The sequence below is a fragment of the Halichoeres trimaculatus genome, unplaced genomic scaffold (genome assembly GCF_033239565.1).
Source record: "Halichoeres trimaculatus isolate MK-OKI-2021-1 unplaced genomic scaffold, fHalTri1.1 fHalTri1_scaffold_9, whole genome shotgun sequence".
NCBI lineage: Eukaryota > Metazoa > Chordata > Actinopteri > Labriformes > Labridae > Halichoeres > Halichoeres trimaculatus.
Window position 1 is genome coordinate 34,313,469 of NW_027437188.1, and position 519,924 is coordinate 34,833,392.

A 519,924-nucleotide genomic window follows, 5' to 3' on the forward strand; every position below is an offset into this window, starting at 1 on the left:
GTGGCCTTTGTTGTTGTCTGACTACTGGACCAAAGACCTGGGTAGGTGATTCAAAACAGCAGGCTGACTGCTCCCCCAGTCTGGAGCATAAAGACAGCAGAGATGGAGCTGTGTTTAAGATTCAGAATAAGTCCCTTCGATTGACAGTTGTTCCTTAGTTTCCTTAAAACACTCAGAGAGTTCAGATAGTAAAAAACCTTATAGCTTGCTGGACCTACAAAAAGGATGTAATGTAAATGCAAAGTAGAGACAGATTTGTTTGTTGTGTGAAAGTTAAAAAAATATTTGGGAAAAGCCATTACCAAATTCACGTTTCACCAGATCTACAGTGCGCACGCACGCACGCACGCACGCACGCACGCACGCACACACACACACATATATATATATTTAAATATGTTTATATATATATATATATATATATATATATATATATATATATATATATATATATATATATATATATATATACAGTTAACCTAAATCAACTTCATTTTATGTTTTTTAACTTTATATATAATATATATATATATATATATATATATATATATATATATATATATATATATATATATATATATATATATATGTAGAGAGAGAGAGAGAGAGAGAGAGAGAGAGAAAGAGAGAGAGAGAGAGAGTAGAATTATAGAGCTCATTATAGAGTATAGTCATTTTTATTCTGCATGTATCAAAATTTATTCACTGTTTTTCATTGGGAAACTGATCATATTATCTCCATAAATCACAATTGCTTAAAATACTCCTACACCTGACCAGTCATGATCACCAAATGTTAGTTGATAATTCTGTAAATTTCATTTAGTTAAAACAACTGTTGTTTGGGCAGTGACCACACTGATGCTGTAGTTGCAGTGGTACTTTGTTTGTGGGTGGCATCCTAACCACTGAACACTTTTTGCTATATTTCAACCTTTAGTACATATCATAACCAGTGAAACTTCTAAACTCAGCATTAAATAAATAACAGTGGTTTCATCTTTCATATGAATTTTTTTTTTTGGAATGAAGTCACAAGTATGGAGTGAAGTCAAACATCGCTTTGTTCATGGTCTGTACAGTAGTCCCATCAGTACCACAGCCTAAATACCTAGAATTCTACATTCCTACTCTTGTCCTGAGCAACGTACAACACAAGCAAGAATGGAGGATAAAAGCTGAGAATCCTCATGGTTTTGAACACTCACTGGCCACTTTATTGGGTACACCTGCCCAACTACTTGTTAACACAAATTTATAATCAGCCAATCACATGGCAGCAACTCAATGCACCAGGGCATTTAGACATGGTCAAGACGATCTGATGCATTTCAAAGTGAGCATCAGAATGGGGGAGAAAGGTGATTTAAGGGACTTTGAACCAAAATGCCTTGTTGATGCCAGAGGTCAGAGGAGAATGGACAGACTGGTTGGAGCTGATAGAAAGGCAACAGTAACTCAAATAACCACTGGTTACAACCGAGGTCTGCAGAAGAGCATCTCTGAACACACAACACGTCCAACCTTGAGGCAGATGGGCTACAGCAGCAGAAGACCACACCGGGTGACCCTCCTGTCAGCTAAGAACAGGAAACTGAGGCTACAATTCACACAGCAACACCAAAACTGGACAATAGAAGATTGGAAAAACGTTGCCTGGTCTGATGAGTCTGGATTTCTGCTCCACATTCAGATGGTAGGGTCAGATTTTGGCGTCAACAACATGAAAGCATGGATCCATCCTGCCTTGTATCAACGGTTCAGGCTGCTGCTGCTGGTGTGATGGTGTGGGGGAGATTTTCTTGGCTCACTTTGGGCCCCTTAGTACCAACTGAGCATGGGTTAAAGTCCACAGCCTACCTGAGTATTGTTGCTGACCATGTCCATCCCTTTATGAGCACAGTGTACCCATCTTCTGATGGCTACTTCCAGCAGGATAACGCTCCATGTCATAAAGCTGGAATCATCTCAGACTGCTTTCTTCATCATGACAATGAGTTCCCTGTACTCAAATGTCCTCCACAGTCCCCAGATCTCAATCCAATAGAGCACCTTTGGGATGTGGTGGAACGGGAGATTCTCATCATGGATGCTCAGTCGACAAATCTGCAGCAACTGTGTGATGCTATCATGTCAATATGGGCCAAACTCTCTGAGGAATGTTTCCAGGACCTTGTTGAATCTATGCCACCAAGGATCAAGGCAGTTCTGAGAGAAAAAGGGGGTCCAACCCGGTACTAGCAAGGTGTACCTAATAAAGTGGCCGGTGAGTGTACATTTAGAGTTTTTCACATCTTTACTGCCACATAAAGTCTAAATGGAGATAAAACCCACACGAACCGAAAGCAGTCTGTCTCCTTCCTTTTCTAAGTGTCTGTCCTTGGTGTGATCCCTTAATTCTCTAAAAGTTGAAGTGAAAACAGACCAGAAATAGAGCCAGAGGTGCGCAAAAACATGTTTTGAAATAGTAGAGTCTTTTGGGGCACTGAGGGGAGCTAGAGGTCACTCATGTACTGGGGGGCCTTACCAGGTAGATCTTGAACTCTAAAAGGAAAGAACCTTTGGATGAGCAAACTCTCAATTCATCTTCTGGGTGCCCAACAGGAATGAGCCCAAATTGTTCCCCTAGTGTCCAAGAGCTGTGAGTCCGCTGGAGCCTCTGAGGAGCTGAGTGCTGTGGTACCGTGATAGATTCAACACACCCTCCATCCCTGTCTCCCTCTAAAACCTAAAATTAAGATCCACCCTGGTGGTCTGACTTACCAACACTGCTCCTCTCTCCAACTACTTCTGGACATGTCTGCTGCCTTTGACACAGTATACCATTAAATTCTCCTCACTACACTGTCTGAGCATGGTATCTGTGCTAACATGGTTCAGGTCCTACCTCACAGGCAGATCTTTTAGAGTGTCATGGCGAGGAAAAGATGCTAAATCCCATGGCTTATCAACAGGGGTACCCCAGGGGTCAGTGCTTGGTCCCCTATTCTTCTCTTTACACACTACCTCACTTGGTGCAGTGATCTGCCTTCATGGCCTCTCCTACTCCTGCTATGCTGACGACACCCAGCTTTTCCACCTGACCACACAACTGTCTCAGCTTGGGTGTCAGCGTATCTGGCTGATATGTATGGATGAAGGAACAACATCTCCAGCTAAATCTGTCCAAAACTGATCTCATTGTTTTTCCAGCATATCCCTCAGTTCAACCACAGATCAGTATTCTGCTTGATTCCAATCAACTTGTTACCAAAAACTCTGTCCTGATTGATGACCAGCTGACCTTCAAGGTTCATGCGGCATCGATCTTGTCGATGTGTCCTTTACAACATCATCCAGGTCTACACTCCTTCTCCCCCACTACTCTCTGCTTGTGAAAGACTCCTGGTGCTGCCAGCCCAGAATGGCTCTAAATCTCTAGCCGGACACTTGTCCTCTGTTGTTCCTAAATGGTAAAATGAATGACCTAACTCTATACGATACCCAGAGTCCCTTTCTACTTTAAGAGATGCCAAAAGACTCCTCTGTTCAGGGTTAGGTTAGGGTTATGGTTAGGATTAGACCCTAGACACTGGTTTCTCCATTAGGGACTTTTGCAACCTGTGGCCCGTCAGTCTCAGGATTCATTCCACCCTGCCTGCTAACGTGACCATGAGGTCATTAGTTTTCGTCACTCCCCACCTGTGTCCACGCTTATACAACAAAGAACAAAAGCCTTGGACTCAGAAGTAGCCTGAAAGAGGCCAACATAACACAGAGAACCCCAAAGTAGACACCCTCTTTCCCTGGGTGCTTGTAAAGATCTTGTCTACCAAGATCACATATGCAGCACACCTGTACCATGGGATAACCCTGACAGGTGTCTCCACGAGGGTCCAAAGGCACTGTCCCAAAGCCAGGATGGAATCAGCACCACAACCCACCCAACTCAGGCTGAATGTCAGCAAACAGTAAACCAATGATGTAGGAAAGATGCTCATTTATTCTTCACATGTGCTCACTGATACATGCTTTGTTTGGGTCCAGCACGACTCAGGTCAGTCCGGGAGAACTGTCCCCTTACCACCATTTGATTTCCAATGACTAACTAAGTTTTGTGTCCTAAAAGTTTTTTTTTTCCACATGGTGAATCTTCAGTTTCCAGAGACATGATGTCAACTTTGATTGGCTCATCTGTTCCAGTCATGTGACTGGCATGGAGGGTATGTAATCACCAGCACACTGACTCTGCAGTAAAGTCAGCTGCACTCTCTCACATTATATCTGATTCACAGGTAAGCTTACAAACACAGCAGATAGATGGCTCCTAAAAGCAACATGTAATTAAATGCCTAATGATGTCTTACAATACAAAGGAGAGCAAGCTCTGTGAGTATATGGCCTCTATGGACTCTATTTAGGACCTGCTGCAGGTCCTGGTCTCATGCTCTGTGAGGTAACTGCTCTGGATAAATCATGAACAATGTGACTCAGTTCACTTATTTCAGACTTGGTGGCTTTTCTGAAACCGGGTTTCTGAAGCACATTTATTTTCTGGCTGCAATTCTGATCTACATGTTGATTCTTTGTGCCAACCTGCTGCTCATTGCTGTGATCTGTAGGAACAGGAGCTTACATGAACCCATGTACATGTTTCCATGCAGTCTGTTTGTTAATGAGCTGTTTGGTAGTACAGCTTTCTTCCCTATGCTCCTGGACCAGATCCTCTCTGACACTCACACTGTTTCTGTTCCTCTGTGTTTCCTGCAGCTCTTCTTCCTCTACTCTTTTGCCAATGTTGAGTTTTTTAATCTGACAGTCATTTCTTATGACAGATATCTTGCTATCTGTTATCCTCTGCAGTATAACTCTTATATGACCCCTAAAAGGGTGAGTGTGCATATTGCAGCGGCGTGGATAACTGCTTGTCTTTATGTGGTTTGCACACTGTCCTTGAGTTCTACTCTGCAGCTGTGTGGGAACGTCATCAACAACATTTACTGTAATAATTACTCCATTGTCAAACTGGCCTGCTCTGACACCAGAGTAAATAACATCTATGGCCTGGTCCTTTCTGCAATTTCAATCTTTGTCCCCCTGATTCTGATCTTTTACACCTACATGAGGATCCTCAGAGTCTGTTTCTCAGGCTCCAAACAGACACGACAGAAAGCTGTCTCTACCTGCACACCTCACCTGGTCTCTCTCTTTAACTTCTCTTTTGGATGTTGCTTTGAGGTGATTCAGAGCAGGTTTGAGATGAGTGGCCTTCCCCCTCTGGTCCCAATTTTCTTATCCTTATATCTGTTTGTTATTCAGCCTCTCCTAAATCCCATCATTTATGGCTTGAAAATGTCCAAAATCTCTGAAATGTGTAAACAATTGTTTTGTTCTAAGCTTCTGTTAATCCAGCTGCGATAGTATAATCTTTGACCATTTTCACATTTGTGTTTCCTGCTGATCAGATCTAGCTGTTAGTTTGTCTCATTTAGAATAAATGTGAATGTGATTAATGTCTGATGGAGTGACAAGTGTTTGAGTTAAACAACACTGTAAGTTGGTAAAGTGTCAGAAAGTTTCACTGTGTGAGGCTGAATGAATAAAGTCAGCTGATGAACACTTGTTCCAAATACTGAATAGTGTTTTAAAAACAGAAACACAGTAAACTACCTCAATACTTTACAAATAACAGAAAGAAAGTCATGTAAATCAATTAAATAGTTTAGAGTTTAAATGTACTTTTGTTTTGTTGAGGTGGGCCCAAATCTAGTCAAAGAAATGAGTAATGGTGGCAAATGTTGTCCTTGGTTGGGGCAGGATGGGGAAATGGCAACAGTGATGAACTATGGTTGTTCCATCATTTGCTTTAATAAGGGGTTTGTGTTTATAAATGGGTAAATATACAAAGAATGTATTTATAATATAGTTTATGTTGGTTTCTGTACTTAAACCTGGAAAAATGTCCCATGCATTGAACAGCTGGGGGCACTTGGCTCTAGACGTCATATTGATGTTAAGTGTTAAGCTTAAAGGTAAATTCATTTTGCACAAAGCTGAGAAAACACTTGTTTGATACTAGATGTCTAAAAGATCAGGGGGCTGGATAAATACAAGCACTGGTCAGGTTTGTAGTCAGAATTTTCTGAGAAATAATAATCTGTACTGTGTCTTCTTGTCATAAACTCTTCTCCCCAGATTCAGTGGTTGATAAAATCACACAGCATCATGAAACTGAAACTTCTCTCAGGTTTGTGTAAGAGACTTAACCAACTCACGTTAATCTGCAACTTTCAAGACGCTGTAAGGAATATATGTTTTAATGCACTCCCTCGCCACCTTGTGGCCCGGAGTCTCCACAAACTGGCGTAAATAACTTTTAGCAAGCCGTGTGTTTGTTTTGGAATTAAATAGAGATCAGATCAAAACTAATTTTCTTTGTTCAAGACAACTTTTTACTGGATACAACGCACCGAGGAAAGGTATTTGTCAGTGCAGGTATGAAGCGATGTGACATCAAGCAAATGTTGTAGCAGCCGGCATGTTGGCAACATTGGCAGCTCGTGTTCAAACGTATCTGTAAGCTAACGGGATAACAAGTAAACACTGTCAATTTGTAAGAATTTTAGTAGCCGTCTATATTTAGCGCAGCTGGCAGCCCAATCCTGGTTATGTCCTGCCAGTCATTTACCCATTAGAGCTAACGTAACCTCACTCTTCATTTTATTGATAGACTCTCAAGTTTGAACAGACCACTGCAGAATAACTGCTGACTGTGGGTTGGGATGAACATTAGCATGAACAGTTTAGCCTCTGTGTTGTGGAGTGATATAGGCCGAGCTAAAGGCTAATTAGCTAATTAGCTTAGTATATAAGAGAAGCAGAGAACCCCAATTAAAAACAGAGTTTCTTTCAGCAGTTTTTTTCCTAAAATGTACTAATTGTGTTTTGTCCTGATCAACATTTGTAAGTCTTCTTCCTGATCAGCCAGTGAAAAAAACATCATCTGCATATAATACTATCCCAACATTAAGATCCTGATTTTTAACCACAATGTCAGAGGCTTTCAACTGTGAAGCTAGATCATTTATATAAAAAAAGACAGTGTTGGAGACAAAATATCTCCTTGTTAAACACCATGGGCTCTAATTTCGTAGACCAGGCGCAAGCGCAGGCGCACCTGCCCTGTGCTGGCCTTTGCCGCGCAGTCAGGGCGTGACCGGCGCACTTTGCAAGTTTCCTGCAGTGCCAAGAGAGGTGCAGTCTAGGCGCAGAGGAGCGCAGAGGTGCACATCCACGCCTCCCTCCGCACAAATGGCAGAGAGGGAGGAGAAAAGCCATGAGTGGGTTTAACACAGCCGAGTGCTGTTTTCACCAATCAAATGAGCGCTTCTTCTCGCCTTAAATGCCCTGCAACCGAGGCGCAGCGTCTGATTGGTCTGACTGATCTCCAGCACCGCGGAAACAGTGCTGGTAGCGGAGATTGTCAGAGCTGCTGTCCCTGCAGCAGGAGAATGGACAGCAGGGCGCATCAGAGGACATGAAACGCGTCACCGTGTGGGCCATCTGGGGACAGATGTTACCTTTTCCTTTGTCATTAATAGGAGTACAAAATGAATAGACAGTTACACAGCTGGCTTATCCATTCAGAATACTTTTGATCCACCTGCACACCTGGTTTTTCATCGCCAAATAGCAGAACCTTTGGTGATATACTGTAAACTCTCCCGGTGTCTCCGCCTCATCCTCCTTACAATAATGTACTCCATCTTTTTAGATCAGGTTAAAAATAAAGACTAAAACAGAGAAATATGGGAAATCACTGGTAAATTCTGAGTGACATACATTTATTTCGTCTCTTTTTTCTTCGTCTTTTCTCTCCCTCTTTTCTTTGAATTAAATGAAATGAGAGAACCAGATATATACTCAGTATCAGATGTTAAGGCTGTTTATTGTTTAATTGCAAGATGTGCTTCAAACTTCCAGCTGCCGTCAGGTTAACTTTCCATTATGACAAACGGCTTTAATTTGACATCAGATGCGACGAGACAGTTAATATAGATACAAATGTATATGCTGGTTCAGGTGGTTACATTAAATAGTGATTGCTGTGATTGTTTATTGCATAAAAATGTGCGTGACACTCTGGAAACCTGCCTCTGAGGCTTTGTTGACATGTGCGCACATATGCGCCTGTCACCAAATTACAGCTGCGCAGGGTGCCCTCAGCTTTGCACCGAGGATAGACCAGGTTGGAGCTGGCGGGCTTTCACGGTGCGCCAGGCCACAAAATTAGAGCCCCATACATACATAAATATTCACAAGCATGAACACAGGAAACAGGTGCTTGGTATAGAGGCTCAATAGCAGAGTAAAACCTCCCATTTACACCAACATGTAACAACTTTTATCAAAAAAGATCCCTATTTATCCAATCAAAAACCTTCTTGAAATCAATCAAAAGTGATCTGATATATATATATATATATATATATATATATATATATATATATATATATATATATATATATACACACACTATTAAACACACTACACACTACAAAACACTATTAGATTTTCGAATAGTCATTCAGTTGTGGGTCTTTAAGATTTTATTTTTCCACATGGTGAATCCGAAGCTTTCTTATGCATACTGTGACTATAATAAGCTCATCTGTTCCAGTCGTGTGATCTGAGGGGAGGGTATCTATCACCAGCACACTGGCCCTTGCAGAAAAGTCAGCTGCACTGTCTCACATTATTCTGACGCACAGGTCAACCTTATAGAAAGTGCACACAGACAGATCCTGAAATCAGAACGTGTGAACAAAATTCTTAATGAGGCCTCTAGACATAGAAAGGGCAATTTGTGGTTAATCGGCTACATTGTCCTATATGAAAAAAAAAAATAAAAAAAAAAAATAAATAAATATATATATATATATATATATATATATATATATATATATATATATATATATATATATATATATATATATATATATATTCTAGCACTTAATGACAGCACCTGCAGCAAAGTAACCTATAGCACTCTGGTTGCTTAACTGAGGTTTTCTAAACTCTTGCTTGTGTTGTACGTCGCTTTGGACAGAAGCGTCTGCTAAATGAAACTGTGGAACTGTAAACTCCATCAAGGAACTTTGAGTCTGATTAAACAAACACTTCAGACTCATCTTGCACTCATGGACCAGTCACAAAGAAAGAAAAAATCCCCTTCAAGTTTCTCTATTACGGCCTGTTGCAACCTGTGGCCTGTGAGTCTCGGGATCCATTCCACCCTACCAGCAAACGTGACCATGAGGTTATTCGTTTTCTTCACTCCCCACCTGTGTCCATCATTATCCAACAAATAAGTAAAGCCTTGGACTCAGAGTGGCCTGGTTCGATGTGATATTAGTACCACAACACCAAACTGTAAACCCACCCAACTCAGATTGGAGGTTAGCATACAGGAAACCAATGATGTAGGAAAGTACTCATTAATCCTTCACATGTGCTTTCTGATACATGCATTGTTTAGGTCCAGCATGACTCAGGTCAGTGTTGGAGAACTGTCCCCTCACCACCATTTGATTTCCGATGACTCACTCAGTATTGTGTTCTTAAAGTTTTTTTTCCACATGGTGAAACTTCAGTTTCCAGAGACATGACGTCAACTTTGATTAGCTCATCTGTTCCAGTCATGTGACTGGTATGGAGGGTATGTAATCACCAGCACACTGACTCTGCAGTAAAGTCAGATGCACTCTCTCACATTATATCTGATCACAGGTAACCTCACAGAAAGAGCATACAGACGGCTCCTGAAATCAAAATGTGTAAACAAAATCTCAGGTGAGGTCTCATGTTAAAAAAAGACGGCAAGCGCAGTGAGTATATGGACTCTATGCAAGACCTGCTGCAGGTCCTGGTCTCAGGCTTCATAAGGTAATGGCTCTGGATATATCATGATCAATGTGACTCAGTTCTCTCATTTCAGACTTGCTGGCTTTTCTGAAACCAGGTCTCTAAAGTACATTTATTTCCTTGTTGCAATCTTGATCTACATGTTGATTCTTTGTGCCAACCTGTTGCTCATTACTGTAATCTGTAGGAACAGGAGCTTACATGAACCCATGTACATGTTTCCATGCAGTCTGTTTGTTAATGAGCTGTTTGGTAGTACAGCTTTCTTCCCTCTGCTCCTGGATCAGCTCCTCTCTGACACTCACACTGTTTCTGTTCCTCTGTGTCTACTGCAGATTTTCTGTCTCTACTCTTATGTGTATGTAGAGTTTTTTAATCTGACTGTGATTTCTTATGACAGATATCTTGCTATCTGTTATCCTCTGCAGTATAACTCTCATATGACCGTTAAAAGGGTGAGTGTGCATATTGCAGCAGCGTGGTTAGCTGCTTGTTTTTCTATAGCTTGTTCAATGCCTTTGCTCTCTACTCTGCAGCTGTGTGGAAACGTCATCAACTATATTAACTGTAATAACTACTCCATTGTCAAACTGGCCTGCTCTGACATCACAGCAAATAACATCCACGGCCTGGTGTATTCTGCAATTTCAATCTCTGTCCCCCTGACTCTGATCTTTTACACCTACATGAGGATCTCAGGCTCCAAACAGACGCGACAGAAAGCTGTCTCTACCTGCACACCTCACCTTGTCTCTCTCTTTAACTTCTCTTTTGGGATTTGCTTTGAGGTGATTCAGAGCAGGTTTGAGAAGAGCCATCTTTCAACTCTGGTGTCTGTTTTTCTATCCATATATCTTTTTTTATGTCAGCCTCTGCTAAACCCCATCATTTATGGCTTGAAAATGTCCAAAATCTCTGAAATGTGCAAACGCCTGTTTAGTTCTATGCTACTGTTTATCCAGCTGAGATAAAAAAAAAACACATGTTAACACTTTAAAACACTGCTTCATGTGTGAAGGTTACTGTGCACTTTGATAAAAAGCAGATGGAAACCTTTCTGTTTGCTGCTGATCAGATCTGGATGTCAGTTTGTCTCATTTAGAATAACTGTGAATGTGTATCATGTGTTGATGGAGTGGCATGTTTGATTTCAACAACACTTTGAGTTTGTAAAGCATCAGAAAATTTCACTGTGTGAGGATGAATAAATAAAGTCAGCTGATGAACAATTGTTCAAAATACTGCGTAGTGTTTTTTAAAACAGAAACACAGTAAACTACCCCAATACTTTGACAGAAAAAAATCATGCAAATCAATTAAATAGTGTAGAGTTTAACTGTTCTTTTGTTTTGGTGAGGTTGGCCCTCAACTGTGGCAAATGTTGTACTTGGTTGGGGCAGGGTGGGGAAACAGCAGTGGTGAAGTAATGGTTGTGCTCTCATTTACTTTAGGGGTTAGTGTTTACAAGGAGGTAAATATACAAAGAACTGTAAAAAGAACCGTAATGCAAAAAGACACGAAGGCCATAAAACAGATTACATGTATATACAAGTACTAGAAACAGAAATTGACAGAAGTAATGTTTATGTATTGTTGTCATTGTAGATATATACAATCTGATTACAACAATCCTAAAATGCATCAGTTTTTACTTTATCAATGGCTCATTATTATCTAATCACAAAGGCATAATATACAGGCCCTTTGTGGCTGTTCAATATTAAAATGAATAACATTTCATGTGAAATGTTTGTTTTGAATCTAGCATCCAAATTCTAAAAGAAATCATACTTAAAGGATGAATTCTGAACAAATCTTTAAAGGTTCCTTGATATACAAGATATGTATGCTGATTCTACCACAGTAGAATCCACTTTCCAGTTAAAATTCAATAACTTCTTTCAATTGTAATACTTAGCTTTACATTTGATTTCAAAAGATGCACCAGGCTTCAGTGAAGGTGATTTGACCCAATTTGATGATTTATTATTTGTGTTTGAGTAAGTTTTGGGCTAAAATGTGCACTCTGGCTCACACCTATGGCAATGATCATAAAATAGGTCATAGTACAGGCCCTGGATGACTTTTGGATTTTCCAAAGGTATATTCTTGGGAGTCTCTGGGTGTACTTCAAATACCACACATAAACAAAAAATTGGGCAGTGGGCAAAATTACGTGTGTTGTGAAAGAGGTCCTTTGGTGTGTATAACAAGCATGCCCAGCCTTACAAAAAAGTCTCTTACTGCTATCGGGATTTCCGAACATGAACTTCGCAATTTGCACCAAAACATTGTTATTTAACGATTTTGGGCTACATATTTGAACGAGCTAGTTTTAGCTTTTTCATCAGATCAACTCCAAACTTGGCCTGAGTATACTACCCACACTGAAGATTAATAATCCTAATTAAATTTTTTTCATTTTTTTTCAGTGCAACTACGACAAAGGCTCAATGTTCGAATTTTTCAATTTTGTCTGATCTGCATGAAAACAGACACACATGTTCAGTGTTGCGCTCCGGACACAGCCATGTCATTTTTGTCACCTGAAACTACAGCGCCCTCTAATGGCAATGGCTATAAATTGGCAAAAATTGCGTTCATAGGGTAGGTATTTGAACGAACTAGACCTAGGTTTTTTCTCAGATCAACTCCAAACTCTGCATGTGTATAATAGAGACATTGAAGATTAAGAATCAGAAAATAATTGTTATAATTTTTTGGGGGCGTGGCCACAAATGACTGCCAAAGTTGACCATTTCGCTGTTTTTTGAAAATCTTAATAGCTCTCCTGTACAATGTTGGATCAGGACCAAAATCCACACACAAGTTCACTGTGTCAGCCTGATTCCATTTCTACCACTGATTGCATTAAGAATAATTCTCCATAGCGCCACCAAGGGGCTGAAAATTTTAGCCCCTGACTACTTTGAGCTAAAGGCCTGAAATTTGGTAGGCATAACAATCATGCCAAGACCTACAAAAAAGTCTACAATGACCATAGTCAATTCCGCACAGGAAGTTCGCTATTGGATGTAAACGTCGGATTTTGACGATTTTTAGCCTCAGACTAAATGGAACAGTTCCTTGGTTTTTCATCAGAACAACTACAAACTTGGCTTGTGTACACTACACACACTGACAATGATAAGCTCTTAAAGAACTTTTGCTACGTCAATGGGCGTGGCCACAAATAACGGTCAAAGTTGACTATTTTAAACTGTTTCATGAAAACCTTAATGGTTCTCTGGTGCAGTGTTGGATAAGGGCCAAAATGCACACAGACGTTCAGTGTCACAGCCTGAGTGTATTTCTCTCACTGGTTGCACTAACATTAATGCTCCAAAGTGCCACACAGTGGCGAAAATCTGCAGCCTGTCCAGCTACTTTGAGCACCAGGCATCAATTGGGCTAAACCCTCATGCCTAGACCTATGGCTTTTGGCTGAGCCACATTTCGCTGCTCATGTGGCGCCTGGGACATGCTCCGATTGGCAAGCCTTGGGCGAGCACATGTGGAGGCTAGGACACACTCCGGCTGGCACGCACAGGGCGAGGGCCCGTTCAAAGCTGCTTGCAGCTTTAATTATTACTTAGAGAAAACCAACATCAGCTGGGCTAGAGCAAATTGATGGTCCTATAAAACAATAGTTTTTTCACCAAGCAGTTAAATACCACACACCTCATGATGGGTAAAGGCAAAGAGCTCTCTGAAGACATTCACAACCTGATTGTTGCTCAGCATCAGAATGGAACTGGTTACAGACTTATATCAAAGCACCTGAATATTCCAGTCAGCACCTTGGGGGCCATTATTCACAAGTGGAAGAAGCACCACCTTACTATCAACAGGCCACGCACAGGAGCTCCTTGAAGATTTCTGACCAGGGAGTCAGAAAGATAGTAAGAAGAGGAGAAATGGCACTGCATATTAGCCAAAAAACACTACACCAACAGTGAAGTTTGGAGGTGAAAAGCACATTGCTGCATTTGTAGCACCAATTCTTATTATGAATCTGCTGCCATCCACCAGGATGATGAAGATGAGACGTGGCTGGACCTTCCAGCAGGACAACGATCCAAAGCACACGGCAAAGCTGACTCTCAAATGGTTTCAAAAAAAGAAAATCAATCTGTTAGAACGGCCTAGTCAATCACATGACTTAAACCCAACTGAACATTTGTGGAAAGAAGTAAAGAAAAGGGTTCACCAGAGGGCACCAAAGAATATTCCAGATTTAAAGACAATCTGTGCAAAGTAATTTTTTGTGTGTGGATTATTTAAGTTAATACTAATGTCTGGTAGAAAAAAATTTGTTTGAATTGCATCTTTGGAAATAAATGTGATGAGAAAAAAGTTGAAGCCTTCAATACTTATTTTCCCCACTGTATACACACACACACACACACACACACACACACACACACACACACATATATACATATACATACATATATATATATATATATATATATATATATATATATATATATATATATATATATATATATATATATATATATATATATATATATATATATATATATATACATACACACACACTCCACACTACAAGTTTTTTGAATAGTCACTCAGTTGTGGTTCTTTCTTTAAGATTTTATTTTTCTACATATTGAATCCTAAGCTTCCTGAGGCATACTGTCACTTTGATTGGCTCATTTGTTTCAGTCATGTGACCCGAGAGGAGAGTATTTTATCACCAGCACACTGGCCCTTGCAGAACAGTCAGCTGCACTCTCTCACATTATTCTCGCACACAGGTAAACCTTGAAAAAAGTGCACATAGACAGCTTCTAAGATCACAACGTGTTAACCAATTTCTAAATGAGGTCTCTAGACATAAAAAGAGCAAGCTCTGTGAGTATTTGGACTCTATGTGACACCTCCATTAAACCTGCCCCTGCTGCAGGTCATGGTTTCACACTTCATGAGGTAATGTCTTAGTATAAATCATGATCAATGTGACTCAGTTCTCTCATTTCAGACTTGGTGGCTTTTCTGAAACCGGGTTTCTGAAGCACATTTATTTCCTGGTTGCAATCTTGATCTACATGTTAATTCTTTGTGCCAACCTGTTGCTCATTGCTGTAATCTGTAGGAACAGGTGCTTACATGAACCCATGTACATGTTTCCATGCAGTCTGTTTGTTAATGAGCTGTTTGGTAGTACAGCTTTCTACCCTCTGCTCCTGGATCAGATCCTCTCTGACACTCACACTGTTTCTGTTCCTCTGTGTTTCCTGCAGATTTTCTGTCTCTACTCTTATGTGTATGTAGAGTTTTTTAATCTGACTGTGATTTCTTATGACAGATATCTTGCTATCTGTTACCCCCTGCAGTATAACTCTATTATGACCTTTAAAAGGGTGAGTGTGAATATTGCAGCAGCTTGGCTAACTGCATTTCTTTCTATAGTGTGTGGACTACCTTTGAGTACTTCTCTGCAGCTGTGTGGGAACGTCATTGACAACATTTACTGTAATAACTACTCCATCGTCAAACTGGCCTGCTTCGACACCAGAGCAAATAACATCTACGGCCTGGTCTATTCTGCAATTTCAATCTTTGTCCCCCTGGCCCTCATCTTTTACACCTATTTCAGGATCCTCAGAGTCTGTTTCTCAGGCTCCAAACAGACGCGACAGAAAGCTGTCTCTACCTGCACACCTCACCTGGTCTCTCTCTTTAACTTTTCTTTTGGGATTTGCTTTGAGGTGATTCAGAGCAGGTTTGAGAAGGGCCATCTTCCACCTCTGGTCCCAATTTTTTTATCCTTATATCTTCTTGTATGTCAGCCTCTCCTAAACCCTATCATTTATGGCCTGAAAATGTCAAAAATCTTTGACAAGTGTAAATGCCTGCTTAGTTCTATGCTACTGTTTATCCAGCTGAGATAAAACAAAAACAAAAAAAAACACATGTGAACACTTTAAAAAACTGCTTCATGTGTGAATGTCACTATGTACTTTGACAGAGATCAGATGGAAACCTTTGTGTTTCCTGCTGGTCAGAGCTGGATGTCAGTTTATCTCATTTAGAATAACTGTGAATATGTATCGTGTGTTGGACTCATACATGCTTGATTTCAATAACACTGCAAGTTTGTAAAGTGTCAAAAACTTTCACTGTGTGAGGATGAATAATTAAAGTGAACTGAAACGAGTAATGGTGGCAAATGTACTTGGTTGGAGTGGGGTGGGGAAATGGCAAATTCAATGTTTCTGGGACCTGTGGACTGAAAGGAAGTTTTGGAGTTTTTTAACAAATATAAAAACAAAACCTCCATTGATGGAGATAAGGTTAATATGTGTTTGGTTATAAAAGATGAAAGTAGCAAAAGTAATTCCACTGTTCAGAACTGGAGATTAACATCTGTTCACAAACTATAGACTGGTATCTCTTCTGACACACTTCTCAAAAATACTTGAAAAATCATTTGAAGTAAGAAAAATTTCTTTGACAGACACAATGTATGAATGGATGATTAATACGCTGTCACATCAGGAAAAGCTACATCTATGGCACTGATGGACCTAGTCAAAGAAATAGCATCATATACAGAGGATAAAAAAATAGCTCTAGGTGTTTTCATTGGTTTAAAAAAAGGCTTTTATACATTGAACATGAAGTATTGATAAAAAAAAAAAAAAAAGTATAATTGTGGCATCAGAGGAGTAGCCCTTGATTTGACAAAAAGGTGCATTAGTAACAGACAGGGCCGTAGCTACAATTAGGCAAACACGGGCAGTTTCCTGGGGCCCCAAGTTTCCAGGGGCCCCCAAAGCATCTCTTAAAAACTGATTTATGAAGTTCTCTTCAATTGAAAGCATTTCTTTTTTCTAAATCTTAATTCACATGCTTCAAAATACATCAAAAGGCTTAATCTGTAATGATGGTTTTGGGTTCTCCCCCTCCATTCTTATTCAATGGGCTATTCCATGTTACAACACATCTGAAAATTTGATTCACGAAGAAAGTGGTGAAAAACACTTTTTTCCCATTTTTTTCTTATTCTCAACCAAGTTGGAAATAAAAACAATGTTGCTCTGGGATCTGAGATAAACATATCAGACTTTGAGGATTTTAAGGACTTTATCTAGCCCAGGAAACAGGATCATTTTCTCTAAATCAAACTTTTTGAGTTGGTGATAAACATTATTGTACAAAATATCTTTTTTGGATACATAACTCACAGGACAGGGGGTCAAATAAAAATACATTAACTTTAAAATAATAGTACCAAAAAGTATGGTAACTGTAAATATCACCTCTTTCAGTAGATTTTTTCCAGTTTTATGTTGTGCTTGATATTTACATATTTTTTCTTAACTAGATTATTATTTTTTCAATATTTACCTATTGTAATGTTTTTCACTTCATACTTTCTTGTTTGTTACTGTTACTCTGTAAATTCCCCACTGTGGGACAAATAAGCTGTCAGTTGACCATAAAAGATTTCAAGTCCAGGACAAAGTGGACTAAATTATGTATTCACTTTTTTCTAAATCAAACTAAAGTACAGAACTTGAGGAAATGCATTTAGTTGTGTTAAGTTACCATGTACAAGATCAGCACTGTCTCATGCCTTGATTCTGGGAAAGAGACAGTGGACCCAGGGAAGGCCAGTCGAGCTCTGAGGAAGATGAGTTACAAGGACATGGAGGGCCCCATTGACTGGGTTTGCCTTGGGCCCCCAAACCACTAAATACGCCCCTGGTAACAGACAATCTGTGCAGTTTGATAAATATAAACCAAGACAATCCACAATTACCTGTGGCCCTCAAAGGTCAATTTTGGGCAACAAGTTTTTCACAATTTATATTAATGACACTGATACAGTGTTTGATTATACGAAATGTATTGCCTTTGCTGACGACACAAATTTTCTATGCATAGGTAATAATCTTAAAAGGCTCTTAGATGTCGCCACAGATGAACTGCAAAAGTTAAAAGGCTGGTTTGATCGAATCAAACTGTCATTAAATGTTGTAAAATTAAAAAGTTATGCTATTTGGAAGTTGTAAATGTAAAACACAAGTCTGCCTTGAACTTAACAATATAGAAATTAAAACAGTCTCTGAGATTATGCTCTTGGGTGTCCTGATAGACCATAAACACAGCTGGAAACAACAAATTGCACTTCTGTGTTCCAATTTATTAAGAAGTGTGGGAATCGTAAGTAAAACAAGACTTATGTTGAATCAGAAATCTCTAATTATTTGGAATAGGGAGTGTTTGCCTGATGTATTGCAGACAACACAAATTTTGTTTATAACACAAATTACTTGTGTCCTTTGCTTTGTAATATGGATTGTTTTGAATTACACAAACACAATATTGATCATGTTTGGATGAAACTAGATCAGCTGGGCAGAACATGATAAGCCTGGCTTCTTCCTCTATCTCCTCGTCCTACTTTGCGCTATTTCATTTTTTTAACCCGAATTTTTTACCTTTTTGACTGGTAATATTTTGTAAATGAAGATAATGTTCTGTTTGCAGTGAATGATTAAATTTTTTACAGTTGATGGAAAATGGAAATAAAAGAAAGAAAGAAAGAATGAAAGAGACAAGTCCTTTTGTTTGTGATACTGCTCTCAGGTCTGGGTAAGACACTGAACCAGCCCAATGGTCAGACCATTCATGTAGTAATGTTCTTTAACTGGCCTCATTCTCTGATACAACAAAGTCACAGCAGAAGAGGAGGTTAAAATAAGATAAATGCAACACTACACTATATCTTTAAACACCACACAGTTGAATCATCACTCAGGTGTCCATTAACCATTTTCGTGACACCAGTCATAGAAATCATCTCCATCAACACACCTCATACTGACATTGTTGTTCCTCATCAGAGTCAGACTAAGGGGAGAAAATGCAAAGTCATGCTGAGAGACTACAACAGTTTCTCCTGAGCGAGATCAAACCCTACGTCTGCTTCTCTATGCCATGGCCACACCAGACTCGAATTCGCAAAGACGCACGTCGAGGTTACATAAAAAATCAATGCAAAGATGTGTTTGGATGCAGATTCACTCCGGCAGGGGCATTGGACGTGTTTGGTGCAGTGCGTTTGGAGCGCCCGGTGCGTTTGGGGCGTAAGACGCCTCCACACTCGAGTTGAAAATATTGAACTTTCGACACAAATTCCTGTGAGCCCATCAGTGATGACGTTCCCCCCGATGTCATTGATTTGACGACGTGCGATGCTCCCACCATCTGCTCCGGCTCCCAGCCGAAAGATGGAGGAGAAGTTGATTCGTGCTGAATGTCATTATCCAGAGTTATATGATACGACGTGTACTCTATAGAGACTGGAATAAAAAGGAGCAGGCTTCAGTGAAAGTAGCTGAGGAGAGAGGTTTTGAAGGTAAGTTCTGTAAATTGTGTCGCGTTTTTCTTCTTTGTTCGATCTATTTGTGGGGTAAACTCTATTGTGCTGCTACAGCATCACGCTATTGATTAACAGCTGCAGCTTTCACAACCGGCTTACACGCCGCCAAATACAAAAGGGCAAACGCAAATGTAAACAGGATCAGGCTTAACTGTGCCAAACCATGCCAAACCGTTCTGAACCGAACTCGACTGCTTGGTGGAAACACGGCTTAAGACTGTATGCTCTGAGCACAGCCCACTCAGACTTCAATCCTCAGCAGGCGGTCACACCCGTCATTCAAACTATGCTGTACTCAAGCACAATTGCCCCCCTGCAGCGACGTTACCCCACTGGCCAGTACAGCTAACAGTCCTATTACTCGAATACAAACCAGACTTGAGGCGCACACATGGCCCTGCCTAAGCCATTGTTAAGCGTCTGTTTACAAAAAGTAAAGTCTCATCAGTGTCAGCACAATGGCCCACACAGAGATCACTGCTACGTCTCTACGTCTTTGTTTCTTATCTACTGTTGGATCAAAAAAAAATTCTGATGCCGTGATGCCTCAAAATGCCAAATATTGGCCCCGATAATCGGCCCTGCCAATAATCAGTCTGTCCCACCCAAAATGTAACAGCACAAACATATATGTGTATATATATGGGTATATATATGTTTTATTTATGTTTAGCCAAAGGGGTTAGAGTTAACAAGCCATGCTTGTACTAACTCCTGTCAAATAAGTCAATACTGTAATTTTTTTTTCATAAGCATTTGGTTTTTTTAAAATTTACTTTTATATAATATGTTGTGCAAACTGTTGTAACTAGGGAGTTCTGTACTGCTGCATATTAATAATACCATCACTTTGATTAGCCAATCTGTTCTTATCATGTGACCAGCGTTGAGGGTATTTAATCACGAGCACACTGGCTGCAGTAAAGTCAGATGCACTCGCTCACATTACTCTGATGAGAGGTAAACCTTAAAGAAAGAGCACACAGATGGCTCCTGAAATCACAACATGTAAGTAAATTCTACTACATAAAAGAGAGGGTTTGTGAGCAACAGCTCTCTGTGTGAGACCTCCATTAAACCTGCCTCTGCTGCAGGTCCTGTTCTCATGCTTCTTGAGGTAACTGCTCTGGATAAATCATGATCAATGTGACTCAATTCTCTCATTTCAGACTTGGTGGGTATTCTGAAACTGGGTTTCTGAAGCACATCTATTTCTTTGTTGCAATCTTGATCTACATGTTGATTCTCTGTGCCAACCTGTTGCTTATTACTGTAATCTGTAGGAACAGGAGCTTACATGAACCCATGTACATGTTTCCATGCAGTCTGTTTGTTAATGAGCTGTATGGTAGTACAGCTTTCTTCCCTCTGCTCCTGGATCAGATCCTCTCTGACACTCACACTGTTTCTGTTCCCCTGTGTTTCCTGCAGATCTTCTCTCTCTACTCTTATGTGGGTGTTGAGTTTTTAAATCTGACTGTCATTTCTTATGATAGATATCTTGCTATCTGTTATCCTCTGCAGTATAACTCTTATATGACTTTTAAAAGGGTGAGTGTGCATATAGCAGCAGCATGGATAATTGGTTGTCTTTGCATCGCTTGCACAGTGTGTTTGAGTTCTACTCTGCAGCTGTGTGGGAACGTCATCAACTATATTTACTGTAATAACTACTCCATCGTTAAACTGGCCTGCTCTGACACCAGAGTAAATAACATCTATGGCCTCCTCTCTCTTGTACTCACAATTATTGCTCCCATGCTTCTGATCCTCTACACCTACATGATGATCCTTAGAGTCTGCTTCTCAGGCTCCAAACAGACGCGACAGAAAGCTGTTTCTACCTGCACACCTCACCTGGTCTCTCTCTTCAACTTTTCTTTTGGATGTTGCTTTGAGGTGATTCAGAGCAGGTTTGAGAAGAGCCGTCTTCTACCTTTCATGGTTGTATTTCTATCCTTATACATTTTTGTAAGTCAGCCTCTCCTAAACCCCATCATTTACGGCCTGAAAATGTCCAAAATCTTTGACAAGTGTAAAGGTCTGTTTTGTTCCAAGCTTCTGTTTATCTAGCTGAGATAAAAAACATATTTGAACACTTTGAATGACAGCTTCATGTGAGAGTCATTGTGCTCTCTAAGAGCAGATGAAAACCTTTCTGTTTGCTGCTGATCAGAGCTGGCTGTCAGTTTTCTCATTTAGAATAACTGAATGTGATTCATGAGCTGATAAAGTGAGGTGTTTGATTTCAAAAACAATGCAAATGGTTAAGTGTTTGTAAAGAAAACTTCACCGTGTGAGGATGAATAAATAAAGTGAGCTGATAAAAAATGACTGTTTCATCATTTATTTCCGTAAGGGAGTTGTGCTCACTAACAGGTAAATATATGAACACATGTGTTTCAGTATTGACACAAAGTTAATGTTAGTTCCTGTACTTTAACCTGGCTGTTGTATTTTTTCTTTGGTTGTAGTCTTTTAGTCTCTTCACAAACACATCTTTGACTCTTATCAACGTTTAGTAAAAGATACTTAAGGTGAGAACACGGATGCAATACTGGGTGTTAAAAGATCAGGAGCAGGATTCCTACAAACACAAACAGTCAAATTTGTAGCCACTGAATTTTCTTGGAAATAACAATCCATTTTATGTTTTTTATTCATAAGCTCCTCTTGCCAGAGTTGGTAGGGAAGAAAGGATGCATCTTGAGAAAGATAAACAAATCTCATCAAATATTTAAACAGCAGATGGCTGTTTTTCCTAAACATGCAAACCTGACATTGTTTATATGAAGAGATTTTGTTCATTTGCATTATTCATGTAGTTATTTCAGGTTTCCACTAAGTGCAGATGATCATAGCACACACCACACCAAAATAAAAGCTGCCATGCTTTCAGAATTTTGATCTCCTTTGTTCAGATGTTTCAAATGTAAACTGTACTGAACGGGGATCTTGTACACGTATGAAAAGATTACATTGTGATCTAAACCAACATAAGACAGAGCTCGGACAGGTTGATGCTGTTTACACTTCTCAGCCCTGCATCTCGCGTGGCATAATTCTGCCCTGATGCACGCACATACGACACAGTCACTAGAGGAAATCCATTCTGCACTTACTACGATCATATACCAGGGTTTACAGATATGAATTATCATCTATGTTTTCTATGCTTTGATGATGCTCTTAATGTAAACATCCCGTGCGGAGGAGGAAATTTTACTTTCCATTGCTACTTCTAGTCGTACAGTATGTCCATATATCAAGTCAACACAAGCAGAAGTGCCCCCTGTCTCTCTGTGTGGTTTATATTTACTTTTAACCTTATCCTGATCAGTTTGTGAAGATTAGCAGGATGATCTGTGCTAAGCTCAAACTGTGAAATCACTTGTTGCGTATTACTGATCTGATTATTAATCCTCTTCAGGAGTCACCTTTCTGCTGTCTCTTTAAGACGGGAGTTGTAGTTTGGCTTTCTTTCCCCTAATTCTTAAAAAAAAAAAAAAAAAAAAGACTTTTCCTCCGGCACAGGCTTTTCGCCTGTTAGCTTTTATACCATACTGGTATGTACCTTTGTAATAACTAATAATAATTATACATTTTATTTATAAGCCATTTCCATCTAAGGATTAAAAACAGCTTAGAACTACACAATTCTAAAAGTATCAAATTTGGCTAAAAGCTTTCCTAAAAAGGAATGTTTTTAGCCCCTTTTTTAAAACAGAGAGCAGAGTTTGTGGCTCTTAGGGTGTCAGGGAGGGCATTCCAGAGACGTGGGGCCACAGCACAAAAGGCCCCCTCACCCATAGTCCTCAACCTGGGCCGTGGTGTATGAAGGAGGTTTGAGTGGGTGGAACGTGTCGTGACCTTAGGATGGATTAGTTCTTTGAGGTAGGAAGGGGCATGTCCATGGATGCACTGGTGTGTAATGAGGGAAACCTTATACTCAATCCTGGTGGAGACGGGGAGCCAGTGGAGTGGCTGAAGAATGGGGGTGATGTGATCATGTTTCTGCACTCTCATCAGGATCCTTGCTGCAGAGTTCTGGGTGTATTGGAGCCTCTGCAGACTCTTGCAAAGGATCCTGATGACGTGTTGTGTGTTACAGTAGTCCAGTCTGGAGATAAAGGCATGGACAAGTTTTGTGCAGGGACGTGTCTTAACTTTCAGACTGGGGTGGCACAATGAAGGCAGTGACATAGGAAGGGGTGGCCAGGGTGAAAACATGTACAACTTATTACCGTTTAACTTCTTAAAATTCACTTTTTACTTTAACAAATATCTATGACTGAATAATATATTCCAATTTATGATTTTGATTTGATTTGATTTGATTTGGTTTGATTTGGTTTGATTTGGGTCATGTCAGCACACTTATACAATATCACACATTGTCAAAAGATGATTACATTGTACATGTCTGAAAGGGAAGACGGGAGAAGCAGAGCTTATCTAGTCCCATCCCCATTTCTTCAATATTTAGGCCTGAACCACACGTATATGGATATATTCCAAAACGCGCATTTTTCTGTCCGATTGGGCCTCTCAACCACAGGAACACGGAGATTTCACCCACGTAAATGGAGATTTTTGAAAAACTGATAAAAAAGTGAAGAAATAAAAAAGTATCCGGTTGAGTGGATCCATGTAGCGGTGTTAAACGGAGCTGGTGTTGACATGATGACGTCAAGCGCCCAGCAACAAGTCACTGGCTGTGTCCGAAATGGCATACTAACGTACTACTCATACTAAGTGTGACGTCAAAAATAGTATGTAGTGCGTTCACATTAAATAGTATGAAAAGATTGTGTGCGCGAGAAATACCCGGATGTATACTATATCGGTAAAAATTTTAAGTATGGGAGGTGGGCATACTAGTCGCCCTAACACGCCCCATAATGCATTGCGAGCCCCGTATTTATAAACGTAAATACAGAATGAGATGACAAGATGAGAAGCAACTAAAATGGACTTAGCTCTGCAGGGAAACCTAAACGTAAGTACAAAGAAATAAAGTGCCTGAGGCGACGGACGGATCGTCTTCGGTGTCTGCGAGCAGTAAACATTTTTTAATTTTTTGTAGAGAGATGAATTCGTCTTGAGACCAGTGTTAGCTAAAAATCATCCACTAGCGAACTTCCCGTTTTCAAAATAAAAGCACCCGTTCATCTCCTTTAAGTTCTTTAACGCTTTTGTAAATTGGGCTCTTGTTTTGGAGCGGACCGGAAGTTTCTTCGATAGCATATTGGCGCTCTTAACAGAATGTCCGAAATGTCGAAATTAAATTTGTATCCGTGCGTCTTATGGCCTAAATGACCACATTTTGGTTTTCTACATGATGACTTTCTCGCCTAAAATGTTCTTAAAACTTTCAAATGTGGCGAATCAACTGAGATATTTGATAGCCTGGTGTGCTTCCATAGACTTATGTGTGCTTCCAATTTTTGTCGTCGGAGGTTTTGAAATGCATCATGGGAAACCGAGTAGTATACTACAGAGTAAACGGTTGGCACTCTAATCATACTTATAGTATGTAGTATACAGTATATACACAACAACCATGTAGTATGTAGTATGTTAGTATGCCATTTCGGACACAGCCACTGTGTTTGACTGCGCATGCTCATAACGTTCTTCTTCTATGGCTTTCACATTTTGCTAACCTGCCACTTATTGGCCTGGCATGGCATTGCAGGCTTCAGAGGCCATGGTTTTCAGTTTGGCCTCTTCGTATGGACAGAGATATTTCTGTGGTGTGGACGCAAAATTTTTTTCAAACGATGGAAAAGATATCCGATCAAAAAAATATCCATATTCGTGTGGTTCAGGCCTTAGTCTCCTCTTTTTCACATATCATCAGATTATTATGAATTTTGATTCCATTTATACATGTATGACATAATTCTTGATTGTCTTTTAGTGTCCATATTTGATTGTTAATGTCCATCACTTGTCTTACAACATCACTTCATTCACTATCATTGTTTTGGAACATTTTGTCCTTCCTACTGTATTACAGACCAAACAAACCCACATATTTACGTTTCAGCATTCTTCAGGTCTTGACAATTTTTAGATGATACACACTTAGCTAGTATCATTTTCATATCTGTCAAAAGTCATTTGACATTTTTTTTTTCTTAAATATGTTCATGGAACCGCTGCACATGGTTTCTCCTTGTAGCTAGTGTTTATTTGGGTTTGGTAAGTCGATGTTGGTAATACCACAGATAAAACCTTTTTTCTTGCCAATTTCTGAAAAAAGATCTCCAGCATATGTGATGAAGCTGTTCAGATTCAAATTTTGTGCTCTGTAAATACAACAAATAATAATAATACAATTCTTCTTTGGACGGATTTTCAACAAAATTTACATAAACCTGCATCAGCAAGTCTAATATAGTTAAAGTCTATTTGAAGCTCAGTTAAAAAGTGGCATCAGATTAGGCTAAATTATGTCTGTGTTTAACAAAAAATATATTAATAAAAGTTTAAAGCTTTGATTTGTTTCTGGGGTTCACAGAATTTGTTTAAATAAGAGAAAAAAGAGAAAATAAATTTGTAGTTGTACAAGTTTTACATTCAACATGTGTGTGCGTGTGGGTGTGTGTGTGTTTTAAATTTTGCATTCAATGCATGGTTTGTGTTTTTCTGACTCAGGTCAGTCTGGGTGAACCTGTCCCGTCATCACTATTTGATTTCAAAATAATCACTCAGTTTTGGGTCTTTAAAGTTTTCTCTCCACATGGTGAATCTTCAGTTTCCTGAGAGATGACGTCGACTTTGATTAACTCGTCTGTTCCAGTCATGTGACTGGCATGGAGGGTATTTAATCACCAGCACACTGACTCTGCAGTTAAGTCAGCTGCACTATCTCACATCATTCTGTTGAACAGATGAACCTTAAAGAAAGTGCAGAAAGACGGCTCCTGAAATAACAACATGTAATTTAACGTCGGATGAGGTCTTACAACACAAAGGAGAGCCAGCTTTGTGAGTATATGGACTATATGTAAGACCTGCTGCAGGTCCCAGTCTCATGCTCTATTAGGTAACAGCTCTGGATACATCATGATCAATGTGACTCAGTTCTCTCATTTTAGACTCGGTGGCTATTCTGAAACTGGCTTTCTGAAGCACATTTATTTTCTTGTTGCAATCTTGATCTACATGTTGATTCTTTGTGCCAACCTGTTGCTTATTACTGTGATCTGTAGGAACAGGAGCTTACATGAACCCATGTACATGTTTCCATGCAGTCTGTTTGTTAATGAGCTGTTTGGTAGTACAGCTTTCTTCCCTCTGCTCCTGGATCAGCTCCTCTCTGACACTCACACTGTTTCTGTTCCTCTGTGTCTCATGCAGATCTACTGCCTCTACTCTTATGTGTTTGTAGAGTTTTTTAATCTGACTGTGATTTCTTATGATAGATATCTTGCTATCTGTTATCCTCTGCAGTATAACTCTTATATGACCTTTAAAAGAGTAAGTGTGAATATAGCAGCAGCATGGTTAACTGCCTTTCTTCATATGTTTTGCACAGTGTCTTTGAGTGCTTCTCTGCAGCTGTGTGGGAACGTCATCGACTATATTTACTGTAACAATTACTCTGTTATCAAACTGGCCTGCTCTGACACCAGAGTAAATAACATCTTGGGTTTCTGCTCTCTCGTACTCACAGTTATTGTCCCCTTGATTCTGATCTTTTACACCTACATGAGGATCCTCAGAGTCTGTTTCTCAGGCTCCAAACAGACGCGACAGAAAGCTGTCTCTACCTGTACACCTCACCTGGTCTCTCTCTTTAACTTCTCTTTTGGATGTTGCTTTGAGGTGATTCAGAGCAGGTTTGAGAAGAGTGGCCTTCCACCTTTCATGGTTGTATTTCTATCCTTATACATTTTTGTAAGTCAGCCTCTTTTAAACCCCATCATTTATGGCCTGAAAATGTCCAAAATCTTTGACACGTGTAAGCGTCTTTTTTGTTCTAAGTTTCTGTTAATCCAGCTGAAATAAAAACATGTATGAACACTCTGAATGACTCCTTGATGTGTAAGAGCCATAAGACACAGTCATCGGAGAAAATCCATTTACCCGAGTTTACAGATACAAGTTCTTGTCCAGAATTTCTATGCTTTGATGATGCACTCAACAATGTAAACACCCCGTGTACTGAGGAGGAAATATTACCTTCCATTGCTACTTCTAGTTGTACAGTATGTCCATATATAAAGTCAGCACAAGCAGAAGTGCCCACTATCACTCTGTGTGGTTTATATTTACTTTTATCTTCATCCTGATCGGTTTGTGAAGACTGGCATGATGATCAGTGCTGTGCTCGAACTGTGAAATCAGAGTGCGGATTACTGATTTGCTCTTGCTCTCATTCTATAAAAATTAAAAAAGGGGTTTTCCTCCAGCTCAGGCTTTTCGCCTGTTAGCTTTTATACCATACTGGTATGTACCTTTGTAATAACTAATAATAATTATACATTTTATTTTTAAGCCCTTTCCATCTAAGGATCTCAAAGTGCTGCAACTTCATAAAAACAGAGAATACTAAATCAGAAAAGATAAAAAGATTAAAGGGGGCAATAAGACGGAGCAATGAAAAACGAATTAAAAACAGCTTAGAACGGACAATTCTAAAAGTATCAAATTTGGCTTGAAGCTTTCCTAAAAAGGAATGTTTTTAGCCCCTTTTTTAAAACAGAGAGCGGAGTTTGTGGCTCTTAGGGTGTCAGGGAGGGCATTCCAGAGACGTGGGGCCACAGCACAAAAGGCCCCCTCACCCATAGTCCTCAACCTGGGCCGTGGTGTATGAAGGAGGTTTGAGTGGGTGGAACGTGTCGTGACCTCAGGATGGATTAGTTCTTTGAGGTACAAAGGGGCATGTCCATGGATGCACTGATGTGAAATGAGGGAAACCTTATACTCAATCCTGGTGGAGACGGGGAGCCAGTGGAGTGGCTGAAGAATGGGGGTGATGTGATCATGTTTCAGCACTCTCATCAGGATCCTTGCTGCAGAGTTCTGGGTGTATTGGAGCCTCTGCAGGCTCTTGCTAAGGATCCTGATGAGAAGTGTGTTACAGTAGTCCAGTCTGGAGATAAAGGCATGGACAAGTTCTGTGCAGGGACGTGTCGCGACTTTCAGACTGGGGTGGCACAATGAAGGCAGTGACATAGGACGGGGTGGCCAGGGTGTACACATGTACAACTTATTACTGTTTAACTTCTTAAAATTCACTTTTTACTTTAACAAATATCTATGACTGAATAAATATCATATTCAAGTTTATGATTTTAGGATAGAAACATATTTTACATAAATGTGCATCAGCAAGTCTAATGAAGTTAAAGTCAACTTTAAGGGCAGTTAAAAAGTGGCATCAGATAAGGCTAAATTGTGTTTGTGCTAAATAAAAAATTATATATGAATAAAAGTTTAAAAACTTTGATTTGTTTCTTGGGTTCACATAATTTGTTGAAAATAAGAGAAAATATATTTGAAGTAGTACAAGATTTACATTTAAACGTTTGTGTGTGTGTGTGTGTGTGTGTGTGTGTGTGTGTGTGTGTGTGTGTGTGTGTGTGTGTGTGTGTGTGTGTGTGTGTTTTAAATTTTGCATTCAATGCATGGTTTGTGTCTCTGTTTCCTGAGAGATGACGTCAACTTTGATTTGCTCATCTGTTCCGGTCATGTGACTGGCAAAAAGGGTATTTAATCACCAGCACACTGACTCTGCAGTAAAGTCAGGTGCACTATCTCACGTTATTCAGATTAACAGGTGAGCCTTAAAGGAAGTGCAAAGAGACTTCTACTAAAATCAGAATATGTTAACAAAATTCTAGCTGAGGTTTCAATACGTAAAAGTGAGAGGGCTCTATGAGCATTAGCTCTAGGTGTGACTCCTCCATTAAACCTGCCCCTGCTGCAGGTCCTGTTCTCATCCTTCATGAGGTAACTGCTCCAGATATGATAAATGTGTCTCAGTTCTGTTATCCTCTGCAGTATAACTCTTATATGACCCTAAAAAGGGTCAGTGTGCATATTGCAGCAGCATGGTTAACTGCTTGTCTTTGCATAGTTTGCACAGTGTCTTTGAGTGCTACTCTGCAGCTGTGTGGGAACATCATCAACAACATTTACTGTAATAATAACTCCATTGTCAAACTTGCCTGCTCTGACACCAGAGTAAATAACCTCTATGGCCTTGTCCACTCTGCAATATTTATCCTTTTTCCCATGATTCTGATCCTGTACACCTACATGAGGATCCTCAGAGTCTGTTTCTCTGGCTCCAAACAAACACGTCAGAAAGCTGTCTCTACCTGCACACCTCACCTGGTCTCTCTCTTTAACTTTGCTTTTGGATGTTGCTTTGAGGTGATTCGGAGCAGGTTTGAGATAAGCACACTTCCAGCTCTAGTGTCCATATTTTTATCCCTATACCTTATCGTATGTCAACCTCTCCTAAACCCCATCATTTACGGCCTGAAAATGTCCAAAATCTTTGACAAGTGTAAACGCCTGTTATGTTCTAAGTTTCTGTTAATCCAGCTGAGATAAAAACATGTATAGACACTCTGAATGACTGCTTCATGTATGAGGGTCACTGTGCACTCAAAGAGCAGATGGAAACCTTTGTGTTTGTTGCTGATCAGAGCTGGCTGTCAGTTTGTCTCATTAGAATAAGTTTAATTGTGTTCAATGTGTTGATGGAGGAACAGGAGTTTAAACAACAATTCAAATTTGTTAAGTGTCAGACAATGTGAGGATGAATAAAAAAGTGAACTGATGAACAATTATTGTTTCATCATTTAATTCAGTAATGGAATAACAACGGGTAAATATTTACATAAAATGTGCTCTCACTGTTTTACTCTGTTCTTATTGCTCTCAGGCAGTGATGAATGAACACAAAGTAAATGTTACTTTAACCTAGGGGCTATTATTTTACTTCCCTACATTTAAGAGACCAACCTCTTGTCTTTGACTTCAACTGATGTCTGTTATGTCCCCATTGTTATCAGCTTATGCTCAAGTCAGCTGGTAAAATCAACACCAGCTCAGACTTTCTTCAATCTTTGGTTTGAGTCCTTTGGTCTTCTCACAAACAAATTTTGTGACTCTGACTAACATTTAGTTTCAGATACTTTCAGCTGAGAAAATCCTGGTTTGTTACTGGTTGTTTAAAGATCAGGAGCAGGATTCCTAAAAGTCAAAGAATTGTCTGATGAATTCAGTATTGTGTCTTATATTCATAAATTCCTCTCTCCAGAGTGGGTGATTGACAGAATCGCACAGCTTCATAAAAGTGTCACTACTCTCAGGTCTGAGGAAAAAACTGAACCAACCCACATTAAAACTGTGTTTATCCAGGAGTCTTAAGTTCACCCTGGCTCCCTCAATGGCCTCTTCATTTATGTGGCAGTGGGGTTTAACTGGTCTCGTTCAACGATGCAACAAAACCACCAAAGAAGGAGAGGAAAGTAACGTATAGCTGCATTTCCACCAAGCAGTCAGGGGTCGGTTCAGTACCGTTTGGGACGGTTTGGTACAGTTATGCCTGATCCCATTTGCATTTCCACAGCAAATTGTGCCCTCTCGTGTTGGGCGGCGTGTAAGCCAGATGCCGAAAGCCGCAGCTGTTAAACAACAGCTTGACGTAGTGGTGCAACGGATCATCATTGATCCGTGATCAGTTTGGATCGACATAATCGGTTCGGCACACACGTGTCCCACGTATTGATTTCGGTAAAAAGCTGTGTCCTCATCCGCACACATCTTTTGACGAGCAGAGCAGGGAGGTGTGCAGACATGGCAAGCTGAGGAGAGGAGGAGCTTGAACGCCCTGCGACACACTGGCCATACACACCATGCCGTGCCTAAAGTGATCCTCCTGGATGGAACAAGTTGGGTCCTATCACAAGGTTTAGGGCAGAAATTACCCCTACAGCAGTGATTTTGTGCAGCAGAAGCCCAGAGCGCACGCACCACACACCCCCTCCCTGCTCCTCTGCTCGTTTCCTCTGCACTCAGACGGCCATATTTTACTTGACCAAAAACACAAATAAACGGACTCCCACTTAAAAACTCTGATACAGGTCTGCATTCACGCTTTATTTAGAGAATTTTCAGCGCGTCACTTTCACACAAAAACACAGCTCAATAAGGCTCTAGTTCTCATCGTGGCGTAAAACGGCGCTACCTCTGCTGCAGAGCCACAGCTGGCTACGAGGCGCTCGCCGCGTAGTGTATCAGTCCGCGCGGGCGCGACGTGCCAGATATAAACAAACGCAGGTAGTCTGCCAGGACGAATTACGCAATAACAACGTAAAGATGAGTGATTATGAGAGCGAGGACGACCTGCCGTTCACTTTGCATTCCATTCCCCATGCTGTTTATATCTGTTTGTTTATATCTGGCGTGTCTTTTTGAAAAAAAATCTGAAATTATATATTGATCAGGTTCTTTCACTCTCCTTGTTTCAAGGATGATGTCTTCTAATGTTTACCTTTGAGTTCTATTTTATTAATGGTCTTTCAACCAATATTAAAAGGAGATATGCCTTTTTATGTTGCTGTTGCACTTTAAATTGATTTTTGGTCCATTGTTAAATTTTAAAGGAAGGAGATAGGCCTATATATTGCACTTTAAATTGTTTTTCATTAATTACTATGTTATAAAGAAGATATGCCTTGTGCACTACTTTTATATATTTAATTGAAAATAAAAAGTGTTTAATAAATGGACAAAACTTGGTTATTTATTTATTTGTACTTTTTCGCTTTTTGCTGATCCGAAAAATGATCCGATCCGTGACTCTTGATCCGCGGTAGATCCGATCCTTGAGTTTTGTGATCCGTTGCACCACTAGCGTGATGCCTTAGCAGTTTACCCCGCTATTAAATCCAACAAAGAAGAAAAACGCGACACAGTAAACAAAAAGCATAGATGAAGACATGCAGCATTTCGTCCTCTCTGTGATTGGCACGTAGCTCTTTGATACAAAGAACAATCGAGCTTTTTTCAGAGAAGTCTGTGTGCCGCCAGGAGAAATACAGCTGCTGTCATGGGGTAAGTGACGATTCTTTTAGCCAATCACCGGTCTGCAGTGTGTTGCTCCACCTTTCCAGAGTGGACCGGTTCAGTCTGGCACCCATACGGAAGGGTCCCAAAAAACAGTAGGCTGGCTCGTCTGGGTTTTTAAGGGAACTGTCCTGGGATAAGTCAGTGTAAACGCCGCAAAATGCGTGCCGCACCGAGACGAACTGAACCGGTCTGCTTGGTGGAGACGCGGCTTAAGATGACCGTAACACTACACTGGCCTAGCTATACGCCCTTGCAAGGGTGATAAAGGGATAAAGAAGTTTGCCCAACCAGTCCACATGTGCTTTGTTGATCTGGGAAAGGCCTTTGATTGTGTCTCCCAAGGTTTCTTTTAGGGGTTGATTCTGGAATATATAGTCAATCGTTGTTAGGGGCTATTCAAACACGATATTTTGGGACTTTTCTGGAGAGTTTGGTTTGTATTGCTAACAGTAAGTCGAACTCGTTCCCAGTCAGAGTTGGACTTTGACAGGACTGCCCTTTTTTTACCAATTCAGTTCATTTCATTTAAGCCCCATCCAGTCTGTTGGACTGGTTGGGGCTTGAGTGCTTGAGGCTCAGGATCTATTACCTCCTGCTTGCAAACCACACCCTGAGGTCCTTTATTTTCTTCACCTTCCACCTGTGTCCACCATTATCTTACAAAGAAGCATGGCCTTGGAATCAGATGAAGCCTGAAAAAGGCAACAAAACACAGAAAACCCTAAACTAGATACTCTCATTCCCTGGGAGATCCCCCAAAACCTGTCAATCAGAATCACATATAGAGTAAACCTGTGCCATGGAGTAACCCTGACAGGTGTGCTCACAGGAGTCTGAAGGCACTACGCCAAAGCCAGGGCGGATTTGGCACCAAAATGTACCAAACTGTAAGACAACTCAGGCTGAATGTCAGCATTCAGGAAGCTAATGATGAGGGAAAGATGCTCATTAGATCTTTACATGTGCTCACTTGTTTAGGTCCAGCATGACTCAGGTCAGTCTGGGAGAACCTGTCCCCTTATCACTGTTTGATTTCATAGTTTTCAATCAGTTTTGGGTCTTTAAAGTTTTCTATCCACGTTGTGAATCTTTAGTTTCCTGAGAGATGACATCACTTTGATTAACTCATCCGTTCCAGTCAGGTGACCAGAGCTGAGGGTATGTAATCACCAGCACATTGACTCTGCAGCAAAGTCAGCTGCGCTATGTCACAGTATTTTGAAGAACAGGTGAGCCTTAAAGATAGTTTACACATACAGCTAATTAAAACAGAATATGTTAACAAAATTCCAGATGAGGTTTCACAATGTAAAAAAGAGGGGGGCCTGTGAGCATCAGCTCTCTGTGTAAGACCTCCATAAAACCTGCCCCTGTTGCAGGTACAGGTCTCATGCTCTATGACAGGGATGTCAAACTCGTGCCATGGAGGGCCAAGAGGCTGCAGGTTTTCCTTCCAACCAAACACTACACCAGCTGATTCCACTGATTACCTCACCTTCAAGCAGAGAGCAGGGACTAATCAGTGAAACCAGCTGGTGAAGTTCTTGGTTGGATAGAAAACCTGCAGCCTCTTGGCCCTCCATGGCACGAGTTTGACACCTGTGCTCTATGAGGTAACCGCTCAGAATAGATCATGATCAATGTGACTCAGTTCTCTCATTTCAGACTTGGTGGCTTTTCTGAAACCAGGTTTCTGAAGCACATTTATTTCCTTGTTGCAATCTTGATCTACATGTTGATTCTTTGTGCCAACCTGTTGCTCATTGCTGTGATCTGTAGGAACAGGAGCTTACATGAACCCATGTACATGTTTCCATGCAGTCTGTTTGTTAATGAGCTGTTTGGTAGTACAGCTTTCTTCCCTCTGCTCCTGGATCAGATCCTCTCTGACACTCACACTGTTTCTGTTCCTCTGTGTTTCCTGCAGATCTACTGTCTCCACTCTTATGTGAACGTAGAGTTTTTTAATCTGACAGTCATTTCCTATGACAGATATCTTGCAATCTGTTATCCTCTACAGTATAACTCTTATATGACCTTTAAAAGGGTGAGTGTGCTTATTTCAGCAACGTGGTTAACTGCTTTTATTTCTGTCGCTTGCACAGTACCACTGAGTGCTACTCTGCAGCTGTGTGGAAACATCATTAACAACATTTACTGTAATAACTACTCCATCGTCAAACTGGCCTGCTCTGACACCAGAGTGAATAACATCTACGGCCTATGCCTAACTGTGATCAAGGTTTTTGTCCTCCTGACTCTGATCTTTTACACCTACATGAGGATCCTTCAAGTCTGTTTCTCAGGCTCTAAACAAACACGTCAGAAAGCTGTCTCTACCTGCACACCTCACTTGGTCTCTCTCTTTAACTTCTCTTTTGGATGTTGCTTTGAGGTGATTCAGAGCAGGTTTGAGAAAAGCAAACTTCCAGCTCTAGTGCCCATATTTTTATCCCTATACCTTATCTTATGTCAGCCTTTCCTAAACCCTGTCATGTATGGCCTAAAAATGTCTAAAATCTTTGACATGTGTAAGCGTCTGTTGTGTTCTAAGTTTCTGTTAATCCAGCTGAGATAAAAACATGTATAGATACTCTGAATGACTGCTTCATGTATGAGGGTCATTGTGCACTCAAACTAAGAGCAGATGGAAGCCTTTCTGTTTGCTACCGACCTGACCTGGCTATCAGTTTGTCTTATTAGAATAACCTTAATCATGTTCAATGTGTTTATAGAGTAACAGGTGTTTGAACAACAATTCAAATTTGTTAAGTATTGGACAATGTGATGATGAATAAAACATGCACTAATGAACAATTATTGTTTCATCATTTACTTCAGTAAGGGAATAACAAACTGGTAAATATATGAACAATTGTGCTTTTAGATTTTTACTTTTTTCTTATGGCTCTCAGGCAGTGATGAATGAACATGGAGTAAATGTTACTTTAACCTAGGGGTAATTTTTTTTTACTTCACTTTATTTGAGAGACCAACCTTCTGTCTTTCACTCCAACTGATATCAGTGATGTCAACACCAGCTTGGACTTTCTTAAATCTTTGGTTTGAGTCCTTTGTTCTTCTCAGAAACATTTTTTTCAACTCTGACTGACATTCAGTATCAGATACTTTCAGCTGAGAAAATACTGTTTTTTTTGCTGGTTGCAGGAAATTGAACCAACCCACATTAAAACTGTGTTTTTCCAGGAGTCACCCTGGCTCCCTTAATGGTTATTTAATTCATGTGGCATTGGGCCTTTACTGGCCTAGTTCAATGATGCAACAAAACCACCAAAGAAGAAGGGGAAAGTAACGTAAGATAACCGGAACACTACACTGGCCTAGCTTTATACTCTTGCAAGGGAGCTTAAGAGCTAAAGGGATATAGGAGTTTGCCCAACCAGCCCATGTGTGCTTTGTGGATCTGGAAAACACTTTTGATCGTTTCTCCCGAAGTATCTTGAGGGGGGTGATCCTGGAATATGGAGTCAATTGCCATTTTAAGAGGCTATTCAATCTCAATATTTCCGGACTTTTCTGGAGAGTTTGGTTTGTATTGCTTACGTTGCTTAAGTTGAGTGGGTTGAGTTTTTACCAATTCTGTTCTTTACTTTTATAGACAGGATTTCTAGGTGCAGCCATGTGGCACAGGGAGTCAGGTTCGAGGGTCCTGGGATCCCATCTTTGCTTTTTTGCAGATGATGTGGTCCTATTGGCCTCATTAAACACTTGTTCCATCTCTAGGTTTGCAGCCAAGTGTGAAGCATTTGGGTCAAAGGTCATCACCTCTAAGTCTGAGACCATCATTCTCAGTCAGAAAAATGTGGAATTCCCATTTTGGGTAAGGGGGTTTATGCCCCAAGTGGACGAGTTTAAGTATCCCAAGGTCTTGTCCACAAATGAGGAGAAACAGGTGCAAGAGATTGACAAATAGATTCTACTAACGCTATCCTGGTCTGTCATGGGGAAGAGGGAGTTGAGCCGGTAGGCAAAGCCCTCAATTTACTGGTCAATCCATGTCCCAACCCTCACCTATGGCCACAGGCTGTGAATAGTGACCAAAAGGACAAGACAGCTAACAAAAGCAGCTGAAATGATCTACCTCTGCATGTCTGGACTCAGCTTTAAAGAAAGGTTTCTGAGCTTGGATATCTGGTAATACTTGAGCTGCTGCTCCTCCAAATCAAGAAGAGGCAGATGAGGTGGTTGCCTTGCCTAAGGATGCCTTGGTATTCCCTCGGAGGAGCTGGCTGCAGTCGCAGGTAACACTGGTCTTTGCTGCACCCTCAACCCTAGCCTGGTTTACGGTGAAAGATGGATAGATGGATGGATGGATGGACAAATGAATGGTTTGATAACTTAGTTCTCTGGAAGTTAAAGTGAAACTAGATCAGGAATTGAGCCATAGGCCAACAAAAAACTGTGTTCTAAAATAGCATAAAGTCTGTTGGGGTAATATGGGGAAAATGGTAACTCATGTACTGAGAGACCGTACCAGGTAAACCTTACAGGACTCTGAAAGTAACAAACCTTGGATGAACAAACTCAAAGTTCATTTTCCTGTTGGGAGCCCAACAGGGATGAACCCAAAGTGTTCCTCTAGTGTCCAAGAGCTGTCAGTCTGCTGGAGGCCCCAAGGAACTGAGTGGGGTGATACTGTGGTGGATTAAGCACACCCTAGATCCCTTCCTCCCTCTGAAATCTAAATCCAGATGCACCATGGTGGTCTGAATGACTAAAACTGTTCCTGGTCTCCTCTGGCACTGTGTCAATTAAGGAACAGGAAGTCTTAGCTCATGGGTGGTCTCATTAGTACCAACTAAGACGACCAAGGCTCTGAACATGGCCCACATAGACTTAAGTTGTCCCCGGAACTTGTCCTCAACAAAAGGCTTAAGGCACCATCCCAAAGCCCAGATGAAATCAAAGCCACAACACCAAACTGTAAACCCACCCAAGTCTGGCTGAATGTCAGCATACAGGAACTCATTGATGACAGGAAGATGTGCATTTCATCTACATTTGCTCACTGATAAATGATTGAAATGTCAGTCTGGGAGAGCCTGTCTTCTCACCACTATAGAGTTTCCAAATACTCATTCAGTTTTAGGACTTTAATTTTTTTATCCAAATCGTAAATCTTCTGTTTCCTGGAACATGCTGTCACTTTCATAGGCTCATCTATTCCAGTCACATGACCATCAAGAAAGGTATTTAATCACCATTACTTGGCTCTGCAGTAAAGTCAGCTGCACTCACATTATTCTAATGCACAGGTGAGCCTTAAAAAAAGAGCACACAGTCGTCTCCTGAATTGGACTGTGTATCTCACAATTCCAGACGAGGGTCCAACAACATGAAAGAAAGCAAGCTCTGTGAGTATCTGCACTCCACATAAAACCCTCCATAAAACCTGACCCTGCTGCAGGTCCAGGTCTCATGCTCTATGAGGTAACAGCTCAGGACGGATCATGATCAATGTGACTCAGTTATCTCATTTCAGACTTGGTGGCTTTTCTGAAACCAGGTTTCTGAAGTACATTTATTTCCTTGTTGCAATCTTGATCTACATGTTGATTCTTTGTGCCAACCTGTTGCTCATTGCTGTAATCTGTAGGAACAGGAGCTTACATGAACCCATGTACATGTTTCCATGCAGTCTGTTTGTTAATGAGCTGTTTGGTAGTACAGCTTTCTTCCCTCTGCTCCTGGATCAGATCCTCTCTGACACTCACACTGTTTCTGTTCCTCTGTGTTTCCTGCAGATCTTTTTTCTCTATTCTTATGTGTTTGTAGAGTTTTTTAATCTGACTGTGATTTCTTATGATAGATATGTTGCTATCTGCTACCCTCTGCAGTATAACTCTTATATGACCTTTAAAAGGGTGAGTGTGCATATTGCAACAGCATGGTTAACTGCTTTCATTTCGATAGCTTGCATATTGTCCTTGAGTTCTACTCTGCAGCTGTGTGGGAACGTCATTAACAACATTTACTGTAATAACTACTCCATCGTCAAACTGGCCTGCTCTGACACCAGAGTAAATAACATCTATGGCCTAGTCCACTCTGCAATATTTATCCTTTTTCCCATGATTCTGATCTTTTACACCTACATGAGGATCCTCAGAGTCTGTTTCTCAGGCTCCAAACAGACGCGACAGAAAGCTGTCTCTACCTGCACACCTCATCTGGTGTCTCTCTTTAACTTCTCTTTTGGAATTTGCTTTGAGGTGATTCAGAGCAGGTTTGAGATGAGCAAACTTCCAGCTCTACTGCCCATATTTCTTTCCTTATACTTTTTTGTATGTCAGCCTTTCCTAAACCCTATTATTTATGGCACAAAAATGTCCAAAATCTCTGACATGTGTAAGCGTCTGTTTTGTTCTAAGCTTCGTTCATCTTGTTGAGATAATGACATGTTTGAACATTTTGAAAGACTGCTTCGTGTGTGAGGGTCACTGTGCGCTCAAACAAAGAGCAGAAGGAAACCTTTCTGTTTGCTGCTGATGTCACCTTGATGTTAGTTTGTCTCATTTAGAATAACTGAATGTGTTTCATGTGTTGATAGAGTATTGTGTTCAATTCTAACAACACTTTGAGTTAGTAAAGTGTCAGAAAGTTCTGCTGTTTGAGGCTGAATAAACAAAATGTAACATCAAATGTCCTGTTTTTGACTCCACTACATGTCCATGAATGTCCTTATCACTGTCAGCTACTGGCAATTCCAGATAGTATAAACAGGATGACAATAACCTATATTGTGTCTTATATTCATAAACCCCTCTCTTCAGAGTCAGTGGTAGACAAAATCACATAGCTTCATGAAAGTGACACTGCTATCAGGTCTGAATACAAGACTGGACCAACCCACATCAATCTGTGTTTATCCAGGAGCTCTATGCTAACCCTGGCTCTTCTAAAGGTCACTTAATTCATGAGGCAGTGTGCTTTAACTGGCCTTATTCTCTGATGCTACAAAATCACAGAGGAAGAGAAGGGTAACTAAGCTTACTGTAATACAACAGAGGCAACATTGTTTTACTGTAATATTTCACTGTACCTTTTAAGACTACACAGCTGAATCAACACAGGTTTCCATCAGCCATTCCATGGAACCAATCACAGAGATCATCTTCAGCTACACGCCTCATACTGACGTCATAGTTCATCATCAGAGTTAGACCAAGGGGAGAAAATGCAAAGACAAGCTAAGAGACAACTCCAGTCCCTTCTGGGTGAGATCAAAACTTACATTTGTTTCTTTTAAAGCTTTAAGGAACTTAGGCGCCAACAGCAGTTAACTGAGGTCATTATCCCAAGGACCTCCAGACAGATTTCTGTTATCTGACTCTAGGAAGGAGCCCTACACCGAGAGGTTATTCACCATTTCCTCAGGGAGAAGGAAGCATGAGGATGAATCATTAATATAGCCAAATGTCAGTAAAATTCCTGTTATTAAATAGCATAGGGTCTTTTGGGGTATTGAGACATCAAAGTTTAATAATCTAGTGAGGGCCCTTACCAGGTAAACCCCAGTGGACTCTGAAAGTAAAGAAACTTGAATGAACAAACCCTCAGTTCATCTTCTGGGAGCCCAACAGGAATGAACCCATAGTCTTCCTCTAGTGTCCAAGAGCTGTCAGTCAGCTGGGACCCCCAAAAAGCTGAGTGGTGTGATACTGTGATAGATTCAACACCCTCTCCATCCTTTACTTTCCCTGAAATCCAAAATCCAGATTTGCCATATTGGTTTGAACTATTGACACTGGTTTTCTCTGACACTGCAGAGGTGTCAGTCAAGTCTTAGCCTTTGGGCATTAGGGGGCCACATCAGCACCCACTGCAACAATAAAGACTCTGGACATTGCCCACTCAGACATAAGCCTTAATTCTCTCTTGAGATGCACATCAAGCTCTTCCTGCAAAGATCAGATCAGATCAGAGTGGAAGTTTGAGAGCTTGTAATCCAGGCCTCCACAAGACGTCCTCAGCTCACCCTCACTAGACATGAAGGTCAAGCAGGTCTGTCAGACCACCAGATTCACATCTTTTGACAAAGCAACTGAGTCCATCAAGGATTTCTGAGTCGTCTTATCCAACATAAGTTTTGGGCTCATGGACCAGTCCCTTACAACGTAAAGGTTTTTTCCGTGGCTCAGTCTATAGGGACTTGGTTTGGTGATCGGAGAGTCAATGGTTCAAGTCACGGCGCAGACCAAGAATTTGGCTGACAGCTGGGGGGTATGTTGACTTACATTCCTGAGAATTGTGGAGCGTCCTTGAGCAAGACAAGAGAGAACAAGACCCAACTGCTCAGGTGCAGCACCATCACTCTGGCCTCTCTAATTGTAGCATGTTTTGTGCAAAAAAGTGCTGTTTGTGCGTTACCCCCTGCCTGCATATGTAACCCTTAGGTCCTTGATTTTCTTTCCTTCCAACTTGACACACACACACACCTTGTCCAACAAAGAACCATGGCCTTGGATCTAGAAGTAGCCTGAAGAGGCCATCAGAACACAGAGAACACGGAACTGAACACACTCTTCCTCTGAGTGCTCCTAGAGATCATATACGTCAGGTATACAAATACAATCTACCTGTAACATAGGGTAACCTTAGCAGGTGGCCAGGATAGAATTAGCATCACAACAACAAACTGTAAACCCACCCAGGTCAGGCTGAATGTCAGCATACAGGGAACCAAAAACGAATGAAAGACACTCATTTAATGCTCACGTGCTCACTGATACATGCATTGTTTATGTTCAGCATGACTCGAGTCAGTATGGGAGAACCTGTCCCCTCCGCACTAATGGATTTTCAAAGACTCACTCAGTTTTGGGCTTTTAAATTTCTTGTCCACATGGTGAATCTTCAGCTTCCCGAGACATGACGTCAACTTTGATTAGCTCATCTGTTCCAGTCATGTGACTGGCATGAAGGATATGTAATCACCACCATCACTTGGCTCTGCAGTAAGGTCTTCCTGCACTCGCTCACATTATTCTGATGCACATGTGAATTTTAAAACAAATGCACTCAGTTGTCTTCTGAATTGGACTGGGTAATTTAATTCTAGATAAGGGTCTTGCAACATGAAAGAAAGCAAGCTCTGTGAGTATCTGCACTCCACATAAACCCTCCATAAAAAACTTGCCCCTGCTGCAGGTCACTGTCCTTTGCTCTATGAGGTAACTGCTCTGGATAAATCATGATCAATGTGACTCAGTTCTCTCATTTCAGACTTGTTGGCTTTTCTGAAACCAGTTTTCTGAAGTACATTTATTTTCTTGTTGCAATGTTGATCTACATGTTGATTCTCTGTGCCAACCTGTTGCTCATTGCTGTGATCTGTAGGAACAGGAGCTTACATGAACCCATGTACATGTTTCCATGCAGTCTGTTTGTTAATGAGCTGTTTGGTAGTACAGCTTTCTTCCCTCTGCTCCTGGATCAGATCCTCTCTGACACTCACACTGTTTCTGTTCCTCTGTGTTTCCTGCAGATTTTCTGTCTCTACTGTTATGTAAGGGTTGAATTCTTAACTCTGACGGTCATTTCATATGACAGATATCTTGCTATCTGTTATCCTCTGCAGTATAACTCTCACATGACTTCTAAAAGGATGAGCGTGCTTATTGCGGTTGCATGGGTAACTGCTTGTCTTTCCATTGCTTGTATGTTATCTTTAAGTTCTACTCTGCAGCTGTGTGGGAACGTCATCAACTATATTTACTGTAATAATTACTCCATCGTCAAACTGGCCTGCTCTGACACCAGAGTAAATAACATCTATGGCCTCTGCTCTCTTGTACTTGAAAATATTGTCCCCATGATTCTGATCTTTTACACCTACATGAAGATCCTCAGAGTCTATTTCTCAGGCTCTAAACAGACGCGACAGAAAGCTGTCTCTACCTGCACACCTCACCTGGTCTCTCTCTTTAACTTCTCTTTTGGAATTTGCTTTGAGGTGATTCAGAGCAGGTTTGAGAAGAGTGGCCTTCCACCTGTGGCATCAACATTTTTAACCTTATATCTCATCATATCTCAGCCTCTTCTTAACCCCATCATTTATGGCCTGAAAATGTCCAAAATCTTTGACATGTGTAAACGTATGTTTTGCTCTAAGCTTCTGTTTATCCAGCTGAGATAAAAACATGTTTGAACACTCTGAATGACTGCTTCATGTGTGAGGGTCACTGTGCGCTCTGTTTGCTGCTGATCAGACTCGGCTGTCAGTTTGTCTTGTTAGAATAACTTTTATTGTGTTCAGTGTGCTGTGTTCAGTAACACATGTTTGATTCAAACAACAAGTCAAATTTGTAAAGTGAGGATGTGAGGATGAATAAAAAAGTGAACTGTCGAACAATGGTTGTTTCATCATTTACTTCAATACGGGATAAGTGCTAACTAACTGGTAAATATGTAAACAAATATGCTTTTAGTGTTTTTACTCTTTTCTCATGGCTCTCTGACTGTGGAAGCTGCTAGCGTGCCCAGCACTCTGTTACAATAGATACAAAATGAAACATTAGGGAGAAGCGAGGGGAAAAAAAGTATATTCCAAACTATGCCCTGTAGGGCATTTCCTCATTTCCTCAGGGAGAAGGAAGCATGAGGATGAATCATTAACAGATCCAGAGGTCAGCAAAAACCCTGTTATCAAATAGCATCGGGTCATTTAGGGCATTGAGGCATCAAAGTTCACTCATGTACTGAGGGACCTCACCAGGTTAACCCCACTGGATCCTGAAAGTAATGAACCCAAAGTCTTCCTCTAATGTCTAAGACATTATAGCCACCAAGGAGCTGAGTGGTGTCGCACCCTGCTAGATACAACACCAACCTCTATCTCATCCTTCCTCTGAAATTCAAAATCCAGGTTCACCATGGTTGTCTGAATTACTGACACTGTTCCTGGTCTCCCCTGACATTTTAGGGGTGTCAGTCTAAGGAGTCTAAGCCTGTGGGCCTTGGGGGGGCTCTCTAGCACCCACTGCAATGATAGAGACTCTGGACATTGCCCACTCAGATATAAGTATTTTGTCTCTCAAGATGCAGGATAAGATCTTCCTTCAACCCAGAAGTTGAAGTTCTTGTAGACTGGGCCTCCACAAGATGTCCCCAGCTCACCCTCAAGTGACATAAAGGTCAAGCAGGTCTGTCACACCACAAGATACAAATGTTTTGACAAAGCAGCAGAGTTCATCAATAAGCTCTGAGTCTTCTCATACAACAAACACTTCAAATTCATCATGAACCAGTCAGAGAAGGGATCCCCTCGAGGTTACTTAATGAAGGCCTGTTGCAACCTCTGCCAGTCCCCGGATCCATTACCCTTGATTTCTTTATTTTATTTCCCTGCTGTATCTACCATTATTCTACAAAAAAAAATGTGGATTCAGAAATACCCTGCCACCAGAACACAAAAACCTCAAACTGGACTTCTACTCTCATCTTGGTTGCATGAAGAATTTTTCTTGCATTTCAAGAGACAGAGGACTTTCATATCAGAGTGAGCAATGTCCACAGTCTCTATTGTCGCAGTGGGCGCTGATAAGACTCCCCAATGCCCACAGGCTTAGACTTCCTGTTTCTTAACTGACACTACTTCAGTGTTAAGGGAGACCAGGAACAGTGTCTGTAATTCAGAACACTGTGGTGGGTCTGGATTTTAGGTTTGAGAAGGAGGAGTTTCTTTAATTTCAGGATCCAGTGGGGTTAACCTGGTAAGGGCCCTCACTACATGAGTGAACTTTGATGCCTCAATGCCCCAAAAGACTCTGTGCTATTTGACAACAGGGATTTTTTCTGACCTCTGGCTGTATCACTGATTCAGTCATGCTCCCTTATCCCTGAGAAAATGTTGAATAACCTCGTTGTGTAGGACTCCTTTACAGTCTCATTACAAATATCAGTCTGGAGGCCCCTGGGATAATGACCTAAGCAAGCTGCTGTTGGTATCTGCGGTCCTGATTTTTTTATTTTTTTTTAAAGCAGACGTAAGGTTTGATCTCACCCAGGAGAGACTGGAGTTGTCTCTCAGCATGTCTTTGCATTTTCTCCTCTTGGTCTAACTCTGACGATGAACAATGACGTCAGTATGAGACGTGTTGCTGAAGATGATCTCTGTTATTGGTGTCATGGAAATGGTTGATGGACACCTGAGTTGATGATTCAGCTGTGTAGTATTTAAATGTACAGTGTACTATTAAGTATCTGATACTTGACATTAATCATAATCAATTATATGTTTGTAAAGAGACTTAAGGAATCCAACAAAAGATTTAAGAAACCCTGAGCTTGTGTTGTGTATACAAGCTAGCTTTTTCAGAAGCCAAAAGAAATGAGGACATTGACGGACATGTAGTGGAGTCAAAAACAGGACGTTTGTCTCTCATATTAACTATAGTAAAAAACAAAAACAAAAACAAAACAACACACTTTACAACATAGGTGTGTTGTTGAAATCAAACATGTGCCACTCCATCAACACATGAAACTCATTCAGTTATTCTAAATGAGACAAACTGACATCCAGGTCTGATCAACAACAAGCAGGAAGGTTTCCATCTGCTCTTTGGTTGAGCGCACATTAACCCTCAAACATGAAGCAGTCATTATAAGTGTCAAACGTGTTTTTATTTTAGCTTGATAAACGGAAGCTTAGAAAGCAACAGACATTTACACATGTCAAAGATTTTGGACATTTTCAGGCCGTAAATGATGGGGTTAAGAAGAGGCTGGGATATAATGAGATATAAGGATAAAAATAACGGCACCAGAGGTGAGAGACTGTTCATCTCAAACCTGCTCTGAATCACCTCAAAACAACATCCAAAAGAGAAGTTAAAGACAGAGACCAGGTGAGGTGTGCAGGTAGAGACAGCTTTCTGTCGCGTCTGTTTGGAGCCTGAGAAACAGATTCTGAGGATCCTCATGTAGGTGTAAAAGATCAGAACCATGGGAAGAATAATTGTGAGTACAAGACAGCAGAGGCCATAGATGTTATTTACTCTAGTGTCAGAGCAGGCCAGTTTGACAATGGAGTAGTTATTACAGTAAATATAGTTGATGACGTTCCAACACAGCTGCAGATTAGAACTCAAAGACACCATGCAAACAATGGAAAGACAAGCAATTAACCACGCTGCTGCAATAAGCACACTGACCCTTTTAAAAGTCATATAAGAGTTATACTGCAGAGGATAACAGATAGCAAGATATCTGTCATAAGAAATGACAGTCAGATTTAAAAACTCAACACCTATATAAGAGTAGAGACAGAAGAGCTGCAGGAAACACAGAGGAACAGAAACAGTGTGAGTGTCAGAGAGGAGCTGATCCAGGAGCAGAGGGTAGAAAGCTGTACTACCAAACAACTCATTAACAAACAGACTGCATGGAAACATGTACATGGGTTCATGTAAGCTCCTGTTCCTACAGATTACAGCAATAAGCAACAGGTTGGCACAAAGAATCAACATGTAGATCAACATTGCAACCAGAAAAAAGACATGCTTCAGAAACCCAGTTTCAGAAAAGCCACCAAGTCTGAAATGAGAGAACTGAGACACATTGATCATGATATATCCTGAGCAGTTACCTCAAGAAGAATGAGACCAGGAAAAGAGGAAGGTTTCATGAGGATCTCACACAAAGTCTATATACTTGCAGATTTTTTTCTTTTTCATGTCGTAACACCCTAATCTGAAATTTGAATTACACAGTCCAATTTCAGGAGATGTCTCAGTGCACTTTCTTTAAGGGTCACCTGTGCTTCAGAAAAAATGTGTGAGTGCAGCTGACTTTACTGCAGAGCCAGTGTGCTGGTGATTAAATACCCTCTATGCCAGTCACATGACTGGAACAGATGAGCCAATCAAAGTGACAGCATGTTCCAGGAAAATGAATATTCACCATCTACATTAAAAAATTTCTCCCAGAGGGGACAGTTCTCCAAGACTGACCTGAGTTATGCTGGACCTAAAAAAGGCATGTATCAGTGAGCACATGTGAAGATTCAATGAGCATCTTTCCTTCATATTTGGTTTCCTGTATGCTGTCATTCAGCCTGAGTTAGGTGGGTTTACAGTTTGGTGTTGTGGCTTTGATTCCATCCTGGCTTTGGATGGTGTCTCCAGACTCCTGTGGAGACACCATGTGGCACAGGTATGCTGTATATGTGATCCTGATGGACAGGATTTTTAAGAGCACCCAGAAAAAAGGGTGCTTACTGATACGTGCCTTGTTTAGGTCCAGCATGACTCGGGTCAGTCTGGAAGAACCTGTCCCCTCACTATTATCCACATGGTCAATCTTCAGTTTCCTGAGGCATAACTTCACTTTAATTAGCTGATCTGTTCCAGTCATGTGGCCAACATGGAGGGTATTTTATCACCAGCACACTGACTCTGCAGTAAAGTCAGCTGCTGCAGCTGTATGAGAATGATTTCAACTATATTTAGGGTCTACAGTATTTTGTCCGTTTCTTTCCTATTATTCCCTCCTACATGAGAACTCAAATTTGACCCCCTAAACCTGCTCAAAAACTCACCAAAATTGGCACACACCTCATGATTGCGAAAAAATTTGATAAATGCAAATTTACCCCCAACATTCCATAATCTGCTCTCTAGCGCCACCACGAAAATGGCTGTAACAGGCGGTAAGAATGTCGTAGAGAGATGAAACCAAAGTCCAAATGTATGTCTCATTAAGACGCACCAAAAAGGCAGGGGCGTCATGGCCCTATCTGGCACAAGAAGCCATCAATTTGCCTTTCAAAATACATTTTTTAAACATTTTTGCCCCTTTTGAAAGGTTATCTCCTCTGAAACCATAAGTGGTATCGCCTTGAAAATGGCTGAGATGACATGAAGTTGCTATTTTGGACCCAGTTTTCAAATGACGAGCACTCAAAGTCGGTGAACACTAAAGGAGCTTTCTTAGCCCCCTCCATTAAAATACATGGTATTATTTGATCCAGCCCACACAGGCTGCCGCATTTGGGCCTCTAGACAAATAGCTAAAAGTTGTGCAGCTTCAAAATGTCATGGATGGGTTTCTGACAAAATTTCCTACAAAAATATCATATTTTCACACAGATTTGGGTAAAATTGTGCCATATATGAGGGGTTGTTTCCAAAACTTTTGTGAATAAATTTCACCCTTCACTCTGCTGTTGTTGATAATGATGTCACACACTGGTTTGGAGTTCCGTGCAGCTGGTCATGTAACTCAGCAGAGGAAATAATACATGGTATCAACTGTGATACCTCAAAGAGGGCCAGAAAGGGATGAAACCCTAACAGTGGAGGCATTACCTTAACAGTGGAGGGGAAATAGGTATGGCTGACAAGCAGAAGGGATTGGCCAAAGCGTAAGGCCTGTCTAACGCTGCTTGCAGCTTGATTGACTGAAAAAACTACGCTAGTGTTAAACTGGCTTGCTCTGAAACCTTTTACACTTACATGAGGATCCTCAGAGTTTGTTTCTTGGGCTCCAAACAGACGCGACAGAAAACTGTCTTTACCTGCATACCCTCACCTGGTCTCTCAATTCAACTTCTTCTTTGGAATTTGTGTTGAGGTGATTCAGAGCAGGTTTGAGATGAGCTGCTTTACACCTCTGATGTCTATTTCTATCATTGTACCATTTTGTATGTGTCCCTCTCCTAAATCCAAAATCAAGATTCACCATGGTTGTCTAAATAACTGTAACTGTAACTGTTTCTTCTTTGACACTATAGCGGTATCAGTTAAGAAACAGGAAGTCTGAGCCTATGGGCATTAGGGGTCTCACTAACACTAACTGTGACAATAGAAACCTTGGACATTGCCCACTCAGAAATAAGTCCTTCGTCTCTCATTACACACCACAAGATCGCCCTGTTGGTTGTGGCTGCCCGTTGCGGCAGCAAACAAATGATGGAGGCCAGATGCTTATTTAATCTTCTCATGTGCTTACTTACTTACATGCCTAGGTCCAGCATGACTTGGGTCAGTCTGGGGGAACATGGCTCCTGACCACTATTTGATTTCCAAAAACCTCCTCACTTTTCGTTTTTTAAAGTTTTCTATGAATACAGTAAATCTTCAGTTTCCTAAGACATGATGTCACTTTGATTAGCTCATCTATTCCAGTCATGTGACTGAAGTCGAGGGTATTAAATCACCAGCACATTGCCACTGCAGTAAAGTCAGCTGCAACCACACATTATTCTGATGCTCAGGTAATCCTTGAAATAAAGAGCACACAGATGTCTCCTGAAATTAAACTGTGTAAATGAAATGAGGAATAATCTAACCACATAAAAAAGCAAGTTCTGTGAGTATCTAAACTTTTTGGAGGGTCCCCATGAAACCTGCCCCTGCTGCAGGTCCTGGTCTCATGCTCTATGAGGTAACAGCTTAGGATAAATCATGATCAATGTGACTCAGTTCTCTCATTTCAGACTTGGTGGCTTTTCTGAAACCAGGTTTCTGAAGCACATTTATTTTCTTGTTGCAATGTTGATCTACATGTTGATTCTTTGTGCCAACCTGTTGCTCATTGCTGTGATCTGTAGGAACAGGAGCTTGCATGAACCCATGTACATGTTTCCATGCAGTCTGTTTGTTAATGAGCTGTTTGGTAGTACAGCTTTCTTCCCTCTGCTCCTGGATCAGATCCTCTCTGACACTCACACTGTTTCTGTTCCTCTGTGTTTCCTGCAGATCTACTGCCTCTACTCGTATGTGTATGTAGAGATTTTTAATCTAATGATCATTTCTTATGACAGATATCTTGCTATCTGTTATCCTCTGCAGTATAACTCTTATATGACGTTTAAAAAGGTGAGCATGCATATTGCAGCAGCATGGCTAAGTGCATTTCTTTATTTGGCGTGCACATTGCCTTTGAGTTCCACTTTACAGCTGTGTGGGAACGTCATCAACTATATTTACTGTAATAATTACTCTATCGTTAAACTGGCCTGCTCTGACACCAAAGTTAATAACATCTTGGGCCTCTGCTCCCTCGTACTCACAGCTATTGTCCCCATGATTCTGATCTTTTACACCTATGTTAGAATCCTCAAAGTTTGTTCCTCAGGCTCCAAACAGACGCGACAGAAAGCTGTCTCTACCTGCACACCTCACCTGGTCTCTCTCTTTAACTTCTTCTTTGGAATTTGCTTAGAGGTGATTCAGAGCAGGTTAGAGATGAACCGTCTCCCACCTCTGGTGATTGTATTTCTATCATTATACCTATTTGTATGTGTCCCTCTCCTAAACCCCATCATTTATGGCCTAAAAATGTCCAAAATCTTTGATGTGTGTAAACGTCTGTTTTGCTCTAAGCTTCTTTTTATCCAGCTAAAATAAAAACATTTTTGACACTTTGAATGACTGCTTCATGTGTGAGGGTCATTGTGCTCTCAAACAAAGGGCAGATTGAAGCCTTTGTGTTTGCTGCTGATCAGACCTGGCTGTCAGTTTGCCTCATTCATAATATCTGTGAATTTGTTATATGTGTTGATGGAGTAACATGTGTTTGGTTTCAACAACACAACTAGTTTGTAAGGGTCAGAAAGCTTCACTGTGTAAGGATGAATAAATAACCTGAACTGTTGAACAATGGTTTTTCCATTGTTTACTTAAGGGTTTATGCCAACAAACTAGTAAATATATGAACAGATGTGGTTGTGGTATTTAAAATTTTCTTTTATGGCTCTTAGGCAGTGATGGATGGCCAAAAAACAAGTTAGTTTCTGTGCTTTGCCCGGAGTGTTATTTTTCACTTGACTACATCTGAGAGACAGACATACAACATTGTAGAATCTCTCATGTCTGAGCTCAGCTGTCTTTATTCTTTGGTTGGAGTCCTTTAGTGTCTTCACAAACATATTTGACTCTGACTGACATTAAAGGGATAGTTCATCCTTTTGGTTCCAAAGTGGATGAAACTTCATCGTCGCTGTCATAGTCACTCATTTTGAATTTCCTACGCTGCCTCACAATCCTTAGAGTACAAACAAAAGAATAACGATACTTGATCAAACTTACACGAGGCTAAAACCAGCGCCTGAAGCATAGCTTGTTTACATTCCCTACAGCTGAAAGGAGGAGGGGGGACGGAGCGCACTAGCGCTGCGCGTAAGGACACATGAGTTAGTTAGGTCCCGATAAATGTTTATATTTCCGAAGACTTAATGCACTTAAAAAATATTTTATGTATCGTACTCTTAAACTGTGGTATTACTTTTTGATTTTAGTTCTTGTAGGCAGAGAAAATAGCCTTTGAATTTGGTACCGTCTGTCCCTGTTAGCGTCTATTTCCTCGTCACCATCGATTAAAGTTTGTGTCTTACTGAGGGAGAGGAGACAACTTTCTACTGTATCTAATGTCCTTAGTGGTCACATAGAGCTCATACAACCCCACTTCAAAAAAACTGAACTATCCCTTTAAGTACCAGGTACTCGAAGCTGAGAAAACACACTGATTTGATACTGGATGTCTAAAAGATTAGGAACAGGATTTTTACAAACGCTGACCAAGTTTGTAGTCACAAAGTTTTCTGAAATAATTATCTGTTTTGTGTCTTATATTTATTAAATCCTTTCTCTAGAATCAGTGAATGATAAAATTACACAGCCTCATGAAAGTTACACCGCTCTCAGGTCTGAGTAAAATACTGAACCAACTCTCATGAATCTGTGTTTATTCAGGAGCTCTATGTTCAATCTAGCTCCTTTGGTGTAGCGTGCTTTAACTGGCCTCACTTACTGATGCTACAAACCCACCAAAAAAAAAGAGGAAGGCAACATTGGATAACTGCTATACTACACTGCATCTTAAAATACTACACAGCCGAATCATCAACTCAGGTGTCCATCAACCATTTCCACGAAACAATTCACAGAGATCATCTTCATCAACACGCCTCATACTGACATCATTGCTGATCCCTATTGTTAAGACTGAGGGGAGGAAATGTAAAGACTTCCTGAGAGACAACAGCAGTCTCTCCTGAGTTGGATTGAACCTTTCATCTGCTTTTTTTTTAAGCTGTCAGAACTGTGGGCACCAACAGCAGCTCACTGAGGTCATTATCCAAGGGATCCCCAGACTGATGTTTGTTTTCTTACTATAGAGAGGAGTCCTACACGGAGAGGCTATTCAACATTTCCTCAGGGATAAGGGAGCATGAGGATGATTCAGAAATAGAGCCGGAGGTCAGGAAAAACTCTGTTATGAAATAGCATAGAGTCTTTTGGGGCACTGGGGCATCAAAGTTCAGCCCTTTACTCAGAGTTCTGAACGTACAGAACCTGTTTGAACAAATACTCAGTTCATCTTCTGGGAACCTTTCAGGAATAAACCCAAAGTGTTTCTAAAGTGTTGAAGAGCCGTCAGTCTGCTGGGAACCCCATGGTGCTGAGTGATGTGATACTGTAATAGAATCAGTACCCCCTCCATCCCGTCCTTCCTTTGAAACCCAAAATACAGATTCACCATAGTGGCTTGAATTACTGACACCTTAGAGGTGTCAGTTAAGGAACAGAAAGTCTTAGCTTGTGGGCATGGGGGGCCCCATTTGCGCCCACTAAGACAATAGAGACTCTGGACATTGCCCAATCAGACCAAAGTCCGCAGGCTCTCTTCGGATGTGCGTCAGATTCTTCATGCAACCCAGATCAGAGTAGAATTTGAAGATCTTGTGGACTGGGCCCCCACAAGATGTCCCCAGCTCACTCTCACTAGACATGAAGGTCAAGTAGGTCCATCTGACCACCAGATTCACATCTTTTGACAAGATAGCAGAGTGCTTCAAATATCACTGAATGTTCCCATGAAACAAAACCTACAGACTCATCCTGGGCTCATGGGCAAGTCACAGAGAAAAGATCCCCTCCAGGTTTCATCATTAAGACCTGATGCATCTGATCTGTCAATCCCTGGATCATAACTGTAGCTGGTGTTATTAGAGTGAAAGTGGTTAACATGGCAACACTCATAGTTGAAAACTACTTTATTTCACATGATGGCTGTTTTGCGTAACCTTTTCATGCAATCTGCCAAGGGAAGTTTTCCTGTTATTTTAAGACATTATTCATCAAAATTTTGTTTTGTTCTTGTGTTATCCTTTTGACAAAGTTTTTATCAAATGTCACCTGATGCCTTTAACTGGGAAGCTGGGCTACCTGCAGTTGCTGTGACTTTGAGAGAGAGAGAAATTGTCGGCCCTGATAAGAACTTTTTATTCTGTCCTTTATTCCAAACCGTTGGTCAGCAGGTGAACTCCGAAAATATTGCTTGTTGTTACGTTTATCTACTTTGGACATAAGAAGGAAAAATTAAACTGCTTTTTTTGTTCTAGGTTCTATGGTGTCTCCATGATGTGTCTTTGTAAAAAGAGCTTCTTGTGGACATCAGTATGATTAAAGGTTTTTTTCCTCAGCCTGCAAATGTGACCCTGGGTCTTGATTTTTTTCACTTTCCACATGTTTGCTTTTCCAAGACAGAGCCACGACCTTGGACTCAGAAGTAGCCTGAAGAGGCCAACAGAACTCCCTCTTCCCCTGGGTGATCCTAGAGATTGTATCCATCAGGTATACATTCACAACACACCTGTTACATGGGGTAACCCTGGCAGGTGTCTTAACAGGAGTCTGAGGACGCGGTCACACTGGCCAACCGTGCTGTGCCTAAGCCTGCTTCAGCCCTAAAGCATGTTTGGAAAGGCCAATGTGACTGCAACTGTGCCGTGCTCAAGCACGATTCGCTGCCGTGCTTTGGCACGCTTTGAAGAGTTGGGCTTCGGCACGGTTTACTTCATGCACGAGCACAAGCAAGCGGACAGCGCGTGTGATCCTTGACGTATGATCACCGCGAGCGCTTCCCTCGATAATCAATTTAAACAAAGTAGGGGTGCTAGAGGGCTGTGTCAGGTGAAAATGACTTACCATAAGTCCAAAAGTCTCTAAGTTTGTAGCAGTGTTATCTGTGTCTCATTGTGCTGACTCTGATGAGAACGCGCTTCATGTAAACATACGCTTCACGATGACGTAGGCGGGCCATGCAGGTGTGTGATACCCGCTAAAGTCTGGTTGATATAGGGGTAGTGTGAGCGCTGGTACTCTCCGGCTGGGGAACAGCGCTGCAGGGGGGCCATCGTGCTTAGGCACAACACGGTTTGGATGGCCAGTGTGACCGTGCCCCGAAGGCACCATCCACTAGCCACGATTACATCAGTACAACAACACCAAACTGTAAACCCACCCAGCTCAGGCTGAATGTCAGCGCACAGGAAACTAATGATGAAGAAAAGATGCTCATGTAATCTTCGCTTGCCCTCACTGATATATGCCTTGTTTAGGTCCAGCACGACTTGGGTCAGTCTGGGGGAACCTGGCTCCTCACCACTATTTGAATCCACAAGACTTTAAATTTTTTCATCCAAATTGACAATGTTTTGTTTCTTGAGTCATGCTGTCACTTTCATTAGCTCATCTGTTCCAGTCATGTGACTGGTGTTGAGGGTATTTAAAGCACACTAGCTCTGCAGTAAAGTCAGCCCCACCCGAGAATTATTCTGATGCACTGGTAAACCTGAAAGTGCACACCACATCTTGTCGAACTGACCATGTCTTTCATATTCCAAGTGAAGTGTTACAACATAACAGAGAGTGAGCTCTGTGGCTATCTAGACTCTTGGTAAAACTCATTTCAACCTGCCACTGCTGTAGGTCCTGGACACATGCTCCATGAGGTAACAGCACAGGATAAATCATGATCAATGTGACTCAGTTCTCTCATTTCAGACTTGGTGGCTTTTCTGAGACCAGGTCTCTGAAGTACATTTATTTCTTGGTTGCAATGTTGATCTACATGTTGATTCTTTGTGCCAATCTGTTGCTTATTACTGTAATCTGCAGGAACAGGAGCTTACATGAACCCATGTACATGTTTCCATGCAATCTGTTTGTTAATGAGCTGTTTGGTAGTACAGCTTTCTTCCCTCTGCTCCTGGATCAGATCCTCTCTGACACTCACACTGTTTCTGTTCCTCTGTGTTTCCTGCAGATCTTTTTTCTTTACTCTTATGTTGTAGCAGAGATTTTGAATCTGACTGTTATTTCTTATGACAGATATCTTGCTATCTGTTATCCTCTGCAGTATAACTCTTTCATGACCTTTAAAAGGGTGAGTGTGCATATTACAGCAGTGTGGTTATTTGCTTGTTTATCTGTTTCTAGTGCATTGTCCTTGAGTTCTACTCTGCAGCTGTGTGGGAACGTCATCAGCTACATTTACTGTAATAATTACTCCATTGTTAAACTGGCCTGCTCTGACACCAAAGTTAATAACATCTTGGGCTTCTGCCTTCTTGTACTCACAGTTATAGTTCCCATTATTTTGATCTTTTACACCTATGTTAAAATCCTCAGAGTCTGTCTCTCAGGCTCTAAACAGATGCGACGAAGAGCTGTCTCTACCTGCACACCTCACCTGGTCTCTCTCTTTAACTTCTCTTTTGGCTTTTGCTTTGAGGTGATTCAGAGCAGGTTTGAGATGAGCCGTCTCCCATCTCTGGTGGTTGTATTTCTTTCATTATACCTTTTTGTATGTCAGCCTCTCCTTAACCCTATCATTTATGGCTTGAAAATGTCCAAAATCTTTGCTATGTGTAAACATCTGTTTTGTTCTAAGCTTCTGTTGATCCAGTTGAGATAAAAACATGTATGAACACTTAGAATAACTGCCCCATGCTTTTCACTGTGTTCTCAAACAAAGAGTTAATCATCTTTTATGGCTCTTACAGTGATGGATTGACTTAAAATCAATTTTAGTTTATGTATTGTGCCCTGGGTGTTGTATTTATGTCAGTAAATATATAAATATGAGAGCCAAATGTCCTGTCTGACGCTACTACATGTCTATAAATGTCCTCATTACTTTCAGCATCTGTTAAAGCCATGAAATAAAATCAACACAGTTCTTTGATCGAGCATCTCCCTAATATCACAAGAAGAGGATTCATTTCTCAGTTCATCATTTATTCTAGTCACAGGTTAAGTGTACAGTGCTGGTCCTAAAAGAATGAAACATGACATCCGGGAGCTGTACTATTTTATAACAGTCATCGTTACCCAGATACAGAGTTTGACTCTAACTTAACACCCAAGTGTAGTATGGTTATTGCATACTATTATGATACTATGGCATTCTATGATGATAAAATGCCAACAAATGTGACTGACACCACTGCCTCAGCCTATGGTAGGTTTCAGGTTTCAGTAAGATGTGCTATCCAAGTCTGTGTGTGTGTTGAATCAGAGCAGGGTCAAATAAATCTTACAGACACAGCTGGAGACAGGAGCTGTCCGTCTATGTAGATTAAGATATCTCTGGATATAAATAAACAGATATAAGTAAAATGGAATATCACCTGACACAGATGTATTAGTTTGTTATGTTATTGACTGAAGTATGCCATGTAGTGTCTCAAAATGGTTAAAGCAATGCTTCAAGCAACTTCAAGCAAAAAATCCTGAATCAGAGTTTTCTTGGTAAACTGTTATCAATCTGCTAAGCTAAGGTCCAAACTCTGTTGTAAAGTTAAAAATCGACCATAGAATCATCCAGCAATAAGGCTGGACAAAACCATTTTGAATCAATTATTAATCAGAACCAGTTATCAATACTAATCCCTAAATTTACCTCAGAAGAAGTAAAAGTAGACCTCAATGAATATATTTGATGCTATACATTATCAATTTAATATTGAACCAATTGAGGAAATAAAAATGGTAAAGATCATTACACCTAATGAAGGTGCCCACCAATTCATGTTGTGTTATTGATGACGTGCATTTTATAGTGTTTTCTTTAATCAGTGTAAGACCATCGAGGAATCAGGTTAACAAAGATTATCTTGGTTTGCCTGAGAGTGGAGGTCTGCAGCTCGACTGTATTGGAGTCTATACAACATTTCTTCAGGGAGAGAGGAGCATGGAGATGAATGAAGCAGTTTGAATATGAACTATCTTATCAACTTGATGTACATCACCATGTTAGAACGAAACAGTTTAAAGACGCCTGAGACCACATGAACCATAGGGAGTCCGCCTCTTTCCACTTCATAGTTTGTGTTATTGGTTTAGTACTTTACTAGAAGTTTCAGTAAGAGCGGACCAGGAAAAGAGCCAAGGGGCATCAAAAACCCTGCTATCAAAAAGCAAACAGTCTTTTGGGGCTTTGAGGCATCAAAGTTAACTCCTCTACCGAGGGGCCTCACCAGGTAAACCTCACTGGACTCTGAAAGCAAAGAACCTTGGATGAACAAACTTTCAGTTCATCTTCTGGGAACGCAACAGGAACAAACCCTTAGTGTTTCTTTAGTGTCCAAGAGCTGTCAGTCTGCCTGAGCCGCCAAAGCAGCTAAGTGTGCAATACTATGATAGATTAAGGACACACTGCATCCCTCCTCCATCTAAAATCTAAAATCTACATCTACCACTGTTATCTGAATCACTGACACTGTTTCTAGTCTTCTTTGAAACTGTGGAGCTGACTCTGAACATGCCCTACTCAAACTTCAGTCCTTAGGACGCAGTCACACTGGTCATCTAACTGTGCTGTACTCAAGCACAATTCATCCTAACAGCACCGTTCCCCTGCTGGCCAGTACAGTCCACAGTCACAATTCTCCAATATGAATGAACTAGGGGCTGACATTTTTTCAAGAATCCCACAGGTCGCGGGATTCCCATGGGATTCCCACGGGATGGGAGTCAATTTTACTATCAATCACGAGATTGGGACAGTACATGATTAAAAGTTAACAGGAGCAAATGGGAGCAGGAACCAATCAGGAAGATAAAATATAATGTGTAAAATGTGCCGACATTTTGTAGTTTATCTCCAATAAGCCTACACTGTATGGCAAATTCAATAAAGAACAGCAATCGAGGGCAATTGAATACAATGTGCTACAAACTGATTGACTGGCTGCAAAATGTGTCTACAGCCATTGCATCCATTTTTGTGCTTTTTGCGTCCTTCAGAGATCAGGGCTCCACTTTAAAAGTGGCCCGTTCGCTGGGCTCAAAGCGCAACTGAAAGGCTCTGGGTCAGCTGACTGCGCGCTCCACTGGCTCACTCACTAGATACATAATGCCTTCAAAAATAACACATAATCACATCATTTTCAGAATGTATCAAACTGTTGTTTGGTCAGAGATCAGTGTGAGATCACGCCGTTATTGACTGATTCAGCAACAGTTTCACGTCTGGCCCTCTGCGCGTAATGGATGAAAGGCACCGCTGCACACAGCTCTCACTGCTCTCTCCCCCTGTCCCAGCAGAGCACTTAAAGCGTCAGATCAAATTACGGTGCATCTTCTTTATCAGTTTTTTAAATATATTTTTTCGTCTCTTTTTTATCATCTTTGCATTTGGAGTGGGTTGTTGCTCTGTATGGTTCATTTGTTGGTCATGGACACCAAACTTTTTGTGTCTTCAGTGATATTTTTACTACTTTTTCTCCTGTGTTTGTCTGGAGATCCTACATGTAACCATGGCTCCATTGTGCATCGCTCTCCCTGGTCGGATAATCTTGGTGAACCCTGTCATTATTTTCAAATCTTGCAGTTAGTGCATGTCAAAGATTTAAGAGAAGATGATCTGTGAAGATTTCCCTTTAATGTGTGATACAATCCGATCCCAGAATCTTTGAAGATTTTTAAATTCCTGTAGCATGCGCTAGACTTGTAGTCAAGACCACCTCAGCTGACCAAGACACTACCAAGACCAGAAGGTAACGAGACCAAGACAAGACCAAGACCAAGACCGAGACAGAACAAGCCAAGACCATAACTCAGTCAAATCAAGCCCAAGACCGAGACCCAGACCAAAAACAAAAAAAGAAAAAAACAGTCTAGAGTTTGAGTTAATATTACACCATAATCTGCGTGTGTTGACGAACCAAAGCACCATCCCCGGGTTCAGCTGCATGGTATAAATATGTAATTGTATTATTTCAGCCACTGGCACAGCAGTACAGAGACAGTGCATGTCTTGTGTGTGAACTGTGAGTCAATGAGTCCGTCGCAGTACGCTGTGTCCCAGTTCCGGCAGGAGCATAGACTGTATAAAACATGGACGTAGTCTCGCCGACGTCACCCAACTGTTACTGAAATGGCAAATGAAGCACATCAGCTATAGCGGCCATATTGGTAGTGGCAAGGGCTCTGCCTGCAGCCATAGGGCCCCTGTCGGTCAAGTGACCCTCAGCCGTGCCTCTCACTGGGGGAGCTTGCTATCTTAATATCCTCTGAACGGCCGAGTTAGAAAAAAATTCACTCCCTGTACAGTGGGTGCCGGTAGTAAAATTAGCGACTAAGACAGAAGGCGTTTTTTAAACCAGGCTGTACATAGGTTAATTTCTGCTTTGAAAACGGCTTTTTTTGGCTTGGTGTGTATGTGACTTCCGCTACTTTCGAAGCCAGCCTCAAGCGAACACTCAAGAGACAGCAGGTTTTAGCACTTCTGCATTGTCTCATATTCTCAGACTGGAGGTTGCCGCTTGGGCAGCAGGCTTATACTCAACATTTTTTTATTTGCTAGATGCTGAAGCGGTGACGTGGTTATTTAACAAAAAAACAGATGGAGTGAGACAGGACGTTGTGCACTAACACCACCAAAAAACGCCCAGTGACTTTTTAAAATAATCATATTCAACGTATTTAACAAGGTAATAGGGTAGTCTCTCACTACACAGTACAGCACGGACGTACAACCTGTGGCTGCCTACCTGTCAACTGAGTGGTCCTAGTGCCCGTAGCGTACAGCTGGCCATGCAGGCAGGCAGCCAGACACACAATGCATGGGGCACATAGAGAAAAAATATATGCATCTTGCCTTTACCTATGTGGCCGGGACAAACAATGTCCTGTACGGGACGCGCCTCTTTTGGCTCAAATACAGGATGTCCTGGCTAATACGGGATGGTTGGCAACTCTACAAAGAACAGAAACTATTTCAAGATTACATGTTAAGTCCTCACAGTCCCTTTAGTTTTTTTCTTTTGTTGTAATGATAATTTTTCTTCTTGTTATTATTATTTATTTAATTAGTTAAAGCATTATCCCTTCAATCCTGTATTTTTAATATAGTCAGTGCCCTGGTTTGGGCACCCCACTCTAAAATATCTGGACACAGCCCTGCATGTCAGCCCAAATTTCTCTGCAGGTATGTTATGTTGCTTCGCTCATCAAAAGATAGATTTACGCTGAACGGAGGGTTCAGCTCATGGATTAGAGGGAGTTACAAAGCAAAATGGGACTCAACTTTCTCCAGGTAAGAGTCAAATAAAATACTCAAAGGGCGCATAAAAATATTAAAAGCTGGCTTCTAATCCCTCTGAGACCGACATGTTGGTCCGAGACCCATTGAGAATGGGGAGACCCCGAGAACAAGACAAGACCGAGACCAAAGACTGGCGACAAGACCGAGACCACAAAAAAGTGGTCTCTAGACCGGCCTCGAGACCAAGACTGGTCTCAAGAACTTCAGGCCTAGCATGAGCCCTGCTTAACACAAAGCAAGAAGTAAGGATCTGTCTATTAAACTGACAGAACTGGACAGATCTCTTGTTGCAGTTTTTTTTTTAAACAGTTAAAACATAAAAGTATTGACAATGCTTAAAGGTAAGAATTGCTCAATAAAACAGTAAAAAGAAAGGTCATATGTTTAGGTTTATCACACTAAGGTATACATTTTTGTTTGGACTGAGGCAATAAATGGTGCCTAGTTTTACCACAGATGAACTGTATCTGTTGCCATATCTTTAGATGTAAAGCTGCACAACACAAAGTAATCTCAAAAACGCATGGGAAGAAAATCAAACCAAATTTAATCTATTGCCTAAAAACTAAAAGAAGGGGGGGGGAGTCATTCTGAATGGGAGCAGGATGGGAGTGGGAGTCGTTTTACCGGGAGTGGGACAGGACAGGACAGGATTCTTTCTTTGACTCTGGCCCGGGATTGGGACGGACAGGCATTTTTTCTGTGGGAGCGGGATGGGACAGTAATGAGAATGCACTCCCGTGTCAGGCTCTAATATGTGTGCTCACTGATGAGAGCGTCATTGAATACCAGCATTACTCTGGTCAGTCTGTGAGAGCCTGTCCCCTCACCATTATATGATCTGCAATGATTCACCCAGTTTTAGAAGTTTTTCATCTACATGGAGAACTATCTGTTTCCTGAGACATGACGTCACTTTGATTAGCTCATCTATTCCAGTCATGTGAGGGGTGTTGAGGGTATTTAATCACCAGCACACTGGCTTTGCAGTAAATTACAGATGAGGTCGTGTGACATAGAAATGTGTGTGCTCTGTGAGTGTCTGAACTGTGTGTAACACCTCTGTAAAATCTGCCCCTGCTGCAGGTCCTGGACACATGCTCCATGAGGTAACTTGAGAGGGTAAATCATGTTCAGTGTGACTCAGTTCTCTCACTTCAGACTTGGTGGCTTTTCTGATATCAGGTTTCTGAAGCATGTCTTTTTCTTGGTTGTAATGTTGATCTACATGTTGATTCTTTGTGCCAACCTGTTGCTCATTGCTGTAATCTGTAGAAACAGGTGCTTACATGAACCCATGTACATGTTTCCATGCAGTCTGTTTGTTAATGAGCTGTTTGGTAGTACAGCGTTTTACCCCCTGCTCCTGGATCAGATCCTCTCTGACACTCACACTGTTTCTGTTCCCCTGTGTTTCCTGCAGATCTTCTGTCTGTACTCTTACGTTAGGGTTGAATTCTTAACTCTGACTGCAATTTCTTATGACAGATATCTTGCTATCTGTTATCCTCTGCAGTATAACTCTCATATGACATTTAAAAGGGTGAGCATGCTTATTGCAGTTGTATGGATAGCTGCTTTTCTTAATGTAGCTTTTATGTTATCTTTAAGTTCCACTTTGCAGCTGTGTGGGAACATCATCAACAACATTTACTGTAATAACTACTCCATCGTCAAACTGGCCTGCTCTGACACCAGAGTAAATAACATCTTTGGCATCTGCTCTCTTGTACTTGGAAATATTGTCTCTATGATTCTGATCTTTTACACCTACATGAGGATCCTCAGAGTCTGTTTCTCAGGCTCCAAACAGACACGACAGAAAGCTGTCTCTACCTGCACACCTCACCTGGTCTCTCTCTTTAACTTCTCTTTTGGAATTTGCTTTGAGGTGATTCAAAGCAGGTTAGAGATGAGCCATCTTCCACCTCTGGTGCCTATATTCCTATCCCTATACCTCATCATATGTCAGCCTCTTCTAAATCCTGTCATGTACGGCCTGAAAATGTCCAAAATCTTTGACATGTGTAAGCGTCTGTTTTGTTCTAAGATTCTGTTGATCCAGCTGAGATAAAAACATGTATAGACACTCTGAATGACTGCTTTAAGTGTGAGGGTCAGTGTGCACTCAACAAAAAGCAGATGGAAACCTTTCTGTTTGCTGCTGATCAGACCTGGATGTCAGTTTGTCTCATTTAGAATAACTGTGAATGTGTTTCATGTGTTGATGGAGTAACACGTGTTTGTTTTTAACAACACAACTATGTTGTAAAGTGACAGAAAGCTTCACTGTGTGAAGATGACTGAATAAAGTGAACTCAAAAAAAATGATTGTTCCATCATTTGCTTCAATAGGGGGTGTGTGCTTACTAACAGGTAAATATATATACAAACCTGTTTTTATAATTCTAAATCTTTTTTATTGCTCTCATAAAGTAATGAATGGTCACAAAGTTGATGTTAGTTTGTTTACATTTACCTGAGTGTTATATTTTACTCCACTACATTTGAGAGACAAACATACCACGTTGTAGAATTTTGGTTTGACTCCACTACATGTCCATAAATATCCTCAGTACTATCAGCTTCTGTTAATTCCATCTGTTATAAACAGCCAGAGCTCAAACGTTCTTTATTCTTTTGTCGGAATCATTGGTAACCATATATTTATATCTAATGTTTAGAGTTAGGTACTCAAAGCTGAAAAACACTGGGTCAAGACTGGATGTCTAAAAAACAGGAACAGGATTCAAACAAACACTGATCAAGTTTGTAGTCACTGTATATTGTTTACAGGAGGTAACTGATATGTTTCTGTGATGAAATTAAATTTGTTTGTGTTATACTTTGCTTTGTTAAATAAATTGTAGAATTGTAGGAATTCTGTTTTAAAACTGAAGTTATATAGAGGGTATGCTTACCACTCGCTTATAAATGCATGCATGCATTTTATAGTTTCTTCTTTAATCAGTGTAAGCCTATTGAGGAATCAGGTTAACCAAGGTTATCTTAACGCAGAAAAACACAAGTGCCTACATAAATTTGAAGGCAACTTTAATTTTGACATTTTTACATCACATCTTGACATCCCTTCATTCTGTAGTGGAGGAGTGGAGCCTCCAAGAGAGTTTGCTGAGAGTGGAGGTCTGCAGCTGAACATTCTTGGAGTTTATTCAACATTGAAACTGTGGAGCTGACTCTGAACATGGCCTACTCACACTTCAGTCCTTAGGACGCATTCTCACTGGCCATCCAACTGCGCTGTACTCAGGCACAATTCCTCCCAACAGCACCGTCCCCCTGCTGGCCAGTACAGTCCACAGTCACAGTTCTCCAATATAAACCAGACTTGAGGCACATGTGTGACCCACGTACATCATCCTGAAGTGTCCGTTTAATAAGGGTGGTTATTTCAGAGTCAGCACAATGATGCACACAGAGAACACTGCAACAACTTTAGTGACTTTTTGTTATATAAGTTGTTTTGGTCTGACCTATCCCTTTGACACTCCAGCAATTGATTAAAAAAACTGTCAAGAAGAGCGGACACAGCGTTCATACTTCATGCATCATACATCCAAGATTTAACCTCGTGTCCACGTGCTTGTGCTGCTGCATTTAGTGTACCACACTGAAGCACACTTCTTTGAACAGGGCCGAAGGGGGAAGAGTGAACCATGCTCAAGCACTGCACACTTGCTGTCACACTGGCAAAATGAACTGGCCTTTACATTGAAGTATCGCTTGGGCACAGTACAGTCTGTGCCATTGGGTAACCCTGGCAGATGTTTCAACAGGAGTCTGAAGACACCATCTCAAAGCAGGGATGGAATCAGCACCACAACAACATACTGTCAACACACCCAACTCAGGCTGAAGGTCCTCATACAGAAAACCGAAGGTGAAGGGAGAGATACTCATTTAATCTTCACATATGCTCACTGATACATGCATCTTGAGGTCCAACATGACTCTGGTCAGTCTGCGAGAGCCTGTCCCCTCACCACTACATAATCTCCAATGATTTACTCAGTTTTAGAAGTTTTTCATCTACATGGAAAAAAATCTGTGTCCTGAGACATGACGTCACTTTGATTAGCTCATCTGTTCCAGTCATGTGACTGGTGTTGAGGGTATTTAATCACCAGCACACTGGCTTTGCAGTAAATTACAGATGAGGTCGTGTGACATAGAAATGTGTGTGCTCTGTGAGTATCTGAACTGTGTGTAACACCTCTGTAAAATCTGCCCCTGCTGCAGGTCCTGGACACATGCTCCATGAGGTAACTTGAGAGGGTAAATCATGTTCAATGTGACTCAGTTCTCTCACTTCAGACTTGGTGGCTTTTCTGATATCAGGTTTCTGAAGCATGTCTTTTTCTTGGTTGTAATGTTGATCTACATGTTGATTCTTTGTGCCAACCTGTTTCTTATTGCTGTAATCTGTAGAAACAGGTGCTTACATGAACCCATGTACATGTTTCCATGCAGTCTGTTTGTTAATGAGCTGTTTGGTAGTACAGCGTTTTACCCCCTGCTCCTGGATCAGATCCTCTCTGACACTCACACTGTTTCTGTTCCCCTGTGTTTCCTGCAGATCTTCTGTCTGTACTCTTACGTTAGGGTTGAATTCTTAACTCTGACTGCAATTTCTTATGACAGATATCTTGCTATCTGTTATCCTCTGCAGTATAACTCTCATATGACATTTAAAAGGGTGAGCATGCTTATTGCAGTTGTATGGATAGCTGCTTTTCTTAATGTAGCTTTTATGTTATCTTTAAGTTCCACTTTGCAGCTGTGTGGGAACATCATCAACAACATTTACTGTAATAACTATTCTATCGTCAAACTGGCCTGCTTTGACACCAGAGTAAATAACATCTTTGGCATCTGCTCTCTTGTACTTGGAAATATTGTCTCTATGATTCTGATCTTTTACACCTAAATGAAGATCCTCAGAGTCTGTTTCTCAGGCTCCAAACAGACACGACAGAAAGCTGTCTCTACCTGCACACCTCACCTGGTCTCTCTCTTTAACTTCTCTTTTGGAATTTGCTTTGAGGTGATTCAAAGCAGGTTAGAGATGAGCCATCTTCCACCTCTGGTGCCTATATTCCTATCCCTATACCTCATCATATGTCAGCCTCTTCTAAATCCTGTCATGTACGGCCTAAAAATGTCCAAAATCTTTGACATGTGTAAGCGTCTGTTTTGTTCTAAGATTCTGTTGATCCAGCTGAGATAAAAACATGTATAGACACTCTGAATGACTGCTTTAAGTGTGAGGGTCAGTGTGCACTCAACAAAAAGCAGATGGAAACCTTTCTGTTTGCTGCTGATCAGACCTGGATGTCAGTTTGTATGTCAGTTGGATGAATGTGTTTCATGTGTTGATGGAGTAACACGTGTTTGTTTTTAACAACACAACTATGTTGTAAAGTGACAGAAAGCTTCACTGTGTGAAGATGACTGAATAAAGTGAACTCAAAAAAAATGATTGTTCCATCATTTGCTTCAATAGGGGGTGTGTGCTTACTAACAGGTAAATATATATACAAACCTGTTTTTATAATTCTAAATCTTTTTTATTGCTCTCATAAAGTAATGAATGGTCACAAAGTTGATGTTAGTTTGTTTACATTTACCTGAGTGTTATATTTTACTCCACTACATTTGAGAGACAAACATACCACATTGTAGAATTTTGATTTTCCTCCACTTTATGTCTTTAAATATCCTCGTTACTATCAGCTTCTGCTAATGCTGTCTGTTATAAACAGCCAGAGCTCAAACGTTCTTTATTCTTTTGTCGGAGTCTTTGGTATCCATAAATTCAAATCTAATGTTTACAGTTATGTACTCAAAGCTGAAAAAACACTGGGTCAAGACTGGATGTCTAAAAAACAGGAACAGGATTCCAACAAACACTGGTCAAGTTTGTAGTCACAATATTTTCTGAGAAATAATAAATTGTATTTTGTCTTATATTCAGAAACTTCTCTCTCCAGTGTCAGTAGTTAATAACTGACTGAACCAACTCATATTAATCTGTGTTAATCCAGGAGCTCTATGCTCATACTGAGGCCTTTAATGGTCACTTCATCCATGTTGTAGTTTATTTCAACTAGCCTCATTCCATGATGCTATGAAACCACCAAAGGGGAGGAAGGAAATGTTAGCCAGCTGTAATACTACACAATATCTTTAAATACCGCACAGCTGAACCATCAACACACTCCAGCAATTCATTAAAATGACTGTTGAGGAGAGCGGTCGCAGGGTTCATACTTCATGCGTCATAGATCAAAGATTGCACCTCATGTCCACACACTTGAGCTGCTGCAGTAAGTGTACCACACTTCCTTGAAGGGGGCCAAAAGGGGAAGAGTGAACCATGATCAAGCACTGCACACTTGTGGTCACACTGGCAAAATAAACTAGACTTTAGGGTTAGAGTATGCTTGGGTACAGTACAGATGGCCAGTGTGACCGTGCTCTGTGCAACGGGGTAACCCTGGCAGATGTGTCAACAGGAGTCTGAAACCAAACTAACTCAGGCTGAATGTCAGCATACAGGAAACCAATAGTGAAGGAAAAATTTTAATCTTCCCATGTGCTCACTGATACATGCCTTATTGAGGTCCAACATGGTCAGTCTGCAAGAGCCTGTCCCCTCACCACTATATGATCTCCACAACTCATTTAGTTCTAAAAGTTTTTCATCTACAAGAAGGACTATCTGTTTCCTGAGACATGACGTCACTTTGATTAGCTCATCTGTTACAGTCATGTGGCTGGTGTTGAGGGTATTTTACTCACCAGCACATTGGCTTTGCAGTAAATTACAGATGAAGTTGTATGAAAAAGAAAAGAATGTGCTCTGTGAGTATCTGAACTCTGTCTAACACCTCCATAATATCTGCCCTTGCTGAAGGTCCTGGACACATGCTAGATGAGGTAACTTGAGAGGGTAAATCATGTTCAATGTGACTGAGTTCTCTCATTTCAGACTTGGTGGCTTTTCTGAAACCAGGTTTCTGAAGCATGTCTTTTTCTTGGTTGTAATGTTGATTTATTTGTTGATTCTTTGTGCCAACCTGTTGCTCATTGCTGTGATCTGTAGGAACAGGAGCTTACATGAACCCATGTACATGTTTTCATGCAGTCTGTTTGTTAATGAGCTGTTCGGTAGTACAGCGTTTTACCCCCTGCTCCTGGATCAGATCCTCTCTGACACTCACACTGTTTCTGTTCCCCTGTGTTTCCTGCAGATCTTCTGTCTTTACTCTTACGTTAGGGTTGAGTTTTTTAATCTGACAATCATTTCTTATGACAGATATCTTGCTATCTGTAATCCTCTGCAGTACAACACGCTTATGACATTTAAAAGGGTGAGTGTGCATATTGCAGCAGCATGGTTAACTGCTTGTTTTTCTGTCGCTTGCACATTGCCTTCGAGATCTACTCTGCAGCTGTGTAGGAACGTCATCAGCAACATTTACTGTAATAACTACTCCATCGTCAAACTGGCCTGCTCTGACACCAGACTACATAACATTTCAGGCCTCGTCATAACTGTAATTAAAGTTTTTGTCCCCCTGTCTCTGATCATTTACACCTATGTGAGGATCCTCAGAGTCTGTTTCTCAGGCTCAAAACAGACGCGACAAAAAGCTGTCTCTACCTGCACACCTCACCTGGTCTCTCTCTTTAACTTCTCTTTTGGAATTTGCTTTGAGGTGATTCAAAGCAGGTTAGAGATGAGCCATCTTCCACCTCTGGTGCCTATATTCCTATCCCTATACCTCATCATATGCCAGCCTGTCTTAAACCCTGTCATGTACGGCCTGAAAATGTCCAAAATCTTTGAAATGTGTAAGCGTCTGTTTTGTTCTGAGCTTCATTCATCTAGTTGAGATAAAAACATGTTTGAACACTTTGAATAACTGCATCATGTGTGAGTGTCACTGTGCGCTCAAACAAAGAGCAGATGGAAACTTTATTCTTTGCTGCCGGTCAGAGCTGGCCGTCAGTTTGTCTCATTTAGAATAACTGTGAATGTGATTCATGTGTTGATGAAGTGAGGTGTGTGATTTCAACAACACTGTGAGTTTGTAAAGTGTCAAAAAACTTCCCTGTGTGAGGATTAATAAATAAAGTGAACTGTTTAACAATGGTTGTTCATCATTTACTTTAGTAAGGGGTTTGTGCTAACAAACAGGTAAATGTATAAACAAATGTGCTTTCAGTATTTTAAATCTTCTTTTATGGCTCTCATGCAGTGTTAGTTTCTGTACTTTAACCTGAGTGATATTTTTTGCTCCACTAAATATAAGAGACAAACACTCTGATGCTGACTCCACTACATGTCCATGAATATCCTCATTACTCTAAGATTCTGCTAATGCTGTCTGGTTTAAACAGCCAGAGTTTAAACATTCTTAATTCTTATGTTGGGGTCCTTTAGTCTTTTTATTAACTTTTTTTTTTGACTCTGACTGACATTAAGTACCAGGTACTTAAAGCTGAGAAAACACACTGATTCAATACTGGATGTCTGAAAGGTCAGAAACAGGATTCCAGCAAGTTAGTAGGAACAGAATTTTCTAAGAAATAATGATCTGTACTTTGTCTTATATTCAGAAACTCCTCTCTCCATTGTCAGTGGTTGATAAATTCACTCAGCTTTATGAAAGTGACGCTGCTCTTGAATGAGAGACTGAATCAACTCACATTAATCTGTGTATCCAGGAGCTCTATGTTTACCCTGGGCCCTGTAACTGTCACTCTGTTCATGTGGTAGTGTGCTTTAACTGGTCTAATTCTCTGATTCTACAAAACCACCAAAGAGGAAGAGAAAAGGTAATGTTAGCTAACTGTTATACTACACTCTACCTCTAAGTACTACCCGCTGCACCTTTCAGTGCTACAGACTGTACCTTTAAATCCTGCACACTGCGCTTCAAAATACTAGACTCCACTTTAAAATACTCCAAACTGTACCTTTTTCATAGTGTTGTGTTAAAGTGTGAGTGCTACGCTGGTGCAGTGTTATGTTGGAACAGTGTGACATTGGTTTAGTGCTAAGTTGGTGCAGTGGTACATTGGCAATGTGATACATTGCCAAAGTGCAGCTTTAGCAGAGTTTTACAGTGTAATGTTGGTGCAGTGGTTCATACAGTGTTAAGTTGAAATAGTGTGACAGTGTTACATTGGAAAACCGCTGTGCTGGAAGAGTGCTCTATTGGTGCATACTCTGGCATAGTTATGTTGGTGTCATGTTACAGTGTGAAGGTGGTATAGTGTTTTATCGGTATTGTATTACTGTGTTATGTTGGTTCAGTACTACTTTGGTATAGCGTTAAAGTGTTATGTTAATACAGTGTTATGTTTGTACAGTGCAACTTAGGAATAGTTATGTTGGTATTGTTTAGCAGTGTTACGGTGGTACAGTGTTATGGTGGTATAGTTGTACATTGGTATAGGTATAGTGATACTCCAGTATCATGATACATTGTAAAGTCGGTATTGTGTTATGCCGGTGCAGTGTTAAGGTGGTAGCATGTACTCAAATTATACAGTGCTTAGTTGGAATACTGTTACAGTGTTACACCGAAGGACAAGTTTTAGCACTACTGCTCATAAGTCTGCAGCTCGGGTACTGACTAGGACCTGGAGAGAGCACATCTCTCAAGTGCAAGCGTCTCTACACCTATAAAATCTGAAATTAAGGTTAAAAGAAAGCTCTTAATGGCATCTGGAGATCCTAGCTTCAAGAGCTCATTGTTCTGTATTATCCCTCACAGTTCAGCTGTAGAGGGCAGTGCGTGAGTGCCCGAGGAGGCTGCACGCCCGCCCCCGTGGCTGAGCAGTGACACAAGTGCTAGTCTTCAAGTTTTTTTTTGTCTGTTGTTATCATGTGCTCCATGCTGAGGTTTTTTTTTTCTTGATCTCAAACTACGCCCCCTCTGGGACATAGTCTGGAATTGACCTTTTTTTTCCCTCTCCGCTCCCAATGCTGTCATTTCTTATTTATGGCAAAGGGGCACTGGGTACCTGGCAGCTCCTAGGTTCATCTCATTTCAGTATTTTCCCCATGTTTTTTTTCTTATATGTCTTGAAAGGGATGTAACTGAAGTGAAATTTCCCCCTCAGGAATCAATAAAGGTATTCTGATTCTGATTCTGATTCCCTTGAGGTCACTGTGTACCTAGAGTCTCTAAAGCCGCGTTTCCACCAAGCAGTCTGGGTCGGCTCAGTACGGTTTGGGGCGGTTTGGTACAGTTAAGCCTGATCCTGTTTGCATTTACACAGCAAACTGGGCCCTCTCGTGGTGGGCGGTGTGTAAGCCGGATGCCGAAAGCCCAAGCAAGTCTGTGTGCCGCCGGGAGAAAGGCAGCCGCTGTGGGAGTAAGTGACAATTCTTTTCTTTCGTCTCGGTTTTGAGGAATCTGTCCCGTGATAAGTCAGGGGAAATGCGAAAATGCGCGGTGTACCGACACAGACCGAACCGGTCTGCCTGGTGGAAACACGGCTTAAAAGTAGCATGGGAGGTCACGCAATCTCTGCGTTTCAGAGAAGACTTAAAACTTTCCTTTTTGATGCAGCTTATGGTTAGAGCTAGATCAGGTCTGAACCAGCTCTTAGCCCTGCTGCAGTAGGTTTAGACAGTCGGGGGTAAACTGACACACGGGGCTCCTTTTTCTCTCTTCCCTCTATTTGTAAGTCCAACTTCCAGTCTTAATGTCCCATTATAGTAACTAAGCATAAATCTCTCTGGGAGGCTCTGAGTTTGTCTCAGAGGTTCCTCTGGATTGTTGCCGTGGACCCATAAGTTTCACCTTGACCATCACCACAACACTGAACTCTGGACTGTGTTTGTGTGTGTGTGTGTGTGTGTGTGTGTGTGTGTGTGTGTGTGTGTGTGTGTGTGTGTGTGTGTGTGTGTGTGTGTGTGTGTGTGTGTGTGATGTGATGTTGGTTAAGTTTCTGCTATTGAATTTTTTTAACATTAACAGCTCTAGACCTGTGAATGTTTTTTTTGGAAAGTGTCTTGAGATAACGTTTTTTATGATTTGGCACTATATAGTTAAATACTGACCAACTGATTGATTGATCAAATGATACACTGGTGTTGTGTTACAGTGATACTCTGATATAATTGCAATTGGGGTTTGGTCAAACAGTGGTACAGTTGTACAGTGTTAAGGCCTTGGCATTCTGAGTCCGTTTTTTCGTCTGAAAATTACGCATGTCAAAAAATAAATGTTAACAATGTCTGCACACTGGCTCAGAAACTTTCGTCCGTCATTATCTTTTTCAGAAAAGATTTGACTTTTTGTTTTTTCACATCCGCACAGCTTGTTTCCTGGGTAGTTTGAATATTCAGGGGTGCTGTCGACTACTTGCAACGTCACATTCTCACATTTTCTGACATATTTTCTCTACACATTTTGGGCGATGTTTAGATGATGAATGAAGATTTGTGTTTATGCTCAGGATTAATTGCTTGATTACTATTTGATGATTCTATTTTTCCCCATACTTTGAATTTTAATACAAAATAAACACGTTGGAATCAGTGTGCAAGGTGTCTGTGCGTGACGTTGTTGTTTTTTTTTGGTTTACAGATCCAAAAAACACATCCACAAAAAAAACATGTGTAAAGACCTTAACAGTGGTAGGGTAATACACCATGTAGTGGTAGTGGGAATGAACTGGAGGATCTTTGACAGTGAGGTCAGAGCTGCTGCTTGGGGACTCTTCGTGAAGCTTTAAAGAAGCAGAAGCAGAGCAGCAGCTCACTCAGACTGCAGCAGGTGAACGTCAGAATCATTTCTGACAGCTGAGGGGGTGAGTCTGAGGAATGTGGTAGAGGTGTTCAGCGTGAGTCTAATGTTAGAGTCTAAGGTGGTTTGAACCTTTTTCCAGGTATCTGGAAGGAAATGTACAATTGTTGGTTAATTCTGAACTTTTGTCTTTGACACAGGAAGATCATGCTTAACTCTACACAGGTTTCATATTTTATTCTAACAGCCTACTCTGACAGCAAGGGTTTAAAGCCTTTATATTTTATCATCATCATGTCTCTGTATGTGCTAATTAATTGCTCTAACCTGCTGCTTATTGTGGCGATCAGTATGCACAGGAGCCTCCACGAGCCGATGTACCTGTTCCTCTGTAGCCTGTTTGTTAACGAGCTCTTCGGGAGTATGGGGCTGTTCCCCTTCCTCCTGATTCAGGTCCTTTCTGACGTTCACACTGTCTCTGTTCCCTTCTGTTTCCTGCAGATCTTCTGTATCTACTCTTATGTGTGTATAGAGTTTTTAAACCTAACCATCATGTCTTATGACCGGTATCTTGCCATCTGTCATCCTTTGCAGTATAACACGCGTATGACAGCGAAGAGGGTGGGCCTGCTTATCGCTGCAGCATGGTTGATGCCTTTTCTTGCTATTATTCTTATAATTTCTCTGAGTGCCCGCTTGCAGCTTTGTGGGAACAGCCTAAACAAAGTCTTCTGTGGAAACTATGCCATAGTTAAACTGGCCTGCTCTGACACCAGTGTGAATAACATCTATGGACTTGTTTATACCGTCATCTCAGTGATTACTCCTTTCATTCTCATCCTTTACACATACATAAAGATTTTAAAAGTCTGTTATTCTGGCTCCAAGCAGACCCGACAGAAAGCTGTCTCTACCTGCACACCTCATTTGGCTTCTCTGCTAAACTTCTCTTTTGGTGTTTGTTTTCAGATTTTACAAAGCAGGTTTGACATGAGCTTACCAAATGTGTTGGACATTTTGTTATCTTCATACTTTCTAACATGCCAGCCTTTCTTTAACCCTCTGCTCTATGGGCTGAAACTGCCCAAAGTCTATAATGCATGTAAGCATCTGCTGTGTGGGGAGGTGCAAGCTTAGAGAGATGCCTCCCCCCTCACTGTGCGGCTGCATGTGCGCGTGTGTGTCTGTGTGTAATGACAGCAGGGATGTATGAGATACAAATCTGTGGTGTGAGGTGACCACACCAAACTGCTTCATATGAAAAGAATAAAAATGAAGGTGAGGTGTCCTTATATTAAAAGTGTTCCTCTGTTTACAAAACATCCTGTGCAGTCAGACAACTCATGTTTGATTTGTTTTCTTAGCAGCAAATACATTTATGTTTGCCACCCAGGCTCTGGCCTCATCACTCCTTGCAGATAAGTTTCCTTTGCAACATTGAGGAGTGATGAGCAAAACTAACTGAGTGCAATTCTCCCAGGAGCCTTCATGCTGTTGCTGGGTCAAAAGAACATGCATCACGACAAGCGCAGGGCAGCAGGGGCATTGACAGGCAGAGGAAGAGAGATGGGAGATTCCCAGATTTTAGGTAAACTGCCAAATTGAGAGGCAGAGAATGTGACTGGAAGATAGTTTTGACATGTGGGACGTGTGATATGAGCATAGTAGACTCACCCCGTTTAGTAGGTGGGGCAGACAAAACACTGTGAAAGCCATTGCCAGACAGCTCTGCGCAGCAGATTCTCACTCTGTGATAAGGAAGATTAACTAGAGATTCTCGATCGCCATTATTATAAATTTACTGAAGAACATTATTCAAGTATCTGTTATTTACTTGGGTTTGATCTTTTTGAGGAATTTGTGACTTTTACTCCTCTACATTCGAACAACTTTTGATAACATCGCCACGTGCTGACTGCATGCTGATCCAGAGGACTCCAACCTGCCAGAGTCAGAATAAGTTAACGCCCCGACTTGAACTGAAACCTTTCAGATCTGGAGGTGTCACTGTACAGAAACAGATCAGTCGGGACTTTACACAAAAGCTCTCATCACTCTGCTTTTGCTCTGATCCTAAAGACCAGAAAGTGTGTTGGTGTGCTTCTTTAGGTGGTTTGTCTCGTGGGACCCAGTTCAACAAAGAGCAAATAGAACAAACAATTCTCCACCTGAGCACCAAGCAACTTCAGCGTGTACTGGAAAAATATCCAAGCCAGAGGATCCAAACTCTGACTTCAGATGTGAAGCTGAGTCCGTCTCTGAGTATACCTGCAGAGTGACACGCATTGAACTCTGGGGAGAAGAGACTTTTCATATTTATGTCTTTGAAACGAAGAAGATGATCAATAAACTCATTCAAATTGTAAAGAAATCTGTGTTTGGTAAACTATTTCTTTGTTGTAACGATGATTCCTGCCAACAAATCATCACTATTAAAAGAAATACACTATCAGTCCAAAATTGTAAGCATACTGAAATTCAAGCAGTTCAAGTCCAATGACCAGCTTGAAATGATAGAAAGTAAAGAAAGGTTAAGAAAAAATGAAAAAATTATAAACACTTCATAATTACAGCAGCATTACACAAAATGGCCCTTTAACAACTTAAAGTTACTGTTCTGCAGCAATGGAGATTGATCAAGCCTTGAAATTTGGTGCCACGAATTCTCATGGGTGCCTGCCAATTTTTCTTGATTCCTTCCAACCATCTCTGTGTCTATACAGTAGAGCTTAACACACTATTGGGCCAGACCCTCTGGTCACAGGGAGCAAAGGTCTCTTCCTCCTCTGTCACTGATAGTATTGCACAGTGTTGTTATGCGGAAAGTTGTGTAATGCTCTCAAAATGAGCAGGAAAAAAAATCTATAATGAAAGAGAGCCAGAGCATCAGAAACAAGGTCAAAATAATTCAAGGTGAGCTCAGTGAGAAGAGTTTCCTATGTTGTCCAAAAACGCGCAAGAAAATCCACTGAGCAAATAAAGGATGTTGTTTCAACCTAATTTTTAAATGTCTAACTTTGGTCTCCTAAAAGTGCAGACTGTTAATCCAGATGAAATCTTATTTCATTGCCCACTGGACACCCACTGGACATTATGAGAGCTACACACTGTGGAAAGAGAAGTTCAAAATCTTTGTCCATACCTCCAGTTATAAAGCCAAGTCTCTGTGAACTGAGTAATTGTCGCTGCCACTGCCACTGAGGCCATGTTAGGCATTTTCATTGTTTTCATCCTACTTCTAGTTTTTGGGCATAACTGTACTCCAGTTTCTGGAGATGGCAGACTGTTCTGGTACATTTTCTTATAGCTTCATTTGATTTTCTCAACAGCAGCATACATACAAAGGTGTAATACATTTCCACTTCAAACCTGCTGCTAAGCCAATGAAGCTACAGGACAATTTACCAGTAAAGAATAAGAAATCAGGGCTGCACGGTGGCGCAACGGTTGGCGCTGCAGCCTCACAGCAAAAAGGTCACCAGGTGGGCCTTTCTGTGTGGAGTTTGCGTATTCTCCCCTTGCATGTGTGGATTCCCTCTGGGTACTCCGGCTTCCTTCCATACTCCAAAAACATGCTCATCAGGCTAATTGAACACTCTCATTTGCCCATAGGTGTGGAGGAGTGTGTGAGTGAATGGTTGTCTGTCTATGTGTCAGTCCTGTGATTGACTGGCAACCAGTCCAGGGTGTACCCCTCCTCTCGCCCAATGACAACTGGGCTCCAGCCTATTAATAAATCAAGGCTTTCGAATGGAAAACAAGAAATGGAAAAAAACTATGTAAAAATAGTACTTTGATCCAAATGTAATAATGTTTAAGATTAACTAGGCCTCCAAAAAGGACGCTGAAATGAAGTCTTTTAAATGCCTGTGCAGTGGGAAGGTGCTGTGGATGTCATAAATGGATGTTCAGGAGGTGCTGGTAAAAAAAAAATGTAACTGTCTGCACCTTCAGGAGACCAAAATTAGATGTCCAAAAATAATAGTGAAAGGATGTCCTTTAAACATCTTTGCGCAGTGCGCTCACTCACTCACTTACTCCTGCTTATACGTCTTCTTGACGTCCAAAAAGCTGATGTTCAAATGTTGAACTGCATATTGATGTCCAATTAGTGAACCTAATTTGTAGTTGTGTAGACATCTGGATTTGATATTGGACTGAAAGATGCAATATAGACTTAATCTGCACGTCCATTTAACACCTAATGTTCACTGAGCAGGGGAGAAAATCTAATAGGCAGGGGTCTAGCAGAGCCAAAGCCAAACCAGAATCAGAAAAGTAGTATCAAGGAGTCAAACAGCTTTAGCTTCAAAGAGGTCGTAGTGTCATAGTCTCAGTTTGAGCTACTATGAATAGAGGACTTTGAGATGCAGCTTTGACAGGTCAGACTACAGACAGAAAGACATCTATCACTAAGACAGAGTCAGAGGAAGAAAAAGAGGCTTGCCTGGGCCATCGAACCACTGGCGGACTACTGAAGACGGGAGGGTTGAGCTATGGATTAATGGTTTAGAGTTTGAAATATTTGCTTAATCACACAGAATTTTTGTTTTATTTTATCATTTTTTTCTATGATTCATTTTAAACCTCAACTCAATTGTGTATTTTAGTTATACTTTCATTTCAGAGCACAATGAAACATTAAACTGCATCATTTCAACCAGAAGTCTGGAAAAACTGGTTTGTTCCGAAACTTTTGAGCAGTACTGTAAATGACTGACACATTTCACTGTGAGTGTACTGGATTTATATAACTAACGTATTTACCTTTTTCAAATTAAAGTAAATGAATGATTTTTTATGCCAATTCTGATTTATTGAGACTCACTTTCACAAAGTTATCAAGGGGTTTTGACTAATCAGAATCAAGCACCTTCCACAGCTGGACTTAAGTAAGAAATCCAGGTAATGTCTTGATTTGTTTGCTGATCATGTGTTGATTTACATATCTTCAAATGAATCATTTAAGACTACAAACAAACTCCCTTTTCTCATTTTGGTTTTCATGACTCTGTCTTTCCTCGACTCTTCCCTTTCCTGCTGTGTCTCTGTTAGTATTGGTCTTTTGAAGACAGAACCTTGTATGACAGAATTGGTATAATCCCTATGAGCTTATGATTTCTTGTTTCTTCCTTCATGCCTGATCTCCCAGCATCCCTGGAGGGCAGGTCAGCCACAGAGAGGAGACATGGACAGGTTTAAGAGACTTGAGGTGGTTCAGGTAGAGGGAGTCAGTCTGTTGGCGCAGGGGTGAGCTGATCACACCCTGACTGGATGAGAAGAGGTACATGTGGTGTATCTTTGACCTGTTTTTCTTCTAAGCTGTTTAACATGTGAAACTTTTACAAAGCTCTGCAGAAAGGGTACATGTTTGCTGCAGGATGTTGACTCTCTGTGACTAACCTTGCCTGTCAGTCCCTGCAGCAGGCACCAACAGGAGGGATGATGCTAAACTCTACACAGGTTTCATATTTTACACTTGGTGCCTACTTAGAGATGGGTTTTTTGAAGTATCTATATTTCTTAATAATCCTCTTGTTTTATGCTTTAATCATCTGTGCTAATTCTTTTATGATTATAGTGATCTGTGTGAACAAAAGCCTCCATGAACCTATGTATATCTTCCTGTGCAGCCTGTTTGCGAACGAGCTGTACGGCAGCACAGGACTGCTCCCTCTGCTCCTGGTTCAGGTCCTCTCTGACTCTCACACTGTCTCCGCTCCTTTCTGCTTCCTGCAGATTTTCTGTCTGTACTCTTATGGAGGTATCGAATTTCTAACTTTGGCCATCATGTCTTATGACCGGTACCTGGCCATATGTTATCCTCTGCAGTATAACTCACTCATGACCTTTAATAAGATTGCTTTGCTGACTGCTTTGATATGGGTGTATCCTTTATTAATCAACATCATGTTCACTTATGGCTTGACCTTCCCTTTACAGCTGTGTAGTAATATTATAAACAAGGTGTACTGCGATAACTACTACGTGGTGAAACTGGCGTGCTCAGACACAACAATCAATAACATTGTTGGACTGTGTCACATGTTCATAGTGATCTTCGGTCTGGTCCTGCTCATTATCTACACCTACATCAGGATCCTCAGAGTCTGCTTCTCTGGCTCCAAACAGATGCGACAGAAAGCTGTCTCTACCTGCACACCTCACCTGGCCTCCCTGTTAAACTTCTCTTCAGGGTGTTTCTTTGAGATTGTGCAGAGCAGGTTTAACCTCCACAGTTTGCCGAGCATCCTGCGGATCTTTCTGTCCTTATACTGGCTAACAGGTCAACCGCTCGTCAGCCCGTTGCTGTACGGACTGAAAATGTCCAAAATACGCATGGTCTATAAAAGTATGTTCTTCAAGGGCACGGGGAAGCCAGTTTGATCAGACTAAGAGTTAGAGTTACACCAAAAACACATCTTAAATCATCTGCTTTTTATATTATGATATAGTTGACTCTGCCTGTTATCAGTGTTTGCTTTCTTTAAGGAATATTTGGCACATCAAATACAGGCCTCAGAGGGCTGACGCATGGCAGAGACATTCATTTCAATCCTGAACAGACACTCTGTAAGGCTGACAAACTACTGGAAGACTTAGAGTGAGACAGACTTTCTAGAGATGTGGGTATGGGTACAGTCAACTTTTTCTTTCTTATAACTGTGGACTTTAAGATGTAATGAAAATATGAAGCAGCTTTGACACTCAGTTCCCCACACACACACACACACTCACAAACACAAACACACAGACTGGCTGTAGGAACAGATCCCTGCTCCAACAGTGTAAATACAGAATTGATCATCTGTGTTTCATATCGCCTCTGTGTGTTTACCATGATCCCTATGTGATATGAAATAATAAATATGCCATCATTTAGAAGTGTTTCTGTTTTTGTTGTTGTTGGTAAATAGTTAAATTATTTCCCAGAAAGAGTACACTATCAGTCCAAAGTTTCAGGAAAGCCCTGATTTTAAGTTTTTTTTTTTTATTAAAGTTCAAGCAGATCAAGTCTGATAAATAGCTTGAAATGTCTGAAAAGTTAGTAGTGTGCTTTCAGAGGTTAAAAAAGATATGGTTGCCCAAACTTGAAAAATAATGAACATGCCAATATTATACAAAAAGGCTCTTAAACCCTGTAAAGTCTGACCTGTCACAAATAAGAGAGAAAATCTTTTTTTTTTTTTTAACTGAGATGTTTATTAGCCCTTTTGACAAAATACACAAAAATATTGCTATATCATTTTGGTCTGGGGCTGTTTTGCTGGATCCAGGAAATATGACTTGTACAGAGTGACAGGCACTCTGAACCAAAAGCGGCTCCGGCAGTTTTCTGGAGCGCCCCCCATGCAGTACTCTCTGTAATGAGCCTAGCTGGTCAAGGGTTTGTCCTACAGAAAGATAATGACCTAAAACAAAACAAAATAATCAGAGTTTGAAACAACACAGAAACTGTTCTAAAAATGAGATAATAGTGTTAAAGATGAGCTTTTTCATATTATATTATATTCATATTATACAGACATTGTATACACAGAGAGAGTCCTCGAGGATGTCCTTCAGAAGGCCTTAGAGTGAGGGCATGAAGCTGCACCAGAGGGAGCTCATTATCCTGTTTGTGAGTTTGGCTACAGCCTCCAGAGTGTCCGAGTGTCCACATTGTCTGTGCACTCTGCTGAACTACAAACAGAGCTATTGATGAGGAGTGTGATGAAGAGCAGAGCTCCCTGAGGGCTCATTATGGTGGAAATGATTGTGTAAACATGATGAAAGCACACAACAGAGTCCCTGTGCCTTCTCTCTGTCCACACACCATCACACAGAGGACCAAACACTTTTAAATGTCTTAAAGTAATTAGTAAATGACCGACTGTGACCTCAGTTCCTTGAGTGTCAACTAGTCTGTCTCCAGCAGCTTGTTAAGCTAAAGAGACACATCCTCCGCAATCCAGCTGATAGACACAGCCGCTCCCACAAGAAATGTCAGCTGTGTTCCACTGTAATCAGAGATAGTGATGAAACGCCCCCTTCAGGATGAAAAGTCAAGATTTGATTTTAATATAGGACAGCATCGTTCAAAAGAAAAGATGAAGATTTGTTCAGAAATCAGTTCTGTTTTGAAGACACAACACATCACTGTTTCATGTTAAAAGGACTAAATGTTTTAAATCAAAGAGATGAAATCAGAATCGTCTGAGACTGATCTGCTCAGTCAGAGTATCTCTGACCTACAGACACACTGAGGAGTCAGAAACCCAGAACCCAAACCCAGGATACAGTGGTTCGATGAAGGTGGCTCTGAAGGTGTGGAGGTGGGTCAGAGTGTCAGAAGAGACTTGGTAGAAAGACAGAGAACCAGCAGGACGGTCCAGATACACTGCTACTCTGCCAGAGTCAGGGTGGGAGGAAAAGAGGGGAAAGGAGAGGAGGCCAGAGAGGGAGAGGTTGGATAACGCGAGGGAAGAGGGAGGAAGAAGAGGAGGAGAGTGAGGAGGACGAGGAGAGTGAGGAGGACAGGGAGGAAAAGGAGGAGGGGATGGGGTAAGGGTGCGACTGGGAGGACATGGGTGTTTCACTCTTATTGTGCCAGAAGAAGAAACCATCTTTAGAGCAGATCAGACTCCATGACTGATCATTCTGTCCAAACTCACAGTCCCCACTCTCTCCTGTCCTATTGATTCTCCTGTAACTCACTGCTAATTCAACCTTTCCACTCCAGTCAATCTCCCAGTAACAGTGACCAGTCAGACCAGTCCTACACAGCAGCTGAGGACAGTCCAGGAATCTGTCTGGATGATCAGGATAAGACTGATCCTCCTCCGCGTGTGTCACTTTCCTGTTGCTGTCAGACAGTTTGAGTTCTCTGTTCACTGTGTTTGTGTCCACTTCCAGTTTACAAGCGTCTGATGGAGAGAAGGGGACACAACAAAGCTGCAGGTTATCATCAGATCATTCAGGAACACCTGTACTGACTGACTGGGAGTCCATCAGATTTATATTTCATATTCAATTCTGCACCATGTTACAGTGAAAATCTAAGTACCACATCAGTCTCGGTGTGTGGAGCTGAAAAGTGTGTGTTCAAACAATCCAAACTAATGCTATTTTTTGTACTTTTACCAACCACTCGAGTTACCCGTAAACACAGGTGCTTCAGGTGAGACGTCACCTGAATCAATGCATTTTTATGAGATACAGGAGAGAAGGTTTCTACTGGTGTGTGTGTGTGTGTGTGTGTGTGTGTGTGTGTGTGTGTGTGTGTGTGTGTGTGTGTAGACCAAAGTAATAGGGCCAGAGAGCAACAGGAGACTGGACTGATTAATCCATCATGGATGTGTTACTGAACAACCTCAACAGTTCATCTATTCCAATACAAAGAGCTGTGCTCTGAAAATTTAAACAAACTCACACTTCCTGAGGCCAGGTGTCAGCCTGTGCAGTCCACCATGATCCAACCTGGAAGAAGAAACTAAATCAGGAACTAGATCAAGGTGCACTTCATACAGCATCACTCCAATCCACCAACAAAAAAGAAACACTGCTTTCTCTCCATTCATTCTGTACCTCAGTGTCTCCAGTCTGTAGTCTGGATCCTCAAGCTTGCTGGTTCTCAGGTGTGAGCTAAGAAGTGACGACATCGACCTGTCCTTCCATCCATTGTTAATGGGAACGTAAGATCTGTCTCCAATAAGATGGATGAGCTAGCTGTGCTAACCCAGCAACAGAGGGCAGAGTAGCATCATGCTATTCACAGACATGGCTAACAGAGCTAACACCAGACACCAACGCCACATTGGAAGAGCTTCACCTGCTGTGAGCAGACAGGATCCAGGAGACAGAGACTGAACAGACTGCTGAAGAAGCTCAGTCCTGGACCCTGTGGAGGTGGAGGCTGGCTGAACTGGACAATGATGGACAAGCTGTCAGCATCTATTTTCTTATGGAGCTTTTTGCTCTTTCCATACACTTTCTTACTGTTGTTTTTCTTTATTGCTGCCATGACTTTAATTTTGTTGTTCTTGTAACAATGACAATAAAGTTCTATTCAATTCTATTCTATTATTTTCTATTCTATTCTATTCTAACCTGTAACCAGTAACCCATGACCTGTAGCCTTTCATCCATCATCTATAACCTGTGAAATATAATCTGACACCTGTAAATTGAAACTTGTAATTTGCAAACTTTAATCTGTAGCCAAGCTTTCAGACTTACAGTCACTAAAAAACTACACATCTGAAACTATGAAACTCAACTTTCAGAGATACTAAGATTGCTGCTAACACAGCACAGTTAGCATCTTAGCTAGAGCTCCCAGCTAAGCTGCTAAAAGATATCCTCTAGCTGTTTTCTGTCAACAGAAAATAGAAAGAAATAAACTCACCTCTTGTGTGTTCAGTCTGTTTCTCTGTAGAACTAAATGAAGCCAAATCTAATCATGATGAGGAGAAAAATAAATTTAACTCCTGTTGAAGATAACAAGCCTCGCTTGATTTAACTCCACTGATTTTATCTTGTTTTACAGACTTTGAGCTTTTATCCTCAGCACTTTGAGATTTCTTAGAAATGTGAAGTGTGTTATAAATAAAATGTATCATTGTTATTATTATTATTATTATTATTATTATCATTTTTTTTTAATTATCTTTTTTTATTAGAAAAGAGCTCAGTGAACTTAGACCACAAAAGTTTGCTTCAATTGCTAGTTAAACTTTCTTTCTAATCTACGACCATATGTAATTTAACATTTTTAAATGTTAATTCATGAGAAGTCTGTTTGTGGAGATATTACTAAGAGACACATTCAGGCTTTAATCACCACTTGTAGCTGTTTTGGGTTTAAAATCACTGTTTTTCTGACATCAAATTGACTTATAACAGCCTTTCTTGCTGTTTGTCAGCTGCTTTTTTATTGTGTCTGATTTTACTGTTCCCTGCCTCTAGAGGGCAGTATAACTCCAAACAAAGCTGACCAAAGAGGGCAAACAGGTTGAGCTCAGCTCCTTAAATCCACACCCACACCTACCTGTGTGTGATCTTGTGTGTATCTAAACATCTTCTTCAGAGGTAACACCTTGTGAAATTACTCCAGCACTACATGGAGTGGACAGTGGAGTGTGATGGAGGTGAGGTCAGCCTTCTGTGCACAGTCTGTCACAGCTAACAGTCTTACCTGTGCTGAGTTCAAGGCCCGGGCAGATGGTCTGTAAAACCAGCTGTTAGAAATCATCTGCTTCCTCTGTTAAACCAAGTGTACAGGGAAAAGTGAGGTCAGAGGCTGAGCAGCATTTCATCACATAGCTTTAAACTCTGTCATTGATGGATCTGTCAGTTTCTCATAGACAATCCACCTACATCTACCTGCATGACATCATCATGGCTAGGAACCAATTATAGAGTAACAAGAAGCTCACAGTGTGGTGCAGCAATAAACAAAAATACTGAGACTAATGAAGCTTTTCTTTTTTACTGTTTTTACAAATTAATGCTTTTACCTCTCTCCAACATACACTCAGATTTACATTCATTTAGCTTTAATTTACTGTATTTGAGTATATTCTGTATCACTGCTGGGTAGGGTTGCCAATTTTGAGGCAGAGAGATACGAGGTGTTTCTCGCTACACAACACAGTGGGGGGTGGGGGGGGGGGGGGGGGGGGGGGGGGGGGGCTAGTCTCTAGCTACCGTACAGTCTATGCTCGCTACACAGCACAGCACGCATGCACTGGGACTGGGTCACATGACCATTAGCACGGCCATGAAAGGCAGACGGACACACAATGCATGGTGCACAGAGAGAAAAATATATGCATCTTGCCTATTCCTCAGCGGCCAGGACAAACAACGTCCCGTATGGGACATGCCTCTTTTGGCTCAAATACGGAACGTCCCGGCTAATACAGGACAGTTGGCAACCCCACTGCTGGGTAATCTTTCTGGATGTAGAAAAAACTCTCTCCTTATGTTTAAGTTTGATCAATATCTATTTCCACAGTGCTTTATTCATCAACCCCTCTTAAACTTTATTTCTCATTTTAAAGACGTCACATACAAAGTATTAAAAAACACATCAGAGCACATAAGAGTTTCATTTCTGGGAACACTGCTTAATAACCCTGTACTTACTCAATCTGACAGTGGAATCTGCTTACACCTCTCGTCTTAATCTTAAAACTACACATCTGAAACTATGAAACTCAACTTTCAGAGATACTAAGATTGCTGCTAACACAGCACAGTTAGCATCTTAGCTAGAGCTCCCAGCTAAGCTGCCAAAAGATCTCATCTAGCTGTTTTCTATCAAGTGAAATGAGAAAGAAATAAACTCACCTCTTGCGTGTTCAGTCTGTTTCTCTGTAGAACTAAATGAAGCCAAATCTAATCATGATGAGGAGAAAAATAAATTTAACTCCTGTTGAAGTTAACAAGCCTCGCTTGATTTAACTCCACTGATTTTATCTTGTTTTACAGACTTTGGAGCTTTCATCTTCAGCACTTTGAGATTTCTCAGAAATGTGAAGTGTGTTATAAATAAAATGTATTATTGTTATTATTTTTATAATAATAATAATAATAATTATTATTATTATTATTATTATTTTATTAGAATAGAGGTCAGTGAACTTAGACCACAAAAGTTTGATTCAATTGCTAGTTTAACTTTCTTTCTAATCTACGATTAAACGTAATTTAACATTTTTAAATGTTAATTCATGAGATGTCTGTTTGTGGAGATGTTACTCAGAGACGCAATCAGGCTTTAATCACCACTTGTACCTGTTTTGGGTTTAAAATCACTGTTTTTCTGACATCAAATTGACTTATAACAGCCTTTCTTGCTGTTTGTCAGCTGCTTTTTTATTGTGTCTGATTTTACTGTTCCCTGCCTCTAGAGGGCAGTATAACTCAAAACAAAGCTGACTGAAGAGAGCAAACAGGTTGAGCTCAGCTCCTTTAATCCACACCCACACCTACCTGTGTGTGATCTTGTGTGTATTTAAACATCTTCTTCAGAGGTAACACCTTGTGAAATTACTCCAGCACTACATGGAGTGGACAGTGGAGTGTGATGGAGGTGAGGTCAGCCTTCTGTGCACAGTCTGTCACAGCTTACAGACTTACCTGTGCTGAGTTCAAGGCCCGGATAGATGGTCTGTAGAACCAGCTGTTAGAAATCATCTGCTTCCTCTGTTAAACCAAGTGTACAGGGAAAAGTGAGGTCAGAGGCTGAGCAGCATTTCATCACATAGCTTTAAACTCCGTCATTGATGGATCTGTTCTTTTTCTCATAGACAATTCACCTACATATACCTGGATGACATCATCATATCTAGGAACCAATTATAGAGTAGCAAGAAGCTCACAGTGTGGTGCAGCAATAAACAAAAATACTGAGACTAATGAAGCTTTTCTTTTTTACTGTTTTTACAAATTAATGCTTTTACCTCTCTCCAACATACACTCAGATTTACATTCATTTAGCTTTAATTTGCTGTATTTGAGTATATTCTGTATCACTGCTGGGTAATCTTTCTGGATGTGAATAAAACTTTCTCCTTATATTCAAGCTTTATCAATATCTATTTCCATAGTGCTATATTCATCAACCCTCCTTTAACTTTATTTCTCATTCTAAAGACGTCACATACAAACTACTAACTTAGGATCTGATCAATTACTAAAGCCGTCTTAATTTTGTAAACGGCAGCAAGTTATCACTCTTTATGGAAATATCTTTCAGCACATAGACTCGACCCCAACTAGCCTAGAGGAGCTACGGCTTGCTTACTTCGAGCTGAAAGAGAAAAGAAACTCGACGTATGTTCAATTTCAGGCCCTTTATGAAGTCTGAATGAAGTCTAAAATGAAAACCTGTAGTTTTTCAGTACGAAATTCCGTCCAGGATAAGAAAAATCGCGGCGATTCATACCCAGGAAATAGACGGAGCCAGCGGGTGCTTCACGGTGATTTGGAGAGTGGAGCGTCCCGGTTCATTCAGCACAAAACGACAGCTTCACATTTTACCAACATGTGGTGATTTTTAGTCAAAGGAGATATACATTTTAAAGCCTGTATTTGTTAGTTTTTCATAATCTTACCTCAGAATAGCCTCAAGTCTGTTTATATTTCTGCTGTTCAATATAAATATTTGATGGAAAGCTTTCTCTATCTCTCAGACTTCATTTCTTTCTCATAATATTCCTTCAAGGGGGAAACAAAATACTCATACTGTGCTTTTTGGATGTCTAATATTCAGGTTACTCACCCTCTTTGTTGTTTTAGTTTAGTAATGATGCTGATTGAGTCTAACGCCTAAGATGAATTTTTCGCGGGCAAAACAAAACGCGCATGCAGTACGGTTTGTCCGTTCTGTGAACACCGTACATCAACACCGGGTGTAAGCGGTGCGGTGAGAGACGAATTCTATTTTATTTTGATTAAAAATTGAATGAATTTACACATGTTTCAGTAATGGAAAAAGTTCCTAACGGCTTTAAACACGAGACAAAACAGTCAAAGAGTAGCTATTTCAATGAATAGGTGAAAAATAAATAATTGGATACGAAATGAGATAGAAATATGGTTAAATCAAAGCAGTTTTATAATTAAATGGACAAACATACAAACAAAATAGAAAAAAAGATTATACCAATTTCAGAAATCAGCACATTTTACAGTTTTACAAACACAAAACATTAAAAAAAATACAAATAAAAAAAAGTTAAATGAGTTTAACTTTTTGTGAATTAGCAGAAAAGGGGAGGAAATAAGGAACACTTTCAGATCCAGTCATCTTTAATTATCACTTCATTTCATCTCACCCCATAATATCATGTGCTTTACCTCTAAGACTGTTTTTCTGTATTAGTTCTATTCACCTTTTAGCTGTGTAATTAACCTGAATATTTCTGCATATATGTACATGCTATTGTATTTTATTTGATGAATTCTCACTGTAATGTTTGCACTATCCACTCCTAAACCTCCACTGACGGACTGCTTCACAGTTTATTTCCTCAAGTTTATTTTAAACAAGACAAACTACACACTCCAGCCTGTTCTAAGCAGATTATTGCTGTTCCTGTCTCTATGCTGAGACACTAGTTAATGCTTTCATCACCTGGAGAACTAAAAACTGTACAATTATAATTTTCAGCATCAGCCGCTCCGAAATATGTCTGACAGAGAACGGAGAGAGCCCACATCATTCTGTTTTAAAGTTTCTTATGGCTGCTGGTGTCTTTAAGAACTGATTTTGAGTTTCTTCCCTTTTTTTTTTCTTTTATTCATTTTTCTTTCTTTCTTTTTTTAAATGCCTGGATGGCCTTTGTAGGTGCCATGTATTCACTTTTGTTTAATAGTTGTTTTCCTCCAGACCACAAGAGGTCAGTGAAGTATCATATGGTGCAAGCTAAAGGTGGCTACAGGTGTGATAGGTTTGCATTAATTGTGTGAAACTTAGCTGAATGTAATTGTTTTTCAACTGAGCACATGTCAAACAACTTCATTCCCACTAGTGGTCGGCAGCTGCAGAGTTTGGGACTACAGCCTCTCTCTTTCTTATTTATCAGATTTAAACCTGTGAGTCTGTGAGAGGCCTCAGGTCTTTGTGGTCTTTGAACAGAACCAAAGGCACAAACAGAGACCTGCTGTGAGGCAGCGTCCTGTCACTGTTTCTCTGAAGACCAGAAGGCTGCACAGAGTTTAAACATTTAGAAAAACAAACTCCAGACCAAGCTTCTTTACTCTGCTCATTCTCTGTGTCCTGGCTTTAAACTGAGATTAAGTCGCAGTTATTACTGTCAGTTTTCATAAATCTTTTCAATTTTAACATGATGTATTTTAATTTATTATACAGAAATAATTATCTATCTTTTTGTTATTATTTGTTCTTATCTAAATGATTATTTATTTATAAATTTATTTTTTCAGCAGCATTTACATACTTCATTATGAAATTATAGTTTTACATCTTCTTTGGCTTTAATCCCTTAGTATAGTATCATTTTATATTTACAGATTATATGTTCATGTTTTTTCAAAAAATCACTTTCTTATCTTGAGTTGTTAACATTGAGGACCAAAATTGCCAAAATTAAAAATAAATACAGGTGATAATAAATTTGAAAAGATAAAAAACATGAATGAATAAAAGTAAAATAAAATACTAAATAAATGTGGAAATAGAATTAAAAATCACATTTTTTTATTTTGTGTGGCAGACACTGCCAGCATGAAATACACTAGATGTGTCTCAAAGTTCCAAAGTTTCATCTTCCCTATTTTCTGATGTATTTCATGCTGGCAGTGTCTGCCACATAAAATAAATAATTATGAGAGCAGAGTACTTTTGTTTGCATATTTATGGTATTTAATTATATTTCCACATTTATTTATTTATCTATTTATTTATTTATTTTTATTTATTTTTATTTATTTATTTTACTTCTATTTATTTATTTATTTATATTTTATTATTTTGTATTTTTTGCTTTTATTAATTTATTTGTTTATTAATTTATTATTTTTGCTTTTATTTTTACTGAAATTTATTTTCAATTTTGGCAGTTTTGGTCTCACATAGTAACATAGTTCTGACTCTTTGTTAGTTTTCTGTTTGCCAGCTCAATTTTTATTCACATCATGTTCTTTACCGTGTGTATAGTATGGACTGGGGGGTAGCATACTTTGTTAAACTTTATGGTTATTTTCTCACCTTGTGATACTCCATCCTGTATTTAAAGTGCTTTACAAATAAAGTCTGGTTGATTTTTAACTCCTGAATTAATCTTTCAGTGTATAAAACAGAAAACCGTTCCTTGAGCCAAGTGGAAATATTCTTTTCAAAGATCAGATGATCACTGCTGTGCCTTTGTGAACACCATGTGGGGTATTTGTGAGGAGGTCGATCTGCACTCTTCATCAGGTGAGCTGATCACCGCAGCAGCAGCTCACTGAGTCTAATCACTCTGGCTGAACGGGCTCATTAAAACTGGCAGATAATGAATCCCAGCGTCCTCCTCACAGGAAACTCAGCTCTGTGTTTCACCTCGGGGACAATTAGCCTCCAGCTAGACCACAACACACGGCCCATGAGGATCCTGAAGGAACGCTGAGTAATTAGATCTACGGTTTAAAGCTCAGAGGGAACAGACTGATTGTATCAGACTCTGTTATATCTGTTTCATTATAACCTCTGTGACTCCATCAGGCAGAGCTTTATTATTATCAAACACTTCAGGAAACATTTCCTAAACTACAGCACTGTGCAAAAGATTGAGACAGGTGTGAAAATGCTTTCAGAATGTTATTATCAATTTACAAAATGAACAAACAAATGAAAATCTGAGTGAAATTAATAATTGGTGTGACTGCCTTTGACTGTCAAACCGGCATCAGTTCCTGTTCCTGTGCACTTGACAAAGTCAGGTTTCATGAAGGATTACAGTCAATAGCCACGGTTACATGAGGAGTTTTTCGTCTTTCCGAATGGAATCTTTCTGAATGACTTTTCCGAAACTAATAGTATACATGGAAAGGAATATTCCAGTCACTGGTCTACATGCGCTGCTGTAATCAAACGGAATAGTTAATGTGGCATGCGCAGAAAAACGTAAACATCACGAGATTTATCAAAGCTGGAGGACGACAGTTTGTTTATCACGGTGTGTCAATACGTATTACGAGTTTGTCTCCGTCCACTCTTAAAATTATGTTTATTTCTCTCAAAGTTTGTATCAAAAACAAACTTTCCGCAGCAGTCCAGTGCTAACAGCTCGCCGCCATTTTTATAGTTGAGGAACGTCTCTAGTTGCTTCTTACGTCATATCTGAGCATGCGCCGAAAGAACGCACCCTGACAAATTTCGGTTTGAGTGGATACATGATACCTCAATCGGTTTGGGGAAAGGAATATTCTACTTCTGTGAAACCGATTGAATGTCCATTCGGATTGGCTCTTTTCTTTCGAAATGAGGTGTATACAAAGGTTAAATTCTTTCTGTTTGAGCAAATAAACCGAATGCAAGCGGAATATTTGGGTCCATGTATACGTGACTAGTGTGTGAACGACTAATCCTGCTTTACAGGAGGTCTACATCCACAGAAGATCTGGGCTTAATCCTCCAACATGTTTGGAACAACCGCCCAGCTGAGGTCCTTCAAAAACTGAGGACAAACACTGATCTGATGCAGACTTCTGCTCTTTTTGTAAATGGATTAAAAGTAAATTCTTATAGTTTCCACTCTGCCTGAAACAAGTGCTCAGTACTATACATCTCTGGAAATGTAAACTGTAAAAAGTTAGGGGTCTCAGAATGTAAAGGTGGGGTAAGATGTTGCTTCTTTAAGTGTTTTTTAAAAACTCACTTTTGTAGACTCTCTTTTATGTGATATCATCTTTTTTTCCTTTTTCTTTTCTTTTATCTTGTCTTTTATCTTTTATATCTTTTATGTCTCTTACCTTGGTTTTACTGTTTTATTTCTCTTTCATTATTTTATCATCACTTTTATTATCATTTCATTGTTTTATTATTCTATTAACACTCTTAACATTGTCCTTTTAATGCCTGCCGTCTTGTCTTCTGCTCCCAACCCCTTTTTTGCCTTTTATTTTATTTTATTTTTATTTTATTTTTCCTGTTGATTGATGTTTTTAGCTTTTATCTTTGCCCTTAGTAGGGATGGGTACCGAGTTAGGTACTTTTGTAGGTACCGACCGAATTCTGTCAAAAGTACTGGGTACAGATTCACGTAAAATCAAAAGGTACAATGTTCAGGTACCTAAACCCATCCTTGTGACTTTGAGGGAGTGGAAGAGTAGGTGATTTTCAATGCTGGACATGAACAGCAGCACTACAACTTTAATATGCATTGAAGAAAAAAATGTTAAATTAAAGAAATTTGAGATTTTATTATTATTAAGTTTTATTAAATTGATATTTTTTACCACATGAACACATAAAAGTAGCAGAAAATGGTACGGTTAAATACCGGTACCGATTGCCAGGTACCGGGCATCTGTACCGTATCGTTTCAAATGTGAAAGGCACCCATCCCTAGTCCTCAGGCCCTCATTTTATATAGCATGGTTCTTGTGTAGACTGGGTTCATATGGGTTGAAGCTTGTGTTTGTTTTTATGTTCTGGTTGTTAAAGCAGTTTGTAAACTTCTGTTTTTAAAAAGTGTTATACAAATTAAGTTATTGTTATGATATGAAGAGGATCCATCGTGGACCCTGAGGACGGAAGTAAAGTAAGATTTAAAGTGAAAAACAAACGTCATCAGAGAGGTTGTTAGACCCTGAGATCTTTAAAACCTAAAGTCAACACCTAGATTAAACTCTGGAGAGGCTCAGTCCGGCCCTCTCACACACTCAGGGACCTTTAAATTAGCTCGCCTAGATCAAACCGGTTAGAGTGCTGCTGCGTTTATGGTCACTCTCCCTGTGGGACATTTGGATTTGAAATATAAGGAGGGCCCAGAGAGGACTGAGGACCAGGGACCAGCAGACCAACTCGAGCAGGAAGGTAAGACAAAAACTTTATTAATGAGAAATAACTTATTACGCTCAACTTCATCAGAGTTCAGATATGATGTTGAAATATTAAAGTTCTCTGTTTGTTTTCTCAAGCTAAGGTTTTTATTTTGTATCATCTTATTTCAAGAGACTGAACAAGAAAATGTCTTTACTATCAATTAGATGTCACTTTTCCCTTTTAGTATCCTGAAAATCAGATATGTTTCTGGGCCTGCCAGGTGTCAGATTAACTCTAATATGTAAAATTTGACTAAGTATAAACACAAACATTAGATTTTGTTTTTGTATGTTGTATGTTGTTGTCTGTTCAGTCAGGTGTGCGTGTAACAGGCTCATCAGGTGGATAGGTGACTCTAAATGTGTGTTTGTGTGTGTGTGTCATTGAATATCTCTACATGTTTACTTTTAAATATTTTATACTTCCTGTTTTATTTTGTAATCTTGGTGTTTCTGTGTCACTTCCTCTCTGTGGTCTGTGTTTGAACCCTTGGATCTGTAGTTTATGTCCGGTCTTTCCTGTGCTCTTGTTGTCATATTTACCTGAAGCCGTCAGATGTCTTGTGAGTTGTTCCTCCTCCAGGTAACTGTGTGTTTTGATACGAGCCTCCAGTAACTGGAAGACAAACTGGGAATAAGAATGATATTTGTGACGTTATTAGTAAAGGCTCATTGATGTTTATCTTTCTTCAACCCTGTGAAGCTTTACACTCATGGCTGTGTTTCTTCAGGGTCTCATGAAACACCTGTGTGTTAATTAGGACCTCGGGATCATCAGCTCACAATTGAACATATTTGTCACAGCTCCGCTTCTTGTATGTTTGAACTAATGGCCCACACTGCTCAGGTGTGATTTTGGCCCATTCCTCTGCACAGATTGTCTTTAAATCTGGAATATTCTTTGGTGCCCTCTGGTGAACCCTTTTCTTTACTTCTTTCCACAAATGTTCAGTTGGATTGAAGTCAGGTGATTGACTAGGCCATTCTAACAGATTGATTTTCTTTTTTTGAAACCATTTGAGAGTCAACTTTGCCGTGTGCTTTGGATCGTTGTCCTGCTGGAAGGTCCAGCCACGTCTCATCTTCATCATCCTGGTGGATGGCAGCAGATTCAGATCAAGAATTTCCCCATACATGGCTCCATTCATTCCTCCGTCAGTTATATGAAGTTTGCCAACACCATGAGATGAGAAACAACCCCATGCCATGATGCTTCACCTCCAAACTTCACTGTTGGTGTAGTGTTTTTTGGCTGATGTGCAGAGCCATTTTTCCTCCAAACAGGGTCTGTAGTATGACAGCCCGAAAGTTCAGTTTTGGTCTCATCTGACCAGACAACATTCTCCCAGTATTCTACAGGCTTGTCAAGATGCTGTTTAGCAAACTTTAAACCAGCTTCAATATGCCTTTTCTTGAGGAATGGAGTCTTGCGGGCTGAGCGTCCATAGAGCCCATGGCGGTGGAGTGCATTGCCTATTGTTTTCTCTGTAACAATTGTACCTGCTGCCTCCAAGTCTTTCTGGAGCACTTTCAGGGTGGTCCTTGGCTGGTTGAGTACTCTTCTGACTATCTTTCTGACTCCCTGGTCAGAAATCTTCAAGGAGCTCCTGTGCGTGGCCTGTTGATGGTAAGGTGGTGCTTCTTCCACTTGTGAATAATGGCCCCAACGGTGCTGACTGGAATATTCAGGTGCTTTGATACAAGTCTGTAACCAGTTCCAGACTGATGCTGAGCAACAATCAGGTTGTGAATGTCTTCAGAGAGCTCTTTGCCTTTACCCATCATGAGGTGTGTGGTATTTAACTGCTTGGTGAAAAAAACACCTTTTTTATAGGACCATCAATTTGCTCTAGCCCAGCTGATGTTGGTTTGCACTAATTGGAAGTTCAAGTAATAATTACTGACAGATTTCAGGTGGTATGGTGCATTTCCTTGCCAAAGTATACAGCCTTTCCATGGTGTGTTCAACACTTTTTTCCTGTGTTATCGTACTTAATTCACCGTAATCATTATTTATGGAGCTGAACGTTGTCATTTCTTTTCATGTGTGGATTATTTGAGTTAATACCAATGTCTGGTAGAAATTTTGTTTGAATTGCAGCTTTGGAAATAAATGTAATGAGAATGATTCAAAGTTTTCTCTGATTTAAAGACTTGAGTCTTATTGAAGGTCATGTGTTAGTATAAAGTTCAAGCTTTTCTCTGTTGTTTTCAGAAGCTGCATTGACATGAAGTCTGTTTACATGGATGGACCAGAGGGGAAGTGAGTGCAGCCTGTCCCACACCACCTTCTTCTGTTTCTCTACAGCACATTTCCAGTTCTGAATGCCTTATTTTAATCCAAGATGTTTTATTAGACTTAATCTGAGCCACAGTCAACTGAAAGGTCCAGAAACATGTCTGACTTCAAGAGATTAAAATATTAAAAGATAAAAATGCTTAAAAGATTACTTTATCATAATTTGTTTGTTGTCCTTGTTCAGTTTCTTGAAATTGGTAAAAAGTCTGAACATGAAACCAAACGTGTCCATGCGTCTGATGTCTCCTCTCAGGTGACTTCAGCGCCATGTTGGAGGCGTCACTGGGCAGGAACTTCTCCCACACCTCCTTCGTGTTCAGAGGTTTTCCGGTGCTGCACAGACACCGCCGGCTGCTGGCGCTGCCGTTCTGCATCTCGTACCTGCTGGTGCTGCTGGGAAACTCTCTGCTGGTGTACGTGGTCCACAGCGTGGAGAGTCTGCACAGCCCCATGTACCTGCTCATCTGCACGCTTTGCGTGGTCGACATCCTGGTGGTGACCACCATCATCCCAAACATGCTCCTGGGCCTCCTCTTGGACTGGGACCAGATCTCGTTGGCTGGCTGCTTGACTCAGATGTTCTTCACTCACTTCCTGTCTTCGCTGGAGTCCACGCTGCTGCTGGCGATGGCACTGGACCGCTACGTGGCCATCTGCCAGCCACTTCACTACGCCAAAATCATCAACTCCTCCATGTTTGTGAAGTTGCTGCTCTTCACTCTGCTGCGCAGCGGCTCCATCATGGGCACGCTGGTGGGCTTGGCGGGTTCCCTGCAGTTCTGCAGCTCCAACACCATCCAACATGGCTACTGCGACCACATGGCGCTGGTCAGCTTGGCCTGCGGCAGTACGGAGAGAAACAGCGCCATAGGCCTCGCTGTGATCATCTGCTTCGTGGGCGTGGACATCCCGCTGATCATCTTCTCCTACATGAAGATCCTAAGCGTCGTCCTGCAGGCAGCGGCGGCCGGCGAGGACCGCTGGAAGGCGTTCCACACCTGCGGCACACACCTAATTGTCATGATGTGTTTCTACCTGGTGGGAAGTGTCACCTTCCTGTCTCACAACCTGAACATCCCCATACCAACAGACGTCAACACCTTCCTGGGGCTGATGTACATCCTGCTCCCTGCCACCGTCAACCCCGTCATCTATGGTGTGCGGACCAAAGAAATACGAAACGGCTTCTTTAGGCTCTTTAAAATCAAAGCAAAGAAAATACTGTCAGTGAAAGTTGCTCCTGCAGGGAAAACATAAAGTTTGTCTTTAGTGTTTTTTTTGAGATGATGAGTTATCAGGTAGACACCAGGGGGCGCTAGTCATACCGTCACAGACTCATGGCCTCACGTTGATCTCCTCTCCTGGGCTGATTGTGCGTCAAAAGTGACCCTCCTGCTCTTTACCTGCCTTTAGCTTTGACTGTGTGTGTGTGTGTGTGTGTGTGTGTGTGTGTGTGTGTGTGTGTGTGTGTGTGTGTGTGTGTGTACAGACACACAAGCCTCTTTAGAGTCCAATCGCAGGTTTTTCAAAAACATCAACTACGGTAAGTGTTGAAAACTGTTGCTGACCTGAAGGAGTAAATCCTCTCTGAAGACTCTTGAATCAGCCGTCCTCTGTGGACTTGAGGGGGCGCTAGAGGACAGATTAACGCCGCCTGCAGGGATCATCTTTTTAAAGGCAATCTCTGACTGTTTAACTTTTAAAAGACTTCAGAAACTTTGCTACAAACGTCCTTTTATTTAAAGATGCAGTAGAATACACAGGTTATATCATGACCCTTTCAAATTAAAAGCCTGCTCAAAGTGGTGAAAAACATATTTGGGTGTTTTTGGTCGTCTGTCTCTGTTTTTGCTCTACAGTGAAAAAACCCACACATAAACTGTTTTTAATACAGTGGGGAAAACAAGAATGGAACGCATCAACTTTTTTCTCATCACATTTATTTCCAAAGCTGCAATTCAAACGAAATTTCTACCAGACATTGGTATTAACTCAAATAATCCACACATGAAAAGAAATCACAACCTTCAGGTCCATAAATAATGATTATGGTGAATTAAGTACGATAACACAGGAAAAAAGTATTGAACACACCATGGAAAGGCTGTATACTTTGGACAGGAAATGCACCATACCACCTGAAATCTGTCAGTAATTATAACTTGAACTTCCAATTAGTGCAAACCAACATCAGCTGGGCTAGAGCAAATTGATGATCCTATAAAAAAGGTGTTTTTTTCACCAAGCAGTTAAATACCACACACCTCATGATGGGTAAAGGCAAAGAGCTCTCTGAAGACATTCACAACCTGATTGTTGCTCAGCATCAGAATGGAACTGGTTACAGACTTATATCAAAGCACCTGAATATTCCAGTCAGCACCGTTGGGGCCATTATTCACAAGTGGAAGAAGCACCACCTTACCATCAACAGGCCACGCACAGGAGCTCCTTGAAGATTTCTGACCAGGGAGTCAGAAAGATAGTCAGAAGAGAACTCAACCAGCCAAGGACCACCCTGAAAGTGCTCCAGAAAGACTTGGAGGCAGCAGGTACAATTGTTACAGAGAAAACAATAGACAATGCACTCCACTGCCATGGCCTCTATGGACGCTCAGCCCGCAAGACTCCATTCCTCAAGACAAGGCATGTTGAAGCTGGTTTAAAGTTTGCTAAACAGCATCTTGACAAGCCTGTAGAATACTGGGAGAATGTTGTCTGGTCAGATGAGACCAAAACTGAACTTTTGGGCTGTCATACTACATACTACATTTATGGACCTGAACGTTGTGATTTCTTTTCATGTGTGGATTATTTGAGTTAATACCAATGCCTGGTAGAAATTTCGTTTAAACTGAGCTTTGGAAATAAATGTGATGAGAAAAAGATGACGCGTTCAATACTTATTTTCCCCACTGTGCATATGGTTCAGAGTATCCAGTGGTCTCAGTAATCACACACACACACACACTCACTCACACACACGCACAAATTAAAACTCCAGCATTGGCCCTGCTGCTCTCACTGTTGAACTTTTAGAAATAAAAACCAGTTTTCAGTAATAACACAGTAATAACACACTAAAAACATGTTAACTATATTAAAGGACCAATCTGTCTGTTTTTTAAAAAATCTACACTGATCTTTTAACCATAATTACTTTGATTGATTGCCTTTCTCACACACACGTCTGTTGGTCTCACTTTGATTCTGTGAAAACCAGCCGGCAGAGGAAACGAGGATCCTTAAGGTGGAATCTAAAGGTGGAACCTGCTGCAGGTGTGTCTGCACAGAAACAACGTGAAACCAGCAGCCGGGCTCTGACGTCAGGTGATCATCTTCTGTCAGCCTCTCCTCTCCTAATCAGGATTATTTGTGACATTAAATTCAGTAAAGATCTAAAAGGGCTCATGCACACAGGGCCGGGGTTTCTCTCGGCTGGCAGGCTCAGCTCCTGTCGGGTGACTTTGTGCGTCTTCGTGCTCTGCAGCCCCTGACGGACGTCAGAGGGCGTCCAGACTGTGGCTCAGGTGCTGGACTGGTCCACATCAACCAGAGTTGGCAGTGTTGTTGTTTGTCTGATTAGACGTATGAAAAGTAATCAGTCAGGTCCCTAATGGAAACACGTAGAACAAAGTGACGTTAGAGGCATGCTACCAGCCGCTGCTACAACGGGGAGTCCACTGGTCCCAGTCTCTGTTCGGCCAGTGGAGAGCTGCTCTGTCTGAAAACACCTGGGAGGTCAGGGCTGGGGTACCTTAGCATGAACATCCGGCAGGACACAGAGAGAGGACGAACAGGAACGAGAACACAAACGAGGCACGGCCCGTCCTAAGGGGAGTCCAGACTGTGGCTGGACCTAAAGGTGACCTCTGTTAGCTCCACGCTAACACGGCGACTAAACAACAACAGCAGCGGTGCAGCGGTGACGTGCTGCCTCTCTATCTGTCCTCCAGTTTGGGCGAGTCCGCTGGCTCCTCCTCTTCATCCTTGTCGCCTTTCCCACCAATGAGCCGCTGGCGGGCGAAGTCTTCAAAGATGATGTCATCGTCACTGAAGGAGAAAGAGATGAAGACAAGAGAAGGTCAGCCCCTGGACGGATGGGTCACAGTCCTGACCGGACGCAACACAGACACTGAAAGCAGGACAAGGAGGGGGCTGGACAGAGCTTTTCATTCATTCACACACATTCATCCTTTTATGAACAGTCAGTCGCTGATGGCTGCAACAGCAAAGAAGCATCAGTAGCTTACTCATTCTCACACACCAGACAATTGTACCAGTCTCTCTGATCCGAGTCCCAAGCAAGTCTCAAGTTTTTCTGTTGTGTTCAAGTCACAAGGTTGTGGAGTCGAGTCACAGGTTATATCTCAGGTTTATATCTTGAAGAGAGAAACCTTATCTTCCTAAAGTAAATGTCAAAAAAATCCCATCAGATTAATCTGCAGCTCTGCATGGATTAAACCATATATTTCAATATTATAATGGAGAGGTATAATTATATTGTAATATCAACTAGCCAAGCTCTCCTGTATGCCGACGACACAGTAATTTATTATTCTAACTCTAATATACAACAAATTCAGAGTAACTTACAATTTGATTTTGACATTGTCCAACACTGGTTCAAGAACAATAGACTTGTTATAAATATGAAAAAATCATGCTCCATTGTGTTTGGCACAAGATACAGCTTATCTCAATCACCAGTTTTAACCATTGATTTCTGTGATGGTACCCCTCTCAATCAAGTTCATGTTTTTAAATGTCTTGGACTCTGGATAGACCCTGAACTCACTTTCAAGCCTCATACTGACTTCATCTCCAAAAAGTTGTATGGCTGCTTAGGTTTTCTTTATAGGTCAATCGACTGTTTCTCTTTCCAAGTGAGGAGAAGAATCAGCTCCCAACTTTTATTTCCAACTCTTGACTATGCCGACATTGTTAATCAGAATACCACTGACTCAACTCTCAAGCCTTTCACGACCTTATATAATTCATTATGCAGATTTGTTTTGAGATGTCCGTTCCAAACCCACCACTGTTCCATGTATGAGTCCCTAAATTGGCTTCACCCATGTACTATCATACCTCAAACAGTTTCTTGTTCCCTTTCAGTCCCCATACTCTCTTCATAATATGAAAAGTCCTTTTTTTAAAAAAAATCCAAGAATCTATAAAGAAATAGCTCGCATTTAAGTTCAAAGCCTCATCTCACTGGAATAATCTTCCTTCTCCATTGAAATCAATAACTTCCTTCAATAGCTCCAAATCACAATTACTCACCCATCTACAAACTAGCTATTCCTGTTTTAGATGAGGAGAAATAATTCAATTAATTTATTTTATCTTATTTTATTTTATTTTATTTTATTTTATTTTATTTTATTTTATTTTCTATTTACTCTACTATTTATTATTATTATTATTATTAATCCATTGTTGCAATTCTATGTCTATGCTCTGGGGTTGTACAAAGTTCTTATAACCTTACTATTCTGTTATTTATGTATTTACTTATTTCCTTATTATGATCATGCTTGAGTGCTGGGTGGGGATGGGGGTCTGTAGGGGTAGCAAGCCCCCGTCTTCATCACTTTATCACTCTTCATAACAAACATCCAGTCGTGACTCGTTAGCAGAGGAAATAACTCCACCATAAATCTTTATTCCTCCTCATTCAGCCTTTGTTAAGTTTTTCCTCTAGCTATAGCTGCATTTAGTCCACTCTGTTATTCTTTATTAAAATATAATTATACCTCTCCATTATAATATTGAAATATATGGTTTAATCCATGCAGAGCTGCAGATTAATCTGATGGGATTTATCTGACATTTACTTTAGGAAGGTAAGGTTTCTTTCTTCGAGATATAAACCTGAGATATAACCTGTGACTTGACTCGATTTGACTTGACTTGCCCACTTAGAAAACTTGAGACTTGGACCAAATGACTTGCTACTCGCTTGGGACTCAGATCGGAGGGACTCGGTACAATTGTCTGGATCAAACCCTGACCTTCTGAAAGATGACAACTGTTCCATCGCGCAAAATTTACAGCATGTCTCACTTCATCACCCTTGAGTTTTGGTGGTACAGCCCTGTTCTATCAAAGCCTGAGGCAGGGAGAGCATCAGCAAAAAGCACCAGGGTCCAGAACGGAGCAGGCATCAGTGAGGATCCATATGACCCTGATCAAATTAGACACAGTACAAAGGAGGAGCTGGGAGGAGGTAAAGATGTTTACAGAAACAAACAGTTTCCTGTTTTCTGATTGGATGGTGAGCTGTCAGCTGATAGGGGTGGGTGATAACGTCTGATGGGCGGGGCCTGAACCAATCCTGATTATATTCTAAAATCCTGATGCTGACAAAGATTATTTCAGCTCCCACATCCACAGCTTTTACCAGCTCAGCCCCTGAAACAGTTGATAACCCCCTCCCACACACACACACCCAACATTCGCAATCATCCCGTCTTTAATGTTTCCACTGTGAGCAGAAATCATCTGAACCCCCCCCCCTCCAATTACCGCTCTGCTATGAGCGTGAAATGATGAGCAGTAAAACACAGAGCTGCTGTGAGAACGAGTTTCCATTTCCTGCCGCAGCATTAAGACGCATTAAAGCCCGGACTCAGGAGACGAGTCCTGGCTGATCCGGTTTCAGCAGGAAAACCTCTCAGAGTATCGACGAGGCCGTAAACCAGAGCCCAGCCAATTAGGTCAGACACAGGAAGGGAGGCGGACAGACAGGCTGACAGACGGACGGACCCACAGACGGCGGCTTACTTTGTGTCAAACTCGATGAGGTTTGTGTCGATTGGAGCTTCGTCTGCAGCTGCAGAGACAGAGACAGACAGAGGGAGAACGTCAGTAAAAACACCAACACGTGCTCAAGATCACCTGACGTTTGCATCCAAATCCAAACTGCAACATTAGACCAGCTCTAAAACATAGTTTCATCCAGGGACACGTGCACTACAACACCACTGGAAGCCATGACACTGAAAACCACCGAGTGACTCATAAACTGTCACTGCGAGGTGTTTACAGACTGCTGGGTCATCAGAGTGTCGTAAACATGACTAACCGTCTCTGAAGAGGGATTCCTCCGGTGGCTTCGGGTGCATTAACGTAAAAGGCAGCTCAACGGAGACGTCACTGGAAGGAGAAATGATCTGATTTGAATGGAGTCACGAAGCATAACAGAGGATTATTAAAGAGGTTTGAAGGTGAGTCTGTGTGTTTGTCAATGACAGGATGTAAATGTTACCTGGCCGCCAGATCTCCCAGGAGCCTGAAATCGATAAACATTACACATCTTTAACGTCACATCAGCAGCACAGAGCTTCTACTCATCTCTACGTCCGTACTGAGGAGCTGCTGAACCGTCAGAGTGTGACTGGTGGTGCGTGAAGAGTGGTTTACCACAGAGTCAAAATCAGAGAGCACAGGGAGTAATACACCACGCTGTAGACAGAGTATAATATGAAGTAGATGCCAGGTGGTGTATATACTGGCGTTAACGGTGCAGTGCAGAGCGAGGTACGGACTGTGATATGAAGCGCTGTGTAGACTGGCCCAAGGCGTGTTGTGTGAAATCATGTTCTATCTTTAGAGGCAGTCAAACTCGTTAAACACAAAGACCACTGACCCGCCTCGGGACACCACCAGCTTCACTTTGACCTTATAGGACACGATGATGCCCAGGATCTCCCTGTTGGCTCCTTCTCTTAACCTGAAGAGACAGAAAAGAGCAGCCGGTCACGTCCTCTGGGGTCCACATTCTGAATGTTCTTAGCCAGCACCAGAACCCCCACTAACAAACCTCTCCTAACCTCACCTAACCTCACCTAACTAAACCTGAATTAGCCTGATCTTTACTATTCTGAACAAATTTAACCCAACATAACTTAAACTGCCTGAACTGAACTATATTAACCTAATTTAATCTAACCTAACCTTAGCTTACCAAACCTAATCAAAACTAAACCACCAAACCTAAACTAACCCAGCCTAACATAACTTAAACTGAATTAACTCCTTCCTACTAAACTTAACTACCTTAGGCGAAACTAACTTAACCTGAACTTACCTAACCTAAACTATGCTGAATTGACTTAAACTGAGCTCACCTTGACTCATCAACTTAACCTTAGTAAGTAACCTAATTCAACCTCACTTAACTAGAATTTACCTTAAAAAAAACTAGCCTAGCCTTAGCTTAACAAGCTAACCTTACCAAATCTATCTGACACAACCTCCCTTAACCTTACCTTAACTAACATTCCCTTGTCTGACCTAAACTAAGCTTAGTAACCTAACCTAACCTTACCAAATCTAACCCTAACTTACTAAACCAAACCAAAACCAAACCAAACCATACCAAAATAACCTAACTTTGCCTAACCTAACCTAGCCTAACCTAACCTAACCTAACCTAATCTAACCTAACCTAACCTAATCTAACCTAACCTAACCTTACCAAAATAACCTAACTTTTCCTAACCTAACCTAACCTAACCTAACCTAACCTAACCTAACCTAACCTAACCTAACCTTATAAAAATAACCTAACTTTTCCCAACCTAACCTACCCTACCCCAACCTAACCTAACCTAACATTACCAAATCTAACCTAACCTACCCAACCAAACCAAACCAAACCAAACCAAACCAAACCAACCTCACTTTACCCAACCTAACCTAACTTTACCTAACCAACCTAACCAAACCAAACCAAACCTAACCAAATAAACCTACCCTAACCTAACCTTACCAAATGTAACCTAATTTACCAATCCAAACCTAACAAAACTTACCTAGCCTAACATAACCTAACCTAACCTAACCTAACCTAACCTAACCTAACGTTACCAAACTAACCTAACGTTACCTAACCTAACCATACATAATCTTAACTAACCTAACCTATACCAACCTATACCTAAACTAGTTAACCTAACCTTATTTTAACTAACCTTACCTAAAATGATCTTAATAATTTGTTCTTTGGTATGAAGGAATCTAATCGTCCAGCCCAGCTCCTGCAGCTGTCCCACTCTTGTTTTACAAACCTTGTCCACTGACTCCTGTTATCACACCTGGTTCCCTGAAGGCCGTACAGGATCTGCCCTAACAACTCTTCCTCCCTCTGCTGACTAACGTCCTGCTGCCGTCACTGCGGCCTGAAAGGGAAACAGGATGAAGCCGGACTCACAGAGTGCTGGAGGCCAGGTTTGTGTCTTCATGCTTCAGTTTCCCGTCCAGCGCCAGACCTCGTTTCTCTCGGTTGTTGGCCAGAAACGGAGTTAGGGTGAAAACTTTGCAGAAAGTTGAACTGGGAGCCACAACGTCACTGAAACAAAGAAACACGTGTTAGACAGGACTCAGATCAGATCAGATCAGCACAATAGAAATGATCCGGCACAGTCCAGAAACTCACTCTGACTCCTCCGTGGCCACCGGACACTTGTACTGAGCGGTGTTGAAGAGGCAGATGTCTGCGTACTGCCGCACTGTGGAGACAGATTACTGATGACTAACAGCTGCTCAGAGAGGGGACGGGCTAAGAGAACAGGTGCTCTGAGGTACCTGAGATCTTCATCTTCTTCACGGTCTTGTTGGTGTTGTTGGTGACGTGGACGTTTACGCTGATTGGCTCTCCGTGGTAATAGATCTGAGGAGCACAAACAGAGCTCAGAGAGTGCTCTCTGTAAAACCAGTGTCCTCTGAGCTGATGAATCTCAGGTGTTACCTCTTTGTCCAAAGAGGCCTCCAGGTGCAGAGGTTTGTCCGACATCAGAAACTGTCTGGTGGTCTCTGCTGTGGGCTGAGGACCCGGTTTCTCTGGAGCATACTGCACTTTCCTGATCACGAGACGCACTGAGTTCCTGCAAAGTCAAACACAGCACAGAGGTCCTTGACTGTTCGCTGATGGAGCACACACGTGTCACTATCAGGGAGATCACACTCTTACCGTTTGTGGATCTTTTCTTCAGCGTTCTCTGCACAAAAAGCTTTCACCTCAAAGTCCACGCCGCACGCCTGACAACGACAAACAAAGTAGTCTGTGAATGACTCAAAGAGACGTTTGAGAAGCACTTCAGCGACATCTCAGACAGACAAATACTCGCAGCAAACACAACAAAAAGTCTGTCCTCCATTTCTGATGTCCGTCTCACGCTATATTTCCTGTTTCCTTCAGTCACCACGCTCCAGGTTCCCCACACAGCAGGATGAAGAGGGAACGGAAATACTCCTAACATCCCTCAAACCCCAGGAACTCTGTCAAGGTTTTCAGAGAATCAAGACTGTGCTGACTCCAGACATCGCAGCCTCACCTTCCCGGTGTCCTCGGGGCCCGGCTGCAGGGTGACGGAGCACGGCAGGTTCAGAGGAATCTGAGAACAGCAGGAAGAAAATGAGTCTAACGTGGGAACACATCTGTCCATCATTCATACCACTCGCACGTCTGGTTCGGTACCTCAAAGGTGAACGGGTGAGCGTGCTCTCCCAGTTTCTTGATCAGACGTTCCTGAAGCCGGGTCAGACTCTTCTTCTCCTCGGGCACTGGAGGAAACGCCTGGATGTTCGCTACAAAAAGGTCTTTTCGAAACGTCAACCCCAAGACGTCAAGATCCTCCCGACCGTACCGGAACGCACAGGTCAGAGTCACGAAGACTGAGGAGGACAGGAAACACAAAAAGCATCCTGACACATGAACAAAGTCAGAAACAGTTTGCTCTCACTTCTTAGTGCTAATGCTAAGCTAAAGCTTCCTGATCCTCTCTCTAAAATTTGCCTGCCGTAGCTCCTCTCTTTCTCTCTTCTCTCAGGTAAGAGCTGTGCTGCTGATCACCTTGTGGAAGCTGGTTTTTGATTTATTAACTAAAAAAAGAAGAATGTTTTAATCCCAGGACTGTGTTCGTGTGTGTGGCTGTGCGGTTCAGCACGTTTGAAGTACCGATCAGTAACATGACCAGTGATGACCGGAGTGTCGTGCTGAGATTGTGGACAGCTGAGGAAACTAAATGATTGTAGCATCTAGCACATTGTGAATGCTAAACTGATGTTTTTGGCAGTTGCTAATATGTTATGTTTTGTATTACAGTTTGCCACTGTTGCCTTGTCTTTTGCTTTGTTTTTTTTTGTCTTTGTTTTTTTTGCCTTGTTTCTTCCTCTGTCCCTTTTCTTGTGTTTTGTTATTCTTGGTTAAGATCATTAGCGTTAAGTCTCCTTGGTCAAGCTTACGTTCCCTGTGGGTTAAGTAGAGTTCTGCTTTGTCTAAGTTACATTAGTGTTCCTTTTTGGCTTTCTGTTTTGGGTTAAGTTTCTTTCTTTTCTTTTCCCTCAGTTTGCAGGAAGACGCCGCTCAGTAACAGTTTGCAGCCAGACACAGTTCACAGACGCTTCTCAGTAATATTTAGTGATCATAACGGGTTTGGTGGACCGTAGGTGTCCGGCGCTTCATATAGTCAGCCATTTTGTTTTGTTTTTTTTTGTTTTTTTTTTTTGTGTAATTTAAGGCACATTTGTATTTGCCAGCAGGAGTGTTGGTGTTTTGTTTCAGCTTGACTTGACAAGTCCGTCAGACACTGTTTGGTGTCTGGTTTACCCTGAGTGTTGCCGCAGATGCCTATCTATTATTGTTATGATTTATTATATATATATATATATATATATATATATATATATATATATATATATACATATATATATATATATATTTTTTTTTTTTTTAAGGAACAATTTTTCTACTGTGAAATAAAAAATTAAGTCTGTATTTATATTTTTTTTTAACAAACAACCCACCTTTGTTTTCATTAGTGGAACTTACCTGTGTCCATAAGGGGAAACCCTCTGTTGGAGGGTCAGTAGATAAAAAAGGAAATCTGTCGTTAATCTTTGGATGAGAGTCCCAAGGTGGCGTCGTTGGTCAAAACCCCCTAGCACCAGAAGCCCCCCCCAGTCCTTACTCGGTTACATAAGTAAGTCTTTAAGTAGACTTTCACATTGCTGTTGAATGTCCTCCAGCTGAAAAAAAAGCTTCAAATGCTTTAAAGAGAGAGTCCCTGAGCTCTGAGCTTCCAGGTGAGGCCTTTTTAGTCTCATGACATGACAGGTGTATCCCTGCTGGTTTACCTGCAGAGTCCGATGGATCTGAACGTTTGGGGTTAATGTGACAGAACAGATTAATGGAAGATTAAAAAGATCAGGATCTCATTCAGAGCCTTGAGGAACACCTCAGGTAGAGGATAGAGAGGAACCTGGACCATCAGAGTCCAGTCTCAGGTCTAACTTTAATCTCCTGAAGGCGCAGACTGTTACTCCAGTCATTTTCTGACATTCGTATAAGAGCTACCCCCAAAAAAGAAAAATCTTTGTCCACGCCAGGTCTCGATTCAGAATCCCTCCAGTCTCTGTCTCTGCTGCTGCCACTGTTGTCGTTTTAGTCATTCTTATCGTGTTCATTCTACTTCCTGTTTCTGTGCCTAACTGTAGTCCAGTTTCAAAGGGTGTCAGACTGTTCCTGCTCATTTTTCTGTAGCTTCATTTGATTTTTTTTCAGCAGCAGATGGTAACTGTACGTACAGACAAAGGCGTTGAAAATTTCCACTTCAGAGCTGCTGCTGAGCCAAATGAAGCTACAGGAAACAGGAAATAGAAACAAACAAAATATGACTTTGGTGTTAAACCAATGTTAAAATAAAACGTCCAAATATGATGTTGAAAGGACGTCCTTTGGACAATCTTTCTTCAGTGATTAAAGCTGATGTTTAAATGTTGAACTGCAAATTGACATCCAAGTGGGGTCAGGGTGTAGATGTCCCGAATTGGTCTTGGACTGACAGACACGAGATAGACTGGGGCCCAGTTTACACGACAACATATCATCTAAAAACACTAAATCGAGTGAAAAAAATCTGCGTTTACATGGAAAAGCAGAGGGACTGAAGACGCTGTAGTTAGCATGCCAGGCCTACAGTCGTCGCTATAACTGTCTTGTCCAGAAGCAGCTTTTGGTAGATCTCCACTGAAGTAGAGTTGGGCCGATCATCTGGTGTATTGGTGAATGCTAAGAGCAGAAGTGGAGCAAAAGATGCTCTTTTTGTAAAAGACGGTCAGCAAATTCAGCAGATTGAGCAGCACAAGCACAACACGGTAGTTCGCGACGATCGTAACAACGTCCTGTTGTCCTGTTGTATGTATGAAGCAGAGTGTGACGTCATCGTTTCCACTGAAAATGCCGGCTTACTGTTTACACGGCAACGGTGTTGGCAGCGTTTCAGAAAAATCCCACTCTAGAGGCCGTTTTCAAAAGTTTGTAGGTTGGCTGTAACGCAACAAAACTTCTGCATTTCACCCTGAAACCGTTGTCGTTGAGTTCAAGACCAGCCTCAGATTTTAAGACCAAGACATCAGGAGCTTCTCACCTTTCCTCTCCTTCAGGTACTCTGGGTCAATAAGGACGACGCCATCTGCAGGAAGGAGAGTCAAAAGACAGCCTGTTAGTTTTTTAGACTGACCAAACTCAGGAGTAACTGACGGAGGTCTGACATGGTCTCACCAACAGGCTCAACCAGGTCCACGTGGTCCACAAAGTCTCTCTTCCCCAGGTAGACGGTGAGCTAAAGGGGGGAACAATCAGAGCCGGTTCACCAGAGATTGAAGCCTTGTTATGTAGCCGGGCATTTTCAAAAACAAATATCCCCCAATTTGTATTTTAGCGGGCAATCGAGGTACGCCAAACCCATATTTGGTAACGTTTTTCAGACATAAAACAAGTGCCATCCAATCAGAGTGAGCCCCCGCCATTCGGTTGTGACGTTGCGAACCAAAAACTTAGTTTTCCGGCATCTACATGAAACCATGAATCCAGAGTTTTCAGAAAACTTAGTTTTTAGTGATGTAAAACTACAGTTTCATGTGGACGACTGGCCTAAAATAATAAAATTATGTTTGTGCTCTGGCAGATCCAGGTTAACGGCTAACAGAGTTACAGGAAGTGAGACCCCTTCAGGTTTGGAGCGGGAAGAACACAAAGAGGTCAGGACTCACCTTTCCATTGGGACTTGCTTTCTTAAACACCCTGAAAACAGAAAGAGAACAGGTCAGTGAGTCAGTTTATCACACAGGCCCAGTCCCCCGTACGTCGACTCTGAAACTGACCAGGATTCTGTGAGATCTGGATTCAGTGGTTCTGTTGGTAAGACTGTGTGTCACAGCTTCAGTCACAGATTTTAGAGAAATGAGGCTGAACTAATTTGTGATGTGAATAAATGATGCGAACAGTCAAACAGAGCCTGCTTTAAAGAAATTAGCATCCTCCTCATCCTCATCCTCATCAGCAGCTTCCTGTCTCTGGCGTCTGTCTAATGCCGCCTGACATTATGGACCCCCCTCCTCCCCCCGTGTTAATGTAGTCATAAATTAGCCGCTGTGGCTCCATTAGCTTTCAGCTTCCTCCTGAGTGGATCTTCATCAATCAGCAGCATCAGGACGCCGTGTTTCCAGAAACCGCCGGGACCCTTGGGAGCTCGCTCAGCAGGCGATTACCTGCTCACCATCGTCTCTGAGCAATTAGTCTGATTAAATCTGAACGCTCGGTGATCTCAGATCACAAATCAAACTTCAAAACATCCAATAAATAATGCCAGAGTCCATCCGTCACACTCCGCCTCCGACAACCCGTCACCTCTCACAGCTGACGCTCCTCTGAGACGATCAGAGCTGATTCTTCCCTCACTGACATCGAGGATCACACACAGAGCAGCCAGAGATCAGCCTCGCTCTGCACCACAGCACAGCTTCACCAACAGCCTGCAGCCACAACCTGCACCTGACACCAGAACCAAAACCTGAACCAAATGAACCAAAACCTGACACTTAAACCAAAGCCTGAACCAAATGAAACAAAACCTGACACCTGAGGCACCTTCAACCAATCAGAGCACAGGAACCAAAGCCTGTGTGGGAACAAGGGGAAGTAGGTTTTCTCTTTAGTAGAGGAAAAAGTATTTAAAAAAATATGATACACACCTCATTAACAGATCCAACAGGTCAATGACCTCAGAAAAAAGACAACAGGTCAGTGACCTCAGGAACAGGACCAACTAATCTGTGACCTCGGAAACAAGACTGACATGTCTGTGACCTTAGAGATAGGACAGACAGCTCTTTGACCTCACGAACAAAACCAACAGAACCAACAGGTCTTAACCTTAGAATATAAACCAACAAAACTGTGACATTAGGGAACAGATCTAACCGGTCAATGACCTCAGAAAAAGGACTGACAGGTCTGTGAGCTCAGGAACGGAACCAACAGGTCTTAAATTTAGGAACAGGACCAACAAAATTGTGACATCAGCAACAAATCCAACAGGTCAATGGCCTCAGAGAAAGGATCTGACAGGCCTGTGAGCTCAGGAACGGGACCAACTAGTCTGTGACCTCAGAAAACAGAAGGACCAGGTCTATGACCTCAGAAAAATGTCTGACAGCTCTTTGACCTCATGAAAAGGACCAATTAGTCTGTGAGCTCAGAAACAGAACAACCAGGTCCAGGGCCTCAGAAACAAGACTTACAGGTCTGCAACCTTAGAAATAGGACAGACAGCTCTTTGACCTATTAAACAGAACAAACAGATCTGTGACCTCAGGAACGGATCCAACAGGTCTGTGACCTCAAAAACAAGACTGACAGCTCTTTGATCCTAGGAACAGGACCAACAGGTCTGTGACCTTAGAAAAAGGATAGACAGCTCTTTGACCTCATGAACAGAACTAGCAGATCTGTGACCTAATGAACAGAGAAAGAAACTGACAGGCCTGTGAGCTCAGGAACAGAACTAAACTAGTCTGTGACCTCAAAAACGGAAGGACCAGGTATATGACCTCAGAATACTGGCTGACAACTCTTTGACCTCAGGAACAGGACTAACAGGTCTGTGACCTCAGGAAAAGGACTTACAGCTCTTTGACCTTAAGGACAGGACCAACAGGTCTGTGACCTCAGGAAAAGGATTGACAGGCCCGTGACCCTAAAGAACAGTGCCAATAAGTCTGTAACCTCAGGAACAGAACCCACGGGCCTGTTGGTACTGGAACAAATCTCCCTCCACGAAAGGAAGGTCTGCAGGATGAGGTCTGAGAGCCAGGAGGGATCTGGTGTGTGACTACACATACCTAGAGCATCATTAGTGTTGCTAGCTGGTAGATGAGGTGCGTGTCCTGTGATCTGTGAGCTGATAGAAACAGGGAGGACCCTGAACGCCTCACCGTGAGTGCACTCAGAGTTATTAGACCGACCACACAGAGAGGAAGAGAGAGAACATGTAAACATGATTAAAGATTCATCCAGAGGAGAGCTGCAGCACACACACACACACAAACACACACACACACACACACACACACACACACACACACACACACACACACACACACACACACACACACTTTATGATCTCCTGGGGAATGTGTTGTTTGACGGAGAAAGAAAAGATGAAAGAGTAAAGACGCGCTGTAGGCCGACACAAAACTCCTCTGGACGGTTTGACTCTGGTTCAGGTTTATCACAAACACACCCGGGTCACTCAGACCTGATTCCTTCAGACCTGGCATGGTCATCATTAAATGTAAAACCCTTTTTTAACCTCTTATTACCAATGAAAAATAAACTTTTCAGAAAAAGTGGACTTTAACACAACGCAACCCAATAATATCTTCATATCACCACAGCATGATGTGAGAAACATTTCTACCAGGGGTTTTTATGTTTTAAAGTTTTTGAACTTGTACTACAGTTAGCCACCAGGGGGAGCAGTTTTTATGGAGAATACAGTGAGATGATGTCCATATTTCTCATGGTCTGTGGTTCTGGCCCCTTACATAAGAGTGTTCGGACCCAGTCAATGAAGTCTAGACCAGGGGTGGGCAAACTTTTTGATTCGTGGACCACAATGGGTTCTAACATTTGACAAAGGGGCCGGACCAGGAGCAGATGGATGGAGTGCTTTGGTAACTATCAGGGTATCATTCGTTCATTCCATATCCGTTTTAGAATCCAAAATCGGAAAACGGATAACGACTTGTTTTTCCGTTTTTAGTTTTCAAATCAAAAATCAGAAAACAAATAACAGTCTATTTTTGGCTGTTTTGATTTTGTTTTGAAATTAAAATTAGAATATGAGAGAATGGAATTATAATGGGATTTTTTTTATCCGTGTATGGTTCGTTCTTTCGTTATTCTGTTTCAAAACAAATTAAAAAAAAAAAATAAATAAATAAACAAAAAAATTGACTTGTTTTTTTGTTTTTCTGTTTTAAAACCAAAACGGAAAAACTGAATTACAGGGAAACGGTGATGGTTTTTCTGTCCTGGCTTTAAAAACGAAAAAACAAAAAATAGTAAAAGATTGTGTCAAAATTGTTTGTGTGATGTTTTGATGTTAAATGTGAACGTTTCTATATAAAAATTAGACCAATAACTCACATTGAAGGTTTATACAGACATGTTCCTGAGCTTTTTTTTTTTTTTAAGTAACACATCGCTGACGATCCACTCCATCTGTTTTGTCCACTTTCCTTTTCTTAGGTCCGTTCATCTTTACAGAAGGGCTGATGGGTCAGAGGGTAAAGTGCAAACATGGAGTAATAGGCCTACGCTTCACCTCAACAAAGCCAATGTCTCTACAGTGCGCCATCTAGTGGGAAAACATCAGAATTGCAGGGAAAATAAAACATTAACAAGGTCTATTCATTTAATTTTTTCAAGTTCGGCGGGCCGGATTAAAACGTTGCCCATGCCTGGTCTAGACTCTGAGGTCTGGTCTGGTGAATGGAGCTCCCGTGATGGTCTGATCGATGGGGACTCTCCCACAGAGAGGAAACACTCACTGCTGGGTCGATGCGTGATTGTTGTGTCAGCGCTCTACCTGAAGACTCCCTCGATACTCAACCTGCTCACGCTGAGACCTGAGACCACCTGACTGCTGCACGTGGACCCCCTGCAGAGAGAGACTCTGAGGAGACGTCCAACAGGTCTGTTCAGTTTGACGCTGTCTCATCAGGTCTCTGACCTCTGCTGGTCCTGATGGAGACGAGAAGGGGCGAAGGCTTTCTCCAGATTCTGGGATCGGGATCTGATGTTCGCTCAGACTTAAAATACGGATGCTGAAACCTACATTTTTAACAGTGTGTGTTTTTGTCTCCTGCTCACCTGAGCTAACCTGTGAGTGGCTCTGCTCTGTCTGTCTGAAGCAGTTTGGAGTGTGTGTTCTCTGAAAGCAGGAGTGTGTGGAGGAGGTTTGTTATGGAGGAGTGTGTGTGAGCTGCTCTGTATGTCCGACAGGTCCCCCTCAGCTCATTAATATTCTCCTGACACCACACACTCGCATCATTCAGCCCACAGACTCACACACTCACACACTCACACAGAAAGTTCATGTTCCCTCCCCAGGCGGTGTGTGAAACGCCGCTCGGACTCCACGGCATCAGAAACGTCGACACGCCGAGGACGGCGAGCTCATTTTGGGACACTGTCCCCGTCACGGTACCAACACAGGGAGACTTCCTCTGAGTGCTCGCTGTGTTCACCTCACATGACTCTGACATCACACACACACACACACACACACACACACACACACACACACACACACACACACACACACACACACTGCAGGTCTGATGACACTGTGAGGTTAAACACCTCGCTGTAATGATGAGGTCATCACATTAGGACCTCCTAATTAGTTTGTGACATGTTGAAGGGATGGGCCTCAAACACCAAGGTTTGCATGTTGCTCCGCCCCCTGAAAGGCCTCCAAAGGGCTGGCCAATCAGAGAGAAGGGGGTTTGTTGAGCGGGGGAGTCTTAAAGAGACAGCAGCTTAAACAAAGTCAAGGAGTGCTGAAACACCGGGTAGAAAAACAGAGATTTCTATGGAGCTGTAAATCATGTGGACATACTACGGGAGCACGAGAGGGACAACATTAAGACTGAGCACACTCCCTCTTTGAAGAAATGAGGACAACAATTCGCCTTATTCTAACTCAGACAGCCCAGCAGGTTGAAGGAAATCTGGATCAGAGGAAACGTCCTGACTCTGGTTGTTCAATCTGAAGCAGCTGGTGACTTTAAACTGGTTATTCACTGACGTCATGCTCAGATGAAGAGTTAATAGATCTCTGCAGAACCTTCTCTGTTTCCTGTTTTTCTGCACTATCAAAATAAAAGCGTAACAGAGTGAAAAATAAAAGCACCTGGGCTGTTCTGCTCGGAGACGTCAGAGCTGGAGGTCCTCACAGAGCGTTATGTAATGTCCCAACGACACGGTGTGCTGCCAGATCACACACACACACACACACACACACACACACTCTGCTCTCATGCTCTGTGTGTGTGTGTGAGGATGCCACAGCAGCAGCAGCAGCAGCAGCAGCAGATCAAAATGAAGCACGAACAGAAAAGCGTCTGGGTCTTACCTCGTTCCTTTATCTCCCATCCTGACGACAGCGAGGAGCCGACAGCAGCCGGACACAGAGAGGATGTTAGAGGAGGAGGAGGAAGAGGAGGATGGAGGGATGCCGTCACCGTGGAAACTGAAGGGAGGATGTCTCTCCCTCTCTCAGTCTCACTCCCTCTCTCAGGAAGTCGTCGTCATGCCGTCAGAGTCTCCTCAGCGGGAGGAAAAACCTCCATCTGAGCTCTGACACGCTGCTCCTCCTCCTCTTTAACTCACCCCCTCCCACCCTCTCCTCTCCTCCCCCTCTCCTCTCCTTTCTCCCTCCTGTCAGACTCATTAGCAGAGAAATGTGTGAAACATGGAAACAGCCAGAGGTGGTTTTATTTGAGAGTGACCCAGCTGGTCTCTGACCTCTGTGGTCCCTCTGTGCCCTTCACCAAAAACCAGCGACGGGTTTATCCACACCTGGATCCAGTCGAGCTCCTCACACCGCCTAAGTCAGAAAAATCGAAGGATGTGATAACTGCCATCAGGCGAGAGCGCAACATTATCGTGACAACATCCTGACGATATGACGACAATGTGACGACACCAAAGTCCATTTTCCACCAAGCAGATAAATAAATAAGTATTGAACGCGTCAACTTTTTTCTTATCACATTTATTTCCAAAGCTGCAATTCAAACAAAATTTCTACCAGACATTGGTATTAACTCAAAGAATCCACACATGAAAAGAAATCACAACGTTCAGGTCCATAAATAATGATTATGGTGAATTAAGTACGATAACACAAGAAAAAAGTATTGAACACACCATGGAAAGGCTGTATACTTTGGCAAGGAAATGCACCATACCACCTGAAATCTGTCAGTAATTATTACTTGAACTTTCAATTAGTGCAAACCAACATCAGCTGGGCTAGAGCAAATTGATGGTCCTATAAAAAAGGTGTTTTTTTCACCAAGCAGTTAAATACCACACACCTCATGATGGGTAAAGGCAAAGAGCTCTCTGAAGACATTCACAACCTGATTGTTGCTCAGCATCAGAATGGAACTGGTTACAGACTTATATCAAAGCTCCTGAATATTCCAGTCAGCACCGTTGGGGCCATTATTCACAAGTGGAAGAAGCACCACCTTACCATCAACAGGCCACGCACAGAAGCTCCTTGAAGATTTCTGACCAGGGAGTCAGAAAGATAGTCAGAAGAGGACTCAACCAGCCAAGGACCACCCTGAAAGTGCTCCAGAAAGACTTGGAGGCAGCAGGTACAATTGTTACAGAGAAAACAATAGGCAATGCACTCCACTGCCATGGCCTCTATGGACGCTCAGCCCGCAAGACTCCATTCCTCAAGAAAAGGCATGTTGAAGCTGGTTTAAAGTTTGCTAAACAGCATCTTGACAAGCCTGTAGAATACTGGGAGAATGTTGTCTGGTCAGATGAGACCAAAACTGAACTTTTGGGCTGTCATACTACAGACCATGTTTGGAGGAGAAATGGCTCTGCACATCAGCCAAAAAACACTACACCAACAGTAAAGTTTGGAGGTGGAAGCATCATGGCATGGGGTTGTTTCTCATCTCATGGTGTTGGCAAACTTCATATAATTGACGGAGCAATGAATGGAGCCATGTCTGGGGAAATTCTTGATCTGAATCTGCTGCCATCCACCAGGATGATGAAGATGAGACGTGGCTGGACCTTCCAGCAGGACAACCACCCAAAGCACACGGCAAAGTTGACTCTCAAATGGTTTCAAAAAAGAAAATCAATCTGTTAGAACGGCCTAGTCAATCACCTGACTTCAATCCAACTGAACATTTGTGGAAAGAAGTAAAGAAAAGGGTTCACCAGAGGGCACCAAAGAATATTCCAGATTTAAAGACAATCTGTGCAGAGGAATGGGCCAAAATCACACCTGAGCAGTGTGGGCCATTAGTTCAAACATACAAGAAGCTTCTGGAAGCTGTCACTGCAAACAAAGGCTTCTCCACTAAGTATTAGATGAGTCTCAGTTAGTGTGTTCAATACTTTTTTCCTGTGTTATCGTACTTCATTCACCATAATCATTATTTATGGACCTGAACGTTGTGATTTCTTTTCATGTGTGCTGCAAAGCACTCTGGGTAACTTTCTGGTTATTGTAAAGGGCTATAGAAATAAATGTTGATTGACATTGCGACATTGACATCTAGACGACATGGTGACGACGTTGCGTCTGAGTCATATTAGAGAAACTTCCTTACCCAGCAGCCTCTGGGTGTGAGGATCAAACAGGTCAAACTCTGAGGCGCAGCTGCTTCCTGTTTCTTCATTAATAAACGCAGCATGAAACATCCTGCGGCGTCTTCATCACCTCGTTTTTAAAACTGGATACACACACACACACACACACAGAGTAAAGGAGCGTCAGAGGACGGCGTGATGAAGGTCAGAGTTTATTACCGGATGTTTCACGGACAGATCAGCGTCAGAGGAAGATGAAGACGTATTCAGAAACAGCTGCTGCTCAGAGCCGACAGGTTGACCTGGCAGTTTGGACTCACCTCAGGTAAACACTTTAAAGGGTTAATAAGAAGGTGCTTCACACACACATCATTACACAGCTCAACAAAACACACTTTGACACCGGTATCAAAGAAGAGAAGAAGAAATTTCAAACCAAAGTGAATAAAAACAGACGGTTCAGAAGAGACCAGGTCACATGACGCTGCAGTGCAAACTTTAGTTTCTCTTCATCCCAATAAAAAACACAGAAATCATTTCACAACTCTCCTTTTTCCTAAATTCAGCTGCTCAGGACTCTTGATTTTACACTTCATCTCTTCATGGTCGCTTAAAAACCCCTGAAGCTCACAGAGAGCAAAGACAAGAAAACACAGCTTTAAATAAATAACACAGAGAGCAGGACGTTAGAAAGAAGAACACTGACAGATTGACAGACAGGGGGTCGGGTGAAACTTCCCTTTAACCAGAAAAACTTGTTGAGGATCAAAAATCAAGAATTTCATCAGATGAAACAGAAACTGGTCCCTTTTTGTAAAACCCGCCTGAGGACGGTGGAGTCTGAAGGCCCGGTTACTCGACAACGGCAACTTATGTTTTCAATGGAAATGGCGACGTCACGCTCCCTACCTGCAAAAACTGAAATCTTATCAAGTGTTTTTGTCTTATTTTAGGTAAAAACTGTCTTACTACACTTGATATGAGCCACATTCAACTGATCAGTCCAGAAAAATGTCTTGTTTCAAGAAGGGATAGACCGATTATCAGCTGAACCGATTATCAGGGCCGATATTTGGCATTTTGAAGCATATCGGCATCTGCCTTTTTTTTTTAATCCAACGGCTGATAGAAAACAAATTTAAAACTGCATTTTTGTGGCTCTGATGCAGCCAGTCTACTATCTGCAGCCACTACTCAGTCCCCAGCACTGTCCCACCCACAGTACCATCTGATTGGTTACAAGCAGAGCCATGGCTTGGGAAACAGCCAATCAGCAGTGCAGTTATTACAGTTGTTGCAGTTACATTGAAATTTTGGAAAACTTTATTTACTGTAGAAACCTTTACATTAAACTTTATAAAACATGCTGCTGAGCCTGGGAGCTGTTTGATAAACTCATGCTTAAAGGGATTTGAATGAAGTTAAGTGTTGGAGTTTGTATTGTTCAAAATTTTGACACTAATATTTGCACTTTGACTGCAAATCAATATCGGCTTCAAATATCCGTTTATAGGCCTCCTTGACTACAAATAATTGGTATCATTAAGATAAAAAGTTATTAAAAGATTGTTATAATTTTTTTGGGCGTGGCCACAAATGACCATCAAAGTTGGCCATTTTGCCACTTTTCTAAAATCTTAATAGCTCACCTGTATAATGTTGGATCAGGACCAAAATTCACACACATGTTCACTGTCACATCCTGATTCTATTTCTGTCATTATTTGCATTATCATTAATGCTCCATAGCGCCACCAAGGGGCTCAAAGTTTTAGCCTCCCCAGCTATTTTGAGCCACAAGCCTGAAATTTGGTAGGTATAACTATCATGCCAAGGCCTACAATAAATTGTATTATGACCATAGTCAATTCCGTACAGGAAGTTCGCTATTGGGATGCAAATCTCAGGTTTTGACGATTTTTAGCCTCAGAGGAAATGGAACAATTCCTTGGTTTTTCATCAGATCAACTCCAAACTTGGCGTGTGTATACTACACTCACTGACAATGATATGTTCTAAACTGATTTTTGCTACGTGAATGGGCGTAGCCACAAATGACGGTCAAAGTTGACCATTTTTGGCTGCTTCATGAAAACCTTAACGGCTCTCTGGTTCAGTGTTGGATCAAGACCAAAATGCACACAGAGCTTCTGTGTCACAGCCTCAGTGCATTTCTATCACTGGGGGCTCATATCTGCAGCCCGTCCAGCTACTTTGAACTAAGGGCATCAAAAGTTTTGGGCCTAGCCCTCGTGCCCAGACCTATGGCTTTTGGCTGAGCCACATTTTGCTGCTCATGCGGCGCCTGGGACATACTCCAATTGGCAAGTCTTGATCGAGCACATGTGGCGGCTAGCACACGCTCCGACTGGCTCACACAGGGTGAGGGCCCATTCATTGCTGCTTGCAGCTTCAATTGGTATCATTTTTTCTCGGTTTCAAGTTATTTAAAGACAAAACTGAGGTCTAAATTATTTGTAATAAGTAAAAAAAATCTCCCAATGCAAATTTCAAATTTGGGCGAGGCTTTACCTTTCTCGGCGTGTCTTCACCAGCTCAGTTTACATTGCTAAAGATGTGTGGCTAACTTATGCTAAAATCTATTGACAGAGCCTACCCGTTTCCACCGGTCGTACATTCCACCAATATTCAGTCTCTGTTGGCACCTAGTATCTCTCATAATTCTTCCTTGCTTCAGCCTTTTCCTCCAAACTTTTTCGTTTTCCCTGTGGAGGGTAACAGTAACAGCTTCCTGTTTTCGGTCTTCTCCGGCTGAGCAGCTAGCTGACGTGAGAGGGGTAGTGGGGAAGGAGGAGGCGGGACCATGAGAGCAGGGGAGATGGGATTGGATGGACTCATGCACAACGGAGGATCGGATTGGCTCATTAGAGATCGAACCATCAGACCATAACGGCCTCAAAACGGTGTTATTAATCATCACTAAGCTTCCAATTCGCAGACCACAGCTTTATATCTTGAAACAAGACATTTTTCTGGACTGATCAGCTGAATGTGGCTCATATCAAGTGCAACAAGACAATTTTTACTTAAAACAAGACAAAAAAACTTGGAAAGATTCAGTTTTTTTAAGTGCCACTTCACGACAAGACAGTTATAGCGCCACCTACAGGCCTGGCATGCTTACTACAGTGTTTCCATGAAAATTCAGATTTTTTTTTTCCTTTGTGTTTTTGCGTTTTGGGGTGAAACGTCGTCATGTAAATGGGGCCTGAGCTCATAGTCTGATTTCTGAAGCTGCGTGTAAACACACTGACAGACTCACATCAGGTCTTCCTGCAGCTAGGTCTGGCTTTGGAGAGGGATCTGGGTTTTGTTGTGTTGAGACTTTGGAGCGTCTGACTGCAGACGTTTCTCTTTGAAGCCGCTGACTTCACTCTTCAAAGGGCCGAGCAGAGGATTACAGCGACGCCTTTTAAATGTAAATCCAGCGCTGAGAGCAGCAGAGGAGCCACACTGCAGCAGCTCAGACGGCCTGCGCTCTTCTTCTACACTTCTGGACAACGCTCTGCCACAGTGATGTGACTCTCGTCTGTGCAGAGATCTCGTTTCAACACGTTTCTGTCGAGAGCACGCGAGCATTTCTCAGTTTTCCTTGCAGAAGAAGAAAACAGGCGGCTCTACAGGCCTCAGAACGTAACACTCTGCTCTGTCGTGGAAAAGCAGAAAGCAGCTGCAGCGGGACAGGAAGTAGTGCATGAAAACCACCTGAAAACATCCAGCGACTTTCAAAATAAAACAGACGTTTTAGTTTCATTGTCTTTCATCGTCTCCTGGTTCCCTTTGTTAAATCCTCGATGGTTCCTGTCAGAGAAAGCTTCTTTAAACTGGACACTCTGCGTAAAAGCTCCTGCGCTTGGTTAGAAAATGTAAACACAATAAAAGCACCACGTAGAAAGTTCCAGGTCCCTGTTGCCCCGAACAGAAACCAGCGGACAGAAGTTATTTCACCGCCCTCACAGCGTCCGTCTGACAGTGAAAACATGACCTCTGTGCTGATTGGCTGTTTCAGAAGTCACTCCAGAGGACGGCCAGCCGACTTTTGTCCACGCTGACGACGTATTCGCCGGACAGAGACCAGGCCACGGCGCTGATGGATGAGCTGAAGAGAGACAGAGGAAGAAGAGGGGGGTCGTACTTTACTTTGAGTTCACGTGGAGTCCCTCAGAGAAACATCCTGGGGCCACTGCTCTTCCATCAAACACTCTTTAGAGAGATTTACATGAACACTTCAACATCTGATGATCCCTGTTTCAGCATCTCTAACACCTCATCCTGACGTTAGCTTAGCTGAAGCTGTTAAATGTTGCGCTGGACTCGTCTCGGGGAAACATTTGATTGGATCAAAGTGTCTCTGTGTCTTTCTAAACTTCCTCAAAGTGTCGACCAAAGCAACATGCCCTCCCTGATGCTGTGGTGTCAGGATACTTAAGCCCCGTTTTTTAGCAGGGTACACTGTGTCGCATTGCTTTGGCATTACACTATTATGTTACTGATGCTGCTATCAGCACCCAGCTTACACACCACCTACCACAAGGGGGCACAGTTGGCTGTGGAAACTCAAACAGGTCCAGGCTTAACCGAGCCAACTTGTACCAAACCGTACTGATCTCAACCGGACTGCTTGGTGGAAACGGGGCTTTGATCAAGTTATTATTAAAGGGAGTTCAGGAGGAAGCTGGGACATAAGTTTAAAGTCAGTTTCATTAGAGTCCTGAAGAACTTTCAGCTAAAACTGACATCCAATCGTTTCCTGTGACATCTGCTAAACAGGAAACATTCAAAGTGAACGGAATAATTCCTCCAAAGGAATTCAATGTGTCTCTAAGATTTGGCTCCAACACAAACTTTTTTAATCTCTGACTGAGTTTAAGGCAGTCATAAACTTTCCAGGAGCAGGATTTATCCGAATAGATCAACCTGACAGCATGACAAGATTTCTCCACATTTAGCTCTAAAACATCGCTTTTTCTGCAGAGTTAGAGAAATATTTGTGAAATGTATTTTTCAAATATTATATCTAAATGTTGAATATTATTTATAAATGTTATAAATTAGTGTCCAGATTCTAAATATTTAGCTACATTTCCAAACATTTAGTTTCATTTTAAATATTTAGCAAAGATTTATGAATCTTAAGCAAAAAATTCAAAATGTTTGCTAAGATTTCTTAATATGAGGTACGATTTTTAAATATTTAGCTAAAATGCAAATTCAAACTCCCTGCCGCAGGTACCAAAATAAAAGTTGGAGGAAGTGATTTTAGGAACGTCAAGCTCTACCGCTTCGATGTCGGCCACAGCAACGTCACAGCACTTGGTACGTTTATTTTCTAACAGCTGATTTAGCCGACTGTGTTTGACTTTCTCAAAATCCGCTTGGCTAAATCGCTTACTCTAACTTTTATTTTGGTACTTCTGGTTGGTGGGAGTGTGAGCTTGCATGTTCGCTAAATATTTAGAAATTTTTCTTGATGATTGAGAAATCTTTGATTGTGTTCTTTGATTTGGTTGATATTTGATTGAATCTTTGAAAGATTTCTAAGATTTCTACATCTTAAGGTACGATTTCTAAATATATAGCCAACATGCAAATTCACATTCGTAGAAATCTTGCCTTCATATTTAGAAATCATAGCAAATATTTAGAAATCTTTGCTTAAGGTTCATAAATATTTAGTCTATGCTAAGTATGTAGAATAAAACTAAATGTTTAGAAACGTAGCTAAATATTTAGAATCAGGACATTCATTTATAACACTTATAAATGACATTCAACATTTAAATACAACATTAGACAAACATTTTTCACCGAAATTTTTCTAAATCTGCAGAAAAAGGGATGTTTTAGAGCTAAATGTGGAGAAATGTTGTTGTTTGTAGTGTGTGCAGCTTTACAATCAGCGCCCCATACAACAAAACATTCAGTCCTACCATGTCTCTAACCTCTAACTACTCTGTTATTTTTTATGTATTAATGTTAAAGAAAGTATCTCTGATTCTGATTTCTCAGATTTTCCTCCAAAAAGCTCCAAATGTTTATCAACAACACCTGTAAAGTTCAGTTATCTGTGTATGGCAGCTTCTGGAGTCCCTCAGGGTAGAGTGACGGGTCCTCTCACATTTCTACTGAATCCTCAAGGGAGGAATAAAACAGCACGTCTTCTCTCCCTGGTTTTAACTATTTCTTTTTCCTGTTTTGGTTTATTTATTCTGCGCATCAGATGTTGCTTTGACTCTAAGATGATTTAAGGTGAATCAGGAAACATTAATAAAGAGCCTATCTGAGGTTTCTTACCTGTGTTTGTCCGGTAGGCGGGTCTCCAGGTTGCCGGTAGAGGCGTTCCAGATGTAAACGGCACCATCAGCTGATCCGGCAGCAAGGAAGCAGCCGTCCGGACTGCAGAGAGGACACATGAGACTTCAGGTGAACTGGTTCAGGGTCACAGGGACACCAGGAGCTTTGGGTTCTTTAAACCATTGAGCCACATTTTAAACAACAGAGCAGCTGCACCGTCCAGCCTGCTCTGGTTTTCTGCAGGATCAGAAAACTGGTCCCCAGATCAGATTAGGCTTTAATTCATCTCACAAACAGAGACATGAGCAGAGGAGCTGCAGCTCTCCTCTCACAGGTGGAGCTCAGGATCAAACCCGAAACCTCACAGCAGCTCTGTGCTCTGTTTGCTGTCTCAGATTACTCAGAGGGTCTCACATTACTCAGAGGGTCTCAGATTACTCAGATTACAGATTAGAGAGGAGATTTAAGAAATCACCTCACACCCAGCGTTGGTCTGACACATCCTGTATCACCGTGTGGCAACAGATAGGTTAGGATGATTTAGCAGCTGCGCCTGATTAGTGAGAGCTCAGCAGGGAGCTGGATTCTGTGTGTGTGTGTGTGCGTGTGTGTGTGTGTGTGTGTGTGTGTGTGTGTGTGTGTGTGTGTGTGTGTGTGTGTGTGTGTGTGTGCAGAAACACCTTTTGATATCTCGTGTTTCTCTGTCACTCAGCATCCCTGTTCAGCTGTTGTCATAGAAACTAAGCGTGCAGCATCTCATCCCTCTGAGCTCTGGTCCTCCAGTCACACACACACACACACACACACACACACACACACACACACACACACACACACACACACACACATACACACACACACACACACACACACACACACACACACACACACACACACACACACACACACACGCACAGATCTGAATCAGGTAATAATCTCTCTCTCTCTCACACACACACACCTTGTAATTGATCTAAAGGATCAGATTAAATGCAGTTTTTCTGCAGGACTCAGATCTGGTTTTTAACGGTGTGTGTGGTCTTTAAGAAGCGACCTCGTGTGGTCACTCAGGGAACTGCAGTTTGTAACGCTTGGTGTAACCTCAGAGGAAACAGGAGCAGCTGAATTAAAAATGATTTAGTTATTTAGTGACAAAAAAACATAGAGCAGTGTCTGTCGAGTTTCCGTTTATCTGTCAGGACCTGAGGTACCACGTTACGGTACATCATGTGATGCAGTGTGTCAACATCCCCACATGCTGAAGTGTCCTCAAGCAAGGCATGAAGCTCTGAGCTGCCCCCCTGGTGGCCTGGTGTGCAAATGAAACTGACAAGGGTAAAGAGATTAGAAAATGAGGAGATGAGGAGATGATGAGAGAAGGAGAGAAAGGGTGGGAAATATATGACTAGGAAGCGAGGAAATGAGATGAGGAGAGAAGGGGCTGAGAATTTGAGGCTAAGAGATGAGATGAAGGGATAAAGAGATGAGAATATGAGACAAGGAGATGAGGAGCTTAGACTTAGGATGAGACAGTATAAGACGAGGAGAGGAGGATATGAGTTGAGAAGATGAGATGACTGGGAGTTGAGGAAAAAGATGAGAAGGGGAGGTGCTGAGACTATGAGGCCAGGAGATGAGACAAGGAGCTGAGAACATGAGACAAGGAGTCTAGGAGAGAAGATGAGATGATAAGATGAGGAAAGGAGGGGCTGAGTTTAAGGGGCCAGGACAGGAGGAGATGAGAATATGGATAGGATGATATGAGTTAAGGAGATACGATGAGGTGGGAAGGGGTTGAGAAAATGAGTTGAGACTGAGATGAGGAGTGAAGGAGCTGAGATTAGGAGTTTAGGAGATAAAATGAGGAGAGGGAGGGCTGAGGATATGAGACTAGGAGTCAAGGAAATGAGATAAAAGGATGAAGAACTAAATTATGAGACTAGGAGATGGGGTAATAACGTAAGAATAGGAGAATATGAGACCAGGAGATGAATACATAAGATGAAGGAATGAGGATACAAGATGAGGAGCTGAGAATATGAGACTAGGAGTTTAGGAGATAAAATGAGGAGAGGGAGGGCTGAGAATATGAGACTAGGAGTCAAGGAGATGAAATAAAGGGATGAAGAGCTAAATTATGAGACTAGGAGATGAGGTTATGACATAAGGATAAAAGAATATAAGACCAGGAGATGACTACATAAGACAAAGGAAGGAGGAGACAAGATAAGGAGAGGAGGAGCTGAGAATATGAGACTAGGAAATGACACTAGGCGCCTCTATCAGCCCTGTACAGTCTCTTTGCTCATCCTTAGCGAGGTTTTAGGAGCTGGTGTGTTAACCCAGACTGAACTCTGTCAGCACAGACTGAGAAACCTGATTGTCTGAAACATGAGCACTAAAACTTCCCATAATGCATCACTCTCTGTGAGAATTACTCCCCGTTGAGACAGTTTATCTGATGCTGTTATCGTCTGCGGTTTCACTTTAACTCCGAGCTCTGCTGAGCGTCCAGAGAGGAGCAGAGTCGGGGTTTAGGGACCTGGACTCATGAGTCAGACCTGCAGAGGAGCTCACCTGATCACTGCCTTGGTGCTGTCGCTGCCACATTTGAAGCCTTCAGCTCTGAGGGGGACAGACAGAGCATCAGGATCACGAACACACTCACACACTCTCACACACACCATTCCCACCTGAACAGGTCTACCTGAAGCACATGCGCTCGTTGCTCCGCCTCCTCAGTTCCACCAGCTGGAGGCAGTCGTCACGGCAGCAGCTGAGCAGCTGACGGTGGTCGGAGCTGATGTCCAATGAGGTGACTTTACCCTGAGCAGGAAGCTCCTGAACGCAGCCCACCGTCCTGAGAGGACACACACACACACACACACACACACACACACACACACACACACACACACACACACACACACACACACACACACACACACACACACACACACACACACACACACACACACTTGACTTTCTGTAACTGCTTTGTTTCAGCTCCCTGAAGCTGCTGGAGAATAACACCTTATCTCCTCACGTCCTTGTCCCCTCCTTTCCTCTCCTAATCTCATTTGCTACTAAACTTCTCATTACGTCAGCTCCTGGTCTAATATATTCAGGTCCTTTTCGCAATTTCTCATCTCCTTGTCTCCTTCTGTCTGCCTATCTCCTCATATCCTGGTCACATATTCTCATCTCCTTGTATCCTCATTTCATTATGCACTTTTCTTCTCATCTCGTCTCTTTATCTTCTCATCTTCTTTTCTCATTTCCTCTTCTCGTCAGCACCAACCCCTTTCCTCCTTTGTCCCCTTAGAGAAAAAGCTCCCAATCTTATCACCTCATCACCTTGTGTCCTTGTCTCATCTCCCTGTCTCATCTCCTTATCTAATCTCATTTTCTAATCTCCTGTCATCTTTTTCCCCCTCTTGACTTTTTTCCTCGTCCCAGCACCTTATCTCCTCATCTTCTCCTCTCATCTCCTTCTCTTCACTCTTTATCTCATTTCCTCATCTTATTTCTCATCTCATCTCATCTCATCTCATCTCATCTCATCCCATCTCATCTCATCTCATCCCATCTCATCTCATCTCATCTCATCTCCTGATCATGTGATCAAACAGAGTAAATTCTTTAAGTTTCGTTACAGTGGCATAAGCAGATGTTTATAACTCTGGCATGAAGAGGACAGTAAGCGACCATCAGCATCATATTCAAATTAAGCATGGATCTTAGCGCCCCCCTGTGGCTCCTCTCAAAGTGTGATGCTGTCAGAGAGTGAGGGGACGATGCCGCTGTGTGATTGGAGGACAGAGCTGTCAATCATCAGCCAGTTCAGCCTAAAGAGAAAGGGATGGGATAGGAGGGGGTGAGCTGTAGCAGTTGCTAGGTAACAGAGGGAGCGGTGGGTTGCCGTGGTGATGGAGGGTTGAATGAATGAAGAGTGTGAGACTTTGCGCTCAGTCAGAGACGGAGAGGAAGGAGTCCAGAGCCCAGGTGAATCTGGATCAAAGGATTCCTGAGAGTCCTGAGAATGAAGAGGTCGCTGTGAGACCTGAGGACAGAGAGCAGGACAGAGGGGGCGCTAAAGTCCTGAGTGCCTGACTGAGCCTCATCCTGCTAATTATCCCAAACTCGTCAGCTGTCATCGTGATGACTCTACTTCTCTGGATGAAGAGCTCCTCTGCTTCTGCTAATCACTTCCTTTTTCATTTTCACAGTCTGATTTTTCCAAGAGAGCAGAAATATGCTTCCATAACCTCCAGCAGAGGATGACGGTTCATCTATTTCTGACAGGTCTCAGTTTCACTGTTGTCCATAGAAGGGCACAGATGCTTCACTTCAGTAAAACAACACGATACAATTAAAAAATTAACTGATTTTTTGCGAACCACTGGTTTGAATGATAGTAAAGTTTGCTAGAATTAAATCACCTATGGACAGTCTCAGTTTCACTGTAAATGTACTAAGACACACAGATACTTCACTCTGAAATGAGCGATATCTTTCAAAGAAACTCTGATTTTCTTCTTATTTACTCTAATGAAAGGGTGTAAAGTTTGAAAAAAATCCCCCTGAGTAGGAACAGTGGTGAGTCTCAGCTTCACTGTAACATTAAGCCACACAGAGGCTTCACTCTGAAATGAACGGGATCATTCAAAGAAACTCTGATTTTCTTCTTACTTACTGTAAATAAAGGGTGATAAGGTTGATGAAATCCCTCTCAGCAGGAACATTTGTGAGTCTCAGCTTCACTGTAAACAGGAAGCCACACAGAGGCTCCACTCTGAAATGAACGGGATCTTCAAAGAAACTCTGATTTTCTTCTTATTTACTGTAATCAAAGGGTTTTAAGTTTGACAAAATCCCTCTGAGTGGGAACACTTTTGAGTCTCAGCTTCAATGTAAACAGGAAGCCATACGGACGCTTTACTCTGAATATGAAACTGAAAAACCATTAGATGGAAAAACTAGTTTGCTTCTAATCTACTGTGATCAGAAGACGGTAAATTCCCCAAGTAAGAACAGTTAATGTGTTTGTGGTGGGTCTCAGCTTCACTGTTAACAGTAAGTCACACTGAAGCTTAACTTTGGAAATCTGGGCACAAATATGTAAACAAGTTTATTGCTTTTATCCCATTTGCTGCAAATATGTTGTAAATTTTTCCAAAATGACAATATCTGTGGTGAGTCTCAGCTTCATTGTAAACAGTAGGTCTCACTGAGGCTCTGGCAAGTTTAGATATGATTAAATTAAAAACAAACTGATTTCATGATGATTTCCCCCAGCTCGAAACTCTCCTGAGCACCAAGCAGCCTGTTTGAGGCAAGTCCCAGCTTCACTGTAAACAGTCCCAAAGAGGTCTGTTAAAGTGGAGGGCACAGTCTGACTCTGTTTTTAAAGAGTTCACATGTATCTCAGAGTTTGACCTCCTGCTGTTGCTCTCCATACAGACTGATGTTCCTGCTCACACCTGATTGGTCAATTCTCCTTAGACTGAGACAGACGTGGTTTTTCAGATCAGGGAGGTGATACCTGTGTAGGTAAGACAGTTACCTGGTGTCCCACACTCGGATCTTACAGTCGAAGTGCCCGCTGATGATGCAGTTCTCCGAGCAGACCAGGTCGCTGCAGAACGAGGCCACTTCAGACACCTGCACACCTGCACAGGTAAGTCCAGGTGAGGCATGACGCAGACACAGGTATGATGTATGAGTCACTGACCAGTTACTCACAGGCAGCTCGCTGCAGGTCCCACAGCCTGATGGTTCTGTCTGCACTGCCTGTCACCACCTGGTGCAGCAACGTGCTGAACCTCGCCGCCGTGACCTTCCTGCTGTGACCTGTCAGAGTCAGCTGACACACAGGTGAGACACACACAGGTGAGACACACACAGATCTCTGAGCACGAAGCTGACACTCTATGGAAGTTGTCCGTGTTGTCCATCATAGTTACCTTAGGAACAGAATTGTCCAGCCGCCACAGCAAGGCGGACTTATCGTAGGAGGCGGCGAGGATCCTAGAGCCCTGCAAACGACCACAGAGGTCAAAGGTCAGAGGTCAAACTAACTGTGATAAACATTTAGGGTGAGAGGTCACAGACGTTTGAGTTACCGCAGGGTCAAAGTCGATGCAGGTGATCCCCTCTGTGCTGCCGTCCAACGTCGCTCTGTGAGACAGAGAGCCTGAGGGGGGAGGAAGAGAGGAAAGGGAGGAAGGAAAGAGGAAAGATAAATAAGGGGAAAGGGAGTAAAAGAGGAAACACCAGAGGAAGAAGGAGCAGTTTACCTCCTCTGACCTCCCACAGCTTGATGACTCTGTCTGTTCCTCCCGTGGCCAACAGGTCAGAGCTGGAGCTGAACCTCACCGCATTGATGCCTTGCTCATGAGCCTCCTACGGTGAGTCAGAGAGAGGTTTGTGTTCATAAATGTTTTTGTTTTTAAATGAGTTTCTGTGTTTGAGTCAATTTGAGATTCAGAGAAGAAGAAACAGAGACGAAGAGCTGATGAGGAGACGAGTGGAGGATGTAACCTGCAGAGAGAGATGCATGATGGGTAAAAAGACACAGACAGAGGAGCTCTTTGTAAACACACACAAACACTGAGTGTGTGTGTGTGTGTCAGAGGCAAACAGCAGAGTCATAGTTGATCACATTCAGCCTGTCACACACTGACTGTCCTGCAGTTTGACTTCTAACCACAGGGGGGAGACAGAGATCACCGCAGTGTGTGTGTGTGTGTGTGTGCTACCAGGACTTGTCGGGCTCTTGCAGGGACTCTTGCGGACAGACAAAACCCCACAGGGATCATCAGATCCTCCTCCTGGCTGCACACAGAGTGGCCCCGCCTCTTCCTGCTGACATCACACAGTCACATGACTCAGGCAGTGTGTGCAGTGTTTGTGTAGGAGAAGAAGAAATGATTGACAGGAGGACTTACTGAAACAGCTCTCTGATGGAGGAAAGGATCCTCGGGGACGTTGCTGACGCTGACCTGTGGGAGGAACAGAAACCGTCAGCTGATCAGTGACTTTGTTTACAACAATCAACAATCAGAAATAAACAATAATCGTGTGTGTGTGTGTGACCTGAATAGTCGTGTGTGTCCCCTCTCATTGGACTCGTTCTGCTCCTCACTCTTTGGAGACGTGGATCTGGAGGTGGGAGCGCTTGAGCAGCTGGGACAACATCACAGGAAACAGCTGATTGTAAAGGACTACCAAAATAAAAGCCCTTATGCAGACAGGTGTGTCAGCTTAACACTACAAGCAGTACCAGCTTCCTCCAGAGGGGGCGCCAAGATCACCCTCCTCACAGAGCACGTACCTGTCTATGGTGACCTTTGACCTGGCAGCCGACTGCAGCTCCTTCTGCAGGTGAGCCTCTCGAGCTCTGATGAAGACACACACATAAGTGATGATGTCACATGACAGTTTGTCTCTGAACCAATCAGAAGAGACCACAGTGATTGCGTTCTGGTACCTGGACCGACGTTCATTGCGGTTGTTCATACGAGCGGCAGCTTGTTGCTTCATGTGGATCATGTCCTCCAGCAGGTGTCCCCCTCTCACCTTCCCCTCCCTAAGCTCCGCCTCCGCCTGGCTCTGTCGCTGCAGCAGGGCGTCATACTCCGCCTTCAATGCTGTGTTCTCCTCCTGAACCTGTGCCACCCGCTCCTGCAGCTCCTGACGGGCATTGAACGCACCTGTCCAAAGCCGCTCTGCCTCTGACAGGCTGAGAGAAAGAAAGGGAAAGAGAAAGCAGAAAGTTCAAAGAACAAAAATATTTCCACGATCATCATTTCATCTGTTTCTGGAAGAACAAGTGGACAGGCAGGCTCAGGTGTGTGTGTTTGTGTGTCACCTGGCATGCTGCTCCTCCAGAACACACTCTTTGATTTTAATCTGCTGCTGCAGCTCCACCACCTGATAGGCCAGCTGAGGAGCAGAAGAAGAGGTGAAGTCAGATGAGGTCAAAGATAGGGAACAGGTGAGGTCCAGGGTCGGGTGATCAGGCAAGGTCAAAGAAAAGGGGTCACTTGCAGTAGTATGAGATCAGGTAAGGACAGGGGTCAGGTGTGGTCGAAGAAAGGGAACAGGTGAGGTCAGGTGAGAGCCAGGGTCAGGTGTTACAGTGAGGTCAAAGACAAAGGTCAGTTGCAGTGATATGTGGTCAGGTGAAGACAGATATCTGTTGAGGTCAGTTGAGGACAGATGAGGTCAATGGTAGGGAACAGTGATCAGGTGAGGTCAAAGATAGGAAACAGGTGAGGTCAAGTGAGGTCAAAAATAGGAAACAGGTGAGGTCCAGGTTCAGGTGCTCAGGTGAGGTCAAAGTTAAGGGGTAATTTGTAGTAATATGAGGTCAGGTGAGATCAGGTGAGGACCATGGTTTGGTGAGGTCAAAGAAAGGGAACAGGTGAGGTCAGATGAGAGCCAGGGTCAGTTGTTTAGGTGATGTCAAAGAAAAGGGTCAGTTGCAGTAATATGTGGTCCGGTGAAGACAGATGTCTGGTGAGGTCAGTTGAGGACAGGTGAGGTCAATGGTAGGGAACAATGATCAGGTGAGGTCAGAGATGGAAGACAGGTAAGGTCAGGTGAAGTCAAAGATAGGAAATAAGTGAGATCAGGTGAGGTCAAAGATAACAAAAGAGGTCAATTGAGGTCAAAGATATGAAACAGGTGAGATCCAGGGTAAGATGATCAAGTGAGGTCAAAGAATAGGGGTCATTTGCAGTAATATGACGTTAGGTGAGGACAGGTGAGGTCCAGGGTCACTTGGCATCAGGTGAGAACAGGGGTCAGGTGAGGTCAAAGATAGGCAACAGGTGAGGTCAGGTAAGAGCCAGGGTCAGCTTTTTAGTTGAGGGCAAAGAAAAGGATCAGTTGCAGTAATATGAGGTCCGGTGAGGACAGATGTCTGATGAGGTCAGTTAAGGACAGATGAGGCCAGGTTTGGTACAGTATTGATGACTGTTGTTCTCAGCTCAAACTTTTTTGGTGTTTATCCAGCTGTGATGTCATTTCCTTTAACGCCTGTGGAACCTAATGTGTTGTTTGCTTTGCTGCAGTAGCCACAGTATGATAGATTAAAGCTTCTCTAAGGGAAGTTTGGTTTCTGTGGATGTGGCGCCCCCTGTGGACTAAACTTCAGGTGTTACACCAGGTAAACATTTCTTTCTGTGAACTGAGCTCTGCAGCTCGTTGCTGAAGTGTCCCTCAGGGTGAGGACAGGTTCCCTTAGCTTCCCGAGTCTGTTTCAACTTCCTGTTTGACCCCAGGTGTGTTTGGGACCATTAGCATCAGGAGCTAATCTCTGTCTTAACAGACAGACGCTGGTTTTCTGAATAGAGTCTGGTTCAGGGACCTGAGGTGAGCTCAGAGGAATCCTAACACACCATCACATGTTCTTCATTCTCTGTCTGAGCAAAGCAGCTCACACACACACACACACACACTCCACAACATCCACATGACCGTCACAGGACACACACAGTACCTGGTGTGAATACCTGTCAGCTAAAAACCAATCAGAGGACACACACCTTCAGTTTGATCACCATAACCACATTTTCAACAATGACCTGTTCAAACACACATGTTGAGCAGGTGTGTGTTGAGCAGGTGTGTGTGCTGCGTACCTCTCCTGTCGTCTTCTTGAGCTGGTTGTTCTGGTGCAGCAGAGAGGAGAGGGAGTTGCTGCTGTCAGAGGAGGGACGTCTGGGTGGAGGAAACAAACACAATCATGAACTCCATCACCATCACACACACAGACACACACAGACAGCACAGGTGTGCTCATGTACCTGGACGTGCAGCTCAGTATCCCTTTGGCCATGCTGCTTTTCTCCAGCAGCTGAGTGTCTGGAGGAACAGAGAGGGCTAAAATGTTAGCTTCTGTTAGCATCACAATAGTAAACAATGTGTGGATTAAACAGAAGCTGCTGTTAGCATCATGGTGGTTAGCATTGGGGCTTAAACTTTAGGTTTTGTTAGCATCATAATGGTTATCTATGTGACTAAAAAATTAGCTTCTGTTAGCATCACAAAGGTAAACAGTGTGTGAATTAGAAGCTCCTGTTAGCATCATGGTGGTTAACATTGTGGCTTGGACATTATGTTTAATAAGCATGTTATTGATCAACATTTTGGCTAAAACTAAAGCTTCTGTTAGCATCATAATGGTTATCTATGTGACTAAAACATTAGCTCCTGCTAGCATCACAATGGTAAACAGTATGTGGATAAGAAGCTCCTGTTAGCATCATGGTGGTTAACATTGTGACTTAAGCATTAGGTTTTGTTATTATGATACTGAATAACATGCTGGTAAAAACTTAAGCTTCTGTTAGCATCATAATGGTTATCTATGTGACTAGAACATTAGCTTCTGTTAGCATCGCAATGATAAACAATTTGTGGATAAGAAGCTCCTGTTAGCATCATGGTGGTTAACATTGTGACTTAAAAATTAGGTTTTGTTAGCATCATAATGGTTATCTATGTGACTAAAACATTAGCTTCTGTTAGCATCACAATGGTAAACAATTTGTGGATTAGAAGCATCCGTTAGCATCATGGTGGTTAACATTGTGGCTTCAACATTAGGTTTTGTTAGCATGACATTGATTAACATTTTGGCCTAAACATTAGCTTGTGTTAGCATCATAATGGTTAACAAGTTTATTTAAAGTCAATCTCTAAATCACTTTTGTTATCAACCTGTTTGCATCGTAAGTTAGAAGCTGGCTAATGCAATCTTAGGTTAGCATGTGGCTAGCTAGTGAACTAGCTGTAATCGTTATGCAGCAGTTACCCCTGGAGTCTGAAGATTTAGAGGGGGAGGTTAAGGCGCTTTGTTAGCATCTTTGCTAAATTATGCTAACTTAAATAACTTAATTAATCACTGTTAATAATAACTCGTCATCTGTTCAGTGTGTGCCAATAGAGAAATGATCCATTCAGGCTGAAATCATGTTTAAACCAGGTTGTAAACATGTTTATTTCTGCTGTAAAGATCATCTCTCTAAATGGATGTGTGTGTGGTTTCTGCTGTTTCTGCACACAGCCTCTAGTGGACACTCAGGGAACTGCAGCTACATCAGTACTAGCTTCATATTATTTTTCTGATTTTGAGGCCTTCTGTCTTTACCATGTGTCTGTCAGTGACTGCACGGAGCCACACGTCTGAGATTTATTAGAGACAGCTCTGTTTACCAGCAGCAGCTCACACTGAACACAGTCATACGTGAGTCATGATAACATGACATGTGTCTGTCCTGCTTCAGTCTCCACATGTGGAGGAAATAAAGGAACCTTAGAGCCAGCTGACACGGGAAGGGAAGACAGAGTTTAAACTGTCTGCAGCTGAATGTACAGCAACACCTGTGCTCACCTGAGTGGAATCAAACATTTAGAGATTAACAGGTAGAGAGGTTGACTGAATTACTGTGGATCTGTGACAGACTGGTTTCCCATATAAAGGGAAAAATAAACTTGAATCTTTTTATGTGTGTAAGTGTGTGGGTGTGTGTGTGTCACCAGGTAAGAATGAGGAAGTGCTCTTCAAACCAAACCACAGGAAATCATGTTTTCTGCACGAGCTGAAGCTTTAAAACTTAAAACAGTTCATAAAATCTGTCAGACAGGAAGTGAAGCTGCTATAAATGAATCTCAGCCCTGAGTGTGTGTGAGTGTGTGTGTGTGTGAGCTGAGATTTCAGATCTTTTATATCTCACACAGCTCACAGTGTTTGTGTGAGTCTCACTGACAGGACTTTAGAGTAATCTGAATGTAAACACACACACACACACACACACACACACACACGAACACACACTTGAATCAGATAATGTGTACTTGTCTGCCGTACAGAAGCGGATCAGGTCCTGGTACATGGCGTGCTGGTTCCGGTCCCGGTGCTTCAGCTGGCGGATGATCTCCCTCTTCCAGGTCTCCGTGGACCTGCTGCCGGCCCTGGGAGCTGAGCTCCGGCCCCCGGGTGGATCCGTCATGTCTCCGCGGGTGTTGTCTGTCACAGCGGCCATGATGCGCTCCGCCCGGGCTGCCTCATGCTGCTTCCCCGCTGACAGGCGCTCACAGACCGGCCTGATGCTGCGGACAGCTCCGCTTCAGCATTTAGCCGCTGGAGCCGCTGCTGCCATGTTGATCCCTCCTCCTTCACTCTGACTTTCTCTGTCTGTCTCTTTGTTTGTTGTTTTTTTCTGTTAACTTTCAAACTTTCTTCCCACAGACGCAACACTGACAGCGGTGACGTACAGCCAGCTGCCGGGTCTCTCAGCCAATCACCGCCCACCTTCCGCGCTTCCTGTTTTGACAGAGAAAAACATCCAGGACACGCCCCCTTACAGCCTAACCTGTTAAATACCATCTGGATCAGATCCTTAACCAAGTTCGGTTTGTCAGACTCTGAAATGAACCCAGGACCCTGAGGGAGGAGCTGACACTGACTCATGGAGTTTTTTTTAAAACCTCTAATAATCAATAATCTGTAATTACACTAAGCTAAGACAGGGTCTGCAGGTCTGAGGGACAAAACCAGCTCAGGCACGACTTTAAAAAGTTCCCTGACACATAGATTTCCTCTTCTCCTTTAATCTGACTGTGGTTTGATCATGTGTGGCTCTGTGGCACAGTAAAATCCTAGAAAAGCTAGAAAGGGGAAGTGATCCAGAAGTTGAAGGTTTGAGTCCCAGTGGAGATGGTTTAATAAAGTGTTTATGTGTGATGCACCTCCAGGCTGACATTCAGAAGACACACTTGATCCGATACCAGATCTTACATAAACAATGAAAATGTTATTTTTTTTCTGCAGACTTGATGAAGAAAAGCAGGAAACCACAGATTTGGATGTTTTCTCAGAGTCTGGCCTCTTTCTGTCTGCATGCAGCTTAAAAAAGACTGAGCCTTTATGACAAACATTTATTAAGAAACATAAAAACTTTATGTACAAAGTGTGAATAAAAACATCTTCAAGCTAAAATCAAGCGTAAGGTGCGTCAAACTTAATACTGATGTTCAGGACAGCGTTTGTAGTGACCTGTGTCCCCTCTCAGCCTCCGTACTCAGACTCGGTTCAGTTTGCTTTGAGTCATCTGAAGCAGCAGCTCAGAGTATTTCTCCAGCAGAGACATCGTCCCGTCGCTCTCCAGAACACCAGAGGGGGCGCTGCTGCTCTGCTGGTCTCCACCCTGCATCGCAGCCTGCAGCTCAGAGCAGACTACATCAAACGCCTCCCGCAGGACGGATGACATCTGGAGGTGCTGATCTGCCCCCCCGAGCTGCAGGACGGAGGAAAAGAGGAGTTAAACAAGTTTTAACATTTTTATTTAAAGAATTCAAACACAGGATTAATATTTCACACCTTATGTTTGTTATTATCTTTGACCAGTTTCTTTTACCTGTTTGTAAAGGTGCACGGCTCGTCTGGCCGTCTCTCTCAGCTCAGTGGCGATGTGCTGACACTGCTGCAGACTGACCGGCTCATCATCATCACCTGAAACAACAGACGTCCTGATGAGCCTCTTTCTGCCAGTATGAAGTCATGCCGGCTCTGTCCTGAGGGGGCGCTAAAGAAAACCTCTTTAAAATGAACAGGATCAAGAAAGGGGCCCTGGAGCTTGCGATGGAGTGGACACCTGTAGGAGGGGGCATGGTGACTAGGGTTTTCACCTTTGATGCAGCTTAGATAGAATTTAAACCTTTTTAAAATCTCATTCTGTTGATTTTTAGAAGGATTTTTTAGTTTTCAAAGTTATCATATTTCATCGCTATGACTTCCTCTCACCCAATTAATGATGAGCTCTTATTCCAGGCTTAAAATCAACCCGCTTACCGCGGTTTGTAGTAAGAGGACACCATCGCATGTTGAATTCAGGCAGAGTGGTGCTGTGTTCAAGGCAAACTGGAAATATGGGACAAAATGACTTCCCATATTTATTTTAAAAAGGACTTAACGTTTCAGTGTGCAATACGGGAAAATACCGTATTTTACAGCACCATACCAAATTTTATGGGACCATACCATATTACAAGACCATACTGTATTTTACGGGACAATTACGTATTTCATGGGACTGTACCGTATTTTATGGGACCAAACTGTATTTTACGGGACCAAACCGTATTTTAAGGCACCATACTGTATTTTATAGGTCCAGTCCATGTTTTATGGGAACATACCATATTTCAAGGGACCAAACCGTGTTTTACAGGACTCTACCATATTTTATGGGACCGTATTTTACTAGACCAAACTGTGTTTTACAAGTCCATACTGTATGTTACAGGACCATACCATGTTTTATGGGACCATGCTGCATTTAACGGAACCAAACCGTGTTTTACAGGACCACACCGTGCCTACATGACAATACCATATTTTATGGGACCATACCGTATTTTACGGGACCAAACGCTGTTTTACGGGACCATACCATGTTTTATGGGACCATACCGTATTTTACGGGACCATACGCTGTTTTACGGGACCATACCATGTTTTATGGGACCATACTGTATTTAACAGAACCAAACCGTGTTTTACAGGACCGTACTGTATTTTAAAGGACCATACCTTATTTTATGGGACCAAACTGTATTTTACAGGACAAAATTGTTTTACGGGACCATACCATAATTTATTGGTCCATACTGTATTTTACGGAACCATTCCATATTTTGCAGAACCATACCTTATTTTATGGGACAGGTAGCAACCCTCATGGTGACCAGATTTGTGGCATGTTTGACTTTTAAATCGCGTTTCTACCAAGCAGTCCAGGTCGGTTCGTCTCCGTACGGTGCGCTTTTAGCGGCGTTTCCACTGACTCATCCCAGGACGGATCCCTAAAAACCGAGACGAGCCGTCCCACTTTTTTGGGACCCTTTCGTATGGGTGCCAGACTGAACCAATCCGCTCTCGGGAGGTGGAGCAACACACTGCAGACGGTTGATTGGTCAAAAGAATCGTCACTTACCCCGACAGCAGCTATATTTCTTCTGGCGGCTCACAGACTTCTCTGAAACAAAGCTTGATTGCACTTTGTAACAGAGAGTAACATGAAAATCACAGAGAGGACGAAATGCTGCATGTCTTCCATCCGTGCTCTTTGTTTACTGTGTCGCGTTTTCTTCTTTGTTGGATTTAATAGTGGGGTAAGCTGCTACGGCGTCGCGCTATTGTTTACCAGCTGCGGCTTCCGGCATCCGGCTTACACGCCACCCACCACGAGAGGGCACAGTATGCTGTGGAAACGCAAACGGGATCAGACTTAACTGTCCCAAACCGTACTGAACCGACCCGGACTGCTTGGTGGAAACGCAGCTATAGTAAGAGGCTCTAGAGCTTTTGGTACAGTGGACACCTGTTTCAGGTACAGAGGGTAACCAACTTGAGTGGGTGGGGTTACCTGTCGAAGTGGCATGGGTTACCTGCATTGGGGGAGTTGACTTTTAATAAGGGGCGTGGTTACCTGTTTAACAGAGATGAGTTACATGTTTTCGTTTCAGCGAACACCTGTTTTACATGACGGGTTACCTGTTCGTGAAATTTGGAGTGTTTCTGCCAGAGGAGAGGAAGAGGAGGTGGGTAGGTCTTCTTCTAAAGATCGTCCTGACCCTGAGGTTTTAACGTAGCACATAGAGGAGGAAACAGATTCAGTCAAACTTTGATTTTAAAGCTGTCATTAATTTAAAAAAAAAAAAAAAATCACAAACATTTCAAATTCACCTGTCTCGCCTGGATTATTCTGGACTCTGGTCTCAGATCCCTCCGGACCCTCCTCCTGTTCGAAGGTGGAGCAGGTGATGACATCAGATGTTGTGGGCGTGGCTGTGGGTGTAATGGAGGAGGCGGGGCTAATGCTTAAGGATTTATTTGTTTTTATCACGGTTTGCTCAACGCTGCTAACGCTCCACCTACTGGCCCCGCCCTCTGACATCACATCAGTGGGCGTGGTCACCGCCTGCAGGTTGGACTCTGTTCCCTGATCCTGAGACTCCTGGGCCAACGAAGCGACACTGACAGAGTAACAAAGAGATTAAAGTGATCACTGACAGATCAGACTTTTCAGACATGTGGAGGAGAAAGGTTGGAGCAGCTGTTACCAGGTGGTCTGGTCCTGATGTGGTTCTGGCTCAGGGGACAGCAAAGGTGGAGGAGGCTGAGGGTCTGAGGACACATTCTCCTCCTCCTCCTCCTGGCAGGAAGTGGAGGAGGTGTTGGAGGTGTTGGTGAGGGGATCTTGGTTTACTTTGGCCCTGGAACTGGCTGTGGTTCCCAAATACCCGACACGAGGAGCCTTCTGCTGGGCCGCGGACACCACGCTGATGCTTTGGGTCACCACAGTCCTGGAGGCAACGTCTGATTGGTTGAAAAAGCAAAGGGTCAGAAACTGCTCCCAGAGTCCTCTTTGTGGTCCTGTGGCTGACCTGAACTCGGTTTCTGAGTCTAACCGTGGCTACAGTGTTCAGTTTCACTTAGCAGAGGCTTTTGTCCATAGAAATGTGCAACGTTGAGCAGTTGGGGGGTATGGTAACTTGCTCGTGCTAAGGAAATTATGCTGACACCTCTCCAGATATCAGCCCAATTCCTATTTTAATCCAGGATTTTAACCGGCGACCCTCTTGTGACAAACCCAAGTTCCTTTACATGCTGTCAATATTGACGTGTTGTCACCTGATCCTTTCACCCACAGAAAATGTGCAGCGAAAGCCCAAAAACGTGACCATAAATCACCCGCGTGTATAAAAACAAACCTTCCAGCTTATCTTTGCACCTGACGACAACAACTGTGTGTCGTCTGCGTAAAGGGCGACGGAGGGGCTGATGGGAAATCATGCAGGAAGCTCTCCGACGAAGAGCTGTCTGGTTGTATCTTGCTGTGATCGTGCACACACACATACAAAGACACATCTGTCAGAGGTTTATGGCGGAGTTCCTCAGGGAACGCTACTGGAGCTCCTGTCATTTCAGTAAAACCCTCCAAGACTCTGGGATAATGATTACATAAACCGTCTGCTTCTTTCAACTTTTGGATTTTCTTGCATAGAGCTCAGTGCAATGTTACAATGTAACACAAATCAGACACATCCTGTCCCAGAAACATTCACGAAGCCGGGATCCTTTTACACTAATCCTGCAGATTGTTAATGATGTGACTGATACACATAAAAACCTTCTGCTCTTCAAAAATAATCCTCTTATCATTTTTAGATTTAGATAGTTTAGAAATAAACATAATTTTTTCTCAGAACAACCCCACTCTACTGAAGAAAACCCCCCCTTATGGTGATATGGCTGGATCATGATTTATGAAAATAGACTGTAGGGACAGAGACGGGGTGAGACATGACTCTGTTCCACCAACTAAATCCTCAGTTAGCATAAATCCATCGCGCTGACAAGCAGAGCAACATAACAAACCAGCAGAGGTACGCTCTGACAAGCAGGGGCGGACCAGACTTTTTGGACTGGGGTGCCCCGACCAGGGGACTGACTTATGAGGGGGGGCATGAATTTTTTGAGTCCACAAAAGAATAAGTAGGATTTTTTTTTTTGCTTGTTTGTATGAAAATTACAGGATGAACAGACTACAGTTTTTTTTTTAAAAAAAAGATAAAGCTAGACTAAAAAAGCGTTTTTTTTTAAGACATTAAAAAGTAGATTATAAATGAACAGTGCTGTAGTGCACTGAAAACAGTACTGTAAAAAACTTTTTAGCTGTATTTTCAAATTCAAGATGTATAAAATGGTTCAATTTTCAATGTGAAGGCAAACAGTGAAGTTGTTGAAACAGAAGAGCAGCTAAAACTGAACTTTCAGGAGTGAAATTGAGTTATCTCTTAAGAAAATTTTTGGAGATTTTGGAAATGTCTTTCTTCTTTGCAAATTTTTGAGATTTCAAATAATTTGGACTTTCCCCAAATTTTTGACACTGTTGCAATTTTTTTTTAAATTTAAAAAATTGTTTCAATTTTTAATTTTTTTTTTTTTCAAATTTAAAATATATTTTTTACAAATTTTTGAAATACTAAAATTTGGAAATCTTGAAAATTATTAAACAACAATTTTTTTTTTCAAGTTTTTGCAAATTTTGATTTTTTGGGAAAATTCCGCAACTCTCTAAAAGTTTTGATTTTTTTGCAATTGTTGCAAATGTTTGAAATGTCAATCTTTTTTTGATTTTTTTTTTTTTTTTTTTTAATCAATGAAAATTCAAAAACTAAGACATCACATGGTCAATTCTATAATTACAAAAATGATCTTGTTTTAATAATATTCTATTAGATTTTAATTGTTTTATGAATTTATACACTCTGTTGTTTGTATTGTGAAGATAAAGTAGATTTTGTGGCTCTGAAATGACTTAAATCCAGGTGAGCTGAGGCTGAACGGCTCCTATGAAAGTAAAGGTAGCAGACCTCTAGTCTATTGTTTCTCAGCGGCAGCACACATAAGCTACGTCACACCGTGGCTTGATGTGGATTGATCTGTAGTGAGCGTGTCAATCACCAGCTGCTGATTTTTTTGAAGGTCCTGCCTCTGAAAACAAATCTGAAGAGCCGCTACCCAGATGGACTAGTGAAGTATTTCCTCGTATATGAAACTTTTTGTCTGGCGTATCAGGTTAGGTCTGTATCTGACCAGACGCTAAATTCCTGTTTGAAGTTTCAGCAGATCAGACGTGACTTTTATCACCTTTAAGATCCAAAACACAGGAGGAGCTGACTCACCTGCTGGGTTGATGTTTTCTTTCTGAGTAGAAGTGACTTCGCTGCTTGGCTCTGAATTAACCTAAAAAATGATCATTAAGAAAAATTAAATTCACCAAAATTCAGCTTCCAATAAACTCAACTACAGGAAGTATCAGCGCGTCATCAGTTGGGAAGACTCTGAACTGGATGTGTTTCTGGGTGTGCCTGTACCGATGTGTTGCTGACGTTGCTCTCCTCTGAGATCCTGCTTGGGATGGAGACTGGGGGTGGAGCTTGGCTTGGCCACGCTCTGAAAAAACACAGCAGATGGATACTGTTATCACCATGACAACCACCAGCTGGCCTGAGACTCGTGGGCACCTGTGTGGACCGACCTGATCCTGTCCTGGAATCTGGACAGGAAGCGGGTAGAGATGCTGAGTCGGGGGTTCAGGAAGTGTTTTTCCTCTGGAGGCTGCAGAGTCCTCAGGTCTGTGTCAAACCTCTCTGGAAAGAAGAATGTGTTTTAGCTTCACTTTTGATGGTGTCGGTTGGTGTGAGGTGATGAGGTGTTTGTTACCGTCGCTCAGGCTGGAGGCCAGAGTATCGAAGTGATTCTTCAGGGAGTTTCGGTCTTCGTCGTCCTCCAGGACCAGACTGCCCACAGAGCTGCCCTGACTCAGAGAGTCTGTGTCTGCGGCAGAGAGACCACACCCACCGGAGTTTAGAGACATTACCAAACGACGACATGACATGTAGAGGTGTGAGGCGCTCTCTAACCTGCGTCCTGCTGCTGTTCCAGACTCCCCCCAGAGCCCTCAGAGCAGGCAGAGTCCGGACTCAGCTGAGTGCTCCACACTGGCTCCTTCTTCCCCTCCAGCTGCGTCAGAGACCGCTGAGGGTCTGTCATACCTTCCACATCGAAGTCCCTGAGAAGACATGAAGAGGTAAGGATGAAAGCACCCAGCAGCTCCCTCTCAGGTGTGTTTCTGTGCGTCACGGAGCTCACCTGTCCCCTGGGGCGCTGCTGGTGTCTGGGTACAGGATGTAGCTGCTCCTGTCCTCACCTGGATCCTGTCACAAACATCATTAATCACCTTGAGTTCACAGGTCAGCGCTGATTGATCTACCAAGAAGAAAACTGAGCTGACCTCCTTCTCCTCCTCCTCCTCCTCTCCATCTTCATCTTCCTCCTCCTCGTCTCCCAGCAGACTCTCCAGACTCTGAGGGTGAAAGTCTTCCTCCTCCTCCTCCTCTTCTTCCTCCCCCGCACTCTTGGTGGGCGACGGAGAGAAGTTGGAGCAGATGACGAGAGGGTTTGTCTGCTCCGCCCATCGGCTCCTTACCTGACGGGGCTCGGCGTTTGATTGGACGGCTTTAGAGGCTCCGCCCTGCCCCTGCTGAACACACACACACACACACACCCAAACACACACATTTAATAAAAGTCTGATGACTGCACTACATCCTGGGGGTGAATGCTGAACTGACCAGTTTCCTGAACCACATGGGCAGCTTCCCGTTGGTCTGCAGCAGCTGAGGATCTGAAACACAAAAAAACAACAAGATTCACACACAAAGATCCTGAAAAATTCCTAAAATTAGAGCTGAAGGTTGCTTTCAGGTCACAAACAGAGGCGAAAGAAACCAGGTAAGTGTGTGTTGGAGCTCTGATGTTCAACTTTTACTGGAAATTTTAGGAGAGGTGAAGCTCAAGTGACTAAGCCCATCAAATGTTGCTGCCTATTGTCTGTTTCTTGTAATTTTTTGTCTAGAGATCCTACATGTAACCATGGCTGCATTGTTTACAAGTGAAATCAGCTGTTAGCAGCCTGTAGCATGTCAATGCTAACTGGTGCAAGGCCAGATGTTTCCCACAAGATGAGGAGAAGGAGGTGAGGACGACGTGCTGGTTCTCAGGTGTGAGCTAAGAAGTGATGACATGGACCTGTCCTTCCATCCATCGTTATTGGGAACGTAAGATCTATCTCCAATAAGATGGACGAGCTAGCTGTGCTAACCCAGCAACAGAGGGAATACCAGAGGGCAGAGTAGCATCATGCTATTCACAGACATGGATAACAGAGCTAACACTAGAATGGCTGACTTTCTTGCTTTTGTTTAAACCCTCTGTCAGATAATGCCTCGAGAGGTGACTGGCTCATGTTTTAACACATGGGTCCCAGACTTCCCAGACAGGCAAAAACAATACAATCATTGCAGTTGTAACTTTGTCTGTGTTCAAAAGTTTCGTGTAGTCTAAAGTTTTTCACAAATATCACGTGCAACAAGTTTCCTTATCTTCATTTATTCATTTAATCGTGCCGCTCACTGTTTCAGAACAGCTGCCCCAAACATCTGAGTGTTAATACACCCTGAGACTGAGGCCATGTCCACATATAGCCGAGTATCTGAGAAAACACATGCATTTTTATGTGTTAACACCAGCCTAGGGATGGGTACCGAATTTGGTACTTTCATAGGTTCTGACCGAATTCTGTCAAAAGTACCGAGTATTGACTCAGGTAAAACCAAAAAGTACTATGTTTAGGTACCTAAACACATCCTTGTGACTGTGAGGGAATAGAAGAGTAGGCAATTTTCCACGCTGGGCATGAACACACCATTGCAAGGTTATATATCGAAAAATAAATATGTCAAATTTTTATATTTCATTAGTAAACAAATTTATATTCTCTACCACATAAACACAAGAAAGTACAGAAAATTGGTACCGTAGAATACCAGTACCGATTGCCAGGTACCGGGCTTTGGTACTGTATCGTTTCAGGTGTGAAAGGTACCCATCCCTACACCAGCCATACGAAACTGCAGGGTTACGTCACTAAACACAATGTTTTTTGAAAACTCTGGCCAAAGTGAAGATTTTGGAAAACTCTGGTTTCGTGTAGACGCAGGGAAACAGAGTTTTTGGTTCCCAAACGTCACAGCTAAACGACGGGGAGTCATTCTGATTGGCTGGTGTGGGTTTTATGTCTGAAAAACTCATATACGGGTTTGAAATGCCTTGAGCTGCACTTATCGGCGGATTTGCTCACTGCCTGCTGAGAAAAGTATTTTTAAAATCGAATGAAAATACCCGGCGAAGTGAGTGTCATGTTTGGTGTTTGCTCCTGGTGTGGGTAAAGTTGCTGTTTGCTGATTTATCTCAAGCATTTAGGAGTCAAGTTTCTTCCACCAGATCTCTTCAATTTCTGACCGAATTCTGTCAAAAGTACCGAGTATTGACTCAGGTAAAACCCAAAAGTACTATGTTTAGGTACCTAAACACATCCTTGTGACTGTGAGGGAATAGAAGAGTAGGCAATTTTCCACGCTGGGCATGAACACACCATTGCAAGGTTATATATCGAAAAATAAATATGTCAAATTTTTATATTTCATTAGTAAACAAATTTATATCCTCTACCACATAAACACAAGAAAGTACAGAAAATTGGTACCGTAGAATACCAGTACCGATTGCCAGGTACCGGGCTTTGGTACTGTATCGTTTCAGGCGTGAAAGGTACCCATCCTTACACCAGCCATACGAAACTGCAGGGTTACGTCACTAAACACAATGTTTTTAGAAAACTCCAGCCAAAGTGAAGATATTGGAAAACTCTGGTTTCGTGTAGACGCAGGGAAACAGAGTTTTTGGTTCCCAAACGTCACAGCTAAACGACGGGGAGTCATTCTGATTGGCTGGTGTGGGTTTTATGTCTGAAAAACTCATATACGGGTTTGAAATGCCTCAAGCTGCACTTATCGGCGGATTTGCTCACTGCCTGCTGAGAAAAGTATTTTTAAAATCGAATGAAAATACCCGGCGAAGTGAGTGTCATGTTTGGTGTTTGCTCCTGGTGTGGGTAAAGTTGCTGTTTGCTGATTTATCTCAAGCATTTAGGAGTCAAGTTTCTTCCACCAGATCTCTTCAGTCCTGCTGCAACTCCCTCACACTTGAAAAAGACGTCAAATCCTGGTTCATTGAGCCACAAACCTGCACTGACGTCTAATTTTCTGCAAATGATGATTCTGTTTAATGCGTGTTTTGTTGTCTCTAACTTCTTATCTCTTATACAGAAAAACCCTGTCATAGGCTCCACCACTGGCAGCCAGAGTCTGCGCAGTAGAGACTGTGAGGGATTCTGGGAGAATCTGAGTGGAGCTGGGTGACAAAAATAAAATATATTTTTTTTCCTTTCAAGAGTCTAATCACTTCTTGACTCTACCTCCTGACATATTTTACACTCCCCGAAAAAAATACACAAGAATGGCAGCTGTCAATCATCATTAAACGTGACGTAAAGCCTCATTTTTAACCTCTAATAACTAATGAAAATGAAACTTTTGAGAAAAAAGAGGACTTGAATACAAGACAGCCAAATGATATCTTCAAATCACCACAACAATCAGACGTGAGAAATATTTCTATGAAGTGTGTTAATTTTTTAAAGTTTGACCACAGCCCATCTGGAATGACTGGAGAGATGGATTTTTTGACCTATACTGCAGCCAGCCACCAGGGGGAGCAGTTTTTGTGGTGACCTCACTTGATGGAGTCAATTTTTTTCCAGTCTAAAACTGTTCCTGTGGCCCATTGTTTGTCTGTGTTTCAGGGTAACCCTCATGATGTACCCTGACCCTCCTCCTCTTCCTCACCTTCAGTAGAGTCCAGTCTAGATGGAGTACTGGAGTCAGCCTCCTCCTCCTCCTCCAGGTGAGGCAGGTGACATGAAGGTACAGTGATGAAAGTCTCTCTCCTGAAACAAAAGCAGAGTCTGAACCTGAACCATGACCCTCCTGAGCATCCTGGTCTCCCCAGACCACCTTCTCTTCTCACTCACCTGATGTTCTGCTGTTTGACTCTGCAGGTCTCAGGTGCGGCGGTCAGTTTGGGGCCCCGCCTCTTTCTCATGGTGCTGGTCATCTGAGAGTCCAGCCTCCACACAAACACACAGCTACACAAAACACACACACACATACACAGCATCATAAACATCAAAGACTCGATTGAAACATGACTGCACTCACACTGCAACCTGGTCTCATAAACTTCATCTCACAAACGACATACGATTTGCACAGCGGTTTAAAGATTCATCCCAGAAAACACAGAAACCTGAGCAGAAATAAAAATGGAAATGTCCTGTCTGTGAGGTTTTTGTTTTTACCTACTTAATTTTAATCTCCTCTCCCTCCCCTCACTCCCCGACAACATGAGACGGATTCAGTCACAAAAGAAAAGTTAGTGAAAGATAAATGAAGGCTTGGTATTTTGGAGATGGTTTGGATCCAGTGTGTCAGGTGTTCAGCATGAAAACATTTTTTCTGTAAAAGACTGTTGAAAACCTGTTTCCTTCACCTCAGCCAATCAGAAAAATCATATGGTTGCTAGGAGAGAGTGGAGTTTTGTGGGTGTGTAGTAGAGTGTTGAGTGGGTAGTGTCGTTTTTGTGTTTTGTGTGTCGGAGCAATAAGGAGATTTATGAGTTATTCTGTAAAATCTTGTTGTCATCTGATGGTTTGTAAACAGTTGTACAAAAAATCCTTAAATGTTCCTGTTTCAATGCAAATAGTTAACTGTATTATTTGCTAAATTTGTACATTGTGTTTGAAATTTACTGTTTATATTTGCATTCTAAGGTATAAAAATGAATCATTGCACGTTTGTGGTTTCCACATTGAAAAAATTAGACTTTTTCCAACTCTGATTTTTTTTTCTAACAAATTTAGGTCCTTTGTGTTCATACATCAAAATGGTGCATAATTAATATGAATTATAATAATAACTTTTAATACATGTATCAATTGTATGCATCAAAGCAACATCCCAAGGCTAAGTCAAAATATTGAGATATATATGGTGTATCGTGACATGGCCTAAAAATATCGAGATATGGATTAAATGTCATATCACCTAGCTCTAGCGTTCAGCTTACACGCAGCTTACCAGGAAGGACGCGGTTGGCTGTGGAAATATAAACAGGATCAGGCTTTACTGATCCAACCCGTACCAAACTGTACTGATCCATACTGGACTGCTTGGTAGAAACAGGACTTAAAAGTGGACCCTGGCTAACCTGACAGACAGACAGTTTTTATACATCCGCCACGGAAATATTTCACGAGGCCAGGTTTTCAGAGGCGGGACCTTCAAAAAAAAATCAGCAGCCGATGATTGGACGACTGTCCTGATTGACACACTCACCACAGACCAATCCACATCAAGTCACGGTATGACGTAGCTGCTGTGCGCTGCTGCTGTGAGCACTTAATAAAATCGGTTTCCAAACGGTTGCACGGACTGGGATTCCCCTGCTCCCGCCTCTCTTCCCTGATTGGGCCGTTAAGAATTTAGCCGAGTAAAATGGTTGGTCAAAGGAGCCTGGCAAGATGGATCTGCAAGACTTCAGAAACTGAATCAGACAGGTCCATCTGCTCTGCAAGGTTAGACCCTGGACCTGCTGTTGAAAACCTCCTATAAAACCTCTTTCACCAAAGGACCCCAAACCCCAGAGCCTGAGGCTGGTTTACCTGTCTCCTGACACAGTGATGAGGTGTCTGCAGTCCTGACTGAACCTCATACAGGTGACGATCTCTGAGGAGAACAAACACGACAGGTCGGTCAGATAGACCTCTTTAGACCTCAAGGACTCCAGACAAACCAGGACACACCTGGATCTCCTCACCTGAGTGTCCGAACAGAGTGGCCACACACTCTCCTGACTCGTAGTCAAAGATGGAGATGTTTTTGTCGGAGCAGCTGGTGGCAAAGAACGACCCTGACGGATCCATCTCAACCTGGAGACAGACACAGCGTCAGCCAATCACAGTGCAGAGTCAGCCGACGGCACAACCAATCAGAACGCAGCCACATCCTGTCTCATCCTAATCAAACAAAGAGTGTGTGGAGCGTCCTGACCTTCAGCAGAGCTCCTTCATCGCTGGATGAGCCCTTCAGACATTTCTTCAGCTTCCCTGTTTCCACGTTGTACACCCTGAAAACACACTCTCATCATCAGCACGATAACACACACACACACACGCTGCTGGGGGCTGAGTCGAGGCTCTGACCTGACGTTTCGGTCCTGACAGGCGATGGCGACGTGTGTCCTCGAAGAGTCCAGGTCCATGTCGTACAGCGTCGTCTTCTCCACCACGTGGTGACTCTTGGAGAACGAAACGCCGTCCGCCGTCTGGAACACAACACACATCAGGCGTCACACACATGGCTGTGATCTTACTGTGTGTATATGTGTGTGTGTGTGCTCAGTGTGACCTGTTCAGCGGTCTGGAAGTAGATGCTTTTGTCGGCTCCACAGCTCACCATCCGGACCTCGGGACTCTGACCTGGAGCAGAAACAGGTGTGAGCAGCGCTGAGAGGACGGACTGAACCACGACATGTTTTCATCTGAACAGCTGACTCCACCTGTGAACTTTACAGCGGTGATGGAGGCTGAGTGGTCGCTCAGCGTCTGCTCCAGGCTGTAGTTCTTCTCCAGGTTGAAGACGTGGATCAGTCGGTCTCTGCTGGCTGATGCCAACAGCTGCACGCCTGAAAACACACACAACACAGGCGTCGTTTGATGCGTGGTTAGATTTGGACACAGGTTTGAAACAGGTTTGAGGTTTAAAGGTGCTGATGACCTCTGACCTGAGAGCTCACCTGTGGATGTAGGGGAAAACTCCAGACACAACACCTCTGAGTCATGAGCCTCAATCTTCACCAGCTCGTCCAGAAACTTCAGACCAAAGATACTGCAACACACACACACACTCTCTCAGTTACACCCTGGGCCCGTCCTCTCAGAGAGCTCCCAACTTGGCCTAAAAATTCCCAGCAAGGAGTCTTATCTTAAAGTGATCCTCCAGTATGGAACAAGTTGGGTCCTATCACAAGGTTTAGGGCAGAAATTACCCCTACAGCAGTGTTTTTGTGCAGCAGAAGCCCAGAGCGCTCGCACCAAACACCCCCTCCCTGCTCCTCTGCCGGTTTCCTCTGCACTCAGACTACTTTCACACAAAAACACCGCTAAATAAGGCTCTAGTTCTCATCGTGTCTCTTCGTCCTGGCAGACTACCTGTGTTTGTTTACATCTGGCACTCCAAGCGTGGACTGATACACTAAGCGCCTCGTAGCCAGCTGTGGCTCTGCAGCGGAGGTAGCGCCGTTTCACGACACGATGAGAACTAGAGCCTTATCTAGCGGTGTTTTTGTGTGAAAGTAATGCGCTGAAAATTCTCTAAATAAAGCGTGAATGCAGACCCATATCAGATTTTTTTGGTGGGAGTCCATTTATTTGTGTTTTTGGTCAAGTAAAATATGGCCCCGTCTGAGTGCAGAGGAAACCAGCAGAGGAGCAGGGAGGGGGTGTTTGGTGCGAGCGCCCTGGGCTACTGCTGCACAAAAACACTGCTGTAGGGGTAATTTCTGCCCTAAACCTTGTGATAGGACCAAACTTGTTCCATCCCGGAGTATCACTTTAAGAGCTCTCTGACGGCTTAAGACGCTATGTGAGAAACTTTTGTCTTACTGAGAGAAAATTCTCCGAAAAAATCTTTGAATACAAGAAATTCTAAGATTTTCTAAGATTGACGTCACTAAGAGCTACTTTTAGCCTTAGGATGCTTTGTGAATACGACCCTGTTTTCTTTCCAGCAGAGGCTCTTTCTTAAAGCTACGGCCTCTGCTGCCCTCTGCTGGTTAACACTTAAAGCTACAACACCTCCCTGACAATCCAGATTTGCTAATCCAGTTTTTTTAACCTGGATCAGTAAATCCAAATGATTTTGACCTGGATTTCATAGAGGAACTGGATCAGATCGACCTGACCTCTGATGATTTTTTTAAAACTTAATTCACAGACTGAGAAATCAAAGTAAATTTATCTATTCTGAATTATTCTGGAAAGATTTCATGAAACTACAGATGTTTTTTGTTCAACCTTTTTTATTTATTTGAATCTTACTTCACTGGCTCAGCTGTTAGACAGGAAGTTCATACAGGATGTAAACAGGAAGAGGAAAAGTTAAAATCTAAACGTCTCTCACCGCAGGTTTCCACAGCGGTCTCCAGCTGCCAGGTGTTGTCCATCAGGACTGATACCCAGCACTCTGATCCCCGCCTTCCCATCAGCCCCTGCTGTCTCCCCCCTCTCCCCCTCCGCCTGCAGGTGCTGTGTGTTCTCCCCCACGTAGAGAATCCTCAGCAGGTCCTGACAGAGACAGAAACATCAGATAAAACCACACGTGTCACAGCTCGTCTGTGGGATTAACCCTGAAGTAACCGCACGGCGCTCTGTGGAGCTCAGTGTGCTGGTCTTACGTTGCTGTAGAGGTTCCTGTGTCCTGTGGGGGGGTCGGCGTGCCAAAGTCTGATGGTGTTATCGGACGAGCAGGTGAGGAAGGAAGACGGAGGCAGACAGGCCTGAGACGACTCTGACAGCTCTGGGTACACCTAAAGTAAACACAAACACACCTGAGCGTCTACAGAGGAGTGAGATCTTTATCTTCATCCATGAGGCGGTCGACAAAGTGTTAATCACTCGTTCATAAAAATATTTAAATCATGAGGGCGAGGACGTCCGTCAGGTGGGATGGCGTCTCTCCCAGCGGCTCACCTGGACGCTCCACACACAGCTGCTGTGGTACAGAGCAGAGTACAGCTTCCTCACACTCCTCACGTCTGACACGTCCCACACGTACACGCTGTGGTCGTTGTACACGCAGGTCAGGTGTTTGGCAGCGGGGTCAAAGGTCAGCGCCAACGTGTCGGGGTACTGAGCACCTGGACTGGCAGGTGAGCAGCTCCTGTGTGGACAGGTGCACACTCACTTATCAGGGTGTTCAGAATGTGTGTGTGTGTGTGTGTGTGTTCTCAGTGTGTTTGCAGTGTGTGTACCCCTGCTCCACGCTCTGGATGAGCTCCACTCCCAGCCTGTGGGGGCGCTGCAGCGTGCTGACGTACTGAAGACTGCAGGGACTGAAGACCCTGACCACGCCATCAGCACAACCACAGAAGATGAAGTCCTCACTGACGGCCAGACAGCTCGCCGACGACGTCTGCACACAAAAACAATGACATCATCAACAATTGACGACATTAACAACCACCTGATACAGGTAATCTCTGATTGTTGTTGAGGTGTACCCCTTTATTTTATCTCAAACAGGTGTTTTGGCTTGTGACAAGTAACGTTTTTTTTCTTCTGGAGCTGATTTTCACATCAGCCCAGGTGTGTATGGAGCTAGAGCAGGTGTGTATCTTCTTGTTATGTTTTTATCTTCTACACATGTGCACTTTTCTTGTTTGGGTGAGTAAAAAGGTTATACAGGTGTGAATTTATCTGTACAGGTGTGTTTTATAGCAGTACAGGTGTGTTTCATTATAGAACAAGTGTAAATACATCTGTACAGGTATGTTATGTTGTAGTACAGGTGTGTTTTGTAGTAGTACAGGTGTGTTTTGTAGTAGTACAGGTGTGTTTTGTAGTAGTACAGGTGTGTTTTATTATAGTACAGGTGTGTTTTATAGTAGTACAGGTGTGTTTTGTAGTAGTACAGGTGTGTTTTATTATAGTACAGGTGTGTTTCATAGTAGTACAGGTGTGTTTAATAGAAGTACAGGCGTGATTTATTATAGTACAGGTGCGTTTGATTATAGAACAGGTGTGTTTTATAGTAGTACAGGTGTGTTTTATAGTAGTACAGGTGCGTTTGATTATAGTACAGGTGTGTTTTATAGTAGTACAGGTGTGTTTTATTATAGCACAGGTGTGTTTTATTATAGTACAGGTGTGTTTAATTATAGTACAGGTGTGTTTTATTATAGTAAAGGTGTGTTTTATAGTAGTACAGGTGTGTTTTATTATAGTACAAGTGTAAATATATCTGTACAGGTGTGTTTTAATTAATAACAGGTGTAAATATATGTCGGTTGCGTTTTATTGTAGTACAGGTGAAAATAGTAGCACAGGTGTGTTTTATAGTAGTACAAGTGTGTTTTATAGTAGTACAGGTGTGTTTTCTAGTAGTACAGGTGTGTTTTATTATAGTACAGGTGAAAATATATATCTGTGCAGGTGTGTTTCATTGTAGTACAGGTGTAAATATATGTTAACAGGTGTGTTTCATAGTAGTGAAGGTGTAAATATACCTGTACAGGTGTGTTTTATAGTAGTCCAGGTGGGTGTTGTATATAGTAGTACAGGTGTGTTTTATTATAGTACAGGTATGTTTTATAGTAGTACAGGTGTGTTTTATTATAGTACAGGTGAAAATTTATTTTAACAAGTGTTTTTTTAAAGTAGTACAGGTGTTTGTTTTTCTTTGCAGGTGTGTTTTATAGTAGTACAGGTGAATTTTATTATAGTGCAGGTGATAATATATCTGTACAGGTGTGTTTTTTAGTAGTATAGGTGTTTGTATTTTTTGTACAGGTGTGACTTCTTGTGTCACTGACCTTCAGGTTGACCCAGGCCTCCAGCTGTCGGCTGCTGTTGAACAGACACAGCAGACCGGAGCTGGTGATGCAGTAGGTGCTGGACGCCATGAGGCCCCGCCCACACGCCACTCCGCTGAACACACTGTTCTTATGTTCTCCCAGCAGCCCCGACCGACCAATCAGAGGCACGGTGCTGTTCACCTGTTTGTGGGGAGATGAAGGTACCGTTAGTTCAGACTTCTGCCGTGAAGCAGCCAGTGCTGGGCTCTGATTGGCTGAGGGAGGTCAGGTGTACCCGTTTCTCTTTAGAGGCATCCAGGTACCAGAACTTGACGTGTCTGTTCCCGGCGGTGACAAAGTAACTGTTGTCCTGAGAGAAGGAGACGGCGAAGACTCTGCTGGACACTTTGTTTGAGGCGATGACGGACCCTTTCTGGACAGGAAGTGGAGAGATAAAAATTCAGAGCATCACACCTGATGTTGAGATGAAGAAAACACCTGATGGGAGCTGTGTGTGTGTGTGCTCACCTTCCAGTCCCACACGCTGACCGTCATGTCGTGCTGATATCCCACTGAGACGATATAGCGGCTGTTGGTGGAAAACGCCACGCAGGAAACTCCGTATTTATGAGACTGAACCTCGGCTACCTGACCTCCACCCACCTCCCACACCCGCACGCAGGGCATGTGTCCGCTCTGAAACACACACACACACGCACAGATGTAAAACACACTTCAGAGCTCCCTGGGATGCTCAGGTGTGTGGCGTCCAGCTCTTACCTCACCAGTGACCAGGTGTTTCCCATCATGGGAGAAAGCCAGAGCACTGAAAGGCTTCCTGAAACACACACAGACACATGACATCACTTCCTGTTTTTCAGCGTGGCCTGGATTAAAGTCCAGGTGAGGGTGGAGACCCAGACGTACCTGCATGTGTTGATGATGTGAGTCTGTTTGTTCTTCTTTGGGTGAAGCAGCACGATGACACACCTGACACACACACACACACACACACACACACACACACACACACACACACACACACACACACACACACACACACACACACACACACATGTCATTCGAGAGTAATCAGCAGGGATCATAAAAAAGATACACAGACGCATTATGAAGTGTTTTCCTTCAGCACAGGTGAGTTTAAGGGGCGGGGCTTACCCTGCAGGATACGCGATGAGTCCAGAGCTAGGGTCAGACGTCAAACAGCTGCTGCTGGCTGTGCTGATACCCAGAACTTTCTCCAAACTCACCTGAAACACACACACAACAGGGTTTAAGGTACAGAGACATTCACCTTCTGGTTGAGTATTCACAGGTGAATGTCAATCGAGAATACACATGTCGGCTTCTGTGCTCTAAAGTTTCCTGGTAAAGGTTTGTGTAGACTCTGGACTTCAGGGAACCCAGTGGGCCCACAGCAGCAGATTACATGGTACGCCACACCATCAGAGATGTTCCTCTGGACTTCAAGCAGATTGGACCCTGAGCCTCTTCGCTCCCCCGCCAGACTCTGGGTCCTTGATTTACTAACATAATAAAACAAGAGGCCTTTGGACCACCGACCTATAGTCCAGTTCTTTTCCTCCTTAGCTCAGACCAGATTCTTCTGACGTGCCTGGATTTGGCACTTGGGAAGGTTTATTTTTGTGTAATTCTATTCTGGATCCAATAATATGGAAGGAATTTCCTATCTCAAATCAAGAGCATTTTCAATTGATTTGAGGTCAGTATTTTATTGATTTCATGCTCAGATTTCGTGATATTGTCTCTCAAAACTCTGCTCTTGCGCTCAAATTTGCTCTGTGCGTGCTCAAACTGTGTCCTCGCGCTCGGATGTAATGCTGCTCACACAGATTTCCTGCGCTCACACTCGGGTTCTTCCTCTTGTGCTGAGGGAATTTCTGCTCACAGATCTCTGTCTGCTCTCAATTTTTTTGTGGATCAACCACTAGAAGGCCGACTAGAATTTACCAATCAGATTATCCCTGTTTGTTTACGGGGTGTTAGCTATTCTAGGCTATATTATAATTGTTTTATTTAAATTATTAAATTGAGACACATAAGCAAGTCTGCGCTGCTGGTGCCGCACTCCAGATTGTGTGTGAAAGCTCTTAAATTTCCCTTATAAAAAAAAAAATTAAGTTTATATGTTGTTAAAAAATAAATGAAACTTCAGATTTTTAATCAGAATCAAAAGATTTTCAGCACAAATATATCACTTTGTGCTCTTTTAAGATAACTGATAATTATTACAATGTATTTTAGACAAGAATGAGAAAATAAATTATTTTATTATACTGTATATACTATAAATAATTTCACTGACTATGTGAAACATTTTGAAGATACTTTTTAATATCGATGTGTGTGTTTTCTGTGACTGCCTGTTGGTGTGTTCATAAACACGTTTGAAATAAAGTTAAAATCATATCAGAGGCCAATGCAGACAGACAGACTGGTATCACATTTCTTTGTAACACCGGTGTTTCGACGCTTTCTGTTGTGTAAACATTAGCTTGTTGAAAAAGTTAGCAGTAACTGCTGTCGCAGTGATTAGTTTTTCGTTTATTTGGAGATAAAAACAATTTAAATTAAATAACGTGGATTTAAAACACACATGTTGAATGTTTTAACGTTTTTACAGCTTGGTTAAAGTTTGTTTACAAGCTTGTAGACAACCGTTATCTCATCGGTAAGGGACCGGGCTGTACCCTGCTGGAGCTCTTCTTGAGCCGGCTGTGTCTGCTCTTCCTCCCCGCTGGTTGGCTGGTCCTCTTCGCGGCGCCCACGGAGCTGCTGTCCGCTCCCTCTGCCATCATCTCTGGCTCGTTTTAACTCCGGCACAGGGCGAACGGGACACACCGAGCCGTTATATGAGATTCAAAGAGCGACCTAACACCGCGGAGACACCCATAAACTGCCGGGGGGAGTGTTGTGAGGAGCGGGTGAGTCTTTCTGAACTCTCCGCTGATCGCAGTGATGGAGGACTAGCTTAGCTTCATGCTAACTGTCGCTGAGTGAAACTTGACACCGTGGCGGGAATCTGGTTCAAACGGAGCTCTGCCCACTTTTCTCCCTCACTGTTTAATATGGTGTATTAAGGAACACAGAGAGTCACTACTGCCACCTGCTGGTGGAACAGATAATGGTAGAAAATAAATCAGGAGCTAAAGTTAAAAAGATGAAAAATACCATGTCATCTCTGAGAGAAATGATCTGAATCATTGAGTTTTTGTGGTTTTGCTTTCACTTTATTTCAGTTTGAAGTCTGTACAACAAGTTAGCCCTTACAGTTAGTTTACAGCTTCACTGAGAGCGTTTTTTTTTTCTCGGGGAAATGTGTAAGGAAGACTCTTCAACCTGAACAACTCACTTTATTAAAAATAATTAAATAAATAAAAAATAAAAAAAATGCACATCCAAACTTTATTCCTGACTTTTTCTGAGTTTGTGTCAGGACACACTCATCAATCACACCACACTGCTGACAGAAACAGGAGAGAAACAAACCTTTGTCCCCAACATAAAAGAGAACTTTAACCTACCTGTTAGAGGAGTTTATTGTTTTATTGAAGAAATAAAAATAAGAGCCACTCCAACCTGTTCCTGCCACCTCACCTGAGACTAACCAGGAAACAGGTTTTCATTTTTAATGATTGAGCAGAGAGAGACGGACGGTTAGATTCACCTTCAGATCAAAGACAGACAGCTGCAGGAGGAGAACACTGGGAACACTGGGAACACTGGGAACACTGGGAACTCTACCATCAGACTTTTACAACTTTGAAAAAAAGAGAAAGAAACTTTCAAGGCTCAGAGAGAGACTTCCTGAAGCTGCGTGCCTGCTGCATCTTCAGCTTAACCCTGAGGCAGAATGGCGTCCAAAGTGGAGGAGGAAATGATCTGTCCGGTCTGCTGTGAAATCTTCAAAGATCCAGTCCTCTTGTCCTGTACCCACAGCATCTGTAAAGACTGTCTGCAGAGCTGGTGGAAGCAGAAACCAACTCGAGAGTGTCCAGTTTGTAAGAGGAGAAGTTCAAAGGAAATACCACCTCTTAACCTGGTTTTAAAGAATCTGTGTGAGAGTTTCCTCCAGGAGAGAGGTCAGAGACCTTCAGAGGATCTCTGCAGTCTGCACTCTGAGAAACTCAAACTCTTCTGTCTGGACCATCAGGAGACAGTTTGTGTGATCTGCAGAGATTCAGAGAAACACAGCGAGCACAGATTCAGACCCATCGATGAAGCTGCTGGAAACCAGAAGAAGAAGCTTCTGGAAACTCTGGAGCCCTTAAAGAGGAAGTTAAAGGTTTGTGAAGGAGCTAAAGTGAAGTTTGATCAAACTGCTCAACACATTCAGGTCCAGGCCCGACACACAGAGAGGCAGATTAAGGAGCAGTTTAAGAAGCTTCATCAGTTTCTAGAAGAGGAAGAGGAGGCCAGGCTGTCTGCACTGAGGGAGGAAGAGGAGCAGAAGAGTCAGAGGATGAAGGAGCAGATGGAGGCTCTGAGCAGAGAGATAGCAGCTCTTTCAGACACAGTCAGAGACACAGAGGAGCAGCTGAGAGCTGGAGACGTCTCATTCCTGAAAAACTACAAGGCTGCAGTGGAAAGAGTCCAGCAGCGCCCCCTGCTGGAGGATCCACAGCTGCCCTCAGGAGCTCTGATAGAGCAGGCCAAACACCTGGGCAACCTGAGCTTCAACATCTGGAACAAGATGAAGGACATGGTCTCCTACAGTCCTGTGGTTCTGGACCCAAACACTGCTCATTCATACATCATCCTGTCTGAGGATCTGACCTCAGTGAGGCCAGGAGAGAAACAGGAAGTTCCTGAGAATCCAGAGAGGGGAATGTTCTGGTCTGTCCTGGGCTCTGAGAGCTTTAACTCAGGGACTCACAGCTGGGACGTGGAGGTTGGAGACAATAAAGACTGGAACCTGGGTGTGATATCAGGGTCTGTTCAGAAGGAGGGATTCAAACAGTCTGGATATTGGAGGATATTGTTCTTTGGTGGTAAATACAGAGCATACTCCTCATCCCGTCCTGACTCTGTTCTGTCCATGAAGAATCGTCCTCAGAGGATCAGGGTGAATCTGGACTGGGACAGAGGACAGCTGTCGTTCTCTGATCCTGATACTAACACACACATACACACCTTCACACACACTTTCACTGAGAAACTGTTTCCATGGATTGGCACATTGGATAAACAACCACTGAAGATTTTACCTCTGAAGGTCTCTGTGAGCGTGAAACAGAAATAAATGATGATGATGATGATGATGATGATGAGGATGATGATGATGATGATGATGATGATGATGATGATGATGATGATGATGATGATGATTATCAGTGATCTCTCCAAACCTTTCCTCTCTTCTTTCCATCAGGGTTTGAACGTGTTTACTGTTTGATGATTGACATGTTATCTGTTTTATTAACCCTTTAATTCAGTGACAGATGATCTGTTCTTTATTCAAAGATGTTTCCTCGTGTCTGTTTTAAGGTTGGTTTGTTTTACTTTATGTTGAGTCTGTAAATAACCAGAGTTAGTTCAGTCTGTTTCCTTTAACTCATTTCTCAGTTCTTCTCATAGTGATCAGAGTCAAAGTGTGATTTTATTGAATGTTTACTGTAATCTGTGATCTGATTGGTTGTTGGTCTAAATAAAATGCTGGTGTTGAACTCTGACCTGTTGCTGTGATGTGTGAACATCAATAACACCTTCACTGATCTGAAGAGTCGTCCCTGCCCCACAGTGGGTGATCCTGTGGGCTGCACATTTTTGGGCCTTTTTCAAAAGTTATCTTCTCCTGGGCCATAAATGATATCGGCTTGAAATTTGCTCAGATGACAGAGTGGGCCCTGCTTTACAAAAGCTTCAGTTCTGTTTACCTGCTTTGGAGTTTTGAAGCTGTGCTTTGAACCTGACACCACTAGAGGGAGCCAATACATCAGAGATTTACTGTAACACCCTCCTTTAACCCAAACCCTCTCAAGTCTTAAACATGGAAATAAGTTTGTATTGAGTGAAATATTAATAATGTGTCAGGCTTTATTCATCTCAGACCTTAATAAACAGGATCCCCTAAAAACAAAGCTCCACTGAGGCTGAGACAGAAACTAACCAGAGGGTCATCACTTCACATTTAACCCACAGGAGAGGCAGACACAGACACTTTAACCTGTTCCCTCAGTCCCAGGTCTGAATCCTCCTCCTCATCCTCAGCAGTGTGTCAGAGTCCATTAAAGCCTGTGTGTGTGTGTGTGTGTGTGTGTGTGTGTGTGTGTGTGTGTGTGTGTGTGTGTGTGTGTGTGTGTGTGTGTGACCCAGTGAACACACTGTTTGATGCTTTTAGGAAATCACAGATCGACATTGCAACTCTCAACGTGAGTCCTTCGTCTAACGTTTTTCTTAAATTCGCTGTTTTTCCTATGAGGTTTGGTGCCTTTCTGTGTTATCCTTTCAGTGAAGTCATAGATTTAGATTTTTCAGTCTGTTTTAGGTTTGATTTACTGACACTGGCTCTGAACCGGAGCTCCACTGTAAATCTTCACCGTGTTATCCCGGGTTACCCTCCCGTTTGCCGGTTAACGCGTGCATGAAGAGCCGCTTGTACAGATGCGCGTTTGAAATTGTGTGAATTTATTTTCATGTGGACTTACTTTACCCGCACACTGAGTCTGAGAGACAAATGACACATGATCAATAATCCAGATAATATGTCCTTTAATTCGGCGTACAAACATAACACCAACCTCCTTTTAAATCAGCACAGCTACTACTTTTATTCAACATAACGTCCAAATCCAGCGATCACAAACACACCTCATCGCCTACAAAAAGTTAACATCTGTTAAGGTTGAGTGTTTCCTCCTGACTGATTCATGAGCCGAATTCACACTAACATCTGTAAGATTTCAGACATGCTTTGTTATTATTGGAAAGTTGAGTCAAATGTTTCAGTTAAAAAGAAAAAATCTTCAAAACTGCAACTGCAAAATAACTTCACCAAAAAAATCTGTAGCATATTAAACTGAACAAATATTGTTTTTCAGCTTCACAGTGTCATGGTCAGACATGTCTCTGCTGACTTCAGTAAGACTTGTTAGTTACAGTGAAACTGAGACTTAATGATCCCCAGACTGGGCCTCTGCCTCCTTTTTCAAGTCAAACAGCAGAAAATAAGCAAACATGCTAACATGCTAACTCTCTGTCTTCCTGCAGGGCTCCCTTCATCTCCACCCTCCTCTTCTTCCTCTTCATCGTGGTGGTTGGAGTCTCACCAGCTCTGGGTCAGATCAACAAGGGGGAGGAACCAGGTAGGTTTAAAATCTGCTCTCATTGGCCCTCATTTATCAGTCTTGTGTGGGACTTGGCGCAGATCTGGGTGTAAAAATGAACTTATGGCAACGTTGACGTGTGATTTATGAAATGTGCTTATCAGGGCCAATCACTGCGTACGTCTGATCAGCTGTTGATAAATGTGGCAGCTGAAAATGATCGTAATTTAAATTACACGCCACTAAATATTCAAGGTCCAGCTGGCCGAACTCACAGAGTTTACGGCATTGAGGAACGCATTACGGGAAAAAGAAGTGTTCTCTGTGCTGGGGATCGACACCATAGCACCAAGGTAGAGAGAAATGACGTTGCGTTGTTTGTTTATATGCTTTGTTTATAGCTTTATTGATCCCCAGGGGAAATTTCATTTCAGTTACATCCCTTTCAAGACATAGAAGAAAACAAACGTGGGGAAACACAGAAATGAGATGAACCTAGGAGCTGCTAGCTGCCCAGCGCCCCTTTGCAATACATATGAAAAAACAACATTGGGAGAAAAAAGTTCAATTCCAGACTATTCCCAACAGGGGGCATAATTTGAGATCAAGAAATAAACACTTCAGCATAAAAGCACATGATAACAACAGACATAAACTCGAAGACTTGAACAAATGTCACTGCTCAGCCACGGAGGGACGCTCATCAACCCTGCAGCTGAACTGTGACGGAGCCAAAGAAGGCATTGAGTCCAAGGTTGTGTGTGTGTGCCATGTGACTTCATATGTGTGCATGTGTGTGTGTGTAAGCCAATGGACTACATCCCCACTCAGACTCAACAATGTCCACCATCTGATGGTGTCAGTTGAGACGACCCCGAAGAGTTCTGATCCAGAGACAAGTTCACAGGAGGAAGGTGGGGGATGGGAGGGGGTAGAGCATCTGTCTGCAAACCATCCAGGGGAGTAAAGCGCTATCAGCCTACCAAGGCCAACGTGAAGGCGCCGAAAGAGAGATAAAGATAATTTGGGACACACTGAAAATTTTTCTGTCTGCCTTTAAGTCCCAACTGGTCGACTCTGTGGCGATCCAAATGGCCTAATTCAGTGGCCCATTACAGCCGAGCCGAGCTGACAATTTCTCCAAGTCGTTATCCATCCTATCCTGCCTGCGATCAAGTTCGCATATCGCTTAAGTCTGAATGTTGACAGCCCTGCACAATCCCTCATTGACGGGCAGCTTATCAAATCCCAAAACTGCAGCCTGAGTCTTCTGAAGTTTGTGATAAATCATGAAACCGCCAGCTCCAAACAGCAGAAAACCTGTTATCATAAATCCAAATATGTAGACATCTTCAGCATCCTCGATGGAAAGGATCAACAGGCATACAGTCCTCCAGGTATCCCAGGAGTCGATCGTAGACCTGTCTGCAGACGTTCTGCCGGGGCAGGCAGGCTCCCTTTTGCCCAGTTACTTCGTTGAGAAAATTTGATCAATTGCGTTAAGAGACCAGCCGATCAAATCTATGATTTTAGGTTTTGGATAGGATACAAAGAGAGGCTCTGATAGTTCAGACAGAGACAGACCAAGAGCAAGCAGGACAGATAGGGAGGAGGGAGCTAGAAGAAAACCGTCCACCTTCGTTGAGAGCAGAAAAAAAAAGATAAGATAAAAGATAATAAAATATTTTCAACACTCCAAACTAGTTCACCTAAAAACTGATCTCATTAACTTCATTTGTGGTCGTTTTGGTGTCTGGACCAGATGTGTGTCGATCGTTTCCAATTACGCGTGGGTAGATCTAAGTTTATGATTGTTTGTACCACGAGAGAGGGGTTTCATTATTGGTGTCATATCTAATTCAACGATCTAAATATTAATCTGATAATGTCTTAAAATCTTTTGTGCTCATATGATCTAATAATTCTCCTCCACTGACAGATTTTTCTTGCTGCACCGCACTTCTCTTCGACATGAAACTTGCATACACGAGACCTGCCGTGAGATTTGAGCATACTCGACGCCCACGTTCAGATTGATGAATGCCGATCTGTGCGTAGATATGAGAGTACGCTAAGGGGCAACATCAGGTCAGTAAAAATGAAGCCTATGTGGAAGTGCTGAATGTTGCTGTTCATAAAGAATCCACTTGAGTCTGGCTGCAGAAAGACAGGAAATCACGTACACACCCAGCCATAAAAACAGACTTTTACTGCATTAAAAACATAGTTACAGCCTGGTTCATGGGGTAAATTTTTCTTCTAAACTCAGCTGTTTAGAAGTGTTTAGGATCTATTGATTGTCCAATCAGAGACACAGCTCAGGTCACGTGACTGACAAGCGCCCTGTAGCTGTTCGAATTGAAACTTACTGCTGGCATAAGGAGCTCTTTCTGTTTTACTGGTGTCTGTTCTTAAAAGAAATAATGAACTGTTGATCAGCTATGAAAGAGTGTTAATCTCTAAAAACTGAACGGAACTGGAGTATTTTCAAAACTTTAAACTTCATGTTCAATCAGATTATTGTGTTAAAGTTCATTTATTTCAGTTGTTTTATTCAAAAGTTGAACTTTCATATTTTATCTACAGAGATGCAGATTTCATTTTCCAGCAGGACTTGGCTCCTGTCCACAACGTCAGAACAACCTGCTGTTAGGGAGGACTCTGACTCACTGAGAAGAGTTTATAGTTTGATTAAAGAAATAACAACAAGAGCTGCTCCAACCTGTTTCTGATCTTTCAGAAGCTCCGCCCCCTAACCTGACTCACCTGAGACAAACCAGGAAACAGGTTTACATTTGTCCTGACTGAGCCGAGAGAGACGCTGAGAGACAGACGATCAGATTCACCTTCAGACCAAAGACAGACAGCTGCAGGAGGAGAACACTGGGAACACTGGGAACACTGGGAACACTGGGAACTCTACCATCAGACTTTTACAACTTTGAAGAAAAGAGAAAGAAACTTTCAAGGCTCAGGGAGAGACTTCCTGAAGCTGCGTGCCTGCTGCGTCTTCAGCTTCACTCTCAGACAAAATGGCGTCCAGACTGGAGGAGGATCTGAGCTGTCCGGTCTGCCATGAGGTCTATAAAGATCCAGTCATCCTGTCCTGCTGCCACAGCTTCTGTAAAGACTGTCTGCAGAACTGGTGGAGGGAGAAGGAGGACAGAGAGTGTCCAGTTTGTAAGAGGAGACATTCCAGGGAATTACTTCCTCTTAACTTCACTTTAAAGAATCTGTGTGAGAGTTTCCTCCAGGAGAGAGGTCAGAGACCTTCAGAGGATCTCTGCAGTCTGCACTCTGAGAAACTCAAACTCTTCTGTCTGGACCATCAGGAGCCAGTTTGTGTGGTCTGCAGAGATTCAGAGAAACACAGCGAGCACAGATTCAGACCCATCGATGAAGCTGCTGGAAACCAGAAGAAGAAGCTTCAGGAAACTCTGGAGCCCTTAAAGAGGAAGTTAAAGGTTTGTGAAGGAGCTAAAGTGAAGTTTGATCAAACTGCTCAACACATTCAGGTCCAGGCCCGACACACAGAGAGGCAGATTAAGGAGCAGTTTAAGAAGCTTCATCAGTTTCTAGAAGAGGAAGAGGAGGCCAGGCTGTCTGCACTGAGGGAGGAAGAGGAGCAGAAGAGTCAGAGGATGAAGGAGCAGATGGAGGCTCTGAGCAGAGAGATAGCAGCTCTTTCAGACACAGTCAGAGACACAGAGGAGCAGCTGAGAGCTGGAGACGTCTCATTCCTGAAAAACTACAAGGCTGCAGTGGAAAGAGTCCAGCAGCGCCCCCTGCTGGAGGATCCACAGCTGCCCTCAGGAGCTCTGATAGAGCAGGCCAAACACCTGGGCAACCTGAGCTTCAACATCTGGAACAAGATGAAGGACCTGGTCTCCTACAGTCCTGTGGTTCTGGACCCAAACACTGCTGATCCAGAACTCATCCTGTCTGAGGATCTGACCTCAGCGAGACAAGGAGAGAAACAGGAAGTTCCTGAGAATCCAGAGAGAGGAGAAACCTGGTCTGTCCTGGGCTCGGAGAGCTTTAACTCAGGGACTCACAGCTGGGACGTGGAGGTTGGAGACAATAAAGACTGGATCCTGGGTGTTTTATCAGGGTCTGTTCAGAAGGAGGGATTCATAGAGTCTGGATATTGGACGATAGTGTTCATTGATGGTAAATACACAGCAGTCTCCTTGTCCCGTCCTGTCTCTTTTCTGTCCGTGAAGAATCGTCCTCAGAGGATCAGAGTGAATCTGGACTGGGACAGAGGACAGCTGTTGTTCTCTGATCCTGATACTAACACACACATACACACCTTCACACACACTTTCACTGAGAAGCTGTTTCCATACATTTACACAAGGGATAAACAACCACTGAAGATTTTACCTCTGAAGGTCTCTGTGAGCGTGGAACAGAAATAGATGATGATGATGATGATGATGACTTTGATGATGATGATGATGATGATGATGATGATGATGATGATGATGATGATGATGATGATGATGATAATGATGATGGTAATTATCAGTGATCTCTCCAAACCTTTCCTCTCTTCTTTCCATCAGGGTTTGAACGTGTTTACTGTTTGATGATTGACATGTTATCTGTTTAATTAACCCTTTAATTCAGTGACAGATGATCTGTTCTTTATTCAAAGATGTTTCTTCGTGTCTGTTTTTAACGTTGGTTTATTTTGCTTTATGTTGAGTCTGCAAATAATCAGAGTGTGTTCAGTCTGTTTCCTTTAACTTATTTCTCAGTTCTTCTTGTAGTGATCAGAGTCAAAGTGTGATTTTATTGAATGTTTACTGTAATCTGTGATCTGATTGGTTGTTGGTGTAAATAAAATGCTGGTGTTGAACTCTGACCTGTTGCTGTAATGTGTGAACATCAATAACACCTTCACTGATCTGAAGAGTCGTCCCTGCCCCACAGTGGGTGATCCTGTGGGCTGCACATTTTTGGGCCTTTTTTAAAAGTTATCTTCTCCTAGGCCATAAATGATATCAGCTTGAAATTTGCTCAGATGACAGAGTGGGCCCTGCTTTACAAAAGCTTCAGTTCTGTTTACCTGCTTTGGAGTTTTGAAGCTGTGCTTTGAACCTGACACCACTAGAGGGAGCCAACACATCAGAGATTTACTGTAACACCCTCCTTTAACCCAAACCCTCTCAAGTCTTAAACATGGAAATAAGTTTGTATTGAGTGAAATATTAATAATGTGTCAGGCTTTATTCATCTCAGACCTTAATAAACAGGATCCCCTGAAAAAAAAGCTCCACTGAGGCTGAGACAGAAACTAACCAGAGGGTCATCACTTCACATTTAACCCACAGGAGAGGCAGACACACACACTTTAACCTGTTCCCTCAGTCCCAGGTCAGAATCCTCCTCCTCATCCTCAGCAGTGTGTCAGAGTCCATTAAAGCCTGTGTGTGTGTGTGTGACCCAGTAAACACACTGTTTGATGCTTTTAGGAAATCACAGATCGACATTGCAACTCTCAATGTGAGTCCTTCGTCTAACGTTTTTCTTAAATTCGCTGTTTTTCCTATGAGGTTTGGTGCCTTTCTGTGTTATCCTTTCAGTAAAGTCATAGATTAAGATTTTTCAGTCTGTTTTAGGTTTGGTTTACTGACACTGGCTCTGAACCGGAGCTCCACTGTAAATCTTCAGCGTGTTATCCCGGGTTACCCTCCTGTTTGCCGGTTAACGCGTGCATGAAGAGCCGCTTGTACAGTTGCGCGTTTGAAATTGTGTGAATTTATTTTCATGTGGACTTACTTTACCCGCACACTGAGTCTGAGAGACAAATGACACATGATCAATAATCCAGATAATATGTCCTTTAATTCGGCGTACAAACATAACACCAACCTCCTTTTAAATCAGCACAGCTACTACTTTTATTCAACATAACGTCCAAATCCAGCGATCACAAACACCTCATCACCCACAAAAAGTTAACATCTGTTAAGGTTGAGTGTTTCCTCCTGACTGATTCATGAGCCGAATTCACCCCAACATCTGTAAGATTTCAGACATGCTTTGTTGTGATTGGAAAGTTGAGTCAAATGTTTCAGTTAAAAAGAAAAAACTTCAAAACTGCAACTGCAAAATAACTTCACCAAAAAAAGCTGTAGCTTATTAAACTGAACAAATAATGTTTTTCAGCTTCACAGTGTCATGGTCAGACATGTCTCTGCTGACTTCAGTAAGACTTGTTAGTTACAGTGAAACTGAGACTTAATGATCCTCAGACTGGGCCTCTGCCTCCTTTTTCAAGTCAAACAGCAGAAAATAAGCAAACATGCTAACATGCTAACTCTCTGTCTTCCTGCAGGGCTCCCTTCATCTCCACCCTCCTCTTCTTCCTCTTCATCGTGGTGGTTGGAGTCTCACCAGCTCTGGGTCAGATCAACAAGGGGGAGGAACCAGGTAGGTTTAAAATCTGCTCTCATTGGCCCTCATTTATCAGTCTTGTGTGGGACTTGGCGCAGATCTGGGTGTAAAAATGAACTTATGGCAACGTTGACGTGTGATTTATGAAATGTGCTTATCAGGGCCAATCACTGCGTACGTCTGATCAGCTGTTGATAAATGTGGCAGCTGAAAATGATCGTAATTTAAATTACACGCCACTAAATATTCAAGGTCCAGCTGGCCGAACTCACAGAGTTTACGACATTGAGGGACGCATTACGGGAAAAAGAAGTGTTCTCTGTGCTGGGGATCGACACCATAGCACCAAGGTAGAGAGAAATGACGTTGCGTTGTTTGTTTATATGCTTTGTTTATAGCTTTATTGATCCCCAGGGGAAATTTCATTTCAGTTACATCCCTTTCAAGACATAGAAGAAAACAAACGTGGGGAAACACAGAAATGAGATGAACCTAGGAGCTGCTAGCTGCTCAGCGCCGCTTTGCAATACATATGAAAAAACAACATTGGGAGAAAAAAGTTCAATTCCAGACTATTCCCAACAGGGGGCATAATTTGAGATCAAGAAATAAACACTTCAGCATATAAGCACATGATAACAACAGACATAAACTCGAAGACTTGAACAGATGTCACTGCTCAGCCACGGAGGGACGCGCATCAACCCTGCATGAACTGTGACGGAGCCAAAGAAGGCGTTGAGTCCAAGGTTGTGTGTGTGTGCCATGTGACTTCATATGTGTGTATGTGTGTGTGTGTAAGCCAATGGACTACATCCCCACTCAGACTCAACAATGTCCACCATCTGATGGTGTCAGTTGAGACGACCTCGAAGAGTTCTGATCCAGAGACAAGTTCACAGGAGGAAGGTGGGGGATGGGAGGGGGTAGAGCATCTGTCTGCAAACCATCCAGGGGAGTAAAGCGCTATCAGCTTACCAAGGCCAACGCGAAGGCGCCGAAAGAGAGATAAAGATTGTTTGGGACACACTGAAAATTTTTCTGTCTGCCTTTAAGTCCCAACTGGTCGACTCTGTGGCGATCCAAATGGCCTAATTCAGTGGCCCATTACAGCCGAGCCGAGCTGACAATTTCTCTAAGTCGTTATCCATCCTATCCTGCCTGCGATCAAGTTCGCTTAAGTCTGAATGTTGACAGCCCTGCACAATCCCTCATTGACGGGCTGGTTATGGATTCCCAAAACTGCAGCCTGAGTCTTCTGAACTTTGTGATAAATCATGAAACCCCCAGCTCCAAACAGCAGAAAACCTGTTATCATAAATCCAAATATGTAGACATCTTCAACATCCTCTATGGAAAGGATCAACAGGCATACAGTCCTCCAGGTATCCCAGGAGTCGATCGTAGATCTGTCTGCAGACATTCTGCCGGGGCAGGCAGGCTCCCCTTTGCCCAGTTACTTCGTTGAGAAAATTTGATCAATTGCGTTAAGAGACCAGCCGATCAAATCCATGATTTTAGGTTTTGACATAGGATACAAAGAGAGGCTCTGATAGTTCAGACACAGACAGACCAAGAGCAAGCAGGGCAGATAGGGAGGAGGGAGCTAGAAGAAAAGCGTCCGCCTTCGTTGAGAGCAGAAAAAAAAAGATAAGATAAAAGATAATAAAATGTTTTCAACACTCCAAACTAGTTCACCTAAAAACTGATCCCATTAACTTTATTTGTGGTCGTTTTGGTGTCTGGACCAGATGTGTGTCGATCGTTTGCAATTACTCATGGGTAGATCGAAGTTTATGATTGTTTGTACCACGAGAGAGGGGTTTCATTCTTGGTGTCATATCTAATTCAATGATCTAAATATTAATCTGATAATGTCTGAAAATCTTTTGTGCTCATATGATCTAATAATTCTCCTCCACTGACAGATTTTTCTTGCTGCACCGCACTTCTCTTCGACATGAAACTTGCGTACACGAGACCTGCCGTGGGATTTGAGCGTACTCGACGCCCACGTTCAGATTGATGAATGCCGATCTGTGCGTAGATATGAGAGTACGCTAAGGGGCAACATCAGGTCAGTAAAAATGAAGCCTATGTGGAAGTGCTGAATGTTGCTGTTCACAAAGAATCCACTTGAGTCTGGCTGCAGAAAGACAGGAAATCACGTACACACCCAGCCATAAAAACAGACTTTTACTGCATTAAAAACATAGTTACAGCCTGGTTCAGGGGGTAAATTTTTCTTCTAAACTCAGCTGTTTAGAAGTGTTTAGGATCATTTGATTGTCCAATCAGAGACACAGCTCAGGTCACGTGACTGACAAGCGCCCTGTAGCTGTTCGAATTGAAACTTACAGCTGGCATAAGGAGCTCTTTCTGTTTTACTGGTGTCTGTTCTTAAAAGAAATAATGAACTGTTGATCAGCTATGAAAGAGTGTTTATCTCTAAAAACTGAACGGAACTGGAGTATTTTCAAAACTTTAAACTTTATGTTCAATCAGATTATTGTGTTAAAGTTCATTTATTTCAGTTGTTTTATTCAAAAGTTGAACTTTCATATTTTATCTACAGAGATGCAGATTTCATTTTCCAGCAGGACTTGGCTCCTGTCCACAACGTCAGAACAACCTGCTGTTAGAGAGGACTCTGACTCACTGAGAAGAGTTTATAGTTTGATTAAAGAAATAACAACAAGAGCTGTTCCAACCTGTTTCTGATCTTTCAGAAGCTCCGCCCCCTTACCTGACTCACCTGAGACAAACCAGGGAACAGGTTTACATTTGTCCTGACTGAGCCGAGAGAGACGCTGAGAGACAGACGCTCGGATTCACCTTCAGACCAAAGACAGACAGCTGCTGGAGGAGAACACTGGGAACACTGGGAACTCTGGGAACTCTACCATCAGACTTTTACAACTTTGAAGAAAAGAGAAAGAAACTATCAAGGCTCAGGGAGAGACTGAGAGTGCCTGCTGTGTCTTCAGCTTAACCCTGAGGCAGGATGGCGTCCAAAGTGGAGGAGGAAATGATCTGTCCGGTCTGCTGTGAAATCTTCAAAGATCCAGTCCTTTTGTCCTGTACCCACAGCTTCTGTAAAGACTGTCTGCAGAGCTGGTGGAAGCAGAAATCAACACGAGAGTGTCCAGTTTGTAAGAGGAGAAGCTCAAAGGACAGACCACCTCTTAACCTGGCTTTAAAGAATCTGTGTGAGAGTTTCCTCCAGGAGAGAGGTCAGAGACCTTCAGAGGATCTCTGCAGTCTGCACTCTGAGAAACTCAAACTCTTCTGTCTGGACCATCAGGAGCCAGTTTGTCTCGTCTGCAGAGATTCAGAGACACACAGCGAGCACACGATCAGACCCATTGATGAAGCTGCTGGAAACCACAAGAAGAAGCTTCTGGAAACTCTGGAGCCCTTAAAGAGGAAGTTAAAGGTTTGTGAAGGAGCTAAAGTGAAGTTTGATCAAACTGCTCAACACATTCAGGTCCAGGCCCGACACACAGAGAGGCAGATTAAGGAGCAGTTTAAGAAGCTTCATCAGTTTCTAGAAGAGGAAGAGGAGGCCAGGCTGTCTGCACTGAGGGAGGAAGAGGAGCAGAAGAGTCAGAGGATGAAGGAGCAGATGGAGGCTCTGAGCAGAGAGATAGCAGCTCTTTCAGACACAGTCAGAGACACAGAGGAGCAGCTGAGAGCTGGAGACGTCTCATTCCTGAAAAACTACAAGGCTGCAGTGGAAAGAGTTCAGCAGCGCCCCCTGCTGGAGGATCCACAGCTGCCCTCAGGAGCTCTGATAGAGCAGGCCAAACACCTGGGCAACCTGAGCTTCAACATCTGGAACAAGATGAAGGACATGGTCTCCTACAGTCCTGTGGTTCTGGACCCAAACACTGCTGGATCTAAACTCATCCTGTCTGAGGATCTGACCTCAGTGAGACGAGGAGAGAGACAGGAAGTTCCTGAGAATCCAGAGAGGAGGAACCTCCTTCTTTTCTCTGTCCTGGGCTCTGAGAGCTTTAACTCAGGGACTCACAGCTGGGACGTGGAGGTTGGAGACAATAAAGAATGGGAACTGGGTGTTTTATCAGGGTCTGTTCAGAAGGAGGGATTCAAACTGTCTGGATATTGGATGATATGGTTCAATGATGGTAAATACAGAGCACTCTCATCATCCCGTCCTGACTCTGTTCTGTCCGTGAAGAATCGTCCTCAGAGGATCAGAGTGAATCTGGACTGGGACAGAGGACAGTTGTCGTTTTCTGATCCTGATACTCACACACACATACACACCTTCACACACACATTCACAGAGAAGCTGTTTCCATATATTGACACATTGAGGGAACAACCACTGAAGATTTTACCTCTGAAGGTCTCTGTGAGTGTGGAACAGAAATGAATGATGAGCAATGACAAGATTGATATTTATGATGATGATGATGATGATGATGATGATGATGATGATGATGATGATGATGATGATGATTGAGTCAGGTCAAAGGTTTCAGACTGTGTTCCTCATCCTGACTCAGGGTCTGAACCTCTGTATCTGAAACTTGTTGCTGTTGTCCTCAGGTTTTTCCTGTTTGTTGTTTTCCTCTTTGTGCTCCTCTGTTTACTCAGCAGTTGGGTAATTTCTCTCACAGTTTTTGTTCCTACTTTTGCTTCATCTGAAATTAAACGATATGAAATCATTCATTCTGTCCTGGACTATGACTGTTTGGTTTGAGTTAAACCAGCTGCTGGCAGCTTCTTACATTTTCACATGAACTCCTCTTAAAGAGGCTCAGTGATAGTCAGAGGCCAGAATGAGCTCCCATAGGGACAGAGCCAGGGGAAAGGGTTTCTGTGTGCCCCTGATACCAACCTGTGATCTGGAGATAAAACCACGAGCTCATGAGGAAGTTTCCTGTGAGCATGAGATAACCTCAGAAGACTTTTATTTCCACTCTGGACTTAATTAGTCTGGTTTTAACTCAGACCGTTCAGACATCAAGATCCAGAGGCTCAGGCTAAGTACACGTTGGGAATCTTTAGAAAGTTGCTTCTTTAGTTAAACTTAAATCCCTGAGAATGAAGTTAGTAAGATCACTAACAAAGCCCATCAGAAAAACATGGAGGCTCTTAAATTCATAAATCCACATTAAGGGAAAAAAACTGTTGATTCAGAGACTATTTCAGCAAATTGAACTCAGTCAGAAGCATCTCATTGAACAGGGCTCTTACAGAGGTATGATGGGACACCTATATACACACATTTTAAGGATGATTTCTGAGCTAAGAAAATTGAAGGAGCCACAAAATATACTTTGTATTAATAAAAGAGACTGAACAGTGCATGCAGTTTAGTTAATCATTAAAATCTACTTAATTAAGTAATTATCTTAAAAACAAGTTTCTTGAATTTATGACATTAAAATTGTTCATATGATGTGTTCGTTTGTATTTCTAATAAATTTGCAAACATTAATAAAATGCATTTGCAGAAAATGTCAGACAATTTTGAAATTTATGAAGAAAAAAATCATAAATTTTCAGATGTTTTTTTTTTTCAAAAATATTTAAAAAATTCACAAATAAAATTGAAATTTCAAAAATTAAAAATGATTTGCAATTTTGAAATTTTGCAAAATTTTCAAGATAATTAAAATTGCAAAAAGAAAAAAAATCATGTAAGAATTAACATTTTAAAAGGTTTATTGATATTTTCAAATTAAGTATATTTGCAAAAGTTATATGAAAAGGAAATTCAATAGATTTGTACGTTTTTTTATTTATTTTAAAATATGAAAAAATCCAATAAAAAATAAAAAAAGGAAAATATGAAGAATTTCTTCTTCTATTCTATTGAGAATTTTCAATTAAACACTGAAATTTAAAAAAAACATCAAGTTTTTTTTAATTAAAAAAATTTGCAAAACAAAAATGTTTGCAAAAAAAAATAAATTTCAGATTTCAAACATTTTTTAATTACAAAAATATGCAAAAATTCTCATTCACATATTTCTGTCAACATATCAAACATATGTATTAAACCAGCAAGTTATTAGTTAAATTAATCCATTCACACAGAATTAAAATCAGTATTTTCTTCCAGATGAGTCTTTTTGTAGATGTAGTTATCTTCCCAGGGCTGTAAAACTTGAGGTTAGCCACAGGTGCATGTAAAGTTGGTGGGCTGTTGATGTTGTAGGAGGTGAAGTAGAGCGGTGGCAGGCTTTATTGACAGATGGGATGAAGATTTAGTTCAACTAAATGTTAACACAGGATTTTCTTTAGCATCAGTGTCTTTAATTATCAATACCCTCTGTAAGAAAAATAAAATTCTTTATTTCAATAATTTTTTTAAAGCTACAAGGAGCCACTGCAAAGGAGTCAAAGAGCCGCAGGTTAAAGACCCTTGATGTAGAGGACCTTCATATAATTAATAAATTGATGTGATCAATAACCTTCAGGGTTCAGGGTCAGACCCATGATCACACAAAGTCTTAATCTCTTACCTGTTTCTGATCAGACTAATAAAGATTATCGTTGGCAGGGGCCATATTGGAAATACTGACACAAGAGGCGAGCTTTACACCTCATTATTGACAGCTAAGACCTGTCAATCAGCTGAGCTGTGCCTGTGATTGGACAAAATCCTGATCTCATTATTCTTTAACCTCTTTTATCAAACCTCATTTAGTGTGTGCTGATAAATAAATGACCTGTGTCTTTGAACCAGGCTGTAAACAGTTTATTAAAGCTGTAAATCTGCTGTTCCCGCAGACGGCCTCTTGTGGACACTTGATGAACTGCAGTTTCAAACACTTGAGCAAAGGCTTCATATTTTTAGACAGGAGGTTGCTGCATGATCAGCCCTCGTGTTAATCAAACCTGACCCCACAGACCTCAAAGTCTGGCATCTCTTCAGACTCCACATAAAAACAACAACTTCAAAGAATGAGCAGAAAACAAGTGAGAGAAAAAAAGTTTTATTACAAAGTTTTTCAGCAAAGTTCACTCAGAAAACTAGATTTCTCTTCTCCAGGTTAAAACGTGTCTATAAAAAGATCCCCTGACGTCTGAACGCCGTCTCAAAGAGTCTGAAGTGAGGTTAGAGTGAGTTAGAGTGAGAAATGCACAGTCAGTGTTTTTTAACACAGAGCAGCAGTGAAGTGAGCACTTCAGGGACTTGAACCCACTGTGGGCGGTTTGTACTCAGTGAGGCGCTGCAAAGCGGACAGGAAACGGTAACTCAGATTTAGAAAAATAAAAAATAAAAAATAATTTTTTTTCTTCTGAAGAGCCAGATTATTTGGAAACACCGAAGAGTGTTTATGAAACGCGGACGAAGCCTTGAGGTCCCACTACAGACTTGCATTCAACAGCCAGTAGGGGGCACTCCTCTGGTTGTAAAATGCACCTCCTCTCAGCTGGTGACCCCACGTTGCCCCTCTGTTGGATAAAGATAGCGGTTAACCAACGCTAGCTTTGTCCAGTCTTCACGCTGGAAGCACTCTATGAGTTTGAGAAATCAGAGCTGAACTTAGAGTAGCACACTGAGGCGCCATGATCCCAACAAACCACAGAAAAATAAATCATACACAGAAAACGTCTGATCAAAGTCAAAACAACAACAATCAACCAAAATGATCCACAAAAACTACAGAACAAAACCTCTGAAGAACAAATCTTCTGTTTTTAACCAAATGGACAGAAGCTGAAAACATCTCACACCAATAGATTAGTGCAACGAGAGTCCAAACACCACATGAACCAGAGAGTCCACCAGGGAGGAGTCCCCCAGGGAAGCATCCTTGGTCCTCTCCAGTTCTTTAAACATTCAGTTCAACCTCTTCTTCTCCAGGGTCACATGGGGACGAGACAGTCCAGGACAGGAGAGCTGATCTGGTTCAGGTCTGTGACTCTGGAAGTGCTTTTTCACCGACAAAAAGGTGAAAAGGAAAGAGCTGACGGTGTCTTTCTCTTCTCTGTTTTTGTTTCTCCTCACAGGACCCGACAGCTCGGGGTCCATGTTAGCATTTCATACTGAGAGCACAGGGACAATGCTAGCCTAGCTTAGCTTAGCACAGAGTATTAGCCTCTGTGAATGATGGCTGAGTTTGTGTGAAGGCACTGGATGAGAAGACGTTATTAAGCTAACAGGAAGAAGATTAAACAGAAAGTTTGAAGCCAGACGAGGCCTCACCTTTGGTTCCTGCTCAGGAAAAGAAATAAAAAAACTGAACTGGGTCGTTGCCCACGTCACAACCAAAGATTGTGAAAAAAGCTGATAAAAGTCTCATTGGCCAATCAGAACGAAACAGGGGCGGGGCTTCTGCATTACATTATTTGAGGTGTCATTTCCTGTTTAGCATTAGCTGCTGCTAACCCTACGGTGATCTCCAACACCAGGTTTGAAGGTTTCTTTATAAAAATGTGACTCACACAGAGCCATGAGGGGAAGTGGAAGTGCTGCTGGATGGTTTTTTAAGCTGGATGGACGTAGAACCACATTCTTAAAACTTCTGCTTTTCTTTCTGGAGCGTGACTCTAGTCCAGAACTCGTGACCTGACGGGAATCACGTTCTGGAAAAGAATTCGCGTCATCGGCTGAAACATGGAACTAAAGTCCTCGGCAGCTCCTTCAACCTCTGCATGCTAAGGTCACTTTGCTTTCTTGTAAGACTTCTCTGCCCATGGGCAAGATCAGGAGATTTAGAGTTGTTGGTCTGCCTGAGTCGGACTGTCCAAACAATCGAGACACCAGTAGACCAACACTTGTCGTGAGTCGAACCCTCTGGTCATGTGAAGACTGTCACAAAGAGGAAACAGGCCCCAAATCTAGATCTTTGAGCTCAAACTCTGATCTGAAGGCAGCTTCGTGAATGCACCATCTCTCCTGCTCTCTGATTGGCTGCTGGTCAGATTGGGTTTGGTTTGCAGAGGTGGACTCGTAAACATGGAGAGAAGGCAGATTTCAGAGCACACCGCGCTGGTTTCACTGGTTCAGGCCTTTTTTTACAGTGTAAACTGGTTTCAGAGTGTAAACAGGTCCAAGCTGGAAGAAGATCAGTCGGTTTGAGCCGATCGTTGGGAAGTTTAAGGCAGAGTGATGGGGTTTACAGAGGATCCATCCAGGCCTCCTTCAGAGACTCAGGACCCCCTGCTGAAGGCACAGAGGGGTCTCTGTGGGAGAGTTCAAGGTTTCAGAGCTCAAACAGCAGCTCTGCAAGGTCACTTCTTACATTCTTCATCTGCTGTACACTAGAAAAATAAATTCACAAAATAGAATCATGTCTGTCTGCACAGGGTCCCTTCAGGAGGTTTCAGGTACTGCTTTGGAGGCGGTCGGTCCTACAGAGAGGAGAAGGGGGAAGGAGGTGGAGGAGAAAGTCAGTGTAAGGAGGGTGTGGTTATTTTATCACTAAACTCGGTCCATAAACTGTGACGACTTTGAACATTTATTCATGAATGAGGCTCAGACGGTCTCTCCTGGAGCTCAGAGGTCAGCTCGTACTGACGCTGTCCGTCTGAGATGGATCTGAAGGCGTCGGCACCCTGAGTCCGTCCTGGTGTGTCTAAGCCAGGGGTGCCTTACCTTACATCATTTGGTGCGATCACGAGCGGAAGACGTGGACGGCTCGGACCACGTACTGCCGGCAGATGGGACACTCGCTCATCCTCTTTCCGCACTTGGTGCAGGTGACCATGTGACCGCACTCCAGGAGGACGCAGTCGATCGGCGAGTCCATACAGATCTTACAGAGGTTCTCCTCCAGACCGGCACCGCCTCCTCCACCCGATTCTGCAGGACACACAGACTTTAAACTCAGAGGAGGAAGATGACACGACTGTCCAGAGGAAAAGCATTGACTTGCTTACAGAGTTCAGTATCCAAGCAACAGGGGTAACTTGGCTCCTGCCCACAACGCCAAAATTCTACTTTACGAGATCCTGACTTCGGTGTTCTTGAATCCTAGATTATGTCACTGTGGGTTTACCTTATTAAACTGTCAACTGAAATGACCAGAATTTGATGTATTGAGATGTTGAGTGAGTGACAGGAGGATGTTTGTTGGTAAGAAAAGGGGCGGAGTTAAAGCTCACCTGAAGCGTTGACGGTGTTGGCAGCTGGAGGAGGAACAGAACATGTTGGTTACTGTTACTGAACAACGATCTAAAGGACCTTAGCTCTCTCTTCAAACACCTGCTCCCTCTGAAATGTATCACTGAGATCTCTCTGACTAGGTTTGTGAGCTCTGCAGTCCACCTCCCTTCCTGAACCCATCTGGTCTCGATGCTCACCCAGCAGGTTCTGCTGGTCCTGGTACAGCCGGGTCACCCGCTCCATCAGCTCCCACTTCTCACAGCAGCCTTTGTAGTTGACAAAGTTCCTGGCCAGGATTTCTTTGAGCTGCCGGACGCTGAGGGCCTCGATGTCTTCCACACAGCTCAGGTCAGACAGAGACGCCCTGCGACCGGTGACCGGGACCTCCTCAGGGTCCCAGATCTGAAGCAGACAGACAGATACGGGGGTCAGAGTGAAAACCTTAACAGCAGCTTCATTAGAAGATTCAGGACTGCTAATGTTTCCATGACGACAGATCCATCACCTGGTCTTCATCCTGAGCCTCTTCCTCTTCAGGACCGGTCTGTGTGGGCGGTGCTGGGTCTTCAGGTTGTACAACAGGGGGGTCGAGGATTGGCGTGGGAGGATCGGGAGTTGAAGTAGAGGTGTTAGGGGTCTGGTCTGGGGGTTCAGAGGTCGCAGAGGGGAGTGGGACGTCAGGGGTCTCTGGAGCGGACTCGCTGGATGGTGAGGGCTGCTGACCCAGGACCAGCTCCACCAGCTCCTCCTGAAGGGAGGGACACACGGGGTTAAGACAGGACGGGGTCAAAGGTCGGACAGAGTGAGATCAGCACTGACCTTCTCCCTGCACAGGTGAGTGGAGACCTCATGCAGGTGCAGGTAGTCTCTGAGCTCCTTCACTTTCAGCTTCATGAGCTCCGCCCTCTCCAGCAGGTTGCCATAGAAACGCTGGCAGGTGTGACAGAGGCGGGGGCGGGGCTCCAGGTGGGCGGAGCATCTGCTGCAATAGTGCTTCTTACAGTCCACGCACAAATGCTGTCAGAGAGACAGGTGACAGAGAGAAAGACATGTGAGAGTGACACAGGTAAGAGTGAGACAGGTTAAAATAAGACAGGTGAGAGTAAGACAGGTACAATTGAGACAGGTGAGAGTGAGACATGTAAGAGTAATACTAGTATCATAATGATAAAACATGTGAGGTGAGACATTTGAAAGACAGGTGAGTGTAAAACAGGCAGGGCTGGGAAAGGTGAGAGTCAGAAAGGTAAGAGCAAGACAGGTGAGGGTGAGACAGGGGAGGGTGGGAAAGGTGAGAGTGAGAAAGGTGTGAAACATGTAATAGTGAGACATGCAAAAGTGAGGCAGGTCAGAGTGAGACAGATAAGAGTGAGACAGGTAAAATCGAGAGAGGTGGGAATGGAACGTGAAAGTGAGATGGATAAGACTGTGACATGTAAGGGTGGGAAAGGTGAGTAAGACAGGTGTGACACACGCAAGAGTGAGACAAGTGAGAGTGGGACAAGTGGGAGTGAGACCAGTATGAGTGAGACAGGAGAGGGTGAGGCAGGTGAGAGCAAGGCAGGTGGGAGTGAAAGGTGAGAGTGACACAGGTGTGAGACATGCAAGAGTGGGAAAAGTGGGAGTGAGACAGGTAAGAATGAGACATGTCAGGGTGGTGTGGGTGAGAGTGAGACAGGTGAGGGTGGGAAAGGTGAGATTGAGACAGGTATTAAACATGTAATAGTGAGACATGCAAGAGTGTGACATGCAAGAGTGAGACAGGTGACAGTGAGACAGTCGAAATCGAGACAGTTGAGAATGTGACATGTGAGAGTGGGATGGGTAAGATTGTAACATGTTAGGGTGGGAAAGGTGAGAGTGATACAGGTGTGAGGCATGGGAGAGTGAGACCAGTGGGAGTGAGACCAGTTGGAGTGAGACAGATAAGAGTGAAACATGTGAGAGTGAGGCAGGTGAGAGCGAGGCAGGTGGGAGTGAAAGGTGAGAGTGATACAGGTGTGAGACATGCAAGAGTGGGGCAAGTGGGAATGAGTCAGGTAAGAATGAGACATGTGTGGGTGGGAGAGGTGAGAGTGAGACATGTGAGGGGGGAAAGGTGAGAGTTAGACAGGTGTTCAACATGTAATATTGAGACATGCAAGAGTGAGACATGCAAAAGTGAGACAGGTGACAGTGAGACAGTCGAAATCGAGACAGTTGAGAATGTGACAAGTGAGAGTGGGATGGGTAAGAGTGTAACATGTTAGGGTGGGAAAGGTGAGAGTGATACAGGTGTGAGGCATGGGAGAGTGAGACCAGTTGGAGTGAGACCAGTTAGAGTGAGAAAGATAAGAGTGAAAAATGTGAGAGTGAGGCAGGTGGGAGTAAAAGCTGAGAGTGATACAGGTGTGAGACATGCAAGAGTGGGACAAGTGGGAGTGAGACAGGTAAGAATGAGACATGTGAGGGTGGGACAGGTGAGAGTAAGACATGTGAGGGGGGATGAGAGTGAGACAGGTGTGAAACAAGTAATAGAGAGACATGCAAGAGTGAGACAGGTTAAATGGAGACAGGTGAGAATAGACATGTGAGAGTGGGAAAGGTGAGAGTGAGGTTGGTGTGAGGCATGCAAGAGTGAGACAAGCAAAAGTGAGACAGGTGACTGTGAGACAGTCGAAAATCGAGACAGTTGAGAATGTGACATGTGAGAGTGGGATGGGTAATAGTGTAACATGTTAGGGTGGGAATGGTGAGAGTGATAAAGGTGTGAGGCATGGGAGAGTGAGACCAGTGGGAGTGAGACCAGTTAGAGTGAGACAGATAAGAGTGAAACATGTGAGAGTGAGGCAGGTGAGAGCGAGGCAGGTGGGAGTAAAACATGTGAGAGTGATACAGGTGTGAGACATGCAAGAGTGGGACAAGTGGGAGTGAGACAGGTAAGACTGAGACATGTGAGGGTGGGAGAGATGAGACTGAGACATGTGAGGTGGGGAAAGGTGAGAGTGAGACAGGTGTGAAACATGTAGAGAGTGAGACGGTTAAGAGTGTGACATGTTAGGTTGGGGAAGGTGAGAGTGTGACATGTAAGGGTGGGAAAGGTTAGAGTGAGATAGGTGTGAGGCATGCAAGAGGGTGACAAGTGAGAGTGGTGAGACAGATGAGGGAGAGACAAGTGGGAGTTGCACAGGTAAGAGAGACAGTTGGGAGTGAGAGTGAGACAGGTGACGAAGAGGCAGGTCAGTGAGAGACAGGTGAGAGTAAGAAAAGTTACAGCAAGACAGGTGAATGTAAGACAGGTGTCAGGGAGGCAGGTGAGAGTGAGACAATGAGACAGGTGAGAGCAAGACAGGAGGGTGAGACAGATGGAGGTGACACAGTTGGTTGTCAATCAAAAGCATTTAGATGCTCTGAAATAAAACAGTCAGGGTTGAGAGATATTGCTAAAATTCATGTGACGCAAACTGCAGTTCCCTGAGTGTCCACTAAAATCTCATGGATTAATTTTACAATCCATAACATTTTTCATACATTATTTAGGAGGAATCCTCGGGGTGCAGTTACCTTCTTGGCAGGTGTGTCGAAGCCCCCCCCACAGGCCTTACAGGTGGGTTCAGGAGGAGGAGGGGACGGCTGACTGCTATAGGCTGAGTTAGTGTAGGAGCGATGGCGCTGCTCATTCTCAGCGGACTCATCAATCGAGTCCTCACAAAACCACCCACAGCAAGACGCAAACATACCTGCAAATACACACAAATACACACAGATACACAAGGTGAGAGGTAAACCTCGTCAGCCCCTGCAGGCCATAAACATTACTGTCAACACACATCAACACGTGCTGTGAGAAGGCTGAAATGCTGCATAATGTCTCCTGAAGGCCCTGGTGTTTCTGGGAACAGCTGTAAAACTTTTTCAAGTTTACTTATGATAAGTTAACTTAAAACAGTATGTTCACTGCATCACAACCTGTGTAACCTGTAGAATATACCTTACATAGATTACATAGATGTACATAGAGTACATTTCATAGATATTTACAGAGATAGATAGTCTACAGAGGAGATATTTTTCGATCAAAACATTTCATTTCTAACATTTGTTGCCCTATCTTTGCACTATTTTTACTGAAAGTGTTTTAATGATTTTCCACCCATCACATTCCCTTTCTTGATTTTGTTTTGATTCAATATTCAGCTTCACAATGTTTTGGGGCTAGGGTTGTGATAAAAGCTTCTTGATAGAGGAATTAAATAAATGTTTATGGGGTTTGACCTTAACAGCAGGATTTAGTTTCAGTTTAATTACAAAAAGGATGATTACATAATCAGAGGCTGAATTAAATAAGACAAATATGTCATAACCAATAGAAACACTTTGACCTTCAAGGAACTCAACAAGGATTGGACATGAGAATTCATGTTATGAGTTGAGCTCAGGTTGAATGTCTGATGAGGTGTTTTTATATGAGTCATAAAACCTCAGGTGTGTCTCAGGTGAAGCAGCTGTTCCCTGAAGTCATTACCTGTCACATTTACTAACATGTCAACAGAAGCTTTCCTCACACTTTACAGGAGAAATGAACACGTTAACGGATTTCACACACACAGGGTTTGACTTCGGGCTTTTTAAAACTTCAGCTTAGCCACAACAAAAAAATCCCATATAGGTCTGCCAACCAAACTTCTAAGAAAAACTAACGAAATTTGTGTTTCCTTCAAACTATTTGGTCTTAAAGATGTATTCAATTAAATAAAGTATACATGTTAGTGTGATAAGGTCTCCTGATGAATTCGGCGTTACTTTATAAGACGACAGGCTCTTATGTAATGAATCACAAAGCCATAAAAACATCTGCTGCAGGTAGACGGACGCTCCTTGTTACCGCGCAATAAGCGGAAGAAGCTCATTAAACTTTCACACTCTGAAGTTTGTATTTCATCAAAGCAGACGCTTTTTCGTGTAAACTCTAAAGCCGATTTAAAGACTTATCAGATATGGCTCATTACATGTTAAAAGTTTAGATTTAATAGTATTATATGTCACATAAAAGCGATTATCTGTTAAATTCATGTAACTGTTGAGGGGGTTTGGTGCGTGGGGTGCCCGGGTGAGCTAACGCTAGGCTAACGCTGGGCTAGTTAGTAAAGTGATCGGTTTAAAGTTCAAAACAAATTAAACAACCAACCAAATAGTAACCAGGGGTGGAAACAACAGCGAAGCTAGTTAGTTGACACCAAACTAACCCTGTTAACCGACTAACCAACAACTAACAGCAACATGTTCAACACCATGGCTCGTCTTACCTGTTAGTGACCGGGCAGCTAGAGCTAGCAGCCAGTAGCTAACTAACGGCCGAGTCGCTGCTAGTTAACGAACAGACGGATAACCAGCTGGTTAGAGGCACGGCTGTCCGTTTGACCGCATGATGAGCGAGGGGAGACGGCTAGACCCGGAGACCACACCGGGGAGGACTGGTCAAAGTGGAGCCCGAGATAACAACAGTAAACCAGGAAGAGTTCAACTACACACACACACACACACACACACACACACACACACACACACACACACACACACACACACACACACACACACACACACACACACACACAACTTTTTATCTTTGTGTTGTAAAATGTTTTTTAACCTTCAAATTGCAACTTTTTCTTTTCTAACTTAAATCTCTCTATTAAAACTTCACACCTGGAGGTTCAGCATTGACACATTATAACACTACAGATGCATCTCCATTAATCAGAGTATTAAATAAAGCAATAAAAGTGATTTTTAATAAATGTTGACCTTCTGTAAAGTTTCTTCACTTATAGCCACTCAGGAAGCTGTTGGAGCTCCTGTAATGTGGATTCCTGTATCAGTCTGGTTCTCACAAAGTTCAGGTTGTCTGTGTCACTGGGTCTAGAGCAAGGGTCTTCAACCTGCAGCTCTGGAGCCTCATTTTACTTTAAAAAATATAATTGAAATAAAGAATTATTATTTTTCTTAAAGAGGGTATTGATGATTAAAGACACTGACTCTAAATAAAATCCTGCGTTAACATTTAGTTGAACTAAATCTTCATCCCATCTGTCAATAAAGCCTGCCACCGCTCTACTTCACCTCCTACAACATCAACAGCCCACCAACTTTCCATGCACCTATGGCTAACCTCAAGTTTTACAGCCCTGGGAAGATAACTACATCTACAAAAAGACTAATCTGGAAGAAAATACAGATTTTAATTCTGTGTCAAAGGATTTATTCAACTGCCGACTTGCCAGTTTATTATACATGCTTGACATGAGTAAGGTTAAATTATCAATTAGTGTTATAAAATTTAAGTATTGTTTTATAAATTTTTATTTATTTATTTTTTGAAAAATGTAGAAATCTTTGCATTTTATTGCAGATTTTTTTTAAACTTAATTTTTTTTGCTATTATTTGTGGTTTTGCAAAGATTTGCATTTTTTTAAATCTTTGCTAAATTTTTTCTTGTCTAAAATGTTTGAATTTTTTTGCAAAATTTTTGAATAAAACTTTTGCATGATTGTCAAAGAATTTAGAACGTGCAATTTTTTAAGATATTAACTTTTTTGAAATTTTTGCAATTTTTTTTCATTTCAGTTTATTTGTAATTTTTGTAAATGTTTAGAAAACAAAAAAAACTGACAAAGCATATACAGTTGAAAATGTACAGTAGAGTTTGCGAAAAAAAAAAATGCAAAAATTACAGAATTTAGCAAAATTTGCCAAAATTTCCAAAATTATAAACCGTACTTAAATTTTTAAGTAGTTTTTGTGTCTCCTAAATGACTTTAATCCAGCTAAGCTGAGGCAAAATGGCTCCTGTTAAAGTACAGGTTGCAGACCCCTGGTCTAGAGTTTCTCTTGACTCCACAGATTGACTGGGGGGTTCCGGTCCAAGCTTGGTCATATCAATAGTCAGGTTTACATGCAGACATTTTTTACTGAGTGGAAGTCATTCTGATTGAAGATCTCAGGTCAGCTGATTACACAGTGTTTACATGTGCCACAACACTTAATCAAAACAGTCATTTAACAAATGTGACACGCACAGACCTATGAAAACATCATGTAATTATCAAAGATAGAGGTGTAAAGATAGAGGTGAGCTCCTACTGGAAGCACTGGAGAGAAGAAGACGTAGAGTAGAGGGTCTTTCTGTTGCTGCCTTGCAATATTTGCTTGTTCTGCCAAGTATATCCAACTCATCATTACAGGAAGTAGCTATTGGCTGACCCAGAAGTTGGTAAAAGTCATCTCCACACTTGCATATTCACAAGCAAGAGACAGGAAGCGTGTAAAGAACGCTGTAAATATGCCTATACATGTTCAGGGTTTGTCCGCCTGTGAGTGATTTGGTTAAGGGAGGGGCACACAGCAGCACCATAGACTGTAAAAAAAAAATGGACGTCATCTTGCTCGGCTAAAAGTGAGGTCTCGACAAAAACTGCTCTCCCTGGTGGCTGGCTGCAGTATGGGTCAAAAAATTCATCTCCCATTCATTCCAGATGGGCTGTGGTCAAACTTTAAAAATTAATACACCTCATAGAAATGTTTCTCACGTCTGGTGATGTGGTGATTTGAAGATGTCATTTGGCTGCCTTGTATTCAGGTCCTCTTTTTTCGGAAAAGTTACATTTCATTAGTTATAGGAGGTTAAAAACAAGATTTTACGTCACGTTTAACGATAATTAACGATAATACTATTTTTGTCACCCGGCTCCACTCAGATTCTCCCAGAATCCCTCACAGACTCTGGCTGCACAACTGCTTCAATGGCGGTACCTGTGACGGTGGAATCTTGGCTTCAAAACTGTACAATGATAAATGGCGGAGCCACACAGTCCACTCTATATACAGTCTATGGGCAGCACCTGCTGCTCATTTAAAAAGGTAAGCTCTCCAGAAAGGCAAAAGATTTTTTGCTGGACACTTTTTTGAAAAAAGTCCCCAGAAGGGGTCTGAGGAGTTGTTCAAACTGGTTCTGCCCATGAGCGTTCAGTCCACCGAAAACACAGGTGGGAATGAGCCTGATTTCACTGTTCACCTGACAAAATTTTGGATTAAATGAAATTCTATTCAGTTCCAGTCTGTTTATTCTGATTGAGATGTTTATATTGAGCATTTTTGTTTGGCTTCCAACCCCATTCTAATCCCAGCTATCAAATTTAACCAGCTTCAGGTATTTTGGCGCTGTGGGTAGGAGCCAAGTCCTGCTTTCAAGTTTCCTGGTGAACGTCTGCCTGGACTGTGGACTTCAGAAAACAGAGTGGTCCATCAGCAGAAGATGAAATCAATGAAAAAAAAAAAAAAGCCTAGAGTTCACTTATTCAGTTGAACTACTGAAACAAACAAGCTCTTCCACCAAACTCTCTTTTCCCTTATTTACAGCTGAGGATTGGGCGTTTCCAACAAGTAGTCCAGTTTGGATCACTGCAGTTGGTATGGGTCGGATCGGTAAGGCCTGAACCACATGTATATGGATATTTTTTTGGTCGGGTATCTTTGTCCTCGTTTAAAAAAAATCTCTGTCCACACCACAGAAATATCTCTGTCCACACGAAGAGGCCAAACTGAAAACGATCGCCTCTGAAGCCTGCAATGCCATGCCTAGCCAATAAGTGGCAGGTTAGCAAAATGTGAAAACCATAGAAGAAGAACGTTATGAGCATGCGCAGTCAAACAGTGACTTGTTGCTAGGCGCTTGACGTCATCGCGTCAACACCAGCTCCGTTTAACACCGCTACACGGATCCACTCAGCCGGATATTTATTTATTTATTCACTTCTTCAACCATTTTTAAAAATCTCTGTTTATGTGGGTGAAATCGCCGTGTTCGTGTGGTTGAGAGGCCCAATCGGACAGAAAAATGTGCGTATAGGAATATATCCGTATACATGTGGTTCAGGCCTAAAGCTGTTTTTTGCCAACCCTGCTTTTCTTCGTAGGCATTGTGTAAGCTGGATGCTAATAGCCACGTTAGCTATATAATAATGCGACAGCATAGCAGCGCAACACAGTGTACCCCGCTAATGAATCCAGCGAAGAAGAAAAACGCGACACAGGAAACAAAGTGCAACGATGGGAAACATCCAGAACTTTGTCTTTTCTGTGATTGGCTCTTTGTTTATTTCAGAGAAGGCTGTGTGCCGCCAGGAGAAACAGGAAGTGACTTTTCTTTCCACCAATCAAAGGACTTCAGTGTTTCTAGCTCCACCGGCACCAAAGATCGGTATGTCTGACACCCCAACAGAAGGGTACCAAAAAGTGGGATGGTACAAGTCGGTAATTTGGGGACCTGTACCGCTTTTAGCCAAAATTCTTGCCAGAATGAGACGAACCAAACTGAACCGCCTGGTGGAACCAGGTCTACAGATTTGAGGTGATGTCTCAGAGCCGAGGGAGAAGCAGCTGGGGTTTTGTGTCGTGTCGGGTGAAAAGATAAAGAAAGCGGCTGGACGGAGAAAAGAAGAGGCGTTTGAGAACGAGCTTTATTGTTTATTCTTTCTTTATGAAGAAAAAAACAAATGCCCCCCCCCCACCCCGCCCTGAAATCAAACACATTCTGCTGACGTGTGACGAAGATGATGATGATGATAGTTTTATTGCCATAAACAGTGTAGGAAAAATTTAACAACAAAAAAAGTTAAAACAGCCGTTTTTTTATTCTATAGTACAGTGAAGCAAATCAAACTGTTTATCAGCGACACGGACGAGCCAAACCACCCACTGAAGGTTTAAACACTGTTCACCTGATCCACACAGAGCTCACCTGGACCAGGTGCTCACCTTCTACAGGTACAAGAGCGGGAAATGGATGACGGTCAAGATCAAAGTTCAAAGCACAAACTCAAATAACTTCATGGAACTCTTTGACTTTGAATTTTACAAAAATGTGGATGAAAAAAAAAAAAGCACAAAAACCTTTAAGTTTCTTCTTTACTGTTGGCGACACCACGTGTTAGCGCCACCCTCTGGTCAGGAGTGTGGCTGCTGTTTAAATGAATCAGGGCTGCAAACAAAGACAGATGGAAGAAGGGAAGAGGTGGAGAACAGGAAGAGGTGAAGAAAAAAGGAGGCAGAAGAGAGGGAAAACTTCAAATTAAGCAAAAAACAGGGAAGAACATTTCTCTCCCTGTCTTTCTTTTCCTCCCTTTATCATTTCCTCCCTCTTTCATCCCTTCTTTCTCTTCATGGATACTTTGAGTCATCGTAATAAAAGGTGGAAACACAGTCGCTGATAACAAACGTGACAGTTCATCAAGGGAGCCCGTGAGAGAGATGGAAAAGAAAGGAACGGAGGAATGAGAAAAGGAAACGAGGAACAGATAAAAAGACAGAAAAGACTCTGGGGGAGTTCTTCACCTCCTTCTGTCAGTCCACCAGTGATATCCAATCGAAAACAGCGACGGATAAAGACGTTCACGACATCCATACGTTTTTTCTCTACACCATCTGTTCTTTTTCTTTCCTCACGTTTGGCTCACCGTGTTGGCGCCACCATGTGGTGACAGTCACGTCACGGTGATGACCAATCTGCTCTCCTCTGATTGGATAATTTAGGATTTAAAAAACATGAGCTCAACTGTCTGCAGAGCTAACCAATCAGAGGACTCGAACCCGTGGTGTGTTCAGGGTGTGTGGGAGTTTTATCACTCTCACACACACATACACATACACATACACTCTCAACTGTCCGTCAGTGTTGGGACTGCCTCATCCTCAGCAGGGTCAGTGGTCCCTGTTTTTCCCACTGTACCTGAACACAGCATTAATTTCAGGTTCCAAACAGGAAGTGATGTCACAGTCAGTAAACACAGAACCTCTCAGTCTCAAACCTCCACTCTGATTGGTCAACTTCACAGCTGCCATCAATCAGCATTGCATCATGGGAGCTCACTTTTACCCTTTTTTTTTACCACTTATACCCAAAAAGCTGCTCACACCTGTAGGTGGGCGGAGCCTATCCACAAATACGCTAAGCACCACCCACTTAGGAGGGAAAGGTGATCAAATCAACCAATGAGGGGTCTTTTCAAGCAGATTAGAAAAATGTAAACAACAGCAAAGAAGAAATGTTAAAAATATTCAACGTATGACTCGACCAATCAGGAGGAGGGGGCGTGGCCGAACCTGAACGTCTACAAATACAGAAACAAAAGCTTTACAGGTTTAACGTGTGGGCTTCTTTCTGTTGGCGAGTAAATGGTGGGTGACCTTTGACCCAGCAGCAGAGGAGGGGCGGGGCTACAGGACAGAGCGGGTATGACATCACAGTAAGCAGAGGTGGAGGTGAGGGGGGCGGGGCTGAGAAATCCAAAGTTTGGACATGCATTCACAAGCTGCTCGTTGTGTTTGTGTTACAGATTTATTATCCATCAGAGTGTCAGAGTGTGTTTCTTCTTTGATCTGACTAAGAATAAATATTCTGCTCAAACTGAACTCAAACAGGAAGAAGAAGAAGAAGAAGAAGAAGCAGAAGAAGAAGAAGAAGAAGAGGAGGGCGGCGTCCGCTCGATTGCTGTCAGTCAGGAAGGAATGCTAACTGTGCCGTTTAAACTCATCCTGTTGGCGTTTCTTTCTTTCTTTGTTTGATTTTCCTCCTTAAAGTTCTCTAACTGTTCACTCTCGTCCCCCCCTCCCCCCTCCCTCCCTCCCCCCTGACCACCCGCTCCCCCTCCCTCTGGCCCTCGTGGCCTTCAGTCTCTTAAGCTTTGTCCTTAGGGATCACCTCCTCTCGCGGCTTGGCTCCACCGAAGATGGCGGAGTTCGGGTTGGCGACCTGGTTGAGCGGCTCAGACACGGTCCTGGGCTTCAGCTGCAGCCGAGGCCGCTGTGCGCGCTCCTCTGCGAGAAAAACAAACAAACAAGAAACAGAAGGAAGGGCAGTTACACGCTGATGTGGTGACAGCTTGACTAGAGCCAAAACTGATGCCAAAGCGGCACAAAACGTTGCATAACACCATGAGTGGATCAGCCTCGAGAAGGAGGCAGCGCAATTTATCAGAGGAGCCAAGTTACAAAGTAAAAATACTTTGTTGCCTAACTTTAAAAGAAATTTGTGTCTATATATTTTATCATTTTGTCAGCTGGTTTCCATTCAGTCTTTTTGGTACTTCAACTCTAGTGTGATACAGAGAGAAGAGAAGAATTGTGAACACGCAACCACGTAGAGACAGAAATGACACCCCGCCATGTAAACACAATAGATAACATAAGGCCATCAGGTCTGTTAATTACAAGAACAAGGCAAAGACCTGAGCCCGTGTCCACGTTCAGTCATCAAACTAACAGGAAAATTAGCCCTAACATGGTTATGAAACGGCCCGTTTAGCTGCAGTGTTAGCCGCATGCATGACTGCAAATAATCGGCCGGTTAACAAATTACACCATTAAAGAGACGCAGGTCCAAACTGCAATAAACTTGGCGAGCAGTAACAGTGTGACTGAGAGAAGAACAAGAAATATTTTAAGCGTAAGAAAGGAACTTTAATAACAAGACTTTAAAAGCACATGGACAAACAGCTGTTATCAGTAAGTCAATCATGTAAACAAAGAGAAAAAAAGTTCGGTGATTCTGAACAGAGTAAATGTGTGTGGTGTTTCTGAGCTCACAGTACAAAACCTCATAAATTCTCCTGAGTTTGTCTGGAGATCCTACATGTAACCGTGTCTGCATTGTTTACATATGAAATCAGCTGTTAGCAGCCTGTAGCATGTCAATGCTAACTGGTGCTAGGCCAGATGTTTCACACAAGGTGAGGAGAATGAGGTGAGGACGACGTGTTGGTTCTCAGGTGTGAGCTAAGAAGTGACGACATGGACCTGTCCTTCCATCCATCGTTGTTGGGAACGTAAGATCTATCTCCAATAAGATGGACGAGCTAGCTGTGCTAACCCAGCAACAGAGGGAATACCAGAAGGCAGAGTAGCATCATAATATTCACAGTCATGGCTAACAGAGCTAACACCAGACACCACCATTAATAAAATATTATGTTCTATTCTATTCTATTCTATTCTATTCTATTCTATTCTACAAGCCTTGGAAGAACCCAGATGTAAAAAAGCAAAGGGAGAATTAAACTTGTAAAACTGACGGCAGTGAGCCTCGCCGGTTTAAGACTTGGATTGTCTCCCTTATCTTATCTGTTCACTGAAAAAACGTCACAAATGCTGTATGGCTACACATCTCCACCAAGGTTTGTCCTCTGTCTTTGCATATTTAGTCTCAAATTGTAGCGTATTGCTGATGTCCACCATTAAACAGCGTAATAGGCGCTGTAATCCTGTCGTTAGTGCCTGTAATGATGGGGTCTTGGTGGTGGGGCTGTTAACCTGACTAATGCATACCCCTAAACAATTTTTTTTAAGCTGTTGGTTCAAACGGTCCGTTTTGTGTGTGTTAACATGGTGACAAATAATAATTCCTCTTAAATCTAAGAAGTTAAGGACTCATAAAGGACAGGTTCAGGTCTAAAACCATCAAAGTGAAGCTCTGACTCAGACTCTGCGGTCAGAACCAGACCAAAGTCTCAACTCTCCGTCTCACCTTCAGACGGTTCCCTGAAGTCTGTCGGTCCTCCGCGTCCCTCCCGGAAGCGAGCCCCTCCGGGGCCGCCCCCCCTCCTGTCCCCGGGGCGACCGCCGCCTCGACCCCGCCCTCCTGCATAGTCATCATAACCTGCAGAGACAGACAGGTGGACAGACAGGTGAGTCGGCAGGCAGACGTGTCCTCAGGTGTCCCACGGCGCCTCCAACCTGCAAGGTGACCGATGAGCATGGGATGGTCCAAGTGAAAGGCATGATGGGGGAAAACGGGGCGTGGTCCAGCAGCTCTTGGAGGCCTGTTTCTCTTTAACATGTGGAGTTAGCTTAGCATCGAACCAGAATTTGGCTGATAAGAGGGGCTCAACCCTTCTTCAGATTAAAAACATGACCCCTTTGGGTTTGTCCTTTCATCTGCCATTTGTTTTACCAAAATTACCCAGAATGCACGTCTCTTAGGATGTTACCAACCCTGTGTTTAGGGACGTTTCCTGAAACAGATCAGAGAAAAAGTTCCTGCTGATGATCTGTAAAATGTTTCAGCAGGTTAAGTAAAAAGAAGAATAAGAAACCCTCATATAAAGACCCACCAACAGGGGGCGCTATGACTGTAACCAAATGTCAACTTAGGGAAAAACAAGAGAAAAAAATGTAAAAACTCTAAAAATCTTTTAAGTTTGTCTCTGTCTTTGATCTGTTTGATTTAAAAACTTTAACCTTATATTTTGATTGAATTTCTGGAGGGTAACAGCGCCACCTTGTGGTTGGTTACAGCAGCCACTTAGCAGCTAGCGTGCTGAATAAATCGTCAGCTGATAGTGTTAGTGAATTTTGAGAGCATTTCATCCTGACGCTGGTTTTAGTTTTTGGTTTTTCCACAGGTTAGTTCAAACTGTGCTGCGTTCTGATTGGCTGCGGCTCAGCACTGTTCTGATTGGTCCGCTGCCATCCAACCTGAGCTGCTGAACTCTTTGACCGCACCTCCTCCTTGGTGGTCGTAGTCGTCACGGTCGCGTCCTCCTCCGCCTCCACCTCCTCCTCTGTGACCTCCTCGAGAACCTCCTCGTCCTGCAGAGGACAGGGGGGAGTTTAACAACGAGAGGCAGGGGGAGGGAGGGGGGAGGAGGAGAGACAGGGAAAAGGAAAGGGGGCTGAACACAAAGAGGAGGAGCAGGAGAAACAGAGAGGGGGTAAAAAGGAGACGGGTGATAACAAAAGCAAGACTAGGAAGAGGAAAGGAAACAAGGAAAGGAAGGGGAGACAGAAAGAAGAGGAGGCAAGAAGGAAAGAAGGACAGGAGAGGAAGGAAAGGGGGGAGAAAAGGAGGGAGGAAATGAGAAAAAAAGTAGGAGGGGAACCAAGGAAAGGAGGAAGAGGATAAGGGAAAGAATCAAGGAAAGGAAGAGGACACAGAAAGTGGATAAGGAAAGGAGGAAGAGAGGGTGAAAAGGAGAGAGGAAACAAAAAAAAAGGAAAAGGGAAAAGAAGGAAAGGAGGAGGAGGAGAGGGGAAGGAATTAAGGTAAGGAAAAGGAGACAGAAAGGAGAGGAGGAAAGGAGAAAAGAAGAAGAAGGAAAGGAGGAAGAGTTGAAAAGAGGAGAGAGGAAATGAGAAAAAAGGGAGGAGGGGAATAAAGGAAAAGAGGAAGAGGAGAAGGGAAGGAATCAAGGAAAAGAAGAGGACACAAAAAGGAAACAAGAAAAGGAGGAAAGAAGAAGAAGGAAAGGAGGAAGAGAGGGAGAAAGGGAGAGAGGAAAAGAGAAAAAGGGTGGAGCATAAATAAGAGAAGGAGGAAGAGTAGAAGGAAAGGAAACAAGAAAAGGAGGAAGGGAAGAAGAAAGAAAACAGGTTGGAGTAAGAAGGGTAGGAAAGGAAACAAGGAGAAAATGAAAGCTTGGGAGGGAAAAAGGGAGAGGAAAAAGAGAGAGAGGAAGGAAAAGAGGAAACCCAGCGGCAGTGGCGCCTCCTTTCGGAAGACGCAGGAATCACAGCACCGAAGAGGCGGAGCTTGTTAGTTGTTCATCAGCCAATCAGAGCAGAGCTGTTAGAGGAGCTACACTGACTGAAGGAGCTTCACACTGTGTGTCTGAACCAATCAGAGAAGGAGGAGGAAAGGGGGCGGGGCTTGAGATGAGCTGATGACAGGATGAAGAGTGACAGGAAGCCCAACACGCAGCAGGTCGGCGTGATACTTTACCTCTCCCGTCGTCTTTCCTGAAGCCGAAGCCGCCGCCTCCTCGCTCTTGTCTCCGCCCCTCTGCGATGTCCACCCTCAGTGACCTTTGATCTAACAACTGTAGGGGTCAAAGGTCACATTAAGGTCACATTAAGGTCAGGCTGGATGAACTCAGATCAGACTAAAGGATGGTACGGGGTCAGAGAAGGGTCAAAAACAGACGCTCAGATCTATCAGGTTCAGACTCTTTTGGCCCCTCTGGGACTCTGTACATCCCTCTCAGGGACTCCTTTAGTCCTTCATGGGGGTCAGTGAAAGCCTGGGACAGAAACTGAGACTCAGACTGAGATACTCACAGCGCCGTCGTACGTCAAAGCTTCTTTTAGAGACTCCAAATCATCAAACTCCACATAACAAAACCCTGAAACAGAGAGACACAGAGGAACCCTGAGTTTACAACACCAGGACCAGGACCAGGACCAGGACAGGGTGTTTAATGGGGATGAATTATTCAGCGTAGACCAGTCTCATCTGACAGACACCTGAGACTCTCTAAGATCTCCACCTGAACCGACTCCAACCTTAACCTCTCAGTTTGAAGACGAATAAAGGAAGATCACCTCAGTCTCAACCACCAACGAAGAAGAGCTTACCTGACAACTGAGGGGGCACAATGAGAAGCTATTTAAAGTAAACAAATTAAAACTCTTAGTTTATAGATTTATTATAAGGATCAAATTCATGCAAATAGACTAAATTTAAAATAATCAAATGGATTTTTTTATGTTAATTTACAGATTTATCCATTTCTGAGTGGAAAACATTTGTTCTCTGGACACTGAATTGCAGAGTCTGCACCTGTCACATTAATGTAGAGTCATCCACAGATCTGTGAGTGAAGAAATTATTTTTAATAATAAAGTGGACATGCGTCAGGACCAAGGCTGTAATAGTTAACTAAAACAAAAAAGGAAAAGGAAAACTAAAATTTAAAATACATTGCAGTTAACTCAAATTAATAAAAACTAAAAAAGAAAACAAAAACGATAAGTAAACTAAAACTGTATCTTGTGTTCATAAAACTAACTGAAACTAACTAAAATTAAAGACAAAATTCCCTTCGTTATAGTTTCTGACAATATTAATAACCTTTAGGATTTAAATTACTCCGACACATTTTCCCAACCAATTTCACGACAGTTTTCGGCAGTTGTCAGCGCCGTACAGCATCATCATAGCAACGTACTGGGACGTGCTTGTTTACTGCACTGACTGGCTGTGCTCTGTGCTGCAACAAAACGTAGAGGAGCAATGAATCAGAGCATCTGCAAAAGTTAAATTGTTACAGAGTACAAGTTTTTTTTTTTTTATTGAAGCTCTTATTATATTCTTTTTTTCACAATTTATGTTAATATTATTTTTATGTAATTTATGTTTATATTTTTTATATACAGTTTATATTATTTTCATGTGTTCAAGGCAGCAGCAAACACTTCAGTATCAGCAGTGACTGAGCAGTGAGCACTATGTTGGACTTGAAAACAAACTGTATTACAAAATATTTACTCTGACCTTTTTGAATCCTGCACCTGGTTGATAAGGTATGAAAAACTAAAACTAAACTGAAACTAAACTAAAACTAAGCCTTGTTGCAAAAATCAAAACTATATAAAAACTAGAATGCCCGCTCTTAAACTTATTAAAACTAAACTGTAATGGAAAATAAAATGTCAAAACCAACTAAAACTAAACTATAATGACAAATCCAAAACTATTATATCCTTGGTCAGGACAGTAGTTACAGTTTCTTACTATACAGATGGATTTTAGAAACTGTTTGGGGGAATCTGCCACTACAGTCACAATGTTACAGAAATAAAGTCTCTATAGAGTCACAAAACAGTCGAAACGCTATGAACTAAAAGTTGCAACTGAGTCTTAGGATGCAGTCACACCGGCAAACCGTACAGTGCTTAAGCAGTTCACTTCATGCTTGAGCACAAACTGCGACTGCTCCTCTTGACAGTTATTTAAAAAAATAGCGAGGTGTTAGAGGCTGTGTCTGACCAAAACAACTGAAGGCGCATTTTTGCTTAACGTTACGAACAGATACGGATGCGTAAGGAGCAGTGGCGGCTGCTGGTCAGTCAAGGAGGGGAGGCTCATTTATTTCCGGCCTGCATCATAAATTTGTTTATCCAATTAAACGTAAATTCTACCCTCTGTTCCTTTTCAAGAAAATGATCTGTGACCCTGTCGTACCAACCAGGTGTTTTTTCCAGGTATTTTACCACCGTTCTCTAAATGGCCAGCAGAGCTAGACTGTTTAAACGGCCCCGGCTCATTGAGTCGCTGGTGTAAGACTTTAAACGGGAGAAGCTCCTCTCTACACCTGCAGGCTGTAAGTGTGAGTGACAGGGGGAGAAGCTCCACAGCTGTAGCTGTATCTGCTTATTGGTGAAAAGAGAAAGAATCTTTAAACACAACGCTCGTCGTTTTAAAGAAAAGTAAACTCACTGGGGATCGATAAAGCCTCTGGATAAACATGCTCTGGTGGAGGGTTGTACGTCAAAATCGCTGACTGGCTCATTTCACTGTCAATCAAAAAGGGATTCGGCCTCAGGCAGATCATCCAATCATCATGCAGAAGCCCAGCGTCCAGGCCAGCCCACTGCCTCATAGACCCCCAGAGACGCTGAGCGTCCGATGGGCGGGACAAAGCCCAGCGTTTATCCAATGACCGTCCAGTTTCCACAGTGGAACAACCCACTCTACGCTTCCCCGCTGAAGTCAGAAGACGCTCAGCGTCCGACTGTGTTAAAGCGCTGAGACGCTGCGGGGATGAATGAGAAGGAGGTGGAGCCAGTTACCTGTGATAGGAGCTGATTCTGAACAAAAGATGAAGGAATTCTAGCTCAGATTTTATAAATGAAATGTTCACACAGCAGAACATATCAACACTTTTTTGGGGGACATTTTAGGGGAAGCTGAGCTTCCCTTGCAGACTTAGAGCAATCGCCACTGGTAAGGAGCTTTCCGTCCGTATTTCTGCACGTTTCCATGAAGCTTACAAATACGAACCAAACAGAGCAGTACCACTGGAAACCATGGGGGGCAGTGTTGCTGTTACTACCTGATGCGTAGCTTTAGTGAAACACCAAGAAGAAATAACAATGGCAGAACTTTCAGGATATATTTAACTGCCTCACCAAGCTCTGCCTGCTACAAGGCTGCCTCCGTTTTTGTCTTTAATGCAAGTGATACATTATTAACCCCTCCTCCACAGTGGCCATGTTTGTTTTTGAGTTTAGTTGTCAAACTTTTGACCCTTGGCTGCGCCCACTGGTGGATGTATTGATTAACTGCAATGCCAATGCAAAGGACGTACAGAAGTACATGGGCAGTGACAGTGACATCGTTTGAAGCAGACGAATACATTGTAGAGAGGAGGAATGTGCCTTTAACGTAAGCTAAAAGTCTTAAGTTGCAGCGCTGCTCTCTGTGTCTCATAGTGCTGACTCTGATAAGATCATGCTTCATGTAAACAGAGGTTTCATGTTTGGACAGCCAGTGTGACCGCACCCTTTATGCTTACACTGAGTGGAAATAAACCTGTGATTTTATAACACTAAACGTAAATTAAGGCTCTAACGTTCTGACATTGAGGTGGAAATAAAATTTTGTTTAAGAAAATTAAATCAAATAAATAAAATTAGTCCATTATTTCAAGATTAAAACGGGAAACAAAGTCTGTAAACTTTAAAGGTTTGATCCAGAGTCGTATTCTCGAATTGTAGTTGAAATAAAGTAGAAATGTTATGAGATATTCATAATACATAATAAGATACAGTTTTATTTTCAAAGATTTAAGTCTGAATTAATTCCTAATATTACAAGATGACTTTTGAAAAAGACAGTGACCATGGAATTGAGTTTAAATTTTAAGAGGTTAAACGAAAAATAATCGTAACTTTATTTTTGTAACAAAGAGGCTTTAATCAAACTTTGATTCTATAACCTGACACTGTTTTTTAAACTCTTTCTAAAAATTTAATCCTGTGCTTCACAACTTTTTAACGGCTTTAATCTGTTGAAAATAATCCCCGTCTGAATGTTTGAGCCCTAATCTCCATGTACGGTGTCTCACTTGGACCAAAGTTGAACCCCACACAGGGACTGAAATCCCCTGACCTTTGAACTTGTCTGTCTCTTTGTCTCTGACCAATCGGACGCTGCGGATGTTGAGCTCTTTGAAGATGACGTCGATGTCTCCCTGCACCGTGTTGAACGGCAGGTTCCCCACGTACGCTGTGAAGGGGGGCTCTGACGGCAGCTCCTTCTGCCTCCGGGGTCCTCCGGATCCACCACCGCCACCGCCGCCGCCACCTCCACGGGGCCTGAAGGGGGGAGACAGAGAGCATCATGGGATATGAGGCACAGACGAGAAGTCTTCCTTGGAGTCACTTTGTTAAATTCATATCTTTCTTTTAAACTTTTTAAACAGACCCTGACTTTCTACCTGACCCCCTTCATATAAAAACCACCAGCAGGGGGACCGGATCTGACTTGATCTGGACACTTCTCCTGACGTACAACTCAGTGCACAAACTCACTTCCTGTTCACGGTTTAGTGTCAGGAATGAGTGAAACCAGCTGAAAGGATGAACACAAAGACACAGAGTGGAGCGTCACCGCCCCCTGGTGGTCAGAGAGAGGGTTACACATTAGAGCTCCTCAGCTCAGACAGAGGTGTCCTCGCCTCTGAGGCATCCAGGGTCAGAGGCTGCAGCTGTCTGTGAGTAACACTGTGTGGTTCACCAGTGAAGCTCATAAAGACGGACTCCGACTCCTCCACCTGATGATGCATCCACGCTATAAATCAGCTGACTCCTTCTTTCTAACGACTTCATCACTTCCTCAGAGCGCTGCTGTCCTCCAAACAGAGGCCTGGGCCGTGGTCAAACCCTCCACAGCTGCAGCGTCCTGATCACAGGATACACCAAGACAGATATAAACGGTAATTATACGTATTTATTTACACTTAGTGTCATTTAACGTTTGAATAAAACTCAGTGAAGAACAACAACAGTCACAGTAACAGCAGCTAAAAACCTCAGAGATTAAATATGAGGTAGGGAAGCTCAGGAGCTGTCTGTGGATGTGTCCAAACATCAGGAGGAGAGGATGGTAACCACAGCTCACCTGTCACAGGTAAGGGTCCAGGCTAACAAGAGGTGTAAAAAAAAAATCTCTGAATATTCTTTTTTGGAAAAATAAAAATTCATGTTTTAGCCGAGTTGGAAGTCAAAACTTCCACACCTTCACTGTGGTAGATGGCGCTAAAGAGCGACTCAGCTGTATGTTGCCCATAGCCTGTTTAATAAATATAATCTCAAAACGGAAATATTTCATTTATAAACTTGAATAAAATGTTTTCGGTTTTTTTTGTACTGAGCAAGATGTCAATGTGTTCACTCTATTTTAGTTTGTCTTTATTTCAATCATGTTGACATAAAAATATAAGAAAAATATATGAAAAATAGTATAAGAAAAAATTATAAAAAATAATATAAATAAAAAAATATATATGTATAAAATATATAAACAATATATATAAAAATAAAAAAAATCTCCAACTTATGAAAAGGAGCACCTTCATTCATATAATGTTAAATAAACACATGATCAGGGGAAAAGAAAATACTGTCAGCCAGCATGCCTTTTAGCTTTGCAAGCAAAGCAAACAACAACCAAAGAGCAAATTTACTCAAATAATAGAAAAATAGAAAGGATAAAACAATGTTGTTTTATAATTGATAGTATTTAATTTTTTTTTTTAATTTATTATATCTATTTTACGTCCCTGTATTTGTTTTAATTTACTGGTTGTGATATGTTGTATATTTGGGTCAGTTCGTTAAAAACGATTTTACGTTTAATTTTTTAGAGCATTAGAGGATGACAAAATAATAATTACAGGAACTTTTTTGTGCAATATCAGATTTTTTTGTTTTATGAGAAAACAATGTTTAAACCAATTGGCCACGTCTTTCATCAAATAAATTATTTGTAACATTAGTTTAATGTCACCGTAGTTGAAGTTAAATGAATGTCTGAAACACTGCATTTGACTTTCAGTATTTTAAGAATATAAAATTAAAAAATTTCCAAATAGTTTTGACTTCATTGGTCCTTTTAATTTTGAGTAATATTGCGTAATTTAAAAAACCATCAACTCAATTTTTTTCTTTGTTTATTATGTAGAATATCGCAATATATCAAATTATTTTCCTATGGTGATACTATTGTATTGTGATGCTAGCTCTAAAGCTAACTCAGTGAGCCTGTTATAGGGATGCACTAATTGTGTTTTGAACATAGACTGTAAAAAAAGTGGACGTCATCTTGCTCGGCTCCAAGTGAGGTCGCCACAAAAACTGCTCCCCCTGGTGGCTGGCTGCAGTATAGGTCAAAAAACCATCTCCCCACTCATTCCAGATGGGCTGTGGTCAAACTTTAAAATATTAATACTCCTGGTAGAAATGTTTCTCACGTCTGATTGTTGTGATGATTTGAAGATACCATTTAGCTGTCTTGTTTTCAAGTCCTTTTTTTCCTGAAAAGTTTCATTTTCATTAGTTATAAGAGGTTAAAAATGAGGTTTTACGTCACGTTTAACGATGATTGACAGCTGCTGTTCTGGTGTATTGTTTTCATGGATTGTAAAATATGTCGGGAGGTAGAGTCAAGAAGTGATTAGACTCTCAAAATGAAAAAAAAAAGCCATTATTTGTGGATTCTTAATTTCAGACAATCCAAGACTCCAGTGATGCAGAGACTGGAAGAAGCCTGAAGCTCTGGAGCAGGGCTGAGGACCACAGAGCTCCTGCTCCTGCTGCTCCTCCTCCTCCTCCTCTCTGAGTTTGATAACAGCAACATGAACCGTATGTGTTCGCTCTAACTCTGTTAAAGTATCTGTACATGTAAAATGATCCACAGCAGAGTCCATACATCCATCAATATGAGCTGACCACCAGGTGGATCAGTGACCCCCATCCTGAAAACCTCTCTGCACCTCCAGTCCCGAAAGCTCCTCTGATGTTTACCCACAAATCAAAGGTAAACAAGTCTCTGAAGTCTCTCATCTTCACAGACTGCTCTTCTCTCACCTGGCTCTGACACAGGTGTGGAGTTTAAACCCTTACCGCCTGTAACGACGGGTGAAACGGCTTTAGATCAACTCATTCTGCAGTCACACATCACAACAAGCTAGGCTGGCGTAGCTTCCTGCACCAGGAGACCAGCAGGAAGTGGACCATGCTCTGTACCATGGAGGTGGTGTAGCTTCAAAAAGACGCGTCAAAGACAGAGACTAAATGTTTTTTAGACACAAACACACACTGTACCCATCTTCTTACACACTGCGACGTGTCCTGCCTCACCTCCTGCCGTTTCTCTTTTCACACCAGCAGCACAAAAGAGTCGCTCTGCTTTTAAAGTCTCACTGAATTTTCCCACAATCCTAAGCTCTGAGTCCAGACTGAAACCAGCAGCAGCTCAGAAAGTTTGTCTCACTTCACTCAGAGTTTCTCTTTCTCTCTGATCACCTGAGCAGAGCCTGAGTCAGAAGCAGAGATTTCCGCTCGTCTTTTCTACCAAAATGCAGCTAAATGTTCTGCTCAGGTATCATCCAGGTGTTACAGTGTGTTTTTTTTTTTACCTTTATGTGCTAAAATTCCCTTTTGTTCATTATCATTCCTTGTTTTTTAAAGCCCTTCACCACCTCACATTTCTGACCTCTGAACTTTTCATGTTCCTGATCACTGTCTGAGATCCTCTTGATCAGTGGTCTCCAAACTATGGCCCGTGGGCCAGATACGACCCACCTCTACATTTTTCCTGGCCCCCTGAACAAAACCAGAGGCGCATTATTGTTATTTTTTTTTTTCAGTCTGGCCACGTGATCGAGACTTACACATACACAGAACTTAACTTGCTATTCCACTCTTCTACAGTTGGTGCCCTATCTGAAACCCCTCCCTTAAAAAAAATAATAAATCCTGTTATACAACCATACTGCTAGTGAAATGTATTGTGCTGGGAGGTGTTGTATCACTTAGTTCGGTTTCTTAGCCTGCTTGCTTTCTGGTTTTCACAGTGAAGTTAATGAGAGAGAGCTGCAAACAGTGGTGTCAACAAGAAAGTTAATATTTCATGGTATTTTTTTCTGTGAAAAACCTGAAAAGGGTTATTACGTTATTATTTATTTTACTTATAGTATTTCCTATCAAGATCCTACAAAGGATTATTAATATTTGGTTATGTGTGGCTTTCTGGGAAACAATGAATATTTACGTTTAGAGGTGTCCCAGTCCGATATTAGTGTCGGATATCGGTCCGATATCAGCAAAAAAACAAATATCGGTATCGTATCGGAATGCATCTAAAATCTCCGATACAAGCAGTCCATTCCAGACTCCGCTCCTGCTGTTTTTATTTGATTTATTTAGGTTATTTTCTGGGTTTTCTAATTTATTCTTTATTTTATTCAATTACGAGTATTTTTTATGTTTAATGATAAAATTTCTGTTACCCACTGGTTAATAATAAATGAGTCAGTTTTTCCTCATACCTACTGTTGCTGACTACTGTTCTTTGTTTGAATAATATCACTTAATCAAGCCTTTTCTAACATGACAGACATACTACAAAATAAGTAATAAAAGTATGCATGTTTAATGCTGATATCGTATCGGATTAATATCGGTATCGGCTAATACTCAATGCTGCAGTATCGGTATCGTATCGGAAATGAAAATGTAATATCGGGACATCCCTATTTACGTTTGGACACCTCTGTGATCATCACACTTTTTTTTTTAACTAACTGACCCTAGCTCCCCATCAGAGAAGGGAAAAGTTGTTTGGCCCTGACGGGAAAAAGTTTGGGGAGCCCTGCTCTTGATGCTCGGCCTGTAACCAAAGCTGAACCAAGTTTTACATCTAGGTCCCAAAGATGATCTTAGGTCAGCTAATTCAGGGTAACTAAAGGTTTCAGGGAGTCTAATTTGAGACTTTTAGGAACCTTTTAATGCCACTAGGTGATGGCTGGGGGAGACTGCTGTATTACAGTCCTAACGGACGTCGTCCCATAGAGGTAGAGGGGCTAGCTAGCATGCAGACAACAATTTCTGTCAGAAGCAAGTAAGAAAGTAGCTTTTCTACATCTCCTTCTCAAAACGTCCCCCTTTGAGTAATGCATGAAGCATTTTTAATGAATGTAAGACATTTTAAGGCTTTATTCTATGACCTGTTTTAACCAAGTGGTCCGGTTTAGATCAGTACAGTTTGGTACGGGTTGGATCAGGTCGGTGTGTTTCCAGAGCCAAATGACGCCATAGCAGCGCAAACTAGTGCACCCCGCTAGTAAATCCAGCAAAGAAAAAAACGCCACAGCGTAAACAAAGAGCAATAATGGAAGACATTTATAAATTTGTCTTCTTTGTGATTGGCATGTGGCTCTTTGTTTTGCTCCGGATTTGAAAACCTGTCCTGTTTAATCAAAGGAAACCCTACAAAATGTGTGCCGTACCGAGACGAACCAAACTGAACCGCTTGGAGGAAATTAGGGACAGATTGATTATCAGCTGGGCCGATTATCAGGAACCATATTTGACATTTTGGGGCAAATCGGCAGCGGCCTTTTTTTAATCCAACAGCCGATAGGAAACCCATAAAACTGTGTTGTTTTGACTCTGCTGCTTCTCTGCACATAATTTCTCCCTGTCTAAATATGGAAGCCCTAGATGGTCATTAAAAATCAGTCACGTAAAACCAAACAGAAACATTAATTCAACTGCATTACATGCCTGTAAAAGCGAGCACAAGCTCAATTTTGTCCAGATTTATCGCAGTTACAAAGATATTTTTGAAAACTTTAGCTATTTATTTTAATTAAGTTTTCAGTTAACTTTATAAAATATGCTGCTAAGCCTGGGAGCTGTTTAATAAACATATGCTTGAAGGCATTTGAATGCAGTTAAATGTTGGAGTTTGTATTGTTCAACTTTTTTACGCCAATATTTTCACTTTGTCTGCAAATGACTATCAGCTTTAAATATGGGCTATCAGCCTCCTTGCCTACTAAGAATCAGTATCGGTATCGGCCCAACAAAATCCATATCGGTCTATCTCTAGTGGAAATGTGCCAAAGATGATTTTTTATCAGCCAATTATCTATTTTCATAGAAAACTGTTTTATTCTAAAATTTTCTCTGAGCAGCTGATATTTTATTTATATTCCTACAGTTTTAAAACAACTTTCTGTGTCGTAAAGGTGCATTACACATAAATTTTATCATTTATTATCTCTGGTACTGAAAGCAAAGCTTCTTCAGTCATTTCTTTTCTGTCGAACATGGAAGGTTTAATATCTTACATTTCAATAAGTGAAGGAATGCAACCAGCATCTTCCTTCTTTTTGTCACTTGATCTGTTGGTTTATGAACTAATTACATTTAAAATCAATCACATAGATCTGTAAACAATGAGCACTCCCTCAGGTGTCAGGTGGCTGTGATTTAATTTGACTACAACAAATCCTCATGTCACCATCAATGAACATCACAAACAAACAAAGAGAAGTTTCACAAAAGAAAAAGTTTTCTACAATGCTACAAAACTTTATCAATACGAATGCAGCAGCTTTCCTATTTCCTGTCTGTCTCTTTAGCACACCTGGCTCACAGACGCTCAGGATTAAAGAGAAGATTCACAATGAAAACATCATCATGGGACATTATCTGACTCATTGTGGCTGATTGAAACATGTCTCGTTAAGGCGTTTTGGATTACGATCGCAGCTTTTGTTGATGTCTGAAGTGGGGCCTTCTGACAGGTCTGTAGTTTTTCTGGTTGTTGGAGTTAAAGTCAAATCGTTTTGATCCTCCGCCGTCTGTTCCAGACACTTTAAAACATTTCCAAACAGCAGACACGTTGAAGCTCGCTGCAGGCACGCGTCAGCATGCATATCAATCGATCGACCACATCTGTTATGACCAACCATAGCTTTATGGGCTCATACTGATATCATACGTCTCTATGTGAGATGTGGTCACATCAATCACAGTGTGGAGAAGTAATACGCATTTCAACCCTTAACTACTTCACTATGGGACTTTTACTCTGGACTTCAGCTTTGTTTATCATACCAAATTAGGTCTTCTCAGACTTTTACACAGTCACTGTGATTTTCTCTGACTCTCTCAGAATCAAACCGGTTTTTCAGCTACCTGCCATTAACATGTTCTTCTTCTGCTGTTCTATAATCAGTAGCTTTCAGGGATGATACAGTCACCTTGTGCTTCATTTGCAGCCAGGTGCTCCTGAAAATAATGAATAAAATATTGTTTCAGCTGTCATAAGGGAATAGATCACCTTGATGTAAATAGGGATAGTTCACATAATGAGTTCAATTAAAGCAGCCCCTCCTCTCAGAGCTGGGGTGACTTTTGTTGTGATTTTGAACATAATCTGACAGATTGATAATATTGACAGTCTTTAACATCCAATTATTACATTTAGAGATATTAAACTTAAGCTCTGTCTCATGTAATCTGACTATAATGATTTAAACTGACGTTTTCTGACTTCCAGGAGGAGCTGCAGACACCCTGTGGAGCTGATCAACGTATTTTAACTGATCGCTCTGTTGTCACTTATTAATCACATTAATCAGCATCAGTCAGAGCAGAAACCAGCAGCTAACCAGCTCACAGTCACAGAAAGCAGACCCAGTCAGAGAGCAGCAGCGCAGATCGCTCTCCAGCCTCATGTTTGTTCCTCTGGATGAATCAGAATCTGCGGACACATGATGCAGCCATGCGGGCAGTCTGCAGCCGCAGCACCGCCACCACCTCCACCTGCTGCGGCCTCCTGTCCCGCTGCATCCTGGGGCCCGCATCCCCGTCACAAACCCTGAACACATCCTCGTTAGTTTTCCACCGAGCCCCGCTCTGATCTCCGCCACATGGGTCCGTTTATGTCGTTAGCCGCATGCTAACATTTAGCCTGTCTGGTACGGGACCGCGGTGTTTCCTAGCCGCTCCTCCCACCGCCCCCCCTGCTCCTGTCCGGTCAGCTCAACAAGCGCCAGCCGGGACGAGCTCCGGGGCCTGGACGCCAGCACCGCGGCTCGTGGCGGACTGCAGCCGGGGACACGGCCCCAGACCGGCCGGGTTTCTACTAGAGAGGGAACCATGAGGAGCGGGGACTCACCCTCTGCCGCTCCCGAAGCTGCCGTAGGCCCGGTCCCGGTCATCATAGCTGTCGTAGTCCGCCATTACTGCTGCTGTGTGTCGGAGGAGGAGGTCCTACACGTCACACACTGACCGAGTACAGCTGTCCTCAGAGCGCCTGACCGGGAATAATAACACCTTTAAAAAAATATGATCTTTGACTCCTTCACTATTAATCATACTGTTAACCTAACACACAAAGTGCATGTATTTATAAATATAACAAGTAATAACAATAAAACAGTGATTAGAATTATATTTAAAGTATCAAGTTTTATTATTCCGTATCGCCATTCCTGATTAATTTTGTTGTTTATAATTATTGCTGACTGTTTTTACTGTGTTTTTTTTAAATGTTTTTCCAGTTTTTATCGTCTTTATTAATGTTTTTATTTTTATTTTTACTTCTGTGCACTTTGAGATTTCCCCACAAATGTAAGGTGTGTTATGAATAAAATCCATTTTTTACCATATAATTATAATTAAGTGTAAATTTTACTTTGAAATATAAGAAGGAGAAGTTCCCTGGGTGAAATGATTATAATTTTTGAATTATTTAAATTCCAAAAATTGTGTAAAAGAAAAAAAAAACTGATTCCTACTTTCATTTACCATATGAACACATGATTATTCAAGAACTGATGACGACTAACTTTTGACAGGTATCCATTACATTATAATTTGAGATAAAATATTCTGCCATCTCCATCCATCACCTTAACTGCTTTCCTTCTTCTTGGTCTGGAAGGTATCCCAGCTGTCTTGAGGCAAGAAGTGGGTACACCTTGACCATTACACTGCAAAAAACTGAAATCTTATCAAGTGTTTTTGTCTTTTTTAAGTAAAAATTGTTTATTATTTTATTGTACTGGATATGAGCCACTTTCAACTTATCAATCCAGAAAAATGTCTTGTTTCAAGTTATCAGAGTACAAAAATGAGGTTTTAATTGCTTGTAACCAGTAAAAAAATCTGCCCATGGAACAAGAAGAAATTGCTTGAAAATTTCCTTGAGATTAGAATAATGTCTTAATACAAGTAACTTTTCTCTTGTTCCATTGGCAGATTTTTTTTTACTGGTTACGAGCAATTCAGACCTCATTTTTGTCCTTAAATAACTTTAAACAAGACATTTTTGTGGATTGGTCATGTGAATTTGGCTCATATTGAGTCTAAAAAGGAATTTTCTACAGAAAATAAGACAAAAACACTTGATAAGATTTCAGTTTTTGCAGTGTATTCCCATAAGAGTGTCCAGTGGACCTGCTTAGCTTGTTTTTGGACCGTGAGAGGAAGAATAAGAGATTATTCAAATGGCAAACCATTCTGTTCACCTCCTTAGAGTGGAAACCTGAAATTAGGGATGGCTTCTGCTGGAGTTTTGTTTCCTCAACAGTACAAATCAAATACTCTGTTTTCTTTCAGGGAATCAGAAATACAGACAAATCAATTTAGTCACAATAAAAGTGCAGCCAAGCCAATGAAGACAAACATCAGATTCCTAAAGATGTTTATTTACAGAATATATTTGACCTTTTCCAGAAAATATCAACCTCTTTATGATAAGGTATCTGCTTTGATACATATATATTTATTTATACTGCTACAAATCTGTCAAAAATATCTACAGTCAGTGAAACGCGCTCTTCTCTGTTTTAAGACAAAAGTTAAAGCTTTTCTCCATCAGTGACTTAAACTGATTCACCCTGAGACCGAGCGAATGGCTGTGTTTCCAGTAGTTTCAGTTATCATTCACTGATGACACAAATACACCCTTTAATAAATATTCATTCAATACAACATAGGAGGTCAATAAAAATATGGGGTTTCCTGGAGTCCTGTTCTCTAGGATTTCTACCGGACTTCTCTTAGACACCTCGCCTCATCTTGAGCACTTGGACTGCAGCTTCTGTTTTTTCGCACTCAGAGGTTTTTCACAGAGTTTCCTAAAGGCTGTTGAGATTTCCCGAAATCTGATGTTTGCGCAGAGCTCCTGAAAGTCACTTTCTAGTCAAAAAGTCAAGTGCTCAAGGCAGAGGTCTAGTTGAGATCTAGGGAGGCTCGTGGAGCTGTGTCGGGATGTTGAGTGAAGATGCCTACAGCTCATGAAGGGTTCAGATTTGAGGGGAATTTAAGGGGGTTAAAGACATCTGGCAATTCTTGCTGGACTACAACAGGAGGTCTCAGGAGGAAACTGATAAGAGTCCCTGATGAGGTGAAACAGCTCTGTAACTTTTAAACTCGTCGTTTTGTTCTTGTAGACATATCATTGGATTTTTGGGGGCATACAAGGACTCAAAGAAGTTGTAGATCGAGCAAATCTAGAAGAGGTTGTAAGCTCTTTATCATCCTGTAGGTCTTCATGGTGTTCCTATCGAAACCAGTCATCAACTCTCAGAGATGCCTTTGGAGGTCTTGGTGTCTTCTCAGATCGTGTACAGTTCTGGTAAAAGCTGATCTAGTAGATCTTCCAGAAAGTTCTTAAAGCAATGTATTTGGACTCAACACCTCTTCGTTAGCAATCCAACAGAGTCCCTGTGGTTCCTGTAGAGCTGTCAGAGAGGCGGGGTACAGTTCCAGTGGCGTCCCACAGATGTGGATGTTGAGGTGTTATTCATTTCAGCTTACAGGAGTCTCAGGTTCTTCAGGAATTTCCTTCAGGTTTGGTGGAGGGGAGTCGCTCTGACGGGGCGCAGGTCTACGCTGTCTCAGATCTCTGTTCAGGGCTTCTGTCTCATCAGGAATTGTAGTTTTACCAAAAGCCTGGAAACGAAAACAGCATGACATTATCTCTGAGGGGTCTGAGTGAAAGCACAGAGACACAAACCGGACAGAAACCTCGTTCGTCAACACTCTGCTCAGACTGATGGGTCGGGTTACCTGGTTTTCAGCCAGAGCCTCTTTAGCCATGTAGTGCTCTCTCTTTATCTTCATCTCCACCTCCTCAGGGATGTCGGGCACCATCAGGTCGATCAGACGGCCAATGAAGAAGACCACATGCTGAGGGAGAGAGAAGAAGAGCATCGATCAGCACAAAGAGGCTCCTGAAACACACGGTGCTGTAGTCGAGTTACCAGACCTCGAGTCAGGATAAGAAAGGCTGAACTTTGGTTTGATTTGGGATTAGTTTGACCTTGAACAGATTGATGATGATTCAGAGAACCTGACCTCAAATACGATGACAAAGGTGAGTCTGATGGCGAGGAGATGGTAGTACTCAGGAAGGAATTCTCCGTCCTGGTCCCTGAAACCCCGATACCTGCAGGCCACACCAGAGTCAGGGCCTGTGCAACACCTTTCTGTTGATCAAACTGCTCTGAGTACTGACCTGCAGGGCGTGTGCAGCAGGCTGTAGTTACGAGGCGAGGTCGACAGGGTGAAGTTGATGTATCCGCTCATTGAGCTGTGCCTGGTGTAGCGATAGTACAGACGCGGCACAAAGGAGGAGGTGAACGCGATGAGGAAAGCCTGAAAACAAAGGTTCAAAGGTTAGCGTGTGCCCACAGTGTCCCCACAGTCAGATCAAGGAGCCGGAGAGTCTCACGTTGCTCAGGACGGCGATGTGTGAGATGAACTGAAGGATGGTGAACCAGATGCCAATGTCCTGAGCTCGCTCCACCACCGGGCGGCGGTATTCAGTCACAAACTTCTGTGCGTCCAAACGAATCTCCACCCAGTTGTTGATGAGAGCGAAGAGCGGAGCGAGAGGACACGCCGCCACGAAGATGGTGATGAAGCCAAACTGGAGCACTGAGGAGAACAAGATGAAAAAGACCTCACAGGAAATGACATTCAGCCAATCAGAGCACAGCGCCGATCGTCACAGGGCTTACCCATCTCCAAGTATTCACTGAAGAGTCCCTCACAGACCAGCAGCTGGTAGTCGGCCTGCCACGGAGAGACACCCTCCTCCTCCTCCCTCTTCACCTCCCCTTGAGTCTCCTCCCCTGTGTCCTTCTTCACCTCCCCTTGAGTGTCCCTTCCCGTCTCTTTCTTCACCTCCTCCATCTGAGGGCGTGTCTTCCTCTTTTGCCACCAGGACTTCACCTTCCTGCCGAACAATCTTGTGTCAGTTTTGGTTTTAGAGTTGACAAACTTTTATCTTGTGAGTGGAGCTGGTGTCATGTTGACATGTTAGTATCTTGTTCTTGCACATAATTGTTTGTTCATCAACTGTCATCATCCGTTTCTCACACAAAAACAAAAACAGGAAACTTGTGGGTATCTTGTTTTCTTTCATACATCTCTTTCATGCAGTTTCCTACTATTAGGATCATATTTTGTCCCAGGTTTGTTACATTTCTAAACAAAAGATCTTGCCCACACAGGTTATCATCTTGTTAATTTAATTATCATGTTACAAATTTTGAAATCTTGTTTCTTATAACCATTGATTCTGAAGTCAGGAGTAAACAACCTGTTATCGTCATCTCATGAAACAGCATCTTGCTAACCAATAAGAAGAGAATATACTAGAAGGTATCTTGTTTTTCTTGCTAGTAGGTGCCTTGTTCCAAAAAATTGAACATACCTTTCATCAAGATACTATCTTGAATGAAAAAAGATTTGATTGAATATTGAAAATCGTTTTCAGTTAGCTCAGTGATCTGATTGCATTTTTAAATCTTGTTCTGTAAAGTCAGTATCATTTTCACACACATACATCTTGTTCTCCAAAATGTATCTTGTTTGCACTTGTATATCTTGTTCTGTAAAGATGGCGTCCTGTTTGCTCTCATGAATCTTGTTCTCTTAAGATTAAGCCATTTGGACTCATATATCATGTTCTGTTTAGTCAGTATCTTGTCAGCACTCATGGATCTTGTTCTGTAAAGTCTTTGTCCTGTTTGCCCCCGAATATCTTGCTCTCTTGTGCAATCACAAATCTTGTTCTTTAATGCCAGTATCCTGTTTTCACTAAAGTTTTCTTGAGATTAACTGGTCTGGATTCTTGAATCTTGATCAACATAGTCAGTTTATCTTGCGTTCATACATCTTGTTCCCAAGAATGTATCTTGTTTGAGGGTTTGAGGTTAAACAGAAAGAACAGAGGCTCCAGGACACGGCCCTGAGGGACTCCACAAACTGACCTCATGTTTTTGTTTGTGTGTGTGTGTGTGTGTGTGTGTGTGTGTGTGTGTGTGTGTGTGTGTGTGTGTGTGTGTGTGTGTGTGTGTGTGTGTATTTACGGGAGGATGAACTCCTGGACGTTGTTGATCAGCTGTTTTCCCACCATGATGACGAGCAGCTCCTGAGCCAGTTCGATCAGACATCCTCCAGCTCCGCACTTCAGCACAAACACAAATCAAGATGATTAAAGCTGCTCACTGACACCCCACCACCGTAATCCTGTTCTCATCAGAAACTGGTCTTTGTAAAAACCACAGCCTGCTGTTATGACTTCCTTTATCAGGAATTAGTGAAAAACTCACGTCTTCATTACGAACTCCAAACAGAGTGTTGTAGTGTCCAGGGTAACCAACAAACCTGCTCATAAACAAATAAAGTTCAGGCTTCACATAAGTCAGGGGGAACTTCAGTTTGATTAACATAAACTACACTTAGAAGTTTCAATCATCAGCCTGCAGGAGGCGCCATGGCTCCTCCTTCGGTCAGCTTCATAGAGCTCTCACTCTGACCTCAGACCTGAGTGTGATCTGTTTCCTCTTAAAGAGACAGGACTAGGGTCCACTCTTTGTTTATGTGAAGGAATCAGTGTGACAGAGACAACGGGGACAGGAAGTGATGTCACTTGCTCACCTGCCTTTGAAGAAGGCGATGTAAACCGGAGAGGAGTAGAAGTTCACAAACTGGAAGACGAAGACTTTGAGGATGAACATGTCTTCATATTTGGTCTGGGTTCGATGCATCTCTAAGACAGAAAACAACATCAGCTGATCCAGCAGCGATTTGAAAAACCAGTCTCAGGCTGAAACCAGGTCCCTGTTTTTTAATCTGGATTAAAACAATCTGAATCTGGGACTACATCTAGTCTGTTTAGCTCTGCTGTGCTTTATCTGAAGTAAAACTAGATGTGATTACCCTGATCCACATCAAGACTTTAAAATATAACCAGATAACTAAATGTTGTCCACAGGGGGGCGCCACAGTTAACACAGACTGACCTCAGAGCTGCTAAAGATGATTTATTTCATCTTGTCTTGTCTCTTTTATTACAGACCTGAAGTCTACAACTTCACTCCTGAGATTTATCACAAATGTTTTGGGATCATGATCCTCCTAAGGATGACATTTAGTCTTCTTAACCCAGACCTCTAACAGGATCAGGACAATCAAAACCACATTATCTCCTCTGATCTGGTTTTAGGAATCCTTTACTGACAATGTGTTTGATGCTTCTTTGGTCATTTTAGAAGTTCTGTTTTAATAATCTTCCACTTGGACTTTAGATGGATTAAAAGAAGTGTTGACTCAAACTTTAATCTGATTAGTTTAAAAAGCTTTCTGAGGGTGAGGAGGGTGAGGAGAGAAACATGACTCACCCCAGCGGGTGAGGATGTGGGCCAGTGAGGTGTAGACTCTGGACAGCATGAGGATGACCAACAGGTTCAACACAGATCCTGATATACTGGCTATCCTGCTGGCCTGGACACACACACACATAAATACATGAGGTCAGTTTGTGGAGTCCCTCAGGGCTGCGTCGTGGAGCCTCTGTTCGTTCTGTTTAACCTCAAATTGATGGTAAATAAGTTTTGGTGGACTGGAGTCGCACTCACGGAGAGGCTGACAAACTTGTTCCCGGACTCGTATATGACGATCCTGAGGATGCTGCGGTACAGAATGATGCCCATGAGAAACATCAGGACCACGATTATCTGCAGACAGAGAGATCACAGTTAGCAAACATTCAACAGAGCTTTCAGATCCATCAAAAACAGTTTTTCCTGCAAGTTTTTCCAGATGAAAATGATGTTTGGTGTCGGTCAGGCCAAAGGTCAAAGGTGGTTGGACTCACCATGACAATGATGACCATGCAGCCGGTCAGGGTTCTGTTAAAGCGCTGATTCTCAGGAAAGTACGGCTCCTCTGCTCCGGTCACAGGGTTCCTCATGGTCATCGGCGCCATGGCTGTGAATTCTGGACGCGGTCGCTCCTGTGGACGGTGTTAGTCATGGTTAGACCTCACACACTGCTCAGAGTTTCTCATATATTCACTGTACTGTACCTCAATGTCCTGAAACTCAGCACAGTCCCACCGATAGGACAAAGACGAACACGTTCTCTTCCAGTACTCGAGGAAGGTGACGGCCCACAGGGACATGAAGACGCTGAGGAACACGGTGCCCCCATTGTCAAACAGGAGACCTGCCTGTCAGGGAGCGTATGAAAGTTAAGAGGTGCTAAATCTGTGGATCATTCAGTTTCTACAACAAGAGATCTATGTGTCAGGAAGTGACCAATCACTGAGGAAAGAGGCGATGATGTCAGAGAGAGGCAGGTACCTTGTAGGTGACACAGATGCTGGAGTAGTTCCAGTGGGTGCAGATGTTACAGAGAGGACACATGACGAAGGTATTCGCACTATCACACAGCTCTGCCCTGCAGACAGACGGACATAGAAATTCATTTCACAACTTATATATAAAACAGAGAGTCGTCTGTATAAAGTCATAGTTCACGTTTTATTTTGATCCTTAAGCTCTTTGTGCTTGTCTAAACATCATTATTTTACTTTAAGATCTGATATTTCTGAAAGTTTGTCTTCTTATTTTTCAAGTTTTTGGACCTGGCGGGGTTAAAATTTGCAGAAGCAGGGTCATAACGTAACATTGTCTTTGGCTCCGATTTTTTCTCTGAGAGTCTGAGAGGACTTTATTTTGTTGAAGCAATAAAAGCTTTGCTTGTCGACCAAAGCGATCTACTCCAGATTTGCCCCCATTTGGCTCATCTTAACCCCAGAACAGGGGGTGGAGCCTGGAGTGACCCCTAAAACCTGATTGGCCATCTCAAATCCAAAACATGGTTGTTACATTTAAGTCTAACAAAGGCTGTGTTTCCAAAGTCTGACTGAAGTTAGTCTTGCAAGTTAATGTTATAGTTTTTTATTCTTCTTTGGATTTAAATCTTTTGTCCTTTTAAAGATGTCTGTTGCAGAAACTCTTCATGTTGTCATTTTTTTTGAGTTATTGTTTAAAGTTATACATAAGAACAGGAATATCTTCATCGTACTGTAGTGTGAGATGGACAGGTGTTAATGATCTGACATCGTAAAGACCAGTTCACCTAGCCCCCCCAATGAAAGAATCTCTGACTTACGCTGGAACATCAGTGGCCATGAGCCAAAACCCGACCAGGAAGATTATAGTCCCAACAATGGACGCGGGAACCAGCCAGCCGGTGTAGAACCCTACAGAGAGACACAGTCCCTGTTAGACAAAGGTCCTCAGGAGCAGGATGGAGGATTGAGGACTGTGGGTGGACTGGGGTTAGAGGTTTCCTGAAAGTACCGAGCCAGGCAAAGTAAAGGGCTATCTTCTCTCCAAAGTAGGCCCTGATGTGGTCCAGAGGCTGGTAGCGCCTCCAGCAGGACCATCTGGCCCAGTATTCAAAGAGGATCTGTCTCAGACTGAGGGACTCGGGGGGAACAGAGGGAGTCGGCAGCTTGAAGTCACCCTGCAAAGACACAAAGAGAAGATCCAGAGCAGGTCCCTGTGGGCTCAGTGAAATTCTGACTCCAATGACTCAAATCTCAGGACAAGGACTAGAGGCTGGGGCTCAGGTTTGGGGTTAAGAGGTTTCTAATGGATGTGGGGCTCAGGTTTGGGGTTTTGGACTAACATTCAAAGGGTGCTGAACAGGGTTCAGGTAAGGGGTCAGATTTTTCGGGTTTGATCTTGAGTTTTTGGGACTGGGGTATTGGGTTGGGTTATTAAGGATAAGGATTTCAAGTGGATTTCAAGGGACTGCAATTGGTGGCTCAGGTTTTGGGGTTGGGGGTGGACCTTTGGTTTTTGGAGGGTCAATGTTTGGAATCAAGCCAGGGTTTGTGGGTTGGGTATTGTGGATTTGGGCTGTGGATTGTGGATCTAGGAGTTGATCTGAAGAAACGGGGTTGAAAGGGATGCGGTTTTGGTATTAGGTCAGAATTTTGAGTCTGTAGATTGTGGTTGGGGTTTTGGGTCTGACTAATAACTTGGGTTGTGGATACCTGTTTTAGGGAAATGGGCCAAGGTCCTGGGTGTTGTGGATTTAGGGTCTGGGGTGGTGCTATTAAGTCCAGGTTTGGGGTTTCGCTTTTGAGAACTATTGAGGATTTGGGACCTCGGTTAAAATATGGGGATTGGGGGTTTAGGAATTGACTTAGAATTTGGGTTGTGGATTGGGGGGTATGGGATCAGGAAGTGGGGATTTGGTTTGTGGATTTCGTTTTTTTGGGGGAATTTTTGGGGCTAGGTTAGAGTTTGAGATATAGGCATTGTGGATCAGTTTGGGTTTGGGGTCTAGGGGGGGTATGGGGGTATAGGTGTTCTGGGTCACCTCGTGCAGTGGGTAGGCAGCAGTGAAGACCTCCTCGTTCAGCAGACGGTCGATGCCCACCTCCCCCTTCCTTACCGAGCCGTACGGGGTCCTGGCCAAGATCTCGTAGAGCTGCAGAGACAGGAGAGTGGATCACTGCAGGGGGTCTGGATCCATTAAACTGAGACGGATCAAACATAAACACACACACAACAGGGTCTGGTTCCAAAAGACCAGGTTTAGATCCAACATGGAGCTCTGTATTGTTGGAAAAAGAGGTAAAAACTGTTCCAACACAGATTGTGGATTTAAACCTGGGATTAACGACGTGGATTAAGTGATGAATCAGTGTTTGGTCTGAAACCAGCCGCTTTGACAGACTCACGACTCAGTTTGATAAGAATGCAAACATTTCTCTGACACTGGGTCTCGTGTGTTGGTGTGTTTTTGTGCTTTTTCAAAACCAGCTAATCCTCTGCCCCTGTGTGTGTGTGTGTGTATTTGAAGATATGTGTGTGTGTGTTTGTCGATGGTGTTTGAGGAGGAGGCGTAGCTGCTGAGGATCCGTCTGTTGACTGAAACATCCTGGAATCTGAGAGGTCGGTGTTACTACTCGTCTGGACCAATCGGACGAAGGCCACGCCTCTCAGCACTGTTCACTCTGAGGCACCAAGTGGTGTAAGTGCAGTTCAAAGAGAACGCCAGGTCACATGATCGGCGACGGCTGACAGGAACTATTCATGAAAAGGCGTAGATACTGATGAAGGTTGCTGACTCAGAGGACCCATCCCCTGCCTCTGGGCTGTGTGTTTGTGACAGCGTTATTTCAGTGTGTGTATGAGGAGTGTGTGTTGACTGAAGGGCAGGAACACACCCCCAGGGGCCCCACAGTCCGTGTTAGGGGCCACATTTCGCAGGGTTCAAACATCCCTGCAGCACTCTGTGAAATAAGAGCTGCTTCATTTTGTTGTCACGGGATGATTTTTGAACCTGCTTTGAATCCTGAGGTAGCTCCTTATCTCACATCAAGTGTGTGTTTGTTTTTATGGGTGTGTGTGTGTGCAGGAAGACACTTCCTTCTTCTTCCTCATCTTTCATACACTCAATTAGATTTGGATCTGTTCTGGGAGCTCCCTGTGGAAAACCAAAGCCTGAGTAGACACCAACAGCCCTCAGCAGGGAGAGCATCAGAAAGAGCTCCAGGGTCTAGATTAGAGTGAGCACCAGTGAGGACCCTGAGCGAATGTACTACTGAAACAAAGAATTTTTATTTTTCTAACAGAGGACAATGATGATCAAAGACACTAACACTGAATAAAATCATGTGTTAACATTTTGTTGAACTGATTATTCATCACATTTTGCAATAAAGTTTTCATTTTTTGTGGATTTTTCTTTACTTTTTCTTTTCTTTTCTTTTCTTTTTTTTTTTAAAAAGCTAATTTTTTAATTTTTTTTTTTTTGACATTTTTCAAAATTGAGAAAAAAATATCTAATTTTTTTAAGACAAAGCAAATCTTTTAAATTTTTACAAGTTTCACAGGTTTTTGAATTTTTGAAAATATTTGCACATAATTAAAAATCCACATTCTGAATAATTTTGCTAATTTTCAGAGTTTAAACAATTTTTTAAAAATCTTGCAAATTTTTGGAATAACAACACTTTTTTTCCTAATCAATGAAATTTTAGCAAATTCTTGAAATTTTTAAAATTGTTGGAATTTCCACAAATTTTGCAGATACTTCATATTTATTTTTTTTTACATTTATCAAACCTTAAATTAAATCCAAATTTTTTGAAGATTTTGCAAATCTTTGAACTTTTCACAAGTTTCAGAGTTTGAATATTTTTTGGCAAATTTTGGCATTTAATTGAAATACCACTTTCTGAAAATGTTGGCAATTTTTAAAATTTCAACAGGTTTTTGAAAATTTTGAAATTTTGGTAAATTCTGAAAGATTTAAAATTGGTGGAATTTAGGCACATTTTTGGAAATATTTTGGATTTCTTTTTTTTTTAAAAAAAATTCAGGAAAAAACATTCCATGTTTTTTAAGATTTCACAAATCTTAAAAAAAATTTTTTTTTTGCAAGTTTTACAGTTGTTTGAATATTTGCAATTTTTGCAAATCAGTGAAATTCAATTTTTTTGAGAAATTTGCAGGTTTTTTTGAAATTTTAACATGTTTTTGAAAAATTGAGCAAATTTCGGCACATTCTCATATTTCATTTTTTGTGCAAATTTTGCAAATTTTTGAAATTGTCACGTTTTTTTTAAAAAAAATTGCAACTTATTTAAAAATTCAAATTTTTTTAAATTGATGAAATTTATGATTTTTACACATTTTTCTCCCTTTTCATATTTTTAGATCGATAAAATACAAAACAATAAAGACATAACATATACAATACCTAAAAAACTAAAAAACTTTCTGTTTAAATATTCATTAGATTTTTACTTTACATAGAGTTTTATACACTTTTTGTCTTTATTGTGAAGATAATGTAGATTTTGCGTCTCCTAAATGACTTTAATCCAGGTGAACTGAGGCAAAATGGCTCTTATGAAAGTAAAGGTTGCAGACCCCTGACATAGAACAAACAGTTTACTATTTGCCAGTTGGATGATAGCTCAGGTGATGTCTTGCCTTCCTGACCTAAAACCAAGTTCAATATCTAGCTTTAAATCTTTTTCTTCCAGATCCTGAGATTTGAAAGATCTCTTAAGGCTGAAGGGATCAGTGAGGTCTTTGTCTGCTGACGACACTCACCTTTATCTACACACTTAATCCTTTCAGACTGTTTGCTCTACATCAGGAGCGAAACCTGTGCTCACTTTTTACAGGTTTCGATGTGTGTGTGCGTGTGTAAATCCAGCCTTTCAACCACAGAAACTTTTTGCAGTCATTAAATCCTGTTACCGCTGCAGATTTCAGTAACTCTCTGAAGTGATTTTAAAGTTCTCTGTCTTTCAGGGAAACTTGTTTATAAAAGAGCATCCACACTCACCACCTGGTGTCTCTGAGTCGTCTTGAAGAAGTTTTCTTTGTCCTCGTGGCCCAGAAACCTGCAGACAGAAAACATGTCCAACAAATCTTCATGCATACTTAGTTTTCTTGATTTCACTTCTTGACTTGAGGACAGTCACATCTAAACCTGCACCTCCTCCACCTGACCAGAGACGTTGCATATATCTAACTTCCTTTGTCTCAATTATAAAAAAGAATTTAATGATTTACACCAGAGCAAGAGAAAGAGCGGTGTGTATCTGCAGATATCACCTCTCCAGCTTGTTGGTCCTGAACTGGCAGGTGTAGTAGTCCGGTGGAGGCTTAGGGACATCATGAGACATGGGACTGCTGAGGGACAGACGAGCAAAAGCCTCCTCAGACCAGTTAATGACCGGAGCCGTGACAACCTGCAGAAGCCAGAGGAAACACTGAAGACACTTCAAGGAAAAACCAAGGATATACTGAGGAATAATGAGGAAACACTGAGGTCACACTGAGGACGCAATGAGGTCACACTGAGGATATTCTGAGGACACACGGAGGCCCTGTTTACACGACAGCTTTTCATTTAAAAACGCTTAAAGGCAGTGAAAAAAAATCTGTGTTTACACTAGGGGTGGGTAAAAATATTGATGAATTGATGCATCGAAATATTTCTTTGCCCAATTCAATATTGATCCAGCAAATCCTCTGAATCGATTCATCTCTTGGCAAGCAAGAGGGACTGTGTGTGTTATTTGCGTTGTGAGGACGAGGGCCACCAGAGACCAAACAACAAAAAAATGGCTGCCAAAGCAGCAGCAGCATAAAGCCAGATCCCTTGGCTTTAAAGTCTGACGTTGGGGTTGTTTTATTGCTCTAAAACATGAGGTGACAAACCACATGTGCTCACATGGGGCATAAAAATCGACAATCGAAGCTTTTAAATCAATATCGAATCGAATCAATATCGAGTCGTGAGGTTCTAGGCAATACCCAGCCCTAGTTTACACGGAAAAGGTGAGGGACTGAAAACGCTGTAGTAAGCATGCCAGGCCTGTAGGTGGTGCTATAACTGTCTTGTCCAGAAGCCGCTTTTAGGAGATCTCCACTGAAGTAGAGTTGAACCGTTTATCTGGTGTATTGGGGAATACTAAGTGCAAAAGTGGAGCAACAGATGCACATTTTGTTGAAAGACGGTCAGCAGATCGAGCAGCACAAGCACAAAAAAGTAGTTCTCGACGATTGGTGCTGTTGTCCTGTTGTATGCGCTCGTGCAAAGCGGAATTTGACGTCAGCATTTCTACTAAAAAAGCCGGCTTACTGTTTACACGGCAACGGTGTCTGCATTTTTCAGAAAAACCCCACTCTGGAGGGCGTTTTCAAAAGTTTGCATCAAAGATCGGCTGAAACGCTGTTTCCATGTAATATTATTTATTTATTTACTCATTTATTTATTTTTATTATTATTATTATTGTTATTATTATTATTATTATTATATTTTATTTTGTGTGTGTGTGTGTGTGTGTGTGTGGGGGGGGGGGGGGTTCTTTTGCATTATTTACTAAAAACAATTAATAAACTTTTCTCTATCCTCTATAGAATGGAGGCCAGGCCTACATGTTATGATGAAATGAAACAGATTGAAGCATGAATAAATACAAATTATAGATCTTCATTCTACTATCACGATTACAGAAGAATACTGACTGATTGATTCAACTTCAAGCCTTGTAGACGTGTAATATTTTTGCCAGGAAAAACAGCATTTTGACTTTTGCTGGTTTTGAGAAAGAAGGAGCACAAGTTACTTCGTCCCCTCCAGGTCTGTGTACATGAAACTTTTTTTATTATTTTTTTTAATTTGCAGACTCTGCGATTTGAAAATTCAACTCTGTTTCTTTGCGATGTTGGTTTAAATTTGAATAATTGTTCAGCCCTAGCTGAAACCCAACAAAACTTATGGGTTTCACACTCAAACCGTTGTCATGTAAACGGCCCCTGAGAACACCAAGGACACACTGAGGAAAAACTGAAGACACCTTGAGGACAAACTAAGGACAGACTGAGGAAAAATTCAAAACACAGTGAGACACTTGGGACACTGTGAGGATACATTGAATATTAGAGGTGTCCCAGTCCGATATTAATATTGTATATTGGTCCGATATCAGCAAAAAACAAATATCGGTATCGTATCGGAATGCATCTAAAATCTCCGATATAAGCAGTCCATTCCAGACTCAGCTCCTGTTGTTTTTATTGATTTATTTAGGTTATTTTCTGGGTTTTCTAATTTATTCTTTATTTTATTCAACTACTAGTATTTTTTTATGTTTAATAGTAAAATTTCTGTTACCCATTGGTTAATAATAAATGGGTCAGTTTTTCATACCTACTGTTGCTGATTACTGTTCTTAGTTTGAATAATATCACTTAATCAAGCCTTTTCTAACATGACAAACATACTACAAATAAGTAATAAAAGTATGCATGTTTAATGCTGATATCGTATCGGATTAATATCCGTATCGGCTAATACTCAATGCTGCAGTATCGGTGTCGTATCGGAAGTGAGAATGTAATATCGGGACATCCCTACTGAATATACTCTGGGGACGTACTAAGAATGCACCGAGGATACAATGAGGACACACTGAGGACACAATGAGGACACACTGAGGATGTTTTACCTGCAGCGGCGCTCTCAGGCTGATCTCCTCGGCGTAGTAACACAGGACTTTCCATGGCGCGCTGAGGAGGGCGAAACAGATCTTCTTCTTCGTCTGAATGACCTCCCTCTGTGGACAAACTGCGTTACTTCATCCTCAACTGGACAATCCTGCAGTCAGTGAACCGAACGCTCTAAACTGGTGTCATCTGTGGCATCGAGCTGTGTGATTAAACTGCACAGTTCAGAGTGTCCTGCTGTTATGGCTGGTCTAAGGCACACCTGCTGTCCAATCAGCATCTTGATATGCTACACCTGTAAGGTGGATGGATTATCTCGACAAAGGAGCAGTGCACACCCACACAGATTAAGATAAGTTCAGCTCATGGGAAATGGGAGTGAATATAAAAGTGTTGTTTCTATATTTTGATCAGTTTACTTCCTGGGAAAAGTTCACAAAGTAAGTTTGAACTTTTGTGTCTAAAATCCCAGTTAGAGCAACATACTATAATGTATTAACAAGACAAAATGTAATAAAAGATTTGTAATTAAATCCAAAATGTAACAACTTTTTGCCCAAAATGTAGGAACAGTTTGACACACAGAGCAGTTGTTTGTGTGTTTGCTCAGGTAAACACTGAAGACACGCCCCTGAGCTCTGATGACATGTGACAAGAAGAGAGCGGAGCCATCAGCTCGGAGTCGCCGCTGTTCAAACACACGCTCGTTTGTTCAGACACCTGAGAGTTTCAGGTGTGTTTGTTTTACTCACCTGTTCCTGCTGCAGTCCAGACTGCTTCAGTTTGTTCAGAAACTTCTCCCTCCACTTCCTGTGGTCCTGAGCGGCACCTGTTCCCGCTTCCTCCTGCAAGGACAGAGGCTCCTCCCACACCAGCACGAAGTCTGACGGACAGGAGGATCAGAGTCATAACAGCAGAGTCTGTCTCCAACAGATTAAGGGTTATAGGGAGGAATTATAAGGGGGCGTGGCCTCTTTGACTGCAGGGGCGTAATTAGTCGTTTGGGGGCCCAAGGCAAACCCAGTCAATGGGGCCCTCCATGTCCTTGTAACTGCTCTTCCTCAGAGCTGGACTGGCCTTCCCTGGGTCCACTGTCTCTTTCCCAGAATCAAGGCATGAGACAGTGCTAATCTTGTACATGGTAACTTAACGCAACTCAATGCATTTCCTCAAGTTCTGTACTTTAGTTTGATTTAGAAAAAAGTGAATACATCATTTAGTCCACTTTGTCCTGGATTTGAAATCTTTTATGGTCAATTGACAGCTTATTTGTCCCACAGTGGGGAATTTACAGAGTAACAGAAACAAACCAGAAAGTATGAAGTAAAAAACATTACAATAGGTAAATATTGAAAAAAATAATTTAGTAAAGAAAAAATATGTAAATATCAAGCACAACATAAAACTGGAAAAAATCTACTGAAAGAGGTGATATTTACAGTTACCATACTTTTTGGTACTATCATTTTAAAGTTAATGTATTTTTATTTGACCCCTGTCCAGTGAGTTATGTTTCCAAAAAAGAGATTTTGTACAATAATGTTTATCACCAACTCAAAAAGTTTGATTTTGAGAAAATGATCCTGTTTCCTGGGCTAGATAAAGTCCTTAAAATCCTAAAAGTCTTTTATGTTTATTTCAGATCTCAGAGCAACATTGTTTTTATTTCTGACTTGGTTGAAAATAAGAAAATAATGGCCAAAAAAAAAAGTTTTTTTCCACTTTCTTCCTGAATCAGATTTTCAGATGTGTTGTAACATGGAATAGCCCATTGAATAAGAAGGGAGGGGGAGGACCCAAAACCATCATTACAGATTAAGCCTTTTGATGTATTTTGAAGCATGTGAAGTAAAATTTAGAAAAAAGAAATGCTTTCAATTGAAGAGAACTTCATAAATCAGTTTTTAAGAGATACTTTGGGGGGCCCTGGGAATCTTGGGGTTCCACGCAACTGCCTGTGTTTGTCTTATTGTAGCTACGCCCCTGTTTGACTGACAGGTGGGAGCAGCCAGGCGTCCCCTCAGCTAGTTGATCAAAACGTGTCGTTATGTAACATTTGTAATCAGCACGCTAATTACTTCCCTGATGTAACTGATTGATCTGGAACTTCAAATGATGCCTCTAAAGTCTGAGCCGTCACCTTCAAAGATCCATCCATCAGTCAGGAGCTCATCCTCTGAGCTAATATTGACTCTGAGATCGCTTCCTGTACTCACCGACTCGACTCGTCCCATCACTGAACACGTTCCTGTCCTTGGGCGGAGCAGGTGCACCCTGGGAAATAAGAACACAGGCAAATATATAAGTAATGGCAGAATAAAACCCCTTAAAATGCAACAGGAGCTGCTACCTCCTGGGATGCCAAGGCTACGCTGTTTCAAGCTGCAATGTGCTTCCTGAAAACCCAACTTTCACCTTCTCGCTCCTTGTCCTGAGAGAGACGACCTCCTCACCCTTCAGTCGTCTCTGTTTCTGACCCATGTTTGATTCAGTTAATCAGATCTGACTTCCTGTCGTTTCATGTCTCCCCTATTTTGATAAGACTGAAGACAAACAGCGTGAGGAGAGGACGAGAACAGCCCTCCATTGTTCTTTTACTGCTCCATCACTCAGTCAGGGTTAAACAGGACTGGAGCCACTCGTTACAGAACACCCTTCCTGTTTCCTGCTTCGGCTCAACGGACAAAAACACTCAGAGTTTCTCCAAAAACTCCCCAAGACTGAGTTCACAAACCTTCATGGACCGAGCCGGCTTCAGAAACCCAGAATATTTCAACCCAGATTAAATCCAGTTTAAAAGAAATCTGAAAACTGATTCAGCAACACTTGAAGTTTCTAAACTTAAACAGAAAAGGAGTTTTTAAAAAGTTTGGCGTCGCTTGTTAAAGTAATAAAAATGAATATAAAAGAGAAGAGGCTCCAGGACGCTTCCCTGAGGAACTCCGCTGGATGTTTCTACAGCAGTTCGATCATTTTTTAAACCTCTCACAGTTTTCTGTCAGACGACGACCGACCACACTCCCCCTGACCCTCAGATACTCACAGCCTCTGTGGTGGAGATGCTGCCGTAGTTTTCTTCAGGCGTGCTATCCATGGATATGAGCGTGGCGCTGTCCTCCCTCTGGTCACCTCTCCTCCTCATCTTTCCTCTCCTCCCTCCTCCTCCTCCCACAAATCTGCATACACCCACCACACACACACACACACACACACACATACACACACACACACACACACACACACACACACACACACACACACACACACACACACATGAAAACACACTTAAAAACCTGCTAATATGGGCTGGCCAAGCTCAGGTTACTCGTTCTTCCATCTCTGCTCCTACAAGACAAAACCACTCATTCAAAGTTACAAACCTGGTGCAAAAAGTCAGTCAACTCTTGTTTGGTAGATTATTTCCTTGCTTATTGGTAAAAAATCTTATCTTTGTAAAGTTTCACTTTCAATAAAAACACTCGGGTAAGGAACGTGTTTGTGGTGTTAGCAGGTGGTCAACTTTTGCCCACTGCACAAGCTGCCGAGCAAATCATCTGTCATTTATTGATAGGTGCCGCCCTGTTGATTGTGGCTGCCTGTTGCGGCAGCTCTCTCTTCTTTGTCCATTTCTTGTAATTTTTTTTGTCTCTTCTTCGTCATTTTTGCATTTGGAGTGGGTCATTACTTTGTATGGCTCATTTATTGGTCATGGACACCAAACTTTTTGTGTCTTCAGTGATATTTTTTACTATTTGTGCTCCCGTGTTTGTTTGGAGATCCTACATGTAACCATGGCTGCATTGTTTACATATGAAATCAGCTGTTAGCAGCCTTCAGCATGTCGATGCTAACTGGTGCAAGGCCAGATGTTTCCCCACAAGGTAAGGAGAAGGAGGTGAGCTAAGAAGTGAGGACATGGACCTGTCCTTCCATCCATCCTTATTGGGAACGTAAGATCTATCTCCAATAAGATGGACGAGCTAGCCATGCTAACCCAGCAACAGAGGGAACACCAGAGGGCAGAGTAGCATCATGCTATTCACAGACATGGCTAACAGAGCTAACACCAGACACCAACGCCACATTGGAAGAGCTTCACCTGCTGTGAGCAGACAGGATCCAGGAGACAGAGACTGAACAGACTGCTGAAGAAGCTCAGTCCTGGACCCTGTGGAGGTGGAGGCTGGCTGACTGGACAATGATGGACAAGCTGTCAGCATCTATTTTCTTATGGAGCTTTTTACACTTTCTATACACTTTCTTACTTTGGTTTTCTGTTTGCTGCTGTGACCTTTCCTGAATTTCCCCTTGGATATATAACGCATTTTATATTCTATTCTGTGTTGTTGGAGTTTTGTTTTCAGAGCTTGAAATGGAGGCAAATTGAAGCAGCAATGCATTGCATACAATAAGCTCCCCTATTCTTGCTTTGTGCACAGCCCAAGGGCCCATGGGTAAACAGCTATGTTCTGTAGCATCTGCAAAAAAAACAGCCTGAGACCTGATCCAGGTTTGATGTTAGTGGTTTATTGGAACACTCAACACCAGTTACCATTGGACGTAACCACGCCAGTTGTTCCTGTTGTTTCATGATATATTCATTGCATCTTAAAGTGTTGTGATTGGCCACTGCTTTGACCAGGTCTCTGTTGTAAATGGGGATTTGAATCTCAGTGGGAGAGGGTGGGAGAAAAAAAATCAGTTTATGATATATCCGGATTTTTTGTTTGACAATATCGAAATTAGGTTTCCTTGTCAAAAAACTGATTTGTTTTTTCAAATTCAAATTCTTTATTTCAGTCTTTGTTTATAAACTGAATTGGAAAAAAGTTACCATTTTTCTCCAGCAGAGGGCGAAATTCTTCTCTCTGACTCATATGATGTGCATTTTATGGGAAAATATGGCACCTGATATAGCCTGTAGACATTATCATCAGCATTCAAAATGTCCTTAAGTCTAGTGTTAAAAGAGCAAACTAAAAATCGCAAAAATCATTAATATCGAAGAATTGCAATTTCAATCGAGTCAGCACCCCAAAAATTGTAAAAGATTGAATGGCAAGAGTATATCGTCCCTGCTCTATTAATTTAAATTTAAAAATGGTTTAACATTAACAACCCATCAAGTTTGTTTCTGTATGCAGTGACGTAAAGACGTTAAACGATGACACAGTGACGTTACTCCAACTTGGCACTAAGCACTAGTAACCAAAGAGTGCCTGGTTCTTTTAAGTAAAGAGGGGAACCTTAAGTCCCATTTCCGCAAAGCTTGGTTCAGTTAAATTTGTTTTGGTACGGCACACCTTTTGTGGCATTTCCCTTGACTAAAACTGGGACAGTTCCCTAGATTAACATCCCATACCGTCCTGTATCGTTCCGTACCTTATCATTCCATACCATACCGTCCCGTACCGTCCCGTCCCATCCCGTCCCGTCCCGTCCCGTCCCGTCCCGTCCCGTCCCGTACCGTCCCGTCCCGTCCTGTCCCGTACCGTACTGTACCGAACCGTCCCGTCCCGTCCCGTCCTGTCCCGTACCGTACCTTCCCGTACCGCACCGTACTATGCAACTCTTTTCTTCTCTTTTGTTGGGGTACCAGACATACCAATCTAACCCCAGAAGATGGAGCTAGAAACACTGTAGCCTGTTGATTGGTCAAAAGAATCACCACTCCCCATGTGACAGCAGCAATAACAAACAACTCACAACCCTACCATGTTCAAATCTCCAGTCGACTTCCTGAAGAGGACTTTCTGTTAGTTTGGAAAATGGCGTCACCAAACAATGTGAAACTGCTGTCGGAACAAAACTGTGTGGTGTTTTTCTTCTTCGTTGAACTTATTAATTGGGTACACTGCTGAAACAGCTATCGGCATCCAGCCTACACGCCGCCTACCATAAAGGGCACGGTTGGCCTAAACGCCACTGGATCCAGGAGGGATCATCAGCTGACCAGTGACAAATGCTTTACAGAAGGATAAGATTTATGACCAAGAAGTAAAGAAATAATCCACCAAGCACACATATGCTAACTTTTGAGCGAGGTTTATGTACACTGCACACTGTACCTGTAATTTATGATCCTGTTTGCTTTTGTTGTTCATAGATAAACCTCTTTAATTAGTTTCAGTCTGTTTTATTAACCATCTTCAAACATAGGAGCTTGTTATCAAAGTTTCAGAAGGTCTCAAAGAAACGGACCGAGGCAAGAACACAGAGCTGACCAGTTTCTGCCTTCATCATTTAATTTAGTTTTACCTCTTTAAAAGAAGTATTCATTTATCTATTTATGTGCACGTTAATAATTTACTGTTTTTATCTTGGAAAAAGAAAATTAAAGTTTAACCTTAGTTTTAAAAGATAAGTCCTCACATTCATAGCCTAAAAGTTCGAGCACAACAACGCAGGAGTAAAAAACTTTAGACTGATGTTTAAGCACACTGCAAAAATACAGTGTAAAATAGAAGCAAGGGGATTAATGTGATCACAAGGACAACATGAATCAAGATCAAAAAGAACAGAGGAGAAAGATCAGGTAGGATGTTAAACACAAAGAAATTAAAGGAAAAAAAATAATAAAACAACAAAAATAAATGATAGCAAAACAGATGAAGAGAAGAAAAACAAAAAGTCAAAGAAATATAATAAACAGCTGTTAAAGTTAATTTAACCTACATGAGGAAATTAAAAAAAAAAAAAAACAGACAAAAAGCGAGAAATCACAAAGTGTTTAAAATGAAGAGAAAAAAGTGTTCAAAGGGAACAAGAAAAAAAATCAAAAGCAAAAATGTATCATAAAATACACAATATTTAAATAATTATGACTGAAAATGTAAGTCTAAAAAATATATAAAATAGAAACAGAGAAAGCACAGTTAGAAAGAGATAAATGCAAAATTAAAAAAGGGTTAAGTTAAATAATTAAATTTAACACATGTAATAAGTAGAAAAATCCACTTAAAAGTTTTTATTAATGAAAAAAAAATATTAAAAAAAAAAGTAGTGTTTAAAGGAAGGAAGCAATAAAAGAAATAAAGTAAAAATGTAAAATAAAATACCTTATATTCAAATAATTATTACTGAAAATAAAAATCTAAAAATGATATAAAATAGAAACAGAGAGAGCACAGGCAGAAAGAGATAAATGCAAAATTTTAAAAAAAAGTTAAGGCAAATGATTAGAACACACATGCAATTAATGAATAATCCATTAAAAAAGTTTTAATTAATGTAAAAAAAAATCAAGATGTTTTGGAGGTAAAGCAAATAGGAAAAGAAAAATGGTGACAAACAGGAAATAAAACTCTCTGTAAATATACTTAAGTTTTTTTTTTAAGGCTCAAACAGAAACTATGTCAGCGTGTTTGTCTCACTTAAACACTCAGCTGCTCTGAGAATCAGACTCACAGGGAAACAGCTGACTGCTGAGGGGGAACTGATCAATCAACCGGCCTGTCAGCTGATCGTTACCTGTAACACCTGTCCCTGGCGGCGTGTGTGGCGTGCTTTAAGACTCACCTGTTTGTAGAGCCGCTGCAGTGAGCCTCAGGTAGAAGTCCTGGGAGCAGAGGAGCTGCTGGTGCGTGTGTTTCATGTGCTTAGCTTTCAGCAGCATGCTCACACTGACTGTTAGCTCCGCCCCACCTTAGCCCCGCCCATCACTGAGCCCCACCCCCTGAGCTTCCAGGGCTGACGGTGTGGGAGTTTGAAACTTTAAGACCTGTTTGTTCAGGTGAGTTAAGGGTCAAATAAAAACAGAGCTGTGTATAAAAGGTACTGTCTCTTTAAGGAGAAGCATGCTCATATTATGGGATGTTGTGTGATGGGAGTATGAACAGAGCAGCAGTCTGGGTTCATTATTTTCAGTGTTTATTATATTTCCTTCATCTTCTCTGACAGTCAGATAAAATCCAGTACATCCTTCATCGGGTCTGACAGCAGCTGTTTGACACGCAGCTCTCTGATTGGACGAGCAGAGCGACGACGCCCCCTTCAGGACACAGACAGAGTTTACAACGAGCTGAGTTTAATCTACATCAGGTCTACTGTGATCTACTGTACACACACATACTCACTCAAACACACAGCTGTGACCCCCTCACACCCACACACACACGCCTGTACTTCTATACTTGTGAGGACCCTTGTTGTGTAAAAGAGCGAGGACCTGAGTCCTGAACCAGGATTTAAGCAGGTGAGTCCACAAAACACAGCCTCAGGAGAGCAAAACAAAAACAGTCTCATAAACGTGAGTGTATCATGCACACACACACACACACACACACACATACACACACGCTTGTTCTTTTGCCAAAATGGGGAGCCTTGTCAAATAACACAAACTTTCTGAAAGTCCCCATAACACAAACATGTCCCCATAAAACAAACATGTCCTCATAAAACAAACATGTCCTCATAAAACAAACATGTCCTCATCTGTCCCATAGTGGTTAAAAACTAAAGCAGGTCCTCACAGAAATAGATGCACAATACACACACACTCACACACACAGGAACAGATACGTCTTTGGCAGGAAGCAGCTTCTTCTTCTGCTGGACTAATAACGACACAGGAGCTGCACAGGAGTGGACAGTGATGTCATCTGGAGGCGAAGCGCACACACACACACACGCACATGCACACACACATACACACAGAGCATACAGTATGTAGTGTTCTCAGGTGTCAATATCACTTTGTGTTTCTGTCCAGGTGAGCCGACTGCTCCCCCTGCTGTCAGAATTAGGTAACTGCACTGAGCAGCAGGCTAAGGGATTATGGGTAATGGTGTTGAGGTAACATGTTTGAATGTTTGAAATAAAACTAAAGATTTACCTGTGATCACCTGTTAATCTTTGTTATTGGTGTTTCAGCACGAGCGGCGTTCAGGGTGTTTTCAGAGGACGTGAACGTTAAATTTCTGAGGGTAGTTTTCGCCTCAGACTGAAACTAATCTGAGTTAATCTGGTAATTTATTAAAACTCTTTCTTCACTGTGACTCAGTTTCCAAAACAAGACCAGGACCGGTCAACGACCCCCCCTGCTTCTTTAGCTCCTGAACGCCTCACATTCACCACAGGCCCCTACAGAGCCTGAGAGCCTCCTCCCATCCCGAATCACCGTCTGACGGGGTTTCATCCCCACCTCCCTCTTTAAGGCGTCCGTTTCAGATTTTAAGGCATTAATCCAAAATAAGTTTGATGATATCTTATTTTTAAGGCGCTTGTTTCCCTAAAGCCACTTGTTTTCATTCATCTCGACTTATCGAAGACTGAACTCTGAGGGTTGGATGGAGGTTAGTCGGTACGGAGGGTCGGCATGCCGTGGTTCAACAGTTAAAGACTAAACTTCTACATAATTCATATCGACTTGTTTCTAACAGGAAAGAGTTGATGACAGTCAATGGATCAATGATATCTAAAACATAAAGGCTACTTTTCACCTAATTAAAACACATTTTGTTGACCTTGAAATCAGTTTGAAATAACGAAATAGCTTTAGCCTGATTTATGTGTAAGATGGCGGTAAACTTTCAGAAGAAGATAAGAATTTTAACCCTTGAGTTTCTATTATTCACTCATAATTTTGTTCGTGAAGTAAATAGAAGTTGTTAAAATTTTACAGATTTTTATTTATGTTTAATTTTTTAAGGTGGTAGTTTCAACAATAGACTTAAAAAGATAAACACTAGCTTCACTACATTAAAAACTCTAACTTTAAAATCTGGAATCTGAACTCTCTCAGCTGCTCGGTGGACGTGGTACACGTTGCGGCGTTGAATACAAACCTCTGAAAGCACATTTTTGTTTAGTTTAAATTTGAATTATAAAGTTTGTGATACCGCTGTGTGGTTCAGGTCATTCAGAATGAATTTAAAGGATGAAATGTTTAATTTAATTTACAACAAAGAGGGAGTTTCCTTCTCTCTGAGTCTTAACAAAGAGAAGTCGAAGATTTGGCGACCACCTCTGATGATTTTAAGCAGATTTAGACGTTTTTACCCCTCAATAACCCTAAATCCTCGTCTAACGGTTCATCATAAACAAATTCATGGATTAATTCAACCTAAACTAATCTGAGTGATCCATACGTATGAGGTCATCACAGTGATGTCATCAGGGGAAGAGGGAGAGAGCTCATTCATTCAACACTCACACGCACACCCTTCAACCAAGGCCGATAATAATAATTAATAATAATATTGAAAACAGTGATAAAGCAGAAATCAGCGACATCATCCAACGTGGCTTCATCATCTTCATCTCAGTCCGTCTGGTTTCTGACTGAAGTCCACTGAGTCCGTTCAGTCTACAGGCAGGGGGTCAGTCTGTCTGTCTCCTGTTAACAGATTTATAGACTCTATGAACCTGACCCCCTCCCATTGACCTCCTGGTATAACCTCTGACACCTCCTCTCATTGAGACTCGGACCGTCCAGAAACTCTCCCGTCAGTAACAATCTCCTCTGTTAATAAACTAAATTTTCTCTTTTTTGCTGAAGAACAGAAAAGTTTTCCTGACTAAGTATCGGACCGGCCTACGCTAACCCTGACCCTGACCTCTACCAGACCTCGCAGCGTTTCCCAGTGTTCATTGGCGTCCCCGAAGGACAGTTGAAGTGGCGGCTGAAGTCTGGGGAGTTGGCGAGCGTGCCGATGACTCTGTATCTGGGGGGGCTGTGGGGGTCGGTCATCAGGCCCTCGTGAGCGCTCTCTGGAGTGCGAACTGAACACCACACCTGTGAAAAAGAAAGCACTGAATCAAAATGCAGAGAAGTCGCAGTCGTCAGCGTATAACCTGAGCCTCAGGTGACTTATAGAAACAGAAGAGGCTCCAGGACTCATCCCTGGGGGACACCTCTCTCCTTTCAGTCAGTGTGTCAGTCTTTTCAGTGTCTCACCTGAGCAAACCCCACAAAGAAGAGCTGATCATTGGTCAGGTTGACGGCAGGAAGCCTCTTCTCCTCTCCGTTCTTTTGGACCCACGATCGATAGGCCTGGAGGACAGGATGTGACCATGGTTATGTAAGAAAATCTGCTGATTTCTCACTGCGTAGATCAAGTTTGTGGGGCACAGGTCATGAGTTTATTACTGGGCTGTTTTTAGTGATCTAATCTGACCTTTGAGAAACCTTTGATAACTGTTCTCAGTTGATGAAACAGAGAGTTTAGTCTTTACTGCGTCAAACAGTTCTGCTTGCGTCTGTACTCACATGATAAGCTGCTTTGAGTCCTCCATTGTCTGCGATGTTTTCTCCGAGCGTCTGTTTTCCATTGACGTGTTCCCCGTTGACGGTGTAGTGGCTGTACTGATCCACCATGCACTCCGTCCTTTGACGAAACGCCTCCAATGACGAGTTCTGCCACCACGGCCTCAGGTTTCCTCCTTTATCGTACTCTCGACCTGTTGGAAGGGAAGGAGACATTAAACTCACAGCAAGCTGCAGTGATCTGTTCAGAAGTATCTGTTATGTAAAGTTAACTCTTTGGTGGGAGATCTGATTCATGATTAGGGGTGGGAATCAAAAACTGGTTCCTGTTGAGAATGTTGGAATCCTGTTAGCCTTTGTGCTTAACGATTCCCTTATCAATTCTTTACATTGAGCCGGAGCCGCCTGGCCATACGTCGACTAGTCTGCTGCAGCTATCTTAGCTTAGCAGTTTCCCAAGCCAACTCTGGTTCAGGATTTTCAGCTTGAAGTTTTACTGAAGAACTGACTTCATAAACTAAGTACATTACTCTCTCTCCTGAGATTCATATTCAGTACATTTGAAATGGTATAAATCACCTTATTTACCAAAATAACAAAATAGCACAAGCTTGATGCTAACGTATATAGGGAAACTGCATTGATGTTGCTAGCAATTAGCATACATCAGTATAACTTCAGCTTCTGAATAGAATTGCAACTTTCATCGCATTAACATATCACGTCAACTCTTTGTAAAAAATACTGAGAATTTCAAATGTCAAAAGCTAACAGGCACATGGCTGACAGAAAGGTTCCAAACAACTTAAACTATTGCTATAACCACTTTGAGACACTAGATGGCCTACTTTAATTATTAATATATTACAACACAGCGTTACAACATCAACGTTACATTTTTTTCACTTACAGTATAAACTCAATTAAATGTTGTTGACACAAAAATTCTGTAAAGCTACTTTTTGTACCAAGAAAATTCACAACAGGAATTGATAAGGGAATCTATAAAGAATCAGATCGATAAGCAGAATCGATAAGGGCATCGGTATTGACAAAATCTTATCAATTCCCATCACCATTCATGATTCAGGAAATTATTCTCGCTGATTTCGTTTTTTTTAATCTCATGGAAAAAATTCACAAACTGGTTATGAACATGGCTTCTCAGGGTATAAAGTGACGCAAATATGCTTCAAACCTACACTCTCCCAAATTTCCAGCAGGGGGCTCCACTAACTGTACGGTAGTGTTCCTCCTGCCGAGCTGATTTGTTCCAGACATTTGATTTCTTTGATCTCTTCATGTTCCTTTGTTCTTATTTTATTCCTTAGATCTCATTCCATTATTTATGTCTTGTCATGTTCCTTTGATCATCATTGTAAGTGTCCTGTCCAGCAGGGGGCGACCCCACAGAAGTCTGATTGTCTATCAATGTTATAGGTTGATGAGTTTGGGACCTGATGTGGATCCAGACTCACCCTGATCATCGAAGGCGTGCGTGAGCTCGTGACCCATCACCACCCCGATTCCACCAAAGTTCAACGCCCTGAAAACACACAGACACATAAACATACACACATCAGTTTAAAAAATATCAGGAGTGTCTCACACACACACACACACACACACACACACACACACACACACACACACACACACAAACACACAGATAGATGGAGAGGTACAGACTTGGGGTGATCGTGGGCATAGAAAGGAGCTTGTAGGATCCCAGCAGGGAAGACGATGCCGTTCTTCGTGGGCATGTAGTAAGCATTCACTGTGGGAGGAGTCATACCCCACCTGGAGGAGGAAACAAGGGGACATGGAGAGGAGGCAGGGAAGGATAGGCTTGTTACTCCAGGAGAAATAAAGACTGTAGATTGTTTCAGGGGACATGAAAAAGCTTCAGAGAGCCCTCGCTGCTCTTACTGGTCTTTGTTGGGAGTCTTCCTCAGCTGGTCGGCCATAACTCGAGCGGAGAAGTTGTTGAAGTTTAACATGTTCTGGAAAAAGTTGTCGTCTGACACTTCGTACTGAAACACAGAGACAGAGCTGTTAAAGCTGAGCGCAGTGTTGAACAGCAGGGGGCAGCAGAGCATCAGCTGCAGAATCCAGCTCAGCACTCACCCCGTCATAAACGTCGTCAAGCTCTTTGGAGTCCAGGATGAACTCTGGGAAACCAATCATGTCGTAGATGGCGTCGGCCTATCAGAGGACAGAGTTTTGGGGGCTAGTTAGCACAGAGGTTAAACAGGTTTCAGTGGTCAGTCAGGTTTAGACCTCACAGCCTCTCTGATAGTCTATCAGACCCCCCTTTGATCTGTTTATGGTTTAATCTGACCCATTGTGTATCAAAAAGAACCAGATTTAAGGAACCAGGTTAAAGAGACAGGGTTTAAGGGGCAAGGCTTAGGTGACCAGGTTTGAGAAACCAAATTTAAGGGGCCCAGTTTAACGGATTAGGTCTAAGGTGCCAGGTTTTGGGGACCAAATCAAGGGGGACAGGGTAAATAGGCCAGGTTTAAGGGACAATGTTTCAGGGACTAGGAATCAGGTACCAGGTTTAAGGAAGCAGGTTTAGGACAACAGGTTAAAGGGGCCAGGTTTAAGGGTGCCAAGTTTTGGGGACCAAGTTTTAGGGAAACAGATTTAATTGACCAGTTTTATGGGGCGAAGTTTGAGGGACGAGGTTTCGGGGACCAGGTTTAGGGGACAGGTTGTGGGGACCAGGCTGAAAACACCAGCTTTAAGGAACCACGTTTAGGAGACCAGGTTAAAGGCACCAGGTTTTAGGGCTCCAGGTTTAAGAGACCAGTTTTACAAGTTCAAGGGACCAAGTTTCAGGGACCAGGTTTAGGGGACAGGTTGTGGAGACCAGGCTGAAGACACCAGTTTTAAGGGACTAACTTTAAAGAACCAGGTTTAGGAGACCAAGTTTTAAAGCACCAGGTTTTAGGGCACCAGGTTTAAGCGACCAGTTTTACGGTACAAAGATCAAGGGACCAGGTTTTAGGGGGGCGGGTGTAAAGGACAGGTTTAAGGGTCAAAGTTTCAGGGACCAGGATTCAGGTACCAGGTTTAAGGAAGCAGGTTTAGGACACCAGGTAAAAGGGACCAGGTGTAACGGTGCCAAGTTTTGGGGACCAAGTTTTAGGGCACCTGGTTTAAGAGATCAGGTTTATGCGCCGAAGTTTAAGGGACGAGGTTTCAAGGACCAGGTTTCAGGGACCAGGTTTAAGGAGACAGGTTTAGTAGACAAGGCTGAAGAGACCAGCTTTAAGGGATCAGCTTTAAGGAACCAAGTTTAGGAGACCAGGTTAGAGGCACTGGGTTTTAGGAGGCACCAGGTTTAAGAGATCAGTTTCATGGGACAAAGTTCAAGGGACCGGGTTTCAGGGATCAGGTTTAGGGCACCAGGTTTAAAGGACCAGATTTAAGGGTGCCAAGTTTTGGGTGCCAAGTTTTAGGGCACCAGGTTTAAAAGACCAGGTTTATGGGGCAAAGTTTAGGGGACCAGGTTTGGGGGGCCAGGTTCAAGGGGACAGGTTTAGGGGGCCAGGTTGAAGAGACCAGGTTTGAGGTGCTGGGTCTTAGGGACCTGTGGGTGTTTCACCTTCTCTTTAGCGGCCTGTCTTGTCTGGTCATCCATCCAGCTGAGTCGGGCCAGAGATTCTTTGAACGCCGAGCGGATTGCGTTGATCATGTCCTCGGCCTGAGAGCAGGAAAGGGGGACAGGTGAGGACTCCAGAACCATCAGAGACTGAGTCGTGATACCATCAGGTGTAAACGCCGCTGTGACTCACGATTTCTTTGCTGTGTTTGTCGAAAGTCGCTTTGACAAATAGCGCTCCCAGAGCGAAGCCCAGAGTGTCGTCAGTGTTCCCGATGCAGGTCTGCCAGCGCGGGGTGCAGGACTAACAAACACAGAACCAGTTACAGACCAACAGATCCAGACTTGTGTGGCAGTAAACCAGTTACAAACACTGACTCATGGAACTAAGAGCAGCAGGAAGCTGTCTGAGGGGTTTGTACCTTCTTGGTCCCGTAGAGACTCTCCAGAAGTTTGTCCTGAGCGTTCTCGAAGCGCTGATCCAAACTGGCCACGCTCCTCCAGACCAGCATCCACATCATGTAGTTATTCAACAGGCTGGAGAAACAGAAACAAGAGTAAGTCCACTAGAGTCAGTCCCTGTAGCCCCTGTGGCACTACAGGAACTTAACGAGTGACATCACAGAGTGGCGTGGTCCAGACTCACCTGTGGTCGGTCTTGTTGATGAGGTCAGACACCTGCTGCAGGTATTCTCTGGCGTACAGGACGACGGGCTCCGTGTCGTTGAGCTCCAGAGGAGACAGAGAGGAGGACAGGAAGTCCAACCACTCCACGGCAGGAGCTAGCGCCTGAAACACCAACAAAGAAGAAAAACATTAGATACAGGAAGAGTCACGTTTAAATCCTAACCTTGTCTTTGGCTCAGGAGTCAATCCCATCATCCTCTGCTGTGACTGGCTGCTTCTCACAGCCTCACAGTTTTCATTTCAGGTTTTCTGTTTATGGTTATTGAGGGGAGTTGATGTTGCAGTACCACAAGTGGCCACCGGGCGCATTTGGGATCAAGGCTGGAAACACTGACCATGTTTTGACCCGTGTGGTTTTGACTGATCATAAAGCATTCAGGTGGGGCTTAGGAAAAATAGCGACAGAGACACCCAGGTGAGATATTCAGCGCTGTACGAAGGACTCTGAAAAGTACAACAAAGCCCAGACCGTCAGAGTCCTGAGCCTGTCTGAGGATCAGGAGGGAAAACACTCAAAAAGTTTCTCTGTGAACCAGATCTGTCCGTCCCTCGGTGTGTCTCAGTAATCCTCAGTGTGGGAGCAGACTGCACCACCCGGGGGGGACGCACTGAGATGAGAAAGTAATCCCAGCTGAGTCTGCCTCAGCTTCAAACAGAGGAACAGAGAGCAGCGTGAAAACCCCGCTGCAGAGAGGAGGCAGAGCTCAGACCATGTTCCTGACGTCTGCTGGATTTACTCATGACGCACAGAGAACGGCCCGCTTCGTGATTTTAAACAAAACCAGAAAGTTTTATAAATAAATGACAACATCCAGCTGTTAATCTGCATCCCCACAGGAAGACACAAAGACAATATCTTTCCTGTCAGCAGAGGGCGCTGCAGGGACAGATTAACACATGACACCAACACAAGACTCACTCCATTAGAATGAAACATCTGAGCATAAGTCTGAGAGTTAAAGACGAACATCTGGTCTGGAACAGTTTTATATGTTTTCAGAAGAATAAAAAATAAAGCTGCAGAGCTGCAGGATGCACGCTCTCAGACAGACAGACAGGTTGGATGGTCCCACATGCAGGTAGAAGGAGGAAGAACACCTGTAGCTCTGAACAGGGACTGAGGTAGAGGAGGTCATGTGACACCTCAGAGCTCAGAGACAGGATGGTGTTGTTGGCTGCAGCAAGTGATGAAGCAGGTGATGAAGCAGATGATGAAGAAGGTGATGCAGCAGGTACTACGGCAGGTGATGCAGCAGCTGATGAAGCAGGTAATGCAGCAGGTAATGCAGCAGGTAAAGCAGCATGTAATGCAGCGGGTTCAACTTTAGGTGATGCAGCAGGTCATGTAACAGGTGATGTAGCAGGTAATGCAGCAGGTGATGTAGCAGGTAATGCAGCAGGTTATACTTGAGGTGATGCAGCAGTTGATGCAGTAGGTCATGCAACAGGGGGTGTCGCAGCTGATAAAGGCTGGTAATGTAGCAGGTGATGCAGCAGGTGATACAGAGGGTGATGCAGCATGTGATAAAGCAGGCAATGCAGCAGGTATTGCAGCAGGTTATGCTTTAGGTGATACAGCAGGTAATGCAGTGGGTGATGCAGTAGGTAATGCAGCAAGGCATGCAGCAGGTAATTAAGTGGGTGATGCAGCAGGTCATGCAGCAAGTGATGCAGCATGTGATGAACCAAGTTTTGCAGATAGTGATTTAGCAGGTGATGCAGCAGGTTATGCAGCAGGCAATGCAGTGGATGGTGCAGCAGGTGATACAGCAGGTGATACAGTAGGTAATGCAGCAGCTGATGCAGCAGGTGATGCAGCAGGTGATGCGGCATCTGATGAAGCAGGTAATGCAGCAGGCAACGCAGCAGGTCATGCAGCAAGTGATGCAGCAGGTGAAGAAGCGGGTTTTGCAGACTGTGATGCAGCAGGTGATGCAGCATGTGATAAAGCAGGTAATGCAGCAGGCAATGCAGCAGGTAATGCAGTAAGTTGCGATGCAGGTGAAGAGGCAGGATTTGCAGTCTGTGATTAAACGGGTGATGCAGCAGGTGATGCAGCAGGTGATGCAGCAGGTGATGAAGCAGGTGATGCAGCAGTAAGCACACCTGTTTAGAGTTGTTACACTGAACTTTGACCTGCAGAGGGACTTGAACAAAGACTACCTCTCAGTGGTACCTGCAAATTCTGGATTTGAGCACCCTTTTGCTCAAACCTCCTGTCAGTAAAGCTACAGTGGCCTATAAGGACTCCTTTGATGCACTTTAAGTCTAATCCTCCATTAGTCGAGTTTGTACCAACGAAAACATCAACATAAATTCTTTAGCACAAAAACAACAACCCCCTCTCTGTCTCTTCTTTTTCCAGACAGTTCATTTTGAAATTAAAAGGTTTTTGTTAATTATTTCTCTATATTGTGTTTTCTACTCCCTCCAGATATTAATTTAAAATAATCCTCCAGAGTCCCTGTTCCTCAGTCTGTAAGTCGCACAAAACCTTCTCTCTGACCTCCTTCAGTATGACGCTGAAACACAAACTGATTTTCTTCTGATGAACGTCTTTTCAGTTCGATGAATAATCAACAGGAGGCAGATCGGACAAAAGTCCAGCTTTGTCAGCTCTGACGTAACTTTTGTCTGTACATCTTGTGAACACAGACTGTTGGATGTATCCTGACTGGTCTCACAGGAAGCGGGGCATCAGGTGTGATGCTGCTCTGGACCCAGAGTCTCCAAACTGAACCAGAGACGGAGACAGAGGTTGGTGTGGACCTGCAGGGACGTGTGTTCATATCTGCCGTGTTTATATAATAACCTGTTATCTAACCTCACTCCGTCTCGCTCTCCACCACAGAGATGCAGGCACATAGCAACAGCTCTTGGCAACAGTTGCCATGGTGACCCCTCAAGCATCTGCAACCCTGAAGGACGGAGCGCTGCAGCAGCAGAGACCGCACTGTGCAACACACTGCTGCCAATGCACACTGTACGCCAGAGAGGGGGAGCAGAGAGGGGGAGCAGAGAGGGGGAGCAGAGAGGGGGAGGCAGAGAGGGGGAGCAGAGAGGGGGAGCAGCATGTTGGAGTGAGACACTGCAGACTGATCTGATCAGATATTGGAGCAGACAGCACACACAGTTGCTCCATGAGTCCTGGGTCCGTCTGCAGATTTGATCGTCTCCCCCCCTCAGACTGAATCCTGACAGAGTCACAGCCTGCAGCCACGCTAACAGCTCACAGAGGCTTTACTGAAACACAGCTTAGCTAGGGCTAGCATTAGCATGCTTTCCTAGATGACATTTACATCTTGAAGCTCAAACTTCAGGTTAGCTGGAGTCAAGATTCATCATCTGAGGTTAGCCTGTTAGCATGTTAGCCTGTTAGGCTAAACAAACAGCAGATAGAGGGGATGGGAGTGTGACCAAGACCAGAGTCCAAATCAGCCTCCTCCAATCAGCTGATTGACTCTATCGGTAAACATTTCCCTCATGAGTCTCAGTCACCAGTCTCAGCAATCTCCTTCTGTTGCTTTGATCTCATTCTGTTGCTTTGATCTATTGTTGCTGCTTTGATCACACTTAGTTGCTTCAATTTTTTTTATGTTGCTTTAAACTAATACAGTTGCTTTAAACTAATTTTGTTGCCTGGATCTAATTTTGTTGCTGTAATATAGTTATGTTGCTTTAAACTAATTTAGTTGCTTTGATTTAATTTAATTGCCTCTCTCATTTTGTTGCTATGATTTCATATTTTGTTGTTTTGATCTTCCTCTGTTGCTTTAAACTCTTGTTGCTGCTTTGATGACATTAAGAAGCTTCAGTCTTGTTATGTTGCTTTGATCTCATTTTGTTGCTTTGATCCAATTTTGTTGCTTTGATCTTGTTTTGTTGCTGTGATCTTTTGTTGCTGCTTTGATCACACTAAGTTGCTTCAATCTTTTTTATGTTGCTTTACACTATTATAGTTGCCTTGATCTCTTTTGTTGCTTTGATCTCATTTTGTTGCTTTGATCTATTGTTGCTGCTTTGATCACACTTGCTTCATTTTTTTTATGTTGCTTTAAACTAATAAAGTTACATGAAACTAATTTTGTTGCCTGGATCTCATTTTGTTGCTGTAATATAGTTATGTTGCTTTAAACTAATTTAGTTGCTTTGATTTAATTTAATTGCCTCTCTCATTTTGTTGCTCTGATCTCATATTTTGTTGCTTTGATCTTACTCTGTTGCTTTAAACTCTTGTTGCTGCTTTGATGACATTAAGAAGCTTCAATCTTGTTATGTTGCTTTGATCTCATTTGTTGGCTTTGATCTAATTTTGTTGCTTTGATCTTGTTTTGTTGCTGTGATCTTTTGTTGCTGCTTTGATCTCACTAAGTTGCTTCAATCTTTTTATGTTGCTTTTTTATGTTGCTTTACTCTTTGCTCTATTATAGTTGCCTTGATCTCATTTTGTTGCTTTGATCCCATTCTGTTACTTTGATCTAATTTAGTTGCTTTGATCTCATGTTGCTGCTTTGATCTGTTGTTGTTCCTTTTCTCTTGTTTTGTTGCTTTGATCTCATTTTGTTGCTTTGATCTCATCTTGTTGCTTAGATCTCATTTTGTTGCTTTGATCTCATCTTGTTGCTTTGATCTCATTTTGTTGCTTTGATCTTTTGTTGCTGCTTTGATCTCATTTAGTTGCTTAAATCGCTTCATTTTGCTTTCACCTTGTTTTGTTATCTTGATCTTTTCATGCTGCATTAATCTTATATTGTTGCTTTAATCTCTTTTTATTGCTTTGATCTTGTTTGTTGCTTTGATCTCAATTGTTGCTTTAATATTTTTAATTTTGCTTTGAACTAATTTAGTTGCCTTGATCTAATCTTGTTGCTTTGATCTCATTTTTTTTTGCTTTGATTGCATCTTATTGCTCTGATTTCATATAGTTGCTTCAATCTTTTTATGTTGCTTTGATTGTATTTTGTTGCTTTAAACCAATTTTGTTGCTTTGATCTCATTCAGTTGCTTTGATGTTTTGTTGCTGCTTTGATTTTATTTTGTTGCTTTGATCTTTTGTTGCTGCTTTGACCTCATTTAGTTGCTTCAATCTCTTCATGTTGCTTTAAACTAATTGAGTTGCTATGATCTATTGTCATTTAGTTACTTTGATCTAATGTTGTTGCTTTGATCTCTTTTTTTTGGCTTTAATTTTTTATGATGCTTTTATCTTTTTTTGTGGCCTTGATTTCAATTTGTTGCTTTGATTTCATTCTGTTGCGTTGACCTTGTTGCCCTCACCTGGAGCTCAGCGATGGTGACCTTGTGGTAGATCTTCTCCTCGTCTCTCCGTTGGTCTTGTGGGACGGTGATGTTGGCGAGCGCCGTCTCAAACTCCAGGATCTGCTGCATCTGGACCTGGGTGGAGCTCCTCTCCCCGCCCAGCAGCATCCCCAGCTCCACCATGTAGTCCAGGTACGCCACCAACACCTGAGAGTCACACCAACAGTTACTGAGTGACCTCAAAGAGGACCCTTCAGATCCCCAAACCCCCCTTAGGAATCCTCACCTTCTCATTGGCTGTCTTGTTAAGGTAATAGTCCCTGGATGGCAGGAAGAGCCCTGATTGGTCCACCTGGGAGGAGAGGATCAACAGATGGATCAAAACCACTTAACTAAGGTCCAAATGGACTACTTCTGGTTTAGGACTTCTGGTTCTGGTTTACCTGGATGACGTTGCTGTTGGAGTTTTTGGGATCAGCGCTGACTGAGACGCTGAAGAAAGGCTGAGCTCTGTAAGGACCAGAGACCACCTTCAGGACCTCCATGAAGTTCTCCTTGTCCCAGGGTCCCGTCATGTTCCAGCCCCCGATCTACAGAGCAGGTCCAGGTTTTCAGATGTACTGACCCATTAGACTTTAAATCAAAGTGTTAGAGACCAGCGTACCTTGTTGATGAGGTCTATGAGAGGCTGAGCTCCGAGGTCCTCGATCCTCTGCGTGTTGAGACAGGACAGGTAGTAGGACTGGGTCTTCCTCTCGGCCTCGCTGCTCCCGTTAAACGTCCCGTTCTCTAAAAGCAGAGTCCAGGTTAAAGGGGCGGATGAGACCCTGAGACTCTAAGTGTCCTGATGTTGGATGGAGAGTGTCCCTGATTCAGGATCGTCTGTTGGTAAACCCTTCAGGTTTCTGTCTCTGGAAGACTTTTGATAAATGGTCACCAAAGGTTTACCAAAGATCCACATCCCCCTTCCTGCCTGTCTCCCTCCCTACCCGTCTCCCCGCCCCTCGTCTCACCCAGCAGGTGCTTCAGCAGGGCCTGGTTCTGCTCCCAGATGCTGTTGAAGGTGGACCACCTCGACCGTCCTTCAGGCAGCGGGTTTTTCCTCATCCAGCCTCCGCAGGCGAACTGATAGAAGTCCTGGCACGGGTCGGCGCTGCGGTCCATCGCCTCCACCATCTGACTCGCCACGGTGACGCACGCCTCCGTTAGGCACAGGCCACGCCCACTGTCTGCACGCCATCACAGGACAGAAACAAATGAAGGTTAACAAGACGAGACTAGCTGCAGAGGGTGATGAGAGGGACGGGAGACAAGGAGAGATCAGGAAGGAGCTAGGGAAGGTAATGGGAGGAAACTGAAGGAGACAGGAAGGAATAAGGAATAAGGGAAAGGAGCCAGGAGGCAGGAAGGAAGGAAGGAGGGAAGGAAGAGGATGAATCAGAGAGGTTAGGATGGATCCAGGCGTTTGTGCCCTCTTACCTGAGCTGAGTCCGAGTCCCAGGACCAGAAGGCAGGCCAGCAGAGCCAGCAGGGCAGCCAGCAGCAGGACTGACAGCAGGACCTCCAGCTGGGTCCTCCTGCCAAATATGTCCACGCCCCCCTTCCTGAAACCGACCTGAGAGAGACAGAGAGAATCAGACATCAGGAGAAGAGGGCCACCTGAAAACCAGAACCAAGAGTGGACCAGGGATCAGAGGAAGATCTGACAAATACTAAGAGCAGGGACAGGTCTAAGGGGTCTTTGAGTCTGATTCAGATACATCCATCCATTTATCCATCAATCTATCACTCAATCAATCCATCCATCCATCCATCCATCCATCCATCCATCCATCCATCCATCCATCCATCCATCCATCCATCCATCCATCCGTCCATCCATCCATCCATCCAACCATCCATCCATCTAGCAATCTATCCATCCATCAAACATTTATGCATTTCATTCGTCCATCCATCCATCCATCCATCCATCCATCCATCCATCCATCCATCCATCCATCCATCCATCCATCCATCCATCTTTTTATCCATCATCCATTCTTTTATTGATCCATTCACTGATCCATCCATTTATCATCCATCCATCAATCTTTCTACCCATCCATCCATCCATTATCTAATAATCTATTCATCCGTCCATCCACCATCCATCATCCATCTATCCATCCATCCATCTATGAAACAGATTAAGTCACACAGAGATCCTCCACAGCTCTGTAGTCCACCTCCTTGGGGGTCCTAAGGGGCTCCCTGGTCATCAGGGACACATGGCCCCCCAGTAAGTTCTGAGGTCTGCTGAAGGGGGCACCTGGAGGACCCTGGTTGGATCCTTCCCTCCACCGGCTCCATTCAGGTGAAGGTGTCTGAGCCGTAAAGCTTTGACCTGACCCCCCAGATTAAACAGATCCAGATCTCTGATGATCTAGATCTGAGTCTTTGGTCTAACTAAAATCTCCTGAAAACTCTAATCCCTCTTTCTTTCAACCCCCCACTGTTAACCAGGATCTGGGGGGAGAACTGGGCTCTGTGGGGCTCTGTGGGGCTCTGTTGGGCTCTGTGGACTGAGAGAAGAAATAAGCAGACTCACTGCAGCCCCTCAAGCTACATCTGGACCGTCTGGACCTCAGATCCAAAACATTTCTGCGCCAAGCTGATCCTCAGAGTGTGTGTTCAGAATCTGAGTGTGTGTGTTCAGAATCTGAGTGTGTGTGTTCAGAATCTGAGTGTGTGTGTTCAGAATCTGAGTGTGTGTGTTCAGAATCTGAGTGTGTGTGTTCAGACTCTGAGTGTGTGTGTTCAGACTCTGAGTGTGTGTCCAGACTCTGGGTGCTGGTCCCGGTCCTGTCTTCTAAGAGCCGTCATTTTCTCAGAGAGTTCACCTGGCAGAGATCCAGACCCCCCGCTGCTCCTCTCTCTGAGCCTCCTGGACCCACACCGCGGTGGCCTCGTTTTGTGTTTGAGCCTGAGGCCCCCCAGAGTCTGGCTCTGACGCTGTGTCCCAGGATCTGAGTCCAGGAGTCCACCTGGGACCCGTTATATTTAAAACTCATTTTCTGCCTGTCCTCTTTCTGAGGGTTTCTGAGCAAGACCTGAAGACAGCGCCCCCTCTCTGCAGGTCCCTGATCCTGGTCCTTAAAGCCTGTTTGTTAATGTGTCAGTGTGTGTGTGTGTGTGTGTGTGTGTGTGTGTGTGTGTGCTGCGTTCACTGACCTCCACTCTGTCAGGAGACGAGGCGGCCTCAGCTGGAGCATCTGACACTTCCTCCTCCTCCAGTGTAGCTCGCTTATAGCTGGACATCTGAGGACACACACACACACACACACACACACACACACACACACACACACACACACACACACACACACACACACAAAAACAGTTTTAGTCTTTAATAAATTTCTCTCAGAAAGATTTAGCCGAGCGCTCTGAGCGTGAGCAGCTTTAACTCCTTCCTGTCTGCGCCCTGAAGAGCAGCTTTAACTCCTTCCTGTCTGCGCCCTGAAGAGCAGCTTTAACTCCTTCCTGTCTGCGCCCTGAAGAGCAGCTTTAACTCCTTCCTGTCTGCGCCCTGAAGAGCAGCTTTAACTCAGTGATGGTGTTGGACCTGAGCGTGTTCCTCTCTCTGTCTCCATCGATCTCCGCTGCTTCTTTATTTATTATTCATCGAGTGTTTGGAGACAAACTGCTCCTCTGAGACTCTCAGTCTACATTTCTTAATCTGATATCTGCTCACACACACACACACACACACACACACTCACAAACACAGAGGAGTGAACCTTTCATTCACTCAGAAACACTTGAGGAAATCAAACTCTTAACCTCTGAACGTTTCCACTTCCTGTCCGGGGTCCATAGTCTGGTCTCAAACCTGGACTCTGTCCCCTTTAGGGATTAAACGTAGACCAGCAGCAGCGAGGCTCAGCATGAGGACACATCTAGCTCTGATCAAATAAACCTTCACTTCCTGTGTTTACACCCCCCAAGGGTCCCTTTGCCCCCCCAACCTCCTTTGGTTATTGTGTTGCAGGAGCATAAACACTTCAGGACTCCACCCTGATCCTGGATCAGCCATGACCCATTTTATACACTCAGACTCTCAGGGCCAGCAGAAACATGAGTCTAGGAGGATCCGGTAGAGGATTTCACGGGCGTCTTAGTCTCACACTCTTTTTGGACTTAATACAGGACCAAAACTAACCCTGAGTCAGCCCTGCTTCTTGTCTTAGTCTTTGTTAGTCCTAGTCCTGGTCTGGCTCTGTGACATTCCTGGTACTTGCTTCCAGTTTTTGTCAGGCCTAGTCTTGGTCTGTGCCAGTCATGGTTCGGGTCATGAGCTCTGTTGGACCTGGTCTTAGTCTATGTCAATCCTGGTCATGGTTTTGGTCACAGTATGTGTCACGCCTGGTCTTAGTCTGAGTCAGTCTGGATCCTGTTCCTAGTCTCAGTTTATGTTAATCCTGGTTGTGGTCTAGGTCTCTGTCAGTCCTGTTACTGGTCTTGAAGGGGAGTCCAGTTCCTGTGTGTCCCTGCATGCTGACTGTTGGTCTGTTCCTAGTCTTGTTACTGTGTCAGCCTGGTCCTGGTCTTGTGTGTTGGACTGGTTCCTGTGCGTCCCTGCAGGATGCTGAGGGTCCCCTCTGAGGCGGCGAGCGCTTTAATTGATGACGCACGCAGAGGGGGAGAGAGGGGGAGTGGGTGAGCGAGGCTGCTAGGCGACGAGAGAGTGTGTGTGTGTGTGTGTGTGTGTGTGTGTGTGTGTCAGTGTGTGTGTGTGTGTGTGTGTGTGTGTTTTATCTCTCTGGAGAGTGATGTCACCATGTGTGTGTGTGTGTGTGTGTAATTAGATAATGTGTGTGAATCATCTCCATTCAGCCCTAATGGACTTCAGTGCAGCTTATATAACATCTGTCAGTGTGTGTGTGTGTGTGTGTTTGTGTGTGTGTGGGTGTGTGTGTGTGTGTGTTTTGGAGTCCTCTCTTTTGTCCCCTCTCAGCCCCTGTATCTCTGAGTCTCTTTATGTCAGAAACAAACTGCTGCTGGAGAACGAAACATCAACAGGGAGTTTGTTCATCTTGATGTTAGCCTAGCTTAGCACAAAGACTGTAAACGAAGGGAAACTGTTAGCATAAGGAGGACGACTATTCCAAAAAAGTAAGACCTTCTGAACACACACATTTGGTTCTATCAGACTTACACACCAAGTGCTTAACGTATGTGGTTATGATTTCACCAACATGAGATCTCACAGAATCCCGCGTGATAAAACGTGACTTCAGAAGGTAAACAAACGCAGATGCTAATTAGCATCAGAGGCAGTCCGAGCAAGAACTGTAAACATTAAACATGTTCAATAATATCAGATTGAAACACTACATAAATGTAGACAGCTACTGTCTCTTTAAGACCACTCAGCACCCTAGACCCAGCACTCTGGAAGCCTCTTCCGCTGTTGCCATGCTAAAAAGTCATGTATCTCTATTTAAAATGACAAATCTTGATGAGAAAGTGCATCATTAACACGGGCCAATTAGAAAAGTCCTGCTCTGTCTTTTGATGTTAGCCTCCAGAGCACTGAGTTTATGAGTGCTTTGAAAGCTCTTAAAGGGACAGTAGCTGATATGAGACGTCTTAAAGAGACAGTAGCTGAAATTAAGAGACTAAAAGAGACAGTAACTTCAATGAACCGACTCACACTAGAAAACTCTTACAGTGAGTGTCTTAGACAGTGAAGTAAAAATATCATATGAATTCAAGTCTGTGACACAAAAAGTGTTTCTTCTCGTCTTTTTCTTCTCACTCCTCCAATAAAACTTTAACCTGTTTTCTCTTTCGGGGTCAAAGCCCGTAAAGAAACCTGTAAACAAAGGAAAAGACCCATTAACAGCCAATCATCGCAAACAGGAGGCTGGCAGTCCGCCATCCTCCTCCTCCTCCTCACAGGCCGGCAGCCTGAGTTTGCTGCGTCACTGAGCGTGTGCAGAGAAACATGGAGTCAGCTCTTATCAAACTGCAGACGTGAAGTAAACAACAAACAGAGGAGACGTGTGCACGCGTCAAGATCAGTGTGAGATGGTTGGTGCACTGAGATGGAACAAATTACTGTTTACTGACATGAGCGTCACGGCTGCTCATTTATTTATCAATTTATTTCTTTATTTATCTTTCTGTTGTCTGACGTATTATCACAAAGAGCTGAAATAAAAAAGCTGACCACATAAACTGAACAGAGATGACTGAGTGTGACCTTTCTGACTGAGCGCTCAGCTCCTCCTCATCTGCATGACGACCTCAGCACCTGCAGGTCGTCGCCAGGGAAACTGTTCCATCACCACGGCAACAAGAGGGTTGTCATCAGTTACAGCTGTGACCTCTGACCCCTTACATAAACACCTCCCCAACACAATACAGGACTACGACAAGTCACCTCCCCCTCATCCTTACACACACACACACACACACACACACACATGAACAAACACACCCTTCTGTGCTCCACACTCAGTCTGAGCTTTAACCAAGTTACAGGCAGATACAGATGACCATCATTACATAAGACAAGATACTGATAATGATGATGATGTTGATGGTGTCACTGCCAATAATGCTGATAATGTTGCTAATTGTATTTCTGTGGAAAATGGCAGTGATGATAATATTGATCATGATAATGATGATGATGATAAAAATGAGGATGACGCAGGCAGAGGAAACATGCTAATATTGGTAACTAAGATGATAACAAGTGAGAAGAAATGAGAAAAATTGTGTTGATGATGATAAAAAGGTTGAGAAAAATGATGATTCTGAAGAAAATAAAACTAGTGATAATTCTAAAAAATCTATTAATGCTGATGATAACGATGATGAGGATAATCATTTGAATATTAAGATCAATGTAAATGAAAGTATTAGAGACAAATTCATCGAAGAACTTTGTTGATGACAGCTATGATAATGATGATGAGAATGATTTTAAATAAATAATAAAGAATAATTTTGATAATGCTCATAGAAGTGATATTGATGGTTATAATGATAGTAATGATAATACTGATAAAAATGACAGTAATGATAATAATGATGGCACTGATAAATATAGTAATAATAATGATAGAAATGATAAAAAATAATAATGATAATTCTGATATCAGTGATAAAAATGATTTAAAAAATTATAATGGTAATGATTATAATATGATAATTATGATAATAACAATAGGTATGATAAAAATTATAATGGTAATGAAGATAATAATGATAAATCTGTTAATAATGGTAGTATTGTTGAAAATGATCATAATAATTATAACATAAATTATAATTATTATGATTAAATAATAATTACAGTAATGATAAAAATGATAATAATGAAAATAATGATCAATGTTGGCTATGGCTGCCTTTAGCTGTAGCTCTCTCTTCTTTGTCCATTTCTTTTAAATTTTTCGTCTCTTTTTCATAATCTTTGTATCTGGAGTGGATCATTACTTTTTTTGGTTCATTTGTTGGTCGTGGACACCAAACTTTTTGTGTCTTCAGTGATATTTTTACTACTTTTTCTCCTGTGTTTGTCTGGAGATCCTACATGTAACCATGGCTGCATTGTTTACATGTGAAATCAGGTGTTAGCAGCCTGTAGCATGTCAATGCTAACTGGTGCAAGGCCGGATGTTTCCCACAAGGTGAGGAGAAGGAGGTGAGGACGACGTGCTGGTTCTCAGGTGTGAGCTAAGAAGTGACGACATCGACCTGTCCTTCCATCCATCGTTATTGGGAACATAAGATCTATCTCCAATAAGATGGACGAGCTAGCTGTGCTAACCCAACAACAGAGGGAATACCAGAGGGCAGAGTAGCATCATGCTATTCACAGACATGGCTAACAGAGCTAACACCAGACACCAACGCCACATTGGAAGAGCTTCACCTGCTGTGAGCAGACAGGATCCAGGAGACAGAGACTGAACAGACTGCAGAAGAAGCTCAGTCCTGGACCCTGTGGAGGTGGAGGCTGGCTGACTGGACAATGATGGACAAGCTGTCAGCATCTATTTTCTTATGGACCTTTTTACACTTTCTATACACTTTCTTACTTTTTTTTTTTTTTTTATTGCTGCTGTGACTTAAATTTCGTTGTACTTGTTACAGTGACAATAAAGTTCTATACTATCCTACTGATGATTAGGATATTAATGATTAAAATGAAAATAATTATAATGGTAATGATGATAATTTTGACCACTTTGATTACTAAGATATTAATATCAATGTGACTGACCATAATATCTACGGTGATGATGATGATGATGATGATGATGATGAAGATGGTGATGGGGATGAGGGTCATGACAGTGGCGGTGGTGGGGGATGTGTGGTGCTTGATGGTTTGTTTTGTTACTTGGATGGAAACTGGGCGTCTTAAGGGAAGTCACAGAGCTGCAGACAGGAAACAGTAACCCTGCCCAGCCCACACACACACACACACACACACACACACACACACACACACACACACACACACACACACACACACACTGCCAGACTCTTTGTTACCTTAGGAAAGCTCAGAGTTGTGATTTATTGACTGTTTTTTTAGTTATTTGTGTGAAAACGTGGTGAACCACACCTTTAAAGTGTTCCTGTAGGGGATTCTTGCTGATGCACTTCTACAGAGAGTGAAGCCTGACTGGTGAGCCACAGCTCAGCTGATCATTAAAACACACCCGCAGGCCCATGAAGAGAAAACACACGCTGTCCATGAATCCAGCTTTGTTTTCAGGGTAAACCAGCAGCTTCCAGGAAGACTGATACGGATCCTGAAGACGTGTGAAATAAAATGTCGTTACTGAGAGGACGACCGGTTTGGGGAGTTCAGGGAACTCAGCAGGCTGACCCACATTCCTGCAGGCTGCCTGAGGAGACGAGCTCAGGGCACAGAGAGCCCTGCAGTGTTTTCAGACCCACTGATTCATCAGGCTGGTTCACTCTGTTCAGGATTCAAAACAAGACACAACAAAACATCTGAAAACCACAAACACGACGCAGGCTAACAGGCTCAGCTGCTAATTAGTGCTAACAAACTGCTGGAGACAGAACCTAGTGGACACACAGGGGACTGCAGTTTGTCTAAACAAAGAGCTCTATTGAGACTGACTCAGTGTTGGAGACAAAGCCTAGTGGACACTTAGGGAACTTCAGCTTATTTTAACATGGAGCTCTATGGGGACTGACTCAGTGTTGGAGACAGACTCTAGTGGACACTCAGGGAACTGCAGTTTTTGACACTAGTGACTTGAGCAATGTTAGATTAAACTTTAAATCAGGACCAAGCTTCGACTGCATTTGGACTCAGGATGTTGAGAGTCAACTTAGACTTGGACCAGAGTCACGAGGAGTCAACTTGGACTCAGATTCTGTACTCTACACCTGACTCAGACTTGGACTCTGGGTACATAGACTCAACTCCCACTAAGTCACAGGTCATGGGGACTTGAGTTAGACTCTGACTTAGGTCGCCTTGACCAGACTCAATCTTGTTCTGAGATATCGTCGACCCGACTCAGACTTGGACTTAGATACTGGGGGCTAGAATCGGACTTGACTCAGGAAATGGTGAGTTGACCGCAATTGTTTTCCAAAATAGACCGACCCAAAAGACTTGGACTTCGAAACTCCAGAAACTCTGACCCGGGCCACAAGAGCTCGACTCAAACTCACACTAGTAAGTAGTAGGAGCTCGACTCAGACTTGGATTCGCGGAGCATAGACCAGACTGCCTGACACTGATCTTGAAGCTCTGGCTGAACTCAGGTTTGGTTTGGGTTTGGCTTGGAAAAAGGGGACTTGATTTGGTCTCAGATCTAATAACATAGACAACTGGTACAGAAGGAACAGGGACCCGAGTCAGACCTGGGCTTTAAGACTCAGATACAGACCAAGGCAACTGGACCTGGGATGACTTGGAATCTTCTTTGGTGACTTGGACCAGAGGTTCGGTGAGAGGACTACAACTACGGCGACTGTCCCTGATGTCAGAGAGACGGTCAGAGCTCCTCTGATGGAGGCTGACCACACCTGATGATGAAGAGGATGAAGATGATGGATGGTGTTGTCATGTGGTGTGTGGATGTTGTTCTTAAAAGCCACAGATGTTCAGTATCGACCTGAGGCCGTCAGAGACACGCCGCAGCGGCTTAAACCGCTTCTCTCTCCTCTTCATCTTCATCATCATTTGTTTTCATCTTGGTGTCGTTCGGCTCTGTCTTCTTCCTGCTCATCTTCCTCTTAACGTCACCCTTTATCTCCTTCCTCATGTTTTTCTTTCTCTTCCTCATCCTCATTTTATGAGTGTCTACTTCCTGTTTCTCTGGTTTACAGATAAAGTTTGAGGATGTTGAAGAAGACAGATTTAAAATCATCTGGAGAAAATAGTTTTATTCCGACAAAATCAAATCACTGAAAACCGCGTACATCTTTTTTTCAACCAATCACCAGATTTTTTTGTCTTTACACGCAACTTTCTTGGACCAGTTTTTGCAGTGACTCTGGATGAAAAAAAATATTTTTGGACTTAATTTGGTAACAGGTGGCTTTGGTCGAACATGGTGTCCGTTAAACTTCTTCAGAGGTGATAAAGCTGCAACCATGAAATCTTCATTTTATCATAAAACACTTTCAATTCTGCCTGGAGGACATGTTTCAGTTTGGACTCGTCCTTAAGCTTTAGGTTCAGAGAAATCTGATTTTATTCATCCTGACTCTTTATGATCGTTCTTTCAGGAACTAAACTACTGATTATTTCATTTTCACGGTGAACACTTTGAGTCAAATGCTGCTGATAGAAACAGACAAAGGACTAAAAACCAACGGGTTTAAAGTCTGAAAGAGCTGAATGACGTCCAGGACTTGGACTAGAGTCAGGCTGGAGTCTGGATATGTCGGACTTGTGACTCAACTTGGACCGAGCCTTAAGATCTGGCTGCATCCGTGAATGCTTGGATATTGGGGCTGGGACGATACGCTTTTCACCTGATATGTTTCTCTTGGGATTTTTGGGGCCCAAGTTCGATTGGATTTGCGATCCTTCAAAAGTTCTGATTTTTGCTTTTTTAACACCAGACTAAGTGAAAAGCTGAATAATAATGATGATGACATACAGACTAAACCAAGAGCCATATTTTCCCAAAAAATGCACATCACATGGGTGTTAGTTTTTAAGATTTATTCAGAGGATCTGACATCTTAATTTTATTTCCAATCAACTAAAATGAAGGAAATTATTAAATAAAAAAATCCTGATTCTACAATAAATAATTTTTATGTCTCCCACTCCTATTTGTTAATTCATATCCACTTTTTCCTCTGGTCTAAGCTCCTATCAGCAGATCAGTTTAGCGAGAGTGTGTGGCAAGATGTCAAAGGAGGCGCCAAAGGTTGTACGGCTTGTTTTTAAAGGTCCCATATTGTGCAAAAATCACTTTATTAAGTCTTTTAGTGAAATTTGTGGGTCTTTGTCTTTCCTCCCAGCCCACAAAATGTGATATTTAATGACCAAACCTGTTCTTAGTAGAGCTTGTGGATGTAAAATCCTGACCTAAAACGAGCTGTTTGGATTTTGGGGATTTGCCGATGTCAGCATTTCCCTTTTTTGACCAATCAGGAGCAAGTCTGACCTGATTGGTCCACTGGAGCAGATACCCCCAACCCCCCTCCCCGCTGGAGAGAATGCCTAAGTTGGAGAGCCATCACTGCTCTGTTTTTGGCTGTAAACAGCCACATAGTTCCCTGCTCAAGCTTCCCATCTCAGAAGAAGAGAGACTAAGAGGCTAGAGTTCATTTATCAAGGAAATGTTCCAGCTACACTCAGTAAAACTGTGCATGTGTGTGCTAGTCACTTCACGGCCGACTGCTTTTCCAACTTTGGACAGTACAGCGGTGGCTCATTTACATATGAAGGCCACGCCCACTAAATCAGAGCGTTCTGAACAGAGGGGCTATGAGAGCCTGGAAACAATGCTGCTGTGCTTGATTCATTGGCTTTTTGGACCAAAACATGTTACTACCATTTCATGAAGACATTAATGATCCAGATTAAACTGCAGAAAAGGAGCAGAATATGGGACCTTAAGATTTTACGGCTTACCCTGGCAAATGCAGAGTAATATGTTTACTATAGAAATCAAATAAGATGGGTATTTTTTATTTTCACTTATAAAAAAAAAAAAAAACAAGAAGAGAGGAATTGTGTTGATGTGCTACTCACAGGAGAAAAAGTGTTGCCATTCTCACAGAGACACTCTGAGAGTGCTCAAAAAAGTTTTTTCCTGCGTTTCTTGAGGTGGTTGTGACATTATTTTTCCTGACTCTCTGCCGTCTTTACAGAGTATGCTCATAGAGTTGAATTCAGCTAAGGCTTCTTGTGTATACTCTTATCTTAATTGTCACTGTAACTCAGAACACGTTACTATTAATTCACTGAATGTCTTTTTCTGAACTTCAAAACTTTCCAACAGTCGGTCCAGGTTTACACTGACAGAAATCTGGAGTCAAACGGCAGCATTCTTTATCCTGAACTCAATATTTGTTCAAATATTTTATATATTCAAAGTCAGATACTCAAAGTTCCACTAGATGAGTTTCCTGTGTCCGACTCTGGGGACTTTTCCCGGACTTGGGCTAAAGTACCGAGGACTTGACCTGGGCTCCAAATCAGGTGAAGAAGACTCAACTAAAATTTTTCTTCTGTGAATTTGACTCGACTTTGATTCTATTTTTTGAAAACAACGCTGAGTTCAGTTCATCCTTGTTGAATCTGAAGTTTCACGCTCTTATTGAGGATGTAGAGACAAAAACTAAAGAGTGTAAAAACCTTGGTGTCGAATCAGAAATAACCGTTTTAGTCTTTCCTTGATCCTGTTTTTAATCTAATCTGTCAAACTATGTTACAGATTATATTTCCTGCCTGTGTTGATGTTTTTCCTCTGTTTAGTTTTTCTGAGGTGGTGTTCTTCAGCTCTGACTTCACGCCCTGCTGACGTGTCTGAAGCAGATCCACCTCATTGGAAATAAACTTCACTAACATGTCTCTGTCTCTGTGTCTGAACGGGGTCTGAATGAGAGCAGGTCGGAGGAGATGAGGAGTTGAACCTTTAACCCTGAGATGCAGACTGATCTCTGCAGCCACAGGAACAGGCTTTGATTCTGTCTGTTTACAGGAAGTCTCTTCTTCTTCTGTGGTTTTTAAATAAATAAATAAAAAACAGACATAAACATCAGGCAGTGTGTTCTTTTTTTTCTTTTTTCCACAGTTTACAGAGAAACCAACCAGAAATGTGGAGAATCTACCTGATCCGAGCTTCAGGTGACTCTGAGACCTGCACGAGACTGATCAGAAATCAATCAGCACGTTAGATTAGTGACGTCAGCAGGAGGGGGAACAGATTTCAGGCCACGCACACACACACACGCGCACGCACACACCTGTAGTCACACTGATTGACAGCTGCACACACACTGACCTGGGACACACAGGAGCGCGTGGGCTGCGTGTCACGCGTGTGCGCGCGTGCATGTTAAGGGGATGCGTCTTTGCCTCTGTGTGTGTGTGTGTGTGTGTGTGTGTGTGTGTGTGTGTGTGTGTGTACTCACGGTGTTCCGGAGGTCCTGCAGCGCTACGCTCATCCTGGAGCTCCCGTCCCCGAAAACAGAGCGCTACCGACGGCCACTCCGCCGGCCCATCCTCCCGGCTGTCCGTCCGTCTCTCCCCGCTCTGTCCCCGCTCTGTCCCTGTGTCTCCGTCTGTGTGAGCGTGTCTCTCTGTGTTTCTGCGTGCTCCTCCTCCTCCTCCTTCTTCTTCTCCTCCTTTTGTCGTGCAGCAGCAGCAGCAGCAGGATCGACAGCTCTGTCTCTCTCCGTCTTTCCTCAGACCCCGCCCAACATCCAACCAGCCTCTTCCTCTCACAAACAAACACACCCCGAGACACAGAGAGGCTGACGTCATCCACACGGCCTACGTCAGCGCCCGCAGCGCCTCATCTATCTATCTATCTATCTATCTATCTATCTATCTATCTATCTATCTATCTATCTATCTATCTATCTATCTATCTATCATTATACATGTCACCTTTGTCAGTGACGTCATTTCCTGCTTGTGATTTATATTAAACAAAGACTTGTTATTAATTAACTTATTATGTTTTTAATCCTTTATGAAAGATGTTTTTTCACTGTGCTTAAAGCTCCTGTCATGAACTTCCATCCTGTGTCAGTTTTGGCGCCCCCTGTAGACTCCAATCTCATACTAACTTCATCAGGTGGCATTGTAAATCTCCTAAAGTTACGACTTTAATCTCTTAAAATTTCAACTCTAATCTCAGGAGGTTACACCATCACTTGGTTGGGTTATGATTTTAATTTAAGAATTAAAATTTTTATTATCTCAGGTTAATGTTTGGGCAGGTGAGGTGACAACTTTAACTCTTAAAGTTACAACTTTAATCTCAGTGTGATGAATTTTATTGAGTCAGGTTATGACTTTGTCTCTCATAAAGTTAGAAAATTAGAGCTGTAAATTTACGACTTTCATATCAGAAAATTACAGCTCTAATCCAATGGGGTTACAACTTTAAATATGTAAAAATTTACCTTCAATCCAGTAAAGTAACATCTATAATCTCCACTGTAAAACTTTAGTAGTTTACCTTCACAGTATCCTTACTGTTTTAAATAACCACAGTAGTTACTAGATGAATTTACTTTTTACAGCTGTATAAATCTGCATTGTGGAAATAAACCAACTTGCTGACGTCGTAATGATTTACTGTGGATGTAGCGTTGACAGTTTTTCCCTGTTAGCATTAAAGCTAATAAACTACTGTGTGTAAACTGTGGTGAAATATTCCTTTAATGACATTATTCATTATGGCAGTGCTTCCCAAACTGTGGGGTGCAGCCCAAGGGTATAATAGTTAATTAAAACGAAACTAAAAACGAAAACTAAAATTTAAAATACATTGCAGTTAACTCAAACTAATAAAAACTAGAAAAGAAAACAAAAACGATAAGTAAACTAAAACTGTTTCATGTGTTCACAAACTAACTGAAACAAACCAAAATTATAAACACAATGTCCTTAGTTATTGTTTCTGACAAAATTAATAACCTTTAGGACTTAAATTAATCCGACACATTTTCCCAACTAATTGTATGACAGTTTTCAGCAGTTGTCAGTGCCGTACAGCACCATCATAGCGATGTACTGGGACGTGCTTGTTTACTGCACTGACTGGCTGTGCGCTGTGCTGCGACGAAACGTAGTTTTAAAATGTTCAAATGTTCTTTTGTTTTCTTTTTCTTAAAGTATCAGACATGTGACAAGAAAATCAAAGAAAGGAACTTTTTTTAAGGGATGTTCGATACCACTTTTAATGCAGACCTATACCAGTACGAGTATTCCCTCTTGAGTACTCACCGATACTGAGTACCCATACTACTAGCATATATAATATTTCAATTAACAGTGACAGATCATTTTGATCAAAGACAGCTCGGTTACTCTGACATTAAGTCCAAATAAAACACAAACAACTCTCTGAGTTTAGAATTTTCTGATAAATATTAATATATATATATTAAAAGTGCACAATAAAACTAACTTCCTGGTTTATTCCATAGACTGTATAAAACATGGACGTAGTCTCGCCAACGTCACCCGTCTGTTTCCGAAACAGAAAATGAAGCAGATCGGCTATAGCGGCCATATTGGTAGTGGCAAGGGCTTCGCCTACAGCCATAGGGCGCCTGTCTGTCACGTGACCCTCAGCTGTGCCTCTTATTGGGGGAGCTCCCGATCTTAATATCCTCTGAATGAGTTAGAAAAAAATTCACCCCTGTACAGTGGGTGCTGATAGTAAAATTAGCGACTCAGACAGGAGACGTTTTTTGAACCAGGCTGTAAATAGGTTAATTTCTGCTTTGAAAACGGCTTTTTTTTGGCTTGGTGTGTATGTGACTTCCTGTACTTCCGGAGCCAGCCTCAAGCGGACACTCCAGAAACAGCAGATTTTAGCACTTCCGCATCATCTCATATTCTAAGACCAGAGGTTGCCGCTTGGTTTATTCATATTGTCTGAAAAGGACCTGGCGCATATTTCCCATGTTGTTAAAATGCAGCAATTAGCAGCATCTAGTGGCGAGGAGGACTTGCTCGACGTAAGATTTTTTTGCCCAGAGTATCTGCTGCTGGTGTCTGCAGCCTTCGCGAGTACCAGTACCTTGAAAAAAGGCTGGTATCGGTATCGGGACATCCCTACTTTTTTGAGGCTTTGAAGTGGGCTCTAAGTTGAAAAAGACGGGAAAAAAATGGGAACATGTTACTGTTAAACCAAGGTACAGCACATGACTGACACCGCTGAATATGTTAATCTTAATGTTTCGACTCTAATCTCATCTGGTTTCAAGTTTAATCCAGTCAGATTACAACCTATATCTCGAAACCTCAAACTTTCATAGCACTTTGACCTTATCGTGAAACCGTTTATCTTGTTCCTGTCGCTCTAACTCTCTGTCGAGCTGTGAAGAACCAGGGTGTTTCTGGAATGAGAGGCTTCAGGGTGTCACAGTTAGGACTCCTTCAGCTGATGATGAAGGTCATGATCCTGAAGATGTGAACTTGGTGGAGCATCACAGGATTGTTTCCTCTCACCTGGAGAGTCAGACCAGTTTAGCAGGATCCCAAACTAAAATCTGTTCCTGTTCACACAGCACATGAGGAAATGTGAACTGGTCAAACTGGTTTTAATGGCTTTCAGTCTGAATAGAAACTTGGTAAGAACATCATTAACCTCGGGTTGGTTCAGTCACGTGAGTCATCGTCACTCATTCATCACATTTAACCCTTCAAAGAACAAAAACATCCTCTGAAACAGATGAAACAGAGGATTAAACTCATCCCCTGTTTTTATCTGAGCTGTTCTGACTGTAACTCGAGCTCACAGCGCCCTCTGCTGACTGCTGACACACAGCACACACTGATAACAGGACAGTGTTATTCAGAAAGATGACTAACGAAGAGATCAGAAATATAAACAGTTTAAAAAAGACTGTATTTTATTTTGAAAGGAATTCAAATCAGGAAGTAGAGGTTTCGTGTGTGTACATTAAAGTCATCGTTAAGCTCATCAGTTGCTCATTGTTGAAGCCTCTGGATGAATCATTTAAAGTTATTGTCACATAAAAACACACTAACTTCACAGGAAGCTGCTTTTCAAAATAAAATACAGGCTAATCACAGAATCTTGACTTTAATTTGTTAGTATTCAGTTTTGTTCTGTATTTCTCTGATGCTCTGTGGAAGCAGTTCATCCATAAACAGGTCAGTGTTTCAGATGATTTAACTGTGAAGAGACTGAATCTTTAGTTAAAAAACATCTTTAACGAACTCCAGAGTTTGACGTCACGTTTTGCGTCCAAACCTCTCAAAGTGAAACATGAAATCTGTGTTTTAAGAAACGAAACTGATCAAACTGTGACTGAAGGAGACAGCACCCACTGACTGAGCCCTTCAGTCTGTTCAAGCACATTATCAGCATGTGATGTGTGACTGTAGCCAGCAGAGGGCGCTGTTGGCTAATGTCACTGTTTTAGAGAAACTGTTGAGCTTCACACAAAGAGTTTTCACATCATCACTTTTTGATTCTGTTTGCAACTCAGGAACCTGTCTATTCTATTCTATTTTATTCTATTCTATTCTATTCTCTTTCACAGTTCCAGTTTATATTTCTTTAGTTCTGTTTTTGTTTCCTTTGTTTTGTTTTGTTCTGTTTCATTTCTGTGTCATGGCAGCAAATACGATCATTGTTTTTGGTCATTTCTAACATCTTATGGTCGTCACACTGACTCTTATAAATTGTTGATATTTCTTTATTTAAAATCTCTCCTTTCTTCTTCTCTAAAATTAATTTTTTTCATGGTCTCAAACGTGAAATAATACAAACTGAAACAGCTCCTGTAGTCTCAGAGAAGTCATTTTAAAATCTTTTTTGACATGAAATGAGACGATAGCATGCACACACAGTTGGATTAACACTGTCTTTATTGTATTCTAACTTTTAAACTTTGTACGTGCAGAGAAGTGATTGGTTGGAGCAGCACAGCCACTCCTATTCAAGATGGCTTCTTTCGCCGGCACAAACATTTGCTTGATAAAAGTCTATGATCGCAACATTGCAATAACATTCGACTTTCTGGAAGTTTGCTAGTTGGGAACGTTCGCCTGATATTTTGGAGTTTGAAGGCTCTATGCACAGATTGCTTCTGCATTGGCGTGCGGTAGCAAGAGCATTTCCGAAAGTGACAGTAGACGGTGTTATGATGCAGAGATGAAATAAATACGCTGTTTGCTGGAGTTGCCCAAAGTTTCTGTTAGTGATATACAGAGAATCGTCCAGGTATGTAGAACAACACCATGTAGCAAGTCGTATAAAGGCTTTAAATTTTTTTATTTGTTTGGAGCTTTGCAGGTAATTTGCTAACAGTAGCTAGCCTGAGGTAAAAGACTTACTTTCGTGTTTAAAGTTGAGAGCTTCAGGTCAATCATGCTTTGAAATAAGTGTAATCACGTACATAAACCTCTGACTTCATGTGTTTGTACTTTTATGGAAGCATAAGGTAAAAACAGGGCTACAAGAGATCTCTCTGGCAGCCCACTGAGCGCTTTGTTTTTCCAGCAAAATAGCAACTTTCATCACTGAACACACAAACAAGTGTAACAGTCTGTCACAATAGAGTCATTTTAAATCCATTCAACATGTTATATAGCTCTTAATCTACCACAAAAGATTTAGAGCACTTGGCGCTAGCTTGATGTTAACGTACATTGAGAATTCTATTAGTATGCTAGCAGTTAGCATACATCGAGAAAACTTTTTCCAGCAGAATATCAACTTTTATCACTGAACACACCAACAAATGTACAGAATTTCCTCACAAGAGATTCATTTTCAGTCCAGTCAACATGTTATATCTCTGCTACAGCACACAGCAGGGGTTTGGAGATGCTGAAAGAGCTGTCATCCCGTCTTTAAAGGATACCTGTAAAGGATCACACTTTAGCGTGTAAAAAATCAGGCCACAATTACTTAATTAAACATGAACATAACTATTAATATTAATCATACAGCAACGACGATAATTCACTGTTTTGGATGATTTGATGTCAAACATTCGATGTTGTCAATCGGTAGCACAGCGCTCTGTGGTGACTGGAAGTTTACCTGCCACCCAGTTTTTAACCGAATATACGTCATGCTCGAATGTGCATATGTGTGAAGATCTTTGTTGTTTTATTCTTATCATTTGAACATTTTTCACCCAGTTTGGATCTGATAAAGTGTCTCAGTAAAAAGAAAGTAAAAATGTTGGGATTGATCAAATATGTACCCTTTAGCTGTGTCCCAATTCAGGGGCTGCAGCCTACGGAGGCTGTAGCCTTCGGAGGACCTGGCCTTTATAGCCTGCGAAGACCGCAAAGGCCGAACTGAATTGAGACGGTCTGGTCTACGAAGCATTTCCTGTTTGTCACCCTCGACGTCACACAGCACCGCCCTCACCTGTCAGGCTTACATTATTTTTAAACACACGTTAACCAAAACCTCACATTTAAAACAGGATGATTTTTACTATCTTTTTATTACTTTGCGTTGTTATTATTATCATTATTATTATTATCATCATTTTTATCATTATATCATTTGTATTATTATTATCCCTATTGATAGAGTATAGAACCACCGTTTACATGAGAGTAAGGCAACAACGTACATTTTCAACATTTGATCGAGTGCTGGGGGGATGATTAATACATAAGTATAAAATAAAAGCTGCTGAAATGATTTAATGTCTTTTGTGAATTCCCTGTAAAAAATACATAAATAAATAAATAAAAACTCCAAGTAAGTTTTTTTCCCAAGAGAATTTACATTTATGGACATATTTTTATAAAATAATGAGAAGATTCATAAAGAACTGTTTTCCCTCAGTATATTACTTGAAAAGAGCCCAAACAACACATTTTCACACAGAAAAACAAAATATTCTTTCACGTTTTAGAAACACAATCACATAGTTGTTGCCAGAAATCCTTCATATCTGGATAAAACAGGACTCTTTTTGGAGTTCGGCCGTGTCCATCATGTTCGGCGTTCATACGCAATGAATCTTGGGATATGTGAGGCTATGAAGGATTCAACAAACCCGTCCTTCGCGGCCCCCGAAACGGAGGACAGATTCGTCGGCCGCATTTGGAGGAGCCTCCGTATTGGGACAGCCTCCGACGCATCGCTGTGACGTAATCGGTCTTCAAATCCAGCCTCCGTGGGCTGCAGCCCCTGAATTGGGACACAGCTCCTGAGTTTTGTGGTATTACGGCCCGAGCCGTATAGGTTTTGTGTTGTGTGTGTGTGTGTGTGTGTGTGTGTGTGTCCCCCCCCTCCTGCTCTTTACCTCCACAGGTGCAGCCCTGGCCTCCACTGCAGCTCCAGGTGATTGGGCTCACCTGTAGCTGCTTGGCAATTAGCAGGAGCAGTATAAGAGCAGGAGGGAGGAGTGTCTACAAAAATTGTGTTGCTGAAAGAGTGGTTCAGCCTTTCCTTAGAATTTTGGACTTTGTTCGTTTATTTACTGGTTTTGAGGTTTGGCCTCCATGTTTTGTTAATAAACACTTTCCTTTTGCAAATGCTTAATTTCATCCCTCCTTTTGTCCTGGGTTCAGTTTTGTTACTCCCCACCTTCACACCCTAACCATCTGTGGGGTCGTAACAGTGGCTAGGTACATTTGCGTTTATCTCAGGCTGTGAGAGCTTTAATGAGGAGTCAGTGAGAAGCAAACACTTAAAACACATAAACAGGATGAAAATAACTTTTTCCACAAGGGGGCGCCAACGCGGACACAGACCAAAAGTTCCTCACAGGAGCTTTAACTGATGAATATCAAATTATGAAGGAGCAACAAGCAGCTGTGAGCGCCTCCTGTAAACACCATCAGTGTTTAATTCATCCAGAGTGACATCACAGGACCAGAACCAGGACCAGGAGCTGGTTTCTGTGTTCCTCTCCTCGTCAGAATAAATCACTCATCCCCTCTTCCTGGTTCCCTTCTCTTCCTCCTGTGTACATCCTCCCCTCCTTATCTCCTTCCTCCCTTTCTTTTATCAGAATCTTACTCCTCTTTACTCCTCTCCCTCATTTCTCCCCCTATTTTCTAAACTCTGTCCCTCAGGTTGTTTTCTCTCCTCTCTGAGTGAAAAAGGAGGAGGAGGGGGAGACAGCGAGGGATGAGGAGGAGTAGCGAAAGAATGAAGGGATGAGTGAAGGAGGTGAAGTCAACCTGACTCTTTCAAACGGCAGCTGTGGCTCTGAATACAGAAAGATTTCCTTTTCACTCGCCGAGTTAAACCAGAAGACTCTTCATCATCCTCATCATCATCATCATCGTCATCATCGCCTGTTTGTTCACCTGCAGCTGCTCTGATGTGAAGCGCTCTGCAGGATGGTAAACTTACATCTTTGGTGTTTTTCTTTTTTTAAATTCTGCTCTTTTCACACTCATAGGTTAGCAGTCTGCCTCTAGTGGACACAGGAGGAACTGCAGCGCTGCGTGGGCCCTAAAACAAGAGCTCACACACACTCACACACACAAAAACACACACACACACCTGCAGACTGACGATAACATTTCCAGCAGAGCCAGCTTTGTTCCTGCGCTTTATCAGCCGCTCTCTGATTGGTCCAGACGGTTTGATGACAGTTTGAACTTTGACCCCTCCCCACCACTGCTGTCAAAGTGTGTGTGTGTGTGTGTGTGACAGGCTGTATAATGCAGCTGATGAGTTGCCTTTTTGTTTTCAGTGAATCGTCTTTTTAAGGTTGAGCACGACATCAGTAACACACACACACACACACACACACACACACACACACACACACACACACACACACACACACACACACACACACACACACACAGCCTCAGCTTTTTAACTTTCTGGATGTGTGTGTGAGTGTGTGTGTGTTCCAGTGAAGCTCTCAGCTGTAATTAAAGCTCATTAAAGTTTATTGAAGCTGTTAGAAACGCTGGCGTCTGATTGGCTGACAGGTTAAGTGGCGGCTCAGGCTTCTTGAGCAGCTGCTTCCTGTTTATTAAAGAACGCTCGCTTTTTAACCAGGCGGAGAGGTGTGTGACATCATCACTGCTTCCTGATGGAGACTGAAGACACCTGCAGCCTTACCTCCATCTCTCTCTCACACACACACACACACACACACACACACACACACACACACACACACACACACAGTAAGAGTTGTGTGTTTTTTTCCTCTGCTGGCTCAGGGATGAAGTGAAAGGTGTTGAGTCTCTGCCGCTGAGGATCCTGACTCTCCAGCTCATTGGGGTCTGGTCTTCAGGATCTCATGCGTGTTGACTGTGTGTTCAGTCCGGCTCACATCGGGACCTTCAGACAGCTGGACTCACAGACCGAGGAGTTCCCTCGTGCTGCTTTTTGACTCCTTTGCAGTGGCTCCTTGTAGCTTTAGATAAAATATTACTAAAAAATTTTTTTTTTTCCCTCTACGGAGAATATTGATGATTAAACTAACATTAAATAAAAATCATGTGTTAACATCTTGTTTAACAAAATAATCATCACATTTTGCAATGAAGCTTTCAATTTCATTGTGATTTTTGCTTTTTTTTTTTAATTTTAAAGTTTAAAAGTTGACATCTGTCAAAATTGAGAAGAAAAAAAAACTTTTAAGAAATATATTTAATCGTTGACATTTAAACATGTTTCACAGTTGTTAGGATTTTTTTTTTTTTAACAAATTTTTACACTTTATTCAAATTCCACTTTTTGAAAAGCTTCCAAATTTTAAAAATTTTAACAAGTTTTGGAAATTAAGCAAATTTTTTGAAATAATCATTTTTTGCTAATTTATGAATTACTCGCAATTTAAAAAAAAAAAATCATAATTGTTGGAAGTTTTGCAAATTTTTGCAAATACCTTGAAATTCCTTTTATTTGACTTAAAAAAAAAAAATTAGAAAAAAAATAAATTTTTTGAAGAATTTGCAAATCTTTGAACTTTTTGGAAGTTTCACAGTTTAAGAATTTTTGCATTATATTGAAATTCCACTTTGAAAAAATGGAATTAAAATTTATGTTTCTCTAATTTATGAAATTTTGGCAAACTTTTGAAATTTCATAACTGTTGGAAGTTTTGTGATTTATCCCAAATGTTTTGAATTTGTTTTTTTTTTTACATTAATCAAAATTTGGAAGAAAAAAAAAATCTATTTGTTTTCTTTGAAATATTTGCAAGTTTCACAGTCGTTAGACTTTTTAGAAATTTTTGCACATCATTGACATTCCACATTCGAAAACTTCTATACATTTTTGAATTTTTAACATTTTTTTTTAATTAAGCAAATTTTAGCACATTTTTATATTTCTTTCCATTTTAAAATTGTGATATCATTTTTAATTTCGCAGATAACTGAAATTTCAAAAATTTTGCAAATTAATGAAATTTATGATGATACAAAATTTTTACATTCTAAATTTATCAAAAATTAAAAACAAGACATCACATGTAAAAATTTAAAAACACAAAAATTTATTTTTCACTTGATTTTTACTATACATATAATTTTATACCCTTAGTTGTCTTTATTGTGGAGATCAAGTAATTTTTGCAGCTCTCAAATGTCTTTAATGCAGGTGAACTGAGGCAAAATGGCTTTTATGAAAGCAAAGGTTGCAGAGTCCTGCCAGTGTTGATCCTCTCCTGGGTCATGTTGGGCTGTAAAACCTCAAACCTGATGACTCCTGGTCCGGCTCCAGTCATTATGTTGGTTTGTTGTTTTTGATAAAAAACATCTGGTTCAGAAGAAGCATACTTAGTTTTATTTTGAAAGTCTTGGGCTGTTTTCATCCATGACTTCCTGTCTGTTTTTCTCTAAGTCCTCCTGCTCTGGCGGAAGTTGGACACTTGTGTATCTGCTGTGGAGGACTCTGACCTGCCGGAGCTGAGAAGCAGCCGGAACACAACAGAGTGGATCCAGTGAGGGCTGACGCGTTAACAGGGGTGCACTGATTTGGATCTGGATCGGTGCATCCCAACACGCTGACTTGAAAAGAATCCACCCAGAGGGAGGAAGTGTGGAGCTGTGAATGGTTGGAGTGACACTGACGGAGGGCGAGAAGAGGCTCCTGTAAGGGTCAAAGGTCGACCATCAACCATCCAAACAGGAAACACAAAGACAGAAGCTATCAGCGCGACAAGAGTGTGTGACCTGAGATGTTGTCATGTGACCTGAGACACACACACACTCTGAGCATGTGTGTGTGTGTGTGTGTGAGCTGTCAGTCATTAGCTCTCGTTAAGGTTTTTACTCCCTGAAAGCTTTTCTTAACAAAGAGCTAATGGATGAAAGGAGCTGCTAATCTGCCTGGAGCAGCTGCCAAACACACACACACACTCTCTCATACACACACACTTCCTTACTTACACCACCTTTAGGGTCAGATGACTAAACACCCCACTTTTGGGGGAAACCCAAATTTTAGTGTCTCCAAAAAACTTTCTTTAAAGCTTTTTTTCAGTTTTTTTTTTTTTATTTTTTGACTTTGAGTTTCAGTGAAACGCACAGAGAGCTGAGGGCTTGATGACATCACAGGACGGGGAGGACCACAATGCTTTGCATGACCACTGTGGGCAACTTGGCGACTTTGTGGTTATATTCAGAGACTTTTCAGACTCCTCTAGTGACTTTTTATCAAAGCTAATCAGCTGGAGCGGCCATATTGGAAGTGGGTGGACTTTGAGTCTCCACGGTAACAGCTATAGTGTTAATAAGATTTTTTTATTTTTACCCCCTCTCCCATCACCAGGCGAGCCAGCGTTTGTCTCAAACTGATTTTATTCAAACAACATTAAAAAGAGTCGATGGTGTTTACATTCAGAGAAAAGTCTTCGCTCAGAGTCTGTACAGCGTGGGACCTCGGCGCCGGCGCTCAGCACGAGGTGAACGTCTTCCAGAAGAAGTTCTTGCAGCCGGCCTTCCTCTCTCGGGGAGCGAGCAGCGGCCCGCTGCCGGCCGCTCGCTCCAGATCCATGCGGACGTCCTCGGGTTCTCCTTCGCTCAGAGGGAAGCCGTCCTCCTCCTCCACCGCTTCGTTCTCCACCTGGAGGAGGTCGGAGAGGAGCAGCTCCGCCAGCGAGGCCCGAGACATGTCCTGAGAACGGGAGGAGACGACACGGTTACATGACTGTCTTTAAAGGAGAGTTACAACATTTTTAGACCTGGTTCAGAGGGGATCACTGCAGAGAGCTTCCTGCAACAGCGGAGGAGGATTCTTAACTGGCTGCTGGAGCTAGCTGTGCTAACATTAGCCTCTTTCTGCAGACTCTGTTAGGGTTTCAGAACTTGTGCTCACGTTTTACTCTTTCTGGTCTTAGATAAGTAAAACTAAACCAAACAGGAAGTAATCGCTCTGAAACAGATTCACATTTAAAAACTCAAACAGACAAATTGATCATGGCAGGAGTGGAACAGCGCCTCCTGTGGCCGGTGGGGTGAAATGCTCTTGTATCTGCTATCTGAGCTAACTCACAGCTGCAGTTACAAATCCTTCTCTTCAGATTTTAACACGTCAGACGCTGAAAGTGAGCTGTGAGAGTTTGTTTTTACAGATTAGAGAGGAAATCGAAAGATTTTTAAAGTTTTTTAAATCCTGACTGGCAACAAACAGATCTCTGATGATGATGATGACGGACGGTTTAATCTGAGACGAAACGGTTTGAGTCCAGATTCATTCCTCATCACTCGCTGTAAAAAGAGCCACTCTTAGCCGTTCCTGTCCTTTCTGTGTAAATAATGTGAAATATGATAGTTACAATAATGATTTATCTGTTAAAATGAGAGAAAGGACAAAATATCTAAAAAAAAAAAAAAGAGCTCTCGAGCGTCTTCATGTGTCTTTCTTTATTTCTGGCAGACATCTGATGAAGACATTGCTCCGGGATGGTGAAAATGAGGATCCTGAGGTGTTTCAGAGAAATAAAAAAGTCTAACATGCTGATCTCCTGCTGGATTCACCACAGATTTCAGAGCAACAGAGCTGAGCTTCTCTGGAGCGTCTGGAAAATATCAGCTGTTATTTTCCTAAATCAAAGATTTTATTCTTTTTTTTGTATCTTTTTTTCTGGTTTTATTGTTTGAGGTTTATCAGACGTAACGTTTGGGTCTGTGAGGAGAGGATCGTGGGTGTTCTCAGCCCTGAGTCCTGCCTGCAGCCTGACAGACGTCACCCGGGGGAACAAAGACGTTTTGTGTAAAGTCGTGAGACGAGCTCATTCAGCGCTTTCTATCATCCTAAGTAACATTTATCACAAAACAGTTTTAGTTTTAACCCTCGGGGGTAATTAGGATCGTTTTTGCTCTTTCAGCTCATTTTTTGCTTAATTTATGGGAAGTTTTTTGATGTAAATCTTGAAATTCAAATTTCAGTTGGTTTCTAAAGTCACCGATACACTGGAGGCAAATTAACAACCCTTTGAGGATATTTACGTCAAAAATGTCCTCTGACAAAAACTGCAAAAACAAATTAATATTTTTTCTTCTTTTTCCTCAGCTCTTTCAATCAACTTCAGTCCTAATAAAAATAACCAAATATTCAAATTATTTTTTTTTACATTTAAATATTTCTATATATTCTTATATATTTATATTTTGAGCCTTTAAATGCCCATTTATTTGCATGACGTCACTGTTTTTATAATTTAAAAAAGAAAACAATTAAAAAAAGTTATTTTTCAAAAAATAAATGTTGAGCAGGAAATTTCTGAATTTTAAGCTTAAATATAAAGAAAACTAGTAATGAAATTATTTTTTATGCATTGTTATTTTTTCAGAGTCAGATTTGTAATTTTCTTTTCTTTCAGGACAGTAGACGACAAAAATTTTAACCACAATTTTTAAAAAGCACAATGATTACACAATATGGTCATACATTTTAAAATTTCAGGGTTTTATTTTGGGGAATTTATTTATTTATTTATTTATTTATTTATTTTTAATTTTTACTGTTTACCATGAGATGAGACAATTTCTACATTTAAACACAAGAAAATCACATTTCTTATTGAAAAAAAACAACAACTTTAAAATGCAAATGAGCATTAAAAGGGTTAAAGTAATAAAAAAAAAATCAAATATTTGGTGTTTTTGTTTAGGACAAAGGTTCAGTGAAAAATATTTATCTTTATTTTATTTATTTATTTATTTATTTATTTATTTATTTATTTATTTATTTATTTATTCATTTAATATATTTATTTATTTTTATTTTTGTCCTTATGTCCTTGTAATCTTCAGCTTTAGATAAAATACTAAAGAGATAAAATCACTTTTCTTTCTCAGGTTAAATTATCATCAACTTCCTTTTACTATTATTTCTAAAACTGCAAAAAAGCTAAAAATAATTCAGTGATTTTTTCTGATTTTTGGTTAAATTCTTTGATTAGACTTCAAGTTGGTTTTCATCCACCTGTTGGTCCTCTGAGTGTGTCTCACCTGTATCATGTATGAAAACCTCTCTGTAAGTTTTAAACGTTGTTAAATTATCTATTTATAATTTATTCATTTAAACTTAAAATTATTTTAATTAGATCATTCTCCTCCTGGGTGAATATCTGAGACAACCAGAGAGAAACATCCTCCATGTGGACTCAGTCTCCCACAGGAGCTGCTGTTTCAGTTTGTTCAAACCGATTGAACAATAAATAAATAAATAAATAAATAAATAAACTGTGGAAGGATGATGCCTTAAATAAAACAAATAAACAGGAAACTAAAGTCTGATCCCAGGAGCAGATAGAAATCTACCGTCCACTCTGAGAGAAGTTTGGCGCTAAGAGTGATTCATTGAAGGAATGTCTCCGTGTGTGTGTGTGTGTGTGTGTGTGTGTGTGTGTGTGTGTGTGTGTGTGTGTGTGTGTGTGTGTGTGTGTCCTCGGACCTGTTTGGAGCCCAGCAGCGGGGTCCGGTGCAGCAGCAGGCGGAGTTTAGAGTCTCTCTGTGCGGCGGAGGAGCAGCTGATGAAGGCGGTGAGGGAGAGGAGGAGCAGGAGGAGGCGCGAGGAGGAGACCATCTTCATCACCTGTCTGTCTGCGGGTCCGTGGGTCTGTGGGTCTGTCTGTCTGAGGGTCGGAGGATCTTCTGGGTCCGTCCCGCCTCAGCGCCTCTTATAAAGCCCTGCTGACGTCACTGATCCCCGATGGGAGTGTGTGTGTGGGGGGGTGACTGATGATGATGGTGATGATGATGATGATGATGATTGTGTTTCGTCGCCTCCTGCTTTAGTGAAATGATCCGTTTTCCAGCACTTTGTCTCTCCTTCCTGCTGCTCAGTTGACAGAGTTTCCCAGCCTGTGGCTCGGGGCCCCCTGAAGGACGCTGGAGGAGCTGCAGGGACTGAATTTACAGTTTTAATATTCAGAGTCCAGGGTTTGATTTAACAGAGAGCAGAGTGTGTGTGCTGCCCCTAGAGTGTGTGTGCTGTGCTATTCCTCATACATACACACAGTATGAGTTAAATTAAAGAGACCTCATCAACAGAGATGTTTTCCTCAGAGGAGCAGGATTAAAGGTCTTTACTTTCTAGGTCTGAACTCAAAAACTTAACTTTAATCCAGAAATGTTCCTTTAATCACTAAACTCTCTTTCTTATTCTAACCTCAGAGCTCCGTTCCTGAATTTATGAATTTATGAAATCTGTCTTGTTTTAAAACTATGACATTTGTCTCTAAATCCCAACTTTCGTTGTTGTGGATGTTGAACTGAGATGTTTTATCTGGTTTCCTGTTGTGACTCCACATCACAACTGATAGATTAAGAGCTCTGACAGAAATCTCAGGATTTAGTAACCTCTTTTACTAGATTTTGACTCTATCTACCAGAACTTTGAAGAAGCCTAAGAGCTCTGACTTTCTGTGATTCTTTACGATTTAACGCCTGAAGTTATGTCTGTCTGTCATTGTGTGTGTGTGTCTGTAGTTGTTAATCTGTGTTTGCAGTAGTTGTTGTGGATCTGGGTAAAGTTGTCTGTCTGTGGTTGTCATTGTCTATCTAAAGATGTTGTCTGTCTGAAGTTGCTGGTGTCTGTAGTTGTTGTTTTGTGTCTGTTTGTAGATGTAGTTGTCTGTCTGAAGTAAATGTTGTCTGTCTGTAGTTTTTGCTGTCCGTCTTTGGTTGAAGTAGGTGTCTGTCTGAAGTTGTTTTGTGACTTAAATTACTGTCTGTCTGTCTTTTGTTGTTCTTGTGTCTGTAGGTATATGTGGCAGTAGTTTTGTGTGGCTTACGTTGTTTTTTTCTGTCTGTCTTTAGTTATTGTGTGTCTGTAGTTGTGTGTTTGTAGTTTTTGCTGTCTGTTCATAGTTTTTGTTGCCTGTTTGTTGTCCTTGGTATTTATAGTTTTTGGTGTCTCTCTTAAGTGGGAGTAGCTGTCTGTTTGTAGTTGTATTTGTTGGTTGTCTGTAGTTGATGTGTGTCTGTGATTGTTGCATGCCCAGTTTTAGTAGTTGTTGTTGTCTGTTTGTTGTCGTTGGTGTCCGTACTTACACATGTGGACAAAATTGTTGGTACCCTTGGTTTAATGAAAGAGAAATTCACAGTGAAGAAGAAGAAGAAGAAGAAGAAGAAGAAGAAGAAGAAGAAGAAGAAGAAGAAGAAGAAGAAGAAAAAGAAGTAGTCAGGGAAACAACTTGAATCTCAATCAATCAATCAATCAATCAATCAATCTTTATTTGTATAGTTCCAAATCATAACAAACGTTATCTCAAAAACAATCTGACAAAAGTAATGATTTAAAAATTTTATGAAATTTAACCAATGAAGTCAGACATTACTTTTCAACCATGCTTCAACAGAATTATTTAAAAAAAAAATAAACTCATGAAACAGGCCTGGAAAAAAATGGTGGTGGTACTGCAAGAAAAGACTGAAAATGATGTGACCAAAGGGACATGTCAATTCAAGGTGTGTCCACTAATTAGCATCACAGGTGGCTTCAATCTTGTAATCAGTCAGTGACAGGCAGTCACTGTGCTTTTTGGTGACATGAAGTGTACCACACTAAACATGGACCAGAGGAAGCAATAGAAAGAGTCGTCTCAGGAGATTAGAAAGAAAATTATGGACAAGCATGTTAAAGGTAAAGGCTATAAAACCATCTCCAGGCAGCTTGATGTTACTGTGACTAAAGCTGCACATCATCAGAAATGTTCAGTCTTTTCTAGAGGTACCATCATTTTTGTCCAGGCCTGTTTCATGAGTTTACTTTTTCAAATAATTCTGTTGAAGTATGGTTGAAAAGCAATGTGTGACTTTCACTGGTTAAATTTCATAGAATTGTTTTTTATAATAACTTTTGTCAGATTCATGTTGTTTCTCTGACCACTGTGAATTTTTCTTTCATTAAAAGAAGGGTACCAACAATTTGTCCATGTGTGTATTGTTGTCTGTTAGTAGTTGTTGTTGCTGTCGTCTTTCTTCGACCTTTTTGTTTGGGTCAAACACAAAAGCCTTACTAGTCTGAATTTTTATTGTAAGATCCAGAGGGTCCAGAAAGTCCAGACTGATCCGGGCCTCTCAGAATCTTTGAGTTCTGATTCTAAAAGAATAAAATCTTCAGGTTTGATGTTTGCATGTCTTTGTGGCGTGAAGGGGGCGGAGCCTCTTCATGTTGACGCCAGCTGGTGGTTGTATCAGCATCTTGTTAATGGCGTTTTGTTCATCTTCGCGCCTGCAGGTTTGAAAAAACAATTTACCTGACACACACACACACACACACACACACACACAGTGGTAATGAAAGCTTTTATGTTTTATCACAGATGCCTCAGCAGCTTCTTATTGTTTTATTCTAATTATCTTCTTTCCACACACACACACACACACACACACACACACACACACTGCGGAGAGAATCGCTGTGAGCTGGTGACCAACACTCCGTCTCCTTGAACACTCTTTGCTGTTTTTTCAAAATAAAAGTCCCCCTGTGACTGTCAGGTGGTCGGGTTGATGGCTTTGGATTCAGACCGTGAAAACAAACCTGCTGATTAGTTTCATCTTTCATTTCCTGTTTTGTCTTCTTATCAGTTTTTAATAAAGCAGAAAAGAATCAAATGAAACAATAATTAAAAATCTGTCTGAACATGTCGACAAACATCATCCGGCGCTCCATCACCTCTCTGATCGGTTTCTGTCTGCAGAGTTTAGACGCACATGGGTCATCGCTCGAGTACAGGGTGAGTATTTCTTTGACTTTTATCTGTAATAAACCAACAGGAGGGCTGAGCGTGTGAGCTCCTTCATGGCGCCCAGGCTCTCTGACAGAGTTGGGCTCCTCTGGGAGAGGTTAAAGTGTGTCTGTCAGGGGGAAGCTGCTGTGTGCTCCCTGTGGAGGTGTTAATGTTCAGTAATGTGTGCAGGCAGTGGGAGTCTCAGTAATGAAGCTTCAGTCACAGCACACACACCGTTTCCACAAACACACTCCTGCTGTTCCTCTGCAAACACTGCTCACACCTCCACAGCTCCAGAAACACACACGAAACATCCCGACCAATCACAAGCCTCCGCTGCTGCTGATGTCACAGGCAGACTCTTTACCTGAACAGGTGAGACATCCCATCTGAGACGAGCGAGTCACAGGCTGTGGTGCCTGGTTGTTTTCCAGGTGATAAATCATGAGGGTGAATCACCTGATGATGTCACTCAGGTGAGCTTACCTGGAGCACCCAGACTGCACGTAGCAGAGTGGAGGTGAGGATTCATCCTCAGTGGAAAAACACTTCACAGGAACCAACAGGAGCAGGCAGTGAGCCTAATGTGAAAGCTGCAGTTCCCTGAGTGTCCACCAGGGTCTGTCTGCAGCAGTGAGTCAATCCCCATAGCACTCTGTTTATGTTGTTTGTCTGTAGTTTTTTTTTGTTTGTTTGTTTGTCTGTAGTTGTGTCCGTTTACAAATGTTGAGTCTCACGTTTTTCTTTGTTGTCATCAATCTGTAGTTGTGTGTCTGTACTTTTTGTTTTGTGTGTCCATCTGTGTTTGAAAATTATGAAACTGTTGTAGTCGTCTTTCTGTAGTAGATGTTTTGTGTCTGTAGTTGTGCCTGTCAATAGTTGTAGTTGTGTGTCTGTCAGAAGTTTTTGTGTGTGTTTGTAGTTTGACTTTTACATCTGTTGTTGTTACATGTCGGTAGTTTTTGTGTGTCTGTCTGTGGTTTTGTCTGTAGTTGTCATGTGTCTGTCTTAAGTTGTTGTGTGTGTGTAGTTTTTGTTACGTGTCTTAAATTGTTGTATGCCAATATGAAATCGATTTTGTGTCTGTAGTTGGTTCGTTAGTATGTCTGTAAGTGTAGTTTTCTGTCTGAAGTTGTTGTTTTGTCTCCGAAGTTGTTGTCTGCCTGTAGTTGTTCCTTTTTGTGTCTGTAGTTTTTGTTTTTCTATACTTTTATCTTTTGGTTGCTGTGTGTCTTTCTGTTCATGTTGATGTGTGTCTTGTAATGTAATTTTATTGTCTTTGTTTTCACTGCTTGAGGCCCCGTTTACATGACGCCGAAAACGGTCGATTCCGCAAACATTTCGTTGCGTTTTGGCCTTCCGTTTAGACGAGACCACGTTGCGTTTTCAGTGAAAACGCAAACTTTTGAAAACGCTTCCCAGAGTGGAAAGATCTGAATCCGCTCCTCCATCCGGCTTCGTGTAAACACAGAGCGGAGCGTCTCAGGGTGAAACGATGACGTCACCGCATGCGCACTCGCAGTTTCAGGTGAAGGCTCCGCGCTCAGCCACATTTCCAGTTGAGCCAGTAGGTGGCGGTAATGCGCGTTATGGTTGGATTGCCGACCGTCTCACACAACAAAACGGCAGAAAGAGAAAGAAGAGAAGAGGAGACTTGTCCTCCTGGAGTCGTATGAACGCGGATCGTTTTCACGCCGTCCTCATGTAAACGCGGGTGGCTTTTGAAAACGCAAAGGAAGAATCGTTGCGGGAGTCTCCGTATAAACGGGGCCTGAGATGCCCCATATCCTGCTTCCTTGAGACATCCCATCTCCTGATTCTTTAATAAGCTTCCAGACCCTTTTGTCTTATGTCTAGACTTCTCACACCTTCAGCCCAACTTCAAGGCTCTGTCTCAATGTGGATTCCTGTAGCAGACAGAGGGCGTGGACAGTACCTTTTGGGGCGTTTCTCTCAAGCATAAATCTTAAGCTCGAACGATGTTCGGGGTCTTTTCTTCACTTTGACTGCTCGAGTGTTGACTGACCTTTTTCTTTGCAAAGGAAAACAAAACCATGCTGGCCGGCAGAAGTCTCTATTTCATTCTTCACCAGAAACAGGAAAAATTCCACAACAGTCTGTAGTTAGTGTTGTGGGCCTGTCATAAGTTTGTCTGTACTTTTTGTAGTTTAACTTGTACAGCTTAAGTTGTTGTTATGTGTCAGAAGTTTTTTTTAAGTCTGTGGATTTGTCTGTAGTTGTATGTTTTTAGAAGTTCATTTTTGTGTCTGTAGTTGGTCAGTTTAAACGTCTGTAGTTGTAATTTTTTTAAGGTCTGTTCAGTAGTTTTCCATTTTTTTATTTTATACACATCTGAAGTTGTTTTTTCTATCTGTCGGTTTTTGGTTTGTTTGTAGTTTTTTTTTTCTTTTGGTTGCTGCGTGTCTGTAGTTGTTGTTGTGAGCTTATCAGAAGTTTGTGTGTGTTTTTGTAGTTTCACTTGTTCGTCTTAAGTTGTTGTAATGTGTCAGTAGTTGTTGAGTGTCCGTAGTTTTGTCTGTAGTTGTTGATGTTGTTGTGTGTCAGTCTAAAGTTGTTGTATGTCTCTTTGTAGTTCTTTTTTGTGTCTGTAGTTGGTCAGTTTGCAAGTCTGTAGTTGTAGTTTTTAGGTCTGTTAAGTAGTTTTCTATGTGCACTTTTTTAATTCCTTTTTGTCATTGTTTTGCATTTGTCAGTTTTTTGTTTGTTTGTGGATGTTCTTTTGGTTTCTTTTGGTTGGAACTTGTTGCTTTGTGTCTGTAGTTGTTGTTTGTAGTTTTGTATGTCGCAGTATTTTGTATGTGTGCAGTTGTTTTGCATCATCGATTTTTGTTTGTTTGTAGTTTTGTCTTTTGGGTGCTGTGTGTCTATCTGTACTTTTTGATGTGTGTCTGTAGTTGTTGTTGTTTTGAGCATATAAGAAGTTTGTAGTTTTTGTAGTTTGACTTGTAGGTCTTTATTTGTTGTTATGTGTCAGTAGTTTTTGCGTGTCTATGGTTTTGTCTGTAGTTGTTGTTAGGTGTCTTTCAGAATTTGTTGTGCGTCTGTAGTTGTTGTTTGTCTATATGTCGTTCATTTTTGTGTCTGTAGTTTGTCAGTTTGAATGTCTGTAGTTGTAGTTTTTAGGTCTGTTATTGTAGTATTCTATTTGTAGTTTTTATTCTTGTCTGTAGTTTTTTATTTGTGTCTGTAGTTGTTAAATCAGTGAGTCAGTCCCCGTGGAGCTTTATGTTAAAAAAACCTGCAGTTCTCTGAGTGTCCACTAGAGTCCATCTCCAGCAGTGAGTCAGTGTCTACCTCCTCTTCCAGCTGCAGAGACAGCAGGGGGCGGGGCTTCAGCTGTCAGGTGGTAAACAGCAAACGACAGCTTAGCTTCCACACCTGTCTCAGCCTGTTAGCGTAGCGAGTGTGAGGCTCACAGCTGATGTGTGACTCTGACAGCTGATTGGTTCAGGCTGTTGGTCCGAGTTAGCGAAGAACAAAGAGACACAGAGCGGAGGAGAGAGACTTCCTCTGAGCGGAGGAGCTGAACTCCAGCAACACGCCACAGCAACAGGTCAGAGATGGTCCCAGTGTTCCCAGTATACTCAGCGTCTCTCCCAGCTCAGTCGTGACAAATGAAAACCTGTTTCCTGGTCTCAGACCGACTCATTCTGGATCCGGCGTAAAACCACAAACCTGTTTAATCAGTTTGTTTTTCTGCTCTTTCTGTCAGCGGCTGATCTGATTCGTCATTTTTCTTTTTAGTTTAGTTTTGTTTGATCGTTGATGATTTCCTGAGATAAGACCTGGATCCTGTCGTCACCTTCAGTCCAGTTCTCGCTCAATCTCTGAGTCAGAGTTCCTCAGAGTGCTCATATTTCCAATAATACACACAGCATGTGAACGCAGCACAGCAGATCAGCTGAGAGTGAAAGAGTTCGTGTGTGTGTATGTGTGTGAGTGTAAGTGTGTGTGTGTGTGTGTGTGTCCTCATTACGTCTTCATTAACTGAAACCCGACAGAGAATTTGCATCAGCTGATTTACATCACACTTTCTCAGCCAATCAGAGAGCAGCACCCCCTCATGCCCTTTCCTCCTTTTCTTGATCAAATTTATCTCCTTGTTTCCTCTCCTTAAAAGTATTTCTCCTTTATCTATTCTTAATTCATGTCTCCTTGTCTCCTTTCCTTTGTGTTCCCTCATCCTTGTGTCCTTTATGTTATTTACTACCTTTCCTACTCCCCTTGTATTGAAGTCCTCCTTGTTTCCTTTCCTCAATTTTTTTGGTGATACGATTGTCTCCTTGTTTCCTATCCTCTTTTCTCTTTCCTGTAATCTTTAAAATACTCTCTCTGTTTAATCTCCTTGTTTCCTTTTGTTTCAGTCCTTGTCTCCTCTTCTTGGCTATCTTCTCTCCTTGTTCCCCTGTTTCTGTCTTTAACACTTCCTTCATTTCATGTTTCCTTTCCTTCCTGCCTTTCTTGTTTCTTTGCTTTGTTTCTTTTTTTTTTTTTTTGGTTTCCTTCGAAAACATCTTCTCATTTCTTGCCTCCTCTCTTGTCTCCTTGTCTCCTGCTCTCTTGTCTCCTAACATCACTGACTGACTCTTTAATTTTATATCAGGACATTTTCTCTCCGTCGCTCTGTCTAAACAGCTTTCCCAGAATCCCGCTGGGCGTTAGCGGGGGGGTCACATGGTGCATGCTGACCTGCTAATCATGTGAACAAAGTGGTCGTGTGTGTGTGTGTGTGTGTGTGTGTGTGTGTGTGTGTGTGTGTGTGTGTGTGTGTGTGTGTGTGTGTGTGTCTGACAGACATGCTGTGTCTCTGCTCATTGATTAGTCCGGACTGACAGACACATTCACCTCCAGCCGGGCGTTTGATTGGTCGGCCCACAGCGAGGCGTTTTATTGGCCGACTCCTCGGCGAGTTGACGCAGAATCTCCCGTACCCCCCACGAACGCGACCTTTGACCCCATTAAAGGGACGTTTGACACATACTTCATGTTTATTATCATGGACCAGAGAGCGACCGCTGTAAATCTAAAAACACACATTAAAGGACGAGTCTATTGTCTTTTGTCGTAAAGAACTGGGCGCTGGGACACGAACACAATCAATGTTGAAAGTTTTGGTATGTGATGTTTCAACAAGGAGCGTTTTGATTGGTCGGATGAGTACTTATCACAAGCGAAACTTTGGAAAAATCGACCTCAGTACTGAGCAGTTTTGCTCAGTGAAAGAATGTTGCTGGTGTAAAAACATATCAGGACTGAGAACGTCTTGTTAAAGCTGTGGTCTACGATCTGAAACCCAGTTTGGCTGATGAGACACATTTGAAAAAAGGCAGCCTCACTCACCCCTCCCCTGCGTGTACCAAGATCCCGCCCCCCAGCTCGTATCGCCTTTCTTCGCCTCCTAACAACACGCCCCCTCCGACAGAGCAAGTAGCGGCTGGCAGAAAATGTAACAAGACAGTCATCCTCCTTGTAACACACAGTGGTAGCTTTTTCAGTTGGACCGGCGCAATCAAAACCATGAATTAGCCGGCAAAGCAGGTCTGGCGTTACCACTGCCAGCTGATCAGCGAGGCTTTACCTTTCTCGGCGTGTCTTCACCAGCTCAGTTAACAATGCTAAAGATGTGTGGCTAACTTATGCTAAAATCTATTGACAGAGCCAGCAGCGTTCAGTCATTAGCCAGTACAGGCTCAGTCTAACCAGAGTTATTCAGCTGACATCTCCCACTGTGGTAAACAAAGTCATTACCTGTTCAACAGAAACTCAGCTGTCTCTGCGTCAGTCTTCAGTCCCAAATCCCTCTGCAGCTTTTTCCACCGGTCCTACATTTCTCCAATATTCAGTCTCTGTTGGCACCTGTATCGCTCATAATTCTTCCCTGCTTCAGCCTTTTCCTTTAAACTTTTTTGTTTTCTTCCCTTCCCTGTGGAGGATAACAGTAACAGCTTCCTGGTTTTGGTCTTCTCTGGCTCCATGACGCTTCGGTAGCTGAGCAGCTAGCTGACGTGAGAGGGGTGGTGGGGAAAAACGAGGTGGGACCATGCAAGGTTATAATAGTTTTGGATTTGTCATTATAGTTTAGTTTTAGTTAGTTTTGACATTTTTATTCCATTACAGTTTAGTTTTAATTCGTTTTAGAGCAGGTATTCTAGTTTTTTATTTAGTTTTTAGTTAAGTTTCAGTTTAGTTTTAGTTTTTCATACCTTATTAACCAGGTGCAGGGTTCAAAAAGGTCAGAGTAAATATTTTGTTATACAGTTTATTTTCCAGTTCAACATAGTGCTCACTGCTCAGTCAATGCTGATACTGAAGTGTTTGCTGCTGCCTTAAACACAAGAAAATAATATAAACTGTATATTAAAAATATAAACATAAATTATTTTAAAATAATGTTAACTCCAAGACAATTAAAGTCAGACTCACATGAAATTAAACTATTACAGATACAGAACTGCCGAAAACTGTCGTAAAATTTGGAAAATGTGTCAGATTAATTTAAATCCTAGAGGCTATTATTATTGTCAGAAACTATAATTAAGGACATTTTGTCTTTAATTTTAGTTAGTTTCAGTTAGTTTTGTGAACACAAGATACAGTTTTAGTTTACTTATCGTTTTTGTTTTCTTTTCTAGTTTTTATTAGTTTGAGTTAACTGCAATGTATTTTAAATTTTAGTTTTCGTTTTTAGTTTCGTTTTATTTAACTATTATAACCTTGGGACCATGGGCATGACGGTGCGAATTGAGGGAGACAGGGGATTTGATGGACTCATGGACCAATCCGAACCGCGCGTGCCATGCATGGTTCGGATTGGTCAACTAGTATGCAGCTTTGCAGCGGATATACTGAATGGATTTTTTTCGTTCTTTTTGGTCTTTATATTGTGTAGATTGGACCATCGGACCATAACAGCCATATAACTGGTGTTGTTAAGATGTACAAAGCTTCCAAATCGTACACCATAGCTTTAAGTCGGCCCAAGTAACGAAGACAGATCCTGGATGTGTTGATCCAGCTTGGTAGTCGCCTACAGACCCCTGGTGTTACAGGTGAGCTGGTTCCTAACCAATCAGGAGCAGAGTTCATGACCCTCGCCTACACTGGCTGCAAGATACGTCGCCACGCCTCAGAGCTGAAACTCCTGACAGCAGATTCATTCATCACCATGGCAACACAGAGACCAGCTGACATACAGAGATAACACACACTCACACCTGTTCCTCCTGATAAGAGTGGGTGTCTGGTTTCCTGTTTCTTTTCTTTCTCTTTATTAAAAGTTGATTATTTTAAGGAGCGTTTCAGAGCTGCTCTCTGACTTTAACCAAAACCACCTCTGAGTGAGACCGGCTCACTGTGGACCCCTTCTGTCAGTCCCAGGTGTACCCGATCTGACTCCTCATCTGGGTCCTGGGTGCTGGGTCCCGCTCCATGTGACTCTAAATGAACATGAGGATGTGTGAAGACTGAACCTAGAGACTGACCATAAAGGGCCGCATACCATTTATTTTTCAGCTACAGAGTCAGAGGGGTTGTTGAAGAGGGGTTTAGAGTGGGCGGGGCCTAAGTTCAACTTTTATTTTGACACATTTGTGTTTTTATGACTCCATGTTCAAGCTTTAGCGGAATTTCTCTTCCTCTCTCTCTCTCTCACACACACACAGATGCACACACACCCTCACACACTCACTCATCTGTGTTTAATGTGTTCAGTCAATGTTTGCTCTCGTTCTCTCTGATCTCCATTAAGGGTTAATTGGCCTCGACTCTCTCTCTGTGTAAACACTGAGAGCTGCTGCTGTTTCCACTCCTTCAGATCCACTCCAGTTCTCCCAGTCCTCCACAGACTGGGCTGTGTTTGCTCCTTCATTATGAAGCTGGACCCTGGTGATGATGATAGAGTGGAGCTGAAGTGTGAAATCAGTCTGACGCTCGGTTAAACCAGCTTGTCCCGGCACTCGTCGTTGGTTGATTTGAGGATTTCAGTCGATCAGATATTGATGAAAGTTACTTTCTTCAAATTTTTAGTAAAGAAAAAAATATCTGATTGAAAAGTTCTGAATCTCTGTGTGTAGACATTAACGTCCCTCGGTTGTTGCTAAGCGCCACTTGGAGTCGGACATTACTTATTATCTCATTTCTTGGTCTTTGACACCAAACTGGTTGCATCTGCAGTGGTGTTTTTACTATTTTGCTCCTGTGTGTGTCTAGAAATCCTACATGTAACCAAGATTTCAGCTGTAGCTAACCCTAACCCTAACCCTAACCCTAACCCTGTAGCATGATATTGCTAACCGGTGCTAGGACCAATGTTCCCCACAAGCTAAGGAAATTGTGTAAAGTAGAAGACATATTCCATCCATTGTTTTGGGAAATGTAACATCTATCTCAATTAAGATAGACAAGCTAGCTGTGCTAACCTAGAAACAGAGGGAATATTGGCAGAGTAGCATCATGCTATTCACAGACATGGCTAACGGAGCTAACACCGGACACAAACGCCACATCAGAAGGATTTCACCTGCTGTAGCGATTAATGAAGCTCATTCTATTCTATTCTATTCTGAGACCCGCTGTAAGGATCTATGGTTATCAGGTTTCAACACAAAGGAGGCGGAGCCACACACGTGAATGATTTCTCTCTTTAATCAATAATTACAATAATTATTCAGGTACACTGCAGCCAGGCAGCTGCTGATTGGCCGGTTGTGGCGCTCAGGTGAAGGGAGGGTGATCTGGGATTGGTCAGTTGATCAGCTGGGGAAGAGAAGATAGAAAAAGGTGAGACAGGAAAGGAGAAGTGGGCGGAGCTTAAACAGACTTAGACAGGAAATGAGGTACCTGAGCCAGGCTTTAGCAGGAAGTGAAGCCCTTCCAGTAAAAGTTCTTGCAGCCGGCTTTGCGTTCGCGGGGGGGCAGGTTGTTGGGGGGGTCCACAGACCTCTCCAGGTTCATCTTCCCTCCTGCTGTGGACACGACCTCCGCCCCCTGCTGGGCTTCGGCCTCTGGAAGAGACATCTGAGCCAGGAGGTCCTCGACCGCACGTTTACTCCACTCCTGAAAAACAGCAGAGAGGGTTTTTAATCAGAGTTTAGAGAGTGACGCCACAGACTAAGAAGAGGATCTGAATGTTTCAGCGTCTGAACTTATCTCCAAAAACGTTTGGTCTTTACTTTTCCTTCAAGCATCCAGAAAACATCTGGAGTCTCAGGTAAAGAGAGCTTGTTGCTGAGAACCAGACGCTTGAAGCTGGAAACGGTTTGACTGATGTTTTTGAGAGACGGGGACCATAAACTCATTTCTGTGTGAAGCCACGGCGCACGCCAGCAGCTGTGCTCCTGCTGCACGGCTTCGTTTTATCGCCTCTGTGTCTCACAGCGGGCCGTCCGTACAAACATCATGTGTTCATCGGCGCTGAAACAACGATGTGAGCTCTGCATCCTGACGGCTAATCTGCTGTCCCCACCTCCTCCACCTCCTCCTGTGTCATCACGCTGCTGCTCATGAATTTTAAAGGTTTCTAATAAGTGTATCACCGCCTCTATTGTTAGCTCAGGGACCAACACACCGCCAAAATAAAACGACACGGTTGGAGATAAATGGTTCAGACCCTGATGTTCGAGGGTTTGGGGAAGTGACAGAATATCTGAATAATTAACGGCAGAGTTATAAAAGAAAATCCTGATGAGGAGACATGCCTGTGATAATCAAACCTTCACTGAGATGATGGAGTACCTCAGGGTTCATTTCTGGGTCCTTTTCTCTTTAAACATCAACACTGAAAATAACAAATCTTTAAACACAAGATCTTAAATAATGTGATCATGCTCTGCTGAAATTCAGAGGTCAAAGTTCAACATCTTCTTTTTTCTTTTTTTTAATGAAACCAATGAGTCCGATTTTTTTTGTACTCTTTAATTCTTAAACATGCTCGTTACTGCCCCCTGTGGTCAGAAAGCAGAAGGCACCATGAACCACAGACAGATATTAAGGTTTATACTACACTGCTTCAGCCCTGCAGTCTTTGTTGTGCCCAGCAGGGGGAGTCAAATCTCCTCTCTGCCTGTTGACACTGTGGTAAAAAGGTTGGTACCACCCTGTCCTGCAATCCGGACAAAGATGCTACAACAAGGACTGACTGCAAACATGAATTAGAAGTCGTTGTGGATCAAACTGAGATCTGTCAACCGACTGTGAGTCGCCGAGGAGGACCTTAGCAGACCCTGACTCTCTGTCCCTAGTGGCGGTTCGGATTCAGACACCACTTACACCCTTTAGACCCCCTAAAATCTGGACTCACATCATCATGAAGAAACAAAAAGTTCAGATTTTAAAGCCTCATTACTGCAGCTCCTCATGTTTCTGAGTCGTCCCATGGACAGGCGTGGCTGTTAGCTTTGTGATGCTAACAGATGCTAACAGAGGTGAACAATGGGGAAAAAAGTTTCCTGCTGCTTTAAAACCTGAGCTGAACAGAAGGGGGAGTCTCAACGAGACCGACCCTGACTCAGAGAGTATTTCAGGCGTTTTGTGAAGATGGAGCATTCTGATTGGCTGTGGTTATCGTCTCTCACCTGCGACAGGAGTCCGGCGCTGCGGGCTCTTTGCAGCAGCCGGTGGTGACGCAGCTCCAGCTCTAGATCCTGATTCTGGTCCTGGTACTGGTCCTGGTCTCCGTCCAGCTGAGAGGAAACACTGGGACTGCACAAGACCAACGCCAAAAGAACCAAGATGGCGGGACAACGAACACACTGCATCCCTGCCGAGAAACCAGGAGTAGAAGAAGAATAAGGACGGAGCGCTGGAAGAGGAAAACAAGAGAAGAAGAAAGTTCTTACTGTCTGCTGGTCTGATATCTGCTGCTCCTGCTCTTGGTCCTGGTTCTGGTCTTGTCTCTGGTCCAGGCTCTGTGAGTGAGGCTCATTTTAAAGCACAATGCTCCGCCTCTCGTGGGTCACATGATGCAGCGTGTGTGATTGACAGGTGGCGAGCTGCGAGGTGATGAAGGAACGCGGAGTTAAACAGACGTCCATTAGTCCTTATTGACTTTAAATGGAGTCTGAACAATAAAACAATCAAACTATCAGCGGCGGCGGCGGCGGCGTGCAGCCACAGTGACGTGCAGCCGCCGGCGCTCATCTTCAGCAAATACAACTGCAGAATGTCCGGCTGAAGAGGAGAGGAATTAACGGAGCGTTCAGAGGATTAACAGACTTCATTAGCACTCGCTGATATCTCCATTAAACAAAGAGGCAGCCGCAGCAGAGAGCCGCCCACTCCACATTTACAGAACAAACACTTTAATAGAGCGGCGAAACACTCTGAGGGAGTCTGAAATGTTCTGCAGAGCACAGACGCAGAGGATGAGACACTCTTAGACACGACTCCACGACTCCACCAAGAACAAACCTCCAGATTCCTCAAGTGAAAGTCCTAATTAAAGTCTCATAAGTCTCCAGGTGAGTCTGAAGAGGTGAAAGCCTCTGCTGAGGGAATATTCCTGCTCTGACATCCGGATGATTCTCAAACATGAGAAACGGCCCACAGCAGCCTGATATCCTCAAGATGAAACACAAGAGCTCTGAGTGAAGGTGTTTTTGCTGTTCCTGCAAAAACTGAAACCTGACAGTTTGTCTCATCTCTGCTCGTACAGGTGACTTAGACCTGATGAGTTCATTAATAACTTTTATTCCTACACTAAAGGCAGTTTTTCACTCGTCACGACACCTGAATCCCAGATTTATTTCTTCTGAGGTCACAGAGGCTGGGTGTCCACATCAAACATGGCAAAAGTCTCAAACCAGATGAGCCACTTTTCTAAAATCAGATGAGACTTGCGTGAGAGGGACATGAGATTTGCTCATCTTGTGACATCACTGATTGGTAATCTCCTTATAAAGGCATAAAAACACTAACAAACATTTTTTTTGTCTTTGTCTCTGTCTTTAAATCTGGAATATTCTTTGGTGCCCTCTGGTGAACCCTTTTCTTTACTTCTTTCCACAAATGTTCAGTTGGATTGAAGTCAGGTGATTGACTAGGCCATTCTAACAGATTGATTTTCTTTTTCTGAAACCATTTGAGAGTCAACTTTGCCGTGTGCTTTGGATGGTTGTCCTGCTGGAAGGTCCAGCCACGTCTCATCTTCATCATCCTGGTGGATGGCAGCAGATTCAGATCAAGAATTTCCCCATACATGGCTCCATTCATTGCTCCGTCAGTTATATGAAGTTTGCCAACACCATGAGATGAGAAACAACCCCATGCCATGATGCTTCCACCTCCAAACTTCACTGTTGGTGTAGTGTTTTTTGGCTGATGTGCAGAGCCATTTCTCCTCCAAACATGGTCTGTAGTATGACAGCCCAAAAGTTCAGTTTTGGTCTCATCTGACCAGACAACATTCTCCCAGTATTCTACAGGCTTGTCAAGATGCTGTTTAGCAAACTTTAAACCAGCTTCAACATGCCTTTTCTTGAGGAATGGAGTCTTGCGGGCTGAGCGTCCATAGAGGCCATGGCGGTGGAGTGCATTGTCTATTGTTTTCTCTGTAACAATTGTACCTGCTGCCTCCAAGTCTTTCTGGAGCACTTTCAGGGTGGTCCTTGGCTGGTTGAGTACTCTTCTGACTATCTTTCTGACTCCCTGGTCAGAAATCTTCAAGGAGCTCCTGTGCGTGGCCTGTTGATGGTAAGGTGGTGCTTCTTCCGCTTGTGAATAATGGCCCCAACGGTGCTGACTGGAATATTCAGGTGCTTTGATATAAGTCTGTAACCAGTTCCATTCTGATGCTGAGCAACAATCAGGTTGTGAATGTCTTCAGAGAGCTCTTTGTCTTTACCCATCATGAGGTGTGTGGTATTTAACTGCTTGGTGAAGAAAACACCTTTTTTATAGGACCATCAATTTGCTCTAGCCCAGCTGATGTTGGTTTGCACTAATTGGAAGTTCAAGTAATAATTACTGACAGATTTCAGGTGGTATGGAGCATTTCCTTGCCAAAGTATACAGCCTTTCCATGGTGTGTTCAATACTTTTTCCCTGTGTTATCGTACTTAATTCACCATAATCATTATTTATGGACCTGAACGTTGTGATTTCTTTTCATGTGTGGATTATTTGAGTTAATACCAATGTCTGGTAGAAATTTTGTTTGAATTGCAGCTTTGGAAATAAATGTGATGGGAGAAAGTTGACCCACTCAAAACTTATTTTCTCCATTGCATATATATATATATATATATATATATATATATATATATATATATATTCTTCATGATCTGATATATCAGACATCAAAGTGTGGATGCTCATTATCTGGTGTACGATGATGGCTGTGATGATCCTGATTACAGTTAACATGATGATGATGATGATGATGATGATGATGATGATGATGATCTCTCATGGTCGTGTTTACTCATCTACAGACTCCTGTTGTGTTTGGGTTAAGTCAATAATGCCGCCAGTGATGTGTTAGCTTCGCCCTAATGATCATTTCAATTTGTTTTTAACAGCCCGCTGAGACTCCACCACGCTCTGCACTGAGCTCATGGAAACAGTAAAAGGCCCAGTCTCTTCTAACATCACCAAACACACCTGAGCTGACAGGAACGACCCAAACACAGGTGAACTCAACCTGCGCTCTGTCTGGTACAGAAAAATGTTTATATCAGGAGTTTCATGCAGTGTTCCCTGTGAAGGTCGAGTGTTACTGGTGTGAATTAAAGGAGTAATCACACATTTAATATCGGTTATGTTTTCCAGTCAGTCGATAAAAAGAGTTCATCCTAGCCTTCCTCACCTTCATCATCACCTTCCTCACCTTCATCTTGGTCTCCTGCGTGCTGATGATCATCACGTTAGCGACAGCTGGTTGCCATGCTCATTCATTAGCAGTGAGACGTCGTTACTGCGGAGCCGCTGGCATGAACACACATACACCGGCACACTGCAGGGCATGATGGGAAAGTGATGACATCACTGCACCCGCTGTGAGGGGCTCAGTCTTTGTTTCCACACTGAGTCACTGAGTGAAGTCACAAACAGGAAAACACTCTGATGAATGTCTGAGGAAATATTCCTCCAAAGATTTATTTTAAGAAGCACGCTCTGCTTTTTTTAAACATCTGACCTTTTTTCATCTTTGGATCTGAGGTACACAAAGATCTGACATGGATCCTGAAAGACTTTGTAAACCTGCTGCATTTAAAAAAACACAGACAGCTAAGATCTGGTTCTTCAGGGGACCTGCGCCCCAACAAAGTGTGTCCACTAAAAGTTCTCCTTTTTGTCCCTGACAGGCTCCGGTTATTACTCCAACACTCCAAAAACTCTACAGAAAGAATCTCCAGATAAAGTTTTTTATTGTAGAGGAGAAGGATTTTTAACCACAAACAGGAACTATTACACTGCCAGGAACCTTAAAATGTCAGGAACCTTTGTTACTGTTCTAGTATCAGGAACCTTTAAACTTTGAGCCCTCATAAAACAGTTGACTGCACTCATGGCCAGGGAACCTTTTAATTTTAGAAAACTATAACAATAAGGAACTACTTTGGTTCAGGAACTTTTAATCTACCCTGAATTTTTGTGCCATCAGCAACTCCAATTTTTTTTTTTAACTAAAAGGAGTCTTCTCAGCCTAACAGGAAAAAGTTCCTAATTTCACCTTTTTATCTGACAAGAACCTAATTTTAGACTGAGAGGAACCTTTAAACTTTTCCAACAATGTCAGGAGCTTTAAAACAGTCAGGAACCTTTTTAACTGACAGGAACTATAAAATCAGAATCCTTTGTGCTGTCATCATTAATGACTGACAGGTGCTTTAAAATCATTTTTCTTTCTTTCTTTCTTTTTTTTTTTTTCAAAAAACAAAAAAAAAAACAAAAACAAAACAAAAATATTCAATTCAGAAACCTTTTCAGCCCAACAGGAAAAAGGTCTAGGTTTATTTATTTTTTATTTTTTTTTAAAGGAACCTTTAAACTGTCAGTAAGGCACCTTTTTCCAGACACATTTTGAAAAGATAGGAACCTTTTAATTTGAGAGGAACCTTTAAGCCGTCACTGTCAGCTTTAAATACCGCCAGGAACCTTTGTAGATGGGAAACTTTTATCATAAGAAAAATAAACAGAAAGGTACCCTTTATGCTTTATGGGGGAAAATGTTCCTGTTTACAGCTTTTAATATGATAATAACCCTTTGTTGACAAACAGGAACCTTTACAATGTCAGTAAAGAGCCTTTTACATACAGGAACTTTTTTAGCCTAACAGGAAAATTTAAGGAACTTTTTTAACTGAGAGGAACTTTTATGTTATTGGTAACCTTGAACCAGAGGCGTATTAACTCGTTTGGGGGCCCAAGGCAAACCCAGTCAATGGGGCCCTCCATGTCCTTGTAACTCATCTTCCTCAGAGCTAGACTGGCCTTCCCTGGGTCCACTGTCTCTTTCCCAGAATCAAGGCATGAGACAGTGCTAATCTTGTACATGCTAACTTAACGCAGCTAAATGCATTTCCTCAAGTTCTGTACTTTGGTTTGATTTTGAAAAAAGTGAATACATAATTTAGTCCACTTTGTCCTGGATTTGAAATCTTTTATGGTCAGCTGACAGCTTATTTGTCCCACAGTGGGGAATTTACAGAGTAACAGGAACAAACAAGAAAGTATGAAGTGAAAAACATTACAATAGGTAAATATTGAAAACAATAATTTAGTAAAGAAAAAATATGTAAATATCAAGCACAACATAAAACTGGAAAAAAATCTACTGAAAGAGGTGATATTTACAGTTACCATACTTTTTGGTACTATTATTTTAAAGTTAATGTATTTTTATTTGACCCCCTGTCCAGTGAGTTATGTTTCCAAAAAAGAGATTTTGTACAATAATGTTTATCACCAACTCAAAAAGTTTGATTTTGAGAAAATGATCCTGTTTCCTGGGCTAGATAAAGTCCTTAAAATCCTAAAAGTCTGATATGTTTATCTCAGATCTTAGAGCAACATTGTTTTTAATTCTGGCTTGGTTGAAAATAAGAAAAAAATGTGAAAAAAGTGTTTTTACCACTTTCTTCCTGAATCAAATTTTCAGATGTGTTGTAACATGGAATAGCCCATTGAATAAGAAGTGAGGGGGAGTACCCAAAACCATCATTAAAGATTAAGCCTTTTGATGTATTTTGAAGCATGTGAAGTAAGATTTAGAAAAAAGAAATGCTTTCAATTGAAGAAAACTTCATAAATCAGTTTTTAAGAGATTTTTGGGGGGCCCCTGGGAATCTTGGGGCCCCAGGCAACTGCCTGTGTTTGCCTAATTGTAGCTACGCCCCTGCCTTGAACTGTCTGGGAGGTATAGACCACAGGCCTCAAGACCATCAGGACTGTTAAAGTGTTGGGTACCAAAACACTATGAGGAACCTTTGGCCTGTAAGAAAACTAAACACTGTCAGGAGTTTTAAACCATCAGGAACCAAAGAGCAGCAGTGACCGTTACCTATCAGGAGCTTTAAAACTGTGAGGAACCTTTAAAAACTGACCAGTTTTAACTAGATATTTATTTCTGAATGGTAAAAAGGAGAGCACAAGAAGTGACATCTGTAAGCATGTTTTATTAAAGTTAACAATTATCTTATTCACAAACAAACAGGATGTTATAGAAACACATAGCATCATTTGATTCATGGGGTCAGAGTATATACATCTGAGTGCTGGGGCAGCCTCTAAGGGGACAGGAGTTTAAGGTGGTCTGACCCTGAGAGACTCTGATAGATGCTCCTTAAAACTCTGATGGTCTTACTTTAATACAGAATATACAGAAAGTTGAGCTAAAGAAACTACAACACCCAGGATGCATTGCTATGAAACGATTAAACTGAAGAGGATCAGACTTTGCTGCAATGCAGAGCATGTTACTGTGTTCACTTCAAGTTTACTCAGAGCTCCATCTACTGGCTGTGAGAGGAACTGCAGCTTCCTCTTCTCACTGAGCTCATCTATCTTTGGTGTTTAGGCCCCGCCCTCTTGAGGCAGCAGCAGGTACTGCAGCTCCAGTGGCTGCAGCAGGGACCCTCTCAGCAGGAGCACCTGTTGGTGGCGTATCAGCAGGACTAAAGTTTTTTTCAGTGCAGGAGGGAGAGGATTTTCTGAGTTTACTGTTACTTGTGTTTAAACTCTTCAGCAGAGGAAGGAAGTTTGTCTTTTAAAGCAAAAATGGAAAAACTTTTTTGTATTTTTGAAATCTTCTCTAGCAGACGGCGATCACTTTGTCCTCTGATTGGTTGGTCCTTGAACACATCGTTGTTCTCTGAGCGATCAGGGGGAACACTGCTGGTGTGAAGTAGCACCGTGGTCATCAGTAGTATAAATATTTACAGCAGCAGCAGCGTTTGTGTTCACAGGCGCTTCATACAGACTCGACAGCGGCTGATCAGATTTCCTGGAAATGCCGTGGTGTCGGTCTGAGGTTTGGGTTTACTGCAGAGCCAAAGAAATGAATGGGCAGGGTAACTCATTCAGCGTACTGAGTAGAAGTTGTGACATAGATTCAGAGCACTTTGGCATGTCCCTAACTGAACCTTTCATACTGAGCCCGAACAATAACACCTGAGCCCAACAAACCTCCAACCCAGCCCACCCCTAACCAAAACCCTGAAATCAAGCATTATTTCCGGGAACTACCAGGCTACAGCCCCAATGGTTGTTCCACAGCTCCTCTGTCCAATGAAAACCTCAACCCAAACCCTTGCTAGGCGCCGCCTGTTGGCTATGGCTGCCTTTTGCAGCAGCTCTTATTTTTTTGTCTGTTTCTTCTAATTTTTTCGTCTCTTTTTTGTAATCTTTGTATTTGGAGTGGATCATTACTTTTTATGGCTCATTTGTTGGTCATGGACACCAAATTTTTTGTGTCTCCCGCGATATTTTTACTATTTTTTCTCCTGTGTTTGTCTGGAGATCCTACATGTAACCATGGCTGCATTGTTTACATGTGAACTCAGCTGTTAGCAGCCTGTAGCATGTCAATGCTAACTGGTGCAAGGCCGGATGTTTCCTACAAGGTGAGGAGAAGGAGGTGAGGTCGACGTGCTGGTGAGCTAATAAGTGACGACATGGACCTGTCCTTCCATCCATCGTTATTGGGAACGTCAGATCTATCTCCAATAAGATGGATGAGCTAGCTGTGCTAACCCAGCAACAGAGGGAATACCAGAGGGCAGAGTAGCATCATGCTATTCACAGACATGGCTAACAGAGCTAACACCAGACACCAACGCCACATTGGAAGAGCTTCACCTGCTGTGAGCAGACAGGATCCAGGAGACAGAGACTGAACAGACTGCTGAAGAAGCTCAGTCCTGGACCCTGTGGAGGTGGAGGCTGGCTGACTGGACAATGATGGACAAGCTGTCAGCATCTATTTTCTTATAGACCTTTTTGCACTTTCTATACACTTTCTTACTTTGGTTTTCTTGATTGTTGCTGTGACTTCAAATTCATTGTACTTGTTGCAATGACAATAAAGTTCCAGTCTATTCCATTGGCCCCTGTGTCAGCAAACCATCCCTAACCCCTAACCTTGAACCCTCCCAGGTTTACAGTATCCCTACCCCTGAGACCCAACCTTACCCTGACCCCCAACCCAAATCCTTTACTGACCCCTGATGATAACACCTAAACACGACCAACCTCCACCCCCAACCCCTACTCGGGAATCAAGCACTATTTCCAGGAACCACCAAGCTACACCTTCAATAATTGCTCCTGTGTCCTCTGAAAATCCAAACTAAAACCCTTAATATTGATCCCTAACTGTGACCCTGAAGACTTACTCTAACCACTTACCCTGAACCCTAAACCAAAACCAGACCTGTGAAAGTGGCCTTACAGATGCACTGTACCTGAACATGTCGTTGGGGTTGAGAGCAGCCAGCCAGTAGCTGTAGGAGTCGGTGTAGTAGTTACACGTTCCTCGTCCGTGACACTCGATGAAGGGAATCTTCCTGAAGTATTCAAGGCATGAACCAGGAGAGGCCAGAGGCTGACCTGATCCCTCTGCCCCTACTCCTGTTTCCTGAAGACCAGCAGAACCAAGAGCAAGGGTCAGACATCACTTGACACTGCTACTATCCCTGCTCTGAGGTCAGGTCCCAAAATATCTGGTTTTCTCTCAAATTAACGACTAAAAGTTGAGCATTGAGTCAAGAGCTCAAACTCACCATAACGAAGGAGTATCCAAACCAGAGAGGGTCCCAGCCTGACGGGCAGTTTGGAATCAAACTGGTCTGACTGTGGATGGCGATCACGTTGGCTCTGGCTTCACACACAGAACACCTTTAAAAACCACATAGGACAGGTCATGTCTTAGAGTCTGAGCAGTTGTCCATCTTAAACTGGGTGGAGTCTTTGTGTGTGTGTGTGTGTGTGTGTTACCTGCTGATGTAATCCTTCAGGGTGTCCCCAGAGATGAAGGGCATGCTGCTCGGCATTGTTTGGTCAGTGGACAGCCAGTAGGAGTAGTCGTTTCTGGAGGCGTAGCGACAAGTGCTGTCTGTGTTACAGAACAGGAAGGGCATGGTGGTAAAACGAGGGAGGCAGCTACCTAACGTACCTGAGGGGACAGAGAAGGAAAGAAAGAGGCTTTCTTGGTTTGTTTTGATGGGTGGCTGAGTGTTCAGTCAGACCACACTTAAACCACTGGCCCTCTTTGGATCTGAATGTGTGTTGATACTCAGGTACCCAGGTCTTGTCCGTGAGCTCGGTTGTTCCCGTTGATGAAGAGCAGCGAGTATCCACTGTACACAACACTGGATCCTGCAGGGCATTCTGGGACAAAGAGTTCCTGGCTGTGTCTGGTGAACAGGAAGCCGTCATGATCTGTACGTCCTCTGGTGGTACCGGGCTCACCTTTGAAACCCTTAGCCCCAACTGGACCCTGAAAACCTGCAATACCTGTCAGAGCAGAATTAGGTCTTATGGTTTTGCAGTACCTGTTTGGTCCATGGGTGCTGGGAGGTCCAACAGGTCTGTGTAAAGACATTTGACCCTTCAAACTCTGCACTATGATCCATCTACCGGCTAATTATGACTCAAATTCATGGAGGATCTGTTTCACATCATTTAAACAGTGATCTAAACTATTGCTCATGGATCCAGTCATGATCCAGGACTACAGAAAACCACCTTCACAGGTGTTCCTTAACCTCTCACCCACTACTGTGTTGGTTTTAACACCAGTCATGTGACCCAAAGGTCATTACAGAGTGAAGTGTTGGATCCATTCAAACAGGATCTCTAAAATTACCTTTAAACCCAGGGAACCCTGGTTCCCCTTGTTCCCCTTTGAGTCCAGGTCTACCATCCCGTCCTCTCCTACCAGGCCCGCCTGTGCTGCCTTTACATCCTGTAGCCATGAAAAGAAGCCTGGTTATTGTAACTGTGAACTTAATCCACCTTTTCAAATCTACCTTTATGTCTTCAGACCCACCTGGGCCACCAGGTGGTCCTCTGAATCCTGGTGGACCTCTTTCTCCTTTTGGTCCTGGAAATCCAGGTGGGCCTTTGTCTCCTGGAACCAGCACCACTCCAGTGGTTGCATCTCTCCCTCTTAGGCCTATAGGGGGCGCACACAGTAGTAAACTCAGTACTTAGAAAAGGGTCACTGTTATTGCTCAGTGGACAGTAGTTTCAGTGCTTCCACGGACTTTGATTGGACAGCTTGTAGGGACAACCTTCAATACTGAAAAACAGACAAATCCCCAAAACTGCAGATCCCTGAGTGTCCACTAGAGTCTGTCTCCAACAGTGGGTCGCTGTTTTGAAGAGATTGAGGAGTCTTGTTGTTTGCAGTCTCTGGTTACCTCTACTTCCAGGTGGTCCTGGAGGTCCCCGTGGGCCAGCTCTTCCCCGTAGTCCTTCCTCTCCCTTTATACCTGAAAGACACATACACTCACAGATGACACTCAGCTTCAAACATGATAAATACATGAAGGTGAACTTCTCCTACAGACAGGCCAATGAGGCGGGTTCAGACCCTGAGACTGAACGCATCTGTCTTTGTTGTCTGGACTGAAACCTCTATCAGCAGCGATTTCAGTTTTTACTGAGTCAGACGATATCTGTTTGGCTCTTTTACACAGGCTGAATCAGCCTTTTTGTGTTGGTTTCACTGCTCTCTGCATTGGTTGTTGGATTGATGTTCTTACCGACCGGTCCTGAGATCCCAGTGTATCCCATCTGGCCTTTCTGTCCAGGCAGACCTGGTAGCCCGTCTTCACCCTGTCAACATAAACATCTACAGTTCTTAGTTTGGTGCCAGTTTGGGTTTTATTGAAGGATGAGTCTGATAATTTCAGCAGGCTAAGAAGGATGTAGGCCTGGGATTGGGACATAGACTTTTGTGGTTTTGGTATCAAAGTATGCGGTAGGAACCAAACTGGAAAAACCAAAGATGTTTTTTCTTGGTCTGTGATACTGAAGGCGTAAGAATTCAGTTAAACTTTGAGGAACACTATCACCATGTGATGTACTGACCCGTCTGCCTTGTTGTCCAGGTTCGCCAGGGGAACCGGGGGGTCCTGGGCCACCTGTTGCTCCTTTGTTTCCCTTCTCTCCTTTGAAACCAGGACCTGGAGGACCAGGAGGACCCTTATAGCCCCGTGGACCTACAAAAAGAGATGGATCAGCAGCCTAATCTTGCTGGCACATGCTTGTATATGAGTAGTTGTATGCAGATGATACCCAGTTTTATCACTGGGGTTATTTTAGCCTGGAAGTGACCTGAGCTTTAGCGCAACATGCCCACATAATACATCTAGGAGTACACCGTTTACACTGGGCACTGAATGGGTCCCAACTGGGCAAGCCTTATCCCTGATGGACCCTCTACAGAGCCAATCAAAGGCCCTTTACCAACCCAACATGGGTCACTGGGATATCCTAGATCTTTGTAAATAGCTAGGCTACAACCCAAAGATTAGAGATTCACATGAAGATGATATAGATGGCTCACTGATGGAATAGTCTACCCATTCTAGCCCACCAGAAACTCCTGAGTCAGGGATGACCCAGAAGACCACAAACAAGTCTTAAACAAACCCATCCTCTTCACCTTTGGGTCCTCGACCTCCAGAGGGTCCACTGTCTCCTTTGCTTCCTTCAATGCAAGGTCCCTCTCTGCCAGGACTACCCGGGGGACCAGGGGGTCCAGAAGGACCAGTACAGCCTGGATTTCCACTGGGACCACGGGGGCCAGGGGGTCCACAGGGCCCAGGTGGACCTGGCTCCCCAGCACAACCTGAGAAGACCAGAGGAGGGGGGTTTGTGTTTTAGGTTGTCTTTGTTCTCTCTGATGAAACACTGAACACATATTTACACCCAAAGACTGACCTGGTGGACCTTTCTCTCCCTCTGGACCTCGGGGTCCAATTCCAGGAGCTGTGGAAAGAGGAACAGACCGGAACCAGACCACGTTATGACTCAAAAATGTAATGAGCTCACAGCAAAGCTGAACGTGTCTACTGGTCACTGTCCAACTAGATCCAATTTCATCAAGTCACGTGTCTTACCCCCCATAGCTCCTTTCTCTCCAGGGGGTCCAGGTATTCCATCCTGTCCCTGGTTTCCTCTGGGACCAGCGGGACCAGGATCCCCAGGAGGCCCTTTGTTTCCTAATAATGAAGACAGAGCATCAGAGAGGAGACAGTTTGCAGTCAGTGCCACCGGATCCAGATGAAACCTCAAAGATCCAACAAAGACTGATGAAACTGTCGCTTTTGATTCTGTACCTGTAAGTCCAGTGGGTCCTGGAGGGCCATTTGCCCCAGGTGGACCATCGCAACCTTTTTCACCGGGGACTCCTGGTGGACCTGAGACAGACACATGAAGGTAGGTTTCAGTGTGTGGATGATATTTGCTCTCTGACCCTCAGTTTCACCAAGCCTCAGTGAGGGTCCACTTGGCAACCTGGTCTCTAATCTGTGCACTGTTCTGTAAAACACAGACACTGGCAGGGGAGCGCGCTGTGGAGCAGTTTCTCTCAGACTAATGTCTGAACACTTCAAATAAAAGTGAGTCCCACAGATGGCTGATGGTGTTCAAAGTAAACAATCATTTAACCCGACAAATTCAATGTCAAGAACCAACAAAGAACAGATCTTAGTTTTTATCAGACCTCTGCTTCCCGGTGGTCCAGTCACCCCTTTAGGGCCACAGGGGCCACAGTCTCCTGGAGGACCGGGGGTTCCCAAGTCTCCTGGTGTCCCCTTTGGCCCTGGAGGGCCAGGGCATCCTGCATTCCCCTGAAACGAGAACAAGATACCTTGTAACAGATTCAAATAAAGTCGTCTTCAAGTGAAATCGGATTGGACACTCCAGTTGTCCTTCTGAAAACCCAAACCATGATTGGCCATTTGCCTTGTCAGAGGCAGTGCTGATATTTTACCATTCAGGTTCTGTTTAAAGGGTTTCTTGGAGCTTCTTTGCATTCTAACGCGGAGCATTTTCTTCAGCTGGTTCTTAAAACATGGATGACTGTGACATGTAGTGGATCATCGTTTGCATATAAAGATGAGATGTTGTGGGGATGAAGCACGCTGTCAGGGATTTATTGGAGGTAATTTTTGAATAAGCACTTTTCCCTAATCACACACTGACATCACACCACGATCACAACTTCACCAAGATTAATCTGACCGTTCCTCCCTCTCTGTCAGTTCTGATTTACCTGGGGATGTTAAAACAAAAGCAACCAGTTTGAAACTGTGTGTTACCTTCTCTCCTGGAAATCCTTTGAACCCTGGTCCAGGTGGGCTTGGTTCTCCTTTAGGACCCTTTGGTCCTCCTGGTCCAGGCTTTCCATCCAAACCAGGTGGTCCACAGGGCCCTATATTGCCCTTCTCACCTCTATAACCTGGAAGAAAATACCAACAAGTCTTAGGATTGCACTGTTTCCCAGAGAAATAATATGAGTTCAAGAAGTAAACACTCCTGTCCAGTCTCTCCCAGATCCAGTTTTTGTGAGGAGACAGAAAAACATCTTTTCCCAGTCTTTTTTAAAGAATTTACAGTGACACAGGTAAAGTAAAGCTACATTACCTGGCCTTCCCATCACTCCAGGGTTACCGTTGAGTCCAATGGGACCAGGTGGGCCATTCTGTCCAGCCCTGCCGGGGTCTCCAGAAAGTCCTGAATAAGCACACATTGATCATGAAACCTCACTGTACGCCCTGGTTGCAATTCATGAAGATAAACACTTTTTCTACAGGTTTCACTCACCCATTGGTCCAGGACTTCCAGGTCTGCCATTGCTGCCATCTGAGCCCGGTGGCCCTGTGAAGCCCCGATCCCCTTTTAAACCAGTGAAGCCTATGGACCCTGGGGTTGAGACAGAAGAAGTATGAGTGGACTTCAGGCTTCTCTGAGGAATATTAATGAAATTAATTGTTAGAGGTGAAACACTTGACAGTCAGTACCAGGAGCTCCTGGGTCTCCGGGATCCCCATACACTGGAACAGCTGTCTCTGGTCCTTTTGGTCCAGGTGGGCCACGGTCTCCCTGAGGCCCCGGGGGCCCCTTAGAACCCCCAGCCCCATCTACACCTGTCTGACCTGGAGGACAGGAAGGTCTTAGTCAGCTCCACAAACCCAGAACAGATTAATCGATCAAATGATTGACTGATAGAGGGAACCTGTCTGTCCTGGTGGACCAGTCTCTCCTAGTTTCCCCTCAGGCCCTCGACGACCTGGGACACCCACAAAACCTGGGTCCCCTCTGGCACCTAAAGACAAAAACCTGCAGATTTATTTCTCATTTGAGCATACAGCACCGAATTCAACATTTACAGTAACAGGTTTGTGTTCTGATGATGGCGCTAAATGAAAACAGTCGTTCAGTCTGGACCTCAGTGGTGATGAGAGTCCACCAGGATGTTCGGGACAAGAGGAGCAGGCAAGGCAACATCTTCTCACCTGGAATTCCTGGCTGTCCATTGTCCCCCCTCTGACCCTTCAGTCCAGCTGTCCCTTGTGGCCCTGGGGGTCCATCAAATCCTGGGGGCCCATATGCCCCTTCAGGCCCAATGACCCCAATGCCTGGAACCCCACGGTCACCCTTCTCTCCCTTTTGTCCCTTTAATCCTGCAGGATGAGACAGCAGTGAGACAGACGGGTGATGGGACTGATTCAGAGTATGGCTGAAGGTTGGTGTAAGGACTATTTCCTCATAAGCTTGTGTGGTCAGTACCTGTGAATCCCACAGCACCAGGTGGCCCTGGCTCTCCATCAGGACCAGGTTTTCCAGGTGAGCATGCTCCAACAGAACCGACAGGACCAGGCTGACCATCCGGACCACGACGACCTTAGAAACACTCCAGTTAATTTCAGTGTTCCTAAAAAGCTGTTCCTGTTCAGTCACATGCTCAAGGCAGACTCTTGATATTTGGACTAAAGGGGCTCTTCTCTTCACTTGACCAGTTCATCAGCTCTACATGAGCTTACCTTTGGGTCCCTGAGGCCCATCCTGTCCCGGAGCTCCCGGAGCTCCATCTGAACCTTGAAGCCCAGGGTCCCCTCGTGGCCCCACAGACCCGTCTTCTCCCTGAAGGCCTGCCGGACCCTGCTGCCCTGGTAAACCAATCCCCCTTTCCCCCTGAGAGCACAAACCAGTAAAAATATGAAGTACTGCTTCCTATTGATGCACCACATGTTAAGTGTTCACACAAACACTCAGCCAACCAAACCAGATACAGAGACCAAACCAGATCTCGAGCTGTGGTTCAGACTTTGAGATATGCTTCACAGGGGAAAAAAATATTTCTGTAACATGGTAACTTGGTTTCTGGAAAGATAAATGCACACGTGTGAGTATCTGAACTCAGACTTCTCTTAGTTTTGCTCCAGGTCTCTGGACTCATACAACAAGGTAGCCTTAAAGTCCAAGGAGTTTGAGTTTACATTACCTTGGGGCCTGGCATCCCTGGGGGGCCTGATGGCCCTGCTCGTCCCTTGATACCCACACTTGGTAAACCTGGAAATCCTGGAATCCCCTTGTTTCCTAATCCAGACAAAAAAAAAAAAGCATTGAAGATATTGTTTATCATTCTCAGCTGATTTTAAGCCTCCTTGGTTTTACTCAAAACCATTTACCAGACTCACCTTTGACCCCTGGGAAACCTGGAGGCCCCTGGACAGAAAATCCTTTATCTCCTTTTTCTCCCTTTGGACCAACAAATCCTGGAACACCAGGTAGTCCTGGCATACCTGAGACCAGCGGAGAGGACAGGAAGTAAAGTGCAAAAGAGTCAGTGGCTATGCAGATGAGGATCAAACCAGAGTTTTGGTGTTGAATTGCTTCATTTTTCCAATTTCAGTCTCACCTTCAGGTCCGGGGTTCCCAGGTAGACCTTTCTCTCCTTTCTGTCCTGGATCCCCTGGATAGGTACTGACTTCACCTGGAGAACCTTTCTCTCCTGAATGATCAGACAGAGTTGTCAGAAAAGAGAAGTTGCTCAACATGTCTAACTTCACCAACAACATTTGGAAGTCTTGTGAATTAATATAATCGTCACCGGGGTTTCCAGGATCTCCTGGTGGTCCAAGAACTCCAACATTGCCTTTAGGTCCTGGAAATCCTGGACGACCTATTCCAGGTGGTCCTGGAGGTCCCACTTGTCCTGTTGGTCCCCTGAAACCAGTTTCTCCAATTGGACCCCTGTCACCTTTTGCAGCCGTGGGACCCTAGAGGTGGTGTCAGAGAGATCGGACCATCATCTACGTATCACATCCTTCAAGAGAAAAACTGGGAGGACTTCTTTTGTTCCCGAGGTCAGTGACTATATGCAAGTCAAGGGTTGGGCTGTCATGTTCAACAGGGGGTGACTGCACTCGTTAAAAAACAGTTTGAGTAGCAGTTGATAAGATAGTGATGCAGAGGTAAGTCATGAGGAACCTGGGACTGGTTGGCAGACCGGCCTGATTGTATCTGGGTGTTCCATTATAGACGGTCTACTAGGCGGACAGTCTCTTTGGATGGTGTGCCTGATACTCACAGGATCCCCTCTTGGTCCTTGAACACCTTTTCGTCCTTTTGCCCCGGGAACTCCGCCAGCGCCTCCAAAACCTCTCGGTCCAGGGTCCCCTGGGTCCCCAGTTTCACCCCTAGGCCCCACCCTCCGCATGATTCCAGGGTCTCCAACAGGTCCTGGAGGCCCAGGGATGCCAGGAATCCCGAAAGCCCCCTAAAAACAGATAACATGCCGGAGAAAGTGAAGGGATGTCCGTGCTTGTGTCAGCGTAGGATCCTGCTTTGGATCTGGAATCAAGTAGTGGTGCCCAGTGAGCTCACCTGTGAACCAGGTGCTCCTCCAATACCATTGAACCCTTTGTCACCTTTGAGTCCAGGAAAACCAGGGGTACCTGAATACAGAATGAGATAACAGAGGCAGACAGGTGAGTTTTACCTGGTTGCCAGCTTTACAGTGACCCTGATTGTGGAGCTGGTCCTGCTGTCGTCTGGTCTAGATACAGTTTGCAGTGTGAGCTGCCACAATTTAAGATGGATCTGATGACTTGACTTTATCCCAGTCTACACGCTGTCCAAAGTTCCTGTTTATAAAAGTGTTTCCTCGAGGAAAGAATCTCTTTAAATTCAAAATAAAATCTGAGAAGTGAAAGCACTTTCACTTCTGAGAGAATTACTGCAAATAATCGCTTCAATTGTGTCCTTACCTGGTAACCCATCTTCTCCTGGCTCTCCTGGTTCACCAGGGGGCCCAAATGTAGGACCACAGGCATAGCAAACCTCCCCTTTATCTCCTGGAAAACACAAACATTCAGGTCTGTTAGGACCATTCTCATTAAAATAAGTATTTACTGCCTTTCTCTGCAAAGGTTTCTATTCTTCAATAAACCCGTCTGTTTACATCACACTGCTCACTAAGAGCTGAGCTCAGCTTCAGTAATTTTGTCTCCTCTGGCACACTCACCGATTGGTCCATCCACCCCTCTTTCTCCAGGAAACCCTCTCAAGCCCTTCTCCCCTTTGGGTCCTGGTGGACCCTGAAAGACATCTGAAACAAAAGGGTGAATCAGACAGACTTCTTGCTACTTGATGCAGAGTTGTTAAAAACCAGGGGGGCTCCAGGAGTCTCCCTTGAGGGACTCCACATCTTCACACTGCAGTACAAAAGATATTTACTGCATTATTGGCCTGTTTCTTTCTTTGGATTCATATTTTTCTGTACAGTCCAATTCCTGTGGTCCTATTTCTCTGAACTTCACCTGAACTTTTTCATTTCCCGTCTTTCAGTTTCTGCTGGATCTTATTTGGTATCGTGACTAGTAGAAACTCTACAACTCTATATGTTTACCACATGACTGTTTACTCATCGGCATGTTAAACTCTTTCAGTGCAGCATGTTAGAGACAAGTTTGGAGGGAAGAGGGATGAAGAAACCTTCAGGTACTTCAGGGATCAGGATTTTTTTTTTAATTGACAGAAATTCACCTGATCCTCCAGGTTCTCCTGGTGCTCCATCAGCTCCAGGACCCCCTGGGACCCCGTCTTGCCCTGGGGGTCCAACGACATAGGGCCCTGGCTCTCCTGGGTCTCCTTTTGATCCAGTGAAACCAGGTGGTCCTTGGGGACCTGGAGAACCAGTGGAACCCACACCTGAAGAAAAGAACGGTCTTCATTGAATGACCATCACAAAGGTCTGGCTCTAGTGTTGGGACAGGGATCTTTAGAGGACAGGGTGGACAAGTGTTGTTACAAATACACACAAAGACTCAGTTTTCCATGAGCACCACCACCCACTGTCCGACAGACATGACCCTGCCAAGGCGTGCATTTGTTTGGGATAGCAGATCTCATTTTTGACTCTATTTTTCTTTGTTATTTTCTCCCAGGATGCAAAGCGACGAGTTGTTGTTACATAGAGCTACTGCTTGAAAGATGACAGCAATCAAACTTTGTTCACTCAGTTTGTAGTGTAGTTTAGTGCCCAGATACAGATTAAGAACAGGCATATATCTAAAAGTGAGACACTGGCTGTGTGTACCTTGCTCTCCCTGCCGTCCAGGAAACCCAATAATCCCTGAAAGAGGATGAGAAGAGACACTGGTTTAACATCAGGTTCATTAAATTCTACAAACAGATCCGTGACACAGATTCAGATACTTTTTTAATACAAAGACAGGCTCATGACACATTCACTGCTGACAGATTCTCAGGTAGCAAACAGTCCTGGCCACACATGTAAGTCAGAGTCACATGATACAAACATCTTCAAGCAGATTGTGTTCTAGGTGACCACATCCAGCCATGAATGCGTCTACTGGACAAGAATTAGGAGGACTTCACCCCCTTGTGTTGGAGACCTATCTGACCTTGTTGCCCAGGGACTCCTGGAGGTCCACGTGGTCCAGGTGCACCAGGCTGGCCCTTGAGAAGGATGGGATTCCTGACAATCTGAGGGAAAAACACAAATTTAACAGGACTCTTAAAGGTCTTTTGTTGGTTTACCCTCAAGGGACTTTATGAGCTGAACTATCAAGCACAGGGTCATCAGTGGGAAGCAGAGTTTTGATGCTGTTACAAAGAAGAAAATGAAGTCCTCCATACGAAATGTACTGCCCAGTCATGGACGTGTTTCAGCAAACAGCCTTCATCAGCACACAACTCTTATTTTGAAGGGAACCTGCTATCCTTCCTGTCTTTGACTCACACTCACCTCTCCTGGAGCACCGGGAAAACCACGACCTCCTTTCTCTCCCTGAGAACAGAAACATTTAACCCATGGTGATACAGTATCAATAGCACATCTGCAGTGATACTTCCTCTATTTCACCGTACTCACCTGACCTCCATCTATTCCCTGAGGACCGAGGTACCCACGAGCCCCCGGGTCTCCCTGCAGACACAGCACAGAATCAGTGATTGGCGTTTGTAGACACGATCATCTGTTCAAATCTTGAAACTGTCGCTACACCAGCTCCTGATCTCAGGACCATGTTTGTCTGAAGAACTACGAAAACTGAATCTGAGCAGCTACTGGTTTTGGACTGTTTCATTCACTTCTAGTAGATTAGTTGGTTACCGGTAATCCAAGCTCTCCGATGAAGCCGTCCTTTCCTTGTTTACCCTGAAACACCAAAGAACATGTCAAACCAGGACTTGGTCTAGATCAAATCCAGAGAGAAAGACTTTTAGACTCTTTTTGATCAAAGAACCATGAGACCGTAAAGTTGTGTTACCAGTGTGCCAGGATCTCCACGCTCGCCCTTCCCTCCTTTAATCCCGAGAACCCCCGGGAAACCCTGGAATAGGAAACAAACGAATAATCAGAACCAGAGTCAAGATCAAGAGTTGATAAAAGTTTGGTTTCTGGATGGTTCTGGACTCACTGGAAATCCCAGACAGCCTTTCTCACCAACGTCCCCTGGCTCTCCCTAAAGTATGACAAGAAAGGCATCATTAGTAAAAGAGACAAATAAGGTCTGTCAAACAGGAAGTCAAACAGGAAGTCGAACAGGAAGTCAGAGTGTGGGTAAGGGAGGACAGACCTTCAGTTCTTTTGGTCCTTCCGCATAAAGTTTGATTCCTTTCTGCCCCGGGATCCCCGGTGGTCCGGTATCACCCTGAAAACCAAGCACAGCTGATGATGATGATAATGGTGAAGGTGATGATGATGAAGATGATGATGACAAACAGATTAGGATCAGATAGTGTCTGTTAATATCTCTGGAGTGTAAGGTAACACAACATCTGGATTCACAATCTTGGTCCAAACATCTCTCACCCTCTGTCCTCGGGGGCCTGGTATCACTGGACTTGGACCCTCCTGACCCTGAAACCAAAACACAGTCAGCGTTTATTTTCATTTGGATCATGGTGGACCAAATCCAAAGAGCAGGATCTGTTCTGGGATCAGTCCAGGTGGCTCCACACTGACCTTCTCTCCTGGTAACCCCGGTAATCCTGGACCTCCCTAGAAAAGACAAAACAAGCTCCTGAAGCCATCAGATTGACTTGTGTTTGAATAAAGTTTAAGATCTGAAACATACAGGAAGTCCTCTGGATCCTAGTGGTCCTGGCAGGCCTGGTTCACCTGGATCTCCACTCAGCCCCTACAACAGAAAAAGCCAATCAGAGACCAGGAACTCAGAGGGTTTACTGTAAGAGAGAAGCAGAGCCAGGGCTAAAGACCCTCTTGTTTCGTCTGAGAGCGTAAGGACAGTGACTGACGTTTTCTCCGTCCACTCCTGGTCGTCCTCTTGCTCCTTTGATCTCCTGAGTGACTTCAAAAGGGTATGTGTATCCCTGAGAAGAGAAACAGGATCAGAAAAGCTCAGAAACACTCTTCACAAACTCTGATGACCTGTTTAAGAGAAGCACAGCCTCTCTTACCTTTGCTCCTCGAAGTCCAGGTCGACCCTGCATCACAACGACACAGTAAGCCTCATCTCCTCACAGCTACTCAATCAACTTGTCTTCATAGTGTTCAATTAGTGCAAGAGGCAGGACTTACCTGAAGACCCACAGGTCCTGGATCACCAGGGTACCCTGGGAAACCAACATCACCCTGGATGACACCAGAAGGAACCATTATTTCAGCTCTGACACCACCTCAAACGTCAAGTAGATTTCCTGAGGTGTGCCCCAGGGCTCAATCCTGGGTCCTCATCAGTTCAAAATTTACGCTGTCTTATTAGTCGCAGTGATGAATCACCCACCTCTACCAAGACGACACTCTCTGTTACTGAGTCATGGGGGCTAAGACATTATTATTAAGGATGTAACGCTCATTTCTTATGACGTGTTAAGGCCTGTAACCCATTATCACCCAAGTATTTCAAAGGACTCTTGGACTTTTCTTGTTATTTTTCCCTTCCCTCTTCTTCTTTGACTGTTTCCCTTTCAAAAGTCAAAACATCATCAAAGATCATGCCCCAAAATCTCATCATCTCCTCTTTCAGGAACACTTTAAATTTTTTTTTTCTGTTGCTCAAATAGTAGAAGACTTACGGTAATGAGAAAAGTTAGTCACAGTGTGATATTGCCTTTTATTTGGACTTAGATTCTTCTGATATCACTGTAAAATTTGTCTTCTCTTCTTAAAGTAGCCCTTTAAATTTTCTCTTACCCAGATGGTCTAACAGTTACGGTAATTTAAAGACTACTTGTAAAACAGGATCACTGGCTCTCTGATTGGTTTTAGATTGTTAATTGTACAAAACCTGTCTTTAGACTCTGGGAGAAAAGGATCCACAGAACCCTGATTTAGGAGCATTACCACTACCTACTGTTGTTACCAATGCTACATTGCTAACGTTTAGCGTGAATGTAAGAAATGCTTGGGATTCTTTCACTTCCTGTTGTTACAGAGGTAATTTCAACCTCACAGATAACTAGGGATGGGTACCTTTCACATTTGAAACAATACGGTACTGATGCCCTGGCAATCGGTACCGGTACTCAACGGTACCAATTTTCGGTACTTTTTTGTGTTTATGTGGAAAAAAATGTAAACTTGTTTCATAATAATGATAATAAAAAATTTCAACTTAACATATTTATTTGTCAATATGTAATCTTGCAATGCTGTGTTCAAGTCCAGCATGGAAAATTTCCTACTCTTCCACTCCCTCAGTCACAAGAATGCATTTAGAAACATGGTACCTTTTGATTTTACATGAATCGGTACCTGGTACTTTCGACAGAATTTGGTCGGTACCTATAAAAGTACCTGATGCGGTACCCATCCCTACAGGTAACTCTTCATTTTTTCAGAGATTATTAAAGTCCATATGAACCAGAAGCAGCTTGGAAGGTTAACAGCTTTACCTTTGTCCCGTTGCATCCTGGGATTCCTGGTCGGCCAGGGGGGCCTTCGTGTCCAGGGAGCCCCTGATAAAACACAGAAACAGTGACTTTACAAAACCATGAGTGATGGGCTCACAACATCGTCATTGTTAACCGCTGAACCACAGAAAAGAGATCCGTCTTTCAGGACATCCTCACATTATTCGTTATCTGATTGTACTTACCGGCAGTCCTGGAGGACCTGGGAAGCCTGGCTTTCCTGGAAGACCCTGCAGGATTAAAAAGGAGTCTGAGATTGAATGTAGATTTCCAAAAACTTGTAAGGTTTGGAAAACTGCAAAATCTATCCAGGTGTATTTGTGTAAGAGATGTTTCTTCAGTTGGGTTAAATCTATCTCACCCGAGAACCTTTCAGTCCAGCACTCCCTCCAGGTCCGAGCTCACCCTGAGAAAAAGATAACAACAGTCAAAATTTGTCTGAGTTGAAGAGTTGCTTTCATGAAATCACCTTTAACAACTCAGAAATCTGAAATCCTCAGACGCTTTGATGGAATGGAAAACAAACTTTTTCTGTTTCCTTGTTTTAAAAAACCAAAAACTAAGACACTGTATGTTTGTCAGTTTAGTTATAGATGTCTTGGATAAGCTTTTGCTTTGTCGTTTACAAAGATTATTTCTTGAGATTATTATGATAATGAGTTGATTTCAAAAAGAAGAGGGACCAAGCAAAATGCCCTGAGGAACTCCAGCATGAAAACTCTCAAATTTCTGTTTAACATTGCTTCTAAATTGACCTTAAAGAAACACCACGATAAGAAGACTCTTCATTCTTTTTGCTTTAGGAAAAAAAGACTCCAGTCTTTTAGATGATTGTTTTGTACGTCCGTTAATGACGTATTTACATTCTGAATTGAAGGCCGTTACCTTTTCTCCAGGTGGGCCCGTGTGGCCCTCGTTTCCAGGGTAACCAATCCCTCCAGGAAGACCATCGTACCCGAGGTAACCAGGTTCACCCTGCAGAGGATAAAAACACAGTTGAGTCTCACGAGATGCACAAAAGATCAGATCAGATAGCTTTCTGCGGTGTCCACAGAGGGGCAGTAAACTCAGGTGACGTCAGGTGCGCAGAGATCCTGGCTGCGGTCCAGGTGCATTCAGGCTCCTGAGCAAAAAGACGGACGTTTCAAGTTCAGCAGAGAGGAACCAGCCTTTATTCTCCTGCTGAACACATCCCAGATCACAGAGTTTACACCTGGGTGGTCCGTGGTGCCACACCTGGGACACATCACGGAGATTTCAGACTCCACTGCAGCTCAACTCAAACATTTCGCTTCTAGGATTTTTTTATTTAACTTATTTGTGTCATTATCTTCTGCTAGTCTCACACTCCAGTCAGATTGACTCTGAGTTGTTGCCTGCACTGACAGCAGGTCACCACATGAGGGCAGCAGACAAGGTAGAGAAACTGAACCAGAGTCTAGAGATAAAACACCAGGGGGGGACGTCTGTCTTCAGGGCTTTCTCTTCATCACAGAGAGATTTAGAAAACACAACAGACACCAGAGGGTACCTTAAAACAGCAAAACCTTACAGCGGGCACGGGAAGTGATACGAAACAGTGAATAAAGGGTCTTTGAGAATGTAAAATAATAAGTAGACAGACCAGAAACAACAGGATCACTTCATGCTAACACAACAGGGTACCTCACAACCAACAGCAAACCATGTCTGACTTGATGTCCCTGAAAACATCGAATAAAAGGAACCTCAGCTCAGAATATAGAAATAAAAAATACCTCAGGATCACCCTGAATTGACCAAACTATGAAAGTCATCAAAGGGTACCTCAAAACAGACTACCTTGGGTACCTTACAAAGGGCACTGCAAGAATGAAGTCACTGCCACAAAAACCTTCACAACTGGAATTCAAGGGTACATGACGCCAGCGAGGAGGGGTACCTCGCCCTAACAGAGACGCCACAGGGTTTACATTTCTTACATCTGGGGCACCCTGAAACAAAGTCTCCTAATAAGGCATTTCAAAACAAAATGCAAGAGGTACCCTCCATAGCAAAGTAGGGTACCTAAGCACAGGCATTGCAGGCGAAGATAGGGGTTTCTCCTGAAGGGTGCATTAAAAAGACATTTAAGAGAACTTCAAACAGCTTGAAAGGGTACCTTAAGTTAGAGCAAACACTAAAGGAAGGCTTGAAAAAAACATCAAGGATACCTCTAAACCAGGGGTGGTCAACCAGTCAGAGACCAGGAGCCACAAAAATGACCTTGGAACTGCAAAGAGCCACATCACACACATCTTACAAACACACTTCCTCTCACACATAAATGAAATGACATACAATGAAAATCAAAACATTTCCGATTTTCAAAACGAGATTTCCTGTGTTTGCTAGTGCGTTTAAATTTGTACCAGAGAAGAGAAACTGAAACTTAAGTATCAAAGTGTACACTGAACCAAATGCTGGCATCAGTATATCAATATTTTAGATTGATCGGCACACCGCTACTCGTAGTTTTACATATATTTTTATGAATGGATCGAAGAGCCACACACCGAAAGGTAAAAAGCAACATGTGGCTCGCGAGCCGCAGGTTGGCCACCCCTGCCCTGAAGAGACATGATAAGCTTCAAGGTAGCTAACCTAAAATTGATTTAAAAAGAAAACTTTATACACGCAAGGAGATACAAAGCTAAACATACCCTGTGGGGTACCTAAGCACAGACACAAGAGCATTAAAAGCACACTTAAAGGTACCAAAACTAACAGTTGACAATAAAAGATGGCCTGAAACAGGACCTTGAGGGAACCTCAAAATAGAGACCGCAGGGTACCTTTAAGAATGCTCGCTGACTGGCTCATTTCACTGTCAATCAAAAAGGGATTCGGCCTCAGACAGATCATCCAATCATCATGCAGAAGTCCAGCGTCCAGGCCAGCCCACTGCCTCATAGACCCCCAGAGACGCTGAGCGTCCGATGGGCGGGACAAAGCCCAGCGTTTATCCAATGACCGTCCAGTTTCCACAGTGGAACAACCCACTCTACGCTTCCCCGCTGAAGTCAGAAGACGCTCAGCGTCTGACTGTGTTAAAGCGCTGAGACGCTGCGGGGATGAATGAGAAGGAGGTGGAGCCAGTTACCTGTGATAGGAGCTGATTCTGAACAAAAGATGAAGGAATTCTAGCTCAGATTTAGTCAATGAAATGTTCACACAGCAGAACATATCACCACTTTTTTTGGGACATTTTAGGGGAAGCTGAGCTTAGAGCAATCATCACTAATCAGATCAGAATGGGCTACCCTAAAACAGACACAAGACAGCAACAAAACACTCAAACAGAAACTAAAATAAACCTAATAACAGGTGCTTTGAGATACCTGAGGAAGTCAGGATCCTTAAAAAAGGGTTCTCTAAGAAATGCACCAAACGAACCACAGGCAGACTTTAAAGGTGCCCTGGAACAGAGACTAAAGGGAACCCAGAGTGTGTGTAGGATTTGTCACAGGAGCTTGCGGAAAGCTGTTATTGTAAAGCAGAGGATGGGGGCCGTTTGTTTACGAGTCTTGTGGGTGTTTCCTGCCCTGGGTTTTGTCTCTCAGGTACGCTCCAAACTTCAGTCAGGTTGAAGCTGAGAGGACTGAGGACAGAGCTCAGGACTGAGAGGACTTAACCCTTAGCTAAAGAAAGATCAGATCATTAACACATGGAGACAAGACCTGTGAAGCTCTACCCACCTTTTGACCTTTGACCCCGTCACAGTGACAGAGCGACTTCCCGCTGCAGTGACAAACCTGCAGAGAGAGAAAGAGAGAGAGGGGATAAAAACATGAGTGAGATGATCTGATGGGGTCATGTGACCTGCGCTCCTGCAGGTGTAACAGAGTCAGAGCTCAGTCTGGGATGAACTCAGGCTCAGGTCTACGCTGCAGCGCGGCGTCTAACGTGTTTCTTCACGACGTCTTTATCAGGCGGGCATTTTTTGCACGGTTCAAACCCAAACACCTTGATGTATCCTGCAGGTGTAACAGTCCTTCCTGTGTGATAACGTCAGCCTGCAGACAGTCAGAATCACAGACAGGCTGATGAAGGCCTGATGTCCTCTTATCTTCATTCCTGTCTCTCATCCCGATGCCCGGACACGTCCTGCAGCAGGGCATCGTGGGTAATGTTCTGCGCTGAGTTTACGGTGAGGGTTCAGCTGTTTCACACAGACCTGCAGAGTCTGAACCAAACATCAGATTATTCCCGTCTCAGGTTCAGACGACACGTTTGACCCTCATGACCTGCCGTATGGAAACCTCTGAGGAGGCGGAGCTTAGGCTGCAGTGTGAGTGCTGCTTCTCTAGAGATTTCCCTGCAGACGTGGTTTCTCTGACCCTCTTTAACGCCATTTTTCAGTTCCTGTGTTCCTTTGGATTGATCTCCAGCGTTATTCAATTTACCATTGTTTCAGCTGATATATTTATCAGTGCCTGATCAGGGTTACGCTGTGATTGGACCAGGTACGCCTGCTTCATAAATCACACATAAACTTTGCTGGAAGCCACAGATTTGCACCAGTTCCCATCGAGTTTGATAAATAAGGGTTGAAATACCCATGGACAGGTGTAGAAGGCTCACTGGAATTCAGTGATGTTGGAAGTTGTGCAACAAAATCTGAAGTTAAGGGTTCCATCATTGAGCAAAGAGGATGTCAAAGGACGTCCTGTCAGCATCATTTTTGAGCATCTAACTTTGGTCTCCTGAGATATAGATATATTTGTGAGAGCTGGAGGGATGCCAGCATCCCTCCGGTTACAAAGCCTTTCTTTTTGTTTCTTATCCTACGTCTAGTTTCTGTGTGTAACTGTGGTCCAGTTTCAAAGGGTGTCAGACTGTTCCAGCTCATTTTCCTGTAGCTTCATTTGATTTTCTCAGCAGCAGACGGTGATTGTAATTACAGAAAAAGGGGTTAAACATTTCCACTTCAAAGCTGCTGCTTAACCTCTACAGAATAATGAAATAGAAACAAAGAAAATGTGACTTTGATCCAAAACTATGGCTTAAAATTGGACATGTAATAATGATGTAGAAAGGATGTCCTTTAAACGTCTCCTTGCTCAGAGGGATGGGACCCTGAATCAAGGTTATAATAGTTAACTAAAACAAAACTAAAAACAAAACTAAGACTAAAACTAAAATCTAAAATATACCACATTTAACTCAAACTAATAAAAACTAGAAAAGAAAAGAAAACAATAAGTAAACTAAAACTGTATCTTGTGTTCATAAAACTAACTGAAACTGACCAAAACTATAGACAAAATGTCCTTAGTTATTGTTTCTGACATTATCAATAGCCATTAGGATTTAAATTAACCCAACACATTTTCCAAGATTCTAGTTATAAAAGCTCATATTATATTGTTTTTAATAATTTATGTTTATAATTTTTATGTAATATATGTTAATGTTATTTTATGTGATTTATGTAAACATTATTTTTTAATATAATTTATGATTATATTATTTTATGTAATTCATGTTTATATTATGTTATGTAATTTATGTATATTATTTATTATATAATTTATGTTAATATTATTTCATGTTATCTATGTTAACATTATGTCTATATAATTTATCTTTATATTATTTTATGTAATTTATGTTAACATTTTTTATACAATTAATGTTATATTATTTTATTTAATTTATGTTTATATTTTTTATATTAAGTTTATTTTATTTTCTTGTGTTTAAGGCAGCAGCCAACAGTTCAGCATCAGCACTGACTGAGCAGTGAGCACTATGTTGGAGTTGAAAATAAACAGTATTACAAAATATTTACTCTGACCTTTTTGAATCTTATACCTGTTTAATAAGGTATGAAAAAAACTAAACTCAAACTAAGCCTTGTTGCAAAAATCAAAACTAAATAAAAACCAGAATGCTGATGCTGTTCATGTTATTTACGTTCCTTTTTTTCCTGGACTTGGTAATAAAACTTGATTGTAATTCTGATTCTGAAAAACAACATTGTCGTCCAAGTGGGATCATGGTTAGACGTCCAAATAGCGGATCTAATTTGAACCTTTTGCAGACAGCCGCTAACAACTTTCAGTTTCTATGTTTGCGTGTTCGGCTTCATGTTTTAATGAAATGAACGTAAAACCACGTTTAACAACCTGTGCACGCTGACTGAGGAGCTGTTTCAGTGAGTACTTTCCTTTCAACTGCAGCTCACCGGATCAGATAAGAGTGTGTGTGTGTGTGTGTGTGTGTGTGTGTGTGTGTGTGTGTGTGTGTGTGTGTGTGTGTGTGTGTGTGTGTGTGTGTGTGTGTGTGTGTGTGTATACATGCGCACTCATTTGGGTCAGTAATAACAGCAGATCAGGACAAAGGGCTGAACAGAAAACAGACAAACTAAAACAACAGCCAGAGACCAGACTGTCTGACTGACTGCACACAGACACACAGACAGGGACACACACATACACACACACACACACACATACACACACATACACACACATACACACACATACACACACATACACACACACAGCTTTTATTTCCTGTCTGACATTCTTACTACATTCTTTTATTTCCGCAGTAAAAGAGGAAAAATGTTCAGATAAACCCGCTGATAAAACACTCCTCACACAGCTGCTGAGGCGTGTGCGCTAAAACACGCGTGTGTCCTGAAACATGTGTGTCAGCTCCACATTCTCACATCAAATCCACAACTACCGGTCTAAAGAAGATTGCTCTGAACCGTCAACACAGGTCCAAAAACACTCCAGCAGTTACAGCTCATCACCACAGGTGGCGCCAAAGAGCAAACGCTGAGACCTTCAACATTCAAACAGACAGACGTCTTCTCCCATAAATGGCAGTATGAAGGCTACGAGCGCTGTGATTGGTCCACTAGCTGGAGTCATTTCCTGCATCACAGAGTTGCTGGATGTCTGCGGCTAACAGCTCAAACACTTTATTCCCTCCAGTGTCTCCATGACCCAATCAGAGTCACCAGAGCTGTGTGCGTGTGTGTGTGGTTTCTGGTGTTTCTGGAGCCAGCCTCAAGTGGACACTTGAGGAACTGCAGTTTTTAACTCTTCCACATCATCGTCATTTCTCACAGCCAGAGCTAACGACTCAGCACAAACAAGCAGAGAACGTAATGAGACAGGAGCTGGTAACACGACCAAGAGCACAGAGCTATGACGCAGGCTGTAAAAACAGCGTACTGAGCATGCTCAGAAACCACGGCAACTCTGTTTACGTTTATCAAAACTGCACTGAGATGTTAATCTGGAACAAAAACCACAAGAGACCATGACCAGAACTCAACTCATGACCTTGCAAAGACCAGGCCAAGAGAATCAATCAAGACCAGGGCCTGAGAAAAACCAACAACTCGCCAAGACCTGGACCCGCTTAGAGAGCTTAGAAAGACCAAAACCTGCAAGGGCAGAACAAATCCAATAGAAAGACACCAACTGAGACCAGAACTTACAAAGACTGAATGCCCCTGAAACAGAACAAGCTAAGACCGCTCAAAACCAGAACACACCAGGATCAGAACCAAGTGAATAACTGACCTTAAAAAGACAATGACTCAAAAACACCAGGACCCTGCAAGACCAGAACACCTGACCAAATCCAGACCCTTTAATAGAAGACCTCATTAAGACTGGAAGAGTTTACCACCAACAGGGACAAAACCAGAACTTTTCAAAGACCAGAACTGAACCCAGGTTAAGAATTCAACAAACAAACCTGACTCAACAAATACCAGAACAAACCAGAACCAGAACTAGACCAAACTAGAACTCAATCATTAATGTGTTCAAACCAGAACTCACTGTACCAGTTCAAAAAAATCCAAACGAAACCAGAACCCTCTAAGTCTAAATCTAAACCAAGACTAAAGATTCAAAAGTACCAGAACTTACCAAGAAACCAATTCCACAAAACTCAACAATGACCAGAACCAGCTATGGACCAGAACTCCAAAAAAAGAAAAAGAAGTAACTAGACCAGATCTCACAGGTCCAAAACCACACAAAACCAGAATGCTCATAGATCAGGACTTAAACATGAGGACTTAGACCAACCAAAAACTGTTTTCACAAGAAAAACACCAGGACTTCAAGACCAGCATTAGACAAAACCAGAACTAACCAAGACCAGAACTTAGGTGTTCTGAATATCATCCATGGTTTACGACAACATGGGGGGATGCTTCTTAGCACTACCTGAACTGGAACACACAATCCAAGAGAGCACACACACACACACACACACACACACACACACACACACACACACACACACACACACACACACACACACACACACACACACCTGTCAAAGCAGCAGGTGCATCCAGCCAATCAGAGTAAATGATCAGAGAAATCAAACGAACAGACGTGAGATTCAAACACGCCGTGATGACGATGACCTCCTCTCACCTGTGCGGCTCACCTGTTTACCTGCTCACCTGCTCACCTTACTCTGACACTGAGCCATCTTTGGGGTGTGTTCACTCACCCTCTCGGCGTGTCCCGGAGCGAAGGAGCAGCAGACCAGCAGAACCAGGAGCGGCACGACCCTCCGCCTGCAGCCGCCCGGGGCGTCCATAGAGCCGGGCAGAGAGAGTCAGAGTCCCCGCTGGTCACACGGATCCCAGGCTGACCTCAGCTCGGCTCGGCTCGGGTTCCTCACGCCGGTTCGGCAAAGTTCGGCTTGGATCAGTCCAGAGGGGGTCCGTGCATCTGGTTCTGACGGGCCACAGCAACCTGCTGCGGGATGGAGAGGGAGAGAGAAAGTCCGCACTGTGGCGTCAAACCCGCATTGTCCCTCACCAGACATCCGGTGTGACTTTTCAAAATAAAAGCTGAACATATTTACTGACAACTTAAAATGTTTGAAGCTACTCAACCTTTTCTCAAATATCAAGAATTTGTCCGTTTATACAGCTACTTTCAAATAAACCATAAAGAGGCCTCGCTGTGAGGTGAATAAAATAAAATAAAATAAAATAAAATAAAATAAAAATAAATTAAATTAAACAAGATATAATATAATATAATATAATATAATATAATATAATATAATATAATATAATATAATATAAATAAAAATAATAAATTATAATTTGAAATAATGCAATATTATTAAATAACATAAAATGAAATAAATAAATTATATTAAATTACATTAAATATATTAAATTATATTAAATTAAATTAAATTAGATTAAATTAAATTAAATTAAATTAAACTAAATTAAAGCTCCTGTGAGGAGGTTTCACAAGTTCATGAATCAGATAGAAATTATACTGATGCCTCTTCAAGAGCTTCAAAAACCAAACACTATCAACACAAGAAGACTGATTTTATTTACAAACAGACACTTCTACTACCTGAAACCACTAGCAGGGGGTAGGTGTAGGTTTAAGAAATCGACACCTCACTGCTAAAACAGCATTTTAAACCACATACTCAGTGTGATACATTTGGCTGATTTGTAAAAGCGATTACATCTTCAGCAACAATTTCCTCCACAGGGGGCGCCAAACTCAACACAAACAGAAGTTTCTCACAGGAGCTTTAAGTAGTAAAATATTGCAGTTAACCTTTTTTTTTCATGTAACACATTTTAAGCATTATAAAAGCCTCTCAGGTATAGTTTTATTCCTGATTTTTGTCCCACACACTGAGTTGGTCCACCTTTAGGATTTATGTGGAGAACCTGAGGTGGCCAATCAGATCTCGCAGCAAGCGCATGTCCCATATGACCTTTTTATTTTAATTAACCTGACTGAGAGACAGCTACATACAAAGTTAGAGACAGAAGAAAGAAATTAACATGACAGCAGTGTTCAGCAGTGAAACATGAGCTCATCAGATGATCCCTAATCCTGGATGTAGTGACTGTTCAGACCTCGTTTTAGTCACTGGGTGCTGAAGTGAGATGTTTTTGGCGCACTTCTACAAAACCAAGGTCCAATCTGAGATTAGTGTAGTTATTTTTTGCAAAATTTTGGGGGGGTCACACAGATGGTGACTGGTGTAATGAGGGTAGGAGCAGTGTCTTAGACTAGCGGTAAAAAGCTTTTGCTCTTCCTGTTCCCACAATCATTGCTTCACCTGTGTCACTTACAAGTAACCCTTGTGGCGATTGTGCAAGTGACAAAAACAAAAGCCAGAAATAATAAAAGTTAAATGGCTTTTACTACTTTTAAAATATTCCAGTTGAAGTTGTCCATATCCCCGTTTCCACCAAGCGGTTCAGTTCAGTTGATCTCGACATGGCCAGCATTTTGTGGCGGTCCCCAAAATTACCGACCCGTACCGTCCCACTTTTTGGTACCCTTCTGTTACCAGAAATGTCGGTCCCACCCCAGAAGGTGGAGCTAGAAACACTGCAGTCTGCTGATTGGTTGAAAGAATCATCACTTCCTGTGTGAAAGCAGACATAAAGAACAACATGAAACCCCGCCATGTTGAAATCTCAGGTCGACTTCCTGAATAGAACTTTCTTGTTGTTTGGAAAATGTCAACAGACATCAACAGTGTTCCAGTGTTACATTTTTCTTCTTCACTGTATTCATGAGTAGGGTGAATCTATTATGAAGCTGACACAGACATGGCGTAACACTTACCCGCCACCTACAAAAAAGGACATGGTTGGCGGGAAAGTTTAAAAGCAAATGGGATTAGGCTTTACTGATCCAACGTGTACCAATCTGTACTGATCTGTACCGGACCACTGGGTGGAAACAGGGATTTTACAAGCAAAAGTAGAATGAGGAAGCAAAAACACTTATTATAGGTATACTGTACATCAAATATCATAAATTGCTTGTATCTGTATATATATATATATATATATGTATCTATATATATATATATATATATATATATATATATATATATATATATATACATATATATATATATATATATATATATATATATATATATATATATATATATGTATATATATATATATGTATCTATATATATATATATATATATATATATATATATATATATATATATACATATATATATGTATACGTATCTATATATGATTTATTTATTTATTTATTAATGCATTTAGAATTATTCTTCTTCTTCTTCTAATTATTATTATTATATTTCATTACTATTATTATTATTATTATTATTATTATTATTACTATTATTATTATTAAATTTTTTAACTTATTTCCGGTTTAGAGTTAAGCCTCTGCTCCCATCGAATCGATCTGTTTTCATCTATTGTCTATTAAGAGTTTTCAAGCCACAGAAAAAGGGAAAAAAAAGAAAGAAAAAGGAAAAAAAATCAGACTCTTTTATTTTGTAGCACGGATTTGAAGCACCGGAAGTGGCGGGCCGTGCACCTGCCCGTCTGTCCGTCGATTGACAGAGTGAGAGTTGCGTGTGCAGCGGTGCGCCGCGGGTTCAGTTTAGCGGCTAAAGTTTGGACTTTCTGTCTGTTTGTCTCTGACATGACGAGCGCGTGAAGCTCCGGACCGAGCGCGAGACCTTCAGGTAAGAGTAAAAGTGTGTGCGATGCGTGTCTCGTGTGTTTGTGTGACTCACCTGTTTCCACGGCTGCTGCGAGAAGCCGCTGCAGGCGCTCGTCATCTGCTGCTCAATCAGCTGTTAATTAACTCTTAATTAGCTGTTAATAATCGCTAATTGGCCAGTGACGTCAGCAGGTGGATTGTTGATGAGGATGATGTTTCTCTGTGCTTCAGTGCGCTGTGGAGCTGCACTCCGTCTGTCCTCAGACTTTAGACTCTGTGAGCTGCTGGATTCGGCTCATGGGACTCTGAAAACCAGCTTTCAGGGATCAGACCGGGTCCTGATGTGGTCTCAGGCTTCAGATCAGTTAAAGCTGAGCTGATGAGGAGTCAGAGTTTAAATCTCGCAGTTATGGACTATGGATTGTGGATCCATGAAATGGTCTTTTAAAGCAAGGAAAGGATTTAGATCATGTTTAGATCTTGTTTTTTACTCTTCAAGGGAAAGCTGAGGCAGGAATTTCTCAACAGAATCAAACTTTATTTGTCTTGAAGTGAAGACACAGCTTTAAAGTTTTAACTTCTCTTCCCTGACATGGAAACATGACTGTAGTGGTGTAAAGGTGTCATCCCAGAGTCTGCACCTGTCCTCACACACAGCTCAGGCTCTGGAAACCTTCACCCTCAGGACATGAAACAGGAAGTGCATCCAGGAAGCACCCAAACCTCGACTGCCTCCAAAATAAGACGTTTTGTTTGCTCGTGGCCTGACGTCAGCTGGGGTCAGCTTCTCATTTGGCGCTTTTCGTCGTATCGGTCTGAGTTGTGTTGTGTCCTGTAGTCTGGGGTCGACAGATTTAAACCCAAAGAGATGTAACGATAGTGTTGTAGAAGAGAGCGCCCCCTATAACCCTTATTCATGCTGCTTTTATTTTGAGTTTTCCTGCCTGGCACAAACAGGTGACTCTAGTCCTGTCTAGGCCTGTAGCAGTCTGAGCATATAGCAGCATTACCAAGACCTGGTCCAGGCCTAAGGTTAAGTTTTAACCCTCTTCTTAAAGGGACAGTTCAGTTTTTTTGAAGTGGGGTTGTATGAGCTCTATGAGACCACTAAGGACATTAGATACAGTAGAAAGTTGTCTCCTCTCCCTCAGTAAGACACAGACTGTAATCGCCGGTGACAAGGAAATAGACGCTAACAGGGACAGACAGTACCAAATTTAAAGGCTATTTTCTCTGCCTACAAGAACTAAAATCAAAAAGTAATACCACAGTTTAAGAGTACGCTACATAAAATGATGAATGATGTTTCCTCTGTATTCCTTTCAGTCCCCATCTGTAGCAGCTCTTCTTCTGTGTGCTCCGGTTCATACAGGTATTCTTTTGGTTCCAAAGTGAACGGAACTTCATCATCGCTGTCATAGTCACTCATTTTGAATTTCCTACGCTGCCTCACAATCCTTAGAGTACAAACAAAAGAATTACGATACTTGATCAAACTTACACGAGGCTACAACCGGCGCCTGAAGCATAGCTTGTTTACATTCCCTACAGCTGAAAGGAGGAGGGGGGACGGAGTGCTCTAGCGCCGCGCGAAAGGAGACATGAGTTAGTGAGGTCCAGATAAATGTTTATATTTCCGAAGACTTAACGCACTTAAAAAATATTTTATGTATTGTACTCTTAAACTGTGGTATTACTTTTTGATTTTAGTTCTTGTAGGCAGAGAAAATACCCTTTGAATTTGGTACGGTCTGTCCCTGTTAGCGTCTATTTCCTCGTCACCATCGGTTAAAGTTTGTGTCTTACTGAGGGAGAGGAGACAACTTTCTACTGTATCTAATGTCCTTAGTGGTCACATAGAGCTCATACAACCCCACTTCAAAAAAACTGAACTATCCCTTTAAGGTAGGGAGTCTGCCTCCTGGACTCTGACTGGTCGTGGATTCCAAAGGAGAGGAGTCGGATCACTGAAGGCTCCACTCCCTATACTGGACTAGATCTGATCCTTTCTTACGGCTGGGTCATAGGAACAGAAATGAGTCAAAGGTCTTTTTGTTAAATGAACTTCCTAAAGATGCTCTCACCAGCTCTGCTGTCTGTGTCTGGATTGCAGGACAGGGCCTCTTTCTGGGTCTAGAATCAATCCCTGGTTTCTGTTCTGTGCTAATCTTTTTTACCACAGTGTCAACAGGCAAAAGTGATGAACTACTTCCTGTAGATGGTGTTGACAGGATAGATGTGTTCAGTCTGTTGAGACTGATTCTAGTGGACACTTGGGAACTGCAGCATATTTCAACATGGTGCTCTATGGGGACAGACGCTAGTGGAAGCTCAGGGAACTGCAGTTTTGATGACTTCAAAAGTTTCCTCTTTGCAAATGTTTGCTGCCTCTGGAGCACCAGCGCCCCCTGGACTGGAGGAAGCCAGAGCTAGATTTCCACGCAATGGTTCTGCGCTTGCCACGATAATAAAATGAAACAGACTCTGATGTTTTTGTCTTTCTGTTGCTGCAGGACGACCACCAGTGCCGGAGCGTCCTCATTGGCTGAGAACCAGCTGGAGGCGGGGTCAGAGCAACAGGGCTGCAAAGTGGGCGGGACGTCCTCTGAGCAGAAATGACTTCCTGCTCTGCCCCCTGCAGCTTCACCTTGCTCTGGTAAATGAAACTGTTTTAATATTCACAATGATTTGCACAATGTTTACATCCTGCTCTCAAATCACAGAAACAAGCTCAAAGTAAAAATCCACTTCATGCTGGATTTCTCTGGAACATGGCTGCAGAGGAAGATGAGCTGTTATGAATCCAAATATTTCACATCAAATTACATTTTAAATGAGATCTAAAGTCGATGTGCCGCGGCCACACCAGACGCGAATTTGCGAATTTAAACGCGCATCACACCTGTAATAGTCCAGTCTGGACACTGGACTATTTGACAAGCTGAGGGGCTGACGCGCGTCACTGCACATGCAGAGTAGAGAGCTTGTTCATTTAAAGACGGAAAGCCCAAAAGAGCATCTGAAAAACAACGAGCTGTGGCTTCAAAAGCATGACAGGAGAGTGTGTGAAAGCTTTGGAGCTTTCACAATCAAGGCCTGCTGCCTCTCCCTGGTAATCCACTGGCCCTGCCTGGCTGTTCCCTGAGACCTCATCCTCGACCCCCCGACCCATGTTCCCAGAGGTCTCCCTGGGGATAATGAAGGGTTGGAGGAAAGAGAGGAGCACAGAGAACTTCCATCTTTTCCCTGGCTCTGCCCCTGCCCCGCTCCTCCCTCCTCTCTATCAGGCTCAGAACTCCACTGAGGAAAACACAGTCGGACTCAGTGATGACCTGTGCAGGCAGATCCAGCTGGGAACAAATATTTACAGAACTTACATTCAAAACCTGTCTCCTCAGAGACTTTCACCCAGCCTGCTCCTTTTTTTTTTGGTCTCTGTAGAGTACACACGTCGTATCGTATAACTCTGGATGATGACACACCGCACAGATTATTTTCTCCTCCATCTTCCAGCGGGGTTGGAGTCAGAGCAGGTGGCGGCCCCCCCCCCAACGTCATCAAATCAATGACGTCGTGGGGGAATGTCATCGCTGATTGGCTGCTGCAGCACAGCCTCATGCAAATTCGTGTCAAAAGTTCAATATTTGCCCCAAACACGCCGACCCTCCAAACATGCCGCGCCAAACGCGCTGTCCGGGGCGAATCAGCATCTAAACGCGTCTTTGCATTGACTTGGTATGTAATCTCGCTGCAAATTCGCAATTGGTGTGGCTGGACCATTAGAAGGACAGCTCTCAAGTTTTAAAGTGTGGTTCTTCGACGCCATGTTAAGCGTATTGCCCACAGGGGGCGCTGTTTAGGCAGCAGTCTGAGAACAAACTGAAAACACTGAAACGTTCATTGAGCTTCTTGATTTCACTTCCATCACTTTTTTGGAGGCTAGAAATAATTAATAAATATGACAAGAAAAAAACTCAGCCTGCCCTGTTCAGTGATTAGACTCAAAATAAACAGTTGACTTTATTTTCATTATGTACACTTTTTTGGGGGGATGGATGAAAGCAGGTGATCCAGGTGGGAGGAAATCACCTCCTCTTTCTCTTTGTTCATCTCACTTTCAAGATTTCCACACCTGAACCACCAGGTACCTGGATCTCTACTGCTCCCCAGTTAGCTCAGGAGTTTCTCCACTTTTCCCTCAGAGCACTGAGTCGCCTCCTCCTCTGTAGACTCTTAAAGGAGTCACTCGTCATTTAGTCCGGATTGGTTTTTATCTCTTATGGATTTGGCAGACTCAAACAGTCTAGGATCTGGTCTATTTGACAAAGGGGTCAGTATTGATGAGTCCAGGAGTGCAGGAAGCAATGAGGGACACTCTGAAGTCTAACACAGAAAAATAAGATGTAGTAACTGTTATTTCCTGATTCTAACCTTGAGCTCCTGAACGCAGCACGCTCACTCACTGACTCACCTATGTGCTTCCTCCTCCAGGTGCCTTCTGATGACATCTCCTCTGGCTGCTCTCGGGGTGAGTTCATCTCTTTAACCTATTTCAAGCTGGGCTGCCTCTAATCACATCTTTCCAAAGAACTGGTTTGGTTTTCCAAAGAAGGCAGATTTTCTGTGTTTCTTGTTGTGGTTGTGACATTATTTTTCCCGACTCTCTGTTCACTACATGGAGTGTGCTCGTCTGTGTGTGCGAGTGCTAGGGGTGAGCAATACAGCCCAAAATTCATATCACAGTATTTTCCCTTCATATTGCGGTAACGGTATTAAATCACAGTTTTCCAACATGTAAAAAGTGAAGTCTTTTGAAAACATGACCTACCTAGAAGTCTCTAATACTGAGTTAGAAAAAGGCCTTTGCCCACAATGTGCTTTTGGAAGAGTAGTTTGTCTCATTTCAAGCTTAAAGTGACTGTACTGTTGAGCAAACTGGGTCTGAGGAATGAAGAATATTTACAGACAAAAAATACATTTTTGCATTTTATTTAAAAAGGGTGAGCAATTAACTAATAACATTTTGGAAGCCAACAAATTTGTAAAAATGAATACTAATAGCTTGTCGTTCAATAAGTTTTCCTAAATTTATATCCCGTGGGTTTTCTGAAGCCTGTAAGTTTGTCTTATGAAGCACTAAAGATTTCTGAGCTTTCATTCCTCTAAACACTGCAGCTGTAAAACAGACGGCTGTGGCATGAGACATAAAGTTTCATTGATGTGTTTTTCGGACAACAAACAAACAGACACAGAGATACAGACAGATCCGTGATTTTGACTGAAGAACAGAGGGTGACAGTTCAGACTCAGAGCCTGAACCACGACCAAAAAAACAAAAACTTTTGAGGCAGCTGCTCGATCTACAGCTTTATCAATCCAAGATAGGAATTATGAATCATTTAATGCTGTTTTAAGATATTTATCATCATCACCCACAAGGAGTAAAAACAACAACCTGTCCCGACAGAACAACGTGATGTGGCGCTGGACGGCGCTCAGGCTTCATCCTCAAAACAAGAGTCTATCAAAGGCGTTTTCTAGCTACATGTTTATTGGTCAAAGAAGTGAAAACAAACTTATAGCAAAGTAGCAAAACGCTTATTGTACCTTACCCATCCGCAGAAACACCTGCTAACATGACAGCGGACACTCCGTCCAGACGCACCGGAGCAGGCTGGATATTTACGCCTAAACTCCGTCAGAGCTCAGAAAAACTTGTATTTTTCATTGGCACGCATTTTAGTACGGAAGAGTAGTGCATTCACTTAAAGAAAAAAGAACTCTGGTTTTTCAGAGTAATTTATTCTTTGGTTTGTTTTTTGTGGTAATTAATTTTGTTTTTCTGATTAATATTTTTTTATTGGTTTGTTTTTTGTTGTAATTATTTCTGTTTTTATGAGTAATTTTTTTTCTGTTTTCAGATTACTTGTTTCCTTTTTTTCAAGGTAATTTTTCCCTGAAGTCTTGAGCTACTTCAAAGTCCCGCGAGAACCTCAACCTGCTGTTTTTCTGGTTTTCCAATGTAGAAGCAATGCATTTTTTTAACGCCACATCTTTGTCTATTCCTTAAGTATTACATTGAACAATAGGCTGTTTGAAATATAAGGATAAAGTTGAAAACATAACAAGGGTATCATACCCTGTGTGTGGCTAATACCTTACCTTTACTGACCCGGTGCGGACCGGTAGAAAGTTAAGGATAAGGCATATATGTGCCGAACAGGATCTCGGACCCGTGCGGGACATAGGAGCCACCACACATCCACGGGAGTCATCTGCAGGTTGGAGGTTCTCGCAGGATTTCGAAGTGTCTCGATACTTCAGGGAAAAATTACTCCTAAAAACAGGAAAAAAGTAATCTGAAAACAGAAAAAAATATTATTAATAAAAACATAAATAATTATAACAAAAAACAAACCAAAAAAAAAATATTAATCAGAAAAACAAAATTAATTACCACAAAAAATTACTCATAAAAACAGAAATAATAAAAAAAACAAACCAATATAAAAAATATTAATTAGAAAAGCAAAATTAATTACCACAAAAAATTACTCATAAAAAACAAACAAATAAAAAATATTAATCAAAAAAACATAATTAATTACCACAAAAAAATTACTCATAAAAATAGAAATAATTATATAAAAACAAACCAATATAATAATTATAACAAAAAACAAACCAATATAATAATTATATAAAAACAAACCAATAAAAAGATATTAATCAGAAAAACAAAATTAATTATCATAAAAAACAAACCGAAGAATAAATTACTCTGAAAAACCTGAGTTGTTTTTTTTTGTCTTCAAGTGAATGCAATATGCTTCCGTATTTTATTGATAACAAAAATAATCAAGAAATGTATTGGTTTTAATCATACGAGGCTGTGAAGCTTGTAAGAATATAAAAATCTGTCATCTAGCCGCACTGTTGTTTAAGCCACAGGGTTCAAAGTGTGTGAAAATTGTAGCGGCTCATAGTCCACAAACTACAGCTTCAGTTTGCTTCAAAATGTTTATTTTGATGACACTACTTTTGTTAAAAATGGTTGTATCACATTTTAGGTTTTGAGGTTTGACCATAGACACTTACCTAAAGCGATGTACAGCCTGTGTCCAAAACAGGGTAGGTAAATGTTTACTTCGTCACGTCACGAAGTTATGGTTAGTTTTTACATCAGTTGGTCTGACTCTGGTTTTGCTGGGTTCAGCTGGGTTCAGTACCCGTGTCCTCGCTGAGACTTGTGGCTGTGGGGTTGGTTCATAAACCTCTGCAGGGCTCTGACCAGGAGATTAATTTCCCATAAATCTGGCCGCTGTGACTCGACTTAGAAGTATTTAATAAAAGAATGTGATATTTTTAGGGTCTTTACCGGCGGCTCCAGGTCCAGCTTTGGGCCGGACTCAGAGTTAAGAGCGTTGGATTCATGTTGGAGTTGATTCAGAAACTTGTCGCAGGGTTTCCCCAGGGGAGGGGCTGTGTGTGTGTGTGTGTGTGTTTGTAGAGCTCTGAGCTGACTGATGGTCTGAAGACACGTCGATGTGATGAGGGCTGGTTTAGAGTCTCTCCGAGATCTGTACAGAGATCTGTGAAGGGCTGAGGTGCTGTATTTTTAACAGGGATTAAAATGAGTCCAGTGGATGAGGTTGGAGTTATATAACACTATTAGGATTTGTGTTGTAAGCCTGCTTAGATACTGAGCTAATGAGACCAACAGACGCTCTTAAAGGTGTGAAAAATCAGCAGCTCGCCATCAGAAACGCCATCTTTACAGCTGCTGTGAGACGTTTTTGGTTTCTTGTTAGTTTGGCGCCAACTTTGTTCTCATTACATTTATTTCCAAAGCTGCAATTCAAACAAAATTTCTCCCAGACATTGGTATTAACTCAAATAATCCACACATGAAAATAAATCACAACGTTCAGGTCCATAAATAATGATTATGTGGAATTAAGTACGATAACACAGGAAAAAAGTATTGAACACGCTAACTGAGACTCATCTAATACTTAGTGGAGAAGCCTTTGTTTGCAGTGACAGCTTCCAGAAGCTTCTTGTATGTTTGAACTAATGGCCCACACTGCTCAGGTGTGATTTTGGCCCATTCCTCTGCACAGATTGTCTTTAAATCTGGAATATTCTTTGGTGCCCTCTGGTGAACCCTTTTCTTTACTTCTTTCTACAAATGTTCAGTTGGATTGATAAAAATCACCTGGACGGCAAACTGCAAAATACTGATAAGAACCAACGGAGAAACCAATCAGAGGAAAAGAAGCTAATGAACTGTAACACGGAACATGAACATTTTGGATTTACCTGACTGGATTACAAACCATGGGCATCAGGATCTGATAAAAAATCAAAATGTTGACCAGAACTGTCCTGACTCCAGTAACCCAAACATAAACATCGACCTGGATAACTGTTTCTATGGCAACAAATCGATTAATCGCAACTACTAAACGGAACATCATTCTAATAGAAGAATTAACACAGACATGGATCAACGAAGAGAAAGGCATGGACTTTGAATTAGAAAATATTGCCCTGTGAGAAAGTTGGACCTTAAAAAACAAAGCAGAGAGAATAGACCTTGGATGACAAAAACATTGATAAAGGCATCCAGAAAAAAAAACACACACTTTACAGGCAGTTTCTCAAAAATAGAACTGTAGAATCTGAAGAGAAGTACAAGGGATAAATGGAACAGCTTACAAGGAAAAACCAGGTGCAGCGGTTCCATGAACGTATTTAAGAAAAAAATGTCAAAGTGACCTTTAACGGAAATGAAGATGATAATAGCTAAGTGTGTATCATTTAAAAATTGTCGAGGCCTGAAGGACGCAGAAACGTAAACGTGTGGGTTTGTTTGGTCTGTGAGACAGGAAGAAAGACCAAATGTTCCAAAACAATGACTGTGAATGAGGTGATGCTGTAAAACAAGTGAGGTAGCAGTATATATCCCACTAACTGCAGAGGAGCAGACAGTCGTGGAACAAAGGATCGGACATTAACGATCAAATATGGACACTAAAAGACAATCAAGAATTATGTCATACTTCTGTAAATGGAATCAAAATTCATAATAATCTGATGATATGTGAAAAAGAGGAGACTAAATATTGAGGAAATGGGGACGGGACTAGATAAGCACTGCTTCCTCCGTCTTCCCTTTTGGACATGTACAATGTGATCATCTTTTGACAATGTGTGATGTTGTATAAGTGTGCTGACATGACCGAAATAAAATCAATTCAATTCAATTCAATTCAAGCAATCGAGGCCACATGAACCTTAAAGGGCAGCTGTTCATCAGTCAGAATATGGGGCGCTGATTTTAAAGTTGCACACACTTTCTCCAAATGTAGCTCTGAAAGAACTTTTTCTGCCGATTTAGAGAAATATCTGTGAAATATATTTGTCAAATATTTTATCTAAATGTTGAATGTTATTTATAAATGTTATAAATGAAGGGGCTGATTCTAAATATTTAGTTAAGACTAAATATTTATCAAAGATTTTTAAATCTTGAGGTATGATTTCTAAATGTTTAGCTAACATGCTAATTCAAACTCTCGCCCACAGGAAGTATCAAAATAAAAGTTGGAGGAAGCGATCCAGCCAAGCGAATTTTGAGAGAGTCAAACACAGTCGGCTAAATCAGCTGTAAGAAAATAAACATACCAAGTGCTGTGATGGCGCTGTTGGAGATCCTGGGTTAAGCCATGTTAGCTAAATATTTGGAAATCGTACCTCAAGATTTAGAAATCTTTGTAAATATCTTGAAATCTTTGCTTAAGATTTATAAATCATTAACAAATATTTAGTGGCGCAGGCAGCGCAGGGGGCGCAAGCCTAGTGCACCTGCGCAGTGTTAATTTCGTGCGGCGCACCGCTGTGCGCTGCCAATTTGACAATTTGGTAGACCGTCTGTGCAGAGATGGGTGTGACGGCGCGCCAGGGGGAGTTGACGGCGCACCAGGGGGAGGTGTCAGCAGATTCATGTTGGCGCAGTGACAATTTCGTGCCAAAAACAGTGCAGAAAGTGCGCTGAAAGCTCGCCAGCTCCAACCTGGTCTATCCTCGGCGCAGAGCGGAGCGCACCCACGCAGCTGTAATTTGGTGACAGGCGCACATGTCATCAAAGCCTCAGGGTCGGGGTTTCCAGAGTGTCAGGCACATTTTCATGCAATAAACAATCACAGCAATCACTATTTAATGTAATTGTCTGAACCAGCAAATACATTTATATCTATATTAACTGTCCCGTCACATCTGATGTCAGATTAAAGCCGTTTGTCATAATGGAAAGTTACCCTGACGGCAGCTGGAAGTTTGATGCACATCTTAACAATTAAACAATAAACAGCCTTAACATCTGATACTGAGTATATATCTGGTTCTCTCATTTCATTTAATTCAAAGAAAAGAGGGAGAGAAAAGACAAAGAAAATAGAGACAAAATAAATGTATGTCACTCAGGATTTACCCGTGATTTCCCATATTTCTCTGTTTTAGTCTTTATTTTTAACCTGATCTAAAAAGATGGAGTACATTATTGTAAGGAGGATGAGGTGGAGACACTGGGAGAGTGTACAGTATATCACCAAAGGTTCTGCTATTTGGTGATGACAAACCAGGAGTGCAGGTGGATCAAAAGTATTCTGAATGGATAAGCCAGCTGTGTAACTGTCCCTTCATTTTGTACTCCTATTAATGACAAAGGAACAGATTAAATCTGTCCCAGAAGCTGGCCCACACGGTGACGCGCGTCGTGTCCTCTGATGCGCCCCGCTGTCCATTCTCCTGCTGCAGGGACAGCGGCTCTGACTGTCTCCGCTATCGGGTCTTTCCAGACACTGTTTCTGCGGTGGCAAGGATCAGTCAGACCAATCAGACGCTGTGCCTCGGCCGCAGCGCATTTAAAGGCGAGGAGAGGCGCTCATTTGATTGGTGAAGACAGCGCCCGGCTGTGTTAAACCCACTCACAGCTTGGACCTCTGCGCTCCTCTGTGCCTTGAGTGCACCTCTCTTGGCACTGCAGGAAACTTGCAAAGTGCGCAGGTCACGCCCTGTCTGGCGAAGGCCGGCGCAGGGCAGGTGTGCCTGCTCTTGCGCCTGGTCTATGAAACTATAGCCCTAAATGTTAAGAAACATGGCTAAATATTTAGAATCAGAACATTCATTTATAACATTTATAAATAACATTAAACATTTAGATAAAACATTTGACTAAAATATTTAACCAGTATTTCTCTAAAACTGCAGAAAAAGTGATGTTTTAGGGACACACAGGTTTTTGGCCGAGTTTGTGGGAACAAGTTTATTGGAATCAAAAATCCAACTATTGTTAACTTGCTGGAGATGACACCTGATTTGCAAATTTCTGTTTCTGACTGTGACTGACTCTGACTGTGCTCAGGAGGTTGAATCATCGAGACAACTATCAGTGGCAAAAGTAGAGCTTAGCGTTCAAATTTAAGACAACATCCTCAAACACAGTTTAAGTTTTTCTTCTTTGATTTTTTTTTATTGCAATCAGCTGAAAGTTTGTACATCTGGGATTCACGTTCAGCCTCAGTAAGGCAAAGTGGAACAGGTGTCTTAAGGTTGGTGAGGGACAGGTATCCAGAGGAGGGAAAGGGAGCGGCAGACTCTGAACAGACGTCTGCTCCAGGCCCTCATCCTCAGGACAACATGAAGATGAGCTGATACAAAGACGTCTATCAGCCTCTCCGCATCTAGAGCCGGGAGATAGGCCTCCACGAAATCACAGCCATCAAAGTGGGCTGTTCTGCATTTCCACACTTGGTTTGGAGACATCAACAGACGCTCGATCGCTGCTCTTTATCTGTCGGTTGGATCCAGGATCCAGATGTGTCCCAGTTCAGCAAGAGTTCTCCTCGGATGATGCTGATGGTTTAAAGGGTCAGAGGGGAGATGTCGAAGAGTTGTCCCGTTCAGTTCAGGACCTGGACTCTTCTCCTACAGAACATGGTTTGTCATAGTCTGTTCTCTCTGGTGTCCCTCAGGGATCCGTCCTCGGTCCTCGTCTCTTTATTTTTTCAGTGGGAGGAAAGAGGAGGGTGCAGAGGAGGCTGTGATGGAGGGATGTTGAACAGAGGAGGTGGAAGCTCCTCTCTCCATCACGCCGAGGTCGTCAGGTTCAGGCCGTCTGCGAACAGCGGCCTCATCAGCCAATCAGCTGCTCGGCTGTCTGTCCAGCCAATCAGTGATGGAGGGAAGCTGAACGGTGGATGGAGGATTTAAAGCGGATACCAGGGGCTGGAGGGAGAGCAGATGGAAATGGAGGAGTGATGGAGGCAGCAGGAGGATGGTGTGAGTGCACACGGGTGCAGACGGGTGCAGCAGATAGAGCGGTGATGGAGGGAGGATGGTGTGATTACAGACGTTCAGAACAAAGTCGTGACAGCAGATAGAGCGATAGCCACATTCCTGCTGCTGATAGCCACGCCTGACTGGTAACCTGGTTTACACAACGCTGCAAGAATGTGGCTGCTACACAAACACTGCTGCATGCTGGGAAACTCTCCGTCTGGGGCCCACAGAGAGAGAAAAAACACGCTCGGTACAACGGGGACACTCAGGGTGGGACGTGTGAAGGGGGACACTCACTTTATCACCATTTCTTATTCTCCAAAGGATGAGGAAGAATCCCTCCTCTCCGCCGCCGTCAGACCAACAAACGCATCAAAACAAACACGTTCACCCATCAGTACAACATCAGACACCAGTTGATCAGTCTGAGCACCCAAGACCAGAAACCAGAGTCCCAAACCGTGCAGAGAGAAGTGTAATCTTTGCAGTTTGGAGGGCTCCTGAGTTCCAGGCTTCAAAGGACAGATTTACGGAGCTCAGCACAGCTCAGAGCAGCTCCGGGGACTTTCAGAGCTAACCAACCAGCAGAATGAGTTAAGCAGGGCTCACACTGCAAGACAGTCAGGCTGACTCTGGACCTGGGTCCCCTCTTTACCAAGAGAGGTCAGCAAGGGTCAGGAGTTAGTAATGGTTGGTAAGATCGTCTTCCTGGAGATATTCAGAGTCCTTTCACTTCCTCAGGCTTTTTATCCAGTCACTAGTTTGAGAACAGACCGTTATTCCCAGTTTGGTGTCTCGTTGTGCTCTGAGATCATCAAATAAACACCTGAAAATTAGTCACAGAATAAATTTATAAACCACAACAGAAATCCTGCGTGATCAAGCAGAGGTTTCAACTAGTGCTGTCAGGCGATTAAAAAAATTAATCTAATTAATTACAGGATTTGTAATTAATTAATCTAATTAATCACATTTTAATCTCATATCTGCTTAAGGTCCCAAAATAAAGAATTTTAATTCCAAGACATTAAAATTACATTAAAAGACATTTAGAAATAAGGTGGGAATATATACAACACATTTCTAGGTACCCTGAGGCATAAGGACACATGAAAAAAGTTTTATGGTTCTATCTTAACAAAATCTACACAGTCCTGCACCTAAGATAAGCTGATTTGATTTTTAGGACGGTTTTTGCTTCTGTTCACATTTTTACTCGATGTGGACTCAATTTTCACTGCAATATGAACTTCTATACTTCTATGAGGTCAGGAGAACCAGGGCTAAAGGCTAAAAACTGTGAGGAACTATGTACAAAACACTTTTTTCAGGTCTTGGATCAAAAAAAAGTGAAGTATTCTCAGTTTAACATGCTCTGAACACACAAACTGTTGCTGATTGGTGCAGAGCAGCCCCAAGCTGAAACATGACACCAGGAAGATGGAAGGAAAATTTCAAAGAATTCTTTAGATTTAAATACAAGACATTTATCGATCATTCAGGGCTTGTTTGATGCAGTAGAGAGTGTAAAATTACCTGTTTTTTACAGAATTGAGCTAGAGCAAACAGTTGATTTTCTGTAGATTTTCAAAAAGGACGTGTGAATAAACGAGATGTGGACGGCAGTCCCCTTAACAGCGCTCTCTCCTCCCCAGGTTCAAAGCATGTTGCTGACGTCAGGTGTGACACATTCAGGGACCGTCGGAAATTTGAAAATCTGACGAGAACACCACTTTTTTCATGTAGGACAAACGGTTTTTAAATGCTAGGCATTTGAAAATAAGTGGGTCTTTGAACGCCTCGCGGGTTTGGGATCCAGATTAATCTGCGTTAATTTTTATGACGCGTTAATTTGCGGTGGAATTAATTAATCTAATTAACGTGTTAAAATGACAGCCCTAGTTTCAACCTTTAATTCATGAGTCCACAGCTCCACCTTCAACAGGTTCAGGAGAACATTCATGGTGTTCACTCCCAGCAGGGCCAAGATCCTAAAGCAGTTTATGTAAAACCACTGATCACTCAGTGACAGCTGCCATTTCTAAGTGGGACATGCCAATCGCTCAGTCCCACCTGCAAATTGATCAGCGGGAACAACAATGACTAAGTGACACTTGCCGATTCTGCCAATCAGTGAAACGTGCCAATTGCTCAGTGACACCTGTCAATCAAATGGTGACATTTGCCAATCGCACGGTGACTCCTCATTTCACTTAGCCACACCTGCAATTCTCAGAGTGACACCTGCCAATTGCTCAGCGCCACCTGCTGTTCCTTTGTGGCAGAGTCCTGCACGGGTCCAATTTTCAAGATCCGCCCTGCCCCGACCCGGGGACGTACAAACCCGCGCAACCCGATCCGACCCGTTGAAACACAACCCGCAGCCCGACCCTTATTGTCTGAAAATTGAAGGGTATATCGCCATAGTTCAGATGCCAGTGAGTAAACAACGCACCTGAATGAAGCAACTCTTCCAATAAAAGCTGACTTCAGCTCCATCAACAACCCTCTGTGATCTTATCACATACAACTGTAAAATCACTCGTTTCTAACGTTTAATGCTTTTAAACTTTTAATCTCTTAAAAGGACCTTTACGTGTGTAATAGTAGACTTACTTTCTGTCCAGACACTCAGCAGGTACGAGCCGTGATCATGTCACAACCATGGATGAATTATAAGAACTGGATAGTGTGGCTCAGCCTCCCACCATCTTACAGATTTGAAGCCAGAATATCCCCCGTTTAGTTTGATGTGTCAAACTAAAACCCGCGACCTGACCTGCATCTTATTTTTTCCACCCAGATCTGAACCCGGGAAAAAAAAAAGTTTTTAAAAACCACCTCCAAATCAGCTGTTTTTTGTGGGTGCCCGACCCATTGCAGGACTCTGCTTTGTGGCACATGCCAGTCGCTCATTTCCATCTGCCAGTTGCTCAGCGACACCAACAAAGACTCAATGACCCCTGCCAATGGCACAGTGACAAATGACAATTGCTCAGTGGCACCTGGCATTTAATCATCGACATCTGCAAACCACACTGCGACATTTTAAAATCTTTTAGCAAAACCTGCCAAATACACAGAGACATCTGCCAATCTCTCAGTGTCACCTGCCAGTTAAACAGTCACACCTGCAAACTGCTCAGTAACACCTGCCAATCAAGCAGTGACACCTGCCAATCAAGCAGTGACACCTGCCAATGGCACAGTGACACCTCAAATCACTTAGCAAAACCTGCTAATTGTGCAGTGACACCTGAACGTGGTTTAAGTGTTTAAAAACGTGCGCTGAAGTGTCCTTCTGACTGTCAAATCCCACCAAACCGCTATTTTGGGCATAAAAGCACACCAAACTGATGTGTTAGCTGGTAAAATTTGACAAACTGCCCTTTTGAGAGGAAAAAACATGCACTGCACTTTTTTTTTTCTTTTTGGCCCTGTCCTTCAAAGAGCCAGTGCACATCACTGAGCAAGATCCTCATGTGGTGGGCTCTCAGAGGGACAATCTGACCCTGTCAGGAGCTCAAATATGAACTATTAGCGAGAAACTTTGATGCACTGAGGGCTGCAGCTTGTTTACCCATGGAGGATTGAGACACTCTCAGTATTTTAACCTGAAATCATCCAGATTTAATGTTCAACTTTGGAAGCCGTAAATGTCAGATTTATAAGTCGTCTGTTAACCCTGTGTGTGTGTTTGTTAGTGTGTGTTAACCCTGTGTGTGTGTGTGATCCCGAGCCGAGCTCTATGTGTTGCAGTTGAAAGCCTCGTGCTTTGATTCATATCTGATGAACAGAAGCTGCTGCACATCTGTCCTCATTCAGACGATTCAAAGAGTGTGTAGGTCAGAAAAAAAGAGCACAATTGTCACTGACGTTATCTGATAAACACACACACACACACAAACACACACTCTCTTGGTCAGCTGTCTGCTTCCTGAGAATCTCAGAGATGCTTGTCTGTCTGTGTGCAGTGTTTACATTCCTCAGTGTCTGAAAACAGAGGAGAAAACAGCATAAAACTCGGAGCAGACTCTGCAGGGGAAGCTCTGCAGGAAGCTCAGAGTCAGCCCGCTGCCATCTCAACCTCCATCCATTCATACGCTCCGGTTCTACATGAGTGCAGGTCTACAGAGGCCGCATATGGCCACATCTTTACCTGCTGGGGGAAAACAACAAAGACTGCGCTCCAGTGTTGTGCATCCATACATCGTCATCACCAGATCTCTTTATGCTGTGATCAAACATTCAGATTGTGCTAACAAACACGAGCTGTGAGAAAAGGGTCCGGCACCGACTGCAGACGTGTTGAGATCCGCAAAGAGTCCTGGACTACATCAAACCAGAGCCTGTTCAAAAAACATGCGTCTAAAAATGATCTCTGAACTCATTTCTTTTACAGTCCTGCACCAGGATAAAGTTATTCCAGGATATCTGCTGATCTGACTGTTAGATACAGTGAAACTGAGACTCAGTGGGGACACATCATGGTGTTGATTAATGTAGGAGGCTGAAAATTTACAGGTTGAGTTGAAGCAATGCTGAGTAAACTCAAATGATCCATGCGTTGTCAGATCTCATGTGAGCCACGATCACTTGACAACATCAGAGAAATTCTCATTTCAAGATGACTATGTTTCAAGATATCGATAAGACAGAAATAACTTTAGTAAAGTGTTGTTCGTAAAGACGTGAGTCATGTCTTTCTGAGAGTGAGTGATGGTGCTCATTGGAAACAGTCCTCATTCTAAACAGTCTCACTAACGATTCCAGCCACAGGTGTCACTGTAATCAGCACAAAACAGAGTCCTTTACATTTCTTAAGTATATATCGGTGAATGATGTATTCGTTTGAGTTTTTTTTTTATATATATATAATTTTGTACTCTAAATTTGCCCAAAGTCTCTGTCTGTGGCTATTAAACAGGTAAATTTGCACCTGAAATGCCTTGAAATCATTTGATTGCCTCCACAGTGCCCCTCAAACTGTTAAGACCTGTGTCCAGTGACAGTGATTTTGGTTTTAAGTCTTTAAGGGCCTGTGCCCACTGGTAGTCTTTGGCTTTAAGTCTGTTAGGGCCTGTGCCCACTGATAGTGTCTTTGGTTTTGGGTCTGTTAAGGACAGTGTCCACTGGCAGTGTCTTTGGTTTCAAGTCTGTCAGGGCCTGTGTCCTTTGACAGTGTCTTTGGTTTTAAGTCTTCAAGGGCCTGTGCCCACTAGTAGTGTCTTTGATTTTGGGTCTGTTAGAGACTGTGTCCACTGACAGCTTTTTTGAATTTGAGTCTGTTAGGACATGTGTCCACTGTCAGTGTTATTGATTTTAAGTCTGTTAGGGTCGGTGTCCACTGTCAGTGTTATTGATTTTAAGTCTGATAGGGTCGGTGTCCACTGACAGTTTTTTTGGTTTAAGTCTGTTAGGGACTATGTCAACTGACAGTGTCTTTGGTTTTAAGCCTATAAGAGCCTGTGTCCACTGATAGTGTCTTTGGTTTTGGGTCTTCAAGGGCCTGCTACCACTTAAAGTGTCTTTAGTTTCAAGTCTGTTAGGGCCTGTGTCCACTGATAGTGTCCTTGAGGTTTTAAGTCTGTTAAGGACTGGTACCACTGATAGTGTCTTTGGTCTTGAGTCTTAAAGGGCCTGTGTCTACTTATGGTGTATTTGGTTTTGGGTCTGTTAGGGCCTGTGTCCACTGACAGTTGCTTTTGTTTTGGGTCTGTTAGGGACTGTGCCCACTGACAGTATTATTCTCTCTGTAGAAAACCGATGATTTCAGTATATTCAGTGTTCTCTGTGCACAATTAACCCCAACTAAGACTGTTCTTATATGTTGCTGTTCTGATGTCATATGTTTCTGTTATGATGTCATATGTTGATGTAATGATGCTGTAATATCATTAAATGGTATTGCTGATGCTGTGATGTCATAACGTTGGGTCACTGGTCCTGTCTTGGTTCTAGGGTGACCTGTCGGAACCGTGTGGCGGTCTGGACTGCACCACCTGTCAGTGTTTCCCAGCCAAAGGAGCCAGGGTAAGACCCCGCCCACCCTCACACATCAGCCAATCACAGCCCATCTTTCAGCATGACATCATGGCAGCTGCAGACTGTTTAATGTGTCAACAGAGCTGTGGCACACTGGATTTTCCTAAACCACAAACAGAGAACACACACACCTAAACACACAAACAGTGTGTGTGCGGTGTCTGTGTGTTTGTAATAAGGAGCAGCAGGATGGAGGAGTGTGTGTGAGGAATGTGTTGGCGTTAAATTAGCAGCTGTTTACCTTGAACTGAGTCAGCAGAATGTACACACACACACACACACACACACACACACACACACACACACACACACACACACACACACACAGTCAGACACAGCAGTTTGATATCACAGCTCCCTGAACTCTGAGCTCCTGTTTCCAGAAACAGAGGAGATGTTGACAGATAGAGAGCTCACGCCGACCGACCGCTGCTCTGCTCTACGTGACTCTGTCCACAGACTCAGCCTCTGTCTCAGAGTGGTCCAGATGTTTCTGTCCATCCAGTGGGATGATGGGTAATTGTTGATGCTATGAGGGTCCACACTCACAGGTTTAACCAGATGTTTCTGTCAGTCTTTTAGATCTTGATGCGGTTTCTAAAGGTTCGGTCCACACACCTGTGATTTTTACAGTGCTAGTCAGTGGTTTAGTCCAGGTGTTACTGAGGAGTCCAGATGTTTTGGGGATTTCTTTCTCAATTTTGACCAGATGTTTCGGTCCAGTGTCAAACCAAGCGGCATTGTCCACATGTCTCATGGTCTGGTCCTGGTTTTGTCAGTGAATCCAGATGTTTTCATCCTCTGACATAATGCTCTCCAGATGTTTCTGTGGTGCGCAGTTTTCTGTCTACAGTGTCACCCAGATGTTCCTGTCCTCAGTCAATGAGTTCCAGATGTTTCTAAAGCACTGTTCACACAGGGTTAGTCTTAAGTGGGGACCTCTGGTGGTTTTAGACTCATCCCTGACCTCAGTCAAACAACGTCCACTGAAAACCTCTGGTCATGTAGAGTAACCACAACTCTCAGAAATATTGATTCTGAGGGGTCAGTTTAACAGAGAAACCAACTAAAAACACTGTTTACAACAAACTAAATTACATGTTATCATTGATTTGATCATGTGCTCTGAAACAGCTGTTAGTGCTGACCTGCTGATCGCTGAGAAACTCCAGATCATGCTTTGGACTGTGTTTTTAAACCTCTTGGGTTATGGAGTCGTAATGTGTTTTATTTGTTGTTTTGATTGTGTCAGAGTGACATTTACTCTGTGAAGCCTGACCCATAAAAAAAACATTTTTTTTGGAACTGAGATTACATCCCTTAACAAAATCTACAAAAATATATTTCTAATTTTGTTTACGATATATTAATTGTGCCAATTTCCATAAATTAGAGTATTCATAGTCTATTTACTGATGACATAGGGCACCTTTACTTCCATAGAAGCCAATTTTCCTCAGCACACCAAGATTAAAGTCATATAGGAGCAAAAAAAATCTGCTTTTTCTTCACAATAAAGACAACAACGCAGATAACATTCTATACATAGCAAAAATCTAGTGAATATTTATCTAAACAAGAAGTTTTTCCTGTTTATAAAGTTGTACGTGTGATTTTCAATAAATTTGTAAATATTAGAAAGATGAAAAAATATTTAATGTCATTAATAAATAAATTTGTAAAATTTTTGAAATTTCAATAAGTTGAAAAATTCTTCAAAAAATATGTATTTAAAAAAAAAATTTAAAAAATGTTTGAAATTTCAATTGGTTGAAAAATCCTTCAAAAATAATATTTCATAACATTTTCAAAATTAAAAAAAAAGAAATAAAAAAATGTTAGAAATATAACAAATTTGCCAATATTTCATTGATAAAAAGATAAAAAATAAAAAATAAAAAAGCATTTCAAAAATTTGCTAAATTAAATTTTTTTTTAAAAAAACTTCGAAATGTGCCCCTTTCTTTCAAATGAAATTTAAATAATTCCAAAAATATACAAGAATTAACAAATTGAAATTTGCGATTTTTTTCTTACTAAAAAAACAATAATTAAAAAATGTATAAAAAAAAAAAGAAAAAAAAGAAAGAAAGAAAGAAAGGATTTTTTTTTTATTTTAAAGCTTTATTGACTGGTGTGATGCATATTTAGTTTAACAAAATGTTAAAATACCATTTCTTTTAGTTTTACTGTCTTCAATCATTTATATTCTCTGTTAGAGAAACAAAAGATTTTTATTCCAAAATTTTTTTTCAAAGTTACAAGGAGCCGCATTGGGCTTTGGAGCCGCAGGTTGAAGACCCTTGACATAGGGGTATCCCTTGAGTCTCCCTTCATCTAACATCTATGAAAAGTGTAATTGAAACCTTAATTTTAAACAACCAAAGCTGTCTGAATCATTTTTGAGCAGAACATGATTAGAAAAAACTGCAGAGACTGTTCTTAAAAAAATATTACCATCTGGAATTACAGAGATGCCTGGATAAGTGTGATCAGAGGACCCATGTGTGGCTGAATTGAACTGAAATGTGTGGACAGGGTCAAAGCAGGTGGTTCTGGATCTTGGTTCTGGTTCTGAAGACGATTCTTTCCACGGGCAGCGCGCTTTGGATTTATGAACCGACATGTTCCTGTGTGATCTGCTACTGTCTAATCCAGGAGCCAATCAAATGCTACTTCATCATCACATGATCAACTCTCTGTTCTGTCGTGGGTTGAGTAAACATCAACATAAACAACATCATCACCAACAACAGCGTCGTGGTGTAAACTGTGGTCCAGGTCTCTGTCCCAAACTGACCTCCTGTCTGTGTGCCGCAGTGTGTGTTCCTGTGTGTACCTGTGTCAGAGTGTGTGTGTTTGCGCCTGTATGTGTGTCAGTGTGTGTGTTTGTACAGCTGGGGGCAGCAGACAGGCACAGAGGATTGTGGGAAGGCGTCTGTCTCAGTGATTTCACAGTTCACAGCTTTCAGAGAAAGAAGGACAGAGAGAGGACTAACAGAGATCACAGCTGTCACATCTCATCACACACACACCCAGCACACACACACACACACCCAGCACACACACACACTTCACATCAGTAATTCACAGAGAGAGCAGAAGAAGGTTAGAGAGTGATGACTGATCTATACACTCCCAAATTTTAACTCAAACACTGATCACTTTACACACACACACACACACACACACACACACACACACACACACACACACACACACACACACACACACACACACACACACACACACACACACACACACACACACACCTGTTGATTCAGAGGAAAACACTCCACCTGCACCACCATCAAACCGTTAGTTTTCAAAACTGCAGTTCCCTAAAGTGTCCACTTGAGGCCGTCTTGAGGCTCCAGAAAGCACATACACACCCATTCAAACAGGCCAACCATCACAATACACCTCTTTAATTTTACGACAAGTGGCAGAGAGTTCTGGAATGTTGTGACATCATCAGGGGCTAAAAGCTTTTTGTTCTTTATTATTATGGAAGAGGAACATTCTAGAACCCTGGTGATTCCGTTCGAACCAGAGACTGTATGATAAAGGGGAATAGTCTCCATGACATCACCAGTCTGTTTCTGAAACAGAGTTCTGAAGCAAACCATCAAAAGGAGCCATATTGGAAGTGAGGCGGGCTTTAAGCCTATCACCAACAGCTGTAGGGTACCCAACTGTCAATCAGCTGAGCTGTGCCTCTGATTGGACGAACTTGTGCTCATGATATCATCTAAATGGCTGAGTTAGAATAAAATTCAGCCCCTCTAGTGGTTCAGACAGGAGACATTTTTTCAAACCAGGCTGTAAATATGTTTATTTCTACTGTGAAAACGGCTTTTTTGAATGCAGATTTTAGCACTTTACATTGCCTCATAGTTTTAGACCAGAGGTTGCTGCTTTGGTTAGAACCAAAGACACTGACGTAGTCTCTGTGACATCATCCCCTTATTTCTGAAGCATAGTTTTGAAGCCCATCGTAGACAAATGGAGAAGCTGAACTCAATCGAGCATCATTTTAGTTAAAATGACCACCTGACCTACCTGTTAGTCATGACAGCCACGCCCTTATACGGTCAAACTGGTCAGTTATGTAACTAAAATAACTGTTATGATAGCTTAGTGTTGACTGGTAGGGAAATGATCCATTCAGACTGAAATCACGTTTCGAACCAGGCTGTAAACATGATTATTTCTGCTGTAAAGATTTGCTTTTTGAATATCTGTGTATGTGCTTTTCACTGTTCCTGCACACAGCCTCTGGTGGACGCTCTGGGAACTGCAGTTTCGAACACTTCAGCATTGGGTTCTTGTTTGAATACCAGAGGTTTACTCTTGATGTATGGAGAAGATTTAAAAAGAAGTAGAGTAATTTAAAATCTTAATAAAAGAAGAAACAGAGAGACGAAGAGTGAGGAGTGATACCATTGGTTTTATTTTTTTACATGATTATACTCTGGTAGTGGCCGGACTAGATGTGACTCTGAAACCACCCGAAGGTTTGTGACATTTAACTCAGTTCCCCAGTTAAGATCTGTGAGCAAGATGCTTTCTGGCTGTTTTGGCTCCTACCTAAAAAAATGTTCTTCTTGAGTTTAAAAATGATAGAAAGGTATTGGTAAGGGACGGTGCTGTGGGCAGGTGCTGTTCTGACTTTTACCTGAAGCCAAACTGTACACTCACATTTCAGTCAGAGTCTTTTTAAACTGAGAAGTTATGAAACTGCTGTTGAGCTGTACTTAACTGTCAGAAGAGGGCGCCCTCTCTTTGTTTTCTTTCTTATAAAACATTATTTATTTTCTTCAGATGAACACGGTTTGTCCTGAACTGAAGGCAGGGTTTAAGGCAGTTGTTGTATCACACTGCCCCCCTGTGGCCACTGAGCTGCACTACATGCCAGAGCCTCTGTCCTGCTGTGAGGCTCAAGATCTGGATTACCCTGACACACTTTTACACTATTACACTTTTATACTACCCTGATTACACTATTTTGAGTAATTTCTCACATTTATCTCCACAGGAAGTTGTTAAATACCATCGGAGTTTGTCAATCAGCTGATTTAAAACATGTTAAAGCAGAGTCATCTTACAATAAATCAGCTTTAGATGAGTTTTATCAGTTTTGGTGTTATTTTTTTTAAATCTGGGGTACATCTCTTGTCAGAAATCAAACAGAGCCAGGAAAAGTGTTGAGTTATAAAAATCTAAGTTTAATAAAAACTGATTCAGAACAAAAGGATGAAAAACCAAAGACATCACCAACTGTATCAGGTTTTCTAACTATTCTCTTAATGCCATGCAGGGTTCTCCAGGTCCTCTAGGGCAGCAGGGCCCTCAAGGGCCTCCAGGTTTCCCAGGTCCTCAGGGTCCTCCGGGGGAGAAGGGCCACAGAGGAGACGAGGGGCCGACAGGACCAGCAGGAATGAAGGGAGACTTGGTGAGTAACTTTGATTGATGAGATTTTTCTTTCAAATCCCCAAACCCGTAGTCCAGAACCAGAACTTCAGTCTATGTTTTTGATTTCAGGGAAGTGTGGGCGCACCTGGGTTTCCTGGTTTGGAAGGACTTCCAGTAAGTTGCTCCACCCCTTCGTCTCTCTGCTTCTTTGATTGGGTCACATGTATTGGGGTCAAAGTTCAGACTGAATGTGTTTTTCGTGTGTTTAGGGTTACCCAGGTCCTGCTGGAGGTCCTGGTTTCCCTGGTCTGGATGGTTGTAATGGAACCAAAGGGGAGAGAGGCGAACCTGGACTTTCTGGAGCACCAGGATCAGAAGGAGTCCCGGTCAGAAGAGATTGATCATAAATGCTCTTCTGCTCATTAACACCACTCTAATCTTTCCACTGCTGTCAGGAAATAGCTCAGGGCTTCATTTTTATAACCCATCAGAACCACAGTCCTCACAAAGCTTACTTACTCACCAAAGAATCTTACTTCCTGTTTTTTTGTTCATTTGTTTGTTTGTTGGAGATGTTAGCAGTGCTATGTGGCTAACATGCTAACAGTGTTGTATTCTGTAGGGTTTTGTAGGGCTGAAGGGGTTTCCAGGAGATCCAGCAGTCTACTTCATCCAGTACCCTGGAGTACCGGTGAGTACTCCTGAGACTCAACTGAATCCAAGACCAAATGCAGGACTTTATCTTTTATCAACTAAACACTTACATAAAGGGGAGCTACGTATTTGTCTCAGTCGCCCTCCAGCCTGGTGCTCTGAGGAAGTGGAAGCTAAATAGCGTCTGTGTTACTCAACTACTTTAAATTTGCTCCTGTGGTGGTCACGACAGGGGCCACTGAGTGCCAAAGAGACCAAAAAATAGCTGATGATGTGCCATTGATTGCTGAGTATCACCTGCCAATTGCAAATGTAAGGCACCACTGAGCAATTGATAGGTGTCACTGGGCGATTGCCAGGTGTTATTGAGCAATTGGTAGGTGTCACTCCTATGCTGCTGCTCACGGTCAGATTCAAGGTCATATGAGGAGTGTACAGCCACACCCTCGTCTGGAGTCTTCAGCCCCGTTTTCGCCAATAGGTTCAGTTTGGTCCCTCTTGGTACATACAGCATTTTGGGGTGTTTCCTTTGATTAAAAACTGGGCAAGATCCCTAAATTACTGACCTGTACCCACTCTTTGGTACCAATCTGTTGGGGTGCCAGACATACTGATCAAACCCAGAAGGTGGAGCTAGAAACTCTTTGAGTTATTAATGGGTACACTGTGTTGCTCTGCTATGCTGTCATGCTGTTACGTAGCTGATGCAGCTTTCAGCATCTGGGGCTTCCATTTGGGTGTTTTTTTGCCTCTGCATTTATCTGCAACCCCCTTAGACAACTTCCGGCAGCACATTAGAGCAGATCCGTATTATTATGATGATGGAAACTGAGAGGCCGAGTGTGAGAAAGCTTACTAAAAAGACGATACGGCCATTTCATAAACTGTTAAAAACACAGTTAAACGGGACTAGTCAATGAATTTAGAGTATTTAAATAACATTTCATGTCATGTCCCTTTACCGGTCCTCAGGTCAGGTGGCTGATCACCAGAGATTATCAAATATTTTGGTGCTCTTGTTTTTTATCCACATGTGGTCCTTGACAAACGTTTTGTTCTCATTTAAAGATGACTCTGAAGTTATTATTAATAAGTCAGTTTGTCAGATGACCAGAACTTCTGTTTGTGTTCAACAGGGAGACGTTGGGTCGTCTGGAACACCTGGTCTGCAGGTGAGAAACATTTACACTCACCTTAACATCACTGTACTCTACAGCATAGTTTCTTTAACTCTCCTGTTTGAGTTGAGCTTCTTCAGTCCATAAAACTAGAGCCAAACAACATCTCTGACATTATCTAGTTTAAAGAGAGGTCAGTGGACCAATGATCATATCTGTCTATCTTAAATCTATCTACAGGGTGAACCAGGTCTTCCTGGCCCATTGGGACTCCAGGGTATTTCAGGACTGGACGGGACAAATGTAAGAAAAACCTGCACAAAATTCAAAACTTTTTACATGTGATGTAGATTTTGGTTCAAGGAATAATGTCACATGTCGAGATGAAGTGTTTCATTGATCCTGAAAGTGTTTGTGTATCTACAGGGTCTCCCAGGTCTGCCTGGTTTCAGGGGCCCACCTGTAAGTGTCTAACTCTTATTAATAAAGAATTGTGAGAATCAGAGGGAAATAAAACTACTCACACTGCTCTGTTTCTGATTCAGGGACAAAAAGGTCGATCTCTGCCGGGACAGAAAGGAGATGAGGTACGCTAAAAACAACACTTATGTAACCACGCCCCTAAAGTGACATCACAGGAGGCTTTCCCCCTCTGATGGCTAAATGAACCCATGTTGTAAAAACAGTCATGGGATCTACTGTAATCCTGAGGTCATCACATAAGGATCTCCTAACTAGTTCATGACACGCTGGAGGCCCTTAAACACCAAGGTCTACCCATAGCCCCACCCCTGACAGGCCTATTGAGAGCTGGCCAATCAGAGGGAATGGGAGATGGACAGAATGAAGACTTAAGATGTCTTAGTCCCCTTTACTCAAACTACATTACAGAGTGGTCTCAGTTTTGTTCTTACAGAAAGTTAATGTTTCTAAAAGTGAAGGTGTGGTATTGCAGTACACTGTGTCATCCACAGGGGGAGCAGGGCCTCCAGGGCCCTCCAGGGCCATTTGAGTATGTGGACCCACCAGAAGATCTTTACATCAAAGGAGAAAAGGTGGGCGGGACTTCACTGTCACTAATTTTTGTTTCTATTTATCATAGTGTTGGTTGGTGTTGGCTGAAATGTTGGGTTCTGTTTTGCTCTGCAGGGTTCTCGAGGACTTAAAGGAGTCTGTGGAAACTCTGGACTGCCGGTAGGTCTAGATACTAAAGCTCTAGAGCTCCACAGAAAGTTCTTTTGTACACAAAAGCTGACTGAACTGGATTCCCTTAAACTAGGGTTTCAGTAGAGTAGAGTCCTCTAAAGGAAGAGTTCTACTGGACATGGTCAGGTTGTGATAGACTTGAGGTTCCTGTGGTTTGTTCTACAAAACAGGGGCTTCTTTGAAATAGGTGTACCCAATTCAATGCAGAATTCCACCAAAGAGTTCCCCGGGTTCTTCCAAACACAGAGGTTTGATCAGACAAAGGTTAGACCAAACACAGGTGTGACTGAACCGAGTTTGATAAGGACAGGGTTCAGCCCTAAGAGTTCTACCGGGCCACTAGTATGGCCTAGCAGTCTAGGTTGAACGCCCCATGAAGATATCCCTTGAGCAGTTGTCTGGAGCTTCATTCCAGTCTGCGACCTCTTTCTGAAAGATGATCAGTGAGCTGCAGATAGAAGAACATGTCCCTTTAGTGTCTGTTGAAATTACAAAAACAAATTGCGATGGGATGAGTTCTTGGGTCAGAATCTCTCTAGATTGCCTAAAATTGGGCTTAGACTTGGCCCCCATCAGGTCCAGGTCGTGTGCTGTTTCTCCCAACAGTATTTCACTGTAACTCATCAATCTCACTTAAAAAAATCAGAAATATCCCTTTAAAGTAATCAGGGATGATGTACTCCCCTATAAACTCCCTATGCATCAGACCATAACATGAGGATCTAAAGACAATCTGTATTTGTGGTTTCAGGGTTTTGAATCTCTCCCAGGAAACAAAGGAGAGAAGGGGATTGTGGGATTTCCTGGACCTCGGGTGAGGAAACCTCCATGTTTGCATTATGTCTTCTATTCAGTGAACTCCACTGGTTAATCGGAATGCTAAGAAGAGCAGAAATTACTCATTGAGTTCAGTAACGAAAAGATGGAAAGAGTTCATACTAATGTATGAAAGGTGAATCGTGTCGATGGTGGATCACAGAGTCCATGGTGTGTGTCTGTGTTTCAGGGACTTACTGGTAGCCCTGGGCGGACTGGAGTAAGAGGATTCAAGGTGAGTCAAACCTCCTAATCAAAGATGAGAAAACAACCACGCTTTGGGCATCTTGAGCAGAGTTCTAGGAAAAAGTGTCAATAGGCCAACCAGCCACCCATGCTGCAAGAGAAAAGGTCCCAAACTCAAGACCGACCCAGTTCAGACACATTATAGCCAGAGGATTTAATCTTTCTTCCTCAGGTAACCTCAGTGTAGACACTCCTGGTGATGGGAACTCAGGCTGTTTCTGTAATTTAGATTGTTTGGCTCGTTCAGCTTGTCACAGTTTTGTTCACGTACGTTAGTCAGCTTTTAGAGCCAAATATTAGCGACTGACACATAGAGGTCTGCTGCCACAGAGCGGCCTTCCTTCAGTGAGGTCAGATAACTCAGACAATGATGGAGAATCAAACTGGGTTTAATTCACTGTTAAACAAATTTGTGTTCAGCTATTTTTTTCACTGCATGTTTGTGCTTCAGGGGATTCAAGGGAATCCAGGTCTGCCGGGTCTGATTGGTCAAGAAGGTCCCAAGGTGAGCTTGTCTAATTTTGCTTTTAGGTCAAACACTGATTCAGTCCATGGTCAGCACAAATCTGACCAATCATGTAAAGGGAATTACACGAAGCAAGGATTAGTAACCAAACTTCAGCCAATCAGGGATGAGGTCCCGTGTTTGATCTATAATGTGATGCCTGTTTGCAGGGCATGATGGGAGATCCAGGTCCTAAAGGGCTCCCTCAGTTTGTAGAGGTCCCACTCAAAGGTAGACAATCATCAAACACAGGATATGATGTCATCACTCCGTCATGGTTTCAGCTAACTCTCCTGTCCTCCAGGTGAAGTTGGAGACCCTGGGGCCACTGGACCAAGGGGCCCACCAGGGGATTTTGGCCAAATGGGGATGCATGGGCCCCAGGGAGCTCCTGGCAGGTCCATACCTGGTGAGTACCTTCTGCTGTCACATCCAGGATGAACGAACATCAAGAACTGGAACTGGATCAAGACCCCTTAAAGCGGTTCTGTGTAAAAATCCTTTTAGTATCTGAACATTATTTAAGGCTCTCTGGGTCCTCCTTCAGGGTCAGCAGGATTTGTGGGTCTGCCAGGTGCTCCTGGATGTAAAGGAGAAAAGGGAGACCCAGGTGAGGGGTTTAAAGATGGACCCACACCTGGAGAGCCTGGGAAACCTGGACGCCCTGGACCCCAAGGACTGAAAGGAGAACCGGGAATACCAGGTACAAGGGAACAATAGTTCCGCCTGTCAGTGTTACTCCTGTTACATCATTCCTGTCCTGCAAGCTGGCGTTCAAATCCCGAAACCTCTTCTCTTTTCCTCTGGCTGACTCATTCTTCTGCCCTTTAGGTGGATACTGCATTACTGGACGACCTGGAGAAACTGGAGATCCAGGTGACCAAGGGCCACCTGGGGATCGAGGCTTCAAAGGGTTTAAAGGTTGGTGTCTAACTTCAAGTCGTGAAAAGGTCCTTGACTCATTAATTAGAATCTGAGGTGAAACAAATCTTATCAAAGTTCAACAAATGGTTTGGTATCATGCTGAACCAAAACTTGTGGTTTTTATTGTTTAGTATCACACTCTATCCTCCTAAAGACCCATTTATCCTCTCTTGATGTACCAAGATGACACATTTAGAATTACATGTAAATTAGATTAAATAAATGCAGAGCACAGGCAGAGGGCTATCATTTTTCAAGACTTCAAATTCTTGAAATTACAATGTTCTACACATACAATATTCTCCAATTTTGATCATCCAAATCTTTGGAAGTCCATAAAATAAAACAAAAGTAAAAAAAATGCTGTTTTTTTTTCAGTTGGATAATGAACTCGAGTTGAGAGGAGAATGTAATAAGTTCCTTGTCGAAACAGATCCAAGAAGTCTTGTTAGTAGGGTGACGGAGGGTGAACCCCTTATGAAGAACCGGACACACTCCTAGCTTTAGTTTGCCATCTGCCCCTCATCCACATCCAAAGAAAACCTCAAACACCTGTCCAATTCAACTCTTTCTCACCACAAACGACCAAACATGTCTCACTTGTGATAAAAGTTCAGAATCAGAATAAGACCCAATTGAAAGTCAGAAAAAATATAAACATGACTGAGACACTAAACACACAAAATCACAAATGTCCAGTCCAGAGCTAATACCAAAAATGGAAAATATACCAAGTATTTGCAAAAAGGGCAATGTAATAATGTTCAAATAAGTAGTGGTCGTCCTCATAGGAGCTCTAAAACGGCCGGAAGCTCAAACTGAAGTGGATGATTAGGACCATCCAGAATAGCATTAGCCTTCCTTAGGGCCTGCCTGCTGTAGATAGGCATGACCCCGGTCTGCTGCCTGAGATCCTGATATCAGATTCTCATGCGATCATTTTATGCAATCATTACTTTGGTTTCAGCAACTTTGCTTTGGCTGTACTCAAGCCACAAGTGCTGTGAACGGTATTATCTCGTATTGAATTTCATAAAATTACATCCTGGGTGAGACGCTAAAGCTAGCTACTGATTGGTTATCTCTACTAGACTAAGAAACCTTATCCATCAACATGAGATCTTCTTAGAACATGTGAGACTGCACATTTACATTGGTAATACATATTAACGCTTAAGCTAATTTTCACAGTTATCTTAATGTCGAAATAAAAATTATTTCCATCTTAAGGTTTGTTGACCTGGGTTACACTATCCTACCACATTACATCGCTCTGTATCCTGTCCTTTCCTGTCATATGGTACAATGCTGTTGAATTCTTAGAGTTCCAGTTGTTTTGTTTATAAGTCTAGAGTTGTTCTTCATTTCTATCTTTGAGAACTGAAGCTTCTCCCACGTTACTGAGTTTCTGTTCACATATTTATGAACCTGCATGTGTGTTTCAGGTAGACAGGGCAACTGTGGCTGCACTGATATACCTGATATAGAGGGGCCCCCTGGTCCTAAGGGTGAAAGGGGGGTCCCAGGCTCTCCAGGAGTCCCAGGGGCCCCAGGACCAAGAGGGGAGAAGGGTGTTCCTGGAGTACCAGGAGGACCCGGAGAGGAGGTGAGTTCAACAACTAGATCATAGGTCATGTGAGCAGGCGGATGGACTGACTGACTGATGGATGGATTGATTGCAGGGTCTGGCTGGATTTCCAGGTGTTAAAGGATTCAAAGGTCAAAGGGGAGACTTCATTGTGGTGGATATCAAAGGTGAGTTTTACCGTTTTTACCTTTCCCAAACTCACATTAACTGTAAATTATTCTTATCAATCACTCTGGTTGGACTCTTTTCTCCAGGTGAAAAAGGAATCAGAGGTCTGCCAGGTTCTCAGGGACCGAAAGGATTCCCTGGGAGAGACGGACTTGAAGGGATGCCTGGGGCGCTTGGAGAACGTGGCCCCAAAGTGAGTTGGACACATATAACATGTTTAAATCTGTAGCCTGGGGCTGAGACTGTAAAATACAGGTTTATACCTAAACAGAGAGCTCGGAGATGCAGTCAAGTTTCCCTTATCTTCAAACTCTGAGATTCACCTCAGCCCTGTACAACCTGCGCTGACTGATCCTTTAGATACAGCACGAACACAGCCATATGAAAGAGTTTTAGTCACCGCAATTCTTCTCTGATACTGTCCTGAATTGTAGAAACATAATCAAACTGGTCTGCCGTGTCTTGTTTATAAATGAACCTGACCGATGATTTGGAAAGTCACAGCTTGTTTCCTCCAGTCAGAGGACTCAGAGGACTTCTCCAGCAAAATCATTGCAATACATGCACCAACAGGTCTCATACGGTTTCAGGGTGGAAGTCTCCGTGGTTTTAAGGGCGACAGAGGCTACCCAGGACCCCCTGGGCCAAAAGGATATGCTGGACCCCCAGGCTCAGTGGGGTCAAGTGTTGTCGGGGCAATAGGAGAGCGAGGGGCCCCTGGAGACATGGGACCTCCAGGATACCCTGGCTTTGCCGGACCAAAGGGAGTGAAAGGTCAGCAATCGAACTAGTATAACCTGTCAAAAATCAATTGCCACCATCTCTCTGACCTCTCCCCCCCCATGGTTTGATTCCTCTCCCTGCAGGTGACACTCTGCCCTGTATACCCCAAAACCCAGGTGCTCCAGGAGAAAAGGGGGACATGGGAAATCCAGGTAAGAGAACCTCTTGAGCATCCACCTGTTTTTCTGACTTCCTGTGACCTGCCTAACATCCTATTGACATGTTGTTTTTTTCAGGTTACCCAGGACCCCCTGGGCCTCCAGGTTTTCCTGGTCTCACTGGTTCTGATGGCATTAAAGGAGACAGAGGACAACCTGGACTTCAGGGACTACCTGGACGACAAGGTACTAGATGTTATTGCAACACCTGAGCCACACCTGTAGTCCACCTTACCTTTAACAAACTGTGCTCAATAACCATACATATGAATACATCTGTGTGGCCTACAGGACCCCCAGGTCTTGTTGGAGAGACTGGAGATGAAGGAAGTGAAGGCATCAGTTATCCTGGAGAGCCAGGTACAGTCATGTTTCTAGCTACTTGATCTGTGAATCAACAATCACTGCTTCTGTTTGGCACCAAAACCATTCTAGTCATCGAGTTGTCCTGTCCTGTTAGTTTATTGTTTGTCATTATCTCAGTCAGCATTTCAAAGTTTATCTGATCTAGTAAAACCTTTTCCTTAGAGAACTCATGATGGTGACCGAAGTAAGACTGAAAATCTCGGATGATTCACCTTCAGTTGTTTTCTGTCACCAGGCTCACCAGGGCTCTCAGGCTCCCTTGGACTCAGGGGCCTCAGAGGAAACACTGATGTGGGCCCCCCAGGAACAATTGGTTTCCCCGGGCGACGTGGCTCACAGGGACCTAAAGGAGTCCCTGGCCCTCCAGGGAATGATGGACTGCCGGGTAAAGTATTAGACTTAGGCTAAGAGGATCTGGAAAAACCTTTTGTTCAGAGTTATTTCCCGATCCTCTGAATCTTTTGACGTGATAACCTGTAGATGATGAATTACACTCACTCTGAGGAACACTGGGCCTTATTCACTAATAAATGCATAGAAATGTTCTTACTCTGCGCTCAAGTTCCACGTTTACACAAAACCACTGTCAGATTCATGACACGTGGCCCCAGCCAATTTTCTTCTCACCACCATGCTTATGGTAGTGAATCAGAGTCATTCTAAAATGACAGGCAAGTGCCCACAAGCTGCAAACAGCACACTACCACACCCCAATTCATCTGTATAAGTATATCTGTTCAGTGCCTCAGAAGGAGGCAAAATCAACCTCGATATCTGCGTGGCCAGTGTCAGCCACACAGCTCTCCCCCAGTCCCCTCGTTGGGGGTCTTTACGAGGTGACCAGTGATCTTGCTTTGTGTGTGCTGTGAGGGAGATCGCAACAGGTATCCAAAACAGTAACGACACGTTAAAACAACGGCTGGATATTTTTGGGAACAAATAGATAAGTATGAGTATTCAGTGAACATTCATACGCAAGATTTGGGCACAAATTTGTGTGTATACACTGTTAGTGAATGAGGCCCATTATTCTCAAATTGTTGAACTATCTGCTCATGCAGTCTTTCACAGAGAGGTGAACCTCTTCCAGTCTTTTCTTTTGAGAGACTCAGCATCTCTTAAGTCCCCTTTTTTCAGCTGGTCATGTGACTAATAATAATAATAATAATAATAATAATAATAATAATAATAATAATAATAATAATCTGGTCAGAAGTGGTGCTCCAGTTTTTTACCTCTTTTGTGGTCTCTTTTGATTTAAACAGATTGAAATAATTTGAAAACCACTAAGAACCTGTTTCTTATCAACCTCCTGATTTGTTGGAATCCATTAAGGGCTGTATTGATACTCTTCTCCTCTGTTTGAAAAGGCAACCTTGGTCTCTCTGGGCGCCCTGGACCTAAAGGACAAAGAGGACAGGATGGGGCCCCAGGTTTACCTGGTCCCCCAGGACCCGTTGCTGAATTCTGTCCTAAAGGAAGACCGGGTGTCCCTGGTCCTATGGGTCCCCCGGGTCCAATTGGACCCCCAGGTAAACGTTAACTCCCAATAATGTGTTCCATCTACTGTGCAATGTGACACTGATGTGGTCTCTGTCTCTGACTTCTTTACTGCCAGGGTGTGCTGGGGAAAAAGGTGACACAGGAGATGAGGGCTTTCCAGGGTTTGGACCTAAAGGCCCTGTAGGAAAACCTGGCTCACCTGGTTTTCCAGGGTACCCAGGGCTCCCAGGCCCCCCTGGAGTAATTGGAAATCCAGGACTGCCAGGTCCTGGAGGTCTGAGAGGTGAGCTCCTCACACCAACACACATGTTTGAGAGGTTAATAAACGCAGGTTGACATAAATGCTCACGGTATATTTCAGGTCTGACAGGGCCCCGGGGCTTAGATGGGGCACCAGGGTCCCCTGGACCACCAGGATTCCCTGGACCTCCTGGTAGGAAGGGGGAGAGAGGGCTCAATGGTCGAGATGGAGCTCGAGGATGTGAAGGTTCAAAAGGAGAGAAAGGTACACACACCGTGTAGGGACTTTACTGCTGTGATAGACCTTCATAGTAAACTGTCCTGTCACTTTAAATTCATCTTCCTCTGCAGGCTGTAAAGGTGCCCCAGGGCCTCCAGGAAACACCAGGGTTATTCCCATTAAAGGGGAGCAAGGAAACCCAGGACCCCCAGGCATCAACGGCTTTCCTGGACCACGAGGTCAGAGCGGACACCAAAGAAACCTTTGTTAGAGCATGTGAGGTCTGAGTTAAGTCCAGTTTAGATTTGTTGTATCAGTTTCAGACCGGTTTGTCTGGATCAGTTTCATCAGACTTCAGAGTTTCAAGTTGTACCTAAAAAGCACAGGTTATATCAAGTCAGGTTATGGCTGACTGAGGCTAACCAGCTCCAGATATGTCAAGATAGGTCAGGTTGAGTCAACTTTAGAGGAATGAGGCCAAGTCAAGGAAATGGGATGAATCAGAAAAAGTCAAGTCCTGAATAAGTAGAGTCTGGTTATGGTACTCTCAGGTCATCTAACACAGAGAGCTGCTGAGTCGAGTTGAGAAGACCCACTGGGTCAGTCTGAGCATTTTGGACAGGTCTGGTCCGGTGTTTGTGGTTTTTGGTCATTTACCACTGATGCCATGTTAAATCTGAAGCTCATTTTGTTGAAACACGGTTGCAAGAATCACATCAGTCTACTTACTGTCTTCACAGGAGATAAAGGGGCACAAGGAACTTTCGGTAACCCTGGGTATCCAGGCCTTGACGGAGCCCCCGGGATCCCAGGTCTCCCAGGACCCCCCGGAAGGAACGGTGTACCAGGACCTCCTGGACCACCTGGGCGTCCAGGAGCACAAGGACTCATTGGCTTTCCAGGAGAGACAGGAGATCCAGTGAGATACAAATAGCTTCATGAACAGAGTAATACATGTAGATTGGTGTACACAGAAGTTATCTGGGAGTCAAACAGGAGGTAAAGCAACTTGTCAAAGAATATATGCAGGGTATAACAAAGTCTCAGAGCCTGTGAGTGAGTCCTGCTCCAGGGATGTACATGATCTTCAGTTTGGAAAGAGGAGTTAGTCCTGTTGTTATGGATAGTTTGGAGTCTTTATGAGCACATCTTTCGGGGGGATGTTATTAGAGGATTATCCATCCAATCCTGAAATGTTAAAGTCATTTCATTTCACCTCCCAACTGTCCCTCCTGCTTGGGTCTGTTGAGTTAAGGCTGTTGGTTTGTACTAAGGTATGGGGATGTCATTCAGTTTGGTTTGTCTCCCTCATGTCTGAGTTGTTGGCTGGTTGGTTGAGCTAAGAAACATCTGATTAGTGCCATCTGTGTTGATTCTAATAAGGTGGTCGATTCCAGTCCAGTTGCATAATGTGGAATGAGGTTTTGTTAAGTTCAGTGTTTTGTTGAAAGTGCTTAAGAGGTTTTCACAACAACAGAAACTCAAGTTCAAACCAAAGAACCAGAACTCTGGCACTGGTTATTGTGACAAAATATTCTACATTCAGAAATATGAATCCATTCTTGTTTCTGGTTGCAGGGTGACCAAGGATGTGTAGGACAACCTGGAGTACCTGGCAATCGAGGCTGTACTGGACCCACAGGTAACCATTTACCCACCATGACCATTGCTCAGCAGGTGTGTTTGAATATGGATTGATCCTGTTTTCTGTGCAATAAATTCAGGAGATAAAGGAGACTCTATTGGTGGTCCTGGTCCACCTGGAGACAAAGGACCTCCTGGAGACTTTGGGCCACCAGGTGATGATTGATCTCTGACTCTATGAAGATCACTAAATGCTGCTTTAACCTGAGAGTAAAACGAGTTGATACCTGACTCTGTTGGACTCATTCATTTTGCAGGACCACCAGGACCTCGAGGAGACACTGGTGGACCAGGTTTCATGGGGGGTCTAGGGCGAAGAGGATGCAAAGGGGATCTGGGTGATCAGGGGTACCCTGGTCAACAAGGTACACAGGCTTATCTGGACTGAACTCATAAACTGTAGGGACATAATCTCAGTTCCGTTCCTCAATGGTTTCTGGAGAGGAGTCATGAAGTTCAAAAATAAAAGCCTGTTTACCAGCTCCAACAGCTTCATCGGCCAGTCAGATCAGCCAGGTTTTGTAGCACTATGCACACATCTCAGTCCTGATGCAGCTTTCTGCTCCATACAGTCCAAAATGGGTCAGTTTTTTAGGCTCAAACTCATTTCAGATTCAGCTGGACTAAATTTCGACCCCTGTTAAAAGGCAGAATAGACTTTGACCTTGTCTGTTTGGTTTGTATTTTAGGTGTGGTTGGACCCCCAGGTCCCAGAGGTCGTCCAGGTCTTACAGGTCTCCCTGGAACGGCAGGTGCTGATGGTCCACCTGGACCACAGGGCTGCCAAGGACTTAAAGGTTAGAGTTGATTGTAGTTTTCCTCGATACAACATAAGTCTCTGACCCTAGACAAAAAAGACAAATTAACAACTTCATGAGATGTAACTTATACTGTAACAGATGGGGTTACGTGGTGAATGTTCCTGTTTAGTTAAAGAAAACTGCCAACATGACAAATCCAGACCTGTTCATTGTATTTCTTATGTCTAATTTTTTGTGTATAAATGATTTTATTTCATCAGGTCCTCCTGGACCACTGGGGCTTCATGGACTGGATGGACTGAAGGGAGTGAAAGGGGACATGGGGACCAGAGGTATGAGTCTTCCTCTGCACAGGTTAATCTTGGGCCCTCTTGATACATCATTTAAAGTGGAGTGAAGGAGTGGCTCCAGATCAGGGTAGTACCATAGGTTTACCGCAGGTTTACAGCAGATGTTGATAACAGACCAAGTTTACCTCTGACTTGTCGGTTTAGTGAGTGACCTCAATGAGACGTTCATTCTTTTATTTTCATGTTTTAAAAACATCTGAAACATTCAGCTGCAGCTCTGATGGGGACGCCTTTCTGTCTCGACAGGTCTGGGCCTTCCAGGTCCTCCAGGTACCAAAGGGCTGCCAGGAGATAAAGGACCTCCAGGTCCTCCAGGACCCATTGGTACATCCCAGCCTGGCCCCCAAGGACCCAAAGGCCTCCCAGGACCCAGAGGTCTGTGGTGGTGTGGATCTATCCAGAATCTACATGTTCACCCTCTGATCCGTAAAGCAGACCTTTTCATGACTCTCTGTCAATGAGGCATTTCTGTGTGTCATTCCAGGGCCTGTTGGTGCTCCAGGACCTCCAGGTGAACCTGGACCTGACTGTAAAAATCCAGTTCGTGGGCCCCGTGGAGAGCCTGGATGCCGTGGACCTGATGGAGATACAGGTCAGACTTTAAACTTTGGGTGGAAAAAAAATTTCAGGTAAAGCACACTACATGACCTCTGAACTTTGTTTGGCCTTTTAGGGGATCCTGGTGACATGGGGGATCCGGGTCCAAATCCTCCATATCCTGGGGATGATGGAGACAATGGGGAGACAGGATGCAAGGGGCCTCAGGGTCCACGGGGACCCCCAGGGCTTGAAGGATATCCAGGCAGCCCTGGAAGTCCTGGAGTAAAAGGTCATCTCTGAGTTTTTTAACTCCTGAAATGATCCCCCTCTGTGAAACCAGATTCAGATCATGTAGACCCGTACTTTGGACCAGAGCCTGAATTTACACATCTCGCCAGGTGATGCTGTTTATCACAGAGCAGTGCGGGATTTGCTGTCTGTGCTCTGAGTGTTCAGATGGCTCAGACCTGTAAACAGTCAATAAGTAGCTGTGCCTTTCACTTTTTCTCTGAGCATGCTCAGTAGAGACAGTACACTTAATAGAGGAAATGAACCTCAGCCTTTGTTTTTTTCACCCCCTACTGAGGTCTTGAGTTATTCATTTCGCTGACACAATCTCTTTCCATTAAGCCAAGCCGAGGGCCTTAACTGTGAGGTTGCACCAAAACCGGCTTTGAACTGTCTGGTGTAGGTCACTGTGAGGGATATACAGAACATCTCAGACTTTGAACTCTCCTTTTGTTGTTGCCACGGAGACAGGTTTGGTCTGTTTACTCCACAGAGAGGGTTTATGTGAACCTGATATCTGACTGTGAAGAAACTCTTACTGACGTATCTTTGGCCCAAATCTTCCGTCTACATACAGGTATGCGAGGGTCACCAGGTCTGATGGGACTACCTGGAAGTCCTGGTCCTAAAGGTTGTTCCGGTTCCAGTGGTCCCCCAGGACCACAAGGATTCCCTGGACTGATGGGCCCCAAGGGAGAAAAAGGACGAGTCTCTCCTCCGCCCCCATATCCTCCACCCCCTCCAGGACCACCAGGACCTCCTGGTCCTCCTGGTCCGCCTGGAGACCCTGGAGTCCCAGGAGAGATTGGCCCTCCAGGTCTTAAAGGTACCGAAGCAGAGATACCAGGTCTCCATATCAGGCTGTCTGTCTGATGTGAACCTCAGTCCGATGTGTCACAGTCTTTGTGCTGATCCTACTTACGACAAATCACATTGTGTTCCCAGGCAAAAAGGGGGACTTTGGGTCACAAGGACCAATTGGCCCAGATGGGACCCCAGGTTCAGAAGGAGAGCAAGGAGGGCCAGGCCTGCCAGGAGAAAGTGGAGTAATAGGAGACAAAGGTGAGACAAAAACCTGAGCAGAGCAGAATGATGGGTTTTAGTTTGACCCCTGTGGTCTCATGAAGCGTCCTCTGATCTTTGTGTCTCAGGCAATCCTGGTGCTGTTGGTGACCCAGGTGAACCAGGGCCATGCAGGAAGCTGAACTCGGGTTTCCTATTGGTGATGCACAGCCAATCAACAACGATCCCTGCCTGCCCTCTGAACATGAGGGTCCTATGGGTGGGCTACAGTCTGCTGTACCTGGAGGGTCAGGAGAAGGCTCACACTCAGGACCTGGGTACACACACACACACGCGCACACACACACAGACTTGTTCTAACTAAAAACGACCCGCTCAAAGAGTTTGGTTTAACATAGTTTGATGACACCTGCAGGTCAGGCGGGCTCGTGTATGCCGGTTTTCTCCACCATGCCATTCTCCTCCTGCAACATGGGGGCCTGTTCCTACGCCAGCCGAAACGATAAATCCTATTGGCTGTCCACGACCGCAGCAGTCCCCAGTTTTCCAGTGGGCGGAGCCTCGATTGAAGATCACATCAGCCGCTGTGTGGTGTGTGAGGCCCCCTCCTCACCTGTCGCGCTGCACAGCCAGACTTTCAACCTGCCAGACTGTCCCCCAAACTGGAGGAGCCTGTGGACCGGATACTCCTTCCTCATGGTAGGTACTACAGGTTGAACTACTGATGTGCAGCCTGCTGGGGTGAGCGTTAGCTCGAACTAAAGGAAATAGTTCAGCCTCTTGGAAATCAGGGGCCAACCTGGCAAATAACTTGTTAAGGGAGATCCCCACTCCAAAAACCAGGCTGATGTGCTGATCATAGTGCAGATCTAGATCCACAGTCAAGGTGCTGGGAGCTTGCAAGAGCAAATGATCTCTTTTCTCTTATTCTTTTCTGTGGTGTAGCTGTTTGGGTTGCAGTGGCTACTATGGGACTTAGTTGGACTAATGATGTCACCTCCTGTGTGTTGCAGCATACAGGCGCAGGTGATGAGGGTGGGGGTCAGTCGCTGACATCATCAGGTAGCTGTCTGACAGACTTCAGGGCCCAGCCCTTTGTGGAGTGTCAGGGGCCCAGAGGAACCTGCCACTACTTCGCCAACATCTACAGCTTCTGGCTGACTCGCGTGGACACGACAACCTCCAGCTCCAACAGCTCCCCCTCCACGCTAACCGAGGCCAGGCAGCAAAGGGAGAGCATCGGGAGGTGCAACGTCTGCATGAGGGATTGAGGAGGAGCAGAAAACACTGATGGACAGGACTAAAAATGTTTGTCTGTGAGGAGAGAGTCACGTTAGGATGACGCTGCTGACCAATGGACCAACCCATCACTTCAATCAGTTAGACATGGTGAGATCAACAGCAGCAACTTAGAACGGTACAAACTGTTCTATTTCTTTTTTTCAGCAAACGTCACAACAGACAGGAATTCAAACTGGGGTGAACAGATTAGCTTTGGTTGTCAAAGTATAGTCGAAATATTTTAGCGATAAAAATACCCTCTGTGTGATCGTTGAGTATCGTTGGCTATAAATATCTCTTTGAATCGTCAGTGAAGGGGACTTAAAACTAGAGACTGAAACCATAGCTTTAGAGAATAAATAAAGGGAGAGTTGAATTATTTTACCTGTAGACTTCTGGTTGAGATTTGAGCATGCGCCCTCTGCTGGCAGAAAAAAGAACACATAGTTGAGCAGATCTCATTTGCTAGACCCCACACTTCTGAGCAGACTTTTGGCTGTTTAAGAGCCAGAGATTTTCCAAGGAGCTGGTGGAGACCCACATTTGAGAGAGAAATGTTGAATAGATGGATGAAAAATGTTGATGAAACTGTTTTGAGCAAAATTAAACAGTAAGTTAAAAAAAAAACGTGATCAGACCTTCAAACCTGCTACATTCGAGAGGTGTTTGGGTCATTTTTGTCACAGACAGTCAAAGGTGTTGGTTAATCAGTAGGTGCACTATTGTTTGAGGGAGTTTTGACCAAAGGGAGAGCTGATGGTTCTTTAGGAAACCACCTTGCTTGTTCTGTACATGTGAATAACCCAAAAATGTAGAGGACCGATAACAGAACCCTGTGGAATACCAAAAGTGACTCTGTAAATACAACATTGTCTATCTGCTTTGAGGTATTTTGCACCTCCAGTTGACAAAAGTGATCAGAAAAATAGGAAGACAGAGTTTTACTTTCAAAAAAGGAAACAGGCTGATCCTGCACAAGAAATGCTGTTAATCGTAGATATTTTTAAAGTTTTGCAGACCTGATACATCATGAATTTGACTTTGCACTGATCAGCACCATGATGAAGGTCTTTGAGCACCCTTTTAGCCTGTCATTAGATCAGAGTAAAATCTGATTATTAAAGGTTTGTAGCACTTAAGTGGGTCAGATTTAACTTGCGTCAGTAAAACTGAGACTCATTGGAGGCAAATGGACAGAGATATCCTAGTCCTGAGCTGAGCTAACAGGTCATAAAACTGGACTTTTATCAGGGTTTGTTTACTGGAAGCAGATTTCATTTATGTCTAGAGATTTCATCTCTAGACATAAATGTGATGAGATTTTGGGATTCAGTGCTCAAAATCACTATCTAGGCTCTGTAATATGCAAAAAAGTGCATGAAACAAAACTGTAGTCTCTGTGATGTCACTCACTAGAGCCAAATGATAGCGGAGGAACAATTCAGAAAAGGTAATAAAAATGTATTCTTGAACTGATTTTGGGAATAATGAAATAACAACCCAAAAATGTTTATTTATAAACCGTAAATGTGTTTGTTTCAGCTGTAAAGTGGATTTTTTTTAACATGGAGCTCTATGGGAATAGACTCACTAATGGAGACAGGCTTTAGTGGACTCTAGAGGAATTTCTCATTTTAGATTTCCCCAGAGAAAGACCACAGAATTTTATCATGTTAAAAAAATTGTGAATAACACAATTTGTTCTAAACTCTTACTTGGATTTCAAAGAGAAGAAATCACCTCAGAGATCATTCAGCCTTAGTGTGGATCAGCCCTGATGTGACGTTTGCTGAATTAACTGACGGAAGAAACATTTAGTAAAAGTCAGATGTTTATATCCTTTACAAGACTTTTATTTTGTGACTTTAACCCCTCATTCACTCTCTTCAAACCGTAACATATTTAGTTTTCCAACATTTCATGGAATGCAATGACCAATGTAAATTCGCTGTACCAAATGTTGTATTAGCGCTGATGTGGTTTCCTGTTACATCACTTCCTGTGAAGCAGCAGTTAATTGGTTGGCAGCAGCATCAACATGGCCCTTTCCCCTCACCTGAATGAACAATGTAAAAGCACCTGAGTGAACAGAAACCCCGCCTCCTTCTATCGCCTAACCAGAACTGTGCTGAGAGTGGTTCTGATAGGACGGCTAAAATTGCATTCTGATTGGTCAGCTGAGAGGCAGAGACTGTGTGATTGGTCGGACAGTATTTTGTTAATAAGTAGGGACAGAATCGTGTGAGAAGCTGTGAATATATTTGACATTAAACCTTGAAACATGTTTTCGTTCCAGTTTTCTTTGAGACCAGGCGTGGTCAGAGCGCCCCCTTCTGCTTTGCCTGAGTTGATGTTCTTTATTAATGTTTTAAGTTTCAGTGTAAATCAGAAAGAGCAGCAGTCACATCTTAACAAAGTCAAGATTCAGCTTTAGGATCCTTTAACACAAACAGACCACGAGTGACAATCTGTCCTGTTACTCTCAGCATGAATCCAGAACCAGAACCAGGATCAAGACTGGAACCAGGACTTGAGAAAAGAAAGATTGAGATCCAGAAACCAACATTGTGTTTTATCTTCTTATTTGATGCTTAATGATTCAGTTCAGTCTGACATGTCGTCCTTTTGTTATGAATAAAGTTCACTTGAATATCAATCTGTCTGACAGTTTCATATGAGATCAGACTCTGTAACTCCGCTGTCACCGTGTAAAAATTTCCAGTTTCATAGAGACAGTTTCTCCATCTAAGAGGAAACTGCTGTCTAAGTGTTCACCTAGCTTTAGCCCAGTTCTGGTCCTGTTACAGGTTCTGGTTCTGGTCCTGTTTTATTTCTTTGTAATTTGTAAATAGGTTTGAACTCCACCGTTTTATATTTTTACTGTAAATGTCATCAGAGTATTTATTTAGCCTGAGATAACTGTTGGTGCTATTTGATGTTTTTTTTCTCTCTTTTTTTTGTCTTTTTAAGATTTTATTTTGGTAAATGACATCACAGTGAGGCCACACCTCTTTCCCCAGGCTTCTTTAAAATAAAATTACCAAGTTAAAGCATTCTTATTAGCAATGGAGGACTCTCTTCTTTATTTTTGGTTTGTGTTTTTATAATCTGAAACTTTATGATTATGTACATTTTGCCGTTATAGATCAATAAGCCGCACACCCTTTCTGCTATGATGTCATAACATGTGATGTCCCAAACAGTCGCTTTTATTGGCAAAATTTTCTCCAAATGAAAGTTTTTGATGAGTTTGCATTCTCTTTTTATTAAAAAAAAAATCAATGTTACTACAACTCCCATCATGCTTTGCTTGGAGGTGTTGGGTTCAGGGCACCAGTTGATCCCAGTCAACTTGAGGCTTGAGTTTCAGGGTTGATCTAAAGTAATGAGGAAAAGTGGGCGGGGCTTCTTTTGAACCTGAGGAGGGGAAGTTGTCAGCATGTCATTCTTGTGTTTATTTTGTACTGTATTTAAATCTGTCGGTGGTATTTTTCGTAACCTCTGTAGGAGGAAACTTTTCACTAACACTTGTGAAACATTTTACTCTCTGTGGACGGAAGACTTCAATAAAATGCATCAAAGTTTCACACTGAGTCTATTTTTTAGAGTTACAACATTTTAATAAACCTTACAGCCTTCAGAAAATGTTCCTTTGTGGAAAATTATTCTGTCTTTGACTTACCTAATTCTACTTTCTATTTAAATGTGGAATGAAAAGAAACATTAGTTAATACTAAAAACATCAACTTCTAAACTTACTGTTTTTATGTTTTCAGACTAAAGAAAAACCAAATGTAAGCAGGACGTTCAGAAGGATGAGGTACAGTACTTTTGACAGGTGTTTGAGGTTGACTGAATCAGTGGTGAATAGGGTTTAATATGTCTTATTAGCATTTTAGACAGCCTGGCATCTGTTAAACATGTATTTTGCATTTCGTAATATCAAATACAAATGTATATGCTTGTACAACAGCAGACAAGAGGCATATTTTCACATACGTGTGTATTTGCGGCTTTACAGAATGTCCCTACCAATATGGCGGCCACATTGACGTCTGCGTCCGCGAGCTCGCGCTCCCTCCGGGATAACCTCAGTTTCCGCGGTATTCAGGAGAATTTCTAAAGCACAGAGGTGATAGATATGTTTTCAGAGGCTTTCCGGATCTTGTTCCTCAAAAACGACGTGAATCTGCGACGATTTTAGTCTGAATTTTAGTGACGTTTGAGTAATTCTAATGTTAGCTGACGATGCTATCAGAATGCTGCCTGGTGAAGCCTTGTTTTGGTTCGACAACCAATCAGAGGCTTCATTTGTGATCAGCTGACCAAGAAGAACCAATGAGAGGTGAGTGCAGCCTGAGGCAGACAACAGATGGAGCAGTTTGAAATGAATGAAATATTTCGATTTGCTGCTTAAACGTTACTAGACTTTACTTTCCTGTCCACTAAGAGCGCGAACAATACATTGAAAAAGCCAAAATATTATTTATGACAGTTCATGGATATTTTTTAAGTACTTTCTTTGGTGTTTCTGGTCTCAAACTATTCATACACACACACACATGAACTTTCAAGGCCCACAACAACTCATTTAACCCATTTAAATAGCACAGCTTTTTCCTTTAACATTGTATTTTTAACAAATATCTGTGAAATTGAATTTTCTCAGTATATATTTCTTATGTATTTATGGTTTTATTTTTACCTGACATCCTTTAGGGAAAAAAAATATCCTGATTTTACTGTATCATATAAGCTGTTTGGCATCGGAAGAGGAGATTTAGCTAACATGTTATGGTGGTTACCCTCATACTCATCTGTGCTTCTCTTCTCTTACAAATGTGTCTCCACTTAAAAGTGAAATAACCAGTAGTATTGTTAAAACAAAGAAACACTAATTTGCAAACTTTTCATGGTGCATTTATATATTCAGTTTGTTGGAGTAGGTAAAGTAAGCAGGTGGTTATAAATAAAAATGCATCAATCATCATCATCACTATTACCATCTATATTTGCTGTTCCACACTCACAGAAACCTTCAGGGGTAAAACCGTTAGAGGTCGTTCATCCCATGTGAAAAAACATGGAAACAGTTTCTCAGTAAAAGTGTGTGTAAAGGTGTGAATGTGTGTGTAAGTATCACGATCAGAGAACGACAGCTGTCCTTTGTCCCAGTCCAGATTCACTCTGATCCTCTGGAAACGATTCTCCACAGGCAGATGTAAGACTGGATGTGATGAGGAGGATGCTCTGTATTCACCATCAAAGAACTGAATCATCCAAAACCCTGACAGTATGAATCTGTCCATCTGAATATGCTCTGATGTCACACCCAAACCCCAGTCTTTATTGCCTCCGACCTCCACATCCCAGCTGTGAGTCCCTGAGTTAAAGCTCTCAGAGCCCAGGACAGACCAGAACATTCTCCTCTCTGGATTCTCAGGAACTTCCTGTCCCTCTCCTCCTCTCACTGAGGTCAGATCCTCAGACAGGATGAGGTCTGGATCAGCAGTATTTGGGTCCAGAATCACAGGCCTGCAGGAGACTGTGCCCTTCATGTTCTTCCAGATGTTGAAGCTCAGGTTGCCCAGGTGTTTGGCCTGCTCTATCAGAGCTCCTGAGGGCAGCTGTGGATCCTCCAGCAGGGGGCGCTGCTGGACTCTTTCCACTGCAGCCTTGTAGTTTTTCAGGAATGAGACGTCTCCAGCTCTCAGCTGCTCCTCTGTGTCTCTGACTGTGTCTGAAAGAGCTGCTATCTCTCTGCTCAGAGACTCCATCTGCTCCTTCATCCTCTGACTCTTCTGCTCCTCTTCCTCCCTCAGTGCAGACAGCCTGACCTCCTCTTCCTCTTCTAGAAACTGATGAAGCTTCTTAAACTGCTCCTTAATCTGCCTCTCTGTGTGTCGGGCCTGGACCTGAATGTGTTGAGCAGTTTTGTCCAACTTCCCTATGACTCGTTCAAAATCCTTAATCTTCCTCTTTAAGGGCTCCAGAGTTTCCAGAAGCTTCTTCTTGTGCTCTCGAGCAGCTTCATCGATGGGTCTGAATCTGTGCTCACTGTGTTTCTCTGAATCTCTGCAGACCACACAAACTGTCTGTTCATCATCCAGACAGAAGAGTTTGAGTTTCTCAGAGTGCAGACCACAGAGATCCTCTGGTTTCTGATCTCTCTCCAGTAAGAAAGACTCACACAGGTTTTTCAGCGCCAGGTTACAGGGAGGCTTTTTCTTTGAATGTCTTGCCTTACAAACCGGACACTCCCTGTATTTGTTCTCCCTCCACCAGCTTTTCAGACAGTCTTCACAGAAGCTGTGGGTGCAGGACAAAAGGACTGGATCTTTAAAGATCTCATGGCAGATTGGACAGCACAGATCTTCCTCCAGTCTAGACGCCATCATGAGTCAGAATGAAACGAAATTGCAGCAGAGAACTAAAGAAGCAAAGAAATCACTCTCTGAGCCTTCAAACTTACTTTCACTCTCTTGTTTACAATTTCAAAGATTGATATCAGTCTTTGTAGAGTTCCAGATATTCCAGTATTTTCCCCAGTAGCTGTCCGTTTGTGGTTTGAAGGTGAATTTGATCGTTTTTTTATCAGTCCATGTGTTCGTCTTGTCTTGGTGAGGCAAACCAACAGTTAGTTTCCTGGTTTGTACCAGGTGACTCATGTTGAGGGGTGGAGCTTTGTGAGCAAACCAAACTCAGTTTGTACAAGATCTCATCAACAAAAGACAGTGGAATAGATATTAAATCTGAAGACAGTTAACCCTTTTGATAACAGACAACCTTTGTCATGTTCTGCAGCTCATCATTGATCCACCTTAACTTCAATAATAACCTCATGTCTTTACATGTGTGAAATGACAATAAAGCTCCTTGAATCCTTGAATAAAATATCAGCGTGAGTTCACATTCAAAATAAAACATAGCTATTTATTGACTGACATTATCTCCTTTATTATATTTTTTCTTGCTCATGCACAACTGTAATGAAATATTCTAGAGGTGACAAGTTTATCTAAATTGACTCAAAATTATATTTTGAGCAAACTAATTCTAAGCTTATATCCAGTATATCTTTTAAAAGAGAAGTACAATTCTGTTCTAACTTAATATATTAAAAGACAAAGTTTTGATGTCACATTTTCTAAAAACATAAACATTTGTCCACAAAGAAAACATATTTTTCTATTTGTGAAATTTTAAGAATTTCAACCATCATGAGAGGCATTTAAATGGTATTATTAATAGTGAATGTTTAAGAAAGTATGATTTATTTAATAAGGGGCCTCCCATATTAACACGATGTGTTTCCTATTTAGGCTTTAATAAACATAATATAACAGTAAATACCGACTGCAGTGTCAACAAAATCTGTTTCAACCTTAATGATAATGTTTCTTGAAGCGATGTTGACAGTTAAATGCCTTTAATTTCATCATTTGTTTCCTTTTTGCCATTAGAACTGTAAATTTTGGTGATTAAACGTGTTATTGTTTGTGACGTCAGCACCATCTGCTGGAGGCCTGAGCCCCTGCAGACCTGAGGGGGTGAACCCCGTGAACCCCGCAGTGTCTGCTCCCGCCTTTACATGTAGGTTCGTATAAATATAAAGCTCTGCTAAAGACGTTAAAAGGTTCGTTTTTCCCTTTAAATGCTTTTACCGATGTGTATAATTTTCAAGAGAACACACGAACCAAAATGCTAAACGTCAGTGAGATTGTGTTAAACTTTGGAGTCTTAGAAATCACCACATCGTAATGTAACAGAGTGTGTCTTATTATTAATAATTGCTGCGTCACTCACAGTTAGCTAACCTATAATGCTAACCCGTATATAATTGTATTCTTAGAACTATTTCTAGCATTTAAGCACGAAGTGGCAGTTGGAAAGAAAAATTGATTTCTCTGTTATTCACCTGACTTTACTCAGCTATCGGTTTAGAGTCACAGACTTCGCCTAAATATACAAATATAAATAGTATGGGCAATGTAGTTTTGCTCGAAAATGCCAACATTAGCTCTTATTCATCTATATGTTTTAGAAACATTCCTAGAAGTCTGTGACTTTTCTGATTTCAAGATTTTACTCTATGTTTACATTAAAGTAAATAATATAACAACAGATTGATCCAAAACAATGTCCATTAATGTATTCTTTTATTCTTTTAGTGTTCTTCTGTGGTCATACAGTCTCTTTCAAGACGTCTCTGATGCAATTTTGAGGTTTTTAATGAGAGACATTAAATATTTAGAAGCAATAATAAATATTTACAGTTAAAGTTATGTATTGTTTTTTTCTGGGAAAAAAGAAGTGTGTTGCAAAACCATGTTTTATCTATCCCTTACGTTTTTGTTTACCTACTTGTTCCTCATTAATCATAAATTGCCCTTTTAATCTTCAACCCTGTGAATACTGTTCATGACATCAGGAAACCAGTATTTTTAAAAAATAAAACATGATGCTTAATTCATGTTATTCTGTGTAAAGTTAAAGAAATTTAATATTTAACTGCAAAAAATTGTTAAGACATGACTTCAGTGCTGAAAGTAGCAGGAACTAATTTGATGTGTGAAGTATGTGCTTTTAAAAAATCAATAATGATCTTTGAAATATATATTTTTACAATTTGTCGATCTGTTGTTGCCTTTTATTCAGATTTGTTTCTTTGTGCTGAAACAGTTTTTCCCTGCTGCTTTTATTGTTATCAGAGGTCTGAAGTTTTGTACTCGAAATTATAAAATCTTGTTTATTTTTATAAAAAAGCACAACGTTTTTTCAATAGGCCCAGAATTATCAAGATGATTTAACCAAAAGGATGTTCAATGAAGTCCTGAATAAACATCATCAACACCAGGGGAAATATTCTTTGCAAATGTATGTTGAAATAAATGAAAAAATAATAATTTTCGTTCAACTTGGGAAACAGGAGGAAGAGTAATAAAGCCCATAGATATCAAAGTTAAAAAAAATATATCACCATTTATTGATAAAAAAGAAAAAAAAGGTCTGGCACTTTTTGTTTTTGGCCTTGTGAAGAATTACATTTCACATGAGAGACATAACTTAGTTTCTCCACATGGGGGAGCCATTAAACCACTGAAAAGGCAATAAGCTTGCCAGAGCAGGCATTCATATCCCAAAAGTCTTTACAGATCAGCTGATTGAAATAAAGCTACAGATGGTTGATGGTTCAGAACAAACATAGCAGCCTTCATTTAGCACTGTCAGCTAATGAGAAAAATCACATTTCATGGGTTTTAAAGTGTTATACATTTTTCTGGAATCGAATGTGAGCTCAGATTAGCTTCACATGCTTGATAACCAACACTTAGCAAAAATAAAACAAAAAACAGCAATCTAAAAAATGTAATTTCAGATGTGATAGTTATTGGGTGATATTTAGAACAGAGATGCTTCAAACAATAAGAATGAACCAGCGTGAGTCGACACATCAGGCCTACAGAGCCTTACCCTGTATTTCATTTGATGTTGAAATTTGTCATAAGTGATGTGTTTACTGTCACTGAAAGAGGAGATGTACGTTCGACACTACTGAACTGCAAAATTCATCCGAATCTATCAACCTGAACAGACTGTGATTTCATTCCCAGGTCCCAGTCTCTACTGGCGTCCCGGCTGTGAGTCCCTGAGTACTTGCTCCCAGAGCCCAGGACAGAGCAGAGTGTTCGCCTCTCTGGATTCTCAGGAGCTTTCTGTCTCTCTCCTCATCTCCCACAGGTAAGTGCTAAGTAATAATTTTGTGTACTGTCTTGGGTGGAGATTGGTTTTAGTCCAGTTCTGGTCCAGTTGTATTCCTCTGGAAAAAAAACAACAAAACCTCCAGTTTATCTCTAAACGAGGTGAGATTATCGACTAAAATGCAAATCAGTTGAAAAAAAAAAAGCCCAGATCAGTTCACATACTTAGTCATCATTTTCGTTGTCAGTGACATCGTCGTCGTCATCCATGTCATCATCATCATCCATGTCCTCATCATCATCTTCGTCATTGTCATCATTGTTGTCATCGTCATCGTCATCATCGTCATCGTCATCATTGTCGTCATTCTCATCAAAGTCCTCACTGTCTTCATCCTCAAAGTCTAAACCAAAACCATATAAATCATCATCATAATCAAAAATGTAGAAGTCATCATCGTGATCTTCATCATCTATTTCCTCTGTCACCATCACAGAGATCTTCCGAGGTAAAATCTTCAGTGAAGGCTTGTCCCAAAGGTAAATGTATGGAAACAGCTTCTCAGTGAAAGCGTGTGTGAAGGTGTGTATGTGTGTGTTAGTATCAGGATCAGAGAAAGACAGCTGTCCCCTGCGCCTGTCCAGATTCACTCTGATCCTCCGGGGCTTGTCCCTCAGTGACACGACAGAGTCAGGTTGTGATGAGCAGACTGCTCTGTATTCGTTGTTGAAAAACCGTAATCTCCAAAATCTAGAGTGTTCGAACCTCTTCATCCGCTCAGAATCTGATGACACTCCTACGATCCAGGTCTGATTGTCTCCAACCTCCACGTCCCAGCTGTGAGTCCCTGAGTTAAAGCCCTCAGAGCCCAGGACAGAAAAGAGCGTCCTCTCTGGATTCTCAGGAACTTCCTGTCTCTCTCCTGGTTTCACTGAGGTCAGATCCTCAGACAGGATGAATTCTGGACCAGCAGTGTTTGGATCCAGAATGACTGGACTGTAGGAGACCACGTCCTTCATCTTGTTCCAGATGTTGAAGCTCAGGTTGCCCAGGTGTTTGGCCTGCTCTATCAGAGCTCCTGAGGGCAGCTGTGGATCCTCCAGCAGGGGGCGCTGCTGGACTCTTTCCACTGCAGCCTTGTAGTTTTTCAGGAATGAGACGTCTCCAGCTCTCAGCTGCTCCTCTGTGTCTCTGACTGTGTCTGAAAGAGCTGCTATCTCTCTGCTCAGAGCCTCCATCTGCTCCTTCATCCTCTGACTCTTCTGCTCCTCTTCCTCCCTCAGTGCAGACAGCCTGGTCCGCTCTTCCACTCTTAAAAACCGATGAAGCTTCTTAAACTGCTCCTTAATCTGCTTCTTTGTTTTTTGAGCCTGGGCCTGAATGTGTTGAGCGGTTTTCTTAAACTTCACTTTAGCTCCTTCACAAACCTTTAACTTCCTCTTTAAGGGCTCCAGAGTTTCCAGAAGCTTCTTCTTGTGGTTTCCAGCAGCTTCATTGATGGGTCTGTATCGGTGCTTGCTATGTGTCTCTGAATCTGTGCAGACGAGACAAACTGGCTCCTGATGGTCCAGACAGAAGAGTTTGAGTTTCTCGGAGTGCAGACTGCAGAGATCCTCTGAACCATCCCGATCTCTTTCCAGCAAAAAAGACTCACACAGGTTTTTCAGCACCAGGTTGCAGGGAGGCTTCTTCTTTAAAGATCTTGTCTTGCAAACTGGACACTTTCTCTCCCTGTTCAGTCTCCACCAGGTCTGCAGACAGATGTTACAGAGGCTGTGGCTGCAGGACAGGATGACGGGATCTTTAAAGATGTCATGGCAGACTGGACAGCACAGCTCTTCCTCTATTCTGGACTCCATCATGAGTCAGATTGAAACTGAAACACAGCACAGATGCAGTCACAGAAAGAGCTGATTCACTTGCCTTTTAAACTTACTTTCACTTTGTCTCCCTCCATGTTAAAGTCATAAAAGTTTTCTTTCAGTCTTCTTTAAGTTCAAGATATTCCAGTACTTACCGCTGTTGGTGTTGTGCCTGTGCTCTGACGGTGAATCTGATCGTCCGTCTTACAGTCTGTGTGTTCGTCTGGTCACGGTGAGACAAACTGAGGGCATGCTTCCTTGTTTGTCTCACTGTGACTCATTTAGAGGGCGGAGCTTAGTGAGCAAAAGCACTGGGGTTTACACCGGTTGTCATTGTTTTTTATTCTGCACTTGAAATCAGCAAGACACAGTAGAAGTAGACACTACATCCAAAGAATTACAGTTTCTTAATGAGACAACCTTTGCCAGTTGTGCTTGCAATTTTGCTCTGCCTTTTCAGATAAATTAGTTGATATAACAGATGGATCCCTGTTTATTTGAAGAGAAACCAATCCTGGCTTTTATGACATAAAATCATGTCTGTTCAGCAGAGTCTCAGGATTCACATGGTGTGCCTCAGCAATGAGATAAATTCTCTGTCTGATCTCGTTTTAACGCACTGTGAGTGGAGACCTTTACAGTATTTAGTTAGTTACAGGACTGGAAGGACAAACTTCCTTTACCCATGAGCAGAATCAGACACGTTAGACATCAAGACTATAACAGTAGGGTGACTGTACCTAAACCTGGACTAACACAACAACTCACAGTCCACCTCAATTCCACAGACAAAAAAGGAACCATAAAACTCATACATGAAGAGCAGACATACTGTTAAATGTAAGTTTTATCAAGATACAAATATGATGTAAAAGGCTGCCATAGAAGTTTACGTTAAGTCAATAAATAATGTTCTTGTTCTAAAACAGAGCGAAGTGAAGAATCTTGATTTGATAAGATGTCTTGTCTCCACCCTTCTCTTGGTTCGGTTGATTTAGATTTGCTAGTTTACTAACTTCTTTAGGTGGCAACCTTGTTTCCAGTGTTTTGCCATCGTTTTACAGCAAAGTAATTTTTGTTGTGTCTGTGTTTGGAACCGTGAGTGAGGAGGGAAACCCATGAAACCCGTGGTTTCCATTTCCACCGCTATGCCGATGATATCCAACTTTACATCTCCACTAAATCCATCATTTGCATAAAACCTTCCTTTAGCTAAACTGTGAAATTCTCCCTTACTGTTGATAACACCACCCTTGCTTCTTCGTCCCACCTCTGTAATCTGGGGGTTCGTCTGGACAGCAGCCTCACCTTTGAACCGCATGTTGATTACATCATCGAAATCACCTTTTTTCATCTTAATAACACAGCCAGTATCCGCCCACTACTCTCCTTCTCTGCTGCCATAACCCTCATACAAGCCTTCATTTCATCCAGAACCGACTACTGCAATAGCTTCTCACACAGTTCTTCCTCCAAAGTTCTCATTTAGAATTCAGATTCCCATGTACTCACCTACTCCCATTCCCATGATCACATCACTCCTGTCCTTGATAACCTCCACTGCTCCCTGTTCCCTACTGCCTCCAGTTCAAAGTCTTTCTGCTGACATTTAAAGCCCCCCATAACCTGGCTGCTCACGATCAAACTGACCTAATCCACCCCCACTACCTGCCCCCGTAGTCTTCGCTCCTCCAACGGTAACCTCCTTTGCCAAAACTCATCTTTTTAGACATACCTTTAACTGATGCTCACATCAATCTGTTTCTGTTTTTTTTTTACTGTGTCTTATACAAACCTGATCAAAATCTGAAGACCAGTTGAAAAATTGCTAGAATTGACCTTTTGCACACTTGGATCTTAATTAGGTTTTAAGTAAAGCTACAATATGCAAAACCAAGAAGGGGGGGTGCGACAAAAAGCACTCCGAAAAGGTAATTTATTGAAAACAACAAGTAAACAGAAACAGGCTGTTTATCAGCTGATCAAAAGTTTAAGACCATCACTCAAAAATGACAAAAAAAAACCCTCCAAACCAGAATTAAAGTTTTCTCAGTAGGACTCAGTGATGAGTAGCTCCACTGTTCTTGTTAATCACTTCAAAAATTGGTTTGATGCTTGATGCAAGTGTTTCCAGGAAGCTTTTGGGAACATTGCTCCAAGTGGTGAAGATGGCTTCACGAAGGGCATCGACTGTCTGGAACTGACGGCCATTTTTACAAACTTCCCCTCCCAGCATTGTGAGCTGCAGCGTTGTCCTGTTGAAAAACCAGCTGTTCCCACACAGACCAGGGCCCTCAGTCATGAAGGACGCCCGCAGCAACATCTGCACGTAACCAGCCGCTGTTTGACCACCCTGCTCCACCTGAAGCTCCAGTGTTCACTGAATGAAAAAGCCCCAGATCATGATGGACCCCCCTCCACTGTTCTGGGTAGAAAACATCTCAGGTGGGATCTCCTCGTCATGCCAGTAACGTTGAAGCCATCTGGACCGTCAAGGTGACATTTTTTCTCATCAGAGAATAAAAGTTTTTTCCACCTTTCAATGTCCCGTGATGCTCCCTGGCAAAGTCTGAACGGGCAGTTTTGTGGTGTTGAAGGGGACGAGGTCTTTCAATTCGTTTTTTTGTTTTTGAAATCCTTTTCCTGCAGATGTCGTCTGATGGCTCCAGTAAGGGCCTTTATTTGGGTGGAGGACCGCCCTGTGTCTTGACGGACAGGTGTAATTTTTTTGGGTCTACCTTGACTTTGTTGTTCCATAATGCTCAGGATCTTTTAGAAAATGTAGAATAACTGTCTCACTGCGTCCAACCTCAGCAGCAATGGCACGCTGAGAGAGGCCATGCTTATGCAACTCAACAATCCGACCACGTTCAAGAAGAGACAGCTTCTTAGCTTCAGCCATCAGGAGGGCATGATCGTGTGAATGCCTGACAGAAAATGAACATTTGGAGCAGATTTTGGCTTCAATAGCCTGTGGTCTTAAACTTTTGATCAGGTGGTAAACAACCTACTTCAGTTTTTTTTTTTTTTTTGTATTACAAGTTCCACATGTTTTTTGTCGCACTCCCCCTTCTTGCTTTTGCATATTGTAGCTCTACTAAAAACTTCATTAAGGTCCAAATGTGAAAAATGCATATTCTAGCAATTTTTCAACTGGTCTTAAGATTTTGATTATTATTATTGTTATATTGTCATAGAATAATATGCTAGAATAACAAATGTGCATTGCATTTTAAATTGTGGGTTTCTGAATATGGAAATCCACTGCAGAGAAGGCGGCAGCATCAACATAAAAAATATACCAAAAACAATTACAAACAGATCAATATTTATTATTATGAACATCAGAACACCCAACAGACCACAAACTATCCGTCGTGAGAGCACATTTCAATCAAGTTAGTTTAGTCATACTTGTATTTTAATGACACAGATTGATCAGCTAAAAAATAACCATGACATCACACAAAAGTAATATTTATCACATTTAAAAACACTTGTGAGCAGCAGAATCTAGTTTTGTTCTATACAAAGTTAGGGTAACAATCTGTTTCTCATCCGACATTTGCAACATCAATCAGCAAAACCAAACGTAAAGTGCGACTGCTTGGAAAAAAGTTTTTTTTTTTGTTTTTTTTCACCAACCACAACACTGTCACACTTTTCCCACATCCTGTGGGCAAAACAAAATCTTTTAAACCAGCTCTTAATACCAAGAATAGTATAGACTGATTGTTCTCCTATTTCACTGTAAAAAAAAAGTCACGGTAAAATAACAGTAAAATATTGGCAGCAGAAATGGACAGTAATTCCACTTTTTCCCACAGTGCATGTACAGTGATTGATAGTAAGGAAACACAGTGAATACGAGACCCTGCTGTACATTGATATGTCGAAATGCGGAAGCCACAGGCTGTCAAGTGAAATACTGTTCCAGTAGTGATAATTTAAAGATAATAAAAAACTTCTTATACACTTCTTTTTAAAATTGGCCATAAATACATCTAATTTCTTAACATAAAATATTAAACAGACTGTAAAAATCATTGGCTATATGGTCCATGCAGTGGGGCACAGACAGCCAGTCCATGCAGCAGAGCGCAGACAGCTGGTTCCCCCTGCAATGTAACCACACAATGTACAGAAGGGTCTCATATCCACTGTGTTCTCTCCTTACTCATGGTTTCAAAACACAGTGAAATAAAAATAGCATAATTCTTTGCATAGCATCACAGGATTTTACCGTTGATATTTCCCTGTTCACTTACAGTACTTTGTTACAGTGTAGCCAAGAAAGATGAGGGATCAAGTGTAAAGTCACCCTCACCTAATCTTCAGACAGCAGAATAAAACAAATGCACCACCAAAATACACTTTTTAAGTTGAAAACATCATAAATTATAGTTTCAAGAAACCATTTTCACCATGAGCTACAGTACCCACAACCACCTGCTCCCTATACATTATCTCATCTTAATAACACTGCAGCATTTTATCTTTGGCTGATGTGAACAAAACATAGCTATCATCATCATCATCATCATTTTCATCTATGTTTGCTGCCCCACACTCACAGAGACCTTCAGAGGTAAAATCTTCAGTGGTCTTTCGTCCCAAGTGTCAATGTAAGGAAACAGCTTCTCAGTGAAAGTGTGTGTGAAGGTGTGTATGTGTGTGTTAGTATCAGGATCAGAGAACGACAGCTGTCCTCTGTCCCAGTCCAGATTCACTCTGATCCTCTGGAGCTTCTTCGTCTTCACTGAGAGATCAGTCCTAAGGTGGGATGAGGAGAGCGCCCTGTATTCACCGTTAATGAACCGTAATCTCCAAAATCCAGTCTGTTTGAACCTCCTCATCTGAACAGACCCTGATATCACCCCCAGGCTCCAGCATTTACCGTTAATCTCAACAACCCAGCTGTGAGTACCTGAGTTAAAGCTCTCAGAGCCCAGGACACACCAGAGTTTCCTCCTCTCTGGATTCTCAGGAACTTCCTGTCTCTCTCCTCGTCTCACAGAAGTCAGATCATCAGACAGGATGAGTTCTGGATCAGCAGTGTTTGGGTCCAGAACCACAGGACTGTAGGAGACCATGTCCTTCATCTTGTTCCAGATGTTGAAGCTCAGGTTGCCCAGGTGTTTGGCCTGCTCTATCAGAGCTCCTGAGGGCAGCTGTGGATCCTCCAGCAGGGGGCGCTGCTGGACTCTTTCCACTGCAGCCTTGTAGCGTTTTAGGAATGAGACGTCTCCAGCTCTCAACTCATCCTCCATGTCTCTGACTATGTCTGAAAGAGCTGCTATCTCTCTGCTCAGAACTTTTATCTTCCTCTTTAACCTTTGACACTTCTGCTCCTCTTCCTCCCTCAGTGCAGACAGCCTGGTCCGCTCTTCCTCTTCTAGAAACTGATGAAGCTTCTTAAACTGCTCCTTAATCTGCCTCTCTGTGTGTCGGGCCTGGACCTGGATGTGTTGAGCAGTTTTGTCAAACTTCACTTTGACTCGTTCAAAATCCTTTAACTTCCTCTTTAAGGGCTCCAGAGTTTCGAGAAGCTCCTTCTTGTGCTCTCGAGCAGCTTCATCGATGTGTTTCACGTCATGGTAAGCGTGTTCTGAATCTCTGCAGATGCGACATACTTGCTCTTCATCATCCAGACAGAAGAGTTTGAGTTTCTCAGAGTGCAGACTGCAGAGATCCTCTGAACAGCTCTGATCTCTCTCAAGCAGGAACGCTTCACACAGGTTTTTCAGCACCAGGTTGCGGGGAGGCTTCTTCTTTGAATGTCTCGTCTTACAAACCGGGCACTCCGTATCCTCCCTCAGTCTCCACCAGGTCTGCAGACAGATTTTACACAGGCTGTGGCAGCAGGGCAGGATGACAGGATTTCTAAAGATGTCATGGCAGACTGGACAGCTCAGATCTTTCTCTAACTGGGAGGTCATCATGAGTCAGAGTGAAACTGAAATGCAGCAGAGATGCCGAGAAAGAAGTCATTCACTTCCCTTTCAAACTTACTTTCACTTTGTCTCTCTTTGAGTTGAAGTTGTAAAAGTTTAATTTCAGTCTTCTTTGAGTTCAAGATATTCCAGTACTTACCCCTGCAGCTGTCTGTCTGCTTTCTGAAGGTAAACCTGATCATCTGCCCCTCAGTCTGTGTGTTCGTCTTCTCACTGAGGTAAACTGACAGTGTTTCCTGGTTTTCCCCGGTGACTCATGTTAGAGGGCGGAGCTTTATGAGCAAAAGCACCGGGGTTTACACCAGTTCTCATTGTTTTTTTATTCTCCACTTGAAATCAGCAAGAGACGGTAGAACAAGAAACTACAAAGAATTATGTTTAACAACAAAAACATTTTGGTTGTAATTTTGTCCTGATTGAAGGAGTTTTTCTGTGTGGACTGAGTGGTCCAGGAACATATATAGATATATATTTTTAAACTAATCGTGCACCCTTAACATTAACATTAAATGGACAACGGTTGAGATCCTCTTTAGGGGGAAGTCTTTCCTCAGTTCCATCAGAGCTTTAACTATTAATATCATGAACCAAATCAAGGGTCAGCCTCATCAGGAAAAGATTCATGAAGATGTTTGCAACAGTGGCGTTTGCTCTCAGGATGCAAGGGAAGCTCAACTTCCCCTAAAATGTCCCCATAAAAAGTGGTGACATGTTCTGCTGTGTGAACATTTCATTGATAAAATCTGAGCTAGAATTCCTTCATCTTTTGTCCAGAATCAGCTACCTATCACAGTATCACAGGTAACTTGCTCCACCTCCTTCTCATTCATCCTCACAGCGTCTCAGCGCTTTAACACAATCGGACGCTGAGCGTCTTCTGACTTCAGCAGGGAAGCGTAGAGTGGGTTGTTCCACTGTGGAAACTGGACGGTCATTGGATAAACGCTGGGCTTTGTCCCACCCATCAGACGCTCAGCCTCTCTGGGGGTCTATGAGGCAGTGGTCTGGCCTGGACGCTGGGCTTCTGCATGATGATTGGATGATTTGTCTGAGGCCGAATCCCTTTTTGATTGACAGTGAAATGAGCCAGTCAGCGATCTTGAAGTATAACCCTCCACCGGAGCAGCTTCTCACGTCTACATTTAGTTGTCCCTGTACAATAAGCAGCTACAGTTACAGCTGTGGAGCTTCTCCCCCTGTCACTCACACTTACAGCCTGCAGGTGGAGAGAGGAGCTTCTCCTGTTTAAAGCGTCTCAAGTCTTACGCCCGCAACACAATGGGCCAAGGCCGTTTAAGCAGTCTAGCTCTGCTGACCATTGAGAGAACACTGGTAGAATCCCTGGAAAAAAACACCTGGTTGGTACGACAGGGTCACAAGTCATTTTCTTGAAAAGGAATGGAGGGCAGAATTTATGTTTCAATAAATAAACAAATTTATGTTGTAGGCCAGAAAAAAAATGAGCTTCCCCTCCTTGACTGACCAGCAGCCGCCACTGGTGTGCAAATATACTTGATATTAAGATTCACATCATTTGTTCATTCATCTTCTACCGCTTATCCCGTTCAGGCTCCCGGGTGACTGGAGCCTGACTGAGCTGTCTTTAGGCGTAGAATAAACTAGAATAAACTTGAAGTTTCAATGTGGTGGATTGTGGTGGTGCTCCAGACAGTCTCAGCTGCTTTAACTTTAAACAACCACCAGATGTTGCTGTGAGTGCGAGGATTAAAGCCCCAAAGACTTTACAGGCTTCTTTCTCTAATCACCGCCATAGACTGTAAAAAAAAATGGACGTTATCTTGCTCAGCTCAGAGTGAGGTCGCCATGGAAACTGCTCTCCCTGGTGGCTGGCTGCAGTATAGGTCCAAAAATCCAAATCTTCAGTCATTCCAGATGGGCTGTGGTCAAGCTTTAAGAAATTAATACACCTCTTAGAAATGTTTCTCATGTCGGATTGTTGTGGTGATTTGAAGATACCATTTGGCTCAAATGGCAGAGCCACGTTGTCCACTCTATATACAGTCTATGATCACCTCTTTGATGGGCCCATGAACAAGGCCTATGATGGTCTGGATTGTGGTCCTGATCTATATTCTTCTTTGCATGACAACTAAACTTCCCATCCTCTTCCCTTTAACAAATGGGAAAGGAGTTTAAGCAGTCGTTATGTTTGGTACAAGAATCTACAACAAATTTATGACATCAAGACAACTTGATCAATACAAAAGAAGTACTGATTTATACCACAAACTAACGACAAACAGTGATCTGATCTGTCTTTATTGTCATTTAAAGCTGATCTGTACAGAAAGATTCATTTCATACATCCACATTTACACACGTCCAAGAACAGAGACGAAAAATGAAGGAACAGAAACTTATCTTCTGATCTGAAGTGCTGATACTGTAAATCACAAACTCTGATAGTTTAGTCTATACCACCCTCTGATGGCCAGAGTGTGTCACTACACCTGTCGTCTTAAAAAGTCAGACTTTACAAGGAATTGAAAAGTGCACAGATCAGTCAGCTTTTAATAAGAGTGCTATAATCTCTGAGTGTCTTTGAACACACCACTGCTGTTTATCAGTGCATGAAGATGAATCTTGGAAAAAGAGGAATAAAGTGAATCCAGTGACTGGAAGAAGGAACAACAATCAATACGAACAGATAAATTAAAGTTATGAACCATTAAATGTGAAAAATAACTTGAATATGAGCAGAGTAATCCCTCATTTTTCTCCACAACCAAACAGAAAATATATATCTGTGTTCGTTTCCACGTTTATAATAACCTCATCATACCAAAGAGCTCGGACTAAAATCATTGGTTGAAACACACCATGAAAGAGACCCAGATCATCGTCTAGTACCTTTGATTAATCTCAACATTTTCAGTTTTTCTTTTATCACGTGCAACAGAAAAATATGTCTCTCTTAGGATTACAAACTCCACATTTATAAAAGCTCCAAGAAGATTTTTTTAAATGTTAGAAACACTCTTAAAATCCAGATTGTTTTAAACACTATTAATAAGCTGTTCCTGTGTCACCTGTGTGTTTAAGTCCAGTCTTTAGCTCCTGGATCTCACTCCAAGGTCCAGTCGGCACAGCGCGACACAGTCAATCTGTTTGACTCATAATCCTGGGTTCTTCTCTGTCCAAAAAAAAGGCACTTAAACTCAAGGGACTGTTTCCTTTCATCAATCTGCTTTCGTCCAGGACAATTCACTCACGAGTGATGAGGCTGAAAGTGACAGAAGACATCCCATACGAGCCAAAATAACGGAAATAATCACAAGAAAAACTCAGTGTGGTTTGGTTCACACATAAATCTAGTGAACAGAAGAGTTAAAGAGAACTTTTAGAAGCTCTGTTACTTTATTTTATTACTCATTCAGACTGAATCTACACATGATGATACTATAGTATTCAGTCTTACTGATGTATCACCAACAAACCTTGTCCACCAGGGACTTCTGTATCCTCCTCATGTTCCCTTTCTAACGTGTTTCTCCTCAGCAGGATGAACTCCGGTTGTTTCTATCAGGATCTCAGGTAATTTACAAAAAGTGGGTTGGTTTCTTTCATTCAGAAATGCAAGGGCAAGAAATCAGTGGGGTCTGATTTGAATCTACTACAACTTTTTTCATATTATTTCCGAAGTCTTTGCTTGACATTAAAACTACCTCACCATTCCTATTTAAGTTGATACTTGTTTTTTTGGGGGTTGTTTGACTAATGGGAGAAAAACTGATCCAGACTCTGAGAAGACTCTTCTTAGAGAACATCATCCGGATTTTCCTGTACAGCTGTTCGGGTCTTGCGGCGGCGTGGTCGCATAGTGGTGAAGCAGGACGAAGCCGTGAGGGCGATGCGGCTCAGTCCCACATTCAGGCAATGGACCTCGGAGGTAACCGGCACCTCAGAGAAGAGAGCGCGATCCCGGGACAGCCGAGCCAATCCGCCACTACTGCCAGCGCCGTCGCTGCTCTCGATGTCTTTGACAATGTTGAGGATCTCTTGACGCTCTGCCTGCCGTGTCGTCCCTCGAATGTTCAAGATGCCTGACACGTGCTTCTTCCTAAAAAAGAGGAACACATCAACATCAAAGATCTAGGAGGTTAAATCATGGTAACTGCTGATTGAATGGACTTATCCTGAAGACAGAGCCAAGGTCAAGGACAGTACTTCCAGCATCAGACCTCTGTACATGACTTAATGGTTTATAAAGTCTTTGGTTGCTTTCACACCTTGTGTCCTTGTCGCACTTTGCATTGTTGGAAGTCGGTTCCAGTACACCATCTAAGCCAGGAGGTCAATGCCTTGTGAAGACTTGTCAAACGTCGGACACCACGCACAAAATACAGAAAGGTGTGAACTCCTGAGTTGGAGCATTAGTATCACGAGAAAGTAAAGAAACTCTGACAGCAGGATGTAAATGTATGAGAGCAGCTCAGCGAAAGACCTGGACTAACCCAGGAGATGTTGTGGAGTCCTGGGATGATGCTTCCAGCTCTTCTGCTGGTGCTGAATTGAATGGAGACACAAGTGACGTAAGCCTATTGCTGTTTCTACTCTCAATACCAAACCTCATGTTCTCATTCAATGTAACCTCTGAAAACCAGCTGAGGCCATTTTTTCTGGGCAATCAGTTGTCTTCACAACAAATAGGGAAACATGAGCAACATTCCCAAATCTGGGGGTAAAAAGTACCTTTAGGCCTTGTACACCCTAGCCAGGCACTGTCAAAAATGAAGATCCCCCCTCATTTGTTTTTGAAAATACTTTCGTCCTCACATTACTGGGCAAATCTGCTGGTAAGTGTGGCTTTAAACACGCCAAGCCAACACGTGCCAGCCAATCAGGATAAACCCCTGTCATTCAGCTGTAACATTTGAGAAGCAAAAAAACTTGTTTGCCAGTGTATACATAAAACCATGATGACTGGTGTGGATGACAGGCCTAAATCTATAAAATTATATGTGGTTCCCCAGATACCCTACAGGTGGACATGGCCTTAGACTCCCTCTTAAGCTAGTTTATGTAAAACAAGCTGTAACGGCTGTAACCTAAACATGGGGACAAACAGACTTATCCAAACTGTGATGTATAAACAGCTTAGTGATCCTGCAGTGACTGAAGGAGGAGGTTGATTTTTCTGCAAAATCTGGGACTAGGGTTGGGTACCTAATTATGTACATTATAGGTACTGACTGAATTCAATTCACGTACAATAAAAAAATACCATGTTTAGGTACCTAAGTGCATCCTTGTGACTGTGAGGGAGTGGAAGAGTAGGCAATTTTCCATGCCGGACATAAACACAGCATTGCAAGTTTATAAACTGAAGAATAAATATGTTAAATTAAAAAAAATCTATTTTATTATGAAACAAATTGATATTTTTTACCACATATACACAAAAAAGTACCGAAAACTGGTACCCTTGAGTACCTGTACCGATTGCCAGGTACCGGGGATCGGTACCGTGTCAAATTAAATGTGAAAGGTACCCATCCCTATCTGGGACAGATGGATTCCAACTCTGAATCTACCTGTTTTTATGGGAACAGGAATAAAAATTAGCCTAACCAGCTTCAGTTTCTGTGGGCACTCAAATATGTGCAAATAATTTAATTTACGTCCAGCATTAGCACAACATAACAGCTGTTTGTGGTTAAGAATCCTCCTCCTCTGCAACAAAAAGGTCCCTCTTTGTCCAGATCTTTCTGTAAGAGTAAGATCCTGCCAAGGACAAAAGCAAGAACTGTTAGCGGACATGCTTTGAGCCATCAGGTTGCAGACTTTCCAGCCTATTTAATGGCCCTGGGGAAAAAAAATTATGTAATATTTAAGCAGTCAGAGATAACAACTCTTTCTGTCGGGATATTACTGGAGTAAGACTGGAACAGTCTACAAAGAGACGTCTCAGAGGACATGCTGCGGAGGTAAATGTAATGCATACAGCTATTAGGAGAACAATAACATGAGGGCTATACTGAATATAGAACAACACACAGGCTCAGTGGGTTAAAGGTGACATTTCTCAGTAGCCGTGTCACCATCAGAGAGGAAGGAAAGTGTTTATGTGTTAATGCTTTGTCTTTAGCTTCTCGCTCACACATACCTGAGCTATTTTTAGCTTCCAGTCAAATTATTTTTGTTTTGAGCCTTTTCCCTGTGAACTCATTATCAGGGAACCCTTTGGCATCTGTAACAAAGCCTCTGATCTCATCAGAGCTTAAGAGCAAAGACCGGTTTATTGCCACAGTTTTTAACACAACAGTAGTATGATGCTGATAGATTTCTGTTGCTCATTGCTGTCTGTATTTCTGAGGCCTTAAAAGTTGCGCAAATCAGGCCAATAGAGCAATGAAAACCATACAGCAAGTAGGACACCATTTGATACACATTCAGGGGCCGTTTTAGGGTCTAACGCAAAAGTATTGTTGCGTTTTGGCCTACCGTTTACACAGAAACGGCGCTTTAGCCAACACAAAACACAAACTTCTGAAAACAGGCTCCAGAGTGGATTTTTTTCTGCATCGTTGCGGACACTGCTGCCGTGGAAACGCTAACATCATGCTCCGCTTAGCGAACACAACAGTATCTATTGTCACGATCTACCGTGTTGTTCTTGTGCTGCTGAATCTGCTGAATCTGTGACTGTCTTTCAACAAAATGAGCATCTGTTGCTCCACTTCTGCTCTCAGCATTCACCAATACACCAGATGATCTGCCCAACTCTACTTCAGTGGAGATCTACTAAAAGCCACTTCTGGACAAGACAGTTATAGCACCAACTACAGGCCTGGCATGCGCACTATAGCGTTTCCGTGTAAACGCAGATTTTTTTGACTGCGTCTTAGTGTCTTCGCCGTCTTCTGTGTCTTACACAAACGTCATCGTGTAGACGGAGCCTCTGACTGTCGAGCTCAAAGAAGACCATTGTTGGGGAGATACTACACAAAATCCTTCACAGCTAGGGATCATCTTATTGTGGACAGAGGAAGGGAGAATAAGAACACTATGGCTGCTCCACCAATCAGAGATATTCAGCTTGCAGGCCCTGCCTCCACAAGTCCCTGGAAAGTACTGTCCACTGAGCAGAAACTTTCCAGGTAGATAAATCACCCTGCAACTCAATAAAGACCCTGGCTACGTGTGTCGGTACCTGACATCTGGAAACTCCCGAACCAGAACTCCGACTTCCATCTGTACGGAGGGGACGTCCTCTAGCTGGATGATCTCTGAGATGTGAGGCAGAGCGCTGTCCAACCAGCTGGACGGAGACTCCTGAGAGACAGACAGAGAGATGAACAGAGTGAACTTGATTCCAGGTTATCAGAAATTTTCTCCAACAAATGAAGCTGAGGTTTGAAGACCACAGCCTCGGGATTGTTTTCAATGCACACAAACTGACAACAGAGTGTGTCAGTTTATCGCCTTCAAAGCTGCTTCATATCAATCTGCTTCAAATGTAAACATTATATCAGACATCAAACCACTAGAGGACGCTACAGTCAATGATAACTGTCATATCTGTAAGCACAGATACAGTTGAGGAAAACCTTGGTGACCTTTCACACTGACCAGGTCTTTGAAGAGGACTTTGATCTGTGTGCCTTCATCTCGAAGCCGTCCCGCCATCCTCTTCCTCATCTTTGCAGAGGTGCAGATGATTCTGCCTCTCATGACTGAGCGGAGGTACTCCATCACCACGCGGCGGTGCACCTCTGCAACCAGCAGCTGAGGGCGAAGAAGAGAGATGGGTGTTAGTGGCAAATGTTTCCTAATGTAAAACCCTGACCATGGACTAAATCAAGGAGGTCATCCCCACTGACTCAGCTGAAGGTTGGTGCGTCCCTGATACTTTGCGTTGAAGTGTGTACCTGGTATGGGGGACTGTCCATCCTGCGATATTTCTTGAAGTCCTCTTTGACGAGCGCTTCAATCTGTTCGTATGGCTCTGTGTTGCTAAGCCACTTCCTCTTCACCAGTCGCTCAAAGAAAGGCTGAAAATGCAAACGAGAGAAAGGTTTCAGAGCTCAGGCAGCTCACTCCCCTTCCCCTTGGTGACATCAAAAAGACCTTTGGTCTTTGTGACATAAATGCATTCATGTTGTCTTGGGGAAACCTGTCTGAGAAATACTGTTAACCAAAAAATAACTTATTTTGGGGCTATTAATCTCGTTGTAAATGATGGGATATATACGAGCAAACATAGAGGTCAGACGGCTTCAAGATCACAGAGGAAGTCTGTTGTTTCTAGCCGTCCCTTTGAGTCATCAGGTTAAAATGTTTCATCAAACACTTCAGAATAAACGAAAGTTAAAGATTAAATTTAACTTATAAACCTTTATTTACAAAGACAACAGAGGTGTGGTCTCAACACGGCAGAGAGAAAGAGAATAAGTGTTGGACTAACACTCGGGTCAAAGTCGTAAAGATAACGGCTGTGTGTGTGTGAGTGTGTGTGTGAGTGTGTGTACCCTGATGTGCAGGTAAAGGCGTTCAGACAGCACTCGGACTCCTTGCTGGACGATGTTATCCAGAGCTTTGTTGGCTCGACGCAGAGAGTCCTCGCTAACTGATGGATCACACTGAGCGCAGCGCTGCACAAACCCTCTGAAAACACACATACACACACACACACTTTCATGACTGAAAGGAGACCAAAAAAACTGCAACACCAAACAGGGACCACATTTATTCAGGACTAAAAGTTAAGGTAAATTTGGGATGATCCTAATTATCCCAGCATCGTTAGCGTTAGGGTAAAACCAATATAGGATAGGGGCGATTTGATTTACATTGCCTGCAACAAAACTTGAGTTGCAAAATTTCATTTTTTGTAGTCCTCTAAAGTGCTTTACAGTTTAAAAACATTAGAACAATAACAACTGATTTAATGACCAAAGGTTGGGAGCGTGAACATTCTCTCTAGGGGGAATTGAAAGACAGCTGGCGTCTTTACACATTGCTAATTTATGGCATGCATGGCTAATGTTCCACTTGCTTATAAAAATCGAACACAGGCTTTTCCAGACCATTAGATTAAATCTTTTCATTGGTTAAACTCCTGATAAGAAACTCCAGATAAGATAGGCAACAATAGGGGTCCCAGGATTGAACCCTGGGGAACCCCACAGGTCAGGGCCATTTGGTCTGAGACACAGTTACGAATTTTAACAAAGAAAGTCCTGCCCTCAAGAAAGCACTTGAACCAGTTTAAAGCAGTACCAGAGATTCCCACCCAGTTTTCTAACCTCTGTAATAAGATCTCATGGTCAACAGTGTCAAAGGCAGCGCTCAGGTCCAGCAAAACTAAGACTGAGACTTTGCCTGCGTCTGTGTGTTTACTGTATCAGTGCTGTGGTGGGGCCTAAAGCCTGATTGGAAAGTATTAAACACATTGTTAAACAGGAGAAAGTCAATAAGCTGTTGGCATACAATGTTTCTAGGACTTTGCCTAAGATAGGAAGAAAAACTGTTGACATTGATCATAAAACTAGTCATTCACTAAATCTGAAATCTTTGCCTCTCTTGGGTCACTCTCAGACTACCAGGATAACGTTTATCTTCAAGTCCAGAAAAAGATATATCAGTAAAATATAAATTTCTCTTCATTCTGAATAAACTTGAAGCTGAAAAAGACGCACATCCCGTTCCCGTCCGCCTCACTCTTTCATTTATTCAACCATGACTAAGATCAGTTCGTTGTAAATAGATTTAGGAAAGAAGGAAATGGAAGGACCGAGCGCCAAGGGGACATCGAAACAGCCTGAATGTGTGCAACAAAACGTCATAACTCCTTCCGTTTCCTCCACCGTTCACACGAAAAGCAAAACCACATTTATTGGCTAAAGCGGGTTCCACCGAATTGCCCAAACATAATGCGCTTACCATAAACTTTTTATTACTTCCATAAATGTCACGCTGCTATGTCTTGCCTTCCAGTAACACCAACTGACTGACTTCTCAGGTATAACCACTCCCACGTCAAGTTCGGCATTTGGTACATTTCCTTTCCATCAAAATTCTGACTTTGCAAATTTTTATCACTGCTTGTAAAAAAATTTTGTCTTTTGTATTTATATCGTAAAAATGTTTTGTAAATTTTTGTTTGCACTTCTCAGCCACCTTAGTTTTGTCCTAAACAGCGTCTCTCTGACTGTTGTCTTACCTGAAAGGAGGACAGCAGTTGACAAGAGCGATAGTTTTTGAAACGTATCCGTCCTCGTTGTCTCCGAACATCCCGAACTGCATCCCTTCGTGAAACATCTCAGCTTTACGTTGGAAACTGAAATGAGTTATGAAAATTAGGATTACAATCAGGAAAAACAAGTGCTTTCCTTGAACCAGAGAACTGTGAATAAATGTGTACCTGTATAAGAAGTCAGCCAGGCCGTTCAGGCTGCACTGAGCCACTCTGGAGCCCAGACTCCTGTTGATGGAGGCAGAACGCTCCAGATCCACCTGCAGCCTCTGAAACCACACAAGCAGAGTTTGTGTCTTATCTGTCATGGGTAATAAAATACTTTTTGTGTTCCTGCTGCCTAGTTTCTGGTTGAATCCTGAGTTTACTTCTCATGTAATACTTTCTCTTGCCACCAGGGGTCAGTAGTGTAAAAGGTGTTTGTGTGTGTTTTCCTGCTGTTGAAAGGACAGTTTCTGTAAGAAGACTAACTGCAAATCCTCACAGAAATGACTGTTTCTCAGAGTGAAGATTTAGTCTAAGGTTAGTCCCTGGGTCGTCAGAGTCAGTCCGTGTAGTGTCCTCTGAAGTCATGAGAAAACATCCGAGTGTGTGCATATGTGTGTGTGTGAGGGAAGAGGGAGATCAGGAAGTCCTCGGTGTTGACTTTGGCTCCAACTCAAGGAAAGAGTCAGAAAACAATCAACGTAAACAACACAGCGGAATCCACCTTTATGTAACACCTCGCTCTGATTCAGTAACTTTATTTAAAGCCACAGGAAACGGAGCTGCTGCAGGAACCACAGTGAGCACTGATTACCTGTATGACAGTCTTAGCCAGAGTGATCTGATACTCCTCGATGTGCAGCGACTCCATCCACCTTTTCTCCTCCTCGTCCAGGACCTGGCTCAGCTCCGTGGTCACTTTGGCCTGCACAGGGAGGAGCCGGGGTTAAAAACAAACACACCTCAGAATTGAGACGAGCTGGAGGGTGTTATCTTTGACGTTCAGCAGTGGAAAAATGAAGATTTCTTATTTGCCAAGCCCAAAGGTGGCAGGCGCCATACTGGAAGTTCAATCTCTGAATCGTGTCCTATCAGCGAGCTAACTCAGCCACTTCAAATTGTTCCAGCTGAATAATTCCCTATATTTCCTGTCTCTCAATCTGTCCAATCAAAAGCCCCCAAATAATCTATGAATAAAGATACATTTGTGCTTCACTTTCTCTAAGAGGAGAGGAGGAGAGCAAGGGCCACTGGAGATGACAAAGGCCAGGCAGGCCAAATAACCTTTTTTTTCGTAGATCTGACATTTTCTAATTCTGATTTCAAAGTCCAAATTCACTACTTTAACTTTATTTAATCTTGGAACATGTTTTATATCATTCTATTTGATATAATCTTTTTTTGCGCCATACATTTTCTTGTTTGCTACTGTAACTCTACATTTCTTCACTGTGGAATGAAATGATTTTATCTCAGAATTTTTAAGATTCTCTAAAACAGGGGTTCCCAAACTTTACGATGCCAAGGCCCTCCTATTAGTGTTGCTTCTGGCAGGGGAACCCCCTTTGAAAGCCAACAGACAATGCTTCAGAATATGCAAAGAAATGTCAACTTTAAGAATGTATTTTCTAACTTTTTTCACTTTTCTTGTAAGAACAGGAAATTATTAAAAAGCAAAAGTCAGACTCACACAAGCAGGTTGTTGCAAAAGGGAGAAGGTATTCAGGGCTCTGTCAGCCAAGGTGGGAAACACCTCTCTTACATGTAGCAGTAACAGTAAGACAGAGGAAGAGCTTCCCAGTTTAGTTCAGTTTTTTGGAAGGCTTTATAATAAGCAAAAACCGCCAGATCTACACAGATCGTGACATCGTCATGCCAAAGTTGCAGCTGTCAGAACAAGTGCGGATAGGTACAGTCGGAAACATGTGACCCAGCACTTTATGTTTTGTATGTTCAGGACAAACAGTTACGAATAAAAAAGCAAAACTAAATGTAAATGAAAATAAATGGCCCCCCTTGCGCTTCCTGGTGGCCCCCCAGGTGGCCACGGCCCCCACTTTGAAAACCACTGCTCCAAAAGACTTGAATCTCAGAACTCTAAGAAAAAAGTCAGAATTTGGGGATTTTACTCAGAATCTCCCAAAAAGTCTGATTTCTGACTTTCAAACCTTTTCTCTCACAACCCTTAAATATAGGACACAAACATCATTTTTGCAGAATTCCAACTGAAATCTGAAAATTCAGACTTCTTTTCTTAGGATTATAAATTTGATTGTAGAAAGAAAAATTATCATAACCTTTTTTTAATTTGCCTTTCCTTAAGAATATTGATTCAAGCATCCCAACGGACAAAACAATAGTTTCACTTCGCAGACGACACACTTCTCTTCGAACCCCAGGGTGGGAATTCTGTTTCATCCAAGCCAGTCGTTCAAAACATAAAAGAACAACTTTAGTTTATATGTGTGTGTGTCTCACCCTGACAGAGTTGAGACAGTCCAACTCCAGTCTGTCCACGGTCTCTGAAGGCAGCAGGGGGCTGAGCTGAGAGCGGTTGAACGGACTCGTGATACACACCGTGCCCAGAACGTCCCTGAAACGACACAACCACACTTACTCCTGACCTGGAGTCTGTTCAGTCACATCCTGTGGGGAACTCGTTCACTTTCCTTACTCAGGGAATTTTGATCAAGTTTTAACAAACAGCATGAGTTTTTTGAGTTTGGTGCAACATATTCTCATTGTAGCGAACAAAATGGTTCCTGGAACTATTCAACTTGTGTGTACCTGTTGTATATGTTGTGCAGCCAGTCGAGGAGGGAGTAGATGTCAGTGATCTCCAGCTGGTTGTCTGTGATTGCCTCCAGACGCCTCGCAACTGCCTGGTGGTAGCTCTGCACGTACACCTGAACGGTCAACACAACAGAATGAGATCAGAGCAGTGCCCCCTGCTGGATGTTCACCTCCATAACCTTGATGGCCTCACCTCAAAGGGCTGGTACTCTTCAGGGTAAATTGAAACCACGTTCCTCTTGGCAGCTCCCAGGTCCTCCACCACCCGAGCCCGGAGCCGGTCCAGGTACCTGTCCAGCTCCCCGGCTGTGAACTCTGTTCTCTGAGGCAGGGAGCCGTCAGCCGCTTCCTCCACTGCCTCTTTCCACCTCTGCTTCAGACGGCGAGGCCTCGGGCCCCCGGGGGCCGCAGTCTCACTGAGGGCCCAGTCTTTATCAGTCTGTTCCTCCTGCTGCAGGACCTGCACATAAACCAACAGGGAGATCTCATTTTCATGTTTTTACCCAAGATCAGCGCAAAAACTTCCTGAACAACACGCACTGATGCCAGGAAACTGTGAAAACTGTGATTATATGTATCACCGCTGCAGTAATCCTCACCTGAACCACCAGACCCAGGTTTGGCCCAGCCGTTGGACAGCGCAGAGACTCCCTGACCACAGCCCACAGCTCCTTCTGCAGCTCCTCGTACAGAAGCTCCACGTCCTTCGCCTTCCTCCGCCCGCCATCTTTGACGCTCGGGCCGCTGGCTTCCTCTGGCTCAGCAGCAGCGGCAGACTCGTTGCACTCCTGCTCCAGCTCCAGGATGTGAGTGTCGGCGAGAAGGAGGTCCCGCTTCTTCACCAGCTGCAGGATCTCCAGGACTAAAGGAGACAGAGACGTACGGCATCAAGATCTGATTTTCATCTCGACTCGACTTTCATCTCAAACTTTGGATCAAAAACAGGAAAAAAGAGATGGAAACAGTTTTATTTCCATGCATTGGAATTAGTCAACTTCAGTTTGTTCTTGTTCATTTTTACACTCCCTCACAATGAAACCGCTCCTCATCCACATAGCTGTGCAGGAGGTGGGTTGGTTTGAATTGAACATCAAAGCGTCCCTCAGAGGGGCAAAGGGACGGGGTCATTGAACACTGAGACTTCTGGGAGGTCTCGGCTCAGTCATACTCTAAACATTTCACCGACCACAGAGTGTGAGGGTTCCTCCTCTGGGACAAAGATCTGTCTGTTCCTGAAGCTTCAGACTTTTAATGAAGAAACTTCACTGGTTTTGTTTTTCAGAGGGGGTTAGATGTAGTTCTTAACATATCTGTGCTCAAGTTGTTTGACTGGTCCCAGAACAGGAGGTGGTTAAAGCTCAGCATGCTCCAAACAAACCCAAACCGAGTGAAGAGAGACTTTGGATAGAGTCATTCATGTAGCGATGTTCTGCCAGATTAAACACAGAGAGGCTCTAAAAGCTCTCAGGACAAAGGGTCACCAAAGATTTCATACCAGTTGCAGCACCACCTTCTGCTTACAGTGTGCAACTGCTACGGTTTCTCAGGTATAAGGCAAAACTCCGCTCAAAATACGAGACACACATGGAAACATTTATTGCATTTTAGACTGCAAACCATCCCATAAACCTGCCAACCATACATACCAACAAAAAAAATTATCCATTCAACCATCCAACCAACCAACACGCTAAAAAAACAATAATCCATTTAATTGTACAATCAACCGACATGCTTACCAACCAATCATCAATTCAATTATCCAACAACCAAAATGCTAACCAGCCAATTATTCATTCATACATCAACCATCCAGTAGGAGTAAAAACACAATCATCCAATCAATCATCCAACAAGAAAACCATCCATCCAACCAACAAGCTAACCAACCATCCATTCAAACATCCAACCAACCAACATGCTAAAAAACAAACATCTAGTCAACCATTCAACATGCGAACCAACTAATCATTTATTCACCTATCGAATCAACCGACCAGCCAACCATACATTAAAACATCCAACAACCATTATGCTTACCAACCAACTATTCATTTAAGCGTCCAACCAACCAACATGCTTACCATCCAACCATCAATTCAACTATCGGACCTGCCATCACACTAAACAACCAATTTTTCAACCATCCATCCAACCCATAAATACACTAACCTTTCAATTATCAACCATCTATTCAAACATCCAACCAACCAAGGTGCTAAGAAACCAATTATCCAATCAACCATCTAACATACTAACCATCCATCCAACCAACACGCTTACCAACCAATCATCTATTTATCCATCCAATCAACCGACCAACAAACCAGCCATTTAAACATCCTCCCAACCAACATTATTACCAACCAATTGTGTATTCAAACATCCAAATAACCAAGATGCTTACAAACCAATCATCCAACCAACCAACCAACGAGCTAACTAACCATACATTCAAACATCCAACAACCATCATGCTTACCAACCAACCATCCATCATAGTAATGAACCAACAACCCAACGAACTATCCATGCATCCATCCATATTTCAATGTATATGCTACAGTATTCAACTAACTGACATATCAATCATTTTATTTCATTTTATTTTCTTAACCGCTTATCCTGTTCAGGGTCACGGGTGGCTGGAGCCTATCCCAGCTGTCATTGGAAGAGAGGCGGGGTACGCCCTGGACTGGTCGCCAGCCAATCACAGGGCTGACACATAGACAGACAACCATTCACTCACACACTCACACCTACGGATAATTTAGAGCAACCAATTAACCTGATGGGCATGTTTTTGGACTGTGGAAGGAAGCCCGAGAACCCGGAGAGAACCCACACATACAGGGGGAGAACATGCAAACGCCACACAGAAAGGCCCACCAGTCAGACCATCTGGGATCCTCCAGAGACTGCTCTGAGGTCAGCATTTACTGTCAGTGTGAAGACGCTCAGGGAGGACCCTTTAGACTGACAGAGCTGTGATGTCAGCAGAGCAGGAACTTCCCTCTGTGATGACATCATCAATGGATACTGGCAGCCTGAGCGCCCCTGAATCAGACGTCCCACAACACTCATCTGTTTGTCGTTCAGTTTCTCAGAATGGACGTCAGTGTGTGAGAAATGATCTTTATTTAAGGAGAAAAACAGCAGTGAGTCAAACAGACATGGACAGGGACAGAGAGGAAACATGACACACACATCAGGAAACACACACACTCACATACACACACAGGAAAAGGTGCCATCTCCTGCTTCAACTGCTACATCTCCAGGCTACGGCTAACGCTGAGTGACTGCATGAGAGTGTGAGGATGTGAGTCCAGATGTTGCCTCACTCATACACTTCAATGTCCACAGAGGAAAACACACACACACACAGATTTCAGAGGATGCTAATCTCTATAAACAGAACAGTGTGAGGGGAATATCTCTGCTTTGAACTCACATTTTGCACTTTAGGAGCATCAAGTTTAGTTCCTGCAGCAGTGAAGAGGTCAAAGGTCACAGGATCTGGACCTGTACATCCTCACAATTCATTTACTGTACACAAGAAGTGGACAAGGCCACAGTGCCGCCACCTGTTGCTCAGTTGCCACCAGTCCATCCAGTTGCTGACAGCACAGGAAGCGACCATATTTGGAATGGGAGTGGAGCAAAAGAAGAGAAATACTTATCAGAATTTTGTTATTATGTATAATTTAATATTTCCTCAGTTTTCATAGAGCTCAATGTCAAAATACACTGCAGTTCCCTAACTGTCCACTAGCAGTGAGTCAGTCATATTGTGTCAGATACACTTTCTGAGGAGGCGTCAACGTGTGTGAGTGTGTGCAGGTTGGTTATAATGAGACCATCAGGGAAAAGAAACCGCGCAGTCACACAGGTGTGGCCCCCATAAGGTAACACATCAGCACTTTGAGCCCCGCTAACCCAGACGCCATGGGAGCTGGTTGAACAGCTGTAACAGCACACGCTCGTATACACGCTAACACGGAGCCCCTCCACACAGAAACACAGCTCTCATTGTTCAGCTTCAGCCTCCAGAGAAAATCTGTTCCAGCTGGGTGGATGAAGCCCCGCCCACCTCCACCTTCAGCCACATACTGCCATAACCACGACCTTCAACACCACCCAGATCCATGTCATTACATCATTAAAACATGTCAGTGTGGGTTTGGGACAGAAGGAGACTGATGATCATGGAGTGGACAAGAGGAGCCACTAGAGATGTGTTAACGCCTGCATTCTCTCTTAAGTCCAGTAGGGGGCGACTCAACTGGTTAAACATCACTCTATAAGAGGAAGTTTCTCTTTCTTTGCTCAGTAAACATTTTATCATGACTTTATGGTCTCAATCTATGCTGAGTGTAATGTCCAGCAGGGGGTGACTCCCCTATGAGTCTGAGTAAGAAGTGCGTGACTGTCAGACCTCACCTGTTCGGATTCACCTGGAGGAGAGGACGGCTGCTTGTAAATGGAGTTTGGTGTTAGTTTGAGCCTGTTCAGGTTCCTTTAGTGTGTGTACGCCGTGTGTGTGTGTGAACAGTAGCTGTATTGTGTAAGCATGTGCAGAGAGTAACTTGAGCTCTGCTTTCACATTTTTCTGCTCGTCCGTTGGTTCACTCTGAGCTGACTTGAATACTAAAAGCAGCTCTGCAGAGAGGACTCGGGCTCCTGCAGGCGTCTCATGAAGTTAATGTTTGAAACTAGATCTGGAAACCTACAAACCAGGAATGGGTAAACGATGAGGGATGAACTGCTGGTATCAAGCATATGTAGATCTTTACAACATGAATATTCACTGTAAAACTCAATGTATTTAAAAAACTTACAACACATGTCATTGATAAACTAATACATGTACTGTGTCCTACTCAGAAGGTCAAATAAACAGACTTTGCAAAGCATTATGGGAAACAGGTGCACCAGATTACAGGAGCCACTTTTTAATGCTTATCTCCAAAATTTGACTATAATGATGCATTCAAAGAAAACAGTGGTTAGGGATGGGTACCTTTCACATTTCACATGATACAAAACCGATACATGGTACCTGGCAATCAGTAAAGCCACGTTTCCACCAAGCAACCCGGTTCAGTTCAGTACGGTTTGGCATGGTTTGGTACAGTTGAGCCTGATCCTGTTTGTTTTTGCGTTTGCTTGTAAACTGGATGCCAAAAGCAACAGCTGTTAGACAATAGCGTGACGCCTTAGCAGCGCGACACAGTTTACCCCTGCTAATAAATCCAACGAAGAAGAAAAACGCGACACAGTAAACAAAGAGCAACGATGGAAGACATGCAGCATTTCATCCTCTCTGTGATTGGCATGTAGCTCTTTGATTCAAAGTGCAATCAAGCTTTGTTTCAGAGGAGTCTGTGTGCCACCAGGAGAAATGCAGCCGCTGTCGCACAGGAAGTGACGATTCTTTTGACCAATCAACAGTCTGCAGTGATGTAGCTCCAACTTCTGAAAGCGGATTGGTTCAGTCTGGCACCCATACGAAAGGGTCCCAAAAAGTGGGACGGATCGTCTTGGTCGTTTGGGGATCTGTCCCAGGATTAGTCAGTGGAAACTCCTCAAAATACACACCCAGCAAGACAAACCAAACCGGTCTGCTTAGTGGAAAACTGGCTTATCTGTACATAGTGGTATCAATTTTCACTACTTTTTTATGTTTATGTAATAATGGAGATTCATTTGTTTAATGATAAAATCTTAAAGTTTTTCAATTCAACATTTTTTTCCCAATAAATAAACCTAGGGATGCAAGATAATATCAGTACGTGATCAATATGGGCTGATATTGACTTTAAAACAAAATATCAGGTATCGGCCAACATGCAAATATCCACAGACAAGTTGCCCTGATTGTGGGTATTGTTCTGATTGTTTCAGGGATAGTATCATCCAAGTTTTAAGCAGGATGTACTTTTTTGTATTTCTTTGTTTGAAAGTAATTACAGTGACCAGTTTTAAGTATTAAGTAGTTTTCTTATTTTGCACAATAACTGAATAATACATAACAAATGCAGTGAGAGTATGCATCGTAATACTGTACGCTACTTCCAATTCAGGAGAAAGTTGATGATCTCCGCAATTTGATATGTGGAAAAAATATCTGACATAATTCGGTCAGTAGCTACAAGTGGTATACTGTGATGTAAACAAAGCTGGAGAGGGCTACACATCTGCACAGAACTTGCACATCTGAACTTAAAAGAAGTCATAACACAGGAACAGCAGATCTTTAATCTGGATTTAGGGTCATTAACGTGGAAGTAATTTAGGTAGATATGATATTTAATATGTGCTCCATATGAGCGCTGTAGCTTTAAGCTGCAGGCTAAGTGGCTGTTGTAGTTTTTATTCCTGCTCACTGATAGGTGGACAGATATCAACCTTCTCTCTGCCTCTCTCAGTAATATTTTCAGCACAGATTGTCTCCAAAGTCGAGGATTGTGCGCCTCTTTCCCTGCAGGCACAGCTGGTTCACATGTGTCCTCTGACTCTCTCTGTCTTCAGGTTTAAATCTTTCATTGCTTAAGTTCAGCAGTGAGCATTCTGTTTTTCGTCAACATGGAACGTGACGTAAAAATCCCTGATTTTTAATCAAAACTATCTGGTCAAAAAGTAGCATCAGATCCTCATCAGACCTGAAATGATGAGGTCATCACAGAGGGATCTCCTACAGGTTTACAATGGGGAAAATGAGTATTGAACACGCCAACTTTTTTCGCATTACATTTATTTCCAAAGCTGCAATTCAAACGAAATTTCTACCAGACGTTGGTATTAACTCAAATAATCCACACATGAAAAGAAATCACAACGCTCAGGTCCATAAATAATGATTATGTGGAATTAAGTACGATAACACAGGAAAAAAGTATTGAACACACCATGGAAAGACTGTATACTTTGGCAAGGAAATGCACCATACCACCTGAAATCTGTCAGTAATTATTACTTGAACTTCCAATTAGTGCAAACCAACATCAGCTGGCCTAGAGCAAATTGATGGTCCCATAAAAAAGAACTGGTTACAGACTTATATCAAAGCACCTGAATATTCCAGTCAGCACCGTTGGGACCATTATTCACAAGTTGAAGAAGCACCACCTTACCATCAACAGGCCACGCACAGGAGCTCCTTGAAGATTTCTGACCAGGGAGTCAGAAAGATAGTCAGAAGAGTACTCAACCAGCCAAGGACCACCCTGAAAGTGCTCCAGGAAGACTTGGAGGCAGCAGGTATAATTGTTACAGAGAAAACAATAGGGAATGCACTCCACCGCCATGGCCTCTATGGACGCTCAGCCCGCAAGACTCCATTCCTCAAGAAAAGGCATGTTGAAGCTGGTTTAAAGTTTGCTAAACAGCATCTTGACAAGCCTGTAGAATACTGGGAGAATGTTGTCTGGTCAGATGAGACCAAAACTGAACTTTTGGGCTGTCATACTACAGACCATGTTTGGAGGAGAAATGGCTCTGCACATCAGCCAAAAAACACTACACCAACAGTGAAGTTTGGAGGTGGAAGCATCATGGCATGGGGTTGTTTCTCATCTCATGGTGTTGGCAAACTTCATATAACTGACGGAGCAATGAATGGAGCCATGTATGGGGAAATTCTTGATCTGAATCTGCTGCCATCCACCAGGATGATGAAGATGAGACGTGGCTGGACCTTCCAGCAGGACAACCATCCAAAGCACACGGCAAAGTTGACTCTCAAATGGTTTCAAAAAAAGCAAATCAATATGTTCAATACTTTTTTCCTGTGTTATTGTACTTAATTCCACATGATCATTATTTATGGACCTGAACGTTGTGATTTCTTTTCATGTGTGGATTATTTGAGTTAATACCAATGTCTGGTAGAAATTTTGTGAAGTGTTCCAGACATTCCAGCACAAGAAGACAGGATTAAAAACATTCAAACATTGTATAATCTGTTTCTGTTTGGGCTTTTCGTCAGAGTGACTTCTGTAACAGCTGAAAAGAGGCAAACATGCAGATTAAAAAGCTGTTTCAAAAGATGAACTCAGTGTTTGTTGACTTGACTGTCAAACAGTGAGCCGGTCCATGTGGAGGGAGGTTATTGTAGTTTCATGGGTGTGAAGTGTCTGATATCAGCCTGCTCTCTGACAGGAAGTCCTCCAGCAGCAGATAGCCGCTCAGTCACACTTGAAAAAGCTGTTCAGACCTCCATGAGGACGTCTAATCATGGACAGCCTGGACACGCGTCTCTTATCAAAACCACGAGGCTGACAGCAGGCCTTACTGTGTCCTCACTGCAGCTGCTGGGAGAGAACAGACCGTCCTCTGACCAACATCAGAGCCTCACACTCCGACTGTGCCCTTCTCTGTCCACTTCTTCAGCTGAGTTTCCTCTAAACAGAAGCTCAAACAAACATTAGATTTCATCAGAGCTGGTGTTTCACTCCAGGGGTCGACTAAACCACAAAACGTCCCAGCTGTTTGAAAACAGAGCGGAGGGTGTGGATGGAAACACTTCTTTAAAGTATTTTTAAATCTCCTTTCTCCATCAGATGATCCATCATTGTGTGGTGGAGGATCAGGTTTGACCTCAGCTAGTTTAAAATAACGAAGTTAAAATCCTGCGTTTTCATCAGTCTTATTAACGATGCAGAACAAAAGGCCTTCATACTGCTGCTGCTGAAGTTGACCTGCAGGCTCAGGTTTCAGCTCTGCACGCTGACACGAGAACCCAGAATGCATGAAGACAACCATCAGCAGCAGAGTCTGACGGAGGTCAAACGCCGTGATACACCTGAACACGCCACAGGAAGTGTGTTCGTTTGAAGTCATGACGAATTTAAACGTCCTTCTCTAAAAGAGCTACTGTGTGGTTGAATCAATTCATCCCTCAGAGTCTCAGTTTCCCTGTAAACAGTAAGTCACAGAGGCCTCTCACGGGCAAATCTATGGATGTGGTTAAAGCGTTACCTTATTTTGTTGTGATCTAGTGGCATTAACAGGTTTTTGGTTTGCCACAATTACATTCTTTGTGGTGAGTCTTAGTTTCACTGTTAAAAGTAAGGCACAGAGGTTTCCTTCTGGTAAACCTACAGATGTGACTCAAAGACTAACAGATTTTTTTGCTTTATTTTCTAACTTACTACTATTAAACAGTGTACTGTTTGCCCAAATTTCCCAGAGAGGGGAGGTTTCTTGGTTTGTGGTGAGTCTTAGTTTTACTGTTAAATGTAAGGCACACAGAGGTTTTCTTCTGGTAAACCTACAGATGTGATGTTTTCTTTACTTTCTAATTAACTGTAATAAAACAGTGCAAAGTCTGCCTCAATTCCTCAGTGTAGGTACAGGTTCTCAGTTTGTGGTGGGTCTTAGTTTCATTGTATCACAAATCACAAGATGCACAGAGGTTTTCTGCTGTGTTCATAATTAGCTATGGGTATCTTCTAAGTTATAACTCAGTTACAATGTAAATAGTAACTTCTATAAAGGTTCAAGACTGATTGGCTGGTTTGGGTCTCAGTTTTACAGTAAACAGTAAGTCACCGAGGCCTCACACTGGCAAATCAATGGATATGGTTAAAGCGTTACCTTATTTTTTTGTGAACTTTTCGCATTAACAGGTTTTTGGTTTGCCACAATTATATTCTTTGTGGTGAGTCTCTGTTTCACTGTTAAAAGTAAGTCTCACAGAGGTTTTCTTCTGGTAAACCTACAGATGTGACTCAAGGACAAAGTGATTTTTTGTAATTCTGTAAGTAAACAGCGTAAAGTTTGCCTCGATTCCTCAGTGTAGGTACAGTTTCTCAGTTTGTGGTGAGTCTCAGTTTCATTGTAAATCACAAGTTACACAGAGGTTTTCGGCTGTGTTCATAATGAGTTACAGGTATGTTCTAAGTTATGACTCTGTTTCACGGTAAAAAGTAACTTCTACAAAGGCTTAAGGCTGCTTGAGTGGTTTGGGTCTCAGTTTTACAGTAAACAGTAAGTCCCACAAAGGCTTCAGTTTTATGAACAGTGCAAAAAACCTGTTTGAAATCTAGGAGTCCACTTTAAGTAGTGCCGCTTCTTGTCACTTAACTCTTTCCTTTCTCTTGTGTCAATTAAGGCATCTCAGCCCCTCCATGTTTCCCACATGCTTATGTACCTGGAAAGTCTCAGTTTCACTGTAAAAAACGCTCCACAAACAGAACTGTAAGAGAAACTTTGCCCAGACTAACTTCAGTCTTATGAACCTGCTGAGTCTCAGTTTTACTGTAAATAGTCAGTTACAGAGACTCCAGGCTTATAAAGTGAGTGAGTCTTGAGTTTCACTGTAAACAGTAAGTCCCACAGAGTCTTCTCTCTGTCCTTCTTCAGCAGTATCAAACTGACACACAAACTGATTTTCTTCTGAGGAACATCTGAATCCTCCTGCTGTTGCTCTCCATACAGACTGTTTCTCCTGCTCACGCCTGATTGGTCGATGTAGCTCAGGTGACCGACTCTTGAACACTCTGCCTGTTCCTGCACAGATTTTAACAGATTTTTGTCCCTCTGAGGATCTTTCCAGTAGAAGGCCGACTTTGTTGGACGATGACTGACATGGTATTAACAGTGATGCAGGTACAAACACCTCTGACACCTTTACTCTTGTTTAGCAATCACACACTCTTTCACACACCCACACACACACACACACACAAACCTGATGTGCTGATAAGGTGGTTTAGCAGCTTGTGGAAACAAGCCCTCACCTGAACACCCAGAACTTTCTCTGAACTCCACCAGGAGGTTATGTCACCAACAGCAGGGTGATGTTATCAGGTTCAGGACTCAGGTTCCTGGTAGACCAGAGACCTTTAATTCAGTCCTTAAGCAGTTTTACCCTTTAACTGAAGACAGGGACATTAGAGGCTGAGAGGATTCCAGTGTGTGTGTGTGTGTGTGTGTGATTACAGTAATAATAGCTGAGCTGGTGGTTGTGAGCTGGTGGTGAGCTGTACTTTAAGGTTCCCTTTATTTAAAAACACAGTCGACTCAAAGAGGGAGCATTTCACTCACAGATTTAACTCTGATCTTCAACCTTTTGCACATCTCAGGGTGTATTCACACAAGATGGCCAACTTTGTTGGTCATACCATTGGAGTCCTGTAGTGGTTGCTTAGCAGGGAGAACACAATCACCTCAGCCATTGGCAGAACTAGTAAAGGCTACCTTTAACATTTCAAACGATACGGTACTGATGCTCGGTACCTGGCAATTGATATCAGTACTCAATCGTAGTTTTTCGGTTTGACATATTTATACTTTAATATATAACCTTGCAATGCAGTGTTCATGTCCAGCATGGAATATTGTCTACTCTTCCACTCCCTCACAGTCACAAGAATGCGTAGAGGTACCTAATCATGGTATCTTTGGTTTGACATGAATCAGTTGGTACCCATCCCTATGCACAACTGACTCATAACTGTGGTTCACACTGTAGCAGTGGGGGACAGTAATGCACCCAGTTGCCCACTGTTCAGTCTATAAACGATAACCTAAATGTTTTCAGACGTGGGGACATAATTTTCTTGGGTGATTCGCTCGTTTCACTCTCTGCTGCTCAGCAGCTGCTCTTCTCACAGGGAGCATTACTCTCCCCCGCACATCCAGAAAACTCTCCTGCGCATGCGTGTTTTTGTGTTAGGAGAGGAAGGAAAACGTCGCTTACACGTCTCATCAGGCGCTGGTTGTGGGTCCCTGGGGCTTGAGTGTGGTTGTGGTTGCTTATTTGGGCTTGCTTAGCTGTCTGTATGATCCTTGATTCTCCCAACTCTCCACAACGAGCAGCGAATGCGACATGTTGTTGACTTTAGTTTTTCTGCGCACTCAGCTGTGCACTGCTCATAACAGATGAATTTGATGCTATTTTACAACTGAATACCAAAATACTGCCAGCTGAGATATTATCAGAAGCCAAACCCAAATCCAATACAATTCAACCAGACCCCAGACTCAAAGACAGAAGTCAATAGAGTCCTTCCAGCATGACCAACATTATCCAGGTAGCTGCTTTATGGAAATTAAAGTTTTATCTCCAACTTTAGTTCATAATATTTTCAAAGTATAATATAATATTTAATTTGATAAAATATAATATAACATAATATAATAAAATATAATATAATCAGCCAGTTGAATAAATGTGAATGAATTATTTAGCTGGAACTCAAAGTACGTAACTACATAAAGTTTGGTTTAAAATAAAAGGTTTGCTCAACTTTACCTGATTGAGAATTCCCTTTTTTGCATTGAAATTTAAAAAATCCAACTTCAAGGTCTGCCTAAATCATTATTCTGATGTCATTTTATGCATCAAAAAGGTTGGATTAAACATTAATGTATTGATTTAGAGGAGAAATCAGAATATTGAGATATATATCATATTGTGTATCAAGATATAGCCTAAAAATATAGAGATATTGGTTTTTGGCCATATCGTGCTGCCCCTAGTTCAATCAAAACAATAGAAGACAAAGGAGTACAAGAATCAGCAACAGCAGAAGAAGAAGAGAAGGTGAAATAACTAAAACTAAAATTTGAAATCTTGGAAAAAAAATGCATGTTTTGACGATTTAGCGACCACTGGTACCTTAGCCAGATGAATGCTAACACAAACTAGCCACATGTGCTGCTGATGCTCTATGGCTGTTGGTCTTCTCTATGGAAAGCGGTTAAGAAGATGAAGAAACTCTACGGCCTTACGGACTCTATCCAACGAGAGAAAGATTTGAGCTAACATGGTGTTTGTGTTCAACTTTGGACCACAAGAGTCCAGAGTGTGACCACAAACAAACCAAGTGACAACAACAACGATTTTATCAATTTTGCACCTGAATCAGACCAAAGTAAACGAGACACAGGTGTGAAAACACACTTAGACATTACTGTGGCCGCTTCTTGCTGTCTGAACACTGATACCTGGGGCTAGTTCTAGTGGTAGTCGAATATTTCTGAATATTTCACACCTGACCGTTTGAAAAAGTTCCAATTTGGGAAAACTGTGATAAAATTTTCAAACTGGCAACAAATAAAAAATCTCCTCAGACTTTAAATCACATCAGAGCTGTTCAGAAGAGAAGCTGTGCATGTAACAGGGTGTGGAGGCACTGAAAACACACACACACACACACACACACTTTAATCATTCATTACAAAACAGCAGTAAACAGGGTGTGATAAACAATAGACGCCCTGAGAAAGTTTCCAGGACGGGCCAAAGACTTAGATCACACACACACTCTAAATCCACAGAGTGAGGATCCAAACACACACTCATGTCCTTGAAACTCACATTGCATAATCATACAGGGGTGACCTTCACAAACCCGAGTGTCTGACTCTCCCTCCCTCTGTGGAGGACGAGCATAAGCTCAGTCAGCGCGGTATGAAAACAAACTTTAACGGAGAAAGAAGCTGTCCTCTACCCAGAGTAGAGTAATTAAAGCTGACAGTCCCTGCCTTGTCTTCTTTCTCTGCCCTCCCTGCCCTTCCACGTGCCTGTGTGGCATGCCAAAGCCTGGGGCAGGGAGAGCAGCAGCAAAGACCCAGCTGGTGTAAATATGAGTACGTTAAAGGAGCAGTACAGAGAACAAGAAAGCTCTGGATGTTAATTTTCCTACCTGACAGCGGCTCCCTCGGTTTGACCTCCTCCACCACCTCCTCCTGGACCGGCTGCTCATCGGGGCCCAGGGAGGAGTGGTCGGCCCCAGACTCTCTCTTCAGCTTCCCCAGGCCCACCATCTTCAGCAAAGACAGGCGGCGGCTGATGGAGTCGCACTCGCTCTCTGAGCCGTTCAGCTCGCCGTTGGTCAGGGACTCTTTCCGAGAGCCTTCACGGTACCTTCCAGCAATCCTGGAGAGAAATGAGGAGTGTGAGCAAACTCCCATGATTCATTTCACATCACCTCTTTGTGCCTGAACCCCTCTCCACCTCTGCTAACCCCCATAATCCCGCCTTACTTCACAAACCGCCTCCATCCCACCAGTGTTTACCTCAGCAGACTCCCCTCAGAGCTCCTCCTTCCTCTCTTCTTCTTCTCTGCAGGTGAAGGCGTTCCCTGCAGCGACCCCTGTGGCGAGGGCGTTGCGCTTCCTTTGCTCCTCCCAGACACCCTCAGGTTCTTCCCCAGCTTCCCTAAAGTCTTCAGCGGGGACTTGAACTTGAACGACCCCTTCCCTGAACTTCCACCTCCGCTCCCCTTCTTCCCCTCGTTGGCCTCGTTCTCGTCCTCCTCATCCTCAAAGGGGTTGCGGTCCCTCTGCACATCGCCATCGAGGAGCGAGCCACCGGGCGACCAGTGGTTGCTGTGGTCGCCATTTCCGTGGAGGCTGTCGTCGTCGTTCTCGAAGGGGTTGTGAAGGCGGGGGGTGATGTTGAGGCTCATCCTGCGCAGGATCAAAGCGTTCTCTAGAGTCGGACCGCCTTTCAGGCGCACTGGGAGGTTTTTGAAGATGGGCATGATGGAGCTGGGGGAAGGGGGACTGGGATGGAGGAACCTGGGGGGGGGAGACAAGGAGATCAATCAACCAATCAGAGAGGAGCTGACATACACAAGAGTTTTCTGGACAATTCAAGGAGACAGGACTGACCTCCAAATCGGGCAGTGAGCAACAAAACAGATTCGAGAGAGTTCAGATGATAACGGATATTTATTCATTTATTTATCTTATATATATCAGAAGCCTTCCTGCAAACATTGGTAGTCACCTGAACCACCTTAACAGATCCTTAACCATAGGAAAGCTAAATCACAGCATCATCCACAAATCTGATTACTCTGAGCTCTTAATTTCAGTCATTAAAGCACAAAAGAGGGCACGATGGTCACAAAGGAAGACTTAAAAGAGGGTTTGGGGAACCCTGAGCCCTGAACCTGACCCTGGACCCAAGGATCCTGTTTTTGTAAATGTTAATCCCACATAAGCACAAGTTTATCCTGTAACAATGAGTCCCCTAGGTATGGGTACCTTTCACATTTGAAACGATACGGTACCGATGCCTGATTCCTGGCAATTGGTACCGGTACTCAACAGTACCAATTTTTGGTACTTTTTGTGTTTATGTGGTAAAAAATATCAATTTTTTTAGTAATGAAATATAAAAAAATTCAGTTTAACATATTTATTCCTCAATATATAATCTTGTAATGCTGTGTTCATGTCCAGCATAAAAAAATTGCCTACTCTCCCACTTCCTCACAGTCACAAGGATGCATTAAGGTACCTAAACATGGTCGCGTTTGATTTTACATGAACCGATACCCGGTACTTTAGACAGAGTTTGGTTGGTACCAATAAAAGTACCTTATTTGGTACCCATCCCTAGAGTCCCCCCTCGTGAGACCTGCCATGTTGGCAGCTCCTCAGTAAGGAAAGAAGCTATCGACTGTTGTAGAAGTCGCTAAATGACGTCATTGCCTAACTTGCATAATTGTCCATTTGCATGTTATGGTCATGTACGCTGTAGGAGAGTGGAATAATGTTGTGGAAGAGACAGGAAGTGAGTAATAAACACCGTAAACTGATGGTTTTTATATAAAGAGTCACTCCAGGGGTCTGATAACTTGCCAAGTAATGTTGCCATCTTTATATTTTGAGTTGCAAGCACCTTTTTCCCAAAGGGTATACTTTAGGGAGTGTATGTGCCAAATTTCATGCTTCCGTCACTATTTGAACTATTGAAATAATGGGCATTTGATAGGAATAGCGGCCATCTTGAAAAAAAGGCTTCCATTTTTAATTTTTTGACTCAAGTGACTCACACCGTTTCAAAAGAGTAGTCTTTAGAGAGTATTTGTTTTCAACCCTGAGCCATCCATTAAATCTTTGGTCAACCAGGGACACAAAAAACTCCAGATGGCTCCAGACAGGGCTAAATTCCCGTAGTTTGGTCATGCAAATGCATAAAAAGCAAAGGCGGGGGGAGCACATCTCACCCCTTCAATTTAGAGAGATAAAAGCAAGGGGAGGTGTTCTCTCTCTGCCTTGGCTTTTCATACATAAAAAAACACACTCTCCCTTTTCTCAGGTGCATAAAATTGAAGTTAAGGCGGGTAGAGCACACCTCTTATCTTTTATGTTTGTACATTAGAAATAGGGAAGCTGTTGCAAAATAAAGATGGTGAATAAAAGTGGAGGTATGAATGTTACAGCTCTGTTTATCTCAGACACACTCCTGAGAAACACACCTGTTGTGTTCAGATTTCAGGGGAAGTTGCTAACAACAGAGCTGATAACGCTCAGTGAGACAGTCAGGTACATTTTATGACAGTTGCACTGATAGCGACAGGGCCGGGAATCAAACACAGACGCACAGGAGTCGCTGATGATCAACACATCCGTCTCCTCTTCCTGAGAAGAGTACGGGTCAGTTTGGGCCAAACGTGGGAGGAAGCCATACTTTAAGTTTTATTAGTTGAATGTCGTCTTTTAAAGTAGAGTCGAAGTCTCCAGAAGGACAGATGAAGGCCTCCTTTCTGACCCTGAAAATCCTCATTATTATGAAACAACAGTCACACCTGAAGTCCAGAGGTAAAGTTTAACCAGGAACCAGCTCTGTGACCAAACACCTGACAGTGCCATGGTAACAGACTCTGATCATAAAACACGATGCCCCAAAGACTCCTTGAAAGAAGTTACACCTGGGAAAGTCCAAACAAACCTCACTATTTTATTTGCTTTGATTTCAGTTTTTGCAGTTTGGTGGAGATTAACTAAATTTTGATCCTTGATGAGATTCTTACAGACAAAGCTCTGCGAAACCCGACGTCCGTCCAAGCGTACACAGTGTAACTCAGAGTGACACACAGTGACCTGCAGCATGATGATGTGTGTGACACAACGAGAGCCGCTCCTCAGAGGGAAGGTCAACAGGAAGCGTCTGACAGGCCCCGCCCACTCATAAAGCAGCTGATGTCACATGTTCCCGCTGCGATAAACCATTAAGACATAAAGTGAGCAAACATTAACAGACGGCAGAGCGGCGGGGAGAGGAATGATCCATGGAAACTTTCTAACGTTCAGACAAAGAGAGGTCAGATTGAGCCCAGTTATCAGATTAATGATCCCACTTCACACCTGATCAATAAGAGAGGACAAAGTCTCTCTGAAAGCTTCACACTGTGAGCCCAGGTCAGATCACCTCACAGTCTGCAGAGCCGGGCTGTTCAGAAAGTTGAATCTGGACCAGACTGATCCACTTCTTTCTACTATTTACTGTGGACATGGTTTAGGACAAAACTGGATCACGTTCAGCTAATTAAGATGAAGACTTCTGAACACTGTTAAATCCAGATTTCCAGTGCTCTAGACAGGGCTAAGTGCCTGTCAACAGGGGGCGCCAAAACCCACCCAAACTGGTGTAAGCTTTTCAGCACAGGAGACAGAAATGCAATGCTTTAAATAAAAGTCACCCACCTCTCTTTGGTGTGAATACATAAAAGGAAAGGCGGGGAGAGCACATCTCATCTCTCTTCGGTGTAAATTTTAAAAAAAGAAAGGGGAGGTGTTCTCTCCCTGCCTTAGCTTTTCATAAATAAAAAACACACTCCCCCTTTACTTAAGCGCATACAGTTAAAGCCAAGGCAGGGAGAGCACACCTATTATCTCTTTTGTGTTTATACATTAAAAAAAGTGATGCGTGCTCTCCCTAGCTTGGGTCTGCATACAAAAAAGCACGCTTCCCCTGTTTTACATATGCACATATACATAATAACAAGAAGGGAGAGCACACTTCCTCTCTTTTTTATATAAATACATGAAAGAAAGGGGAGGTGTGCTCTCCCATCATTAGCTTTACATCATAAAACATGAAAAGCTAAGACAGGTAGCACACACCATCACCTTCTTTCCTGCAACTCAAGTCAAGGCAGGGAGAGCAGCAGAAAAGAGTCCTGGAAAAGAGTCCTGGGGTCCAGAACAGAGCGAGCACCAGTGAGGATCCACATGACCCTGATAAAATCAGACACAGCATGAAGGAGGAGCTGTGCTGGAGGATGCGTGGAGTTGATATCAGCTGTGTGATTCCAAAAGTCCCAAAGCCCACTGTGCTCACCCAACACACCAACATGCTACACCTGTGTGATGTCATCAAGGTGAAGGTGAGCATGTTGCTTTTAGCTGTGTGTGAAAGAGAGAGCTGCTGTGACAGAAAATACTGTTTCTGAATGTTGGTCAGAGTGTGTGTGTGTGTGTGTGCGTGTGTGTGTGTAGAGCGGATGTTGTTCATGTAGTTGGTTTTGCCGTCTCACCACCTCAGGACACACTGCTGCAGCCAGAAATAGCCACACACACACTCACACATATAAGACGGGGAGTAAAGGAAAACACTGCACACACTCACACACTAACTGACAAACACACACACACTGGGCAAAGTGGGAAGTGATTCAGCGGTGTAAGTTCCATAAATACCCAGCAGCCCCGGCGGCAGGCTCAGGAAACCCACACGGAGCCCGGCGGCGCTCACACACAACCTGTTTTCTTCAAGAGGGTCGGGGGGCATCGCGGAAGCTCCTGGACACAAACAATGGGAGCGGAAAGGACAGCGATAGTGTGACGGGCAGAGACCAGGACTCCTGGGTCTCTGACGCTCACCGCTGGGTGTGGTACGCTCAACAACCGCCACCAGAACCAAGATGGCGGGCCTGCACAGCACGGCCTGAGCTCTGCATCCTGAGTGCTTTACAGACCGGACCTGAAGACCAACAGACAGGGGGACATGACCTCCAAGTGGATCTAACGGCATCCAGCGTCACACTGTTAGATTCTGTGTGTGTGTGTTTGTGTGTGTGTGTGTGTGTGTGTGTGTGTGTGTGTGTGTGTGTGTGTGTGAGTCCTCATGATGACAGGTCAGGGCTGTGACACAAAGAACATGCTGAAGGTAACCAGGTCGCGACCCCTCAACGTCACAAAACACAAAGAAAACCAGGAAGACCAGCAGATATCCAATCAGACGGAGGCCCAAACCCCAGCCTTGACCTCTGATGGGTGTGTGTGTGTGTGTGTGTGTGTGTGTGTGTGTGTGTGTGTGTGTGTGTGTGTGTGTGTGTGTGTGTGTGTGTGTGTGTGTGTGTGTGTGTGTGTGATTAATAGCCTGTAGATAATCAGCTGATGTGTGTGTGCTGCAGGAAACAGTGAACAGAGGCGTCTCCAAAATAAAAACAGGAATCATTTCAAAAAAGGAGCAGACAGCTGATCACACACTTCCTGCTTCAACATGACCTACATTTTCCAGAGACCAGGACCGGGGAGACCAGAGACCAGCAAGACCAAAGACCACAGAGACCGGAGAGATGCCAGAGACACAAGCGAGCCTAGAGACTAGAGACACCAGTAAGAACAGAGACCAGAAAATAGCAACAACCAAGAGACCAGAGACCAGCAAGACCCCAAATACCAGAGTCACCAGCTAGACCAGAGACAAGCGACACCAGATGGACCGGAAACCAGAAACTAGTTACAACAGAGACTAGAGACACCACAGAGACCAGAGACTGGTTTCACCGGAGAGACTAGTGACACCAAACACCCACGACACCAGAGACTACAGACAGCAGCGAGACCAGAGACAAAAGACTAGACACCTGGACCAGAGAGACAAGGGACCAGAGATGCCAATAAGACCAGAGACTAGAGACCAGAGACTAGAGACTAGAGACACCAACTCGACCAGAAACCAGAGACTAAAGACACCAGCGAGACCAGAGACACTCCAGACCAGAGACACCAGAGACCATAGACTCTAGAGACCAGAGACTAGAGACACCAGCGAGACCAGAGACAAAAGACTAGACACAAGGACCAGAGAGACAAGGGATCAGAGAAGCCAAGAAGACCAGAGACTTGAGACACCAGAGACCACGACCAGGGGGACCAGAGACACCAAATACATCAGAGACCAGCAAGACAAAAGACCACAGAGAACAGAAAGACACCAGATACCAGAGATACCAGCGAGACCAAAAACCAGAGACTTAAGACACCAGCTGGACCAGAAACCAGAGAATAGAGACACCAGAGACCAGAGACACATGAGACTAGAGACTGGAGACTAGAGACACCAGCGAGACCAGAGACACGGTCTCAAGAGGCTAGGATCATAGAGATAAGAGACCAGAGACACCAAAGACCTTCGACCAGAGACTAGAGACACCTGCAACCAAAGACTTGAGACACCAGAGAGACCAGAGACACAAAAGACCAGAGACAAGAGACAAGATACCAGAGACACAAGCAAGACCAGCGACTAGAGCCTAGAGACACTAGAGATACCAGCCAGACTACAGACACCAGCCAGACCAGAACCAAAGAGACAAGAGACACCAACCAGACTAAAGACACCAGAAACCAGAGACACACGTAACACCAGACTTTAGCAAGAACAAAGAGACCGGAGAGACAAGTGACACCAGAGACCACAGAGACCAGCAGGACCAGAAAGACCAGAGTCACCAAAGACACGAGTGAGACCAAAGGCTAGAGACCAGATGGACCAGAGATTCTAGCAAGACCACAGAGACAACAAACCAGTGACTTACTAACAATAAAAAAACCTGCTGTTAAACATCAGCCTGTGTCGACCCTCACATTTCCACAGGAGACGACCAGGACACTGGTTTCTATCTCAGTTGAGACAAAAATAAAAAAATGAACTCTGAACTCTGATACGAGACAGTTTTTGTTATTTCAGAGAAGTTTCTCATGAAAGAGGACTCCAGAATTAGATCAGGAAGTCCGATATGAGACAGAATTCAGATTTTAGGAACAGATCAGAAATTTTGACGACAGGAGTTCTTAACAAAGCCCCCATCCCCCATCTAAACTCCCGCTAAAGCTAACTAGCATAGCAGGGTGAAGACTGTAGCTGGAGTTAATCTGTGTCATTTAATCACACACACACACATGCAGAGTGGGATCATGTGTGTTTTGTTTACACACACACAGTCTCTGTCTGAGAGCGGGGCGTGTTTGTGTTTGTGAGTGTGTGTGTGTGTGTGTGAGTGTGTGTTTGGGTTAGTTGCTGTTAATCTGCAGGAATGATAAGTGGACAGTTTGATGTAGAAACATGTTTGTGGACGTGTTTTTGGACGTCACACACTGAGCGTCTGTGTGGCTGCAGACAGACGGCGGTCTCAGACGGTCGTCAGCTGAGCCTGCGAACATTTCAGCCACAGAGCTCGGACCGACGGGAGACCACAGGAGATCATTTAAACACTTTAACAGTCATTATCTGAACAGAAAGATCCAGAAACCAAAGTGGAAGAGACCAGGGTCCTAAACTCTGGGTCCTACATTCCCCACAATGCACGGGGGCAGTGTCTTTAATCTGAGAGTCAAACTTTAAACTGCAGAGAACTACACACACAGATTCCTGAGCTGATCAGAGTGTTTCCACTGAAGAACCATCAGAGTAGATGATTGACAGAAGCCGAGTGTCTCTGATGATAAAAAACACTTTAATGGCTCCAAAGTCCCATCAGCCACCTCTCTGCCGCCTCGTCTGAGTCGCCTCAGAGCTGAGCCGTCTGAGCCGTGATTGATTATTGGTTTAAAACCGTCAACCAGAGATCAGGACACCAACTTCAGACTGAAGTCTCAAAGTGTCCCTGAATGTCGACCTCTGAGCATCAGCTCGATGCTGAATCAATGGACTAACGTTATGCACAGCGCCATCATTAGGTCAACATTTACACCATTAAACTCCCTCAGAAGGATCTACAAAAATCAAACAGAAATCCATCAAACCAGAGCGCCCCCTGCAGGTCTGGAGTGACTTCTTCTTTTGCATGTTTTCAGAGTTTGTGGTGCGTCTGATTTCAATAATTTTCATGAGACTTGCATCACTTCTGAAAGTTTTTGATTTCATCCCTGCAGAATTGTCCTCATAGGCCACCATATGTTTCCTTTCTCCACATCAGACGTCATGTGTGACGTTTTTAAAGCTCCTTTCCCGTCGGCCGTGAAGACGTTCATACTTCCTCGATGACAGAGTCAGGACACGGAGCACGGACTGGATCAAACACCAGGTTTCATAAGCTCGCTGCAGGCGAACACCAGTTCTCACATTATCGAACTCTCTGCTCATCACAGCCAGCTCAGAGTGAGGTCACAGTTACCCACGATGCATCTGTGTTTCATTAAGTCAAAACTGCCTGGTCAGCATCGTCCATGAGGGGAAACAGCTGTGGAGAGAAATGTAATATCATCTTTCCCTGAAGAGAGGAATGTGGGCTGCCGAGCGAACGGCTGGAGGAGCAACAGAGAGGTCAGCACGCATGAAATACGAGGTTCAGATGAAGTCTGGTTCTTTTCAAAGCTTTCAGAGAACGACCGGCTGAGAACCAGAACGGACCCAATGTGGTGTTCTTCTGAAGTCGCGTATCTTCAACAACAAAGTGTTTTCTTCAGTTTGTTAACAGACCTCAGACCAGAAAGTCTGAGTCTATGTCACGTCTGTCAGTCAAAGACCAATTCTGGACGTCCTTTTTTTTAAATTTTTATTTCCTGTTTTTCATTCTAAAATGGTGATGTGTTTTCTTGTAGTAGTTAATTGTACTTTAGCTTCGTTTGGCTCAAGCGGCAACCTCTGGTCTAAGAGTATCAGGCAATGCGTAAGTGCTAAATCTGCTGTTTCTCCAGTGTCCACTTGAGGATGGCTCCAGAAGAACAGGAAGTCACATACACACCAAGTCAAAAAAAGCTGTTTTCACAACAGAAATAAACTATTTACAGCCTGGTTCAAAGAACGTCTCCTGTCTGAATCGCTAATTTTACTATCAACACACACTGTACGGGGGTGAATTTTTTTCTAGCTTAGCCGTTCAGAGGATATCAAGATCACGAGCTTGCCCAATCAGAGGCACAGCTCAGGGTCACGTGACTGACAGGTGCCCTTGCCACTACCAATATGGCCGCGATAGCCAACGTGCTTAATTTTGCGTTTCAGAAACAGGCGGGTGACGTCAGGGAGACTACGTCCATGTTTTATGCAGTCTATGGTTTGGCTCAGCAGCAGCTCTGAAGTGAAAATGTTTAACACCTTTGTCTGTATTTACAGTTACCATCTGCTGCTGAGAAAATCAAATGAAGCTACAGAAAAATGTGCAGGAACAGTCTGACACCTTCAGAAACTGGACTACACTTAAACACAGGCGTTGGATAAAAATAATAAGAAAGACTTGAAGGCTGCAGCAAAGCAAAGACAGTAGCTCAGGCCATAGGGCCTTGGCTTTGGAACTGGAAGAAGGCTGGTTCAAGGCCCGAAATCGAACCAGACTTTTTTTTAGGGGTAGCTCTTGTATGTAGGTACTTTGGACGTCATAAATTAATGTTCAGTAGACATCAGAAAAAAGGTCAACCAAAGTTAGGCGTAGAAGGGATGTCCTTTGAACGCTCTTTGCACAGCGGGCAAGCTTTTTCAGGTTTGTCCTCAAGAGGAGAAGAAAACCACTTTGAAGATGTAGGACTCAGGTCTACAGGTCTGTTTATTTTCTGTAACTGACAACATATTCCCCTTAATGTTCCAATCTTATTTTATCTAAAATCACTGAACAATACCTGTGAAACAATAAAATCTTTATCTTTTAATTTAAACAACCAATAAAGTTTCCTGAGTTTTAGGTCTCAGAGCAAAAAGCAACAATAGCTGGCTGTCAGACCTTCCTGGAGGTATATATGTGAGATCAGTTTCATATGTTAGGATGGGCCGATCATCGATCCCTCAAAATTAAAGAAATCGTCACCCATTGATCAGTGCACGTCTATTTGTCACATTTATAGACTACATTATAGACGGACATGTGACGTCACCTGTCTGTTTCTGGAATAGCGATTTGAAGCAGATTGGCTGCCACAGCCATATTGGAAACGAGGCCAGCTCTAAGTCCCTACTCTAACAGCAATAGGGCTCCTGTCAGTCATGTGAGCTGAGCTGTGCCTCTGATTGGACGAGCTTGCTATATTAATATCTGAGTTTGAAAAAAATACACCTCCCGTACAGTGTGTGCTAATAGTGAAATTATTGATTCAGATGCGAGACGTTTTTTGAACTTTTTTTTGGGGCTTGGTGTGTGTGTGTAACTTCTAGTACTTCTAGGGCCAGCCTCAAGTGGACACTCGAGGAACAGCAGATTTTAGCACTTCTGCATTGTCTTGTGTTTTTAGACTGGGGTTGTTGCTTGGTCACCTCAAACTGACAGGAGCAGAATTAATTTGTGTTTCTATGACATCATGGAACAGAATTCCGTCTATGACCTCAGAGTTCTAGAACTCCTGCTGTTGCTCTGCAAACAGACTGTTTTGCATGCATGCACCTAATTGGTTGATCCTGTTTCAACACTTTTTAATAAAATTTGTGTGCGTCCAGCTGACGATGCCTTCATGAACAGTTTGACAGAAGCTTCAGAGACAACAGGGAGACGGGATTGCTTCCCTGTCCCCAAAGTCCTCCACCTCTGTTCCCTCAGACTCCTTTCTGACGACTTCCTCAGGATCACCACTTTTTTTTAACAGATTTCTAAGATTACAGTCGGTCTACTTTAACTCTCAGTTTCCTGGAAATGAAGAAATAAATCTTAATGTTTGATGGATGTTTGTTCCTGTGTGATTTTTCTCTGAGCTGAGGCCGATAACTTCCTCAAAACGACTCTGAGGGTCATAAATCCAGCGCTCAGCGAGGGTGTGTCTGTTCTTTTCCACCAGGACGACGTTTTATTACAGCTGATCAGTCAAACTTTAACTCCAACACACACGCATCTGTGTGTGTGAGAGAGTTTTCAGTGTTTGATTAATGAAGTTTAAAGATTAAGGAGCTGAAAACAGGAACATTTTCACCTCCTTTTTGTGACTCTTGCAAACTCTCTCAACAGGTGAAAGTGTGTGTTTTCTGTGTTTTTCGTGTTGTAAGGTCAAACGTCAGATGTCCAACAGTAAAGAGGTCAAAGGTCACAGAGGTTTACACTAAAACAGAATTTCCCTTTTCTCTGTTTCTGTCAATTTAAAGGAACTTTAAAAGTGTCAGTCAGCAGATGAAATCCAACACCGCCTGCTTGTGTCACTGCTCCACAGAACGATCAACTCTGAACTCATTATTCCTGCAGGAGGAAGAGGAGGAGGAGGAGGAGGAGAAGGAGTGACGGACGGATGAGGAGAAAGTGAGACTTTGATCCCTCCACATTCTTCTGTTTGTCCACAGCTTAAATTAACACAAACACACACACACACACCGTGAGTCAGCTCATCAGTGAACAATGTGGAAACCTCTGGGAATGTGTCAGTGAACGCAGCGCTGAACTCTTTCACAGTCACTGCTCCAGCTCAGCTCCGAACTATTACAGAGATCTGAATCCTCTGCAGCAGGTAAACAGCCTGTAACATGTCTGCAACACGTCCGCAAAATGCTTCGTCTTCGTAGCCCCCACCTGCACAGAGGCCTACACCCAAATCTAACCATGCATCCTAAACCATAATTCCTGATCGTACAACATTTCCCACCTTCGAACATCATCCGTACATTTCTTCTCCTCCTTGTCTCCTTTCTGTCCAACCTGTTATCCCGTTTCCGTTTGATTAACATCAACATAAATCAGCTTCAACATCAGTGTTTCCAACTCCTCCCACAACATAAATGCGTTTAACTACAAATAAACTTTCTTATGTTGATTCTAAAAACCAGCTTCGAACAAGGAGGACTCGTCCGTCTGTAAGTGTTTTAGATAGGGCGCTGCCGATCGATACATGCTTTCACATCAGGCTCCAAACTCCAGAAAAGTTGCTAGATTTACTTACTAATTATTTGACCTTGATTTAACCAGGTTGGTCCCAACCTCTTTTTCAAGGGAGCGGCAAAAACATAGTTACAGACAGGAAGCACAAAAAGAGACAAGCACAGTCAACAAAACACAAGACTATGGATTAAAATCATGTCCTAGGACTCAATTGTTCAAACAACCGAGCTAAAACACCAACATCTTAAAGAATCAGCTGTCAAAGAACAACAGAACGCAGAGCGTACCATCCAGTACTTTTCTGCACGACAAAAACACACAAAAGATTTGTCACTTTCTTGAATAAAAAGTTGCTACAGGGGTCTGTAAAAGCGCTGAAAGTAGCCACAAAGTTGCTAAGTTTGCAACACTGTTTAACATAAAACAAAGCAAAGAGAAAGAACGGAAATAGGGATAGACAATTATTGGCCAGCGGATTGTCGGGGCCAATATTTGGCATTTTGAAGCATATCGGCATCTGCCTTTTTTTTTAAATCCTACGACCGATCAGAAACAAATTTAAAACTTCATTGTTGTGGCTCTGATGCAGCCGCTCTGCTGTCACTAATCAGTCCCCAGCACTGTCCCACCCACAGTACCATCTGATTGGTTAAAAGCAGAGCCATGGCTTGGGAAACAGCCAATCAGCAGTGCAGTTATTACAGTTATTGCAGTTACATTGAAATTTTGGAAAACTTTATTTACTGTAAATTACTTTAGGTATTTATTTTTTTAAGTTTTCATTATAAGTGTTGGAGTTTGTAGTGACAATTGATATTTTGACACCAATATTTTTACTTTGACTGCTAACTAATATTGGCTTCAAATATCGGTTATCGGCATCCTTGATTACAAATGATCGGTATCAGTATCGGCCTAGAAAAATCCATATCGGTCTATCTCTGAACAGAAAAATGTGTCAGGTGACCACACTGCCCTCATGTGTTTTGGGGGAGTACTGCAAAGTCAACACAGAATCATAAACCAGACTAACTTTTCTGAAGGTAATCCAGCAGAGATCAAGGATTACGTTGGTGTCTTTACACCAGGATGTGTCTGTGGTCTGGCTACGCCCCCAGTCAGGGACCAAGGAGTCCTCTCCTGGTTCAGAGCTGTTGACTCCTGGTCTGGCTCTGCTCATTATGTTTGTTGTTGTCATTAGGATAAATACCGTCTGGTTTGGACACGCTGTGTTTTATTTTGAAAGTCTCTAGGTGTTTTTAGGCACTACACAACTTCCTGTCCTGCTCAATCTGCTTTTTGGAAACTGACAGATCAGACCAGTGACCCCTGCTGTGAGAATACACTGAGAAGATGTTTAATTCACCTGGTGTGTAAGATTGATTCCACCTATGGTCACATATTGCTGTTTCCTAAATGAATCTACCTCCACTGATCCTGACGTGTTCCTGCTTTAGTCACCTTGGGTTCTTCAACAAAGAACGAATCAAATATTTTCTGTTTGCTTTGAAATCAAATTCAACTTCTTTTTACATTTTTACAATGTTAAATGATAAAAAAGAGATTTTAAACTTTTTTTTTTCAACCTCAGACGTCTGTCTACCTGACAGCCTATCCTCCGACCTGTGACATTTCCCACAGCCTCAAACGCACCGCCTCAAAGTCATTCAGAGGCAAGACTGTGCAGAGTCAGCGTTTATCAGAACCAGGATCAGGATCAGGACCCAGAGAGTCCACTTAACAGGAGAAATCCTTCAGACCTGGAACATGTTCCAACCTGAGCCCAGAGCAGTCAAACACCCTCACACAAACAAACATCAGTTGCAGCAAACACTCTCCCCTCAGTACTTTCTTTCAGTGTGCGCATTTCTCTGGAGAAAATGTTAAAAAGGAATAAAATGCTTTAATTTCAGCATTAACTGTCTGGAAAAGGTCCCTGAACGCCTCACTTTGGCTTAAGGGGACACTGCAGCTCATTCCCTCTCAAATAAAGATGATTTTCATGAAGAAATAAATGAAAAAAAAAAAAACTGAGATAAATGTGTGTAATTAAGTGAGCAGCCCCCTTTCTCTCCTCATCTGACTTCTTCGGTCTGCTTCATTAAATCACCGTTTTAAATCTGATCTTTGTTGCATTTTTAAACTTTCAGGACATTTACTCTGAGCTAACATCGCTCTCATCCTACTCACAGCGCGGAGCCATGGTGGCGGATCAGCGGCTCGACGTGTCCTCAGTACCCGGGCTGAGCGCAGCAAGCGGCGGACACAGAGTCAGGAGGTCCCGGGGAAGAAACACGGAGCGAGACTGCTGCACCAGAGAGTCCACACGGCAACACGACAACCCAGCAACTCAACAAGTGAACTGAGAGAGAGGAGGCAGGGACAGACGCTGCACCGTGCTGCGTTCAGGGGCGGTCGGAAATGTCGAAACCAATTAGGAAGAGGAGCCAACACAAGGTTAGAGCGAGGATTCCAACACAGGGGGACTTTAAAGCTCCATGACTGAAAAAAACAAGCTTTAAACTTAATTACAGAAGAATTTAACTAACATTTAGATTTAGACGAAGAAGAAAAACATTTGAAATTAAGTCATAAAAGGAAATTTAAAAATATATATAAAATAGTCATTTAACTTCATACTATAGTTGGTTGATCTACCTAAATTTCTTTAAAGAGGCGGGTTTTATAATTTTCTTTTTGTAAACATGGAATTAAAATTTCTTCTCCAGATCTTTGGGCCTCAATCACCAAGGTCTGCCCATAGCCCCGCCCCCCCACAGGCCTCCAGAGGGCTGGCCAATCAGACGAATGGGGGTTTCTTAAAGAGACAGCAGCTAAAACTAAGTCGTTCAAACAGAGGCTGAAATAAGTGTTGCAAAGAGAGAAAAAATGAGATTTATTTTGGGTTGTATGTTTTTCAGCTCACGCCCCATAAACATATAAGTGTTTCAGGTTAATTTAAAGCCCAGTCCAGCAGTCCCCCTCCCCTGTTATCATCTGGGAGTTCTGGGAGTCTCAGTAAAGAGGGTGGGGACGTCCAGGGTCCAGGTCTGCTCTCAGTCACACCCTCACTTTCTATCTTAAACGACATCCTGTTATTTGTTTTTATTAATCGCTGCTTCCTAATCATCCCCGACAGAAATAACTGCATCCAATCAGGACGTGAGGGCAGCAGTGTGTGTGTAAGTGTGTGTGTGTGTGTGTGTGTGTGTGTGTGTGTGTGTGTGTGTGTGTGTGTGTGTGTGTGTGTGTGTGTGTGTAACATTCCTGTGGCTGGGAGTCATCAGTCATCTGGTAAACACACACACACACCTCACACAAAGAGCTGACACAATACTCATTAACTGGGCTTTCACAACAGGTCAACTCCACACACACACACTCACACACACACACACACACACACACACACACACACACACACACACATAATTTGAATGATTTATGTTAAAGTTACGTCCTGTTGCCCTATGGAGCTATTATTACTGTAGCAAAATTATTAGTTTGTGTGTAAATGCAGCACCGTGCCCCGGTCCCTACCTACGTACCAAGTCAAGGTCTGCAGCCTCTGGAGGACCTGGCCTTCGTAGCCTGTATAGACCGCAACGGCCAAATTGAATTGAGATGATCTGGTCTACAGAGCATTTCCTGTCAGGCTAACGTTACTTTTCAAACACACAGAAATAGGGATGGGTACCGAATAAGGTACTTTTACAGGTACCGACTGAAATCTGTCAAAAGTACTGGGTACCAATTCGTGAAAAACCAAAAGGTACCATGTTTAGGTACCTAAATGCATCCTTGTGACTACGAGGGAGTGGAAGCATAGGGTATTTTCCATGCTGGACATGAACATAGCATTGTAAGGTTATATATTAGTGATTGAATCTGTTAAAACAAACAAAAAAAAACATTAAACAAATTGATATTTTAGCAAATAAACACAAAAAAGTACCGAAATTGGTACCGTTGGGTACCGGTACCAAGTGCCAGGTACCTGGCATCGGTACCGTATCGTTTCATATGTGGAAAGTACCCATCCCTACACATAAAACGAAACCTTACATTTAAAATGATCAATTTCTTTTTGATAGTATAGTTTGAAAGGATGTTGGATTTGATTTTAAGGTACTGAATTGATTTGTTGTAATGTTTGAATTCCCCGTTTAAAATAACCAATAAAAAAAAACATCAAGTGAGTTTTTTTCTAGAAAATTTACATTTATAATTGAAGGATTTTTCCATTTTGAAAAGATTTGTAAAGAACTGTTTTTCCTCAGTATGTTACTTAAAAAGAGCCCATAAGGAGCAGTACCTCCAGAAAACTGTGGGGGCACTGTTGCTGTTACCATAGATACGCAGCTTTAGTGAGACACGAAGAAGAAAGAACAGTGGTGAAAACTTAAGAATGTATTTAAAAGCCTCACCAACTACCGCCTCAAACAACACTGCCTCAGTTTTAGTCTTTTTGTGTACGAGCTACATTAGCAAAACTCCTCATCAGTCTCTATGTTTGTTTTTGAGTTTGTTGTTGTTATAAACTTTTGACTGTGGCTTGGCCGGAGTAAATTATTTACCTGCAGATGTCGCTGGTGTTTCGGTGTTAAGTGTGACCCTGTTAAACTGATTGTTTGTCTTTTACCTGGGGAAAGGTGAGTTCTGTCTTTCACTGTAAAGCGCCCTTCACACGGCCGCACGGTAACCGCCCGAAAACCACTTCTCTGCCGGCGGAGGCTCCTTAAATGCAGAGTGTTTTTCAAAGCCGCGGCATGAGCACGGGGTAACAGGCGGCAGTGACGTAGAGGTGATTCGACGAACGTCACAGCAGAGCCCGCCCAAAAGTCCTTCACAACCATAGACTGTATAAAACAGTTCACAACACTCCCTCCTCAAAAACACGTACCCCCGAGTAGTACCTTATAGTTTCTGTTTACTGTATACTGTGCATAAAGACTGTGAAAGACACGATTCTGTCATCAAGAGAATCCCCCCTAGAAATAAATTTAATGGCTGATTCAAGGATTTAACATTACTACAGACTGAAAAACGGAGGGAAAATAAGGCTCCGTCATCAAAAGAATTCCCTTGAGAAATACATTTCAATGGTTGGTTCCACAATATTTATTACATCACTACTGACTATAAAACGGAGGGGAAAATACGGTTCGAACCCCTTTACTGTGAATAAATCAGATTAAAATGAATGTTTTTGAATGTTTGAATTTTGTTGAAATGTTGTCCCATGCCCAGTTTTTCTTCTGGTTGTCTTTGTAGGACAGTAGAGCAGTATCGTAGAGCTCTGGATATTCAGACACCAGCAGTATTAGCTCCTCCATTGCTCATTATGCCCCGCGAAGCCTGCTATTTCCGGATTTTCTTCTTCATTCGATGTGATTGGCTGTTCCCAGGCAGCTGCCGCTAGGGATGGGTACCGAATTAGGTACTTTTATAGGTACCAACCGATTTCTGTCAAAAGTACCGGGTACCAATTCACGTAAAATCAAAAGGGACCATGTTTAGGTACATAAATGCATTCTTGTGACTATGAGGGAGTGGAAGAGTAGGAGATTTTCCATGCTGGACATAATCACAGCATTGCAAGCTTGTATAGTGAAGAATAAATATGTCAAATTGAAAATAGATACATGTTTTATTTTTAAATAAATTGATATTTTTACTACATGAACACAAAAAAGTACTGAAAATTGGTACCATTGAGTACCGGTACCAATTGCCAGGTACCGGGCATCTGTACCGTATCCGTAAGGTTATATATTGAAGAATAAATGTGTCAAATCGAAAAAAAAATACATGTTTTTTTTTTAAAGATATTGATATACCGGTACCGATTGCCAGGTACCGGGCATCGGTACCGTATCGCTTCAAATGTAAAAGGTACCCATCCCTAGCTGCCGCCAGAAAGTCCAACACGCTGGACTCCGGGAGGCAGGGGAAAATCTGTGCGCGTGCACGTGGGCGGCAACTGCTCCTGGGTCTTACCGCCGCAGCCAAAACTGCTTGCCGTCTGCCGCCCGTCCTTCATTAAAATGACTGGAGGCGGCGCGTTGTGGCACTGCAGTGTGAAGAACCCATAACTCCCTCTATTCCAAGAGCTGAACCCTCTGTTTGGCACAAATCCATCGATGACAAAGCGTAGGCTACAACGAGGCACCTGGCGAGCAGGGGCGTGCCCAGACTTTTTAGACTGGGGTGCCCCCGAGCAAGGTTGTGACGATAATGTGAGCCCACATTCCAGCAACATTTAGTTTTGCTTATTGTATGACGAATACAGGATCAACAGATTACAGCTTTAACAAAAAATGAAACCGATAAAAAACAAACTAGACCAAAACAAAGCGTTTAAAAAGAAAATTTAAATCCAAACATGTATATAACTCTGACCTGGATGATGAGAGTTTACATGAACACAGAAAGTGATGTTTGCTTCATCACCAAATAAAAACTTCCCTTTATTACAGCTTTTATATTCAAGTGCAATTTTTGACTGAGTCTTTTTTATTTTCATTTGTTTTAACATAAACATTAAGTAACATAAATTATAAACACCACCATGTATGACAATTATGCTAGTAAAATTATTCTTTATGCTGAAACCAGTTGAAAGAGTTAAACCAAAATACGCTCAGAGCTGTAAGATCATTGTGAGGACACTAGATTTATTACACTCATTGTACAATCAGGATCATGTGTTTGTGCCAGAGCAAACCCTTCCCACTGAATTAAAACCAGAAAACAAGACAAATGTTGACTCTTGAACATCAGCTGACCCCCTTTAATCTTTTTAAAGTGACATCCTAAAGGACTCTTTGGGAAAACCCTGGAGTCAGCAAGATGTTGGAGGAAATTTAAGATGTTAACATCGTCTGTTTTGAGGTTTTGAGGTTTTGGGGGGGGGGGGGGGGGGGGGGGGGGGGGCTCACGGAGCTGATCTTCTTGAGAAGGCCCTAAAGATGGACCTAAAGAACCTGCAGCAGGCGCTGGGCTTTTTTGGTGTCATGTGCTTCTTGAAAACTGAGACGATGTAGTTTTCAAAGTCACTGTTCTTCGTTTGCAGGAGAACCACTGCTGTGGCCCCTTTTTTCAGCTTCTTGTCCAGGTCCTTGAAAATGGCTTTTTCGATCTTGCTGAGGTTTTTTGGTGTGATCTCGAGTCCTGCATCATCAACTCCAGCCCAGATCTTTTCAAACAAATGCTGGATGATGGCCTCAGTTTTCTCCGAGGTGTGCGGGATCTTGGCGTTGGTGAGGATCCTGGAGACCAGCATCTCTACAAGTACTCTGACAGCTGTTTCCTTGAACTGGGCCTTTGCTTGGTCATCCAGAGGGACTTTGGTCATAGAAAAACCCTTGGTGGTCGGAGCTGTCATGTGCTGGCTCTCTGCGACCCGGTCACTGTGGGTCCTGGTCCGAAAGGTCAGCCACCACCTCATCAGGCTCTGGAAACACCACACGCTGGCCTGTATGTCTCCCATCAGCTTCTGTTGGACCTCTCTGCAGTACGGGGGCTCCGGGGTCAGTCCAGACAGCATCCCATCTGTTGTGTGTGCGTGCAGAAGATCTCCGAGGGCATCAGAGAAGTTGAAGGTAGCTTGAGTCCAGTCCTTCTTGATGGGAACAGCTTTGGACGCACATTTTTTGAGGCTTTCCTCTGTTGTTTCTGAGGAACCAGATTTTCTTTCCTTTGTCTCTGACTGGTCATCGTCAGTGGTAGACAGGGTGATATTATCTGCGTCCTCTTGACGGTCTGACTCTGCAACATTTCTAGCTGTGCCGAGATGTTCATACACATTTTTCATCCTCCTGATCATTTTCTTTAACATTTTGCATGTCATCTCCACCATCTTCTGAAGGATCTCAGGGCACATGATCTCTTCCCTTCCAGGATTTGGTTTTGATGAAAGGCTAGACCTGACCCTCTCAGACACTTCCTTAGCGATTAACTTGGTCAGGCTTTCGGAGCTGGCACAGCTAACTTTGTTAGTGTTTAGAGCCTTAGCAAAACTTGCAGGAATGATGTCCTCCATGACGATCCCGATCCGCCACTCCAGAAGGGAGAATTTTGTACCCCTCAGATTGTCCCGCAGAGAAGTGGACATTAAATCTATGATTTCCAGAATCAGCTGAGCTAACTGGAGTTTGGTGTCTTCAGCAGGCCGACCCCTCTTCACCAGATCCCACTCTTCAGGGGTCACGTGGCGGAAAAAGGTCTCGATGAGTGGAGGGATATCAGTGAACCGTCTGCTCTGAGTCCTTGCTGGTCCTCGTGAACATCCAGGCTCCTCCATTGTGGGCTGGGTGTCAGCGGGTGTTGCGTTTGAGTTCATTGTGAAAAAGGTTTTTCGTTGTTTTTTGCTCTGAGCAAAGTGCACGATGTGTCTCTGTCTGTTGCAGGTTTCAGAATGAACAGGTCTGTGTGTGATTCCACTACTCTGCCCTAAAGGCTCCACTGTGACATCACAAGGCATTCCATCAGGCTATGATGTCACAGTCAGCTGACTCCTACATTCAAATCAAAACATTCTAGAACTCTGCTCTCAGTCTGACTCAACAAAACGCTAACACTTTAATCCATAATAAACATTTTAAATGAGGCTATTCAATTAAAAATCCATGGGTTTTGGACTTGGTGGTAAAATAAACACTTTTCAGTCCACACAGAATTAAACTGATAATTTCTTTGCTGATTTTTTTTATTTAAGGTAGAAAGGGACATGCTTGTTGGACGTGGTGAAACATGGTTGCTAGGCGCCGCCCTGTTGGCTATGGCTGCCTTTTGCAGCAGCTCTCTCTTCTTTGTCCATTTCTTGTAATTTTTTCGTCTCTTTTTCGTAATCTTTGTATTTGGAGTGGATCACTACTTTGTATGGTTCATTGTTGGTCGTGGACACCAAACTTTTTGTGGCTTCAGTGATATTGTTACTACTTTTTCTCCTGTGTTTGTCTGGAGATCCTACATGTAACCATGGCTGCATTGTTTACATGTGAACTCAGCTGTTAGCAGCTTGTAGCATGTCAATGCTAACTGGTACAAGGCCTGATGTTTCCCACAAGGTGAGGAGAAGGAGGTGAGGACGACGTGCTGGTTCTCAGGTGTGAGCTAAGAAGTGACGACATGGACCTGTCCTTCCATCCATCGTTATTGGGAACGTAGGATCTATCTCCAATAAGATGGACAAGCTAGCAGTGCTAACCTAGCAACAGAGAGAATACCAGAAAGCAGAGTAGCATCATGCTATTCACAGACATGGCTAACAGAGCTAACACCAGACACCAACGCCACATTGGAAGAGCTTCACCTGCTGTGAGCAGACAGGATCCAGGAGACAGAGACTGAACAGACTGCTGAAGAAGCTCAGTCCTCAAGATATTTGCTAAGATTTTTTATGTAAAGTCAAGATTTCTAAATTAAAAACTTAGCTTAGATTTCTGAATATTTAGCTAACATGCAAAGTCACACTCCCACCTGCCAGGTAGTACCAAAATGAAAGTTGGAGGAAGCGATTTTGAGAATGTCCAGTTTAACTTCTGTGATGTCAGTCACAGGATCTTCAACAGCGCCATCACAGCACTTGGTACGTTGATTGATTTAGCCGACTGTGTTTGACTTTCTCAAAATCTTCGTGTCTGGATCGCTTCCTCCAACTTTTATTTTGGTACTTCCTGTGGGCGGGAGAGTGAATTTGCATGTTAGCTAGGTATTTAGAAATCTTTGTTCAAGATTTAGAAATCTCAACTTCTTAGCAAATATCTTGAAATCTTTGCAAAAGATTTATAATTCTTTGATAAACATCTAGCCTTCCCTAGATCACCCCCTGGTGTAAGTAAAAGTTAGATTTTTTTTATTTCAGTTTAACGTTGCCTTTCTTTGTGGTAACAAAATGATAACAATTTCTACCTCAGCAAAATAATCCAAAAGAGCCGAAGAGCGTGGGAAATGCACCGCGGCGGTAGCAAAAATCACATGTTCACAGACAGCCAATGGGGAGGCCTGCCTCATCTGTAACCAATGATCTGTGTGAATTCTCAGGTCTTGTAGAAAAAAAAACACTCAGACTTTTCAGCCATTTAAGACTTTCAATTATTTGCAAATTCGTCTACACATTTGTAAACATTTGACACATTTGTGGAGGCGTTAACACATGAACACACACTGACCTCTGACCTCACTTTGAATCCCAACAAAGCACAACTTTAAAGAAGCAAAAATGTGTGTGTGTGTGCGTGTGTGTGTGTGTGTGTGTGTGTGTGTGTGTGTGTGTGTGTGTGTGTGTGTGTGAGTGTGAGAGTGTGTTATCTGGTGCATTAATCACAGGGGTCGTCTTCATGTGTGTCTCTGTACCGTGGAGAGAGATCTGATTTCTTTATCTCACCACAATCTCTCTCTGATCCCTGAACGCTGCTGCATGAGGGCTGTTACATGACCGTGTTCAACATCTGCACACACACACACACACACACACACACACACACACACACACACACACACACACACACACACACACACACACACACACATTCACAGAGATGAGGAATCTCTTTTGTGCTGCGTCCTGAAAACCTGTCCACGTTCAGAGTCTGCTCACGGCCTGAAGCTCAGCAGAGACGGTCCAACATGGTCCTCTGGAGTCACTTTGACCCCGCATGAAATCTTTCATCATCAGAGAACAGGGTCTACTTTTTAAAATGAGGTCTATTAGCCCTGAGTTCCAAAAAGAAGGGACAAAATCCTGGTCCTGTGTTGGACTGAAGTAAGACTAAGGCCCAGTTTACACACAATTCACCCCAAAACGCAGTGAAATAAATCTGCGTAAACACGGAAACACTGAGGGACTGAATATGCTGTAGTTAGCATACCAAGCCTGTAGGTGGCGCTATAACTGTCCTGTCCAGAAGTAGCTTTTGGTAGATCTCCATCCCATCTGGTGTTACACGGCAACAGTTTCAGACAAACTCCCCTCTAGAGGTTTTGAAAAGTTTGCATTTTGGGTCGGCTGAAACGTCTTTTACTTTTACGTTTCACCCTAAAACCATTGACGTGTTAACGCCCCCTAAGGGTGTAACACAGAACTGAAGACAATTAATTCCATATGCTAAAATAAGAGTCACAACAATAAAGTGTATCTTCAAAACATTAAAGCTGCAAAGTTGTGTTGTTACCAGAATAAAACTGTAGAAATCTAAAATTGAAGCTGCAAAGTTAGGAAAACAAAAAAGTAATATAACATTGAGTCATTAGTATTGAAATAAAGTTGAAATGTAATGCAATGTTACAAATTTAAAAGTCGTTACTTGCGTAAATGAAGTCGTTATGTAACGAGAATTAATTTGAAATGTCCTGAGAATAAGATTGTACAGTTAAAAGATTAAAATTAACTTAAAGTTGAAACTTTTGTGAATAAAATTTATTTTGTTACAAGAAATTAATCGTAACGTTACGCAATATAAGTCAAGAAGTGACAACAATAAAGTAACGAATCAAGAAAAAGACGTTATTTTCCAATAATGAAGTGACGTCTTATCACTTTGAGGATAAACTCTTAAAATGATGAGAAGAACATCATTTTGGAGTTGGGGTATTTTATTTTGAAGGGCTGGATCAGACGAGCAGCCTCCTCTTAAATGCTGAACATGGAGCATCTTTAGAAGTTAAACCAAAGTTTCATTTCCTCCTTTATGATATTTCAGCACTAATTCAGACTTCTGTCTTCCTAAATGACGTCTTATTTCTCTGAATGTGTCCCTGCAGTCGAACCAGAAGATGAGGTCAAGTGTTTCCAGTTGTGAAAGTGTTGAAACTGATGTTTAAATAGAAATCTGTGTCGCTGATTCAGCAGATATTTTAAAGTGTGTGTGTTTTCTTCAGGTCAGTGTGTGACAGAAGGAGAAGTTAATACAGTCAAAGGTCTGACTGAGAGTTTTATTTCCCTGCTTCTTCTGTTTTTGGTACGTTCCATGAAACTCAGAGAAATGAAACTTAAAGTCTGAATGTGGAGGAAAAGAGAAAACATCACAGAGAGGGATTCTCATTTTCCTCTTTGAGCTGGTTTCTTTCAGCACAAATACAAACACAGAACCTGAGAGTCAAAACCCAGGGAGTCAGAACACAGAGTGGAGCAGGGTCCAATAAACAAAACAAAGGTGGCAGAGTAAATTAATGTAAAACACTGCTGCCCAGGAAAACACACCAAAAAATTAAAAATGTAAAATGGAGTAAACTGAGTGCATAAAAAAGTGGAATTTCAAAAACGGAGTGATGTGCAGCTCTGAAAGGTGTCAAAAGCAAAATAAGAAGTTGTTGAGAATGAGAAAATGTTTGTAAAAGTGAGTAGGAGCAGTCAGGAGAGTGCAGAATAAAACTCCTGTTTTAGCCTTTAGCTTGTTTTTAGGGTTTAAACCATTGTTTTAACTTATAACTTGTGGTTAGCCTTTGGCTTGTGTTTTATCCTTAGGCTTCTTAAGCTTTAAGCCAATGTTTAAGCCTGTAGCTTGTGTTTTAGCCTTTAGCTAATATTTCATCCTTCAGCTAATGTTTTAGCCTTAAACCAGTAAAACCTTGAGCCTGTGTTTTAACCTTTAGCTCATTTAGCCTTTAGCCAATGAAATGGCCTTCAGCTAGTGTTTTAGCCTTTAGCTAATGTAATAGCCTTAAGCAGGTGTTGTATCCTTTAGCTTGTGTTTGAGCCTTTATCTAATTAAGACTTAAGTTCATTCAGCTTTAAGGCAATGTTTTAGCCTTTAGCTTATGCTTTAGCCTTAAAAAGTACCTTTAGTCTGTGTTTTACCCCTTAGCTCATTTAGCATTTAGCCAGTGTTTCAGGATTTAACTTGTGTTTTATCCTTGAACCAGTGTAAACATTTAGGCTGTATGTCACCCCTAAGCTCCTCAGCCTTTAGCCAATGTTGTAGCCTCAAGCTAATGATTGAGCCTTTATCTCATTAAGACTTTGGCTAATTTAGCCTTAAGCCAAAGTCTTAGCGTTTATCATTTGCTTTAGCCTTAAAAAAGTATAGACCTTTAGCCTGTTTTAAACCCTTAGCTCAGTTAGCCTTTAGCCAATGTTAGAGCCTATAGCTTGTGTTTTACCCTTGAACCAGTGTAAACATTTAGACTGTATGTTACCCCTAAGCTCCTCAAGCCTTTAGCCAATGTTATTGCCTTAAGCCAATGTTTTATCCTTTAGCTTGTGTTTTAGCCTTTATCTTATTAAGACTTTTGGTCATTAAGCATTTAGCTTGTGTTTTAGCCATTATCTCATTAAGACTTAAGTTAATTTAGCCTTAAGCCAATGTCTTAGCTTTAAGCATTTGCTTTAGCCTTAAGCCAGTGTAAACCTTTAGCCTGTTTTTAGCCCCTAGCTCATACAGCTTTAAGCCAATGTTAGAGCCTATAACTTGTATTTTAGCCTTGAACCAGTGTGAACATTTAAACTGTATGCTACCCCTAAGCTCCTCTAGCCTTTAGCCAATGTTGTAGCCTTTAGCCAGTGTTTTATCCTGTAGCTTGTGAATTAGCCTTTATCTCGTTACGACTTTTGTTTATTAAGCATTTAGCTAATGTTTTAGCCTTTAGCTAGTGTTTTAGTCTTTAGCTTGTGTTTTAGCCATTATCTCATTAAGACTTTGGTAATTTAGCCATTTGGCAATGCTTTAGTCTTTAGCTTGTGGTTAGCACATGGGCTTGTGTTTCAGCCTGTACTTCATTTTTCTTTTCTTTTTTTTTTCTTTTTTTAGCTTTTAGCCTGTTTAGCCTTGAGCAAATGTTTTAGCCACTAGCTCGTGTTTTAGCCTTCAATCTTAGTTTTGGCTTTTGGCTCATATTTCAGCCTTGAGCCTTGAACTTTTCCAAACTCACTTAGAATCTCCTCACAGGGACTTTAAGAAATAAAGAGTGCAAGAAAAGTGGAAAGGGTAAAGTGCATGAAAGAAATACAAAAAATGCACCAAAAAAGTGAGTTAGGAGGGCTGAGACGAGTGCAGTAAATGACGTGATGAGTGAACAGTTGGGTTCAGTCAAATAGACATTCAAGAGACAGTGCGCTGTAAAAACGTCAACCTGCAGTGAAACAAAGACGTTTCCGTCTCAGGTGAAACTGAACGCTTCCTCAAACAGGAACTCAGGTCTGACTTCATTAATTACATAACAACAGCTTCCTCTGAGAATTCACCGGGGCTTACTTTGCCGACTGATTACTGATGATACACACACACACACGGACACACACACAAGGACACACACAATGAGACTAAACATCATCATCACACTCAGAGAGTTAGAAACATGGAGCGACTGTTTCCTGCGCTAATGGTGGAGGTAGATCAGCAACTCCTGTGAGGTCAACGTTACGGCCTGTTGACCTGCTGCAGGACGGAGAAACACACAGCTCACACACGAGCGTTTCCTTGTCTCATCTACGACTACGAATGAAACCAAGCCAGAAAGAACGGCCTCATCGAGCAGCTCTTACCTTTGTCTTCTGTTTTTGAGGAGCTCAAGAATAATCCAGATCTTCTCCTTAAGACTCGGACATCTCTGCCACAGTGTGTGTGTGTGTGTGTTCGTGTGTGTGTGTGTTAAGTCCAGATCAGAAGCTCTTCAGCTCGTAGCTCGTACTCCACGGCGCCAATGATCGTTGGTTCCTGTTGTTCTGTTCTCACATTTAGGGGTTTGTACTGGTCTCTGTTGCAGGATTCTATGTGTGTGCAGGTTTCTCCTGGTCCTCCTGGTCCTCCTCTGTGCTGTACCCACTCTGAATGGCTCAGACTCCCTGTGTCTCCTCTCGCTCCTTGTCAGGAGTTCTGCTCCTTGTTTCCTGTTTGTTTTATTTTCTAGCTGCATCAGGAAACGGTCATCTTTTCCTCTTCCTCCCCCCAGTCAACCCCCTTTACACACACACACACACACACACACACACACACACACACACACACACACACCACACCCTGGACATAATGATTGCTCAGGATGCTATCACCACAGGAGGAGCAGCTGCAGCGCCCCCTAGGGGAGCTAGCCTTCCCACACTGAATAAACAGCTCGTACAGTTCAGCTAACTCAAGTCACACCAGAACGACTCAATCTGTGACATCACAGATTGTTGAGCATCATAAACTGACACTAACCAATCAGAAACATCCTGATCTGTGCTTTGATCTCTGGAGGAACATTCCGGAATGTTAGCTCTAGTCGCTGGCAGCATTTTAGCTTGTCATTTCTGATAGCATACCCAGGATATTCGACTTTATCCACCAAAATAAAAGCCTTGACTTCTCACACTTCCTGTCTCCCTTCAAAATAAAATCTGTTTGATTGATGAGAAGAGAGACGAAACACTCACAGGTTTACATTTATTTACAACACCCTCAAACACAAAGAATTACTGGTGAACTGATCTGGATCGGATTGGAGAGTGAACTATGACATCATGAGTACAAAAGCTTCAGGATAAACTCCTCCCCCTGGACGTGGAGCGGCGGCGGCGGTCAGACGTACGCTTTGGCGCTGCTGCTGTCGGAGGCCGGAGCTGCTCTGTAGATGTTCTGTCCTCGGCTGGTGGAGGTGAAGCTGTAGGAAAACTGTCTGCAGGACGGAGAGAGATGGAGACACTCAGACTGTGAGAATATCTGTGGGAATAATCCGTCTTAATCCTAATCTGTCGCTCGTCAGAAACTGAATCAGACATTTTCTAAATGAATGAACAAGGAGCAGCTGACTGACTCAGCCTGCAGCACTGAGACCACAGCCACCAGGCTGCTGAATCCTGACTGTGAAGCTCCAGCGCTCTCCTGTGGATGAACCCCAGAACTACACACGTCTGACAAACCCCTCTCTTTGTTTACCCTGTAGGGGGCGCTAGGGGAGGTCTCCTATAGGAGCAGCAGAGCATGGATCCTCCCAGAAGAGCCAGACAGGAGGCGGACCAGCCCAGGTACAGACCAGAACCCAGCTCGAACCTGCAGCAGCAACACACACTTAGTGGGCAACACACACACACACACACAGAGTATGCAATACACACACACACACACACACACACGCACTGACCTGACACCTCCGTAGAGCGGGTTGTAGAAGTCTTGGATGACTCTGGCAGCGTACCAGGAGACTGCAGTCAGAGTGAAGACACCTGAACAGGTAACAAAACTGCTTAGCTTAGCTTAGCTTAGCTTAGTATTAAGAGCAGTAAAAGCTGCTGTGACCCTGCTAAAGACTGAGAACATGAGGAAATAACAAGATCAAAAAATTGTCATAAACTTCTTTTCTTCACATAAAAACCAGAAAAGGAGAAACAGCTAGCTTCAAAAAGTTTTAAACAATAAAACTGTGAAAACAAAGAAATTAGCATAATTAGTTTAGGGTGTAAAAACAGCCAGAAAAAGGTCAAATTTCAGGTTAGCAGCTATTTTAGCATTGCATCAAGATCAGAAAGGTTGATACAGCAGCTTGGTTTAGCACAGTAGCTAACCTATGCTAAAAATTTTCCACTTTTTTAGCCATAGCTAGGCTAAGCTAGCTGTTTATCCATGAAATAAAGGAAGTCTAAGCTAAACTAAGGCAGCTGTTTCTTACGTATATAAACATTTTGAAACAGCTAGCCAAGACTATTTTAGTATAAGGACTGTGATCAGTTGATGACAGCTAGCTTAGCTTTGTTTAAAAACTACAATCTATCAGAGACAACTAGCTCAGATTATTTTGAAGACTAATCAGCTAGCCTGGCTAAGCATGAAGACCAGAATCAATGGGAACACCTAGCTTGAATTTCCTTGACTTAGTATGAAGACTTTAATCTTCAAGCAACAACTAGCTTAGCTTTATTCAGGGACTAAAATCTATCAGAAGCAACGAGCTTAGCTTTTTTCAAAGACGAAGATTAAGAGAAAACAGTTAGCCTAGCTTAGCATCATTACCAGATTCAGTGGAAAACACCTAGATTAGCTGAAAGTCTGCAATCAGCTATTTTGCTAACGATAATCACTGAAAAAAAGAGCGTAGCGTAGCAATAAGACTGGATTCAGATAGAAACACTGACCTTAGCTGTCCACTGACCCAAATCAGTGTGAATATGCTAGCTTAGCTTAGCATTTAGCCTGGAACCAGAGCGATAAAACAGGTTAAGCTTTGCCTCAAAAACATGCAGAAACAGCTTGATTAGCTTAGCATAGATGATTGGAATAGAGGGAAACACCTAGCCTAGCTCTGTCTGAGGTAACCCGGGACATTTTTGTTTGTTGAAAACTTTTTTCTTCAGTGCTCTGATCGACCCCTCCATCACCGCTGAAAAAAAAAGAGTTTTTCATAGTTTGAAACACTCCCTGATTTCACAAACCGGACAGGATGAACAGGATCCCTCCGGTCAGAACCATCTGGTTCTTGACCTGCTCTGAGGTTCTCCCGATCTTGGTGCACTTCAGTCCAAACACAGAGACGATGATGGAGGCCAGACCGACCAGCAGGGACAGGATCATCAGAGCTCTGCAGGTCTGCAGGTGGACTAAATACCAGGATGTAAAAATAAAAACATTTACTTCTTCAACTTTCCCGCTCCGTGTGTCCCATGATCCCCCAGTCCTCACCTGGCAGACCCAGCACCGTCTTGAACTTGCTGCACTGAGTGGCGCCTGTGGACGTGGCAGCGCAGCTCATCCACAGACCCTCAAACGTCCACTGAGACGTGGTGACCGACTCCACCTGACTCCTCACCTTCCACACCTTAGAGGAGGTACAGCTGGACTGCACACACCAGGACAGCACCCCCAGGAACAGACCCACCACCTGCAGGCCCACCGCCATGATGCTCAAAGACCCCGAACACACCAAACAGGACTGGGAAGACCCGGGTACACCTGGAAACACCTGGGAACATGGGCAAACAGGAAATTGGGTTTATTGTAAGTCTCCACCACTTCCTGTGTGACCTCACCAACATCCCATGTGGCCTAAAATTACATTTTAAAGTGACGACCCTAAATCCCAAAATGCAATTCCTCAAGTGTCCACTAGTGGCTAGATTAAGGGTTAAAGGGAGGGAGATTTAGGGGGTGTGGCCTGTTTGAGTGACAGCTCTAAGTTGCTTGATGTCTGCTAGGTTTCTCCAAATGCTATATTTCAGCTACTGTCTCTTTGAGACCTTTCCTTTAGCGTACTGTCTCTTTAAGAGCCTTCAAAGCACTCATGAACTCAGTGTTCTGGAAGCTAACATTCCGGAATGTTCCAAAAATCACTGGATGGAGCAGGTTGTCTTTGATTGGTTGGTGTTAGTTTACGATGCTCTTATAAAAACATTCACCAATCAGTGATGTCACAGATTGAGACTTTTTATTCCAGTTCAATAAAACTCTTCTATCTTTCCAATGACTTTATCCTGTTTGGTGACTCTGACTACAAATGTTTAGCTAGCTAGTGAATTAGCCATGGTAGCAAACTGCTCAGCATATGCTAACTCCCCATTCCTCTTTAGCTCCACCCCCTCAATCAAACATGGCTGCTTCTGGCTCTCGAAAACCATGGAGGCAGGTATGAAACCAAAGGCTGATGATGTAAATGGTTTAATCTGTAAAAACACTGAGCTACAAACTCGCTGCTCTGTTAACGCGTAAAATTAAAACTCTAAAATCTAACAGACTACGTTTCCCTACCGTCGGCTCAGTTTCAGAGTCTGAAGTGAAGTTTCTGTGTCTCCTCTCTCCTGCCGTGTGTCCGCTGTGGTTCAGTGATGTGGACAGTCTCTGTGAACCTGATCGGATCCTCTGAGGTCTGCCGGTCTGAGGGGTCGATGAACTCAAACCGCGGCTGAGCACACAGAAATATTGACTCAGGAGCATCCCGGAGTTTCACTACTGGCTCTGTTAGCGGGGGTCCTCAAAGTACCCCGACCCACCTGGAAAACTCCTCTTAATGCATCTGAAGTCCTGCTAAAGGTTTTTATCTGCACAAGGCTACAACAACAGGAGTTAAGACTAATCACTTTGACAACAGGGGGCGCCAAATCCTGCACACTTTGAATACTGTTAGTGAATATTAAAGTAGTGCTCTGTGTGTGTGTGTGGACTCTGAACTGTTTCCCTGTTTATCAAACTGACTCCATGACTGCAGGTCACTGTTTACAGCTCAGAAGCCTTCAGCTCGCCCGGGTCTGGAGTATCTTACCGTCCTCTTGCCTCCACAGGGGGTTCAGGTCCAAGCTCACCACCATGAGCTGGATTTCCACCACAGGACTCCCAGCATCTGAACTGAGGTCTGAATTTAGTTTTGGAGGTTACATTTATCCCTGCAGTGAAACAAAGCACCACCAAAACCAGCACAGGCTTAAGATCCTCCATGCTAACTGGCTAACAGGCTAGCTGCAGTGCTACATGGCGGTTCGGTCCAGTTCGTCTCAGTTTGACACGCATTTTGTGGCGTTTCTTTTGACTAAAACTGTGGCACTTTCCCAGATTACCGACCCATTTTTTGATACCCTTCTGTTTGGGTGCCAGACAATTTCGATCTGACCCCAGAGGTGGGGCTAGAAACACTGCAATCCTTTGATAGGTCAAAAGAATGGTCACTTCCTGTTGTGTTTCTCCTGGCGGCACACAGCCTTTCTCTGAAACAAGGCTTGTTGACTGTCGCGTTTTTCTTCTTCATTGGATTTATTAGCTGGGGTACACTGTGTCACGCTGCTATGGCGTAACACTATTATGTAACTGACGCAGCTATCGGCACCTGGCTCACACGGTGCCTACCACAAGGGGGCAGGATTGGCTGTGGAAACACAAACAGGATCAGACTTCACTAATCTGACTCGTGTACTGATCCACACCACTTGGTGAAAACTGGGCTTTGCTGCCCTCTACTGGTCTTGAGCCGTTTTCCATGATCTGCCTGGGTCCCTAGCCCCATGGTCATGTTTTAACAGATCAACAGGTTTTATCTCACAGCATGAAGCTTCTTAAGAGCTGAAAACGTCCACCTCAGCTCTTTTTCTCTTCATTTCTGTCGTGTTTTCAGACTCTTAGAGAGAAGACCTGTATCCATCAGGGTCAAAACCAGAACTTCTGGTGGACTCGTGCTGCAGGATGAAACTTGCTTCACTCTGCGGCGTTTTAAGAACAGGCCTCTTTAGAAAGTGTTTCAGACGTTTATTGTCTCCACAGTGAAGTGAAACATGGTTAAAACAGTAAAGCTTTAATCTTTCTGCGACAAAGTCAAACAAAAACAGACAAAAACAAACCTTCACTCCTTCGTCTCCATCTTTTTATAAATATCAACTTCAAAGATTATTTCTGAGCCGCGTCCTCTGGTCCTGACGAGCAGTGCAGCGTTTTTCAGTTCTCTGCACCTCTGTACATTTTATACATCTTTACAGGGTTTTTCCCATCAGCCCCGGCGTCTGGAGAGCCCTACACAGCGCCTCCTCGGTCACCTCCTCCACCCGGTCCTCCTCGGGTTCTCAGGTCGTGCCAAAGCTTCACGAAAGGTTCCCGGTTCTTCCAGATCAACTCGTGACCGGACAGGATGTACCAGCTGCAGGCAGAGAGGAAGACCACGTAAACACAAGAGGAGGAGGAAGAGGAAAATGTAGGAGTTCAGGGATTGGATGGTCAGAGGATAGAAGAATCTGATTGGTTGAAACAGACTCACATTCCAAACAGAGCTCCTCCTAAATGAGCTGCGTGGTCAAAAAACTTCCATCCCAACAACACGCCTGCCGTGTCCATGGCCAGGATGGCCTTCAGGGCCTGGAGGGAGAGGACGGTCAGAGTGAGGACAGACAGACAGACAGACAGAGAGACAGGTGAGACATGTGAACCAGGTGGAGGCGCTCTCACGTTTCCAGCGGTGAAGGTGAACATGGGGAGGAAGATGATGGCGAGTTTGGCTTCGGGCATCTTGGTGCAGACAGCGGCGAGGATGGTCATGATGGCTCCGGACTGGAAACACACAAACAAAACTCTTTTTACTCCGATACACACACTCCGTTTCCTGCTTCATGGTGAAAAATCTGAGTTTGACTCACGGCTCCCAGAGACGGACCAAACCTCCCGCTGGAGATCTTATACACATAACTGACGAAGGAAGAGACGACACCTGAACGCAACACGAGGGGAATTAAAACCTGGCACATCCTGTTTAATGAGCACGAAGTGTTACCATGTGTTTGATGAAGAGTGTGTGTATTAGTTTGAAGTACCTGCGGACAGGTAGACGGCCATGAACTGCTCCCGGCCGAACATGGAGACGGCGCTGCTGGAGAAGCTCCAGAGGACGTACATGTTAGCCGCCATGTGGAAGAACGAGAAGTGACTGAAGGTGGAGAGGAGCATGGGAGAGCACAGAGTCCCTGCAGGACACACACACACCATCATTCTTCAAGATGTGTTCAATGAACCTAGGAAAATTCAATGCTAATTGAGTGATCTCTTTATGATTGGCTGGACTCACTGGAGGCGGGGTCAGCTGTGAAGTATTTGATCATGGAGCGCTGCAGAGACGGTATCCTCCAACAGCAGAACACAGCCAAGTTAACAGCAATGATCCCTGGGAAAAAAACACAAAACACGTGAAGAAACAGAAGCTTCTGGAAACATGTGGACGTAAGTTCCCTGTGCCCCCGCCCTCTGAACAGACTGTGCACGCCACCGCTAAGGAGGTCAGAGGTGTTTGTATCTCTCACCTGCCACCGTCCTCTGACCCTCGCTCAAGCTGTGCCACCACTGGTTAACCTGGAACACAAACACCCAATCAGAGAGTGGACATACAAAGCTTTCCTCTCCTCACCTGAGCAGACTAAAGGTTGTGATGTCACAGGTGAGACTCCTCCTCACCTCTTTGCGGAAGTCCCCTCGTTTCTGCGGCCGCAGCTTCTCCAGCCAATCAGCTCTGATCTCGTCGAAGTAGCTCTGCACCCGGGACTTGAGGGACTCGTACTGCCAGATGGCCGCCGAGCCGAAGGAGCAGCCTGTAAACTGACATGGAGTTAGCGCCTGCCTGTGACATCACCGATGATGTCACAGTCACAGTAAAACCTACCCCCACGGTGAAGACGAGCGGTTTGAGGAGCCGGCCAAACTCTCTGGTGGGGCCGGGGGGAGTGGAGGTCCGCCGATGGACCATGGGCTCAGAGGTCTCTGTGTGGGGGGGGCCCAGCTCCTCCTCCACCTTCTTGGGTTCTGGTTTCCTGGTAGCTTTCCTGAAGCCGCATCTCTGCTGGAAGCTGTGAGGCCACCTAATGGACGATGGGAGAACTTCATCATTAGACAAGACAGACACGGATTCAGCTTTAGCTAGGCCTGTCACGACAATCAATAAATCGATTAACCAAACGATAAATAAAAATGTCCTTGGTTAGTTTGCCAGCCTGGATAAACTGACACGTGCATGCATGTTTGTTTTCCTCCTCTCTTTCCACCAAAGAGGCTGAATGAGAAGATGGCTCACTACGTCTGTCTTTCCTAACATCCGGGTGCATAGGTTCTATAGCGGATTTATAGCGCAGTGAGCATCTGTCAAAAATGCGATCTTTGGGGTGAAGACGGGGCTGATCGCGTACACACGGAGAGAGCTGAAGCGAGCGTCCTGAGGGGTAAGGAGGAAACACACGCTAATATGAGTGATGGCACCAAAGATACGGTTCTTAAGCCGCCTGCCACAGTCCCAGTGTGGGAATATTTTGTTTTTTATCAGAATGAACAAAGTGTGAGCTCATGAACACCAACGAGCTGATATGTCGCATTTGTTTGAAAATAGTGGCGACGAAGAAGAAGAAGGGGAGGTGCAGTGGAGCCTTGTTCTTTGACAATCCGCTCTTACTGAGGCTTTTTGTCTGCAAAGTAAATAGAAATAAAAGCACCAAATGGTGGTTTTGATTAGTATTAATTATTTTCATTGACATGTACTTTTTTCTAAAAGAGAGTCCATTTCATTTTCATTGTATTTTTTTTTCTCTTTCTTGTTTGTTATTTTTTTTATATTTTTAGTTTAATTTATTTTATCTAAAACATCATGACCTTTTAATTACAGTTAAATACTCTTAAGAAATTAAAGTTTCTTGCTTTTGATATAGTTTACTCACTTTATTATCCCATTTATCATAATTACATCAATGAAAAAAAAACAAAATAATATTGACAATAATATCGTTTATCTGCAATAATATTTTTGAAAATTTGTTATCGTGACAGGCCTAGCGTCAGCTTAATGACAGTTAGCAGTTAGCATAGACATGAGAACAGCCTGAGGACATACTGGACCCCGAACACCTCTGATCAGGAACAGCGAAGCAGGCTCGTGTTAAGAGATCTGGGTCCAACTTGCTCACCCTGCCAGGATTCCAATTCACTTAACCAACAGTTCCTCTACCTAGTTAAATTAAAACATTGTATGATCTCTCCCCTCATTTTTCGACCCTAAGCAGGGTTTTAATGTGAGTTTGACCAACTGGAATATATGATAGTAAATATCTAAACAAAAATAGTAAAAATCCATGACGATGTTTTCAGGGCAGTTTACATATTTTTTGCACAGTGAAAACAGAAGAGGAAGTGGAAAAAAAGCAACAAATCAGGTGAAAAGATCCATATTTAATCCACATTTCAAAAATCAAACAGACTTTGTTTCCCTTAAATTTGTAGAGTGAACGTTAAAGGGTTAATATAAATCTTACAGCCTGTGGTTCCTCTGTGTAACAACATTCAAACTGAGCTCAGTGAAGATCATTAGGACACAAACAAACAGCAGTTAGCTCAGTTAGCTTCACGGCTAGCGGCTACAGTTAAAGTAACCGTCCCGAGAGGCTAACGGGGCTAGCTTTATTCAGCGGAGGTCTGTCCGTCTACTACCCGGGACAGGACGTCTCCCTCCAGGTGCACTGACTGACCTGCCTCCTCTCACGGAGCTCCGTGAAACCTCCTCTCCGGTTAGTCTGATCAGGACGGAGCAGACTCTCCACGCCATACCGGAGCCCAGTGACTGACCTCCGGCAGGTCGTTCACTTCCAGGTCCAGATTGAGCTACAGCGACGCTCAGAGGACAGAGAGGGGTACTGCAGCACATTTAACAAACAAAGTGATACACCCGAGTGAAGATAGCGAAACCGACGCTGAGCACGACTCCAGTTAATGATTTTCAAAATAAAATACACATCAAGCGAAAACAACCACAAAATCAGTCTAACAATTTTATCCTCTTAAAACTATGATTGAATCTGATCAGTACCTTAAACGGAAATAGCTTATTTGTGTTTCCAAAAATGTAAAAAAAATAATAATTGTTTTGCCTCCATAAAATATTTATCAAGAGTAGCTTCACACCAAAGTTAGTACTGTAAAATGAAAAGTGCTGTAAAAATTATAAAAGGTTATAAAAAATAAAAAGATTAATCATTATTATTATTATTATTATTATTGAAACTATAGAGTGAAAAACATTTACCTTCAATAAAAGAAGAAGAATGAAATGAGGCTTTCTGTGAGCCATCCAACTGAAACTGTTTTGTCCATGTAAATGTACCTGAATCAACCAATCAGTTAAACTTTGTGCATATGACACTTTTTATATAATAAGACTCATAAGGTGCTGCTCTAAAATTTACAAATAAGTTTTTAAAGAGCTGATAAAAATTAAGTGAATAGCTAAAAATGATAACAAATCGAATTACATTATAAATACATAAATACATTATAATAAAATGACTTTAAAATAGATTCAAATTGGCACTTTTTGGAAAAATAAATAAATATATAAAAACTCGGTTTAAAGGTTTAAAGTGGGACTTTTTTTTTTTTTTGCATGGGTATTTCCTTAAAATGGTATGACACATCCAGATTTTATAACAAATCTTCTTTTGACCCTTTGGGCCTCTTTGTGACGCATATAAAAATATCAATTAAGATCAACAATTATTTTTCGTGATATTAGGACTTAATTTACCTGGAAGTTTTAAGTAAAACACTGAATGTGTTTTCCACAAGAGACAATTTAAATCTGATTATTTACCTCATTACTTCAGCAGCACATTTATTTTGAAGGCGGTGTCCAGCGGAAGTGTAGCAGTTGTTTCCGGTGGTTGTGATTCTGGGAGTTTACCTCGGTTCGGATCGGCTCAGAACCGACCAGCAGCGGTAGTACCAGCCGTAGTGGACCTGTGTGTGACCGCGGAGGACGGATGGCGGCCCCTGCTCTCTCCAGTCGGGCTGGATCGGCGGGCAGCCTCGGGAACAGCCCCACCATGGCCGCCGGGAGGCTCCCGCACGGAGGAGGCGTCGGGCCCGAGCTCGACTTCAGGTCGGCGGCCCGCATGGAGGACCTGAACCGACTCATCCAGGAGTTCAGCAAGCACGACCAGCGGGAGTACGACGACCAGCGGGCTCTGGAGATCCACACGGCGAAGGACTTCATCTTCTCCATGCTCGGTAAGAAAAACACACACACCCATCAAAGTGACTCACCGTTATCTAACGGGATACACACCGGACTGAGGAGCCTGGTCCTCGGTGTGTCTTCCCCGGTACAGAGGGCTGCTATCCGGGGGATGCTAACCGTGAGCCTCCGGGCTCCACCTGCTCTCACACACCGCACCTTCACTGTAAATAACCAGAAACATCTGCGTTAATTTAAACAGTGTAAGAGGTCGGTTTAATTAAATAAACATGAAAACACCTGCTTCACTGTTTATATATAAAACCTCATTAACAGAAAAAATAAAACGTAAACACTTAAATTATTAGTTAGTATTTTCCTGATTCTATATGATAAAAAGGAAATAACTACTTCATAGAGTGACAAGAAATGTCCTTTAGTGTAACTTTTAAAGTCTCATCTTCGCTTTAAAAATTATTAAGATGTCAGTTTTAGTATTTTGTTGGAACAATTTCACCTTACTTTGATTAAATGGTAATTTTTACTTAATGTTTAGTGTCAAATAAAAAAAACCTGCAGTTGAAATTGTGACCTGTAAATCTAAAAGTCACAGTTTCACTGTTAACAGCTGAAGTTTACAGTTTAACTGTAATATCAGAAAAATAGCTGAAAATGTTTTATATGTTTCTCTGGTTTAGTGTTATTCATGTTAGGAAAATAGGATTCATCAGAGATTTACTGTAATATTTCAAGTCTTAGTTTTACTGTAAAGATAATAAACATCAGTTTTATAGTTAATTTGAAAATTAATTTCACTGTAAATAATTGATAACACGCCCTGCGATTGACTGGCGACCAGTCCAGGGTGTACCCTGCCTCTCGCCCAATGATTGCTGGGATAGGCTCCAGCCACCCGCGACCCTACACAGGATAAGCGGTATAGAAAATGAATGAATGAATGAATAATTGATAACACATGCCTTATGGTTAAATTCAAATTAAAACACGAGCTCAACTTTAGAGTAGTTAAAATGGAAATTTCAAAAGTCTGAGCTTTTTCTTTTTAGAGTCTCATCTTCACTGTAAAAATGATTAATATGTCAGTTTTAGCATTATATTTGATAAATTTTGCCTTACCTTAATTAATATGGTAAAATTTACTTTATGTTTAATTTCAAATAATAAACATGCACTTCAAGAGCAGTTACAATTGTGACTTTAAAAAATCTCGGCCTCACTTTGAATGTAAAAGTCACAGTTTCACTGTTAAACTACTGAGTTGGTTGTTTAACTGTTATTTTAGAAAAATGGTTGGAAGTGAAGTGTTTTTCTGATTCTGTGTAATTCATGTTGGGAAAAATAAGATTCATCTGAGATTTACTGTGGTATTTCAAGTCTCAGTTTTGCTGTAAAAATGAAAAAAACATCAGTTTTGTAGTTCATTTAAAAGATAACTTCACTGTAAATAATTTGATAACATGCCTCATGATTGAATTCAAATTAAAACATGAGCTTTATTTTAGAGCAGTTAAGATGGAAAACTCAAAAGTCTCAGCTTCACTGTTAAGATGTCAGTCATTTCCCAGTTTCACTGTAAATATCTCAAAATTTCTGCTCCTCTTTGCATCAAATACAGCTTTTCTGAGTGTTAAGATATTACAAACATTAGCTGTGATTATGTTTTTATTTCCAACTTGCTCTACCTGTAAACAGCTCAGGTGAGACGCTGCCCCTGCTAGGAGCCTCACAGTGATACACCTGGGGGTTTGAGATTGAACATAATGTTTCCAGCCCTGTTCTTTTGGGGTTTGTGAGTGGAAACACGACAACAGGTCACTCCTGCTTTAATTACACTCTGTCAGCCGCAGTGGTCGACGTGTCGTGATCAGGACTGAGCCCGAGCAGAGGAGGAGGAAACGTGGAGGATGAGCTGAAAGGAAAGTGAGGTTTATCAGGGTAAATGCTTCCTGTTGGAACATTTCATTATGACGCTGGACGTCCTCCAAGATCTGAAAATAGTTGAACACAGCATCCTGTAAACACACAGAAACACACTGCAGGACAAGTCCATCTGACTGACCCACACAGCTCAGCTCGCTGCAGCAGCAGACTAAAGAAGAGCCAACAGATTCCTTTTGTTTAGAAGGAGATTTTCTTGAACGCGTCTTGATGTGGACAGAATAGTCAGATCCCTTCTGCTCTGCACGCAAGAATAGTTCCCTGAAATGAACAAACAGGAGCCACCAAAGCTCCTGATGTTTTCACAGCTTGTGTCTCTGCTCACAGAAAGAAAGTCAGACGTTTCAGTCGTTTGGAGAAACTGAAACTGTAACATCTGAACCTCAGGTTGTCACTTAAAGTGATACTCCGGGATGGAGCAAGTTGGGTCCTATCACAAGGTTTGAGGCAGAAATTACCCCTACTGCAGTGCTTTTGTGCAGCAGAAGCCCAGGGCGCTCACACCAAACACCCCCTCCCTGCTCCTCTGCCGGTTTCCTCTGCACTCAGACGGGGCCATATTTTACTTGACCAAAAACACAAATAAACGGACTCCCACTGAAAAAATCTGATATCGGTCTGCATTCACGCTTTATTTAGAGAATTTTCAGCGCGTTACCTTCACACAAAAACACCGCTAAATAAGGCTCTAGTTTTTATCGAATCTCTTCGTCCTGGCAGACTACCTGCGTTTGTTTATATCTGGCACACTGCGCGCGGACTGATACACTAAGTGGCGAGCGTCTCGTAGCCAGCTGTGGCTCTGCAGCGGAGGTAGCGCCGTTTTACGACACGATGACTTTAAGAGAGGTTCATCTTCCAGAAACATAAGCCCTGGTTCCCCCGGGCCATTCATTTCCTTTGACTGAAACAGGGACAGGTCCCCAAATAACAGACCTTTACCGTCCTACTTTTTTGTACCCGTCGGTTGGGGTGCCAGACATACTGATCCGACTCCAAAAGGTGGAGCTAGAAACACTGCAGTACGTTAATTGGTCATTGTCGTCCCGCTTAGTGGCAGGTTGCAGGTAATTTACAGCTATCCTAATTTTGCCGAATGCCAGAGCTGTGATGCATGAATTCAGCGTAGGGAAGATTGAGCAGGACAGGAAGTGGTGCATAGAAACTACCTAAAACACCCAGTATCTTTCAGAATAAAACAAACCATGTCCAGACCTGATGGTATTTATCTTGACTACAACAACAGACGAAGAAGTTCTTCCAGTGTGGCGTTCATGTGTGGCTCCGTTAGCCAAGTCTGTGAATAGCATGATGCTACTCTGCCTTCCTGTATACCCTCTGTTGCTGGGTTAGCACAGCTAGCTCGTCCATCTTATTGGAGATAGATCTTACGTTCCCAATAACAATGGATGGAAGGACAGGTCCATGTCGTCACTTCTTAGCTCCTTTCTCTTCACCTCCTTCTCCTCACCTTGTGGGAAACATCCGGCCTTGCACCAGTTGGCACTGACATGCGATAGGCTGCTAACAGCTGATTTCACATGTAAACAATGCAGCCATGGTTACATGTAGGATCTCCAGACAAACACAGGAGAAAAAGTAGTAAAAATATCACTGAAGACTGAGTTGCTGCAACAGGCAGCCACAACCAACAGGGCGGTGCTTAGCAACAATGTTAAGTTGTGACATTTTAATACTCACAAAGTTAAACTTAGTTAGTCTTTTGGGACAAAATCTAAGCTAAAGCGTGGGGAATTTCAAGTAAAGGAAGTAATGCTAACGCATCAGTATAACCGAGCGCTCTGAGTTCCCCCACCTCGAGAAGTTGGTGATGAAATGATAAAATAAGGTGTGGGGATGTATCAGTGGCAAAAACTGCTGGTGGTTAATTGGTCGGATTTACTTTCACTGGGCTAGACTCGTGGATCTGAAGCCGACACAGGTCAGAGTATTCACAGAAGGAGCTGAATCATTTCCTGCTTAAACTCCAGGGGGATAAACAAACGGACACAAGCTCTAAATGTACAAAAACGAGTCTCCCTCGCACAGATCCGTCCCTGACCTCTCGGCTCAAACTGAGTCTGAGAAACACTGAAAACAAACAGAGCCTGTCCACTCCAATACAGCACAGGAATGCAGACATCAGCCAGGAAGTGTGTGTGTGAGTGTGAGTGTGTGTTTTCACTTCACTATTGGTTCAGCAGAGCAGAAAACCAGTCCAGACCGATCTAGTCCGACTGTTGATGCTGAACCCGGTAACCTGTCCGGACTGACACCCTCTGAATGCGAACAAAGAGGAGCTTAAAACAAACCCAGAGCAGAGAATAAGTGAGACACCTCCCAGTTTGTGTCAGACTGTGAAGGACATAAAGGCAGCACAAAGACCCTGTCAGACCAGGGACCACTTGGAACCAGTCCTGGGTCTGATTCTTGTAAAGCAACAACAGGGAACACATCGTGCTTCCATCTGATCGTTTGGACAATCAGTGTTCCCGTTAAGTCCGGAGCTCATAAAGTTTGTTGTGTTCTGCTCTAGTTCTTCACAAATCTTTTTCTCTTTTCAGGAATGGTTCAGAAGTTGGACCAGAAGCTCCCGGTGGCCAACGAGTACCTCCTCCTGTCAGGTGGCGTGAGGGAGGGCGTCGTGGACATGGACCTGGACGAGCTCAGCGTCTACGCTCGTGGCACAGACTACGACATGGACTTCACCCTCCTCGTCCCGGCGCTTAAACTCCACGACCGAAACCAGCCGGTGACCCTGGACATGAGACACTCGGCATTGGGACACTCCTGGCTCAGCCTGCGCCTCTTTGACGAAGGAACCATCAACAAGTGGAAGGACTGCTGCACCATCGTGGACCACATCAACGGGACCACCAACTACTTCTTCTCCCCAACGCTGGTGGCGGACTGGTTCTACCAGTCCATCTCTCTGGTGCTGCTGGAGGTGCAGAAGAAGCCGCAGAGAGGGATGCCCAGGGTGGAGAAGGTGGAGAGGAACGGCACCATCATCTCCGTCATCCTGGGCGTGGGGAGCAGCCGGATGCTCTACGACATCGTCCCCGTGGTGTCCTTCAAAGGCTGGCCGGCTGTCGCTCAGAGCTGGTTGATGGAGAACCACTTCTGGGACGGGAAGATCACCGAGGAGGAGGTGATCAGCGGCTTCTACCTCGTCCCCGCCTGCTCCTACAAAGGCCGCAAGGAGAACGAGTGGCGCCTGTCGTTTGCTCGCAGCGAGGTGCAGCTGAAGAAGTGCATCTCGTCCAGCCTGATGCAGGCGTACCAGGCCTGCAAGGCCATCATCATCAAGCTGCTGTCCCGCCCCAAAGCCATCAGCCCCTACCACCTGCGCAGCATCATGCTGTGGGCCTGCGACCGCCTGCCCGCCAACTACCTGTCCCAGGACGACTTCTCCGCCCACTTCCTGCTGGGATTGATCGACGACCTGCAGCACTGCCTCGTCAACAAGATGTGCCCCAACTACTTCATCCCTCAGTGCAACATGCTGGAGCACCTGTCGGACGAGACCGCCATGCTGCACGCCCGCAAACTCTCCTCGGTCCGCTCGGACCCCGCCGAGCACCTCCGCACTACCATCGAGCACGCCAAGGCTGCCAACCGGCTGACGGTGGACCTGCAGTGGCGAGGCAGCTCCAACAACCTGCCATCGCCACAGTCGGACGCGGGAGGCGAGAATCAGCCCGACGACCGGCTCGCCAAGAAGCTGCAGCAGCTGGTCACGGAGAACCCCGGGAAGTCCATCTCAGTCTTTATCAACCCGGACGACGTCACGAGGCCGCACTTCCGCATCGACGACAAGTTCTTCTGAAAGTGACAGACCTCCTCTCCTTCCTCCCTCACACCCCGCCCCCTCTGAAACTTTATTTTGTACATTTTTTATGTTGAAGTGCAGTGATCGTCTAGTTGTGTCTGCCACGATTTTTTATTTTCTTAGTTTTATTTTTCTATTCCTCGGCCCCTCGTCCCTCCTGGTTCACTGTGTGCCCTGTGTTTTTTACCTGCTGATTGCCTTTTAAACAGACACCTGGAGAGCAGCAGGTGGCTTTTACAGCAGAAGAAGAGTCTGAACCACCTGAAGATCCTGCACGAGGGTTGATCCACTATCAGGGAAATGATGACGGGACACTCTTGAGAGGCTCGCTGATGAAGCTGGAGGCCTGTAGTCGTCTCGTAACCACGGAGAAAGATTCAGATGTTTCGTAGAAAGTTAGATTTTTGAATCACTAACTCACGATCGAACGATGGAGCGGCAGATTGATTTCGAAGCTCCTTGCTCTCATCGGTTGTAGATCCAACTCTTGGCTCTTAGAAACACTCCTGTAGACCAAACAGATCTGGTTTCATGAGATACTCTCTGAGGCGTTGTCAGATTAAGGGCTAGTCTCCCAGATGGTATCTCATGAGAGGATCTTTGATGAGATATTTTGAAGTGGCCGTCTCAAACCGTCTGTCTGAGGTGGGTCCATCCCTGTGAAGAATGTCTCCGCCCTCTAGGGGGCGATGGTACTAACGTCTTAGAAACTAACTGTAAATAGAAGCAAACTGACTGGATGTGTAGACAGAGAACTAGAGACTGATGATAACGTGTGGACTACTTTTTCGTCTAATTTTGCACAGAATGTAAAAAAAAAAGAGCACCACTCTTTCCTCTCGATGGTGGACGTTGTGTTCGTCCTGATTCTGAAACGATGTGTCATATCAGTGGATGGTGACACGACTGACTGAAGACTGGTCATACTGCAGCGTTTAAATGTGTCTATTAACCGGTGGAAAAACGCCGAGTACACGGTGGTGCCGCTGTAGCGCGAGGAGCCAGGTTGACTCACGAGGCTTCAGAGGGAGACGGTTTCTCCTGGCATCGATTTCTCTGCAGCAGCTGAACAGATTCCAGCTCAGCCTCTAAAACATCCGTCTCTAGCTCTTCTTCTGCGGTTTGAAGTGAGAAGACGGCTCGCTCGACGCTCATTTTTATTCCTAAACCTCAGCTGTCCTCACCACAAAGAGGAGAGACTTAAAGAGGGGTATTAGGCTTATTTTCAGGCTGTTTGTCGTCTTTTTTGGAAAATTTAGTGCGACCCTACAGAGCTCAAAATAATCTCAGATTAATGTCATATAAAATCTGCCTTTCAGACTCTGGCTACAGTGGCCCTGAAGTGCAAAACACAACAATAAGCTAAACACATAAGAGAACAGAGAACTGGACAACAAAAATAATTTGTCATACTTTTTTTTTCTTCTTTGCTTATGTTTTGTTTTTAATTATCACATTTTAATTTTTGTTGTCAGGTTTATTTTTTAATGTTTTTTCTTTTTTGAAGCATTCCCTTATTTTTTTTTTGTATTATATTTTCTTGTTTGTTGCTTTTTTGCTTGTTACAGCATTCTCTGTTTTATTGCCAAGTATTCTTTTTTGACCAATTTTAATTGTTTGAAGTTGTTTTTTGTTTTATTGGCACTTTCTTTTTTTTGTTGTCCTTTTTTCGATGTTCCAGTTTTAATAATCATATTTTTCTTTTTTTAACTTTATTTTATTATTTATTTTTTCTAAGGTGTCATGTTTTGCACTGAAGGGTCACCGCATTTGTCTGAAATAGTTTATTTCAGCTACTTGCTCTACTCTTGAAAACACCCTGAAACCTAGCACTCCAGCAACCTCCTCTGCTGTTGCCATGCTCCAGAGTTGTTGGTGAGCTCACTGCAATTTTTTTTTATATTAAACAACAAATTAAAAAAAATATGGCTCTGAATCTGATATAAAAAATATTTAAAAGAAACAGAGAAATGTTTTTTTACACTTTTTTTTTTTTTTTTTGAAATGTCGTTTTGCACTGAAGGGTCACCGTATTCGTCTGACATAGTTCATTCCAGCTACTTGCTCTACTCTTAAAAAACACCTTGAATCCTAGCACTCCAGCAACCTCCTCTGCTGTTGCCATGCTCCAGAGTTGTTGCCAGTTAGCTCACTGCAAATTTTTTTGATACAGAGCAACAAATCAAAAAATATGAATCTGAATCTGATCAAAAAATATTTAAAAGAAACAGAGGAATGTTTTTTTCACACTCTTATTTTAAGTATTTTTTTTTTATTATTTTTCTTTTTTTTTTAATGTAATTTTTAACACTGAAACGCCACAGTGTTTGTCTGAAATAGTTCATTCCAGCTGCTGCCTCTCCATAAAACACCCCTGAACCCAGCACTCCAGCAACCTCATCTGCTGTTGCCATGCTCCAGAGTTGTTGTCAGTTAGCTAACTGCAATATTTTTATAATACAGAACAACAAATTTAAAAATATGGCTCTGAATCTGACCTAAAAATATTTAAAAGAAACAGAAAAATGCTTTTCTACACTCCTTTTTTTTATTTTATTTTTTTAAGATGTCGTGTTTTGCACTCAAGGGCCACTGTATTTGTCTGAAATAGTTTATTTCGGCTGCTGCTTCTCTTGAACACACCCCTGAACCTAGCACTCCAGCAACCTCCTCTGCTGCTGCCATGCTCCAGAGTTGTCAGTGAGCTCACTGCAAATTTTTTTTAATACAGAACAACAAATTTTAAAAAATTGCTCTGAATCTGATCAAAAAATATTTGAAAGAAACAGAAAAATGCTTTTTAAGGCATTTCACCAATTAGTGATGTCACAAATTGAGCTAATCTCGTGAAGCTCTCGCAAAAAGTCTAGTGAACTGAATGCTCATGGCCCAAAAGTGGGAAGTTTTTAGCTTTGTTTTGATCTGCTTAAAGTCTTAAACCAGCCTGTTTTTTCCAGCCTCGTCATCCTGTCCCTGAAGGCATCTCGCAGCTTCACTGTGTACTCCGGGCGTGTCGTCCACAGTTTAACACTCAGGTTAATCTGCTGTGCTACGACCGTTGAAGAGTGGTCTTCAGACATGATATCACTCCATCTCCTTCCACTCCTGTTGCTGTCACTTTATTTTCACGGTTTGATCGGCGTTTGTGGCGTTTTATTTTTCTGTACACTCCTCTCTCATGTGTTTGGTGTTTCCCTTCCTGCTGCTTTATTTGTGTTTTCAGCTGTCGGGGGATAATCTCTCCCTCCGTTTACCCGGCTCAGGATGAGAAATTCAGCGCTTTTTAAAACGCTCTGACTCAGATTCATGCTGAGCGGGATCATTTCGAGTCACTGGATGACAAATTCTGTAACAGAGACGCTGAATCTAATTTAACATTTCAGCGCTGACATTCACCGATACCAATCACTCGACATCAACACGGGGAAAAACACGCCTGTGTCACTTTATCTTCACTTCTCTTACCTACAATCTCCTTTTTTTAATTTCTCACCCTTAAATTTTATGTTCCTCACCTTCTCCAGCTCTCATGGAGCTATGATTGTCATGTGGCAAAGCATCATGGGAGTTGTAGTCATCCTGAGTCGGTTAAACTCATAATGAGGCGTTTTTATTGTTCCTGTGTTTTCAAACATCTCCAGAAAAATGCCAAAAAAACCTGCAGTCATCCGACCGGCCATGTGATCTCCATGTCCTCATCCTCAAGTGCAATTAGTGAACACACACACACACACACACACACACACATATTCATATACATACATATGACGTAGCATGAAGCTGAGACACACTCCAGCTCTGTTAAACGGTTTGCATCACAGACCCTAAATCCTGACACACACACACACACACACACACACTCCGAGGTTTTTCACACCATCAAAGTGCCACACACACTCCTGCTTTGCGGAAATGTAATCAGTGTGTTTGTCTCCATGACCTTTGACCTTACTCGTCTGTGTGCGTCCGTCCGTTCTGAACCTCTGGACTGTGAGTGGGTCTCTTTCTGTATCTGCTGCTCTGCTTTACGCTGACGATGGTTTCTTTATATGCAACATTCACTGGGACGAGTTCAGGCTTCAGACGGCAGCTCCTCCTCCCCGTCGACGAAGGTTCTCACTTTATTCACTGTACAGGTAGAGTCATCATAAAGTCTTTTAACCAGAAGCTTCCACGTCTCCTGACTCCTTTCAGTCGTCTCTGTGTGAACTCTCTCTCATTTTTAAACATTTATATATTTATTTGTCTTAAAATGTAAAACCAGATGAAATACTACAAAGCTGGTCACTAGAATGCAGTTACCTTGAATTATTATGAATAAAAAACACACCTTTAAAGTTAGGGGTTGGTACATTTCATATTTGAAAAGATACGGTACCAATACACCTTACCTGGCAATGGGTATCAGTACTCACCCGTTCTAGCTTTTGGTACTTTTGTGTGTGTTGATACAAATCAAATTATCAATTTGAATAAAATTTCAAAGTTTCTCAGTGTATCATATTTATTTCCTAGAAAATAAACGTAACGCTGTATTCTTGTCCAGCATGAAAAATCACCATTTAATGAATGTGTTGTTAAAAACTAAAACACAAAAATTAGAATTTTTACTACTGAAAGTATTCATTACAATCTCTTTAATAGACCCTTTTAGACCCTCAGCTCATCATTGACCTGAAAATATTTTTTTTAAATAAACTTTAGTTTATATTACAGGGTGTCCGCGGGTTCTTAAAAAGTATCAAAAGTTGATAAATCAATAGTGGGAAAATTAAGGCCCTAGAATTGAAAAGTCTCAATCCTGATGTTATGAGGTATTAAACTTTATTAGTATTCTACCTTTGACTCCAAACGTATCCATGAATATTTATTTTCCTCCTTGCGACTGTTACAAACTAACCTGACACGCCAAACAGACAGTTTCATATATCCACCACGGAAATAGTCCATCTGGTTTGAAAATGTTTTCAGGGGCTGAACGTTCAAAAGTAACCACACCTGGTGATTGGACGATCGTTCTGCTCGTCACACTCATCACAGACCAGCGTGTGTTTGTTTTGGAACAAATCTTCTTTGTTCAAATCAACTTTTTACTGGATACAACGCGAGGGGATTAGGTATTTGTCAATACAGTTACGTAGCGCTGTTGTTTGAAACATGACAACAAGCTAAGTTGTAATTTCGTGAGGCGCGGGCTATACGTAGCGCTAGCAGCCCAACATATCTGTAGGCTAATGTGACAACAAACTCAGTTTGTACAGTAGTTTAGTAGCCGTCCATATGTAGCGCCGATAAGCTAATAACACACTTGGGCGCATGTCCTGAATTTCGATAATGATGAAATAAATTCTTGTTTTTTTTCCTGCACGTTGGCCTTGGTAATGGGAATGTCAATTAACCTGCCCTAAGTTTCATTTATTCTTTCAAGCTTCATTCCTTCTCAGCTTACCCAATTTATGTTAAAATGCAGACCATTATTGTCAAAGATCGGTTGCTAACAACAGCTTAAAATTGTGATAAGGTCTTAAGACTTTTTGAAAGGTTTTTTAAAAAGTCTTAAAAAGGTATTGAATTTAACCTCAGGATTAACTTTAGTTTAATATAATATATATTAATGGTAAAAGGTAAACATTGCACTGTTGAAATAATATTTATTTATATCTTTACATATATATATATATATATATATATATATATACCTAAACTTGAAACTTCAGTTTCAAGTTTCTAGAATAAAAAAAAATGTCTTTAGAAATTCACAGCAATCACATTTCATTAGTTTCAACCTCTGGTCTTAAAACCTGCACTTCCTTTGGTGTCCACTAGAGGCTGTCTGATAGTGATGGCTCTCCTCTTTTCTTTTCCTTGTTTCAACTCCTCCTCGCTTCTTCTTCCTCTTCATTCCTTCTCATGTTGTTTGATGTCCTTTTCCTTCTCTCCTCTCCTTTCCTCTTGGATCCTTTATTTTTTATTTTTCATGTTTCCTCCTCATTTCCTTCCCTTTTTGTCCTCTCATCTTCCTCCATGTGTCTCCTTGCCTTCTTGTCTCTCCTTGTTTCCTTTTTCTGATCATTTTCATTTCTTAGCTCTCGTATGCTTTACTCCTCAGTTTCCTCTCCTTTTTTGATTCCTCCATTGCTTTTTCTCTAGTTGTCTTCTTTCTTTCCTCTCCTCTCTTTCCTTTTCCCTCCTTGTCTTTATTCCTTCAGTCCTTCCTTTCCTTATGTACTCCTTTCTCCTCGTTACCTCTCTTTCTCACTCCTAGTTCCTCTTCAGTCCTTGTCTCCTCAATTTTCCCCTTTCTTCCCCCTCCTTGCTCCCTTTCCTAATTCATTCCTGGTTTTTGTTTCCTCTCCTTCTCTCCTTGTTTCCTTTCCTCTCTTCCTTTGTGGTATTTACCTGCATCTTGTCGTCTCAGCAGCTGCTCTCCTCTCTCCTCTTTTTTCCCTCTCAGTTCTTCCTCGTCATCATCAGAAATAACGCCAAATCCCACACTAACCATCCATCATCCTGCAAAATAGAAACACAAACATATGCTGAACACACACACACACACACACACACACACACACACACACACACACACACACACACACACACACACACACACACACACACAGAGTCTGCTGCAGGCAAGGACTCCTGCTGGGGCCTAAATGATTCAAATGAGCACTAAACAAAAAGAGAGACACAAAGAGAGATGGAGGAAAGGTGAGCTCACCTGTCCCATAGCGCCCCCTGTGGTTTGAAATAAATCAGGTTTTTATTCTTTTAAAGTTTAACTCGGCAGAAAATTTCCCTCAGAACACATGCCAAGCAGAAAACACAGCTTCAAGGCACCTGATCAGAAAGTGGGACACGTTTTAAGTCAGATAAAGAGATTCAGTCATTGGACGCGTTAGGAACAGATTTTTATTCAAAATCATGTTGAAATCAACTGAAACTCGAGATCCTTGGTATGATGATCAACTTATCTTCAATGCTTAATTGTTTTTACCTCCATTCATCCTCACCTTTCCATCTCCAGTCTCAAAAGAACATGAAGCTGGTGGTAAAGTGTCATAAACTGCAGTTCTCTTAGTGTCCACTTGAGGCTGTGTGCAGAAACAGCAGAAACCACGTACACAGTGGTATAAAAAGCAGATCTTTACAGCAGAAATAAACATGTTTACAGCCTGGTTCAGAACATGGTTGCAGTCTGGATCGTTCCTCCATCAGCCCACACTGAACAGGAAGAATTATTGTCACCAGGTATTCATCAAGGTGTTAAACTGACACGTTTTGTCCATGTAAGGGTGCGGCTGATTTGACTTTTGATTTTACAGTTTTATCATATGACAACACCCCACAGGTTTACGAAGTTTTGCAGCGAGATACAGATCTATGTTCTTCTTTGCTGTAGTGATGGTGGAAACAGGAGCGTAACTGTCAGACAGAAAAAAGGGCAGCAGAGCAGTAGAAGGAAAACTGGAGAGAGATAGAGCACGAGCTAATGGTAAAAACACGAGCTTAAGGCTAAAAGTCATGCTAAACGTCAAAAACACAAACTAAAGGCTAAAACATGAGCTAAAGGCTAGAACATGGGTTAAAGACTAAAACATGAGCTAAATGTTGACACTAAAGGCTAAAACACAAACTAAGGGCTAAAACATGATCTGAATGTTAAAACTACAGCCAAAGGCTAAAACACAAGCTAAAGACAAAAATATGAGCCAAGGCTTAAACATGGGCTAAAAGCTAAAAATCAAGCTAAATGTTAACACTAAAGGCTAAAACATAAACTAAATGTTAAAACATGAGCTAAAGCTAAAACACAGTCCAAATGTTAAAACATGAGCAAGGCTAAAACACGGGCTAAAGGCCAAAACACAAGCTACATGTTGACACTTGAGGCTTAAACACAAACTAAAGGCAAAAACATTAGCTAAGGCTATAACATAGTCCAAATCCTAAAACATGGTCTTAGCGCTAAAACATGGGCTACAGGCTAAAACGCAAGCCAAAGGCTAAAAAACACAACCTCAAGCTTAAACATATAAACTAAAGGCTAAAACATTATCTAAGCAATAAAACTCTAGCTAAAGACTAAAACACAAGCTAAAGGCTAAAACATGAGCTAAGGCTTACACATGGTCTTAAAGCTTAAACACAAGCTAAATGTTAACACTAAAGGCTAAAACATGAACTTAGGCTGAAACACAGTCTAAATGCTAAAACACAAGATAAATGCTGACACTTAAGGCTAAAACAGGAGCTAAAGGCTTAAACATGAGCTAAGGCTATGACACGGTGTCAATACTAAAACATGGTCTAAATGCTAGAATATGAGCTGAAGGCCAACACACGGGCTATAGGCTAAAACACAAGCTAAAGGCTAAAACCCAAGTTAATCTGTGTGTGCTAATGTTGGCTCCAACCCACAGTCAGCAGTTATTCTGCAGTGGTCTGTTCAAACTTGAGAGTCTATCAATAAAATGAAGAGCCAGGTTACGTTAGCTCTGCTTGGTGAGGTTGGAGTTGGTAGATGAGCTCTGGTAGGACAGAACCAGGATTCACTAACGTTACACGTTACAGACACGTCTTAGAGCACCGGGCTGTGAGTAGAGCTATATATAGCCGGCTGCTAAACTATGGTACAAACTGACAAAGTTAGCTTGTTGTTGTGTTATTAACTATAGCTCCGTCTAACAGTTAATAAATAAATTACCTCATGGCGTTGGATCTGTTTAAAAGTTGTCTTGAACAAAGAAAAGTAGAGTTAAGAAGATCTTATCTCCATTAATTTCCAAAACAAACACATGCTTTGGGAAGAGTGACGTCTTCACGACAATGCACGTGAGACTCCAGGCCAATAAGTGGCGCTGCAGCCTAAATTAAACAGGAATGTGAACTTGACCAAACTGATGAGACATCACTTCACACTGACAGTCTGATGTTAGTGTTGTTATATTGTTGCTGAAATGCTAACTTCTTCCAGTAGGTGGCGCTGATGCACCTGAACCTGAGTGTCACTTGCGATATTAAGAAGACAAACAGCATTAGAGCTCTTTTTTTATTTATTATTATTATTTTTTAGTTGTTCAATGTGGGAGTGGCTACATATTTGGATCTATTTGTATTCCTGCAGTTCCTTAAGTGGCCACTGGTGGCACTAACAGCCACCTCTCATGAGCTCTTTATTTAAACTTTAACAGGATGTTTCTGAGTGTGGAGAGCTGTAATTGAGTGTTTTTCATTTTCTGCTTCTCAACTTTTGCTCAATCTCCCATGATGCTTTGCAAAAGACAACCCTCTCCCGCCCTGTGATGAAACTTGCTATAGGACCATCATCCTCCTCTTCATCATGTCACCTTAAAAACTCCTCCGGCGGTGACGTCACGTGGGCTGCAGCAACACGGCGCAAAGAGAGCGAGGCAGAGGGAGAGAGAGAGAGAGAGAGCAGAGGCGCGCGGACACTGCACAGGTGAACGCACGCACGAGCCTGATTGTCCGCAGGAGAAAAATCAGCGAAGAAGAAGAAGGAGGAGGAAGAAGAAGAAGCCCCGCTGAGAGCAGCATCGTGGAGAAAACACCGCGGGGTTGTTTCTGTTTTCCTCCGCGCGGGTCGGCTCCTCCCGGTGCCTCCCTCCTTCCTCCCTCCTCCTCCTCATCCTCCTCCTCCTCCTCCTCCTCTCTCCCGCCGGTATCGATCTCTCAGCGGCCGAAACGCCGATCACATCTGCTCTGGCTCGACGCTTGTTGACTACAGCTGATCCAGAAGGAAGGAAGGAGAGAAGGGAAGGAGAGGAGGCAAGTGGATTTCCTTCAAGAGGAGCACCGAACCGAGCCGAGCCGAACCACACCGAGCCGTGACGGGAGATGGAGGGCAAAGAGAAGGCACCGGCAGGTAGGATGGAGGGATGAAGGAGGGAGGAAGGAGGGAGGGAAGTTTCCTGACAGTGAGAGGGCGGATGGGAGGAAGTTGGTGCTTTTTCTCCTGCGGAGGGTGGAGAGGCTGACGGGATGGGGGGGTGAGGGGGTGATGGATGGATGGAGGGAAGGGTGGATGAAGGGAGTGATGCATGTTGGGTAGAAGTGTACTGCGGTATCCCGCTGCCCTGGCTGCTGCTCACATCCTGAATGCAGCTGCACTGGAGCTTTTAGGTGTGGTTATTATGGGATGGGGTGCAGCGTGTGTGTGTGTGTGTGTGTGTGTGTGTGTGTGTGTGTGTGTGTGTGTGTGTGTGTGTGTGTGTGTGTGTTTGTTTTTACACAGGCTGAGGGAAGCCTGATGCAGCAAAACACAGGAGGAGAGACAGACAGGTGGGCTGAGTGAGAGACAGGAGGCTGAAGACGTAAAGAGAGACAGACAGGAGGCTGCAGACAGACAGGCGAAGGTGGAGAGACAGACAGGAAAGTTAACAAGACTTTAGGAAAGAGACAAGGATACAGGTACCAGGGATGTGAGACATGTTAGAGACAGGAAGCAGACAGACAGGTGTGTAGTGCAACATGCGTGACAGTATGTGAGACAGGCACAAGAGGAAGAGACAGGTTGGTAGGGAGTCATACCGTACAGTGAGACAGAAATTAAATGAGTCAGGGAGACATCAGAGACTGGTAACCTGAAGGAGAGACAGGCAGTAGAGACAGACAGGTGGACAGAGAGGGAGACAGGTGAAGGTTGGGAAAACAAACAGGAAAGTTGACAAGACTTTGAGATGAAGACAGTGAGTGTGAGACAGGTGGCTAAAGAGGGAAAGACAGGTGGGTAGGGAGACTTATAGCATGCTGTAGAGAGAGACAGGGAGTCAGGAAGATAGAAGAGGCAAGGTACGCTAAGGAGAGACAGACAGGAAGCAGAGAGAGAGAGACAGGCAATGAAAAACAGGTGAAGGAGTTCAAAGACCAAACAAGACTGAGAGGAAGGAGAGACAGACAGGAACGTTAAGAAGACTAAGATAAAGAGAGAGAGACAGGTGAGGACTGCGAGAACTTCACAGGATTTTAAATTAGAGAGAGACAGGTACAATACAAGACAGCTGAGAGAGACAGACAGGTGGTCAGACAGCTAGGAGTTATACCTGAGAGGAAGACAGGAGGCTGCAGACAGACAGGTGAAGGAGTAAGAAGACTAAACATGCTGATGAGGAAGGAGAGACAGGTTGGTTGGGAGTCATGCCGTACAGTGAGACAGAAATTAAATGAGTCAGGGAGACATCAGAGACTGGTAACCTGAAGGAGAGACAGGCAGTAGAGACAGACAGGTGGACAGAGAGGGAGACAGGTGAAGGTTGAGAAAACAAACTATGGCAGTGAAGAAGGAGAGACAGACAGGAAAGTTGACAAGACTTTGAGATGAAGACAGAGGCAAAGGTAAGGAGTGTGAGACAGGTGGATAAAGAGGGAAAGACAGGTGGGTAGGGAGACTTAAAGCATGCTGTAGAGAGAGAGACAGGGAGTCGAGAAGATAGAAGAGGCAAGGTACACTAAGGAGAGACAGACAGGAAGCAGAGAGAGAGACAGGTTGAGGAGTTCAAAGACAAAACAAGACTGAGAGGAAGGAGAGACAGACAGGACCGTTAAGAAGACTAAGATAAAGAGAGAGAGACAGGTACGAGATGAGGCAGTTGAGACAGACAGGTGGTCAGACAGCTAGGAGTTATCCCTAAGAGGAAGACAGGCGGCTGCAGACAGACAGGTGAAGGAGTTAAAAGACCAAACATGCTGATTAGGAAGGAGAGACAGGTTGGAAGGGAGTCATACCGTACAGTGAGACAGAAATTAAATGAGTCAGGGAGACATCAGAGACTGGTAACCTGAAGGAGAGACAGGCAGGTGGACAGAGAGGGAGACAGGAGGCTGCAGGTAGACAGGTGAAGGTTGAGAAAACAAACTATGGCAGTGAAGAAGGAGAGACAGACAGGAAAGTTGACAAGACTTTGAGATGAAGACAGAGACAAAGGTAAGGAGTGTGAGACAGGTGGCTAAAGAGGGAAAGACAGGTGGGTAGGGAGACTTATAGCATGCTGCAGAGAGAGAGAGAGACAGGTAAGAATGTGAGAGGAGTCGGTCAAGATAGAAGACAGATAGACAGATAGATAGTTTAGACAGACAGGTGGTCAGACAGCTGGGAGTTATACCTGAGAGGAAGACAGGAGGCAGCAGACAGACAGGTGAAGGAGTTGTGAGACAGGTTGTAGGCAGCTAGCAGGTAGATGAACCTTTATAAGACAGACAGGTGTGTGGAAAGACAGGCATGATTGTCTGCTCAACAGAGGCTAGACTGCAAGGAGTGTGAGACAGTGTGAGACAGGTAGCTTTAAGTTGGACAGACAGGTGGGGAGGGAGACAGGTAAGTGTGTCAAAAATCAAAACAAGCTGAGGAGACGAAAAAGACAGGTAAGGTGAGACAGGTAGAAGATAGACAGACAGGAAGTTTCAGGATTTGTAAGAAGAGAGAGACAGGCTGAGGCAGAGAGACAGATAAAGATGAGTTATACAGAAAAATACTGTTTGAGAGAGAGACAGGTGTAGTAGGTATGTGCTGATGGAAAGCAAGACAGTTTGCAGTGTGAGACAGGTGGGTAGGGAGACACATAGCTGTAGAGATAAGACAGGAAAGTTAGTGGGACTGTAAGAAAGAGAGAGACAGTTCTTAGGGATGTGAGACAGGTTGAAAGCAGTACGCAGAAGGACGAACCCTTAAAAGACAGACAGTAAGACTAATAACCCAGCAGACAGATAGACAGGAGAGCAGAGAGACAGGTTAAAGGTTTGACAAAGACACTGGAGGACAGGCTGAGGAAGAGAGACAGACAGGCTCAAAGGACTTCATGATGTAGAACGGCAGACAGACAGATTAAAGGTGTAGCAGGACAACAGCAGACAGACAGGTTTTAAGTAAATCGAAAACCAAAGAGATAAATAGATGAGCTGACAGACAGGTTATACGTCAGAGAGACAGGACACAGAAGGAGCAGACAGACACAAAGACAAGAAGACGATGACAGACAGACAGGAGGGCAGACAGATAGAAATTTGGGTGGACAAAGAAGAAACCAGAGGGACGACAAGAGAAGAGAAAGACAGGACGGCAGACAGACAGGTGATGAGATGATCTGAGGTTGGGAGACAGGTGGAAGACTGAAGAGAGTTAGACAGGAGATCAGAGAGACAGATAAGACGACAGAAAAACAAAACAGCAGTCATGAACAGAGAGAGCAGACAGACAGGTGAAGGAAAGAGAGACAGGCAGGTGGTCAGAATAGGAACGTCAGAGAGAGACAGGAAACATCTAACAGAGAGTCAGACAGGCTCGACCGTAGAGGAACTACAGACCGACAGGTGTCAACACAGAGAGACAGACAGGTGACAGCAGAGTGACAGACAGGAGGACAGAGAGGGAGAGGGGTCACTGAGAGGAAAGACAGGTCAGCATCAATCAGAGGGTGTTCGTTCTGGTCCTTGCAGAGTGATGCATCCTGGGAGCTGTAGTTCCTCCTCAGATACTCTGTGCTGGGTAACAGGATGTTTCTCAGCCGACACAATAAAATCCTGAAACAGCCGGCGACAGGAAGTGGTCTCAACTGTAGTGACTTAACTCAAACTTCAAAATAAAGTTCAGTCAGGATCACTATGATCAGTGAAGATATGTACGACCCTGATCAAATCAGACACAGCAGTAAGGAGGAGCTTTTACAACACCAAATTAAGAGACAAAAAGTCACATCACTAGTTTGGATACACCAGTAGTTTAAGGGCTAACGATGAGCTAACAAGCTAAACATGAATCATTTATGAGCTGTAAGAGAAGAAACCAGAGTGTGTTTCAACAAAAAAGGGAAACTGTTTGAGAAGATATAACACACAAGACATAAACTGTGAGTCTGAGTCTTCCTCCCTGAACACATGACGTGACTGTGGTTGCTGCTGTAAATAAGCGGCAGATTGGACGGGGAGTATTTTTGGACTGCAGCGTCCTCTCACAGCGTCCTGTCTGCAGCGTCTCTCGGCCGGGGAGAGAAACCGTCTGTGATGTTCAAACTGAGGAGCTCAGAGTTAAAAGCTGGAGTGAGTCAGCCTTCTGCTCGGCAGATAAACGCTGTGTAATCTCATCGACTCAGCGTTCGGCCCACCTGAACTGTGATATAATTAAAGGAACAGTTCAGCATTCTCTGAGACCTGGCTCTGCAGGACGGGGCTTAAATACCTCTCTTATTCTTCCAACCTGGACACGAAGCTTCACTGGAAAGATGCTTATTTTCCAGATATATGTTTTACTTTCACACTTATCAGCATCACACCAGTGCAGAAATGCTGACCCTCTCTGTGTCTCTTTGCGTCAGGGTTTAATGAGCTGTTGGACGTCATGTAAACAGAGGCAGGATGTGTTGGAGGTGGTGATGCTAGCACAGAGGGCCATAACAACTACAGGGAGTTATTTTAAACACATCTCTTCAGTTGTTTGTGTCTTCCACTCGCATATTTATAGTTTTTATTCAGCGCTGAAGCCTGGAGATCGAACAGAGCACAGACTCAGTGGAGCTGCAGCTTGGGCTTTTCATTGTCGATCTAAATGCTGCTTTAACCATCTGCAGTTTTACAGTAATAAGTATTATTTTTATGCCCCAGAAGCCAATCAGTGGACAGGATTCCGTCATGTGACTCAGTGGCAACCCAAACACAACACATGGTCTCACAGGAAGGAAACATGCAGGAGTCTCCCGTCTAAGCAAGTGATTGAATAGCGAGAGGAAAAATGCACAAGTGAGGTTATCCTGATTTATTTGTGTAAATTTTATCATTGCTTCTTGTTTATTATATTGAGATTTTTTTCTATATCTTTTTATCAATTTTTACAGATCGTACAAAAATAAAAAAGTTTGTCCAGATATATTTCAGGTCATCTGCATATACTAAAGATATTACAAAAAAACATTTACAAAAATTTCATAAGATAAGATAAGATAAGATAAACTTTATTGTCCCCGGAGGGACATTTGTCATGGACAAAGTGCAGTGCTGCTCACATCTGATGCACATTCGCTCATACATACATTCATCCCGACAACAGAATACAATTAAAATACAAAACCATGCCTGTTGTAAATAAATAAGTAACTGAGTAAAAGCTGTGTTTGCTGTGGCATGCCACCAATGACACAACATGTGAATAAATACAATCCATATGGGATACAAAAGCAGAGGCAAGGAACGAAAACAGCCCTTAAACCCATCCACACTTAATGTCCCAGATCCTGAGGTAGTTGATAATTAGTTTAATTGTGGCATGATTGCTAATAGACATCACATAAAAGAAATAATAATAAAAAAAAGTACAGTGTACAGTATATACACACATATCTATAAACATACACATGCACACTCATACACTTATAACCAACATACACATTAAAAATAAAAAAGTAAAAATAAGAAGTAAAAAAAATTGTAATAAATAGAAAATACATAATCAAATGAATGGGGGGGGGTCTATTGTGAATTTTTATTTTTATATTTATTTAAAGTTAGTGTAATAAAATAAACTTTGATTTTTTTTAACCGTAACCCGTCTCTAACACAGCAGTTTAGCAAACCTGTGCGACCTTCTCTAGCTTCTAGCAAGTAAACAAATTAGGGAGGGGTTTCCTCTGGTTGGCGTTGCCGGCAGGATAAGCTCACCCTGCTCCTCCTGTCACATGTTGACTAAATTTATCCTAAATGTCAGATAAAACTATTTTAATCCAAAGCATTTCTTTACAGAAAATGACAAAGAAATAAATGTAAATAAAAAAGTTAGTATTCATTTTAAACAACATAGTTGCAATGTTTAACTGAGGAAGAGTTGATAAGTGAACATTCGGTGCGAAAACTCCCGCAGCTCAGCTTTGTTTGATGGGTTATGACTATCACTAGTGGTCCGCCAGTCCCCCCTAGTGGTCCGCAAAGACTGTGAGGAAATTGTGTTTTTTTTCAATGAAACATTCACGAAAAAAGAGGGGGTTGGGTTGCGAGTTGTTCGGCTACTACGCAAATTGATGAAATCTACAAAAATTGGTTCATAAAAGCATTGAGTAATTTAATTTAATCTAAGTACTTAAGTATTGAAATACTAGAAATTTTATTTATTTTGGAATAATGTATCAGTAATGTGATTTTGAGGTCCATTTTCTCCCTCATACTAAAAGAAAACAACAAACAAAACACCAAACTATTAGGAAATGAGTTCACTTTTTTACTCCTCTCTCTGTCATTTTGAAAAAACTTCTGAATAAAGGGAATTGAAGAAATAAAATGTATAATTTTAATCTAAAAAATAATTGGCGTATAAACCATTTTCAAAATAATCGTTAGTTGGCACCCTAGCAAGTTGTAACATGTATGATTTGAGTTTATAGCATGAATTTGTTCTCTGGGTGTTGTATTGGGGCTATTTAGCTCGTGGTGGTCCGCAAGAGTTTTCTGGGGGAATAAGTGGTCCTTAGTCTGAAAGAATTTGAGGAACACTGCTCTTGATCACATTCAGAGGTTTCTAATGGGGTTCAGGTCTGGAGACTAGGCTGGGACTTGATCTGGCGCTCCTTTAATCACACCTTGACAGTGCGCTGTGTCATGGATCACTGATGGATCCTGGTCAGAGCTGAAGGAAGCAGCTTTTCTTCAGGTTGACTAAAGAAGACAGTAGCAGTACGAAGCCTTTCTTGACCACCAGGGGGCGTGACCATCAGTGTGATGTCATGATGTTGTGTCTGATAAGTCAGGGCGTTGATCAATCAGGAAGACTAAATACTGACAGAGCTGTGTATGACCTTAGAGGTGGTGTTTACCTGTACAGGTGAATTTATCGCTGAATCAAACACCAGAGGGCAGCACAGAGAGCCAACGTGAGAACAGCTCCACATGCCTGATGAACTGTGTGATTGACAGGAGGCGGGGCTTAAAGACACCGCAGGGAGCAGTTCTTTGTGTGTGTGTGTGTGTGTATGTGTGTGTGTGTGTGTGTGTATGCGCTCACCCCGTGCAGGTGAAGTGAGGTCAGGCTCAGTTTCAGTGTGTTTGTTTACAGGAGACAGATCAGCAGGTTGTTTCATCGATTCTGGGATCAGATCCACACGATTCTGGACTGTAGTGACCCACTGAAACCTGAGAGACTGAAACAAACACACACACACACACACACACACACACACACACACACACACACACACACACACACACACATGCACACACTCTAATGCACACAGGTTCCCAGAGGAGGTGTTTATTACTTGTCGATTTCTGTTTGTTTCTGCTGAGAATTACCAAAACACTGTCCGACAGAGTGTGTGTGTGTGTATGTGTGTGTGTGTGTGTGTGTGTGTGTGTGTGTGTGTGTGTGTGTGTGTGTGTGTGTGTGCATCTGTATTTAGCAGGTCAAGATGTTTCAGCAGCTGGTCAAGACAAAAAAAAGACGTGTAAAGATTCTACAGAGGTTTAAAATAACAGCTTAAATACTACATTTCCCATGATTCATTGCAGGGTCACTACCAAAGAATAAGAGTATGTTACTGTGTATGCATGTACGTGTGGGTGTGTCTTGCTATCATGGATCAGTTTTTATCCTGCTGTCAGTACCATCCCTGTGTTCTCTGGTGGTGATGCTGCAAGGAATCATGGGAAATGTAGTTTTTTCAAACACCTTTGATCCTTGTTTTTATCTCACCCATCTTTCTTTGTCGTAGCTATCTGCTGAAACATCCTGACCTGTAAAATACAGATGTGTACACACACACACACACACACACACACACACACACACACACACACACACACACACACACACACACACACACACACACACACACTGTCATCAGCTTGTTTGTGCTGACCTCAGCATCTCCTGCTGTTCATGTTCTTCTCCAGCTCAGTGGAGGAGGGGTGTGTGTGTGTGTGTGTGTGTGTGTGTGTGTGTGTGTGTGTGTGTGTGTGTGTGTGTGTGTGTGTGTGTGTTTGTGTGTGCCCCTCCCTGTTTTACGGCCTTTGTTCTCTGCTCCTCTGGTCTCCAGCCCACAGTCCGTCACAGCTTCATCGACCTGTGATCAGCTTCGTCTCTAAGGCTGTGTGTGAGATGACATCACCCAACAGCTGATGGCGGGTGACGTCATCAGGAGCGTTTAAAGTCGCAGGTGCTTCAGTGAGAGCAGCATATGGTCTCAGGTGTGTCCAGGGAGACGAGGGGGAGAGGAATAAATCATGAAAAGAAGGAAAGAGCCAGCGTCAGCAGAGATCAGACGCTCTGAACGTTCTCGGGGGGTTTTGAACTCACAGGAAGAGCTAAATAAAGGACCAGATCAGACCAAGGCAGCGGCCCCATGAGAGCTAGTTAGGCTTGGGTTCTGATCATGTCCAGAAGGGGGCGATGTCTGGGCTCACCTGGTGTTTTATTTCTGCTGCGAGCCTGTTCCTGCTGCGCCTGCATGTTCCAGTAGACAGGTTTAGCCTCCCTCTGCTGTATTTACACCACAGTGACTCCAATAAAACACAGCTGAACACGCTGAAATGTTCCTGCTCTCAGTGCACTTTTCGCCGTTCCTAGATTAAAGAGGGGGTATTGTGCTTCTTTTACTCTTTATTCTGTCCCGCTGGTGACCTCGCAGTACCTTTCCGTGATCTACAGTGATTAAAAATCTCTACTCTTCTCTCCCTGGGGTTTTGCCAAACCCTTATTTCCTCTTTCAAACTCTGCTCTGGCTCCTGTTTCTTTAAGAATGATTGTTAAAGCCATTGTTCTTGTTTTTAAAGCTTTACATAGCGTTTTTATGGCAGCTCCATCAATGAGGTTCTAGAATGTTCTTCATCAAGGACAGAGAGCTCTCTGCCTTTGATGATGTCACACTACGTCCACCGTCTCTTTAAGGGTCCCAACTCCACAAACCCCCTTCACTCTGATTGGCCAGCCTTTTGAAGACCTGTTAGGAGTGGAGCTATGAGCAGACCTTGGTGTTTGAGGCCCAGTTAGGGGATCCTTATTTGATGACATCATTGTTTACAGAAAGATTCAGGGATTTCTTCAACATATGAATATGTAAAGGTTTGAAAGTCTGCACACGCTCAGTCTGAACATCCAGCATTGGTATTTTATATACATGCTAAAAATATGGGTCTCATTTGTTGGTCATTGACACCAAACTAGTTGCGTCTGCAGCGGTATTTTTACTTTTTTTTGATCCTATAAGTGTCCAAAGATCCTTTATGTAACCATGGTTGCATTGTTTACACACAAAGTTCCAGCTGTTAGCAGCCTGTTGCATGTTGATGCTAACCAGTGCTAGGCCCAATGTTTTCTGTGAGCTGAGGAGAAAGAGGCGAGAATGTAAGCTGGTAGTGCAGTGTGAGCTAAGAAGAGATGACATCGACCTGCCCTTTTATCCATCGCTATGAAGAAAGTTAAATCTATCTCATATAAGTTGGACAAGCTAGCCGTGCTAACCTAGCACCAGAGGGAACACCAGAGGGTAGAGAAGCAACCTTCCTTCTCACGGACATGGTTTTGCTGCTGTGACTCTGAATTTCCTTTTGGGGATTAATGAAGAACATTCTATTCTGTTCTGTTCTGTTTTATTCTAGCTTACGATGTCTTAGCGTCAGTAAAGAAAAGCTTTAAAGGAAAGGGATTTGGAATGATTTAAACACAGGACAGAGCCAATCATTGCACCACCTTGAACCTTGATATTTGATTTATTGAAAGTTTGTTTCTGTAGTTGCAAAAGTCTTGTTTCCAGTCCACAACTACGCCCCCTGTTGGTCAGCAGTCTAAGGACGGAGGCCCTTTCCTGTTTTTTTCCTGGTCTTTGATGTGGTTTCTTTCTTGTTTTAAATACAATGTTTTTGTCAGCAGAAAAATGTCAGTTTTTTGTCCATCTGGTGATTTTTGGGTTGTAAAGATGGCAGCCACAAACAAAGTCACATGACGCAAACTCATAAATGTATTTAGCTTAGCTGTTAGCAGCTCAGACTAGAGGAGAGGATCTGACTCTTCGTCAGAAAAAGCTCTCAGATGTTTCACACAAGGACCGTAGAGTCCAAGAAGGTGATCCATGTCCTTCATCTGCGCTCAGAGACCCAGCAGGAGCCCACAGAACCAATGCTAAAGTGTTAGCATGGAGCTAACAGACGCAGAGTTAGTCGCTGTCTTTCTGCTCTTAATGTTAGCTCTGTCCACATGCAGGACACCTCGGAAACATGTCATGTTCCTTTAAGAGTATCGCCATGGAGACAGAGTGAAGGGGCGAGCAACGGCAAACGAGAGAGAGAGAGAGAGAGAGTAGGAGAGCGGGCGAGCGAGCTTAACCTTAAAGTGTATCGTCATGTAGAGAGAGAGAGAGAGCAGACCTTTCAATAATTTATGAGCCTCTTCTCCAAATGGTCTCTGGTACACACACACACACACACACACACACACACACACACACACACACACACACACACACACACACACACACACACTGGGTTGTAATGCGGCTGTGTGGCTGCAGCACATGAACAGGATGGATGTCTGAGTGCTGCAGCGCTGCATTAACACTCCCATCAGCTTCACCTGACACACACACACACACACACACACGCACACACACACGCACACACACACACACACACACACACACACGCCATCTATCTCCTGAACCAGGAAGCATTTATCCTGTCAAAATAAGAGCCTCCACCTGTTTGTACAGGAAAGTGAAGCATTAATATTTCATCATCAACAAGGAGCAATGGTTTCTGGGAAATGAAGTCACACCTGAAATCACAATAGCTGCAGTCCCTCCAGTGTCCACTAGAATAGTGAGTTAGTCCAGGTGTTTCCAGCAGGAGTGTATGTGTGTGTATGTGTGTGTGTGTGTGTGTGTGTGTGTGTGGGTGGGGGTACCTCTCCCTGAGTCAGAATCATTGTTAGTGATGAAGTGGTTCGGGTGACCACTGGTAGTTACAGATGTGGCCTCGACCTGTGGCATCCCTCAGGGGTCACTCCTTGGACCTCTTTTGTTCAGCCTGTATGTGCTACCTTTGGGTCACACTGTACAGAACTTTAAAGGTCCCATTTCATGCAAAAATCACTTTATTAAGTCTTTTAGTAAAATTTGTGGGTCTTTGTCTTTCCTCCCAGCCCACAAAATGTGATATTTAATGACCAAACTTGTTCTTAGTAGAGCTTGTGGATGTAAAATCCTGACCTAAAACGAGCTGTTTGGATTTTTGAGATTTGCCAACGTCAGTGATTCCCTTTTTTGACCAATCAGGAGCAAGTTTGACCTGATTGGTCCACTGGAGCAAATACCCCCGAACCTCCTACCCGAGTTGAAGAGCCATCACTGCTCTTTTTTTGGCTGTAAACAGCCACATAGTTCCATGCACAAGCTTCCCATCTCAGAAGAAGACAGACTAAGTGTCTAGAGTTCATTTATCAGGAAATGTTCCAGCTACACTCAGTAAAACTGTGCATGTGTGTGCTAGTCACTTCACGGCCGACTGCTTTTCCAACTTTGGACAGTCCAACAGAGGGCTAGCCAATAGACTGGTCCTGAATCCAGGCGCATTACCAACCATCCTCCAACAAACCTGGGACCCTGGAAATGTGAGTATTTTAAATGCTGTGTGCTGTGGAGCAGATGGAAGAGCTTTCCCTCAGTGTCCCCCCTGTCTCTGTGTTAGCTTCAGGATGCTAACTTTAGCTGCTGTTAGCCTGTTGTTTTAGCCTGTAATGTTACGGTAAACGAGCTTCTCTGTTTTCTAAACATTGTGCACTCGGAGCTCGTGGCGCCGCTCTCAGTGACGTGGAAGAGCGGGGCGGTATCAGCGGTGGCTCATTTACATATGAAGGCCACGCCCACTAAATCAGAGCGTTCTGAACAGAGGGGCTATGAGAGCCTGGAAACAATGCTGCTGTGCTTGGTTTATTGGCTTTTTGGACCAAGACATGTTACTACCATTTCATGAAGACATCAATGAAACACTTTGAATCTCTTTTATTACATCGTCTGTTCTGCCAAACATCATTCCATTCTCACGTTTTGCTCTTTTTTAGTCAAATTTTCTTTGTATTTCTATTATCTTACACATTATTCAATGAATTTATTTTCCATTTTCAATTTCTTTTTTCTTTTTTTTGGTATCACCTATTGAGATGTAGCATCTCGTTTTCAAGACTATATTGTTTAATTTTATATCGTTTTTATTTTCAATTCTCATTTTTGACCATACCTTATTGCCCAGTGGTGTGCACAGACTTTTTAAAAGGCAGGGACAAAATTAAATAAAGGCACATGCAGTGTGCATTTTTTCCACCCAAGGGCACTTTAGCACACGTTTTTCAATGATTGGGCCACAGTCGGGGGGACTGCCCCTGCCCCTCCTGCCCCCCCTTGGTGCACACCACTGCTACTGCCTCTAACATCATTTTCTCTTTGAATAAAGACTTAAAACGGCAACAAAAACATAAAAGAATCAAAGCTGAATGTAAAAAAAGAGAGATAAAGTCATTGTGCAGCTCGTTATCTGATTCGCTGATTGATTGTTTTGATAATTGACGACCTGTCGGCTTTAAACAGGTGTTAGTTGAGGCTCTGTTTGGTGCAGTCTCATGAAGCTAAGCTAACGCTCAGGAAGGATGCAGGTGAGAGACAGAGCTCTGCATCATTTCCCCATCAGAAACTGATGTTTGTGACACAGAGCAGACCTGTGTGTGTGTGTGTGTGTGTGTGTGTGTGTGTGTGTGTGTGTGTGTGTGTGTGTGTGTGTAACTGACTTCCTCTCAGAGCAAACACAGCTGAGTTAACCCTTCGTCCTTCACTGCAGCTCTCCTCCTCCTCTTCCTCCTCCTGTCACACCCTGACTCTCCTCCTCCTCCTCCTCCTCCTCGTCCTGCAGCGGCGCTCTGCCCCCTGCTGGCCGCTCTGAGAACTGACTCTGCAGTGCAGCTCAGACACAAACACTGCACCCCGTCTGTCTGCGCTCTCGCTCTGACACCAAGCCCCTGAGTCAGAGCTGGACACGCGTCACCTGTCGAGCGTCTCTAGCTCCAAACTCTCCCACGGTGACATCACGTGACGGGCTCTGGGAGGAGGGTGACGGAGGAGGACGAGTCACGCATGCTAATGAGCTCTTAGTGCATGAACAGACTCCAGATCAGGAGGCAGTGCAGAGATTTCCAACAACACGTACGGCGTGCACGGGTTGAAACACCTTGAACTTGCTCTTTTTTTGAAGTTTCACTTTCATTTCATCCAGAAATATCTGAAGTATCTCTTTTGAAATCAGTCAAACAGCTTCAAAAACACCTCTCATCTCACTTTCAGGGGTTAAATCTTTGTTGTATCTTTTTAATGTGAAGTGATGCAGTGAAGTGAAAAACAGTTAAAGGTCTGCAGGAAAAAACAGGAACACGAGCTGCCTGTAGAGAGACATCACGCTCAGGTATCGATTTTAATATTCCATCTCTGAAATATTCATCATCACTTTACGACCATTAGCTCCATCATCAGCTCCATCAGCTCCGTCAGCGCTCTCAGCCTCCATTAACAGAGACATTTAGAGCTCTGAGGAGGTGACGCTGCAGAGTCTGTCAGTCAGGTTATTAACATCCTCTCTCCTCGCTTCCAGAGGAACAAACTTCATCTGAGCTCCTGATTCACAGCTCGTCAGATCATCAATCCCAGAAATCCTCTCTGCTTCCTGCTCTGAGAGGAACGGTGACTCATTAAAGGAACATTCTGTGACATTTTAGCTCTGAAGGCCCCCCATGTGCACACCGCTGCACAGCACCATGTTTCACTGACACCCACACACTCACTGATCTGACAGACAGTGGAGTCGCCCTCTGCTGGACGTCAGGGGGAAGTTCAAAAGGCGCTTGTTAATTTAGCTCAGTGTCTTTGTGTCTGTAGTTACTCTGATGGTGAAGAGTCTGTGGCTCCTTCAAAGCCTCTGAAAACATCAGGAGATCAAACCGTAGTTGGTGCAGGTGTCTTTCAGCACAGTGAGACGTTCAAGTGACTGTGGGAAGTTCAGTTAAATGCTTGTGTTTTTTTTAAGAGTCTTTGTTTATTAGAAATAACCAAGTGGTCTTGGTACATTCAGGGACTTTAGAACAGTGGGACATTTAAGCATTTGATGCATGTTAAGGGTCTCTATATACAGTAGGAATTAAAAGTGCCTGTAATGAGTTCAGAGACGTAATGCAGCAGGACATAAAAGTGTCTCCAAGAAGTTCAGGCTCACTGTGATTAGTGATCATGGTAAGTTAAGGCTCTCTGATTAAAGTGGGAAATAAAAGTGCTCATGGTGAGTTCAGGCCCTCTAAATACAGTAGGAAAAAAAAGTGTTCATGGTAATTTCATGCTCTCTAATTGGGGTGGGAAATAAAAATGTTTGTGGTGAGTTCAGGCTAACTAATTGCAGTGGGAAAACATGTTCATGGTGAGGTCAGGCTCTTTAATTACAGTCGGAAATACAATTGTTCATGGTGAGTTAAGGTCCCATAAGTACAGGAGGAATTAAAAGTTGTGGTGTGTTTAGGCCCTCTTATTACAGTAGGAAATAAAATTGGTGATGAGTTCAGGCTCTCTAATTGGAGTAGGAATTGAAATTGTTTATAGTGAGTTCAGGCCCTCTTATAACAGGAGGAAATGAAATTATTTATGGATAGTTCAGGCCCTAAAATTACAGTAGGAAATGAAAGTGTTTGTGGTGAGTTCAGGCTCTTGAATCACAGTAGGAAATAATATTCACGGTGAGTTTAGACCCTCTATTTACAGTAGAAAAAAATGGGTTCATGGTGAGTTCATGCCCTCTATTTACAATAGGAAACAAAATCGTTCATGGGAAGTTTAGGCCCTCTTATTACAGTAGGAATTAAAAGTGTTCATGGTGTGTTCAGGCCCTCCTATTACAGTAGGAAATACAATTGTTCATGGTGAGTTGAGGTCCTCTAAGTACAGTAGGAATTAAAAGTTGTGGTGTGTTTAGGCCCTCTTATTACAGTTGGAAATAAAATTGGTGGTGAGTTCAGGCCCTAAAATTACAGTAGGAAATGAAAGTTTTTGTGGTGAGTTCAGGCTCTTGAATTACAGTAGGAAATTATATTATTCATGGTGAGTTTATGCCCTCTAATTACAGTAGGAAATACTAGTGTTTGTGGTGAGTTCAGGCCATCTGATTACAGTAGGAAATGAAAGTGTGTTTGGTGACTTCAGGCCCTCTAATTACAGTAGGATATAAGTGTTTGTGGTGAGTTTATGCCCTCTAAATACAGTAGGACATGAAAGTGTTTGTGGTGAGTTCAGGCCCCCTCATTACAGTAGGAAATAAAAGTGTTTGTGGTGAGTTCTGTCTTTCCAATTATAGTAGGAAATAAAATTGTTAATGGTGAGTTCATGCCCTCTTATTACAGTAGGAAATAAAAGTGTTTCTGCGTAGTTTAGGCCCCCTTATTACAGTAGGAATCAAATTATTCATGGTGAGTTCAGGCTCTCTAATTACAGTAAGAAATAAAAGTGTTTGTGGTGAGTTCGGGGTCTTTTTAAACTGTGGGATCCAAAAGTGTTTGCAAAACTAGTCGGACATCATGTGTATATGGTTAGTTGAAAGCTTATTATTAAAGTGGTACAATTATGTTTTCATGCCACATTCAAGGTCTTTGAATACAGTGGGACTTTTACCTGCTCGTGATAGGTTCAGGCGTCTTGTACAAATATTGAACTGACAGTCATGCAAGGCTAATTTGAGGTTACTCGTCATGGTGGGGAATCAGAGCATCTGTGGTGGATTCAGTGTCTATATTGACAGTGGGAAATTTAGGCATTTGTGGCACGTTTAAGGTCTCTTGATACAGTGGGAGCAGAAAGTGTCTGTGGTGAGTTCAGGGATAATTACTGTGGGACATTAAAGTGTTTTTGTCTGTAAAACCAGTTTGGTATTAGAGTGTTTGATGAGTTCAGTGTCTGTAATAATTGTAGGAAAGAAGAGATTTTAAAGTCTGTGGTTAGTTCAGGTGTCAGTGATAAAAGTTTGAAATTACAGTTTCAGGTTGTTGAATGCTGACACTTTTATTTTTTAGCGAAATGAAAGTTTAGAAAAGTCCCTCCCCTCTGTGGTCATGTTGTGGACAGAGCAGCTGTGTCTGTCGTCACGGGGTGTGTGTGTGTGTGGTTGGGTGTGTGTGTGTGTGTGAGGAGCAGACTGAGAGTCTAATGACTCCCTGATCCACTCTGAGTGTTTAAAGTGACTGACAGTCGTCTGCAGCCTCAGACTCGCTGATTCGATCTCTGACTCATTAGCCGAGCGCCCGCGGACTCGCTGTCTGAGCTGACTCAGGGTTTTCCTTCCTGCCGCCGTGTGATGACCCGATACTGCGGCCTGCTCCGTCGCCTGCTGTCCGGGGAGAGTAAGGGTGAGCGGGCAGACGAGGAGGAGGGCAGCGCTGAGAGGGAGAGCAGCCAGCAGGGTGAGTCCTCCTCCTGCTCCTCCTGGAGGGTTAACGTCCTTGTGTGTTTGATCTTTGAGCAGAAAGAGAGAAATCAACCTGTAGGAAAACAAGCTAAAGGTGTGTTTTCAGACCGTACTGAGCGTGTGCCAGAAAACAGGACAGGTGAGCTGCTGGCGTCACCTGTTGCTCTTTGTTTTAAAGTGTCTGAAGCTGAACTGTGAGTGTTTGATTCTCCACCTGCTGCAGAGATTCAGTATAAAAACCTGATGGATGTCTGCATGCACAGAGAACATGCAAATAATCCACAATAACATGCAAAACACACACAAATAACCTGGAAAGAGATGTGTGTGAATGTGTGTGTGTGCAGGTGAACACTGAGGTGGACTCTTCTGTTTCTGAGTCAACGTGTTTGGTGTGAATGTAACGTCGTAAATCTCCATCAGGGCGGAGGATGCTGCTGGGGAAGAAATCATATTTACAGCTTAGAAATAATTCAAAAATGTGTCTTCCTCCTCCTCCTCCTCCTCCTCCTCCTCCTCCTCCTCCTCCTCCTTGTGTCACACTGTGTCCGGTGGTGTGTATAAATATCAGTGTGAGCGTCTGTGATCAGATCTTGATGTCTCACACCTTCATCAGCTCACTAATATCTCTTTACACACATGTTTAGACACACTCACACTCTGCGCGATAAAACTCGACACTGTTGGCCTTCACACACACACACACACACACACACACACACACACACACACACACACACACACGCACACACGCTCTCTTCAGTCTTCACACATATTATATTTTATGAGACACACTCAAACCTTCTTCATTCTGCTTGTGTCGTCTTGAGTTATGAGGCTGATAGAGTGGTATAAAGGTGTCCACTAGGGGGCAGCACCATATTACAAAAAATATACAGAAGTTATAATAATAATAATCCTGAATCTAAATATAACCCTAAAGGAAGCCAGAGTAAAGCATGTGTGACTCATGATTTACAGTGAAACTGAGACTCATTCGGTTTGTTAGCTGGAAGCTCCTGAAAGAGAAGCCTCTGTGTGACTCACTGTTTACAGTAAAACTCTGACTCACCACTAACAGATAAATGGCTACTTTTCTTTGAAACTCACTGTTAACAGTTAAGCTGAGACTTATCAAGTTAATATGCCTCAAGCTTTGTGTGACTTAGTGTTAACAATAAAACTAAGACTTAACGGGTTTATTGGCTTGCTGTAAGCTAGCACAGAGGCTCAGTGTAGAATGTGTTTGCATTGAAACTGAGAGTCACTACAAACAAATGAATGTAGTTTCCTCTGTGTGACTGATTATTTACAGTAAAACTAAGACTCAATTGGTTTATTTGCCTGAAGCTTTGGTGTCTTTTAAAATTTCACTCCTGAATCAAAATACAATCCTGAGACAGAGAAGCTTCTGTTTACACCTACTGTTAACAGTGAATCTGAGACTTCCCAGGTTAATATGCCTGAATTTTTGCACAAGTTACCATTTACAATAAAACTATGACATAACAGGCTCATTGGCTTGCAGTAAGCTATCGTAATGGCTCAGTGTAGAGTGTGTTTACAGTGAAACTGAGACTCACTACAAACAGATGAATGTCAGTTCCTCTGTGTGACTGATTATTGACAGTAAAACTGAGACTCACTAGGTTAATTAGCCTGAAGTTAGCCAGGGTCAGACTTCTGTGGAACTTTCTTTTAACTGATAAACTGAGATCCAGCACAAACAGATAAATAAGAGATCCTCAGTGTTACCTTTTATTTACAGTAAAACTGAGACTCAATTGGTTTATTTGCCTGAAAATTATACTCCTGAATCAAAATACAATCCTGAGACGGAGAAGCTTCTGTTTACAGTCAAACTTAGACTCATTAAAAAAAGAGAATTGGCTGCTATTTTTTGAAACCTACTGTTAACAGTGAATCTGAGACTGCCCAGGTTAATATGCCTGAATTTTTACACAAGTTACCATTTACAATGAAACAAAGACTTAACAGGCTCATTGGCTTGCAGTAAGCTTGCGTAATGGCTCAGTATAGAGTGTGTTTACAGTGAAACTGAGACTCACTACAAACAGATGAATGTCAGTTCCTCTGTGTGACTGATTATTGACAGTAAAACTGAGACTCACTAGGTTAATTAGCCTGAAGTTAGCCAGGGTCAGACTTCTGTGGAACTTTCTTTTAACTGATAAACTGAGATCCAGCACAAACAGATAAATAAGAGATCCTCAGTGTTACCTTTTATTTACAGTAAAACTGAGACTCAATTGGTTTATTTGCCTGAAAATTATACTCCTGAATCAAAATACAATCCTGAGACGGAGAAGCTTCTGTTTACAGTCAAACTTAGACTCATTAAAAAAAGAGAATTGGCTGCTATTTTTTGAAACCTACTGTTAACAGTGAATCTGAGACTGCCCAGGTTAATATGCCTGAATTTTTACACAAGTTACCATTTACAATGAAACAAAGACTTAACAGGCTCATTGGCTTGCAGTAAGCTAGCGTAATGGCTCAGTATAGAGTGTGTTTACAGTGAAACTGAGACTTACTACAAACAGATGAATGTCAGTTCATCTGTGTGACTGATTATTGACAGCTACACTGAGACTTACTAGGTTTTTTAGCCTAGAGTTAGCCAGGGTTAAGCTACTGTGGAACTTAAACAGAAAATTGGCTGCTATTCTTCAAAACCTACCGTTGATAGTGAATCTGAGACTTCCAGGGTTAATATACCTGAATTTTTGCATGTTACCATTTACAATGAAACTAAGACTTAAGTGGTTCATTATATTTGCAGTAAGCCAGCGTGAAGCCTCTGTATAAAATGTTTACACTGAAACTGAGACTCATCACAGCCAGATGAGTATGGGTTTCTCAGTGTGTTTGATTATTAACAGTAAAACTAAGACCCACTTGGTTAATTAGCCTTTACAGTGGCTTTGAGACTCTCCTGGAACAGTTGAACTGGCACTCCTCTGAGTGTACTGTTGTTAACAGTGAAACTGAGACTCCTCGCAAACAGATAAATGGGTAAAAAGAATTTGGATTTTTCTTCTTTTTTTTTATTTTTTTTTAAGTGTTTAAATTAATTCTTGATGGTTTGAAGGGGTAACCAGTGACAGAAACGTTCTGATTACAGGGAAACTGAGACTGTTTGGTTTGGCAATAACTCAGGATAACGGTTTATTTTTTCCTGACATTTAATACCTGACTTTCTTATTTTCTAAGACTTTAGAAGGACACAAAATCAATCATCGTGCGTTGAGTTTGTTCTGATTGTCATTAGCTTTGTTGGTCATGTGATGTCCACCAAATTCATCTGTTAATTGACTTTTTTAATGACCTTTTAGTGGTTTCAGTAACTTTCAGAGCAGAAATGTCAGATTTCTGCAGCCGCTTCCTGAAAATGATGGTTTATTGCGTTTGGACACGTATGGCTCTAAATAAAGAGTTGCTGAATCTCACAGGTAGAATCAGAAACTTGCAGATGTCAGAGCAGCGATTATTTAACTTTTTCAAACTTCATGACTCAGGAAATCATCCGCAGGTTGGTCCACGGTATAAATAGTCCCTTCAGTATCTCCTCTCGTTCTCTCTGTGTCTCAGCAAAAGTTCAGGATCGTTCCTTAGAGCTGCGAGTCGACAGCAGAGAGGAAATCATTTTTAGCTTCTTCAGCTGAGACAGAAACAGGAGTGGGCCTGAAATAACCCGCAGCGGGCCGTCAGAGTCTGCGTGCGTCTGACCTTGAAGCTGTAGTCTCAGATATATTTACAGGATGGAGTATTTCTGTCGGAGCAGCTGTGTGTTTCCTCCGCTCTGTCAGCGGCTCGTATATCTGCAGAGTTACACAACAGCAGCGTTTACATCAGGTCTGAGCAGCATCTCGTTCACACATACATCAGGCTGAGGAGATGAGTGCAGGCGGGCGAGGAGATGGTCGTAAATTAAGTTAGAAACAGATCTGACGAAGACCCCAGAGTCAGAGTCTGGGGAAGGAGCCGCAAACTGACCCCCAACAAACCCACCTTTACCTCAGGTGTCTCTAGAGACCTGTACTGCAGACGGTCAGCAGGGGGAGCTCTGAATGTGTTGGCTTTACTCAGAGGACAACTGTTGTCTGTGGTTTCAGGGTTTCAGGTACCGCCTCTTTAAAGCCCAGCCAGAGTCTGCACATGAGACTCTTTTCTCTCATCACATTTATTTCCAAAGCTGTAATTCAAACAAAATTTCTACCAGATATTGGTATTAACTCAAATAATCCACACATGAAAAGAAATCACAATGTTCAGGTCCATAAATAATGATTATGGTGAATTAAGTACGATAACACAGGAAAAAAGTATTGAAGACGCTAACTGAGACTCATCTAATACTTAGTGGAGAAGCCTTTGTTTGCAATGACAGCTTCCAGAAGCTTCTTGTATGTTTGAACTAATGGCCCACACTGCTCAGGTGTGATTTTGGCCCATTCCTCTGCACAGATTGTCTTTAAATCTGGAATATTCTTTGGTTCCCTCTGGTGGACCCTTTTCTTTACTTCTTTCCACAAATGTTCAGTTGGATTGAAGTCAGGTGATTGACTAGGCCGTTCTAACAGATTGATTTTCTTTTTCTGAAACCATTTGAGAGTCAACTTTGCCGTGTGCTTTGGATCGTTGTCCTGCTGGAAGGTCCAGCCACGTCTCATCTTCATCATCCTGGTGGATGGCAGCAGATTCAGATCAAGAATTTCCCCATACATGGCTCCATTCATTGCTCCGTCAGTTATATGAAGTTTGCCAACACCATGAGATGAGAAACAACCCCATGCCATGATGCTTCCACCTCCAAACTTCACTGTTGGTGTAGTGTTTTTTGGCTGATGTGCAGAGCCATTTCTCCTCCAAACATGGTCTGTAGTATGACAGCCCAAAAGTTCAGTTTTGGTCTCATCTGACCAGACAACATTCTCCCAGTATTCTACAGGCTTGTCAAGATGCTGTTTAGCAAACTTTAAACCAGCTTCAACATGCCTTTTTTTGAGGAACACAGTCGTGCGGGCTGAGCGCCCATAGAGGCCATGGCGGTGGAGTGCATTGCCTATGGTTTTCTCTGTAACAATTGTACCTGCTGCCTCCAAGTCTTTCTGGAGCACTTTCAGGGTGGTCCTTGGCTGGTTGAGTACTCTTCTGACTATCTTTCTGACTCCCTGGTCAGAAATCTTCAAGGAGCTCCTGTGCGTGGCCTGTTGATGGTAAGGTGGTGCTTCTTCCACTTGTGAATAATGGCCCCAACGGTGCTGACTGGAATATTCAGGTGCTTTGATATAAGTCTGTTGCCCAGCTTATGTTGGTTTGCACTAATTGGAAGTTGAAGTAATAATTACTGACAGATTTCAGGTGGTATGGTGCATTTCCTTGCCAAAGTATACAGCCTTTCCATGGTGTGTTCAATACTTTTTTCCTGTGTTATCGTACTTAATTCACCATAATCATTATTTATGGACCTGAACGTTGTGATTTCTTTTCATGTGTGGATTATTTGAGTTAATACCAATGTCTGGGAGAAATTTTGTTTAAATTGCAGCTTTGGAAATAAATGTGATGAGAAAAAAAATGTACGCGTTCAAACACCAAGGTCTGCTTATAGCCCCGCCCCCTTACAGGCCTCTGTAGGGCTGGCCAATCAGAGTAAAGATGGTTTGTTGAGCTGGAAGCAGAAAGCAGCTCACACAGCGTGTTTCAGGGAGAGGCTGAAATCCAGTTTTCTAAAACACCAGATATAACAAAAAAATATTTAAATCATAGAAAGAATAAAAAGTCTGAGTCAGGGATTAGAGACTCAATAATTGAGTGAATAATAATCTGGAGCTGGGTCAGTCAGAGTTCAGAGATTCTCAGTTTGATCTTAAACGATTATTTAAACAGGCTGAAGCAGAAAGAGAAAATGATCCTGACTCATGTTTTTAAATGTTGCTCCAGAAATAAACTCTTCAGATCTTATTTTTAGCTCAAAGTGTCAGAGTTTGAGTGAATCTTTTTCAGTGATTCCTCCCCCTCAGCTCTGAAGACGTCTTCCTCTGTCGGCGCTCACAGCAGAGCGCGTCTGTCTCCCTCTGGTGGACATTTACTGTCCCTGCATCCAGAGCTGCACGGTGAACACAAAGCATGACTCCTCCTGTTTTAAATATTCATAGGGAACATAACTCTGCTCTTAATGAGAGTAATTAACATACACATCTTCATCATCATCATCCTCACCATGCACCATCACGTGTTCACTGCAGACTCAAAACAGCTGATCACATGACTCACTCATGGTGAGAATTTAAGGGTTAAAACCACGAGGAGGCTCCGTTAAAAACCTTCAATGTGGCCTACATTACCCACAATGCCCCTCTTCCGGGGGCTGCAGCTGCAGATGAGAGCAAGGGAGTTTGAAGATGAGGCTCGTTTCAGATTCATGAATGTTTCAGGAGCAGAACATCCAGCATCAAAGATTCATGAGTGTGTGTTTGTGTGTGTGTGTGTGTGTGTGTGTGTGTGTGTGTGTGTGTGTGTGTGTGTGTGTGTGTGTGTGTGTGTGTGTGTGTGTGTGTGTGTGTGTGTTTAATTGCTGCAGTCGATCAGCTGATGGAGGAGCACGGTTGTGGGGAGCTGCATTCTTCTTGGTGTCCAGCAGGTGGCGGTGTCCCTCCAGTCTTTAGCTGATTCAAACTTCATTTATCTGCACATGAGGATGTGTTTGAAAACAGGGAATGAGAAAGAGATTATTTATTGTTTTGTAAAAGATTAAATTATTATTTTTTAATCTGTTTTTGTTTGGATTTTTTTCTGTAGAATTCAAGCTGCAGGATGAGTGAGCTGAGAAATTGATGAAAATTGTTGTTTTGTTCCTTTAAAGAGAAGGATTACTGTATGTGTGTGTGTCCTCAGAGTAAAAACGTGTCCTGGTCGTATGTTTGGCGTGGAACAAAAGGCGCTGTAATAATCCAGATCTTGTGCAGCGTGTGAGGCCGTGTTCCCGCAGTGAGCGTCTTTGTTGGGTTTGAACATCCAGCTGCCGCCCACACCGCTGTTTGATACTGCGTTTAACCGTTTAGGATTTATTTTGGGTTCAGCTGCAGGATTTCAGCGTGCACAGAAAGACACGGTGCTTTCTCTGGGTTTGGAAAATTAACAAACGCTGGGACAGACAGAGATGAAAACAGGATCCAGCTGTGAACAGAAAGAAACAAGAAAAAGTATCAACCAAACATCTGAGGTGTTGCAGATCAGCCAGAAAACTAAGACATTAAGCTTTGATTTGGACTATTTTCAGCAGCAGATGAATCCTCACGGTTTGAAGGCGTGTTAGTCCAACACACACCTCGATGGAAAACTCAAAAACTCAAAACTCCAGACGGCTGGAGTCAGAGACTGAGGAGTCTCCTGGATTTGATCCTCTCCTGGTTTATGTTGGGCTGTTAAACCTCCAACCTGTTGACTCCTGGTCTGCCTCATAGTCTGTTTATAGAGTGGACAGCGTGACTCCGCCATTTACGGTTCTACAGCTTTAAAACCAAAATCACCAAAAAAAAATACACAAGAACGGCAGCTGTCAATCATCATTAAACATGACGTAAAACCTAATTTGTGTAATACACACACTGAAGATGAAAAATTATTAAAGGAGTGTTAAAACCGTGTAGGGCGAGGCCACAACTGACTGCCAAAGTTGACCATTTTACTGCTTCATGAAAATCTTTATAACTCTCTTGTACATTATTGGATCAGGACCAAAATTCACACACAAGTTCAGAGTCACTTCCTCATTCCATTTCTACCACTGGTTGCACAAACAATAATGCTCCATAGCGCCACCAAGGGGCGCAAAATTTTATCCCCTCTGGCTAAGTTAAGGTAGAGGCCTGAAATTTTGTGGGCTTAACAACCATGCCTAGAACTACAAAAAAGTCTATTGTGACCAAAGTGAATTCTGAACAGGAAGTTCGCTATTTGGACGTAAACATCGGATTTTGACGATTTCTAGCCTACATATACCATGGAACAATTCCTAAGTTTTATGTCAGATCAACTCCAAACATGGCTTCTGTAGCTCTCTTGTACATTGTTGGATCAGGACCAAAATGCACACAGAGGTTCAGTGTCACAGCCTCAGTGCATTTCTATCACTGGTTGAGCTAACATTAATGCTCCATAGCGCCACCCATGTTGCACAAAACTGCAGCCCGTCCAGCTACTTTAAGCTACAGACATGAAATGTTTTGAGCATAACTATCATGCCTAGACCTATGGCTTTTGGCTGAGCAACATTTTGCTCGAGACTCGGCCTAATATTGCTGCTTGCAGCTATATATTCTTCTTGACTCTACCTCCTAATATATTTTACAACCCCGAAAAAAATACACAAAAACAGCAGCTGTTGATCATTGTTAGACATGACGTCAAACCTCATTTCTAACTGCGTATAACTAATGAAAACGAAACTTTTCAGAAAAACAAGGACTTAAATTCAAGGCAGCCAAATGATATCTTCAAACCAGACCTGAGAAACATTTCTACGAGCTAAATTAATTTTTTAAAATTTGACCACAGCCCATCTGGAATGACCGGGGAGATGGATTTTTTTTACCTATACGGCAGCCGGCCGGGGGAGCGGTTTTTGTGGCGACCTCATTTGGCTCCATCTGGCTCTACTCATTATAGAATAGAATAGAATAGAATAGAATAGAATAGAATAGAATAGAATAGAATAGAACTTTATTGTCATTGTAACAAATACAACGAAATTGAAGTCACAGCAGCAATCAAGAAATCAAAAGTAAGAAAGTGTATAGAAAGTGCAAAAAGGTCCATAAGAAAACAGATGCTAACAGCTTGTCCATCATTGTCCAGTCAGCCAGCCTCCACCTCCACAGGGTCCAGGACTGAGCTTCTTCAGCAGTCTGTTCAGTCTCTGTCTCCTGGATCCTGTCTGCTCACAGCAGGTGAAGCTCTTCCAACACGGCGTTGGTGTCTGGTGTTAGCTCTGTTAGCCATGTCTGTGAATAGTATGATGCTACTCTGCCCTCTGGTATTCCCTCTGTTGCTGGGCTAGCATGGCTAGCTCATCCATCTTATTGGAGATAGATCTTACGTTCCCAATAACGATGGATGGAAGGACAGGTCCATGTCGTCACTTCTTAGCGCACACCTGAGAACCAGCACGTCGTCCTCACCTCCTTCTCCTCAGCTTGTGGGAAACATCAGGCCTTGCACCAGTTAGCATTGACATGCTACAGGCTGCTGACAGCTGAGTTCACATGTAAACAATGCAGCCATGGTTACATGTAGGATCTCCAGACAAACACAGGAGAAAAAGTAGTAAAAATATCACTGAAGACACAAAAAGTTTGGTGTCCATGACCAACAAATGAGCCATACAAAGTAAAGATCCACTCCAAATACAAAGATTACGAAAAAGAGACGAAAAAATTACAAGAAATGCACAAAGAAGAGAGAGCTGCTGCTAAAGGCAGCCATAGCCAACAGGGCGGCGCCTAGCAACATATGTCCGTTTGTTGTTGTAGTTGAGATAAAAACCACCTGATTTGGATTAGGGATCTGGAATGATACAGTATGAAGTCCCGGTACTTGGTAATCAGTATTGGGTCTCAATGGTACCAATTTTGGTACTTTAGTGTGTGTTTAGGTGGTAATAAATATTAATTTGTTTGATAATAAAATCTTATAATTTTTTTTAAATTTAACATATTAGTTTCACAGTATATACACTTGCAGTGCTGTGTTCATGCCCTGCTCCCTCCAAAGTCTTTCAATGACAAATAAGTGCATTTTAGCTATATATCAGGGAAGGAAAGCATTTTACATCAACAGCTTACACCATGCATGACTTCCTGTCCCACTTTATCTGCTTTTTGTAAATCGAGCCGTCATTACTTTGACATTCATCAAAAACATGGTGGCTGATGTTTCTGCTGCGACCTGCCGGAGCAGGGAAGCAGCCTGAACAAAACAGAGTGGATCTGAAAACCCTTTCCACAGTGTAGTGACCTTCTGATAAAAGTTATCAGCTAAACGTCCTGCTGTGGTTGGGATGCATCATGGGTAAATTTCTGTTTTGAAGCCGCTAACGATAACGTCTGTGACTAAAGCAGACTTCTCATCCAAAGATCTGTCAGTCTGGAGTCTGTTTATGGTCTATTCTGAAACTGATCAGAGGCTCTTTATAGAGGATCACACCATCCTCCAGTGACAGTGACTCCTGCTTTCAAGAATCCTCCTCCGCTGTAACAAAGAGCTCTCTCTGTTAGATCCTGTCTAACAATAACTATCTGAGCCTGTTAGAGACAAAACGGGAACTTTTTGGACTCTTTTAGACCAGAAGACGGGTAAATATAGGCCTGAGGTTTAAAAATACAGCGCTCATAATAACCTGTTTCATCTTTTTAGATCTGTAAAGGACTTCTTTGATCCTCTCCTCATCCCGGGGACGGTTTTAGCTCCACAGACCCGAACCTGCAGCACGCTCTGAGTTTGACGGTCGCGAAGGTGTCCCGCTGACTTTCTGCCGCCCTCTGATGAGGCAGTTTGTCTATCGATCAGGAAACATACCTGAACTGTAACCACAGACACACACACACTCACTCACTCACACACACACTCACTCACACACACACTTGGGGAGTCCAGGACTGAAGGACAGGAAATCCACAGTGGCAGTATCACCATCGATCACAGCGCTCATTAACACCAAGCAAGAGTGTCAGAGTGTGTGTGAGTGTGTGTGTGTGTGTGTGTGAAAGTTGAAGTGTAATTTCAACAGTGACGTGATGAAGATGAAGACTGTCAGATGATGATGGTTGTTTGGTTTCTTGGTCATAACTCAGGAAACAGGAAATTAGAGGTGTTCAGTTTTCCTCTACGCAGACGATACTCACACCTACACGTCAGGCTACGTTTGCTGATTGGTGGAAAGAATCGTAACCCTCCTCGTGTCATCTCACTCAAATCTGACGCTGGAGACATAAAACCTTATAGTTTTAGATTTAAAGCCTTTTCTTCTGATGTATAAATGATCTCTGGAGATTATCATGGGCCTGAGCTCTCCTGAAAAGCCAAACTGACTCTACTGGTCCATAAAATATGACTTTAACCCTTTATCGAGTATCATCCAGGCCACCTGGAGCTTTTTTTTGTCATTTTTTCCTTCAGAGTCAGAGATCATGCCTAGAAAGCTCATCTCCTCTTCTTTCAGGGAATGTTTTTTTTTTTTTTTCCCTTGCCCAAATATTTGAGAAGTTACGGTAATGAGAACAGCTAGCATCAGTGATTACCTGTGATTGAAATGTGTTTGCACATGGGTTCCTACACATGATTGTTTGATTCTATTCTAAGGAGCTGTTTGAAATTTCCTCTTGCCCAAATAGTAGAAGAGTTACTGTAATGAGAAAAGCTAGCATCAGTGATTACCTGTGATTGGAATCTTTTCCTTCTCTGCAGTACTGTAATACCTTGGATATCTCCTTAAGCCTTTTGATTCTTCTCTAAGGAGCTGTTTGAGCATTTGTCTTGCCCAAATAGAAGAAGAGTTACGGTAATGAGAACAGCTAGCATCCATGATTACCTGGGATTGAAATGTGTTTGCACGTGGTTTACAGTAATAAGAACAACGAGCATCAATAGCTACCTGTGATTGGAACATGTTTGTTCCTCTTCAGTACCGCAATACCTCTGATATCTCCGTAGAGCTTTTTGACTCTTCTCTAAGGTGTATGAGTTTTCCTCTTGCACAAACAGTAGAACAGTTACGGAAATGGAAACAGCTTGCATCAATGATTACCTGTGATTGGAAAGTATTTGTTCCTCTGCAGTACCTTAATACCTCAGATATATCCATGAAGCTTTTCTTAGGTGTTTGAGTTTGCCCAAGTAGTAGAAGAGTTACGGTAATGAAAACAGCTAGCATCAGTGAATACCTGTAATTGAATTGTGTTTGCACTTGGGTTCTCCAGCTGTACTGAAATACCTAAGATATCTCCTAAAGGTTATTCGATTCTTCTCTAAGCTGTTTCTCTTGCCCAAATAGCAGAAGAGTTACGGTAATGAAAACAGCTAGCATCAGTGATTACCTGTGATTGAATTGTGTTTGCACATGGGTTCCTACGCAGTACTGTAATACCTAAGATATCTCCAAAAAGCTTTTCCATTCTCTAAGGAGCTGTTTGAGTATTTATCTTGCCGAAATAGTAGAAGAGTTACGGTAATGAGAACAGCTAGCATCATTGATTACCTGTGATTGGAACATGTTTGTACCTCTGCAGTACAGTAATACCTCAAATATCTCCATAAGGTTATTCTTTTATTCTCTAAGGAGCTGTTTGAGTGTTTCTCTTGCCCAGATAGTAGAAGAGTTATGGTAATTTAAAGAGCACTTGTAGAACGGGAGCGCTGGCACCTTGATGGGTATAAAGCGGTTTAATCTGCAGGTGAGCCATGGATTACAACCTGCTCTCTTAAGAAGACAAAGTCCTCACACAGGTATGCTCAGAGTGACTGGATGAGTCAAACACACACACACACACACACACACACACACACACACACACACACACACACACACACACACACATGCGCGCAGCAGACCAGTGTTTGGGTCCCGAATGAAAGCGAAAGTCGACTCACTTTGAGTTCTGTGAAGTTACGTCATGACCGTTATGTAACTCAACAAAGCCATCATAACTATTTGAACAGAAACTTTCCTCAAAGTGAAGCTGGATCGTTTCACTTCCTCCTGAGTGTCAGAATCCTGATCAGGGAGCCTTGAAAATCCTCGTCCTCCTCTCTGTGTCTGCCTCAGTCCCTCTGAGCAGGTACCAGGACGCAAATACTCGACAGTAATTAAAGCGGCTGACCTGGTTCTTCTGTAGGCCTACATTCAGCACGGCGGCGTGTTCGCTGACACGCTCTCCACACGCTCTCCACACGCTCTCCACACGCCCTCCTCACGCTCTGACAGGGTTTGTGATGTTTTCCGTGGTAATCCTGCCGGCTCTCTGACAGCAGGATCCGTGAAAGCTGCCGGACTCGTCAGGTCTGCTTCCGGGCCCGGAGACCGAGCGATTGGACGTGGAGGATTAGTTTTTAAGAGCATCAAAGTGTTGACGAGTCACACTCAGACACTGGCTCTAATTAGAGTGTTTCAGGCCGCTCAGCGAGGCTGTGATCCACTCAGAGTCTGGACTGACTGGTCCAGCTTCTCTCATGTGATCCAGTAAAACCTGCAGCAGCTGTGGACTCTGAATGGGTCTCATCAGGAACACTGATGTCTCATTCCTCCTGAACAACAGACACATCCATAAACCTCATCAAGAACAGGCCTTATTTCTACGTTTGGTGCTAGAGTCAGACTCGTCAATTAATATCAACTGACAATAACTGAATGCTCCTCGAAACCTGCTCCAGACTCTTAAAAACAAGTCGAATAGTGCTGATTTTCACTGAACTAAATTCTGAGTTTTGCATCTTCACAGTGAAGGCACTGGGAGACGTTTCTGGTAGTGGGGCGTGTTTTCTGTAAATGGGGCAGGACTTTACCGTGCCAAGAGAGCACAAGGAGAATTGTAAACCTGGCAATGTGCAAATGACATCCTATCATGTAAGTTAGATAAGTAACATAAGGCTATTTAGTCTGTTGAGTGAGAAAAAAAATATTGACCAGATTAATGAGAGAAGTGACTCTTAATTTCGTCTGCTGTAAACTAGCGCGATAGAAAATTGAAGTAACTCCACTTGGAAGGGTTAAAACTGTTATCAATATAAACATAAAATAAGAACAGTATGAGGTGCTACATCACAACAGGATACAGCACGGTATGATGATTTATGAGATGAAAATAATGAGATGACACACTTTGAAATGATAAGTTATGAGATGATATGCAATGAGATGATACGCAATGAGAAGATACCCAATGAGAAGATACGCAATGAGAAGATACGCAATGAGATGATACTCAATGAGATGATATGCAATGAGATAATACACAATGAGATGATACTCAATGAGATGATATGCAATGAGATAATACACAATAGGAAGATACACATTAAGGTGATACACTGAAATGATACACCGAGATGATACGCAATGAGATGATACGCAATGAGATGATACGCAATGAGATGATGTGCTATGAAACATTCAGTTATGAGATAAAACACTGAGATGATACATTGAGATGATATGCTATGAGATGATAGACAATAAAAAGATACACAATGAGGTAATACACTGAAATGTAACACCGAGATGATTCGCTATGAGATGATGTGCTATGAGATGATATGCTATGAGATGATACACAATGAGATGATATGCAATGAGATGATATGCTATAAGATGATACGCAATGAGATAATACGCTATTAGATTATATGTTTTGAGATGATAAGCTATTAGATGATACACTGAGAAGATACATGGAAATGATATGCAATGAGATGATACGCAATGAGGTGATACACTATGAGATGATATGCAACAAGATGAGACGCTATTAGATTACACTAGAAAAGTGACTCCTTATTACCTCTGCTGTGATCCAGTGCTACAGTAAATACAATTAACTATGAAAGGATATGCTATTAGATGCTAGGCTATGAGGTGATACGCAATTACATGATATGCTATGAGATGATACACAGAAAGATGATACACAATGAGATGATAAGCAATGAGATGATACGTTTTAAGATGAAACTCTTTGGGATGATGCGCTATTAGATTATAAGCTTTGAGATGAGAAGTTATTAGATGATACACTGAGATGATACATGTAGATGATACAAAATGAGATGATACGCTATAAGATGACACACTATGAGATGATATGCTATGAGATAATACAATTTAAAGATGATACACTATAAGATGAAAAGCTAGGAGATGATAGGCTATGAGATGATATGCTATGAGATGATACGCTGTAAAATGATACACGGGGATAATACACAATGAGATTGTAAGCTTTGAGATGATAGGCTATGAGACTATAGCTATGAGATGGTATGCTATCTAATGATGGGCTATGAGATGATTTCTTAAGAGATTATTAATTGTTAGATGAAAAGCTATTAGATGATACGTCATGAGAGGTGATAACATTCTATGATATGTTATGAGATGATACAACATGTGATGAACCGTTATGAGATGATACACAATGAGTTGATAAGTTGTGAGATGTTAAGCTATGTTATGATATATGTATAAGATGGGAAGTTACACTATGATACGTTTCGGGATATGTAATGAGATCATATGTTATGAGATGATACATTATGAGATGAGGAACAGAGTCTAAACTGCTCAGACTGGCTGTGATTGGCTGCTCTCGGGTTAAAGACGATGTGATGGAGTCAAGTGTAGACCAGTCTAATTAGCAGAGAAGAGCTTGTTACATAATCCAATTATCAGATGAAGAGAGGCTGAGTCACTGACAACAAACATGGAGTCAACGCCACCATCATCATCTTCATTTTCAATGTGTCACCACAAACTTTATTTCAACTCGTCTGGAGACGCTGATGTGGATCATGTGTGCAGCGTGTGGACAGAGCGTGTTGATACCTGCAGCCTCGTGGCGTGCTTCCTCTCTCTGAGCAGATTCTCTGACTTCATCTTCATCTTCAGCAGGATCCTCTGCAGCTGCAGAAACTCAGGCAGCATCAGGAAGGCTTTACGTAACAGGAGGCGCTGCACAGAGCGCTCCAGATCAAACATTCATGTCCCCGTGTTTGGACTTTCACACGGGGCTGGAGAGGATCACAGTGTGACTGAAGACGGATCAACAGTGAAACTGAGACTTTTCCTTATTCCAGTCTCTCTTCTTCTGCTCTGACTCAATGCGGCATTACTTCCTGCCTCCTGGTGGTGGCGCTAAAGACACGGATGTAGCATTTTGTCCAGTTGAAATCGCTGAATCTCTGGTGATGTTACTGAGACTCGCTGTGTGATCTCCCCCTGGTGGCTGCTTCTTACAGTTCGCACATGCTCAGTGTGTCTGAATGGTCAACCTGAATTTTCTGTGTATGTATTTGTGTGTGTGTGTGTATCAGTGTGTGTTTCTTTGCGTGTGTGTGGAGGTAGAGTGGTCTGATGTGGGAGCTTCATGAAACATCAGGCAGAGTATTTTTAGGAGCTTCTTCTTCACCTCCATCAGCGTCTCTCCATCACTCCCTCTCTCTCCTCTGTCTGACTGCTGCTCGCTCACTCCCTGAGCCTCTCGCCACACTCGCCGCTCTCAGCCCGTGAGGAGGAGGAGGAGGATGAAGCAGGAGAGTAAAACAGAGCAGAACAGAGTCTCCGTGTAATCTCTCGCTGCCTCTCTTTAACCCTTCGTGGTCGCCGCTCTCTGGAAGTTGAGCTGATGATGCTGCTGCTGCTGCTGATGATGATGATGATGAAGATGGAGGATGCAGAGCGAGCATCCTGAGAGGAGAAGAAGCTGCGGCGCTCTTTGATTCGCAGCTCTGGCTTCGTGTTGGTGCGCACAGCGAGAAAACCCCGCAGCTCCTGCAGTCATGTGAGGGGCTGAGATGGGAAGTACCCAGCATGCAGTTTGTCTCCTCTTTAAAGGCGATGAAGGTTTGCACATCTGGACTCGGGCTGAGCCGTACCCGTCCTCTCTGAGGAGACCGAGCGTCAAAGTTTGGAGCGCTGCGTGGTTATGAAACCAGAGGATCCTCTGCAGAGTTTTCTACCTCACAGTGTTTCATCGTCAGGAAAAGTTTGGCCCTGATGTAGTCTACGCAGAGACCGGGTCATTTCTTTAGGTTTTCGAGATCCTCCAGGGGTCTCTGAAGAGTTTGGAGCTCCGGCTGCTTCTCAAAGTGGATCTGACGTGTTGGGAGTTTGTGTCCGGTCATGGAGCGTCGATTCTCCTCTTCTGGATTCTGATCAGACATGTCCCCTCCTTCAGACTCCTAAAGGAGCGTCTGTGCCTTCAGGACTCACAGCAGGAGGCGATACGTCCACCCTGGTGGCTCCGCCCACCTCCCAGGGAGATGGCAGCGGCCATCGCCAGCTCCCTGATCCGACAGAAGCGTCAGGCGCGAGAGTCCAACAGCGACAAAGTCGCCACGAACAAGAGACGCTCCAGTCCGAGTAAAGACCCGCGCTCTCTGTGCGAGCGGCACATCTTCAGCGTCTTCAGCAAAGTCCGCTTCTGCAGCGGGAAAAAAAAACCCGTCCGACGGAAACCAGGTGGGTCAGAGAGTCCCAGACCATCTCACAGGGTCCTCAACCTGTGACCTGGTTTTAGGGAGTTAAACCAACAGCTTAAGTTCAGAGAGGTCCAGGTAGATCCACTTTAAGCTCTAGATTAGCTCAGCCTTTAGGGACTTGGCTTTGTAACCAGAGGGTGCTGGTTCAAGTCCTGGCATGGAGCAAGAGTGGTAATTGGGCTGATAGACTGTTGATGTACCAATGAGCAAGGCACCAGCTGCTCAGTGTTGCTGCTGAGTGACAGTGGAGGACTTTAGTTACAGAGGAGGAGGCTTCTTAACCACACACAGCTCGAGCTTAAAGAGGGGTAGTGTGTGCTCCTCTTAGTCTGTATTCTGTCCCTCTGGGGCCTCCGTAGTATCTTTACATGATGTACAGAGCAGTAAAATCTCCTGTTTTTTTAGGAGTCCTAGAAATTTTCAGAGTCAGAGGAATGTGGACTTAAAGCCTGGTTTATGCCAAGCAGCAACCTCCGGTCTGAAAACATGAGACGGTGCTGAAGTGATAAAATCTGCTGTTTCTCTAGTGTCCACTTGAGGCTGACTCTGGAAGTACAGGAAGTCACAAACACACCAAGCCAAAAAAAGCCGCTTTCAAAGCAGAAATTAACCTATTTACAGCCTGGTTCAAAAAACGTCTCCTGTCTGAGTTGCTGATTTTACTACCAGCTCACACTGTACGGGGGGTGAATTTTTTTCTAACTCTGCCGTTCAGAGGATATTAAGGTCGCGAGCTCACCCAATCCGAGGCACAGCTGAGGGTCACGTGACCGACAGGCGCCCTATAGCTGTAGGCAAAGCCCTTGTCGCTACCAATATGGCCGCTATAGCCGATCTGCGTCATTTTCCGTTTCAGAAACAGACGGGTGACGTCGGCGAGACTTCGTCCATGTTTTATACAGTCTATGATCGGTACCCGTAACTTTTGACAGAATTTGGTCGGTACATATAAAATTACCTAATTCGTAGGACTGAATAATTAATCCAATTTAAACCGATATCGCAACGTAACAGAGTGCAGTTTTCAAATCGCAGAGTCTACAATTTAAAAAAATAAAATGTAAAAAAAGTTTCGTGTACACAGGCCTGGAGGGGATACAGTAACTTGTTAAATCAATCAGTCAATATTCTTAATAATTAATGATAATAATACGTTTTATTTATGGAGCGCTTTTCAAGATACTCAAAGACACTTCCCACAGGTTAACAAAAAAAAAGCAAATAACACAGAAAATAAAACAGGGAGAAGCAAGACAAAAACAGCGAAGTGCATTCAGAGGCAGTCAAACATTAAAAGTGTTTTTAAAAAGGTGGGTTTTGATTAGTTTTTTGAAGGTGAGTTTGGGACAGGTACGGATGTTTAGTGGTAGAGCTTTCTTCTTCCTCCATACTATAGAATGATATAGAATGATTTAATAATTGTTTTTTGGAAATAATGCAAAAGATACCCCCCCCCCCCCCCCAAAAAAAAATAAAATAAAATAAATAAATAAATAAATAAAATAAAATAAAATAAAATAAAATAAAATAAAATAAATAAAATAAAATAAAATAATAATAATAATAATAATAATAATAATAATAAATAAATAATAAAAAATGTAATTAAATAAATGAATTGCATGCTAAATTGCAATCGCAATATTTGTAAAAAAAAAAAATGCAATTAGATTATTATTCAAAATCCTTCAGCCCTACTCATTCGATACCCATCCCTAAATCTTATCAAGTGTTTTTGTTTTATTTTCAGTAGAAAATGTCTTTTTTGATTTAATCTGACCCACATTCACTTGGAAAGTCCAGAAAAATGTCTTATTTCAAGATATTTAAGGACAAAATGAGTTCTGAATTGCTGAAAAATATGCCAATTAAACAAGAGAAATTCATTTGTATTAAGACTTTATTCTTGTTCCATCTGCAGTTTTTTGTACTTGTTACAACAATCCAGACCTTATTTTTGTCTTTAAATAACTTGAAATAGACATTTTTCTGGACTGGTGAGTTAAATGTGGTTTAAATCAATTATAGCAAGAAAATTCTTACTTAGAATCAGAAGAAAACACTTTTAAGATTTCATTTTTTTGCAGTGTAGCTGTTAGTGTGTAGACTCGAAGTCTGCCCCTTTCCAATATGGCTGCTCCAGCCAATTAGCTTCAAAACTCTGTCACAGAAACATGAATGATGAAAATTACTAGCTTCTGCTTTCAACTTCTTCTCCTCTAGTTTAGAGCTGTTATAGACGTGCGTTTGCGACACACTGACTCCTGCTGGTCGGGAACTGGCACTGCGTGGAGCGTTGAAAAGGATAAAAGCAACATGTGTTTTTCGATAGTGCTGATTCCACACTGCGTTTTTTTAGAGGTGAGTGTTTTGATCCGTCTTTGACACGTGAACATGTAGAGGTGTGAAAATCTGCACACGCTCAGTCCCAACACCCAGCGGTGATACTGTTTCCTTAAAGCTACAGGAGCGCAGGATGCTCTCTCTTTAACTCAGTCTCTTTAACTCAGTTGTATTTCCTGGTACTCTGGTGCAGATGGAGTCCTGTCAGGTCTTGTGGTGGCTTCAGGGCTCTTGTGGTCTGACTCAGACTGGATCACAGCAAAGAGAGGAGAGGCAGGATGCCATCTCTGCTGTTGTGTAACGTTCCTGTAGGATATTAAAATATTGAATATGTTTCAGTTTGGACGCGCTGCTCAGTGCGTAAACAGCCTCAGAGTCACAGTGAAGAAGACTCTCTGCTCTTCGTCAGGTCCAGGTTTCCCTCCACAGACCTGCAGGAGGACTCTGGCAGCTCTGAGGCTGACCTGCAGGTCTGCATCCAGCGCGTGGTGGACCAGGAGCTGCAGCTTCGTCGGTATCATCCTCTGAAACGCAGCCAGCAGTTTGTCTGAAACATTACGTAATGTTCATCAGTGATCTTAAATATTTAATGCAGGTAAAAAAGAAGCACGCAGAGTGTTTGAGAGCAGTGTTTCCCTCCAGAGAGCTTTCCCTGATACAACACAAACCGTCAGTATCCCCCGAAAACCTGAGGAGACGTTTGACTCCTCAGAGAGCAGGAGGCGCAGCGAGTCGGACCGCTGGACGGGTTTACACATTCATGAGCTGCGTCTCTGCTCGGCGCTGCGTGTTTTCCTGGCAACACAACAAACAGCGTCTTAAAGGAAGTGTTTCACGGCTCCTCGCCGTTTGCATCCTCAGACTCTTTAACTTCCAAACTTCTCACCGACGAGCTGGAGCGAAGACGCAGGCTGCGGAGAGACTCCACAGAAATCTCTGCAGCTGCTGAGTCACTTCAAGCTCAGCACTTTGTCTTCTTTGATGTTCAACATCAGTGACGCTGGAAAACACAGATTAATGTGTGCGGAGTGGAAAACACACGCTGCCTCCTGGAAATACAGTCCTACAGATGATGGAGATAAAACCAGAAACAGGAACAGTCCTCTCTGTCAGAAAGAGTGGAAACAACCTTTACTCTGCTGAAGAGCAGATCATTTAAAGTAGTACAACAGAAACATTTACATCTCATAGTCATGGTATGGATTTCAGGGGTATCAGACCGCCATAGGAATTCAACTTAAAGACAGGTATTGTGCATTTTCCAGTCTTTATTGTGTCCCTCTGGTGCCCCCGTAGTATCTTTAAATGATTAAAAAAAGCCTTCCTCTGAAACACTTCTTTAAGCCACTGTCTCTTTAAGGCTCCCTGCTCCACAAACCCCCTTCGCTCTGATTGGTCAGCCCACTGCAGCCTTGCTTAGGGTAGACCTTGTTGTTTGAGGTCCCCGCCCCTCCATTGTGTCATGAACCATTTGAAGTGATCCTGATTTAATGACCTCATCATTTCAGAAAGTCTCGAGAAGATCTTATAAACCAGGTGACCAGTTAACTCATTAACTAGTTAACTAGGCTAGGTGATACAATGACCACAATCTTGCAAAGGTCTTGTAAAGATCATGTGACAATTTTATGCAGGTCTCATGAAGATCTCATGAATATCTGCCGCAACTGTGTCGTTAAAGTTTGTAAAGATGTTCCATAAAAATCTCATAAAGGTCTCCTTAAGGTCTGGTTAAGGTCTCTGTTAGGTCTGGAAAAGGTTCCTTAAGGTCTGGTTAAGGTCTCTGTTAGGTCTGTAAAAGGTTCCTTAAGGTCTGGTTAAGGTCTCTGTTAGGTCTGTAAAAGGTTCCTTAAGGTCTGGGAAAGGTCTCTGAGATCTGGTAAAGGTCTCCTTCAGGTCTTGTGAAAATCTTTTTAAGGTCTCGTAAGGGGTCCCCCAGAGGAATCATGAAGATCTCCTTGAGGTCTCATGAAGAGTTCCGATTGGTCTCATACAAAGAGACTCATAGTTGGCTGTCTCTCTGTCTGTCTGTCTTCCTGTCTGTCTGTCTCTCTGTCTGTCTGTCTTCCTGTCTGTCTACCTGTGTCTATGTCTTCCTGTCTCTCTGCCTGTCTGTCTGTCTGTCTCTCTGCTTGTCCGTCTGTCTCTCTGCCTGTCTGTTTGTCTGTCTCTCTGCCTGTCCGTCTGTCTCTCTGCCTGTCTGTCTGTCCGTCTTCCTGTCTCTCTGCCTCTCTGTCTGCGTGTCTCTCTGTCTGTCTCTCTGTCTCTCTGCCTTCCTGTCTGTCTCTCTACCTGTCTGCCTGTCTGTCTCACTTCCTGCCTGTCTCTCTGTCTGTCTCTCTGTCTGACTCTTTGCCTGCCTGTCTGTCTCTCTGTCTGCCTGTCTGTCTCACTTCCTGTCTGTCTGTCTCTCTGCCTGCCTGTCTGTCTCTCTGCCTGCCTGTCTGTCTGTCTGTCTGTCTCTCTGCCTGCCTGTCTCTCTGTCTGTCTGTCTGTCTGCCTGTCTCTCTGTCTGTCTGCCTGTCTCTCTGTCTGTCTGTCTGTCTGCCTGTCTCTCTGTCTGTCTCTCTGCCTGTCTTCCTGTCTCTCTGCCTGCCTGCCTGTCTGTCTGTCTGTCTGTCTCCCTGCCTGCCTGTCTGTCTCTCTGTCTGCCTGTCTCTCTGTCTGTGTCTCTCTCTGTCTTTCTGTCTCTCTGCCTTCCTGTCTGTCTCTCTACCTGTCTGCCTGTCTGTCTCTCTGTCTGCCTGTCTCTCTGTCTGTCTCTCTGTCTGTGTCTGTGTCTGTCTGTCTGCCTCTCTGCCTGTCTGTCTCACTTCCTGTCTGTCTGTCTGTCTGTCTGTCTCTCTGCCTGTCTGTCTGCCTGTCTGTCTGTCTCTGGTTAAGTAGCACAGCAGCCTGCTCCACATCAGCCTCAGTATTTGGGTCTATTTCTGCCAGAGAGCTCTCCTTACTCCTTCTGGCCCACATCATCATCATCATCACTTCATGTCTTCAGCCTCTTTCTCTCTTTGGCACCGTCACACCTTCAGCTGACTCAGAGAGGGGTGTGTGTGTGTGTGTGTGTGTGTGTGTATGTGTGTTTGCTCAAAGGCACTGACAGGATGTGGAGCTGAGGGAGTCAAACCGTCATCTGTGTGAATGTGAGAATGTAATCTGTGACCAGACGTCAGCTCTGTCACAACAGCTGCAGTTCCCTGAGTGTCCACTAGAGTCTCAGCAGTGAGCCAACCCCCTCTTTAATATTAAAGAGGGGGTATATTTATATATCTGATTACTTTTTTAGGACCTGAATCAGATTCTTTTCATGTCCTGAAATAATCTGCAACCACAGAGAAGCACGAGAGAGGATGTGTGATTAACTGAGGTGATGATGAGGAGGAGGAAGGTGTACAAACAGAGTGTGTAAGTGTGTGAGGGAGTGTGTGAGTGTGTGAGCTGATGGAAGAGGAGGAGGTGATGAAGAAGCTGCTGAAAGTCAAACTCCTGCAGCTGAATAATGAACGAGCTGCGAGTGGACACACACAGAGAGGAACCAACCTGTCATAAACAAACCGTGTGTGTGTGTGTGTGTGTGTGTGTGTGTGTGTGTGTGTGTGTGTGTGTGTGTGTGTGTGTGTGTGTTTCAGAGCCGCAGCTGAAGGGCATCGTGACGCGTCTCTTCAGTGAGCAGGGTTTCTACCTGCAGATGCAACCCGATGGGACCATCAGCGGAAACAAAGACGAGAACAGCGACAACAGTGAGTCTCAAACACACCAACACCAACACCAACACCAACACCACCTGTGTGTGTGTGAGTGTGTGTGTGTGTGTCTTTATTTACTGTTTCACCTGTTTTATTTGAACCAAACTGAACACACACCATCAGGACACTGATTCGACCAGCAGAGCGTGTTTTTGTGCAGCTCAAAGACTCAAATCGGTTTGTCTGAACTCAGTGACACTGAAACAGCTCACAACCCAAGACACACACACACACACACACACACACACACACACACACACACACACACACACAAAGAAATCAGAGCACGTACGTCTGTAAGATCAGTGACGTGTTTGCGTTTTATCAATACCAATGCCTTTATCTACTCTGTAAGTAGATTACTAGTCTTAGTCATAACAGTCGTTTAAGTTGTTTGGAACCTTGCCATACTTATGAAGCCAGCCATGAGCCTACGCGTTTGGATTTTTCAGTTTTTTCTTTTAACTAAGACTAGCTGTTATGTGTTTCTGTGATAAAGTTGAAATTTTATTCTGAAGCTGAAGTTACACCAATGTATGCTAATCACTAGCATATCAATGCGATTTCCTTTATATGTTGGCATCAAGCTAGCGCTATTTTGTTTATAACGTTTTTGGTAAATAAGGAGATTTGTACCATATTAAATGGTCATCTCTTTGTGAGTTCAGTTCTTTACTAAAACTTAAAGTGATACTCCGGGATGGAACAAGTTGGGTCCTATCACAAGGTTTAGGCCAGAAATTACCCCTACAGCAGTGTTTTTGTGCAGCCGAAGCCCAGAGCGCTCGCACCAAACACCCCCTCCCTGCTCCTCTGCCGGTTTCCTCTGCACTCAGACGGGGCCATTTTTTACTTGACCAAAAACACAAATAAACGGACTTCCACCGATAAAATCTGATGTTGGTCTGCATTCACGCTTTATTTAGAGAATTTTCAGCGTGTTACTTTCACACAAAAACACCGCTAAATAAGGCTCTAGTTCTCATCGTGTCTCTTCGTCCTGGCAGACTACCTGCGTTTGTTTATATCTGGCACACCGCACGCATGGACTGATACACTAAGCGGCGATCGCCTAGTAGCCAGCTGTGGCTCTGCAGCAGAGGTAGCGCCGTTTTACGACACAATAATTGGTTTAATAATAAAGTGTCAATTTTTTCAATTTTACATATTTGTCCTTCCATCTTCCATCCCCAGTTAGCCCACAGATATGTCTAGCACAGTGCTGCCGATAGCACTCAAACCGTAGGGCTATGTAACTGTTCTGATAAATACCTTATCTTAGTGTGTCGTAACCTGTAAAAAGTTGTTTTGAACAAAGAAAATTTGAGTTTTTCCGATCTCCATTTAAATCCAAAACAAACACACGCCTCACTTAACGTCATTTACAGCAGTGTGCGTGGGACTCGGGGCCAGAATGTTGCGCGGCAGTCCAATTTAAACATACCCTTCGTAGCATCTTTAAGCAGGTTTTGGCTCCCAAGAAGGCCCCTTAGAGTTTTTTGTTTTCAACAACTGGGCTACCAGAGGTTTGAACGCCGTACTGCGTGCACGCCACTGACGAGTGTTGTGTGAGAACCAAGAGCCCCTCATAATGCACTCAACCATCATGGCCCCTCTGCACGCTCTCCACACCCTGCTGAGGAAGAAGCACGATGAAGTTTGATTAAAGTTTGATGCACACGCCGTGAAGCCCTGGGAGGACACGGTCTGAATGTCACAGCTCACATAGTGTCCGTGTACTTCACACGCTAAAAACAGCGAGCAGCAGTGAAGTTTGGAGGTGGGAGCATGGCAGTGTGGAGCTGGAGGAACCTACCAAGATGATGTTATTAAGAGTCTGCTGGACACATTTTTGATTTCTCTATGCGTTTCTTGGGTTGGTACCAACATCATGTGGAGACCACAGGTCAGCAGCCCCATCAAATATATATATAATCCTCAGTTATTAATGAGATGTCTCCATTAAACTCGTCCATCACCGTAGAAATACGAACTTTAACATGTTAACTCAAACTTAAAGGGGGGGCCAACAAAACTTAGGGCAGCGTTAAAAACATTTAGACCGCGACCCAAAGATCCTGGGCTCAGAGCCGGACCAGCCGGATGAGCCCAGGATTACAGATCCTGCTGCTTTAAAGAGATCCAAAAGGAGGACAAGAGGAGGAGGAGGAGATGTTTGGACTCCCCCTCTCCCTCTCCCTCTCGCTCTGATCATCTCTGTCTCTGAGTTAAATAAAGGAGGATTAACAGCAGCCATCATCGCCACAGGCCTCTTCCTCCTCCACCTCCTCCTCCTCATCCTCACCCACACTGCAGCTCAGTGTCCCCGAGGATTAAATCACCTCCCATCACTGCACCCCCCCCTTTCTATCTCCCTTTATTTGGCGTCTTTCTCTCAGTTTATCAGCTGCGAGCGCGGCGTCACATCAGCAGGCTGAGGCTGGATTCTCACACCGACACACGCTGACTCTATTTCCATTATTCACCGATGAGACGGCTCCAAGAAGAACGCACCACAGCTCCCGAAAACACAAACTTCAACATGATCTTTAAGTCCATCCATCAGAGCCAAACTCACAGACCCACAGACATGAAGCTAGCATCACGTTCCTGCTTCAAAACCAGGATTTTCTCCCTGATAATAAAGTGTTTTTAGCCCCGAGGAATTAAGAGTATTATAACCTGCAGTTCCTGGAGTGTCCACTAGAGGCTATTTGCATAATCAGCAGAACCCAAATACACACTCAATGAAAAAAACTAAATAGATCAAGTTGTAACTCATTATTTTCAAAGTTATAATGACCAAACAAACACCAACTTCACAAAGACTGTACATGTTTTACCAGCAGCCGATACTCAAGGCTAAAAAAATTCTTATGTCGTCCTCCTTGCCAATAGTTTGGCATTTCATTGCTGTGGTTTGTCACCATGGCAACCAGCGTCAAGTCTTGTTCAGACAACATGAATGAAGCAGGGAGAGTTAGCAGTTAAACTGTTTATTTTGCACTTCAGTTGATGTAGAAAAATCACTAAAACTCAGACAGTTATTAGCTTTATTTTGCGCTTTAATTTAAAACAAGTCGTAAACTCAGAGGGAGTTGTTTGTTTTTCATTTTTGACTTAACGTCAGAGTGACTGTGATGTCTTTGTGTGAAACAATCAGTCATTGTTAATTAAAACTTTATGTATCAAAAGCACCAGTGGTATCGATGCTCAGTATTTTTTAGATTGTCACAAGACATTTTAGCTCATTTTAGCTTTAGAGGAAGCACTTTGGCTTGTTTAAGCTCCTGAAAAAGCAGTTGAGCTTGTTTAAGTTCTAAAAAAAAAACATTTTAGCTTGTTTTAGCCCAAGAAAGAGCTCTAAAACTTGTTTTTAGCTACACAAAAAAGCACTTAAGCTCGTTAAAGCTTCAAGGAGAGCACTTTGGCTCATTTCAGCTCCATAAAAGCAGTTAAGCTTGTTAAAGGCCAAAAAAACCCATTTTAGCTTGTTTTTAGCTCCAGAAAGAGCATTTTTCCTTGTTTTAGCTTCAGAAAAAGCACTTAAGCTTGTTTTAGTTTCAGAAAGAGCACTGTAGCTTGTTAAAGCTCCTATAAAAGCACTTTGGCTTGTTTTAGCTTCAGAAAAGCACTTTGGCTTGTTTTAGCTTCAGAAAAGCACTTTGGCTTGTTTAGCTTCAGAAAAAGAACCTTAGCTTGTTTTAGCCTCCAGAAAGGGCACTTTAGCTCATTTTAGCTCCAGAAAAAAGCTGTTTAGCTTGTTTCAGTTCTTTTAAAAAAAAACATTTTTGCTTGTTTTAGTCCCAGAAAAAGCACTTGAGCTTGTTTAAGCTTTGGAAAAAACAATTTAACGTGTTTTAGCTTCAGAAAAAGCACTTGAGCTTGTTTCTAGCTCCAGAAAAAAAGCACTTAAGCTTCTTTTAGCTCCAGAAAAAGTACTTTAGCTCGTTTTAGCTCCATAAAAGCAGTTAAGCTTGTTAAAGTCCACAAAAACCAAAACATTTTGGCTTGTTTTTAGCTCTAGAGAAAGAGCTTTATCTTGTTTTTGCTCCGGAAAAAGCACTTAAGCTGCTGTAGCTACAGAAAGAGCATTTTAGCTCGTTTTAGCAAGGAGCTGATCTTTACAGCAGAGATGAACAGTTTTAAAGCTGGGTTCAAAACATGATTTCAGTCTGAACAGATCATTTCAATTTGCCCTCAAACAGCTGGGATAGGCTTCAGCCTCCTGCGACCCTGAACAGGATGAGTGGTAGAAAAGATGGATGGATTATTTCATAACTCGTTATCTTTGAAGTTATTGAGACAAGTGATTCAGAAACAAATGCTGACAGCACAGAGACTATGTTTATGTTTTATACAGTTTATAAAATGTGCTTTGAATCATGGTATTGGTTGTTGTAATTTTTGAAAAACACTGTTTCCCAGTCTCTCTTCCTACCTCAGCAGTAACTATCTTTTTCTGTGTCTCTGTGTGCGTCTGTGTGTGTCTCTGTGTGTGTGTGCAGCTCTGTTTAACCTGATCCCCGTAGGTTTGAGGGTGGTGGCCATGCAGGGAGTGAAGGCTGGACTCTACGTGGCCATGAACGCAGAGGGATTCCTCTACACATCAGTAAGAAAGCCGTGTCTGTCTTCTCCTTTCACTCACTCTGTCTGAACTCTACGTAAAGAAAGAAAACCTCCATCTCTGACTAACACTGCTGCTAATACTACGACTGCTTCATAGACTCAGACGGAGCTTCTGATGGAGTGAACTTATTTACACACAAACACATCCTCATGCTTTATTCAGCTGACTCAGCGGATAAAGACTCCGTCATGTTTTGAGCACAACACTTTAAACAGACCTGACTTTAACCTTTCAGTCACCACCCGCAAGTTTTTGGAGCCAGAGGCAAACCTGTGAGGGCGGAGCAGAGATAAAAACAAGAGAATGAGGTCAGAGACGTGGAATGAGATCAAACAACAGAATGAGAACAGAACAATAGAATGAGATGAAAACAAAAGAATGAGATATAAAAAATAAAATGAGATTAAAACAATAGAATGAGATAAAAACAAAAGAATAAGATTAAAACAACAGAATGAGATAAAAACCAAAGAATGAAATAGATAAATAAAATGAGATTAAAACAACAGAATGAGATAAAAACAATGAAATGAGATCAAAAAATTAAAAAGATGATAACAAAGGATTAGATCAAAATGATTGACTGGGCTAATAACAAAATGAGGACAAAGCAATAAAATGATATCAAACAATACAATGAGATTAAGACAATATAATGAGATCAAGAAGATAAAATCAGATAAAAACAACAGAATGAGAGCAAAGCAATTAAATGAGATTGTACAATAGAATGAGATGAAAACAAAAGAATGAGATCAAAATGACAGACTGCGATGAAATGATAAAATGAAAACAAAGCAATAAAATGAGATTAAACAAAATGAGATGAAAACAAAAGAATGAGATCAAGAAGATAGAATGAGATGGCAACTAGAAAATGAGAACAAAGCAAAAAAATGAGATTAAAAGATAGAATGAAATAAACCAACAGAATGAGATAAAAACAATAAAATGAGATAAAAACAAAAGAATGAGAACAAAGCAATAAAATGAGTTCAAAAGATAGAATGAGATTGAGGCAATAGAATGAGATTAGAACAAAAGAATGAGAACAAAGCAATAAAATGAGATAAAAAACCCAAAAATGAGATCAAAATGATGGACTCATTTTATCATGAAAGTAATAAAATGAAACCAAAGCAATAGAATGAGATCAAACCTCAACATGAGATAAAAACAAAAGAATGAGATCAAGAAGATTGAATGAGATGGCAACAAGAGAATGAGAACAAAGCAATTAAATGTGATCAAAACAATCGAATGAGATGAAAGAAAATGAATGAGACCAAGAAAGTAAAATTAAAAAAACACATTTTACCTCTTAGAAAAAATGAGGTAAAATATTTACATCAAGTATAATTTTAAATTTATAGTATGAAACTTAACAATGGTATGAGAACAGATTAACAGAATGAGATTGAGACGATAGCATGAGAATCAACAATTAGTAGGAAATTATAACAATAAAATGGGATTACAGAAATAGAATGAGATAAAAGCAATAATATGAAAACAAATCAATTGAACGAGGTTAAAACAATAACATGAGATTAAAGTACGTATATTGAGAATGGTATCAAAGGAATAGTATGAGACTCAAACAATGGCATGAGATTAAATGAATAGAATGAGATTGAGACTATAGAAAAAGGTCATAACAATAGCAGTAGATGTAACATTAGAATGAGATTAAATAAACAGAATGAGATTTTAACAAGAGAATGAGATTGAAATTTAAGGATGAGATTAAAGACACAGGCTCATGAAGGAAATATTAACTTTAGAAATAAATGAGTTCAGGAGTATGACCCTCTTTTTTTTGACTCCTTTGCGATACTTTTACAACCCATGACGCCCCCCTCTGCTGGCTGTAAGGGGTAATGCAGGTTGCAGGGAGTGTTTACGGTGGAGCTGTGGAGTGTTTTCCTCTCCTTTACACAGCGGGTGGTTGTGCTGTCATCAGACTGACGTTTCAAAGCAGAGTTTGGTTGTTGTGTAGAGTCAGAGTCCAGAGCTGGAGTCTTCCTAATGGACCCGTTGGCAGGATAACCACTCCGCCTTCAGGTGGAGTTTAGTGGCCTCTACCTGGATGACAGCGTTAGACGTCCAGCTGAATGTTTGCAGTAATACCCTCAGAGTGGTCAAGGCCGGGACAGGCCTGATGCAGGGGGACTGCAGTTTGTTGCATTGCTGCGCTGCCTCACTGAGTCCATCCAGCATCTATAATTCACGCCTGCTCCTCCTATAAAACTTTAAAATGCAATCCTTCAGTCACTGTGTGCACAGCATGAGAAACCAGATGGAGGCTGGAGGAGGAGAGACGGTGATACAGAAGAGGAGAGCAAACAGAAAGAGGAAGAGGAGGCGTCACAGGAGCTCTGTCCAGTACTCATCACCTCTAATCCATCACCCTGTGGTCAGCCCAGAGTGATGGACGTACTGCTCCTTTAGGCCCAATCATTCGGTGATGAGCTGAGTGAACAGCTCTGACTGCAGGAGGTGATCCGGGTCTGAGATCATTCTGGATCCTGGAAAAACACATCAGAGACCCTGATCCTCATTAATGCACCTTAACACGCCCTCAGTGTGAGCTCGACTTATAGAGCACGAGTCACAGAACAAACAGGAGAGCTGCTCAGACTTGTTTCTGCTTTAGGAAGCCCCGCCCCCCACCTGACTCACCTGAGACAAACCAGGAAACATGTTTACATTTGTTATGACTGAGCTGAAAGAGACGCTAAGAGACAGACGCTCAGATTAACCTTCAGACCAAAGACAGACAGCTGCAGGAGGAGAACACTGGGAACACTGGGAAATCTACCATCAGACTTTTACAACTTTGAAGCAATAAGAAACTTTAACGGCTCAGGGAGAGACTTCCTGAAGCTGCGTGCCTGCTGCGTCTTCAGCTTCACCCTCAGACAGAATGGAGGAAGACCTGATCTGTCCGGTCTGCCGTGATGTCTTTGAGGACCCGGTCATCCTGTCCTGCTGCCACAACTTCTGTGAAGACTGTCTGCAGAGCTGGTGGAGGGAGAGACCAACACAAGAGTGTCCAGTTTGCAGGAGGAGACATACGGGGGACAGACCACCTCCTAACCTGGTTTTAAAGAATCTGTGTGAGAGTTTCCTCCAGGAGAGAGGTCAGAGACCTTCAGAGGATCTCTGCAGTCTGCACTCTGAGAAACTCAAACTCTTCTGTCTGGACCATCAGGAGCCAGTTTGTCTCGTCTGCAGAGACTCAGAGAAACACAGCGAGCACAGATTCAGACCCATCGATGAAGCTGCTGGAAACCAGAAGAAGAATCTTCTGGAAACTCTGGAGCCCTTTAAGAGGAAGTTAAAGGTTTGTGAAGGAGCTAAAGTGAAGTTTGATCAAACTGCTCAACACATTCAGGTCCAGGCCCGACACACAGAGAGGCAGATTAAGGAGCAGTTTAAGAAGCTTCATCAGTTTCTAGAAGAGGAAGAGGAGGCCAGGCTGTCTGCACTGAGGGAGGAAGAGGAGCAGAAGAGTCAGAGGATGAAGGAGCAGATGGAGGCTCTGAGCAGAGAGATAGCAGCTCTTTCAGACACAGTCAGAGACACAGAGGAGCAGCTGAGAGCTGGAGGCGTCTCATTCCTGAAAAACTACAAGGCTGCAGTGGAAAGAGTCCAGCAGCGCCCCCTGCTGGAGGATCCACAGCTGCCCTCAGGAGCTCTGATAGAGCAGGCCAAACACCTGGGCAACCTGAGCTTCAACATCTGGAACAAGATGAAGGACATGGTCTCCTACAGTCCTGTGGTTCTGGACCCAAACACTGCTGGATCTAAACTCATCCTGTCTGAGGATCTGACCTCTCTAAGAGAAGGAGAGAGACAGGAAGGTCCTAAAAACCCAGAGAGGACTTTCTGCTGTGTCCTGGGCTCTGAGAGCTTTGACTCAGGGACTCACAGCTGGGACGTGGAGGTTGGAGACGGTACGGGCTGGAGCCTGGGTGTGATTTCAGAGTCTCTTCAGAAGGAGGGATTCACAGAGTTTCGGTTTTGGAGAATATGGTTCTCCTGCGGTAAATACGGAGCTTCCTCTTCATCCCGTCCTGACTCTGATCTGTCCGTGAAGAATCGTCCTCAGAGGATCAGAGTGAATCTGGACTGGGACAGAGGACAGCTGTCGTTTTCTGATCCTGATACTAACACACACATACACACCTTCACACACACTTTCACTTTGACTGAGAAACTGTTTCCATGCGTTAGTACATGGAAGAACCAAACGCTGAAGATTTTACCTCTGAAGGTCTCTGTGAGCATGACAGCAGACAGATGATGATGATGATGAGTCTGTTAATAATCAGTCTGTTTAACTCATTTAAAGTTCTTAAAGTGATCCGAGCCAAAGTTTGAGGTTATTCAATGTTTACTTTAGTCTGTGATTTGATTGGTTGTTGGTGTAAAGTTTTGTTTCTATGGTAAAATAAATCAGTGATGTTAAATTCTGACCTGTTGCTGTGATGTGTGAACATAAAAAGCCCTTTCACTAATTTAAAATTTATTGTGCTGAAATACTGACTCAGCATTTCAGCATGTTGTTATTTGAATCTTGATTTTAACTCTTCCATATTCTTCTACATGTTACTTTTGGCACTTACCACAGCCTTATTTTTTGTCTGATTTGTTCAGTTTGAATTTAGACCAATTCAGTTTGTTCAGGAGAAGTGTCCTTGTATTTTTCATGATTCTAGCAATTGTACTTTTTGAAATATTCCACATTTTTCACAATTTTCTGCCCATTGAATCGAATGGAATGCTTACAATTCTGCCTAAAACTGCTTCAACTTTTAGATTTTAGAGACTGCATGCTTCCAGACTTTATTCTTGCTTTAAGAGTTAAGAGACTGCTTTTAGAGTCTGTCCCTTTAAGAGAGTGATGTAACAGCTGTCTGTGGTTAAGAATCCTCCTCCTCTGTTGCAAAACGCTCTCTCTTAGCGGTTTATGAGCTAATCACTCCTCCTCACTGGGAGGTTTCCTGACTGTGTGTTTGACTGTGAGGAAGTTAAATATGGTCTGTTTAGCCCCTCCCCGTCAGGTATAACAGGTGTATGTGTGGATAAAACAGGTGGTTGAGTTAGCAAAGCTTCTGATCAGCTCCATCCGTCTCCTCCTGCTCCCTGTAACCACAGGTTACTCCTCTGCACCTCCTGGAGGTTCAGGGTTTGCGTGAATGCCTCTGTCATGAAATATAATCTGTTTCTCTGCTGGATTACAAAGCAAAGCCGTGTGTTCTGATGTTTATTTCAGGCTCATATTCTGCAGATGTTGAATATGTTACGGTTTATTGTTGAGTCCACACAAACATGTAGGAGGCACAAAAGAAAACACCAACCAGGACCCAGAGAAAAACCAGAGGAGGGAGGAAGGAGAGAGCTTTAGGAGGAGGAGGGAAGGAAAGGGATGATGCAAATGTTTTTTTTCCAGCCTGGTGTCACATCAGGACAAATGAAAACCTGTTTCCTAGTTAGTCTCAGGTGAGCCTCAGGTGAGGGGGGCGGAGCTTCTTCGGAGCAGGAGTCTGACGGCTTCATTTTAACTCCTGCAGTGTAAACAAACCTGTCTTGTCTTGCAGAGTGTGAGTGATGAGTGTGTCCTGGTTAAGGTTAAAGAAACCTTCCTTATACACGTTCCTTAACTCATGCTCACAGTGAAGCTGTCCCAAACACCTCCAGACAGGCAGCAGGGGAAAGTAGAGAAACTTCTTTTCTTTGCAGCAAATGTGTTCAGATGCTGAGGCTGTAGGCAGAACATCGAAAATTATAAATAAAAAAAAATCTATAAAGAAAATAAAAGTTTTAAACTAAGCCTAAGTCATGGTACATGGGAAATAGAAAAAGGAGAAAAAGCAAGTGTAAAAAAAACTAAAAGCTTTCAACATACGGGTCACATGACCAGTGGTAATATCAGCGGTAGTAAAGGATATAGTAAAATATGCTGGAGAAGATGTGGTAGTAAAGCTATACAACAGTCGTAGTTTCAGCATAAGTAGCATCAACAGGGGTAGTAGAAGAATAGGAAGAAGTAGCAGTAGTGCTTGGAGTAGGGATGGGTACTGAATTAGGTACTTTTATAGGTACCAACTGAATTCCGTCAAAAGCACCAGGTATCGATTCATGTAAAATCAGAAGGTTCCATGTTTAGGTACCTAAACGCATCCTTGTGACTGTGAAGGAGTGGAGCAGTAGGCGTTTTTCCGTAGGAGACCTGAACACAACATTGCAGTGTTATATGTTTGTGTATGTAAGAATAGATAAGTTAAATTGAAAAAAAAAATGAATAAACAAACTGATATTTTTACAGCATAAACACAAAAAAGTACAGAAAATTGGTTTCGCTGAGTACCGGTACCAATTGCCAGGTACCAGGCATCGGTACTGTATCGCTTCAAATGCAAAAGGTACCCATCCCAGACTAGCAATAGCAGTAACAAAGTAGTAGTAGTAGTATAAGAAGCATTGGCAGTAGCAATAGTAGAAGAAGTAGCGTTAGCAAAACAAGCAGGGAAAAACAGAAGAGGTAAAAATAGGAGCAATAGTAGAATCATAGAAGAAGAAATGTTACTACCATTACAGTAGTAGTAGTAATAGTAGAGGTATTAGCATTAGCAAAAATGGCAGGAGAAAAAATAGAAGTAGTAATGGCAGTAGTGATAGTCAAAGAAAAAGAAGAAGAAGGAGCATTACTAGTAGTAGCAACAGTAGTAGTGGGAAGTATAATTTGTGAAACAGAAGCAGAAGTGGAAGTAGTAACAGCAGCTATAGAAGTACTGGCATTAACAGAAGTAGTAGTAGAAATATAAGCATAAGTAGCATAAGTACAAGCCTTAGCAGCAGTAATGGTGGCAGTAGTATTTGTAGTTTAAGTAGTGGCAATGCTAGTAGTAGTAGCACTAGTAGAAGCAGCAGTAGTAGTAGTTCTAGTAGATTTATTAGTTCTTCCAGCAGTAGTAAGAGAGTGATGGTAGCAGAAGTAGTAGAGGTACTTGTAGTATCAGTTGAATAAGTTTACATTTCTGTAGTAATAGTATTCGTAGGTGGAGTAGTAGAAGTAAAAGTAGTAGTAATAGTAGGATTATCAGCAGTAGTATAAAGCAGTAGTCGTTAGGGATGTCCACTGGATTAGGTACTTTTATAGGTACCGAACGAATTCTGTCAAAAGTACCGGGTACCGGTTCTCGTAAAATCAAAAGGTACCATGTTTAGGTACCTAAAAGCATCTTTGTGACTGTGAGGGAGTGGAAGAGAAGGTGATTTTCTATGCTGGACATGAACACAGCATTACAAGGTTATATAATGAAGAATTCACATGTTAAATTGAAAAAAATGTATACTTAATTGTCAAACAAATTGAAATTTTTTACCACATAAACACAAAAAAGTACCGAAAATTGGTATGTTACGTACCGGTACCAATTGCCAGTAGTAATTAGTTGAAGTAGTAGTTGTAGAAGTTGTAGCTGTAGTAGCAGCAGCATTAGCATTAGTGTTCCTGATTGTTTAGATTAGTTAGTATAAACAGCTGTGTGGTTTCCATGGCGATGGAACATCAAAGAGCAGTGAAGCTCATTCACTTCCTTGTGACTTTTGGATGAGATAAGGCTCTGAAACAGCTGTGGCTGTGTCAAAACTGTGATAGCTATCAGAAAAATGATGACATCATGAGCATCCTGAGACGCCGATGAACACAGTGACACGTTTAACATGTCTGTGCTGTTAAAAATTTGGGCACCATGGCAAGTTAAAAAAGTGCTTCAAAGATGATTGATCAGTTCTCTGAGGCTCAACGTTAACATTGATACAGATGGAGAGGTTTGAGTCACATCTGCCATTTTGAAACTTTTTGAGCCAATAGTGTTCCTGTATTTGGTTCAGGAAGAATTTAAGGTAACAGAGGAAAAGTTTACCTATGTTTTGATCTGTTAATCATGTCTGTTGAGTAAAGTTTGTGGATATCATGGCAGAAAGATTTACGGACATTTTAAAACCCAACCCTTCCAATAAAGCAAGTTAGCTGATGAAGTCAGCAGCGGATCAGGTGTTGTGCTCTCCCTGCCTCAGATTTTGGCATCCACAGAGGCAGGAAGAGGAAAAGCAGGGAGCTCCCAGAGCCTTAAATCCAGATTTAACTTACTGCATGTAAATAATTTATCCTTTCTGATGAGCATGGTCAGGACTGATACAAACAAACAGACTGTACGATTCCATGTGCTGACGTGGAATGCTAAAGCCTGAGGCAGGCAGAGCACACCTCCCTGCACTGTCATGCAGCAAAGACACAAAGACTAATGAAGGCTCTGTTCCTCTTTCAGATCACTAAACTGTGTGTGTGTGTGTGTGTGTGTGTGTGTTTGTGTGTGTGTGTGTGTGTGTGTGTGTGTGTGTGTGTGTGTGTGTGTGTGTGTGTGTGTGTGTGTGTGTGTGTGTGTGTGTGTGTCAGGATGTGTTCACAGCGGAGTGTAAGTTCAAGGAGTCGGTGTTTGAGAACTACTACGTCATCTACTCGTCCACGCTGTACCGGCAGCACGAGTCGGGCCGGGCCTGGTTCCTGGGGCTCAACAAGGACGGAGTCATCATGAAGGGGAACCGAGTGAAGAAGACCAAACCCTGCTCGCACTTTGTGCCCAGACCCATCGAAGGTGAGACACACACACACACACACACACACACACACACACACACACTGTCCAGAGATGCTTTGGTTTTGAAATGTGAAACATTAGAGAGACGGTAACGGCTCTTTCCTTAAACTCAGAGCAGCGTCTCATAGAATCAAATTAACATCTTCAGTTTTGACGGAGTGACCCGCGCTGAGTGTTGTGGGTGTTTGCAGCCCTCCCTCAGCAGGTGAGTCTCTGCGAGGTGAAGAAGAAGAGCGTGGAGGTGAAGCAGGTCGTCCTGCAGGTCACCATGAAGCTCTAATATCACAGACGGACGATGAACAGGAAACATGAAGCTCCCTCTCTGCTTTCAGCCCCTCCTCCATCCTTATTTAAAAATACCTGAACACTATCACCTTCCTCTCCCCCACACCTCTGTCCTTCTCCTTCAACCTCACCCTCCTTCTCCTCTTCCTCCTCTTCATCATCATCATCATCATCATCATCATCATCATCATCATCATAATACCTCTCTTCTTCAGCCTCACTTTCTTCACCTCTTTCATCCTCTTCTTTTCCCTCTGTCACAAAGGACTTTATCCGGGCGTCAACAGACATCCGAAATTAATCTCAAATTAATCGCAAAGTGATCGCAATGAATGAATCACAATTTCATCATGGATTGATCTTTTAAAATAATCACAGATTGATCATGATTAATCACAAGTTAAATGCAGATTAATCACGATTAATTGCAAATTAATCACAAATTGATCACAAATTAATTGCAGATTGATCACAACTAATCAAAAATCAATCATGGATTGATTATGATAATTCACAAATTCATCACAGATGATTTGCAAATTAATTCCAGATTAATCACTTGATCCATTTTTTTCTAATCCAGACCATTCTTATACAGTTCCTTTTAATCTAGATAATTTTAATCCAGGTAATTTTAATCCAGATCATTCTAATCAAGATCTTTTGATCCAGAATATTCTAATCCTGATTGTACTAATCCAGATCATTCAAATAAGGATTTTTCTGATACAGATTACACCAATCCAGATCTTCTTATTCCAATTCTTTCTAATCCATATTGTTCTAATCCAGTTTATTCTGATTTGATTCCTTCTAATCCAGATCATTTTAATCTAGATTGTTTTAATCCAGGTCAGTCTAATCCAGACCATTCTTATACAGTTCCATCTAATACAGATCATTTTAATCCAGAACATTCTAATCTAGATCAATTTATTCCGGATCATTCTAATCCAGATCATTGTAATCCAGATCATTCTAATCCTGATTGTATTAATCCAGATAATTTTAATAAATCCAGATAATTTTAATAAAGATTTCTCTGATACAGATAATTTTAATCCAGATCTTTTTAATCCATTTTTTTCTAATCCATATTTTTCTAATCCAGTTCATTCTAATTTGATTCCTTCTAATCCACATCATTTTAATACAGATTGTTTTAATCCAGGTCAGTCTTTTCCAGACCATTCTTATACAGTTCCTTCTAATACAGATCATTTTAATCTAGTTTGTCATAATCCATTTTGTACTAATCCAGATCATAATTGTTCAGATCTTTCTGATCCGGATTGTTCTAATCCAGATGTTTTAATCCAGATCATTCTTATCCAGATTCTTCTTCTCCAGTTTATTCTAATCCAGATTGTTCTAATCTGTATTGTTTTTATTCAGATCTTTCTTATCCAGATAGTTGTAATCCAGATTAAGCATATATAATCTGCTTGTTGTGTTTTCATGAGTTGATGATCTGTAGTGAGTAATGTGTCGTCTCCCCCCATCCTCCCCCTCTCCCCCCCACAGTCTGCATGTATAAGGAGCCGTCGCTGCACGAGCTCGAGGAGAAGCTGCAGAAGTCCTCACGGAGCCCGACGCTGAACGGCGGGGAGCGAGCAGAGAGCCGGGAGGCCCTGAGGGAGCAGCAGGAGGAGGACTGCACAGAGCAGGACGGATCATAGCCTGCAGCGCCCCCCACAGGCCAGGAGGAGGAGGAGAACTCCCATTTTAACACTCCCTCTGTTCAACTACAACCACACCAACGACGACAACAACCGCCACGACAATGACAACGACGGCGAAAACAACGAAAACAAAGAAAAAAAGAAGCTAAAAAAATCTTCTTGCTCATGTTGAAATATTTTAAATCTTACGGGGGAGGGCGAGGGGGAGGGGCTTGTTTGAAAATGATCAGGACGTTGATGATGATGATTTACATTTTATGCAAAAAGCCCTGCTGGTACGGCGCCCGGAGGCTAGCACACCTACTCTTCATCGCTTCTTTGTAATCATCATCATCATGGCAGTCACCGTGATGACTAAATGTTTTCCCGAGTTGAGCGAGCGCTGAGAACTCTGAAGCTTTAAGCCATGTAGAAACTTCACTTCTTTCATCTCCTAATGAATGCAAAAACTCTCGCACTTTCTTCACGCCGCGCTTCTTCTTCTTCTGCCTCTTCCTCTCCGTGTTGTTCTGTCCAATCAGAGAGAAGAGATCCTGAGTTGTCTTCTTTGGCTGCCACGTCTCGTTTGTTTCCCTCGTTTTGATTCCAGGTCGGGGAGACGTCGGGTTTTGTTGCAGACACTGCCGAAAAAAAGCTTCAAGGGGAGGGTTTAGGGTGTGGGACTGATGGACTCGGACTGGCTCCAGGTCACCGGCTCATGTTCATGGATCTGAGGTCTGCTGGTTTCTAGAAGCTTCCAGATTAGTTTCTACAGAAGCATGCTGGTGTTCGTACAAAATCACCAAATTTCACAGCCCTGCACTGCTTCGATTATCAACCACGTTTACACTGGTTTCCTTTGTGCAACGACAGAAACTGCTCCCACTTCATCTCCACAAAATCATCCTGAGAGAGATTCAGAGATAATCCAGCACGGTGTCAGGGTTTGGTTCGAAAAAGAGCGGGAAAAGACAAAGAGAAGGCAGAAACAGGTTAACTGGAGTTCCTTATTTCAGCCCTGAGTTTTGTTTGCAGGCAACACCTTTAAGACGAGGACTTCAGATGATTATATGTGAAACTCAAAGCAAAAGGCAAAAGAGGACTTTGAAAGAAAAACAGAAAACTTTAAAATTTTTCACAACTAAATGTGAAGCTTCACTGGCATCCCGAAATAGTTAAGAAATACCAAAACAATTTCATTTAAAGTTTTGAGACTTAATCCCTATTTCTGTTTGCTTCCTTTTTGTTTGTTTTGTTTTTTCACTAATTGACAAAGCTGCCTACCTGATGCCATAGAAGCACTGATTGGAAACAGTTGTGTGACATCATCAAGTAGCTGTTAGAGAAATGTTGATGCGGGTCATTCCAAATATTGAGCCAGTTGAAAGATTTCAGTCTCACTGAGCTTCTCTGGCATTCTGATGTAGTTCAAGAAATATTTTATCCAAACAAAGATAATTTTTTTTTTTTGAACATTGGTTTTTGTAATGCTCACTTTTTGTTTACTTCTGACTAGAAAAGATGCAAGAAAAAAGCAGATCAGAAACACATAAGAGTTGCGTGATTTCTTGGCTTCAGGAGGAGCCGCAATGTCCAATAGCAAGTTGAAAACTATTAATCTTCATAATTGGACATGAAGCTTCTCTGGCATCCTGACATCACTCAAGAAATATTTCATCCAAAAAAGGATTAAAATATTTTTTTTTTGTAATTTTTTGCGTTAATTTTGTTTGAAGCACTTTATTATGTTTTTCTTTTTACTGAATTATGAAAGATGCCTCCAAGATGCCAGAGAAGATGCCAGAGAAGCACGGATTGGAAACACGGAAGTATGATGCCAGGTTTTGGCTGCAGGAAACATTTACGGTAAATGTGTTTTTTTTTTTTTTTTAATATTGAGCAGAAATATTTCACCTAACCAGAAATTATTTTGTCTTTTGAGAGTCTCCCTCTTGACATATTTTACAATCCCCCCCAAAAAGAGACACAAAAACAGCAGCTGTCAATCATCGGTAAACGTAACGTAAAGCCTCGTTCATAACCTCTTAAAACTAATGAAAATGAAACTTTTCAGAAAAAAGAGGACTTGAAAACAAGACAGCCAAATTTTATCTTCAAATCACCATGACAATCTGACATGAGAAACAATTCAACGAGGTGTATTTACTTTTTTAAAGTTTGACCACGGCTCCTACAGAATGACTAGGGAGATGGATTTTTTTTTACCTATACTGCATCCAGCCACCAGGGGGAGCAGTTTTTGTGGCAACCTTACTTTGAGCCGAGCACGATGATGTCCATAACAGAAGAAATGTTATCCAACATGAGATTGAAACTTTTTGGTTTTTGCTTATTTACAGAGCTGCCATCAAGATGCCAGAGAAGAAAGGTCAGAAATACAAATGTGTCACGCTTTGAGACTTTTTTGCTCTTAAAGAGGAAAACATATTTACAGGTTAGAAGATTAAGCTTCTGTTTGTGCCTTTTTGTTTAAGCTCAAATTTTGCAGCCTGAGAGACAAAACCCAGGGCAACAAAAAGCAGAGTTCCCATTCAAACACCAACTTCGTTGTATGTCAGAGTGTGAACACACCCTGTCTCTCCGTCCGCTGTTTGATGTGAAGAAGCAGGATGAGTTTACAGAGATGAAGTGGAAGCTGCAGCTGTGTGTGAGGAATGTAAAGTAGAAAAAAACTGCCGAGCACACAGAATGAAAACCATCCTCCTGGCTCTGTCCTCGTGCTGCGTTCAGGTCAGAGGAAATTTGAGTGTTTCCCAAACGGAGAGGAGAAGTTGCAGGCAGAAATATTGCATGATGTATGCTCTGAAAAGACGCCCCCGCAGCCGTTTGGGGCTGTAAATGATTTATGGAGACACTAACAGCTGTGTTGTGTAACTCTGATCCGGTCTGAACAGGACTGAACCGCCGGGCGGGCGGACTCTGTTACCGCTCTGTCCGGGTGTGTTGGCAGCTCGGTATGATCCGGTGTGTGATCTGATGTGACGGGCTGCTGCGGACGCTAACGTGTTGTTAAATGACTCAGCATGTATTAGAGGCTCACTCCCTCTCACTTTGAACACGACTGTACGTTTTGTTTTTACCTCAGCAGACTCGTCGGGGATGCTGAGCTCTGATTGGTGCACTTATAAAAGTGGGCGGGCTGATTTTTAAACATGTACTCCTTTGTCAGCGTTACATCAGTGTCTTCAGCTTCGTGATTGGTTCTTTTAGTAACAGCTGTCTCACTTTAAGATCTTCAAACTGAGCGAGCAGAGACGGTAACAGCGGTGCATCGTCAGCGTAACGCTTGAATCTGTGACAAACAAACAGCTGTTCCCCTTGATGCGCTCCACACAAGTCACATGTAATTTTATGAAACGCAGATTTTAAGCTCTTTAAATTGAATCACAGCAGTTTTGCACAGTCAGCGCATCAAAAAGTGAGAAAAAGTGACTCTTGTATTTCCTGTACGGCTGATTCTTTACAAAAAAAACTAGAAAACAGGAAGTGTTCAGCCTCTGAAGGTGTGCTCAGACCCAAAGCAGAGTGATTATTCAGTTCAAAGTTCACACAAAAACACAAAAAGACCCAAACTTGTGTTGATTTTTTTTATATTTTTCAGAAAAACTTGTTTGAAGAAGAATGTTGAGGTTCCCATGACGGCTGTACGCTCCAACCAAACCCCATTCAAAAAAACAAAGATTTAAAGTTGTTTGCTTCTCAGATTAGAAAGACACCTGGCAAATCCTGAATTCAGACTTTTTCCAAATCAGAAACCTCATGTGGTTGATTCGGCATCCTATCCTGGTTATTTTTGTTAAACCACAGAAACATCTGGGGGCGTTTCTCCTCCGGGTCTGAGCACATTTTCAGCAGCAGCCAGAGGGCGGGGACGACTTTAGCCGACGTAAAGGTGTGATAAAGATAAAGGTGTGAGAGAGGAGACATGGCCGAGTCAGCTCAGTCATCGCCGTCCTCTCCTGGTCACACCTCCTGCTCTCGCCGTGTTGCGTTCAGGTGTCGGCTGGTGAGAGGACTGTGTAACATTTCTAACACTGCCCTGCTTGGTTTAGAGAAAAAGCACTGCCCTGACAGCTCTTAGACTCTGACCACCTCTGAACATCACGACCAACAAGCACGCCTGAAAAATGATGAAGACTTTCACACACATGCCAAATGGTTTTTGATGTAACTTCCTCTTTCCAGCAGATCTTTGAGTTCACTTTAAAAACAGCTGCATATCCCTTTAATCACTGATGTTTCTCTCATACTAATTCATCATTTTTCTGAGCGTGTCGTTGAGTCGTTCAGACAAACAGAGTCGCTTCACTGCCCTGAAACCTTCACTTCTTTTCTCCTCCGCTCACTCAGACCTGTGTCTCGCCTCACCTGTTACTAACTGAGCTTCCCAAAGTCACTTCAACTGTTTACCTGTTTACAAAACAACAACTCACTCGTGGACCTCCCTTTCTGTGTTTCAGCCCATTTCTCTGAGAGTTCATCACTGCCTTCGTTTTTTATTAGAACTGATTCATGTCGTCGTTTTGTGTCCGATGTTCAACGTCTGTTTTTACATATCAGTCAGGTCCTTTATGCTCTCCGGGCTTTAGTAAGAGAAAAAGTCAGCTTCCTTGTTGTAGTCTGAGCATCGACCAATCAGATGTGAGCAGGAGTTCTAGAATTCCGAGATCAAAGACAGGATTCTGTCTTTGATTCCGATGTTCTAGAACTCTGGAGTGAAGCCTCTGAAAAGTTTCAGTGTCCATGATTGGATGTTAAGTTTCTTCTGGTGTCCTAACCAAACTGAGATTAAACTTTTTTTTTTTTTTTTGTAATGTCTTAAATTTAGTTGAAACATTTTCATTTTGTTTCTCTGATGATTTTTAAAATTGCCACTAATATGCTAGAGAAGCATAGATTGGAATCACACATGAATGATGCCACCAACGTTTTATTCAAAACGGGATTAAAATTAATTTTCATTAGTAATGTTCTTGGTAATGTTTTTTTGTTTTTAAACACCAGTTTGGTTTTTTTGATGATTTTTAAAGCTGCCAGTGAGATGCCAGAGAAGATGCCAGAGGAGCATAGATTGGAAACACAGCCACTGGCATCCTATCCAAAAAGGATTGAATTAATTTCTTCATTAGTAATGTTTTCATTAAGTTGAAACATTGTCAGATGGTTTTTTGATAATTTTTAACGCTGCCACTAAGACGCCAGAGAAGATGCCAGAGAAGCATAGATTGGAATCACACATAAATGGTGCCACTGGCTTTCTATTCAAACCGAGATTAAAATAATTTCTTCATTAGTAATGTTTTTATTTAGTCAAAACTGTTGTCAGTTTGTTTTTCTAATGATTTTTAAAGCTGCCACTAAGACGCCTGAGAAGATGCCAGGGAAGCATAGATTAATGTAATAATGTAAACACAGATGTATGATGCCACTGGCATTCTGACATGACTCAAGAATTTTTTTCGTTTAAACATTTTTTTGCTTTGTGGTAAAGATCTATAATTTTACATATCAGTGAGGTCCTTTTTGCTCAGCATAGTGAGTATCGACGAATCAGGAGTCAGCAGAGGTTCTAGAAGTTCTGTCTTTGACCCAAGCATTCTAGAACACCTGAAGAAAAGTGAAGCCTCTGTAAAATTTACTGTTTACAGTGAAACTGAGGCTTACCCTGAACAGTTAAAAAGGCACAGAAACACGGATGTGTGACGTAAAGTGCTGACGGCAGGAGGAGGAAGAGCAAGTTAAAAATTTTGGGGGGTTTTTTGCGACAAAATATGAAGTTTCTCTGGCAACTTGACTTAACAGGATAATTTATCCAAAGTGAGATAACTTTTTTTTTTTTTTTTTTTTTTATGGTGGCTTTTTTCAAAGTTAGTTTTTTTCAAAGATGCCAGAGAAGCATGTATTAAAAAACAAATGTGTGAAGCCATGTGTTTGCAGCAGGAGAAAAACAGATGTTATCAAGTTGACAAATGTCAATCTCAATGGCGATACACTGAGTTTCTGTGACTTCCTGACACACCTTGGGAAATATTTATCCAAAACAAAATGGAGGTACTATTTTCGTTCGATATTTTTCAGTATTGGTTTCTAGAATTGTATCTTTGACCTCAGAATTCTAGAACATCTGAAGAAAGACAGAATGAAGCCTCTGTTTCCTGTTAACTGTGAAACTGAGACTCACCATAAACACGAGCTTCAGTCACAGCGTTGCTCCCGCTGACTCCACAGGAATGCCTCTTTGGAGAGATTAATTGTTGTCAGGTGATAGTCAATGGATTCAGAGATTGTTGCATCTTTTACAACAAAACGTTAAAGTTTGTTGAAAAGGTTTTGGTCGTTACTCGAGCTGAGAGACATTGGAATTTTTTTCCTGGTTTATGGTCGTTTGTTTGTCCTTTGATGCAGCAGAGATTAAATCCACACTCAGGTGAATTTTCGGAAGCTCAGTCCCCTCCCATCAGCCGACGTCAGCCCACACAGGAAATACAGAGACTTCAAAATAAAAGCATGCAGAGATTAAAGCTCAGAGATTCTTTCGCTGACAGCTAAACTGTGATGCATGCTCCGTTCTGAAACATGCCGCTACTTCTGCCGCCATTTTGAATTCAAGTGAGAAGGGGTCTGTCGGAGGCAGGGTCATGGAGGGTTTACCCCTTCTTTGTGTGTCATTGATTACAGCATAGAGATGGATGGATGAATGGACGGATGGATGGACTAAAGAGCTGATAGAGGGAAAGGAAGGAATGAACCAATCACAATCCACCGCACTGCCTCTGAGAAAGTCTTCCAGTTTGGGGTTTTTGGGGGTGGGGCCTCGGGGGACAGGGGACAGAAACACTCCTCATGGTTTCTTCTGCTGGTCCACAGAGACGTTTGAGACAAGTGAATGCTCTGCTGTCCACGTGTCTGTGAACGCACCACACGACAGGAATGTTGTAACAGGAGTGTCCTCTCTGTCACACCTGCTTCTGACGCAGCACAGCTGATAGAGGAGGCGTGTCTTCATCATAACTACCAAATCTGAAAAGTTTATGTTCGTGAAGCGTGTTTTTTTTTTATTTACAGACATTGATAAAACAACCGGACAGCGTTTTTATCACCTCTAACATGAATTTTTAACTGTAATATTATTAATTTTTGACATGACCACTTTAACGTGGCAAGGATGGATTTAATACTACGCTAGCTAACCTGAAAAGACTGGAGGTTGTTCCTGTTAAATCCAGTGAAACATTCCCCCAGACAAATTTAACAACAACAGAACACAGAACACCGAACACGAACTTCACCAGGTGATGCGTTCAGGCACTGTGGGACAAAACAAAGACAGACACCTCACTCTAACAAACAGAAAAGGAGAATATCCAAAATTCCCACAGGGACCTGAACACAGCACGAGGTGTTTGTGTTGATATTTATGGTGAATCTGTCATCGCCTAAAGGCAGCGTGTGTGTGTGGTCAGAAGCAGGAAGTAGAGAGGACACTCCAAGAGCAGCAGGTCGACTCGTGGCGTGATGAAAACCTGGCAAGTGTTTGACTTTAACCTTTAACCACAGCGTTACAGGTGTAAAGCTGCGAGTCGACCCGCTGAACCCTCTGAAACTTTACCCAAAAACAGAAAGAGGCCCCGGCCCATAGGGGGCGCTGTCGCTGTTGCTTGGAGAAGTTCACAGCACTGCCGACCGCCACCGGCATAAAACGATGATGTCATAACCAAGCTACAGAGGGAGGTGGAGCGGCGGGGAGCTGCTGCCGTGTTGAAAATAAACCCTGAAGCGTTTGCTCTTTCGTTGTGTTTGCTGATGTTTGCACCTTTTCTGACACACCTTCATATAACGCATCATATATTAGAGAATCATCGCAAATACGCCGCAGGATGAAAAAGATGATTGAAAATAAAAAAGAATGAAATTAAAGTCCAGCCTCTGCCTGTTTCTTTCAGTCTGAGTCTTTGTGTTTGAACCAAAGTCGGAGATCTTTAACACCCTGGACCTAGATCTCCCATTCATTCTAATAGGGAGTGACGGGAGAGGGTGTCTCTGGGGTTCACCAACTTCGAGGGCTTGTCATTCAAAAATCATTTCTGAAACAACAAATTCCCACAGTGCTTTTGTAAAGCAGGGCTCACTCTGTCATCTGAGCGAATTTCAAAGAGATATCATTTATGGCCTCGGAGAAGATAACTTTCGAAAAAGGCCCAAAAAATGTGGCAAAATTTTAATTTGAAAGGCAAATTGCTGGCTTCCTGTTTGAAATAGGTGCAGGCTGTCAGTGTATGATTTTAGCATCTTGATTTGACAAACATTTTGACGTTGGATTGATCTCTCTACGACATTCCCACTGCCCATAAGAGACGTTTTAGTGTGCCTAGGTGGCGCAAGAGAGCACATTTTTGTATGATGGAGGTCAATTTTGGTATTGTATTGAATTTTCTGCTGAATCCAAGGTGTTTGCCAACTTTTTTCCTTTCTTAAACTTCAGACCTTAATGAGAAATGACATGTGGTAGTTATTGTATGTGCATTAGTTTCAATGAATTTTAATCATTTTGATTGGGTATACATTCCCAGCTTCAGTGTCAGATTAACTTAAAGCTTTAGTGAAACAAATGATCAGATTAATTCAGTTACTCTTATTATCTGTCTTTTTTGCATGGGTAAAAATTGGCCAGTGAGAAATGAGGCACCTTATCATCTATTTCAAGGGACACCTGAGGATTTTCATTTTTTTGTCTAGCAACCCAAATGCTGCAGTTTGTGTGGAGCTGAAACTATATCTCCCATTTATTATAATAGGGAGAGCTGAGAAGGCGTCTTTGGGGTTCATAAACTTTGAGGGCTTGTCATTCAAAAACTATTTCTGAAAAAACAAATTCCCGCAGAGCTTTTGTAAACCAGGGCTCACTCTGTCATCTGAGCAAATTTCAGGCCGATATCATTTATGGCCTGGGAGAAGATAACTTTTGAAAAAGGCCCAAAAATGTGTCATTTTATTTTGAAAGGCAAATTGCTGGCTTCCTGTTTGAGATAGGTCAAGGGTGTCAATGTGTGATTTTAGCATCTTAATAAGACAAACATTTTGAAGTTGGTTTGATCTCTCTACCACATTCCTACTGCCCATAAGAGCTGTTTTAGTGCGCCTACGTGGCGCTAGAGAGCACATTTAGGTAGGTGAAATCAACTTTTAAGTTTCTTACTTCTTGAAACTATTGGAGCACATAAGATTTGATCTCATTTGAAGTATTTCTGGAGCAGTTCTGGTGTCTTTTCTCTTTTTTTATAAAATCTGTCTCCATCAGTGTGAATTTCACCCTAATGTCTGTGTTTGCTGTCTCCGCGGTCACAGAAAGCTCCAGAAGCTGTCGTGGAGTAGAAGCAGCTCAGACAGTTTACGGTCAGGTCACTCTCCCTCTTTCTCTGATGTGTTTTGGTGTTTTATTAAAAGCCGGGCTGTTCCTCCTTAAGTGAAGTGAACACAGAGAGGATCTGACGGGTTAAAAGCTCACACAGCGTCCGTCCACTCTGCAGCAGCAGAAAAACACTCAGCCACTGGTTTCCACTTCACGGACGAGCCCGCCTCATGCTCTGATGTCTTAAGAGCTGCTCCACCTCATCCAACTTTAACGAGGAGACACAAAAACACGGCTCTGCTGAACGACGCAGGAGGAGAAGGAGGGAGGACCACCTCTAACATCCTGCTGCTTCCTGTCAGACCAACAAACTGATGCTGAGAGTTTGACTCTGTAAACAACATCACCCCCATCAGACCACATGAAGACACCACAGTCACAGGAACCTGAGCTCAAAACAGCATGACTGAGACCTGGTCTAAACCTGATCCAGCTCCGACATGAAGGTATCATTGTATTGATATCAGGTCAGGAAATGGATCAACTGATGCAGACCCCTCTAACAAGTGGACAGATGTGATCCATGAGATCTTAGTGATGGAAATACAAAAACTATGGTGCCTGGTGGGTGTCAGATGATTTGCAAAAACAACAACACAATGGGACTACAGCCACAACAGAAGTTAAAAAGGTTAGTAACCCCAACAGATACAAAAGTACTTATATTTCTTTATATACCTGTAATACGACATTAGCATTGAAGCTTTATTTATCATAGCTGAAGTTAAAAAAGAAAACAATCATTTACCTTATTTCATAACTTCTGTGTCCTTTAGGATAACTGCCTACTTAACTGCCGTTGTATTGTTGCGTTTGCATTTGTGTTGTTTGCACAGACTGTATAAATCAATCAAACTTTATTTGTATAACACTTTTCATACAGCACTTTATAATACAAAGTGCTTCACAAAAGAAAAATAAAAAGAAATAACAAGAAGTAGAGTAAAAGCAGAAAACTGCATAATTGAATAAAATGAAAACATAAGACCCTCACAATCCCCCCTCCTCCAAACCACATTCAATATACACACACACACACAGACATAAAAAGAAAATTCGAATAGAAGACAGAATCAGAATTGGAGGACAGAGGAAACCGTCTTGAATTAAAATAAGGAAACACAGGAACTAAAATTAAAATAGTTATAATAAATAAATAAATAAATAAATAAATAAATAAATAAATAAATTAATTAATTAATTAATTAATTAAAAATGAATAAATTAATTAATTAAAAATAAATAAATAAATAAATAATTTAATTAATTGATAAGAATAAAACAATTAAAATACCAGAGGGTAAGATAAGTAATTGTTTAAATACATAAATAAATAAATCAATATAATAATATAAAATAAAAGGTGGATAAATAATATGGTATGAGAAAGTGTAATATCAGGTGCATACTTAAATAAGCTAAAATAGGATAATAAAAGGAATAGCATTAAACAAAGAATAAAATTCCAATTAAAAATAACTTTTTAAATTAATTATACTTAAAAGGAGAAATAAAACAAAATAAAAGGGTTCAAATAAATAAAAATACAACATAAAATAATGATAAATACAATCAGCAAAAAGCCAGATTAAAAAGGTAGGTCTTGTTTTCTTTAAAAAACATGGATCTCTGCGACGTCACCTGTCTGATGTCATGTACACACCCAGCCATAAAAACAGACTTTTACAGCATTAAAAACATATTTACAGCCTGGTTCAAATAAACTGCTCAGATCCAAAACCCTGATTTCACTATCAGCACACAGTGTACGGTGAGAGATTTTTTTTTCTAAATCAGCGGTTTAGAAGTTTTTAGGCTCATTTGATTGTCCAATCAGAGGCACAGCTCATGTCACATGACTGGCAGGCCCCCTTTAGCTGCTTGAAGAAAAGCTTACAGCCGGCATCACATTCAATTTGGCTGCGTCCGCGGATTGGCTTCATTTCAAAGCCCTACAAACGTGTGACGTCGCAGATGCTACGTTCATACAGTCTATGCAATGAACAGAAACTTCCTCTTTGGGTTCATTTTTTTAAACCAGATGTTGCCCCTTTGTTGTCTTTTTTGGTGAAATACCACCATCTACTGGCATGAGTCAGCAGTTTAACTACAACACAACACTAAGGTTACAGTATGTGAGATAGAAATGAAGTGATGTGAAAGAAAGAGCGGTAAATTCTGTCACTTCTAGTTGTAAGAGATGTGTTTACCTCTACAAATTCATCAAAGCCCAGATTAACCACTAATTCACTTCCTGTAAACCATAAATGGATTATATGGAAGAGGTTTTTTACCATAAACTGTAAAATAAAAAGTCAATTTCTTCCAGATTTATTTTTAAACAATGAAACTTTAGGTGTAGCAGGAGCAGGAAATCCTACAGGATCATTTAGTCTCAAATCAAACTCTGCAGCTTCAAACTTGCTGGAAAGTTCCATCAAATTTCAGAGTTAGATAAAGAAATTAAAAGTCTGTTAAATAAACACACACAGTTAAGCTTCAAAGACACCAAAGGAAGATCTATTTCAGTTCTGTTTACCTGCTATGGAGTTTTGAAGCTGTGCTTTGAATCTGTCACCACTAGAGGGAGCCAACACATCAGAGATTTACTGTAACACACACACTTTAAACTAAACACACTCAAGTCTAAAACATGAAAATAAGTTTTAATTAATCCAAATATCAA

The 519,924-nt window shown here is 42.6% G+C and overlaps 40 protein-coding genes and 1 pseudogene across 48 annotated transcripts; 24 read left to right on the forward strand and 17 right to left on the reverse strand.

Moving 5' to 3' along the window:
* The first annotated feature begins 4,455 nt into the window (after positions 1–4,455).
* LOC141797377 (olfactory receptor 11A1-like) lies at positions 4,456–5,400 on the forward strand. Its single transcript, XM_074678692.1, has one exon. It carries the CDS (start codon positions 4,456–4,458, stop codon positions 5,398–5,400), a length of 945 nt encoding a protein of 314 aa, XP_074534793.1.
* Positions 5,401–9,944: 4,544 nt separating this feature from the next.
* LOC141797378 (olfactory receptor 5P56-like) lies at positions 9,945–10,874 on the forward strand. The gene has a single exon (XM_074678693.1). It carries the CDS (start codon positions 9,945–9,947, stop codon positions 10,872–10,874), a length of 930 nt encoding a protein of 309 aa, XP_074534794.1.
* Positions 10,875–14,876: 4,002 nt separating this feature from the next.
* Positions 14,877–15,821, forward strand: LOC141797379 (olfactory receptor 6N2-like). The gene has a single exon (XM_074678694.1). It carries the CDS (start codon positions 14,877–14,879, stop codon positions 15,819–15,821), a length of 945 nt encoding a protein of 314 aa, XP_074534795.1.
* A 4,637-nt stretch (positions 15,822–20,458) lies between these two features.
* Positions 20,459–21,394, forward strand: LOC141797380 (olfactory receptor 51E1-like). The gene has a single exon (XM_074678695.1). The coding sequence runs from the start codon at positions 20,459–20,461 to the stop codon at positions 21,392–21,394; it is 936 nt and encodes a 311-aa protein (XP_074534796.1).
* Positions 21,395–26,395: 5,001 nt separating this feature from the next.
* LOC141797381 (olfactory receptor 2A14-like) lies at positions 26,396–27,340 on the forward strand. The gene has a single exon (XM_074678696.1). It carries the CDS (start codon positions 26,396–26,398, stop codon positions 27,338–27,340), a length of 945 nt encoding a protein of 314 aa, XP_074534797.1.
* Positions 27,341–29,212: 1,872 nt separating this feature from the next.
* LOC141797382 (olfactory receptor 52N4-like) lies at positions 29,213–29,896 on the forward strand. Its single transcript, XM_074678697.1, has 2 exons — positions 29,213–29,287; positions 29,339–29,896. Exons 1-2 carry the CDS (start codon positions 29,213–29,215, stop codon positions 29,894–29,896), a joined length of 633 nt encoding a protein of 210 aa, XP_074534798.1.
* A 4,159-nt stretch (positions 29,897–34,055) lies between these two features.
* Positions 34,056–35,000, forward strand: LOC141797383 (olfactory receptor 11A1-like). Its single transcript, XM_074678698.1, has one exon. The coding sequence runs from the start codon at positions 34,056–34,058 to the stop codon at positions 34,998–35,000; it is 945 nt and encodes a 314-aa protein (XP_074534799.1).
* A 2,893-nt stretch (positions 35,001–37,893) lies between these two features.
* On the forward strand, positions 37,894–38,832 carry LOC141797384 (olfactory receptor 11A1-like). Its single transcript, XM_074678700.1, has one exon. The coding sequence runs from the start codon at positions 37,894–37,896 to the stop codon at positions 38,830–38,832; it is 939 nt and encodes a 312-aa protein (XP_074534801.1).
* Positions 38,833–41,636: 2,804 nt separating this feature from the next.
* LOC141797385 (olfactory receptor 11A1-like) lies at positions 41,637–42,581 on the forward strand. Its single transcript, XM_074678701.1, has one exon. The coding sequence runs from the start codon at positions 41,637–41,639 to the stop codon at positions 42,579–42,581; it is 945 nt and encodes a 314-aa protein (XP_074534802.1).
* Positions 42,582–45,069: 2,488 nt separating this feature from the next.
* Positions 45,070–46,014, reverse strand: LOC141797386 (olfactory receptor 51E1-like). The gene has a single exon (XM_074678702.1). The coding sequence runs from the start codon at positions 46,012–46,014 to the stop codon at positions 45,070–45,072; it is 945 nt and encodes a 314-aa protein (XP_074534803.1).
* A 2,838-nt stretch (positions 46,015–48,852) lies between these two features.
* LOC141797387 (olfactory receptor 4E2-like) lies at positions 48,853–49,797 on the forward strand. Its single transcript, XM_074678703.1, has one exon. It carries the CDS (start codon positions 48,853–48,855, stop codon positions 49,795–49,797), a length of 945 nt encoding a protein of 314 aa, XP_074534804.1.
* A 4,408-nt stretch (positions 49,798–54,205) lies between these two features.
* On the forward strand, positions 54,206–55,150 carry LOC141797388 (olfactory receptor 11A1-like). Its single transcript, XM_074678704.1, has one exon. The coding sequence runs from the start codon at positions 54,206–54,208 to the stop codon at positions 55,148–55,150; it is 945 nt and encodes a 314-aa protein (XP_074534805.1).
* Positions 55,151–60,914: 5,764 nt separating this feature from the next.
* Positions 60,915–61,859, forward strand: LOC141797389 (olfactory receptor 11A1-like). Its single transcript, XM_074678705.1, has one exon. The coding sequence runs from the start codon at positions 60,915–60,917 to the stop codon at positions 61,857–61,859; it is 945 nt and encodes a 314-aa protein (XP_074534806.1).
* A 2,229-nt stretch (positions 61,860–64,088) lies between these two features.
* LOC141797390 (olfactory receptor 11A1-like) lies at positions 64,089–65,033 on the forward strand (annotated as a pseudogene).
* Positions 65,034–66,765: 1,732 nt separating this feature from the next.
* LOC141797392 (olfactory receptor 51E1-like) lies at positions 66,766–67,704 on the forward strand. The gene has a single exon (XM_074678706.1). The coding sequence runs from the start codon at positions 66,766–66,768 to the stop codon at positions 67,702–67,704; it is 939 nt and encodes a 312-aa protein (XP_074534807.1).
* Positions 67,705–71,781: 4,077 nt separating this feature from the next.
* Positions 71,782–72,714, forward strand: LOC141797393 (olfactory receptor 11A1-like). The gene has a single exon (XM_074678707.1). It carries the CDS (start codon positions 71,785–71,787, stop codon positions 72,712–72,714), a length of 930 nt encoding a protein of 309 aa, XP_074534808.1. The 5' UTR covers positions 71,782–71,784.
* A 4,305-nt stretch (positions 72,715–77,019) lies between these two features.
* Positions 77,020–77,964, forward strand: LOC141797394 (olfactory receptor OR9H1-like). The gene has a single exon (XM_074678708.1). It carries the CDS (start codon positions 77,020–77,022, stop codon positions 77,962–77,964), a length of 945 nt encoding a protein of 314 aa, XP_074534809.1.
* Positions 77,965–93,682: 15,718 nt separating this feature from the next.
* Positions 93,683–94,672, forward strand: or55e1 (odorant receptor, family 55, subfamily E, member 1). Its single transcript, XM_074678710.1, has one exon. It carries the CDS (start codon positions 93,683–93,685, stop codon positions 94,670–94,672), a length of 990 nt encoding a protein of 329 aa, XP_074534811.1.
* Positions 94,673–96,544: 1,872 nt separating this feature from the next.
* arrb1 (arrestin, beta 1) lies at positions 96,545–113,069 on the reverse strand. Its single transcript, XM_074678950.1, has 16 exons — positions 112,909–113,069; positions 107,477–107,507; positions 106,986–107,046; positions 106,852–106,896; positions 103,902–104,098; positions 103,759–103,818; positions 103,395–103,462; positions 103,173–103,308; positions 103,010–103,094; positions 102,861–102,933; positions 102,636–102,773; positions 101,070–101,153; positions 100,689–100,712; positions 100,506–100,576; positions 100,205–100,253; positions 96,545–97,468 (listed from the first exon to the last, which is right to left on the reverse strand). Exons 1-16 carry the CDS (start codon positions 112,926–112,928, stop codon positions 97,357–97,359), a joined length of 1,254 nt encoding a protein of 417 aa, XP_074535051.1. The 5' UTR covers positions 112,929–113,069; the 3' UTR covers positions 96,545–97,356.
* A 1,952-nt stretch (positions 113,070–115,021) lies between these two features.
* atg16l2 (ATG16 autophagy related 16-like 2 (S. cerevisiae)) lies at positions 115,022–133,718 on the reverse strand. Of its 3 annotated transcripts, XR_012599086.1 has the most exons (19): positions 133,321–133,718; positions 131,255–131,312; positions 131,090–131,168; positions 129,313–129,386; positions 128,932–129,183; positions 128,776–128,841; positions 128,538–128,627; positions 128,390–128,443; positions 128,201–128,306; positions 127,739–127,844; positions 127,565–127,635; positions 127,406–127,477; positions 127,185–127,305; positions 127,006–127,111; positions 124,147–124,299; positions 124,017–124,064; positions 121,440–121,541; positions 118,408–119,244; positions 115,022–115,267 (listed from the first exon to the last, which is right to left on the reverse strand). XR_012599086.1 is itself a non-coding variant. In XM_074678949.1 (18 exons), exons 1-18 carry the CDS (start codon positions 133,493–133,495, stop codon positions 119,151–119,153), a joined length of 1,824 nt encoding a protein of 607 aa, XP_074535050.1. In that variant the 5' UTR covers positions 133,496–133,718; the 3' UTR covers positions 115,595–119,150. The 3 variants fall into 3 exon arrangements, 2 of the variants coding, with proteins under 2 accessions (XP_074535050.1, XP_074535049.1); XM_074678949.1 differs by lacking the exon at positions 115,022–115,267 and having other exon boundaries at positions 115,595–119,244; positions 128,201–128,303; XM_074678948.1 differs by lacking the exon at positions 115,022–115,267 and having other exon boundaries at positions 115,595–119,244.
* A 740-nt stretch (positions 133,719–134,458) lies between these two features.
* On the reverse strand, positions 134,459–154,722 carry wdr62 (WD repeat domain 62). 2 transcript variants are annotated; one of them, XM_074680018.1, is made up of 34 exons: positions 154,344–154,721; positions 152,791–152,882; positions 152,542–152,604; positions 152,395–152,452; positions 152,143–152,310; positions 151,910–152,047; positions 151,633–151,815; positions 150,073–150,233; positions 149,792–149,981; positions 149,497–149,628; positions 149,223–149,386; positions 147,838–147,929; positions 147,601–147,726; positions 147,450–147,520; positions 147,245–147,366; positions 147,093–147,168; positions 146,860–146,971; positions 146,705–146,768; positions 145,016–145,129; positions 144,831–144,931; positions 141,657–141,709; positions 141,317–141,565; positions 141,175–141,239; positions 140,946–141,094; positions 140,746–140,859; positions 140,561–140,672; positions 140,397–140,475; positions 140,205–140,265; positions 138,228–138,350; positions 137,577–137,832; positions 137,200–137,489; positions 137,008–137,088; positions 134,870–134,964; positions 134,459–134,749 (listed from the first exon to the last, which is right to left on the reverse strand). In XM_074680018.1, exons 1-34 carry the CDS (start codon positions 154,449–154,451, stop codon positions 134,534–134,536), a joined length of 4,278 nt encoding a protein of 1,425 aa, XP_074536119.1. In that variant the 5' UTR covers positions 154,452–154,721; the 3' UTR covers positions 134,459–134,533. The 2 variants fall into 2 exon arrangements, with proteins under 2 accessions (XP_074536119.1, XP_074536120.1); XM_074680019.1 differs by lacking the exon at positions 138,228–138,350 and having other exon boundaries at positions 154,344–154,722.
* A 784-nt stretch (positions 154,723–155,506) lies between these two features.
* Positions 155,507–156,895, forward strand: LOC141797802 (zinc-binding protein A33-like). Its single transcript, XM_074679486.1, has one exon. The coding sequence runs from the start codon at positions 155,507–155,509 to the stop codon at positions 156,893–156,895; it is 1,389 nt and encodes a 462-aa protein (XP_074535587.1).
* Positions 156,896–161,850: 4,955 nt separating this feature from the next.
* Positions 161,851–163,339, forward strand: LOC141797847 (E3 ubiquitin-protein ligase TRIM39-like). The gene has a single exon (XM_074679531.1). The coding sequence runs from the start codon at positions 161,951–161,953 to the stop codon at positions 163,337–163,339; it is 1,389 nt and encodes a 462-aa protein (XP_074535632.1). The 5' UTR covers positions 161,851–161,950.
* A 4,988-nt stretch (positions 163,340–168,327) lies between these two features.
* LOC141797943 (nuclear factor 7, brain-like) lies at positions 168,328–169,722 on the forward strand. Its single transcript, XM_074679654.1, has one exon. The coding sequence runs from the start codon at positions 168,328–168,330 to the stop codon at positions 169,720–169,722; it is 1,395 nt and encodes a 464-aa protein (XP_074535755.1).
* Positions 169,723–173,539: 3,817 nt separating this feature from the next.
* On the reverse strand, positions 173,540–180,914 carry rffl (ring finger and FYVE-like domain containing E3 ubiquitin protein ligase). Its single transcript, XM_074679655.1, has 8 exons — positions 180,702–180,914; positions 178,960–179,135; positions 176,236–176,433; positions 175,922–176,164; positions 175,614–175,818; positions 175,416–175,439; positions 174,907–175,113; positions 173,540–174,662 (listed from the first exon to the last, which is right to left on the reverse strand). The coding sequence occupies exons 2-7, from the start codon at positions 179,131–179,133 to the stop codon at positions 174,926–174,928; spliced, it is 1,032 nt and encodes a 343-aa protein (XP_074535756.1). The 5' UTR covers positions 179,134–179,135; positions 180,702–180,914; the 3' UTR covers positions 173,540–174,662; positions 174,907–174,925.
* A 4,058-nt stretch (positions 180,915–184,972) lies between these two features.
* On the reverse strand, positions 184,973–203,554 carry eif4h (eukaryotic translation initiation factor 4h). 2 transcript variants are annotated; one of them, XM_074680139.1, is made up of 8 exons: positions 203,421–203,554; positions 195,336–195,541; positions 191,501–191,565; positions 191,166–191,262; positions 189,950–190,036; positions 188,973–189,104; positions 187,152–187,267; positions 184,973–185,432 (listed from the first exon to the last, which is right to left on the reverse strand). In XM_074680139.1, exons 1-8 carry the CDS (start codon positions 203,483–203,485, stop codon positions 185,427–185,429), a joined length of 774 nt encoding a protein of 257 aa, XP_074536240.1. In that variant the 5' UTR covers positions 203,486–203,554; the 3' UTR covers positions 184,973–185,426. The 2 variants fall into 2 exon arrangements, with proteins under 2 accessions (XP_074536240.1, XP_074536241.1); XM_074680140.1 differs by lacking the exon at positions 189,950–190,036.
* Positions 203,555–204,975: 1,421 nt separating this feature from the next.
* ano7 (anoctamin 7) lies at positions 204,976–226,210 on the reverse strand. Its single transcript, XM_074680352.1, has 24 exons — positions 226,121–226,210; positions 221,646–221,778; positions 220,819–220,876; positions 219,355–219,485; positions 218,605–218,712; positions 216,202–216,338; positions 215,930–215,987; positions 212,942–213,052; positions 211,912–212,077; positions 211,721–211,811; positions 210,907–211,003; positions 210,630–210,773; positions 210,420–210,557; positions 210,181–210,279; positions 209,944–210,046; positions 209,201–209,312; positions 208,873–208,927; positions 208,630–208,727; positions 207,274–207,491; positions 206,985–207,190; positions 206,769–206,908; positions 206,609–206,699; positions 206,321–206,440; positions 204,976–206,203 (listed from the first exon to the last, which is right to left on the reverse strand). Exons 2-24 carry the CDS (start codon positions 221,742–221,744, stop codon positions 206,060–206,062), a joined length of 2,724 nt encoding a protein of 907 aa, XP_074536453.1. The 5' UTR covers positions 221,745–221,778; positions 226,121–226,210; the 3' UTR covers positions 204,976–206,059.
* A 245-nt stretch (positions 226,211–226,455) lies between these two features.
* On the reverse strand, positions 226,456–253,339 carry ece2b (endothelin converting enzyme 2b). Its single transcript, XM_074679449.1, has 19 exons — positions 253,021–253,339; positions 242,581–242,667; positions 240,847–240,982; positions 240,381–240,596; positions 240,032–240,156; positions 239,811–239,957; positions 239,654–239,719; positions 239,386–239,574; positions 234,068–234,210; positions 233,844–233,958; positions 233,615–233,725; positions 233,425–233,523; positions 231,939–232,016; positions 231,741–231,844; positions 231,501–231,611; positions 231,290–231,357; positions 229,815–230,005; positions 229,503–229,598; positions 226,456–229,340 (listed from the first exon to the last, which is right to left on the reverse strand). Exons 1-19 carry the CDS (start codon positions 253,051–253,053, stop codon positions 229,164–229,166), a joined length of 2,292 nt encoding a protein of 763 aa, XP_074535550.1. The 5' UTR covers positions 253,054–253,339; the 3' UTR covers positions 226,456–229,163.
* A 10,932-nt stretch (positions 253,340–264,271) lies between these two features.
* sst1.1 (somatostatin 1, tandem duplicate 1) lies at positions 264,272–267,672 on the reverse strand. Its single transcript, XM_074679864.1, has 2 exons — positions 267,453–267,672; positions 264,272–264,668 (listed from the first exon to the last, which is right to left on the reverse strand). Exons 1-2 carry the CDS (start codon positions 267,588–267,590, stop codon positions 264,447–264,449), a joined length of 360 nt encoding a protein of 119 aa, XP_074535965.1. The 5' UTR covers positions 267,591–267,672; the 3' UTR covers positions 264,272–264,446.
* An 11,714-nt stretch (positions 267,673–279,386) lies between these two features.
* sst1.2 (somatostatin 1, tandem duplicate 2) lies at positions 279,387–284,706 on the reverse strand. Of its 2 annotated transcripts, none has more exons than XM_074680042.1 (5): positions 284,582–284,706; positions 281,595–281,747; positions 281,331–281,515; positions 279,598–279,813; positions 279,387–279,513 (listed from the first exon to the last, which is right to left on the reverse strand). In XM_074680042.1, the coding sequence occupies exons 3-4, from the start codon at positions 281,511–281,513 to the stop codon at positions 279,610–279,612; spliced, it is 387 nt and encodes a 128-aa protein (XP_074536143.1). In that variant the 5' UTR covers positions 281,514–281,515; positions 281,595–281,747; positions 284,582–284,706; the 3' UTR covers positions 279,387–279,513; positions 279,598–279,609. The 2 variants fall into 2 exon arrangements, with proteins under 2 accessions (XP_074536143.1, XP_074536142.1); XM_074680041.1 differs by having other exon boundaries at positions 284,561–284,688.
* A 2,658-nt stretch (positions 284,707–287,364) lies between these two features.
* Positions 287,365–315,251, reverse strand: col4a3 (collagen, type IV, alpha 3). The gene is made up of 53 exons (XM_074678928.1): positions 315,196–315,251; positions 312,133–312,383; positions 307,332–307,388; positions 304,501–304,590; positions 303,977–304,021; positions 303,801–303,845; positions 303,598–303,660; positions 302,282–302,335; positions 302,161–302,187; positions 301,999–302,073; positions 301,818–301,880; positions 301,706–301,741; positions 301,553–301,600; positions 301,317–301,391; positions 301,158–301,202; positions 301,008–301,070; positions 300,851–300,895; positions 300,611–300,664; positions 300,485–300,526; positions 300,141–300,222; positions 299,813–299,848; positions 299,260–299,424; positions 298,739–298,822; positions 298,482–298,568; positions 298,099–298,169; positions 297,803–297,991; positions 297,323–297,491; positions 297,131–297,223; positions 296,910–297,014; positions 296,714–296,808; positions 296,253–296,403; positions 295,999–296,112; positions 295,725–295,892; positions 295,445–295,534; positions 295,230–295,364; positions 295,033–295,131; positions 294,853–294,942; positions 294,528–294,667; positions 293,930–294,056; positions 293,544–293,624; positions 293,325–293,426; positions 293,146–293,193; positions 292,868–293,053; positions 292,291–292,421; positions 291,963–292,035; positions 291,618–291,689; positions 291,245–291,370; positions 291,062–291,160; positions 290,493–290,709; positions 290,191–290,364; positions 289,977–290,091; positions 289,659–289,831; positions 287,365–288,237 (listed from the first exon to the last, which is right to left on the reverse strand). The coding sequence occupies exons 2-53, from the start codon at positions 312,220–312,222 to the stop codon at positions 288,156–288,158; spliced, it is 4,986 nt and encodes a 1,661-aa protein (XP_074535029.1). The 5' UTR covers positions 312,223–312,383; positions 315,196–315,251; the 3' UTR covers positions 287,365–288,155.
* Positions 315,252–342,936: 27,685 nt separating this feature from the next.
* On the forward strand, positions 342,937–358,859 carry col4a4 (collagen, type IV, alpha 4). Of its 2 annotated transcripts, XR_012599085.1 has the most exons (33): positions 342,937–342,956; positions 343,419–343,472; positions 343,643–343,703; positions 343,777–343,881; positions 344,020–344,175; positions 344,304–344,393; positions 345,842–346,002; positions 346,079–346,151; positions 346,239–346,345; positions 346,743–346,926; positions 347,019–347,087; positions 347,172–347,279; positions 347,385–347,453; positions 347,695–347,844; positions 348,830–348,991; positions 349,078–349,245; positions 349,324–349,467; positions 349,554–349,661; positions 350,163–350,341; positions 351,001–351,064; positions 351,147–351,221; positions 351,324–351,431; positions 351,756–351,863; positions 352,088–352,159; positions 352,424–352,552; positions 352,662–352,769; positions 352,851–353,006; positions 353,583–353,831; positions 353,951–354,067; positions 354,157–354,345; positions 354,444–354,727; positions 355,042–355,417; positions 357,796–358,859. XR_012599085.1 is itself a non-coding variant. In XM_074678929.1 (32 exons), exons 3-32 carry the CDS (start codon positions 343,646–343,648, stop codon positions 355,297–355,299), a joined length of 4,008 nt encoding a protein of 1,335 aa, XP_074535030.1. In that variant the 5' UTR covers positions 342,937–342,956; positions 343,419–343,472; positions 343,643–343,645; the 3' UTR covers positions 355,300–358,859. The 2 variants fall into 2 exon arrangements, 1 of the variants encoding a protein (XP_074535030.1); XM_074678929.1 differs by having other exon boundaries at positions 355,042–358,859.
* A 1,456-nt stretch (positions 358,860–360,315) lies between these two features.
* LOC141798142 (nuclear factor 7, ovary-like) lies at positions 360,316–361,803 on the reverse strand. Its single transcript, XM_074679953.1, has one exon. The coding sequence runs from the start codon at positions 361,705–361,707 to the stop codon at positions 360,316–360,318; it is 1,392 nt and encodes a 463-aa protein (XP_074536054.1). The 5' UTR covers positions 361,708–361,803.
* Positions 361,804–364,642: 2,839 nt separating this feature from the next.
* Positions 364,643–366,879, reverse strand: LOC141798202 (E3 ubiquitin-protein ligase TRIM39-like). Its single transcript, XM_074680031.1, has 2 exons — positions 365,236–366,879; positions 364,643–365,129 (listed from the first exon to the last, which is right to left on the reverse strand). The coding sequence occupies exon 1, from the start codon at positions 366,871–366,873 to the stop codon at positions 365,236–365,238; it is 1,638 nt and encodes a 545-aa protein (XP_074536132.1). The 5' UTR covers positions 366,874–366,879; the 3' UTR covers positions 364,643–365,129.
* A 4,457-nt stretch (positions 366,880–371,336) lies between these two features.
* Positions 371,337–373,036, reverse strand: LOC141798378 (E3 ubiquitin-protein ligase TRIM39-like). Its single transcript, XM_074680288.1, has 2 exons — positions 372,967–373,036; positions 371,337–372,829 (listed from the first exon to the last, which is right to left on the reverse strand). The coding sequence occupies exon 2, from the start codon at positions 372,813–372,815 to the stop codon at positions 371,424–371,426; it is 1,392 nt and encodes a 463-aa protein (XP_074536389.1). The 5' UTR covers positions 372,816–372,829; positions 372,967–373,036; the 3' UTR covers positions 371,337–371,423.
* Positions 373,037–375,101: 2,065 nt separating this feature from the next.
* exoc3l2b (exocyst complex component 3-like 2b) lies at positions 375,102–426,397 on the reverse strand. Of its 2 annotated transcripts, none has more exons than XM_074678844.1 (15): positions 426,073–426,397; positions 399,856–400,359; positions 399,483–399,715; positions 386,424–386,686; positions 386,018–386,284; positions 385,819–385,937; positions 385,510–385,624; positions 383,846–383,956; positions 383,215–383,315; positions 383,014–383,130; positions 381,320–381,455; positions 380,720–380,842; positions 380,421–380,576; positions 380,002–380,123; positions 375,102–376,908 (listed from the first exon to the last, which is right to left on the reverse strand). In XM_074678844.1, exons 2-15 carry the CDS (start codon positions 400,320–400,322, stop codon positions 376,605–376,607), a joined length of 2,634 nt encoding a protein of 877 aa, XP_074534945.1. In that variant the 5' UTR covers positions 400,323–400,359; positions 426,073–426,397; the 3' UTR covers positions 375,102–376,604. The 2 variants fall into 2 exon arrangements, with proteins under 2 accessions (XP_074534945.1, XP_074534943.1); XM_074678842.1 differs by lacking the exon at positions 426,073–426,397 and adding an exon at positions 413,778–413,931.
* Positions 426,398–427,087: 690 nt separating this feature from the next.
* Positions 427,088–429,524, reverse strand: LOC141798223 (claudin-1-like). Its single transcript, XM_074680057.1, has 5 exons — positions 429,182–429,524; positions 428,935–429,099; positions 427,650–427,731; positions 427,445–427,558; positions 427,088–427,184 (listed from the first exon to the last, which is right to left on the reverse strand). The coding sequence occupies exons 1-5, from the start codon at positions 429,396–429,398 to the stop codon at positions 427,088–427,090; spliced, it is 675 nt and encodes a 224-aa protein (XP_074536158.1). The 5' UTR covers positions 429,399–429,524.
* A 2,207-nt stretch (positions 429,525–431,731) lies between these two features.
* On the reverse strand, positions 431,732–435,630 carry parlb (presenilin associated, rhomboid-like b). Its single transcript, XM_074679635.1, has 10 exons — positions 435,466–435,630; positions 433,620–433,815; positions 433,415–433,555; positions 433,264–433,312; positions 433,032–433,127; positions 432,781–432,930; positions 432,607–432,677; positions 432,419–432,520; positions 432,231–432,328; positions 431,732–432,113 (listed from the first exon to the last, which is right to left on the reverse strand). The coding sequence occupies exons 1-10, from the start codon at positions 435,540–435,542 to the stop codon at positions 431,990–431,992; spliced, it is 1,104 nt and encodes a 367-aa protein (XP_074535736.1). The 5' UTR covers positions 435,543–435,630; the 3' UTR covers positions 431,732–431,989.
* Positions 435,631–436,660: 1,030 nt separating this feature from the next.
* Positions 436,661–446,904, forward strand: LOC141797929 (nucleotidyltransferase MB21D2). Its single transcript, XM_074679634.1, has 2 exons — positions 436,661–436,999; positions 441,470–446,904. The coding sequence occupies exons 1-2, from the start codon at positions 436,753–436,755 to the stop codon at positions 442,732–442,734; spliced, it is 1,512 nt and encodes a 503-aa protein (XP_074535735.1). The 5' UTR covers positions 436,661–436,752; the 3' UTR covers positions 442,735–446,904.
* Positions 446,905–452,143: 5,239 nt separating this feature from the next.
* Positions 452,144–515,746, forward strand: LOC141797517 (fibroblast growth factor 12-like). 2 transcript variants are annotated; one of them, XM_074678953.1, is made up of 5 exons: positions 452,144–452,623; positions 492,444–492,554; positions 497,069–497,172; positions 505,661–505,859; positions 507,672–515,746. In XM_074678953.1, the coding sequence occupies exons 1-5, from the start codon at positions 452,596–452,598 to the stop codon at positions 507,824–507,826; spliced, it is 597 nt and encodes a 198-aa protein (XP_074535054.1). In that variant the 5' UTR covers positions 452,144–452,595; the 3' UTR covers positions 507,827–515,746. The 2 variants fall into 2 exon arrangements, with proteins under 2 accessions (XP_074535054.1, XP_074535053.1); XM_074678952.1 differs by lacking the exon at positions 452,144–452,623 and adding an exon at positions 485,515–486,454.
* Positions 500,117–501,499, forward strand: LOC141797515 (nuclear factor 7, brain-like). Its single transcript, XM_074678951.1, has one exon. The coding sequence runs from the start codon at positions 500,117–500,119 to the stop codon at positions 501,497–501,499; it is 1,383 nt and encodes a 460-aa protein (XP_074535052.1).
* Positions 515,747–519,924: the final 4,178 nt, after the last annotated feature.

Excerpts from the sequence above, each read along its gene's own strand:
- LOC141797394 (XM_074678708.1), top strand. The coding sequence starts at position 77,020 with ATGATGCTAAACTCTACACAGGTTTCATATTTTACACTTGGTGCCTAC.
- eif4h (XM_074680139.1), bottom strand. The coding sequence starts at position 203,485 with ATGGCGGACTACGACAGCTATGATGACCGGGACCGGGCCTACGGCAGC. Across the intron at positions 191,566-195,335 it reads AGAGACAGACAAGTTCAAAG|GGTTTTGTTATGTGGAGTTT; the intron begins GTCAGGGGATTT and ends TCTCTGTTTCAG. Across the intron at positions 187,268-188,972 it reads CTTCAGGGAACCGTCTGAAG|AGGAGCGCGCACAGCGGCCT; the intron begins GTGAGACGGAGA and ends TTTTTCTCGCAG.
- LOC141797929 (XM_074679634.1), top strand. The coding sequence starts at position 436,753 with ATGGCGGCCCCTGCTCTCTCCAGTCGGGCTGGATCGGCGGGCAGCCTC. Across the intron at positions 437,000-441,469 it reads CTTCATCTTCTCCATGCTCG|GAATGGTTCAGAAGTTGGAC; the intron begins GTAAGAAAAACA and ends TTCTCTTTTCAG.
- LOC141797385 (XM_074678701.1), top strand. The coding sequence starts at position 41,637 with ATGATCAATGTGACTCAGTTCTCTCATTTCAGACTTGTTGGCTTTTCT.
- LOC141797393 (XM_074678707.1), top strand. The coding sequence starts at position 71,785 with ATGCTTAACTCTACACAGGTTTCATATTTTATTCTAACAGCCTACTCT.
- LOC141797387 (XM_074678703.1), top strand. The coding sequence starts at position 48,853 with ATGATCAATGTGACTCAGTTCTCTCATTTCAGACTTGGTGGCTTTTCT.
- LOC141797378 (XM_074678693.1), top strand. The coding sequence starts at position 9,945 with ATGATCAATGTGACTCAGTTCTCTCATTTCAGACTTGCTGGCTTTTCT.
- LOC141797517 (XM_074678952.1), top strand. The coding sequence starts at position 486,256 with ATGGCAGCGGCCATCGCCAGCTCCCTGATCCGACAGAAGCGTCAGGCG. Across the intron at positions 486,455-492,443 it reads ACCCGTCCGACGGAAACCAG|AGCCGCAGCTGAAGGGCATC; the intron begins GTGGGTCAGAGA and ends TGTGTGTTTCAG. Across the intron at positions 492,555-497,068 it reads AGACGAGAACAGCGACAACA|CTCTGTTTAACCTGATCCCC; the intron begins GTGAGTCTCAAA and ends GTGTGTGTGCAG.
- wdr62 (XM_074680018.1), bottom strand. The coding sequence starts at position 154,451 with ATGATGGCAGAGGGAGCGGACAGCAGCTCCGTGGGCGCCGCGAAGAGG. Across the intron at positions 152,605-152,790 it reads CTCATCGCGTATCCTGCAGG|GTGTGTCATCGTGCTGCTTC; the intron begins GTAAGCCCCGCC and ends TGTGTGTGTCAG. Across the intron at positions 152,453-152,541 it reads CACATCATCAACACATGCAG|GAAGCCTTTCAGTGCTCTGG; the intron begins GTACGTCTGGGT and ends TGTGTGTTTCAG.
- LOC141797381 (XM_074678696.1), top strand. The coding sequence starts at position 26,396 with ATGATCAATGTGACTCAGTTCTCTCATTTTAGACTCGGTGGCTATTCT.
- col4a4 (XM_074678929.1), top strand. The coding sequence starts at position 343,646 with ATGATGGGAGATCCAGGTCCTAAAGGGCTCCCTCAGTTTGTAGAGGTC. Across the intron at positions 343,882-344,019 it reads TCCTGGCAGGTCCATACCTG|GGTCAGCAGGATTTGTGGGT; the intron begins GTGAGTACCTTC and ends GTCCTCCTTCAG. Across the intron at positions 347,088-347,171 it reads GGGGGACATGGGAAATCCAG|GTTACCCAGGACCCCCTGGG; the intron begins GTAAGAGAACCT and ends TGTTTTTTTCAG.
- LOC141797515 (XM_074678951.1), top strand. The coding sequence starts at position 500,117 with ATGGAGGAAGACCTGATCTGTCCGGTCTGCCGTGATGTCTTTGAGGAC.
- LOC141798142 (XM_074679953.1), bottom strand. The coding sequence starts at position 361,707 with ATGATGGCGTCTAGACTGGAGGAAGATCTGTGCTGTCCAATCTGCCAT.
- LOC141797388 (XM_074678704.1), top strand. The coding sequence starts at position 54,206 with ATGATCAATGTGACTCAGTTCTCTCATTTCAGACTTGGTGGCTTTTCT.
- LOC141797383 (XM_074678698.1), top strand. The coding sequence starts at position 34,056 with ATGATCAATGTGACTCAGTTCTCTCATTTCAGACTTGGTGGCTTTTCT.
- sst1.1 (XM_074679864.1), bottom strand. The coding sequence starts at position 267,590 with ATGAAGATGGTCTCCTCCTCGCGCCTCCTCCTGCTCCTCCTCTCCCTC. Across the intron at positions 264,669-267,452 it reads CGCTGCTGGGCTCCAAACAG|GACATGTCTCGGGCCTCGCT; the intron begins GTCCGAGGACAC and ends TCCCGTTCTCAG.
- rffl (XM_074679655.1), bottom strand. The coding sequence starts at position 179,133 with ATGTTTGCGTCTTGCTGTGGGTGGTTTTGTGAGGACTCGATTGATGAG. Across the intron at positions 176,165-176,235 it reads CTCACCTGTGCAGGGAGAAG|GAGGAGCTGGTGGAGCTGGT; the intron begins GTCAGTGCTGAT and ends CCCTCCCTTCAG. Across the intron at positions 175,114-175,415 it reads CAACACCGTCAACGCTTCAG|AATCGGGTGGAGGAGGCGGT; the intron begins GTGAGCTTTAAC and ends TGTGTCCTGCAG.
- sst1.2 (XM_074680042.1), bottom strand. The coding sequence starts at position 281,513 with ATGCAGTGTGTTCGTTGTCCCGCCATCTTGGTTCTTTTGGCGTTGGTC. Across the intron at positions 279,814-281,330 it reads GCGCCGGACTCCTGTCGCAG|GAGTGGAGTAAACGTGCGGT; the intron begins GTGAGAGACGAT and ends GCTGTTTTTCAG.
- LOC141797389 (XM_074678705.1), top strand. The coding sequence starts at position 60,915 with ATGTTCAGTGTGACTCAGTTCTCTCACTTCAGACTTGGTGGCTTTTCT.
- ano7 (XM_074680352.1), bottom strand. The coding sequence starts at position 221,744 with ATGAGGAGGAGAGGTGACCAGAGGGAGGACAGCGCCACGCTCATATCC. Across the intron at positions 220,877-221,645 it reads GCATCTCCACCACAGAGGCT|GGTGCACCTGCTCCGCCCAA; the intron begins GTGAGTATCTGA and ends CTTATTTCCCAG. Across the intron at positions 213,053-215,929 it reads CGACTCAGAGACACCAGGTG|CTCTACGAGATCTTGGCCAG; the intron begins GTGAGTGTGGAT and ends CTGTCTCTGCAG.
- LOC141797384 (XM_074678700.1), top strand. The coding sequence starts at position 37,894 with ATGATCAATGTGACTCAGTTATCTCATTTCAGACTTGGTGGCTTTTCT.
- or55e1 (XM_074678710.1), top strand. The coding sequence starts at position 93,683 with ATGTTGGAGGCGTCACTGGGCAGGAACTTCTCCCACACCTCCTTCGTG.
- LOC141798223 (XM_074680057.1), bottom strand. The coding sequence starts at position 429,398 with ATGGCGGTGGGCCTGCAGGTGGTGGGTCTGTTCCTGGGGGTGCTGTCC. Across the intron at positions 427,732-428,934 it reads GATCCTGTTCATCCTGTCCG|GTGTCTTCACTCTGACTGCA; the intron begins GTTTGTGAAATC and ends TTACCTGTTCAG. Across the intron at positions 427,559-427,649 it reads CCGCTCTACGGAGGTGTCAG|GTTCGAGCTGGGTTCTGGTC; the intron begins GTCAGTGCGTGT and ends TTGCTGCTGCAG.
- LOC141797377 (XM_074678692.1), top strand. The coding sequence starts at position 4,456 with ATGAACAATGTGACTCAGTTCACTTATTTCAGACTTGGTGGCTTTTCT.
- LOC141797382 (XM_074678697.1), top strand. The coding sequence starts at position 29,213 with ATGAGCATTAGCTCTAGGTGTGACTCCTCCATTAAACCTGCCCCTGCT. Across the intron at positions 29,288-29,338 it reads CTGTTCTCATCCTTCATGAG|TATAACTCTTATATGACCCT; the intron begins GTAACTGCTCCA and ends TATCCTCTGCAG.
- LOC141798378 (XM_074680288.1), bottom strand. The coding sequence starts at position 372,815 with ATGATGACCTCCCAGTTAGAGAAAGATCTGAGCTGTCCAGTCTGCCAT.
- LOC141797379 (XM_074678694.1), top strand. The coding sequence starts at position 14,877 with ATGATCAATGTGACTCAGTTCTCTCATTTCAGACTTGGTGGCTTTTCT.
- LOC141797847 (XM_074679531.1), top strand. The coding sequence starts at position 161,951 with ATGGCGTCCAGACTGGAGGAGGATCTGAGCTGTCCGGTCTGCCATGAG.
- LOC141797392 (XM_074678706.1), top strand. The coding sequence starts at position 66,766 with ATGTTCAATGTGACTGAGTTCTCTCATTTCAGACTTGGTGGCTTTTCT.
- LOC141797386 (XM_074678702.1), bottom strand. The coding sequence starts at position 46,014 with ATGATCAATGTGTCTCAGTTCTCTCATTTCAGACTTGGTGGCTTTTCT.
- LOC141797802 (XM_074679486.1), top strand. The coding sequence starts at position 155,507 with ATGGCGTCCAAAGTGGAGGAGGAAATGATCTGTCCGGTCTGCTGTGAA.
- LOC141797943 (XM_074679654.1), top strand. The coding sequence starts at position 168,328 with ATGGCGTCCAAAGTGGAGGAGGAAATGATCTGTCCGGTCTGCTGTGAA.
- arrb1 (XM_074678950.1), bottom strand. The coding sequence starts at position 112,928 with ATGGGAGATAAAGGAACGAG. Across the intron at positions 106,897-106,985 it reads GGACCTGGTTGAGCCTGTTG|ATGGCGTCGTCCTTATTGAC; the intron begins GTGAGACCATGT and ends TCCTTCCTGCAG. Across the intron at positions 100,713-101,069 it reads CTGGTGGTGTCCCGAGGCGG|GCTCCTGGGAGATCTGGCGG; the intron begins GTCAGTGGTCTT and ends TATCGATTTCAG.
- ece2b (XM_074679449.1), bottom strand. The coding sequence starts at position 253,053 with ATGAGCGTAGCGCTGCAGGACCTCCGGAACACC. Across the intron at positions 239,575-239,653 it reads ACAAGACAGCCAATGAGAAG|GTGTTGGTGGCGTACCTGGA; the intron begins GTGAGGATTCCT and ends TGTGACTCTCAG. Across the intron at positions 231,845-231,938 it reads TTGACGACGTTTATGACGGG|TACGAAGTGTCAGACGACAA; the intron begins GTGAGTGCTGAG and ends TCTGTGTTTCAG.
- atg16l2 (XM_074678948.1), bottom strand. The coding sequence starts at position 133,495 with ATGGCCGCTGTGACAGACAACACCCGCGGAGACATGACGGATCCACCC. Across the intron at positions 128,307-128,389 it reads TCCATCAGAGAGCTGTTTCA|CAGGAAGAGGCGGGGCCACT; the intron begins GTAAGTCCTCCT and ends GTGTGATGTCAG. Across the intron at positions 119,245-121,439 it reads CGCCTACCGGACAAACACAG|CTCATCCATCAGCGCCGTGG; the intron begins GTAAGAAACCTC and ends GTCTCTCTTCAG.
- col4a3 (XM_074678928.1), bottom strand. The coding sequence starts at position 312,222 with ATGGACGCCCCGGGCGGCTGCAGGCGGAGGGTCGTGCCGCTCCTGGTT. Across the intron at positions 300,223-300,484 it reads TTCCCGGTGCTCCAGGAGAG|ATTGTCAGGAATCCCATCCT; the intron begins GTGAGTGTGAGT and ends TTTTTCCCTCAG. Across the intron at positions 296,809-296,909 it reads AGGTTTCCCAGGGGTCAAAG|GAAACAAGGGGATTCCAGGA; the intron begins GTGAGTCTGGTA and ends TGTCTGGATTAG.
- parlb (XM_074679635.1), bottom strand. The coding sequence starts at position 435,542 with ATGGCGTGGAGAGTCTGCTCCGTCCTGATCAGACTAACCGGAGAGGAG. Across the intron at positions 432,521-432,606 it reads TTGGTCCGTCTCTGGGAGCC|TCCGGAGCCATCATGACCAT; the intron begins GTGAGTCAAACT and ends GTGTGTTTCCAG. Across the intron at positions 432,329-432,418 it reads TCACCTTCACCGCTGGAAAC|GCCCTGAAGGCCATCCTGGC; the intron begins GTGAGAGCGCCT and ends CTCTCCCTCCAG.
- LOC141797380 (XM_074678695.1), top strand. The coding sequence starts at position 20,459 with ATGATCAATGTGACTCAATTCTCTCATTTCAGACTTGGTGGGTATTCT.
- LOC141798202 (XM_074680031.1), bottom strand. The coding sequence starts at position 366,873 with ATGATGGAGTCCAGAATAGAGGAAGAGCTGTGCTGTCCAGTCTGCCAT.
- exoc3l2b (XM_074678844.1), bottom strand. The coding sequence starts at position 400,322 with ATGCCCATCTTCAAAAACCTCCCAGTGCGCCTGAAAGGCGGTCCGACT. Across the intron at positions 380,843-381,319 it reads GCCTTTACCTGCACATCAGG|CCTTTCTTTGAGCGACTGGT; the intron begins GTACACACACTC and ends TTGCATTTTCAG. Across the intron at positions 376,909-380,001 it reads CGGGAGTTTCCAGATGTCAG|GAAGAAGCACGTGTCAGGCA; the intron begins GTACCGACACAC and ends CCTCTTTTTTAG.